At 32.6% G+C, this 576,716-nt stretch overlaps 46 protein-coding genes and 2 long non-coding RNA genes across 73 annotated transcripts; 31 read left to right on the top strand and 17 right to left on the bottom strand.

Moving 5' to 3' along the window:
• Positions 1-4,822: 4,822 nt before the first annotated feature.
• On the top strand, positions 4,823-40,704 carry LOC144844784 (contactin-like). The gene is made up of 13 exons (XM_078701847.1): positions 4,823-4,838; positions 7,514-7,602; positions 12,987-13,004; positions 32,883-33,114; positions 33,341-33,487; positions 33,973-34,097; positions 35,234-35,388; positions 35,736-35,892; positions 36,293-36,366; positions 37,132-37,255; positions 37,783-37,893; positions 38,489-38,616; positions 38,954-40,704. Exons 2-13 carry the CDS (start codon positions 7,533-7,535, stop codon positions 39,479-39,481), a joined length of 1,869 nt encoding a protein of 622 aa, XP_078557973.1. The 5' UTR covers positions 4,823-4,838; positions 7,514-7,532; the 3' UTR covers positions 39,482-40,704.
• A 1,686-nt stretch (positions 40,705-42,390) lies between these two features.
• LOC144844388 (transgelin-2-like) lies at positions 42,391-62,519 on the bottom strand. Its single transcript, XM_078701277.1, has 5 exons — positions 62,362-62,519; positions 45,656-45,795; positions 44,870-44,936; positions 44,106-44,210; positions 42,391-43,836 (listed from the first exon to the last, which is right to left on the bottom strand). Exons 1-5 carry the CDS (start codon positions 62,410-62,412, stop codon positions 43,618-43,620), a joined length of 582 nt encoding a protein of 193 aa, XP_078557403.1. The 5' UTR covers positions 62,413-62,519; the 3' UTR covers positions 42,391-43,617.
• Positions 62,520-65,401: 2,882 nt separating this feature from the next.
• On the bottom strand, positions 65,402-68,502 carry LOC144844389 (calponin-1-like). Of its 2 annotated transcripts, none has more exons than XM_078701278.1 (5): positions 68,160-68,502; positions 66,805-66,938; positions 66,623-66,689; positions 65,914-66,018; positions 65,402-65,674 (listed from the first exon to the last, which is right to left on the bottom strand). In XM_078701278.1, the coding sequence occupies exons 1-5, from the start codon at positions 68,211-68,213 to the stop codon at positions 65,603-65,605; spliced, it is 432 nt and encodes a 143-aa protein (XP_078557404.1). In that variant the 5' UTR covers positions 68,214-68,502; the 3' UTR covers positions 65,402-65,602. The 2 variants fall into 2 exon arrangements, with proteins under 2 accessions (XP_078557404.1, XP_078557405.1); XM_078701279.1 differs by having other exon boundaries at positions 66,805-66,946; positions 68,171-68,284.
• A 3,679-nt stretch (positions 68,503-72,181) lies between these two features.
• LOC144844551 (VWFA and cache domain-containing protein 1-like) lies at positions 72,182-92,681 on the top strand. The gene is made up of 24 exons (XM_078701507.1): positions 72,182-72,776; positions 76,224-76,286; positions 77,920-78,083; positions 78,677-78,783; positions 79,787-79,934; positions 81,268-81,412; positions 81,991-82,126; positions 82,898-82,996; positions 83,402-83,536; positions 84,212-84,369; positions 84,683-84,815; positions 85,466-85,615; positions 85,710-85,830; positions 86,027-86,271; positions 86,803-86,945; positions 87,394-87,491; positions 87,765-87,959; positions 88,454-88,576; positions 88,892-88,991; positions 89,412-89,663; positions 90,212-90,324; positions 90,622-90,881; positions 91,380-91,631; positions 92,078-92,681. Exons 1-24 carry the CDS (start codon positions 72,459-72,461, stop codon positions 92,548-92,550), a joined length of 4,131 nt encoding a protein of 1,376 aa, XP_078557633.1. The 5' UTR covers positions 72,182-72,458; the 3' UTR covers positions 92,551-92,681.
• A 4,037-nt stretch (positions 92,682-96,718) lies between these two features.
• On the top strand, positions 96,719-99,949 carry LOC144844401 (adrenodoxin-like protein 1, mitochondrial). The gene is made up of 6 exons (XM_078701296.1): positions 96,719-96,892; positions 97,279-97,333; positions 97,607-97,713; positions 97,805-97,892; positions 98,503-98,555; positions 98,810-99,949. The coding sequence occupies exons 1-6, from the start codon at positions 96,733-96,735 to the stop codon at positions 98,911-98,913; spliced, it is 567 nt and encodes a 188-aa protein (XP_078557422.1). The 5' UTR covers positions 96,719-96,732; the 3' UTR covers positions 98,914-99,949.
• Positions 99,950-100,667: 718 nt separating this feature from the next.
• Positions 100,668-105,141, bottom strand: LOC144844670 (UV excision repair protein RAD23 homolog A-like). 2 transcript variants are annotated; one of them, XM_078701691.1, is made up of 9 exons: positions 104,953-105,141; positions 104,362-104,443; positions 104,156-104,235; positions 103,743-103,909; positions 103,313-103,526; positions 103,015-103,219; positions 102,515-102,642; positions 102,014-102,193; positions 100,668-101,577 (listed from the first exon to the last, which is right to left on the bottom strand). In XM_078701691.1, exons 1-9 carry the CDS (start codon positions 105,016-105,018, stop codon positions 101,461-101,463), a joined length of 1,239 nt encoding a protein of 412 aa, XP_078557817.1. In that variant the 5' UTR covers positions 105,019-105,141; the 3' UTR covers positions 100,668-101,460. The 2 variants fall into 2 exon arrangements, with proteins under 2 accessions (XP_078557817.1, XP_078557818.1); XM_078701692.1 differs by having other exon boundaries at positions 103,743-103,906.
• Positions 105,142-105,436: 295 nt separating this feature from the next.
• On the top strand, positions 105,437-128,899 carry LOC144844550 (HEAT repeat-containing protein 1-like). Of its 2 annotated transcripts, none has more exons than XM_078701505.1 (42): positions 105,437-105,455; positions 106,026-106,182; positions 106,329-106,545; positions 106,935-107,076; positions 107,598-107,699; positions 108,040-108,306; positions 108,526-108,611; positions 109,615-109,848; positions 110,156-110,260; positions 110,871-110,988; positions 111,515-111,616; positions 111,937-112,032; positions 112,432-112,520; positions 112,616-112,824; positions 113,550-113,671; positions 113,764-113,955; positions 114,387-114,609; positions 114,730-114,884; positions 115,464-115,638; positions 115,935-116,119; positions 116,342-116,506; positions 116,602-116,835; positions 117,303-117,434; positions 117,618-117,709; positions 118,006-118,158; positions 118,623-118,866; positions 119,123-119,251; positions 119,432-119,680; positions 120,035-120,155; positions 120,745-120,973; positions 121,372-121,495; positions 122,057-122,200; positions 122,317-122,532; positions 123,010-123,137; positions 123,501-123,600; positions 123,986-124,138; positions 124,518-124,652; positions 125,125-125,398; positions 126,384-126,526; positions 126,742-126,900; positions 127,820-127,928; positions 128,720-128,899. In XM_078701505.1, exons 2-42 carry the CDS (start codon positions 106,038-106,040, stop codon positions 128,806-128,808), a joined length of 6,486 nt encoding a protein of 2,161 aa, XP_078557631.1. In that variant the 5' UTR covers positions 105,437-105,455; positions 106,026-106,037; the 3' UTR covers positions 128,809-128,899. The 2 variants fall into 2 exon arrangements, with proteins under 2 accessions (XP_078557631.1, XP_078557632.1); XM_078701506.1 differs by lacking the exon at positions 105,437-105,455 and adding an exon at positions 105,496-105,537.
• A 12,011-nt stretch (positions 128,900-140,910) lies between these two features.
• Positions 140,911-146,039, top strand: LOC144844571 (uncharacterized). Its single transcript, XM_078701541.1, has 5 exons — positions 140,911-140,991; positions 143,244-143,380; positions 143,539-143,847; positions 145,161-145,296; positions 145,710-146,039. Exons 3-5 carry the CDS (start codon positions 143,555-143,557, stop codon positions 145,890-145,892), a joined length of 612 nt encoding a protein of 203 aa, XP_078557667.1. The 5' UTR covers positions 140,911-140,991; positions 143,244-143,380; positions 143,539-143,554; the 3' UTR covers positions 145,893-146,039.
• Positions 146,040-146,912: 873 nt separating this feature from the next.
• LOC144844554 (uncharacterized) lies at positions 146,913-160,845 on the top strand. 2 transcript variants are annotated; one of them, XM_078701510.1, is made up of 12 exons: positions 146,913-147,029; positions 149,050-149,162; positions 150,083-150,331; positions 151,362-151,488; positions 152,063-152,211; positions 152,992-153,143; positions 153,915-154,065; positions 154,615-154,706; positions 155,056-155,179; positions 156,177-156,281; positions 157,149-157,243; positions 157,707-160,845. In XM_078701510.1, coding segments are annotated over exons 1-12 (3,381 nt in total). In that variant the 5' UTR covers positions 146,913-147,027; the 3' UTR covers positions 159,729-160,845. The 2 variants fall into 2 exon arrangements, with proteins under 2 accessions (XP_078557636.1, XP_078557635.1); XM_078701509.1 differs by having other exon boundaries at positions 157,104-157,243.
• Positions 160,846-164,935: 4,090 nt separating this feature from the next.
• Positions 164,936-173,005, top strand: LOC144844564 (interleukin-6 receptor subunit beta-like). The gene is made up of 11 exons (XM_078701533.1): positions 164,936-165,081; positions 165,825-165,928; positions 166,336-166,441; positions 166,989-167,152; positions 168,123-168,271; positions 169,518-169,665; positions 170,088-170,167; positions 170,453-170,570; positions 170,931-171,041; positions 171,557-171,687; positions 172,053-173,005. Exons 2-11 carry the CDS (start codon positions 165,850-165,852, stop codon positions 172,227-172,229), a joined length of 1,263 nt encoding a protein of 420 aa, XP_078557659.1. The 5' UTR covers positions 164,936-165,081; positions 165,825-165,849; the 3' UTR covers positions 172,230-173,005.
• Positions 173,006-176,554: 3,549 nt separating this feature from the next.
• Positions 176,555-177,662, top strand: LOC144845820 (uncharacterized). Its single transcript, XR_013612596.1, has 2 exons — positions 176,555-176,676; positions 177,243-177,662. It is a non-coding gene; the product is annotated as an uncharacterized LOC144845820 (long non-coding RNA).
• A 1,789-nt stretch (positions 177,663-179,451) lies between these two features.
• On the top strand, positions 179,452-181,265 carry LOC144845505 (uncharacterized). Its single transcript, XM_078702890.1, has 3 exons — positions 179,452-179,863; positions 180,549-180,761; positions 180,940-181,265. The coding sequence occupies exons 1-3, from the start codon at positions 179,545-179,547 to the stop codon at positions 181,110-181,112; spliced, it is 705 nt and encodes a 234-aa protein (XP_078559016.1). The 5' UTR covers positions 179,452-179,544; the 3' UTR covers positions 181,113-181,265.
• Positions 181,266-181,856: 591 nt separating this feature from the next.
• On the top strand, positions 181,857-192,676 carry LOC144844559 (uncharacterized). 3 transcript variants are annotated; one of them, XR_013612440.1, is made up of 6 exons: positions 181,857-182,106; positions 183,282-183,376; positions 183,699-184,049; positions 184,492-184,869; positions 185,503-186,391; positions 192,020-192,676. XR_013612440.1 is itself a non-coding variant. In XM_078701525.1 (6 exons), exons 1-6 carry the CDS (start codon positions 182,036-182,038, stop codon positions 191,939-191,941), a joined length of 1,701 nt encoding a protein of 566 aa, XP_078557651.1. In that variant the 5' UTR covers positions 181,857-182,035; the 3' UTR covers positions 191,942-191,997. The 3 variants fall into 3 exon arrangements, 2 of the variants coding, with proteins under 2 accessions (XP_078557651.1, XP_078557652.1); XM_078701525.1 differs by lacking the exons at positions 185,503-186,391; positions 192,020-192,676 and adding exons at positions 190,240-190,320; positions 191,139-191,997 and having other exon boundaries at positions 184,492-184,791; XM_078701526.1 differs by lacking the exon at positions 192,020-192,676 and having other exon boundaries at positions 185,503-186,446.
• A 303-nt stretch (positions 192,677-192,979) lies between these two features.
• On the top strand, positions 192,980-197,625 carry LOC144844560 (uncharacterized). The gene is made up of 5 exons (XM_078701527.1): positions 192,980-193,075; positions 194,353-194,438; positions 194,897-195,238; positions 195,533-195,880; positions 196,456-197,625. Exons 1-5 carry the CDS (start codon positions 193,014-193,016, stop codon positions 197,253-197,255), a joined length of 1,638 nt encoding a protein of 545 aa, XP_078557653.1. The 5' UTR covers positions 192,980-193,013; the 3' UTR covers positions 197,256-197,625.
• A 992-nt stretch (positions 197,626-198,617) lies between these two features.
• LOC144844562 (uncharacterized) lies at positions 198,618-205,804 on the top strand. Its single transcript, XM_078701529.1, has 5 exons — positions 198,618-198,872; positions 201,940-202,034; positions 202,263-202,622; positions 204,045-204,284; positions 204,562-205,804. Exons 1-5 carry the CDS (start codon positions 198,718-198,720, stop codon positions 205,224-205,226), a joined length of 1,515 nt encoding a protein of 504 aa, XP_078557655.1. The 5' UTR covers positions 198,618-198,717; the 3' UTR covers positions 205,227-205,804.
• A 4,199-nt stretch (positions 205,805-210,003) lies between these two features.
• On the top strand, positions 210,004-215,548 carry LOC144844561 (uncharacterized). The gene is made up of 4 exons (XM_078701528.1): positions 210,004-210,302; positions 212,066-212,332; positions 213,304-215,220; positions 215,297-215,548. The coding sequence occupies exons 1-3, from the start codon at positions 210,041-210,043 to the stop codon at positions 214,398-214,400; spliced, it is 1,626 nt and encodes a 541-aa protein (XP_078557654.1). The 5' UTR covers positions 210,004-210,040; the 3' UTR covers positions 214,401-215,220; positions 215,297-215,548.
• Positions 215,549-217,151: 1,603 nt separating this feature from the next.
• Positions 217,152-224,287, top strand: LOC144844563 (uncharacterized). 2 transcript variants are annotated; one of them, XM_078701532.1, is made up of 5 exons: positions 217,152-217,280; positions 218,513-218,610; positions 219,173-219,529; positions 221,214-221,480; positions 221,747-224,287. In XM_078701532.1, the coding sequence occupies exons 1-5, from the start codon at positions 217,192-217,194 to the stop codon at positions 222,385-222,387; spliced, it is 1,452 nt and encodes a 483-aa protein (XP_078557658.1). In that variant the 5' UTR covers positions 217,152-217,191; the 3' UTR covers positions 222,388-224,287. The 2 variants fall into 2 exon arrangements, with proteins under 2 accessions (XP_078557658.1, XP_078557657.1); XM_078701531.1 differs by having other exon boundaries at positions 221,744-224,287.
• Positions 224,288-225,841: 1,554 nt separating this feature from the next.
• Positions 225,842-228,479, top strand: LOC144844919 (uncharacterized). Its single transcript, XM_078702028.1, has 4 exons — positions 225,842-225,854; positions 225,971-226,048; positions 226,370-226,954; positions 227,225-228,479. The coding sequence occupies exons 1-4, from the start codon at positions 225,842-225,844 to the stop codon at positions 227,872-227,874; spliced, it is 1,326 nt and encodes a 441-aa protein (XP_078558154.1). The 3' UTR covers positions 227,875-228,479.
• An 8,615-nt stretch (positions 228,480-237,094) lies between these two features.
• Positions 237,095-261,306, bottom strand: LOC144844558 (EF-hand calcium-binding domain-containing protein 7-like). 5 transcript variants are annotated; one of them, XM_078701520.1, is made up of 14 exons: positions 260,968-261,306; positions 246,699-246,864; positions 246,329-246,394; positions 245,739-245,884; positions 245,075-245,161; positions 244,843-244,987; positions 244,010-244,288; positions 243,455-243,552; positions 242,933-243,087; positions 242,010-242,143; positions 239,292-239,440; positions 238,566-238,775; positions 237,896-238,003; positions 237,095-237,234 (listed from the first exon to the last, which is right to left on the bottom strand). In XM_078701520.1, exons 2-14 carry the CDS (start codon positions 246,844-246,846, stop codon positions 237,163-237,165), a joined length of 1,797 nt encoding a protein of 598 aa, XP_078557646.1. In that variant the 5' UTR covers positions 246,847-246,864; positions 260,968-261,306; the 3' UTR covers positions 237,095-237,162. The 5 variants fall into 5 exon arrangements, with proteins under 5 accessions (XP_078557646.1, XP_078557645.1, XP_078557649.1 ...); XM_078701519.1 differs by lacking the exon at positions 260,968-261,306 and adding an exon at positions 247,563-247,654 and having other exon boundaries at positions 246,699-246,861; XM_078701523.1 differs by lacking the exon at positions 260,968-261,306 and adding an exon at positions 247,563-247,636.
• On the bottom strand, positions 249,131-251,184 carry LOC144845742 (uncharacterized; the record flags this gene model as incomplete). The annotated part of the gene is made up of 2 exons (XM_078703171.1): positions 249,131-249,473; positions 250,940-251,184. Coding segments are annotated over 2 exons (375 nt in total), but the record flags the coding sequence as incomplete, so codon positions are not given.
• LOC144844557 (A disintegrin and metalloproteinase with thrombospondin motifs 3-like) lies at positions 252,192-270,452 on the top strand. Of its 2 annotated transcripts, none has more exons than XM_078701518.1 (19): positions 252,192-252,331; positions 252,891-252,974; positions 253,724-253,871; positions 254,913-255,018; positions 255,659-255,799; positions 256,050-256,200; positions 256,331-256,441; positions 257,130-257,263; positions 257,426-257,489; positions 257,914-258,010; positions 258,196-258,335; positions 258,521-258,641; positions 259,233-259,316; positions 259,422-259,585; positions 260,097-260,301; positions 260,606-260,741; positions 261,222-261,435; positions 261,754-261,893; positions 269,969-270,452. In XM_078701518.1, exons 1-19 carry the CDS (start codon positions 252,275-252,277, stop codon positions 270,117-270,119), a joined length of 2,448 nt encoding a protein of 815 aa, XP_078557644.1. In that variant the 5' UTR covers positions 252,192-252,274; the 3' UTR covers positions 270,120-270,452. The 2 variants fall into 2 exon arrangements, with proteins under 2 accessions (XP_078557644.1, XP_078557643.1); XM_078701517.1 differs by lacking the exon at positions 269,969-270,452 and adding an exon at positions 262,127-262,891 and having other exon boundaries at positions 261,754-261,892.
• Positions 262,863-264,539, bottom strand: LOC144844569 (uncharacterized). Its single transcript, XM_078701539.1, has 3 exons — positions 264,123-264,539; positions 263,882-263,975; positions 262,863-263,154 (listed from the first exon to the last, which is right to left on the bottom strand). The coding sequence occupies exons 1-3, from the start codon at positions 264,455-264,457 to the stop codon at positions 262,936-262,938; spliced, it is 648 nt and encodes a 215-aa protein (XP_078557665.1). The 5' UTR covers positions 264,458-264,539; the 3' UTR covers positions 262,863-262,935.
• LOC144844567 (uncharacterized) lies at positions 265,435-267,931 on the bottom strand. The gene is made up of 3 exons (XM_078701536.1): positions 267,538-267,931; positions 266,970-267,063; positions 265,435-266,474 (listed from the first exon to the last, which is right to left on the bottom strand). Exons 1-3 carry the CDS (start codon positions 267,885-267,887, stop codon positions 266,235-266,237), a joined length of 684 nt encoding a protein of 227 aa, XP_078557662.1. The 5' UTR covers positions 267,888-267,931; the 3' UTR covers positions 265,435-266,234.
• Positions 270,453-270,865: 413 nt separating the features above from the next.
• On the bottom strand, positions 270,866-273,672 carry LOC144844568 (uncharacterized). The gene is made up of 3 exons (XM_078701537.1): positions 273,300-273,672; positions 273,064-273,157; positions 270,866-271,256 (listed from the first exon to the last, which is right to left on the bottom strand). The coding sequence occupies exons 1-3, from the start codon at positions 273,644-273,646 to the stop codon at positions 271,038-271,040; spliced, it is 660 nt and encodes a 219-aa protein (XP_078557663.1). The 5' UTR covers positions 273,647-273,672; the 3' UTR covers positions 270,866-271,037.
• Positions 273,673-276,212: 2,540 nt separating this feature from the next.
• Positions 276,213-279,090, bottom strand: LOC144844918 (uncharacterized). Its single transcript, XM_078702027.1, has 5 exons — positions 279,087-279,090; positions 278,228-278,326; positions 277,791-278,104; positions 276,362-276,434; positions 276,213-276,217 (listed from the first exon to the last, which is right to left on the bottom strand). Exons 3-5 carry the CDS (start codon positions 278,094-278,096, stop codon positions 276,213-276,215), a joined length of 384 nt encoding a protein of 127 aa, XP_078558153.1. The 5' UTR covers positions 278,097-278,104; positions 278,228-278,326; positions 279,087-279,090.
• A 411-nt stretch (positions 279,091-279,501) lies between these two features.
• LOC144844566 (uncharacterized) lies at positions 279,502-291,136 on the bottom strand. Its single transcript, XM_078701535.1, has 5 exons — positions 291,054-291,136; positions 283,391-283,659; positions 282,781-283,287; positions 281,601-281,718; positions 279,502-281,031 (listed from the first exon to the last, which is right to left on the bottom strand). Exons 3-5 carry the CDS (start codon positions 283,179-283,181, stop codon positions 280,837-280,839), a joined length of 714 nt encoding a protein of 237 aa, XP_078557661.1. The 5' UTR covers positions 283,182-283,287; positions 283,391-283,659; positions 291,054-291,136; the 3' UTR covers positions 279,502-280,836.
• A 1,348-nt stretch (positions 291,137-292,484) lies between these two features.
• On the top strand, positions 292,485-293,999 carry LOC144845774 (uncharacterized). Its single transcript, XM_078703203.1, has 3 exons — positions 292,485-292,955; positions 293,287-293,419; positions 293,737-293,999. Exons 1-3 carry the CDS (start codon positions 292,660-292,662, stop codon positions 293,935-293,937), a joined length of 630 nt encoding a protein of 209 aa, XP_078559329.1. The 5' UTR covers positions 292,485-292,659; the 3' UTR covers positions 293,938-293,999.
• Positions 294,000-294,714: 715 nt separating this feature from the next.
• On the top strand, positions 294,715-298,579 carry LOC144844570 (uncharacterized). The gene is made up of 3 exons (XM_078701540.1): positions 294,715-295,280; positions 295,812-295,941; positions 296,182-298,579. The coding sequence occupies exons 1-3, from the start codon at positions 294,973-294,975 to the stop codon at positions 296,380-296,382; spliced, it is 639 nt and encodes a 212-aa protein (XP_078557666.1). The 5' UTR covers positions 294,715-294,972; the 3' UTR covers positions 296,383-298,579.
• Positions 298,580-300,147: 1,568 nt separating this feature from the next.
• On the bottom strand, positions 300,148-329,228 carry LOC144844555 (A disintegrin and metalloproteinase with thrombospondin motifs 3-like). The gene is made up of 23 exons (XM_078701511.1): positions 329,032-329,228; positions 322,070-322,124; positions 317,116-317,507; positions 316,760-316,904; positions 314,447-314,634; positions 314,050-314,133; positions 313,607-313,754; positions 312,436-312,541; positions 310,395-310,538; positions 309,634-309,784; positions 308,942-309,052; positions 308,589-308,722; positions 306,941-307,004; positions 305,606-305,705; positions 305,170-305,303; positions 304,354-304,474; positions 303,780-303,860; positions 303,272-303,438; positions 302,692-302,857; positions 302,156-302,291; positions 301,678-301,891; positions 301,418-301,556; positions 300,148-301,100 (listed from the first exon to the last, which is right to left on the bottom strand). Exons 1-23 carry the CDS (start codon positions 329,095-329,097, stop codon positions 300,910-300,912), a joined length of 3,237 nt encoding a protein of 1,078 aa, XP_078557637.1. The 5' UTR covers positions 329,098-329,228; the 3' UTR covers positions 300,148-300,909.
• A 937-nt stretch (positions 329,229-330,165) lies between these two features.
• LOC144844553 (A disintegrin and metalloproteinase with thrombospondin motifs 3-like) lies at positions 330,166-351,399 on the top strand. The gene is made up of 26 exons (XM_078701508.1): positions 330,166-330,500; positions 337,073-337,118; positions 337,416-337,798; positions 338,098-338,245; positions 340,043-340,233; positions 341,340-341,423; positions 341,766-341,913; positions 342,179-342,284; positions 342,627-342,770; positions 343,200-343,350; positions 343,656-343,766; positions 343,925-344,058; positions 344,223-344,286; positions 344,621-344,738; positions 345,202-345,335; positions 345,518-345,638; positions 346,101-346,181; positions 346,541-346,704; positions 347,225-347,399; positions 347,906-348,041; positions 348,152-348,365; positions 348,844-348,979; positions 349,618-349,630; positions 349,769-349,982; positions 350,175-350,313; positions 350,557-351,399. The coding sequence occupies exons 1-26, from the start codon at positions 330,429-330,431 to the stop codon at positions 350,682-350,684; spliced, it is 3,555 nt and encodes a 1,184-aa protein (XP_078557634.1). The 5' UTR covers positions 330,166-330,428; the 3' UTR covers positions 350,685-351,399.
• A 670-nt stretch (positions 351,400-352,069) lies between these two features.
• On the bottom strand, positions 352,070-367,958 carry LOC144844886 (annexin-B12-like). 3 transcript variants are annotated; one of them, XM_078701994.1, is made up of 16 exons: positions 367,394-367,958; positions 367,142-367,219; positions 366,701-366,787; positions 363,972-364,330; positions 363,550-363,630; positions 359,809-359,898; positions 359,274-359,420; positions 358,816-358,897; positions 358,445-358,539; positions 357,801-357,914; positions 357,078-357,168; positions 356,416-356,552; positions 355,500-355,689; positions 355,002-355,060; positions 354,397-354,519; positions 352,070-353,741 (listed from the first exon to the last, which is right to left on the bottom strand). In XM_078701994.1, exons 1-16 carry the CDS (start codon positions 367,941-367,943, stop codon positions 353,682-353,684), a joined length of 2,343 nt encoding a protein of 780 aa, XP_078558120.1. In that variant the 5' UTR covers positions 367,944-367,958; the 3' UTR covers positions 352,070-353,681. The 3 variants fall into 3 exon arrangements, with proteins under 3 accessions (XP_078558120.1, XP_078558121.1, XP_078558122.1); XM_078701995.1 differs by lacking the exon at positions 367,142-367,219; XM_078701996.1 differs by lacking the exons at positions 366,701-366,787; positions 367,142-367,219; positions 367,394-367,958 and adding an exon at positions 365,162-365,271.
• Positions 367,959-370,650: 2,692 nt separating this feature from the next.
• Positions 370,651-374,416, top strand: LOC144844672 (gamma-butyrobetaine dioxygenase-like). Its single transcript, XM_078701694.1, has 5 exons — positions 370,651-371,301; positions 372,230-372,335; positions 372,838-373,043; positions 373,255-373,421; positions 374,271-374,416. Exons 1-5 carry the CDS (start codon positions 370,652-370,654, stop codon positions 374,414-374,416), a joined length of 1,275 nt encoding a protein of 424 aa, XP_078557820.1. The 5' UTR covers position 370,651.
• Positions 374,417-375,537: 1,121 nt separating this feature from the next.
• LOC144844671 (gamma-butyrobetaine dioxygenase-like) lies at positions 375,538-379,232 on the top strand. The gene is made up of 5 exons (XM_078701693.1): positions 375,538-376,220; positions 377,004-377,109; positions 377,616-377,821; positions 378,075-378,241; positions 379,081-379,232. The coding sequence occupies exons 1-5, from the start codon at positions 375,571-375,573 to the stop codon at positions 379,224-379,226; spliced, it is 1,275 nt and encodes a 424-aa protein (XP_078557819.1). The 5' UTR covers positions 375,538-375,570; the 3' UTR covers positions 379,227-379,232.
• Positions 379,233-382,232: 3,000 nt separating this feature from the next.
• On the top strand, positions 382,233-389,395 carry LOC144844696 (gamma-butyrobetaine dioxygenase-like). Its single transcript, XM_078701723.1, has 5 exons — positions 382,233-382,915; positions 383,658-383,763; positions 387,792-387,997; positions 388,251-388,417; positions 389,036-389,395. The coding sequence occupies exons 1-5, from the start codon at positions 382,266-382,268 to the stop codon at positions 389,176-389,178; spliced, it is 1,272 nt and encodes a 423-aa protein (XP_078557849.1). The 5' UTR covers positions 382,233-382,265; the 3' UTR covers positions 389,179-389,395.
• Positions 389,396-389,463: 68 nt separating this feature from the next.
• LOC144844697 (uncharacterized) lies at positions 389,464-393,496 on the bottom strand. The gene is made up of 5 exons (XM_078701724.1): positions 393,358-393,496; positions 392,406-392,500; positions 391,208-391,546; positions 389,964-390,224; positions 389,464-389,609 (listed from the first exon to the last, which is right to left on the bottom strand). The coding sequence occupies exons 1-5, from the start codon at positions 393,426-393,428 to the stop codon at positions 389,464-389,466; spliced, it is 912 nt and encodes a 303-aa protein (XP_078557850.1). The 5' UTR covers positions 393,429-393,496.
• On the top strand, positions 392,920-399,236 carry LOC144844695 (uncharacterized). Of its 2 annotated transcripts, XM_078701720.1 has the most exons (7): positions 392,920-393,017; positions 394,002-394,696; positions 395,029-395,097; positions 397,034-397,114; positions 397,234-397,368; positions 398,112-398,184; positions 398,336-399,236. In XM_078701720.1, the coding sequence occupies exons 2-7, from the start codon at positions 394,031-394,033 to the stop codon at positions 398,803-398,805; spliced, it is 1,494 nt and encodes a 497-aa protein (XP_078557846.1). In that variant the 5' UTR covers positions 392,920-393,017; positions 394,002-394,030; the 3' UTR covers positions 398,806-399,236. The 2 variants fall into 2 exon arrangements, with proteins under 2 accessions (XP_078557846.1, XP_078557848.1); XM_078701722.1 differs by lacking the exon at positions 392,920-393,017 and having other exon boundaries at positions 393,981-394,696.
• A 2,772-nt stretch (positions 399,237-402,008) lies between these two features.
• Positions 402,009-444,067, top strand: LOC144844888 (protein FAM149B1-like). Of its 3 annotated transcripts, XM_078702000.1 has the most exons (14): positions 402,009-402,138; positions 404,113-404,346; positions 430,116-430,359; positions 435,289-435,431; positions 435,762-435,902; positions 436,414-436,554; positions 437,448-437,626; positions 438,495-438,649; positions 439,140-439,279; positions 439,376-439,555; positions 439,875-440,025; positions 440,163-440,294; positions 440,708-440,786; positions 441,244-444,067. In XM_078702000.1, the coding sequence occupies exons 2-14, from the start codon at positions 404,300-404,302 to the stop codon at positions 441,375-441,377; spliced, it is 1,866 nt and encodes a 621-aa protein (XP_078558126.1). In that variant the 5' UTR covers positions 402,009-402,138; positions 404,113-404,299; the 3' UTR covers positions 441,378-444,067. The 3 variants fall into 3 exon arrangements, with proteins under 3 accessions (XP_078558126.1, XP_078558123.1, XP_078558124.1); XM_078701997.1 differs by lacking the exons at positions 402,009-402,138; positions 404,113-404,346 and adding an exon at positions 421,931-422,138; XM_078701998.1 differs by lacking the exons at positions 402,009-402,138; positions 404,113-404,346 and adding an exon at positions 428,766-428,916.
• LOC144844386 (uncharacterized) lies at positions 414,555-416,144 on the top strand. The gene is made up of 2 exons (XR_013612425.1): positions 414,555-415,040; positions 415,481-416,144. It is a non-coding gene; the product is annotated as an uncharacterized LOC144844386 (long non-coding RNA).
• Positions 444,068-444,526: 459 nt separating the features above from the next.
• On the bottom strand, positions 444,527-448,219 carry LOC144844753 (uncharacterized). Its single transcript, XM_078701804.1, has 3 exons — positions 447,952-448,219; positions 447,314-447,480; positions 444,527-446,621 (listed from the first exon to the last, which is right to left on the bottom strand). Exons 1-3 carry the CDS (start codon positions 448,202-448,204, stop codon positions 445,956-445,958), a joined length of 1,086 nt encoding a protein of 361 aa, XP_078557930.1. The 5' UTR covers positions 448,205-448,219; the 3' UTR covers positions 444,527-445,955.
• An 847-nt stretch (positions 448,220-449,066) lies between these two features.
• Positions 449,067-453,722, top strand: LOC144844333 (E3 ubiquitin-protein ligase TRIM45-like). The gene is made up of 3 exons (XM_078701191.1): positions 449,067-449,118; positions 450,322-450,377; positions 450,496-453,722. The coding sequence occupies exons 1-3, from the start codon at positions 449,088-449,090 to the stop codon at positions 452,719-452,721; spliced, it is 2,313 nt and encodes a 770-aa protein (XP_078557317.1). The 5' UTR covers positions 449,067-449,087; the 3' UTR covers positions 452,722-453,722.
• An 802-nt stretch (positions 453,723-454,524) lies between these two features.
• LOC144845741 (cysteine-rich protein 2-like) lies at positions 454,525-464,100 on the bottom strand. The gene is made up of 9 exons (XM_078703170.1): positions 463,961-464,100; positions 463,273-463,367; positions 462,607-462,664; positions 461,583-461,623; positions 460,268-460,287; positions 458,144-458,193; positions 455,372-455,466; positions 455,171-455,228; positions 454,525-454,753 (listed from the first exon to the last, which is right to left on the bottom strand). Exons 1-9 carry the CDS (start codon positions 463,998-464,000, stop codon positions 454,716-454,718), a joined length of 495 nt encoding a protein of 164 aa, XP_078559296.1. The 5' UTR covers positions 464,001-464,100; the 3' UTR covers positions 454,525-454,715.
• Positions 464,101-464,875: 775 nt separating this feature from the next.
• Positions 464,876-503,497, top strand: LOC144844885 (uncharacterized). 6 transcript variants are annotated; one of them, XM_078701990.1, is made up of 10 exons: positions 464,876-465,017; positions 465,643-467,213; positions 470,476-470,601; positions 474,609-474,798; positions 477,004-477,093; positions 484,302-484,391; positions 486,140-486,229; positions 490,635-490,702; positions 492,390-492,438; positions 498,057-503,497. In XM_078701990.1, the coding sequence occupies exons 2-10, from the start codon at positions 465,688-465,690 to the stop codon at positions 499,089-499,091; spliced, it is 3,264 nt and encodes a 1,087-aa protein (XP_078558116.1). In that variant the 5' UTR covers positions 464,876-465,017; positions 465,643-465,687; the 3' UTR covers positions 499,092-503,497. The 6 variants fall into 6 exon arrangements, with proteins under 6 accessions (XP_078558116.1, XP_078558114.1, XP_078558118.1 ...); XM_078701988.1 differs by having other exon boundaries at positions 477,004-477,105; XM_078701989.1 differs by having other exon boundaries at positions 464,977-465,021; positions 477,004-477,105.
• Positions 503,498-503,986: 489 nt separating this feature from the next.
• Positions 503,987-512,261, bottom strand: LOC144845882 (hypoxia-inducible factor 1-alpha inhibitor-like). Of its 2 annotated transcripts, none has more exons than XM_078703362.1 (8): positions 512,012-512,261; positions 511,178-511,419; positions 510,395-510,543; positions 509,783-509,955; positions 509,206-509,312; positions 508,611-508,674; positions 507,938-508,048; positions 503,987-506,863 (listed from the first exon to the last, which is right to left on the bottom strand). In XM_078703362.1, exons 1-8 carry the CDS (start codon positions 512,186-512,188, stop codon positions 506,747-506,749), a joined length of 1,140 nt encoding a protein of 379 aa, XP_078559488.1. In that variant the 5' UTR covers positions 512,189-512,261; the 3' UTR covers positions 503,987-506,746. The 2 variants fall into 2 exon arrangements, with proteins under 2 accessions (XP_078559488.1, XP_078559489.1); XM_078703363.1 differs by having other exon boundaries at positions 509,810-509,955.
• A 151-nt stretch (positions 512,262-512,412) lies between these two features.
• On the top strand, positions 512,413-527,651 carry LOC144844889 (DNA polymerase beta-like). Of its 2 annotated transcripts, XR_013612477.1 has the most exons (9): positions 512,413-512,569; positions 512,883-513,007; positions 513,484-513,617; positions 513,921-513,970; positions 514,369-514,420; positions 514,724-515,009; positions 515,392-515,602; positions 515,966-516,239; positions 527,637-527,651. XR_013612477.1 is itself a non-coding variant. In XM_078702001.1 (8 exons), exons 1-8 carry the CDS (start codon positions 512,506-512,508, stop codon positions 516,058-516,060), a joined length of 1,017 nt encoding a protein of 338 aa, XP_078558127.1. In that variant the 5' UTR covers positions 512,413-512,505; the 3' UTR covers positions 516,061-517,098. The 2 variants fall into 2 exon arrangements, 1 of the variants encoding a protein (XP_078558127.1); XM_078702001.1 differs by lacking the exon at positions 527,637-527,651 and having other exon boundaries at positions 515,966-517,098.
• Positions 518,194-524,451, bottom strand: LOC144844303 (small COPII coat GTPase SAR1B-like). The gene is made up of 6 exons (XM_078701145.1): positions 524,324-524,451; positions 523,131-523,200; positions 522,344-522,463; positions 521,776-521,945; positions 521,021-521,152; positions 518,194-520,743 (listed from the first exon to the last, which is right to left on the bottom strand). The coding sequence occupies exons 2-6, from the start codon at positions 523,177-523,179 to the stop codon at positions 520,630-520,632; spliced, it is 585 nt and encodes a 194-aa protein (XP_078557271.1). The 5' UTR covers positions 523,180-523,200; positions 524,324-524,451; the 3' UTR covers positions 518,194-520,629.
• On the top strand, positions 525,077-541,419 carry LOC144844884 (protein transport protein Sec24A-like). Of its 2 annotated transcripts, XM_078701986.1 has the most exons (23): positions 525,077-525,193; positions 525,815-526,455; positions 527,911-528,045; positions 529,601-529,693; positions 529,949-530,400; positions 530,869-531,029; positions 531,552-531,654; positions 532,105-532,231; positions 532,418-532,527; positions 532,778-533,009; positions 533,192-533,247; positions 533,471-533,572; positions 533,960-534,061; positions 534,358-534,481; positions 534,932-535,090; positions 535,423-535,596; positions 536,001-536,111; positions 536,574-536,752; positions 536,870-537,007; positions 537,831-538,028; positions 538,446-538,549; positions 539,459-539,573; positions 541,294-541,419. In XM_078701986.1, the coding sequence occupies exons 2-22, from the start codon at positions 525,834-525,836 to the stop codon at positions 539,571-539,573; spliced, it is 3,597 nt and encodes a 1,198-aa protein (XP_078558112.1). In that variant the 5' UTR covers positions 525,077-525,193; positions 525,815-525,833; the 3' UTR covers positions 541,294-541,419. The 2 variants fall into 2 exon arrangements, with proteins under 2 accessions (XP_078558112.1, XP_078558113.1); XM_078701987.1 differs by lacking the exon at positions 527,911-528,045.
• Positions 541,420-555,106: 13,687 nt separating this feature from the next.
• Positions 555,107-556,284, top strand: LOC144845740 (uncharacterized). The gene is made up of 3 exons (XM_078703169.1): positions 555,107-555,202; positions 555,465-555,686; positions 556,052-556,284. Exons 1-3 carry the CDS (start codon positions 555,107-555,109, stop codon positions 556,277-556,279), a joined length of 546 nt encoding a protein of 181 aa, XP_078559295.1. The 3' UTR covers positions 556,280-556,284.
• Positions 556,285-567,189: 10,905 nt separating this feature from the next.
• LOC144845739 (uncharacterized) lies at positions 567,190-568,367 on the top strand. Its single transcript, XM_078703167.1, has 3 exons — positions 567,190-567,285; positions 567,548-567,769; positions 568,135-568,367. The coding sequence occupies exons 1-3, from the start codon at positions 567,190-567,192 to the stop codon at positions 568,360-568,362; spliced, it is 546 nt and encodes a 181-aa protein (XP_078559293.1). The 3' UTR covers positions 568,363-568,367.
• The last annotated feature ends 8,349 nt before the right edge of the window (positions 568,368-576,716 follow it).

Below are 576,716 nucleotides of genomic sequence, written 5' to 3'. Positions count from 1 at the left end.
TTCTTGTGTTATAAGTTCTTTGCAATCACTTATAGTGTATAACTGTTGGTTACTGACCACTGAAGCTGCGCAAAAACATCATTCATAAATCCATCTAGATTAAAATGGCTTGTGAATGTTCTACACAGCAGTTTAGAATTCCGTCATGTTTTAAAATTTCAAGATAAGTATTTACAGTACACCATCAGGGGACCAATACGTTATTGCTTTAAGAGGGCATTGAGTCCAGTGTTCTTAAATGGATTATTTACTTGACATTTAGCTTTAATTAAACAGATTAGTATTTTTTTACAATTTACTACAATACTTTCGATTTACTGTATTAACACTACGATAACTAGGACAGTTCAACATCACAAATACAACATATTGTTGTTTTAACTTAAATAATGAGATGGAAATTGCCTACCATCACAATTAATTTTGTTTACATTTAACATGGCAAGTTTATTTTAGTAACTTTACACCATATCTTGCTTTAGTGTGAACTTTGAATATAGTAACGATCGATGGAATGGTTCAAATTAATTCGTTTACAAGTAATGAATGTTTATGAGTTGGATAGTGAGAATATTTGATGAGTTGAATGATTTTTACTGCTCTATTTAACAAGGCGGAGCCGAGCTTTAACTTTGGACGTAGAGTAGATCAGTTATATGGCGAACACTATAGGTTGATTTTGGAATGTTTAATCAGTCAATAACATCGCATGGCAAAGACTCTCAAAACGTTACTAAACACATATTAGGGTCCATTAATAGTCACAATTAGATATCACTATTCCGAACTAATACCAAATGGCACATGATACCTAATTAACCAATCAAATGGCAAACATACAAGCAGATGTGTTATAAAAATAGATGTTCAACAAGTCTATTTCATGCCTATTACAAGCTGTTATAGGGTTAAATTAAGACTGGCTGATAAATTCTTTTTTTTTTTTTGCCACAACAACAACAAATTATGCACAATAAATTAACAAGATGTCTAGTTCATATTGCAAATCAAAAGCCCCTATTAATATTTTTTATTTATTTTTTTATTTCATACATATTTTGTATTCAGTTACAGTTAAATTATATTATTATTACAGAAAATATTCTTTTTAAAATAGTGCTTATATTAGCACATGTTGGCTCAGCAATGAATGTAAGTCGGAAAGATATTCTTATAAAGGGACCTCCTATGTGTCTTCCTGGAATTTATTTATTTTATGCAATATGTTTATCTGATATATATTTATTTTTATACTGGATGCACTTGTTTATGAAATAAAAAAAGAATTAAATTTCACTAAGTACTGCAATATTTAAAACCATAAGTAGTTGGGATTTTCTGGAGGTATAGTTTTCTTCTGGTTATCAGCTATGTGAGACTTTTCCTTACAAGGAAAGTTTTTAACTTGTTAAAAAATGAATTCCAACAAAGTATGCAAGATAATCACAGGAAAAATTGGAAAAAAAAAAATTTAATGTCATTGGTGTGTTTATATCTTTCACCCATCCACCGTGTTTTTTTTTTATTACCATTAGTAGAATAACTCGTTATCTATAGATTTTCTAGTACATCAAAGCAGTTGTTGAGATAAAACCGTCTTCTTGACATAACAAAGTATTCACATCCAAACTTTATGGCGTCATCATTTAGAATATTAAGTTAATAGGTCTCAACAATTTCTTGCCACTTACCATACCAACTAATCCTCCCATATTTGTTCTGTAAACTTAAGGTCATTGTCCTCATTATATATTATGCATTATACGTTTTAATTAATGAATATTATGACACTGGAAGTGTTGACGCAATCTAACTGTATAGTATTCTCAAAATGTAATAATGGCAAAGGCTTGAAGGATATATTTATTATTAAAGTAAACTATCTAGTTATAGTCATGCTTATTTGTGGTAAAACTAAGCTGTTGATTGGCAAGGGAAAAGATGCTAATTATCTCTTATGTTGATTACCGTTAATTGCTTTGATGAAATTCATGTATTTATTCTGATTTGTGATGAAATGGTAAAATATAATTGCTTTTGTGGAATTTCAAAATTAAAGGGACATAAATGTGTTTCATAATGGCATGATGTTGCTGAAATTTGAGGACACTTTGAAAAAGGTTTTAGAATAAAGTTTGATGATGATGATCAAGGTTTAATATTTTCTATAGTGCCCTCTATTTATTTTTCTAGGAAAAGTAAATTTAACTGTGGTGGTTAACACGAAGCTTTAAAAATATCCAACGACACAACTTTTTTAAAGCCTGAAATAATGATGCTGATGTTGAGGTGGTGATGATCAGAATGAAGGGGTGTTGATGACTGTTGTATAATTGTTACATGCATTAGGCTTATGGCCACATAATTTAAAAATACAAATAATGCAGTGTTTTTTAAAAATAAAATCCTTAATGCAGATCTTGCAATAGTTGAAACTGATAATTGTTGTCGCTGCTATTTTATATGTTTCTTCCTTCTTTAAATGTCAAATGGCAAAGACACTAAATGTCATTATGTATTTAATACCTTGACATAATGTATGTTGTTAATGTCCTATATTGTGATGATTCCTTGCAGTATCATATTTTTATTGTCTTGCTTATAATGAATCTGGAAGGACAAGTAAAATAAAAGATTTTATGTTTCATTAAAGATCTTATACTAACAGACAATGGTACAGAAATATGTATATAATAGACATTATTTAACAGACAATGGTACAGAAATATGTCCATAAAATGATGGCTATTTTGTAATTGCAACTTGCTAAAATTATATTACACAAGTTATCCATTCTTTTACATAAAGTATATAGTATAGTATTATAGTCACCTGTTACCTGTCGGTGTCCTCCGCTCGAAGCAGATTGGCTGTCATGAATTTCCATTCTTTCCTCAGCTGCGCCTTTCTCGCACACTTCTCATAGCTCATTTTTGTCCATTCCTTTATGTTGGTTGTCCACGTAAAGCGTGGCCTACCTCTGCCTCTTTTTCCGTCTATTATACCATCTAGTATTTCCCTTTGAAGACTTTCCTTCCTTATGAGATGACCAAAAAATTCTAGCTTTCTTTTCTTGATGGTATAACCTAGACATCTACATTATAGTAGTTTAAGTATAAAGTATACATTTATTCTCATTTGAAAACATATTTTTATTTTAATACATTGTATAATTTGCCTATTTCTTTTATAATCATATTTTTTTATTAAATAAGAAGAGATTATTCTTTTCTATTTAATTCTATAATTATATAATCCTTGACCTAAAAAAATTATAAAAAAATACTTTGTTATTGCTGGTACTAACTATAATAAATATTAATGAATCATTTGATAGATGTTCAAAGTTTAAGAGGAAAATATGTTTTAATAAATTCATTATTAATAAAATCTCAATTTGGTTAGCTTCCATATTATTTCAATAGGACTCTATCTCTATTGTATTGTCAATTGGTTATTAACAATGATGAATAAAAATAAAATTAAGATTACATTCATGCCTAGAGTCTTCATTTTAAACCATGCAATATAACCATCAAGGAATATGATTCTTTTAATTATTCTGTTTAAACCAATCACAGGGTAGAGCGAACAGTATGTACAATCTGCTGTCACATGTACAGTAATGTTATATCAATTGTACAAAGCTTCTTAGAAGATAAGTCACGCCGTAGAAGTATCTAATATTTACTTAGATATTAATTGAGGTAAGTACAGTACTGTAGATTAAAACCATTTATAGATTCAATTTATTTAAACTCAACCAGTAATCTAAAATGTAAATTATTTTACATGTAAACACATTATACCAAGATGAAATGCTACAGTTGTTGACGTTAATGTTCCAACACACGTATATTTAATCTATATTAATATTTATAATTAAAATGTGTCATGGTGTCTGGTAGAAAACCGAATGTGTAGGAAATAATTATTATTATTGTAAAAGTAACTTTATTTCATAAGTTACCAATAAATCAATTATAAGGACCCATCTTTGGGACACGCTATTAAGGGGACATTTTCCTGTAAAACAAACTATGGGCAATAGGTTTGAAATGATAATGGCTGGGCCCCAATTCAGAGAGGAAACCTCTATTAAGGGGACACCTTATGCAGTCCGGAAGGTGTTTGTAGGAGTTCTACTGTAATGGTTAGTACAGTACAGTGTTACTCTTGAGTCAATTAGTGTCATATTAAATAAATACCACCTCAACAATACAGAAATAGCAATAAAAGTCTCAACTTTGATGTGATGAAAATAGGATAAGCTGGGATAAGGTATTGAATATGTTCCCTTACTCACTAAGCAAGACGGTAGATAGTTTCACTCAGAAGATGTATATAAAAATCAATTAGCTATTATTTTGAAATTACTTTAGTTATACTCAGGGACATATTTAAAATAAAATAATTTAGTTTTAATGACATTTAATTTAACTTTACTTCTACCTTTTGGGTCTTTTCTTATTTTTTAAAAATTAATTTTTTATTTATTTACTTTATTTTTAAAACAAAAAACAACTACAGAAACAAATCTGCCACTTACAACACTTAAACATTTTTATTTGATTGAAAAAAATAAAAGGATTTTAAATCAATAAATTGAAATTGAAACCTATATGTGACATTTTCCTTAAATTGTTTAGGTTAAAGTAGGTGTGGTCATTCCAAAAATGCCAAAATATCCTTGTAGGCGTATTTTCCAATATCATAATAATAGATTGTCATCTATCTTTTTATGTCCTTGACCTAAAGGTGGTTATAAAGAACAGATTCCTTGTTGAGTACAGTAGGATATTCCAACAAGGGGAAGTGCAAGCCAGAACAGAACAAATGTAAGTTTACAATAAATAGAACTACTAGAGGTAATCTTACTTTATCATCATTTAGGGGTAGATTTAGTAACAGAAGGGGCTGCCTATAGCAGCCCAACCCAACTTTTCTCTTGATAAGCCATGTCTAAACAATAACCCATTGGTTTTGAGGATTAGCCTCAAGGTTTGTGAATTAAAATTGAAATTCTTATTCAAATAAAACCTTTAGAAGCCCTATGACACACACTATTTTTGTGTAGTGTAAAGTTGATTGAGTAGCCTACAGTACATACTTGTTAAATTCAGCTTTCAGCCTGGAGGCCCTGCCAATGGGTGATTTTTAGAAAGTTGACAGCGGGAGACTCTAAATGACGTTGTTTTAAAAGTTTAAATTATGATTAATTTAAATTAAGTTAATAAGTTATAAAATATTCAAAATATATTACAGTGACAGTGTATAAAGGACACAAGTATGGCAGCTAACAATGTATAGTTTGTTTGTAAAGTCTGTTCTAATGTTCAGAATACAGGAAAGGGCCTGCACAAAGAATTTGAACCTTATACACCTTATATTTTTTCTTTCATTGCATTGTTATGCTTTTTCTTTTTGATGAAAACCGACGAAATATGAGATTTCCTTATTATTATAATAATTCTTAGCTTTATACTATCAATTGAAAACTAACTGAGGTATTCAACTCTGATCACTATAGTTTAAATGGGCATGCAACCTGATCTCATTTAGCTGGTTTTTTCGAGAATTGTATGGCTTCCGAGTTGATAGTGACGGGTGTCGTTTTATCTTTTCCTGCCTTAGGCCTCAAGAAAAAATTATACTTTTAAATTTCTTTTCCACAATTGGTTAGAATTCACTAACTAGGTAGTTCCTGTATTCGATGGCTAACTACTAGTTCTGCTTAAATAGAAAAGCCTGATTGGCCAACAGTAGCCTACATTGTCAATACAATATAAATTAAGTTGGATGGGTAAATTGGCTTGGATTCCCTGATAGGGGCCCAAGTTTTCTCTTGAGCACCCTGGCCCCTAGCTGACACTACCCTTGATTGTAACAACTACAAAACCATCCAGCTCCAAATGGAACAAACTGGGGGAACAAATAGATGAAAGCATAATGGCACAAGATTTTAAAGAGATGTTCTATTTTGAAGTACTTTAAATAAAGCAAGTGATTTCCAGTTTTGACCCTTTTCAAAATTTAAAGAGATAATTCTTTAAAAGCTCAACTCAAACAGAATATAAACCATGTTTCTTTAAATAACGTTAAGAGACCTACATTCCATATGTCCGTCATAGTTTTTACTTTAATTGCTGTAACACTGCGGCAAAAGCAGTTTGTAAGCTGTAATGATTAATATTTATGCTTTGCTGCATAAAACAGAACACTTTCACAGGTCGATAATAAGATCATTCAAAATCCTGCCTTTTTTTGATATGTTGAAACTGTATACTATGGACATTTCTAATGGCATATAATATTTTTTTTTTAATACAGAAAATTAATTTTGTAAAAATCAGACGTGATAGCCAAAAATGATACATTTTAATTTAAAGGAGAAAAAAAATAATCCAGAAACTCATTGTAAGGTTTTTGGTTTATAAATGTAACTGTTTTTTTTCTTTTTTTATGGATTCAAATCATTATTAGGTGAAAGTGAATAAGTTGTTTTTTAAAACTACAACTATGGCCAGTTCATATGCCAGGTTTTGTGGAACAATGCCTCTTTAATATATCAACTACAGTGTAATTTAAAAGTCATGAATATTAAGATACATTTGGCTGAACTTGAATAATAATTTGAGAATTCTTAATTTTTAAAAGAATATGGTAATCTTTGAAGGACACTTGTCAATATAGTTTTCTAAAAATAAAACTGTCTTTTTTAAATTTCAAGTCAGATTGATCGATACCTATATGATACACTATACATGTCACAGTTAATTTATTTTCTTTGACATTTATCATCATTTTTGTTTTATACCTAATGTGAAACTAATCAAGTTCACTTTTGGGTTACTTATGAAAATAAAAGATGACATTAAATTAGATGGATGGCTCCAACAATATCAGATATTAAAATACTAATTCCCTATGTTGTGATTTATTAACATGTACATATGTACATATCTTAAGAAATAAGTATGTTGTATGTATTTGGTTCACGGTCATATGGGGATAATTGGACATAAATATCATTTTGTCGTAAAATCTCTTGCTTGTTTTTAATTTCCTGAAGCTTCATCAACATTGTTTGGTAAACTACTTTATATCTTTGAACTTTGTATATAAAGCTTAAAATGCAATTTTGAGATCTGTATTATATCCCATTTATGGTAAAGTCAGAAACATATGCATGTTTTAAATATTATGTTTTAGAAAAAAAAGTATGTATGAAACAACTAACTAAAATTATCATATTTTTTTTTTTTTGTGGCTATTGCAATGCTTATATAAATTTAGATTATTTATTTTATTTTTTCTTTATACTGGGTCACTAAGACAGGATACATTGCACAGGATACAACATCACATTCAATTCGAAGGATGAGGCAACGAGAGCAAGGAATCTTGCCTAAGCAATCAATATGAACCCATGCCTCTAACATGCTAGTCAAATATCCAATACCATTATGTAATAGGCTACTATAAGAATCCAATTTTTTTCTTCCTTTTTCAGAACGAAGATTTCATTCAAAATGGCGTCATTTATATTTACTGCCATTATCATGTTGTATTCTCTTGCACAAGTCTATTGCAATAGGCAAGGTAAGATGATTGTCAGTAGGCCTACTTATAGCATTTATACTTTACAGTTCGACACAATGATTGTCACTTTATTTAAAGTACTGTTATTAACTTGTTCACACACACACTGCTAAGCCTACATAAGATTTAAGCTCATCCAATTTATATTGTGACTTACAACTATCATAACTGCTTGAGTTATTAGAAAAATCTCTCTTTATAACCCCAATAAAACTCATCCGACATAAGTTAGTTAGGGGTGGATCCAAGCATGGAGCAAAACATTTTTCCTCCATGATCCAAGGTTCCATGTTTTTCTAATCTGGTGGTTGGGAGCGGAGAGAGTGTCCGGTTTACTCTGTGCTTCCAGATATACAAAAGGAAGACTAAGTCAGTGAACAAACTTCAGGTTGCTGTACAAAGGTAAACATTTAGAAAACAGTATAATTTGACACTTTGCAATATTTTTATTACAATTCATGTCTTTGTTATTACTATAATTTATATAATACAGTTTTCAAAAACTTTTATTCAAAGGTTATAAACTCTTGATGATGAAACATCCTTTATTTGACACAGTAAAAAACCTTTTTATCCCTGCAACAATTGCAAATAATATTTTGACAATTCTATTTTCAGTGGTTTTAGGGACCACTAATCTTGTTATTTAATGTCCTTTGAATGGAATGTCAATCTTTGTGTTTTTTGTAAATAAATAAATGTACATAACACTACCTTTACTTTACTGTCTTTGCAAGTATTAAACAGATTGGAACCAAGGGACAACTTCAGAACCCTACTGTCCCCTTATTAGTAGCATCTTCTGAATGGGGTGTCCTAAAGGAGGGCTACACTGTATAAACCTTTTAATATAACATTTTATTCAAGCCATGATTTACAGTTTATATAACAGCTACATAAAGTATCCCATTATTTAAACTTGTTTTTGTATCGGACTGTTTCTTTGAAGTTTGAAATGTATAAAAGTATGTCGCAAAAACAGGTGATTAATCATAGTACGGGAAAATTGCGTGTTTGTGTTCCGCTTTGCATCGAGGGACTTCAAACAACAACCTAGTTACCATCTCCGATCAGATATCGTCATTCCATTTTTATGATGCGTAGAAAAAATATTTTCAAACTTCTGATAACAATCTTGTGGAATTTAATATCATACTTAGAGATTCATCTAGAGAGATGTTTTTATAATGTATTCTGTGATACGTTTGAACCGTGGATAGGATTTTTATAGTATCTTCTTTTGAACTGTGCCACTATTCATTTATAATGTTTATCTGTATATTTCTAAAATTGTATTCTTACTATCTGTGTACTGATGTGCATAATAATTTTATAATGGATCAAAATATGAATACAATATAAGATAATTCATTAATAATAGAGTGTAATCAATCAAATCACACATTACATTGTAGACAGGTATTAGAACACATTTTTGATAGAAAAAAATATTTATGATAATACCATTTATTGTACCTTAAATTGTAGGCCTAGTTAAATTTAAAATGTTTTTTTAAACATCCCGTTCAGAGATACAGTTTTTCCAAGGTTATCACAGTGGAAAAGCAGTGATGTCGCTGAAACATCTGGAAGACTAGTTAATAAAAAAAAAGGAGGTGAACCAAACCAAAAGTATTTTTAATAAATTTAAAGACCTACAAATCAAATTCTACCTAACCTGTTATTATATATCAACAACAAGATGTTTTGTAAATGTTGCTCACTGAAATGCTCAGATGGACTATCTTTAACTTTAGGGCCATGCTCAACCAATGATTAACAAGAAATATTTCTTACAAAAAATGCCGCTCGACATTTTAAAATTAATCATTGTTCTTTTGATTAATTTATGAATAATTATTTTTAGGCTAAAGCTCTGTCTACACTTTCAAACTTTATATGACAAAAAAATGTGATGTGCCTATATTTGGACACGATGACATGATATCACTACCATATTTGGGCACATCAAACTAGTTTTATAGTTTTAGTTGCTGTGTGTTTATAGGATATTGCAGCACAATATAGAACAGTTTCAAGAATAACACATGTGGACTACTCAACAAATGAGAAAATAATGTTTATAATTGCTTCACCCGAACCATGTCTTACGTAAATGAAGCCCTTTAAAGCCTCATGTAACAGGATGTGATACATTGTTATGAGACCTTTAATGCTTGGAGTTCCCTGAAGAGAGTTAAGTTTAAATGAGTTAAGTCTTTGCATAATTGCTTGTGAATATTATCAAAAGTCCTAAAAGAAAGTACCATTAGGAAAATGGCTGAAATCTAGTACTATACATATGCAATTGCTCCTACACTTCCAACTAGCCATTGAATTTGGCTCTGCCTGTTAATAGTCTTACTAATAATATTCATTTTTCTGGAAACTGATATCCGCAATCTAAACATCACATCAACCATAGACTAATTGACAAGTATCTTTTCATTTAAATAATGTAATATTTATGTTAAAATGTAATGTATATTACAAATTAAGACAATTAGTTTAAACATTGATCAGGACATATTTGCTATAAAGTTCTGTCTACACTATCAAACTTTATGTGACAAAAAATGTGATGTGCTTATATATGGACATGATGATGTCATCTCACTACCATATTTAAGCACATCACTACCATATTTGGACACATCACACTTTTTTTTATCAAATTTTGATAGTGTACACAGAGCTTTACAGTACTTCCATATATTTTATTAATGAATATTTCATCATCTGTTTGGTTCACTACGTTTTGTCTGTATATATTGCAATTTCAAATTTCGGTTATTAATGGTAATTATTTTTTTTTAATGCTTAAAAACGTTTAATTGACGATATTGTAATTTGAACATAAAAGTATAATGGAATACTATAGGGCTTTTAACAATCACCAGATTGTCCCAAAGCACTTAAAATAAAAACAAATGAAATTGAAAGAGAAAAGAGATTGTATTACAAAGAACTAAAAATAGTATTATTATAATAATCAAAAATGTATAGCACTAATTCCTTACCCCCACCCCAAAATGATTAAAGGCCCCATTGTATCATGAAATTTGCTAATAAATGAGTTTTTAAATAATTTGAGTCAAAAGAGGGTGAAAGTTTGACAAAAGTTGGGAATTCGTTCAACAAAGGAAAAGAGTGTCCACCGTAAGTCTTATTGCAGAAACTGGTAGCAATGATTTGTCAGAGGAGCAAAGGCGACGAGATCAAACATATTAACGAACAAAGTTGGGTGATATAAGATGGTTCTGGAAAAAAAACTTTAAATTTTAAAACAAGGATTTTAAACAAAATATACAGTTTTGTTATTAGAAGGATTGACCCTCTTATAGAATTTTCTTATTATTTTATATGGTGGTAGAGTGCCGTAGCCATGAGAAAATTGTTAGGAGTTCGTAAGAAAGGGAACAATATCTGTGCGGGCCGGGTTGTCAACAGCCTCAGTGAAAGATAGGCGAAAACCCAAAAACTTTAACAGGGATTACCATAGTATACCAAACATATATTTCAAAACTAGGTAAAAAAGAGGACACAAACATAGCACGAAAACCCAAAAACTTTAACAGGGTTTACCATAGTATACCAAACATATATTTCAAAACTAGGTAAAAAAGAGGACACAAACATAGCACAAAACAGCATCAGACAAGCAAAATAGAAATGCACATTGAATGAATGATATAAATAACATCATTATTGCAATAGAATATGATAACATTACCAAATTTGATTACCAATTTATTATAAATAATGGGCATATAAATTTATACAAATGTCTATGCACTTTGCAGCTACAATGTTTTTTTGTTTTGCATTATTAAACAAAAGTGCACATCAATATGTCATTCTGGTCTCAAATTAGTTCTCAAAATAGCAATGCCATAGTCACGAGAATTAAAGTGGTGTGGTGGCCGCTAAAAACGAGAACAATCTGTGGGCCAGAGGTTGTCAAAGCCCTCTGTCAAAAAACTTGGCCCTGTATATGCCTATATTGCATATGGAAATTAGTAGCACAATGCTATAGTAAATGAGGCAGCTTCATGGTTGCTACCAATCCCAGATTCTTGAGTTTTTGCGGCTTTATTAGAAGTATTGTGTGCTTCTTCTGCAGACTTAAGCCTGTTCGCACAGGACTTGAAAATGATAAATTTAACCATTAAATTTTACCACTGTTTGCACTTGCATGATTTCACATAGTTAGTTTTACCAAATGTAACCGTGACGTTAAAAGCTACAATTGAATCGCATGGTGAAAGTCAGAAAACTGTTGAGTCACATGTCAGCATTTTTAGTTTTACCGAGACCAAGGTAAATTCTACCGAGCAGACGGTGGTCAGTAGAATTAACCATTGGTCTTGGTTAATTTAACAATGTTCGAATTGGAATTGGTCAACTTACTGTAAAACAACATTAATATGTAAAATTTAGTTATAATATTAAAGAAAACTATTCCCCTCGAGTATATAGTGGACACTTTTTCTTCATTAACATTATTTTTATGATATTAATTTCATCTGCAGCTGTATGACTATCTATCTCGACATTTTGAACTTTTTTTCATTATTCAAACAAAAGAAATATATTTTAATAATATTAAAATTTACTCTCGCTTGACAGCTGTATTTTTCAAATTTTCAATTTAAATGATGAAGATCAAACAGTTCGAAATTGTAACAAATAATGTTTTACTATTCAGTGAAATGTAGATTTAATATTATTTTTAATTAAGTTCTTTATAAATAATTGTTACGCTTCAATAAATTTAAAATTAGCCAGAAGAAGAAAATGGCTTGAAATGTTTACAAAATGATTGTTTCTACATATTATCATAATGTAAACATTTAATTTTTACGCTTCAATTAAATTACTAGTACTTTATTTGAAATTGTTCCAAAAGAAAAATGACTAATGATGTACTGACATTCACACTTTTTAGGATTCGGATGAAGTATATAGAGTTTAATTTATATTTGTCATCATTCTTTTATTAAACATTTAATTTTTACGCTTCGATGAAATTGAAAGTACATTATTTGAAACTGTTCCCAAAGAAAAATGACTAATTAGGTACTGACATTTCACACAATTTAAGATTCAATCTCGCTACAGTTTGGTATACAAAATGTGACATGTGCGTATTTTTATTCTACCAACTCAAGGACATTATGATTTAGTCATTTCAATTGTGATTGATCACTGATTGGCGTGCCCTACTTGTACTTTAATTTGTTCATTTCTCTTGTTTTTTATCATGCAAACCAAAATTTACCAAAAATAGGCCATTAAATGATGCTATAAAAACAAAAAGAGAATGCTATTCCAATTAAACCTGTATTTGACCCCTTGTAAATTATTTTTATGTTGTTTTACAGGAAGTGATGATATGAAAGGTAAGCTTGCCATTGTCCTTTATGATCTCTTTCGTCTTTACAATGGCGCAAATTTAAGCTTTTACGTAAACCCAGTGGCCTATTTGATACATTAATTTCCTGGTATACTGCACTATATTTAGTCTTCACATGTGACCCACAACTCATAAAATTTCAATTTTCCTACAGATTATCAACACGGTTTTTGTTCATTTTTGGACTATCCCACAAAGTCTTAGGCCCTATTTCTGCTTTCAAGAATATACCGTAATCTGTAGGCCTAGGTGGTATATTTTATATACAGTACATTATGTTTTTGTAGTAGCAAAAATGGGTCTATGGGCCTGTTTCTGCTGCTTATCCTCAAAATACGGTATAAAATACGGTATATTTTTTTTTATTGGCAGCAGAAATGGGTACCCAAAATACGGTATACAGTTATAAATACCGTATTTTATCCACAAATTTGGTGGGGAAAATATGTTTTTGTGACCGCCGTTTCCGCTGCCAAAAATATACCGTATATATACGGTAAATATGGTATATACTTGGCAGCAGAAACAGGGCCTATAGGCCGTATATTTATCTTGATTGTGGATATTGTACGGTATATTCAAATCGTATATTTCAAATACACCGTATATTGGTGATATGCAGCAGAAACAGGGCTGTTATACAGCTAGTATTAGGGTCTACATTTTGATCTTTGTGTTGATAGTATTTCCAGATTACATGAACTCTGACCTGCTACCTACCAAACAAGCATATAGACGTGTGTGCTATAAATCAGTGATTTCAAATGTCATACCATAGAGATTTTACTGTATATTACTGTACTCTATGGCCATGCCTATATGTTTTATTCCATTGAAATCAATTTGAAGTGAATGTGGTTTAGGACATGAGGTACTGTAGCTTTGCGTTGGATTGATCAAGAATAGATTTGTATGTATTAAAGGCTAAAAGTTAAATGAAATCATGTTTTTAAAAACATTTCTAACCAAAATATAGAATGTCAAATGATGTTAACATTCATCTTTAAAAACTAAAAAATGTCATTTACTATGTTACATTGTTTTGTAATATTTCTGACATGCTTAAAGACACGTGGCAGGGGTGGATGATGCATGAACAATAGATTAGGGGTCTGGTTGTGTATTTTTAAATTTTGTGAAATGAAGATGCCATCTTTTTGAAGAATAATAGATTAAGTGGTAGGTACTGGTCCTTCTTGGCCACTGTCATCCATGGTAGGTGCTGAACTATGGCTGCTGTTGATCCATAAAGGACCTAATCCAAGTTTTGAGGATGAATATTCATTTTTAAATTCAGCATTTTTTTTTCTATTTAATGATTTATGTTGTAACCATTTTAGAATTTTGTACAAGTCACAAAGCATTCATTGTTTATATGCTGTAAAATTAATAATAAGATTTTTTTGATACATTTCCTTAAGTTCAAAGATTCATTCATGACTAGTAACCCTTCTTTCGCGATGTTTTTGATGTTATACAACCTGATTTTCATCAGCGTGTTGTAAAAAGCGTACAATGTGAACAAAAACTATATCAAAATAGGAACTTTACTCATAATCTATACAGTAATTCATCTCCATTGTTCAATAGCAAAATAATTAATATTCTTGCATAGTAATTGATTTTTTTCACATGATCGGTACTATAAAACCTATATACAATGTATCTATCTTTAGAAATTAATACATAACAATATATTTCTGAGATGCTTTCTTTCTGCCGACAAGATAGGTTTTTCTTTGTTGTTCAAATTTATGGATTTTTTAAGTACCATATAATTACAAAATTAATATCTTGTTTGATAACATTTTGGGTGTGTTTCTGTTCATAATTCAGAATATCAGTTTTATTTCAAGTTAAATTACATATTTAACATTTAAAACAAGCACGAATGTGCAATACTCGGGGTACAGCAAAAGAAGCTGTAATGACGTCATAAGACGGGATGTGACGTCACATACACATCAATAACCTCGGTACCAAATACGGCTATACGGTACCATCTTCGAGACGTCATATGGCTGCATCCGGTTTGAAATTAAAATATATAGCTTTGAGGACATGTCCCTGTAGTATATTCATGCCAATTCCCAGCTCAATACTACAACGAATAAAGGGAGGAGTAGTACTTTATAAATCGCACTTTTTACTCAATAGTGTCGGATGGAGGAGAAGATGAGAGAGTCCTAGACGCGGGTACCCCGAGTAAAAATGCATTCCAAGTACAGTATGTGGTCTTGGAAGAAAAATTAGGAATTATACTGTCAATCAAAATAATCAATATTTTGCATTGCAGCTAAAAATTGTACGTTGATAACTGTACTGATAACACTCAATTAAGTAAGTGTTCTTAAGCAAATTTCAGTCGACTGGAATTAAATTTTGCCCTTGCTTCTGCTGCTGCCTAAAAAATTATGGTAATTAATATTTACTCCTACAGCCACTTGAATCAAAATTATAATCATTGTATCGTTACGATTCTGTTTTCTTCAAAGACAATAAGGAATGGTTATTCATAATAGTTCTGGGATGAAAACATTTCTTGTTTTCTTTAGACAAAAATGAATAATTATTTATCTTCGTTCGTTATCGTCCTAGTATAAGGTTTTTTAAAATAAAGAAACGTGACCAATTATATGGATGACCAAGGTTTAAGATGAAAATTATTTTCCAATGCATTAATACAATAATCAAACAGATATAATGGTATAAGACAGTATCAGTTGAATTATTAATATCTTAAATTTACGGAGATGCAAAAAACACATTTTACCATGATTAAATAATGTTTCTCAGCCTATCCCAAACACTACTACATAAGTCCCTGGATAATTCCCAGGGTAGTTATTCAACATTATTTTAATGGAATTGGTTTACCATTTTACAATTGAATTTTAGCATGTTTCCATTTTAATCAAAGTTTGGTTTAAAAATATGGAAAATTAAATTTCTGACTTAATGATTACAGTACAGCCTGTGTTTGAGTGTGTGTTATCATCAATTAGGGATGATTTCTATATATGGGTATTTTCGCTAATAAAAATATTAAGAAGATGATTAAAAATGTAGGGAAGATGGTACACTGCATCACTGGATAGTTCAGTGACCATAAGCATTATGCTCACTGGATTTATAACTTACTGAGTGGCCGAAATGTTTGACCAGAATATGTCCAATGTGGAACCTTTCATTTTCACTTGGTTAACTACCCAAGCTAACACAGCTACACTTACTACTGGAGTTAATAGAAAACTTTCGATTTGCAACGTCGGTTGTATCGTCGGTCTTCTTGACCTAGAAAACATCAAAATTGTCCCCAATATTTCCGCATGCGCACAATGAACTAACATGACATAGTTTCACAGACCGAAAGCATCCGATTGTTCCACCAGGGCCATGATTCAATTATTAGTAGCGTGCAAATGCGACTCTACAGCTCACTATGTCTGTCGGTTGGTCGGTCAGTTGGTTGGTCGGTAAACACTAACTAAAATTTGAGCATGCGACTGCAGCCATGTATATGGCCTTGTTAAGTAAATTATTACTTACTTTCAATTATACTTCTACAATAACATTCCTAATTGAAGAATTATGAATTTAAAGTAGTTTGAATTTCATTACCCTACATTTGGGTTGAAGATTTCATCATAAAAATGTATAGGAAAATACGTCGGTAATAGTCGGTAATAAATGCTAACAAATTTAAAATACCCAGTTTAAGACATCCTCTTCTTTCCTCTTTTAGTCTCCTGGGCCTCTAGCCCCGCTCTTCACAGCCTACAAATAGATTGTTCATTCATTAATCATTTTAATAAATTTCTTGGAAAATGAAATTCTATTTAGTTGATTTATTTGATAGATGTTTCTTACAGTTAATATAATGTTCATATTAAATTACCACGAGTACTGTTTCATTAAACATTAGTTTTCATTATCAGCTGTTAAGCTGACTTTTATGAACATCAAAACTGTTATTTGGGTTGTCAGCAGGTGGGGTTGTAGATTATTTGATATTATATACTTAAAGTTATTTATTATTTCATCACATTAAATACATGCTTAATAGCAAATAAATATGATAATGATAGTGACCTATGATTTGCTATTAACTAGTTAGGTCATGAGAAAATTCCTTGGTGTAACTAACATTGAGTTGAGTTTATGTACAGTATAGAAATGTGAAAATACATACAAAAAGCACACACACATCAAGTCTCACAAATCTGGCGTGAGGCTCAAGCTTCTAAAGCTCTTATGCCACACACCTAAAATCTCACACCATTTCACAATTGTCAATCTTTATTTCATTATTTAACCAAAATTGTTTTTTTCCAATCTATTCCGGGATGTTTTTACCCATTTTGAGGGGTTGGGGATAGGTTTAGATTGGGGTCATATTGGTAAATCTCAAGCCAGCAGCAACCTCAAACTTGTACAGTATGTTTACGGCCATCTGAAGGCCTAGTTCATTCACTAGTATTTCTAATACAGTGCCTCTATGTGCCAAATATGTTTGCTTCTTGAAAATCAATAGGCATGGCCTGTCTTTCTATATTTCTAAAAATAAACAATTCTGGACAATTACTTGAAATATTGTTGAAGACATTATTATCCAAACAAACATACAAAGCAAGTAATATAGGCTACTTGACAAAATGCCATATAAGAAGACAATGTGAATGTTTATATGTACATTACCTGGTATAAATTAATTTATAGCATCTTTACCTTAGTATGCAATGCATAAGTTTTATCAAACAAATTGTATAACATAAAATCGGTTGATTCAATTCATAAATTATGTATGCCTGATGTCCTCAGGACAAGACGTGTTCTTGCTTAATAGATACCATGTATCAATATCATAGACTATATGTAGTAAAAACGCTGAAGATGAAATTTATCAATAATAATATCAATTTATTGTTTTGCTGTGAAAGGGCTGGACTATTACAAAGGCTAGAAAAAGATTATACATTTAATAGCCTAAAGACACTAGATCTGCAATTTTTGATGTTTAGTAAAAATAATGCATCTATATATAAATTATGGTTAATTCTGACATATGTAAGCCTACAGACAATTTATTAATTAATTTGAAACGATAAGATGAGGAAATCTGTGAGAATGAGAAAAAGTCGCCCCAACCAACGTAATTGTGGGTGTTTCTTGTATTGTAGTTGTGAAATTCATTATTTTTTATGAAAGCTCGCGTCGAAAGTTCTCTCGCAGATGTTCGAAGCCTAGCTTAGTTGGGCTTAGTTTTGTAGGTCTAGCTGGTAAAGAGCGGTAACCTACGAACATTGTACGCTAGCTATAGGCCTAGCCTGACGTTGTCGCGTTGCTGAATTAATTGTCTTTCCTTTTTTTAGCAGATTCCGTTAATACAAATTTGGCAAGACCTGGTATTTTAGCTGAAAAGTTACGGTTCTTTTATTTGTTTACCCTTTTACGCGATCGATCGAAGTGGGTGCATCACATCACAATATGAAAATATCAATCCGTGCATGATGCATGTTGGGATTTATAGCGGGCCGCTATTAGAATCGACTTAATTTTCAAATTTGTAACTGTTTAAAAATGAAAACAAGTATCGCAATAGGTCCGTATGGTATTTATTTTTACATAAAATGTAGTGTGTGACCTTAAATTAGGTGAAAAAACTATATCTAGTTCAGAAAATAATTTCACAACAAGGAATTTCTAGCCTGCCCGATCTCCCTAAATTTTGTATTGTTTTTGCCTTGTGTCTTTTTATATTGAGATATTTTATTTAAATTTTTAGAGTAGGTCTACCCCTTAATAGCAGTTTCTTTAATGAAGAATCTGCATGGGTTATCATGATCTTTAAAAATGGTAAATAAAAAAAAATAAATTTTTAAAATAGCAATACTGTAGCAATAATTCATTTTTACAATTGTTAGGGTCTTCTCAATGCTTCCCACCCATTACAAAATCCTGGATACTCCTCCCATGGATATTATATACAGTTTTCCCATCATTTTATTTTCTAATAATTGGAAAATTAAGTAAGTATACAATTACAAAATCATTGATATGTGATACTTTTACTCGATAAGAATTAATTAAAAGGACATTACTTGCGGTAAGGAGGTATATTTAATATTTAATAGCGTAGGATAATAAGTGCAGCAAATTGACCTATTGAGGGATAATATTATTAATGGATTTCTAGAAATAATAATTTTTATATTTAATTTCATCAAATTAATGGCCTTTTATTTAAAATATTGATTACTTCAGCATTGTGTCAGGAAATTTTATTCAACAAATCTGCAAATTCTCTAGGCGTATAGCAGTTTTTATTCTGCACTTATGCGTTTCATAGTGACGGATCATCTAATGTTGATTTGATTTAGTAAAAGTCTTCAGGTTGAAAATTTTAATAGATTAATGTTCTGCATCAAAATTGTCACAAAGTAGTATGTGTGTCTTCCTATTGCATTAAGTTATAATCACTCTACCTTTAACGATTTACAAAAACAAATGCTGCATACATATTTTCAACAAGCAAGTTTTCATTCAACCTTGAGCAGGTTTTTAATAGACTTTTATAAATCCAAAATTATCTAATTCTCTTCTGCTTATTGTGATTAATATTTATATAAACTGTTTATGTATGTATATATGTTTGTTCATCATTTTTTTGCCTCACAAATACAGAAAATGTTAACAACCATGCTAAATAAATATAAATTTAATTGAATTTGCTACACAGAACATGAAAACAGAACATGGTAGATTAATGAGGCAAAATTACTGATAAATGTATAACAGTCAAGAAGCTCTCACAAAGAAATACATGAAACAAATAACAAAACACATGGTATAATGATAATAATATAGTTATTTATCATAATGATAATTTTAGTATACTTTTTATTTAATAACATTTTTAAAAAATGCATACATAAGTTCCTATAAGAAAATACATTATACGATACTGTATACTATTTAGAAATGGTGTTCAATTTAATTTTCAGTGTTCACAATAAGTTATAATTAATTTGCCATTCGTACATGCTTCATAAAAAAATGAATTCACCAAAAAATCATCAATATTATGATATAATCATATAAAGTAAGTTTTTATTTTAATTAATTATTATAAAAATAGATCACTTTGTTGACTCCATCTGTTCTTTATCTGAAATTGTAAGAAATGAATGAATAAAAAAAAAACCATATTAAAGACTTCAATTTAATTTCAACAATAGATTTCCAAAAACCATTTTAGCAAATCGATCTTAATAACTATTGTAAAATTAGGCCATTTCAATTAATTGAAATGCTAGTTCCATGTACAGCGTCACATGACAATGCTTTTGAAATGGCATTCTCACCTTTATTCTAAAATTGTTTTGAATACAGTTTTTAGGACAAAGTGAGGTACCAAATCCCACAGTAGGTGGTAATATGTAAGATGTATTTATATAAATATAAAAAAAAATAAATTGTGTATCCTCTGATTGCTCTAGAAATTTAACATGGATAGTTAGCCTACATCCACATTTTCTTTTTTTTATGTTATTTTAAATTATTGATCATAATAATAATTGATCATTTATCATTTTTTCATAATCTCACAAAAGCGTAGAGAGTCCACTATAGAGACAGTTCACTATGTCGGTCGGTCGGTCTATCGGTCTGTCTGTCTGTCGGTCTGTCTGTTGGTCCGGTATCACTATGCGTTTTATCGCTTTTCTGTACTTTTTGAACTGTTTTGATGTACAGAAAAGTTTTAAAGTACACTACTTTTTGAAAGTTCATTTTTTTCTGAGAGCACGCGACTTATGGCTGTTGGCCTTATTAAGAATTAAGTCACTTTTCCTACAATGAGCAAGTTTAATATTTGCATACAATGTCACCATGAAACAAATGTAATTTTATTGTAGTAATATATATATTTATTATAGACTCACACTATGGAATAACATATCTGAGGATGCTCCCCTATCCATTAATGGTATAGTCCATGACACAACGCCCTCAAATGACAACAATTAGCCAATTAAAGTAGCCTACGATAAATTATAAAATAGATTATCCATCCTGTAATTGGCGAGTTTGTGCTCGCTGTTGGATGCGTATGAAATATAAAAAAAGTAAGATCTGAAAAGTTTGTATTATCAAGGTTAGCTGCACTTGTGTAATTAACCCGATTACTGTACATATTCCTTGTCGTTAATATGTTGTGCGTTTCAGAAATCTGTAATTGGATACATTGTTCAGAATTATTGTATTATGTATTATGTTTTTCTTTCAAAGTAGCCTCACAGTAAAACAATCTGTTTCTCTTTTACACACAGAGTCTTAATGTTCTGATGCTAAATGACTTGTTCTATTACAAGAATTTGACTAAAAATATGGCCAAAAAAAATATTATTAGCAAAATTTGACCTGCTTCAAAGAATTAATATTACACTAAAAAAAGTGAATGTTTACCACTACATTATTATTAATTAAATAAATCAATGTTAACTTTTTGGTTTAACCAAAAAGTTAACATTGATTTATTTAATATATATTTGAAACCAGATGAAATTTTTTGAGAATTATTATTAATGTCAAAAGAGTATTGTAATCATGAAATTGAATAAATAATTTTTAAGAAGGCTTGGTTTTTTTAATTATATTTAGTTGTTTACTTTATTCATGTTGTACAGTAACTTTTCCAAGTCCAAAGTTTCTGAAAACCAGAAACTCTACCAAAACCAGAAAACAAAACAATTATTTGGCTATAGCCCTGGTGTTCTGTCAAGAAAAAATTGACAATATAGGTCTATCTCGAATTTACCCTACAAACTTTATACAAATTAATACGATTTCTTAAGCCACTTTTAAAAAAAGCTCATATGGTTGACTCATAGAAAATGTAATTATTGCCACCGTCATCCCAGATACCATATTTACTACTGAGAATATACATTACCATAAATAAAGCATTTGTTGATTCAACCATATGTAAAGTTGTTCAAATCAATTATAATTTTTTAAGTTTGAATAAATATCAAATTTATTTTCGAAACGAGATATTAATAACAACGAGTGTAAAGATGTTATACACATGTATTTTATTCTTTTTGTTATTTGCCTGTCTACATTTATCTATTTAATGTTTCCTCTTTTAGTTGAAAATATAAAAACCAAACAAACAATTTATTATATTTAATATTTCCTTCTGTTTGTTTTTCCATCATTGAAGAGGAAGTGAAAGAGCTGTATAAGGGGTCTTTCAAACCTGTTCTGTCATGATTCCGGTCCGGCTCCGTCATATCGAATTGCACTGTTTCGTTTTCATGCGGCTATGCGCATATAGTGCATAGCCATATTGTGAAACGAAACATTGATGTTAAATTTGATTTGCCAGGGCCGATCCCGAACTGTGCCGGAACAGGTGTGAAAGAACCATAATTCATGGAATAGTTGACTTCACAAATCATACTTTGTTTTTTATATTCTCTACAAATAAAGTAGTTTACTAATTCACTAAATATGAAAACTAATTGAAGTTTTTATAAAATAAAAATCAAACTGAATAACGTTCAATGCCTAACATAAAAAAAATATTTAAAACTAAATGACAGTGGCAGTTCCAGAAAATGTGTGCCTACAGTATACATTATGAAATGAAAAACTGAACTGAAACTATTTTTCGCACTGTAATTAAAAAAAAGTTAGGAAGGTAGGGGAGGGATGTTAAAGACATCTGCATAACAAGTAGAAGATTCCCAGAATCTCGGTTGGTATGGCTTTTTCATTTTACCACATTTCCCTCATCTTTATTGCTAATTCATTTTCAGTGTATCTCCGTGCAGTTTAGAATTTCTTCTCTGCCTTTAATTTATACATTGTATACAGATATATAATCTTGTAGTGTGATAACTGATATACAGTAGCTACCTGTTCCTGTTATTGCAGAAAACTTTAAACTGTATTTTGGGAGGCTAGCTTTTGTATACTTAAATTATGCATCACTCTCGTTCATGCATTGTTTGAATAAACGAGATACGTACTTAACTGAAATTAAAACCGCTAATCATGCAGACCACTATGTTTCCTAGTGAATTAATTTAGGAATATATCTTTAAACCAAGAATATATTATATAAATTATGTTATTTGTAATATTAAATTCATGCTTTATTTGCGATGATTAATTAATATTGCGCAGTTGCTGAAGGCAATTGAATCTGATCAAGGCAATCTAACAACAGGACGCTGAGCTCGCTTAAGAACTCGTAACAGATCTTATATCGGGCTGCAACAAATTCACAGTAGTTGCTCTTACAGCTGTTAATGTGGATCAAATTCTAGGCTATGTAATCATACGTTTTAAATGGTGTGTTTATTCTTATATAATTATATTTTGATACTTTGAAAGGTCCGGTTTTTTTTTAACGAACCTGAATTTCATCTAATTTTTTAATGTTTTAATCTCATTAGATACAATATATCAGATTTGGCGATGTTTTTGTTTGAAAGTTTGTGTATCGTTATACTCAATTTCACAATTTTGGCATTGATTTACACAAGACAAATGTTGTGTAGACTCACTTTATCATTACAATATGTTTCCCTAAGAGCATCTCATATGTTGCTGCAAATTACCTTATTGATTAATTCACAATTGAACATTGTGAAGTACTGTATTTATAGTAAAATTGACTGGCCTTTGAAGCCGCTGTTAGACCCAGACTGACAACCATTAAATGAATAAGGACCGAGGTATCTGATGACGTTCCCAGAACTTCCAAGCTTCTTAAAAAAACAACACATTTCTCACATGTTTAAAAGATATTGAACTCTCAAGAAAAGCTGCATGGTAATTATAATGATAAACATCAAATCAAATTACAAATGTTCTTATCTGATTTTAAGTAGTATTTCTTAATTTAGGTTGAAGGATCAAGAAATGAAAAAAGCAAATTAATCAATCTGCCAAATCACTAAACTAGATTTTTTTTAGAATTATTCTCAAATGTATTTTGTACAAATTACAATTGACAAAAACATCTTACAAAATGTATTCAGTGACAGTAACAACAGATACACATTAGGTTTGTAGAAGCTAGAATGAAAGCAACAGACACACTACAGCTGTGCAAAACATTAATTAATCATTGATTCAAAGAATTCTTTTCGTAAGGCCATTTGGGCAATACATGACGCATCAGCCATCGACATACTAAAGTTTTGGCCCCACATCAATCATCATCTTTGTTTTTTATAGAAATTGATGGTCGGAAAATTGAAATTTTCATTTCTCTTCTCTTAATTTATTTTCGCATCAATCGACTATGAATAGCCATAAATGTAAAGCTTGTTTGCCGAGGCCTAGCTAAGGTTGGCACGTACTTACAACCTATGCTAACTTTCAGTTGATGGGTGCATTGGGTGTTTGCGCACACTGTACGTTTAAACTCACTTATAAAGATGAAGGTTGACCATGTTGGAATACCATATGTAACTGGTTTATAGCTTTGTTAAATTTTATATTTTCATTTAATACTTTATGTACTGTACATTTCAAGCCCTCCTTCCGGAGTTTTCAACGACCGTGTCAAAACATAGCATGAAAAATCAGTTACATACGCCATGTCAAAACTACTACTCAGCTCTACAGACTTTAATCTTCCCTTTGTAACTAAGTATACTGTAGGTTTGCTATTATCATTGATTACCATATTAATTGAACTTGATTTAAAAAAAAAATATTTTGGAAAAACAAATTAGTAATACATTTACTCACAGACAAGATGGTCAGATTGAATTCAGTCCATGATTTAAACAGTTTGATTTTAAGTGAGAATGTAACTTGCGAAGTTGCATTTGATTGCTAACTTTAATTATAACAATATTACAGAAATGTGAGCTAACTATTAATGAATTAATATTTATATCCACTATATTCATGAATAGATTAAATACATCATTAATACTAAAAATATAAACTATACATACATGACTTTCTCTATGTGTGACCTATATTTGAAAAAACCCTAAATATGTTATAAGCAATAATATATAGAAAATAACCACAGTATACTATAGGTATAAATATAGGAATGTGTTATTTTAAAACTTCATTTTATCAGTTTGATGTGTTGATGTGCTATGTTGGCTGCTTTACATATTGTACATAAATTGATGAAAATGGCCATATTGCTCCCTTGTGTATGATATGATCCTGTAGAAACATGTGCTATTGCATGAAAGAATATATTTATAAGCATTATTACTTCTAGTAACCACACGTGAACACCGTCAAGAAAATTCCTAACAGCGACAGTGCTCGGAGAAATCTACAAAGCAAAAAAACAATATCTTTCAAGCTTTTCACAGCTGTTTATTATCTTTTTTTTTCCATTATGCCTAAAGCAGTTTTTTTATTGACAAAAGATATTGTTGTGTGTATTATACATAAAGTGTGACCTTCTAAAACTACATTTAAAAGATATTTAAAAGAGAGATTCTTTTTTTTTAATGTCAATAAAAATCATCTTTTTTCACACATAATTAATTAACATCATATGTTAGATAAGCATGCTCTTTATAACTGAACCAAACAAAGGAGACAGGAAAAGAGAAGCACACTGTCAGAGCAAACCTAATTCTGTTGCAAGTCTGTCAGGAAACAAAATTATTTATATAAAAAAAACCTGTAAATTAAAGAATAAAAAGAGCAAAATTATCGGTCAGACAATAGGTTTTTGGTTAAATATGAAATCATTGTTTTTGTTGATTTTTTATAAATTGAATACCTTTATTAAAATCTCAAAATGGTCTATTCAAAGTCTGATTTTATTAATCTTCATGTTTTTGAAAAACATACATTTACATCTTTTTAAAGATATTATGTATACTGTCTGTATTTTTATCAGTCAGGGGTGTTGCGCTTCTATGATATTTTTAAACATTTGATATTCTTGTTTGGAATTTTATCATTATTTCTGACAATCAGTGCAAGTCAAATTTCAAGTCATGTTTCTATTCTGACTATAAAATGAACTGAATGAGAAGATGTAACTTCTACATTTATTGTAAAATTTTAGGAATATTAGATCATGAAAAGAAAAGATTTTAAAGTTGTTTGTATACTTCAAGTGTCTTGTGTAAAAAGAAGGTGTAAAAACTATTTATATAATCAAGTTAGATAATATGATATTCACACTTTGATTTAAATGTATTCCCTTGTGGTGAAAATGATGCATTAAGTTGATTTATATAGAAGATGATCAACTATCTATAAATCATCGCTTATGTTAAATAAATAAGTACTGTATTGCATAGTGGAAATCAATGAAATAGAAATAGTAAATACTGTAATATATTGAAATAAAGTTATTAGTAAGCATGAATATTATTAGTATACCACAGCTGTAATGGACATCGTTTATCTGCTAGTTACCGCTGTGTTAACAATTGTTGTTAAAATTGAAAGTATAATAGTTATTTGCCACCACCTGATTGCAGTGTTGTTGGGCCCAGCTTTCAAATCCAAAGTCATTCAACTTTTTTTTAAACAAATTTACATACAAACTCTTTCCAGTTTTGCTTTTATTATCTTAATTTTATCAAGTACAGTTAATCTTTCGTAATCCATCGTGGCTGAGTTTTCATCTACTACATTATTATGAATGATTGGAATAAATCACACCATTGGAATCGAACTCTAATCCTCATGAAGTCCCCGTACATCACCATGATTCTCATGTGGCATTACGTAAAGCTTCTAAATGTAGACCCTTATTAATCATCAACTTAATGTGCTTTATTCCTTTTAAGTTTTAGGCTGTATGTAATTTACATCAAGAAATCATTTCTACACATCTATCTGATTGGTTAATGTTATACCATATGCCATAGGCGAATCCTAAAAGCTTCTCCCATCCCCCTAAATTTGGGTCAAAGCAAAAGATACCACAATATATAGGTTAATACGTGTACAGTGTTCTAACAAATAATAGAGAGAATATTTTAATTGTCCATCAAGTCTGACTTACTCGGCTCCACCTTGTCAATCTTTTACTCATGAAAATATTCTCTAAATAGCTCATAAACATTGTATAATTATGTACACATAATAATATTTATAACTGGTGTAGTGTCATTGAACAGAATATGAACTACAAAAGTATATCTTGGAAATGCTTAAAAAAATATTCTCTCTTTTTATTTTCTTTATTTTTGTATCGTAAAATAATATTAAGACAACATCCTGTAAAAGATTAAAAATAAATAAAAAATGACTTAGCAAATTTGGTATAACTTCTCACCTTGTCGGAAAAATATATTTCTATAAGTGTCAAAGATCGTTGGAGAGGTTCAGTAAAATTTGTCACGTTCTTGTATCCCTCGGCCATTATAGTCACAAATGATGCATAGCATAACATTTAATATAGTGTGTTTTGCATAGTCTTTTCATTTATCATGTTGTTCATGTCATTGTATCTAATCTTATGTATTGTACTATAAATCACGAAAATGTAAATAAACTATTCGTTCAGCTGCATACTGTACATACACTATAATATAATTTTTGGGATTAAACATTACTTTTATTGTTAATGATAAATCTGAATGATATTATTTAGTTCATTCATTTATTTGATAAAAATCAAAAGAACAATAGAACACAGATGCTGCCACATAAATGAGACTTGTTGAAGAAACAGGTGAAATTTTTGATTGCGAATCAACCCTACGACCACCTCCGGTCACAGGACCATCAATGTAGGCCTACAAGAAAAACACAACGAAAAGAAAATATTTGAAAATATGAGTAAAATAGTATAAAAATAACTTGACAAAGCAAAAATACATAGGATAAACGATACTTTATTGGTGAAAATGACATCACATGAGTATCCCTGCAAAAATCCAGAATACATGATCCTCCTCCCCCAACCCTCATGTGAATGCATGATAAACGATACGGTGGAGACGAGGAATTGCTCAAGCTAGGTTTAAGAAAAAGGTTAAAAAAAGGTGGAAATAAGTTTAAATCTGTTGATAAAGACAAAAGACAGAATATTGAAGAAAAAAACTTCAAAAATAAGGTGCTGATATTTTAAAATACTCTTAAAGCTATTTTTTTTTCCTTCAAGAGTACCTGGAATTTTATATCTAAAGGAGGTATTCGGCTTAATACAGGAAACAGGAAGTTACTCCCTAACATGCAAACTTTGCTGCACACATAATATAATTTAAAGATGTATTGTTCCCCCAAAAACATGGAAAATGAAGATGAATAAAAAATACTTTGACAAGGCCATTTCACAGTTTTAATAAAGTATAATCATAATAATAATAAAATAATATAATAGTATTAATAGAAAAAAAACTACAAAAAACAATGGTTAAAAAAAATGAACCAAATTCTCATTGACTTCCAGGCAATTTGACTATTTTTTGCGGCTTAAAATTACAGTTTTTTCAGGTTTAATAATTGTTTTTCGACCCAATTTTAAATCAAAGTGAATAACTGTTATCTGACATTAAAATGGCATTCAACAAAAACATTTTAGAAAATATTTTTTTCAGGGGGACAATATATCTTTAACTCATTGCAGTTACTTGATGTTATCTGATGTTCTTTTTTTTTAGATTCACATACATGTTTTGATGTCCAGATGATATATTGTATCATTTGATATAGTTTTAGTAGTTTGTTTTCTGTATTTCAATGAAACATCAAGAACTGATATATATCGAGCTAAATGAACTGGATTGTGATTGATGACAACAATCTTTAAATACAGTGGAGACTTCTGTTAAAAGCATTGTGTGTACGCCAGTGTACGTTCATGTTTCAATTTTGTAAACATTTTTAAGATTGCTCAATAAGTTTTTTTCTATCTTTAATTCAATAACTTTCATCACTTTAATAACTTTATTAATATATTTAAGATTATGATACAGGTTTACCAATAAATAATAGCATCCATCTGTATTTCAATTTTGTTATTAGGGGAACCAGGTAGAATTGGTCCTTCATTGATTTAACTAGGCTGGTGTCTTTGTAACATTACACAGATTTTTCTCAAGTACATGCCAAAACTATGGAATTATCTGCCAATTAATATTTATCTCTCATCAACACTCAATTCTTTCAACTTTATTACCATTTATGTTTAATTGTATGGCCTTGAATATCCAGAAGCGACCTGGATTATTTTTTTTTCTTTTTGATGTTTTTTTTATAATTGTTTATGCTGTTTTTTGTTCTTTTACTTGTGGTTATACAGTCTAATTTTTATTTTATATAAATACTTATGCTAATAGGGAATGAGTTATTTCATGATTGGCTGCCTATTCTCTCCTTCAGAATGTCTGGTTCTTGGATCATTCTTCATAATAGTGTATCACAGTTTGCTATCATATTATATATTATATTGAAGTTGTTGTTTTCTGAATTTGATTCTTTAAAAAAGGATGTTATTTGAAGAAATGAAATTATAGTGACAAAACAATAATTTGTTTGTGTTTCTCAAAATAAAATGCGAGTTTTATTTTCATCCCTTTTGGCCGACTATTATGTTGACACATTAGCTATAATATGATAGAAAAGCCTAAAGGCATGCATTCTAAAAAAGATTTATTACTATTCCGATCCTGATTATTCAGAAATTATTATCAAAGCTTTTGTTTCTGGACAGTAGATGAAGGAGGCGGTAGTAATTTAAGAGACTGTGGTGATTGTCAGTTCTTGATCGACCGTCCCCGAGAAACGAAAGCATGCTATTATAATTATTATTGCCGAACGCTTGGGTGAAAATCAGAACAGATTTTATAATTTTAAATTTTCCTATGTTTGAACGAAAAAAGAAAAGGCTACCGTATTCCTCAAAGCTTTATAATGGTACAAAGAACCCTGGGTATCCATTTCTCATTGAATTTAAATGATGATTTATTTGAAAAGGTATTATTTATTCTAAATATTTGCTTCTTGGCTAGTTTGTTTCTAGTACTGTTATACTGTCTGATATGTGTTTGAAATAATGATACAAAATAAAAATCTTGAGGAGCATTCTATGTATCCACACATACAGATTCACTGATATAGATGTTCCAAGTTTTATTTGAGATGTAGCGCACAGGCAAGATCTATATCTTTAATCAGATAATCAGCTAAAAGTTTCTTAAGTCCTACACTAATTCCTTTATACCATTCCAATGATCAAATTGGTTAATAGATAACTCTGAAATGTCAACACAGGTCATCTGTGCATTTTAAATGTGTCTGCACATATTCATATTTACATGCCTGCTTTTGTGATTCAGTTTTATTTTTCACTGGACTGCAGTTCATTGTCAAGATTCTGCATATGTTTTTGATTTTGGCCTACGTACACATGTTACTCTGGCTCTCTTCTTTTAAAAAATTTAAGTCCCATGAATGTTGCTATTCTTAATAGTATATATTATTAATTTATATAACTTTGGTATATAACAATACAACAAAACAAAGAAAAATTGTCACAAAAAAATTACCCATTCACAATCACAACCTAATAATGACTATATCCCGCAGTGAGGGCGCTATAGCCTTGAGTTGTTTGTGAGAATGTTCAGTAATTGTTGACATACAGTACTGGTGTTTTAACAGTTTATATTAAGTAAAATGTGGATTTTTAAAAGATTTTGCAATTTAACAGTATTTTCAACACAAAAAAAATCAACAAATATGAAAATTAAAGTAATTATAAATTAAGGGTTTTATTATACTATATAAATAAATTTTCTTTTGTTTTAAAAGGGACTTCTCTTTATCATTCAAAATGCCTACTGACTAGATAGATTAAAAACAAAATGCCAAGTGTGACTTGTACTCAATTTATTCTCTTCGTTTTACTGTTGTCACAAATTCTGTGATATTTGAATTTGATTGAAGTGTATTGATTTTTATAATTGAAAATTATCTTCTTGGAAATGAATTGTAGATAAAGGTTAATTAAAAGTTGAGGCTAAAAAGATATCTTGTTGATGATCCACAATACAAATACTGTAGCAGTTCGTATAAACAAAATAGTTCATAATTTCATTTTAGCTGTCGAGGGCAGGGATCCATAGCGCTACCACGCCTGTATCCACCCTTGATAATTTGTAATGTTCATTTCAATAAAAATAAATCAAACATTTGTTAAAAATCATGTTTCTTTCATAAATAATAATACGTTTAGTAATTAACACATTTACTATATATTAATATAGGACTATATTGAGAACATCAAAAATTCATAATTGAATAAAATTTTGTGTAACCTGGAAAAAAATTTAAATATGTATGAAAAAAATTCCTTTCTTGATTTGCTGATTGTTCAGTTTAAAAAGAAAGACTTCAACACACATTGCTCATAACATGGTTTGATGATGTCTGTAGACGTACCATAGGCCTACCCAAGGGGAGGGAATCTTGTTTACACCATACATGTTCTAATCAACATATAGCAACTTAAAGTTGTTATTTATTGTGGTGCTACTGTATATTTACAGTTAATGTCTTCACTACTCATTCTCTAAGTTCTAAGGTAAACAAAAAATTATTGTTTGTGCTTCTATGAAAATAAAACACTTCCTTATACTTTTTGTTATGATTAAAATCAAATTGATTATATTTTTGAATCTTTTTCCTGAACCAACTGCCCTGGCTTTGAACTTTTTTTCACAGGAATTCTTCACTTTTGTAGACAAAGGTCTCATGCATTGATAGTGTTCAAATAATTATAAATGTCTTATGAATTGAATAAGATAAATTTTTATGAGTTGAAAGATTTAAATGTCAGCAGACTTTCGCTGCTGCAAAATAACGTTGCTGCAGAGTTGCATAGAATTCTACATGGCTGCAGGTTTGCAGTTTTCTGGATGCATACTTGCACATAATTCCAAGCTTGTAGCTACATATCACAATAGGCTGCAGCCTTGCACAGAATTCAGGCTGCAGAATGCAGGCCTTACGATGACTGCAGGCACAGACTTGCATGTCTTCAGGCTTGCATATTTTCAGGCTACCTTTTTTTTACGTAATTATTTTTAACTTTGTTTTTAAATCTGTATTTTGTTTTTGGTTTTTTTTTTAAATGTTTCCTGATACAATAAGCATTGTTTAGCACACCCTTTGTTTTTTTTTGTTTCACAATGATTTCCAAATTTATATTTTCCAGCATCCAATCAACTCATAGAATTTCATTTTGAGTACATTGCACAAGTTGTTGGATTATGTTTTTAATATGACATGCAATTAAATCAATTTTCGATTTTAAATTTGAAAAATACTATAGAAATGTTGTAAATTGTACTTACGTACAGTATGTTACATACAGTCAAATTCTCACAAATACTTTATTATTATTTTTGTAGTTTTCTGATCAATTATTAGCAATGATCATTTGACTTTATTTGATTATTTATTTTTAAAATTAAAACAAAAAGGATAAGATGTAGCCTCTGTTTCACACATTAATTTAAGAACGTAGTATATATATGTAGTATGCTTGGATAACATTTTTTTAAATAAATTAAATTTAAGTAATTAATAAAAATCTATATAAGTTATACAAAACAAATATACAATCCATGGTTATAAGCGGAAGTTGAAAAAAAAATGATGGACATATTATAAAAATGTGTTCCTAACATGAATGATTAGGATTTACTTTATTTGCTATAATTTGATTGATTGATTTATTAAGTTCTTTTGCGAGAGATGCTTAATGAACTGCATTTTTATTTAACGTAGATTATGAAATTTCTTTCACCTTCACTTTTGAATCTAGTACACCTATAATAGAATGAGTGAATTTTTTCAAAATGAAATTTTGAACAAATTTTTTCTTTTACAGTGACATTGCCTAGCTCACCAAAAACTGTTGAACTTATTGATGGTGATATAGTAGAGTTACACTGCAACTTGGATATGACAGCAGACACAATAACATGGTATTTTAATGAGGCAATTTTAAAATCTAATGAATCGATTTTGGAAATTAATATGTCATCTATTGATCAAAGTGGTAAATATTCTTGTCAAGTTTCTAATGACAGCGAAGAGGTGTTAATCACTTTTGGACGTAGGTATATTCTGATTACTCAATTTAGTTAAAACTAGAAATAAAATGTTAAAATTAGTCAAAATAAATATGAACTTTTTTAAGAAAACAGGATGCGCTTTATTCTAGGACTGCAGCATCAGTCAACGAAAACTGGTCCCAGAATATCCTATCAAATTATAAAATGTTTCTTTGTGTGTATTAAATTTGTTTATTAATTATAGTAAATTGCAATATCCTTCAACAGGTAGACAGGGAGCGGTCAAAAATCTTACTTGCTTTGAGAAGAATATTACACATTTCAGATGCACATGGCTACCTGATCGAGACTTGGATACAAACCTTCCAAATGAATACTACATTGTTTTTTATGGAAGAGTCTCAGCAGGAACTTTATTGTAAGTTTATGGAGAGTTTGCTTATAGCATCTAATCACCTGTGTGCAATTCAGCCCAGTTAAAGACAGAATGTAAAGCTTTGTCTACACTATCAAATTTGAACGTGATATATAGAATTGATGATGTCATATCACTACCATATTTGGGCATATCACTACCATATTGAGGCACATCACACGTTTGATAGTTTGAAAGTCCAATGGTTAGGGCATCTACATATCAAGCAGAAGATTCCTGGTTTGAAACTTTTTCTCATTCTCACAGATTTCCTCATCTTTATCATTTCAAATTAATTAATTAATTTATTACCAGGCAGTTTAGAATTAATATTCTGCAGTGCCTGTGGTATTTATATACAGCCACTGATACCCATAGCATTGTCATTTTTTCAATATTTTTCCTTTGGATTTATATATATATATACACATATATACTGTTCATAAAAATTGACTAAATGTATTATGAGGTTTTTCTTTTTTTTGTAGCACAAATAAAAAAACACATAATGAATATATCGATTTAGCTTATGACCATGGCAGAATGAAAGTACAGGTGGTAGACAAAAATGCTATAGGACACAGCAGGCCTCCAGTTGAAGCTTTCTATAGCAGTAAGTTCTATTTTACAGACCTATTGAAATTAACAATTTATAAATTAGTATAAGTTATTAATTTTTTTCCTCAGTCTTTTAAAGGTCGCAAACTACATTTTTTTGTAAAAAGAAATCCTACATGGGCCTATAATTGCAATAATGTTGTTAAATGATAAATAATTCAAAATTTTGCTAGTTTTATCATTTTATGTATCGTCATTCAGTGTAAAAAAAGCTTATTACTGTCCTCTGCCAAGGAGGTTATGTAGTCGATCGTGTGTGTGTCTGTTTGTTAGCAGGATTACTACTCAAAAAGTTATTGCCAAATCTTTACCAAATTGAAACCAGAGATAGATATGTGAGATATGTGGTCAAAGACCACTCTATTAAAATTTAGAGGCAATCTGGACTAGGAGCCCAATTCTGGTCCACTTTTATTATTATTTTCAGATCTGCTAGTGTAAAAAGATAGGAGACAATTTCAAAAGCTGGCGATCTGGTGCTGAGCAGTCTTAGGTTATTAAAATATAAAATAGTATAATTAATAAAAAATAATAATAAAATATTAAAAGAAATAATAAGGATGATAAAAAAAAGATCTTCAGGAATTGAACCAGGGAACGCAACTGTGTAAGGTTGGATATATAACCATTACACCAAACTCACAAAGTTGTAGTGCAATTAACCTAATCACTCAGCACTAGACATAACCATTATTAAAAAAATGTCGGGAAAATCATGTAGGGGAATTATACTAATTATATAGTGCCCTTCTAGTTTTATAAGAATTTCATGGGGAAAAATATCTTTCATAATTTTGTTTGTATTCCTCCCTAGACCAACCCCCCACTATATACTATGTACAATATAAACACAATTTAGAAAAACTGTTTTAGTAAGTAATTTCAAAATCACCATTTCTGCACAAAATTGGGAATAACACTGTGCAGTGAAAGGGCAAAAAGAAATTATACAAAATCAATTGAGCAGAAAAATCATACTAGATAAATGAATGAATTGCCATTATCTTATTGTAGTATATTATGTTATTGATATCCCTAAAAAATTAATTAAATTATTTCACAAAATCTTTCTACCCTTATTAATGTACCATCGAAACCACTGCCACTAATTTCTTGTTTATCTTTTATTAGTCACGATGTATCCTCCAGAGAATGTTGTAGGACGGATTGAAAATGACACGTTACTAAAAGTGAATTGGGATCCAACAGTATATGATATGCACCATGTTTACGTTGTTAGTTATAAGGAGGTGTATCCAAAAGTGAAACTTCCAGAGACGGAAGAGGTATGTTTTTAAAAATCCAATAATCTAAAAAAATGTACATTATGTACATTTAATTCAATTCAATTACATCATTCGCATAAAATACATAGAAAAGTGTGTATCTCTGAAACTACAGCACAAAATGCCAAGACACATCATTCTGTAACACTCAGTGGTCTAATGGCAGATGGGTAAAAACTATTACGAAATCTATTTGTACGAGAGGCGATGGAACGGAAGCGAAGTGTAAATAAATTAAAATTAATTAAAATTCAAATAAATGAATTTGTTGGGCGATAGTTCCCACTTTCTATTTTTTCCTTCTTTCTGCTCACATTAAACTTTGATATTTTTGTATTGTTTTTCAGCTCGTTTGTGATAGATCACATTCCGATTTGTCTGAGAAAATTCTTGCCATACCTACAGGCTACAAGGAGTATGAGGTACAAGTTGCCGTCAGATATGAAAGAGAAGACAACGTTAACAAATGGTCGGGCATTGTTATTGTCATGAAAGAAGAAACAAGTAAAGTTGAATACATTTTTGCATCAAAAAATGAAATACTCTTGGTTGAAATGTTGTTGATTTTATATTAAAGTTTGACCAGTTTCATAGTAAACCATTCCTTCTATCTTCAAGCTACAGTTTATTTCTGCAGTAGGCCTCTAGTATTTGTTTTGTATATTAAAACCAGGGATGCAATACTTTGTCATGTTTTGACAAAAATATGAGTCAAGATATCTTTGTTAAGTTCTTTTTTTTTTTATTTATTCATTCTGTTGATCAAGTGGATCAGTCAAGGATAAAAACACAGAAAAGTACAAAAAGCAACTTATTTCCACTGTGGTCCCTAGTTGATAAAGGTATTTCCATGAAACAATTTTAAGTTCCTTTAATTGAGTTTGAACTAAACATTTTTCAACAGAACCACCAGAAGGTACGGTGGATGGTAACTGCAATTGGAAAGATGGATATGATGTACTTACGTGTAATTGGAAGGTACGAAAATAAACACCACAAAATATATATTTGTATATATGTATCAGAATGAAAAAGTGAGGGCAAAAGTAGAACGAGTTAGGAATTGGGAGTAATGAACAGGTATATCCGCAGACATCGAGGATCATAGAGTACACTTCTGCACAAACCAAACATGAGTATAATATGAAAGTGAATTTACGTATTTACTTTTTACCTCAAAACTGCTGATATGATTTTTTTGTTGATAAAAATCAACAATGTTTAATACATGAGTAATACTACCTATAGTTTTTACTTGGCAGCTAATAATGAATGAACCAAAATGAAAAATGATTGTAATAAAGTTCTTTTAAATTGCAACAAATCCTGTATAATAAGTTACATACATACATAGTTATTTCTTCTTGTTTGTAGTATTCAAATTTATGATGGTTATCTATAGGCTATTAACTTAGCAGATAACTGAAATAATAAACCAAACATCAATCAATCAATCAATATAATAAGATTGTATTTTTTTTTAAGCTTTAGGAAACTGATTTATGAAACCTACTAAAAGCTATACCAACCAGAACAAATTATTGGGATCCTCCAATACTCCTCATACCACACTTTTATAGCATGGTTTAAAATATTTATAAAATGCAATGGTGACATAATTTAACATTTCATTCAGATTTTGACAAATGCAACTGCCTTTAGAAATAAATCTTCCTTTTCTTTAAAAAAAGAATCATTCTTGTTGTTACAGTATAATTAAAAAGAAAACAATTTGTTTCTTAGGAACTACCTCCAGAAAAACAAAATGGTCATCTTCTTGAATACAAAATAACAGTTTTTTCCGATGATAGAAAAGTGGATAGAGCTACTACAAAATACAACACATCACTTCAAGTTGAATTTACAGGTAAATACTGTATAACAGATACCTTTTACTCCTAAAGCTACAACACTTGAATAAATGGCACTATTGTGTTGAGTAATGGAAAATTGTTGAGAAGTAAATTGAACGACATTGCCTTCCATTTCAAGTTTAAATAAGCTTAACAGTTACAATACAATTATACAATTATGATATGACCATATGAAATTAGAAAAAATTACAAAATGTACACACATTTACAACGAATGTGGAGTGGACAGGTCGGTTGAGCAGAAATCCCATCTGATAGAGACAGATTCTTAGACTCTGTCTACACTATCAAACTTTATGTGACAAACAATTGTGATGTGGCCATATATGGACATAACATCACTACCATATTTAAGCATATCACTACCATATTTAGGAACATCACACCTTATTTTTTGTCAAACTAGTTTGATAGTGTAGACAGATCTTATTTTGGTGTGGTTTTTTTTTCGGAGATGATTTATGTGAAACAAACGAATTGATTATATGTATGCCATAAATAAATTTGATTCATACTGTAGATCTGCCATCAGATAAGGACTACATTGTAAACATCACAGCACACAATTCAGTTGGTTATTCCACGATTAGCTCCAGTTTTGTTGCTGGTCAATTAACTGCAAGTGGCATAGGTAAGACAATTTTTAGCATTTCAGAACAGCATTCATTTGGGTCTGTATGAATCTAGAAGATTAGTTACATTTCTTTCTTTTGTTTTTTTTTTATTTAATTAATTATTCACACTTCAAAAACAAATAGTACAAATTTAGTAAGCAGGTATCAGGTATTAACTATAAATAAAGACACTTGTACATTAAAAATAAACTGAGCCTCAAACTCAGAATCATACTTAAAAACCATTTTTGATTATGTGTACATAAATTTAAAATGTGTTAACAGAAATCAAGACCAGAAGGATTTATCTTATATGGTAAAATAGAAAATTTGGCTTTTCTGCTATAAAAGCCCTTTTTTGTTTAATAGTTAGATAGTTCAACCTCATGTTGTGGGACCCCCAGAAATGTTTAAAAAGTTGGTGGGTACAGTGACACCCCCCCCCCCCCCCCCACACTACTTATAAGAAAGTTCTTCAATACAAAAGGAAAATCACCTCCCCCCCCCCACTCCCAACAAATACAGAGTAAATGTATTGATTGATAATTACTAGAATGTATGCCTTTAGAATGTATGGCATTTATATACATTTTCTGGTTGTTTTATTTTCAGGCAAGGAGTATATAGCACTGATTGTAATAGTGTCAATAGTAATGGTTATTTTACTCATAATTTTGATAATACGCCGAATGAAGAAGGCAGAATTTATGAAGCCATTACCAGAGCCAAAGTTCTTCAAGGTACATGTTGAAGCCAATTATTATGGATGTTAGTTATTTGGGTATAGCACCCTCTCTAGTAAATTTAGTATCAGGATAATTGTTGAAAGACACATGGATGATATTCACAGTGTTCAATTTAATAATATTACTGGTGTTTGTTGATTTCCAGTATGCAATACTGTAAAACCATGGAGGTAAAAATAAAACCCTAAAAAAAAAGATTACCTCACATAAGCAATGATTAATTATGATGCTAATTAGTAATTAACATGATTAATAAAATCTTACCAGCTATATTTTTTATGATTAAAATTTGATTTGATTTAAACAATCATTTTTTTAAAAATTTTTTTAGTGGGATAATTCGCAATGCAGTGAACCAAAACAACCTGATGTAGAGATCTTCGATGAAGTCAAGACGAATAGAAATGCTCCAAAAGAGAAGGGAGATCTGTCAGAGTCTACATGTATGTTGCCAGAGAAAAGTTGTGAAGCTTTTGCAACCGAAGGTAATCAGCGAAAGACCTCGGTGGAAGTAACAAACAAAACATACCTAATCTTGGGTCGGAAACAGGAACAACAGAATAATAATGTTTTCACCGATGACATTAACGATGATGAGAACAGCTCGTCCAAGGAAGATGCAGATGTTCGTTACCTTCAACTCTGTAATGGAAATTTACTGACTGAAGTACAAAACGAGGCTATGATTTCTGAAGCACCATTGACCTCTGTTGACCCATTTGCAGACAGTTCTGCTCCTTACTCAGAATGTGACTCCGAGAGTTATTTAATCAACAGAAGCACACTTTCTTCCGGAAACTACGTATCTGGAAGCGGGACAAGTTGTCAGACGGCAGATACACATTTATCTAGCTCATAGATTTGTTAACCAATTTAGTCTTTCTATCGCACCAAACAGTGAGTGCCAAAAGTCAGCTGGGCTAAATTCTTGCCATTAGTTACAATATAATAAACTTTACTGTCTTTCATAATTTTTAAATTGACTAAAAATAGATTGAAACTTAAAGATTTAAAGTTTTTAATTTTTGAAATGCACACAAATTATGGCGCACAGACGTGTAAATGCTACAGGAAGTTGACCCATGATATGAAGCATACATGTCAAGTTTCACTCTATTACATTTATTAATACAGCTATAAATTATTTTAATGTTCACTACAATTTAGTTGACCAACAACAAAGACCAAATGTGTAAATAAAATGTTGAAAAGTCATTATCCAATCAGATTTGATACCATGGTATAATGGTAAGATGCCTGCATATCAATGGGTTTGAATCTTTGCGGAGGCAGCTTTTTTTCTTTGTAGCAAATCTCCTCATCCTCATTTATAATTTTATTTTTCAGTGTATCACTTGACAGTTTAGCATTTCTCTATGCCTGTAATTATAAAATTGTAAATATTGTACTCCGAGGTCATTTCATGAAAAGGTGCTCAATGTAGGTCCTACTGGGGCAGAAGATTGTATACAGTATGTATCCATAAGCAGAGTTTTTTAAAAACATGACAATTGGCCTACTGTGTATCAGTGGCAGATTGTCATGAAGGCAGTCAGGGCTAATTACTGTATTATAACTGGATGATTTCTATTTGTGTATATACCCAAAGTAAAATATTTTGTTTAGCATATTATTGTATATATAAGACATACCCTTTTCTCAATACTGTACCTATACTGGCGACCCAGACTATGAACAGGCTTTCTGCATTGCTGTTTCAGATTCGCGTGATCTGATTCCACGAATATAAAGTAATTTTAAAACAATTTATTCAATTCTTAATGTATATATGATTAATATTATGGTATCCTAATGTAGAGTGGCACAGATTTAGAAGTGGAAACTGGACACCTTTTTAGGCTGGTCCAAATTTCAATTACAAGTTTGGGGTCTTGCAATCCTTAAGATGAAAGATCCCAGTTTGCATGGCACTGTTGTATAGTAATATTGAGTTTTGAAATGTGCTATTTATGTCAAGTGTTCTTTTACAGACATTCCATTACAAATTCTATTTTTAATACAGTAAAATGTGTGTACAGTAAATGTATAATTTGCTTTTAATAAATGGTCCATTTAATTTGATGCTATTTCCTAAATATTTTTTTTTTTTAACTGTATAATGTCTAAACGGATGTACACATAATGTGGTGAAGTTGTATTAAAGTCAACATATGAATATCAAGATACTATATCAATACATATATTATTATATCGATTATATATGATATATATTAATATATGTTAGCTTGACGTAATGCTGTAAATAAAGCAAGAACCACACAATATAATTAGTTTACTTTTCTATAATCTTTGAATACACTTTGCTTCTGCAAATAATATGTGTTTATTTTTTATTTAATGCAGGATCATCACATTTTATTTCCTAATCAAAAACTATTCATTGACATATTCGAGAAAAAAAATCCCTCTACTATTAGTACAATAATAATGCATAAGAATTTTGAAAAGTTTATTATTTTGGCAATTTTTACAGAATTTATTAAAATGTTATGGTTACTATAGTCTATTAGTCTTAACGCGATATTATTATAGTTCAGGGAAATTTTTACATTTTTTGCTATTTTGAGGGCGTGTGGCGCAGTGTGTTGGACGTTGGACTACTGATCGTGAGACCGAGGTTCGAATCCAACTCTCGCCGCATTGCTTGTATCCGTAGGCAAGATACTTTACTTACGTTTGCCTCTCTCCGCCCAGGTGTATAAATGGGTACCCGGTTAGATCAAGACACAACTTTGCACTGATTACTAGCTGCATTATGGAAGCATGTTTCCATACGTGTTTGATAAAAATAAAATGACTGGGGTAATAATGTTCAGCGCATTGAGAGCTTGCTTATATGCGCTATATAAGAATGAAATATTATTATTATTATTATTTTGGCAACCCTTTTATTTTTTGGCATAATTGTTTACTATGGCTCTGTATGAGGGCAATAACGCGCTAGTATATTATATGCACTATTTTAAAAAAGCCCAAATTTTTTGGCATTTTTTGAAAAAAAATACCTATACTATAGGGCATGGAAATTTTTTTTTAAATGACCAAAGTTCAAACCTTTTATTTTTGACAATAATTTACTATGGCTCTGTAAGACGGTATAAATGCAATATATGCACTATGCCAATATTTAAAAAAATAAATGCTAACTTTTTTCTTAAACCAGTTGTCAAGTACTTACTTGCTACGTTTCGGCTATTTTCAGTAGCCTTGGTCACGCAAATGACGTTGACATGATGTTCTGTCATTCGTCATGGTTTGGTGAATTGCGCCATCTCTCGTCCGATGTTCAGCTTTCTGCTGGTGTCCCCCTTTGGATGCTCGGATGCCAATATTATCGCACAATAATTGAATTTTAAAAAGTCAAAATGTTGGGCATTTTTTGAAAAAAAATACCTGTACTATAGGACAGGGAAATTTTCCAAAAAATAACAAATATTCAAACCTTTTATTTTTTGACATAATTGTTTACTATGGCCCAGTAAGCCGGTATAAATGCAATATATGCGCTATGCCAATATTACTGCATAATAATTGAATTTTAAAATATCAAAATTTTGGAATTGTTTGAACCAAAATACCTGTACTATAGGACAGGGAAATTTTCAAAAAAATGACCAAAGTTCAACCGTTTTATTATTTGACATATATTGGTCATTTTTCATTATTATTTGGCATCATTGCTTGCATGAAATGAATGGTCAAAGTTAAAAAGGCCAGAGCAAAATAAAAACAGTTATAGAAAAATAGTTTGAAAGCTAATTTAGTATTTATTATTTCAACTATTTAGCACAATGACTACTTTTCTTTTATGTCCCTCATAAACAGATAAACAAAAAACAAATATCAGTAATTCACATGACCATGACATTTCTGTAAATGAATATTCCAAATTTAGACGATTTAGATAATTTAATCAAAAGATACTTTTCTTTTGGATGTCATTTCACAATTTTCCATAGTATACTTTCAAACTTAATTTGAAAAATAGAATGATTCAAGTTTATCACACACAAATTCTAAAAACATTATGAAACCGGTCAAAATTCAAAGGTGTTGAGTATTGGGAGAGTTGTAGCTATTTTGTGCGATGAATAAAACAGAAAAATATTACAAAATATCATAGAGGTATTATTTATACAACTAGAGAGACAACTCAGACATAGCTGTATTCTCAATCAGCCATGCCTTTTTGAAGCTGTGCCCACTCTATATCTGCGTAAACAGATATAGCAGTCATTTTGAAGGTTCTCTGTCCTGTTCGTATCTTTGTTGCCTAGTTATCTCTCTAGTTCGTCGCATCACATCTATGCAAAATATAGATTGATATGAAAAGTTGCAAATATAATTCTTCCTTTTGCAAATGAACGGAATGTTTAATTGACAATATATGAAAGAAAAGGATGAATCCCGTCAAGGTCTGTTCCGCATTTCAGGTTTAATTTAAAAACATTTTATGTTATAAAAAGAAACAATACAATGAATGTAATTCTATGAATGATAACAAACAAAGTGATACCTGTAGTTTTGAAAGCAATATAATTAAAATGTATTAATTTTCTGTTTAGATGAACATTTTTTGCTAATAAATCTAAATCATCTTTATTTAGTTATTTTTAATAGGCATATCTCCCTAACTATTTATAATAAATGAATTTAGTATACTAAACACTAATTTCATTACTACTAAAACATTCTCAATTCTTGTGATTAAAAATAAATGTATATAATTTATACAGTGATATTAATTGACATGGTTTTGTTTTTGTGTTACAGTACAACCAACCAATTTTTCAAATAAAAACTATTAATATTTTTTGATTATTATTACACAATGGTAAGCAACATTGATATTTTGAATTGACTATTCCATGTTGGTTGCTTAAGAAAGAAGAAAAAAAAAGTACAATAAAAGAATGATAACACAACTGTTACTATAACACTTGCTTATAACCATCAGCGAGCGATGGAATCTGTCTAATTAATAATCTGTCTGCCAGTTCCATAACCTGTCATTCCAGACTGTGAGGCCATTTTGTTTGTTCCCATTTGTAAGCCGATAACATTCTGGCCTTCTTTCAACTGTTCGTCGGTGAATTCTCGCTTGTTTCCTGCCGAAACTTTGACGCCAGCATCCACACCAGTGTCAACATGTTCCTTGGAAGCGTTTGCAAGCGCTAGTATAGTTTGGACGACCTACGTAATTTGAAAAACAAAATTGTAGATTATATACATATTTAATTATTCATTTTTCTCATGCGCACATGTATTGTAGTTGGTCCATTATGAAAACAAAAAGGTCCCACGCTGTATTTTAAAGCTTGTACAATTGCAAAGTTAACAATTGAGAAGTCTCAAGCCAGCAACAACCTAATACGGCAATATAACTCAGATGGTTTTTTTTTTTTGTTGAGTATGTACCGACAAAAATTCACCTAGTATTCCAAACGTATGCCTAATCTTACCTGGGACATATTTTGATTCTCATAGAGATCTACTGTCTGGAACAAATCTGTGGTTGAGATGCCATACTTGGTGCATCCATCAAGAAAGTTTCCTATGTTTTCCATCTTCAACAAAAGAAATGATGATTAGTATGTGAAAACTTCTGTAAGCAATAAACCTCATTGGCAGTTTTCTAAATACAGAGGTCTTTTAGTTTTGTAAGCATTGTAACATACAGTTTGGAAGTTTTATATAGTACATGACACATTATTTTAGTTTTGGATAAAGGTAAACTTCACAGAACTGAGATGAACTCAACTCACATGAAAGGAACTACATTAGTCGGGGTTTACCCATACTGCACATATAACACGATTCAAAGCTTTTAGTTGCATTCAGTTGCAGAAAAAATAGAAATAGAATATGAGCATTAACTAGAAAGCAACTAAGCCGACGAGAACAGTTGCATTCAGTTGTTCTGTGCCCATATGTTCAGTTCTGTGTCGTCGACATAAGCTTCAGGTTCTATATCCAAATGCAAATTATTTTTATGATTATGTACTTTAGCAGAGTTTGTAAAAATAGTAAAAATTTTCTTTAAAATTGTACAGCATACCAGAGTACCCATAGCAACTCTTCAACCTGCCTTTGTTGGTAAATACAGCTCCTCCTGCATATCTCTTTATCACGTCCAAGCTGCTATTTTCACTTCCATTTTATTGATTATGTATCTTATATTAAATAAACTTTATCACAGCTAAAATAAAGTAATAAAGAAACTCACCATTTTAAAAGCCATTTTGCTTGAATTAACTTTTTTTACACTTCCAGGTCTTAACGTGTTTATGACTCTGTAAAAGAAATAGTTTTAAAATCCATAAATCATACAGTGGTGGCATTCTTAAAAAGTAAAATTCAAAAATTATATAATTGTAATTCATCATAATAGCATTCACAATATTTACTACACAGTATTTAAATAGAAAGAATGATTTAGAGTATTAAGGGGAACCTTTAGAACCTAACAAATTGTTCCCTAATATTAGTGTCCTCTGATTTGGTGTTAAGCATAGTTCCCACTAGAATGCAACATAACGCAGCGACGTATCGACGCAAAGTGCTGTATTGCGTAATCACAAGTGGGAACCGACGACTCAACAGTGCTGCAAAACATTGCTACGGGAAATCAGTTTGATTATTTCACGCAACAAAGCAAGGCAAAATAACACTGGAAAACATAGTACAGCGCGTACTCAAAAGTATGTGGGGTGAACCAGGTCGAAGTCTACGGCATGCTAACGTTGACGCCCAACAAGCAGGTTTGATTTCATGGAGGCAAACACAATTAATGGAAGGGCATTTCCTTACGTTGTGTCGGTTGCGTTGCGTTGCTAGTGGGAACCAAGCTTACATCCCTCATTCATTTAATACAGTTGTCTCCTGAATAGGGGTTTCCCAAAGAAGGGGTTATACTGTACCAGCAAAAAGGCCCCAATAGTAGCTTAAAAATAAATAAAATAAAGTGAAAGCATCATTTTTTGGATCTACTCCTCTGAAACTTAATACTAACCGACAAAGAACTGTTCCATCTTTTAACTTCTCATGTAATTCAGCAGCTTCTGGTGAACTGGCAATAGTGGTGTCTTTTAGAAGTGCGTCTATCCATTGAGCAGCCTTTGATGCATTTTCTACACTGTATTTTGAGTCCATCTAACAAAATAAATAATATAAATAACTATACTGTATATTATGCACCTAAAATGATGTATCAGATGATTAAAATTAAACAATAAAAGAAAAAAAGATATATTTCTTTTACATGTGGCATATTACTCTCAAAACTTGTTGGGCGTGGTCTTTCGGCCACACTGCATATAAAGTGATATTATTTTAAGACAGATTAACTACACCTACATCGGATTTTAGTGTCACATGATGTGCAAAATGATCTCAATCCTTTAGTTAGGTGATCATCACTACCAATGCAGTGCTGTATAGCCATGAGAAATGAAGTGGTGTGGTAATCACAAGGAAAGAGAACATGGTACGGGCCTCTGTGAAATAATTTGTCAGTTTGAAACCAACCATACTGGTGGCTTCACCCTGAAATGCCTTGTCTACGAAAGGTAACCTGGAATATTGAGAGATACTCATGGGGAAATTGGAAATTATTGAACAACAACTTTTCTTAGAACAACCACACCTCATGGAAGATTGGTATGGAAGGCAAACGTTGCACAATATATAACTAACTATGGAAGTCATATGAAAGAAAACAAGATTTTCAGATTTAGAATAGCAACGGTTCTAGGGCACAATGATTTACAGTTAGTATAAATAATGATTCAATGTGACAATTTCCACTCATTCCAACAACAAAAGTAATCTATTGATATTGCAGATTTGCAAAGGTTTGTGCACTATCATGTTAATAAGGTTTACTAACAAGAAGCTAATTGCTATGATATGATTCTTACTTTCTACCAACAAAGATAAGATAAGTTGTCTTCAATCTATTTTATCAGTGTTGCTGATGCATAAAATTGACTCCCTTAATTTTTGGAAAGTTTTTATCATCATTTTTAACATCTGCAAGGCACAGTATTGGTCCTTTTGTCGGTTGTCACTGCTACTGTTGAGAGATAGAATGCTATATTCTATTTATATTTTATGCTTTTTGGTGCTAGACCAATATTGCACCTATGTGTGCTGAAGATGGCTGCTAAAATACTTCCCTACCCCAATTACAAATAATATATTACTATTAGTGTGTACAATTTGCAGCAGCTAAACATTTAATTTATATATAGTATAATTTAATTGTTTTTAAATTGAGTTGTTGTTGTTGTATTTAACTGACTCACAACAGCAGGAACATGGACGCTATGTTAAAATATATTGATATCAATTCATTATTCATTGTACATTGTTATGCATTGGTCCAAGAAAAAAAAACACAAACTGAATATAAACTTTTATTTGAAACCATATGGCAACTCTATTTAGTTGGTTTGCTGCATTTTTAGTTACAAAACCGATGTTGTATGAACATGACGTATAATGAGACATTGCTAACCACCTACAAAAACTTTGTATATGATCCCTATATCCAGGAAAGAATAAGAATATTGTGCTGTGATAACACCTAATATAGAACATTTAGACTAGAGAAAACACCATGACAACAACCTTAGATGACCTCAACCAGGTATTTAAATAAGCACAGACACCATGCTGTTTATCAAGGATTATTTATTATCTTTAATAGAAAAGTCTCTCAAGTGAAAAGTAGAAGAGCTAAAAATGGGTGTGGTCTTATCTAAAGGTATCATGAATATTCTTAGCATTCTTCAAGGTTTCACAAATAGTCCCAGTGTTCCTCAAGTTTTCATGAATAGTCCCAGCATTCTTCAATGTATCATGAATAGTCCCAGCGTTCTTCAATGTATCATGAATAGTCCTAGCGTTCTTCAATGTATCATGAATAGTCCCAGGGTTCTTCAAGGTATCATGAATAGTCCTAGGGTTCTTCAAGGTATCATGAATAGTCCCAGCATTCTTCAATGTATTATGAATAGTCCCAGGGTTCTTCATGGTATCATGAATAGTCCCAGCATTCTTCAAGGTTTCATGAATAGTCCCAGGGTTCTAAATTTCTATGGGAATGTACTGTAACAACATCATACTGTATTTTGCTTGTAGAGAAATTACCAGGGCTGGATAGAATATAAAATTTATGCAGACATCAATTAAAATGCAAAGCTTCCCTGGTAGTGGTATGAAAACAGGCATATCATTATATTACTGTAGTACCTGCAGATATTAGATAAAATAACAATAACACTCAATTATTATTGTAATAATTAATTTATTAGAAAAAAGTAGCACTAAATATGAGAATGATTTACAATAGAGAACATTATCTTTTCATAACTCCACCGGCTCGTGTATCTCCAATTAGCTCCCAGAATCATATTCAAATTACAAATTATTTTTTCCTTTAAAAGGCTGAGGTTGACCACAATAGTCTATCCAACTTCCCTGTTTGTTTAGAATCGCGAAAAGGAAACAAGGAACTTCCTGCGAAGGTGGGCGCAGTTACCGGAACAGTTGCAACCCTAAAAAGTTCATCGCATTTCAAACTGTTAATAACTTCCATATAAAAACAAACTTTGAGCTGTAGATGCAAATTTTAATGAAACAGCCCCCATCAGACAGTAGGTAATATGCTATTTTCCACAGTTAAACCATAAACAGTAGGCTTAGGTTGAGGTGCGGCAGGGCCTTGCCACCAGTACAGTTGGTAAGGTTTCAACCTGACTTTATTTGGCAGAAACCTTTGATATTCCCATGGCCTACAGGGGATTTTACAGGCATCCTAAGCAATAAAAATAAGCAATATTTGGTACTAACTTTTATATGAACTTTTATTTTTTAATGAATTTTAACATTTTTCTAATTGATTGTACATTTAAATCTGTTTGTTTGAGAATTTAAACTTTTATGTATCTTTATGTTTGAATGTCGTCTGTATATTTTTGTATTGTTTTTAAGAGGGCCTCTTCAAGCCAGTTGCACTGCTTTAGTACAGCTGTTAAAACACCCTTGTAAAATAAAGTTGAATAAATAAATAAACCACACTACTTTAATTCTTGTTGCTACGGCACTGTGCGAATTCAACAGTCAATGTAGTAGTATAGGAAGAAAATATTTTTAAAAATACCGGAAATTGATTTTAATTCCCGACCAAAATAAAACTAATTGGATTATACAGTAGAAATAATTTGGAAGAACGAACGTAATAGGTTTATCAGACAATTATCAATGTCATCAAGTGTAACCGAATAAATTATGCTGAAGCAAACAGCTTTTCTTCAGACAAATATTTACACATTGGTGAATAAATAAAGGTACAGCTTAAAACATCAATGTATACAGTAGGAGCAGCAGTCGCCGCGTGGGTGAGAATGCTGCCAGTTATTGGTTATTGTGTGGGCCTATCCCACATAAAGTTTTGTAGGTTTATCTGCGCAGTTTATTTGCTTGTTGGGTAGCTATATTTCAAATAAAATTCCATCACTACAATTTGGTTCACAGCATTAATCCAAATTTTGACAATTTTATTTGATGCTACAGGTATCATTATATTGTCAGTGTTTTTTTTTTCCTTCAGGTAATCTGACACATTGACATTTGCCTCTTTTTGATACAGAACTGAGAGATTGACAATTGTTATTACACATTTAAAGTCAGTAGCTATTTGCTCATTAGAATAAGGCCTAGCAGCTATGAGCACTCTCTGAAACCCATGAGAAGGCCCAATTAATGCAACTACCCAAGTTTGAAGGGTCCTTTAGGAATGCCTTTGCCCTCTGGGTTATGTCACAGGTCACAGATCTTAGACACAACTCTCACAAGCATAAATTTGGAAAATGTTCTACAGTATGTAGGTTAAATGAATGGTATCGCATTGAGTGTATCAAAATAGCATTGTTTAAAATGTGGCGATGCAGTATGACATCACAACAAGGGCTAACTTTGTACAATGGGAGGATGCTATATTGTTTCCTGTATGCTGTAACATTAGTTTACTACATTGTATTTGTAATATTCTACATATACAAAACAATATGCAGGATTGCTTGATTTGTTTCTTTGACATAAAAAGTACAGGTCACCTCTCCAAGGCTCAATTTTGGTTTACAGTAATTAGAATCAGATATTTATGAGAAACATACAATGGCCCTGGTTCTAATATCTTTTGTTAACCAAATATAAACACTGTAAGTGTAAGCCTAATTGTTTTGGCAAACTATATTGATACAGCAAAAAACAAAGAGTGTTTCACTTTATGTTAAGTAAGGTACACCATGGTCAGATGTGTGATTCTGAAGGCTAAGGAATTATTACACAGTAGTGTACTAAGCAGCAAGTCCAATGAAATAATTTGTACATCCGTAAAATCATCCGGTACCAAACTACTACCTTGATGAAATCATTTGATACACTCAATGCTTACCATACCTGACCAAGCAAAGAAGATGAAACAATTTAATAGAGTCAATGCGCAGCATACTTGATCTAACCCAACGAAATCATGTGATACACTCAATGGGTACCACCTGATCAAGCTACTCAGTTGAAATCTGTGTACCATACACACAGTACTGTACCTCAATTACAAGATACACTGAATGCGTACCATACCTGATCAGCTTATCATACCTGATCAGCGTATCATACCTGATAAAGCTTCCCAAATTAAATAATTTGATATGTAGGCCTACTACAGTACATGACAATAATGTACTAGACCTTTAGTATAAGTATCCTACAGAACTTAAGTGGTTTCTCCATCATTCTAATCCTCTTTTGACATTCAAAATCTGCCAAGCTTTAGTACAATTTGACACAAATTTAATGGATTGCCTTGAATGATTTAAAAGAATTATATTTACTATAAAATACAACCTTTCTGCATAATGAATTATTCAAATATTTTCCCATTAATTATTACTACGCAAATTTTTTTGAACAACTTGTTTTGCAATTTGTACACCTCTGTATAATGCTGTACAGTTACATCTAATTTATGCTATTTTGCAATTACACTCAGTTTCGTATTTAATGCTGTACATCTAATTTATGCTATATCGACATCAGTCATTATGCATTTGACATATTATTACTTTTCTCATAAATTTAGAATGACATTTAGAATACTGTTACAACATTATATCATTGGTTTCTACATTTATAGAAATTACTATATAATTGCTGTAGTATCCATAGAAGTACAAGCCTGTATCTACTGTTTGCCTGTTATAAAATAGAACTTAGTTCAGTCCTACTGTATTATTTATATTAGTTAAATAGTGTTATGTCCTGAAACCGGATAACAGACTACCAGGACATTGAGATTTGCATGTCAATTCTTGGCACATGTTACATAGCTAGGAGCAATTTAACAGTGCGGCCGACATTCGAATAACAATTCTATGTTTCTGACTTCATTTCTGGATAACTGACTACGTTCAATAGCTAGTTCTATTAACACATAGCCTCCAGTTACAGTACCCCAACTAGATTCCCATAATATACAGTATATATTCTACACCTTCACTGAAAAATAATTAATAAATTCAGTAAATTTACACATAAAAGTTTGATTTTCTAATTATTTATTCTGTTTCAATTCCCATTTTTACAACTTCTTTAATTAGATTAGATTTCTTTGATTATGATTCTAATCAAATTAAGAATAGATGTTTGGACATGATTGAAATACCAGTTTGACTATAAATCAAATCAGCACTTTACAACTTTATATCAAGATAGATTGATGTTTCAATTAATAAAAATGAAATCCAGGTTTATGGAACAATCAATCATCATCCAAATATTCATGATGTCATCAATTTGGCATAAATAAAAGTTTTAGAATTTGATCAACATCGAATAATGTACAACATAATGTTATGTGGGTTTTGTTTCTACAGTACAGTAGATTCAGTATTTTTTTAGGTATAGGGATAAGTTTCTTTTTGTTTTCCAAAAGCAAAAGGAGCTTGTTGAAAAAAACAAAATATGTGGGCTTAACAAAACAAATCTTATTAATAGATCAATTGAGAATAAATCAAAATCTTTGAAGCATCTTCATGATGAACTGGAATGATGAAAAGAAATAAAGATAATAGTACTTTTATTTACTACAGTAGGTACTGTACATGTATACACGAGTTGAAACATTCAATTACTGTGATTTAAAATATACTGTACACATATAAATATGACATACAGGTATACAATAAAAGTACAGTAAAACTTTTTTAAACAAAAGCATAGAAATAATCTGTAAACAGATGACGTCAATAGAGCTTTTGATAAGACAGAGAAGCTGTGTTTCTGACTTGAATCCCTTCTGTGTCTCTGTTTAATGACCTTGTAATGCTACTCTGAGAGGGTAACTCGAAACCAACAAATATACACTCCTTATTAGGCAATGAGGAGGAATAAATAGCAATATCTGCCACGCCTCCTTCAAAGTACAGACATGTGGAAAGATGGAAATAGAATTTAATTGATAAATGCTGCTGTGAGTGGCTACCAGAATTCCTTATTTTTACCCACCATGAACTTTTAACCAAATATCCTAATTTCTAAATTTGGATTTAAAACATTCTTTAGAATTTTCTGGAAAGCTTTCAAAAAGCTAAAAAAAATACAGTACAATTACTATATTCTATACCAATCCTTTTTAATTTAAAATTAAATATCTTAATTTCTTAATTTGGATTTAAAACATTCTTTAGAATTTTCTGGAAAGCTTTCAAAAAGCTAAAAAATACAGTGTACAATTACTATATTCTATACCAATCTATTTTAATTTAAAAAAAAAATTAAAAAATCTTTTTCTATTTTCTGATATTTTACTTCTTTAGTCTTCTTAGTATTTTTCAATATTAAATCTATAGAGAAATAGACATTCTATACCTTATTATCTATACAATTATTAGGTTTGAATAATTCTATTCAAACTTATTATGAAGATATGACCTTAAAAACATCAGAATAAAAAGGGATTTTCAAGCCACTGGATAAGGCAATTACATTTCACGCTTTGCTATTTCTATTATTTCCATCGCATATTTTGTCAAATCAAATACAGAATATGGTGTTTCCAACAAAGCAACACATATAAACTTATATAATTACTATCTGTATAAGTTATATTGTTGGATTTATTTATTGTGACGTCCAGAGGAAAAGGAGAAATACATTTGCCAATTGGTGAAGACATATATTTCTGTTCAATCTGTAGAATCAAGAAATTGAAATCACAAAAATAAAATAATTGTTAGGGCCGCAGAAAGTACGTATTCTGTGATTACTTTAATCCTACAGTAAATTCAGAAACAAGACTTTTGTAAATTCATTGCTAATGCAATCAGAGCATAATTACCTCCTAACTTCTCTAAAATGTCATACAAAAGCCCCCCCTAGCTACTGTATACTCGGTCATTATACGGTATTTTAATTCATCATCAATGTACAATATAAATATAACAGTAACAACTTATAAATAAAATTGTTTTGTGTCCAGGTGCAAAAAGTTTGTCTAATGTTGATGAGGATGTTTGTTCCTCTTTTTTTAAGTGGCGCTACAAATGAGAAAGTTAATTGCATCATGCCTAGCTCACTTATAGCCTAAAATTGTGAGTACTGTATTTTGATGGCCTATTCAAACGTACAGTACGGAGTTATGTTTTCGTATCGTACGTGGCTTACTACTTCTAATCTCAAGTCTGAACCACCTCTTACACCACTGATCTTTCGTTCATTACGACAGTTCAATTTTAAGTGCTGTACTTTATTTTTAAGGCCTATTCAGACCTACAGTACAGTACAGAGTTATGCTTTCGTATCGAACGCGACATACAACTCCATTAGGTCTGAAACTCCACTGATCGTTACGACAGCTCAAGGTACAAGATTACAGTAGTGAACGGGGCTTACGATAGGAAAGTCATGCATCAACGGTTTTGACCTCCAACCAATCAAATTTACTCCTTTACATACAGTACAAGATGTTGCCCAAATCGGTGACGCTTCAGTTTCTAACGAAAGCGTTAGTTAATCGAGTCTGAACACTTTGCTGTTACGATGCTAATTATAATATTACATTGTTTGCAATACATATGCGTAATTCCACGGATCTGAACATACCCTAAAATTTGAAGCATTTTAAAATTAGTTAGACATGTCAAATAGATTGAAACAGGTGACACCAATGAAATTAGAGACGCCTTCTATTTTCGCATTTTATGTATCAATTATTGGATCAGTTTCAATTAATCTGTTTTCATATAGGAAACTTTGTAGATCATCTGAGTACAGTAAACTGCTAGGGTACATTTGTTGAAACACTACAAATGTACAGGGCATTTTGTTGGAAAAAATATACATATAATTTTAATATTTTACAAAACCTATGAATATATCAAAATATGCAATATCATTGCTGACAGAATTGAAACAAATTATTTTACAGGTAGAAAGAATGCTTTTATTTATTTGTTAAATATTTTCCAAAGACAAGTAGACACTGGTATAGTTCATGTGCTGTAGGATTAAAACTCTAAGGATTTTGTTTTTTTGTAGGATATACTTTTTAAACCTATTAATCTCTTATAAATAATACTCCAGTTTTTGTTCATTCCTGTATAAATTGATTTCTTACTAGCTAGTATGCTAAAAATGCAATGTTTTTCAAACTCTCTAATCCAGGATCTAAAAGGTATTATGTCAATGACCCAGACTGAATTAAAAATCCATTTGGTGTCTGTCACCTCAAAACCAGAAAGTAATTCCTTTAGTATTACTCATTTTCATTTTAAACTATCTACAGTATGGTATGGCCCTGAGCAGTATTAGTGGAAAGCAGGTGTTTTACCATTTAATTAGTGCATACTACTGTATAACTGTATTTCAGTGTTGTATCCAATCAGAAGAATATTTTTCCTTTGCCTTCCCCTTCCCCCCACCATACTATCAGCTAATACGCCATACATTAACTATATTATAGTGTTTAAACATTATTACTTAGTTTTAATTTACTTGCTTACTACAGTACAGTACATCATTTGCATTTAAATGTAAAGCACTCTCTACACTACATTATCTAACTAGTTTGCCCAAATATGGTAGTAATATGACATCATCATGTTCATACATGGGCACATCAGATTTTGTTGTCACATAAAGTTTGATAGTGTAGACAGAGGTTTAGAGTATTTGATCAGTTATACAACTCGTCGAGGTACATCAGAGTTAATTGGAGTTAATGACACAGAGGTGTATTAGAGTTAACTGATCACACAAGCACTTGAAAATATAATTTGGATTAGCTTAAGCAGCTCTAGTGTGTGTGTGAACACAGCCATAGGAAATGCTTCACTTTAATGAAAGTGCCATCGATTTCTTGTTGACGGTTTGCAACTTGACAATGACATATGCATCAATTAAAAATCAGTTAAACTTCATTATGTATCTTTTGATAATTTGACTTTTTATATTTAAAAAAAACTGGCTTAATTGCCATGCTAATGCAAAAAAAAAACATGTGAGAGTGACTTTTAATGCATAATATGTGAATTTGATATTGAACTTCAGAAGAAACTGACTTTCTACATCTTAAATCATCTTCGACTCATTCAGTATGACTCATCAGTGGAAATGAGTCACATTCTCCTCTTCACAAAATACTAAATCTTATTATTTACAGGCAATATTCACAGAAACATAGTGACTCAAAATCATTTTGAATTTAGATTATTTTTCAATACATAAGCATATTATAGGTCTACTGTACCTGTCAGGAGGAATTAAAGAAGTGACAGACTACTAAATGGCCAATCCCAGAACTGTCAAGCTCTGTGAATAATCACTTCATAAGACAGTAACCTTTTATAGTCAAAAGTTAGGTATACTGTAATTACATTCATTACAGTTCTAAAGCTCTGTTTACACTATCAAAGTATGACAAAAAAGTGCCCAAATATGGTAGTGATATACCCAAATATGGTAGTGATACAGTATGACGTCATCATGTCCATATATGGGCACATCACATTTTTTGATAGTATAGACAGAGCTTTAGTTGAACAATAGTTACAAAAACTTTTTGAATTACTAATACATTCATTTCATTAACATTATAACTGACATTAAATTTATTTTTTTCTTTTGAATGTACGGGTGTTGGTTCGGATGCTGGACTAAGTTGTTAACCTGGGAGAGGGGTATTTTTCAGAAAAGGGACAATAAATTAACATGTTTTATAAAATTTTCCCAGATTTGTTCGGTGGGCTTTCAGAAGCAATATGAAATGTTCTTCAATACAACAAATATTATAAAAAAAATATTTTATTATGCTAATTATAACTTCAAATAAAATGTCTCATGCAAACAACAAATTGAATTATTTAATAACCTGGCAATATTTGACACTGTTACACTTCAGTTAATTTCTAATGGCATTATGTGTACATAAACCAACATTAAATTTGTATTAATAATATATTAATATTTTTCATATTTAATGAGCAACAGCATTTAATTAGGCATGTTAGGCACATTATTAAAACAGAATGTGTGTCTGTATCTGTTGATAGTTAAACCATTGCTTGTGGGTTTATAATGACATGATGGAATTCCTGGATACCTGCTAAACAAATACTATATGTGGAATTTTTCACATAGAAATTTGTAAAATGTATGGCATTGCATGTGCTTCATCACAACACTTTATACAACATTGATTGATGTTCAATCATAAAGAAACTCCAAAGAAAACATAATTTTAGCAAAATTATGTTTATTAATATGACCATGTGTAATTTACTGTATAGTTCAATGTTAAGGTCAAACAATCACACCAATCAAAACTGTTTAATTAAGGTATATCAATATTTAAACATGCTCTGTATAAATTAAATTGTCGTTATTATTTTGAATATTATTGACATGAAGTAGCCTGTGAATAAATTGTGTTTATAAAACTTTGATACAGTATAAATTAAATTCAAAATATGGAAATATCAAATTGTTATTGATATTTTCAAGTGTCAACTAATAGATTTGTGTCACACAATGTACTTAATTGTTATATTAATCACTTCATAAACCATGTGCTCAATTGATTATCAAAATTAAATGGTGTGAACGCACACAAACAATCAACAACCATCAATTTACTTATATTTTCTGCTCCATTGACTGATAAATGTGCAGTTTAGCATGTTGTCTCTCATCTACAGTATTACTAAGAGCAATGCCTGAATTATTCTTCTGAAAGATAACAACAGCTTGTGGGTGTTTGAACAACTGAAATCTAGATTTAACAAACTGTAAAGTACTTATGGAAAAAACCGATGACGCCCATTTGTATTGTACGTGTACAGGCTACCCTAAGCAATCACTGCCTACTTTCTCAACAACAGCCAACACAATTCTTCCAGTTACACCTGGGCCTAGCGCTTGTTCGAGATTAATATACATTTCAAATAGTTTACCTTTCTTTTGATATCCGCCGTCATCCCATATCCCATAGGTCTTCGAGCCATTGTGTTAACAAAATTGAAAAACAGCCAAAGAAAAGTCGCAAAATGTGTCCGTTGGAAGGCTTTTCGCTACAAGAATTCACTGAGGTCCGACGATGCGATCGATTCTCAAGTGTCAAGTTGTTCTTGTCATCTCATTTAAGTTTGCCCTGATGACGTCATCTACTTGGCATTCACGACTTCTAAACTACCGACCTCGGGCCAACGAGAGTCGGCGTGGGGTGCATATTTTCTGTATCAAGTTACAGGAGATAGCGCGTGTATTGTAAATAAAATTACATGATGTCTTTAAATTATTATAAAATGTACTGCTGGTTTATCACAACATAATTGTTTTGTTTTTAAAAAAAAGCAGGAATTGCACTTATAAAGGAGATGTTGATGGAAAACTTAATTTCAGTAAAGGTCTTATTGTACAAGCGTACAGACTTTCCAGAAACGATCTTGAAGTTTCGATAATTATGCATAATTCCTTGAAATAAATCCCAAAAGATAGCTGAATAGTAAACATTGCTAATAATTACGTAACAATAGGCCTACCAGGGAATAGAAGTAGGGCTATGACTAACAACAGTCGATTTATAACATAACATTCAATGGAATGGAATCTGGAAATCCCGATCACTCTAGAAACTAGGCCTACACAAAATAGTACAGTCAAGGCAATCTAGCCTTGGTACAGTAGGTCAACAAGAACGACGAGGAGGTCACCAGGATGGAATTTATTAATATTGAATTAAACGATGGGTGCAATACCTAATCCAATCTTCTTTGACAGTGAAACCGTAGTTTTAGTCATGATTTGTATTCGTTTTGACGTTAAAATCACCTCCTTAAAAGTAAGTGGTCAATCTTCACACAGAGGGTCATTTTACAATATTACAGGGAAAATAAGTAGGCCGGTGTACATGCTTTCACGCATTTTCTAGCCGTGTACAATTTCTACTTTTTGTCTGCATCATCAGTATTCATAAGCATCATTCATACATGGTTGTGCGTAAGAAAAATTGGAAGGAACATGAAAGATTGGAGGCAGAAAATACTTGTTTATGGACAAAACATTATAAAACCAGTTTTACTCTAAAACGACTACCGTACGTGCGTGCATTGATGTATGGCTTTGTTCGCCGACCGACATCGAAACCTGTAATTCTGAAATAGATTATTTATGATGTCGAGGCATACATTTTGTTTCTAATGATTTTATCATCGATGAAAGTAAAAGCCACCGATTAATTTACAGATACTATAGAACACGAACACGTCGTCACTGGACATTGCATGCTCTCACAATCGCTTTATCTCCAAATCCATTCAGAAGTTGCTGTAGGCCTAGTCATATACCATCATCTTCATGTGAGTGCTGCTCTGTTCCAAATCTATTGGTTTCTATTCTTTTGGTCTCTTCTCTGGCAGCTCAGACATCACTCTATTCTTTTTATTTACCATCTGTCAGCTTCTGGTTGCCTTTTTCATTTAATTATCTTGTAAACATCTTCTGGAACGTTTTGGCTACTTCGATTGTTATCTGATATCGATTTTGAATTGGTTATTTTGTTTATACATTTATACATAATTCTGTTATTATAATAATATAAATTGCATTGTTATATTGTATTAGCATCTATTGTATATTCTTAATCTTATTATAATTATTAATGTGCTGAATTTGGTGTTAAGGGTACTCAATTATCATCTTTAGCTGAACAGCAACTATTTTTTAAATAAATGAATCATTATTAGGAAGGTTGCGAGTACCGAATGACCTCATCACTCTTCTAGGCTTCGCAGCTACAGTAATTTGTATTCTTATACTAGGCCTAATGTGTTTTTGATGAGCGAAGTAATTTCCTGTGCAAAGGTGAACAAAACCATGTCTTATGCCATGAAGACAATATAAACACTGCTACAGTAATCACCAGAACAGCATAATTTTGCACCGCAATCGCTCATCATCAACCCGACAATTCTTGCAAACATTCCTTAATTCCATTCCACATACAGCCTTTGAAGATAGGCATGGCAATCAGTGTTAATCAATTTCATTTATGGTCTAGTGGTTAAGCGCTCGCCCTATTATAGAAGGCACATATTTGAATTTGAATAATACAGTAAATTATAATATAGTCCATAATATAAGTCGGTTTTCTACAAAAGTTGTAGAGATTTTTGATCGATGGAAAAGACTGCACTCCTATTGATCACTGTATTCATTATTCAATCATCGAGGCCTAAAAATAATATACAGTTCAAATCGAATCATAAACTTTCACTTCCTCTCTTTTCTATTCCATTTTTTCAGAGCGCTTACTACTAGTACTATAATTTTCTTGCTTTGCAAATTTAAAACCATTAAAATGTGCAGAGAGGACAAAGAAACAATTAAGATATTTGTTTGGCTAAATTGAAATCGCAACATTATACTGTATATCTGAAAATGAAATGTTATTTCCTTTAAACGTGAACTTAAAAAATTTATTTCCAGTTAATATTGTTCGTACTATGTTTACATATATTTTTATCTGTCAACGATTTTAACTTTTATATGAATTTTTTATAATCATTGTAAATTTTAAGCCTTTAATATATATTATGTCATTTGAATATTGAATATTTTATGTGTTGTACTGTATGTATGTTTTATCGAGGGCCCTGAATGATCAGTTCTATTTGGAACTGGATAGGCTACCCTCAGTAAAGATAGTAATAAATAAATAAATAAATAAATATTTAACATGAAACAATGTATTTTGACTACTTTACTACTACTACTCTAATTTTTGAACTACTTTATAAGAACATGATGAACAATTCTATTTTAGAAAGTATACTTTTATAAGGTGTTATATTTCTTTCTAGTTAGAGACTTCACATTGATTCTTGGGAACGATTCTGTATGCATGCTGGAGTAGTATGGCCCGTGTAAATATGACAAGTTTCTATCAAAACTCAACTAACCGTACTGAGGTATTTCAAATGCGAAGAATGTAACGAAAATAATTCAATTTACACAATCAACACGACACGAATATAGCGACGCGACTGAATATATGCTGAATTGCCTTGTTGTAGTCATGAACCATGGGGCTATAAAATATTGTATTTTTATACCTCAATGCAGGAACCAACCAAAATAATGAATACGGTACATAAACCGTACCAATTTGTCAAACCATTAACGTCCTTATTACTTTTACGACTAGATTTACAACAAAACGATTGAAAAGGTCGAAAAATTCAGTTGATTAAAACCTCGAAAATTGAAAAGAAGCCCATTTTGAAAGGAAGTGGTTTGCAAAAGTAAACTCGAAAAGAAGTTCATCTCCAAATCAAGCCCACTGCTTCTTTTCAAGATAGTATGGGCTTCTTTTCGAGATAGACTGTATTTGAATGTCAAAGGAATATAATGATCGCGTTATCTTAACGGTATCAATATATTAATGATCTTAAAACCCTTTAGAATTGTCTCAACAATCAACTCCCTTATTTTACAGTCTATTGTTTTCCAAATGGTAGGCATATTTTGATTGCATCTTGTATCGTCTTCTTGACTGTTTCCTTGGCAAATATGTAAAATTGGCAGGGAATGTCTTAAATTCACAAAATGTATAGCATTCGTTTCGAAAAGTTTGCAAAAGTAATCTCGAAAAGAAACCTACCCATTTTTAGGTGTAACGGTTACTCGACTGAAATGATGACTTAACTAAGTAAAGAAATCGAAAACATGGTTCATTGAGACAAAAATTGTTTAGACATATTAATTAAAGTCAATCGAAGCGATGAATAATTGCAATAATTATCCACTATTAAGATTTGTTTTGCCAGAATTTGGAGGAATAGTTAGTTGATTGAAAGGATCATTTGAACAACTAAAAGAAATGCCGTTTTTAAAATTTAAGCTCGATAGGCATGTGGTTTTTCTGTCCTTCCTTTTTATCCATTATTTCAATATATTATATACATGATTTTATTATGATGATTCTTTATTTTTTGTGGATGAATAAGAAACTTGATGTAGTTGAAGTGCAAACTACGCCTATTGATATTTTAGCAGTATGTATATTCATTGCAGATGAGATGAAACCAGTCGGGCCTATATCATTTTGGAAACAGTCTAGTCTTGTTTGATTAACGTAATAATCGATTAAACAATAGCTTTCTATATGGTCTGATCAAAGATGAACATACGACCTTGTGCGTAGGCAATCAATATCAACATCATTCATACATTTTATCTAGGTAAACATTTAGATAATGTATTAAGTGTTTGATTAATTGAATTTCTGAAACTCATACTCTGTTCCGAAACAGACATACTTTTTATACTGCTGTAAAAAAATAGGTCAACCTACTCCTAACTAAACTCTAATCTAAATTTTCAGTGTCGTATAAAATACAATTTGTATTAGTTAATATTGTAGGTTACATAATAATAATAATATGTTAGTTCTTTGTGTCAAAGATCTATAAATGATAAAAGTGGTTATGGGGGTTAAGGAACTTCCTTTATGATTGAAGTTTCGAATTGTCCACAGCAGGAGGCGTGGCCCCTTTGTCGAGACCAAGGAACCAAGTCCAGACGGTCGGTTCCGACGGTGGTCTACATTCTGAATATTGTATAATACTGCTCCTTTATGTCCAATGGATTATTATAGCATACAGTTGTTTTAGAATTATAAATGAATACACGAGAATCTACATTTCATGACGACTTAAACAACTTCTGGCCTCATAATTATCTTTAACAGTAGTAAAATAATGTTATTAAGAAGATATATAGGCCTTTAATATGGAACGATCGATATAGATGTCTAGTCTATGATGTTGACAATACTTTGATTGTCGTGGTTTAACAACCAAACGTAACAGGTGTGTGTTTAGGAGTGGTAACATAATTAGCTGGTAGAGCTTAGCAGATTTGTTTGGGATAAATCACGAAGAACCGATGGTATGATAGTATTAAATAATGATTATTAATCTAATGGAAGTTTATTTATCATCCATCCATCAATAAATATATATTATACGTTATAAAATAGATTGTTTTATTAATATAGGTTTAATGATTAAATTCGATGGTAGATTCTACAAAACTCTTTTCTTTATAAACTAAATTAAACAATTGTTTTTTAGAGTTTAGAAGCAATAATCTTACCTTTCTGGCAACATCAGCCGTCATTCCGAAACCTTTTGGTCTGTTAGCCATGTTTAAAGTAATGTGAGTTGAAAAAGTTAGAAAAGTTTGCAGAAATATTCTACGTTACTGCTCCAACACTGGGTATCGCGCAAGAAAAGTGACGAACATGAAAATGATCATCCCTTTCTATAATGGGTGTGACTATGGGGCGCCACATTGGAAATAAAAAAAAATATGTGGACAATAATAATGGTTTTTACCGAGGTTGTTTTAAAGTGACGACTCCATTTATGATGTTTACATTAGCGTTACAAAGTAGTATAATATGTAATCATATATATTATAGTAATTAATAGTTTTATTATTTTTGGTTTATTTATACCGGGATCGCCATACATCAGGAAGTTCAACTGAAGAAGGCGGTTTTTGTTTTGTGACTTGGCGAATATTTTGATGACGTCATAATGTTATACGTAAGGTGAAACAAATGTAAAGTATTCTGATTTGTGTTTTCGTGGGGATAATTGCTGAGAAAAAGCAATTATGACGTCATGATGTTTCCAGGAGCAGAAAACAATAAAGAGCATTGCCTATAGCGCCACCCCCGAGAATAAAGATGGAATGATGTAAACAGTTAAGTTTATTCACCGGTCGGTATAATATTAGGCCCTCTATACCTAAATTAAAATGTGTAAAGTATAGTAGTTTAAGTTTCGTTTATAGAATTCCTCAGACAGGACATTGACTGCCAACCTACTAGTAATACATAATGTACACAGATTGCGTACACAATTGTTTCTTCTGAACACATTGTTTGGTTTTAAGACGTCCGTCTTATGCCAAGTGATGGCGCTACAACATTTCTAATGTTCAGTCCCATGTATTTATTACCCTGTAAGGTACACGATTATCTAGAATCCCCCAAACTAGCCCCGCCCCAAGTCTCCCTTACCATTGATTTAAAATGAATTTTGCATGAAACTCAGTTGTTTGTCTGTCTGTAATGTTTGTGACAATTACAGGTGGTTTGACCTTTTTAATAAACAAGGTCAAGTGCAGGATTAGTGGTTGAAATGGCTTTAGTGGATCCTCTTCATTTTTTATTCATAGCTGCATATTATAGGCTACATACACAGATAGAGTGTACAGATGCTTGTACAATATTAAACAGTATAATATCAAACTGCCAGGGTCTGTCTACAAAAAATCAAATCGGACAAACCGGACTGTAAAATCACTTTTCTGTTGGCTACGCCACGAGTGAAAAAAAACCAAAATCTACTGGTAATAACAATTTTCTTACATAATAAAACGCCGCTCTGACGATAAACGATTGAATGAACCCATCGGCTTTTGATAACTAAAAAAATGACCATAGAGGAAGGACTGTTTTGGACCGTCCATTATCCAATGACTTTCTGACAGTGAATTATTATAATACCGGCCTAGGTTGACAAGCCAAAATGAAGCAATTTTTTATTGAACAAGATCTTCTGACTATCGTCTACATACATCTCAATATTTATCAGAAAATGTTTTCATAGGCTCTCTTTTCCCAGACGTACTTTGGGGTGTGCGCATGCCCAGTCCGATTTTCCAAATACCCATTTTTTCAGCGGTATTAAAAGTTCTCTTGAATATAACTGCCTAAAGGAGCGGCGCAAAAAAAAAACACAATGAGGGAGAATGACGATACTGTACCATTTAGGCTTGGCTATTAAAAAGAGGCGTGGTCTTCCTTATTCGCAATGTGGTGGATCATCAAAACAAGGGACGTACCGCGGGGGAAGTACCAACGAACCTCTCCCACCCAGACGGGCCAGAACCGTGGATTTGTAGTAGTAGGCCTATATCGACACAGAGTAGGCATGGCCTATGTGTGCTGGTAGGTCTCATTATATCAAAGTACTACTACTGTATTATCATACTTTAATTACCGTACTATATTATTACTTATAATTATGTTTCTTACCTTTGCAGCTACCTCAGCTGAAAAACCAAAACCTTTAGGTCGATCAGCCATGATGGTTAAATGTTGTAGTCTTTGCTTGATTGTGATAATTAAATATACTATTAAGTCTGATGATTATGTTTTCCCAACTACTACTATAGCAGTTCTGGTTTAATATGCGACGATTTCCTATTCAATATTACTTTATTATCCTTTAACAATTAACACTCAACAAGGCCATACAAAAGGTATGGCGCGTCAAATAGACGGTAAAACCACCACTATTATTATCCACTCTTTTATGGTTGATTATGGTGACGCAGATAAACGAAGTTGTATCCGGTATCCGCCCAATCCTAAAGTATTCTAAATACGAAATTTGAACATGGTATTATATAAAACAATCATACTGTGTTAGGATTTATAAACAATAAATTATTAAATAATAGGGCGGCGATTTGAGCAGCATGCCATACTTGTTACTTTCAGGAAGTTCAATCGGAAGTAGGCTGATCTATGTAATATTAATAATGACCTAAAGGTATTGATTTCTGTTCTATCGCAAATCGGCACAGCTTCACGACACTCCTCGACCATTATTCTGGTCAATCTTGATTTTAGAAAGGTCATTATTGCAATGCCGGAGTTTGTTTGTATTAAACATTATTTAAACAAATTATAAACACCACATACATTTGAATTGAACCATAAAGCTAATACCTAAAGCAAAAAAAAATGCTCCCTCTCTGTGGATATATATTGCAAAGTACTTCAATCAGTTTCTGAGTGCTTTCATTTAAAACATTATTTTTTCTCTTATACTTTACATGCATTAATGGAGACACTTTGTAGGCCTACACAATTTGTTCTGCATATTACATGACTTTAATCTAATCTAACTCTGCATTTTGTGAAAGCATAGCGCCCTCAAGTTGACATATTTTGCCAAAGCATAGTGCCCTCAAGTTGACGTATTATGTCAACACTTTTCAGTGACATAATCATAATTGTATTTCCGAACGCCATTCACATTCACAGTATAGTACTAAGCGACCAAATATCAGAAACGTTTTTTATTAGGAAAATTTAAATAGAAAAATATAGACATTATTTTAGACATTTAAAAAATTTTAATGCAGTATATCTGTCAAGGAATTATACGAGAAAAACAGGAATGACTTCAGAAATCGGAAATCACAACATTGGCACAAAAATGAAGACGCCTAATCAGTGGCGCGTCGTAATAAGTTGTTGCCATGTATTCAATCATTTGCAGGTACAATAGTATAGCGATTTGTACGGGCCTTCTCAAATAGTAATAGCCGGCTCGACACCACGTTTGGTGGCAAGTGTCCCAAGTGCTCGTAAACAGATGAGAACCTAGAGTTTAAAAAAAGTTTATGAACTGTTATAATAAATATCGGGAGGTTTAGATGGAGATGTAGTGATAAATACAGTCGAGGCATATTATCCTGCATATTATTCATAATGAAAAAGTATTGATACATTTGGCTTATACCCCTATCTATCCACTTAAAACAACGTAAGAAGTATTTGCCGAGGAAATTAGAATCTCTGATTTTCATTCTATATACTTCTAAAAATGTAAGGAATCTTACCTGGGCCATATTTTGACGCTCAAAGAGGTCTGTTGTTACGAAGAGATAATCTGGTTGGACTCCATATTGTCTACATTGTTCATTGAAGTAACCTATGTTTTCCATCTTTAAAAAAAAATGTAAAGCATTTAACGAAAATATGTAATAATTGAAGTTGGTGATATTTAAATGCACATGGACACGTAACGATTGCAGATTTTAACGATTTTTAACGTTGATTTTTTCCTGTTATAATCGTTAACGATTTTAAACTTAATGCAACTTAACGCACCTGATCAACGCAACTTAATCAATACGTCACAGGTTGCGAACGGAGAGAGCCAATTTTTTTAGCGTTATTTATGACTGACATATCAAAACGCCCTTATAGGAATGTTATATATTTTCACTATTTTGAAATTATATTTGTTGTTAGTAGAAAAAAAGTTCAATATGCAGATTTTAGAATTTGTGGACAATTCAAACAAACAAAAAACCCCAAAATATTTATTCAAATGTGAAATATTACCAAAAATACGGAAATTGAATAGTTAGGCCTAGAGGCATTTAATAAAAATAAAGAGAAAATGGATTTATAAATGCACGCGCTTGTGAGTGAGAAGGGTGGGTTCGTTTTCAAGTTGGTAACAATGTATTATTAGACCCAAAATCCTCACAGAGAGGTCATCATTAGTCCATGACTGCTTCTAAGGACTAAATGGAAACTCACCATTGCAAAAGAAACTTTGCCTTTGTTAACGTTTTTAATACTTCCAGGCTCCAAAGAATTCATGAGCCTGAAAAAAAATATTTTAAAAACCTGTAAAATAGTAGCCCCTTAAAAATAAATACAGTAAACGTATAAAATATGTGAACATTTTAAGGATCTCCTCAGGTCTTAATGATACTAACCGACAAAGGATTATTCCATCTTTTAACTGATCGTGTACTTCATCGGGTCCAGGTGTACTAGCAATATTGGTGTCTGTTAAAACTCCGTCTATCCATTTAAGGACCGCCGTTGCCATGTCCAAATTGTATTTATTCTGACAAAGTAATATTATTGTTTTTATTTATCCCAATGTATTACTAATGATTTCAATGTGTGTTTTCATTTTGCAGTAGGGCCTGTACATTTTAGTGTAGAACTGGTTTTCTAAATAATATGAATTTATGAGTATTTCCGCATAGATACTAAAATACCAGATTTTTTAATAAGGCTGTCAACAGGCCTATCCTTATTCGAAAACTCCACAGGGTCACGTGCTCCAACCACCCTTTTCTCCGCCATGACAACACTATTCAAAAGATCGCTATAGGCTACTTTGTTTTGTAATAACGGAATCCATTTAAACAAATCTTTATACTTAAAAGGGTCTAGGCCCGTTGCTACCTGGCCTTTTGTCACCCGGCCCGTTGCCATCCAAACTTTTGCAACGAGGTTGCCACCCGGTCTTTTGACACATAGGCCAATTTGCCACCACCGGCCATTTGGCTCATCACCCGGCCAATTGCCACCACCATCCATTTGCCACTCGGCCTGTTGCCCCCCGACCATTACCACCCGGCCTGTTGCCACTAAGCCTGTTGCCACCTAGGTCATTTCAACCTGCTTTTCATTTTAAAGAACAATTATGAGGGAGAACTGCCAAACTGGCGTGATTGCGACAAAGGCGCGTATAGTCTCTGGGCAATATAAAGGTTTATAATTTTCCCCGCCCTCTGCAGTACATTTATTTGTGACTAGGGGCCAATTCATTAAACCGTCTGGGATCCACCTGTCTATGACTAACGGTGGTATACAATATTTTGGAATTTAAACAAATCTAATATCCGGGAGGCAAAAGGCCGGGTGGCAACAGGCCAGGTGGTAAAATACCTAAGGCGGTAACAGGCCGGGTGGCAATCGGCCGGGTGGCGAAAGGCCTAAGGTGGCGAAAGGCCGGGTGTCAACAGGCCAGGTGGTAAAATACCTAAGGCGGTAAGGCCGGGTGGCGATTGGGCGGGTGGCAATTGGCCGGGTGGCAATTGGCCGGGTGGCAATTGGCCGGGTGGCAACAGGGCAGGTGGTAAAATACCTAAGGCGGTAACAGGCCGGGTGGCGAAAGACCTAAGGTGGTGAAAGGCCGGGTGGCGAAAGGCCGGTTGCTATTATAGGCCGGGGCAAAAGACCAGATGGAAACGGGCCGGAGCCCCTTAATTACGTATGGCCTACTTCTATATTATATTTTATTATTCTATTATAAATAGGTCTAAGCCTATCTTACCGTTTTAGAAGCTTCAACGTGTGTCTCCTGTTCGTCTTTAGGTCGTTGAGCCATGATTGTTTCTGCTTCTGGTTTCTGTTTTGATTGATATCAAGACTTATATGTAGTACTATGACAAGCTTAATACAGTAGTAAGTACTGTATTTATTTGTAACTACCTTCGTTTTGTTTCTATTACGTAACGCACAAGTATATCCACACCTGTACTACAGTAGCTCAGCTTTTGATTGGCTATTGTATCCAAAACAGATGACAAAGAATTTGTGCCATTTGATGAAAAATATTGCAAAAGTGAGTTCAGTTCTCAGTTAATCATAGTTGCTCCCTGACGACGATATTTGGATCATAAACGCCGTGACCAGTGAATCATATATTTTACAATGAATACACACCGTGTTTGTTCGGATAATACAGAGGGTTTTTAGAAAGTTCATTCGAAGGACTGAGGCGTTTACTATTATTTAATTTTTATCAGGGAAATTTAATTCTTCCCTGCTTTTTATCCGCCCGAATATCAAGACAGTATGCGGTTCAAATCTGATCCGCCGATCATTTATGACTCTAGGCCTACATTGTACTACGGTAACTGGTCCAGTGGATCAAATTTGGCACCGGTGGATCTCAGAATTGCACTTATACTTATTACAATCACCTGATGATAATTTAAATTATGATAATGTTAACATTTCAACTATCCACTTCAAAATTTTAGGTGGGTTTTCTACTTTAAAAACTCGACTTCGTATAGTGCATAAGATCTAGCCCGGCGGCGGAATTAGTCTAAGCTTCGAAATTGGTCTATAAATCGTCATCTTTGCAAATGTTCTATATTTGATCTTATTTCACTCTCCATTAACCCATACAAACACCATCGGAGACAACCTATCTGTTTAAAACATGTTTATTCTGGGACGGTGCGGCCATACACACCAACTACTATAAACGTTTATTCATAACATATTACAATACAATATCTTGCATGAATCGGACATTTCGCTACCAATGTAGCAACATTGATTAACAAAATCAAAACAATATCACCTTTCCCACTACACCTGCACAACCATTGCATAACAACGCACGGCATACCAACCCGTTTCGTACACCTGCGATAAAAATATAAATTCAATTTCTTTTAAAATTGAGGGCGGCAAACATAAAATTTACGAGATCGAATACAGGTTTAAAAAAAATAATTGAAAAAAAGATGTTAAATGTGCTCTCCCTGCCTCAGCACTAAGGCCCTGCCACAGCCTTTTGGGGTCGTTTCCAGCACATCACCAGATGCATTGATGTTGTCGCCTCATGATGTGTGGTGGAAAGGGGGACGTATAATTCTGTGAACCCCAAACACAGTTGGTCGCATACCTTTAACTCTATTCCACCGACCAGCGTGGGAATCGAACCCACGACATACGTGTTGTTAACACGACGCTCAGGCGACTGAGCTAACTGATCATTTTGGTTTTAACAAGGTTAATAGGATATTTATGATGTAATGATGAATTACGTAATACACGTATAAATAGACTATTATAAGCTGTTCAGTCATGTACTACTTTGTAGCCTAATGGGTAATGCTCAGGTTTGAGTGCTCTCAGCTCTGGGGTAGATTGGGTTCGAAGCTCTACGGAATTTTTTTTTTTTTTAATTGAAAATAATGAATTTTTTTTCTTTTACTTTGAGGGTTGTAAATGTCAGGCCTAAACAAGTGGACCTTTTTAAAAATCATCATGGCATTATTTTCTATTAAATAAATAGACTGCCATAAACCTCGAAAAGAAGCTCATGTGCTCCTTCATTTTTAGTACACTTGGTTGGGCTCTCTTCCACATTCTTCTTTTCGAGATTACTTTTGCAAACTAAAAGAGGGGAGCTGCTAGGTTCCCGCCCGGAAAATGTTTCATTTACATGATTTGAAATCATCAACATCAAAATTTAACAGTGTGGCGTGTTGACCGCGAATGACTAACATACTATCTTCCTCATAATACACCTGCGCAAACTCATTTGCATAACAACGCACGGCACACCAAACTGTTTAAAATAGAGCTGCAAGGTCCCCGGGAAATGACATCAATTTAAACAAATGTATAAGAATCTTCCGTACCCCACCATGCTTTTGAAAAATAGAGCTGCAGAGGTTCCCGCCCGAAAAAAAAGGCACTTTACATGGTTTAAAATTATATGAAACAAACTATATAAGACTCTCCAGGACAATAGAGCTTCTATTCATTGAAATATGAAATTAAATATTAAGTCTCCAGTAGTACTAGCCCACCATTATGGTTGGGGCAGAGCCGAATAATGAAAATAGAGCCCAGAATTGCACTTATACTTATACTTATTACTATACATAATCACCTATGATAATTATGATAATGTTAAAATGTCAACTATCACAGTGATACTTTAACATTTCTTTTGAATTTAAAAAATGACTGCGAATTCAAATGTCTTGGTATATGTTTAATTGTTGCTCAATTTACAGTAAAAATCCAATTCGTTTTTTTTTGGGTCAAAATTATTATTAGAGTCTTTAAAAATGATTTTTTTGTATGTGATTATTTTACTGTGCTCAACTGTGCGCCAAGGTAGGTTCACTGGAGCACACAGTGTTAACATACCAAAAGGTATTTCAATTAGTGACTTTATTTCAATTTAATATCGCTGTTCTCCGCTCGTGCCAAATTGGGTCCATTAAGTACAGCGTATTATCATACGAATGATATATTACAATTTTAGTGACTTTATTTCTATTTACCACTGTGCTCCCTTGTGGCAAATTGGGATCACTTGAGCACAGTGTATTAACATACGAAAACAATATTAAAATGCAGTGACTTATTTTTATTTTATATCACTGTGCTCCACTAGCACCAAATTGGGTCCATTTTTTAGCACAGTTGATTAACATACGAAAATATATTAAAATGCAATGACTTATTTATATTTAATATCACTGTGCTCCACTGGTGTCAAATTTGTGAAGAACTAGTAGGACTTGAAAGTTGGCTCAATAGTGTCCAGATGGAAGAGGAAGAGGAGGAGAAGATGAGACTCGGGTACCCCGAGTAAAATGGCTCTGCTGCCCCAAATTTATATATATGGCTCTGCCCCAAATCAGAGCCATATATATAAAGAGTTACGACATTGGATTATAGTCACGTGATATGCAGATCAATTTGTGTCAAACTTGTCTCCGTTAATGCATGTAAAGTATAGGAGCAAGAAAATACTTTAAACTTTTTCTTATATTTAAAAAAATGTAATTGCACATTTTACGGTGAAATATCGATGTGCACAGCGTACAGAAGTACTTGCAGGAAAGAATATTGCGCGCGCGTGCGCTAGTACATTATAAAGTTCGATTGATTGATTTTGGAATGAAACATCCCATAACTACGTCCTGTTAATAACAATTATGTAATATTTTCAATTCATAATGCATGCTTTGATGACTAAATAAAATAATAAAGTGTCGAGGATTTATTTGTTAATATATTGAATAGGGTATGAACAATAATAAAATAATAAAGGCAAATTATTACAAATGAAATGATGAACGAGTCTCTGAAAGTTGTCAAAAACACACAGAGAGAGAGCCATATACTGTATAAAAAGAGGAGTGAATTTGTGTGTTTTTTGTATTGGTTCATGCTTTGATGTACCGTATCCTGACTTGCATGTAGGCCCTAGCATTTATTCTTTTGTTATTATAGACACAATATATATATGTTTCCAAATTAATACCATTAATCAAATTAATTACTAAAATAAAAACGGAATATAAGTGTTATTTCATAGACAAAAAAATCTGAAAATAATGCATGAACTACAGGAAAACGCTATACAAAATAGACGCGCGCGCCCTCAGCGTGCGAATTCTTTGACACAAAAATGGCTTCTAATTTTCAATGTCGTAACTCTTTATATATATGGCTCTGCCCCAAATGTTGTAATGTCGCCCTCTCGAGTTAAGTAAAAATTAAGTAAACACACGATACAAGAAGCATCATCGATGGAAGGTAGAGTTTTTTTTGGAATGTAACTTGTTTTTTAACAAAAAAAATAGAGGAATTGATGGAATAGATGATTGTCTTAATTGTTCATTTATTCATATAGGTGTATTCTGATGAAATGGCGTATTGAATTCGACGATGGAAAAGACAGGATTTGTTTGTAGAAGTAACTTAGCCTAGCCTCACACACACTTGCTTAAGAACAAAAACTAGCCTAATTGCATGCAGTGTGTGAGCGGTGCTGCAGGGTAGTGTCAACTCAATAAGAAAGTTAAAGATGGCGGCGATGAGGCTAAATATGTTTACGAGGAGTTTGTTGTTAACTTCTTGTATGTTCATTCTTACTACTTCTGATCAAGCAAAGAAATCTAATCAGTTGAATAATTCTAGCATGTCTAGTTATTCAATTCATTTAGGACACGATATTTATCAGAATTTGGGCGGTGGTGGTGGTAGGAATTCAAAAAACGAAAATATAAATAAAGGTGACATTTCGAATGCTGAAATCTCAATGAAATTGATAACAGAAGCTGGAGTTTTAGCCAACCAATTTAGGGATATTGTTGATACTGAGTTAGCATATACATCAATGCAGGTAGGTTGGTTTAAAATAGTTTTTCCTTTGAATAAAATGACCACCTCTCCATTCATATAAATAGGTCCATTTTATAATATTATTAGGCCTAAGTAATGAATACATGATATTATACATCCTAGGATAAATCATTCATTTTTTTGTTCCAGTAGTAGTAGTCGGTCCCAAACCAACTATGGTTGCTAGTTCCTGTTTATAAAGATAGTAGAATATTTATTACTGTGCTTACTTACTGCTATCATAAACACTTCAATATTCAGTATTTTGTTTTGTTTTTCTCTTTCTTTTTTTCATTTATTTTGTATATCTCTCATCTCCCAATACCCGAAACCCTTTGGGCTGACCTAATACGTCTTGAATCTGAAAGTCTGTATTCAGAATGTATTAATTTAGAAAGAGAATTTCGGACCTTCTGAGAAAAGTCTGCGTTTCTGGTTAGTCCAATATTGGGAGAGTTGACTGTACAGTATAGTGTTTGTTGTTAACTTACAGTTTATGTTTTATTTGGGAACCCTTGTGAAATATCATCATTATTTTACAGTACATGGCAGTAAAATTTAGTTCAGAAATATAACCTGGTACAGTAGATCTAAAGGTTTAACCATGTTATTCTACTGTACTACTGTAGAAACTATAGACATTTCTCTATTTATAGGACATTCAATGTTTTTAATTTTAAACTTTTAATACATGTAATATCATTAGTAACAAACCATGCATTAAGCAGATGCAAATAAAATGAGCAGCAATCATGGAGTTGCGAATTCCACCATTGGTAAAAAGTATAAATGGATGCAGAATTGTGATCCAGGTCCTCCTGCAACAACAATTTAATTTAGTCTATGTACTATACACAACGCGCACAGGGATAACATTCTTAGAATGCGTTGGAATTAATGTGGTCAAACTTGTGGCACTGGCAGACGTAATAAAATGTATTGGAGCATTACAAGGAAAAGCACTCATTCCCAGTGCATTGTTCATTAAATAATACTCTTTCTATGTTAATAGTGAAAGCTGTGCAATACATTCAATTCACAAAGGGGTGTTACATAACAATAATAAGCATTACAATGACCAGGCTTAAGCAAATCCATGGCTTTAGTATTGTACAGAATTGTGACAAAGACTTTACTTTTTTACAACAGTGTTATTAAATTTACAAAAGAATTCCAAGACAGAAGAGAACCCACAGACATGACTACAGTACCTTAATACATACGGTTAATGTAACATGACAAAATGATGTTGAAAATGTTTGTAGTTAAAATGCCATTTTCATGTCACATAGAAATACACTTTGATCAAAAACTGGGTCAAACAACATTATTTTTTACCTGAAAAAAACTTTAATTTAAAGCAAAATATTGTCTGTCAGACAATAGGTTTTTGGTTAAATGTATTGACCAGTCAGGGAAAAAATGGCAAAAGGCTTCCTACTTTCTAGAGTTTTATCAGATAATCTACAGTACAGTATGGTTTATGACAACTCTTGTACAGTAATTTGACCACAGTGCTGATTTTGCCATTTTCCCCTAAACTGTGACGGTTTTTTGGGGTTTTTTCCTATGATTCAAGTGAATAACTTTTTAGAAAAACAGGTACATGTACGGTACATCGTTTTTACTGCTTAACTGTATTGTGGAAATTGAAGGTTGTCTTCCATGTGTTGTACTGTTGATATGTGATGACAGTCCATTATTTGATATGGTGTTAATAATATTTCCAGATTCCATTCCAGTTTTATTTACTTAAAATACAGAAGCTATGTTTACTGTACTTGAGGATTTCTGTACTGAATTATTAATATTGCAGTCTATCAAAGTTTGCATTACGGTTTATCTTGTTGTCTACATTTAAACACAAAAAAAATACACCAGTTAAAAATGTTAAAAAATGCTAATATACACAGTAATAATGGAAGTGTGCTTGTCTTAATGGTACATTCTGAAACCAGCAGATACCACTGAAAAAAATTATTAAAAAAAAAACAATTGCTGTTGAATATGCCATTTTCAATTGCTAAAAAATTGCAAAATGGCCTATTTTATTTGTATGCCATGCTTTATTTTAAGTTTTTATTTAATTTCTAGATACTGTACATTGTTCTTCAGTTGGAAAAGTGAGGAAACATTTTATTTTGATCATTTCGGATTCATTCAGTGGTTAATAAGATTCTGTGATTTAAATTGATATTGATTCTTTAATTTACTGACGGCTCAGAGTTAACACTTTGCAATAATCACATTACTACAGGAGTTGAATGTTCAGTCCATTAACTCTGTGTCCATGGTGCAATATGGGCCGATGCCCAGTATTTGGGTTACTAGTGCCCGTTTCTGCTGCATAGTGCCGAATAAACCATTTAAATCAAAAAAATCCCTACTGATGACTGATTACCCAAGATGCAATGCATTCAGGCCGTCAAACATTCAACGTGTACTAAAGCTATCGACTACAGCGGTAAATATAGTAATCATTATTTTGCGTTGCAGATAAAAGTTTCAGAGCAATACAGGTTATGGGTTATTTTCACTCTGCCATTTTTTATTTAACAGGTTATTAAAGATTTTGTTCTGTTTTTGCTATCAAGAATTGTGGTTAATTTATTCACACGCTATTAAACGGTTGATATTTTTTTGTAGAAGCAGAAATAGGGACTTAGAACAGCATGCCAGATTCTGTTGGTTTGGGATACCAATTTAAAATTGTAGGCAATGTGAGGCTGGTGTGAAAAAACAAAATGTATTGTACATACTGTATGTCATGTACTGTAGATAATGACTAATGAATACTGGCTCAGCTTCTATTACTGTATTCTCCTGCTCTAATTAACAGCTCTACTCAGCCCTGCCTCATTAAATAGACCATCAATCTTTCACCACATGAAAGTATTCTATCTTTTCCACAATATGAATTCATTATTTGTACTTTGGTACAGTAATCTACAGTATACAGCAGTAGTGTACTTGACTGTAATAATGTCAAAATGTACCGTAGCGTACCGAATCTGGACTTTGAAACCAATAATAAGTACCTTTACATAAGTGTAGTAAGTTCTGCTGTTAAAACATCATGTTTATTAAATCTATGCATGTTAATTGTTATCACTTATCTTGGGTATTAACATGTTGGTTACAGCATGGACCTATATAAATTATGTAAATATAGGTCCATGGTTACAGTGCCTACAGTATACAGTACTGTAGTAAAACATCAAAACATTTTATCTAGAGATTTTTTAGATAATAATTTAATTATTTCAAATTAAATAGTATACAGTACAAAATAAGAAAGAAGAAATAAAGTTAGAGTTATCCTCAATTTGTGGCCGTTATAAAATAGTATATAATGATCAAACCCTCTTTTGCTCTCTACTAATAAATTTATTAATTAATTATAGTTATTTGCCAATAATTTAATAGCTAAACTAAATGTATTTTTCAGAGAGTTTATGATTCTGTGGAATACGTTGATGAAGCTTCTTCGGACTCGTCAGAAGTACAGCAGGTGAGTTTTAATACATTGTGCTACTGAATCCGAAAATATCATTTTCATTTAATTTACATTTCATCAAAATGGAGTGTAACGGATAGAACTACAAAGTTGGTTAATTGTTGAGTTAATTTCTTTAAATGACTCTGTTCAAAATAGAGCATAATTGGCATTCATGCATTGTGTGCAGAGAAATACACCCTGTTTAATCTGTTTGATTGTATAGCAGTTCCCTCTACAATATGCATTAGCACACATAAATCTATAATGCTAATTGACAAATAGTATTACTATTAGGAAGGCTAAAGGTCACTGGAATCATTTTAATTTCTTAGTTTAGTATGAAGTTTGTGGTTGAAACTACAGTACAACCCTAGGAGATAATTACTGTATTGTATTTATTTAAAAGAGAGAATAAATTAACAGACTTTAAATTTATTTTGTGTTTTACATTTTAACAAAAGATGCAGTCCTTGGTACAGGTTTATGAAAATTGTATAATTATGCGGCCTAGGGTAATAAAATAAACCTGGGCCTTTGGGTGACATCCAAACACTGTTGACTGTTTGTTACCTGTAGGCCTAAGGTAATAAAATCAACCTGTTTTAGAACCACACATTTCAAGGCTTCTGTCAGGCTAGCCTAAGGCAGTAAAGACAACAACAACAACCATAGAGGAGAGCTATCATATTGAACTTTACAGTACTGGCAATTGTAGTATGGTACAGTATCCCAGCCTGAAGAAGTGGTGGTCAGGCATCTGTAAACCATCGCAGGCTTAACTTGTACAGTACCTCTACCCTATACAAATGACCCTGTCTGAACTGCATAAATCAGTAGGCTTAGCAGCTTGCTGTTCCATTTGTTTTTATTATTAATTATCGTTCAAATTTCTCCATTGGCATGCTAGGCTAACCCTAGGCATTTCACTGGCCAATTCAAATGTTAATATTGAATTGTTATTTTTACAGCACATTCCTTTAACACAAAACTATAAAATTTAATCAATAATCATAATAGTGAGTCACCAATGAGAGTGAATGTGATATGAGGTCAGTACGGTTCTGTTACTACAGTACAGTACCACTGTTAAGGAAAACAGAATTATTCAAAGATGATTAAAATGAGAATGTAATGCCAAATAAAGAAAATGTTAGTTTCACAGACGTTCGAATCCCCAATCTAACAATTTGAGATTTGATGCATTTTACTAGCACAGATTGTATTCATAGGCTACAGTACTTGGCACGGATGTTTTGTGTCGCTTACGACCTCTATATTACTTTTACATCATCACAAAATATTTATCAATCAATGTTTACCTGAGTGTGTTGCACTATTTAGCAACTAAGCAAATGTATTATACAGTAATGTAAATAAACATTCTTTTTCTAAAAGACGGTAAACCAAAATTTGGGAGATTGTTTAATATTTCAGAAGATTGCGAGATTAGATGACATTTCGGGGGCTCCTGGAGAAATCAAAAGGGTGATTCAAAGAGTTGAATTTTCTACTTCATTAGTTTTATAGCAATTTTTTTTTTACTAAGAATTATGAACCATCATTCTCATGTTTTGGTTCATTGGTTACAGTAAATATCGGGGTGAAAAAAGAATTAATCAATTCATTTATTCGTTTATTTCTTCAGCTGACATTGAAGGTTGGGATGAAACTAGTAAAATATCTAAAACAGCTGGATTATAATAAAAATAATGTTGAGAAGTTATACCAAGCCCACCGAGCACAGTCACACCGTACGCAGCCAATTGCAGCCCGCCAGAGTTGCTGTAAGCTGCAGACACAATCATTAAGGTAAGCCTAGTAACAATGCCAATGAGTTGGTAAAAAACCTAAAAGAAATGTTTTTCGGTTATGTGCAAATTACAGTGGAAATACAAAAGTGTTTAATTGTCACTGCTAATAGTAGTGGTACGTGTTCTTACTGTACCTACTGTATAGTAGTAGTCTATGAATATCATGATTTAATAAATTTATAGATTCGTCTGCATTGAAATAGCTTCTGAAAATATGTGAAATTCAGAAGTTAAACTACTGTGAATGTATATTTCTTAGGATTAATAAATTAACAATAACTACTGTTTTTGCAAGAAGCTCCTAATGGAAAGAAAGACAGCCCAGCCTGTGTAAGGCTGGCAGAGGTCAAGCGTCTATTACTTACACCTGACCAGCACGGTTGCAATCCAGCGCCGACAAATCAAATGTTAGTGTTTCGTTTTCACGCAGCTACACGCATATTGATTTGCACATAGCCATGTGAAGCGTTGTGAAAACAAAACATTGACGTTTGATTTGCCGGAACAGGTGTGAAAAGACCCTTTTTAAAATTAAATAATCTTAGTTCAGATTGTTTTTAAATATGATGTTTCCTCGTTTTTTTTCTACAGTTATGATAATGTATTTCAGTGTGACATTTCAAAGGACAGTGCTTGCGATCGTCTTTCACCAGTTGTGACGTCGAGTGCATTTAATCCAGTCAACAATCTGACGCAAAGTAAGTCAACAAGATATCAAGTCATTCATATAGTCTCAATTGGCAATTACTTATTAAAGGGCAAAAGATTATAAGATAAAGAAAACATCGATATTAAAAAAGCTTTCAAGTTTATATTGAAATTAAAATACTGTTTTTTATTTTGTTTTTAAATTGGCTGTACTATAACATTAATTGGCAATTACAGTACAGTAAAATTATGTTATAGAATAAACGTTTGTGTATGTTATTTGTGATTGATTATTAAATACATTACACAGTTAATCCCACATTACTGTATGTTATCCTTTAAATACTCGCATTACATTGCATTACAAATTATAATTCTTTCTCTTAACAGTATAATAATGTATAAAATGATTTTGCAAAATGTACATGTAACATAGTAATTCTCAGATTATTAAAATTTTGTATAATTTATAGAAATTGATTGTTAATGATTGATTAACCATATTTTTAGCATAAATCATTCAAGTCTTCCTGCAGGTTATTTATGAGATTATACATCAACATGAATGAATAATGTGTATGCAGTTATAGCAATGATAATCACAATGATTTGCTTCAATCCATGCAATGATCATTGAATGATAGCGATAATTAAGTATGTTAAGCTCTGCCTACACTATCAAACAAGTTTGGGTGATGTGCCCAAATATGGTAGTGATATGCCCAAATATGATATTGATATATCATCATGTCCATATATGGGCACATTTTTTTGTCACATAAAATTTGATAGTGTAGCTTTACAGTAGAACCCCTATTAAGGGGACACACCTTAATGAGTGACACAATAATGTGTCCCCTTAATAGGGATGTCCTCTAAAATAGTTTTTTTGTTAAACAAATTGCCCTTGTTTGTATTGGTGTCCCATGAATAGGTGTGTCACAAAAGAGTTTTACTGTATGCATAAATTAAATGGTTAATAAAAACATTTTTTTGTTATTGCAATTTGTTACATTACATTCGTTAAATTTGATCTTTTATTATTTTTTACAGTTTTTAGAAAGACAATGAAAGAGTGTCATCTAATAAAGTGGCAATATTGGAGTTCTGAGGAAGGTGTTCATGTCCTTTACCCCTCCACAGGATTTACTAATAATAGGTTTGGAATGTCTTGTGAAGACAGCTGGGATGCACGTAGTAGGTAAGGATATACAGTATGGGATAAATCGTTTATAAAATCCTGTTTTACACAATGTTTAATGGATCAAATAAGTATTCAACATTTTAAACAACTAGTCCTGAATTTAACCTGAGATAACATGTGTCAATGTTATTATTATTACATTAATTGCAATAAATTCTGGTTTTTTTTGTAAAAAAAGATTAGAATTTTAAAATATCAGTTTGTACTTATTAATGGTTTCATTCATTTGGATTCATCCATGCAAAAAAAATGTTATTAAAAAAATTAATATTTTATTAATACTGTATATTTTCATGATGTATAGTAAAATATAGTAGATTGAAGAAAGGCACATTTTTCTATTTATTTAATATAATGATATGATAGCTCATTGATACGGGCTGTGAGATAAGAATTCATTTATCACTATTATTCCATCCTTCAAATATGTTACATCAGAAGAACAATATGTAAAAGAAACACCAGGAACATCATAGCTATAGGCATGCATTGTGTTACCACCTGTCCCTGAAGCAACTCCTCCTACCTGTATGCTTACTCATAATGCATTTTTAATAGTGGCGTCGATGCAGATTTACTACTTTCAAATATCTTATGTTACATGCGATGAGTAATCTAAGCATATATTTTTTTTTTCATTATACTTTATTTTAACTACTTAAACTTCGCATTCATAAAATGATCATAAAAAATCAAGGCTCCATTTACTGTAACCTAGACATTTAAGCAGAGGTTTGAGTTATTTTATGTTTAAGTTATAAAGAATATATTTCTTCTTACTATATACAGTACATCTTTCTTATGTTTGCAATTAAAAAATCTGCAACTGAAAGTAAATGTAATGGCGATTTAGACATAAAAAATACGGTATTACAGTAAGCTCTGTCTACACTATCAAACTAGTTTTGACAAAAAAAGTGTGATGTGCCTAAATATGGTATTGATACGCCCAAATATGGCAGCGATATGACATCATCATCCTGTCCACATAAAGTTTGATAGTGTAGACAGAGCTTTAACAATACAACAAAATGATGATTTGGCAACTATTTCTAATACTATATAGGTGTCCCCTGAATATTAGTCCCATCATTCACTTCATGTAAAAGGTGTCCTGGTTATGGAAATATGTACTTAAAATGTCCATATTTGGGTGTCAATACAGTATATAAATCTTCAATTGTGCAATTACAATTTCACTTTATTCAATTTTAATTTAAAATTACAAATAATTCAGTTAAAAATGACAACACGAATGAATGAAATGTTGTAAAAACACAAATTACAATGGGTGTATACTGAATGTGTGAATTTAATTCATATTTTTCAGACCTGTCTATGCATCAAGTGTGCGCCCTCAACAGAAGAAGGTGGTTATTCTTATCGAGCGAGGGTCATGGGTCAGCAAAGAGCAGTTACGATTGGCCAAGGAAGCGGCAGTCGTTGCTTTAGGTGTTCTAAGTGAGCTTGATATGGTAGGTTTAAAATTTATACCAATTATTAGTTTAGGAAAAAGAAAATAATTGTGTTAAATTTTATTTTCACGATGCTATAAGTACATAATACTCTGTTCTATGCAAGCTTAAACTGATCTAAATAAAATATATACACAGTGAGTGCTGATCAGTTACTCTACAGTAATATACTTTCATGTTTTAAACACCGATCTAACTTCAATGTAACTCATGTACTGTACTGTACCTTGTAGAACAAAGCTAAACCGCAATGTAACTCTGATAGACCGCAATGTAACTATGATAGACTGCAGTGTAACTCTGATAGACCACAATGTAACTCTGATAGACCACAATGTAACTCTGATAGACCACAATGTAACTCTGAAAGACCACAATGTAACTATGATAGACCACAGTGTAACTCTGATAGACCACAATGTAACTCTGATAGACCACAATGTAACTCTGATAGACCACAATGTAACTATGATAGACCACTATGTAACTATGATAGACCACAATGTAACTATGATAGACCTGAATGTAACTATGATAGACATACCTAAATATCTTAATTTTGTTTTTTTATTATACAGGTCGGAATTGTTTCAGTGGGCGCCACAATTGATACCTGTCAAACAGATAGTTGTTATGGTAAAGGTTTGGCTCCAGCTTCCACAGAAAACAAACAGCAATTGATTAATTTTATCAAGTCAATTAGTAAAGATTCAGGTTAGTACTATTATTGTACCCGTCAACAGTTTTTCTAGTATCCATTCAGGATTTAGACTATCTTCAATTTCTATGATGGCTAGGTGCACTTGTGTCTGTTGTCTTGGTGGACTAAAGATCTGTTTACACTATCAAACAAATTTGAAAGTGTGATGTGCCCAAATATGGTAGTGATATGCCCATCATCATGTCCATCTATGGTCACATCACATCTGTTGTCACATAATGTTTGATAGTGTTGACAGACCTTAACAGGTAGTTTCTTCTTAGTTTCTTCTTCTTTATTATCTTGTACGTAGCTAGATAAACAAACATTTATCTCCGTGGCAGATAAAATATTTGCAATTTTACTGTACTTGATACTTGGTAGTTTGACCCTTTAAACTAGTTTGACAAAAAAAAACCCCTGTGATGTGCCCAAATATGGTAGTGATATACCCAAATATGGTAGTGATATACCCAAATATGGTAGTGATATACCCAAATATTGTAGTGATATACCCAATTGTGGTAGTGATATAAAGTAATCATACCCATATACAGGCACATCACATTTTTTTGTCACATAAAGTTTGATAGTATAGATAGAGATTTAGTTGTATATGTCTGGATGATATGGGAGGAGACTTAGATTTACCAAATTTTCTGTATGAAAGTATTTCACTAGAGTGATCATACCTTTTGTTCTTCATACTAACTATATCCCTCCCTGAGTGCTACTACTACTAGGCCATTTACATTATTATTTTATTATTTATTTTTTATTTACAGATTCATCGGGAAATACAAATCATACTCTCGGATTAAAGAAAGCTTTTTCTATGATAAAACAAGAAGTTGAACCACTAAATAACAATGTATCTTTAGCTGGTAAGTGATATAAATTATTGATTAATTTAATGATAACTATTGTTTGTTGGCTGGCGAGGAACTTCTGAAAAACACAAAAAATTACCAAACACATTTTTCAACATTGCAGTATAAAAATTGATGTATTGTCGCCCTGAAAAAGTAATTTTGAACATTTTATTGAATTGAAAAAAAAATTAGCTTTTTGGATAAATGTAACCATTTTTTTTGTCTTTTTAAGTAAAATCATTATTTTTGTTCATTTTAATAAAAATGGAATATTCAAAATTTATTTATTTTTTTTCATGGTTTTGAGACAATACATCTTTAAGGTTGTATGTGGTAATCACTTTTATAAAATGCATACATTATTATCCATAATGCAATTCAAACATTTGAACAAATTAAATTTTTTTTTATGAATAGATTCTATAATAGTTTACATCAGCTCTGGAAATACATCTGGTAAAGATGAGGCTAGAAAGGTCGTGAAGACAGTGGTAGATGAAAACGCACAGATAAACAATAGGGTCGTCATTATGACCTATGCATTGATTGAAGGTAAACGACACGATTTACGATTGTCCATAAAATATATTTTATGTACCAGTCACCTACCTGGTGAAAATAAGTCCACTGAAACTTGATGCTTTACATACTTGCCTGTAATTTTACGATCTGGATTTCTGCTGCAGTATACTTTTTATACATTTTACCATACACAGTAGGCTACAGTATAAGAGTGCACTTTTAGAATCCAATAAAGTGTCCTCTTAAAAAAATGGGTGTCCCTGAATAGGGGTTGGCCATTGTGTTAAAACATATATTTTTGCTTGTTCATTTAACAGGAAAGTATCCCCTTAATAGAGGTGGCCATTGTGTTAAACATATAATGCACTTTGTTCCTATCATGGAAAAGTGTCCCCTTAATAGAGGTGTCCACTGAATAGGGGTTGGATGTAGAGTTTAAATGTATGCACTTTGTTCATTTCATGAAAAAGTGTCCCCTTAATAGAGGTGTCCCCTGAATAAGAAGGTCCAAATGGAGAGAACCTACTGTAATCACATTATTTGTTCATCTATAAAGTTTATTTCCCATTCTTAAACTTTCTTCATTTGATAGCAAAGTGGTATTCATTAGAACATTCTATTTTGCAAGATAAATTTAAAACACTTTTTTTTCTGTGTATTGAAAAGCAAAATATAATATATAGTTTTTGCTTCTTTTTTTCAAAGATGGACGGACAGGCCTTGAGGAGTTGGCTTTCCTACGAGACTTGGCCGAACAAAATGTAAAACCAGAATCGGTCAAATCAACTGCTACCAAACAATCCACAGCAGATTCAACCAAAAGTCCAAAGTATCGGGAAGAACCTGAAATACCTCCGGCTCAGGTAAAAGTTTTTTCTCTCTCTGAAATATATAACACATTTTCCATATTTTTGTGTGAGAGAGTTCTTTTAAAGTCCGTCATTTGCACAATAAAAATCATTCTAAAACTCTGTCTACACTATCAAACTAGTTTGACAAAAAAAGTGTGATGTGCCCAAATATGGTTGTGATATGCTTAAATATGGTAGTGATATGACATCATCATGTCCATATATGGACACATCACATTTTTTTGCCACATAAAGTTTGATGGTGTAGACAGAGCTTAAAACTAACAGAAGCCTGAAATAAATTTAATTTTTGTTTTTGTTATAGAAAGGAGCTATGACAGTTTTGAATCCAATGAGTAATCTACCATCTACAATTGGTCGATTCTACATCAACCTCCCGTTAGCCGTCCAATCAGAAGCCACATTCTCTCTGCCTTACATGGATCCAATTGGTGAAGGTGAGTTATCACAACATAGTTACTATGTGCATTTAAAAAAAAAGGTTAACTTTATACATGAAATTGATGGCAAACCTAATAATGTAAACTTAATAATTTATTAGACAATTGTATTAACACACTTTATCATCGTTAGACATAGCGTGTTCTACTATTTTGTGTCATTTATTTCTGTCGTGGGCCGGGTGTGTCTCAAGTGATCCAGTGTAATTTAACACTGTTTCCAAGTCATCCTGTATAATTTTTAAGGTCTTTTACCTTTCCTGTTATCTCTCTACAGCTAATTTTGCAGGTGTAGTATCTGGTAGTCTTTGTAGATGATAGTACCAGTTGATAAAAGAGTTGAAACCGTCAAACAAAATGACTCGATCAAAGCAAAATTGTTTAATTATTAACTAGAGCCTATCTTTTCAATCTTTGTTACCAGTAATTTTTTGACAGTATTTCCTGTCACCCTTTGGTGCTTTGTATTTTATTTTATTAAGTTATTCATTTTACTCATTTGTTCTTGAGAATGGTTCTATGATGGTTTCGAAAAGTCTTTTTTGTCATTAAATTTTAAATTAAAGTTATATAGTAAACATCTCTTAATTTGTAGTTGTTATACATTTATCAATAAACAACGACCATATTTGTTTTTTAAATTATAGGATATATGATCAGTGTTACTAAACCCTGCTTCTATAACCAAGAGTTGATTGGTGTGGTTGGTATTGATGTTAGTGTGGGTGACCTGTTAGAAGACATTACTTACTACCAAGGAGGTGAAGTCGCATACGCATTTCTTGTGGACAAAAACGGTAAGAGTCCAATTCATTTCAATTTGAGATAAATCGAAAGTGTTTTTTACATAGTAATCAGTATCTCAGTATATGTTTCATGTATGTTTTACAGGTAATGCATTGAGTCATCCATCACTTCCACGCCCATTGTTTGTAAGGACGCCATCGTTCGTTGATATCTCATTACTGGAGCAATCTCCTGGATTTCAGACAGTTCGAAAATCAATGATCAGGTATGTGAATTAATTTAAACCTAAATTAAAGTTTTTAATGAGCCTGGTAATTATTATTAATTGTTCACTAACATGTTGGTCATATTTCAACATTTACTGTATCATTTACAGAACAAACAGTCACCAATTTAAATCTGCAAACCTCTATGGTTTAAAGGATTGTTAACTATATTATATATATTTTAATGTTTTACAGCCGAAAGAAAGGCCAGGTTGTTTTGCAACGGTCAGTAAACAGTACAGTTGAGGTCAAGTACAGTTGGTCACCTGTACCGGACACGCCATATTCTATCGGTCTTGTTAAGTTGGTTGATAACAATAAAATGCGTCGCTTACAACACATGAGGATGACATCAAGTGATGGTAGTACCTTGTATCACAGGCTGGATCTGCTTCCAAATAAGGATATGTGTATGCACCTTAAGCAGTTGGGAACAAAAGGTAAATTTTCATTCCAGCAGAACCTTCAGACCCAACACAGTTTTCTGTGTGGTAGTTATAGTGTTAAAATAAATATGTCTCCTTGTTGTTTTTATGAGAAAGTGTCACCTTTTCATATTGTATGGATCATAAAAATGGAACTATTTATCAACTGTCTGAATAAGGGATTTCAAATTTCCTAGGCCTATTTATTATTATTTATTTATACTGGGTAACCTCTTCAGTCAAAGACTGGTCTCCCAGAGGGCCCAGTTATGATCAGTGGCTGGGTAACCCCCTACTCGTCTCAAAAGATGTACTAGGTTGTTTAAAGTGCCCATGAGCTACAGTAGATGTGTACACTGGACCTACGGTTTATAGTCCTTATCCGAGAAGACTTGTTCTACCACCAGAACCATGGAGCGAGTCGAAACCTTGCCGATGTTATGGCTACGTAATTTTGGTTCCACTGTCTTAACTGCTCGGCCTCTCGCGCGCCTAAAGAAAAGGTAAACATTGAAATGATAATATAACTAATGTGTTATTTTACAGCCTCTGGAACATTGATGTTGGCATCCAGTAGCTTTATTTCACCATATCAGCACATAAGTCAAGATGAGACTAAACGTGTTGTACAGGGATACATTGCCTACTTAAATGACTATACAATGCTTATCTCAAATCCAGGAATTAAGGTAAGCATACTTAAGTAGTACTTCCCATTAGTTTACTTTTGTACTTTAATTTCTAACATATTTATGTATGAAATTTTATGTTTTTTGATAAAAGCAAACTGTAAACAAATATAATTTTGAAATTTAATTTTTGAGAATATTCTGCTTAATTAGATACAGAAAAAAAAATCTTACTATATATAATAATTTAAAGTTCAAAAAACAATAATGTAAAGCTCTGTCTACACTATCAATCTTTATGTGACAACAAAATGTGATGTCATATCATATATTTGGGCACAAAGGCTTTGAGCCTTAAAATATGCTTAATAATGAATTTTGTTACTATATAATGATTTAAGTTAAAAAAACCCTGAAAAGCTGTGTTTTCCTTACAATAATGTTACAACTTTATAAATGTTTGCTTAGTTTTACATATTTGTTTTTTTTTGTAATGCATTTTTTGTAGCTTACTATTAAAAATGATGTCCGTGCAACTAAAAGTATTGATAAGTTTTGGATGAATCAAATTCACAATAGCAAGTTAAATGACTATATTGTTCGAAGGTAAGTTATTAATTATTAATATCGAAATACAAGTCCTTCAATTGGGTATGCAGGTTTATAATGGTCTAAAGCTCTGTCTACACTATCAAACTTAATGTGATGTGCCCATATATGGGCATGATGATGTCATATCACTACCATATGTGGGCATATCACACTTTTTTTGTCAAACTAGTTTGATAGTGTAGAAAGAGTAACGCCCCACGACAAATGTATTTGTATAAGAATATTTTCTTATTTTTTTCACTGATTCATTTTTTATCAATCTTCAAGGTACCTTGTCACTCTTTCTGGTGTTCTGCGCATGTACCCTGGAACACTGCTTGACAAAGATTATGAACCATCGCAGAGAAGTTGGTACGTGCGTGCCATAGATAACCCTGGACTGGTTACTGTATCCTCCCCTTACTTGGATGTTGGAGGAGGGGGTTATGTGGTCACCATTAGCCATGTTCTCTTTGAGGGCAGGTATGTGATTTATTTCTGTTAATTTACATTCATTAATGTTCGATTAGAAAATGGGGAAAAGCCAGTCAGATAAATATCTACAGTTTCATATAAGAGACTATTTACTTAAGCTCTATCTACACTATCAAACTTTATGTGACAAAAAAATGTGATGTGCCCATATATGGACATGATGATGTCATATTACTACCATATTTAAGCATATCACTACCATAATTGGACATATCATACTTTTTTTGTCAAACTAGTTTGATAGTGTAGACTGAGCTTTACTTAACACTAAGGGATCATGTCAGAATTATTTTACTGCAGTAACTACATATTTTACTGCAATAACGTATGATTTTACTTTGTTTTAATGTAGTTTATGACTGCACAATAACAGTGTGTATGATTAACAAAAAAGACTAGCCAAATAATTGCATAAACCGGTTGAAAAGAAACCAAAATGATCCCCAAATGTAATAGTTTTGTTTGTTTTTATCCCTTATTAGTTCAACCGGTTTACATGACCCAAGTGACCGTGTAGTGGCTGTGGTTGGTATTGATTTCACTATTCGATACTTTTACAAACTGCTTCTTGATACATTACCCATGTGTAGACATTCAACGGTTAGGTAAGTAAAAATGTTTTTAAGTTTTCATTGTAATAAACAGTAGTAATAAATGTCTTTACATTTCATCTCGTATTTCCAAAATGACATTAATGTTGTGTGTACAGTAATTAAAAGATTGTACAATAATTTATGGTTTAAACGTTTGTGCTATTTGTGATGTCACTGACAATATGATCTACTGACCAAATACAAATTTTTAAATAGAAATTCAGTGTAAACAAAGAAATGTCAGCTATTTAAAACCAATAGAATGTAATGTGTAGTAAACCCACATACAAATAAAGTTGTACGTATTATGATGGATTTCTTTTGTAGGTGTTTTATGATAGATGATGCAGGCTACCTGATAGCACATCCTAGTCTTGTAGAACCAGCTGGTAAAGGACCGATTGAGAAGCAACATATCACCCACAAGGTATGCCAACAATTTACAATTCTTCCTGACACTGCAAGGTGCTTGGGCATTTTCTGAAAAACTTAAGTCTATGCCCTGAGCACAACTAGTGGAAATTGTGACTTTCTGAGAGTTGAGAGAGTTGGCGTAATAATGATTTTCCATTCCCTCACCATCTCAATTCAACATCTTGTCCAGTTTTAACTGGTTCTCCTTGTCTTACCCAGTAAAACGTCCAGTCTCCTGATGCTGGAAAGTCCCCAACCCTGTCTCCTCTTTAGCACGCAGAATATAAGTGTAGTGTCTGAGCTCAAATTAAAGACTGTATAGATTCTAATAAAATGCCTTGTTATATTTATACTTACAAGTGTAATCCTTCTTGGCCTGCCCCAACCCCAGGCATATTTTATTTACACCATTTTATTGCTTCTTTTCTTGCAGGAACCACTAGTTGCCAATGATATTCTGAATCATCAGGGCTTTGTGAAGAAGAAGTCTTGCAACAGCTATCCAGATGCTACTATCCAGCGTCTGTACGAGTTCAACACCAGTTGGACTGGTTTACTATCAAACCTTCTGCATAAAGATCACTGCCAAAAGTATAAGATTGTCAACATCCCAGGAACCAATGCGTTTGTGGGAATTGTGAATGAAACTTGTGATATGATTACAACTTTTTGCCCTTGTAGCACTGTAAGTTATATATTTTTCTATTTTTGTAAGAGTGCATAATTGATAATTAGTTTAAAGAGCTGCTCTACGAAGGAGATCAATTTGCCTCCACTGTGTTGTTTCTTTTTGTGCATATAAAAAATAAAACTGAACTTCTATACCATCATAATAGTCATTGATGTATTACAATATTTATCACACATAGTTTGTAGATAAAGTAATGTTTAAGCCGCGATATTCATTTGTTATGTTGTTATGTTGCAACCTTGAATGGTCAACCTCTCGTATGTTGTAAATTATAAAATTAATACTGGTTTAGGATTGGAAATAACCTGTACATAGATCTCTTTCCCATTCAGGTATTTGATTTATTTCAACCGCCTTTAATGGGTGTGGTACATTTAGCTGAGGCTGATCACAAGGGAGCCTCATAAAAAACAAAATACAATACAAAGAAGAACTATCTTTAGAGGCTGTTTACATTAAAACAATTATAAAACTATTTACTTGTAATTTAGTTTCAACGGAACAAAACCTTAGAATCAGGATTTATTTCTCTTTTATTTTAGGTGGATAGAGTTTGTCTGAATTGTCATCGTATGGAGCAGACGGAATGCGAGTGTCCATGTGAATGCAACCTTAGTGTAGACCAGTGTCGCGGTAGTATAAAGCATGAGGATAAGTAAGTGAACAGGTGTTTTATTTTAAATTGTCTCCACAAAAAGATGAATCTGTAATTTCCATTATATTGGATAATAAAAAGAATCTGTATCTAATACAGATTCTTAAACCTATGACCACACATACGTAATAAAGATTTGCAGAAATCAGAAATCTGCACTGTTGAAATCTTCATTACTTTATATTCAAATGGTCGTTGCGCATGCATTGATGTTACATTCCGTTCTTCATAAACTTTGGTGTATAAGGCAACATCAGTTTCGGTTTATTTTTAATGTATTTCTTTAATATTTTTAAGGAAACCAAGCTGCCATTGTCCAGAAGAACCAGTCATCTTACCAGAAGTAGATGCAAGCCTGACCAAAGACCTGCCGCAGTGTTATGACTCTAACTGCAAGGCTAGGAACACTTACGATAACTGTTTTGGGGTTATTGACTGCGAGTGGTGCGAAATAGATAAAGACGGGTCATCCATGCTTAGTGCTCCATACTGCGCAACACAGCGGGAATGTTTTGGCGGTGTCTTAGGAGCAAAATCACCGTACGGCGATGAAGAATGTAGGTTTTATTCAAAATACAATGCTAGTATAAATAATACACACAGTCTGTATTTACAGCAACATTTTTTTCTGACAGCTGTTACTTTCACATGTTTTGGCTATCAGTTCAAATAGATACAGTAGAACTCCTACAAAGTGTTTATTATGGGGTGTCCCATGAATAGGGGTGTCTCATAAAAGGGTTAAAACATATATATTTTCCTTTGTTCATTTTATTGGAAAGTGTCCCTTTTAAGCCTGTTTCCCACTAGAGACGCAACGCAAGGACGTACACGCAACGCAAGCGAGTTTACCAATAACAAGCCATTGTTCAATTAATCCGTCGCTTGTGATTGGTCAAATCACTTACACTACGTTACGTCCTTCCATTGCGGCAGTGTGAACCAAGCTTAATAGGGGTGTCCAAAGGAATGTACAGTAAACTGTACAAATATAAAATCCATCATAATAGTTTCTGAATTATTTATAATGAATTCACACAAAATCATTATTTCAGATTCAAGTTTCAGTGAGAAGTACTACAGCGTTGGAGCTCAAGTTGGACCCATGGCCGGTGGTCTAATGGGCTTCATTGTCGTGTTAGCTTTGTCATTTTTCATCTACCGTCACAATGTACATCGTTTGCAACGACTAGAAATGGCAAACTATCAAGATGCGTCTGTACGTATGTCGCAGGACAACGAAGCTGAGATAGAAGATGACAGCCCGATGGATCCACCACAAGGAGGTGGTGGTGCTGTTGGTGGCCGTAAGTGTTCTGTTCGTTGCTTATTCCACAAGATTCTTTTCACTAGATTCCCTTTTTACTTGCATGTGGAAATACTTGCATTCACCAAGTATATTATATACTTTGTAGGATTGTATGTAACTTGTTGTTTGTATTATACCATTTTAAAGTTATTGTCATGAATTGTTTTCAGCTATATACCAACAGACCATGTTTATTGGAAACTTATTATTTTATTGGAAATTATTAATTAATTATCTGTATCTTTAATAAGAGTTCAAATATTAAATTGGATGCCGGCCTTGGTCACTCTCTGCATTTTGTCAAGTCTCAGTTTCAGAACATACATTAAACACTAAGAGCAGATCTGGAAATGAAACAGAGCCTAAAACATTTAATAGTAATTCTTTTTTTCCACTGTGTACCTAAAATGAGGAAGTAATCTATAAACTATTTTTCTTTTTCAGATATGCATGCAAATATTGTATTAGCAGCCCTGGACCGTCCAAGCCCATATCATCAGCGTATGAGACATCACGTATGGAGACACCATCATGGCGCTACACCAAGTGAAAGCGACCATGGTTACAGCACAATGACTCCGCACGAAGATAGCGAGTATCATTACGTGGAACCAGAACCGCTGTATAACGACCGAGGTCGCCGTTATCATGGCCGTGCAGAGTTCTCGGATGATGCATCTTCCGTGTCAACTTCATTAATAGAACCACCATTGCTTAACCCACCACCGCGCGTTTCAAGTGAAAGACAATCTCGTAGAAACAAAGCACGGTCATACCACAGCGTACCTAGCCAAGATATTGTAGAAGGTCAAGAAAAGGTCATTGATCCTGTACCGGGTCAAACAGTTTTACCGTCATTACCACCTTCAATTTTACAGGTTCCAGTTCAGGTGCACCATGTGGATACTGCTTTTTGAGGAAAAAAAAAGACAATGCAATTGAATTAAATAACATTTTTGATATTTTGTTTCCTTATTTGGCTGGACCAATATTTATGATTCGGAGAGAGTGGGTATGACAATTTTAGGATCTTAAAACAAATATTGAACAGTCTAATTCAATAATATAATAATAATAAATGTTTCCAAAATTTGAAAATTATTCAATGTAAATATAAGTATGTTAAGTAATTAAACAAATGGCATGGACATGATCTTTACTATTAAGATGATCACCAATTTGGTTCCTACATTTTTTGCCATTTTAAATAATTTAAAATCTAAAGAATCATTTAATTTATTTTTAATTCATTTTATGAAATTAAGATATTTTGGTTTATTTACATTTTACAAAATTATTTTGGTTCAATAGTAAGAGTTGACTGTTTTGGATTAGAATCTATTTTATATTGTATAGTAACTATAAAATTGTTTTTAACTTTCATTTAATCTTATTTTAAACCCATGTCTAATTTTTATTATCAAATATCCAGACAAAAAGTGCTGCATTTCAGATGATTTAATGAAACAATGTTTTATAAAATATTAAAGCAATTTCTATAAACTATAGCTCTCTTTATGAAATTTAATCTATAAAATCTATTAAATCATAAAGAAAGAATAATGAAATTTTATGATTAACAAACACATCATGTTTTAAAGAAATTATTTTTGTAGAATAAAGACAAACATAAGGTGATGTAATCTTATAATAAACTTTCATACAGTACCTTTAAGACACCCTATTAAGGAGATGCTGCCCTATTAAGAGGTCACTTAAATGGGCAATATTATGTTCTAACCTATTCTTTGGTCATCCTTAAGGGTCTTTCACACCTGTTCCGACACGGGTCCGGCACCGGCAAATCCAATCGAACGTCAATGTTTCGTTTTTATGCGTCTATGCACATATCGATTGGCGCATAACCACGTGGAGCGTCGTGAAAACAAAACATTGGAGTTCGTTTCGCCGGACCGGAACTGTGCCGGAACAGGTGTGAAAGGCCCTTTATGCCTGGTTCCCACTAGAGACGCAACATAAGTTAGTTGACCAATCACTAGTGATGGATTATTCGAACTGTCGCTTGTCATTGGTCATCACACTTGCGTTGCATTTAAATCCTTATGTTATGTCCTAGTGGGAACCCAAGCTTAAATAAAGTGACACTTTGTTGGGTCCAGAAATGTCTCTCCTTCACAGGGTTTCCACCGTAGTGTTTCCTATTTAATATAAGACAGATTAATTGGGCATTCAATATTAATTAATTAAAATTGTTTTTAGACATATTGAAATTATTTAACTATATTAAACAATTTTAAATTGACTGTACCTCTACATTTATTTTTAATTACCAATAATTGTATGCTTTACCCTTATTCATGTATATATTTTTAGATAGATGTTTTTGTACATAGATTTTACATACAGTACAGTAAGGCCTGTTAGATATAACGTTAGATGTTTTCACCTTGTCGTAATGTATATTGTATAGTGTATGTGGCAGGTAGGTGTGCTTTCCAATGAGTGTGCACACCTCCCGATATGTATAAAGTAGCATATGTAAATTAAACCTAAACAACTTGTTTTCTGTCAAATTTTGAATTGAGGTGCAAATGAAAATTGGAGGATTTCATTACAAATGTTGAATGGTACATGTGTAAAAAAAAACAAAATATAAATTTGACAGTAATATTAAAAGCTAAAATAAATGAGAGAAGAGTTTGCCTTAAAAGAAGTGCATTTTAAAGTGGGGAAGAGTTGAGGGGAATTAAAAGAAGTTGAACAACAATTTTGTAGGGGGTTAGTTGGGGGGTTTTAGGCAGTTTGCAGTTGACAACTAACAAATAGGTTTTTTTTATTGCTAAAAGAGGAAGTATTTTGAATCAATTACTAAATTTAAAAAATTAATGTTTAGCATATGGTTTATATCCATAGTTTGAATTGTTTTTTATTTTCAGAAAAGCTGTACAGAATGTAAAATGTAGTATAAATGTTCTATTACCTCCTTTAACCTCCAAATCCTGTAAAGATACCTCTGGTGCTGTTTTAATTATTTTTTTAATGATTTTCCAAAAATAATAAATTTTTTTAGCCAATAGAATATTAATACGTTAAATGCTAATTTTATAAACATTGCAATAAACATACAATACACTAACATTTTGTATTAATGCAGAATAATTCACTCATAAATACATAGGAATCTTGGTCACAGTGATCTAGTTTGTAAGTACATGTTCTAACCAATATACATTGATCACTCAATAAGACCAATGTTCACCAATTATAGTTTCATCTTGACCATGGTCAACTGATTCACTGGTCACTTCCACAGATACTCCTAATGGTCACTGATTTGAACATATTGGCCTACGTGACGCAAACAATGCATATTTAGATTCAAAATTATCACCATAAAATGAAACTAATGAGTCTACTAACCACAATGAGTTATCCCACCTATTAATTGATATAAAATAACAGTTAAAACTTTTGAATAAAATAATACATAACTTAAATAAGAAAATTGTTATTATAGTATATGTTTGATTTAGTATAATCATAAAGATATTATAATATATATAATATCTCTATGGTTTAATTTTTGATACAATGCATTTTAAAATAGTATTTTATCTTTTAAATATATTTTATTTATAAATTATAGTAATAGGTTTCTTTACTTTATTTGTGTTCTGTACTTAAGTTTGCATTTAATGATAAATTTGTTTATTTTTTGTTTAATGATTTACTTAATGTGCTCTTACACCACTAGGATCAGTTTCAAATTGAGAAATGCATCACAAATTAAGCTGATCAAACACGATCTGCTTATAGACCAGATATGTTACCCCTATCTTAGCAATAATAGCAGAATCCACATATAGTAGTAGTAGTAGTAGTAGTAGTAGTAGTGGTTGAATATCCTTCCATATTTAAGGTCAACAAAATATTTGCATTGTAATGTCTGTCTGCAAATGATTACTGTACAATGTAGTAATGTTTACATTATAGCAAAATGTCATTACTTATTATATATATGGTATATAGATATCTTGGTACCATCATATTATATACTGTACTGTAATGTAATGTGTTTTGAAGGTTTATAGTACCAGTATCCATTGAAATGCTAGGCTATTTCTTATGTCAATAATCCAATATGGTAGACATTCAAAAGAAGACCGATATGCATGCTAGATATCTACATGCATATTAACCAGTTAATAATAATCTTTAAAAAAAATCAATTACGGAAACTAGTACTTTACGGACTTATAAACCAAAGAAATTAAGAAATACAAAACACTAGACCAAACAAATTTGAAAATAGTTTTCCCCTACACATTTTAAAACAGTTTTTGCTATGTATAGATGTATATAGATGTAATAGTGATCTTGTTACATATTTACATAATTTAGATTTATTTAAAATTAGACATCAAATTGGAGGAAAAGAAAAGATAACGTTTTCCAATCTTTAAAGGTATTCAATCAATTTGATCATCTATATAAAAAGTGTAGCTAAAACCAAGGCAATCTAACAACAAGACACTGAGCTCGCCTTGCCAATATATGAACTCATAACAGTTGTTTGATTTTATGTCGGTCTGCGATAAATATAAACAGTTCTGTACTATATACATATTCTCTGCATTCTCTCTGTTAAGGGGCGTGGAACTGACCGTGTCGCAGCCACAGAAAAACCCTTTGATCTCAGGAGCTTAGCTGCGCATCCTGTTGTTCGATTGCCTTGCTAAAACCAATTGTTTTAATTTAAAAAGTTGTTTTTATTTATTGTAACATACATTTGACTGTAGTGTAAACATATTTAAATTATTGTGCCTGTGTATATTATACTGTAACAAATGGAGACGAATCATGTAATGCTTATTGTGTGTTACTTTCTGAATCCAGATTTTGTATAAAAATAAATAAGAAAACAAATGTTGTGTATTTTATTTATTTTTTGATACAAACAATTCTCGCTCGGGTGTTTTCTAGTTTGAACTTTTCAACCTCCCCAGTACCATCGGTCATTTTTATGATGACCAATATATGTGTATGAATGAATGACCTTTTACAATCCAACAAATTTTCTTTATAAATGTTTGAAAACCATTTTCATGAAAAAGGTTGTCGTGTGTACTTTATCAAACATGGCGCTGCCCATAGGAAGAACGTTTTTATTGCAACACGGGTTTACTGTTCTACGATCATTTTTGGCGAGTAAAACGCAATCTAATTTAAAAATTCTCCAATGTCAACGTGACAGGATAATGAAGCTAAGCCAACAACGGCATTTTCACAGGAATTTAGGTAATTATTATATGCTGAAAAGATAGCTAGGCTAGGCTAGGCCCTCTAACTAACCGGTCCGGTTCTGGAAATTCCGGCGAGGAGGAGCCGCTTGTAACCTCCATGATTACTTGAATCCTGTAGTCCAGCTATCTAGGCTAGGCCTATGTCACGTGGCTGAGCAATCGTCAAGACGACAGCATATTTGACAGTTTCGGCAAGAGTCGTTTTGGGCACTATACTATATTTTGTCTATCTATAATAATAGCCTATATTTTATATGAATATTAAATAATTATAAAGTGAAACTGACAGTGTCGTCATCATGCATATTTAACTTATTTATGTACAAACAAAGTACACACTCTAAGCAGAATTTTCATATTTGTTATATATTTCTTTTCAAGGGCCTATGAGACATGGAGACTATGAATGGAAAGATCCAGAAAGTCCAGATGAAATGTAATAAATTTATAAAACACTTTCGTTAAAGTATTTCATAAGAATGCAGCACAGATAATTTGACCAATCATGATGGCATGTATCATCTGAACTATTGCTTGTGATTGGTCAACTCAATTGTATTGCGCATTGCACTTGCCTTGTGTCCAAATAGGAACCAAGCATTTGGGCCTTATTAATATTAAGAGTCTTGCCTACAATTGGTACAGCCGCTAGTATGAACATGAAATTTATTTTAATATATCATTCTTCCAAACTCACAATTTTTTACAGAGTAAATATTGTTTATGTTGATCGCGATGGTGAACGCATCCCAGTACAAGGCAAAGTAGGGGATAATGTTATGTATTTGTCTCATCGACATGGAGTCGAAATAGAAGGTAAAACAATTATTTTTAAATTTTAGAATTAAATTACTTTATTGTAATATCATATGTTTAAACTGTTAATGTAATTCATACTCTCTTGCAGGTGCATGTGAAGCTTCTCTAGCATGTTGTACATGTCATGTAATATTAAGTGATAATTATTTTGATAAATTACCAGAAGCAGAAGAGGAGTAAGTTGGAATTTATCATCTTTCACTACTAATACTTTTCAACATGTCCTAGAAAATACATACTATTTTCAATGAAGAAATCATAGTTAAAAAAACAAACTAGTGGCAAACTCATTCAATTTGTAGACGAGACTATAAAATGACCTGTTTGATCAATTTATATAATAGTTCACAAAGTCTTAAAAACATTGTCAATTTGGACTCCCAGATATTTATTTGACCCTGTTGGAGTAAAATCTGGGCATATATATCTGGTTTTTGCATGTTCATTGTTTTTTTTGTATTAAGCTCTGTCTACACATCAAACTAGTTTGACATAAAAAGTGTGATGTGCCCAAATATGGTAGTGATATGACATCATCGTGTCCATATATGGGTCACATAAAGTTTGATATTGTAGACAGAGCTTTTTAACCTAATAAATTAAAGAACGTTTACAAACTGAAGTGTTGACTATGACCAAGATTTGATTCATCAATGGACTAACATCACAGCCTATTAATATTACAGTGTAATGTATATCTGAATAGGGTATAAAGCACCTCCTTTGCACAACACTGTTTAATGGTATAGTACATCTTAAATATTTTATCTTGTTCAATATTTTCAGAGAAGAAGATATGTTGGATTTAGCACCATTTCTTACAAACACATCTCGACTAAGTGAGTTGAATATAATATTAACCAGTGATTTTTGTATTGTATTATTTATTTTGTATATTATGAAGGAAATAAATGTTATTATGAGATGAGATGAGATATGGGCACGGTGATGTGATATCACTACCATATTTTGGCATATCACTACCATATTTGGGCACGTCAAAACTATTTTGATAGTGTAGACAGAGCTTTATTGTATGAGTTTTGCTAGGTGATGTGAAAAGGATACAATTTAATACTAATTTCTTCTACAGGTTGTCAAATTATTCTTACAAAAGACCTTGAAGGTATGGAAGTGCAGCTACCGAAGGCAACACGCAATTTCTATGTAGACGGACATGTCCCAGAACCTCATTAACGTGTTGGATTCTGTAGATAATGTATTGTAAGTAAGATATTAAAACAATATCAAATGCTAGTATTGTTCAAGATTTAAAGAGTACTTTATTATTCCATGTTTGTAAGTAGACTCCACATTTGACCCAATATAACTGCTTGGTACGTAAGGAGTGGTGTTAATTATTCCAAATACAAAGTTGATGTAAGGAAGATATCCTAATAATATAAAAACTTGTTAGTAAATATACTGTAGTATTAAGTTTCGCAATGCAACAATACAAATCTGGAATGCAAATGTTTTAGACTTCTACAATTTTACCCCTACTTTTTAATGTTAATGTATAAAATACTGTTGTGCCTGGGAAACTTTATATTGTTATTTAAATTTTACAGGAGTTTATATAACTGTCTGATGTTTAAGAATGAATGACATTATATTTTGATGCTATTTTTCAATGGGTGAATCCAGAACGTTTTGAACAGTGTTGGAATGGGGTATAGGGTTCTTTTTTTGTAGATGCCCTTTTACTTTCTTCTTAACCTTTCAATAGGGAACACCAGAGCTGGCTCTGCCACTGGCCATGTGAACAATGCATAACCTAGCTTTTTCTTTATGTAAATATAACTAGTAATGTGCAATGGAACTACCTCTGTTTATTAAACACGCTTTTATCGCACAAATTTTCCCGTGGATATCAAGAAAAGAGAAGATAAAAAAATTGAACATATTTTAGATTACAAAATCAATGTATTGGCACATGCTTACATCCCAATGAACATTCTGATAGTTTCCAATGACATTGCATAAGCAAATTCTGAACTTGGGATACTTCAAAACTTGCAATTGAAAAGTTGCCAAGAGCGTGACTGCAATACTGGATGTGTGCCATGTTTTGAAGAAAAAAAGATACATTTTGTGAGAGCATTTTTTTAGATTATGTTGATTTTGTGTTGAATAATAACAAGTTGATTTTGAAATAGTTAATTTAATCAATTATTGTGTATTTTTATTATTTTGAAAATAAACCAGGCTGAATGCAAATGTTTTATGTAAATCGACTGTATTGTGATGTTTGTAGTATACCGTTACAATTTACAAAAATGGAATAAAATACAAAATATAACTTAGCACAAACCCTTACATTCAGTTTTTTTTATTATATTTTATTATTATTGTTTTTTTTTTAATGTGACCTCTATTATTTTTATTACTGGTAATAATAGCAATGAATATGAATATTGCATTGACATTTTATCAGATTATGGTTTTATTTCGGCTTATTATAATTATCATTTTTATAATTTTTTTTGTCCTCTGTTTCCAGTTGAATTGAACAGATCTTAAATGTTCTTTGCTACAGTCCACAAATTCTTTAAAAGTGTATTTTTAAATTATATTATTCATTCTCAATTGAAATTTGAATTAGGCCCTCTATGGATGCCACAGTGAAGCGTTTACCATGAATGAAAGGGCTGAGGTGGACCAGTACACCGGGGTAACTCCCACTGGGTTTCACACAAGCTAGATCTGTACACTCGGATTTCCTTATCCGAGAAGAAACAGAGCAATGATCGAGCCTTGAAACTGTGTTGATTACCATATTTATTTGAATAAACACCTCCCTCGAATGAACCCCCCTTCCCCCCATAAAACATAATTTGGAATCAATGCCCTGGCGTGTTTATTTATTACCAAAGTTAATGATGCTATAATTAGTACTTCACTTTAAACAAACATACACAGATTCAAAAACTTCTTATTGTTCAAAATCATTAATAATTTTATGTTTTCTTTTATTTCATAAAACGTATTGGGACACAATAAAATGTGTAGATATATCAACAAAAAAATGACAGATAGATATACTAAATGCTCTCTCTATGAACACCCTGCTGCCAACATTTAAAACACATTTCACATATATTTAAGGGAAATTTAAAGCGTTGTAGTTTATTAAAAAGAATTATTCGATAAAATAATGCTTTAATTTTATATAACTTATTCTTATGTTATATATAGTCTAGGAAAGTAACATCAATTTAGGAAATGAGATGCACCACTGTGTATACTTAGAGTTGTCCAACAGTGTACTGCTAGTATTATACTGTACCACACTCTGAAAATTATATATTGCTATAATTAATATCCAATAATTCAGTATTATTCATAAAATATTAAATAGTTGTTAACCCGCATTTATGTAACTGGTTGTTTCAAGCTTATACTGTGCTTATAGAGTTAGTAAATGATTGATAAACCACAAAAAGATCTTAAAATCCATTTTGATAAGTATATTTAACGTTCTACAGTGCTTCTGTGTTTATATTGTTATTCCTAGAGACAATTTAATACCGGTTTGAGGAAGAAAAAAATAAAACGGCATTCCTTTGTTAAACACAACACAGTAAAGCTGTTCTTTCTTTATTCCAACTAACCACCTAATAACAATCAGGCAAGCTGTAAATGGTCTGATCAATCTGCCAGTATAAGTCTAAGGAATACTTGGTGGTTATCGCGAATTTGGAGACAAGTTGTAAAACAAGGTTTGTCAATAACTGAACACTTCTAAGCATCGTCTGAATCATCCGGTTGGAGCAAAAAGTTGGCTGCTAAGTTTTCATTTTTCTCGCAGGCAAAGTACGCTTGGATGACATCATTTTCTGAGAAACCTAATTGTTTCAACTGTAAAATAACAATATTAAGAGTTTGAATGTTATTTTGGATACAATTCTTAATGTGCTTTTATTATAATATTACAATAATCTCAAAGCGCATCTCTCCTAAAGCTCTGTCTACGCTATCAAACTAGTGTGATGTGCCCAAATATGGTAGTGATATGACATCATCATGTCCATATATGGGCATATCACATTTTTTTGTAACATCAAGTTTGATAGTGTAGACAGAGCTTAAGAGTCCCTTCGTGTCAAATAGCTATCACAAAACAGTGCGCATTCATGTGTCCACAATGTGGTCACCACCTTCTTTTGTCAAAGATGTACTAGCTTCTTTTAAAGTGCACACCATCTTGGGTACACTGAACTTCCAGCCCTTTGAGACTTAAACCTGTGGCAATTTTATGACTATGGTTTATGGAACTTTCTTTCTGTGTACTTACCCTATCTATGGCTTCCCTTTCTTCTGGTGTAATTTGTATTGCAACTTGTGCAGGCTGCCTGGCACCTCTTCCACCCCCTGTTCCCGTCCCAGTTCCCCCGCCTCCTGCACTCACAGGTACCCCTGTACTCTCTTGCTCATTTAGAAGCTCAATAAAACTTTGTTGATGTTGATTAATAAGCTGTCAAAAGACATTTGAACACCGTTAGTAAAGATTTAACAATACTTACACAATATAGTGTGTGTAATCAAGGCCTTAAAACTGACATATTGGGCTGTTCTTGGTATCAACAGAACAGATTATAAGGAGATAGGAAGAACTCTTAACTTTAATAGTGGTTAGTCAGTTTTATTTTCCCCTATTTCATTTCATGGGAAAGTGTTTTAATAGGGGTGTCGCAAAGGACAGTTAAAACTGTATTTACATTAAAAAAAAGTAACAGTAAACTGCTTTTCTACATTTGTAATTGCAAGTGTATCAACAAAAGAAATTGTGTGATACCTGTAAGAGAGGGGGATTTGATTGTCCTAGCTGTTGTAAAAGTGCCGGCAATAGGTTTGGGTTTTGCCGCAACATTTGCCTCATTTGTTGAAATTCTGGTTGAAGTCGTAAAAAGCCTAATGGATCTTCTACAAAGTAAATAAAACATACAATAGAGCTCTGTCTACACTATCAAATTTGATCAAATGTGATACATACATGGACATTATGATGTCATATCACTACCATATTTGGGCATATATCACCACCACAAGTTTGATAGTGTAGACAGAGCTTAAGTGTTTACATAAATATACTATATTATGTAATGATAAAAAGAGTTTTATTTAGTTACAAGTATAAATGTAATGTTTATGCAAAAAAAATTTTGATCCCATATTTTATGTTACAGAAATTAAGTATCAATAACCATTTAATTTATCAAGGCAACTAAAAATGTAAATGGAACAATTTATCACAAAAAGTTTAAGATCGTTTAATTAATTGAGTATACAACATACCTGCACTTGAGGCTTCCTGTCCAGCAGGGAATTGAGCTGGTGGCACTGCTACCGGCTGGCCTGTAGCAGCAGGGACAGCTGCTGGAGGTGCCCTTGCTGGTGTTTGGTCTGTTGCTGGCTGTCCTCCCTGTGCAGCAGCTGACTGGGCTTCTGCAGCCGCAGCAGCTGTGGCATTCATTTCCCTTGTTACGCTTTCTGGAATTCCCTAATATTTAACAATTTTAGTTTAGTCATTATTTATCAGATATAATATGATAAGTTGCAATTTTAACGAGTATTAAGATGACTGTATACTTACACTCAAAAGATATTCTGTAGCCCTGTCTGGATTGTTGAAACTTGCTCGAAGTGCTAGAATAACCTTGTCTCGACCAAAGCCCATTGCCATCAATTGTGATACCATATGTTCATACTCGGCACCGATAACTAAAGCGGATTCTGCTTGTGACAATGTGCTTGCACTCGCACCTTCAGCTGGTGCATCAGTTGATTCAGAGGGCAGGCTAGGATCGCTGAAAAACAAAATGATTACGAACGATTTCTATTAAATACAGACATCTTTTGATTGACCTCCAGCCATAATCACTATTCGCACTTAAGCAAGGTATTTCCCATAAATAATAAATATAAGTATACTTAATGATATAACTATTTATAGTTTTCCCCTGGTAGTCAGGAGAATTTTTAGCCAAAGAATGAATGTGGTGACCACTGCAACTTAATATTACCTTGCTGGAGTTGTTTCAGTTTTTTTTGTTTCTTCTTGTGGCTTACTTGTTTCTTTTGTATCAGAGGCTGGTGTGGCTGCTGGTGTGGCTACTGGTGCAGCTGCTGCTGGGGGAGCAGAGGTAGCTGCCGGGGTTGGTGCAGGGGCAGGTGTACTTGCTTTAGCCTGCTAGATACAGAACAACATTAATAAACCATGATTTTTTAACCGAAACTCCAATTCAAAGGATAATATAAACTACTGTTTATAAACTTTTCATTGGAGTCTGAGGGAGTCGAGTTGAAACAGTGTGGATCTAGCTCAGGATTGAACCATGGACCTTGGGATTTGAAGGCAAGCATGTTAACCACCATGCTATAGCACCACTACACTATACACGTTGAAGAATAAATTATTTTATAAGCAAATCCTTACCTTAGTTACCATAACAACTACAAAATTTTCAGGAACTATATTATATTCTTTAAGCTCTACTTCATCACTCAAAATTTTACCTAAAGCGAAAGAAATAAATTAAAAAAAATACTAATAACATGATTATCTACTTTATTCTAGGCGAAAGTTGGCAAACTGAACTAAAATTAAACATATAAAAATAATGTTAAGTGAGTAAAACGTACCAGCATAAATCAGTTTCTGTCCATTTGCTGGAAAACCATCTTTACCCTTTTCATTTTCTATTTTCTCTTTTAATTCTTTAACCTGAAAAACCAATTGCATACAAATGAAACTTGTTCGGAAGACTGACACCGACAGGCATAACAAAGATGTTGCCGGTGATAACTGTAGGAGGAGGTTCTACAGTAACTGCATTTGATCGTATTTCATGGGCGATTTGATCAATGTCATAGTTTGAAATTGCGCAAGGACTTGAAATTCCTCAAGAAATATTGTGCAAGAAAATCCTTTTGCAGTCTCATCATGCATGTTAATATAATAAATGAAATATTCAATAAAAAAAAAAATAAAATAAAAAACAATAAAAGGCTAGGCTATGCCTAGGCCCTACCTAGATTTAGGATAGGTCTAAGTCTTAGCAAATTAAAAAGAATGAATCAAGAAGTAACTCAACACTAATTATTTTTCTAGGCCAAAATTCACAAGCACATGCACACCTCGTTTGACTTCCCACACCACACAGGGCCCACTTCCCTCGCGGCACAGCACAGGTCGTAAAAGTTGGGGGCCTAACTTAGTCATTACGAACTTACCGAACATGTTTCCTCAATATCTATCTTGAAAGTTACTTGTTGTAACGTTTTAATTGTTATAAGCATTATGAGTAAATCAAACAGAAAAGGTTCACAAATAAAGTGGTGCTTTGTGTATAAATACTAAAAATGTGTCAACGATACGAATGATGAATCTCAAATTTTCTAGAAGGCAGCCATTAATTGAGAATGACGTTATCCGGTTGTACGCCCTCTATAGCCTAGGCCTATGCATTTATTTCTTAATTCCATTTAAAAAATATTAAATTTTATTTTTTTAAGATCAACATCAGACATTTATTAATTATTGTTTATAAGTTAGTAATATAGAAATGTTTTTATATTATTATTATTACTGGGATAGTGTTTTTCTATAGAGAAAAAGCTGAAACAAGAATGTTTTGAAAGTTATTTTCATTACTATTGTTGGTCGTGAGGGCATCCCCAAAACACGTTGATCGACACACATGTGACATGTGGTTCTCACAATAATAAGTAATAAGGTAGGATAGCATTTCATTTGTAGTGTTCATTTGTAAAAACTAAGCATTTTTAATATTTATAATAATTACATGTTGTCAATTGGTTTGTACTCAGAAAGAGCTATTTATTGTATTCAGTATTCACGTAATTGACAATCAACAACATAATAAAACAAGCACAGCAGTTGAGTTGTCATTGATAAAACTGCAACAATGAATGCTGCATGCTGTGCTACTGCTAGGCCTATATCCAGCAATGGAGGAGGGTACTGTAACTAGATCCATCCTAGTCACAGACAGTGAATAGTTTTGTACTAGTAGTAGTACTTTACTATAATAAAGCTAGAATGGCCCTCTCTGGAAAGAAGACCTAGTAGATGGATTCCTGAGCCAGAGCTTAATCGGCATATTATATGTGACATGGTGCCGTGTGAAGTATATTTTTTTGGAAACATTTTTTGTTTAATAATTATTAATTAATAATAATAGTGATTTAAGTTCAACTTCAAGGTTCCTGGCTAACTGTACTTGCTCGGTTTTGTTTCAATTATATGTTTTTTGTTTTATGGCAATAATAAAATTTCTTTTTAGGTTGAAAGAAAAATGACATCTTTAGCCACTCAGTTGAAGCAACTAGCCCGTCCGCAAACAGAGGCTGTACAGCTACGAGAGGATCCGCAACGAAAGTCCCTTCTCTTTGACCCGAATGAAGCAGCACGGCTAGACAGAGAGACTTTCTATGACATAGGTAATAACATTTGGTGTCTTAAAGCCGGCACACACCGCCTAATATTACCCATTATTACTAAACTATAAACTAACCAAAAAGTTTGTACGTAGAGCTACACTGATGCAGTGCCGTTTACAAAATTGAGTTATTGTTTTTTTCTTCAGGTATCAATGGACTGCAAGAGTTAGTAAATCTAGATGGCAGTTTTGAGGAGTTTGAGGCTACTTTGTTTGATGAAGCGTCAAAGTCTCTTGAGAGATCGGTGCAGTCGAAGGAGTTTAATGAGAGCCTTGATGAAAAGATTAATCAGTTCCTGCTAAGACTGATACCATATCTGCCATTGAAACAGGCCCATAAGGCCTTGGAGTGGCTTGTTCATAGGTGTGTTTTTAGTATGACATTTGTAACGAATAATGTTCCCTCTTTCTATGAATATTGGAGGAACTATACATAGTTTTAAGAACAGAATTCATGACAGTTGCAATTAGTCTGATTCAAACCATAATTACCGTACTTCCACAATCCAACCTACATCAGCGTTGGTGCAAATTGTTTTTTTAGGATATTGTAGGTTGGTTTTGTGGAAGTTGCTTTATATTTATATTTCTGGTGTAATTGTTTCTCTTCTTGTTTTTTGGATGTGGATGTACTATCCAAAATAAAGAAATGAATGAAATTAATTGTGGTTAACATTAGTGTTCTCACTAGCATGATAGGTAGACATTAACAAATCCAATTTTTATTTTATCAATTTTGATATTTAATTTCAGATTTCATGTGTATCATTACAACATTGAAGGTTTAATGCGGTGTATCCTGCCTTACTATGAAACAAACATCTTTGTACGTATTCTGCAGTTGATAGACATCACAGACCCAACAAGTCATTGGCACTGGCTGCAACCACTACAAGTAAGTTGAAATGATGAGTGGTTATTTTCCCTGTTTAAAAAAGTGACTTTTTGACTCAATATTCTTGTTTGTGACTCAGAAAGTTTCGCTGAGTGAAAGTGTTACACTCTCTAGGTGGAACAGTCCTTTTATGTTTTACTAGGCAAGCAAGATTTTTTAATCTTACCAGGCAGCTCAATTAGTCTTCTAGTCAAGTTACTAGGCTGTTTGCACAGAATAGAACTTCTTATGGTAAAACTTACTATTCGGTTAATAAGTCTTACCAAAAAAAGTCCAGTGCAATTACTGCTTTAGTCTATTTTTTTTAAACATGTAGTTTAATAATAATTCTCAGACTTTTTAGGATTAACGTTAAGTCTTAAAGATTGTTGGAAACATAATTAAAACAAAACAATTTTTTGGCGATGACAAAACAAGATAACTTATAGCATACATCACCGTTGTAGTACTGTATTTCCCATGATATTAAACACATAATTCTTATATATTTATAAATATTCTGTTTTTAATTGATTTTATAGACTGCAGGTGTCCCTTTGTCTAGGACAGTACTTCTAAACCAATGCTGCAGTAATATTAGCTTTTTAAAGTTTGTGGGTGATATTCTTCTCAAAACAATTAAGGTATGTTACTTCATATACATTTATTCAGTTATTATGACAGCAACAACAACTGGGGCCCACACTAGAAGCAATAGCTTGTCTCATGAGGCCGCCTACAATACAAATGTTGACTGTTACTTGGCATTACACAGAATGTTCAGTTGCAAGTAAGCTCTGAAGTAGCAGTTTGTTTGGTGTAAGCCTTGGGTAGCACCCATTAAGACGTACTTTGTATTAAGTTACTTCAACCTTACTTCACTACAGACAATTTACTCCTGAGAAGTATCAAGAGTATTTGTTATTCCGCGTTTACAAGGAATGTAATGATATGCAGAGTTTTCAACAATTGATATTTTTCTAGGCTCATACTACTCCAACTACAGATAACAAGTCTAATTTACTGAGAGTAGTGATTGGATTCTATGCCTCTACATTTGTCGGAGCCTTAGAGAACCTTCGCATAGTCACTGAGAATCATGTTTCCACTCTTATTCCATACCTGTTAAAAGGCCTGAAATCCAAGATGGTGGATTACAAGGCAGCATCATACATGGTGATGTGCCAGTTGGTAGCTAAGGCAACATTGAAAGAAGAATTGTTGCATCCGCTTATCAACAGCTTAAGTAAGGTGTGTACATCTTTAGTTCAATGACCATAAATATATAGCTTAGCCTACAGTAATAATAATACTGTCATAATATCCTAAATTGATAAAGCGTCTAATGTTGTGAAACCCGTTTGTGAAACACTAATTGATATTGACATCATTTCATGCTTCTTTTTGAGTCCAAACTGATATCAATTTCCAAAAAATATCATTTATTTTTATTATTTTTTCCTACAACAGCACCTTGTTCCAAGTTTAGGTGTTGAAGCCATTGCTTGCCTAGCCTCCATATGCCAGACGCAAGATATCACGTTGCTTCCAGACAAGTAAGTCTTTCACATGTTTTACTTTTGTACAGTTAGTAACCCTATGTTCACTTTGTGTATGCCTGGTTCCAAAGTGTATGCCTGGTTTCCACTAAAGCTCTGTCTACACTATCAAACTTTATGTGACAAAAAAATGTGATGTGTCCATATATGGACATGGTGATGTCATAACACTAACATTTAGGCATATCACTACCATATTTTGGCACATCACACTTTTTTTGTCAAACTAGTTAGATAGTGTAGACAGAGCTTAAGACGCAATGCAAGGATGTAAACACAATGCTAGTAACTTCATGATCACAATCACACATGATGTTATTTTGAACAACTACCGCTTGTCATTGGTCAACTCGCTTACATGCTTGCGTTGCATCCTAGTGGGAACCAAGCCTTAAATTCCAAACTTTGCACATTAAACAACATTCATTCAACTTTTAGAATAGTGAAACATCTTCAATGCGTCATTAAATTCTTGCCATGCCAATTAAAATTTTTTTGTTATATACATTATTCCCAACATTATCATGTATAATGTTACTACTAATCAGGACGTGCGTTTTTCATCGCTCTTTATTAAAAATGGTTCTTACCATAATTATAATACAAGATCTAAAGACAAAATGAGACTCAGACAACGTAATCGTACTTCTACTAGTTTTACTGTGTCATGTGTGGGACCCAAATTGTGGAATGACTTGAATTACGAACTACAAAGTACCAAATCAATATATATATTTAAATCATTGTTTAAAGAACATTTATTATCATTTTACAAATAATTTAAAAATAATACTTGTTGCAGGATTTAGCTTTTTTATTATTTATGTTTTAGTTTTTAGGCTAGTTAGGGACGTAGGGGGACACAACTAATCAAGCTCTTTTGAGTTTTTATGTGTTTCCTTTTCATCTTTTTTTATGTTCTCATATATTGTTGTTGTATATTTTTATGATTGAGGATGAATAAAGAATATTTGAATTTGAATAATTATTATTATTGCAGAGCCTTCAACACCTTCTGTCGGTTTCCTGGTCTTGTACAGATTCTTCAACGTTTATCTAGTGCACATAATATCGAACCACTGATGGCGCTCTTTTTACGTCCATTAATATGTGCAGCTATCGAAGAAAATGCTGATGAGGATGATGACTTGGAGGCTATCAAGTATACCGCCCTCTTGGAGAAGATAATGCAGGATATTTCCTTGAATGTTTCCTCCGCCAAATTAATTGCCAGGTTATTTATATGCTTACATGTTCAATTGATCTGTCTACACTATCAAACTAGTTTGACAAAAAATGTGTGATGTGCCCAAATGGTAGTGATATGCCCAAATATGGTAGTGATATGACGTCATCGTGTCCATATATGGGCACATCACATTTTCTTGTCACACAAAGTTTGATAGTGTAGACAGACTTTACAGTCTCTAATTGTGATTCTAAACAATCTATTTTACTTTTTAATATAATGGTTAAGGTGTATTTTAACCGAATGATTACTTTGTAGTTATGCTTATTTTTTTCACATTCATATTTTTTAGTGGTTTACTAAATGGTTACATTGAATTCTGCTCGGAATTGGATGATGCTGAGATTATTGCATTAAAACAGCGGCTTTCAAAGATCATGCATATTCTTGAAAACAGGTAAGTTACGACATTTATATCCAGTGAAATTACAGATACGCTATACCTCCCAATTACAACTTTTCAATTGTTATATACATACAAATAAACTTTCAGTTTAGTTTTATTTCACACAACATATTATATTATACATTTGTACTTATAAATATTAAATAATAATAATAATAAATTTGATGACTTTTAGTCTGAACCTCCAGATAAAACAAACAATAAATATGGTGATGACTGAGATAAACAAGAAGAAAAACAATACATGATAAAATTTAAACAGACAATGCTAATAAATCGTTTAGACTATTGCAGTACAATTGTTGTATTGTTTTTACAATTAAATATACAGTAGTATGAGCTTCCAATAATCGTAGATTCTGTTTTCAGAAGAGTTGATTGTATATTACATACATATCAACACTCTGAATATTGAACTTTATTAGTATTATTATATTATGCCTAAAACCAGAATTATGTTACCCAAGACTGACCATCCCAACAATCTAAGGTCGCTCATTAGTTTTCAATATTTGTTTAAACCTATGATGTGCAGCATAACACTGTTAAGCCTATAAATCAGACTGAATCGTCATTTTTACCATTTTTGTTTTCTTGACAGATATGCTGTTGCTATGGATGATGTAATGGAAAGGTTTCATTCCTCAGAACAAGAAAAGAAGTCCAAAGAACTGGCCCAAGATTTCTTGGGACTTTCATTGTCAGGAATCAAACATCAGGTATACTTACTATGATTTAAGAATGATAAATTATCAACTAATGGTAGATTATTCTCGGCCAGTTGATTTATTTATTAACCATCTTTATAGAGGATCACCCGTTCAGATTCTTCATAAAAAAGAACTGCTATTAAGGGGGCCTCTGTCAATTCAAATAATTCCAATGAAAACATGAAAATCCAACATTACATTAAGAATGCCAAAACATAGCAAAAACTCATATATGTTAAAATTTATTTTTTAAAGAATTATTATTTAAAATAACATCTCTGAGTATCAGCGGGCTCAAATTTACTGGGTACTACCCACATGACTTGTGTCTGAAAAAGTTTTGTGGGTTGGGTGGGAGGAGAAGGAAAGGGAGGGACATGGGTAAAGAAGTAATAAGAGCAGTGTATTTGGGTTACATTTTGTGTATCTAGTCTAGTAAAGTAAGTGACCTGGTTTACGTTGGTTCAGACCAAAACAAGTTGGGACAGCAAACAATGATAGCAAGAGTAATTTATGTCTTTACTTATTTTTGTAGGTTATTCCTGAGTCAGAAACAAGTTTGGTTCTAAGTTTAAATCACCCTCAGGCGCATACAAGAGAAATCGCAGTTAGACGTCTGTTGAAAAACATCAAAGCGGTAAGCACTACAGTTCTTACATTCAGTAGACAACTACCATATTTTATTTATTATTTAATTGTGTCTTTTATGTGATAACACTTTCAGTACCGATTTTAAATGTGTATCACACACAGTACATTACAGCAAAACATACATAAAAGATACACAAATATTCACAAGAAATTAAAAAATACTATAATAATGTTTTCTTTATGATTTTATATGAAATCAAAACTTTCAAAAGACACTTGTAACAAAATTTAATCATTTTTCTATTGTAAGAATAAAAAGTATAAAAATAGACAGACCACATGTTATGTAGTGTTTTTGTCTTGTAGGCTGGTGAACTGGATGAGTTCTTCGTGACTGCTGTTCTTGCTCGAATGCAAGATGATGACGCTAATGTAATACTAGCAGCCTTATGGTGTGAAGAGGTCAGTATCAAGGGGGACACATTATAGGGACTATCTCAATTGTAATAGATTTCAGGTCGCCAATCCTTCAGCCATCCTTTTGACATGGCTGACATATACTACACTTGGGTAGCCCCTACTCTTCTAAAAGATGCACTGGATTTTTTAAGTGCATACAAGCCAGATTTGTACATGGGCCTCCAATTTAAAATCCTTATCTGAGAAGACCTACCACCATATTTATGGTTGAGGAGTGCCTTGAACCTTAGTCGATAATATGACTATTGCAAATGACCTTAACCACTGTTACATTATGTATAAATAAAACTAAATAAAAATAGCCCTGTTTAAACAAATTAATTCTAAACTTGATTGACACCCTTGTAAATATTTAGCACATGTGTGATGTTTGATTTTCAGAGCCTGCTTTGTTGCTTCCCTTCTGAACAACTGTTTGAAGCTCTGCTATCAATTCTAACAAAATGGCGAGGACGAACTGACCCTATTTGGTATGTAGTCACAATAATTGGCTGTCTGAACTCTCTGATAATCGGTCAGCAAGTGAGTGATTCATTTGAACATAATACTTTGTTTTTTTTCATAGGTTTAAAGTTGGCCATAGAGTCTTAACTTTACTCACAACCTCGAATCTCTGGTCAAATAAAACGGACATAGTAGACCGGACAATGATAGCCCTCCTGCCATACCTGTTTCCTACTGTTGAGAATTTTCCAGTTCGCTTTAAACTGATTAATGTTATTGTGAATGCTGCCATGACAACCCATCATCATTTATTGAAAAACTTGGCCACAGGTATGTATGTATTTCCATTTACTGTACATTGCATAGTTTATTTATTTAGGCTACCATAGATTTTGACCACTGGGTATGGAACGCCCAAAATGATTCAGAGTAGTCTTTATTGGGTTAGTTTCAGCTATACAAATGAATGTTTAAATGTGATGTGTATGGCATTCAACATAGGTTATAATTCTATTCATATTCATGGATTTAAGTAAAAGATCCTTTCGTGATTCCGCAATTAATCACATATTCTTATTACTTGGCAAAATAGAATTTTGCCAGGTATAGTACTTGTTTTGCTTTATTATGATAGCGTCCACAATTTTTAAGTTATAATCCTGAATTGTTGGGTGTTAATAGGTATATACTTACAGAAAATGCTTATTGATTTTCAGGAAAATTGATATATTGGTCACGTCACAAAAGATTATTATATTAAAATCTGACTTACCTGTATCTTTCATATGAGATATTAAATAACACGCCCTCTGTATTCTTTTAACATGGATCAAAATATCAAGTAGTGAGCCCTCTCTCTCCAAATAAAGTTTTCCCTGATATATCTTGCCACATAATTCACTCCTGAGTACTTTCATTATTTATTTTAAGTATACCTAAAGTATTGTACTTATACTTGTATATTTTGTTTGTATTGTTAACAGTTGAGAATAATACATTTTACTTTACTTCTTTTTGAAAAATTATTTGTGCTTATTCTATGTATATATATTTAGTTTATGCTGATTGTGATGGCAAAGCATGTAATGATGACGAAGTTCACAATATAACTGAATCTCTTGTTAACCTCCTCGGACACAACATGGTTACTATGAACATGGAAGACAATCGGAGAATTGTAAGTTTGGTATCAACATTTTAAGTGAATGTATTTCTCATGCTTAAATACAACAAGCAACTTATATATGATGATTTATTATTGTATTTTAGAGAAAACTTATGTACTGTAGCGCTAACGAAGAAAAGGGAAGCGTACAAGCTATACAATACATAATCACCGCTATTCTAACCAGCATGATACAGCAGAAAAAGGATGGAACCGAAATTCTAGCTATTTGTGATGAATTTATCACCTTTTTAGAACCAGAAGTATTAAAGATTACTGCCATTAAAGGCAAAAAGGTATGATTAGGTGTACTGTATAATATCATTACAAGCTATAAGGGATCATTTAATAATTTTCTGTTTTAGTTTATTCCAAGACTAAAACTGCTAAAGAGAAAGCATTGGCTGGGAGTGTGTGGGATACAAGTGTAGGTCCTGGTATGAATATAAACAAAGATACTTTAATCCATGTATATATTAAGAGGGCCCCTGCATATCAGTGGGCTAAACTGGAAAGATTACCCTGGTTGAAATAAAATAAAAAATGGTGTGTTATACAAACTTAATATCATTTGTATACAATTAATAATGAATGAAATTCATAAAATTCATTTTATTTGACTATGATTAACATTTGATTGCTGCTCAGCACAAAGAGACCCTAAAAGGGTTTTTATGTGTCATTCATACCACATGTCACATCTGTATGCTTTCTTCTTTCAACACAGCTGACTGCAATTATTGAGGAGGGCCCAACTGCGCTGTCTTCCAACTGGGCTGATGAATGCCTACCATCCAACTTTACATCTAATCTTAGTGTTCGTCTCTTAAGCAAGAAAAAAACCAAGGTCGTTGGATCACACTTAATTGATGTGGGACTGGCCGATGTTACTCTCTGGTCTCTCAGCACCATTGTTAAAGTTATTAATTTGCCAAAAGAATTTTCAGGTCGTAAGTAAAATTATTGTTTCCCAACAATTTATAATAATTTCTAATTTACCATAGGTTTAAACAATGTATCTAACACCAATATTTTAACTACAGTTGTGTACATTATTTTTCTCTCCACAGCTGCCCTCATGTGGTCAGACTCTGAGAATGGTGATGTTAGACTCTATTCCAGTCTTTTAAAGCAACTCTTTTCAATGTTTATGTCTGGTGTGTCAGACAGTCGAGCCGCAAAATTCTGCCAATCATTTAAAGACTTGTCCTTACAGCTTTTCAAGGTACGCTTTTGCTTAGTCGAAAATGATAATTAAAAAAATATCATAACATTTATGTGTCAATTTCTGTAGCCTTACATCACAAGTAGGGAATACGGTTGAGTAGAATATATTGTATATAGTGACGTATGTTGCAGTTTAACAACATTATAATATTAATAAAGTAGCGCACTACACTTTTCAGTAAATATAAAACTGTTTACTTTTATTTTTTTTAAATGTATGTTTTAACTATATGAGAAAACATTTTGTAAGCATGTAACCAAATAGTATGATGTTTAAATGCACAAGAAACCATGGGCTGTGTTCATCACTAGCATTAACATTCACCACGCAAGTGAATTGATTTAAGTGAATATTTAGTATTTAAAGGAATTATCCTACTTAAAGGTGACTGGTGCATGAACAATACAGGTATAACCAATATTACACACTCAGGTGACACAGTGGTATGTATAGTGTACAGTAAAACCTCCTTTGGAACACCCATTTTCAGGGACACTCCTAGGTGTCCCATTAATAGAGGGTCTATTTGTGTTGTTATATCAAGGTAATTCAATTCAAGTTTTTCTTCATGGCCAGGTACATCTATCAAATTCATCAGTCTTGTGGGAATTCTTTTCTACTATCTGGCTTGACAATTCCAACACTACATCAGCTAGAGTGATCACAATCCACAGTTTGAATGTTGCAGTTTCAACAGTAAGAGCACTGGCTAATGAGCAAGTGCATGATCTGCTTGCAGCTGATTCGGTTGGTAAGTAGTGAAGCTGGCCAAAATTGTATGAATACAACATTTGGTCAGATGTTTTGCCCTACTCTGACGTAATTTGTACTTTATACTAAGTACATTACTTGCAACTTACTTACTGGCGCTGATGGCTAGGGTAATTACGTCAGAGTAGGGCAAAACATCTGAACAATAACTCTCTGTTGCAGTAATACAATTACAACCAATTAAACAACATTTCAATATCTGCTGTTCTCTCATACTACTTTACCATTTTAATTGGAATAGTTTAGTATATTTTCTAATTGTACCCATATTTACAGTTTTTCCAGCCTTACTTGGTGTTCTCTGTAGCCCGGTTGAACCAATACGTAAGGCAGGGGTGAGCCTCTTACATGCCTTGAAGGAGAAGGTTGAGAAAGACTGTGTCGCTGCCTACAGCCTACTTGTAAGACATCTGAATAAGAGAAGAGATGAAATTGTTGCAGATGCTAACCAGTTACCTCAAGTATGTAGTTAAGAGCTTTTATAATTTAAAATGAACTGTAGAAAAAGAAATGGCTTCCATCTTGAAATTAAAGCAATTTTCACAGAAAGATTTAAAAAGGAGAATTACAAAATGTTAGCATTATTTTAAATCTCCATTACGCTCTAGGATGCAATGTAAAAATTTACACGCAATTCACATATGGTTGTCTGTCAGAATAAAATGCCAATTTCTAACCTACAGATATTGAGTGTGTTTATAAACAAACAGTCAACATCACCCTCCAAAGGAAACAAGTCAGCTGACAAGCATGCTGCCTTCTCTGCACTACTTCATTGTCTTGTTGCAAATCTGCCATCTTCTCTCAAACATGCTGTTCTTATTGCCTTATGTAGCACTGATGAAAAGGTATGTTGTTCTTTTAAATATTGTTTTTTTTTATCATGAATTTCAGCAATTCTCGGTTAAAATGTTAATGATTTAAATTATGTTTTTTTTCAAAGGTCGTTCTAACTCATTTGCATACTCTGCTTGATGACCTCCTTTCTAAGCTAGTGGAAAATACAACACTGAGTTTAACAGATAGTTACAACCTAAGCCTGATATTGGAACACTTCACACCTAACACAGCAGAGCTGATGACTGGGCCCTGTCAAGACAGCTACATGAAGGCCTTGGGTGTAGATGTTCCTCTAGCTGGTGGATTAGGAACACCACAAGAACTTGCTCTTAAACAGGTATTATACAGATTGTGTTTCTTGGCTTGTAGGCTAAAGTTTATTACAGTGACACCAGTAATGCACAAAGTAAATTGTGTATGAAGTTTCTTGAGCAGACGCTGCAACATTTACATAAGAATTCTTTGATACAGTTGATTGAAATATACTCCTATTTGATTATTTGCTCGTTTCTTAAGCTGAGTCTACACTATCACACTAGTTTGAAAAAAAAAAACGTAATGTGCCCAAATATGGTAGTGATAAACCCAAATATGGTAGTAATATGACATCATGTCCATATATAGGCATATCACATTTTTTTGTCACATAAAGTTTGATAGTGTAGACAGAACTTTAGTCAACAATGAATCAATTACTTATTACGGAGATCAAGATGATGAACACAGTCCTCTAACCATCCATGCCCATATTTCCATTACATAATATTGTAGATTTAAGTAACCATTTTATTTCTTCACTTTCAGCTAACTAAGCCATTCTTCGTGGCAATTGACTGCATGAAAGTACAAGAACAAATGCTATCTAAAGTGCTAGATGTTGTTATGTTGTCTGATAACCCATCAACACAGTCTAATTTTATGAAGATGCTCAAAAAGGTGTGTATCAATTAAATAATTATAATTATACTGTATAGAAGTAAATCAGGAATGATAGATATTGTTTACTAGACTGTCTTGTAATTGTAAAATCAAAATATATTGAGTTTTAAATAGGGTTTTATCCAATTTTTTCTGCTTTTTAACCAACGTGTTAACATATCAATATTCTTTTGTATACAGCTTCCCTTGAGTTCAAAACATCTTAAGAATGAATTCACCAAGTTAGAAGCAACCACGAAAGGTTCAATACGTGAGACTCGCAAAGCTAGAAGGTAACACTGAACCTGAAACACTATCTTTTATAATTCTATGTAATATAATCTAGAATTGTATAATTTATAGTATGGCTAAAAGCTGAGATTGGTAAAAATGTAATTAAATTTGTGAAACTCTTTCATTTATTTGTCTTGATAATTTTTTTAAGTCACTCAAATTTAGGACCGCAAAGACACTGGTTATATACTAAGAGTTTATGCTGTGTTAAGACAATTAGAAATACCAAATTAATGCCACTTTTCTAAACATTTCATTTTTTATTCAGACTCTAAACGTTTTATTTGTTATTCAGACTTACTCAAAGCTCTGCTAATGAGCAGCATATACTTGAGAAAGGAACTATGCAACGTATAACATACATTATTGAAATCATACAACAACGTAAGATTAAGTATATAGAAGATGCCCAGCTTCTTATGCCTTGGTTATTTGCTGTGCTTCAAAGGTTTGTAAATGTTTATACAAATTGTGTAAATATCTAATAATACGAATCAATCAATCAAAGTAACATTTATTTCTCTTCATAATAAGTTCATAATAATAAATTAAAAATAATTTGATTAAACTAAGAGTGGCAAAATTCCAAAAAAAGCAAAGCTTGTGTAATGCAGCCCATAAAACAGGACAACATGGAAACTGGAAACAGGACGAAAACTGTAATGAAGACTTTTAGTTTCAAAGTACTGAAAATTCTAAATAAAAAACTACAATAAGTGAAAGATGATTACACATAACTTGATAAAATGTGTCATTTCAATTTAAAAGAAAAAGTCTTTGATAAAGCACTTTTGATGGGAACTGGTAGTTTTTGACCAGTGTACTGAATGCTATGTTTAAAAGAAGTAGATTTGTAAATAGGAATACCTATTTTCAGACTTGTTTTGTATGTTTTGTTTTATTTCTCATCAGATGCTTGAATGTTGCCTTGAAGGAAGAACTTTCATCAGTGGAGTATCTTCAACAACTGGTTCTGACATTATTACAAAACCTCTGCCTTCATCTTTCTGATGATGGTGAGAGCATCTCTCCTGACATCATAAGTGAAGATCAAATCAATGTGGAGCTTGTTGTACAGTGCGTCAGAGCATCCAATAACCCTCAGACGCAAAATCATGCACTTCTTTTCCTAGGAACTTTGGCCAAACTATTTTCAGTAAGTTGAAGCAGATAATTGATATGGAAGATACTGTGTGTTAATGGAAATTTTATTTAACAATTATTTCACAGTATATGATACAGAGCTACATACAAGATTTTGATTAAGGAGATTTTGAATATCTGTAATTTTTTGTGTTTTTAGTCTTTTTTTTTCAAAATGTGGTTCTTGGATCATTTCCTATTAATTGTAGTTTTATTCTATGTTATTTAAGTTATCTTATGTTAATGAAAACATTAATTTTTATTTATAGGAACGTGTCCTCCACAACATTATGTCGATTTTTACATTTATGGGGGCGCACTTACTGCGTCAAGATGATAATTATAGTTTTCAAGTCATTCAGCGTACAATTCAAACGATTATACCAACTTTGGTCAAGGTAAGAAAATTTAAATGAAAAAAAAAGTCTTTCAAAATCTTATATTAATTGCAAATGTAATATGTTATGTTCATTAATAATAAACTTACATTTTTACTAGCTATCCAACTCAACACCAAATCAACTGGTGTAGCTGGTTAGCCTGTCAATTGTTAGAAATCTTACTTTTACTCCATTCAGGCAAACGACAATCAAACATCAGAGGGTGCTCTGACATCAGAAAGCGATAGCAATGTTGCTATGGTGTTGCGTGTGTTTGTCGATGCATTGCCTCATGTGCCAGAGCACAGACAAATGATGTTGTTCACTGAACTGATTACAACATTAGGACACAAACGTTACCTCTGGATGCTTGTAGTTCTTTTGTTGACAAACCAAGTGGAGAATTCTAGTGTTGGTGGTGACGGAAAGGAGGAAGACAACCATAAGGTATGCAGTTAAAGACACTAGACCTGCAGTTTTTGACGTTTTGTTAAAATAATGCATATATATAACTTTAAAAACATTAAACCAGGTCATTTCTTGTCTTAGATGTGCGTGTGCCTAAGTAGTTCGCGTCGAAAGTTATCTCGTAGACGTTTCTTAGCTATTTTTACAAAAAAACGTAGGTCTAGTGTCTTTAAGCTTAAGGAAATATATGTTTTAAAAGACAATTTGTTGGGTCTCGAAGATAGGTGTTTGTATTTGATTATGGAAGAATACATTAATATCAGTAGGCCTAATAACAATGTTGCTATCTATATCCTGTGTTCATTAATTTTTGTAATGAATTTTTAATTTCAGTTTTCGCATGTTTATAAGTTACCATTGTCGCTCTGTCACCAATGTTCAACAAGCAGTCAACTAATCACACTCACAACTCTTGTTAAGTATTTGCTTACACTACCGCAAGACAAACCTACTGGTAACTTCTTTTTAACAATTTGTTTATTTCATACGCATGCAACAATGACTAACTTAATTAAATTACAGGATGGATAAACTATTTTATAATTTATCGTGCTTATAAACTAAGTCTCATTTGAGGCTTAGGGAGTGGAGTTGAAAGAGTCGTGAGTTACAACCCTGTCACTAGGTCAGGATTGAACTCTGGACATTGGGATTGGAAGGCAAGCATGTTAACCACCAAGCTACAGCTCCACTACCTTCTAGCTCTCTTTGTAGAATAATACAATAGAGTACAGCAATCTTCATATTACTATCTTCTAAAATAGTGTTGGTGTAACGCCAAGGGTCCTGGGTTCAAGTCCCGTCACATGTCAGGATTTTTTCTAAGGACAAAATTACTACTCCACTCCCAATGACTTGTAATAAGACTTTATTTATGTAGAGCATCTTGTGTATATGTTTGTCTTGTGAACCTCTGGGAGTCCCTAATGATCAGCAATTGCTGGATGGATCACTCATTAAATATGGTAAAAAAAAACAAAACAAAAACAGTTTTAATTGCAGATTTTGTAGTAATTGTTGATTATATAACATATTTTTTGTAGAACCAGCCACGCCAAAAAGAACCAAGAGAACATTGAAGGGGCAAAAATCGCAAGGCAATGCGGATAATGAACTATTTAGTGTTGCAAATCACTCTGCCAAACAGCTAAGACAATTCAAATTCAACACTGTAGGCTTCATCATTATTCATTTGGGTTCTGATGAGTTCTTAGGTCAAGTTGCGGACATGTCACAGTATGACGTTGAAGCATTGAACCCTCTTTATCAATCGTAAGTTTGTTCATATTTCGGTTTTATGTAATATTTTGATGATAATGTATGCTGTTTTTTGAGGTGTAACAAATGATATATTGTTACTTTGTTGTGTCTAGCCTAAACAACCTCAGTTGTAGATTTAATGAAATTTCCTTTCATTTGAGACCAGACACAATGACATTTGAGGTCACTAACCATTGACCCCTCCCCAAAAATGTCCATTCCCCACCCCTCACACAGGCTCACCTTTTTAAAGTAAATTTTGACACCCATACCTCATTTGAGACCAAACACGATGACATTTGAGGTCACTGACCATTGACCCCCCCTCCCTTCCCCCAAAAAATGACCGTTCCCCACCTTTCATGTAATTTTCGATTTCCAATTTAAATTTTATTCCAATATGATTTCAGCTTGATAGACACAACTCTTCATTTAATCACCATGTCTGCTCGAAGTATGGAAGCTGATGCTGGAAAGCCTACTGTCAAATTCTGGAAAGCTATGATCCACAAGGCATATGGTATTATGGACAAGGTATATATATATATATTGGTTTTTTGTGATTTGATTTAATTTTGTGTTTAAAATTAGTTGAATTTAGAGAGGTTATTCCATGTCTTTATACCTCTTTTGTCAAATATGTAATTCATTTATGAAATAAATACATACTGTAGTAAAAAATACATGATCGCTTCAACCTTGTGTGTCTAGTGGAGAGACGTTCCTTGCTAGATTATTGTAGAAACAAATATAATTTAGTAGAGTCGATTAATTATTGGGGTGTTCACTATTTAAGAACCTATTACACATGCCCTGTCCACTGTGCAGTCAAAACGTTCATTTAGTTACATCCCTCAATTTACAATGGCATATTTTGTAATGTGTGAGCTATTCGACGTCCCTTGTTTGACGTCCAGAGCAGAGGTGAACAATAGACTATCCATTATTTACGTTTTTTTTCTATTAAACTTTTTGGTTCATTTTTGGGTATTTTTTATTGTTTAATATCTATAAAGAAATTGTGTACACTGGTATACTTTGAAGCAACAATTATTACATTATAAAGTCTGATTAAATTAATGTCTTCCTTATAAGGTGAATTCTCTATTATCCATGGATCTGTTTGTTCGTGTTGTGTTGGGACTTCTCAACAGTCCAACTCCATCAGTTAGAAGAAAGGCTCTTCAACTGCTCAACAATAAAATATTGCAACATATGGGATCAATGGACGAAAGTCAGGTAACATACATCATTTTGAAATTCGATAAACATAACTATTTATGAACTTAGTATTTACACAATAGAATAATAACAAAGGACAAAAGTGTAAAACCGTTTAATTTTAAATTATTCAGGTATTACTAGTGCTAACGCTTCTTGATCAGCTTGTGTTGATTGCAAAGTCGGTACCTGATGCATCGGTTGAACACGAGGAGAGTTTCATCAACCAACAGACTGCCCTCTATAGTTTGAAAATCATCTGCAAGTTGGCTCGTGCAGGTCATCCTGAGCAGTTTAGGCCTGTGATAAGTGAAGCCATAGAGATATTGATAAACAATACAAATCAACAAGTAATATTTTAATTGTTTTTATTCTTTAATTAGATACCATTAAAAAATATTAGACCTTTCTATCCAATCAATGAGAAATTATTATTATTTATTTATACTGGGTGACCTCTTCAGTCAAAGACTGGTCTCCCAGAGGGCCCAGTTATGATCAGTGGCTGTGTGTGTACTAGTGCATCGGGGTGACCCCCTACTCGTCTCAAAAGATGTACTAGGTTCTTTAAAGTGCACATGAGCTAGATGTGTACATTGGACCTACGGTTTATAGTCCTTATCCGAGAAGACTCGTTCTACCACCAGAACAAAGGAGCAAGTGAATCTCGAACCCTTGCCAATGTTATGGCTACATAATTTTCTTAACCGCTTGGCCTCTCACTCGCTCGTGAGTGAGCATTTTCAGATTATTCTGTGAATCCTTAAATATTTTAATAGTAAAATAAATCATACATATCTGTTGTTTACCCACTTATTATTATTTAGGTTGTCTCTAGTGCTTGTCTTCTTCTTGGTGAAGTGGTTCGCTCTATGAAAGCTCACACAATTCCTAGTATCCCTCGATTTATGCCATCACTCTTGAAACTTCTAGAGGCCAAGCAAACACCTGTAAGGTAAGATACAATGGGCCATGCATATCGCTTGAAATTTGTGTACCTTGTAAGATAACCAGGGGTGGATCCAGTCGGACCTCTCTAATACCCTTTTCACATCTGCAAAATGTAACAACTTGTAACAATTTGTAACCAGGTTTGCATAGTGTGAAACAACTTGTAACAATTTGTAACCAGGTTTGCATAGTGTGTCTGCAAACTTTAAGACAATTTCTTCGGTGTGTTTTTCTCCTGAGAAGAGTGAAGTATTTGTATATTCGCACGATATTGAGGGCTTTTTTTTTATGAAAGCACTTCTTCCAAATGTATATTTATAATATTGATTGTGTCTATGTGAGGTTGTATTTCAATTACTTTTTTCAGCTCTGATCTCCATTTAATCAGTATATTGATGGCAGTCTATCGTGTAATGGAAACCCTGCCTCATTTTCTGAATCCATATCTTCTTCAAATCACTCAGCAGGTAAGAAATATGCTTTACATACAGCCGTTGGTATGTCTACAGTTAGTAGAACCCATCCTTTGATACATTCTATTAAGGGGACATTTTCCTGTGAAACAGGGGTAATTATATATGCTTTATTAGGGTGGGTTAAAAGGTGTCCCTTTAATAGGGGTTACATTGAAACATTTTCTACTTGCAAATATAATTAGGATTGTTATGCCTAAAGTCCTGCTTGCTTAAGTTGTTAAGTTAAGTGGTTTGATACAATGCACAATTTAAATGAATAATTATAAGGTTTGGTAGTATATGAATTCAGAAAATGTTGATTACGAAAGTGTGTAATAGGTTTTAATTAGAAAATTAATAAACAAATAATTTTGATGAGTCTAGTTTTATTTTATAGGTATGCAAATTTTCTGTTAACTCTGAAGATCCCAAGAGTCAACTAAATGTGAGAGTAAAGGCCATAGGTCACCAACTAGCAGTATCTTTAGCTCCTCGTGTTTTACTTCCTGTTATCACGCAAGTTTATGAAATCTTAGTAACCACTTCTCAGGTATGAAACTTTTCACAAACATTATCTTTAAAGGCCAGGTGCGAGCAAAAAATTTCTATTGATCACACATTCCAATAATTATCAATCTATAGTTTCTCCTATGTTTCATAATTTTTGGAATTTTATTTGTGTTACATGGTCTTGTTGAATTCTGTTTATTCAATTCAATTTGAAAAGCTGTTAATTATTCAATTCAATGTCAATTCTATTAAATAAATTAATCATTCAGAAAAATTTATTTAAAAAAAAAGAAAAGAATTAGAATTAAAGGAAAATAAAAATGACATTCAATTTAACAGTTATTATTTAAGTTATAAATTAATTATTAAAATATACAAACATTTTATTAATTTATTTTTTTACAAAAACTTATATTCAGACTGGAATTGGATCACTGATGGGTATGTTGAAGGAACACATCAGCACAATGGATAAGGACAGTCTTAAGGCACAGATGACAACACTTCAAAACCTCTTCATGAATGCATTGGACTTCAGGGCTACACATTCAAAGGTATTTATTTCAATTTTTCAGTGCAAAATCCATTTTTATAAAATTGTGATTTGGTTGTACATTTTACTATAGCTAGTAATATACGACAGAATCTAGGATATCTCAATTATGAAGCCGATTTTCCACTAGACAAAAATCGTTCTACACTCCCCACTACAAGAGTGAATGGTTACGATTTTCATGTTCATCGTGTGTATGTTCAGCTTTTCGATTCGCATGAGTGCTCAGGAACGCATCATAGCTTATTTCCTGAGCTTTTTTTCACTTCACAAAAACTAGAAACAATTCGAACTACTAATTTCGCTGAAGCGAAAAACTCAAGGAACTAGAATTTGTCGCAGAGAGGGATTTGTAAGATGAAAACATGAATACGTGTTGAATCGCGTGAACAAATTCACCTAGTAGAAAATCGGCTTGAGGTTTATAGGTCCATGTGATGTTTAATGCTAATTTTGTATTGTCTGTTACATAGGATGATCTCATAAAATCTAAAGAAGTGGAAGATGACATTCTAAATGCTTTGCAAAGTCTTGTGATGAGGCTATCTGAGGTCTCCTTCCGACCAATGTTCCTGAAGCTTTACAATTGGGCTACACGAGAGTCGGAACAAAAGGAACGACTGCTAACATTTTATCAGATGACTGATATGTTTGCAGAGAAAATGAAAAGCATTTTCACATTGTTTGCTGGTCACATGATCAAAAATTGTGCTGAACTACTAGACAGCTGTAACAAGAATAAGTCTAGTGAGTTGATATTAAACATTGAGTTGCATATATCATGTTATTATGTATAATGTGTTTTATATACCGACACCTTTCAATTCACGGCATCTGATTGGTTAATTGCTGGTCTATAGTTATTGCCATGCCCTCGAACTACAGACCGGCTAAACTGCGCTGTCTGTTTCCACTATCTTCTTCTCTAATACAATCAGATCCACACGCACGACGATTGCGTAGCTAGCCCTAGCCAAGCCTACGATGATTAACTTGTATATGAGCTAATTTAGAGGATTTAGTAAGTTAGCAGCCAGTTAAAATATGAAGAAACAAATAAAGTACGAATTATCAAATGCAGTTTGAAGCTTCTTTGCAGCAAACTGTAGCACTAACTAGGCCTACCCCAACCAAGTCCATATTTGCGTTCGCTTCGGCCTAGCCTAGCCTAGCCAACCAAATTGGGTGGTACGGTATATAAAACAAATATTTACTGGGCATGGTTAAAAATATAACCCATGGTTAAAAATATAGCCCAAGGTGATCTGGAGACGAATGTAGTAATGTAAGGCCTCAGTTGTGGCTGTTGCATTATTTAAAATTTGCCTGATTTTATTTTGTTTAATCACTGAAATGCATAATTACAAAAAGAGCTATAATCAATCATAATGCTTGATTTGAAACCTTGTATTATTTCAAAATACATCACACTTGATAAGTTATTACAAAATAATTCAAAGTATTAAATAAAAGATGCAAAGCCTAGAAAAGACCAAATAAGCTCAAGAGAGCTTTAAGCCTGGTTTCACCAGAACAAAATAATACTAATAATAATTGTATCAAATAAAATTAAACAATACTTTAATATAAGTAGAGAAAAGAAGGAGGTGGATTACATCATCTTACAATAAAAAGTACAAATTACAACATCAAATATAAAATATTAATCTCTTATGAATTTTAAAATGTGTTTTAAGTTAATATACAATATGTTTTGTTTTTGTCATTTCAGATGAATTGTTGTTTGAAGATGCTAAGTGTAATTTGCTGTTACAATCTGTTCTCTCAACTTTACATAAAGTGTTTCTGTACGACAAAGAAGGTTTTGTTAGCAAAGAAAGATTTGATGTTCTTATGATGCCATTGTTGGACCAGGTTAGTTTAGTAACTTTTTTACTAATAATATTGGTTTTTGCAGAATAGGTTTTAAACTCCAGACCTCAACCCCACATCCCACTCCCTCTTTTCAGATGCATAACCTTGATTTATATATATACAAATTGATATTTAATATCTATTCTATATCAATATTTTTTTTTTAATTAGAAAACAAATGTTAGATTGAATGATTTTTTTGTTCTTTTTCGTAGGTTGAGAACACTAGGTTAGGTGATGAAGAATATAAAACAATGATTACATCACAGTTGACCCCATGTGTTGCACAGATGATGGCCTCGGCTCAGGACACCGGATGTTGGCAACCACTCAACTACCAACTTCTCCTCAAAACACGTAATTCAGACCCAAAGGTATACTTCTTCTTAACGTTTTCCGTCTTCCAACATTACGCTTTCCACATTTGTTTCCATTTTTGTCTGTTTATGGCAGGATGGTTTGTTATTGTGTTTGTGTTTAATGTCCTTGTAAGTCTTTCTTTATTTGATTCATCCAGTTATTTCTTGGTCTTCCTACGGGTCGTTTTACTTTCCTGTTAATTTCCTTCATTGTTTGTTTGATTGTGGTATCATCAAAGGTATACACATTACAGAATTCGACTAAACCACTTTCTCTTATAATGCACTAACCTCTGACCTCTGTAATATTTGTTTAATAATAGGGAACTTTTGATTGCTGACGACCTAGTTACTTTACATCATGTTAATTCTTTGTGTGTATGCAGGGGCGTTAGGATTTGCTTCCTATATTCCTCAACACCTTTTTTTAGGCCCAGTTTCCGACCAATTACACAATTGAAAGCTTCCAAATAAAAGAACTGGATTTGTTTGAAAATAAATCCATTGACCCCTTTCTTGATTGTTATCAATGTTTCTGTAATAAATATTGTTTTATATATTTTTAATCCATTGCATTAGTGGCGGTTTTTTCTGCTGTCGAATGTAACTGAAAATAACTAATAATACTGTAGTTGATATAAATGTTGCGGTACACCACATATATTAGTCATGAGGACGATCAAAGAATATTGATTGAAACGTCGAGAAATGCAACAGTTCTCTTCAGAACTAAAAAAACGTGGTGTACCACAAAATTTATATCAACATTTAATTTCGCCATGCAAACCCTCAAACAATATAATAATGTAGTTATAAAGAATGAATTCCTGCATGCAATAGTACGTTTTCAACTTGCAAGATGTTTTAACAATATAACCAATAGAGTAATATTTATTCACTCTGTTTTCTCTATTTATATTATTTCTTGTTTAAGGTTCGTTTTGCGGCACTGGTAATGCTCGAAGAAATTCACAGACAACTGGGTGAGGAGTTCCTTACACTCCTACCAGAGACGTTGCCATTCTTGTCAGAACTTTTAGAAGGTAAGACCCTTAAACCGTTTCCAATAAATTCATAAACATAAATATTTGTTTTTATTTGTCCTTGGTTGCGTGCCATGAATTTGGGTGTTCTGGTCGATGTTCACTGTAAAGCTTAACTATAATGTACTGTGGTTGCAGCAAAGCAAATTTTTTCTATATTACCGCTTTTACACTGCCAGCAAAAATGCGAAAATGTGTAACCCGACCAGGGACGCAGAAATATAGGCTGGTGTAAACGATGTAAAAAGGTACCCGGTCGCTGAAACACCCGGGTAAGTGATGCGGAATGTATTCAGCATCAAGTCAACCCGTGTGTACTTGCTTGTTCGCGATGTAAACAGTACTCTGTATGTTTTCACAGTTTGTTTACTATCCTCGCTCACTATAGTATTTAATTTACATACAATTAAGATAAGACTGATTTTGTTTATTGGCTTATTTAATAAATAAAGCGTATGGTTATTTGTTATTCATTTTTATATAATGAAATAATTTTTTTTTTTGTATTTCCATAACAAAAATATTGTAAGAGGTAGTCTTACAAGGGTGTCTCTTCATGCCCAAGAGGGCGATATCTCGTTTAGTCCAGAACATTCACACGGGTTGGTATTTTTCAGTGTAAGTACACGCAACCTGTGTCATTCCCGGGTTAATGGAAATTTATCCGGGGACAACACAGGTTTGTTCTTAGTGGTTCTCGGTGGTGTAAAAGGGGTTCTTTTACCAATCATTTCTAATATCTGGATCCAAACTACATTGAAATTTCTGACTTATTTAATTTTCTTTTTTAGATGAATCAACTGATGTTGAAATTCAATGTCAGAAGGTGATTGGAGAACTTGAGAACACGCTAGGGGAACCACTTCAAAAATATTTTTAACCAAGATTATTTCTGTATATCATCCTGGTATTGTTGATAAAACAGGGAAAATAACTAACTTTACAAGATAGGGTTATATGAGCATTCTAAATAAATTCATGTGATAATGAAAGTCACAAAATAGGATGTATTGTTGGTGAGGTAGAATTATTTTTTCGACGGGTCACTTACAAGAGTCACAAACTGCTTGTAAAAAAACAGCGAGGAGTCCGTGGAATTAGTTGTTCTCAAAACAGACCAGTTGGATAAGCAAGAGCTCTGTCTATACTGTCAAACTTTATGGGACAAAAAAATAGACATGATGATGTCATATCACTACCATATTTGGGTATATCACTACCATATTTGGGCACATCACACTTTATTTATCAAACTAGTTTGATAGTGTAGACTTTAAAGAGCAAAAAGAGTCAGTCAGTGGTCCATAGTCTTTAACAAATTGTTTCTTGTTAAGGGACCGCTCTCTATAATCTTTTGGAATAAAAAAAATATTCAATTCAACTTAGAATAATGTGGCCTTGGTCATTGACTATTTTGAACTTATTAGTACATTTTTTCAAAGCTTTGTTCATTTAATTCAATACAGTACTTTTAAATTTGGTAAGTCACCATGTATTCAATGATAATTTAAAACAGTACTGTGACATACTTGATATTGGCTGTAAAAAAAGTTAATCACATTAATAGAAAAAAAAAAGGGAAAAAAATGTTTTTACCTAAAAAACTGTAATTTAAAGCAAATTGGCTGCCAGCCAATGAGTTTTTGGTTTAATTTGTGAAAACTGGTTTTTTTCTACAAAAGTGATTACCTTTTTTAAACTACACAATAATCTATTCAAATTCTGATTTTATTAAGTTTTCATGTTTTTGGGGGACAATACATCTTTAACAGTTTTTGAATATTAAGGGTATTTCCCTTACCTGAATGGTGAATACGGCCACTGGTGCGCATGATCGGTTTTATTTGGATCAAATTACGGATGAATGGATCGATGATGAGGCTTGAACCAGAACTAAATCCTACCATGCGTTATCGATGTTGTTTTCTCAACACGTACTATGATAAGTAAGTCACCATGTATTCAATGATAATTTAAAACAGTACTGTGACATACTTGATATTGGCTGTAAAAAAAGTTAATCACATTAATAGAAAAAAAAAAGGGAAAAAAATGTTTTTACCTAAAAAACTGTAATTTAAAGCAAATTGGCTGCCAGCCAATGAGTTTTTGGTTTAATTTGTGAAAACTGGTTTTTTTCTACAAAAGTGATTACCTTTTTTAAACTACACAATAATCTATTCAAATTCTGATTTTATTAAGTTTTCATGTTTTTGGGGGACAATACATCTTTAACAGTTTTTGAATATTAAGGGTATTTCCCTTACCTGAATGGTGAATACGGCCACTGGTGCGCATGATCGGTTTTATTTGGATCAAATTACGGATGAATGGATCGATGATGAGGCTTGAACCAGAACTAAATCCTACCATGCGTTATCGATGTTGTTTTCTCAACACGTACTATGATAAGTAAGTCACCATGTATTCAATGATAATTTAAAACAGTACTGTGACATACTTGATATTGGCTGGAATGAAAAGATTTGTTGGATGAGCTAAATAAAGACTAACTAGAATTTAATTCGTCACTTTGACGAATTATAGGTGATCATTTTTATAATTTTAATGAAATTAACATTTTTTAAACATGCACGTACGTTAACATACGATCGTAAAAAGTTGATGTACGCCATCCTATGACATGATGCATATACAATTATAGTGCTGAGTTGTACCTATTATGTGTCATATATATGTACAGTATTATACTGTATATCTATATACAGTGTAGCATAGGTGAAATTACGGGACCCACATCATGTTTTTTGGTATGATGGAATTATCAAAATAAACTTGAAGATGACAATTTCGAAAGATAATGAATTGAGCAAATAAATATATGGATTGGAAGAGAATTTGACACTTAGAAGCGCAATGCGCACTCTTTGAAATTTGTATAACTTAGACTAAAGAAATTTAAAAACTACGTTTTAACTTCAACTGGCCATATGATAACATCACAACATCCGATAGGCTTAATTTTTATATGAATTCATATCTACATTTCATCAGCTTTCATAATAAGTTATAATCTTCAAGGTCACCTTTAATTCTGAAGAGCTGTAAGATATTCAAATGTATGGTGTAGCTGAAATTACACGACTTAGGTTATTCAAGTATTTACGCGTGATGACGTCATCAAAATAAAAATTTTGACAACTCATGAGAAAGATAATTAATTGAGCAAGCACATACTAAAATTTGTGCGAAAATCGGGCTCAAATAACGGAGATGCGCAAAAAGATAAAAAATATTAATTTTTAAATTCAAGTGGCCATTTGATGACGTCATACCATTTTGTACGTCTAATGTGTACATGAATATGTATCTACAACCCATTTGCTTCCCGAATAAGTTAAAAAAATTGGGGGTCACCTGCCATTCTGAAGAGTTATATTCATTTTAAAAAGGCCTTATTTTTCACCATTTTCAGCACTTTGATGCAATTAATTTGCGCATTTTGTCATTGTTAACATGCTCGTATAGCGTTATTTTAAGTCGGAATGGACTCAAATTTGGTCAATGTACTAAGGAAGATGAGTAGAATGCAATTTGTATAAAAAAATTGTATTTTTTTACGCTTTGTAAGTATCGCGTGGGATATTACAATTGATTCAGGACTCATTAACGGAGTATAAAAACATACCAAAGAATGTAAAATAAATGACAATTGTTCTCTTATAGTCTTATAACAACAGCATTTTAATCCATACTTATTGTATGCTTAGTTTCTTTACCTTGAATGACTACATTTTATGACATTAAAACAGTCCTAACTGTTGACTTCAGACTAGTTACCATGGAAATTATAGATTGCAGGATGTAATAGGATATGAAGGAGTGTAATTTAGCAGTACGTGTTATGAGCATTAAAAAGGAGGTTTTTAATAATAACAAAACATAATAGCAGTAAATTTCTGCATGGTTATCAACTTTCCACTGTATAGAATATTAATATACAGAGTTGAGATTTACCGGGTTGTATTGGGACATCATAAAATCATAATATAGATATTTAATTTTAATTATTTGTATTTATGACATAAAAATAGTTTTTAGATCTTTATTTATTTGCTCAATTCATAATCTTTCGAAATTGCCATCTTCGAATTTATTTTGATAATTCTATCATACCAAAAACATGATATGTGTCCCGTGATTTCAACTATGCTACACTGTATATAGATAGTATATACTGTACATATTGTATATGGCATATAATAGGCACAACTCAGCACTATAAGCGTATAATAGGATGGTATACATCAACATTTTCTGATCGTATGTTAACGTACGTGCATGTTTAAAAAAAATTAGTTTCAGTAAAATGATCACCTATAATTCGTCAAAGTGACGAATTAAATTCTAGTTAAATTTCATATCATGTCGTTAGAATCATCACATTTAGAAATAATGTATATTGTGTGTGCTATATTAATAGTTTGCACGTTCTATCTGAGATTATTATAATCAATATTTGGTTTATCCGGTTCACTTTTAAGTTGGTTTAAAAGCTATTTAACTAATAGACAACAGCGTGTTGTCATGTGGGGGAGAGACATCTGATTGGCTCCCTGTGTTATCGGGCGTCCGCAGGGCTCGATCCTGGGCCCGCTTTTGTTTAATTTATTTATCAACAATCTTCCAATAAAATTTATAATAACATTTAAAATAACTTTGACGAAAAATATGAAAAAAATACTTTTTCACTTCAACTGGCCATATGATAACGTCACAACATCCGATAGGCTTAATTTTTATAATAATTCATATCTACATTTCACCAGCTCTCATAATAGGTTATAAACATCAAGGTCAACTTTAATTCAGAAGAGCTGTAAGGTATTCAAATATACGTTGTAGGTGAAATTACGTAACCGTTATTCAAATTTTAAGACGTGGTGACATCATCATAATGAAAATATTGGCAACTCATAAGTAACATAATTGGTTGAGGTAGAATATATTTAAAATTTAAACAAAATCGAGCACAGATAAGCGAGTTACGCTCTGTTGAATATGGTGGTCTATGACAAAATGGGAAAAAACCCTATTTTAAAAATTCATGTGGCCAAATGATGACGTCATACCATTTTGTATGTCTAATGGGTATATACATTTATATCTACAACTCATTAACTTCCATAATAAGTTTAAAAAAATGGGGGTCATCTTCCATTCTGAAGAGTTATATTCATTTTAAAAAGGCCTTATTTTTTACCATTTTTAGCACTTTTGTACAATTAATGTGCGCATTTTGTCATTTTGAACGTGCTCGTATAGCGTTATTTTAAGTCGGAATGGACTCAAATTTAGTGAATGTACTAAGTAAGATGACTAGGATGCAATTTGTACAAACAATTGGTATTTTTTAAGCTTTCTATGTATGCACGCGCAAAAACACGTTTTTGCGCAGTAATTTTTTAAAACACGCAAATGGCCCAATTTATGCTCTAAATTGATCAAAACGTAATTTTGAGCTTTTTAAATTTTTTACGCGCGATTTCACGCGAATGACCTTGAAACGCGCAAGTTTTTATTTGCTAATATTTTTACCATTACCTGAAGTTTACGTGTAGTAAATTTCATTAATATGTGATAATGAATTATGGAAATATGATTCATAATGTGATTTCACAAAATGGCGTATAAATGACGTCACGGTTGAGTGATCACGCTGAAAAGCTTATTATGACTAAGTTACAGTATTTGAAAGACATTGTGAAATTTTGGTAATCATTGACATTTAACTTTTTGAGATATTTGTTACACAAAAAGTGTACAGAAAGAATAAAAAAAACTAGATCTTAAACTCGTCACTTGAGGACGAGTTTGGTTATCCGCCCGCAACAAAACGTATCTTGCGTATTAAAGTACTTCTCAGTTATGACTTTTCCAAAAAAGTAGCCTATTCAAAATTAAAACTGCCCTTTAAGTGTAATAACCAAATAAAAACTTTTTTGATTGTTTTCCCGTGATGGGATTCGAACCCGGTACCTGTGATACCAAAGTCGGTTGCACTACACATCGAGCCATATCAGCACCTGGTGAAGAAAATCCGAAGAAAGAATCCTCGTTCATTCGGTATGTCGTGAACCCCCTCGATGCAAGTTGATTATTACATATCGAACTTAAATCATAATGTTTACTATGATGAAATCTTCACACATTTTAAACAGTGACATATTATGAAAGTGCATACTTTCAAGTTTAATATATTAACATGTAAAGAAAAAAGATAAACGTTATGTTTATTGTTTTACTCTTTGAATATGTTTATGTTTGTTTGATGATAAATATTTCAAAAATTACATTTAATATGCAAATAATGTAGCCATCAAACACTTTTTAACATTCAAGACTATTATAAATTAGACCTATGATTCATACTCTGCAAGAAAATAAAATAAAAAAATGGGGTAACCTTGCATTCTGATGAACTGTTTCATTTTTAAAAGTAGACATATTTTGGAACATTTTCACAATTTGTTGACGTTTTCGTGCGCAACCTGTCATGTTTAACGTGCTCGTAGAACGCCATTTCAAGTTGAAAAGTGAATAAAATAACGTAAAATTGTTAACCGAAGATTTAAAAACACAAATCGTGTAAAAGAAATGCTCATACGTGTTCCCTGCGCCGTGCGCGCGTAAAAATGTGCGCAACAGTGGCAATTTTTTAAACGCTTAAAATGACCTGAATCGTGCTCTAATTTAATCAGAAATTGATTTGGAGCATTTTAAAATTTCAAACGCCATTTACGCGCGCACTTTCTAACGTTACAAATTGCGGTAGCGTTAAAAAAGTTAACTATTGATGTGAAGCAAACGTGGCTGAAAATGACGTTAAAAAATATTCGTTTGTTTCGAAGTTATAACCAATTTAAGATTTTCAGAAAATCACGCGTAACTTACGCTACGCGGCTCTGACATCGTCAAAAAGCTTGGCTGGACAACTTCAGTAAAATGTCTAAATGCTGAACAAGTTACAACATATTATGTTTACACGTTGAAGAGAAACAGCGTGCACAAAATAAGAAGAGTAAAATATTTCAAACGCAATTTACGCGAAAACTTTCTAGTCTCCAAAAATTTGTTAAACATTCCAAAAGTTAGCCATTGATGTGAAGAAAACGTGGCTGAAAATTTCGTTAAAAAATATTTATCGGTTTCGAAGTTATGACCGATTTAAGATTTTCAGAAAATCGCGCGTGACTTACGCTACGCGGATCTGACAGCGTCCAAAAGCTTGGCTGAACATCTTCAGTTAAATGTCTAAATGTTGACCAAGTTACAACATGTTATGTTAACACGTTGAAGAGAAAACGCGTGCACAAAATCTGAGAAAGAAAGAAGAATAACTAGATCTGAAACTCGTCACTTGAGGACGAGTTTGGTTATCCGCCCGCAACAAACGTATCTTGCGCATTCAAGTACTTTTCAATCATGACTTTTCCAAAAAAGTAGCCTATTCAAAATTAAAACTGCCCTTTCAGTGTAATAACCTAATAAATCCTGTTAATTGATTGTTTTCCCGTGATGGGATTCGAACCCGGTACCTCTGATACCAAAGCCGGTTGCACTACACATCGAGCCATATGAGCACCTGGTGAAGAAAATCCGAAGAAAGAATCCTCGTTCATTCGGTATGTCGTGAACCCCCTCGATGCAAGTTGATTATTACATATCGAACTTAAATCATAATTTTTACTATGATGACATCTTCACAGATTTTAAACAGTCACATATTATGAAAGTGCATACTTTCAAGTTTTATATATTAACATGTAAAGAAAAAAGATAAACGTTATGTTTATTGTTTTACTCTTTGAACATGTTTATGTTTGTTTGATGATAATTATTTCAAAAATTACATTTAATATGCAAATAATGTAGCCATCAAACACTTTTTAACATTCAAGACTATTATAAATTAGACCTATGATTCATACACTGCAAGAAAATAAAATAAAAAATGGGGGTAACCTTGCATTCTGGTGAACTGTTTCATTTTTAAAAGTAGACATATTTTGGAACATTTTCACAATTTGTTGACGTTTTCGTGCGCAACCTGTTATGTTTAACGTGCTCGTAGAACGCCATTTCAAGTTGAAAAGTGAATAAAATAACGTAAAATTGTTAACCGAAGATTTAAAAACACAAATCGTGTAAAAAAAATGCTCATACGTGTTCCCTGCGCCGTGCGCGCGTAAAAATGTGCGCACCAGTGGCAATTTTTTAAACGCTTAAAATGACATGAATCGTGCTCTAATTTAATCAGAAATTGATTTGAAGCATTTTAAAATTTCAAACGCCATTTACGCGCGCACTTTCTAATGTTACAAATTGCGGTAGCGTTAAAAAAGTTAACTATTGATGTGAAGCAAACGTGGCTGAAAATGACGTTAAAAAATATTCGTTTGTTTCGAAGTTATAACCAATTTAAGATTTTCAGAAAATCACGCGTAACTTACGCTACGCGGCTCTGACTTCGTCAAAAAGCTTGGCTGGACAACTTCAGTAAAATGTCTAAATGCTGAACAAGTTACAACATATTATGTTTACACGTTGAAGAGAAACAGCGTGCACAAAATAAGAAGAGTAAAATATTTCAAACGCAATTTACGCGAAAACTTTCTAGTCTCCAAAAATTTGTTAAACATTCCAAAAGTTAGCCATTGATGTGAAGAAAACGTGGCTGAAAATTTCGTTAAAAAATATTTATCGGTTTCGAAGTTATGACCGATTTAAGATTTTCAGAAAATCGCGCGTGACTTACGCTACGCGGATCTGACAGCGTCCAAAAGCTTGGCTGAACATCTTCAGTTAAATGTCTAAATGTTGACCAAGTTACAACATGTTATGTTAACACGTTGAAGAGAAAACGCGTGCACAAAATCTGAGAAAGAAAGAAGAATAATAAACTAGATCTTAAACTCGTCACTTGAGGACGAGTTTGGTTATCCGCCCGCAACAAAACGTATCTTGCGTATTAAAGTACTTCTCAGTTATGACTTTTCCAAAAAAGTAGCCTATTCAAAATTAAAACTGCCCTTTAAGTGTAATAACCAAATAAATCCTTTTAATTGATTGTTTTCCCGTGATGGGATTCGAACCCGGTACCTGTGATACCAAAGTCGGTTGCACTACACATCGAGCCATATGAGCACCTGGTGAAGAAAATCCGAAGAAAGAATCCTCGTTCATTCGGTATGTCGTGAACCCCCTCGATGCAAGTTGATTATTACATATCGAACTTAAATCATAATGTTTACTATGATGAAATCTTCACACATTTTAAACAGTGACATATTATGAAAGTGCATACTTTCAAGTTTAATATATTAACATGTAAAGAAAAAAGATAAACGTTATGTTTATTGTTTTACTCTTTGAATATGTTTATGTTTGTTTGATGATAAATATTTCAAAAATTACATTTAATATGCAAATAATGTAGCCATCAAACACTTTTTAACATTCAAGACTATTATAAATTAGACCTATGATTCATACTCTGCAAGAAAATAAAATAAAAAAATGGGGTAACCTTGCATTCTGGTGAACTGTTTCATTTTTAAAAGTAGACATATTTTGGAACATTTTCACAATTTGTTGACGTTTTCGTGCGCAACCTGTCATGTTTAACGTGCTCGTAGAACGCCATTTCAAGTTGAAAAGTGAATAAAATAACGTAAAATTGTTAACCGAAGATTTAAAAACACAAATCGTGTAAAAGAAATGCTCATACGTGTTCCCTGCGCCGTGCGCGCGTAAAAATGTGCGCAACAGTGGCAATTTTTTAAACGCTTAAAATGACCTGAATCGTGCTCTAATTTAATCAGAAATTGATTTGAAGCATTTTAAAATTTCAAACGCCATTTACGCGCGCACTTTCTAACGTTACAAATTGCGGTAGCGTTAAAAAAGTTAACTATTGATGTGAAGCAAACGTGGCTGAAAATGACGTTAAAAAATATTCGTTTGTTTCGAAGTTATAACCAATTTAAGATTTTCAGAAAATCACGCGTAACTTACGCTACGCGGCTCTGACATCGTCAAAAAGCTTGGCTGGACAACTTCAGTAAAATGTCTAAATGCTGAACAAGTTACAACATATTATGTTTACACGTTGAAGAGAAACAGCGTGCACAAAATAAGAAGAGTAAAATATTTCAAACGCAATTTACGCGAAAACTTTCTAGTCTCCAAAAATTTGTTAAACATTCCAAAAGTTAGCCATTGATGTGAAGAAAACGTGGCTGAAAATTTCGTTAAAAAATATTTATCGGTTTCGAAGTTATGACCGATTTAAGATTTTCAGAAAATCGCGCGTGACTTACGCTACGCGGATCTGACAGCGTCCAAAAGCTTGGCTGAACATCTTCAGTTAAATGTCTAACTGTTGACCAAGTTACAACATGTTATGTTAACACGTTGAAGAGAAAACGCGTGCACAAAATCTGAGAAAGAAAGAAGAATAATAAAAAAAAAAAGAAACACGTACAATAACAAAGGTTATCCGCTTGTGGCGGATAACCAAAAAAAAAAAAAAAAAAAGTAACACTACAATTCCAAGGGCTTATCCGCTTGAGGCGGATAACCAACTAGATCTGAAACTCGTCACTTGAGGACGAGTTTGGTTATCCGCCCGCAACAAACGTATCTTGCGCATTCAAGTACTTTTCAATCATGACTTTTCCAAAAAAGTAGCCTATTCAAAATTAAAACTGCCCTTTCAGTGTATTAACCTAATAAATCCTGTTAATTGATTGTTTTCCCTTGATGGGATTCGAACCCGGTACCTCTGATACCAAAGCCGGTTGCACTACACATCGAGCCATATGAGCACCTGGTGAAAAAATCCGAAAAAAGAATCCTCGTTCATTCGGTATGTCGTGAACCCCCTCGATGCAAGTTGATTATTACATATCGAACTTAAATCATAATTTTTACTATGATGAAATCTTCACAAATTTTAAACAGTCACATATTATGAAAGTGCATACTTTCAAGTTTTATATATTAACATGTAAAGAAAAAAGATAAACGTTATGTTTATTGTTTTACTCTTTGAATATGTTTATGTTTGTTTGATGATAATTATTTCAAAAATTACATTTAATATGCAAATAATGTAGCCATCAAACACTTTTTAACATTCAAGACTATTATAAATTAGACCTATGATTCATACACTGCAAGAAAATAAAATAAAAAATGGGGGTAACCTTGCATTCTGGTGAACTGTTTCATTTTTAAAAGTAGACATATTTTGGAACATTTTCACAATTTGTTGACGTTTTCGTGCGCAACCTGTCATGTTTAACGTGCTCGTAGAACGCCATTTCAAGTTGAAAAGTGAATAAAATAACGTAAAATTGTTAACCGAAGATTTAAAAACACAAATCGTGTAAAAGAAATGCTCATACGTGTTCCCTGCGCCGTGCGCGCGTAAAAATGTGCGCACCAGTGGCAATTTTTTAAACGCTTAAAATGACCTGAATCGTGCTCTAATTTAATCAGAAATTGATTTGAAGCATTTTAAAATTTCAAACGCCATTTACGCGCGCACTTTCTAATGTTACAAATTGCGGTAGCGTTAAAAAAGTTAACTATTGATGTGAATCAAACGTGGCTGAAAATGACGTTAAAAAATATTCGTTTGTTTCGAAGTTATAACCAATTTAAGATTTTCAGAAAATCACGCGTAACTTACGCTACGCGGCTCTGACTTCGTCAAAAAGCTTGGCTGGACAACTTCAGTAAAATGTCTAAATGCTGAACAAGTTACAACATATTATGTTTACACGTTGAAGAGAAACAGCGTGCACAAAATAAGAAGAGTAAAATATTTCAAACGTAATTTACGCGAAAACTTTCTAGTCTCCAAAAATTTGTTAAACATTCCAAAAGTTAGCCATTGATGTGAAGAAAACGTGGCTGAAAATTTCGTTAAAAAATATTTATTGGTTTCGAAGTTATGACCGATTTAAGATTTTCAGAAAATCGCGCGTGACTTACGCTACGCGGATCTGACAGCGTCCAAAAGCTTGGCTGAACATCTTCAGTTATATGTCTAAATGTTGACCAAGTTACAACATGTTATGTTAACACGTTGAAGAGAAAACGCGTGCACAAAATCTGAGAAAGAAAGAAGAATAATAAAAAAAAAAAAAAAAAAAAGTAACACTACAATTCCAAGGGCTTATCCGCTTGAGGCGGATAACCAATAAAAAAAAAAAGAAACACGTACAATAACAAAGGTTATCCGCTTGTGGCGGATAACCAATAAAAAAATAAATAAATAAAGATTTCATACAATAACAATAGGTGATCATTTTATTCTAAATGATCACCTAATAACAACTAAACTATTGAATATAATATATTAAAAAGCTAGTCTACACTATCAAACTAGTTTGACAAAAAAAGTCTGATGTGCCCAAATATGGTAATAATATGACATAATCATGTCCATATATGGGCACATCACATTTTTTTAGTCACATAATGTTTGATAGTGTAGACAGAGCCTTAGACTGGTCGGGATAAACGTAAACTGGACATGTTTCTGTTTGTACCTTATTGCACCTAGACCTAATTTCTACAAGTTAGTACTAACTACTTTTACTATTGCTTTTAAACGGCCACCACCAGCGAGAGTTTGATTTTCCTAGTTACAGCTTTGAGGTATGACGCGCCATGTGCGTCAAAATGTTATCTTTTTACGGTTGATTATTCCAAATCGTCTAAAATGCGTGATCTATCAGCATTGAAAACAATGTAAATGTATCAATAGGGTTGGTGAACATCATAGTATGAATCACTCAAAAATTACAGTAGGCCTAACTTCATTTGTCACTATTGAATGGTGTTCTGGTTGAATGGTGTTCTGGTTGAATGGTTATTCTATGTAAAGTTTGGTTAAAGCTACAAACTAGCATGTATTGTACATTTATGGTTGATTCATTTTGGACTAAAAAGAAACTTTACTTGTGTTATCAAGCTGTTCCCTCGAATTTCATCCTATACATTGGTTTCAATAAGGATTTTTAAAAAGGTTTTATACATACATTTATTATAATTAATTATTTATTTGAGGCCTATGCCATTGTATGTAAATAAATATAAATTATACAACTGCATATATACAGATATGTAGGCCTACACGTCACATTAGGTACGTCTGATTGAAATGGAATCACTCCTGTGGTCGTATTCATTATTCACATACGTACGTACGATGAATAGGCCTACTTTCAAGTCTTTAAATATTTAAGAATGTATTCTCCCCCTGAAAAAATAATTCCTAAACAATTTTTGTTGAATATTCCATTTTAAAGTCACCTAATAGTTATCCAATTTCACGAAAAATTGGATCGAAAAAATGTTTTTACCTAAAAAACTGTAATTTAAAGCAAATTGTCAGCCAGTGAGTTTTTGGTTTAATTTAACCATTTATTAAGTGAAAACACTTTTTTTCCCGTTTTTTTTCTATGAAAGTGATTAACTTTTTTAAACTACAAAATGATCTATTCAAATTCTGATTTATAAATTTTTGATGTTTTTTGGGGAAAATACATCTTTAACAGTTTTTTTAATATTAAGGGTATTTCCCTAACCTGAATGGTGAATACGGCCACTGGTGCGCATGCTAATCCAATGATCGGTTTCATTTGGATCCAGTTACGGATGGATGGATCGATTTGAACCAGAACTAAATCCTACCATGCGATTTTGTTTTCTCAACACCTACTATGATAACTTTTTATGAATTCAATTCCTATGATGGAATTCGACACAGGAAAATAAGTGATGTGAAACAGTTAACAAAACATAACCAGAAAGCCACTCCGAGAATGCATACCTCCGCCTACTGTAAAATTCTCCAACATAAGATTTCTCCGGGAAAATAAATATATATATATATGTATGTATGTGTGTGTCTTAATGCTGTGTGTGATTTATTCTACTACAAGCATGTGTATGCGAATTTGGTGTAACGCCAAAAACAAACGGTTGAATTTGAAAAAAAATGTGTAAATTAAATCAAATTATGTTTTAAAATTACAAATCACAAATTATAACTCTTGCCTCTTGTACAAAAATGAAGTTTTTTGGAGAAGTAGAGAAAGAGAAAATGCAATTTCAGTTTACTTGTTACTTTTAACACTAGCAGGTCGGAAAATTATACTAAAAAGTGGTCCAGAATTGGGACCGTGGTCCGGATAGCCTCCAACATTTAATGGAGTGTTCTTTGACCACATATCTATCTGTATTTTCATTTTGGTAAATATCTTGTAATTACTTTTTGAGTAGTAATCCTGCTAACAAACAAACAAACACACGCGATTGATTACATACCTCATTGGCGGAGGTAAACAAACACACACACGCGATCGACTACATACACCTCATTGGCGGAGTTAGTGATGATTGGTCCATGAAGCCAACGTAGCGGAAAGAAAAATTATTTTAAAAAGTACTACTGTATTTTCTCTTTGAATGTCTTCGTTATACAGTATACAAATAATGAATTTTTATAAGTGCGATGGTCTACACACGTTTTTGTCTACAAATGGTTATTGTTTTTCTTTAAATTACGATCAGGGTTTTTCGATCCAATTTTTGAATAGCTATTATTTGAAATTTGTGACAATTTACGGTTATTATTGTTTCTTTAAATTACGATTTTATCAGGCTTTTTTCGATTCGATTTTTTAATAGCTATGTGACAGTTTTTTATGGGACAATGTATATCTTGAATTGAAATGTTTGACACCGGCGGCGCGTCATAATTAGATTAACAATAGAATAAATATACTATAACGACTAAGTTGTTATAAGGATTGCTAGTCGAAACCATTAGTGACAAATGTTTTCTTATCTTGTAATAGCAGGCCTACCTCTCAACCATTATAATAATGTTCAGTTAACCGTCAATATTTTCGACAACGCCTGTTTTTTTTAGATTGTTCTGTAGGTATTTATATAATGTTTTCTTATCTTGTAATAGCAGGCCTACCTCTCAACCATTATAATAATGTTCAGTTAACCGTCAATATTTTCGACAACGCCTATTTTTTTTAGATTGTTCTGTAGGTATTTATGAGTGAAGGCAATTTCTCTATTCATTTGTACTGTTTTGATTTGCTTCAAGCTTTAAACAATGATATGGAATGTTTAGAAGAATGTGGGTGTTTTTATTTCCGAATATTTACGAATCAAGTTACTGCCAACTTTTTCGTCCTTTTTCTAATTTATACGTTTGTCTGTCAGCTCACGCACTGATGAACTTAAATTTTGTTTCAGTCACCGCAAGTCGACCAATCATAATTGTACAGTAGTTTAACATAGGTCTACTTACCGACTATTTAAACCGTCATCTCTGATCCAAGAGAAGGACAACCCGGCCATATAACACTCAACGCTTCAAGTTCAAGTTCAACGTAAACATTTATTTTTCTTTCCTAAACTATTACAATAATATAAATTAATAAGGTAGGCCTACTTAAACTTAAATTAAAGGTAGGTAAGTATCGAATTTGAAATAATTCATTTCGATAAATTCGTTTGCTTTCTGTATTCTAGTATTATTTTTGTTCAGGTACAACAATCTCCAGATGGAAGCTCGATCAGTTATCATTTTTGCAACATTGTTGATTGTAGTTGAGTCTAGCGTCACTGTTAATGCGGGCGTTGATTGTGAGTCTTGGTGTAAAAGGCGCGACTGTGATATTGCCATCACTGATCAGCAGAGGTACCCGATTGAAGAATACGAAGCGTCATTGGCGAATCTGTCGTCAGAGGTAATGGAAGCAATGGTATACAACCGTACAACCCCTGTCATAGAACTTACGGAAGATCAGCAGACTAGGTTGCTGGATACATACCCTGAATACTTTGTTGATACAAGGTATGGATAGACATGTTGTTAGTGATTTTGATAATTATTATCAAGGGCGGGTCCAGAGTTTTTATTTTAAGGTTTCTAGTGCATGGGCGGATCCAGGGGTCCTTCATTGGACAGCTAAATGACTTGCAAATGTTGATATTGTTTGGCAGACTATAAGCGCTCCCCTTTTAAACAAATCCTGGAACTGGTGACTATAAAACCCATTATTCGACGGTAAAATTCATAGGCCAGTCGAACGATATGTCCCATCTAAAAGGTAAATTGTTTACCGCTCGTCTGTGTAAATTGGTCTTAAAGGCAAGGTGCGGGCAAACAATTTCTATTGATCATACATTCCAATAATTATCGATCTATATTTTCCCCTACGTTTTATAATTTTGGGGATTTTATTTGTGTTACTGTTGTTGAAAATAAGCACTTTCTTATATATCAGTGGGGGGATAGTTCAAATTACACAAATTTTGTAAATAGAGAGGCATTTTAAAAAGCTATGAAAAATAAACGGTGTGGTAAAAAATGTTATCAGATGACTAAATATAGGTAATATAACTTGAATTTTACATTTCTGGTATTTTTATTCAACTTCAGATTTTTATTTTCACGCTATAGCACCTTCTTTCACCTTCTAGGGAGTCACCAGACATGTTATTACATTAGGTTAAACTACCTAACTACTGAAAAAAAGTCTTCCTGGTTTTTATGGCACAATTTTGCCAAATTTTGTATTTGACAATATTAAGGGAAATTAATGTTTTTCGTCTTGATTTCTGTTACAAATATTTGATTTATGTACAATTAACCAGATATTATATTTAAAATGCATGCCTGTACCTGATCTTGTGACGCAAGACAAGGACGTAACGCAACGTAAGTGAGTTAACCAATTACAAGCGATGGATTATTCGAACGGTCGCTTTTCATTGGTCAACACGTTTGTGTTGCGTTTTACGTCCTTGCGTTACGTCCTAGTGAGAACCAAGCTGAAGAGGGAAATCAAGTAGAACGTTCGATAGGCCTATTAAGCCAAATGATCCAATAACGATCGAAACATCATGACTTCCCTCTCATTGAAGTTAGTTTTATAATCAGTGAATCTTAGCTTTTTACTTGACTATAACACGGTCAAATTGCATCTTCATCCCAGACAACAATAACTTTAAACCATTGTATAAATAGTAAGGACTCTGGAAAAAAAATACAAGTTAACTCTAGGCCTATATATAGCCAGACGAATAACGCTATGTACACCGCAACATCAAAGATCAGTATCGCTCAAGTTTAGGCCATATTGTTGTTATTTTGATATTTTTTAGAAACGGGTCAAGTTCTCAAAGAAGGAGAAGAGATGTGTCATCATCCAGAATATGCGAAGGAACCTTAACAACACAGACTCATGACATATTGATATCTGCCCTTGACATTAGAAGGAGAACTGTCGTTTTAGCTCAGGTTTGTTGTATTCGTATTTTAGGAGACAAAACGGTCATTTTAAAACGTTTGCTTAACTGAGAGTTGCCTTGATTTTTTTCATAATTCGTACGGCGGGTGCATCATCAACTCTTTCCCAAAGAATTCCCATCCCTATATTTTGACATCGCAAATAATCCAATTTTGAAGTACTTTCACACAATTATTCAATTATTTGTATCTATCTTATTATGTACTTTTAACATTTATCTCCGTTATCTGACTCCCGTGATTTACCATCTGTATAATAAGCTTTAATAAAATCCATAATTATGACAGAGGCAAGAGACTTGTGAATATTATCAAAGAACTTGTTATAAGTTCTTTGATATTATTATAATAAAATGCTCATCTACTAAGAGTGAATCCAATCCGTATGTATTTTTGTTTGTTAGGGATTCGTTGAACAGACTTTTGAGGAAGATCAGTGTGTAACAACGAGCTGTGCCGGTGGTCTCACTTCATGTTCATGCCAAGAAGAATATAGACAAGTTACAGCAATAGTTCTATCGCCATTTACAGACACATTTGAGCCTGAAACGATTCTTTTACACGCATGTGTGGCGCGTACCCCGTAACAATTCCGCGGATACTTATGCTTTGTTGGATAGGAGGAAAGGACGATTATTAACCTTAAAGAATGTTATTTTTTTTATCTTTACTAAATCAATGTATCTCCCGATGAAATGTGTTAACTACTGTAATACTATAGCCTCTCAATTGTTGATAAAGATATATATAAAGCATTTAAGCCTCTGCATGTGTCGTCCTATATTAAAAAAAATATGTATTTTCTTTTGTTACTGAGCCACTTATGAAGGGAGGTAAACATTTCCACTTTCTTAAAAAGAAATAATGATCAGATATTTTACGATTATCATTTGAACTTCAATTACTTTGTTTGCTAAATTGTTTAATTTATTTCTCTTCATAGATTGTTAAACGTAGTCCTGTACAGTTAGGGGGAAAATGTCTGTGGTCATTACAAAAGTTATTGTCAAAACAATATTCTTAACTTAGGCCTAGACCTATAAAAATCCTAAAGTATAAAGTAAAGTAAGCCTTTTGCCACCTCCCCCCCCCCCCCCCCACCCCGTCATGCGTACAATTTGTGCATGTTTTAAGAAAATATTCTATATACACTCTAATAATATGCTTAATAAAATGTTGTATATCGTAGGCCTACAGTGTTATATTCCTTTCGGGCTGTAATTGTAAAATCCAGGCCTTGCAATATTAGAAGAAAAACAAATTTAAAACATATGTATTTACTTCGCAGTGGAGGCTATATTAATATAGACCTATATAATAAATAACCAACTTTAAGTTTAAGAAAATATTATATTTTTCGATATTTAATTGTCGGTAAACTCAGTGGTATTAGTAACATTTAAAAAAGGTTGTATTCAGTGTAGGTCTATATTTTGTATTATATGTCTTTCCACCAGGAATTGTTAATGAATTTTGAATTTGTATACTATAAGCATATAAAAATAAACTAACAAACAAACAAACTTGTAGGCTTTTTTTTAGTACTGTATCTATAAAATGTGCTGTGTTTGCTGCCACCTTTCGATCAAAGAATACCCATAAAAAAACGAAAGTATGAAAAACAGGAAATAAAAAAACCCTGATTTATCATCATCCTAATTGCCCAGGTTATCCGGTAAAAAATGGCTGAAATAATTAGTTAATTTGAAGCACTTTAACAAAATGTAAGTATTATGCAAATGTATGTTTTGTTATTGCCTACTAGGCCTAGGCTAGGTACAGAAAGTAGGCCAAACCTAGGCCTAGCCCCCACTACCTAGGCTAGCTAGCTAGGCTAGGCCTCCTCTTCTCTTGAGTCTTGCCTAGCCTAGGCCTAGGTCGACACTGGTATTACTATTAGCGTCAGGTTTGCTGGGGGGAAACCCAGAAGTTAAACGTATCATTATGTAGTGTTAGGGCCTACAAATTGTAAATTTCTAGTACAGTCAGTAGAGCCTAGCCTAGTATGGTCCTGCTAGACCCTTTCTTGCTAGAAAGAAAGAGAATGTGCAAGGAAATCATTCTGTCTGGGGCAATTTAATTTCAAATTTCCCAAATCACAAATCATGCATAAACATTTTATTTACATCATCATATAGGCCCTAGGCATAGGAGATAGACATAACTGTTGGTAGGTCTGCAGACCTATCCTTTATATTAAATAATGTGTTGTGTTGCTAGTACTGTCAACGATATTATTAGAGTAAGTGATATAATAAACGTGATTTCTTTTGCAGATGATACCACTGTCTTCATGAGTGATAATAATATAAAAAAAACAATAAAAAAAACTAAATATTGAACTTTCAAAAATTAAATATCCAACAAACTTAAAATTACAAAAAACTAAAAATACATAAATTACAAAAAAAAGCTAGAATGATTACAAACTTACCGATGAGAACAGCCTCCAAACCACTATTACAAAGTTTAAAAATGTTAAATATATACGATATATATAAAATTCAAATTGCATGCTTTATGTTCAAATATCATCTCCAAGAACTTCCCATCCCTATGATAAACAAGTTGATTGATTTAAACCCTAAAATTGATCACTCAAAGACATTAAGAAATGCAAATAAGATATATATTCCACACAGTAGACTAGAAATAAATAAGAGATCAATTTTCATTGAAGGACCATCTTACTGGAATAAACTCCAGTCTACTCTACAGTAGAACAAAATCACATGACCTCGCTCCCTATACTAAAGTACAATATAAAAAAGATGATATTTGAAACATATTGCTAGCTTTATAAGATCATTAAAATTATTGTTACCTATTGCCTGCATATTATGCTTACATTGTATTTTAGATTTAACGCCTAAGATGCATGGCCCCTCCAATTGTGGACCAGTCCACTCCTCATCCGATCGGTATACACACACTGTACAGCCTAGATGGACACCGGGGATGTCGAGGACTGACTGACGGCTGCGGCTGGCTGCCAAAGTCAGCCGTAGGCATCAGGAGCGAGATCTCTGAAATCCGACGGTGGTCCAAATTGGAGGGGTACACTGCATCATGGAGTTGTAACTATATCTAAAATTGTTAACTCCCTCTCATGATTGCATTATATTTCCATGATGTTTTTATTATGCTTGATCTCACTTTGTATTTTTTTCTTTTCTGTCTTTCAAAATGTCTTTTTTTGTATTTGTAATGCGTTCGTCTATGTTTTATGTTTTATGCTTAGGGACTACAAAGACAAGCCACTTTGGCTTCTGTGTGTCTTGACCATAAACAATGTAAACTGTCTGATGATGTTGAATAAATGTTGTTTTTACTGCTTAGTAGTTAGACTGAGGTTAGGCCTAGATATAAAACATTTGACCCAGCATTATTTTCTATATTATAATATAATGTCCTTGGGAGATATAATGTTTACAATCCTCAAAACAGTAATCATGTCATGCCATTTCGAGCAATCACATATTAATATTATAAATAAAACAGACAAATTTCTTGTTTCTGCCTCAAAATAAAATATTTATTATATGAGTACTTTCGACCATAGGTCATCATCAGTACCTGTTTTATTTTTATACATGATCCTGCCTATGCAGCACCTATTTCTTTCCTGATATTAATATTATATACTGTAGATATGTCATAACAAAATAGAATAGAATACTTTTTTTTAGATAAACATAATGTATTTTCAATGTTTTATTGCACTAAAATCATGTCTTGCTTTAGGATGTTATTAAATGGTGTTTGCAGGGCTTTTAAGAGCTGTTTAAAATGGACATTTTTCTACACAGTTTTCCTGATTTGTTCTTCCTTAGTAAATACTCAACCTATAGACAAACGTAAGTTTTGAATATTTGAAGTAGATGTAAATTGTAATATATCTCGGAATAAGATTTATCAGGAGAGGGACTGGTAGCAAAAAGAGTGAGCAGGTTATTGAAATCTACCTGGCTTCATGTCACACAGGAATACCTCCTGGTGTCTTGAAAAATACATGTTTTTGATCAGTACTGTGATCACATCACTAGTGTAGATTGAATTTTGTCAAGGACTAACTGGGCTATTCTTGTAACTTGTCATGTCACTATCCTAAAATGGCAACAGACCTGATGGATGAGGCTAAGATTTAAAAAATGTAATTATATTAAAGGACAACTTGACCGAGGACCATATATTAACAACGTATTAGGTATGTACATATGATTTCAGAACCATCGCGAGATTAAGGATATCTCCGCACAGCCGTCGTCGTAAATTGCTGTGACGTCACAGGTGCATATCCTTAATCTCGCGATTGTTCTGAAATCATATGTACTGTACATCCCTAATACGTTGTAAAAATATGGTACTCGGTCAAGTTGTCCTTTAACCAATCAGGTAATCAATAAAAAAAAGTGCGCATGATCAGTCATTACCGAACAACCAAGAGCCAATCACAATGATTTGTCCTTCAGGTCAAAAATTAAAAAATATTGCATTTATCCGATTTGAATGAAATAATTATCGGTTATTAATTTTTCTCGAGCGTAATCGTTTTAATCCTGTTTTCACAGGCTGTTTATCGGTTAATTATCGGTTAATTTTTGGATGCGGAAACATGGCCTAAGGTATTTCATAAACCTGGCATGATATTATAACTCAATACCTTTCAATCAAGTTATTGTAACTCATAACCATACCATTAGATTTTGTTTAATTTTACAATGAAATTGCAACCAAAAACCTGAACTTTTAACTCTTATTTTTTTTTTGTCTTCAGGAGTAAATGTGAACAACAGTACCGTTGTTGATATGGCCAACTACTCGGCAATTTTATTGACTATTAGTTGTCCAATTTATTATGAAAACATTGGTTGGTACCATGATGGTACACACATTGAGACTAGAGCAGAGGATGGTAGGAGTCTTCTGTATCTTGTTAAACGCTTTGAAGATGGTGGAGTGTTCAAGTGTGGCGAAGCCAATGACCCAGTACAAAATTGGACTGTTATCAATATAACACTAGGAAGTATGTAATTGTATTACTGTATTATTAATGAATTAAAAAAAAAAATTATGAGATGTTGATTGCCAAGATGATGATGTTGAGAGTGATGAGGATGGTGATAGGATTATGAGATGGTGATTGCCAAGATGATGATGTTGAGAGGGATGAGGATGGTGATAGGATTATGAGATGTTGATTGTCAAGATGATGATGTTGAGAGGGATGAGGATGGTGATAGGATGATGAGATGTTGATTGCCAAGATGATGATGTTGAGAGGGATGAGGATGGTGATAGGATGATGAGATGGTGATTGCCAAGATGATGATGTTGAGAGGGATGAGGATGGTGATAGGATTATGAGATGGTGATTGTCAAGATGATGATGTTGAGAGTGATGAGGATGGTGATAGGATGATGAGATGTTCATTGCCAAGATGATGATGTTGAGAGTGATGAGGATGGTGATAGGATGTTGAGATGTTGATTGCCAAGATGATGATGTTAAGAGGGACAAGGATAGTGATAGGATGATGAGATGTTGATTGCCAAGATGATGATGTTGAGAGGGACAAGGATGGTGATAGGATGATGAGATGTTGATTACCAAGATGATGATGTTGAGAGTGATGAGGATGGTGATAGGATGTTGAGATGTTGATTGCCAAGATGATGATGTTAAGAGGGATGAGGATGGTGATGAACTGGGTTCTTTAAAGTGCACACGGGCAAACTGTGAAAGAAGACTTGCTGCATCACCAGAACTAGGAGTGAGTCGGCCTCAAACTCATGCCGTTATTGTTGCCTTTTTTAGGCTCCACCATAACAGCAGCAATTTCACCCGCGCATGATGAGTAACATCGAATATGAATGATGGTGAATGGTTGGTGATGAAATAATCATGAATTGAATGATGACATGAAAGATGAGATTCTTTTTTAAAAACTGTTTTACTTTTGATACTGGTTAGTTTACTTCATTTGCATATTCAATTACTGTACCAGTTTCTAGTATTTTTTATGGTTTTTTATGACATTGGTATTATTTTATAGGAAAACCATCAGCACCTCAAAGCATAGTGTGTTCTGGACATTTGTACGCATCTGCTCACTGCACATGGCAGCCAGGATCACGGAAAACTAATCTTCCACGAACCTTCAAAGCCCAGAAGAAAATAGAGTACAGTACAATATTCGATTTTTGGGTTGGCCAAAAATGTTGTTACTGAAAAATCTGGTTTTCAGCATGCTTATCAGCTTTCCTGGTAGAATATAATTAAAATAAAATAGTTAAAAAAGTTTTTATAATTTGTGTTATAACAATTAAGTGGAGTTGTGGCTTGGTGGTTATGATGCTTGGCTACAACTCCTGGCTACCAGTCCTGTCACATGTCAGGATTTTTTCCAAGGACAAAATGACAACGCCACTCCCAAAGACTTTGTTTATGTAGAGCATCTTGTGTATATGTTTGTCTTGTGAACCTCTCTCTGAGGGTTCCTAAGTCAATTTGTTTAATTTTTACAGTTTCCTTACCTTTACTGTTTGATGATTGATTGATTAATTTTCAGTATATCATCAGGTAGTTTAGGATTTCTTATATTTCTGTGAATTTATATATAATAAGAATGCATTACAAGGACTTAAGTTGCTAGACAAGCGACAGTTTGGATAATCCATCAAATTACTTACATTATGTTGAGTGCAAACCAAGCTTTATAAAATAATATACTTATTTATACATATTGATTTTTAGTAACAAATGGGTATCTTGCAATGACGTGAATGAAACTGTCTGCAACTTATCAAGAAATGACGGTCTGCGATTGTTTATTCGAGTGTGGGAGGTGAATGAACTTGGAAGGAGTAATTACAAAGAAGGTTATTTCAATATCCAAGAAGATGGTATGTAAGGTGTATTAAGCTCTGTCTAGTTTGACAAAAAAAGTGTGATGTGTCCAAATATGGTAGTGATGTGCTTAAATATTGTAGTGATATGACATCATCATGTCCATATATGGGCACATCACATTTTTTATTGATAATGTAGACAAGGCTCCTTTGTAATAATGTTGAACTAAATTTAATGAATTGTGATCATATACAGTATACAATGCAGAAATAAAATATGCAACAAAGCTGTTTATAAATTTTCCATGAAGACTCTTGTACGTAGGTTAAATCCCACACGTTCTGAAACTAAAATTCCTTAAATTAAACGATTGATTGCCAATCTTTTAAACTTTGTCCTAGGCTATTAATTGATTTCGTAGTAGTTACCAATTAAGCAAAAACTGAAAGCCAAACAAACTGTTCTTTTTTCATTGTGTAGTACGCACAAAATATATATGTGAATCAAAATATCATGTTTTGTCAGTATATGATTCAGGCATGATGACACACTATGATTGGTTCAGTACAATCAGTGTGTACATTGGGCTGCATGTAAAACATACGTTTAAATATAAAAACAGTGTAAAGAGTAGAATAATCAACAGAGAAATGATGCCAATTAAATGAACAGGTTTAATAAAATGGCCGTCATTTATGACATGCATCACTTTTTAAACTGTGATTCTCTAGTTAATTTTGTAATCTCTTCGATAAACCTATACATTACACTAAGAAAGAAATGTTGTTGAACTCAGTTTCAACATCATATTCACAAAACTTTTATTTTAATAGTGCGACCACTACCACCAACTGGTTTGACTTTGACGCATTCCGTTGAAAATAAAGTACTTGCTGAATGGGAGGTGTCCCCAGGATGGGAAAAGAACCATTTTTATCTCATATATCAACTTAGGTGCAGGAATAATTTACAAGATTGGCAATTGGTAAGTAGTGTTTTCATTATCCCCTCTATACACATTTTTAAATAGGTTGTTAGTGAGCAGAGAGCTAACTATTGTAAAATAAAATGCTGTAAAATGAACCTAATGTCCTCCTTTCTTTTGTATTGTAAATTTCAGTTGGGGCCCTCCTTGGATCTATGATGCTTTTCATTTGATTATATTTAGGATATTTTATGGATCATTTTCTTTTTATTATCTCAGGATATTTTATGGATCATTTTCTTTTTATTATCTCAGGATATTTTATGGATCATTTTCTTTTTATTATCTCAGGATATTTTATGGATCATTTTCTTTTTATTATCTTAGGATAATTTATGGATCATTTTTGTGCTCAAATCACTTTAGAAACTTATATATTATTGTATTAGGCGCTATTAGACTACAATTTATATAATAATTTACTTTTTATAAAAAAAGATCACAATCATAGAAATAAGGATTGGCAATAAAAATATTGGTCTCTTTTTGTGGCAATACCGTATATATTCATATGACTATCACACAAACAAAATATCCACATAAAAATGTCTAGTTTTAAAATAGTAAGCAACATCCCTGGCACATTATTATTTTTGTAACTTTATTCCTGTTAGTTTTTCCTAGTTCCCATAAAGTTCATCAATGAAATAGATACATATATATATATAGATATTTTCCTTCTTTTCTGTAAAATGTTATGGGAAAAAGCACTACAGTCATAGCAGACTGTAATTTGGAATTTAATTATTAATATTAATTATTTCATTTTAGATTAAAGAAGTAGATGAGGGAAGACTACATGAAACTATTGAAGGTTGGAATGTTTATACAACTTATGAGGTTCAAATGCGAGCAAAATACCATAGTGCTGATGATTTTGGAGTATGGTCCAAATCTGTGAATATAACAACAAAGGAAGCATGTAAGTAAACATGGTTCACATTGGGCATGTAAGTAAACATGGTTCACATTGGACATGTATGTAAACATGGTTCACATTGGATATGTATGTAAACATGGTTCACATTGGATATGTATGTAAACATGGTTCACATTGGATATGTATGTAAACATGGTTCACATTGGACATGTAAGTAAACATGATTCACATTGGACATGTATGTAAACATGGTTAACATTAGGCATTTAAAAATGGATCTTTAGTACTTCTTAGTAATTACTGTATTGTTTTGTTGGATGTGCCCATTTTTAAAGTTTTTGATTTGTTTACATAAGAAAAATGCCTCAAACATTTGTTTAAACTCAGAAACAACCCTTTGATTTTTGCATTGATTTTGTCTTGAAAGTAAATTAATTTTTTACCATCCATCTAACCGCAAGGTTCATTCACATAATATTAAGAGCCCATTATGTCTATATAACATTTTACTTCCTCATTGAAAAAGTTGAAACCATTGTTATTTTAAAGAAGAATGAAGGTCATTTAGCCAATAATAAAATGTCTTTTCAGATCCTATCGGACAACTGATACTTCTGCACAAGGAAACCGAAAGTGATGACCCTGATAAAAACACATACAGAAACATTTTACTAACATGGGAGGTAATATTGCTTATAGTTTACCTTTACATGCTAAATTATTGTAATAATAATCCCAGATTGAAACATAGTACAGTCAATAGAATAGAGATATATATCACTGGTATATTTTATTCAATTATTATACATAAAAATACAATATATAATATAAAAACCCATATTCATAACATTTAGCAGAAGAAAGAAGTAACATTTTCCAGCTGAATTGCACTTTCTGATAAGAAAAAATGATTATAATAAAAAAATAAACACATTACAAATTTAAATCATGGTTCAAAGGTCAATATGACCAAAGGATAATATCTTCAAAAAGGTCACTCTAAATTACCTAATATAAAACATTATTTTAAAGGTACCTGAAACTATGAAAGCTAGAGGAAAGATTCTTGGTTTTGAAGTTCAACTATTTGAATCAGGAATGCACAAGCTGACCAAAAATCTTACAGATGGATCAATGAGAAACTACACTTTGAAAGGTAAGTAATTAATAATATTCAAACGTTGGTCCCATATGGGACAATTATCGAATGCAATACCTAAATAATACCAAAAAAAATAAGGCAGCTCATATAAAATATTATATACACCGACACCTTTCAATTCACGGCATCTGATTGGTTAATCGCCGGCCTTATTACCATGTGCTCGAACTATAGACCGGCTAAACTGTGCATGTCTGTTTCCTCTATCTTCTTCTTTAAAACAATCGGATTCACACGTGCGATGCGACAATTGCATAGCTAGCCCTAGTCTAGCCTACGATGAATAACTTGTGTACGAGCTGACTTAGAGGATTTAGTAAGTTTAGCGGCCAGTTAAAATATGAAGAAACAAATAAAGTATGATTTGGGAATATTGATTGCATATCTGGAAGCGATGACTTATCAAACGCAGGCCTTTTTTGTTTGCTTCTTCACGTCAAAACTGTACCACTAACTAGACCTACTCCAGCCAAGTCCATGTTTGCGTTCCCTTCGGCCTAGCCAACCAAAATGGGTGGTATTGTATATAAAACAAATATTTACTGAACTTTCATCTGGGCACAGTAAAAAATAGAGCACAAGGTGATCTGGAGACTATACTACATATTTTGGGATATAGTATGTCTCCAGATCACTGATCCACCATGCCTCTCAGCCCAGTAAATATTTGTATACTAGCTGATTCTCCTGCTCATCTGTAAATGCTGCCCTCTTTGTATTGATAATTTAAGGATTTCCGTATTCTTGACATATTATGTATACTAGTACTAGTATAGATGCAATGGCAATTGCTTCTCCCGAGATTTCTCAGGGTTCGCGTATATCATGTGTGAAAGCGTGTAATAATCGGGAGTTGTAACAACTTACGCAGATGTGAAAAGGGTATTAGTTAAAACAATTATCAAGTTGTATAAAGTTTATATGTCTTTCTTGCCTTCAAACATAAACTAAATAAAATAAAATAATTACTTAAGTTGTTTTTATCTTACAGATTTATTACGAGATGCAAATTACACTATATACATGAGTGCATACAACTCTGTATCCAGCAGTGCGCCTACGATCATCAATATCGCCCCTTCATCTACTGACCTATGTAAGATATTTTTACGTTTTTTTAGGGGATATAACATGGAGAAAATGGTAAAAAACTCTCACCTTTCTCAATGCCGTGGTTACCTTTGTTTCATTGTCGGATAATTTACAAAACAATCTTGAACTAGTTTTTGTTAAATACAGTAGAACTTCTTATTTAGGACACTCAAACCAAGAGAGACCCATATTAATTTAAGAGGACAATTTCAAGAGAAATATCTATAACCTACACCCCTATTAAGTGGACATTTTGTTTCGTCCCGAAAAGTATCCCATTAATATTTTTTAATTTTATATCAAGGACTTCTATAGACATTGTGAGCTTTTTTTCTGTTGGCTATCTCTATGGTATTTAAATTCTATATATATTTTTTTCGGTTGTCTTGAATTATGTACAACATGTACTAAAAAAGTAAACGGCAGAGAAAAGGACTTACAGAATATTATTATAGTTACAATAGATGACACAAAAACTGAGAAAACACTCCAATCACATAATTAAAACATACATCAAGAGTACAAAATTTAACAAAATAAACTCCATATAAAAATATTTAAATGCAAACCATATTTAGTATTTCTTAACCATATTCAGTATTTCTTCTTTATTATTAGTACTTAAAAACTAATACTTTTGATAATTTAATATTATGACAAATATTAGATTTTAATTTAATAGTGAATGCTGTTGTTGATAATAATTATGATTATTTTATCGTCACCATATTCTGGGTTTTCAATTAGGATTTTATTTTTGACAAATATAGTAGATATTATTAGTAGATAGTATTAGATAAATATTAGTATTATTTTAATTTAACAGTGACTTCTGTTGTGGTTATTGCTGTGGCTGTTTGTGTTGCAATAGTTGTAATCCTGCTTCTCCTTGGAATTGTATGGAATAGTATAAAGAAATCAACGTTTTGTCTTCCACTTCCAGAACCAAAATTTACAAATTTAAAGGTACAGTATTTAATGACGACATCATTATCATATGATTATAGTACAGTCAAATGTCCTAATACCTGGATTTCCTGAGGATAAAAAAAAAAGGAAGTCTCCTAAAATGTGTATGTTCTTATGAAACAAAATAGTTCTCAAACTACTGTAATATAAACATTGCGTTTTTGGAAATCCAAAATGAAATAAACATAAATTTAAAAAGTTAAAGAATTAATCTGAAGAAATGATTGTGTTAAATTCTAATAACTCAATTAAATGTACCTTAAATCTATATATCTTTACCTTTAAACCACGCTTTGAATGTTGTAGAATTGCTTGATCAAATAATTTTGATAATAATTGAATATTAAAAAAATTTAAAAATGTGGAGAAATATTACTGACTGAGCCAAATAAATTAGGAATAATGGCACAAAATATGAATGATATAATAAACTCTTATTTAATTTGCTTTTTTGTTTTAGTGGCAAAACATTCCTAATCCTAGAACATATATAGAAGATGAAGTGTTTGATGAAGTCAAGTCGAGGAGAGCGTTGCCAACTAGAGATGAACTGAATAAGCTTATAAAGAAGTTGGCCGATCCAACATTAAAAGATATCATGTTTGACCTTATAATCAGCCAGTGTTCAATCGATCACGATTGGCAGAAGATAGAGAAACGAAGAATGAGCCGACTTCTAAGCACAAATACTGAGGTTAGCTTTTTAAGTGCGGAAGACGAAGACGAAAACTTGATGAACAACTTGTTGCTGTCAAGTTTAACTAACAGCTCTTTTGAAGAATCATCTGAAGGGTTCAGTCGATGTCATTCAATGCCGATGCTTGAAGAGAAGAGGTTTACCAGTGAGGAACTGTACACATCAGATTCTGACGATACTAGTGGCATTGGATCGGAGTCTTCAGATCAAGACCTGGAAAGTGAATTTCAGATGAGCACATGTCATAGTGTACCAGATGTTCATATTTCGCCGTCTATGCCATTTATTCCAATTGATAAACCAAGTATAAAATGCTCCCTGAAAAAGACTTCTTCTATGTCACAGAAATGTCACAAGTCATCAAAAGATATTGCAAAAGTTAATCAGTTGACAACTCTTCCAACTAGACAGAATTCTGTGAAATCAAACAGACAAAATTATCTACCGCCAAATTCTCAAGTAACCAGACAACCATCTATACCTCCAAATTGTCAAGGAAAGCCGTCAGATTATTTGGATGCAGCCCAAGTGCGCAGAATGCAGAATCATCCAAAAACAAGAGAAAAGAGACAATTCATAAGGAAACGGCCAAAGACCCCTGGGAATGGATATTTAGATGTCAAAGATATGCCTAAATTTACTGGACATCATTCCAAGATACCTCCTCAGAACATTCCGAAGCCATCAGTATATGTCCAGCATGGAGATTTGCCAGACTTGGTAGCTTGTAAAAACACACCCTGTTTGAAAAAGTCGGACCCCAATACAGTGAATAGAGAAACAGACGATGCAGATATGTTACCCAAAGTAACTAAGGCTGAATGTCATAATGTTTCGGATAAGAACGAACTTAAGAAATTAAATGTTTCATGTTATGTTAAAGGTGCATCAAAGAGTAATGAATCAGCCCTCCGAAAAGACTCAAAATTCAAGGCCGTCGCATCAACTGCACCAATAGGTATGCACTCTAACAGCAGTAGCTTATCTAATAAACCTCCTCAAAACTCAACTGAACAATCTCGACTTTTAACTGATGTTGATACACATTATGTTACACTTGACGAAATTAATTCTCCATCAAAAAAAGAAGATATTAGTCATTCCTCACAGAGAAAAATTCCAACGACAGCAATTATGAACCATAGGACATTGTCAAATTTGCCAGATAAGGGAGAATTACCAAGCCAAGGTATTTCCTGTACCATACCACCGAAAAACAGTGCCTTGCGTGTACCAACACCATCTAAACCCGCAGCCTCGCACATCACAATTAGTAAGTCTGTGTCAAATCAAATTCCTTCCACTACAAACCTGCAGTCTCAGATTGTTACTGGCGGTGCCTTACCTCAACAAACATCCAGAAATTCTGTGTCAACAAATGTTCAAAGAAAGGCCTCTGATATCAAAGGTTCTCCAAAAGTTTCACAGCCACTACAAACGTCCTTGCGTAAAAGTAATATGCCATTGCAAAGTCTACCATCTAGGAGCACGCCTGCAAAAACCATTGCCGCTAAAGATTTGCCAAAGCAATGCGTAAACAATCCAAAATCAGACGGTAATTACATACCGATTCGTAGTATGGTGAATGCAACATCCAGTAAACCTGTGGCAAAACCCATGGCTAGACCCAGGGCAAAACCAACGCCAAAACCCACAAACCCTAATAGGGTTCGTCAGAAAATGATTTCATCAAAATCACCATTTCAGAATCAAGGGAGGATGATCGAGGGTCAGCCGCCGCCCAAGGCAGCAACATATATCTATAAAGTATCTCCCTCTGTATAATGTTGTATATTAGAATGATTTGAAACATTTAAATATAAAGATGTTTTCAGGGGTGGATCTAGGATTTGTGGGCTGGGGAGGTTAGACCCCTGTGGTTCAAGGCTGGACACGTGAACCTCAGAGGTTCAACGGCGCCTGGACACCAAGGGGTTCAACGGCGCCTAAACACCAAGGAGTTTAATGGCGAGTAGATTCCCATGGGCTCAAGGACAAACATACTCCCATATGTGATCACTCTCAGGAGTTAAAAGGGCGAGTCATTGTTTAAGATGTGTTTATACATTGCCTATTAATTAATACCATTGTGCTGTTTGTGCCAAAACAAAAAAGTGATATGAACAAGTTCATAATCTTATTTTAGGTGTCAAAATAGAGGTGGGGGTAGAGGGTTTAGTGGTGCGTGTGTGGAGGGCTTTAATCTTCCCTATATTTTCATATATGTACATGTTTTACATTCTTATTCAATCTCAGCAAAATAGTCAAAATAGATTGACTTTAATTGTTTATGTATTGTATTGTATTACACAAATTGTGTATAAAAATTAAGATATATATATTGGTTATGTGGTTAATACAAATTATTAGTATATATATATTAGTGCTTAAGTATATGGGCGTCAGACCATTGGACATATTAAACAAGGGATTAATTGTCGTATGTTGTAATGCCGCTCGAATTTTGTAAGAGAAATACAAAGTTATTAAAACGACATAGTAATATGTATGTTAGTCTGATGCTTATTGTGGTGCTGTATCGTAATATTAATAGGTTCAAATAGGAACCGATGAGATATAGCATATACTACATTATTAATGTATTCATATATATTAAAAGAGTTATTTATCTCATCAGCAATACTAGCCTATGTTTCCGAACTTTTATTTTGCCACTACAATTTAAAATGTTTGTATAGAAATAAACTTTTATATGTAATGTTAATTATTGGTAATTAGGTTGGTTTGGTTGGTATTTTATTTTACTAATCCAGGGATTGGATCGGTAAATTGTTTTTTATTTCTATTTTGTATTCTATAAAGAATAACATTTAAAATTGGTTCTCATTGAAAGAAATAAATAATGTAGACGTACCAGTTTACAGTATGCGTGCTGAACATATCCGGTCTTTGATATTAACATTATATTTGTGAAAAATTTTCATCCTAGACGCGGCGCAGATATCAATTTCTTTTAGTTACTTTGTCACATAATTTGGTCTGCGAATGTTACCTCAATTCAATTAATCAAAATAGCTATTTTCGCATAATAACTGAATTTTAAAAAGTGCCTATTTTGGCCAGAAAAATTTTCGAAAAATGACCAAATTTCGACCTTTATATTTTTCGATTTAACTGGTTACTATGGCTCTAAAAGATGATGATAACACAATATATGCGCATATATGGCACTATTTTCGCATAATAACTGAATTTTAAAAAGTGCCCATTTTGGCCATTTTTCGAAAAAATCCCTGAACTATAGTACAGGGAAATTTTCGAAAAATGACCAAATTTCGACCTTTTTATTTTTCGATTTAACTGGTTACTATGGCTCTATAGGGTGATGATAACACAATATATGCGCATATATGGCACTATTTTCGCATAATTATTGAATTTTAAAAATTGGCTATTTTGGCCATTTTTTGAAAAAATCCCTAAACTATAGTACAGAAAAATTTTCGAAAAATGACCAAATTTCGACCTTTATATTTTTCGATTTAACTGGTTACTATGGCTCTAAAAGATGATGATAACACAATATATGCGCATATATGGCACTATTTTCGCATAATAACTGAATTTTAAAAAGTGCCCATTTTGGCCATTTTTCGAAAAAATCCCTGAACTATAGTACAGGGAAATTTTCGAAAAATGACCAAATTTCGACCTTTTTATTTTTCGATTTAACTGGTTACTATGGCTCTATAGGGTGATGATAACACAATATATGCGCATATATGGCACTATTTTCGCATAATTATTGAATTTTAAAAATTGGCTATTTTGGCCATTTTTTGAAAAAATCCCTAAACTATAGTACAGGGAAATTTTCGGAAAATGACCAAATTTCGATCTTTATATTTTTCGATTTAACTGGTTACTATGGCTCTAAAAGATGATGATAACACAATATATGCGCATATATGGCACTATTTTCGCATAATAACTGAATTTTAAAAAGTGCCCATTTTGGCCATTTTTCGAAAAAATCCCTGAACTATAGTACAGGGAAATTTTCGAAAAATGACCAAATTTCGACCTTTTTATTTTTCGATTTAACTGGTTACTATGGCTCTATAGGGTGATGATAACACAATATATGCGCATATATGGCACTATTTTCGCATAATTATTGAATTTTAAAAATTGGCTATTTTGGCCATTTTTTGAAAAAATCCCTAAACTATAGTACAGGGAAATTTTCGGAAAATGACCAAATTTCGACCTTTTTATTTTTCGATTTAACTGGTTACTATGGCTCTAAAAGATGATGATAACACAATATATGCGCATATATGGCACTATTTTCGCATAATAACTGAATTTTAAAAAGTGCCTATTTTGGCCATTTTTCGAAAAAATCCCTGAACTATAGGCCTAGTACAGGGAAATTTTCGAAAAATAACCAAATTTCGATCTTTTTATTTTTCGATTTACCTGGTTACTATGGCTCTATAAGATGATGATAACACAATATATGCACATATATGGCACTATTTTCGCATAATAACTGAATTTTAAAAAGTGGCTATTTTGGTCATTTTTCGAAAAAATCACTGAACTATAGGCCCTATTACAGGGAAATTTAAAAAAAAAATGACCAAATTTCGACCTTTTTATGTTTCGATTTAACTGGTTACTATGGCTCTATAAGATGATGATAACACAATATGCGCATATATGGCACTATTTTCGCATAATAACTGAATTTTAAAAAGTGGCTATTTTAGCCATTTTTCGAAAAAATCCCTGAACTATAGTACAGGGAAATTTTCGGAAAATGACCAAATTTCGACCTTTTTATTTTTCGATTTAACTGGTTACTATAGCTCTATAAGATGATGATAACACAATATATGTGCATATATGGCACTATTTTGGCACAATAACTGAATTTTAAAAAGTGCCTATTTTGGCCATTTTTCGAAAAAATCCCTGAACTATAGTACAGGGAAATTTTCGAAAAATAACCAAATTTCGACCTTTTTATTTTTCGATTTAACTGGTTACTATGGCTCTATAAGATGATGATAACGCAATATATGCGCATATATGGCAATATTTTCGCATAATAACTGAATTTCAAAAAGTGGCTATTTTGGCCATTTTTCGAAAAAATCCCTGAACTATAGAACAGGAAAATTTTTGAAAAATGACCAAATTTCAACCTTTATATTTTTCGATTTAACTGGTTACTATGGCTCTAAAAGGTGATGATAACACAATATATGCGCATATATAACACTATTTTCGCATAATTACTGATTTTTTAAAAGTGGAAATTTCGGCGCTATTTCAGTTTCGAACCTGTCTTTTATTTCGACTCTAACTAGTTACTTTGGCTCTATAAGACGATGTTAACACAATAATAATTATAATAATTTGATAAAGTAATATAACTAAAACTCAGCTCTCTTTGAAAAATGAAAACATTCCTTCAGCAGTAATTTATATTATGTATTCTTGAAATTGAATACAAATTCTTGATACAGTACCGGTATTAATTTTAACAAAATTGAAAGTGGAATATAGAAGCTAGTATGACTGATAACACAATTAAACATTTTTTTAAATGTGGTAAGCATTTTAATTTCTTTACTTAAAACATTGATAGTTTAGGTGACTAATTAAAATTGTTATTTCTCTCCCATTTTGGTGACACACCCAAATAAACAACTCTCTGGTGTACAAAATTATTAACAAATAGCAATGTATTGCTGTCCAGTAAACACCATTGTTGTTTGCACTTGATACTGAAATACTGAAATACTAAACAACCATTCTCACTTTTGAGGACGATCAAAGTATATTGATCGGAACGTCGAGAAACTTAACAGTTCTTTTCAGAACTATATATCTGTGGTGTACCGCAAACTTTATATCAACATTTGATTTCGCCATGCAAATCTTCAAACAAATACTAAACAACTAACTAAAGAGATCGACGTCTATGGTATCCATAGGACTTTTTGTAGGCATGATTTGCATGTGAACTAAACTAAGCTTGTGGGTACTAATCTATTTTAAGACTCGGGAAGAATAAACTTACCTTTATTATGAATTAACTTGTATGCAGTATTTGAATATCAAAACCATATCAATGTTTCATTCAAAATTCTGTTCTTTTTGTAAAACCGCAAACTGGATTATACTAGTACAATAGCTACCCCACGAACAACTACTAATAATTCTTTATCTTTTTAGTGATACCGAGTGTCACCAATCTTACCTGTTTGGCTATAACTGCGAACTGGTTATTTTTTGACATAACTAGGTACTATAAGTCAATAAGACTATATAAACATATAATAGTAACATATAATAGTAACATGATTGCATAATAACTTAATTTCTAAACTGGCATTTCCTGTAGTACAGTAATTAAAAAAACCGATGCATGGTTACTATAAAATTATACTAACGCCATGACCATACATAGTAATATTATTGCATAATAATTGAATTTTGAAAAGGAATCTATTTTTGCCATTAAAACCTATAATGTTCTTAAAGTAATCAATCTTCGCCAACGCATTATAATTCTGAACATAAGCGTATTATATAATAGATATTATATTATTTTTGTTTAATTTTAAGTCTTTAGGCCAATGATTACCAATAGTACATTAATCACTGTCCTATCAGATAGGTGGTAATCCCCCTGATACAGGGGCTATTTTGTGAACCAGTTCACCGGGGAAACTTATAGTACAGTATATATTGTGTAGGCCTAGTATATATTGCGTTTATTACCTTCATAGTTATCAAAATGCTGTTTATTTTTATGGTTGTGAGTAAACCCTAGTTATCTTTTGTCAGATAACAACTTTGTTGAATAAAAGGACTTTGAACGTTGAATGATCGCGATAGGCAATATGTGAATGCTTTCACTATCCCAACTTGCCATGTACGTATGACTTGTTTTGAATGGAATTTCACACAATATGGTTATTGATAAACCAGTATGTATCCTTAGATACAAAATTCAACGTGATTATACATAAAGTTTTAAAAAGAAGAGACTCGGTTCAGTAGTTTGATTATGATGGTGATACAAAGCAATTTATTTACAAGGATCACTGCATTTCAATAGTAGTTGACGGTGGGCTGTTACCTCTCAGATAGTATACAGGTAAGTATGTTTTTAACTTTATAATGTTAAGTTAATTATAAATTACAATCAGAAGAAACACATACATGCTTGTTTTTTGTTATGTAATTTATTTATTATTCAGATGTCAAGATGTACATTGGCATGCTTGTAATTGGTCCTTTATTAAGTATAGCCTTACGTCTACTTCCGCATAACATAGACTGTTAGTTGTGGAGTTGTCACCTACCCTTTCCAATATTTTGGCGATTTAGATCTGAATAAAAAATATATATCTAAATAAATATAGTATATATATTATATAATACGCCTATATGTTCAGAACTGTATTATTTTTGACAAAGATTGATTATTATTAAGAACATTATTCAAACTATAAAAAAAAGAAAAGGTGTGTCTGCTGCATCAAACTTTAATTGTAAAGCTCTGTCTACACTATCAAACTCTATGTGACAAAAAAGTGTGATGTGCCCAACTATGGCAGTGATATGCCCAAATATGGTAGTATGACATCATCCTTTTCATATATGGGCACATCACATGTGTTTGTCACATATAGTTTGATAGTGTAGACAGAGCTTTTAAGAGAGATAATTACACTAGAACTGTTGTAGAAGGCCTGAATGTCGTCATATTTTGTGCCACAATCAAATGTTAAAGTCGCTCCTCGGTGACACGTCACATCATCACAGAGGCATTAATTTGATAATTCGCAGTGCATAAAATAATATTTTAATAATAATAATATTTTATTTGTATTTTAGAGTGGCAAGTTGTGGATGTACTGTTATGAACTGGAACAAAACATTTGGCGTGGCTTTATTTATTAATTTACTTGATCTCGTCATATTATTAGAAACACAAAACCGTAAGGCATTTTTAAATTTAAAAATGTGTAAAATTTAGAATAAAATACTTATCATACGACAAAATCAGCTCGGTTAAGAGCAGTCTCTTTCCTGGTTAATAGCATGCTCAGAACCACTCTTCAATGCTTGTGTAAAATGTATGTTGTTTTAGTTCGGGTGGGTATTGTCAATTTCAAATTGGAATGCACGGAATAATGACGGTACAATGGAATGCGTGCAATAGTATAATGTGCAATGGTATAACTATCAATATGTTAATTTAAATGGTATATGTCATTTTGATAGCCATTTTGGGCAATTGTGCTTAATTAAGAGCAAATGAACAATCCAACGTTTTATAAAATGTTAGAACCTCACAATTACACCTGTAGGCTTCTTACATTATGAATTCTTTATCTTTTTAAAGTGATACCGAGTGCCACCAATCTGACCTGTTTTGGCTATAACTGTGAACATTATGTGTGCACGTGGGTTCCTGGTGATGAAACTATGGAATACGTAGCCAGATGGAGGTAAGTTAGTCCTGAATTTGCTAACCACCATACTGCGCACAAATTTTGGCCCGCACAATTTGCTCTGTAGTTATCAACTATCATAGATTGAGCTTTGTACCAACTCTTTAGATGCAACACAAGAACGTTAAGCGCGACGCAGGTTATTTTTAAAACCAATAATCACGACGCGATGAATAAAGCGTGGTTCCCACTAGCGACGCAACACAAGAACGTAACGCAACGCAAGTGAATTGACAAATCACAAGCGATGGCTTATTCGCTTGTGATTGCTAACTGTCTATAACTTCGCTTGTCATTGGTTAAAACGCTTGCGTTGCATTTACGTCGCTGCGTTGCGTTCTAGTGGGAACCACGCTTTACCTGACTTCCATTGCGCTTACGTCATCGCGTTGCGTCCTAGTGTGAACTAAGTTTGATTCAACTACGGACGCAACGCAAGGACGATGCATCAACAAATGCTTTTATATGGTCTTAGTAGTCTTTTTCCTATCAAAATTGAGCACAATGGTCACATACAACGTTTACGGTATTTTATTATTTACAGAGACGAACAAAACTTGGATTTCTGGCGTAATTGCAGACACAATGAATCTAATGCATGTATTTTTTACGGTGAAATCATTAATTATCGTATAGTTGCTGTGCAGCCTAAAGCGTATCTAGGGACCACTTATTCAATAGTTGAAATACCGCTTAACTTCGACAACAGTAAGATATGTGTTTATAATATCAATTCAATCGTAAATAATTTTACACAAACCACGTAACAACAGTGCCTACAAAGTCTATAGAATTTAAACAAAATATTAGAACGCGAATTGTACTATACTATAAACAAAAGTATTGTTTGTGTCACGCTCAGAGTGAATATAGTAGTTTGTAAACAACTTGTAGAAGAGGTATTTGAATTCTAAAGATTATTTGATCTTTACCGGCCTACAATAATATTAATAGTTATTTCAGCATTATTTTCCCAGCAGTGTACGTGTTCAAAACGGCGTTTCATACTTCACACCAGTATGCTGTTCAATCTTCTACGTTACATTTTATTTGTCAATGGTTAAATAAACAAAATTGCAACGCTAACAATATAGGCCGATATTAGATAACTTGTGATACTACTTGTTGAAAGCAACTAACAGGAAACGATCATTGCTTTTCATACAATTATTTCTGTAGTTATTCAATTCATTGCATCCGGCTTAATCCGCACCGTAGTACGTGCGTGTTACGTTTGTTTATGATTGTCTACTTGCGAATTTACATTGAAATGAGGTTCATTCATTGTAATGTTTATTTTTCTTTTCTTTTTCTTCAAATTTCAAATAAAACATAATTAAAATCAAAAGAGGGGGGCTGAACTGAGAAAGGACAAAATTAAAAAAAAAAACCTTCAAAATTAACGGAAACAAAAATGGCATTTTTTACTAATAACATTGGGGTCGTGACGTATAGTTGGTTATTATGAGTATACAGTAATAGATTCTGAAATTTGGCATAAGGAGGTTTTTTATGAGGGGTGGATGCCTGTGTTTTGTATGTAATTTGTTTTTGCATTTTTTTTCATTTTATATTTATTTTTTTACCTTTTCCATACCCACGTGTATAGCAATGGGTGAGTTGATTAAAAAAAAAATATATTTTTTTAAAATTAATTTATCATTAAATTATTGTTTAGTTATTCCATTACCACCACGGAATCTGTCAATAGTTTCAACAGCAGAGACACTAGATGCTGAATGGATCGACTCACCAGGTTTCATACTCAATAATCAACTTAACTTTATACTACGATATCGACAGAATTACTCACAATACTGGAGTTCTGTAAGCATATATATTTCTATTGTTCAAATTATATTTGTATATTATGGATATGTATTAAAACAATTCAATTCATCATCATCATCATCATCATCGTCGTCGTCGTCGTCGTCGTTGTCGTCGTCGTCAGTCGTCGTCATTGTCGTCATTATCAACAAGATGTTAACTTAAATATAATTCCATATTGAGAATTCCAAACACATTTTACAATGCTTAGAGTTTGATGTCGTAGTGTCTGTTCAATATAATAGTTGGGATGTCCAAGTAGAAAAAAGCTGAAAGTCGAACCAGATAATTATTTGTAACCAGTAATTGTACGCCCTCATCTTTGCAAAAATGTATTGTATTATATCTTTAACATTGTGTTCAATGGTCTTCAAATAGTTTCAGAAGGAAATAAAAGATCTGTACTGCTTTAAAAAGTTAAGGAAATAAGTAACGTAAATATAACGTTTATGACCCTCATGAAACAATTTACAAAACAATGTTAAAGCTCAGGTAACATCTGGTTAATTGTACATAAATCAAATATTTGTAACAGAAATCAAATATTTGTAACATAAATCAAGACAAAAAACATGAATTTCCCTTAAAATGGTCAAATGCAAAGTTTGGCAAAATTCTGCAATAAAAACCAGGAAGACCTTTTTTTAAGTTGTTAGGTAGTTTAACCTAACAAGATGGTGGATATACGGTGGGTAATTTTTGCTATAGCATGAAAATAAAACTCTGAAGTTTAATAAAAAATACCAGAACGTAAAATTCAAGTTATATTATCTATATTTAGTCATCTGATAACATTTGTTACCACACCGTTTATTTGTCAAAATTTTTTAAAAATGCCTCTCTATTTACAACATTTGTGTACAAAAGAATATAGATTTTAGTGTGTAATTTGAAATATCCCCCCACTGATAAGAAAGTGCTTATTTTCAACTAGCTTGTGTAACACAAATAAAATCCCAAAAGTTATTAAGCACAGGGAAAACTATAGACTGATAATTATCGGAATGTATGATCAATAGAAATTGTTTTCACTTGACCTTAATTAGAAATGTTTTGCCCGTACCTGACCTTAATGAGTATTCCTCTGACTGTGTTTATGTTCTATTGAACAACTAGTTTCAAGTGCATCATTTTATATGTTATCACACTTACTATAATAATGTTTGATGCTGTTACTTGGCAGAATGCTTGACAAACATATTGCTTGCTTTTTATTTATCTGGTTTACATTTGTCCTTTTCAGACACCAGAAGTAGAAACGCATTATTATAAGATAGAAGGCTTGACCCCGTTCACACTTTATGAAGTACAAATACGGGCTAGGTATCACGCAAATGATGGTGTTTACGGAAATTGGACAAGCCCTGTTATTGTGAAAACCAAAGAAGGAAGTAAGCATATTTTTAATATCAGAAGCATTACAAACATAATAGTTTTTTTTTTATATTTCCTCGAAATGTTGATGAAAATATAAAACACATCACAGCGGCGAAACCTGAATTTGCTGTATTGTTACGTTTGCTTATACAGTAACATGCAGTCCATGCCTAACCTCCTCTTATTTATTTCCTCACCATTGCATACGTGACCACAAACCACAGTTAGATTATAACGTATTCTTTAAAACTTAAACAAAATAAATGGGGGATGGGGATTGGTGGGGATGGAGGGTGAGAATGTGCAGGCTATGCAAACGAACCAGCAATTGTCATTTCATGTTACGGTTGCCTTTGCAATTCTTTTGTTGGGTGAATATGCCTCAACTCGCGTGTGCACTCACTTAATAGCTTGTGTCTTGGTACTTTTCTTGTAGACCCGTCTGGTTTGGTTCCAGTGCTACCGAAGATTGAATACAATAAAAACACATTGAGAGATGTACTTATTTCATGGATGGTTAGCTTCTTTTTTCTTTTTATTCATTCTCTATATATTCTCTACCGTAATGTATTACGTTTCCTACATGTATTATAAACGATGTGTACTACTACTGTATATGAATACTGCTTCAGGTCATCCAGGATTTTCTATATTCCCAGTGCCGTATCTCAACATACCACATTTGTCCATTGTCATAGGAAAACACTACTGTATTACGGAATTTTCCCGATTATGGACACATCTAAAAAAAACATTATCAATTCAATGAAAACATAATTTTGATTGTTTTTACTTTGATAGGAACTTCCATTGAATAATCGTCGAGGAATTCTCCTTGGTTATAACATACAACTGGAGTCGGTGGAAGGATCCCAGCAATTCCAGGTTCCAGCCAATCAAACGTCATTACTAATACCTGGTTAGTTATAGATGTAATTCTGAAATTCAAGGAAGAAAATAAAATATACATTATATAGTATAATTTAGTTTCATAATTACTGGACGGCATGAGGTAATTTCCCGAATGATAGTGAAATACAAACGGTGGGTTTTGTGGTATACTAGCGTTCCTGCTCACAGCAGCTCTTATTATAATAATGTTGATGCTAATGATGATGTAGAGAAGGATCTAGAATACATTTCGACTTAATACTGCTAAAACGTTGCCACACATGATTATTAATATATGTTAGTATTTTTATTAGCATATCTATTATGGTGTATAAAAGAGAGAGAAAGAGTTAAGAGAAACTTATCATTTGAAATTTAATTTACACAGGATTAAAGAGAAACATTAACTATACAGCGTATATATCAGCCTATAATGCTATTGGTAGTACAGAACCTTCAATTGTTGTCATTCCAACATCAGAAGATATTGCACAATCAGGTGAGAACATGATATACAGCGTGTGTCGCTTTCATTTTAAAACCCATATTAATTTATTTAATTATACGGTCATTAATATTGTATAACCAAATAAATACATTCCTGTTTGTAACTTAACAAATAATGAGTTAATATTGATAAGTTATTAAACAGAAGAATAACGTAATGAAAACGAAAAAATCTCTAAAAACAATGGATTTTATCTTATCAATTATAAGCAAATTCTTTTAAGAAGGTGTTAATCTACTATATTTCAATGGAATAGTACAATCACAATCAAACAATGTTCCTAAACATTTCTTTTCTTAAATATTTTTTTCGGTGAAATTCAAATCTAACGATGGATTATTAATCTATGATAGATAATCTTGTTTATTTGCAGTTATTTTCTTTTCTTTATTATTCCATAACAACTTGAAAAATATATATATGTTTTTTTTTAAACGATAATTTTAATCTTTTTTCTTTGCACTGATGTTTGTGCCTTTAATTTCAATACGTTTTTACTTTTTCAGTATCATTGTATGTGTATGCTATAACACTGGCCTGTGTCACAGTGGTGTTCTTACTAAGCTGTGTTTGCTGGGTTAAGATAAAAAAGTTTAAAAGTCACATGGAACCGCTTCCAGAACCACATTTCTTTAAGGTAATTAGTTGACAAACTTACTTTCATTAGGCCTACACTAACGATGGTAGGCCTACACGTACGAGAGTGACCTGCGACTCGAAGAACCAATGTTTGTTTGTGCCACCCGGTCAATGTGCCACCTGGCCTTAAGCCACTCAGTCTTTTGCAATTCAATTCAATCAATTCAATTCAATAAACTTTATTGTCAAACTCATAAATGGCTTGAAACTTTGGCTGAAAGTACACACATTAAAATTGTCTAAAAACATTGTCGCACAAACAGTAAAAAAGAATAAAATCACATAAAACAGAGAACGCCTTGTTGCCACGGCAAGCAGTCCTACAATATATGATTACATTTGTGTACATATTTTTCATTTAAGTTGGAAATACCTGATAACCAGCCAACATTTAAACCTTTATGCGAAACAGAAATATTTGATGAGTTAAAAGTCAAGAAGCCGGCGGGGCACAGTGAATCACGTGTACTGCTGGAGGAAGAAAGCGACTGTAAACAAAATAATGCAATTTCTACATACGCCATAGTAAAAGAACTGTAATCTGTCTTGTTTCTGTAATACTCGTTATGTGCCATACCCTTATATAGGCATACAGAGAATGAACTCTTTGCAACGTCAAGAAGCCGGCGGGGCGCAGTGAATCACGTGTACTGCTGGAGGAAGAAAGCGACTGTAAATAAAGTAATGCAATTTCTACATACGCCATAGTAAAAGAATTGTAATCTGTCCTGTTTCTGTAATACTCGTTATGTGCCATATCCTTATATAGGCATAAAGAGAATGAACTCTTTGCAACGCAACACGTACATTTATTGCCAAAAAAATAATATATATAGAGAGGTACAGTGCAGGATGAGGAGCATGATATTGTGATATTTTCTTTTATTTTGGACCAAAAAATAGATAATGTTTATAATTATATTGTAGGTTCCACAAATAGGCCTAACTGCCAGTTAATAACATCTTTCAAACATGACATTCTATTGAGAATAAAATGTGATATGTATAGGAAAGGGTAAACAAAAAATGGGAAAATAGTTTATACATTTTTTATTATTAAAAGAGATAGTTCTGGTGAAAATAGTGTACTGTATTTTAAAAAAATATTTTAATTGTGTTAATATGTATTATGTAGGCTATATTGGTGTGTGTAATAATATAATGTATCTTTAATTGAACACAGACGTATACTATGTTTGTAGCTCAAACCAAGATTTTAAAAAGACAATGAATTAGTACGGTGCGAAAAAAAACACATAAACGTATCGTATAAAAGCTTATTATTGATTAATAAAATACATTGACTCAGTCGGAAAGCCGCGTTGGTAACGCATCACTGATTTCATTCATTGTGAGGGCGCGCTTCGTGGAAAATGTTGGCATTTTTGCTATTTTAGTACACTTAGAAAATGGTATAATTTTGATATTAAATGAAATCAATAAACGTATTTCAATAGTTGAACTACAAGCGTAAATAATGATAAAAACTGTGATCTAAATTCCACAGATTTTTTGTTTCAAGAAATATCATTATTTTATGTATAAACTTTTTTACTTTAATTTTTTTTTAAATGATGGTAAAAAATCATTAAATTTCATATTTTCTAGATAAGGTTTCAAAGCGAATTTAAAATCCTTTCAAGATAAACTATTAAGCTATCTATTAAAATAAAAATCTAATTTTAAGCTTTCTTGGGATGCAACTCCCACTAATCAAACCAAACCTACTACATTTCTGTTCTGTTTCGATCGAAAAATCGCCATTTTGAAACTTTGTTTACGTTTTACGAAGCTGGTACGAATCGTCCCGGACCGAATCGTGTCTGTGTTCAATACGGTTTTCATGCAGGCGTATTACGTCATAGGCCTAAGATTTCAATTTGCTCCCCGATTATTGTTCTATTTGGTTTCTGAGCTAGGAAAGGCTACCTACTATAATTACTTACTTGATTTCTAGCCTAGCTAGGCCTAAAAATAGTATTTTCTAGGCCTAGCTAGGCTGAGTAATTCTGATATAATACTAATATTAGATAGGTAGGCCTACCCTAGTGAGTGTTAATAATATTAGCTGGGTATTCTATAGTCTAGGCTGGTGGTAGGTCTATCCCAGCTCTGCTCATATACGGTACCAAGCAAGAAGAAGCCTGAAGGAGAAACTAGGCCCAGAACAAATAAAAAACTGTTAAAAAAACAATAAATGGAAAAACAAAAAAAAAATAACCCATTTTCAATTTATATATGGGGAATGTTTTATAAAATCGGGCATGTTTGTTTCAGAGACTCAAACGTGTATTTTTATATGGTCATGTTTTTAAAAAAGATAATTATGGGCCCAGCTGAAACCAAGATATAAAAATATAAGTCCATCATTTACTTGAGTATTGTTACAGTGATTGGTTGGTACTCAGTATTTCAGTATCTGGCAGTAAATGTCACACTTGTATATAAATATTACTTTATTAGATACAACTTGCATTTCACACAAGCAACCAATTTTTTTTTTACGTATACAGAATGTGAAAAAGCAGTTTTTAATACAAATATCTTTCAAACAATACTGATATAAATAGTAAATACTACTACTGTATATAAAAACTTGCTTTTATTTAAATAGCACCTTGTTCATCAAACATAACAAACTAGCTAGGCCTATCTTTATGACATTTTTATGATTACGTTTGTGTATAGATACAATTTGTATACCTATGTAAAGAATATAAAGGTCAACGTGTATGATATATCTTCAAAAATATATTAAGAAACTGAAATTGACCGGATAAACGAAACACAGCTATCGATACTAAATCATAACATAAAAGTAAAACTGAAAACAGAATAATAATGGAAAAGAGACGTTACAACCAAGTTACTGCAAGAGTTCCATAATTCGTTATTTCAGACCCGTTCGGTGTTCGGTAAAATAATCCGAGCATGGGCAATACTTGATATAAGATAACTTTGGATTGTTGAACCTAATTTTAAACAAGTTAGTGTCGAGATGGTCAGAAAACACGAATCTATAAACAGAATCATTGAAATCTGTTTAATAACTGTTAGAAACTATAACAAATTTTTTAGTACTTAATTGATATGATTCTGTATTTTAAAGTTGAATGAATGTACAGTATTGGTCAAGTTCTTTTTAATAATATAAACCAACTAACGTCAGACAGATAAAAAAGGGATTTATAATTATAGATGTGTTTGTATTTACAAAGGTAAATAAAACAACTGGCCATTCGTGAAGTTCTAAATTAAATCTACCACTCTGTCATTTTAATTTATATATTTGTGTTTTATAGTGGTTTTGATTGTTCAGGTGTGAATAATTGCTACCTGATATACCCTGAAAATGGAGAATGGAAATACAAAGATCCAAAAGGACAAACGCATAATGCAGGTGCTGCAGTCATAAGTTTTATTTATTAACTAATGTACTTTAATTGCTAAAAACACAATACATAAAAGGGAAACAATACAAAAGAGAAAGACATGTATCTCCGTGATGATACAATTATAAAAAACGCGTCAAACCCGTTCAAGTTAAAATCCGTTCAATCCGTTAAAACTAGTCAAATCAGTTAAAAATGTAAACCTCCCGAAATTGTTAAGGACATGAGTCTGAGAATATAAGAAAAAAGTTTAAATAGCAGATAAATTAATTATTAACGATAATTATTGCATTTTGATGAGCCTTATTAGATTAAAATGTTATTTTGGTAGCCCTAATTGTCAGTGTAATTTGTTTTGTTTGCAGGTATATCCGTATACAGAAACCCCAACTGCTATAAATTTATAAAAGTGAGCCATAAAGAAAAATCGTGTATTGATGCTCAACAGGAATGTGCAATTGTTGGTGGGACTATCACTGTTATAAATAGTGAAGCTGAATACAACCAATTAATAGAGAACGTAGAGCTTGTTCTACGCGTCAGGTCTAATAGTAAATTTAATGTCCATGTAGAATCAGAACTACCTCAGAAAAAGCTGAAGAAGGGATGTGTAATAATCGATGTGTATGATGGAACATTTTCAAATACCGTAACTAATGAAAACATTGATTGTTCAGCAACTCATAGGATAAACACCATTATCTGTGAATCTACTGGTGAGTATAAACAACATGTTTACAATATTATTACATGCATACCCAACTAATAACGTTAACTTTTTATGACCAAGTGAAACTAGCTAATGTATCCATTATATTGAACGAGTAGGCTTAATGTGGAATGTTGCTGCTATTATTACGTCAATGAAAATAATAAAAAAGGAAACAATATATGTACTGTACTGTCGATTGAAATAAACTGAACATACCACGATTGATTAAAATAAAACATATTGTTGGCGTTTGATGAGAATATCATACTCTGGCTTATAAATCATACCTTGTTTGGGTAGTAATGCATATGATTATTATCAGTTTGCTACTATTGTCAGATTAGTACCTTACCTTAAATGTTTACTTGTCCGACCAAGCAAGAAGTGAATGACTTATCATTCATTATTGAAATATCTAAACTTTATTATAGAGTTAACTCCTGGAATATGCCAATTAACGGCAGAAACGACAACGCCACGATTGGATCTACAATTTTTTTTTTAATTGTCCTCAACTATGCAAGAAGATGAATTGAAAATTGGAACATGTATTTTTCATTAATTGAAATATCTAATCTTGTTATAGATATAAATCCTGTAATATGTCCATCCGTGACAATAGAAAACGCTCCAACACCGCTTACCAGATTAAAGTCAGAAACGACAACGTCACGATTGGATCTAACAACTCCACGATTGGATCTAACAACGACTTCTAGTGCCACTGTTAGCAACGCGAATTCATTTACGAATACCAAATGTCGTGGTCTAGTGGTTGATATCATAATTGTGTCGTCTGCTGTTATAATTACTATTGTTGTTATGTGTTTCTTAATCTTTTTAAGAAACAAGTTGAAAACATCAGGAAGAAACCATAGTAGAGGTACGCAACGTTTTCAAACAAAATACAGCACTTGACACTGACACTATGTTGTCTCTTTTCGAATACGTTATGTCAACGCTTTTCTGCAACCCAACTGTTTTCCTCATTTTGTTTTGAAAACTAATTTTTAGACATGAATTGGAGTGTACATTTAACACATTGACATACAGCCTAACGTCCAATTCTACAAGATTACCCGATAATCAGTGCTGTATCTCCACATACGACACTATAATTATTCCCATTATCATAGGAATATTTGGTAATACAGCATCTTACTGATGATAACATGTGGTGCCTGTATCATGTAAGATTAGATTGATAGGATACTAGGCAATACATGTGAAACACATTTGATGCTGCATTACCGAATATTCATAATGATGAGAAATCTAGATACAATCGAGAATCAGGTGAACGTATAAAGTCGCAAAAAACAGCGATACGTACACTACTCGCATAGGCCTAAATGTGGTCCGAATTGGCCACATGTTGGTTTAGTTACAAACTATACAGATGAGCGTACTCTGGTGGTCAATATTAAATGATAACATTTATCTTTGTAGATTCTGAGGTTGACAGTAAATCTATTAAACAAGATACACACCAGAATGAGTTGTACCAGCTAAGTTCGCAGAAGTATGGTGCTGTTGTTCCATCAATTGACCAGAGTACATTGTACCATGACATTGTCGTTCCGGCAAAATCTGAGCAATGTGTTGATGATCCAAATAGTTCATACATTGAAATCATTAATTAAAATTATTAAACATTATTTTCTAGTACAGTAAGTCATCATGAGTAGTCTTGACGCTATAACAGTTTTGCTGACGGGGATAAAACGATTTTTGTATAATGCTCTTTCTGATCTAATCATATTGTGAAATAGGATGGAATAAGGGGCCATCTCTTTTGTGAATACATTTATTCGTTACTAAGCTTAATATAAATGTGATGCTGTTTTTAATGTAGCTAAATTTGGTTTTGAACAAGTTTAAATTGAAAAAAAGATTGTTCTTTTAGTACAATTTCTTGATCTACAATCAATAATATAGGCCTAGATACATTTGAATTATTACTGATTAAATCGCTGACTTTGGTTTCTGATATTTAGAGATTTAGATTTGAAGTCGAAAGCAATTATAGAATTGATAAAAGTTAAGAATACAATTATTAATTTATGTACTTATTTTATATTTATATTAATTGTATTAATCCAAGGCAAATTACTGAAAAATGACAATGCTGTGGGTATCAGTGGCTCAATGGAGATACAAAGTAAAATAAGTAGAAGCCTAAATCAGAACGATTCAGATTTATTTATATAAAACCTATCATCGACTGATGATGCATGATAGCAACATTCAAACGGTGTCGGAAACTACAGTTAGCGACAAACGTGACACAGCACGCTTCCTCTTTTAAGTATTAAATGTTCAGACAGGTTTCGCTGCCGGCCCACCATAACAAAGACAAGATGATAATGCAGTCGATTAACATTGTCTTAGCCTTTTCTTACCAACTTGTGTTAATTGGAGCACAGTGTCCCCCGTAAGTAGACATTTTTCTATTATTTGTTTTTAGTGGGTACTGAATTTTCGTAAAGTAATCTAAGAAACAAAAACGTTTTAGTGGTTGTTGGAAGGATACAGTTGGCAACGGTTGGAATGTGTATCGTAAAGCAGGCTTTTCACCCGATTCTCGGTGATGTTATCTTCACATACGAAAATAGTTTTCAGTAATTTAGCATGTGTATCATATCTTAGGTTATGGTCTACGAGATGATATATGTGAAACAAATGTGATGTTGTATTACGGAATGTTCTGATACTGGGGAAATCTAAATACACCACCGAGAATCGGGTTGTCTTTTATTCAAATAATGTACTATCAGAAACAGGGAGAACAATATTTGGAGGTGATTTCAGATGCCTTTTTTGCCACCATATTGGATCTAAGATGGTGTATAGTTTAAACCTTTCCAGTACAATTCCAGTCATTTTGATTCCCAATGTGTAGTATAAGGAACAAACGCACAAACTCTTATTATACTGTAGATATTATGTAAAAAGGGAAACAAATATAAAATAACCTAAACTTTTGAAATAGTATGAATATAAAAAATAAATAGTATTCATGTTGATTTTATTTTTCAGTAATCTTATAACGAATCAAACTTTAACTACATAAAATAATTTCGGGAATTTTTTAGGGGATTTTGTCGTGTAATATTAAACTGCCGAAGGAAAGCATACGCGGTATCGAAAGTACCGAAACAAGCTAGCATTACATTAGTGTTAATCTTTTGTTTTTATTAGTGGTTTTGAGTGTTCAGGTCCGAATTGCTACCTGATATACCCAGAAAATGGAAATTGGAAATACAAAAGAACAGATGGAAAAATTGATAGAACAGGTATGAGATTAAATGTTTAAATATGTCCATGACAGTGCGAAAATGGGCATTGATGTTGATATGAGTTAGATTCCATTCAGCTAATATACTGTGTATATAAATAAAAACAATAGGCCTAATCATACTAAATATATATAACACATATAATTAAGTTATAATCATCATATTATAATTTAATAATTATTTTACAAGAGCATTTTATGACAATTATATTTTCATATGAAATAATGAATGCACGAAAAAAAAAACCAACTTCAAACAAATAACATGGGTAAAACAGTACTTTATAGATCAATCCATGTAGTAAGTAACTTAAACCATGGTCAAACACATACACTGCCTTATGTATATGAATTATCCGCAAAGATTGTATAAAAAAGGAGCAAAACGTTTATCAAGGCATACATTTTTTTTAAGGGTTCAACGTATACAACGCCCCCAACTGCTACCAATTTATGGAACTGCAAGAGAGTGAACAAATATCATGTACCGACGCACAACTTGAATGTGAAAAGACTGGCGGCAACATCACTACTATAAATACCAATGATGAATACGATCAATTGGTAAACAATATTGTACATATCACTAGCGTTGGGACAAGGAGATCATTCCATGTTCACGCACAATCAAATCTTATACTGAAGGATATCAACGAGGGGTGCGCAATACTCGATGTTCACGATGGAACTCTGATATTTGATAGTTCATCAATACAGAATGTCAATTGTTCAACAACTCGTTTGGTAGACACTATTATGTGCGAATCTACCTGTAAGTCGATCACAGTCTTTTACCAATTATTAATATTTTCACGTGGATATGTACAATAGTTCTGTTTTGCCCCGAAAATAATAATTCATCATTTATTGAATTATTTCAGAAAAATTACAAAAAGTGGCACCAATAAAAGTACTGAAGGCATTGAACATTTCTATATGTTATGAATATTTTAAAAATCGATTTGATTAGATTTTTGAAATAATAAAATAGATCAAATTGCTACGTCATTTTTAATTATTCTATGTATGTCTTATGCTGACATTATTTTGGAATTACCTGTTTCTTGTATCATTTATTATTTATGTTGATATCGTTTTTTATTTATACTCATATTGCTATCTAAACATTCAAAATACCTACGAATAAAACTAATAAAAAAATACCTTCCAACGAAAAACAAAACACGTGCTCTATTTCGATAGACACACTTTTGTATGCGTTTTGTGAGAAGGTGCAATTCCTGTGTCAATATGCCAAATTATGCCCAATGCTATAAAATGAACTGTCTGTAAATGTGTATCGACAATGTTTAACATGGTTTAACATAATGACATGATCATTTTTGTATTTTAATGTTTAAAACCTTTTTCTAACTATTATGTTATATTTTTAATAATTTAATCACATTAATTATTCTGTGAGTTCTAAATTTATAGAATGTTCAATTTTTGTTTAGATTTAAATCCTGGAATATGCCCAGTATCTTTAACAGCTCACACCAGACTATCAACAACAATAATGTCATCAACACAACCGCTAGTTATGAAATCACAATCAAATTTAGTGGTTGATGTGAGCGTGTCGTCTGCTGTTATACTCATTGTTATAATCATTGGAGTTTTTTTCGTTCGACATAAGATGAATCAGACGAAAATTATGAATAATAGAAGTAAGAAAATATTACTTTCTTAATAATAACGGTTTATTTTTAAATTAAAATTCATTTGGAAAACCATTCTTATTTATACACGTGTGATCTACGTATCTATATAAATTCGAAAGACCTTATCGAAAATATAGTTAATTTGTGTGTTGTTTATTAAGAACAATTCTGATCATCTTCGCAGATTCTCAGACGGATAGTAAACCAATCGTCGAAGATACACATCGGAATGAATTGTACCAGCTTAGTCACCGTGATAGGCCAACTGCCGTTCAATTGTACGATGATACTGTCGTACCTGAAAACGTTCAGCGGGGTTCTAAAAATCCAAATAGTTACTACACTGACGTCATCTAATTTCAAAATTTATATTAATGTCGCACTGGTAGAATTTTATAGATGATCAAAAATGTTAATCATTTCTTCCCTGGTAATATACATTTTGGATGGGATACAACTGAATGCACGCACGCTTGTTGTATTTAATCAAGATATCTATTTATCCTTAATATTTGTTTCTGTATGTTCTCAAATCAGTTTTAACCGTTATAAACGACAAGGCTTGAAATTAAATTAAATTAGTGGTATATTAGAAAAATACGCCGAAAGTATAAACGAACTAATTGGTAACGAACCTGAAAGGAGATTATTCTTGAGATTTAAAGATTGTACTTCGAATTTTATTAAAAATGTCAATTAATTATCGTAATAATCGAACAAGGAGTATTTGACTACAGTAATACTTACAGCAGTAACTTGATATTTGTTTGTATATTCAACGGTGCAGATCCGTTTTTAATAGGGGTCGGGGGGGGGGGGGGGTCGGGTGGGGAGGAGTTGGTGGGTTTACAAATTGAAACACTTTGCGAGCGCCACCCGATTCTGCCACTGGTTATATTCACGCAAAATCTATTCTTCTTAGATACTGTATTTTCTGAAATACATAGAAGTCTTACTTTCTATTTTATTTCAACAATTTAATGATTTTGCTGTTAAAAAGTGAGGGGGACAATCTCCCACTAAAATATGTGGTGGTGGGGGGGGGGGGGGGGAGGAGGGAGTGGGGACATGTCGCCCCTCCCCCTCGGATCGGTGCGTCGGTGTGTATAGTCACAGAATAAATATAGAATTGAATTACACGGAAGTAAAGAATATAATTTCGTACATTTTTGTTTGTGGAGTCTAAGGGTTACTTATTACCATGGCGATACCACGTTATCACTTACAATTTCCGGGTTCATTTAAGATATCGGTAAAGACGAATGAAGTAGGCAAAAACAATGCAGGAGATGTACAGTATACTAACCCTGGGATTTCATATTCTTATCATCACTAAGGCAGAATGTCCTCCGTAAGTTGGTGTAGTATAGCTGGTTATGCTTAATTCATTAATGACAATGTACAGATATAGGGCAAGGTATTCATCTGTTTGCTCTCAGCTCAGTTGTGCTTGAGTTTTGACGAGGCTTCTTGCAAATCATCTCGATGTTTCGTTCTATTTTGTTCAAACTTCGTCACGATCTCATACACCCTGTTTTCAAGACTCTTCTGTCCTTGGCCAGTGATGTACGTAACGCAGAGGCCTGAGGCCCTGTATCACCCACTAACGTAACAACCAACCACTAATGTAACATTAACCACTAACGTAACAAAAATCAACCACTAATGTAACTATTTCATTGGCCACTAACGTAAATACAGTTTAACCACTAACGTAACAAACTTCAGGCCTAACCACTAAAGCTTGGTTCCCACTAGCGACGCAAAGCAATAATGTAACGCAACGTAAGTGATTTGACCATGGAGGAATTGACCAATCATCTAGTGGAAATGTCAAAGAATCTTAAGATGCCAGGTTATTTCATCATCTATGTCTGTTTAGATGAGAGGCAGCTGAACCTGAAATGTTTAACATTATTCAAGGTTTGTCCATCAATTGTGATGCTGGCATGTTGGTGTTCATCTGGATCCAATCCAGGTTTCCGTTGACACATGATCTCGGTTTGTTGGTGTTGAGCTTCAGTCCAAAATCAGAGTATGTTAGTTGAAATAATTCATTGCCAGCTGTTGGTCTTCCGTATTCCCGACTATCATCTGCATGTTGTAGCTCTTTTACTGTTAAGGTGGTCATCTTCTTCATGGCATTCAGGCCCTAGGTAGAAGAGTTGTCCATGAATTCTATAGCATCTGGTTAACAAGAAGGAGTACCACTGAAAAAATTTTGAGAAGAGGCTGGAGCACATCCTTGTTTCCTTCTTTCTTAATTTCGAAGCTTTCAAATGATTCACCATTTACCAAGACTGAAACTGTTATATTATCATGGAGGAGTCTGATAATTTTGATGAACTTTTCTAGACATCCGATTCGTGATTGATATGCCTATCAATTTATGTTTTATTTATTTTTATATATTGTATTAAACATATTTTTGTTTACAGAGTAATTTCCTCATGTGATTGTGATATAAACTAAAATAAGGTGACGTTCTTGTACAACAAAATATTATTATGTTTTGATGTTTTGTAGTGGATTTGGTTGTGCAGGTACCGATTGCTACCTGATATACCCTGAAGATGGACATTGGAAATATCAAGATCCAGAAGGAGACACGTACGATGCAGGTCAGTCAAAGTCAATATTACATGTTTTTTTAATAAATATATACGAAGTGCAAACAGCCACGAGTATACAGTCAAAATTATTACGTAATGAAAGGAAATGAGATATATGACAAAACAGTAGTAAACCATATACAGATTAAATGTTATAGTCTTTAAAAAACTGGATTAAAACTTGAAATCTTAATCCAAGAAACGAAACAGTGTGATTGCCTAGATATAGTTTACACGGAGAAATATAAATACCTATATCATCCGCCATCTCCTCCTATCTATTAAAATTTACTCACATTCGTTCAACACCGGAGTTTTATTTTTATTTTAGAAAACAATGTGTACAGCAATCCCAACTGCTATACATTTATAAGAACTACAGAAAGAGAAGAATCGTGTGTTGATACCCAAGATGAATGTGAACAGATTGGTGGCAACTTGACTGTAATAAATAGCGAAGATGAGTACAAGCATCTGGTAAACAACGTTCTCCATATTCTAACAGTTGGATCAAAAATCACTTTCAACGTCTATGTCGAGGTTTCTCCAAAGAATAACGTAGATGTTGGATGTGCAAAGATTGTAGTAGATGATGGAATTTGGAATTGGAATGATATATACATTGAAAACAAGGAATGCTTCACAGAAGAAAATGTAGACACCATTGTTTGCGAGTCTTCTGGTAAGATATTGCTATTGATTAACCGCCATTTTAAAATATCAATGTTATAAATAATAAACATAAACAAACAAAAACCGTACCTTTTCATAATTATCATTATTGTTTTCTGTGTCGCTATCTGCATCGTAAGTGTTCTAATTTGATTTTAATCATATCTCTTGGGTTTGAATATGAGGGTTAATATGTCTTAAAACATTTTATTGTGAAACCATAAATGGTTCTGGACACTTTTAGACACAAAATTATCTCACCCATAATTTTAAACAGATGGAGAAAAATACAAAATATCATGATAGCCGTGATTTTTCATTATCCTATAGTTTTGACTTGTTACGACAGTACAAAATTATGATTGTACAAGCTCCTCATTATTGGATCATGTTCTAGATTTTTGTGAAGTGAACTTAATGACAGGCCACTTTGTTTTTTATTTTGAATGCAGTTGTAGATCGTGGGATTTGTCTAGTGTCAACTGATACATCGACTACGCAATTGGCATCGTTGGTAACTACTACTCCATCAGACCTGATAGTGACGTCTGTATTGATGATATCATTGATGTCTACTTCTTCATTAGACTCGATATCGACGTCAAAAGTACCTTCTAAAACATCTATTACCTATCCAATTGCGGTCACACGACAGACTACTTTAGATCATTCGCATGTTACGTATGTAGATAGTGATAATCAAAATACTAATCATAATTTGCTGGTTACAGTCGGAATTCCTTTACTGTTTGGTGTTGTTGTATTAATTGTGACGTTCATGTGTTGTTTCATCCGATACAGAAAAAACAAACAACTTAGTAAACATGAAGGTATGTGAATTATGGTAATTTATTTATCTATTAAACACTAAAAGTCCAGCAAATTTCCGAGTTGCCTATTCTAAAGACAATTTATTACACAGCTACCGTACTCCATTTATGATTACGAGTTTTTACATACATTTATTTTAAACTAATCTCACTTTGATCAGATTGACCACCACACATTCTATGTAAGACACTCCAAATAGATACTGTATTCCTACCAACGTGGTACCTTATAACACATTTTATTGTTAAATGTTTTATCAATATTACTTTGTTCAGTATTAAATAAGCTTGTTAGGTATTTCCTTTCATAGTAGACTATCGGTTTACCCGTACCATTGCTGGACAGGCATCATCTAATTAGTAAATTTATGATGATCTGGGACCTGATGTACAGAATATAGCTATAAATTACCGAACGCAACATTCGGCAATCGCAATGAAATTAGTCTCTTTTGTCGCAACAAGTTGTCGTCGTCCTAACATAGCCGAATCAAAAGCTACTCTAGTTCAAAATGACGCGAGTATCCCCGGTCGTGTGGTTTAGGGTTATTGTTGGGTTATAGTGCTAATATAAAAGTATCTTTCAATACATTAAACATTTTGTTTAAAATTATTATTTTCCCTTTACAATAGGAAATGTCTCGTACTCTAATGGTGCAATAAATCATGAGCATTCTATATCAGAAAATCAACATCCATGCGAAGTTGAAAATATTCTATACGATACAGGAATGCAACTACAATCAACAAGAGATGTACAAAAAGATATATTGGAATCAAGTGACGAGCGAGAAATGAAACAAGATGACAATTTGCAATCAGCAAAACAAAATGGAAGTAGTAGGCACAATCGTAATGAAGAATTTGAAGATGGGCTTGAAAGTGCAGAATCAGTTTCCGTTGAATGCGAACTCTACAATGCCCTTGATATCGCGGACATTCAACATCTTCAGTCCAAAAGAGATATCGAAACATCACAAGTAAACACACCAGTTTTCACACAAGATGGGGGCGACGATTACGATATTCTAAATACAACTGATTTGCAACAAAGAGCACAGGTGGAAAACGCAGGCGACTTCCAAAATGGATTTGACGAAACTCTGTACGCAAACACTGAAGGTTTAACAGATGATTGCTACGTTTATGATACCCTGAATGCTGAAAACATGAACCGAGAACCTTGTGGTGAGAATAGAAAAACTGATGGTGAATATGACTTGCCGTACTCAACTATAAACAATCATAGTGAAAAGAATAATGGCGACAAGAATGGAGATATCACAGTATGCGAAAAAAACGAGTATGGAAAGCTGAATACGCCAGAGAAGGTACCATCAGAGGGAATGTACGCTTACGTAGACACAGAACTTCCATTGAATCTTGTGGAAGAAAATGCCTATGACAAGCTTCAGCGCAATATGGCATTTTAGATATTTATTATAAAAACAATCCTCAATAGATAAACAATAGTTGGGGAGGGGAAAGATGTTAAATTTTCTTTGAAAGTTCAGCACACTGTGTAATATAAAATAGATTTACGCTTTTCCTTTCTAACATAAATAAATACAAACAAATACAAATGAAAAGAAACAATAGAGAAAAAATGTTTTCTTGATTCTTTCTTTTCTTCACTGATAGCTTTTTGTTATTTGTATTGGATGAAATAAATGTTCTTTATTCTTAAGATAATATAAATCGAAATGCAAAATGGCGAAGCTATAGTATATCACTGGATAGATCTCACTAGAGATACAAATTAACAAGGCAACAATCATACAGTATAAACCCATCGGAATAAATGATTTCATTCATTTCTTTATTTCGGATATCATAATCAGTATTAAATTAAAATGCACAGACTCTATAAAAGATATAATGAAGAAAAAAGAATAACAATGCCTACATAAGGTATGTCTAAATAATATAAATTACATCTACAAATTAGCTGAGTAAAAATCGAACAACCTACATTTTTTGTAAACCCGGGCATGCGTACTAATCCGCTAATAAAATCATGCATTTGCGAGCGTCATGACTCTCTATTATTATTATAATTATATAATTGTTAACTAAACACAATGGCAGAGCTACAACTGGGATTTGCGCAATAACAGCCTAAAGGCATATTGTTGTAACACAAAATGTTCCTTCCTAATAATTATATGCCTACCTATAAATATAATATCGCGAAACGTTGGTCTGTATCAAGATTAGCAGACAAATAACATTACAAATTAATTTAATACATAAAAAAGTAGATTTATTATAATATATTCAAGACATTTTATTTCTAATACTAAAAGTGCAAGTAATACGTAGAAAATACAATGTTTATTTAGGCCTACTCAAAAGGTTATTACACAACATTTCCGGGTTCAAGGTGTGTTTAAGTGATCTACTTGGACGAAATAAAGTAGGCCTGCAAAATGAAGGTGTTCATATTAGTCCTAGCTTGTCAGTTTCTTATCGTTTGGGCACAGTGTCCTCCGTAAGTCAGTCTATACTTATTTCTTTTAGTATGTACATTTTATAACGAGACTGCAGAATTTCTATATCGCTAGATGTCACATCATACTATAAGGCTTACGAAAAAGTGTTAACATTTAATATGCTTTTTTAATGACGAGAAATACAATTGAAGTACAAATAACTACTACTAACCATCAGAAACGATACCAATATTGCTGTATCGGACAACGTGATTTAATCAGTATTAGGATAGAACACAGGAATAACATTAGATGTCTTAAACTTAACCCTGCAAAATGGCACAAAAGCGTACGTAACCTGGTGGAACTTTAAACATAAACCTACCATAAAGTTTCCTGGTTAATCTTATTTGAATCAGCGATAAAACTAAATGATTATTTCACTTCAATATGCTGTCACCGCCATTAGACTTAAAAGCTGTACCAGCCATCTTACCTTACCGTTTGTAACTTACTGATGGCTGCCCATTTGACTTTTATTCGTGATTATGCTAAAATATGCGCTATTTTATTTATTTTTTCTTACTTATCATGTTCTTTGTTACTTAAATTGACGTTATCGTCACCGTCATAATTGTTATTACTATTTGTGTTTTATAGTGATTTTGATTGTTCAGGTGAGGATTGCTACCTGATATATCCTGGAAATACATTCTGGAACATCAAATATCCAGATGGAAACACATATAGTACATGTATGTTTATAATTATATGTTAACAATAATTGCTTTTTATACATGCAAAGAAAGTTTTTGAACTGAAAGTCACAAAAATGGCGAACTAGTTTTCAATTTCTTTGTTTACTGATTGCAATAGATATAAAAACTAGGAACCTATACGGTACCATTCCAATTTAATTTTAATGTCAATATTTATGTATTTATTTAGCTCAATATCTTTTTTTAATTAATTTTAATGTTGTGTATTTCTTGTCAATATTCTAGCAAATGATTTTTTTTCAAAATTATTATATTATTTTCAAGATTACTGAAGAGTTGTCACTCGATGCCAGTAATGCTGTCACTCGTGACAAATAGGAAAGAGTAGTCAACCACACAATGACAATGTTCCATCAACTTGGTTAAATTACTAATTTAATCTAACCCCTGTCAACCGTGGCAACAAAATTGTTGATTGTAGTTAGTGCAAAAACATAAAGGACCCTTTTTCTTCATGTTTTTGATTCCTTAAAACTCTCCAGTGCTCCAATCGTTGTATCTTTCGTATTACAGAGTATAGGGCGTCTCCTTTTAGCATTGCTATCCAATTTAGCCCCAGAATAAGCCTATAATACTTATCCACAATAATAACGGCAAATATTTTAACAATACTCAAATTCAATTACATACAACCTTATTATAGATACCAACATTTACATTAGAAATTGAAAAAGAAAATATATATATATATAAACACAGCAGGCATAGAACATTAATTCTAAACCGCCCGGTGATATACTGAAATTTAATTAAATAATTTGAAACGATATCCAATCCAACGATATCCAATCGAGTTCGAACAATACCATGAAAGCCCCAGTGGTCTAATGGTTAGGACATCTGCATATCAAGCAGGCGGTCCGAGTTCGAGTCTCGGTTGGGGCGACTTTTTCTCATTCTCACAGATTTCCTCATCTTTATCGTTTCAAATTAATTAATTAAATTTCAGTATATCACCGGGCGGTTTAGAATTAATGTTCTTTGCCTGATGAGTTTATATATATATATATGTATATTTTAATTTAGACAAATATGTGTACAGCAACAATCCCAACTGTTATATACTTATAAGAAGTACAGACAGAGGCGAATCGTGTATTGATACTCAACATGAATGTGAAAAGGTTGGCGGCAACACCACAGTTATAAATAACCAGCAAGAGTACAATCAACTGACCAACGTTCTCTATTATCTTAATGATCCGTCAGTCACCTTCAATGTGTATGTCGATGGTCCTCCAAGACAGAACATAGATGTTGGATGTGCACAAATCGAAGTATACGAATCATGGTGGGTGAATTATAACAAAATTGAAAACAAGGGTTGCTTCACAAAAGATCAGGTGGACACCATTGTCTGCGAGTCTTCTGGTAAGTTAAATGTTCTTGTTATTATTAATAATAATATTTATTCGGTTATCAATGTAAAAATAACCAGGAATGAGAATAGGCTAAAGCCCAAACAGATTCTGCACTCACTCCATACAATAGACACAGTTAAGATAAAACCATATACAAGAAAAATACAAATAAACTATACATAACATGAAATATAGTGTTTTGTTACAGCAAATCATTCTTGTGTTTTGCGTTGATATCTGTAAAATGTAACATTTTCCCCACAGTGTTTTGTAGGCTTCTAGTCTAGAAAATGATCTAATTTTGGTAACAAGCGGATTAGGGTTGGGGTGGGGGAGGTTAGTATGAGGGGTATTGGGTGGTGACGGTGGTGTTGTGTTGGATTGGACGGGGGTAACATCTAGTTAAAGTCTCTGGCTATGCTTGTGAAAATGCCATAGGATTGTTATGGTATAAAACTATTTGTAGTTTCTTTTTTCTCAATGTAGTTGTTGATCTTGGCGTATGTCTTGTTTCAACAACTGATACAACGAATACGCAGTTGACATCGTTGATGTCTACTCCCGGTACTACTCCATCAGAACTGATAATGACGTCAGCATCGATGTCATCGTTTATGTCTACTCCATCAGACCTGATATCAACATCAGAAGTACCTTCTAAAACATCTACTATCTATCCAATTGGCGTCACTGGACAGACTACTGCAGATCATTCGGAGGTTACGTATCCAGATGGAAGTAACCAAAATCTTGACACCGATCCTGATTTGCTTGTTCCTGTCGGAATTCCTATACTAGTGTTTGTCGTTGTAGCCATTGTGACGTTCATGTGCTGTTTCATCCGATACAGAAAAAATAAACAACTTAGAAACCATGAAGGTATGTGAATTCGTATGAAAATAAACTTTTTTCTGGTAATTTTCTGGTAATTCACTTTAAACACCAAAATTCCAGGGAATTTCCGAGTTGAATTCATTACAGCTACTCAATTTCTGATAATATAATTATGACTAAACAAATTAAAAGTTTTTACATACTTTTATTTAGGACTATTTGTCCCACTTTGCTTTAGATTGAACATCATATTCCATGCAAGACACTGTGTTCCCACCAACGTGGTAGTACCTAACCCAATTTACTCTTTTGGTGTAAAAAAATGTTTTATTAATGTATTACATTGTTCAGTATTGAAAGTTCACAAGCGGTTTACACGTCCTTTTATGAACGGGTGATTGTAATGTACAGAATTGTAAGCTATTTAATTGCTATTATTGCTGTATCAAATATAGCAATTGTAAGCTATTTATTTGCTATTTATGGCTATATAAAGTATAGCAATTGCACAGCTATTTGTTTGCTCTTATTGCTATATCAAGTATAGCAATTGCAAGCTATTTGTTTTCCATTTATGGCTATATCAAGTATAGCACTTACACAGCTATTTGTTTGCTATTTATTGCTATATCAAGTATAGCAGTTGCACAGCTATTTCCTTGCTATCTATGGTTATGCTATTTGATGGCTATAGTTTGCTATTTATTGCTATGACCAATCCTACCCCTTAGTGTGAAATCGGTCATCGCAATACAAATTCTTTTTGTCGCAACAAGCCGAATGGCTAAAAGGGAATGAAAATCTGCTCCAGTTCACTCCCTGTGAAACATTTCATTTTAAAATCATTATTTTATCTTCATTAGGAAAAGTCTCGTACTCCAATGGTGCAATAATTAATGAGCATTCTTCATCAGATAATCCACATCCATGCGTTGTTGAAAATATTCTATACGACACAGGAATGCAACTACAATCAACAAGTGATGTGCAAGAAGTTACATTAAAACCAAGGGACGAGCGAGAAATGAAACAAGATGCAGACAATTTGCAATCAACAAAACAAAGTGGAAGTAGTAGGCACAATCGTAATGAAGAAATCGAAGATGAGTTTGGAAGTGCAAAATCAGTTTCCGTTGAATGCGAACTCTACAATGCCCTTGATATCGCGGACGTTCAACATTTACAATCGAATAGAGATATCGAAACATCACAAGTAAACACAACAGTTTTCACTCAAGATGGGGGTGACGTTTATGATATTCTAAATGTCACGGACATGCAACAAAAAGCACAGGAGAAAAACGCAGGCGAGTTCCAAAATGGATTTGACGAAACACTGTACGCAAACACTGAAGGTTTTAAAGATGATAGCGACGTTTACGATACCCTGAATGACGAAGACATGAACGTAGAATCTGGTGGTAACAATGAAAAAACTGATGGTGAATATGACTTTCCGTACTCAACTATAAACAATCATAGTGAAAAGAATAATGGTGACAAGAATGGAGATATCACAGTATGCGAAAAAAACGAGTATGGAAAGCTGAATACGCCAGAGAAGGTACAATCAGAGGGAATGTACGCTTACGTAGACACAGATCTTCCATTGAATCTTGTGGAAGAAAATGCATATGACAAGCTTCAGCGCAATATGGCACTTTAGATATTTATTATAAAAACAATCCTCAATAGATAAACAATAGATGGGGAGGAGAAAGATGTTGCTTTGCTTTGAAAATAGTATAAAATAAAATAGATTTACGATTTTCCTTTCTAACATAAATAAATACAAGCAATACAAATCTTTCTTTTTTTTTTCAATTTTTTTTTCAAAAATGATTTGTAGAACATATTATAGAATATTTAACGAACAAGATAATGGTGAAAAAGAAACAATAGAGAAAAATGTTGACCTTAATGTTTTCCTGATACTTTCTTTTTTTCACTGATAGTTTTTTGTTATTTGTATTGGATGAAATAAATGTTTATTCTTAAGATAATATAAATCCAAATGCAAAATGGCTATAGTATATCACTGGATAGATCTCACTTGAGATACAAATTAACTTCAAGGCAAAAATCATACATTATAAAGGCCATCGGAATAAATTATTCCATTCATTTCTTATTTCGGATATCATAATCAGTATCAAATTAAAATGCACAGACTCTATAAAAGATATAATGAAGAAAAAAGAATAACAATGCCTACATAAGGTATGTCTAAATAATATAAATTACATCTACAAATTAGCTGAGTAAAAATCGAACAACCTACATTTTTTGTAAACCCGGGCATGCGTACTAATCCGCTAATAAAATCATGCATTTGCGAGCGTCATGACTCTCTATTATTATTATAATTATATAATTGTTAACTAAACACAATGGCAGAGCTACAACTGAGATTTGCGCAATAACAGCCTAAAGGCATATTGTTGTAACACAAAATGTTCCTTCCTAATAATTATATGCCTACCTATAAATATAATATCGCGAAACGTTGGTCTGTATCAAGATTAGCAGACAAATAACATTACAAATTAATTTAATACATAAAAAAGTAGATTTATTATAATATATTCAAGACATTTTATTTCTAATACTAAAAGTGCAAGTAATACGTAGAAAATACAATGTTTATTTAGGCCTACTCAAAAGGTTATTACACAACATTTCCGGGTTCAAGGTGTGTTTAAGTGATCTACTTGGACGAAATAAAGTAGGCCTGCAAAATGAAGGTGTTCATGTTAGTCCTAGCTTGTCAGTTTCTTATCGTTTGGGCACAGTGTCCTCCGTAAGTCAGTCTATACTTATTTCTTTTAGTATGTACATTTTATAACGAGACTGCAGAATTTCTATATCGCTAGATGTCACATCATACTATAAGGCTTACGAAAAAGTGTTAACATTTAATATGCTTTTTTAATGACGAGAAATACAATTGAAGTACAAATAACTACTACTATAACCATCAGAAACGATACCAATATTGCTGTATCGCACAACGTGATTTAATCAGTATTAGGATAGAACACAGGAATAACATTAGATGTCTTAAACTTACCCCGGCAAAATGGCACAAAAGCGTACGTAACCTGGTGGAACTTTAAAATAAACCTACCATAAAGTTTCCTGGTTAATCTTATTTGAATCAGCGATAAAACTAAATGATTATTTTACTTCAATATGCTGTCAACTACCGCCATTAGACTTAAAAGCTGTACCAGCCTTCTTACCGGCTGAAAGCCCAACCTACCCCACCCCACCCCCTTCCATCAAACAATATTAGGCAAACTAAATGCCAGTAAGTCATGACATCATGACGACTCCCCTATAAAATAAATTAAAGAATTTATGGATAAAATCTCTCTAATACTAGCTGACCTCGTAGCTGATGTATTTAACGCTTTGCTGTCTGAGAGAGTTTTCCACGAGATCTCAGAATTAGGGACTGCTATACCTATCACTAAAGTTAGCAATGCATCATCACTGCTGGACCTGCGTCCTATAGCCTATCACTGCTGCCAATTTTTGCCAGAGTTTTTAAATCGTTTATTGTGGCATGGATTTCAGAGGACTCAGAGGATTGAATGAACTGCTAGATAAAAAAACAAGGCTCCTCATCAGTACAAATTACCTTATTGATTTAATCAATACGGTTGTTAGTAACATGGAAACGGGTGGTATTTAAAAAATATATCTACCATTGATTTCGCTAAAGCGTTTGATCGAGTAAATGTATTCATTTAGGTGTAAAGTCATCTCTTATTTCCATCATCTGCAGCTTCCTTACACCAATTCAATAGCTGCACCTCACCATATAAAGAAATCACATGTGGTGTCTCACAAGGAACCACACTGCGGTCAATATTATTCCTCATCTTAATCAATTGTATCATCACGGGAAGCTGCAGGGGATAGAAATATGTGTATGACCTTACACTTGAGAACCTGTTAAATATAGGAAACTATCTATCAATGCAATCTTTTTTATATAAAAAAAATCGTCGTCATCATCGCCATCGTCGTACACGTGGTCATGATTATTATTATTTCTATTGTGTTTTATAGTGATTTTGATTGTTCAGGTGATGATTGCTACCTGATATACTCTGAAAATGGGGATTGGAAATACAAAGAGCCAGATGGAGACACATGTATGTAAAAAAGCAATACTGTTAGCTTAACGGTATTACTTTTTTTTTAATTCAAAGAAGGTATACAAACTAGTCACACAAAATGGAAATAAAATTCAATTGCAATAGAAATTAAGAAACTATAAAATGTTAAAATCTTTTAAATTTCAAACGATTTCTAGATTTTCAATCGTTGTATCTTGATTGCAACAGTGCATCGCCTTTCGTATAACAATTGAATAGGGAAGTCACCTTTTAGCATTACCACCCAATTTACCAACATAATAAGGGTAAATACTTACTCATAGTGATAACGCCAAAAATACAGTTATTAATAAAATAGGCATATCTTGCTTTTTCATCCTACTTATTTTCAACAATACTCAAATTAGTATTAGGCCTACATACAACCTTATTATAGCTACCAACATTAGTATTAGGAGTTGAAAAAGAAAATGATTTGTTTATGTTAAATTTAGACGACAGCAATTCCAGGTGCTATATATTTATAAGAAGTACAAATAGAAACGAATCGTGTATTGATACCCAACATGAATGTGAACAAGTTGGCGGCAACATCACTGCTATAAATAGCCAACAAGAGTACAATCAACTGACCAAGGTTCTCTATGATCTTAATGATCCGTCAGTCACCTTCAATGTGTATGTCGATGGTCCTCCAAGACAGAACGTAGATGTTGGATGTGCGCAAATCGAAGTATACGAACCACGGCAGGGGCGTAAGCAAGACGATAGACGCATTAAAAACAAGGGTTGCTTCACAAAAGATGAGGTAGACACCATCGTTTGCGAGTTTTCTGGTAGGACTGTTTTCGATTTGCATTCTGTTGAATTTCAATGTCATAAAAAATGATCTTTAACTTGAATAATAATATTATTATATTACAATTTTTTAGTATAATTGTAATCGTTGAAACTGCGATTTTCCATATCTTACTGGGATTCACTATCAACCTAATTTTATTAGCAAGCTTGGAGCGAAATATGATTGACTAGCACTACTAATATCAAACCGTAGTCATGGCTGTGATTTTGAAAATGATGGTATAAAACTATATGTAGTTTGTTTTGTTTTTATATCTTAATGAATGCAGTTGTCGATCTTGGGATATGTCTTGTTTCAACAACTGATACGCAGTTGACATCGGTGAAGTCTACTACTACTACTACTACTACTCCATCAGACCTTTTATCGACATCAGGAGTGTCATCACCAGCATTATACAGTTCTACATCTACCCTCAATCCAATTGGCTTAACAAGACAAACTACTGTAGATCGTTCGGCAGTCACGTATCCAAATGGAGATAACCAAAATCTTGATACCGATCCTGACTTGCTTGTTACTGTCGGAATTCCTGTATTCGTGTTTGCTGTCGGAGTCATTGTGACGTTCACGTGTTGCATTCGATACAGAAGAAGTAAACATCAAGACATGCCAGGTATGTGAATTTTTGAAACAGACTATTACAATGAGTTCTTGTGATAGAAGAAGAATTCTAAAGCAAACTTCCGTGGAATTTCCGAGTTGAGCTAAATTCAGTACGCCAAGCTAAACGTTGGATATGATAATAAAAACCAAGTTAAAATACTACGTCTATGTCAGAAACTCTAATTTGAGGAAAACTGCTATATAGCTCTGGGTTGATTATTTTACTATAATTTATAGTGTTTAATGTACTTCTATTAATAGGTCAATGTGTTGCTGCCAGTTGGTATATTAACACAATTACTATTTGATGCAAACGAAATTGCTATGCATGAGTCCAATTTGGCTTTATTGCTTTATAATTTCAGTTTTCTTTACCTGATATTTAAAATAAGTTATAACTTTGGTAGAGCTACTTTAATCAAATGTATTACCTCTTTTATCCACTACGTATCTGTATCATGTGACCAACACGACTAGTCACCAACGTTTGATTATTTACAGTACATCAAGTACAACATATTTTCTATTATATTTGATTATATTATTAATGTACAATTTAATAAGTAATTATTTTATCCTTATCAGAAAGTGTCTCGTACTCGAATGGTGCAACCATTCACGAGCATTCTACATCTGATAATCAACATCCATGCGAAGTTGAAAATATTCTATACGACACAGGAATGCAACTACAATCAACAAGTGATGTGCAAGATACACTAAAACCAAGAGAGGAGCGAGAAATGAGACAAGATGCAGACAATTTTCAATCAGCAAAACAAAGTACAAGTAGACACAATCGTAAAGAAGAAATCGAAGATGAGTTTGAAAGTAAATATTTAAGCTTAGAATCACATTCTCTCTATACAGCACTTGACGTCACGGACATTCAACATGGACAGTCCAACAGGAGTTTTGATGGAACACCACATGAAAACACTACAGTTTTCACACAAGATGGGGGCGACGTTTACGATAGTCTAAATGTCACGGACATGCAACAAGAAGCACAGGAGGAAAACGCAGGCGACTTCCCAAATGGATTTGATGAAACACTTTACGCAAACACAGAAGGTTTAAGAGATGATAGCGACGTTTATGATACCCTGAATGACGAAAACATGAACTTAGAGCCTGGTGGTAACAATGGAAAATCTGATGGTGAATATGACTTGCCGTACTCAACTATAAACAATCATAGTGAAAAGAATAATGGTGACAAGAAAGGAGATATCGCAGTATGCGAACAAAACGAGTATGGAAAGCTGAATGCGCCAGAGAAGGTACCATCTGAGGGAATGTACGCTTACGTAGACACAGCTCTTCCATTGAATCTTGTGGAAGAAAATGCCTATGACAAGCTTCAGCGCAATCTGGAACATTAACTTTTTTGTATATATAATCGATATAATAGAATAAGTAGTAGTAGTATTGAGAAATAATATTATTATATTCCTTGATCATACCATGCCTTAAATATGTTCTCCTAAATAAAATATGATATAGTCTTTGAACCATCATACTTGGTAATAGGCCTAATTAGGATATTTATCATGCTGCTTTTTTCCAACCCTCATGTAGGCTATACGATATTCATTGTTTTACAAACAAAATGCATTGTTAGTAAAAGGTTGGTAGTGTTTTAGTAAAATTCTAATACAATTTAGTTCACAACAAGTCACTCTGAAATGAGTAAGCCTTTTTGTAAATACACCTTATGCTTTATGATGATTTTATTCCTTACTATTTAAAATAACTACTAAATAATGTATTAATACATTTTATTTGTAACAAGTATTAATCGAAAAATAAAATAATACAACTTGCACTAGCTGTACACCACATTTTCTTTAAGAATCAGTAAAATCTTGACCCAGCTTTGGCTATTTGGATTTTATTTCTTTATTAATTTATGTTTTTATTTTTGCCGGTTCTTTCAATGCACACCCGATTCTATACCGCTGTCGACACTAAAACTATTCTAACTTAAAGATGTATTGTCCCTTGAAACACAAAAAAATGAAGGTCAGAATATTCTAAATTTAAATTGGCCATATCAAAGTAATGTTAAAGTTATTCACTTTAAGTCGAAAATTCGAGCCAAAAACAACAATTTTACGTAATTAACAGCTAAATTAACTTGATTACATTTCTTCTGGAAAATCATCGCGAGCGAAAGTAAACAAAGATTTTAAACCATGATTATACATTATGCATGATGCTAATTAGGATTGTTTACAACTCGTCACGGTTGAGAAGGTGTTCTCACACAGATCGCGAGGAAGTTTTATGATTATGCATACAGAGTAGCCAAATAAGCGCGTTGCATTATGAGATATGTTTTGATCGAAAACTTTGACTGGAAGTCAAAGTTATTTTTTGAACCAAAAAACGTCTGTATTTCAGTTAAATTATTTTTTTTTTCGACTAATTTTTGGTGAAAGTTAATAACTATTATGATACTTCAAAATGACCCACTTTTTTTCAAAATCTTTCATTTTTTATTTTTTTTGAATTTGACAAAGGGACAATACATCTTTAATATAAACGAGTTTAGCTGTTTACAATTTTCAAGAACTATTTTTGTGTACACTTATAAAATGGTAACGACCGAAGTATTCGTTTAAGGTCTAAACAGGGATAAACAAATGGAGGAATACGAAAACGTTAAAATTATCTTAGACAATAACAATGTTATTGATTTTTGTTTAGTTTATACAGTATGATGCAAGGTGATCGTGTCGGATTTAAAAAAAAATACTATAAAGTGAAACTTAAAACCATTTAACCCGGATATACAGAGAGGCCCTATATCAATATAAAACAGTTTCAAGCTTTCAGGTTTGTATGATAATTTCCGTGTCGTTTATATTTCACATATATGACTCGGCAAGATTCGTGAAAGCTGCAATTATGCACAGGGCTACACAATGGCTGAAATATGCCTCAGTTATAGTAATATGCCTGTTAAATAAAACGGCAGGCACTGTACAATGTCCCGAGTAAGTATTGTCACTTGCTTATTTTGTTATTGTAATCTTAAATTGATAAGATCTACATAATCAGAGTATAATATAACTGGATGTATTAAATGTTATTCACAATGATTTATATTGTTACGAAGTGTAAAGGTATGGAAACATAAAATCGCAGTTAGACACATTATGGCTGTTGTACAATAATAATATTCCATATTTCAATGAATGAATAACTGGATAACTAGAATGCAATAGTTAATTTGCTCACTTCATTATTAATAATGTGTTAAAGATGTATTGTCCCCCTGAAAAATAATTCTTAACAAAATTGTTGTTGAATATGATATTTTAATGTAACATAATACTAATCCACTTTGACCATCAAAAATTGGACCGAAAAAAAATGTTACTGGAAAACATATTCAAAGTCTGATTTTATTAATCTTCATTTTTCATGTTTTTGGGGGACAATACATCTTTAGATAAACCTCCTCTTGATTCTTAGTTAACATGTATGCCTATCCTATGATAATTAAATTAAATTTTTTATAGTATTTTGTTTTTGCTAAAATGTATATTTTATTGGTATATAGAAAAATTGTACGTATTATTACCAACCAGGAAGTTAGGAAATGTTTACGTACATTGCAATGTTTATATTTTTTTAATCTTTTGTGGTTCACCACCACCTTTATTCATTCAATTTTTCATTACATAATTTATAAACATTTTCTACATTTTTTTTAGTATTTTCTGTTTTTCCTCATTGATATCATAATTTTAACCTTTAGTATCATACCATTATATTAAAGTATTTACTTCTTAACATTCCTCTATTTACAATAACCAATTGTACAATAATTAAAATACTTAACTACAAACATCAAATGCATTGTTTGGTGTACTACTATTAACCTGCACACCCACATAGTGTACACACATGTAAACATACAAATTCATTTATATATATACATTTTCAAACAATTTAACAAATATGAATTACCGTATTTATTTATTTATAATATTATAAACACTTTTAAGTGAAATGTAATTTATTACAAAAATTGAATTCTTGTCTCCATTTTAGTTCATAGACTACAATATTAATTAATGGAGCAGTTTTTTAATTGTTTTATTTATAAGTATCTTTTACATGTAGACATACACATTCATCATATACATAATGTTCACCTTTATTATATATATTATTTAAAAAATATTATTTGCCTTAAATATTTATATACAATATAAATACTTTAAGCATAGTGGAACTTATACGATAAAACATTGCATTCATGTCTCCATTTTAGTTCATAAACTACCATATTAATTAATGGAGCAGCTTTTTGTTTTAGCATTTTAAGTATTTTTATTTTGTATAGTGTATGTACAGATGCAACAAATACAATTCAACCCAGGATTGTTATGTCCTAGGAAAACATCTGAGCATTGAAGCGTTTCACATCTAAGAACACGCTTAATGTGACTCCATAGAACTTTTAGATTTGTGAAATACCAGAACATATGTACTTCATTTTCTACTTCACCATTATTACAAAACTCACATTTATCAGAATCTGAAATATTCCATATATATATATATATATATATATAAATGTAATTATTCTAATAATTTATAATTAAATGCTTTGAATTTACTTTCTTTAACGTTCACAATTTTTCTTTTCCATACATTTTCCCAGTCTATTGTATAGTTGTTCAGTATATTTTCCCACCTATTCTGTGAAATTGGTGGTACAAATTTATGTTCTATTAAACAGTTATATACAGCCTTTGACTCATTTGGTACATACTTATCATTTTGAATTTCAACCTCTATATTTTGGTTATTTGAAAATACACATGTCCATTCATTTGGAAAAGCTTCAGCTACAAATGTGTACTCTGATATCCAATTACATGTTTTCTTGAGTTTTACAAATATTTCCTTTGCAGTGTACATTTGACCTTTATTTAATGTTTATGTTAATAATACCAATGAGATAAATTAAACACACATTTAACAAATTGAAAGAATTATAGAATAGATGAATTATTCCTTTTAGAAAATCTTTGATTTTGGTATGTGCAAGACAATGCAAACTTACTTGGAATAAGCCATCAATACAAAAAAAACTGTGAAAACAGCGTTCGTCATTAAACTGTTTTGTACGCTCAGGAATTGCATAGACTCTAATGTTAACATGTAGGCCTAAGTATGTTGTTTTCTTTATGCCGTCTGCCACTGACAACATTGTTAATATTACGTTTGTGTGCAGGAAATGTAGGCAATAATTATATTGAATTAAAAAACTAGGCTTCCTAAATGGGTTTGAATATAGGAATAGAGATTTTTCTTTAACCCTCTCATAAGAGGTTAGAGAATAATAGACATAATAAATAAGATGGGAAAATCATCCGGTCAGCAAGTGTTCCAGTACGGTTACTAGTGTAATCTAAATGTTAGCTTATAAGGCAAACTATTCATAATAATATACGTTAAATGCAAACTTAAACGCCCTGTTTTTTGTTTGTACTTGTCATTTCCTTTAAAAGCATTTTTCTCAAAACACTGATTGTAACTACAAAAACTTTCGACAGTGTGATATCTCTGAAAGTAAACAATATTTTAAATCTTGAATTATGTAGTATTGTTTCAGTATTTGTGAAAATTCCAACTTATGTCTGATTTCGCTTGAGTGTGCCACAAATAATAACAATTATAGTCCTAATGTTTAATGTAAGTGGTGGATGTGTAAACAAGGCGGATGCTGCATAATTAAACGGGTGATTGAGAATATTGAGAATAATCACTCGGCCAAATACGATGAAAAAAATATAATTTTGTGAAAAGGATAGACATTGTAATATGAGATTAATAATCAATATTTCAGAATGCTGGTTGCTGTGAGTTTATGAATGTTTACATAAACAATGCAATGGTGCATTAATGAAACACTGTTCTTACAAACCATCACTTAATGAAGACTAGGTGAAAGGCGATTATATCACTTCCATGTCATGGCAGTGGTCATTCAAGACTAAGATAGAACGTTAATCTATCTCTAATTTAATGTTATTGTCTTTTTAGTGGTTTTTATTGTTCAGGTCCAAATTGTCACATGATTTACATTGAAAATGAAAAATGGATATACAAAGATACAGCTGGAATACAAACAAACAAAGGTATAGAATATTGTCTCAACAACATTATTATTATTATTGAAATATGTGTATTTAAAAATAAGATAGATGGCGGAATAACGGGGTGAAAGACCGGTTGCGAAAAACCGGATGGCAAAAGACGACTGTGTCAATTATTATGCCGGGTGGCAAATGGACTGGGAGAAAAGGTCCAGACCCCGTAACGACGTATTCACGTTATGTCTTTAAAATATCATATTTTTTTGGCAGATAAACACAAAGTATACATCGATCCTAATTGCTATATGATTATGCAAGTGACTGATGAACAAATATCTTGTAATGATGCTCAAAGTGAATGTGAAATGGTTGGTGGCAACATAAAGGTCATAAATAGTGTTGAGGAATACAATCAATTAACATACATCGTGTTAGGTTTTCTTGACCCAGGGTCTAGTAGTAGATATAATGTTCATGTAGAATCAGACCTACCCCAGAAGAACATCACAAGGGGATGCGCAATAGTCGATGTGTATGATGGAGAAGGGACAGAGCATAATAGGATAAACAGTGAAAACATGGACTGCTCAACAACTGATATGGTAAAGAGCATTGTCTGTGAATCTACTGGTGAGTATGACGACGTTTTTTATAAAGATAGCCAATTTATAGTGTACACGTCTAAATTACAACCAGTTATGTCTTATTTCTGCAACTGTAAAAAACATTTGTATGAATGATTGTGATATCGCAACGCTCCATTCTTGGACCTCTCTTATGCTCCTTATATATTAATGATCTTCCCTCTTTCTAATCTAGATAGTAACATACACACTGACATGTATGCCGATGACACTATTATATATCTTAGTAACACATCTTTACCCCTCATCGAGCAAAAACTAAATATGACTCTTACTTACCTTTCTTTGTGGCTCAATGCTAACAAACTTTCACTTAATGTCCAAAAAACTAAATCTATGTTAATTGGTTCCTCACACAAACTAAAAACAACTACTAATAGCATAAATCTCAACATTGAAAATACTCCTATCAGCTCAGTCACATCTTACAAACACCTTGGAATTATAATTGATAACACTCTCACATGGAAATCGCACACTTCTGCTTTATGTAAAAAACTAAACTCAACTAACTTCCTTCTTGCTCGCACCTCTAAATTTGTCAACCAGTCGACATGTCTTCTCCTCTATAATGCTTTATTTCTTTCCCGCTTTGATTACTGCTGCTCAGTCTGGGGTTCTAACTCTAATACTAACCTCTCTAGTAAACTACAAAAAATCCAAAACAGAGCCCTACGCATTATTCTCAAACTTAATCCTATGTCACACCTCTCTGATGATCACTTTAGACTAGCCCATACCATTCCTCTTCAGAAAAGACTCCACTACCAACTTGGTTGTCTTACTTTCAAAACCCTAAGTCTTCTTGCTCCTCAAGGCTTATGACATCTCCTCACTAAAATTACGGCCAATGGGAGAATGACCACTCGTCAAATCTCAAAAGGAAACTCTCTTTCAGTTACAAGGCCCCTCATTTCTACAATGATCTTCCTCTATCTATCCGCAATTCCTTATCCTTTTCCTCTTTCAAAACTAGACTTATGACTTTTCTCAAAACTATGTAATCCTTTTCCAGATTTTAATTGTAAAATAGTAGATCTAAATTTTTATTTATATATATATATTTTATATTTTGCTTAATTTAACATTTCAGTTATTTGCTATTTTTCAAATTTTCTTATTCAGATTTTTAGTCTTATGTAATTAATTTTATTGTTTTGGGTTTTCTTTTACTTTTCTGTCCTTGTTGTTTTTTGTATATTGTATCTGTTCCGAGGGTCCCAAATGATCAGCAAATGCTGGATGGATCACCCTCATTAAATATGGTTAAAATAAATAAATAAAATAAAAATAAATATAATATTGATAACGGAGATAAAAGAGCATTCATATTTTAATATATTAAAATACCACAAGAAAATGTAATACTAAAGATAATAATCATTAAAATGTTACCAAATGTCTATAGATACAACTGAAATATGTAGGCCTACAGTGACGTCAGAACCGATCCCCGGATCATCATCAATGTCTCCACCTGCATATGAACATAAATCCGGCGATGATGCAGATTCAGTTGTTGCTATTTGTGTGACGTTGGTTGTTATAATCATGATTGTAGGCCTGCTCATTGCTTTCTTTCTCATTCGACGGAAAAAGAAAAAGCAACGAATGACTTCAGGTAGTAAACTACCTGTACATGGAACAGGTGCGTAAAGCTAGCCAAATCTATTTTGATGTGACATTTCGGAGGCATTAACAATTTCATTTTAACATACCGGATTGGTTTCCCAGTCGTATTTCATATGGGGTTATAATTATATAATGCAAGTTTATTTTATTGATTTAATTTGTTTCGAATTCTTTTACAAACTTTGTTATTCAAAAAAGGTCAATTATCCTGTATATCATTGTTTTCTTTGAATAATTTTTCATTTACTCAATTTGAAACGGTTAGTTGCCTATTATTCATTTTATTATAACAGGTTCTTCACATTCTAATGACGTATATGTTCCGGCACACTCCGACGATTACGCTGAGATAGCGGCACCTGCAGAGACACTGAGTGATCCTGTTCGATACACAGAAACAGCAAACGCTCAACAACATTGCAAGTACGCAGTCATGTCACCGTCCTCATCAGCAGCAAAACCAAACAACGTGGCGGTAGGTTTGTATGCCTTACCAAATAAAAAGAAACGTATTGACCAAGATTTCAGTGACACCTACGATACGCTAAATGCCTCGGATATGACGCCTGATACCAAAACAGATATTGGTGACGTATCGTATGCAAATACAGAAGGACTTTCGAATGGTGATGAACTCTACAACTGTATAAATGCTTCTGAAGTGAAATCGGATAAGGAGGGGCATATCCAAGACGTACCATATGAAAACACAACAGGAACTTATGCCAATTCTACCAACATGCAGTCGCCAACAGGTACACATAGTGACGAAACACATCATGATGGTGACGTTTACAGTACAGCCACTGAAGAATCTCAGAAAAACGAATATGGAAAGTTGAAGACAGATACTCCATCGCAAACAGACAACATGTACACTTACGTGGACATGCCGATAAATAGCACAATGTCGTCACCAGAAGATTCTACCTATGACCGCCTTCAACGTAACAAATAATAAGCTTCTTAACGAGTTACTTATTCGGAAGAAGAAGAAATTAAAGAAAATATCTTTAATTGTTAAAAAACATCAATATTATAGGCCGCTCATTTTATTATTAATCAGATTGATGATGTATATGCTTTATGCTATTGTTTTTGTCTTTCGTAATTTTAAGTATAATGCTTTTTAGAAAATAATATATAAGCTAAATTATAATTAATCAATTAAACTAACGTTATAGTGATTTAAAAACATTCTTAGAAATGAACTACAAAACATTCTTAAAACAAGAATAGTTATGTCCGTTTCAATCTCAGAAATCGTGTTTCTGTATATATACTCCGTATTACTATGAATAAAGTGTGGCGATGACATATGTCCTTTTAAACATGAAAGCAATTGTTGTATAAAACAATTAAAGCAGGATAGTTTGCATTGTATGTGTCGATATATTATGTGTGTAGCTATAGATAGCATTTTACTACAAATAGATAAAGGTCCGTAAAGCTTGATTCCGTGTAGTCAAATCTCTATTACAAAATATCTTCGTATGCTATAACAATTTAATCTCAAGCCATCGTAAATGTTTTCGCCCTACTTTGCGTGAATCGTGAATCTTGGTTGGGGGGAAGTTGCATCCTGAATTTCCCACCCTCTTATATCTTGTTACAGAAACAAGGCCATGTACATAGCTGCAGTCTCGTGCTCAAGTTAGTGTTTACCGACCGACCGACCAACCAACCGACCGACCGACCGACCAACCAACCGACCGACATAGTGAACTGTAGAGCCGCGTTGCACGCGACTAAAAATCCATAAAAAAACGTTTTTCGAAGTTTACTTGAGGCCAAACATTTACACGGCTTGGTTGAATTGTTTAACTACTGTTTGTAAAATACTCTTCAGTAGTTAAAACCAATGCCGCATCATCAGCAAATAATCTGATGCACATTTCGCGTGTTTGATTTGAGTCTCACAATCTTGTTCGTATAGAATCGTGCGGAATCGTCAATTGACTGTGTTTTAGTACCGTTACTTAACTGTAGTTTCTACTTATAACGAGGGCGCCGTCGTAGTGAATGTTTAATAACTAGTATTATAAATAAAGATGTTGAATATATTATAAGAAGTGGATACAAGTACGTTCCAACATATTTATATCAACGGCGTATCCAGATCCAGATAGTAACTACCAAATATATGACAAAATCCTGAACTAACCACCAGAAAAATAGCCAATAAATAGCCTTCTCTCCTTCCCGGGCTGAAATGAACTTAATTCCCGGAAATATCAATATAGCCTAATAATAAACATATCATTTGAAAGCTTTGAGTTGGTGGTATAAGTAGTAATTTCCGTGTTGTTCCATACACCTATCGAACGGGAAAGCTAAAAACTATGCATAGGGTTATACAATGGCTAAAATGTGTTTCAGTAGTAATATGCATGTTAAAATGGAATATGACAGAGGCTGAACCATGTCCTAAGTAAGTAAAGTATTCATTGTTCCTTACAGTATAAGGCCTATGTAATGATAATATCTAACTATCGTATTGTTTTATATCGCATACAGTGATGTATTCAAATAGAACGGCGGAATTTACTATGTTATTTTTCACCAGTGGTAGATCTATCAGTAAGCATATGTGTATTCATTATATTGTATGTTGTATTCACAGCACGGATGGTATAAAAACAAGCGATGAACATTATATTTGTTATTCTAGTGTTATTCCACCCAATACATACGCTCTTACTCTCCTACATAATCTGATTTATTAACTTCTAAATGCTAGTCGTATTATAATATTTTTAAACATTTTTATCTACGCCCTCTATGGGCCCAGTTTTTTTTATTTACCCTGAAATTTGGTGACCTACCATCCCACAAAGTTAGCTATAAGTGGCCCATGACTCATAAAGGTCAATAGTCAACCATCATTATTTGATAATTTCTGTGACTTTTTAGATTTTAATTAAAATAAGCCTATAATTAAGACTTGTCTTCCTACCCTTCTTCCCTTCTTTACCAAAGTTGTCAACACCTCACTGAGCTCAGGTATCTTTCCATCTTCACTCAAACATGCCTGCATAACACCATTGTTAAAGAAGCCATCTTTGGATGTTGAGGAATTTGCAAGTTACAGACCCATTTCCAATCTTCCATTTCTTGGAAAAATTATTGAGAGGGTTGTGTCCAGTCAGCTGCAATCATATCTGAATAGAAATGGGTTATTTGCCACTAGACAATCCGCCTATCGTCCAAACCATAGTGTAGAATCTGCACTTCTTCTTGTGCATAATGATATTAGCATTGCACTTGACAACCATAATGAGGTTCTTATGGTCCTTTTAGACTTCAGTGCTGCTTTTGACACCATCAACCATAAGCAGTTATTACATCGTCTATCATCACGTTACGGTATCTCTGGAATTGGTCATAATTGGTTTGCATCATATCTAAATGATAGGTCCCAGTCCATTGTCATCAAGGATGTTTTGTCGAACCCGACTCTGCTTACAGTTGGTGTTCCACAAGGGTCTGTGGTTGGTCCTCTTCTGTTTATTTTATTTACCGCCCCACTACTTGACCTTATTGAATCTCACAATGTGAAGTGTATGGCGTACGCTGATGACACTCAGCTTTATGTCACTTTCAACCCTAATCAGCGTAATTCTGCTGTCAGTAAACTTGAATCCTGTATTGCCGAAGTCAGAGCATGGTGTCAATCTAACAACCTGGTTATGAATGATGCTAAAACAGAACTTATTCATTTTTCTTCTCGTTTTAAGCCTGCGTGTTGGACTGCCTCTGTTAAGATTGGTAATTCTTTCATTCAACCTTCGTCATCCTGTAGAAACCTTGGAGTTGTCATGGATTCAACGCTTTGTATGTCCAATCAGGTACATAACATCTGCAAAGCTGGGCTTCACGCCATTCGTAAAATTGGAAGCATTCGGAAGTACCTGGATTCAAGATCAACTGAGATTCTTGTTCACGCTTTTGTTACATCAAGGCTAGACTGTTGTAACTCATTACTTTATGGCTTACCAGCAAAGGATATCTCTAAAATTCAGCGAGTCCAGAACACAGCTGCCCGATTGGTCGTTCAAAGCCCCATAAGGCAACATATCACACCTGTGCTGAGACAGCTTCACTGGCTTCCGGTAACACAAAGAATTACTTTCAAGATCCTGCTCTTTGTTTTCAAAGCTCTTCATAATTCTTCATCTAAGTTCATTTCTGAACTTATTCAACCTTATGTTCCTAAGCGGTCTCTGAGATCTAGATCTGAGTCTCTTCTTGCCCATATATTTCATCCCTCCACTAAGTTTTATGGAAATCGTTCATTTTCTTCGGCATCCGTTTCTCTATGGAATGCGTTGCCTTTTGAAATCCGTCAGGCTACTTCCACCAGTGTCTTCAAATCTCTCCTCAAAACCCACCTTTTTAATTTTGTAATTTTCTGTCTTTGTAAAGCGCATTGAGGCTTTCAGCATAATGCGCTATATCAAGTACCAGTTATTATTATTATTAATAGATAGTAGCCGATATTTAAAAAACCTTAGGCCTACTAAAATTCCAATATTACTATACTACCTGTATGTATTATTAATATATGTATGTAAGTAACTCTCATATTTGAAGATTTAATGAAATATTATTAGTAAAAATAAACGGAAGCCACATAAACAAAACCCACCTAAGCACAAATGCATATAAAATAGTGTTGGGACATGATTCAATGGAGGAAATACGTTTCTTTGACACTTTTTAATTGTGCTACATTATAAATCTTTTATTTTCAATTATTAATTATCGTTGTTGTTTATGCATGTGTAACTCTGATAATTAAATAAAGTCAAATATTGAATTAGTGCATAATGCTGTATAGAGAATAGAAAAGCCAAATAAGAACATATTGACGCCCATCCAGTCAACAACGAGGCGGACCTCGTCAATGTTTGTTACACGGCGCCGTCTTCCGTTTAGTGAAACGGAACAGGAAATAGTAGCTTTATTTTTCTGTTTATTATTATTATTATCTGTTATACTTTTGTGTTATAGTGGTTTTGATTGTTCAGGTGTGGATAATTGCTACCTAATATACCCTGAAAATGGAGGATGGAAATACAAAAAGCCAGGCGGAACGACGGTTGATACAGGTTAAACAATTGTTGTCACCAGTATTTGGATTACAGTTCTTTTGTGTATATAAAATTAATATCATAATTATTATTTTAACAATATTGTTCCATCATTGATCTTAATAATTAGTAAAAACATTAAGGAACGTATAACACATAATACTCTTTGTAATTATTAAATAATTAGTAGTACATTAAATGTATTATCAGTTTAGTATTAATGTTATTCTAATATCAAAATAGTGTTTAATAGGCCTATATTATTTATAATAAAATCATGATGATTGAGACAGCGTTATTAGTAAAAATATTAATTGGTATAATTTAATAATAGACAAATGTTAAAAACAGCAATGACCTAGTAAATAGCGATGTGATCAGACATTATCGAATTATTTGATACCATAATAAATATAAACATTATTTAAATATCTAAATTTAAAAAAAAAATCATAAAGTATTTAATATTACATAGTGTTTGAACTAGTCATGTAGGCCTAAGTAATACATTCTACTGGTGATATTAAATACGTCTTTTTTTATATTCTCTATGTCATCGTAAGTACAATTATCCTTTGCAGTCGGACCCGTATACAGCAACGCCAACTGCTATAAATTTATAAGACAAGGATTCGTCAATAAACAAAGATCGTGTGATGATGTCCAACGTGAATGTGAAATGGTTGGCGGGAACATCACTGTCATAAATAGCATTGAGGAATACAACCAATTAACAGATAACGTCTTAGATGTTCTTAGTGTCTATTCTCGTAGTAAGTTTAATGTCCATGTAGAATCAGAACTACACCAGAAAAATCTCAACAAAGGATGCGCAATAATCGATGTGTATGATGGATATGGATTATCGAATACCGTAAATAGTGAAAACATGGATTGCTCAACAACTGGTGAGATAAACACCATAATATGTGAATCTACTGGTGAGTATAAACAACATTTAAATACACTGAGTACACATAATACATAACCAATGAAATCATTTGTACAACACGCCCGTAGTGAGTCTATTCGAAGCAATGACGACGCTTAAACAAATCAAATTACAACAAACCTGCCACTATGAGTTTATGTTAACAGTATACGATTTATTTCTACGATTAGGATACGATATGATATTAATTAAATTAAATAATAATACAGTATATAAAAAATACAGTATGGCAACAATATATAAGAATTTACGATTACATTTTGATTGTCTGTGGTAAAAATTGATTGCAGACAATCAAAATGTAATTGTTAATTATTATATTGTTACCGTCAGATCACATTGTAAAATGTGTGTTTTGATGTATTCATTAATGCCGATGGTAATTTCCAGTACAAAGAAAGAGTAAAACAAGTCAGACACCATATCTATATATACATTAAATGATTTTTTTTTTAAAAGTATTATTTGAAATATTACGTATAGCGAATCAAATACACCTGCAGAAAATTAGTATTTATAATAAAATAATAAAGTTTGAAATTCAAGCCCTCTCAAATACATTACCTCTCAATAGCAAAGGTGCAAAATGGCAACAGGACAATGATAGCACAGTGTCCACTATGTAATGAAGGATCCGAAGATCTAATTCACTTCTCTTTTATATGTAAATATCTGAATGCTATCAGAGCCAGTTTAGTTTAGTAGTAGAGTTTATTAATCTTGAAAGTGCCTTGTCTCACATAGATTGTTTAATTATTGGTCTCTGTTATTTCTGGTGATTTATATTTAAAATTAACTCTTGATTGTGCTACTTTATTAATGACCTAAAGTTTAATCTTCTGTATGATATTTGCATATTGTATGATATAAAGCATGGCTTTTACGCTATTTACTGTAAATGTTTAATATTTTTCTTGTTTATTTTGATTGTATTGTTTTATATTGTACTTTTGATAATTTTGTAATTAGTATATTTAGGATGCAGTACCGTTTGGTTTGTGCCGCAAAAACATCAATCCAAACAAAGTTATTACTATTATAATAATAATTAAAAAAAAACAATAATGAATTTTCGATTCTCTGCATCTACTTTTGGCAATTAAGTTTTTTTTGTTTATCTTGTTCTGAAACCACTTTGGGCGGTTGTCCAGTGGAAATGTATATATAGCTTGGTCTATACTTGATATAATACTGTACCTTGATCTTTCTTTTATAAATTATTTTTACATATGGAAACTAGTAGGCCTACTTGAAATGCATCACATAGAAGTTGTGGTATAATTGTTTTGTTTGATTTAGCTTTACTAATATCATTAGACCATAATTGTATTCAACTGCTATTCTTAAAGATGTATTGTCTCCCTGAAAAATAATTGTTAACATTTTTTTAATACGCCATTTTAATGATAATAGTTATCCACTTTGACCAAAAATTGGATCTGAAAAAAATATATTTACCTGAAAAACTGTAATTTAGGCCTAAAGCAAAAAATAGTCAGATTGGCTGCCAGCCAATGATTTATTTGTTGAATTTAACAATTTATTATGTTATTTTATAAGTGATAATTTTTTTTCCGTTTTTTTTTCTACGAAAGTGAAAGTGAAAATTGAAAACTACAAAATAACCTATTCAAAGTCTGATTTAAATAATCTTCATTTTTCATGTTTTTGGGTGACAATACATATTTAATACATTTGAAATTAAATTCCAAGTTAATCTGATATAATATAATATATTTAAAATTTCTACAGATATATCTCCTGAAATATGCCCACTACCGGCAACAGCAATGACCCCCGTGTCAGAATTACTGGAAACTTCACCAGTAACGTCGACAGGCGGCTATACTAATTCATCAACGAATAACATAATACCTCAACCAAATGTATCTGAACGGTCAAGTACTAATTTAGTGGTTGCTATTTGTGTGCCGTTAGTTGTGGTTATAATCTCGACTGTACTCATTGCTTTCTTTCTCATTCGACGGAAAAAGAAAAAACGACAGATGGTACATAAAGGTGCGTAAGTTTGATACACAGGGTAACATTTGTTAGTAATATTCACTAAAGAGGCGTAACTTTCTCTTATTGAATGGTTAGGTCTGATATTGTAATAATGTTTTTCTTATCTTTCTTTCATTTTATGATTTATCTATTTATAATTTATGTGCTAAGCTTCAATTTTTGTAAAAGCTTAATACTTATTTAATTATTACAATTTTCTACCATATTTAAGTGTACATTTCTTTGCAACTAAGACAACAACAATTATTGACAGTACATTCTACGCTACTGAAGAGAATTAACAAACTATCAAGTGTTATGGAAAATTAACATAATATTTTGGTCAAGAAATAAACCTGTTTGATTGTTGTTGTTTTTCGCTGGTTAACTTCACGTCACGTTTAACAGTTTACAAAATAACAAATAAACGTGTTATTATTGTATGCATTTTTTAATTGGCCTAACTGTATTGGAATGGTAATCTTTGATCTGCTTTTTAAGAAGGTTGATAGCTTTTCAAACTCCCATTTTTAGTACATTGCTTGTAAGCTTGTTCTCATATATTTTCTAATTGTTTTTGACCAAATGATTGAATTAAAAAAATAAATATTTATATGTTTCCTTCCAAAATATATTTTGGAATAATGCCCATTGCAACCAACATAATCCCAGATAAGCATCAGCAACGTCTTATGATTTGTATCATTGTTTTTAATTTATTTTCATATGGTAATGGAGCATTTATGCCCACACACCCAGACGAGATAGCGTCACCACCAGAAACACTAGGCAATACATGTGAAACACATGTGATGCTGCATTACCGAATATGCATATAATGAGAAATCTAGATACAAATGACCATAAAGATATGTACACTACTCGCATAAATGTGGTCGGATTGGCCACATGTTGGTTTGGTTAAAAAACTATACAGATGAGCGACTATGGTGGTCAATTTTAAATGATAACATTTATCTTTGTAGATTCTGAGGTTGACGGTAACTCTATTAAACAAGATACACTCCAGACTGGTTCACATAAGCATGGTGCTGCTGTTCCATCAAATGACCAGAGTGAATTGTACCAGGATACTGTCGTTCCTCTGGTAAACTCTAAGACTGACAGTAAATCCATAAACCAAGATACACACCAGAATGAGTTGTACCAGCTAAGTTCGCAGAAGCATGGTGCTATTGTTCCATCAATTGACCAGAGTACATTGTACCATGATACTGTCGTTCCTCCGGTAAACTCTAAGACTGACAGTAAATCCATTTACCACGATACACACCACAATGAATTGTACCAGCTAAGTTCACAGAAGGATGGTGCTGCTGTTCCATCAATTGACCCGAGTACATTGTACCATGATACTGTTGTTCCTCCGGTAAACTATAAGACTGACAGTAAATCATTTAACCAAGATACACACCAGAATGAGTTGTACCAGCTAAGTTCACAAAAGCATGGTGCTGCTGTTCCATCAATTGACCAAAGTACATTGTACCATGATACTGTTGTTCCTCGGGTAAACTCCAAGACTGGCAGAAAATCTATTAACCAATATACACACCAGAATGAATTGTACCAGCTAAGTTCGCAGAAGCATGGTGCTGCTATTCCATCAATTGACCCGAGTACATTGTACCATGATACAGTTGCTCCTCCGGTAAACTATAAGACTGACAGTAAATCATTTAACCAAGATACACACCAGAATGAGTTGTACCAGCTAAGTTCACAAAAGCATGGTGCTGCTGTTCCATCAATTGACCAAAGTACATTGTACCATGATACTTTTGTTCCTCGGGTAAACTCCAAGACTGGCAGAAAATCTATTAACCAATATACACACCATAATGAATTGTACCAGCTAAGTTCGCAGAAGCATGGTGCTGCTATTCCATCAATTGACCCGAGTACATTGTACCATGATACAGTTGCTCCTCCGGTAAACGCTAATACTGACAGTAAATCCATTAACCAAGATACACACCAGCAGAATGAATTGTCACTTAACCAGAGTGAATTGTACCATGATACTGTCGTTAAAAATGAAGTGTATGGTTTGATTTCATAAAGATGTTGCAAATATTAACTATCTGTATGTCCTAAGCCTAAATTTCATCATAAAATGCATTAGTGGCATTTTAGCTACAAAATCATTACTGAATAGGCCCTATCCTAAATATTTTATATACAATTTAATTATACTAATTTATATCAATTTTCATTGTAATTAAGTGTAAAGAGCAGAGCAATGTAACAGTAACATACACATAATATGTATGATATTCATGTTTCTTTTGCTTGTGATTTTATTTATGTGTATTTAGGGATCTAACGAGAGTAAGTATTTTTAATTTGATTCCTTAAAAAGTTAGTTTATTCTATTGCTATTTTTAATTTTAATAAAATGTCAAAAATATTTATACAAATTAATAAATATAAATGATTTAATATTTATGTAATTAATACCAGAAAAATGCAGTATTGAGGTGGCTAAAAATAGTCTGTAAAATGTTCAGGCGATGATTATTATTTATAAAATTAATAACAGAAAAGTGCAGTATTGAGGTGGCTAAAATAGTTTGTAAATAATGTTTAGACGATGCTTATTATTTATAAAATTAATAACAGAAAAGGTGCAGTATTGAGGTGGCTAAAAATAGTTTGTAAATAATGTTCAGACGATGCTTATTATTTATAAAATTAATAACAGAAAAGGTGCAGTATTGAGGTGGCTAAAAATAGTCTGTAAAATGTTCAGACGATGCTTATTATTTATAAAATTAATAACAGAAAAGGTGCAGTATTGAGGTGGCTGAAAATAATCTGTAAAATGTTCAGACGATGCTTATTATTTATAAAATTAATAACAGAAAAGGTGCAGTATTGAGGTGGCTGAAAATAATCTGTAAAATGTTCAGACGATGCTTTTTATAAAATTAATAACAGAAAAGGTGCAGTATTGAGGTGGCTAAAAATAGTTTGTAAATAATGTTCAGACGATGCTTATTATTTATAAAATTATTAACAGAAAAAGTGCAGTATTGAGGTGGCTAAAAATAGTTTGTAAATAATGTTCAGACGATGCTTATTATTTATAAAATTAATAACAGAAAAAGTGCAGTACATTACCTAGCTAAAAATAGTCGTAAATAATGCTATTCGGTGTTACTAAGTTTGAAGGCTTATCAGCTGAAAAATTTTAAATAAAATATATATTGAGGCACATCGTATCTAGTTTCTATGAATTACAAGCGTTTATTATATAGAATCAATTTTGTCGATGATTCAATTTCGGACAGATGTGATTTTAACGGTCGACTAATACTCAACATTGATTAAATCTGCATTAAATGAAAACGACTACCACAAACATGCATTGACTGTAATGATAATTAAAATGCAACTAAATGCCTTTTACATCGACTGATACTGATACTGATATTATTTTATTGTTCATAGTAATATAAAATGGAAATACATTTGAAACTGAATGAAATAAGAAGACTGAGAATACATTGTACTAAATCTTCATCGACAAAATGCATTGACTAAAATAGACCGACTCAACACAATGTGCTGACTAAAATGTATTACTTAAAAATATGACTAAAATGAGTTTCTGAAAAATGAAGGATTCCTCTACAAAACAGTAAAACAGATAATAGAAGGAAGAAACTTGAATTTGGTCTCTAGCGGTTGAAACATCAATATGATCCTGGAAAGAAATCATATTATCTAAATGTTATTGAGTAATTAAGCACATTGCAGTACACTGAAAAATACGATTATTATAATAATAATAAATTATATTTTACGACAATGACATTAATTTTAAACTAAATAGGATGTGTTAGAGTTTCATTGTTGTTTCTCCAAAATATTTCAAGTTGTTTTTTTTAATGTCATTTCCTTCCTTTCCTCATATCCTCACTCCACAAAAAAAAACTAAAACAACACATACAAAAAAAAAACAATTCAAGAATTTAATAAGGAATCGATAGGTTTGTTTGACGACCACTTGTTAATGGTGGAAATGGATAACGAAGCATTCAAAGTAAGTAATATACCTTGCAAGAATTTTTCCAAATACATTGCAGTAACTAATCAATCCAATGTTTAGTCTGAGGGCAAACTGCTAAAATAAGCGGTAAAATACAAAGCTGTGTTAATAAGCGCACACCGTTTACTTTTTAGTCGCGTGCAAACGCGACTCTACAGCTCACTGTCGGTTGGTTGGTCGGTCGGTCGGTTGGTCGGTAAACACTAACTAAAATGTGTGCACGCGACTGCAGCCATGTATATGGCCTTGCTGAAATTGCTTTTAATCTTCGATGCAATAGCGAAGTTTGTCCTACTGCAATTTTTGTTATGTAGACTCATTAAACTAATAATAAATTATATATTATAATTATTACATAATGATATTATATTTAGCCTATGTTCCATAAAAGACAACTTCAAAAATAATTTCCTTATTTAATATATTTCATATTTTCATGCACATTATGATATATCGAAAGACAATTACTGTACTGTAATAACATTAAAACTAACCAATATGGGTCAGCAAAGTAGTATAAGGGAGAGAGTAAAAAACAATTCTATAAACAATTATGTGAAAATAGCGATTCATAAACTTCTATGAAACTGCATTTCCCAAAAATGATCTTAAACCCGGAAGTACAAATACGAATATATTATTTCAAAGATTTGAGTTCGTGGTAAATAATAATTTCCGTGTTATTCCATACATTCATCGACCCTGAAAGCAACACCACTACAAAACATATCTCAAAGCTTTGAGTTTGTGGTAGTAATTTCCGTGTTGTTTCATACACCTATCGAACGGGAAAGCTACTATGCACAAGGTTATACAATGGCTGAAATGTGTTTCAGTAGTAATATGCATGTTAAAATGGAATATGACAGAGGCTGAACCATGTCCTAAGTAAGTAAAGTATTCATTGTTCCTTACATAAGTATGATAATACCTAACTATCGATTTGTTTTATATCGCATACAGTGATGTATTCAAATAGAACGGCGGAATTTACTATGTTATTTTTCACCAGTGGTAGATCTATCAGTAAGCATATGTGTATTCATTATATTGTATGTTGTATTCACAGCACGGATGGTATAAAAACAAGCGATGAATATTATATTTGTTATTCTAGTGTTATTCCACCCAATACATACGCTCTTACTCTCCTACATAATCTGATTTATTCTAAATGCTAGTCGTATTATAATATTTTTAAACATTTTTATCTACGCCCTCTATGGGCCCAGTTTTTAGTCGCGTGGACGCGACTCAATAGTTCACTATGTCGGTCGGTCGGTCTGTCGGTCTGTCTGTCTGTCGGTCCGGTATCACTATGCGTTTTATCGCTTTTCTGTACTTTTTAAACTGTTTTGATGTACAGAAAAGTTTTAAAGTACATTACTTTTTGAAAGTTCATTTTTTCCGAGAGCACGCGACTTATGGCTGTTGGCCTTGTTTTTTATTTACCCGGTAATTTGGTGACCTACCATACCACCAAAGTTAGCTATAATTGGCCCATGACTCATAAATGTCAATAGTCAACCATCATTATTTGATAATTTCTGTGACTTTTTAAATTTTAATTAAAATAAGCCTATAATAGATAATAGCCGATATTTAAAAAACCTTAGGCCTACTAAAATTCCAATATTACTATACTACCTGTATGTATTAATAATATATGTATGTAAGTAACTCTCATATTTGAAGATTTAATGAAATATTATTAGTAAAAATAAAAAACGGAAGCCACATAAACAAAACCCACCTAAGCACAAATGCATATAAAATAGTGTTGGGACATGATTCAATGGAGGAAATACGTTTCTTTGACACTTTTTAATTGTGCTACATTATAAATCTTTTATTTTCAATTATTAATTATCGTTGTTGTTTATGCATGTGTAACTCTGATAATTAAATAAAGTCAAATATTGAATTAGTGCATAATGCTGTATAGAGAATAGAAAAGCCAAATAAGAACATATTGACGCCCATCCAGTCAACAACGAGGCGGACCTCGTCAATGTTTCGTTACACGGCGCCGTCTTCCGTTTAGTGAAACGGAACAGGAAACAGTAGCTTTATTTTGTCTGTTTATTATTATTATTATCTGTTATACTTTTGTGTTATAGTGGTTTTGATTGTTCAGGTGTGGATAATTGCTACCTAATATACCCTGAAAATGGAGGATGGAAATACAAAAAGCCAGGCGGAACGACGGTTGATACAGGTTAAACAATTGTTGTCACCAGTATTTGGATTACAGTTCTTTTGTGTATATAAAATTAATATCATAATTATTATTTTAACAATATTGTTCCATCATTGATCTTAATAATTAGTAAAAACAGTAAGGAACGTATAACACATAATACTCTTTGTAATTATTAAATAATTAGTAGTACATTAAATGTATTATCAGTTTAGTATTAATGTTATTCTAATATCAAAATAGTGTTTAATAGGCCTATATTATTTATAATAAAATCATGATGATTGAGACAGCGTTATTAGTAAAAATATTAATTGGTATAATTTAATAATAGACAAATGTTAAAAACAGCAATGACCTAGTAAATAGCGATGTGATCAGACATTATCGAATTATTTGATACCATAATAAATATAAACATTATTTAAATATCTAAATTTAAAAAAAAATCATAAAGTATTTAATATTACATAGTGTTTGAACTAGTCATGTAGGCCTAAGTAATACATTCTACTGGTGATATTAAATACGTCTTTTTTTATATTCTCTATGTCATCGTAAGTACAATTATTCTTTACAGTCGGACCCGTATACAGCAACGCCAACTGCTATAAATTTATAAGACAAAGATTCGTCAATAAACAAAGATGTGATGATGTCCAACGTGAATGTGAAATGGTTGGCGGGAACATCACTGTCATAAATAGCGATGAGGAATACGATCAATTAACAAATAAAGTTTTAGATGTTCTTAGTGCCCGGTCTCTTAGTACATTTAATGTCCATGTAGAATCAGAACTACCCCACAAAAATCTCAACAAAGGATGCGCAATAATCAATGTGTATGATGGAGCTTTTTATCCGAATACCGTAAAGAGTGAAAACATGAACTGTTCAGCAACTGATTTAGTAAACACCATTATCTGTGAATCTACTGGTGAGTAGGCCTATAAACTAACATTTTAATACACTGAGTACACTAAATAAAATTATCCTTTGTACAACCCGCCCGTGTGTAGTCTATTCGAAGCAATGACGACGCCTAAACAATCCGATTACAACAAACCTGCCACTATGAGTGTATACTCATTAAACTCTATAAAACAACAATATATAAGAATTTACGATTACATTTTGATTGTCTGTGGTAAAAATTGATTGCAGACAATCAAATGTAATTATGAGTTCCGTAAAGTACCTTTATAAAAATGAAAATCACATTGTAAAATGTGCTTTTTTATTTATTCATTCAATGCCAATGGTAGGCCTAATGTTTAGTAAAAAGAAAGAGTAAAACAAGTCAAAAATCTATCATGCATTAAATTATTATTTAAAATATTGTTGACGTATAGCAAATCAAATACGCCTGCAGAAAATCAGTATTTATAATAAAGTAATACATTTTGAAATTCAAGCCCTCTCAAATACATTACATCTCAATAGCAAAGGTGCAAAATGGCAACAGGACAATGATAGCACAGTGTCCACTATGTAATGAAGGATCCGAAGATCTAATTCACTTCTTTTTTATATGTAAATGTCTGAATGCTATCAGAGCCAGTTTAGTTTAGTAGTAGAGTTTATTAATCTTGAAAGTGCCTTGGTATCATAACGATTTGTTTAATTATTGGTCTCTCTTTATTTCTGATGATTCACATTTAAAATTAACTCTTGGTAAATCTGACTACTTTATTAATGACCCAAAGATTAATCTTCTGTATGATATATGTGATAAGTTTTGTAAAAGGTATATACAAAAGGCAAGTATTTACTGTAAAGTTTGTTGTATTTTTCTTATTTATTTTGATTGTATTGTTTTATTTATATTGTACTTTTGATAATGGTTTTTGTAATTTGTATATTTATGATGCACTACCGTTTCTTTTGTGTCGCTGTTGCAAAAGCATCAATCCAAACAAAGTTATTATTATTATTATAATTAAAAAAAAACAACAATAATGAATAATTGTTGATTCTCTGCATCTACTTTTGGCCATTAAGTTTTTTTTTTGTGTTTCTTGTTCTGAAACCACTTTGGGCGGTTGTCCAATGGAAATGTATATATACTTGATATAATACTTTGATCTTTGGTTTATAAATTATTTTTTACATATGGAAACTAGTAGGCCTAATTGAAATGCATCGCATAGAACCTGTGATATAATTCCTGTTTTGTTTGATTTACCTTTATTAATATCATTAGACCATAATTTTATTCAACTGCTATTCTTAAAGGTGTATTGTCCCCCTGAAAAATATATATATTTTTTTAATGTCACATAATAGTTATCCACTTTGACCAGAAATTGGATCTGAAAAAAAAATATATTTAGGGCCTACCTGAAAAACTGTAATTAGGCCTAAAGCAAAAAATGGTCAGATTGGCTACCATCCAATGAATTTAACCATTTATTATGTTATTTCATAAGTGAAAACATTTTTTAAATTTTTTTAAAAAAGTGATTAACTTTATTAAAATTACAAAATAACCTATTCAAAGTCTGATTTAGATAATCTTCATTTTTCATGTTTTGGGGGACAATAGGCCTACATCTTTAATACATTTGCAATTAAATTTCAAGCTCATCTGAGATAATATAATATATTTAAAATTTCTACAGATATATCTCCTGAAATATGCCCACTACCGGCAACAGCAATGACCCCCGTGTCAGAATTACTGGAAACTTCACCAGTAACGTCGACAGGCGGCTATACTGATTCATCAACGAATAACATAATACCTCAACCAAATGTATCTGAACCGTCAAGTACTAATTTAGTGGTTGCTATTTGTGTGCCGTTAGTTGTGGTTATAATCTCGACTGTATTCATTGCTTTCTTTCTCATTCGACGGAAAAAGAAAAAACGACAGATGGTAGATAAAGGTGCGTAAAGTTTTATACACAGGGTAACATTTTGTTAGTAATGTTAGAAAGACATAACTTTCTCTTCTAGAATGGTTATGTTTTTATTTTTCATTTTAGGCTTTGTCTACTTATACTTAGTTTTGTAACACTATTCTACCGATAAATATCCTGGAATAAATATGTCCCTTCTTTGCCATCGCCAGAACCCCAGATAAACAGCAAACGTGCTTTTTATTTGTTTTTCAATCGTATGTTTTATTTATGTTTGTTGTTTATTTCAGCAGGTTTTTCATATGGTGATGGAGTACTTATCCCCACACACTCAGACGAGATAACGTCACCACCAGAAACATCAATGCACGCTGCTCCTTACAAAGATACAGAACATAACCAATATGACATGGAAGCAGCCACGTCCTCACCAGCAAACTCAAACAATGTGGCACTGGCTCTCTATGCCGTACCAAATAAAAAGAAACGCAAGGATCAAGATTCTAGCGAAGCCTACGATTCGGACATGCCACCGGATACAGAAACAGATCTTAATGCTGACGTAACGTATGCAAATACAGACGAACTGCAGACTGGTGGTGAGCTGTATAATTGCATAAATGCTGCCGAAATGGACTCGGGCAAGGAAAAGCATAATAACGAGAACAAAACATATGAAAACACAACAACAGAAGCTTATTACGCTAATTCTACCAACATGCAGTCGACAACAGGTACAAACACTGACGAACCCGATGGTGACATTTACAGTGCGGCCAATGAAGAAGCTCAGAATAATGACTTCGGCAATGAATATGGAAAGCTGGACATAGATACGTCACCACAAAATGACGGCATGTACTCTTACGTGGACACATCGATAAATACGTCACCAGAAGATTCTACTTATGATCGGCTTCAACGTAATAAATAATAAACTTGTAACAGTAGTAGTAACATGTTCAAATATTTTACTTCAAAAGAAGATATTTTATAAATTACCTGCTTGATTTATCTATGAAATTGATAATTTTCATCAAATTTAAAAATACAGTATATAATAATTAAGATGAATCCAAATCATGAAAACAATAATGTTATTTTGATATGTAAATACACAACATAATTAAATCAAAAGTTATAGTAGCAAGAGCATAGACTGATACGAGTATGGTTTGGTGCATATCTTAGGGAGGTGGAACCATGTTGCTCCATGGTGGAACTAAGTTTAGGAAATGTCCGGGGCTGGAAGCAGAATGAACAAATGAAACTGTACTTGATGACAGAAAATTGTACCGTACACTTAGAAGAAGAAAATATCAAACGCGACTCTATAGCTCACTATGTCGGTCGGTCGGTCGGTCGGTCGGTAAACACTAACTCAAATTTGCGCGCGCGACTGGGCCAGCCAATGTATATGGCCTTGTTACTTTCAGAATTAAAAATAGTAACTAATCTATTTTTTGTACTGGCCAATACAAATTTAAAACCTCGGAACCAACCATAAACCTGTACTTACAAATTGTACTTTTAGATCAATAGCGAAACATTGGGGTTCGTCTAAACGCACACAGCTAAGTAAGTAAACAGTGCTACGTTTCCTTAATACAAAAGAATAATAATTTTTAAAAAATGGTACAGATGTAACATTGCAAATAAGTAGAGGACTAATTGGCTAATATTGTTTGACGGAATTTAATTTGCACAACAGGTGTTGTCGTACCTTCTTCTTAAACTGCAAAAGGGGTAACTTTTTGTTGCTTGTCAGAAGCGGCACCCGTGCACCATTGCATACACCACCTACAACCACCCCCTCCTTCCCATCCCACGCCCTAATATTAGAAGTAGACAATGAAACATTCCTACATTACTCAAAGCACACTAAAATGGAAATTTTAATTGAAAAGCTTTCTATTGCCTACATAACGTTTTTTCTGGAAATCGCGTTTCCGTATTATCAGTAAATATAGAGGAAGATCATAGCTATTGCACTTTAACCCGTCGTTAACATTTGTATACAACAGTTCTGATTAGCTTTTATTTGTATGTTGTCTAGGTGTGGCGACTAAACATCATTTTGCTACGCTATATTACATGGATGATGATACTGAGAGTATAATGTTTCTAATACTTGGAGTTTTACTTTTGTATTATTATGTCGAATTGTCTGTATCTTTATATGGTTTTTTTTTATGCTATAAAAGATGTATGTATATTATGTATTTCTATGGTGTTAAATGCTGAAATAAAAGATTATTGATTGATATTGATTATACTGGTAGGCCTAACCTAGTCATGGAGAATTAGTTTAAACAAACTACTGTCAGTGTCCATTCTATAAATAGTTGTAGGGAATATCCCTATGTTGTTGGTGGTCTTCCAACGATCTTAGTGATCTAATACAACTTATTCGAAGTGAATGTAGGCTATAATATGTAAACACGAAATGCACCATTGAAATAATAAATCAAAATTCATTATTATTTAATAACATGAATTAATTTACATTTATCTAACTTGCATAAACTAACATTTAAAAGCTGAATAATTATGATTACACTTTTTAAGATTTGATAGCATTTTATTGCAATACATAAGCCTACTGTATAAATACAAACTGGTACAAAAGAAATGGAGGGAAATGTGTTCTTTAGAAACAGAAACAGAAACTCGCTAAATCACTTTTTACCATGTTTATTATGAGGAGTTAAAACTAATTTCAATTCATTTTGTTGAGTAATACAATATTCTTTGACAAATCCATTATGTATTTTTCTCTTACCTCATAATTTGAAGGTTGTTTTTATTTCTATTTGGAAATTAATAACAATAAAATTAATAATGTATTACAAGTGTGTATAAGAATGTATTTTTAGTTAATGACGCGTACCTCTTTTAGTCTGATGTTTGGCATATGTGATTTGTAGGCTACTATATTTAAACATTCGCACGTAATGGGACTCGAACCTATGACCTCCAGATCATAAAAAGTATGCAACCAATCTTTTCAATATTTGAATTATTACTAAAAAGCATGGTTCAGTAAGTAAACTGCATAAAATCATGCATGGCGATTATAAGAATATACCATATTTTTTATTTTTAGTCGCGTGCAACAGATCACTGTCGGTCGGTTGGTCGGTAAACACTAACTCAAATTTGAGCACGCGACTGCAGCCATGTATATGGCCTTGTTTTTACTAAAAGTAACGGCACAAGATCCATTGACCTTTATTAGATAGGATCTCTTTGTGCGGAAACTGGAAATAATTTCCTTTGGAAATAATTAATATTGCATTTAACACGGAACAATGTCTGTAAAACAACTTTTCTATTCATAAATGTATCCGTGTAATTTAATATCATAAAAAGGACATACTAATACAATCTTAAGATTTCACTTTTGTAATATAATTAAGCAGTAACTTCCGTGTCGTTCCATACATGAAAAACAAGAGCGCGAAGCAGTAGACCTAAATATGCACAGGTTTATACAATGGCCGAAATGTGTCCCAGTAATAATAATATGCTTGTTAACATGGGAAATATCAGCGACTGGATCATGTCCTGCGTAAGTATTAACATAATGAGACATCCATGACAGAATGTAGCTAGCCTCTAACACTAACATCGGAACGGAATCTGTGAAGAAACGTAATGCCTAACAGTATTATATGCATAGTCCTTGCAGTTTGGGGAGATGTCTAGTCAGCCAGCCTACAGTAGAAACGTATACTCATAGGTTATAATGTTACAAAACAAACATAAAGCAATACAGTTTAACTTGTGTGATTCTATACTGTTATTCAGAATCAACTAAACCCGCTAGTTAGTACAACTGTTAGCAAGGGTCTAGGACAACTACCCCCTTAGGACAACTACCACCCGGACAATTACAAATTTCTATCTGGATATATTATAGGGATGTTTAATTACAGGAAAGAAAGATGCACTAGAAAATGTACATACTCAGGCAGTAAAATTTAAAAACAAAATGTTATACTGTATAGAACAAATCTTTTTAAAACTGAAAAAAAACTTTTATAATTTATAAAGAGTTAGGCCTATAAAAGAATGTTTTAGTTAAAAAATTACTTTTAGGCAAATCAATTGAATTCTGAAATACATTACGATATTTCGAAACTAAAACTAAAACACCACTACAGTTGTTTTTTTAATTGAGCGGACGTATGTTTGCTTTTGTTTATAGTGGTTTTGATTGTTCAGTTTTTTCAGTCTTAGTTCATACTTAAATAAAACATTCTCTAAATTGGAAAAAATGCATAAATGGTTAATCAACTCGAATATAAATAATTTGTCTAATTGATTTGTATAACGTAATTGATGCAGTTTTGTACGCCTAAATATTCTGACAAATAGTAAAATACATGGCTACGCCAGGTGTGTGTATGTGTACAAATAACTATAAGATAATCGATAGTTACTAATCGCTATAGTACAAATCTAATGTTACGTTACGTATGTTTGCTTTTGTTATAGTGGTTTTGATTGTTCAGGTCCGGATTGCTACCTGATATACCCTGAAGGTGGAGATTGGAAATACAAAGATCCTGATGGAAATACGCATAATGCAGGTAAAATAAGGTGTCGGATTATTTCTGTTCTTTTGCAAGATTTTTCGTTATAATAGTTGCCTAGTGGTGCTATTTTTTAAATTTATTTGTACAAAAAACATATCAAACGGAACACAGTCCCCACTTATAGGCGATGTTTATTACTATTCAACATTAATAGCCTAAAATTATAATAGTTTAATAAATAAAAAATTGTTTGATATACAATATGATTTTTAAAAAAAATTTCTCAAAAGTTATTTATTTAGGCTTGACGTAGGTTTGAATGATATGAAATGCATCTTTCAAATATTCTATTTTATTATTTATTTATTTTTGTAGAACGCAACGTATACAAGAACCCTAACTGCTATAAATTTATAAGAAGACTGAGCAATAAAAGATCGTGCATTGATGCCCAACAGGAATGTGCAATTGTTGGCGGGAATATCACGGTTATAAATAGTGAAGCTGAATACAACCAATTAATAGAGAACGTAGAACATGTTCTACGCGTCAGGTCTAATGGTAAATTTAACGTCCATGTAGAATCGGCACTACCTCAGAAAAAGCTGAAGAGGGGATGCGTAATAATCGATGTGTATGATGGAACATTTTCCAATAGCGAAACTAGTGAAAACATTGACTGCTCATCAACGACTGATATGGTTGACAGCATCGTCTGTGAATCTACTGGATTACTGGAAACGTCATCAGTAACGTCGACGTCATCAGTAACGTCGACAGGCGGCTATACGAATTCATCAACGAATAACATAATATCTCCACCAAATGTATCTGAACGGTCAAGTACTAATTTAGTGGTTGCTATTTGTGTGCCGTTAGTTGTGGTTATAATCTTGATTGTACTCACTGCTTTCTTTCTCATTCGACGGAAAAAGAAAAAACGACAGATGGTACATAAAGGTGCGTAAAGTTTGATACACAGGGTAACATTTGTAATGTTAGAAAGGCGTAACTTTCTCTTCTAGAATGGTTAGGTCTGATATCCTTTATTTTTCATTTTATGCTATTTTATATCTATTTTTAAGATAAATTGTTAAAATTTTCTACCGATATATATCCTGGAATATGTCCCTTCTTTGTCATCGCCAGAACCCCAGATAAACAGCAACCGTGCTTTTTAGTTGTTTTTCAATCTTATCTTTTATTTATATTTGTTGTTTATTTCAGCAGGTTTTTCATATGGTGATGGAGTACTTATCCCCACACATTCAGACGAGATAACGTCACCACCAGAAACACCAATGAACGCTGCTCTTTTCAAAGGCACAGAACATACCCAACATGACATGGAAGAAACCACGTCCTCACCAGCAAACTCAAACAATGTGGCACTGGCTCTCTATGCCGTACCAAATAAAAAGAAACGCAAGGATCAAGATTCTAGCGAAGCCTACGATTCATTAAATGCTTCGGACATGCCACCGGATACAGAAACAGATGGTGACGTAACGTATGCAAACACAGACGAACTGCAGACTGGCGGTGAGCTGTATGATTGCATAAATGCTGCCGAAATGGACTCGGGAAAGGATGAGCATAATAACGAGAACAAAACATATGAAAACACAACAACAGAAGCTTATTACGCTAATTCTACCAACATGCAGTCGACAACAGGTACAAACACTGACGAAAAACCCGATGGTGACATTTACAGTGCGGCCAATGAAGAAGCTCAGAATAATAACTTCGGCAATGAATATGGAAAGCTGGACATAGATACTTCACCACAAAATGACGGCATGTACTCTTACGTGGACACATCGATAAATACGTCACCAGAAGATTCTACTTATGATCGGCTTCAACGTAATAAATAATAAACTTGTAACAGTAGTAGTAACATGTTCAAATATTTTACTTCAAAAGAAGATATTTCATAAATTACTTGCTTGATTTATTTATGAGATTGATCATTTTCATCTAATTTTTAAAATACAGTATATAATAATTAAGATCAATCCAAATCATGAAAACAATAATGTTATTTTGTGTAATGTATGTAAATACACAACATAATTAAATCAAAAGTTATAGTAGCAAGAGCATAGACTGATACGAGTATGGGTTGGTGCATTGAACTATGTTGATTTATGGTGGAACTAAGTTTAGGAAATTGCCGGGGCCGGAAGCAGAATGAACAAATGAAACTGTACTTAATGACAGAAAATTGTACCGTGCACTAAAAAAAAAGAAAAGATCAAACGCGACTCTATAGCTCACTATGTCGGTCGGTCGGTAAACACTAACTCAAATTTGCGCGCGCGAGTGGGCCAGCCAATGTATATGGCCTTGTTACTTTCAGAATTAAAAATAGTAACTAATCTGATTTTGTACTGGCCAATGTAAATTTAAAACCTCAGAACCAACCATAAACCTGTACTTACAAATTGTACTTTAGACCAATAGCGAAAGATTGGGATTCATCAAACGCACACAGCTAAGCAAGTATACAGTGCTACGTTTCCTTAATACAAAAGAATAATAATAAAAAAAATATGGAACAGATATGCAAATAAACAGAGGACTAATTTGCTAATTATTGGAATCTATATATAAATTTACGTTAAGGTTAAAATTCGGTAAATCGCGCGTTATTTCTAGAATGTTTACTCGATGGTATATAAAGTTGGTTCGGTTGGTTGATACTGATTTTAACCACCTAATGTAACCCTGTTTACTGATTAAATTGAGTTCGATAATTAGTTATTGACAATTAAAACCAATTTAGGTTCAACGATTTGCCCCAAATAGGGGTGTTTTCCGATCGTGGTATACACTGTCTAATGCATGTCCATCTTAAAAAATACCCGCATACAATAATACGAGGATGCTTCGCATTGTCTTTTCTCCTCCTACGATAATTGTTTTTAATGGCTATAAACCGGTTGAACAGCTCGAGTACAGCATCATAATGTTGAAGACAGGTCGATTTTCTTTAAAAAATACTATTTTGATAGATTTAATATACGTTTATACAAATGTATTGATTTTCAATGAATGGAACATTCCAAATTATCTGGTTTAACCATGCTTGCATACCTCCATGGTTTAACACAAGTAGGTACATGATAATGGGCCCTTGTTGGAGAATAAACATAAATAGTATTGTAATGCTATACAATACTGTCAATAGGTATTAATCACTTTTGATCGCCTTTTGAATCGCAAATTTCTTATTATATTGTGTGTGTTGGTACTGTTAGATATAATTATAAACAAATATACTAATAAACTTTATTACTGTGAGTGTGGGTAGCCCCTACTTTTAGATAATAAACACATAATAATGTAATACTTTATTAACTGACAGTTGCTTCTCAACGTTTGTCTTAATAATTACAAAGAATATAAACGTTGTAGTGGTCGTTACATGTACTTTCCTATTTCAATCGACTATGACAGTGACAGTTTTAACAAAGTATTACATCGGAAATGTTTTACTCTATTTAGTGGTATATTATTTATAGGCCTATAAAAAAAATATTTCGTTACTGAGTGGATAATAAAGAAATATAAAGAATAATTTAATATAAAGAATATATTAAAAAATTGTTCCTCTTTGTACCTATCCTCATCCCCAACCCTCAACCCTCAACCCTAATGTTAGATACAAAACACAAATTGGGGTGGTTTAAATGAGTCCAAATAAAAAATGTGGACTCATTTTGTAACAAGTTTCTCTTTCGGAAGTAATTCCCAGGGTGCTAATTTTGGTTGACTACATAAATCATTGTGTCTATTTGCTTCTGTAAACGACAATGTTTTATAGTCCTGCGGTACGTACATTTGAAATTGCCAGTTTTTCTACGCTGAAATTTATTTTATTATTATTTCTAATTTAATTTGCACAACAGGTGTTTTCATCCCTTCTTCTTAAAACTGTTATAACAGTAAAGGGGGTGACCTTTTTTGCTTGTCAGAAGCGGCACACGTGCACCTACAGCCCCCACCCCCTCCCATCCCATGCCCTTATTATTAGAAACACAATGAAACATTCATAAACTCTACGCAATTGCCTATTTTGCACTATTGCACTCTAACCCGTCGTAAACATTTTGTATAAAACAGTTCTGAGTGAAAAAATATATTATTCATTTTTATTTTTATATTAAATTGTCTAGTTGTGGCGACTAAACATCATTTTGCTACGCTGTATTACATGGATGATGATAATGAGAGTATACTGTTTCTAATACTTGGAATTTTACTTTTGTATTATTATGTCGAATTATCTGTATCTTTATATGGCTTTAAATGGTTTTTTTTTATGGTATAAAAGATGTATGTATATTATGTATTTCTATGGTGTTAAATGCTGAAATAAAAGATTATTGATTGGTATTGATTATACTGGTAGGCCTAACTAGTCATGGAGAATTAGTTTAAACAAACTCTGTCAGTGTCCATTCTATAAATAGTTGTAGGGAATATTCCTATGTTGTTGTTGGTCTTCCAACGATCTTAGTGATAATACAAGGAAATGTTAAATCAAAATCACTACTTGGCTTTAGCAGCATTAAAAGCCATTCGAAGTTAATGTATAATATGTACACTCGAAATGCACCATTGAAATAATACATCAAAATCCATTATTATGTTGTAGCATGATTATTTAGTAGCATCATGATTTAATACCATGAATTCATTTACACATCTAACTTGCATACACAAACATTTAAAAGCTGAATAATTATGATTAAACTTGTTAAGATTTGATAGCATTTTAGTGCAATACCTATAAGGCCTACTGTATACATACAAACTGGTACAAAAGAAATGGAGGGAAATGTGTTCTTTAGAAAAACACGCTCCTAAATCACTTCATTTTACCATGTTTATTATGAGGAATAGTTTAAATCTTATTTCAATAACTATCTTACAGTGCATTTTGTTGAGTAATACAATATTCTTTGACAAATCTATTATGTATTTTTCTCTGTTTTTATTTCTACAGTATTTGGAAATTAATAACAATAAAATTATAATGTCATTACAAGTGTGTATAAGAATGTATTTTTAGCTAATAAAACGTATCTCTTTTAGTCTGATGTTTGGCATAAGTAATTTGTATATTTAAACATTGGCACGTAATGGGTCTCGAACCAATGACATCCAGATCCAAAAAAGTATGCAAATCTTTTTAATGTTTGAATTATTACTAAAAAACATGATTCAGTAAATTGCATAAAAGCATGCATGGCGATTATAAGAATATATACCATGATTTCTTAACAAAAAGTACGGCAGAAAATCTTTTGACCATTCTTAGATAGGATCTCTTTGTGCGAAAACTGGAAATAATTTCTTTTGGAAAGAATTAATATTGGTTTTTACATGACGGAACAATGTCTGTAAAACAACTTTTCTATTCATAAATGTATCCGTGTAATTCAATATCATAACAAGGACATGCTAATACAAACCTAAGATTTCACTTGTGGTATAATTAAGTAGTTACTTCCGTGTCGTTCCATACATGAAAAACAAGAGCGCGAAGCAGTTAGGCCTAAATATGCACAAGTTTATACAATGGCCGAAGTGTGTCTCGGTGGTGGTAATATGCTTGTTAACATGGGGAATATCCGGAACTGGATCATGTCCTGCGTAAGTATTAACATAATAAGACATCCATCATCCATGACAGAATGTAGCTAGCTATTTCTAACACTGACATCGGAACGGAATCAGTGAAAAAACGTAAGGCCTAATGCATATCTGGGGAAATGTCAAGTCAGCCAGCCTACAGTAAAAACGTACAGTCATATGTTATAATGTTACGAAACAAACATAAAACAATGCAGTTTAACTTGTGTATTATTTTGAATCAACTAAACCCGCTGGTTAATACAACTGTTAGCTATAGTTGAAACCAGAGGAAAATGTTTTCACTGTTAGCTATAGGCTTTACGTATTATAGTTTCATCAATATTTTAAAATTAATTTCTATCTGAATCCCTATCCCTATATTATAGCACAATTTAAGAACAAAATGTTATAATAAATGTATAGCACAAATTGTTTAAACTGAAAACAACTTTTATAATTTATAAAGAGTTAGGCATCTATATTATATATAAATTTACGTAAGGGCAAAATTGGGTAAATCGCGCGTTATTTCTAGAATGTTTACTCGATGGTATATAAAGTTGATTTGCACCAAATAGGGGTGTTTTCCGATCGTGGTATATACACTGTCTAATGCATGTCCATCTTAAAAAATACCCGCATACAATAATACGAGGATGATTCGCATTTTAATGGCTGAAAACTGGTTGAACAGCTCGAGTACAGTATCATAATGTTGAAGACAGGCCGATTTTCTTCAAAAAATACTATTTTGATAGATTTAATACACGTTTATACAAAATGTATTGATTTGCAATGAATGGAACATACCAAATTATTTGGTTTAACCATGCTTGCATACCTCCATGGTTTAACACAAGTAGGTACATTTACGGGCCCCTTGGAGAATAAACATAAATAAAATAGTATTGTAATGCTATACAATACTGTAAATAGGTATTAACCACTTTTGATCGCCTTTTGAATCGCAAATTTCTTATTGTGTGTGTTGGTACTGTTAGATATAATATAAACAATTATACTAATAAACTTTATTACTGTGAGTGTGGGTAGCCCCCACTTTTAGATTATAAACACATAATAATAGGCCTATAATACTTTATTACTGACAGTTGCTTCTCAACGTTTGTATTAACGTATGTTTGCTTTTGTTTACAGTGATTTTGATTGTTCAGGTCCGGATTGCTACCTGATATACCCTAAAAATGGGGATTGGAAATACAAAGACCCAAAAGGAAATACGCATAATGCAGGTAAAATAAGGTGTCGGCTTATTTCTGTTCTTTGTATGATTTTTCGTTATAATAGTTGCCTAGTGGTGCTATTTTTTAAATTCATTTTTTATTTATTTATACAAAAAACAACAGAAACACAGTCCCCACTTACAGGCGATGTTAATTACTATTTAACATTAATAGCCTAAAATTTTAATATTTAACAAAAGAAATAAAAAATTGTTTGATATACAATTATGATTTTAAGAAAATGTTCTCAAAAGTTGTTTATTTAGGCCTTTATTTGAATGATATGAAATGCATCTTTCAAATATTATATTAAAACAATTATTTTTGTAGACGGCAACGTATACAAGAACCCTAACTGCTATCAATTTATAAGAAGACTGAGCAATAAAAGATCGTGCATTGATGCCCAACGTGAATGTGAACTGGTTAATGGAAACATTACTGTCATAAACAGTGTTAAGGAATACGATCAATTAACAGAGAATGTTTTGCATGTTCTTAAACACGGAACTGGTAGTAAGTTCAATGTCCATGTGCACAGACTACCCCAGAAAAATCTCAACAAGGGATGCGCAATAATCAATGTGTATGATGGAACTCTGTCGAATGACGTAAACAGTAAAAACATTGACTGCTCAAAAACTGATATGGTAAACACCATTATCTGTGAATCTACTGGTCAGTAATACACTTTTGACACTATAGAGATTTTTACTCGTACCCGAGTCTAGGACTCTCTCATCTTCTCCATCCGACACTATTGAGTAAAAAGTGCGATTTATAAAGTACTACTCCTCCCTCATTCGTTGTAGTATTGAGCTGGGATTTGGCATGAATATACTACAGGGACATGTTTATGACGTCATTACAGCTTCTTTTGCTGTACCCCGAGTATCGTGCTTGTTTTTCATGACAATACAATTTTCTGGAATTAATCTAGATTACTAAAATATAAATATGAATTATTTTATAATAAAATGATTATTAAATAGACAGTATAGATTAATAAAGATCCTATAGACCAAGATTGAATTTTTAAACTTTTAGATTTACTTCCATAGCCGTCACCAGGCAATCATATTATCCGTAGACCCTTTGGTAAAAAAATGGACTGTGAACCATTAAATTGATCAGTATTTATTTATAAAAATAAGTGATGTAACGTGTGGACTGTTTCTACCTTACAGATATATCTCCTGAAATATGCCCAGTTCGGTCACCAACGACCCCCAGATCAGTATCAACGACGTCTTTGTTAAAAGCGTCACCGGTAATGTTGACGTCTTCAAGAAATATACTTTCAACAAATACAAGCGACTACACTGTGTCATCAACGAAAAATATGGCAAGTTCAGATTTTAACTCAGGAAATGAACCAGGCGATGATATATTGGTTATTATTTGTGTGCCGTTGGTGGTTATAATCCTGATAATAATCGTTGCTTTCTTTGTTATTCGATGGAAAAAGAAGCGAATTACTTCAGATAGCAATTATGCCAAAGGTATGTACATTTTGGTAGGGCCTACTCAGGATACGGTAAAATCTATCGCCGTAATGTGTACACTTACCAAACCATCAGACAAGTTACTTTAATTGACGTGCCTCTTTAAAACGCGGTTAAATAATGTGTTTAGTTTCATTTTTTGTTCTAATGTTGTGATTCTTTTATGAAACTAAGTACGAAAATCTCAAAGATTCAAGAAAAATTTACTATAAAAAAACATCTGGGGCGGATTTATGATGTCAACAAAACAATTCCATTCCTTAGTTAAGAACCGGAGATATTTCGGCTTCTCATTTGAATCCACCTATGTGATTGCCGTCTGTATTTGTTCAAGATTCAAGAAATTTTATTGGTCCACTTTAAAAGGGAAATTTGTTTTGGTTGGCATAATTAAGACAATAAAACAACAAAGCAAAAATACATAAAATTTCATATGGCAATGTTAAAATACTGTTAGAAGCGCCACAGGCTCTGTAAAATACTGTTAAAACCATTAAAATTTACAACAAATATTTATCGAGGAACGTTACAATTGTACATATTAATGCTATTTACAACAAAGGAATTCCTTGTTCTACATAGATTGATTTTAGGGAGTCTTAGTCTAATACCAGATATATTAAAATTGTTTCTTTCAAGTTTGAAGTTCCGTTATTCTAATCATATTGTATTGTATTGTATACATTTTGTTCTCTTTTATTCAATAGGGGGACGAGTTTCATATTCTAATGGCGTACTTATTGACGCACACTCCGATGAATTTACAGAGAACGCAGCCATGTCACCACCCGGAAACCAAAACGACGTGGCGCCAAATGTGTATGACGTACCGCCAAATGTGTATGACGTACCGCCAAATGTGTATGACGTAGCAAATCAGAAGAAACACAATGTTCAAGATTCTAGCGAAGCCTACGATTCGTTAAATGCTTCGGACATGCCACCGGATACAGAAACAGATGCTGACGTAACGTATGGAAACACAGAATTTCTTAGGAACGGCGGTGAATTTTACGATAGTATAAATGCTGCCGAAATGCAGTCATACACCGTAGGGAATGACAACGAAGGCGTACCATATGGAAACACATCAAAAGCCTACTATGCCAATTCTACCGACATGACGTCAGATTATACAAAGGGTGACAAAAGATCTGAAGTTTACAGTACGGCCAATGAAGAAGCTCTGAATAATGATTTTGGCAATGAATATGGAAAGCTGGACATAGATACTCCATCACACAAATACGACATGTACTCTTACGTGGACACATCAATAAATACGTCACCTAAAGATCCTACTTATGATCGGCTTCAACGCAATAAATAATACATTTTTTAAAAAAATGACCGTATTTATATTACGCTTTTACAAATAGTTAGAGAAAGAAGATATTCAATTATATTACTTGCCTATCAAATTGATACATCGTTTAAAATTAATAAAAAAAATCAAATTAAGTATAAACGCTCCTACACTAAAATCTACACAAATTAAAAGGAAATACACACTTTAGATTTAAACATTACCAACATACTGCATTCGGCCACAACAAGACTACGTGAGTTCTTTTCTTGTTTGTTTTAAAGTCATCAAAAGTATTAGTTTCCGGATTATCAAAGTACAGTACGACGATACGATAGTTCCTGTGCACTTTACCCACGCAAACGGGAAACCTTTTCATAAACCGACTTTTTAATGCAGGAAATAATTTATATATAGGACCTACATGCGTTGTCTAGGTAGAATTTTGCCGTGCAACACATCGCCTAGAATATTCCATAACTTTGCTAAGTGGATGATTAGTTTAAAACGTCAAGAGATTAAAAAAGAATCTATAAAAATAGAATATCTAGGTTTGTTGTAGACTGCGATTAAAAGATAGCATGTTGGCACACATAGCGTTTCATGGAAAAATACAATAGCTCTATATAAACTAGATATTGGGGAAAGTCCCTGTGTTTTCCCTGTAGATTTGAAAGGAGGAAATGTATTTACTATGTTATTTAAAAATTAAAAACTGTTTATAAGGCAAATTATTGTATAATTAATATTTCCATGTAATGCAGGAAGTAGATAATGTAGGCCTACATTTTAAATGCAACCATTAAATAAAAAAATAAAAATCAGTAATTGTATAATACTATTAATTTAATATCACAGAAATCATATTACATTTATCTCAGTAACATCAATTAAAATTAGAAAGCAAAATTTAATTATTATTTTGTTCAAGGTGTAGTTGGAATTTTACAGTAAAATAATGCTCAATGTAAACTATAAAAAAGAATGCACAAAAAAAGTGGGTGGGGGAGGGGAGGGGTTCTTCAGAAATGGCGCTAAAGTATGCTTTTGGCTGTATTAATGTAAAATATAATTGTTATTGCATTAAATACATTTTAATTGTACAATGTATATGTATATTATTTTCTCAGAGAGTTTTAAGTATGTTGCTAAGAAAGATAACACAGCACAAAATTTAACAATAAGAAAATTAAAAATAAATATAACTTTACTACATTTTTTCAACCATCAAAGTACTTGGCCTTGGCTGTATTGGCCTTGGCTTCAGAAAAATCCTGGAACTATTACAGGATTTGAACATGTCAACCATCAAGGGGAAACAAATCTGTGAGAGTGCAAAACGTGTTATGTGCCTTAAGCTTCGTCTACACTATCACATTTTATGTGATGTGCCCATATGGACACGATGATGTCATATCACTACCATAATTGGGCAAAGCACACTTTAGTTGATAGTATAGAGTTCTAGTTAAGGGTCTCGTAACATTTTATTGTCCAATCCTCTTCGTCATCTTTTGGAAGTAAATGAAGTGCAACCTATAAAAATATTAGTAGTGTTAAAAAGATTGTTGCTAATAATACAGTATTTTATAGTATTTAAAAAAAAAGTTACAGTAATATTACACTCACTTAATTAGACTTAAACTTACATACTACTTCCTTATTTTGCTTTTAGTCGCGTGGACGCGACTCAATAGTTCACTATGTCGGTCGGTCTGTCTGTCGGCCCGGTATAACTATGCGTTTTATCGCTTTTCTGTACTTTTTGAACTGTTTTGATGTACAGAAAAGTTTTAAAGTACATTACTTTTTGAAAGTTCATTTTTTTCTGAGAGCACGCGACTTATGGCTGTTGGCCTTATTAGTTTATACTGTACGTTATAATACATGATGATTTGGGAGTCCATGGTTGTTGGAAATATAATAAAGTTGAACTTAAGCATAAAATAAATGTGTCTATATTTTGTACAGTGTGTACAAAGGAATACTTTGCAGACAATGTACCTTGCTAGGTTGATGTAACAATGATGTATTATTTACATATTTACTTATTGTAACAATGATGTATTATTCACCGTGTGCTTATTGAAAAATCTGATAATGAATAGAGTAGACTTTCTCTTTAAACCGCAAGACATGAGAGAATTTCAAAAAGATATAAACCACCGAACAATGTGTAAACATAAATATAACTTACTTTCATTGACGTTGGTGGAATCTGCATTGTTCTTTCCATATCATTGATGTTACTGACACAGTTTTGGCTTTTTCCAAAATCCAACTTGACTACAGCACGGCTGTTGGACTGTTAATAGATAAAATTGTGTAAGATAATATATAATACAGTAAAATATCAATATTGAAGAGCTTAGGGAGGCTTTCAATTAATCTTAATTAGATGCACAAACCCAATTATTATTGATTGCAGATCATAAACTGTGTTCACACTGACTTAAAGTTAAGCATGAAGAGAAAAGATTTAAGCTAATCCAAATCATATCAGAGGTATATCCTTGCGTAAGAGCTCTATAGAGTTGAAAACTCGAAAATTCTCCAAAACTTTTTCTGAGGTCAAAAAGGACCTAGATTCTTTTGACCATTGAAACATTAATTCTGAATTTTGGATATCCAGACATATTAAGCAAGTCCAACTCTGACAGCTTTCAGAAGTACATCTGTAACATTATACCACCCATTTGAATGCGAAACAAGTTAAACTGATCGACTGTATTTAACTCCGATAGAAACAAGCCCTCTCTTTGGTCTGCAAAAGTAATCCCGAAAAGAAGGCCATTTAAAAAAAAAACCCATCCAAGAGTTCTAAAACAGAAGCCTTCTTTTCAAGATAGTTCAATTATCTAACTCACTTGATTCTGTATAGCAACAGTAACTCTACTGTCTCCTGTGTAGTAAAATGCAGTTACATCTTGGCTTATACTACTTGATTGCACATCCTCTGTGGCTTTGACAGATTCACATACCGCCCGATCTAAAGCACGTCCTCCCATCTGAAGCTGGAGTACTTTCAATCGACCTCTCGATTTTTCAGTGTATATATCAATTCTATATGGGCAAGCCTAAAAAATAACATCGTGATTAATACAGTGTGTAAAATATTGACATAAATAATAGCAAAATAAGCGCATAAAGGCCAATTTATACAGACGATCAGTAACGGTAGCCGCATGCTTGTCTCACATAGAATCTGTATTTATCATTTTCACTCAACCACCCATCTAATCTGTGTTTGTGTATATGGTCATAAGAAATAACATAGATTCTATATTTCTGTTTTCTGCTTACCGTTACCGCTTGTCTGTGTATACATTGTGTAAAATATTTGAGTTATGAATACTTTCAAAAAATTAACTTCAAAATAGGATAACTTTGTAACAACAGAGAAATAATTCATTTTCCCTAGATATGGTAATTTAAAGAACCCAGTCAGGATGTGTTATCTATGGACTACATAACTCATTTTTATAGATGGTTGGTATTCTTTGCATTGGTCTACAAAAAAAGAGAAGAGTATTTTAGGACGACTTGGTCAACAAAAAACAGTACGCCATCTTAAATAAACAAGTATACTGTACCTCATCCAGTTTCAAGTCATCAGCAAACCCCATGGAGTTGAGGGTAACCCAGAGGTCTTCAGTGTCCCCCTCTTCATCATTTGCTTCCATCTGGTTAAGCTCCATGAAACCTTTTTTGGTGAGTTCGCCTTTCTTTAGTTCAAAGTTTTCTACAAAATACAAGAAAATAATGTGTTAACTGCTCAATCAATGCTGTAAATCATAGTGAACATAGCCTAGGTTCACAGCGGACATGTTTCATTATTTTTGTGAATTATAAAGTCTTTTTAGATAAGATCTAGAGTACACAAGTACACAATTCCCTTGTGTTCCTGTTTAGAGAACATGGACATGGTGTGTATAGATTAAATAATGTTTGTGTACTATAGATATTAAATATCTATAGTACACAAACAATATTTAGTGATTTGTAATGCCCCATTAATACAACAATATATGTTCAATTTTTTTTAACTTTAACAACTTCGCGATCCAGAAATATTAAATTGTTACTTTATAGCTTATTCTTAACTGAAACTAACTACAGTATCTCATTGCCTTCTTCTAATAATATACTTCCTTAAATAAGAAAGTAAAAACAAACTTAATACCTTATGTGATCATTGTAAACTACTATAGAACTAAAAGCTTCTTATCGAAAAGAAACTATCTAGAAAAGAAGCTCACCACACCCATGGGCATCCTTTAGAGGTTTAGGCAACTATTACAAATATGAGATTGTAATATGAAACTATATCAATACCCTTTTTTAATTAACTTTCCAATCATTATTTAGTGCTACCTAATTGCTTATTATAAACCGAAACTAAACTCATTACTTTCTCAATAACAGCATTTGAGTTCCATGTGAAAACAATGCCACAATGTTTAATTATGAATGTTGATAGGCTATGTAGATTTTAGTGAAATATTTCAAAGACTAAGAAGACTTCAATATAATATTTACTTTGGATTAATTGCTTGATTTACTACAATAATGTATTATTTGTGTATGTTCCAATGTACAGGTTTATATAAGGCATTGTGTAAAAAACAGTGTGATTACCCCCACTCCTCACCAAAAAATGTTTGTTAAAAAATTGAATAAAACCGAGTAAAGAGTAAAATATAGTTACTGCAGCAACTGCAGTACAATCATTTTGACATGGTCCCTCCTTTTTTTACAGAATGATACATACAGTACAATGTAACCTTCAGTACTCATTAACAATATGCTGGTTTTTAGTGTTATATTCAAAACAACTGTGCTAATAATGTTCTATTTACAAATTTCCTGGAATGTACAGTTTTTATTGCACATTTCGTAAGAAATGGTAAATGTGATACAATAAGGATATTATTAACAAATACAAGCCTTAATTGTTTCCTATTCCTTGTTTATCTAACACTTCAAACATTCAAAACTGAAACAAACAAACTCATTGTCTTTTAGTTCTAAATTTTGATTCCTCTTCCTCATAAAAGCATTGATATTAATAACCTCACTGACCATTCTAAACTATGAATTGGCATTTTTCCTGTTTCTTCTTATTATATTCAATGGAATTACCTTTAGTATATCAGTGGAACACATCATTCAATGGTGGATCCAGATTACAAAATACAAATTACTTATAGATATGTATTAGTTATTCCATGCTTTAACTATTGATTGAATAATAAAGAAATAAGTATAGAAAAATGGGTAGCTTTAAGAAATACTATTATGCTAATATAAATACAAGGCTGTGAGACTAGGAATCCCACATGAGAAAATTGTCAACATTTGAAACTTTTATATAATTTGTATTGTTAATATATACTGTGTTATATGTAGCTACACATATTTATATACATACTTGTACTACATATACTTACTTACAATACAATATTGTAATTAGTTAATTAAGGGATCATGTAAAAAGTATTCTACTGTAAAAGTATAACTTATATGGAATAAGGGCGTATAACTTATATGGAATAGGGGTGTATAACTTATATGGAATAGGGGCGTATAACTTATATGGAATAGGGGCATATAACTTATATGGAATAGGGGCGTATAACTTATATGGAATAGGGGCGTATAACTTATATGGAATAGGGGCGTATAACTTATATGGAATAAGGGCGTATAACTTATATGGAATAAGGGCATATAACTTATATGAAATAAGGGCATATAACTACATATGGAATAAGGGCATATAACTACATATGGAATAAGGGCATGTGGCGCAGTGTGTTGAGACGTTCGAGTACTGATCGTGAGATCGAGGTTTGAATCCAACTATTGTTGCATTGCTTGTATCCTTAGGCAAGATACTTTACTTACGTTTGCCTCTCTCCACCCAGGTGTATAAATGAGTACCCGGTTAGATCAAGACACAACTTTGAGCTGATTATTAGCTGCATTATGGGAGTATGTTTCCATACATGTTTGATTAAAAAAATGACTGTGGTAATAATGTTCAGTGCTTAGAGGTTTCACAACATTAGACTCTATATAAATCCAGGATATAATTATATTATTTTACTGCAATTAACTTATGATCTTAGTTTGTTTCAATATAGAGATTTACAAGGCAGTTACTGCAATAAACAAAATATGATTACCCCTAAAAAGACTTGTTAAATAATCGACTAAACTGGTGGGTAAAGAGTATAAGCAAAATGTAGTTACTGCAGAAACTGCAGTAGAATAATTTTGACATGGTCCCAAATATCATTTTTACAAACCTTCAACAACTTCCCAAGCATCATCATCAACTGCTTCGCCACTTGTTCTTAGCTGGAACAAACTAAACTCATCTCGACTCAGAAGGCCATTGCAATCTAAATCAATTATTTCAAATACATCTGTTAATGTGTCCCTGTAAAAAAAGAGGAGAATTGTTAAACAGGCTCTATGGTCTAATCGCTATTATACTTAGCCTGTGAGACTAGGTTAACAGATTTGAATCCCACCAGATAAATGTTTAAAAAATATAAAACACAATTTGGAATTTGGAATTTAGAAATTTTCATCCATAAGTTTAAAGCCAGTTTAAAACAATTTTATACCGATGTTTAATTGTTATTTTTATACACATTTTGTCGAAAGATTTAAATTAAAATAAATAAATAAAAAATCTTATGAGCACTATATCTATAATTTGTTTTTTAAAATTAAAAATCAACTAAAGGCACCTGCTCCATTATACTCTCATTTACTGTAATGTGTTTTTCATGCATGCTGCCCTCTATAATTTGGTTTAATGCCAATGTAAAAAATATTTCTAATAATAGAATTAATATTTCTTAAAATAACCCTTAGTGATTCAATGACCCCAGTAATTTTTTACACCGTTTAATAAAATGTCAGTAATGATCTGATTCCGGATCAACTCCATTCTTTACTGGCAGTGTTCAAAGCAGGTATCACCTGATTATAAGATAAATCTCCGGTTCACCTGATTTAATGTGATTTTCTGATTTTATCTTAATGGTTTCAAGAATTTCCTACAAAATACTGTCCGCTTTATGTACAAATTTGATTTTATCTCCCGATTTTGTTTTAAGTCTCCAGATTTTTTTTGACAGCTTCTAAAAATTCACCAGATTTTTATTACCAAGTGGGGTTGGCAGGTCTGAGTGTTTGAGGGCTCACTCTCCATGCTCACCTGAAGGCTTTAGTCAGCTGATATTCATCACCACTTTGTTCAACTAACTTGGCCTTGTCTTTTATTTTCCTTGTCCGAGGCTTAAAAAGACATCCGGAAGTGAATGGAATCAAACGATAGCTTCCTGCTTTGAGGCTCTTATTCAGACAAAATTTCTGTAATGTTAAAGTTAATATGATTATATTATTGTTAATACTGTCAATTGTAGCATAGATTTAGTTTACAAAACATCATATGACCTTTGACATTTACTCTGAATGCATATATTTTAAATTAAATCATTAAAACATGATGCAGTAAAAAAGATGAACATTTATTTTATAGCAAGATGTAATATCATTTTCACTATTTTTAATGTGAGACATTAAATGACATGTGACTAATTAAAGTTTACCATTAAGTAAACATTCTTAGACTTTATGCGCATAAAGAAAATGTTTTAAAATGAGAATAAAGAAAATATGTTACATTACCAACAAATTCACACACTCATTCATAAAGTAATATAAAAATAAATCAAACCTGTTGATTTTTAAGGTGTGTGTAGCCAACATACTCTCCTAAAGTTCCATCATCATTTTGCTCAACAATAAATAGCAAAGTGTCAATAACCTTTTGATCTGAAAAATTGTTTTACGACAAAATGAGTATCAATGGCGTATTAATTTTAAAGTAATATATACTTATTTTAATATTAGTAAAAGGAAGAGTTACATAATACTTAACACCCGGTTGTTAACAATATAAACAATAGACTCACAGAAATACTGTAAGTCAGAGAAAATAAATTTATAAATATGATGTATTTTGATCAGCAAAAACAGATCATAAAAATTAAAATACAGTAAATTCCTATTCAGTAGGATTCACAGGAAAGTGAAAACCTGTATAGCTCTGTCTACACTGTATGTGACAAAAAATGTGGACATGATGATGTCATATCACTACCATATTTCGGCATATCACCGCCCTATTTGGGCACATCACACTTTTTTTTGTGTAACTAGTTTGATAGTGTAGACAGAGCTTTAAGGGGACACTTGATTGGTCCTGACGTTCTATTGTAGTAGTTTTTACCTGGTTTTAATATAGATGGTTTTATTGTCATCCATACTGTAGATGCTGTTGGTAGTTCTAATAAATACTGATGTGAAATAATCGAGCCATTCTCCTCAAAATGGAAGCATCCTTTACTGAACACATGGTGCCACGACTTGAGCATGCGTGGTTCTGTTACACGGGGCGCCACACGTGTTACTGCTGGAAGGGTGAATTGAACAGGTTCCGATTTCTTTGTTTTTGAGGAACTTGAGTCCCGCCTTCTTGTCTTGGATTCTGATGAGCTTGGACGTCGGTCTGAACAATTAAAAAAAATGCAGTAGTAAATTGTATATAAAGGAGGTACAGACTATCATTAACCCCAGATGTGTGATGATGATGGGAGTACCATCTCTGAACATAAAAAAAAAATGCAGTAGTAAATTGTATATAAATGAGGTACAGACTTATTAAGGCCAGGTGTGTGATGATGATGATGGGAGTTTCATCAACAGTTGGACACTAGATATGTACACAATGGGAGGTGAAAAACCACTGTCATACAATGTGCGTGCGGGTGTGTGTTTACATAATAGGAGGTAAAAAACCCACTTGATCATTTGATGCCTTTATATGATAAGAGGCAAAGACCACAGTTTAATATGTGCATAATAATGCGGTACAGAGCAAGGCTAATGGGGAATAGGTACAAATTAGAAGTCTCCCAATGTGTCAATGTGTATGTTTTCTAATGTGTATAACATAAGCTTCAGACCGTTATAACTCGATGTATGTGTGTGTATGATGATAAGTACAGAACATTTTACATGGTTGCCCAATACAATTTTTCAAGACCACATCTAAACATTTACCGTTTTTGATATCTCTTGAGCTCCCTCTGCGAGATGATGAATCGCTCTTTGCCTTGCTATCTTTTGATCTGCGCTCTATTCTGCTTAACTTATCAGCACCTTTTTTCTTGCATTGTTCCACGGTTGAAATAAGCATCTTACAAAACTGAAAAAAAGTATTATAATTAGCATGTTTCTTCAGTATTTAAACTTTACAGAATAGAAACAAAAGGAATAAATCATAATTATTTACCTCTGTATAGTTCAACTTTTCATCACCATCTTCATCAACTTCTTTTATCATTGATTTAACTTCTGATTCAGACATTTTTTCTCCTCTCTAAAAAAAACCAAACAAGCTTATGCTCTTCTTTCCTTTCAAAAATAAAATCAAGGGGAACTGTGGGTACATAAGGGGAACTGTATGTGACCCAGTGTGTATTGAGGTAGACTATTTTATGTTATTTCTAATAAAAAAAAAAAACATCTTTTTTAGTTTTAATCCCTTCTTATTTTGTACTTCCCATCAATCAATGTTTTTACTATTAAAGATATATTGTCCACCTGAACAATTTTTTTTTCTGAAATGAGTTTGTTGAATATGCTATTTTAATATCAATAGTTCACTTTGACCAAAATTTGTATAAAAAAAAATTATTTACCTAAAAAAATGTAATTTAAAGCAAAGAATGGTAACTCTGAAAAGTGAAACATTTTTTTTTTCTACGGGAGGTGATTAACTTGATTACAACTGCGAAATGGCCTATTCAAAGTCCTTTTTTTTTAATTAATCTTCATTTCATGTTTTTTGGGGCCCGACAATACATCTTTAAATGTATTATGAATAGCAGACTTTCTAGAAAATCTGACATTTTTGGCCAGCCCAAATATGGGAAGGTACTGTAAACACATCTTACCCCAGTTAAAACTTTTTTTAATTCTTTATATGTAATAAAGCCATCTCCATTCACATCTATCTTTTTGAAAGCTTTCTCAAGTTCACGTTCATTCATCACTTTTTCATCTTTCATTATCTTGCAGAAGTCTTGATATGCTAATGAAGCTAGTAGAAAATAATAAAAACATTGCATTAGAGCCCGTTCAGACTTTGAAATTTACACATGTAATGGTGGCGTGTGGTGTAAATTTTAAGATAAACAAGCTGTTTTAAAAACCCAACTCATGAGTTGAATTGTTCAATTACACCTTAAACCGCAAGCTGATTAACCCACAATATAAGGAGCAATTTGTGTAATAAGATGCATGAACTATGAACTTGCTGGGTAAATTTTTACATTAATTCTACATTTTCGTAGTCTGAACAGTTCGTCTTGTTAGTCCAGAGAGTAATTTAGGTTAAACCTGTAATTAAGTTTGAAGTCTGAACACAGCCTTATACACTTATTTATTAAAAGAATTTTCCATAGAACTCATGGATGGAAAACTTTTGTTTTTTACTGTTATGGAAGTAGAACAATATTCTTAAATTAACGACATTAGTACTTACTTGTATTGTCCTTCCAGTATGTTTTAAGGCTCTTCTGTGAGGGGTTACGCCCAGCATGGTGCAACACTAAATAAGTAAAAAGAATTAATTATGCAAGTTTAACAACAAACAAATGCAAAAATAAATCATATTGATTGCTAGGGTTTGGACCAAGTGGTATTTCAACATCTTTTGTACAGTAGTAGGTGGTGTTTAGTGATAAATCAGAAAGAATTCACCATACTGTAGGTAGATTCAGAGGACGACTCAAACGATCTGATCTTTTGAAAAGGAAATATGGAAACTCTTAAGACATGTTTTCTGTGGCAGTACCCTATACTACTAGTCACCCAGCTACCTGGGTATATGGATACTTTGGAGGTCTGCTTACTTTGAACGAGCTGGCTTTTGGATTTGATATTGTCTTTTATGTTGCCAACAATCAGCTTGTACGTCATTCGGCACTCATCATCAATGCTTTTCTCATCAGGATCCAATGCACTGAAGTTAGATGCACTTTTAAAGCTTTTCACAGACATTGTCAGGTTTAGCAGCTTCTTGATAAAAGAATGAAAAGAAATTATATTTTTAAATTGTTTATATAGGCCTAGGCCTATTTTCAACATCAAAATATGATTAAATATAATCAGGCTCATCATTATTTACCCATTTTTAAGAGATAACAACTTTTTAAAAATAATCAAAATCATTATTATTGGTGAACTGAAAGTGGCTTGTATACTTGGCCTAGCTGGCTAGGGTCTAGGCCTATGATAATCTAGTTAGGGCGGTCCTACTAACAACCGCCAGGCCAGGCTGCAGGCAGGGCGGTCCTGCTAAACACCTCCCGCCCGGGGCTACTACCTGGGGAACACTGGAGGCCTAACTAAGCCTAGGCTAGTGCTGGCTAGTAGGCTAGGCCAAGCTAGCCGCAGCAGGCTACGCTAGGCCTAGCCTAAGGCTAGGCCTAGACTCTCTACTTTATTACAGGCCTAGCCTAGACGGACTGCTACCCCTTATAGTAGTAGCCTAGCTAGCCAGTCTAGACTAGGCCTAGGGCCTAGGCTAGTACTTACTCCTAGTAGTAGTAGGCCTACTACTCTCTAGGCCTACCTAGATAGGCTATACGCTATCCTAGGCCTAGGCATATGCTAGATTACGGCCTAGGCTTAGTCAAGTCTATCATAAACGTTTTTGTTGACTACCTTATCTTGTTATAATGTAGGCATATATGTTAAAAAGCAATAAGGCCTACCTAGGAGGCTAGGCTAGTCAGTCATTTCTCTCTCGAACCTTTTTTGTTTACCACCTATATTTTAATGAACTATGACCCAACTTTGATCACTAAGAACTATCCTCGTTCAAAAAGACACAAAATATTTTTTAGGAAAAAAATAAAAATTACTGATTCCAATAAATGAATTACTAATTTTTAAATGTGATTAAAAAATACAGCATAACTTACATAATCGTCTCCTTTATTTTAAAAATATATAAAATAAAACACGAAAATCTTATACTGTAAAATATAATATGATGAGCACTTTTTCGTGATGAGCGCCATCATGGACGAGTAAAAAGTTTTTCCTAGCGTTTTTCCTAAAGATTCAATGAGTTGTAAGTTACAATCAGATAAAACTTCTGATTCAAGGCATGTGTGTAATTGAGCAATGAAAAGGTATGTTTTTATTTTCAGGGTTTGATAATAATAATTTGATTTTTTAAGATTAAAAACTATTGTCTGATGGGACTTTATACACCTTCTTCTATGAATATATAATCTTGACAGTAGACCTACCGGTACTGTACATTATACTCATTAAATTTTCTTAATTATGAGCCGACCAATCGGCGTCTTATTTACACAACGTGCTTAGCAACTAAAGCCAGATGTCAATATCATCAACTTGTGGTGGGTACGTAATTCCGGAAATTATACTAATGTGTTCATTGTACAAATCATACGCATAAGAACTCTTTTATCGACCGGACACTCGGCAAATGTCGGAAAAATATAATTAATTTTTATATTTTATTTAAATCAGACGGTTATTGTCACGTGTTGTTTTTATAGAAGTTGAAACCGATTGCTAGCTGTTATACGAAGACCGGGAAATATGATCCAAATGTCGACTTGTGTCGAATCAAACTAAGTATTCTTGACAGGTAGAAACTTCAGTTTATGGTTTGACAGCACACAGCATCACGCACCTTAAAAATTGTCATAATTCAATGTGTCGGTTTATGAAGTATCTTTACCTTCAGTTTGTGCTGAATGTTGGCTTAGACACAGTTTGAAGTTAACAAGAAGCATGTGGACATCTACGTTTCCTATTGTTTTGGCCGTCATTGCCGTAACGAATTCCGTCCAGGTAAGAAGGCCTAGGCTAAATTATAATTAGATTTAATAGTTTGGTTATTGTTTACATGCCTACTTGATCCATTGAAAATGGTATTTAATGTTGTGCTGGTATATAAATCACGAAGGCCTAGATATTGTATCATACCTCCATATTATATTAATACATTTAAAACAGTAGCGGATCGATTAATAGGCACATTTTAAACTCTGTATAGTAGAAACGAATTCGATCTAAAGTTATAATAAACGTTATAAATATGTTTTAGTTTTCATGTTTTGATAGATGCATTTAAGCATCTCATGAGAATTTGATTATAGGCGCGTTGAGGGATTCCGCCATTAATCATTTGGTTTTATCGGTTTGTCATTTCCTTTATTCATGAGTCACGGGTGTTAAATTCGTAATTAATATTTTCCTCACGCACTGAGGAGCTGCTTTAAGTTCCTTTTAAGTCCCCCTTTGAACCGCAATGCATGCAACAAGTAAAGTTGGTACCGGGTCGTTTCACTGAGGGTAATAGCTTACTTAGAAAAATGTATTTGCCGCAGAAGAATTCTCTGATCTCCCCACCCCAATATAACACCCCGCCGATCATGGTGCATTTACAAAAAAAACAGCAGTTTAAATTTTATATGCCTACAAATAGGATCTCGATGTTGTTTTGTTCAATCTTTTATTTGCTGAAGGAGTAAAGGGGTGGGGGGCGTTGGAGAAGAGGGTGAATTTGTCGAGATTGGGGAGTGGGAGAGGTATGATGGCAAGTCTGATTAGGCCTACATGCGTGTTCCCAAAGCAGCCTCGCACTATAAGTTTCTTTGTTTCAACGCCAATTATGTTACGGTTTCCTTAAGCTATGAACAGAGAGATGATTATTAAACCTCAAATTAGGTAACGAACAGTAATTAGTTCCATCTGATCGGACTTGTCACGTCGCACGCTTTTCACACCGAACAATAAGCCCTTGTGTTTAAGTACTCAACTCAAAATGTCACTCAAAAACGCGAAGAGGAAATATTGTTGACACCAAACATTTAGGAGTATTCATTTTTATTACATTGACTTCTCAGTGAATTTCAATTTATAATCATCACCATAATCACAATTATGCCTAATTTATTTAAAATTATGTTTTAATAAAAATGGTTTTTTTTTCAGGTAGACCAAATTGAAAATATTTTATTTAAATCAGGTAGGCTACTGAAATTAATAAAAAAATATATTTGGCCGAAATAACTCTTTTTGGAGAACCTTTGGTATTAGAGGTCTTTCTTCCAATTTCTGCTGCACACACAAAATGTATGGATTTTTGTTTAATAAGGCACCACCAGTATTTATTTATAACAACTCAGTTGTTTTGAAAACTCGTATATTATTATAGGTACCTGTATAGGCTCAGACAAGGAGGTTAAATACAGTTTAAAAACATGACATACAGCACTAGTAATAATATATCGCGTCGTTCTTTCTTATTTTCAGATACAATTGTTGTACCATACAAATCAACTAAACATGGTGAATTCCTTAGTTTTGATTTATCAGAAAACGTGCCGTTATTATATATTACTATTAAGATTTACGATATTAAGTATACAATGGACTTGGTAAGAATTGAAAATAGGGAAATGTTCTCTGTTAGAACATCGAACAATCGTTCAACTACATACGACATAGGCAATGGATATTATGCAGGGAACATTTATGGAATCTTGTCAACAGTTCAAGTAAAAGTAAAGTATGGAATGGTAAGTTGTTTTAATTATTTTCTAAAAAAAATCAAGAAAAAACATTGAATTTACAAGAGTAATCTACAAGTCGAACCAAGTTTGTTAAGCCCCAGATAGAAGATTAAGATAGTTAATATTTTGGTCTTTATTTTTTGAGTGTGGGTTTCCAAATTCTTGAAGGTTTTATTGTTAATTTCCCCCATTTTTACAATATAGAGCACAGACATAATTATGAAGATGTAAAGTGCTATACGTTCCCATTATCCATGAGTATCCGATGTCATTAGTTTGGGGGTTGGGAGATTGTGGGTGTTGGGGAGGTTGTAGGGGTTGGAGAGGTTGTAGGGGTTGGAGAGGTTGTGGGGGTTGGGAAGGTTGTGGGGGTTGGGGAGGTTGTGGAGTTGGGAAGGTTGTGGAGTTGGGGAGGCTGTGGTGGTTAGGGAGGTTGTGGGTGTTGGGAAGAAGGTTGTGGGTGTTGGGAAGAAGGTTGTGGGTGTTGGGAAGAAGGTTGTGGGTGTTGGGAAGAAGGTTGTGGGTGTTGGGAAGAAGGTTGTGGGTGTTGGGAAGAAGGTTGTGGGTGTTGGGAAGAAGGTTGTGGGTGTTGGGAAGAAGGTTGTGGGTGTTGGGAAGAAGGTTGTGGGTGTTGGGAAGAAGGTTGTGGGTGTTGGGAAGAAGGTTGTGGGTGTTGGGAAGAAGGTTGTGGGTGTTGGGAAGAAGGTTGTGGGTGTTGGGAAGAAGGTTGTGGGTGTTGGGAAGAAGGTTGTGGGTGTTGGGAAGAAGGTTGTGGGTGTTGGGAAGAAGGTTGTGGGTGTTGGGAAGAAGGTTGTGGGTGTTGGGAAGAAGGTTGTGGGTGTTGGGAAGAAGGTTGTGGGTGTTGGGAAGGTTGTGGGTGTTGGGAAGGTTGTGGGTGTTGGGAAGGTTGTGGGTGTTGGGAAGAAGGTTGTGGGTGTTGGGAAGAAGGTTGTGGGTGTTGGGAAGAAGGTTGTGGGTGTTGGGAAGAAGGTTGTGGGTGTTGGGAAGAAGGTTGTGGGTGTTGGGAAGAAGGTCGTGGGTGTTGGGAAGGTTGTGGGTGTTGGGAAGAAGGTTGTGGGTGTTGGGAAGGTTGTGGGTGTTGGGAAGAAGGTTGTGGGTGTTGGGAAGAAGGTTGTGGGTGTTGGGAAGAAGGTTGTGGGTGTTGGGAATAAGGTTGTGGGTGTTGGGAATAAGGTTGTGGGTGTTGGGAAGAAGGTTGTGGGTGTTGGGAAGGTTGTGGGTGTTGGGAAGAAGGTTGTGGGTGTTGGGAAGAAGGTTGTGGGTGTTGGGAAGAAGGTTGTGGGTGTTAGGAAGAAGGTTGTGGGTGTTGGGAAGGTTGTGGGTGTTGGGAAGAAGGTTGTGGGTGTTGGGAAGGTTGTGGGTGTTGGGAAGGTTGTGAGTGTTGTGAGTGTTGGGAAGGTTGTGGGTGTTAGGTGTGTTTGACCAGTAATTTCACTCTTCCATAGTGCGACGGTTGATGTAACAACTTCTTATAATTAATTTTGCAGCAAGGTGTAATAAAAGATCGGGACCATACATGTATAATTGACTACGTCACGAATGATGAAGATCAGTGCCGTCAAAATGGCTGCCCCCATGTTCTTTACTGCCACGCAAATAATAACGGAGTAAATCCAATTGATGGTGCGAGTAGTAGTTCAGTTGAAAGTGAGTCCACTTGTTATTAAACCATTATTGTTGGCGCTATAAATGCTTGATTCAAATAGATAATGCCTAATTTGTGTAACTATTTAAAATTAAATAATTGTATTATTTTTATTAAAGAATCTGTCCAAAGAGCACGCAATCGTCGGTCCCTCAAAGGACCGGTTCGTTATATCGAAACATTGCTTGTTGGTGAATTTAGTATGAGTGAATTTTACCAAGATACCGTGACTGAATATTTAGAATCACTGATATTCAAGGTAAGCAAACCTTGAATCCTCTTAAAATATTAACAACTTATCATCATTATTACGCATAGTCCAAATCACACATGCGTTTAGGCTCGTTAATATCTCTAGGACGCAGCGCAACGACGTAGGCACAACACAAGCGAGTTGCCCAATATCAAGCAACAGTTTGGATTATCCATCCATCCAAATTACTTGCGATGCGTTTTAAACGTCCTTGCGTTGCGTCTAAAGCGTGGTTCCCACCTAGAACGCAACGCAGCGACGTATTGACGCAAAGTTCTGTATTGCGTAATCACAAGTGGGAACTGACGATGCAACAGTGCTGCAAAAATCGCAGGATTGATTTCACGCAGGCGTGGACAAACACAATTATTGGACAATTATTGGAAGGGAATTTTCATACGTTGCGTCGGTTGCGTTGCGTTGCGTCGCTAGTGGGAACTAAGTTTAAGTGCGAATAATCTTTACAGGTATAATAGCTATTAATTGAAAGTAAATAAGTCACAGAGCAGAAGTATAATATATTATTTATTAATACTATTACTTATTATTTCTATTATTTTGTTAGGTCAATGAGATTTTACAAGATGAAACGATCGGCATAAATATTCAAATTATCATCACCAAAATAGTTCTTTGGAGTGAACAAGAGGTATTGGTGAATGTATATAATATCACTGGCAGGCATGATATAGCAACATTTTTAAATTATCATTATTATAGTTATACCTAATACTATACATTGTAGGAAGGAAGGAGGAGTCATGTTGTAACTAGTATCATTGATTAGCATTACTAATTCAATGTATCTTGTATAATAGTAATATTTTCTAACATTGTAAAATAGGCCTACAAAAATAATAATTGTATACATTTGTCGTAGGAGTCATGTTGTAGCTATACTATACTATCTTGTATAATATGGACGACGATGGATCGCTTATTAATGAAATACCTTAAATATATTGCTAAAATATTTACCGTGATATACCGGTACACTTTTCTAAATAACGAATTTATAATTCTTTTTTTTAATCAATCAATCAATCAAATAAATTTATTTCTCAAATAAAAACAAAGTGCAGATAACATTTTCTAAAATAATAGATAATAAATGAGAAAAGGGGTACCCCACTGGAAATTTAAGCATTAAAATGTGGGGTCCAGGCAACATAATTAAGTAAGGTAAGGTAAGAAACATGTAAAAAACAATATGATAATGAACAAAAATTACCGTATTTAACTTAAAACAGATATATTATGACCTTAAACAATAATAGTAAAAAAAGGGCTTTTCATGAATTTGAACTTAAAACAGATATATATTGACCTTAAACAAAGGGGTTTTCATGAATTTGAACTTAAAACAAGATCTAAAATTAATAATTTTTTTTAATACAGTCGGCCAACAAAATTGTAAAGACGAGTTTACAGCTGAGTCGTAGCAGAGTGTGCTCGTGGGCTAGGATGAATCAAGACATTGATGATGCAAGCGAAGATCATTATGATTTGGCCTTATTTCTTACACGGAAGGAACTTTCAAAATCTGGTTAGTGCATTTGCATTTAGTCAATTTGTTTTTAAGCGATTATGTATGTTTATCGTAAACTAAATTTGGCTCACTCGGAAAAATAATAAACCCGTGACTAGTGCGTCTTGCACGATAAGCGGGACTGAACTTTTATTTCAGTTTTAATAATTGAGAAGGTAGTATTATTCATCAAACTAAAATAACAATATAGAAAAATAAATTTGACATTTAAAAACATCCACACAGTGTGTGTATTGAATTGCTTTACACGCACATAACCAAAACATTCTATCTCATAGGATCCCTGAGCGGAATTCGTCAAATATAAAATAAGGTTTCGGAGAAATATTACAATATCTGCTTTGTACACTAATCCATGCTCTTACAATATCTGCTGTTTAAATTTGTATTACAATAGGAAACACTCTTTGTCGGATTAATTCGTTCAAATTTGTCCGTGGGATAAACCCTCTCTAGTACTAAAGTGGTGTCCAAAAAACAGTCTCCGAGAGTCGGAGGACTTATGCCGATATTTATCGTGGTGTGAGAACCTTCCGGTTAAATTGTTGTGATATATTGAAGTTAAGCAAGGGAATTAATTATCATCATAACTATGCAATGTAACTTCCAAGAGGGATTAGAGCAAGTTGTATATTTTTTAACAGACACGCCAACTCGCCAATCAGCGAGTTGGGTACTCACATTGTAAACAAATAGCGAATCTCGATATGTTTTTGTATGCATCGGAGTATTTTTTTTTAAAGAAAGATGTACACAAAATTGTGTACAAACTGCAAACTGTACTTTAGCATAGGAAAAATATTATGATTCCATGCTCAATTGAATTGTATACGTATGACCCATAAGTTCTCTCACGCCAAACAACTGATTCTGAATTTAATAGAATTTATTAAAGGGACAAGTAAATTTAAGTCTCTATTAAAACGACAGGCCTACAAAGTTGTATATCGTTTGGTTCCTATTGTAGTTTTAACTCCCATTTCATTTTATTGCGAAATAAAAATTTAAAAACAAATTTGCTAACATTTTGTAATACAGGTTATGAACAAAATGGCCAGATGTGTAGCGAGTTTAGAAGTTGCGCTTTAGTACAAGACGAAGGCTTCACTACCTCATTTGCAATCGCTCAGGAAATTGGTCACCTGTAAGTCTCGTAAAATGATTATTGGAGTTCATGCCAAGAATAACAGTTTCTCAACCATGTTGATTTCTAAATTGTACCATTTTGCTTGTTCTCACACTCTCACAAGTTATTATAGTCTGTTATTCCCTATCTCATTTGTTGTGGTCTGTGTGATTGTGTCCAATTCTAGTGATTGTCAAGTCCCTATATCCTCTTTACTTTAGGCCTATTGCGTTGGTGCGTCCAATTCCCTTGCTTGCTCTAGCTAGTCCCTATATCCCCTTTACTTGTAATCTGCGGATTGCTTTAGTGTATTCAAATTTCATAATTGTTTGCCCTAGTCATTATATCTACCCTACCTGTGGTCTGCGGGTTGTGTTTGTGGTGAGTCCACTTCCCTTTTGATCTAGACCCTATATCTCATTTACTTGTCTGCGTGTTGCTTTTAGTGCATTCAATTCTCATTATTAGTCACTCTAACCTGATATTACCCCTATCAAAGGGCCTTTCGGTTTCGTGCTGTCATTTATTTTATGTAATTCGGCTTCGAACGAATAGAGAAAACGTGAATGCAAAACAAGAACAAACGTTGTCCTGTATTTGTCAAATTAACAATTTAAATTGCTATTATTATAATAATTATTATTCTTTCCATTTTCAGACTCGGGTTGAAGCATGATGATGACAATGGATGCGCCGACGATATCTTTCGCGGTAGCATCATGTCAAAAGTCATCCGGTCAACATTCATTCGATATCTCTGGTCAAATTGTAGTCGAGAAACCATGCAAAAGGATATCAAGTAAGTATAATTGTAGCGTATTTATGATTGGGGTTTATTTAATTGATTTTATATTATTATTTCGCCCGTGGCTTAAAGGCTGAATCACGGCTAAATCGTGGCTAAATTGACACTTTGTAATATTGTAGGCCTGTGATAAAACTCTAATTTAGGCCTCGTTATTACTCGGTTGGAATCCCCTTTTTCATGATGCAAATGAAGTTAACAACTTTGGTCTAATATCAAACATTCGTGTTTTAAATTATTCTAGATCATTCCGATGTTTACGGGACTATCCGCTGTCTATTCCATACCCACAGCCGAACAGGAACATCGGAGAGAAATTTTCCTTAGACGAACAGTGCCAATACATTTACGGTGAAAACTACACTGCCTGTCCATGGGTCACGATAGAAAACAGGGTAAATATTTGCATTATTTTAATATTGATTGCGCTGATTAAGAAGTAGGCCTACAAGCACATTACTCAATTAATATAAATATATAGGCCTAAAATGTCAATGTTTTAACACTACTGTATCATTTTTTTAGGCTGACCCGTGTAATATTCTACTGTGTCATAATCCGGATAAAAGCCGTAATTGTATTCCAGAGAAACGGCGCTCGCCGCCATTAGATGGGACGCAATGTGCGCCAAATATGGTAAGTTACCTCCATCTTTACACTCGCTCCAAAAAATAAACTTATATCTCATTTTATAAATAATGTTTCAGACTATGCTATGATATGCTTACTCTCGTTCACTTATCCAACTCAACCTCTGATGCAGTTGCACTGTCACATTTAAAATAAACATATAACGGTCTTATATTCTTATTTAAAAGATAGCTCCGAATTCAACATTTTTATAAAATATAACCCTCTGCAGCAACATTGATAACAACCCGACTAAAGCAGAACGAGCGTGACATAAGCCCTACTTTTAAAGGTGGTGCAGACAGGTTTATGTTTTAAAATAAGAATAATCATGTTAACCCCGGAGTTCCCCTTTAAGAAATTAGTAAGGAAATCACAGCGTAATTGTTTAATCACCATCATCTCTGAAGGCTCTAAAATAGCGAAGGAACTCTTGGGTATAACATTTAAACGCACCCCATATTTAATATTTATTGATGTACACGTCCATGCTTATAATTATGTTTATACATGATCTTCATCCAAATATACAATCGATCTTCATTCAAATATATAATCGGTCAAACAGTTTACAAAAACATATCTGATGATTGTAATCGGCTATAGATTTCAGCACAGTGTATGCTCATAGCCTCTCCAAACACACTAATATATACGTAGGTTTGATTTTTAATTACCTTGCTGTACTTTACAGTGGTGCCTGGGAGGACGATGCTTAGCTTACAAGAAACGGAATGGGGCATGGGGTCCATGGAGTGCATGGGGGCCTTGTACTAAATCGTGTGGGATTGGTGTTAGTAAGAAGACAAGGAGGTGTGATAATCCACCGTAAGAATCTTCATTTTAATGGTTCATACCATACTATAAACTTATTACTGATCATTTTCTGATGATATATTGACACCGATGATGATATTAGTTGGAATGGGATTAAACTAATCAATTACTATTACGATTAAGAATAAAGTTCACCTTCGCTATATTTCACAGTCCTCTTAAAGGTGGCAGAAGATGTAGAGGTAAAAGTAAAGATTTCAGGTTCTGCAATGCTGACGTAAGTATAATGCAGTACTTCTAATATAATAAACATTTTAGTATTGTTGGGTGCACATAATGAATATAGACGCCCTCTAATATAATAAATGAAAGGAAAAAATGGGTTGTGTGGTCGGTAAAGCTTGGTTCCCACTTGCATGCGACGCAAGTACGTAGGCCGCACGCATTGACCAATCACAAGCGATGGATTATTCCAACTGCCGCTTGTGATTGGTCGATTCGGTTGTGTTGCGGCTTACATTACGTTGTGTCTTGGTGGGAATCAAGCTTAAAACATAATTTTCTTACTGAACTACTAAACGGGGCTGAACTTTAAAGACATGGTTTGGTTCAAGAGTAGAATTACAAAACATTAACAATGCTTCTCTAAATTAATTAAATAATATTTAACAATGCTGTTAATTGGGTTTTTTTTTTATAAGGATTGCGTCAGACCGACTGAAGATTTTCGGGAGTTACAGTGCCGACGTCGTTCCAATGACGCAGATAACCTATGGGTACCATATGTTACTGGTAACGGTACGACACAAAAACAATTATTATTATTATTTAAAAAAAAGTAACTACAATATTTTGAATAGTTTTGACAACAATTGTCTACTATCTTTAAATATTTCCGACAATAACTGTCTATTATTTTTTAATATTTCCGTTACGAGCTAATCTGTTAGAACGTTAAAAGATAATCGTCTTTTTTAAAACAGAAGTTGCAAAGGAACAGTGCCAACTTTCATGTACATCGCTTCTAACCGGATCCATTAACAAGACAAGACAAAATGTTATCGATGGAACACGTTGTAACTACGACGATACTAATTCAGTGTGTGTCAATGGAAATTGCTTGGTAGGCCTAACTATGAGAATTTTGGTTAAATCACAAACAGTTCTCTGATTTAACTAAATATGGGATTTCATCTAAGTAACCGTAAAAACCAAATAAACATCTTCAATGTTCAATTTACAAAGGCCTAAAGTCTAAACTAATGTCAAATATGTTTGTTTTATCCATACCTGCCTGGTTTTATTTAGCTAGTTGGTTGCAATGGTATCAGAGGCTCCAAGCGTGTCCATGACGTATGTGGTGTATGTGATGGAGATGGCTCGTCTTGCCATCAGAAACAGGGACAGTTTAATGGAATTATAGTGCCATGTAAGTCAGTAATGATGGCGGTCGAGGATGTTAAAATAGGACCTAAAATTGTGAAATTAAGTGCTGAATATTATTCATATTATTCGTATTTTTTGCATTGTAATTTCCAAAGTTTAATTAGAGGGAGGGCGGTGTGGGGTTTACGCTGCCTCGGATGCTTATAAATGTCTATTCCTTGACGTCTCAGGGCAGAAATCATCCTAGACATTCACAAGTCTGTAGTATTGTCTTTAAGCCTTTTTTAAAAAATTTCAGTCCACCAGTATGAAACGCCATATGTGACAAAATATTTATCTTTTTAGTAATATTAGGTAAAAAAATCAGTCTACTCTAAAATAATCCATGCTCGAAATACAAATACTAATTTGATTTAAAAAAATGAGGAATGTTATATACACAGGTACCATATTCATTAAACTATAGGAAGTGGTTACTCAACTAAATGTCTCCGGGGAAACGTTAAAAAAAACTCTTTCCAGATGTCTAAAACATTTCAAAATGTTATCGTTTATCTCCTAAACTATTGCAGTTATGATATTTTAAGTTTTGTTTAGTCCGATATCAGTGTTATTGTTGAAATTATCTTTTCAGATGGTACTGAAAGTGTTGTGATAATTCCTAGAAGGGCAAGAGAAATAGTCATATCTAAGCCAAGAAATTTATATGTTATTTTTGGTAATTTTTTTATCCTTATCTATTTAATAAGATAATACAATAAAGTGTACAATATATGTATGTATATACATTTTTATTTGTGACAATATCATTTTTTTTATTTAGTTATTGAAGACATAGTATCAAACCACTATGTTTTCGAGAGTTCTAACAAAAATGAAACTACAGGATTTGCCGTATGGGCTGGTACGAGGTTTGCGTATGAACTTGGTAGAGAGAGGGAGTTCATAGCCGCCAAAGGACCATTGCTAAAACCCATCCGTGTTATAGTAGGTGAAATTATTATCACACAACCTTTCAATCGATCGAGTCATGAAATAATGATATCATTTAATTGTTATCTGCTTCAACATTTTTATTAAAATAACTATAGTCAACATAATATATATATAAACTTTATTTACTCATGAGACTGATGTACAGTAGGCCTACAACTCGTTCAACCAACATTGATTGTTTTTACACAAGTTCGTGATATTAGCCTACTAATTAATAATTCCACACCATATAAATACGAAAAAATAAAAGAAACATTTTGAAATTGAAAAGAAAAATTACAGCAGAATCCCTTCCATCAATACAGGTACTTCCCGCGTGAACGGGAACCCCTATTCTACTTAACTGTACAGTACAGTTAAATTGGCTTAGAGTCACTTATATTCAAAACATATGTGCAAACTATACATAGGCCCTACTTCTGTCTTCAATTTGATCAGTCTGCCAAGAGAAACAACAAAGACCCATGACACATATTCATATTTATTATTATTATTACTTTAGGTGAGTTCAACGGTTGGCTATTCACGTTTTGTTGAAGTACGATACCAGTATGTTATACCTACTGAACCAGACTTGACCACACCCATTCCTACAACTACAATTGCAACTACAATCCCGTCAACAACTCAAAAAACAACCGTTGCTATACCATTATACAGATGGGAATCATATGGATGGTCACAGTGTACACAAACGTGTGGTGGAGGTGGGTAATAATAATTATTTTGTACTTTCAATTCGAAATGAAAACATTTTTTTTTTTAGCGGAAGAGCAAAATTATACATGACAACGGAAATCCTCGATAAAAGTGAGCGGGGATGGTGCGTTGTAACCCGAATTATACGTATAACCAAATTCGAATAGTGTGACTGCCCAATTTAAAATTCAAGCCTCGCTTGAAATCTCGATCGCGGCGAGTCGCGCCAGCCTTGAGACTGTAGTGTGACCGTCCGTAGCCATAAATACCCGCGCGAACTAACACATTTTATAATTGTTATTATATTTTTAGGTTGGCGATATTTTCAGCAAGAGTGTCGAAATACAAAAACCCGCGATCGTGAGGATGATTCAAAGTGCGATTTCAAAATCTTTACACCAATGTCTATCCGAAAGCCTTGCAATGAAGAGGAGTGTGCTACGCCACGGTCCGTTATTTTACCAACATTTTTGTTATTATATGAATAATAATAATAATATCTAGAAAGCTCTCTAAGCTTTCTAAGCTCTCTACACTATCAAACTTTATATGACAACAAATTGTGATGTGCCTATATATAGACACGATGACGTCATATCACTACCATATTTGGGTGCATCACATTTTTTTGTTCGATAGTGTAGATCGAGCTTTACAATCTGTACGTTTCTTACCTTTATTCTTCATTCTTCATTCTTCCTTTACAACATACAGTAGTCAGCGCTGAATCTGCCGTCCGTACATAATAATGGGTAAATTCCTATCAAGCCTAGGCCAAATTGTTGACGCTGCACACATTAAATAACAAAATGTAATCGGTTAACGCCTTCCTTACCTCTGTACAATTTGGTCACAAATAACCTTAATAATATCCTATGAAGTAGATTTATATCCTTTTTTTAATTTACGGTGTACAATTTCCTTGCAGGTATCTTTGGGAAACAACGGGTTGGCAACGTTGTTCAAAGCGATGCGGTGCTGGTGGCATTCAAACGCGGTCTGTACAGTGTGTACGCTTGTACAACGGCACACAAACATCTGTACGTTCCAGCAGGTGTCAAGGAATGTCTCCGCCACCTGTTTCAAAAACATGTAATCAGAGACCATGTCCTGCATACTGGAAAACAGGAAAATGGTCCCAGGTTGGGTTTGTTTGTTTGTTTATTTTTTTCTTTCTTTTTTTGTTTGATTCATTCATTCATCATTTATTCATTCATTCATTTATAAATCTCTTACCATGTTTAATACTTTTCGTAAACATTACAGATCATTTAAGAGCTACTTTTGAGAACCGCTCAAAGCTAAACTACTTTTTGCTTGCTTTTGCTATTCTCCTTGATATCGAATGTTTTAATATTCATTTTTAACTTTGCATCTGTAAGGTAGAAGAAAGAACGCTTCGAATCGAATATTACTCGATTTATTTATTTATTTAATTTATTTTTGTTTATCATTCGCAGTGTTCGGTAACATGTGGACTGGGAGTTAAAATGAGGTCTGTCAAGTGTTCCAAACCATCGAACGCGGATAGCGAGTATGTGTGCTATGATTCTAAGCCAAAAACAATAAAACAGTGTCTCAAACCGTCTTGTGATGAAGGTTAGTGTAATGTCTAGGCCCGTCAAATTCTCTAATTTATTTATGGTTATACAACGGTATTGATTAAATTCAATATGTAAAGCTTTATAATTCTAATGAATTATATGAACATAAAAAAAAATAATTGATTGATCTCTATAAGCAAACTTTAAACGCCATGCGTGCCAACATGTTATCAAATAATAAGTCGAATTGCCGCAAATTAACAGTAGTTCTATTTATTGTTAATTGCAGGGTGTAGAGTGGTGAATAATCCCATGTGTGGACCAAGTTTATATGAAACATACTGTACTCTACGTGGATATAGAAAGTTTTGTTGTAGATCCTGTGAGGAAATGGAATTTATTTTCTCAAAAAGTAAAAAGAAAGGAAGAAAGAAAAAATAATTTTGTAAGAAAGAAGTGAAAGAAAAGAAAGAACCATTATTAGGCAAACATGTTGTCGACAGATCCATAAATTGAAAAGATTATGGTGGTCTATTTGTAAACCTACTTCAGTTACTTAGTTTAGTTAGGATATAACCCAACTGTCCGTCTATTTATGTATAATTAGTAAGGTATCATTATTAATATTTTATACATTTATATATTTAACGTTATGTAGTCTAACATTGTAAGTACTTTAAAATGGAACTATTATGCTGTACCGTGATCTTAATCCAACGAATAAAAAGTAACGAGATATAATTAATAATTAATTTACAACAACGCAACGATGGCCTGTTACAAAATATGTATTTTGTTTTTATTTTCCCCATTATTAAAATAAATAAATGTTGTTGAATGCAGGAATTCGCCGATGATCAATGGACGATGGGAACGCGTCGACACATTATGTTACTGTACATTACATAATCATTATTACAAATCAATCATGCATAACGAGTAGTAACCAGCGCCATCACATCAAGAAACAATTTACGTCAAATAAAAAGTTATTTATTAAAATTGAACATTTCGATTAATTCGACATAATGGAAAGAACCTATACGATCGTCATAAGAGTAAATACTTTATCATGTTAAGCTTTATGTGGACCGGCATTTACATAATATATGCAGAGCAATCATTTAGCAGTATTTTTTTTATATAAAATGCGCTCTCCCCAGCTGGTACATCCAGATAACTAACGACTGCCAGATCATTGTGCCCAAGTTTTTCCAAACATTGGCAAGATAGGCCAGGAGCACATTCGACAGATACACACCTGTATTCTTGAAATATTTGTTCGAGTTTGAAAACTGGTGGTTTTGCAGTTGGAATCTGTTAATGACAATTATTCTTTATTAAGCTCTGTCTACACTATCAAACTTTATGTGACAAAACAAATGTGATGTGCCCATATGTGGACATGATGATGTCATATCACTACGTTATTTGTCAAATTAATTTGATAGTTTAGTCAGAGCTTTATGTTTGGGTTTTCGTCATAAGTTTACAACGTACTATCAAACTTTAAGTGAAAAAGATGTGATGTGCTTAACATGGACATGGTGATGTCATATCACTACGGTACCATATTTTTGCATATCACTACCTTATTTGGGCACATCACACTTTTTATTTGTCAAATTAGTTTGATAGTGTAGACAGAGCTTTATGTTTGGGTTTTTGCCATAAGTTTACGGTAGCTTAATAAAGTACAGTCTCAAATATTTACAACTTTAATTACGGATTTTGTGGGTATTTCTTAAGCGTCAAACATTCATGCTTTTTAAAGACAAAAATTGAACAAAATTAAAGAAAAAATCATATTAGTTATATAGTAGGCCTACCTATTAAAAAAAGTTTTAAACAAAGGTCAAATCAGTTAATATTTAGTCCAGTTTAGGTTATCATATCTGAAAAGTAAGTTTACAGTAGGCTACTCTCTTTGTTTTATTTTCAAATCTGCAGTACATCGGAAATATCAAATACAAGCTGAGCAGGAGTAGCCTACCTGTATATGAGAGTATTTCGTTACAAGACCTAGCGTATCAATATAACTTACTTGAGGAATGTAAACTGGCACTCCATTTCCATCCAAAGCCAGACTCAAAGATTTGTTGACAACCTCCAGTGAACACACGTTAATATTAGCCGCCCTTCATTGAAGTAAAATAAAACAAAATAAGTTAAATTTAACCAAACTAAGTTCTACAAAATTAATTGTGTTAATATTATTAATTATTTAGAATGAGACACCAACAACATGATGCTACATAAAGAGGCTATAATGAAAACTTACTTACGCTCTTTTACCGAAAAAACAGCTTCCCGTTTTGTTATTATTACTCATCTCCTTAAAATATTCATGATACAATTGTAGGAGCGCGCGCCCTTGGTTTTTAGTCAAATTTATCGGCGGCACCGTCGTGTTATAGACTCTATCCCGACGTTCATCGCATGGTAGCTGCATAAGTTCTCGATAGAGGTTGTTCAGTATTTCTGCTTGCTCAACAGTCAACGAAGGAGGGGTCACAACTGGATCAGTTGGAATCACGTCTGTTTCAGTGCAATCAGTTGTGCTCCGACATGATAGGGAGCACTGAATCAGTGCAAACAGCATAAAACTAACAGCAATCATTGTACAGTTACAGTAAATGTATATACTCACATCAAATCCTACAACACTTATATTAGTTTCCGAGTAGATTCTAGGCCGTGACACGAGATGCCTTATAAGGATTTTGTTATTAATCAATCAGAGGGAAAAAGGAAATTAATCGGGTGCCCCTGGAAGGCTCTGTCTTTTTCATTGATTTTCTCGCGAAATAGAGGGAGATGTTTATACAATTAAATTATTTATATAGTTATACCGTATTATTAATTTTATAGTTTGAACATTAAGCGTATTATCTCATGAAGCTCTATGATAATGACGTATTAGCCTGAGTGATCTAATGAGTTATCAGCCTTTAATATTTAATAAAATATTAACAGCCTTAATAATAGACGTATTTTGTGCGATGCTTTTTTTTTATAAAATTACTTTCGTTTACTGATGCAGATGGCCGCGTCATCAAACCCACATCTTAAATGACGAATATAAATAACATTCATCTGGCAGTAATGTCTCCCGAGTTCTGCTAGTACTGACACATTTGATCCTACCTAATAGGCCTGGCTATTTTTTTAAGACGAAGACTTCTGTTCTCACATTTTATTTCATGTGAATTCGGTGATAACAATAGTTAACGTATATGACTAAGGACTTCCAAACACTTCTGTTGTGGTTGTCATTTTCATTAAAGGTGAAGACAGAAATAAAATTATTATTATTATAATGATGTTTCGAAAACACACTAAATACTGTTTGTTATAGCATACTGAAAGTGACGTTTCGTTTCGTTCCGAAAACTGTTGTTAAACTCATTAAATACTGTTTTTATAGCATACTGAAAAGCATGCAGTTAGCTTAGTGACGTTTCCTTTAAAGAATGATCTACCCTCCGGATTCAGTCTTATTGCCTGTGTCAAAGTTCATATCATATTTCGCATAAGCATTTTCGCAAATTGTATATAGGCCCTATCTTATAATCAAACATTATTACTCGATTTTCGAGTAGCGTTAATTCATTTATTTGACAAAACAATGATTTCAATATCAACAAGAAGTTTACAAGCAATAACGTTAGAAATTGTATCAAATTGTACCGTAATAAGAATAAACAATACTAAAAGCAGAAAAATAACATAACTTTTAACCAGGATAGCCCAAAAACTATATGTATAGGCCTATATATTATTTTATTATATATTATTTAAGCCACTTTATCTAGTAGGCTACTGGGTATGTTGATCACAAACTTTCTTAAGATCTGCCTACACTATCAAACTAGTTTGACAAAAAAAAGTGTGATGTGCCCAAATATGGCAGTGATATGACATCATCATGTCCATATATGGGCACATCGCATTTTTTTGTCATTACATTTATAGGCTACTACGGACGATAACGATCTACGATATATATACATTTTCCTACAGAAAACAAAAATCAGAAATGTTTCCATCCTAATAACCACAACCAATAACCAAATGACGTCATGATCAAGAAGTCATGACGTCATGATCATCGTTGCTTTATTTGAAGATTATGTGACCTATACAACATTTTATATTTATTATTCATATTTATCTTATTTGTGTAGTGTTAAGTTGTCTAAAAGTAATTTTAATATGATGAAACATATCATATTGTTTATATTCAATATCCAAAGAAACAACTTAGGTAAAATAAAAACACACTGGGTCTAATCATGGAGGGAAAACAATTTTTTTTCTTCCATGGTCTAATCATTGAAATTAAAAATGTAGATCGTTCTAAAAAGTATATACCAAGCTGAACAATTGGTTGGCATTTACATAAGATATGCTGAACAGTCTGTTAGCATTATATCTTGGACATAAAACTTACATCCTAGGCCTCCTGATGCACATTCAGATGGTGTTGCATTCAGATAACTAACGATTGAGCGATCACTGTGCCCAAGCTCGTGCAAACATTGACAAGATAGGCCTGGAGCACATTCGTCAGATGCGCACAGGTATTCTTGAAACGTTTGATGGAGTACGTAATATGGTGGATTTTCAGTTACAATCTGTTAAGTAAAAAAATAAGACATTTATTGATTATTAGGTTGGGGTTTTTCGAATTGTTCGTGGTCCGCGGCCAATAGAGTTAATGTCTCTGGTGTTGACTTTGTTGACATTGACTGCCTGATGTTTATTGGCCCATTGTTTTGTACTGCCAGTACATTTCTGTGAGGTACTGCTTGTCAGCTCATTTTTATCAACTCGAGAATAAACACATTTTTTGACAGGGTAGTATTATTTTGCAAATATACTTATAAAATATTGATAATTTGAACAAATAAATATTAAAACAAATGTTCATCAGACATTTCTACATGCAAATGTATTTTTATTATAAGGTTTTTAGCAATATTTGCACAGCTAGCAAGGTCTAGGCCAAGCTAGCTAATAATAGTAGTAGTAGCCTACTAGACATAGGCCTAGATCATTTGCGGACTATGATAAATGCGAAGTTGGCAGTCAATGGGTTAAATAACAACTCGGGTTGTCAGAATACTTACTTGAGGAATGTAAACTGGGTCACCATTTGCATCCAAAGCCAGATTATAAACTACTTCAATAGATTCAAATGAACATACGTTACTAGTAGCCGCCCTTCATTAAGTAAAAACAAACATGACAGGTTTTTTTCATTATTTTTTCATTTCATTTATTTCACTTTACAAATAACGTATATAAAGTGGAGGAGCCTGAAACTGAAAACTTATAAGCTTGTAGTGAATAGGCTCCTCAAAATGACAAATGTAAACATTAGACCTACTTTTAAAAAAATGCTATTAGTTAAACCTAAGACAAAACTGTTGTCTCGGGTTAAATACACCACCATTTCATGTCTGTTATTAGGGACGTACCAAATATTAATTAATATTTTAACATTTAACATTAACATTTAATTCTTTGCATTCTTGTTCCAAAAAAAAAAGTGTTCTATTTATGATTATTCAGCAGTTTTCACTGTTCCACAGACAAATCAGTAGGGTGGTATCACATTAGAGAATTTTATGGTCATATAAAATAATAACTTAGTACATTTATATGAAATATAAACAATAATGGAAAGAAACTTACGCCTTTTCACTGAGAAACGAACAGCTTCCAGTGTTGCTGCTGGAAATGTTACCGGTGTCGCTTCTATTTTTAAAATATTCAGGATACAAATCTAAGAGCGCGCGCCCTTGGCTTTCGGTCAAATTTATCGGCGGCACTGTCGTGTTATAGATTCTCTCCCGACGTTCATCACATGGTAGCTGCATAAGTTCTTGATAAAGGTTGTTCAGTATTTTTGCTTGCTCAACAGTCAACGAAGGAGGGGTCACTGGATCATTTGAAATCACGTCTGTTTCAGTGCAATCAGTTGTGCTCCGACATGATAGGGAGCACTGAATCAGTGCAAACAACATCAAACTAACAGCAATCATTGTATCAGTGGTTATGGCTGTGTAGCACTACGGTATCACCTTAAATAGTTTCCGAGTAGACGGATGGTGACTTAAAATGCCATATTAGGCTTTTATTACTTTCGTTTATTATCGTTTATTATGGATGAGAATTATTATTAAACAATTGGTTGTGTAATAAATAACAGTGTTATTGTAGGCATCGGTACAAATGGTACTATTATACCTTGGATTATTTATATCTAAATATACATAATTCCTCAATGATTATACAAACAAATGTAAAACCCCGTCATTATAAGAAATATATCGTGGTGTGAATCTTTCAACCGATCAGTAATTCAACAAAACACATAAATTTAGGCTAAACAACAATAACAATTTCTGGGAATTATTGGTGTAGGGGTGGAGGTAGGTGGGGCAGGCGTCCTTGGATCAGATGAGTCGTCTAAATTTATCCAACATTCAGAACACTTCGTATATGCCTAATAAAGGGACTAATTAAGTTTGACTCTTTACCAGACAATTTCAATATAATGTACGTATGTATTGTTCATAACATAACAGTTAGTGAACAAATAATCTATTGAGCATGCGCATTGTTATTGCGTTACTGTCTGGACTATTATGAGTTTTACTTTTTTCTGATTGATGACAATTTATTTTGAAGAGTATTAAATAGTACTGTAGTTAAGTAGTATATAAACCGAGCCAGTATCACAACCGATGCATTGACCAGGGAGTTAATAACAACTCCCTGCATTGACTATGTGTTATTAAGAAGGAATCAATTTGGTTATAGATTCCTCTAAAAAAGTTTTATTCTAATATGTGTATGGTGACGTACTTAGTGTCTCGCTACGAGTACGAGTGAATAAAAACAAAGTTTGGTTCTTGGATGCAACGCAAGGATTTTATGACGATGGATCATCAAACGAAATCATTGATAATATTCGTTTGTGTAACGTTCCAACCGTAATAAAATACACCTTTTGGATATGCCTTTGTAAAGGTAGCCTCTCCACACCTACGTCATCCAAACACCATTTTTAAAGGCTGGACTGGTATTGTTATATTCATGACGTAAATGCATTCCTCTGACATTAGTATGTTTTCCGATTTACACCGGAATGCAGCTGGTAAATAAAAGGGGAATTCCGTGGCTCTTATTTTTAGGATGTAGGAGAAATCCCGATATAAGGCCATGTTGTTAATGTTGCAATTGACCCGTCTGTAACAAGTAGGCCTACACCCGTATAAAACAGGTATACGCAGATGAAACTGAACGCAAGTTACCTGTGAAATGTTTTGCATACAATATAATTATTTTATAAAACAGTGGGTGTGATTTGGTGATTTGCCCGACGGTGGGTGGTGGGGGTTATTCTAGGTCGAGGAGACACCGAAAGAAATACTGTATATTAGTTTTTGAAGATTTATTTTTATCAGGAAATATAATTTCTTCTCCCGACAAACAGAGTACAATACTCAGACAATCCCTGCAATAATCATGATGTAGCAATTGATTCCCGTTTAATAAGCTGCATACAATATAACAATTATAATATATAAAAATAAAATAATAGTAAAATATACTGTATATAGCCTAATACAATAATTATAAGTAAAATAATATCGAGTGGTGACGATAGGGCATGCGCAGTCGCTTATTTCACAAAAATATAAAGTCATTAAAAAAGAATATTATTCTACAGAAAACGTTAAGAAACGAACTTTTCCAAGAAAGCTATTTTGTATATGTAGAAATCATGTAGAAATACTAAGTAGGCCTAAATATGTACTTATTGTTGTACAAACAAGCTAACGCCTGTTGTTTACCTAATAGAGTCAAGTCATTTCCTTTGCAGGAAGAATGTAATACATGGTTAGTGTAGGCCTAAACAATGTGTAAACAATATGAAAGAAGAGTTGGATTGGAGTTGACGAAGGAGTTCTTCCACCCGATTCCCAGTATCTCCACATATCATACACACATGTATTACCAAATATTCCTATGATACTTCGGAAATAGATCGAAGTACCGAGAATCGGCTGGTTCTTCCCAGTTTACTACCAAAATTATTATTATTGTTAATTTCAAGGTGCAGAGTGGTGAATAATCCTATGTGCGGACTAAGTATATATGAAACATACCGTACTCTACGTGGATATAGAAAGTGTTGTTGTAGATCCTGTGAGGAAATGGAATTTATTTTTTCAAAAAGTAAAAAGAAAGGAAGAAAGAAAAAATAATTGTGTAAGAAAGAAGTGAAAGAAAAGAAAGAACCATTATTAGGCAAACATGTTGTCGACAGATCCATAAATTGAAAAGATTATGGTGGTCTATTTGTAAACCTACTTCAGTTACTTATTTTATTTAGGATATAACCCAAATGTCCGTCTATTTATGTATAATTAGTAAGGTATCATTATTAATATTTTATACATTTATATATTTAACGTTGTTTAGTCCAACATTGTAAGTACTTTACAATGGAACTATTATGCTGTACCGTGATCTCAATCCAACGAATAAAAAGTAACGAGATATAATTAATAATTAATTTACAACAACGATGGCCTGTTTACAAAATATTTATTTTGTTCATCTTTTTTCCCCCATTATTAAAATAAATAAATGTTGTATGCAGGAATTTGCCGATGATCAATGAACGATGGGAACGCGTCGACACATTATGTTACTGTACATTACATAATCATTATTACAAATCAATCATGCATAACGAGTAGTAACCAGCGCCATCACATCACTGATTAAAACAAAGTGCCTACCAATGGAAACAACAGCTGTTGGTGATCTATCAGTTTCAGCAATGAACATTGGGTAACCAGCTTCCTACTTATTATACCGTTATACATTACGTTGACGCAGTACCCAATGATCAGCTTCGGCTGACTGAACCACCGTGGTAAAAATATTGTTGAAATAAAATAAATAAAAAAATAAATAAATAACGAAGAGTAACTAAAACAAGAAACAAGTTATGTCAAATAAAATGTTATTTATTAAAATTGAACATTTCGATTAATTGTACATATGGAAAGAGTACTTATCAGATAATATTCATAACTGGTTCCTTTAGAACCTAGCTAATACGATCGTCATAAGAGTAAATACTGTATCATGTTAAGCTTTATGTAGACCGGCATTTACATAATATATGCAGAGCAATCATTTAGCAGTATTTTTTTAACATAAAATGCGCTCTCCCCAGCTGGTACATTCAGATAACTAACGACTGCGAGATCATTGTGCCCAAGTTTTTCCAAACATTGGCAAGATAGGCCTGGAGCACATTCGACAGATACACACTTGTATTCTTGAAATGTTTGTTCGAGTTTGTAAACTGGTGGTTTTGCAGTTGGAATCTGTTAATGACAATTATTCTTTATTAGGCTCTGTCTACACTATCAAACTTTATTTGACAAAACAAATGTGATGTGGCCATATGTGGACATGATGATGTCATATCACTACGTTATTTGTCAAATTAATTTGATAGTTTAGTCAGAGCTTTATGTTTGGGTTTTCGTCATAAGTTTACAACGTGATGATTATACGGTAGCTTAATAAAGTACAGTCTCAAATATTTACAATATTACGGATTCTGTGGGTATTTCTTAAGCGTCGAGCATTCATGCTTTTTAAAGAGACAAACATTGAATAAAATTAAAGAAAAAAATCATATTAGTTATATAGTACCTATTAAAAAAGTGTTATACAAAGGTCAAATCAGTTAATACTTATACCAGTTTAGGTTTACAGTACTCTCTTTGTTTTATTTTCAAATCTGCAGTACATCGGAAATATCAATAAGCTGAGCAGATTAAGTAGCCTACTAACTTGTATATACTTCGCTCGCTCCCCCTCGTGGAAGTGTAGATGATGGTTCTCGGAATGATAATGACTCGGGTAAAAAGGTTTGAAGGACGTTCTCCTTATACGTTTTCTGTCGGTTACCAATATTGAAAATGTTTGAAATTCGTAAAACTAAACCTACTCTGTTTCACAATGTCTTAGATGATTAATAACATTTTAAAGCACAGTGTTTATTGTTTGGTAGGGCCCTAATAGGGAGGCGGAGTTCATTTGAGGGAGGTGCTTATTCGAGGGATATGTTTATTTTTTTAGTTTTATTAATATGGTAACATTTATATTCAATTGAAATCCTCTAGTATATATGAAAAGTGGTACAAAAGAATAACAAATGCTTGGTAAATTGTAGATAACAGTGCGATGAATTCTACTACAAAGTAGTATAATTGTGTTGTTATAAATATAATATAATATTGTGTGTATAAATGTGGATGGGCGTGTATTATATAGATGGGTTGGTGGGGGCGGGGGGGGGGGGATTATTATTCAAAGTGATTTTTTATTGGCGACGTTTTGGGCGTTTATTCAAATAAATACCATCCTAATAATTAATTCATTATTAAATTTAAACATCTTTTGAAACTAACTTCCGCGACAGAGTGGGCCGATTTGGCCCAAGAAGAAAGACGTTTTAGCGGCTTGCACCATGACGTACCGCGGTCCTAACGGGACACAGATAGTCCACATTCTTGCCAGCTTACTCAATAAAACTCGGCTATCGGGATTTCACTCGATTTTAAACAAAGGTCTTATCATCAGATCTCCCTATGTAATGTTATAATACTATTCCCCACAATATACTTCGATGCTTTATGGTGTATATTTAATTTGATCTTTATTAATTTGCAGTATAATTTTTCTTTTTTAACTACTGTACACGCGCGGTCCGATCCGAAAGTAAACAAAAAACTAAAATGGCTATAGCCATCATCGGCAGTTGAAACCAGGAAGTTGCAAGGTGAACACCCGTGAACGGTGAACTCATCGTGAACCCGGAAATTACTTGGACCGCGTATAATTTAAAGATTTAATTGAAAATCTACCGATAAAATCAGAAATTTGGAGTTAAAACCCTTTATAATATCTTTCTAAGATAAAAATATGGAACAATATCGTAATAGTGGAAACTAATGTTATCAAATCTACGTTTCGCAGTACATCTGAGATAGATAAGGTAGGTAACCAAGGCGGAGATTTGTCCCGAAGTTATTCCATTGTGCTCGCCTATCAGAATTAACCATAATTTATATATATATGAGAGTATTTCGTTACAAGACCTAGCGTGTCAATATAACTTACTTGAGGAATGTAAACTGGCACTCCGTTTCCATCCAAAGCCAGATTCAAAGTTACGTTGACAACCTCCAGTGAACACACGTTAATATTAGCCGCCCTTCATTGAAGTAAAATAAAACAAAATAAGTTAAATCTAACCAAACTAAGGTCTACAAAAATTGTGTTAATATTATATATTATTTTGAAAGATACCAACAACATGATGCTACATAAAGAGGCAATAATGAAAACTTACTTACACTCTTATATTTTTACCGAAAAAACATCTCGTTTTGTTATTATTACTCATCTCCTTAAAATATTCATGAAACAATCGTAAGAGCGCGCGCCCTTGGCCTTTGGTCAAATTTATCGGCGGCACCGTCGTGTTATAGATTCTCTCCCGACGTTCATCACATGGTAGCTGCATAAGTTCTTGATAAAGGTTGTTCAGTATTTCTGCTTGCTCAACAGTCAACGAAGGAGCGTACGCAACAGGATCATTTGGAATCACGTCTGTTTCAGTGCAATCAGTTGTGCTCCGACATGATTGGGAGCTGGAGCACTGAATCAGTGCAAACAACATCAAACTAATAACAGCAATCATTTTATCAGTGGTTATGTCTGTGTAGCACTACGGTATCACCTTAAATAGTTTCCGAGTAGACTGAGTGAGTGACTTAGAATGCCATATTAGGCTGTTATTACTTTCGTTTGTTATGGATGAGAACATTATACGTCAAATAAAGATTAGGTTGTGTAATAAATAAATGTGTTATTGTAGGCATCGGTACAAATGGTACTATTATACCTTGGGTTATTTATATCTAAATATGCATAATTCCTCCATGATTATACAATCATAAAATCCTGTCATAAGAAATATATCGTGGTGTGAATCTTTCAACCGATCAGTAATTGAACAAAACACATACATTTATGCTAAACAACAATAACAATTTCTGGGAATTATTGGTGTAAGGGTGGGGGCAGGCGTCCTTGGATCAGATGAGTCGTCTAAATGTATCCACCATTCAGAAAATGACTGGTATTGTCCTAATTCATGACGTAAATGCATTCCTCTGACATTAGTATGTTTTCCGATTTACACCGGAATGCTGCTGGTAAAAGGGGAATTCCATGATTCTTATTTTTAGGATGTATGAGAAATCCCTATATAGACCATATGTTGTTAATGTTGCAATTGACCCGTCTGTAACACGTAGGCCTACATCCGTATAAAACAGGTATACGCAGATGAAAATACTGAATGCAAGTTACCTGTGAAATGTGTTCCACTATAATTATATAAAACAGGGGTGAGATTTGGTGACAAGATTTGCCCGACCGACGGTTAGTGGTGAGGGAGAGGCTTACTCTATTGGCTGGGGCCGCCAGAGGTCGAAGAGACACCGAAATAAATATTAGATATCAATATTTATTTTTATCAGGAAATATAATTTCTTCTCACCGACAAACATGGTCGATCCTCCCCGATGGGCGCTCTCCCTGACGCACAATCATGATGTAGCAAATAACCCATGTACTCAAGTACATCCGTAGACAGAGATGATGCCGTGCAATAACAGTTATATAAAAATATACTGTATATATAATACAATAATTATAAGGAAATGATGGCGACGATAGGGCATGCGCAGACGCTTACAAACGAATATTATTCTACAGAAAACGTTAAGAAACGAACTTTTCCAAGAAAGCTCGTTTGTATGTAGAAATACTAAAGTAAATATTACTTGTTGTTGTACAAACAATTGCTAACCTACCGCCTGTTGTTTACCGTATAGTGTCAAGTCATTTCCTTTGCAGGAAGAATGTAATACATGATTAATGAACAAATGGTGTAAACAATATGAAAGAAGAGTTGGATTGGAGCTGATCGATGAAGGAGTTCTTCCACCCGATTCACAGTGCTGTATCTCCACATACTGTACTATCTATAATAGGAATATTTGGTAATACAGCATCACATGTGGTACCTGTATCATGTAAGGTTAGGTGAAGGGTTAGGTTACTTTAGATACATGTGAAACACATATATTACCAATTTCCTATGTTACTTCGGAAATAGATACAGTACCGATAATCAGCTGGTTCTTCCTGGTGTACTACCAAAATATCCTTCACCTCTCTTCTGTATCTAAATACTTATTATCGTAGGTCATCTCAACTAGTATTACGAAATCATTTAATAATTCATCTCGAAATATTCTTTTTATTTTTATAGATTTTACATTACACACAACATTTTTACATTAACAATTCAAAGACTATGTATATTCAAGATTTAATCATGAAACATTACATTTGATAATGCATAAAACATTATTGTTTTATTAGTCAATCCGTTTTCTTGTAATTCTGTCAATACCGTAACATAGACCTACAGACACTCTAAATGAAATGTTTTTTTTAAATATATTTCAGTTTCAATTTTTTCATGTTTAGATGACTAAGCGATTCTGCCCGATGATGACGTCAGTTCCGTGCGTCTGTTGCGTGTTGTCTTGTTATCATGCAAATATTATTTATTGTGATTGTTGCTTTTCACAAAAATTGCAAAACGACGGAAAAAGAACTTTTCCGAGAAATGTTATAACGCATCGAAGACTCTATTGTATTGTGTTGAATACAAAAATAAATAAAACGCAGCGTGCTTTGTTGCCCCGAAAGAAGAGTTTGATATGTATTTTCTTTTTTGTAAGTAAATACAAACAAAACAATAAATAGAAGAAATACTCGCTCCAGAGCAAAGCCGATAAAGGGTAAAAAGGTAAATGTATGTATTCTCAACAGTGGCGTAGATACCTGGGCCCCTGGTATAGGAACCCTAAGTGGCCTTCAAACGCTGGAGGCCTTGAGTATTTTAAGCCTTTTCCGACATATTTTAATGCCTGTTTTTTCCTCTAGGTACTGCTCAGGGACCCCATAAGCTCAGGGGCCCCTGGGTTTAGCCAGTGAGCGCTCATAGCCGTTACGCCACTGATTCTGACTGGAAACAGCCAGCCAGATTGTTTTATTTTGATAATGTTACTTTATTGTTTATTATTCAAACGTATCAATCAAAACACTAAGCAATCACAATAATGTTTATATGAATTATATAAAAAGAATTACGGTATACCACACCAGTATTATTTTGTCTTTAACCATTAATCTGTAAGATAAATTAAAAAATTCATGACGGCCTATTATAAATGTAATAACATTATTTTACAGGAAAAATTATTTCGATGACATATAAACGTCATTGTTGCAATTGATGTATGAATTAAAACAATCAAACATAATAAAACAATACCTTTTGGCTTGAATTCAAAGTTGTCGATGAATATATTTTCGGAACTACCTTCTAACAAACCTTCAATTTCAAACTAGAAATAAATTGGAAAGAAAAATTAAGAATCTAAATTAATATAAAACAAAAAGGGTCAAAATCCATTATTTTATATTTGAAACTATTATTAGCATTTGTAACTAAGAACGTTGAGCGATATTTTACACTTATTTGTAGGAACAGGTATTTTATTTCAGTATTGGTACTGTAGGCCTATGAGGAAATATAAATTAATAAATAATAGTTTATAGACAGCACAAGTACTTTCTTTTAACAAAGGATGTGGTATATAAATGTGGGTAGATTTCAGAGTAATACTAATATATATTGTTTCTACATGGTAATTAAAAAGTGAATGTTTATAGGGAGACACTTTATTTATTTATTTATTTATCAAAGTTATTTATCAAAGTTCCAACCATTATTTCTGTAGACCAACGGGTAATAAGAAATGTAGGATAGGCTAATTTCTAATTGGCAACCATTGGGAATTCAGAGTGTTTTTATTTGTTTAGGCCTACTAATGGTTAAATTAGCCGTTCAACAGTTGTACAAACTGTTCAATCTTTCCACCCAGCCTAAATTCAACACAGGCGCCTAGCATATGACAATTAAATCACGTGTTTTTATCAAACCATCCTTTAAAATCTTATGAAAATCGAGCAATAACTTTTTGAGTAGGCCCAGTCCTGCTAAATACGGTAACAAAATAATACAGAAAGAAACACACACACTCGATTGAGCTCATAACCTCTCACTATTCTGGTGGAGGTAACAAGAAATGTAACCTATGTTACGCGTACGACCAATAGCCTTTGTCGAAATACTAGAACAAGTTTAGAGCGATTTGCGTGCGGCAACTGTTACTTCTGTTTTACGCAATACCGCAACACTTTGTTGAATACAGAATAATCTGGCCTTTAGACTTTGACAAATAATATCTAATAATATTATTATATAGATCCAATAAAAGTGGGAGAATGAATCACAATGAACACTTAGGTGAGATAAGTCATAGAGAATTCACTATAATATCTCTGTGGATAAGTTAATCCGGTTTCCGAATGAATGAAATACCCGCCTAGAGAAAAGCCGATATGCTATTACTATATACATCAGAGCATTCTAGTGTCAAGATTGGAATTATGACTATCATACAAATTTAGTTTACATTGGATGAATACAGAAAAGAGAACTATATTTACATTCCTTTTGTAATGAGAACTAAGCCATCTGAGGAAACAGAGATAAAGCACTGTATGTGTGTGTGTTTGCTGATTTTAATCTACAAGTTACACGCAATATAATTTTGATAAATTAAATTTTGATCGATTTTCAAAAATGGTTGCTAATCCTCTAAAATAAAAACATCAGGATGATAAAAACATCTTACCCTGAAGTGTGTCGAATCGTCCATTTTTACGTTTACACTCATTGGAACCCAAGGTCGGTCCATCTCTGCTGCCATCGGCACCCATGGTCGGTCCATCTCACTGCTAGCTAAATAAATCAACTCCCTGTTACTATTACTGGCTGTGTCGTCGTATCGTATGTATACACTGATACTTGCGAACTTTGCCGTCTGCTTATCAGGAATATAGTACTGCATCTTTAACACACCACTATTTCCGAAGAACCATGGTGAAATTAGATTGGACATAGTTTTACCGCTCATCGATGCTGTTGCATCAGATATCATAGAACACCCTACAACGTAAAAAATAGTGTAATTGAACATTGGGGGATTTACACTCTTTATCAATTAAAATAGATTATTTCAGAATTATTGGCCTCTGTGAGTTTATTTTTTTAGTTTTGATCAAGACGTACCATTGTCGCAAACTCTTCGCCAAAGAGAAATGAAGTCAGTCGTAACATCTACAAAGCCGCATTCGTCTACCTCAAACCCACAGATGATGCTTGTCAAACCTAAACATTGGTATGTAATGTACAATAATTAGACATTTTTTTATATTTTTCTGCCTGAGAAGGCAAGATATCTATGCAATAAAACAAAAGTAATTCCAAACAAAAGTAGGCCGAAACATTTTGACTACCACTGCATTCTTAGATATATTGATTGTCTCCAGTTGAAAAAAATAAGTTATTTAACTGTTATAGTTAAGCTGCTAGTTAATGTGTTTTTGGTTGAATTCAACCGTTTATTTTGTAAACAAATGTCTCCCACGAAATTAACTTTTATTAACTGCAAACTGGCCCATTCAAAGTCTGATTGTATTAGGCCTAATCATCATTTAAACTGGAGAATACTTTTTACCAATACCTCTTTAACGCTTGGAATGACTACTGCATTTCATTGTCCAATGCTGGTGATTTGTTGGGTTGACTATAAGTCTCATTTTCTAAAACATTATCATTATTCAGAGTCATATTATCATTGCTTTAATTTCTTTTAGAGCGCCACCAACTAGATTTAGATTGCAGATAAAGTTTGTTTTCCTTAGTAGGTACTTTGCAATGTATACAGTGGTTACTACTCGTTATGCATGATTGATTTTTAATAATATTACGTAATGTCCATTAAAATACTGTGTCAATACACTTGTAACTTGTGCAATCATTGTTATAAAAGTACGAATTAATTTGATACTTTCTGAGAATTTAAAACGATATTATAGTGACTTAAAAAAACCAATATAATTCTATACTTTTCGTCTAAATATCTTACCAGAATTCGATGTTCCTTTAGTTTGTGATTTCTTTGACTTCGTTCCAGAATGCGACGAATTAAGTGTACTTATCTATGAAAACGACAGGTTAAAAAATTATAGTAATAATCATACTTATCAAATAACTGTGTACTATAATGTACTGGTTTTATCAATTAATGAAAATAACACTTTGTAAAGATAATCTATATTTCATACTATTTAAAACATATTATTGTTTCATTTGTAATAAAAGACACGGTACCTTTTCGTTCGGCATTTCTTCAGTGTTACAGAGGTGATCTCCAATAATGAGAAGTACAAATGCCAAACGCACAGCAAAATGCATGACGAGCTTGTTTAACGAACCGGTTTAAAGTTTACGCCAAGCACTGAGAAACAGTTCTAATGTATATAGTACAGTACATCACCTTTATTAACTTACATTCCTTATCGTTAGAATATCTATTTAAATAAGTTAGATGCACGATACAAATAACTGAGTAAATATGCATACAGATATGTTTATCAAAATAATTAAACAAACAAGGCAATCAACACAGGTGTAGGTGTTGATCAGTAAATAGCGTGCTGATTCGAACTTCTGGTTGTATCAGTTTTCTTAATCATCAGTTGTTGTTGCTGCAATAACTGTTTTTGTTTCTGCTGCTGTTTTTTTAGCAAGAAACAACGTTTATTTATTGTTACTAACATTTATTTTGTTATTTTTACATTTACCTGCGTAAATGTAAAAATACGTGTCGTTTATACACCAATGAAATTTAATATGTGATGTAGATTAATAATTAACATTTTCTACCTAAGACCATTATTTAAATCAAAATACAAAAACACTGCTGTTGTTGATACTGTTGCTATTCTTGATGATGTTGCTATTGCTGCTATTGTTGATGGTGTTGCTATTGTTGATAGTTTTGCTATTGTTGATGGTGTTGCTATTGCTGCTATTGGTGATGGTGTTGCTATTGCTGCAATTGTTGATGGTGTTGCTATTGCTGCTATTGTTGATGATGTTGCTATTGTTGATGGTGTTGCTATTGCTGCTATTGTTGATGATGTTGCTATTGCTGCTATTGTTGATGATGTTGCTATTGCTGCTATTGTTGATGGTGTTGCTATTGTTGATGATGTTGCTATTGCTGCTATTGTTGATGGTGTTGCTATTGCTGCTATTGAAGGTGTTGCCTAATTGTGAATTGGATTTGTGTTACAGCATAATAATGTAACTAAATAATAGTAATTATATCATTACATGACTGCTCTAATAAATAGTCACTACATAGTTTAGTGTATAGTATAAACATTTCATTTAAAACAGGTTTTCTGATTATTATAAATTAGGATTCAAATTCTAGATTATAATAAATAAGCTTAATAAAAGGCAAAAGAAATATTAAATAGATAATTCTATTAGTATAAACAGTACATTTGCATACATCGTTGCTTGGCTAGTTTAGGAACTTAAGGTCATTATCTTTAAGCCTGTGTTTTATTTATCATCTATTCTAAGATTGATTGGTTGCAAAGTTCGAACAAACGTAGAAACTATTCAAAGCTATTTTCTAAATCGAAAAAAAAACTCTAGGAACTAGAATTCGTCAGAGAAAGGGAATTGCAGGAAGGTGGAAATATGAACACACGTCGTGCAGACGGTTTTGATTTGCCTAAACAAATTCGCAAAAACAGGCTTAATCTTTTTCTATTAAAAGGAACAATCAATGATACATTGACATTATAAGAGTTGTAGGTCTATACAAAAGCTGAACAAGAATGTAACTGTATGTCTGCTTGGTAGAATCTGAAATCATTCCCTTTCAGATAACTTACAACAGCCCTTGCGTTGTGTGTCAATTGATTGTTACAAGAGCATTGTAAGCCTCCCACGCAGTCATTATTCAAGCAAAGGTTTTCTTGAAACATTTGTAAAAGGTTGTATCGCGTGTCCTGTGAATATAACAAAAAAACAAATTTGTTAAAGATGACAATTTTACAGATTTCTGGAATTTACGTTACACGTTACGGACATTCTTCGATTAAAGATGTATTGTCTATTTGAAACACAAAAAAATGAAGGTCAAAATATTCTAAATTTAAATTGGCCATATCAAAGTAATATTAAATTAAATTATTCATTTTAAGTCGAAAATTCGAGCCAAAAACAACAAGTTTAAGCAATTACCAGGTATATTTATTTGATTACATTTCGTCTGGAAAATCTTCGCGCGCGAAAGTAAACAAAGAAATCAAACCACGAGTATGCATTATGCATATTCAAAATATGAACTTTTTAAAAATTAATACGGCGCTTTATTATAATCCTTGGTGCATGGTGACTCACAGAATAAAGTTCTTTAAAATAGTAAACATAATGATGATTTGATTTGATCAAATTTATTTCTGAAAATATATGATACATTTCAAATTGAATAGAAAACGAATAGGCTGTATACACACTAAAATAGTACAGTATTTTCTTCGATTTAGCGTAACTACTAAAACTTAGCGTATCCTACCTGTGCCACGTAAACAGGAGATCCACGCTTATCTAGCGCAAGGTTAAGAGCTAGATATACGTCACCAAAGTCACACACGTTCACAGCGTTAACGCTTCGTTTTTTAGAAAACCCAGTTCTGTAAAACAACATTTTTTTAGTACCATTTTCATTATAAATATAACATCGTTTCAAATTAAAAATAAAGTGTTCAATGGTATATTCGGAGGGTTTTTTAATGCTTGTATTTCATACGTCTTACTACGTTTTTTTTATTGTTTATAATACTATTATATAACACCTAAATAAATTCCTGTCATTTGATTGGACGATTGTGGGTCACATGGCGTGCAATAGTACGCACTATTAAACGATCGTTTAATAGTACTTTTTTAAACATTTTGTGTACGAAAAAAAAACGTTTCGCGGATGAAAAAAAATTAAGAATACAAAAATTACATTGAAATACAACAGCGCCACCTGTCGTTCTGTCTCTGTTTGTAAACACCACCGCGAGATATGCAACAGTAGCAGATTTTTGTGTTCGATTTGGAGATATATAATATGTACTAATTTCATTCAAAAAGGCATTTAAATTAGCTTTAGATCATTTTTAGGATTTTGATTAATTAATGGGGACATCCCTACAAGACGTGGAATCGTTGGAAAAACCATAATTAGCCAAGATAAGTTCCAATTGTCTGTCGAAGTTTTGCCTTTCAGCCAATCTTGTACTACTACTAGGTCTAGCCTAGCTAGGCCTGTTAGTATTAGGCTAGGCCTAGCCTAGGCGTTTTAGCCTTGCTAGGCATAGGATTGTTTGGTCGTTGTTGACATAATTAACACTAAAGTAGGTGTGTTTATAAAATCCATATAAATATAACATTTAATATTATAATATTAAAAACCAAATGTTACTGTTTTAATCAATCTGAATGAAATGTAGGCCGCTTGGCTAGGGCTACCTTATATTTGATTCAAATGACAGGAATCTATTTAGATGTTATATAAAACAAATAATGAATGTTTAATATTCGTGTAATGGTACAAATAATGGCATGAGGTGAATGATGAAAGGTTATATCAACGAGGCAACGCCGAGTTGATATAACCTTTTATCATTCACCAAATGCCATTATTTGTACCATTACACGAATATTAAACATTCATTATTTGTATATTAATAGATGTTTATACTTACTCAATCTGGTTACAACCATTTGTCTGGTTAGTTTGACCTGTATTGTTTTTTTTAAGCTCGGGAAAAACATCTTTGAGAATCATCGCCTGGTTGCCGTCTAACTCTATCGGTGGTGAAGGAAGTTGTGTTGTATTGTAAAGAGTATTCTCCAATTCTTCACATGATAGGCTGTCTAGTTGATCACCTAATTCTCGAAGGATGTCTGACTGTTCATCCGAGAGTATGGGTGGTGATGCTTCTACACCGGAGATCAAAGTTAAGCCGCTGGGCTGTGTAGTTGTTGTCTTCTGTTCTCCATCAGAGTCTGTCACGGGGCACACGGGGCAATCTGATGTACTCCAACAAGACATTGTGCCCGGTATTGACACACAACACAATAGCATTTGGAAAATAGACAACATGATAAACTACAGCAAATGTCTATTTTTTACAGGTTTATCCTTGTTAGCCCAATGCGAATAGGCCTACTACTGAGTGCAAACTCTTACGTTTGAGATCTCTTGAAATCTAAAAATAAAAAGATAATAGTTTGTACTTCAAAGCAGCAACCATGATCCCGGATTTTCCTACTTATTGGCTTAAACGAATGTAAAGTACGAAAGAAAATTACCTTTATTTTTCAAATATTTGTCACTATTTCTGAATAATTATGTTGTAACGAGTATGCGAATTATCAATCCGTGTGTGTGTCGACGTGTTAGATGAAATGTATTTCATACGACAATGTTGTGCTTGTGCATTTGTGCGTAGTGGAATACATCATGACGCTTTTATAGCTCAAAGAAATATATCAAACATTCTGCAGATTAATTCATCCGTAATGAAATGGGGAACTCCCTGTTATCGACAGGATTACTGTCGCATTCAAAGGAGTCTACCCTGCAGCAAAATTACTTTGAATGCCGGTTGCTGAGCAACAGACACAAGTTAATTGAAGTAATTGACAGCCCACGCTAGAGTGAGTAGGAGTAAGGACGACGGTTACCAATGTTTTCATGGTTCAACCCTTGATTTATTAAATAATTTCAATAGATTGTTTTCTCTCTGAATGTATTTCCCCTTCTTATGACAGATAGAAGGAAATGAATAGGCCTATTGTGGGACTGTAATACATAAAACACATGGTGAAAAGCACTAATACCGCAGCATTCACTAGAACTGCCCACACTCACAGTATTCACAGCAGTTACATATTTATCTTGATCAGAGCACAGCACAGAACTAATTACAGTTATCCACAATCAAATAGGTAGAGCCCCGGATGAAAAGCACCGGATACTACTTCATTAGATACCGTAAACATTGTGTATACTCAGGGAAGGGTGAAATTACTTTTCCTGATATCATTAAAACAATAGCACCGAACAATTATCATTCGTTGTTGTATCATGTATGAGAAATTGGTAACACGCGTCAAATACAGACAGACAGCGACATCGAATGAAGACCGACCGACTGTAGCATAATAACCGAATCATCGAGACATTTCGATAGGCCTACTTCATTTCCTTTGGGAAACAAACTTTACTAGTGTTTATTAGCCATTGTACGTTTGTTGATATGGATGAAATTTCCGAAATAAAAGAAATTGAATTGAAATAATAGTTATAACACATACAAGTACAATGACTAGGTGTAATATTGGCAAAATTATATAATTACAGAATATACAACATTTCTAAAATGATAGTAATGAAATAAAATGTCCATTCCTGTTATCTCAATTATACAATATGATTAATATAAGTATATTATTATTCATTTCTTCAGAAAAAAAAATCCCTAAAAACACGTTTCCCACATGTCACAAATAACATTCTTTCCACCAGAAACGCATGCAAATGTCAATAAACGCAATGCACCACCAACCACCCTGGACCAAACTGGATAATTTTACTACTTTATAAATATGATACATAACATTATAAATAAAATAATAGAGCAACATTATTAAAGATAATAGTTTATGATGAATATTAATTGTACTATGATGAGGATATACAAAATAATAAAGAAATGCCGACATCGTTGGTATCTTTTAAGCCTGTCGACGTTATTCGACGCTATCGCTAACAATAATCGGCGATCTTCTACGTAAACATTGAAATGTTAACGATTTACAGGAAAAAGGTACTCGCTATCGTTATCATTTCAACTTGATCGTTTTCAAACGATCGTCGTTGAATTGTTAACGATCAACGACGATAGCGTCGGATAACGTCGACAGGAAAACAGGCTTAAGGGCCCAATTCCATTGCCTTAAACGCATTCCCATGATGCAACAACAGAAACGCGTATAATCATGTAACTATATCATTTTACATTTAGATATGAATACATAAGTTGTCATATAAACAAGAATACCAATAAAATACGATGTTTTTTGTTCTCAAAACACTATTGTGTGGACTTGGGCCCTTCTTATATTCAGATATTCAGCAGTTAGGCGTGTTAAATGTTCGTTGTTATGATTTTGTTTTGATTCAAGTGGCCTACATTAATATTGTTATAATTTTAAAAACACTTGATATTTTCAGTATATATCGCTGAATAATTACCAATATAATTACAGACATTTTGTTTTTTACAATTCAATCATGGTGGTTCTTGATGAAATATTTTATAGACAATTTATATATACCAATGTAGCCCTATATGCTATACTGTAAAGATTTTGTCATTTGAAAATTAGCTATTATGCGTTTTTTTATTTTATATTTACTATGTGTAAATTCAAGAAAATAATGGAAAAAAGAGGGTAATAGAAAGAAAAATATTACCGAACATCTTTAATGTATTTGAACAAATAAAAGTGGTAGTGGCACAAAAGAGAAAAGAATCACTCACCTTGCTGTAAAAATGATGAACAGTACTTTTGACAATAAAAGACAAGGCCATATACATGGCTGCAGTCGTGCTCAAATTTGAGTTAATGTTTACCATAGACAGGCAGCCCAGAGACATTTGGTTAGATGAGCTAGGTACCAATATCTGACTATTTAAGTGTGTTGGGGGTCACTTGAAGTCAATGAAAATGGGAGTCTGCCGGGTACCCCCTGCTGCGTCTAGACCGGGGGGACCCCGAAAGGTGCTAAAAAATCGGCACCGGTTAGATGAGAGAGATACCACCTAATTTTACCACCATGGGATGCCCATTGGCATCCTTATACCAGTATCACAAACGACAGACTTTTTGTCTGCTGCAATATCTGTATAATAGTTATAGTGTACAGTACAAAAAGAACATTTCAGATACTAAATACTTTAGTACCGTCATACAATTTTTCTGATTATTATAAATTAGGATTCAAATTCTAGATTATAATAAATATATAAAAGGCAAAAGAAATATTAAATAGATAATTCTATTAGTATAAAAAGTACATTTGTATACATCGTTGCTTGGTTAGTTTAGTAACTTAAGGTCATTGTCTTTTAAAGAAACATTTGGCCTAAAGCCTGTGTTTTATTTATCATCTATTCTAAGATTGATTGGTTGCAAAGTTCGAACAAACGTAGAAACTATTCAAAGCTATTTTCTAAATCGAAAAAAAAACTCTAGGAACTAGAATTCGTCAGAGAAAGGGAATTGCAGGAAGGTGGAAATATGAACACACGTACGTGCAGACGGTTTTGATTCGCCTAAACAAATTCGCTTAAGTGCAAAACAGGCTTAATCTTCTATTAATTATAAGAGTTGTAGGTCTATACAAAAGCTGAACAAGAATGTAACTGTATGTCTGCTTTGTAGAATCTGAAATCATTCCCTTTCAGATAACTTACAACAGCCATTGCGTTATGTGTCAATTGATTGTTGCAAGAGCATTGTAAGCCTCCCCCGCAGTCAGTACTCAAGCAAAGGTTTTCTTGAAACATTTGTAAAAGGTTGTATCGCGTGTCCTGTGAATATAACAAAAAAACAAATTTGTTAAAGATGAAAATTTTACAGATTTCTGGAATTTACGTTAAACGTAACGGACATTCTTCGATTAAATAAATACTTCTACCAATGCATACTTAAAATATCAATAACTTTTTTCAAATAATACGGCGCTTTATTATAATCTTTGGTGCAGGGTGACTCACAAAAAAAACCCACACAGAAAAAAGTTCTTATAAAAACAATAGTAAAACATAATGATGATTTGATTTGATCAAATTTATTTCTGAAAATAACTTACATACTGTATATCTGATACATCTAAGGAATAGAAAACGAAATAGGATATATTCACTACACTACACAACTACACACTACTACACAAGCTTGAGAACTTTAAAACCCTCTTAGCACCTGTGGCGGCGAAACTCATTAAATAAGCATGGAATGACCTCGTGCGGGTCACACACCAAACTGACCTGCCGTGTTTGACGGCGATTATCAAAACTTGGACTTGTCTGAGAATTGTGGGATAGCTTTCATTCGATCAAGTGTAAAATTTTCTTTCGGGAAATGGCAACTAAAACATTCTTTTTATTGTTTCTGTACACTATTTTGTGTAACAATTATCTCAGAAAGTTTAATGTCAATGATTACCAAAATTTCAGAATATCTTTCAAATAATACAACTTAATCCTAATAAGCTTTCCAGCGTGATCACTCATCCGTGACGTCATTTATACGCCATTTTGCAAAATCACATTATCAATCATATCTCCATAATTCATTATCACATATTAATGAAATTCACTACACGTAAACTTCAGGTCAAGGGTAAAAATATTAGCAAATAAAAACGCACGTGCACGTGGGATCATGCGCGTGAAATCGCGCGTTAAAATTTAAAACGCTCAAAATTAAGTTTTGATCAATTTGCCAGGCCATTTGCGTGTTTCAAAAAATTAATGCGCAAAAAAAATATTTTGCGCGCGCGATACTTACAAAGCGTAAATTAATTGCATCAAAGTGCTGAAAACGGTGAAAAATAAGGCCTTTTTAAAATGAACATAACACTTCAGAATGGCAGGTGACCCCCAATTTTTTTAACTTATTATGGAAGCCAATGAGTTGTAGATATAAATGTATATACACACTAGACGTACAAAATGGTATTACGTCATCAAAATGGCCACTTGAATTTAAAAATTAGGATTTGTTTCCGTTTTGTGTAGGTTATCACATTCAATAGAGCGCATCTCCGCTATTTGAGCTCGATTTTCACACAAATTTCAGTGTGTGCTTGCTTAATTATTTATCTTTCTCATTAGTTGTCAGTGTTTTCATTTTGATGACGTCATCACGCGTAAAAACTTGAATAACGTAGGTCGTGTAATTTCACCTTCGCCGTAAATTTGAATATCTTACAGCTCTTCAGAATGGAAGGTTACCTTGATGATTATAATTTATTATGAAAGCTGATGAAATGTAGATATGAATTCATATAAAAACCAAGCCTATCAGATGTTGTGACGTTAACATATGGCCAGATGAAGTTAAAAAGTAGTTTTTTCATCTTTTTCGTCGAAGTTATACAAATTTCAAAGAGCGCGCACAGCGCTTCTACGTGCCAGATTCTTTTCCAATTCTTATATTTATTTGCTCAATTCATTATCTTTCGATATTGTTATCTTCAAGTTTATTTTGACAACGTCATCATACCAAAAAATTAGAACATGATGTGGGTCCCGTAATTTCACCTATGCTACACTGTATATAGATATACACAGTACAGTATAATACTGTACATATTGTATATGCCATATTATAATAGGCACAACTCAGCACTATAAGCGTATAATAGGATGGCATACATCAAAATTTTCTGATGGTATGTTAACATACGTGCATGTTTAAAAAATATGAATGTCAATAAAATGATAAAAATGATCACCTATAATTCGTCAAAGTGACGAATTAAATTCTAGTTTTTGCTATTAGGTTAAGACAGAAACTATAGAGGGCGTTCATATATCTAGACTTGCCCCAAGTCTGTATTGTCTTTTTTTTTATTTATTTGTTTTTATTTCGACCGCGATTTTTGTCTGAAAAATCAAAATCAAGTAGTAAACGTATGAAATGCCATATGTGCCAAAATATTTATCTTTTTACTAATATTAAGACAAAACTCCGTCTGGAACCCAGACTATCGTATATCATGCATATTCATGATGCATGTCGGAGCTCATGACGTCATCTTGCAAAACCCACTGTCTGATTTACGGAGTAAGTTACTGTACTCTTTTTCTCTCGATGTTCAAGACACTAGACCTGCAATTTGTGGCGTTTTGTAAAAATAATGCATATAAATTATATAACTTTAAAAACATTAAACTAGATCATTTCTTGTCTTAAATGTGCGTTATATTATGATAAAAGAGAAAAACAATACACTACCTAAGTAGCTCACGTCAAATGTTCTCTCGTAGACGTTTCTAGGCCTAGTTGGGCTTAGTTTTGTAGGCCTAGCTGGTAAAGAGCGGTAGCGTACGAGCATCGTACGCTAGCTATAGGCCTAGCCTGACGTTGTCGCGTTGCTGAATTAATTTTCTTTCTTTTTTGGCAGAATCCGTTAATATGTAGGCATAGCTATTGATTGTAAGGTTATGTGTGAGTTTTAATTTGTAATATATATTCATTTAATAAATATTTCAGAAACATAAGCAACATATATATTATAACGTTTTTATTTATTGTGTTTTTGCACAGATCATTTTCGGTTACTGCGTAAAAATTATTTCCAGGGTTTCCGTCGCATCATGAATATTCATGCATGGATTCAGGCCCTCTATAGTTTCAGCCTTAACCTTATAGGAAAAACAATAATGCCTACCGGGCGTGTTGTTCACGCGTTTTCACGAAGGATATTTTGATAATATTTCTAGGCCTATATTGAACTTGTTTCTGGTAACAAAAATTAATTTTATTTAAATTTAACCTTGCATCCCATTAATAACATGTATTTTATAGTAAATAGTCGGTCGTCGAAAATCGAAAGTTCCCTCAAATAAGGTCGAAACACTCGGCTTTATTATTATCAGTCTAAATCAAGAGAAGTGGGTGAGAAAACTACTTAGCGAGGCCTACCTGTGCAACATAAACGGGGAATCCATGCTTATCTAGCGCAAGGTTAAGGGCTATATCTGCGGTATCAAATGCACACAAGTTTGCGGCGTTAACACTCAGTTCAGTAAAACTTAATTCAGTTCTGTAAAAAAGAAAGATTACCATTTTCATTATAAATATACAGTTAGACCTACATTGTTTTAATGAATTCAGGCAAATTGTCAATATATTCTGACTTTCTTCTGGTTTATTTTAAGTTTGTTTCGTGCATAAATATCATTTCACATTATTTCGAAATAAAATAAATAAATACTTGAAAACACACCAAATTTAATAATGAATGATAGTGTAAATCTATAGCCCGAATGGTCGACATTCGACATTTATAATTGTTTTATATTTATAATGAATTAATATTTAAACTTACTCAAACTCGTTACAAGCATTTATCTCGTTTTCTGTAGGCCTATCTGCGTTGGTTTTTTTAAGTTCAGGAAAAATGTCTATGAGAATCATGGCCTGGCTGACATCTAACTCTATCGGTGGTAAAGGAAGTCGTGTGGTATTATAGACAGTATTCTCTAATTCTTCACACGACAGGCTGTCTAGTTCGTCACCTAATTTTCGAAGTCTGTCTGACTGTTCATTCGAGAGTATGGGTGGTGATGCTTCTACACCGGAGATCAAAGTTAAGCTGGGCTGTGTAGTTGTTGGCTTCTGTTCTCCATCAGAGTCTGTCACGGGGCACACGGGGCAATCTGATGTACTCCAACAAGACATGGTGGCCGGTATTGACACACAACACAATAGCATTTGGAAAATAAACAACATTATAAACTACAGCAAATGTATATTTTCTACAGATTTATCCTTGTTAGCCCAATGCGAATAGGCGTACTGAGTGCAAGCTCTTACGTTTGAGATCTCTTGAAATCTTAAAAGTAACAAGATAATAATTATTTTGTACTTCAAAGCAGCAACGGACCGGAACCATGATTCCGGATTTTCCTACTTATTGGCTTAAACGAATGTAGAGTACGAAAGAAATTTACCTTTACTTTTAAAATATTTTGTATTTCTGAATAATTATGCACGAAAAAAACACATGCGCGTTATCAATCCGTGTGTGCATTTGTGCGTAGTGGAATACATCATGACGCTTATATAGCTCAAAGAAATATTTCAAACATCCTGCAGATTAATTAATCCGTAATGAAATGGGGAACTCCCTAGTATCGAGAGGATTACTGTCGCATTCAAAGGAGTCTACCCTGCCGCAATTTCAATGCCGGTTGCTGAGCATCAGACAAGTTAATTGCAGTAATTGTCAGTCCACGCTAGAGTGACTAGGTGTAAGGACGACGGTTATCAATGTTTTCATGGTTCAATCCTTGATTTATCAAATATTTTTAATAGATTGATTTCTTTTTTAATGTATTTCCCCTTCTCAGGACAAGATAGAAGGAAACGAATAGGCCTACTGTGGGACTGTAATACACAAAAAACACATGGTGAAAACCACTAATACCTCAAAATTCACTAGAACTGCCTAAATTCACAATATACAAAGGAGTTACATATTTATCTGGATCAGAGCACAATGCATTGGACTAATTACAGTTATCCACAATCAAATAGGTAGAGCACCGGATGGACTTGGGCCCTTCTAATATTCAGGTATTCTTCTTAATTCAGGACGTGTTAAATGTTTGTTTTGTTATCATGATTTTGTTATAATTCAAGTGGCCTACATTGATATTGTTATAATTTCAAAAAACATTTGATATTTTCAGTATATATCGCTGAATAATTACCAATATAATTACAGGATTTTGTTACAGATATTTAGGCCTATTTATACTATACTGTAAAGATATTTTCATCAAAATTAGCCATTATGCATTATTTTATATTTACTATAATTATGTGTAAATTTTTAAAAATAATAAAAAAAAGGAGGGTAATAGAAAGAAAAATATTACCGAACATCTTTAATGTATTTGAATGAATAAAAGAGGTAGTTTACACGACAAAAGAGAAAAAATGAATTACAGAATCACTCACCTTGCTGTAAAAATGATGAACATTACTTTGACAATAAAAGACAAGCCGGCCATATACATGGCTGCAGTCGCGTGCTCAAATTTGTGTTAGTGTTTACCGACCGACCGACCAACCGAAAATAGTGTAGTGAGCTGTAGAGTAATAGCTTACACTGCAGCATTTTGATATGTTTGTCCAAGCCCTCTTTCAAATGTTTTTTATTAAACAGAGTAGGCCTATATTTTATTTGGATCGCTAATGGTACAACAAATGTAACTTCTTTTTTTTCAATTTTAATCATAAACTAAGCCGGTAGTACTGAAAAAATCTGAATATTCTATCAGAGGATTTCCGTTGGAACAGACTCAAGTATCGAATTTGGAAAAATAGTGTCTTTAACAAAGATAACGTTTACATTCTTTAAATTCCAAGACTGAAATTGACTTATTAAATTGAACTAAAAGTGGGCCTACTTAATACAGATTATTTATGATACTAACACCTTCACTCTTCCCTGCTAACACCAAAGATTCGTTAAGTGTCCTTTTAAGTCCAAATATAAGCCGTTTTGGAAGCTGTGTGCAAAATATGATTAAATAATGAAAAAAATGTTCCTGGTTTGGCGATTAGGCCTATTGTCAGTCTGAAGGTTGAATTTATAAACATCCACTAAAATAAATCATTGACGTTTAGATATTATTTACCATTGAATCATCGTATGGAGTAAGGACCGTTTGAGATAATTATTATCATTATAGGCGGTACGAAAATTTTATAACTGAAAAGTATTAGAACAATTTGCGTTTTATAACTTCAGCCCGATTACAATCAACATGTTAACGGTTGTTATTTTGATGTTAACATTTATACATGGAAGTTATGCAACTTGTTGTTGTTCGGAATCTGCTTCGGTGTTTCCACGAATTGAATTAACGAACGAACAAAAACAGCAACTGATAAACTTGGCGAATTTTTTGGAAAGTTTACCATGTGATCAACGAATGAACCGTACCTACAATATGACACAACCACCTATACAACTTTCGGATTCACAAATGGTTGGTTTAGCTCAACGTTATGGTGGAAGTTTCCGGGAAGCCTCGGATGTTGGACCATGTCAAGAGCCAATGTAAGTGCTATAATCAAACTTTACTTATCTTTACTTTAGCGAATGTTTCCACTGTCTGGAGACATTCTTTAAAACTAGCCTAGCAAATAGTTTTTTTAAAGTGTGCTGATGTAAATCAGTTGACAAACTTCGTCAAACTGCAGAAGTCTACACTTTGTAAACTCCGAGTTTCCTAGTGTAGACTAAAGACAGTAGATTAGGTCTCTCATTGTGTCTCTCAAAGTTTGTTCAAAACATTTTGCAGACTGAAATGCGTTACTGTGGTCTAGATTGGTGTTTAAAACTAATTTATCAAACTGAATTCGCTTGTTCTTTTTTTATTATCTAACAGAATTGAACAACCTCGACCATCCAGAAAACGTCGAGCAACCGATGGAACTCCAGTGTGCCGCGCAACTGTGGAGGATAATAAAATGATTTTTGTTGCTTACAATAAAAATGGAGAACTTGTATACATTCCACAGGTTAGTGCACGGTACCTTTTTCACTAACAGTGTGGTAGTGTACACAGTACTTCAATAAGCAGTAAGCTTAGACTTGGTTCCCACTAGGACGAAACGCAAGAACTTAAGCGCGCCGCTAAGTAAATTTACCAATCACGACGTGATGGATCATACATACTTTCGTTTGTGAATGATCAACTCACTTGCGTTGCGCATACGTCATTTCCTTGCGGGCAAGTTGGAATCAAGCTTTATTACGTATAGGCATAATATAAATTATTAACACAAACATTCATTTCATTTATTAATGAAGACAAACACTCTTTCTATTTCTACAGCCTACAACTGGCAATGGATTTCAAATGGCACAGTTTTTCTACGAATCGATTTGCTTGGACGCCGGGTGCGATGGTCCCGCGTGTAGCTGCTCCACTGACCTCATTCCATCTTCAACGTGCATTGTACATGTAATTCAGGGGAACACAAATACATTTACACAGCAGACCATAATGACCCGTAGATGTAATGCATTTACATAATGATAATTATTCAATTCAAATTTATTTACTTTTTTTCATAAAACTATAACATAGGAACATAGGAAGGAAAAGTAAAATAATTATCCAGCTCCTATAACATATGTTAATTTTGTTATAATAATAAATAAAAATTGGTTATATAACAGTGAAGCCAATTATTTTATATTCTTTTGTAACATTCAAGTTAATATTTTACAATGTAACAATACTATTAAACAACGTGTTTCATTAACATAATACATTGTATGTATTTTTTTTTCTTTTTAGCTGTAAGTGATAGATTTGTGTCGGTCGGCATGTGAACGCTTGGCTGTTATTAATATGATTATGACAATACACCTACAAAATTAAGCAAATAATTGTCGTGCAAACCAATAAAGTATATTGATTATAATTAAAGTGAATAAACACAGCCACGACATATCGTAAAATTGTATAGGCCTGCTAACTTCTGTAAGTCATAAATATAATGTGAAGGTATTCATACAGGATAGCGAATGCGTTACCATTTTTTAAACGAATATTAAACCTAGTAGATAGTTACCATGGTGAGTTCATTTATTTCTGAGAATTTAGGTGAATTAGAATCATTAAGTAACCACAAAACAAATACCTAAATAAAATGAAATTTAGATTGTCATCGTTATTCATAAACCGGATTTAAGTCAGTGTATTGTAACCTACATTCCTTCTCACTCACTTACGATTACTGTTGGCGATTTGTATAATAGAAATACGTGTTAATCTTTTAGTTAAATCATTGATGCCACGCAATGAATTACCATGCTTAAGTGTTTATATAAGTGGTATAATCCTACTCAATAGGATCGCCCTTAAACTGTCTTAAAGAATATGTACCGGTCATGATTTGCTAGGCGATTCTTGTCATCATTCGTGTGAACACTTCTGGACATACAGGATACTGTAGGGTTTTGCTTTGCCGCCCTGTTACCTACTATTAGTAACTTATACTCTACTGACAAAAACGACTGTTAATTATCTAACCTACACATTTAATTTATTTAATTTCTTACAATGATATACTTACTGAACTATTTGGCGTTGGTTGTAATTTTCGCGCATGGAAGCTATGCTTGTTGTTGTGCTGAGACCACTTCGGTTTTCCCGCGTGTTGAACTAACAACCCAGCAAATGAACACGCTAACAATATTTGCAGACTATCTGGATAGCTTGCCATGTGACGAGAGATTGGAATGTATGCTAAATCTGACGCAGCCTATTATACAGCTGACCGATTCCCAGATTGTTGCTTTAGCCCAACGCTTCAAAGGAAGTTTTCGAAACCCTGTAGATATTGCTGAATGTGGTGAACAAGTACAAGAGTAAGTTTCTGTAAGGCCTAGCGTAAATCTCTTCACGGCATGTAGAAGGCTCAAAATATCGTTCTTCTGCATCACTTATTTATTTCATGAAAGCCTTATATGCACTTATAATTGTTGTCTTAAGAATGCATACCACTTCCACAAAGAGCCGATGAATTTATATATTAAACAAAAACTATAATCTAATCGCTATAGTTTTTATTATTGTGTATTCATTGATAAGTGGATATGTGTTTGTAAATAATTGTTTGTAAGCTGCCTTTTGTAGTAGTTTCCATTATTAAGTAAAAGTAGTTCATTTCATAAACACAAAATATTAAACAGATAACTATTTTTTCTGGATTAAAGTAAAGAATGGTTTAATTATTTTCTTCATACACTGTCACGTTAATTTTAGAGACCACTTGCTTGACTTTTATTTTTTCAGCTGCAGGCCTACCTTTAAATCTCTATAAATTTTCAGCATTATCACATTATTTACGCCCTTTTATGCATATAATTTAAAGTTAACCTGAACACTTATACTTTTAGAAAATACCAACCAATGCGCAGAAGACGTCGACAGACGGCTGGAACGTCTGTCTGTCGGGCTGTTGTGGAAAATAACCAAAAATTGTTTGTTGCTTATAACACAGATGGGGAGCTTGTTTACATTCCGCAGGTAATCATTCTATAGAATCAAAATCGATTGCTTTTATGAAGTGTACGATATACGAATCTAGGTCTCAATATAATCCTTCAAAATAAGTTAGCAATTTAAAGGACCTAGAGCAGATTCGGACAAAAAATATCGGTGTATTTCTTAGTTCATGTTTACGTTCAATATAGGCAGTATAATAATTCAATGATTATAATTTGTTTTAAAAAATCGAAACTAAATGATGTTTTATTTTTTCGATAGCCCACATCTGCAAATGGTTTCCAAATGGCTCAATACTTCTACGAATCAACTTGCTTAGACACCGAATGCGTCGGATCTACTTGCAGCTGCTCTACCGAACTAATCCCTTCCTCAACGTGCGTTGTGTACTTGATTAGAGACGGCACAGGTACATTTTCAGAACAAACCGTAATGACACGTTTATGTCAGGCGTTCAACTAATCCTTTCGTCAACATACATTGTGTGATGACGCGTTTATGGCAGGCGTTCAACTAATCCTTTCATCAACATACATTGTGTGATGACGCGTTTATGTCAGGCGTTCAACTAATCTTTTCGTCAACATACATTGTATGATGACGCGTTTATGGCAGGCGTTCAACTAATCCGTTCGTCAACATAGATTGTGTGATGACGCGTTTATGGCAGGCGTTCAACCATGCATTCGACACGTGCACAGGTACGTTTCAAAACAGACACGATGAACATTCACAGTGTCCATCTTTCGAAACTACACTTTCCACAATTTGTTCCCATTATTCCATTGTTGTCTGTTTATTTAGGACAGGATGAATTTTGTTTAGTAGCAAAGTATTATTTTAATGAAACGTATTTTCAAAGTTAAGTATGTTTACCATTTTACGAAAGACTATGTCTGAATTAAAATTATAATTTGTATATTAATTATTTTTTAGTTTTAATAAACTTTAGTGTGTAAATTGAATGGCAGAAGCAATTTAGAACCATAAATGTGTAATATTGTATGATGATATTTTGTTGAGCTTAGGTAAACCACAAAACTGATTGAAAATGTTATAAGATAGAGTAAGGAAATTACAAACGGCAGATGTCTTAGCCTCACAATAAGCCCCAATATGTTTTACGAATTAATTATTTACTTTAGTAAAGCCACTTTCAAGTAGTTTTACAGTAAACAAACAATTGATATTATTGTATAAAAGGGAAATCTTTCTTGACGTCAAACATTCAAAATAATAACGTATGTTTTGTGAAATAGCTAGATAGTATATTATATTGTTACTGGTTTTCATTCTCTAGTTAAATCTTGAACGTAATTTACTAAAATATAAGCTTAAGATAAATGTTTAGATAAATATAGTAAATTAAGATGGAGATTCAGCAATTACAGCTAGTTTTAAAGAATTTAACTTTTATTTCATCAATATTATATTTATATATCACAATTAAAGAATGTTTATTTTGTCATAAAATGGTTCCATATAGCTGCTTCTGTTAAACGTAATTATGGATGGTTATTTTTTTTAAACTCCTAACTTTGTGGTTTTATAAATCGGGTACTTATGAATGGTCTTAAGAACTTGATCCAAGGTAATAATAGGTGCTATAGCTTGATGTATTTATGATCCAGTAACAGGACCTAATATTAAACTGTTAACTCAAAATTAGAGCACACGTTCAAATAATAATCTATATACATGGTCATTGATTGAACAAATCAACATGAGTGTGGATTGGCAGATTGTCCAGTATAGGCAAGTTCGGTGATCAAAATCACATGTGCTACACGTATCAAATACTTCATTCTGGAAGGTTTGGTTATAATGAGGGCATGATATTATATGATGATAATAGAATCAAGTCACTCTTCCATGACGGTATTAAATTGAATATATTACTGATAATTGACTAAAATTTACACATAGACATAAATGTATATATGATGCACCTTCGAAACATATTGGTCAAAAGTTTCCATGAGTTCTTGATAGGTACAAACAAGAACTTACTATAGAGGCAGTCTAAAGGTTGTCGAAAGTCGTTAAAAAATAATAAATAGATACTAGGGCCTATGTCTGGTTACCGTTAAAGTTTGATGATGATCTCAAAGGTTTAAGAAAAAATGCAATACACTTATATATATAGTGTCAATTGGAAGTAAGTGACTATACTAAAATGTCATAAGAAGATGGTTAGGGCTATTTCAGAAAAGCTAACGACGGAATTGAGAATGATTGGAAATTGCACGGGTTGGAATGAAGGGTGAGGCAGTTACTTACATTACTCAGATATCAGTAAACAGTTATGGAAAAAGTACAGTAATATTTATAATAATGGTATTTTATTTATTTAGGACGAAGGAAAATATATACATATCATAAAATAATTGTGAACGATTAATTATGACTTCTTTTTATTGTTATTATACGTTATATTTGATATATTACTAAATTCAAATTTCTGAATTTGAATTGTTTTAAAGATCCGGTATGATATATTAAAAAACGGAAATGGAATTAAATACCAACCGTCATTGGAGGTTAAAAGGTGGTATATCAATATTAATTGATCTTTTATTTTGCAATGTACTGTATTTTAGTAAAAAGTAATTTACCTAACTTTACTTAAATAAAAAGTATTATAGTATATTGCCTGATTCAAATATATTCATTAGTGCATTTTTAAACAGATTTACTTTGTTAACTTTTAACTTGTTATTTTTTTGTGAAATTCCAGTCTTCCCCGTTATTATATCCTCTTCTTTGTGATAACATTTTAAATGTAAGGAAACCGCAAGCATATCCAGGGAAGATTCAAATCCTTCTATGAAACGGATAGAAAATATTTCTTTCTCCTTTAAATGGTATTTTCTTTTATTCTATTTGTAATAACTTAATCGCGGGGTCCGTGTGTTCCTAATCTCACAATAACCTTTCGTAATTACCGGAGGAAATGCATTTTAACCATCAAAACTAAACTTATAAACCAAGTTTATATCAGTGTACTTCTGAGATATCAATAGACCTACTAATCTTAACAACTTATTCATTGAGTTCAGTGAGTTTTTATCATATTTGTTGTTTTCACTATCGCTTCAAGATGGTCGTATCTTCAAGAATCGTTGTAATTATAATGATAATGTTTAATATCATTCTTGTCAATTGTCAAAGAACCTGTGATAATCAACGGAATGTCGAATTAACGCCCGCACAAAGACAGAAACTGTTGAACATCGCTGAAGTGTTAGAACTATTACCTTGTGAACAAAGAGAAAAATGCGTATTTGAAATGCAGGAACCACCGATACACCTGACAGATACGCAGCTCAATGCACTGGCTGATCGATTCAATGGAAGCTTTGAAAATCCTTATGATGTTGGAACGTGCCAAGAATCAACAATGTACGTTAGTATAAAAGATAACTATTTTTACTTGTTTTATTGTTTTGCTTTAAATTTTGATTTGGAGAACATAATTCAGAGATTTTAAATAATAGGATTTAGAAATCATTCAGAGCCTATTACATCGCCTTAATTATTATATGATCCCACTACTAGAGCCCAATTTGGATACAGTCGGAACATAATTAGTCCCAAAATGATTCTTAATGGGTTTTGTTTTCTGTTTCCGTCTTTGTAGAATCTTAATATAACTTCGAAATAAAACAAAGACTTATGTATAAACTCAACCTCTCTAAATAATATGCCACCTCTGCAAAAGCTAAAGAAAATAAAATTTACACTATTTGAAAACTGCTTCTATCCAGTATTTAGGCCTAACCATTGACTGACTTATACAGCTTTAGACAACAAAACAGCGTTAATTACTGACCAATTTAACTACAGATTCCTATTGACGTGGTAACTGCTTCCTATACCTAAATTATTATTCCTCCTATAAGGTTTACATCAAAAGTATGTTTTTGTTACACAGGCAGTCAAGTTCCGTTTCAGTTGCATATGAAGAAACTGTATCTTTTCCATCTCTTAGTTTCGGCGGCAAACCTTTACGACGAAAACGTCGTGAAATAACGCCGACAGCTCAACCTGGCACGAGCGTGTGTAGAGTAAATCGGGACGATAACAAGATGCTATTTCTTTCCTATAACAAACGAGGTGATCTCGTTTACATAGCACAGGTTAGTTTATTTTTTTCTCAAAAAAACATCTGATTTCAGCTTTTTGAGCCACACAACCAAAATGTATTTGACGTGATTGTTTGTATTTCTCTTTTTAGCCATCTATTCGTAACGGATTTGTAAAGAAGCAATTATTTTACGAGTCGACATGTTCAAGTAATGTTTGTGAAAGTGGATTAGCGTGTGGCTGCTCTACTCAACTGGTACCTGCAGCAAAAGCAGTAGTATACGTAATCAAGCGTGGCGAACAATCATCTTTTGTAGAAAGCCCAGTGATGACGCGTACATGCGTCGCAGTAGTATGATGACGCGTTTTCAATGCGTTACGCAATCATTTTTCACAAAAAAAAGTTTTATTTAGATTAACAATTTATTGTTGAATAATATATACATAGTTGTTTACACAAAATTTTTAATTGCTAACAAATTATTATAAAAACACAGGCGTTGTTTGTAATATACCATATGTATAATAATTTAATTTAAGGCCTTTCATTTCGAATTCCACAAATCTTTCACAAAACTAATTTTCAAATAAATTTCTCTAATCTTAGAAAGACACATACTATAATTTTATTTTATTACAACTTATAAACAAGTCTGGAATCAAATAATGATAATAACATCCATGCTAAATACAAAAAAAATAAATAAATAATTTTAAAATAACATGATGTTGACAATTATATCATAATATTATTGTCATTAATATCATTAGCTCAAGCTTTTAATATTAAATGACTTGTAGTAAGAGATATTTTACATCTTAAGGTAATTTTCTTAATTTTATTTTACTATGTTAAACATACAGATGTGTACTGTTTCGTTTTTGTAGTCATGTTTGTTACTTTTATCCCCGACCTGCAAGTTCATTTTGAACTAGACGTCGTTGTGCATCACATGTTGTACAACATATCTGTTCATATCCGGGTAATGTGCAGAACGTCTGGTACATCGAAGGCTCACACGGACCGCGTGATAACGGTTTACAGCCTTGCTTGCGAATAGCTTCTTTCCTACGCATTTCTTCCTCTTCCTCTTCTAAAAACAGAAATGGAATATTGTTTATCAGTTTTATCATTTCGTTAAGCCTTGAAGCTAATTTAAAGGTAGATCTACACATTAGAGATCATATGCCTACTCATGCCAATTCTGGTTGAAGGGCTTTTGGAAAAACCTTCAATACATTATCTATAACCTTATTGCGCACGGGTATGTTACATATTCAACGTTTTTTTTTATCGGTAACACAACGGTAACATAGACACGCTCCGACACGCATGCTTATAAACATATGAACATGCGCAGAATGACTTTTAACTCGACAGAACTTAGTAAATGTAATATGCTCTACTAACTTGACAAGCAGTCGCCTGGTGAACATTCTTGGTATTGTAGTGGTCTGTTTTCTCGACAAATATACGAATTTGGATATTTTGCTGGAAGTTTGCAGTAGACATCTCGGGTTCTTGATCCTCGGCCACACGTAACAGAACACTAAAATTTAAGTCATATTATACGGTATTAATCTATAAAGTATTTAATTTAATTCACAAAATGAAATAACTGTTACACCAAGAAAACCTCATTATTTACAAAATCGGTAAAATGAACTTACATCAGACCATTCTGTTGTTTCCCATTTTGCAGCACATCTAGAAAGGCCTGTGCAAGACCGTTTCTTCGCAGGTCTTCTACCTCGACACAGAGACTTTTTAGTTTTAGTTGTTCGACCCATAAACGACTTCATACACGTAACTTTCCGCAGCTGTATTCCATGCGAACCACATGTTTTTGAACATTCTCCCCATGCACCAATCGTCCAATCAAACCTATCAATACAAACATAACCGGCAAACTTAGACGCTACATGGCTAGTTCAGATAAAGTCTAATTCAACGGATTTGTTTGCCAACAGATGTGCAAACTTTCATTTTGTTACGACGACTTCGAAGCTCATCAGACAGATCATTTTCATTCATGTATAATAATAATAAGAAACAGTCGTAACGTTAAATAGCAATGTCTAGTAGCAACTATGTGTATTATTAGGCCTAGATTAACAGTTTACGTCTAAGTTTTCCCTCTCTACTTACTCTGGCAGAGGACACCTTCTCGAGTTACACGATGCTCTGTAGTCGTTTTGATTAAAGTTCTTTTGATTGCAGTGTGATTTTTCTACTTTTTTTCTATCGGAATCTCGGATACATTGATATCGATAGTATGTGAACCCTAAAAAACACAACATGATAACGAAATCATGTATGTTGATATAAAGTTTGCTGTACACCACATATATTCTTAAAAGAACTGTTGAGTTTCTCGACGATTTGAAATAAAGTATAATTATAAGTTAAAGAACGCACGAAGTCAGCATTATGAACCGAAGTCTGAAGAAAAGATTGTGTTAGGCTATGTGTAGCTTCTAACTATAATATTGGGCTAGGCCAATTTTCTATAGTAGGCCCTACTTCTCTGCTGGTATTTAAGGGGAGAAGGTTCCTTGATATGGAGATACAGTATATACAATAAACAGTGTCGATGTTGTTAGAGTAGCTTACATTCATCTAAAATATACTGTTTTAATATTCTGATTTAATGTTGTAAATTCTCCAGAAGAAGAACAACCTACCTCCACCACATGATTTGCTACATTTGGACCATCCCATGCCAGTCCATGTGTATGTTTCAGGTGCCTCTGTCGTAGCAATAACAGAGTTTACTAAATAATCTTTATGAACAGAATAACTGTAAGTTACGTCAGCTCCGGGATTTTTCCTTACGTCGATTGGAGTAAGCTGAAAATCAATATGTAAGAAAATTACTATACGGTAAAACATGGGGAAAAGGGAAACTGGGTTTACGGTTAAAATGTTATAAAAACCGTTAGGATACATTCAAGCAAGCCCAACAAACTAAGGAAATGTGAAATAAATGAATTGAATTTAAAGGAAAAAATTTCGATCGATAACCATCACCTTTTATTCATACCTCCGAGTCGACAGAGACAGGTTAATGCATCATTTCAGTTACAATCAGGAGATTTGAATGAGTCGATGAAATCAAAACTATATTGTTGAAAGTAAAAGTTTATCCTCCTGCTCTCCAACGTTACTAGTTATGCAACTCTATTTGACGTATTCCTCTATATTATTCTTTTAATTAGTTTTCTCATTTCATTAAGTGAATACAATAATTGCACTTATACATACTGATACTTCTATATCTGTATTCATTGGACCATTTGCAGTGATTTGCTGTTGTTGAGCTTCGTTGGTTGTAATTACAAATCGTGTGTGTGCTTCTACAACCTGCGATGTATCTTCACCAAGACCTTTTGTCTGCAGTATTATCTTCCCAGTTCTCGCCTCACTAATAACTAAATAAATACAATATTTATATTCTATAATCATTTTAAAGCTAGTTTCTAGGTTTTTTGGCACACATGGTATGTCATATACTTGAGCTGAATTCAAACGACCACTCATACACATTTATAATCTTAGTATATTTTAAGTATTAAGTAAGAAATAAGTCAATAATCGATTTTCCTGAAAATCAAAAATATGGTCTGGTGGCATTTAACTATAGCTATTCGCAAAGCATGGTATACTAGCGGCAACGTTCTATTTGTAATATAATATATAAAGTAGCATACTTATAATATTGTTATTATCATAGTGAAATAGTGTTCGCACTATTTGTAAGCCATAAACTTACCAATATCGTAAAGTTCATCGAATGGCCTGGTGATGATAATGTTATGAGCTTCGGCTGGAACTCGTGCTATTAGTTTTCGTTCTGAAAAATAATAGTAAGAAAGAAATCGTCAAGTAGCAATCGTTTTGTACATTCTCCTAATCAAAAACCGAACTAACTATAAACTTGAACAATAAAGATATTTTTACAATATGTGAATAAGATAGAAGCGGTGCCATCATGGTTGACGTTATTTGGTAAACTAATACGATCGGAGATAAGTTAACGACAACATAATATGATGTGGTCCCACTGTAGACTTTCCTAAATACTCAGATACGGTAGGGGAAGGACAGAAAGAGAATCTTTTGTGCAATAGGATCTCACAATTGTCTTTAGCTTTTTGTATGGTATTTCTATATGGTTTTTGTTATTGCTTACTATTGTATTGTTTTTCCTTAGTGTGTGCTGCCCATAATGTTTTAAGGTTTTATATTTTTAGTATGTACATACAATGCTTTCAGCTTTTGCTGCTTTTTGTATTATATTTTTATACCGAAATAAATAAATTAAAAAAAATACAGTACAATCTTACCGGTATCTAATGCTTCTATGTAAGTTTCTTCTGGATATTGACATTGGGAGTTGTCGCCTCCACATACTCCGCAATCGTCTGCCATCACGTTAGAGTCAAACTCTTTATCACACCCAATGGTCTAAAAAAGAGAATAAGATAAGTAATAAAGTATAACGATACAGCTAATTGAACACAGTTTAATTTACATGTTGTTAAGACGTCATTTTACTAATAAAGATTCTGTACTAATTACTAAAGCATTAGGAATAAGTGTTCACTGAAAGACTTTTTTAGCAACCTTTCCCAAAGTTTGCTTATGTACACCAGTTGAAAAGTTTACATTTTATACTGTGCACAAAGTTTGCTTATGTAGACCAGTTTGCATACAATTAGACTGTGCACCTTCTTAGCTAATTAGTGTGGTGTGGTCTCAACGAATCACAATAACAAAATGTGTGGTTGTGTTGTAACTGTGTTATGAAACTGGACAAAGTGACAACCACCGGTAACCCCAGTGTTGTAGAAAAACATTACAAACTCCTTCAAACAGTGGTAAACTCGGAGTTTGCAAACGTAACAAAAGTGCTGAAAAGTTGTCTAGTGTGTAGGCTTAAGCCGATTTTCCACTAGGTGAATTTGTTGGCGCGAATCGTCAGCTTATACACATGCATAATGCATCCATCTTTCAAATCTCTCTCTACGCATGCGTATAAGCTGACGCTTTCGATTCGCCTAGTGGAGAATCGGCTTTAAACCGTACTCTCTATAACAAACATCATTATCTATGAAAATAATGTTTCAGGAGAGTTTTTCTAAAATATATGAAATTCATACCCGACAATACCCCTGTACACAAATTCCATACGGGTTTTCGTAAGAACATGATACGCCATCACTAATGAAGAAATCAAATGTTTTTACTTCGTTCGTGTCTCGGTTTTCGCATGTTACCATACATAGACGATCTTCTGTGATTTTAAACAAAAAAAATACAGATTAATATACAGTAGTGTAACTTTGAAGTATTCGATTTATTTTATCAGGGAAGAGTAAAATAGAGAATGAAGTTACATGGGGACTCTAATTCACTCGTCTTACCATTCACTCTTACCAAGAAAGAGTGATATCATTGAAAATTTCACTCTTTCCTGATTAACCTGAGAAACAGCTTATACTCATATTGGCTCCAGTGTTTTAAAAAAAAAACTTAGTGTATCTACTGTAAAATCAATCTACAATTTACTAAAGACATAAATGGTTGTAGGCCTACCATCTTCAAGTTGATGAGGTTTCCAATCCCCTTTAGTAATTTCGTTACCATATGATTCACAGTAAAGCGCCCTCATATCTTCAGCTTTACCTTTACATTTCTGAAATGTCAAAATCATGACAACGTCGTCAACGGAAATATCATAATTTATCATGCAATATTTTTAAATAGTAGTCTACTTATTAATCTATTATAAGTTCAAAAAATAATCTTATACATTTATGTCTGCTAAGATTTTAAATACAACTTATACGCAGATATCATGTTACTAAAAATAAATTGATGTATCGATCTAAACTTTGAAACTGATTTCAGATATAGCAATACACTAGTTATGATGAGCAGAATGGTTACATATTAAAACGGAGCCGAGAGCACCAATGTTTTACCAAAAGAAAGCAATGGATATAAGCATCATTGTGATTCAGTAAACCTATATGTTCAATCGCGAAAATAAAGGGCGCGCGACAATAAAGGGCGCGTGAAAATAAAGGGCTTTACGGTATATGAGCGAGCTTAATGAGATTATGCATAGGTTCGAGACCTCTCTGTACCATATATCCTTAAATAAGATTCTTTACTCTCGTTGCCTCGTCCTTCGTAAAGCCGTTGGTCCCGTGTGCGTATTTTTTTTTTTCCAGGACGAACGTGGGCAGAAATCATGAATAATTCATTACCTTAATTATTTTCTATTATAAAGAATTGCAAGATAGCTGATCTACTTCCTAAATATACTAACCCCCTAAATAATCTCTCTCAACTATTAAAAAAAACATGTTCATGAAAGACCTCGAACCGAGGGCTTTAGTGTAATAGGTTAAAGCCTTTACCACTAGACCAAACATTTCGGTTGGCAAACGCTGTTTACACTAATTATTTAATCTCTCTGCATGCTTATATAGCGCCCTCTATAATGTTCCCTATTATGTTATAATTATACATGAATTATTCATGATTTCTGCCCACGTTCGTCCTGGAAAAAAAAATTACGCGTCCCGTGTGCATATATAGGACGCACTTGGTACACTAGAAAATGAAAGGGATCGTTCCCTGAGTGTGTGATGATCGCTCATTTGTCGTTGGTCCATAATTATAGAGGGCCTAGTCCTCATGACAGCAATGTCATATCTATGTATGACTCAAAAGTCTACACATTATGATTCTTAATTGAATGTTGAGTTTATCTAGTTTAACTATAGCTGGTTATAGCAGGAATAACAATCTTCCCTGGTTACACTACATTTATGTGCCCAACTGTGGACCAGTAACTATTGAAGGTTTAACAATTATTAATTAATTAAAAAATCTAAAAGAAAATTACGTGTGAATGATTACCTCTTTGTTACAAACTTTGAATTCATCCATTTGGCCTTCACAGTATCTACCTCCATTTTCGGGCCTATAAATAAATTAGAAACCGTATATTCAGTAATGTAGTAATGTATGAAGATTAGTCCTTTTTTAGTCGCGTGAACTCTACAGCTCATCATGTCGGTCGTTTGGTCGGTCGGTTGGTCAGTCAGTTGGTCGGTCGGTTGGTCGGTAAAGACTAACTCAAATTTGCGCACGCAACTGCAGCCATGTATATGGCCTTGTTTTTTATATATTAAATACACATTTTTGTATACATAATGTTCCAAGTACAGCATAGAGTTTCATTTTCCCTACGGTAATTTGCATATATTCACAATTACCGTAACATGTATGACTAACGTATTCCAACCACTAATTGAAACGTTAACTAAAAGTTCAGCGTCTTGTAAAAAAAACCTCTTTAACGGAAAAGATAAGCGCCATGAATATCTTACGTACGCTTAGTTTCTACGGTGTGAACTCACGCCCACTGTCTGCTTTATTCTCACCTCTCGGCGGGCAAATTCAGGCTACTGCCCCTGCTAACCTAACATACAGTAGCACTCAAAGTCTGTTAGACAGTCCTTTTGAGAATTAAACAGGTAATCTACAAGGAGATTGGAAATGACCTATTTCCTTTAAACATTTAAACTTCGCCAATAGTATCGCTTCTACTGCGAGGCTACTTAGGAACTTTACGATGATCCTAATGTTTAATAAAGTCTATAGTTTGAAACAATTTGTATTTAAATATTTTTCGAAATAAGCTCTGATTTATTTTGACAAATATTATAATTAGAATTGCGTGACAAAATCATACTGATTTTAAATTATGTTTTGATAAATTTATCATTGAATTTTTTTTTCAATTGTATTGTTTACGATATACACGTATAACAACTGTTAATGAAATAAGTTAATTAGGAATATTTTTCTAATTTAATAGTCAGCAGACGGGATGCTAACATGACCTTTTGATTCTTACTGTGTAATGTTATCGTTATGATAAAATAATAAGGTATATACATGTATACACATACACTATACAGACACGATTAAATTCCCGCCATTAATCTTTCAACAGAGTAATTCAATGACCAGTATTATTGTATAGAATTGCCTTTCTTTAATTCGAATATTAGTCTTGTTTGCTTTTATAATTAATAATGATATTAAACGTTGAAAGAAAACTTATACTCCGTTGGTTTACTGCTGTTTTTCAAATAAGAAACCACATTGAAAATATGCTTTCATGGTCAACCAGTTTTCAAATCTCTTCAAATTGTAAACAACAGACTCTCGGTATGTATTATTAGTTTGTGTCCTACAGAAATATGTTAGGTACCAGTGTGTATTTGCATAATTAACAGGTTTCTCTTGTAACTCGTTCACTGATTGGTCGACTTGACTGAAAATTCAATATTGTGTGTTGTATAATGTGTGGTGACTCTTTAGTAAAAACCATCGGTGTACCATATACGTTAAACCATAAGATACTTGCGCTTTTTGTCAACGAAGAGAAGTCTTTGATTTTAGAACTTGAATATGCCTATATGCTACATAAAATATAGTATGGTAAGTACATGGATTCAGTTGTTACTCACTAAAATACATTAGCAATAATACCTACCTTGGATTTGAGCATTCTCGAGTTCTGCTTGTAATACCGCCACCACACGGATATGAACATTGTGTCCATGGGCTCCAATCTGTCCAGCCTCCGTTTATTTGATTCATAAATGTACATTGACCCCCTTGACACCACTGTGAATAAACCATTCATGAACATACAATAACATGTTGTTACAATAGAAAATGTTGTTTTAATCATTATTACTTTGTGCTTAAGCAGTAATTAAGTATAGGCTAACATGATACTGTATACATCTCGCTCTCATACACAGTGAGATTAATTTGTATATAACCTTTGACCCTTATGCCTATAGTTATTTTCATTTTCATTCGATGTTACTATCGGCTTACCGCATCATCTGCGCATGACGTACCGTCCAAAGCTGGCGAGTTTGCATGGTCATGCGCACAGAGTGTTGCATTTTCGGGATCAGAGCACATTAATGTAAAACAGGGATCAATCTATTGGATTATAAAACAAAGATGGTAGCAATTTATATAAATTAAATATATATTTTGTCATCATCAATATAGTAAAAACAAATATTCTTCTTGAATATCGGCCGATAAAAGTAAACATATTTTATATAATTTGCTTTTTTAAAAGGTGCATCGCTTCATGTGCACAACAATCAACATTCATATTTTCCACTTGTGCGTATGGAAAACAATACATAATTGAATTGAATGGATATGATTAACACTACAGTGTACCTCAGTACATTTCAGATTTTCGGCAGAAATGTATAGGCATACATCTAAAGCCTTGTCTACACTATCAAACTTTATGTGTCAAAAAAAGGTGATGTGCCCATATATGGACATGATTATGTCATATCACTACCATATTTAAGCATGGTCACATTTTTTACACATAAAGTTTGATAGACAAGGCTTAAGACATAACTTTATAAACAAATTATAATTAAATATTAAGGTACGTTTACCTATTGGTTACAATATCTGATTAATTCTAATCTCAAAATAATGTGAATATATGTTGGTATTTAAAAAATAAAAATGCATAGCATCAGGTGACGTACCCCGTAAGATGGTATAGCCCATGGACACGCCCCAAACCTTTCATCGTGTATAAATCGACACTGATCTTCGAACGTATACAGTGTTCCTGGGTTTTCCACAGGCTCAAAGAAATCCCCTTTAAATGGATCGTCCACTAAACAAGGATACTTGCTGTAAAACAAAACATTACTACTATGTATTTGGTGATAAATCATTGTCTGTCATTGGACCTAAGTTATGGAATAATTTACATATTAATGTGCGTATAGCTCCAAGTGTACAATGTTTTAAAACATTGTTAAAATGTTTTCTTTTCCCTAAGGATTAATAATTTAGATGTTCTATTTTTCTTTGTATATTGCTCTGATCAATGTACAGCGCTACTACTATATACACAGTGTAGTATGTACACGTAAGCCCCAGAACTACTTTCGTTATGCTGCATATTCAATCCAAATATAATCATAATTTTGAAAAATCAACACATTTTTGTTAATGAATAAAATTGTGTTTAAATGATAATAATCCAATATAGACGAATTATATTCTAAAGGCAGACGTAACATGTTGAAGACATTTTTTTTTAAATAAGCGGATTGTATAACATTGCTTGAGAAAAAAATGAGATAATTGTATACAGTAGGCCTACAAGTCACAATAAACACAAGTGTCCAATGGCGAAAAAAAATAATAATTTGACTATGTTGTATGCTTCTTTAATAAACTGATTTAATCGTGGGAAATACAGGATACATTAACACAGTACACATGCGTCACTTACTCCATATTATCAGCAAGCTGATTATTGGTGCAATTTGACCAAAAATGGACATCATAGTTTGAAATAACAAGAGGGGCCATGATGCTGCCAGTTTCCGCCGCTTCTGAGCAGTTATTCTTTTCCGTGTCATGTCCAACTCCCAATCTTTAATAAGAATGACAATTTGAAACAGAATGTTATACCGTGTTCGATATCTTTATATGATTTTAAATAATTAAACATTTTCTAGGTTTTATGTGTGATTCTCTAATTCTATTTAAAAGCATTAATATCTAGGTAAATCACTTGCTATGCGTCACATGCGAATTCTGTCATGTATCATGTAAGTATATTAATATTAGTTTAAATAACGCGTACGGTATTGAGGCCTATAATATTGTTTCTATGACACGGGAGACGCTGTATAGCCTGTATATCGCGAAATTTGTCTATCACAGTAAAAAAAAATGCAAATGCGGTCGAAAGAATCGGTCACTTGTAGTAAATTGTACCTTCTCGACAGCTTTACTTGTTGTTTTTGACGTGAAAATAAGTAGATAGGAAGCTTCAATAGAGGTGTGTTACTTAGGCCTAGGCATGTTAACCTAGTAAAATCAGTAGGCTATAGCGTAATTGATTACGAGTTCTATTTTTCTTGAGTTTTTTACTTTCAATGATGGAATTTACCACTTGGCACAATTTCATGAAGCTTACAGTATGTTAATTCGAATTTAAACGTATCAAATTATTCAGCAAGAATGATAAGGCATATATAATGCAGGACAATCATATTTTTGTATACTCTTTAATCATCATTAATTTCTCCAATTTCCGCATAGACGCCCACTAAGGATCAAATCAAAACGACTAGCTGAAACATGTTTATTTTTATGCATTATTCTAGAGAATTGTAACATATAAAAAAAAAAAAAATATTATATATGGTGCATACACATGAAGTCACATATCCTATTGTACTTATTATTAGAAGTAGTAGTATAGTAGATTGTTACACTACAGAGGATTACGATGCGTAATTTAGTCGGTGTTTCAATATTTCAACTTTCAACATTGTTTTGCAAACGTGTCGTTCGTTCGTCGTCGTTATATCATCTTGTTTCGTTCATTTACTTTATTATGAACAGGTAATTAATTTGATTTTTGTAACAATTAGTTCAACATATGGTTGAAATACCTCCCTAAAAATTAAATCATATTTTCAATTCAGATATCTAGACATGTCTTCAAACAATTATAAAGTGAAAAAAATAGCCGCTGTTGATATTAGGTTCATTGAGATTAATACCTTTGTTTGCTTAGTTCATTCAACTTCAAAGAAATTTAAAAAATTGTAATTCAATAATCATAATTCTATGTTGATTAAGCTAAATTATACATTTTTTTCACTATACATTATTGTATTACTTTATATAAAGTCCATATTCAGCATGCCTGTATATATACTGTATGTAGGTCATAAGAAAATGTTTTTAATAATTGTAAGTTTTATTTATTTATTTTTTAAATATACTATGTCACTAAAACAAAACACGTTTTAACAATAATCACAAATATGTACGCGTCACTTGCATGTGACAAGAAAAGATGGAGAACATGACCTTTGTTTTTAATGCTAATAATACAAGAGAATATACATATTATATGCCTTATAGGCCTATAGAAAACTAGTATAGATTTCAATAATTTGTACAGCAAACTGAAATAAAAGTGGGGAGAGCCCATAAAAGACAAAAAAAGTCCAACATAGAAATGAGTACACATATGTCATTAGCGTTATTACCTTAAATATTCCGAGCGTGAAGCCTATAATAAGCATTGCACTTTTTGATTGACAGTACAAAAAAAGTATTTCCTTCTTCAATCTTTTTTTGCACTCAATAGTGGACGTGACATAACGTACGGTAGGACTTCAGACAACAAGTCAAGTGTTATTATGATTTATAATTACATTTACTCCAGACTTTATCATTCAAAACAATTCACAACAATTGGCAAAAATACAATTGATAATTAGAACTAAAATAGAATCTGGTAAACTTACAGATGAGAGAGTTCATGCGCTACTATATACGCTGATGGAAGACCCTGGTCACGTACCACTACGCAGTTTTGTTTCTTTTTGCACATCCCACTCACGAGTGCGATTCCTGTAGAAAAAAAAACAGAAGCCAACAAAACTAGTGAGGTATATATAAAGTAGCAAGTAAGTTAATGTTTTCTATGGGAGAACATTCTGAAATTCGGCGGCGCTAATATTTCTACACATACTAATGAGCCAAAAAATGAAGTTGATAAAAACTAGAACCCTCTGGGGACCGCGGTTCATATGGTTTACTTCATGTGAATTGATTGATCGATTGGTGATGTACTCTACTGATGAAACTGATATTGGTAGATTTCCATGATTATTTTTCACTTTCTCGATGCCGTTTCGACCTTTTATAATAATTTTAATAATGTATATACTATTAATAATCTTAAATAATAATAATAATAATAATAATTACGTACTTAATTTTATTAACGAATTATATAGTATTTTGTGTTTTATAGTATATAGTTATTTTTCTATACTGTTTATAATTGTGCCTCTTTTACTTTAAATTTGTATTTTGATTGTAAGCAAACGTTATCAGCCAATGGCTGCTGTTTTGTATATGTGTTTTATACCTAAATAAATAAAAAAAAAAATAAATAAATAAATAAAGTTTAACATTTTACAGTATAGGCCTACACGATATTTATTGTCACTTTTGGAAATACAAAAGTAAAATTCTTTTTCCTGATGGTAAAACAAGTAAACCAATAACGCAAAGATAAAAACAGACAACACATTAAAGGGTCGTTCACATCTGTTCCGGCACGGTTCCGGTCCGGCGAATCGAACATAAATGTTTCGTTTTCACGACGCTCCACGCGGCTATGCGCCAATCGATATGCGCGTAGCCGCGTGAAAATGAAACATTGACGTTTGATTGGATTTGCCGGCGCCGAACCGGAACCGCGCCGGAACAGGTGTGAAAGACCCTTAAAGCATGAGGTATTGCATAAGGGATCATACACTTCAGATTCAATAATTGAATATTGTATTGTAGCCTACATAGGGTAGGCCAATCATTGTAATGAAATATATCATAGAATGCTCTGTAACGGTAGACATTATTTTAATGAAGATACATGACTGAACTTTACATTAAAAGCATTATTCGTACCAGCTTTGTCCATGCTTCGTCTCGTAAGGAATACTAAAGCATCGAAATGATCAGGATCAGCATCATCATCAACATGTTGCTTGGAGAACCACTCGCATATCTGCCGTCTGCTGACATTTGGATTTTCGTCATCAATCAACTGATCTGACTTTGGGTTTAATTTTAAAACAAAATCAAGATAAGTACTGGGACAGAGATCTGAAAATGGCCATATACATAATCTCAATGCGTCAGGCATAGTTTTGTAAAATATTATTATCCAGTGCATGTTGTTGAACGTCTTACTGTAGAAAAAGCATACTTTGCTAGAGTGTGTTACTGGCATTATTTACATCTATGAAACTGCCAGGAATGTCTTGTCGCTGACGGAAACAGCAAGTGAAACATTTCGTTTGAATATGAAAAATACAACACTAGTTTTTTTTTGTTCTTCTGATACTTACCTGTTTCTTATTGAGGAATGTCATTCTGGAAACTACCACGTGAATGTCAGCTCTCAATGAATCATGTTGAAACGATTCGTGGACCTAAGAAAAATATAAAGATTAAATCTCGCCATTACTTTTAATCATTCAGTAAATAGCTCAGAAACTGAGCGAAATAGAGAGCCAGAGGGAGTGCTATTTAATATTTTGAACCATACTGAAGATAAAGATAACTCGAGAAAATATGCTTTTATGACGTCACCAATGTATCGTTTTTACAGAAAGTCAATAGACATGGTTAGAATTCATAACTATTTGCAAGGACAGTTAGACTATACACCCTAACAATTGTGCGGATCAGTAGTTATTGGTTTCAGTGGTCGGTCAATTTCAGTGTAAATAGACAGAATCTTACAATATCCATCATCGTTAGATAGTACTGCTCAGCTCCCTCTCCACCGTACATTTCGATGACTGTGTTGTCACCAACAACGTACGTTTCTATAGAATACTGTTGATCATATGAGATTGCTCTCTTTCTTCTATTTTTGTTATCTAAAAACGCCTCTACTGGACCTATCATGTCGTCTTGAAGGTTGACCCCTAAAGAGATATAAATAGGATATGATAGAGGTTTCATCTACTCGATTCTGAAGCTGTCAGTAGATATAGTCTAACTGACTATTGCAAGTCATCTATATACGACTCTGGCTGTATTAAAGTTAAATTATTAAACACGATCTGTCAGTAGGTTTATATCTATCAGTATAAGGTGCAGTCAAATCAATACTCCTTTCACATCCCCTGGCAACGCTCTAGAGTTTAAACACGCAGAGCACCGGCGCATTGTAGTTTGCAGTACAGTAATTGGTGCTTTACAGTCATGTGGTCCCCCAGAAAGACAAAATTACATCCTCCAGTCACTGGTCTAGTAGCTGCATTATACATTGACTTAATCACAATGCACAACAAGGTATAGTAAACATAACAAATTACATGATAAAAAAATACGTAATTGTTTGTACAAACCGGACTGCTGTTGAAAAGGAGGAAACAGGGACTGACATAATTTCCAAGGGGAGCGTGAATCAAAACGCAAAATATATATGTCTAAGGAAATAGGTCTCCAATTATTACATGACGTAATTTAGTTTTTACAATCAAGTTCTAGTATCACGTGACCGATAATAAAGGAAATTTAAGTCTCATCAGCGTCACTGTTATTACGTGAAATGTATTACATAAGTATTTGTAATACTTTATGGGGGTTTAAATAAATTTAATACAATAACTTTAGTCTTACGAAGACGTTATAATTTTAGCCGACAATTGTAAAATACCGTGTGTAGTGCCTCTATTTCATAGTTGTTTTTTTTTTATTATCCATTCGTAGACCTTCGGCAATAATAATTATCTTGTAGGTTAGCTTGATGAATGTAATTTAGTGTATAGCAAATATTCTTTTCGTTTACAAGGAATTTGAAAAGTATTTACGTCATTTATTCATGTTATTAAACTCTGTCTACACTATCAGACTTTATGTGACAAAAATGTGATGTGCCCATATATGGACATGATCATGTCATATCACTACCATATCTGGACATATCACTACCATATTTAGGCACATCACACTTTTTTGTCAAACTAGTTTAATAGTGTAGACAAAGCTTTACACGTAATTTCGTGTGACAAAATGCTTTTCGTATTTCCAATGGTTACATACTATGGGTTGGCCTCCCTTAAAATACGAAGCATTAGCTTTTAATGATAATTGTAAAAACAATATAGATAACAGTATTATCATTTCAGATTTTTTAGATTAGGATTCGTTACCTCGGTTCACTGGTGTTCAATAACAAACACACTCTATGGATAACCTTCAATTGTATGGGATATCATTTATTTCCTTAATACATTTAACTTATCATACATACTTTACTTGACATTTTACCAAACCTTATAGGCCTAGTACATGTGATCATGCATTATTAGAACGTGTATACAACGCATTGATCAGCATAATTTCCCATGACTTATTAATGGATTTATTACATGTTATAGTCAGCATGAGGTAGTGGTGTTGAATTCCCTCATGTTTATAGCGATTAATAAAAATGTACAGAGGTTAAATAGTGTGAATAGTTAAAATTAAAAAAAAAAGAAGATATTTGACATAATTTTAGTTTTAGTGTATGCCTATAAAATAATAGACTTTTGGAAAGTGTTTTTATACTGTAGAAACCATTCCTATTAAGGGAACACGTTTGCCTGTGGAACAAACGAGAGGAAATAATATACTTCAACACTAGGAACAACACATATTGAAGGAGTAACCATATATTCAGGTAGCATCTCTATTCAGGGACATCCCTATACTTTCTCATTATATCAAAGAATTATCTGTGTAGTGTGCGGGTGGATTTAGGTTTAGTTGAGTGACACTAATGACTTTTTTTCGGTTTTCTCTCATGGTTATAGTTACGTATCGTTAGTTAAGCGTGGTTCCCACTAGAACGCAACGCAACCTAACGCAGTGACGTATCGACGCAAGGTGCTGTATTGCGTAATCACAAGTGGGAACCGACGACGCAACAGTGCTGCAAAGTCGCAGGTTTGATTTCACGCAGGCGGGGGCAAACACAATTATCGGACGGGCATTTTCTTACATTGCGTAGGTTGCGTTACGTTACGTCGCTAGTGGGAACCACACTTTATTGCTACGTACCTAACGTTATACCATCTTGATCAGCCTGAGCAGATTCTTTAATATCTGATTTCTTATAAAACACGTGATACTGATCTTCTTCATGTCCATCGACATCCAACGGTTCGATGAGATGATGTTGTTTATCCATATAAATCCAACCCATCTAGTACATTAAATTGTGAAAATAAACTTGTTTTTGAGCCGCATTAATTTTATTAATTTATAAAGAGATAATCATGCAGATTGAAAATTAAGAGAGCTAGTAAAAGTTGAAACTGTTGGTTTGAAATCTATTGTGTTATAGTTGTTTGACAGCAAACATGAAAGATTATTAAATGTGCTAACTTTATATTGGGTTTAGAAAATGTACCTACCATGCCATTGCAAATACTAATTGAAACTCGGGAATGTTGATCGCCAGGTACGTTTCCATTAAAATGGCACTTTCTCCTCACAAGCTTAGATGACGAGGTACCATCTTCTCTGAAAATGTTAACTTTAGTTCCAGGTACAACCAACCGGTCATTTCCAGTTACATTTAAAACTAACTCCTCTTCGTGCCTGGTAGAATTTAGGTTGAAATGAAATTGTTCAAACTCTTCAACGTCACGTGGTTTACGCTTTTTAAGTTTACCAGTAACTTTTTTGTACTCATGTTTTCCTCTTTTAAATTCAGCATTTAATAATTTTGATATATATTTTCCCTCTGACGTTGATCGGTAAGGTTTGATTATTAAGTAGTCTCGTAGTTGTGAGTTTAAAATCGCTGAAAGATAAGATAAGTATTTTTCGCAAGTAAAAATCATTATGCGGAAACAATTAGATGGCAATATAAAACATTTACAGCAAGTTATCAAATTATGTACTTCAAATAAAAATGTTGTATGCTTTCAGTGCACGTGACACATACATTCATAATAGTAAACAGTATATTCTAGACAACTTAATATTTGTAAAATATTGGCACATACTGCGCTCATAAATTAATACAGAACTGTAAATGACGCGGGGCAGATAAACAGAACAATAAAACAATCATGGTAACACCAAAATAAAGAGATATAATTCGACATTTCTACGTATTTGATCATTTGTTGAGAATCTGATGAGCTTATCCCACCCGTTTTGCATTTATACAGATTATCTACAACTGATTTACGTGTCACGTGCACTGAAAGCATACAACATTTTGACAGTGGTCAATTCAAATAAGATGACTCAAGCCAATCAAATTCTTTAAAATAATATCGATCGAATATTAAGTTTTTTAAGTTTAACCACTTGTTTTTGTCTGAAATTATACAGTGGTAATAATAACATTATCAAAACGTTTTATCATTTATTATTTTATTGTCTTAAAAGACCAAAATGTACCAAGAAAGACCACAATTGCTTCCATCTACTTATTATGTTAAAATAAAATCGTATCAAAATGTTATGCTTATATTATTGCATATTTTGTTGACAAACGTTGAATGTTTTATACACGCTTAACAGAAAATAAATGTCAATTTGAAACAATACACCATCAGACATAAGTAATGTTGGTTAATTTTTTCATAGTCATTGACCTCTAACCTCTAACCATAAAGTTGAACAGAGAAATGAAAGTTGAAAATTCATAAATCATTTATTTCGCAGGGCTTATGTTAAATTCAAATTTAAACAAGCACTCCAGGTTGGTACGGTAACGACAAGCATCAACACATTTAATATTTTAGCAACAACTTTTCCTGAATTCTTCATTCCAATTATTTACTCATATTTCGGTGATTTTAACCTATCAAATAAGGTATAAACCGACCTTTAGGCTAATCCTGATGTAGGCTATATGAAATATTAAATAAAGACAACATAGGTGTGTGCTCTTTCAATTAAATTCGGTTCTTTAAAAAGAAAACTTTGAAAAAATGACTAAAAACTCTTAACTCAAAACTGTAACCAATGTAGAAAATGTAGGATACATTTTAAAATAAATATTTATATAAGAACATCGGAAAGTTCAACAAACTATGAGAAACAATTGTATATGATAGCCACAGTTCAATTTCATGTTTGAAACATTGTGCCCCTTAAACGTACGTTTGTTTTGTAAGTGACCAGTTAAATAGAGTCTCAAAACCTTAAGGGGACCGAGATATAAGCACAACTCTGGTCTCAAGAGCACGATAATCATTCATTGTTTTTCTCAGAACTATCAACCTTATTTCAAAAATGTACTTTACGAAACTTTAAGCATGGAATTGGATGAGTATCAAGATATAGATGTTGAAAACAACATAACAAAAAAGAAAGAGCACGTAAGTTTGATTTTGCAGCATAGTTTGGATACATTCCATGCATGATCTATGCTATCTGAACTTGCCAGGTACGCAAAGCAACGCAACAGAGGTTGACTCGGAGTACAGCACGTGCCTCTGCTTTATACGTCCTTAGTCCAAGGGACTTCGACTCTTAATTCACAGGCAACAGAGGTTATGTTTGTGACAAACGGATAATATTATTATTCTAGGCTTGTGTTATGAGTATCGACTGCAAGGAATGGATAGATATGATGGAAAAGATAAGATTTATATCAGTGGCAATTCAGACATCTTCACAATCTACTCCTAATCGCAGAGCATTTTCAAAGTATATAGGTCTGGTAATTATAGAGGGATTTGGAAACACTTAAAGGGACATGTTAAAGGGCCTCATCGTAATAGTAAATTCACAACATAGTTACGCTTACTCCTTGTGTTTAAGACAATACATTTTAAGACAGAACATAATTATCTATGCAACAAGTTATAATAAATATAGAAAATTATCATTTATTAGTTAATATTCTTTTGTATTATTAATAATTAAAATTATGTATGATAATGCAATGTTTAGAATTTAAGTTGTCACGAATTATGACATGGAATACGACGGGAATTTTCAGGTAGGACTACTAGTTTAGAGTAGGTGTGTTGAGTGGTTAGTGAATGGGGTGGGGGTTGCAGCAAACAGGACATAAGGCTTAGATTTTAGATTTTGCAACCTGTAGGCCTAAGTCTTACTCAACACACTAACAAACGGTTATTATGAACCTAATTTGGGTGTGCCATCATCTAGGCCTTAGTCTCACAATAGATAATATAATTATGATCAAATGAAATGTCTCTATGTATAAAATAACTATCCTTTTTTGTAAGATTTTACACACATACAAATACCGATATATTTTTTTCCATTCAAAGTGACGCATTCGATAGTGAAAATAAAAACGCCAGATATACAGTCTACGGTATTATTGCGATTTGTCGTGTTTGGCTTTTTGAGCTCTATAATTCGATTTACATAATCCAACTAATTGTCTGTCGATTTCTGCACTCAACGTTCATAATGTAACTCGCCAACAAAAATTGATGTACGCATGCATTCTGTCAAATCATCTTCCGCACTTCGTGGCAATTTATGTTTTTAAGAGAATGTCACAATTATGGTTCCCTCTGAGAGATCATAATAATATTAAATATTTCAGTCTCTCGGGAGGAATTGAGGGGCGCTCACAAAAATTCATCTTCCTCTTTTCCTCTTAAGAAGTACTTTTCATCACGTTTGGACACATACTATACCGGTCGTTAAAATGTTGTTTTTAACTTCTATTTCTAAAAAATTGAAAATAATCTTATATTTTAAATAATAAATAGTAAAAGAACAATTTAAAAAAAACCCATTTATTTATAATCTAATTAAACATATTGAATTGTTCCTATCTTTGTTACTACTGAACACCTTCGGAAAAGTCCGTTTAACAGAGGTGTCCCCTGAATAGGGCGACGGGGGGTGGGAGGGGGGGGGGGAGTTACATTTTATATAATAGAGTACCAATTTAATAATACTAGAACTTATTTAGCACTTTACTTGAATTTGTGAACGAATGTGTGCCTTGGTGATAACATAATAATAATAATTATTATTATTATTATTTACAATAAAAAGTATAGGCCTATATATAATTGTTTTTTTTTCTGGAATGTTTCCCTATATTGGTAGGGGTATCCCAAATGAGGTGTATGCTAAGCTCTGTCTGCACTAGCAAACTAGTTTGACAAAACAATGTGATGTACCCAAATATGGTAGTGATATGACATCATCATGTCCATATATGGGCACATCACATGTTTTTGTCACATAAAGTTGGATAGTGTAGACAGAGCTTAAAAAACCGAGATAAAAAAACAGTAACTTCAATAAAACATGTGTGAATACAAATGCTATATGGAAATAAAATATATAGCACAGACGATTCATTTTCACTTGTGAACATGACTGAAGTACACAGTTCAAGTGATGTTTTTCTGGCACTTATGGAATTGAATTCTTGAATCAAAGGGAGTAATGACATTATATTAATGAATAATGTAGTTTAAAGTCCCTGAAGAATGACCGTTTTATTATCATTAAAAGGTTGTAGTTATAATATTATGTTTAATAGTTCCAAGTTAATGTCATCAACAACAATGACGTCATGAAATGTGGAAATAGATCCCATTGGCTGGGCGTTACAGTTCGTTGTACGCACCAGATATGGGAACAGTCTCCTCTCGCCTCTTGATACGACAGCCCTGGATATTTAGGCTTTACAGAAAACATTTTATAAATCAAGTTCACTACCTATCTAGAACCCATTTTTTAAATGAAATATTATAAACGTTTTATCCTTCTACATTATTTGCAAGATTTATAGTATTTACATTTTATGTAAATCTCTTATCGTAAATTAGTCATTTTTATCTGCAGAAAATTGTTTATAAAATACCTTAAATGGATATAAGAATCCTGGTTAAGCATAACCTGAAAACACATACGATTTTGTTTTTCATATAATTTAATTTAAATCCTTGGGGGAAGCATGCGGGTTATCGAAATGAGACATGTTAGTTAAATTGTCTACTGACAGGAGATTTCAAAATGATTGATTGCATCACATGGTATATCATCAAACATTTATATTTTATTTAAATACAGACTAAAGTTAGGCATATTCAAAATGTTTGAGTTTGATCCTATCAAGACGCAACCTAAGGGCGTACGCGAAACGTTATTTGACCAATCACAACAGTTTCGCGAATGATCCTTTGCTTTTTATTGGTCAAATGTTTTATTTAAGATGTACCTAAAAAGTGTTGTGATTCTTTACAAGGATTGCTTTAAATTAACTATTACTGTACGAACAAATGAACATGGTCAATTATCCACCAAATATCATTTATGAAATTCTCTCCATACTCACACAAACACACGCACATTTGAATTCTGTTTATCTTTTACTCATTATTGATCATTACAAATACTTACATTTTACTTGTTTTAGGTTCTTTTTCTTAGAGTTACTATTCTTCTTTCCTTCAATCTAGAATGACAATTATGTAATGTTTTATAGCACGTTAACTTCCATTTATTGAAATTGATTTTGATCAATGAATGAATGAATAAATCTAGTTTGAGTAAAGCACAGGTGGTGACTTTGAATAGCTGGTTGGTAACAAAGGGTAGTCGGTTATATATTGTGGCTGTTTACTCAGGTGGTCGCATACTACAGGTGGTCGGCTAGTAGCCGAAATGTACGACAGTGGTTACCTAACTTCTCGTCTATCTCGTCTTTATCAGACACATGCTATTTGCATAAATCAGAGGTGGTTACATTGTGAACATAAAATGTAATATTTAACAAAAGGAAAAAAATATTGAGATCAGAAATAATTAAAATTATCAAATAATTATTATCAGTAATAAGAAACATTCTTTAGTAAGGTAAGTTTCTCAAATAAATATTTTGTTGGGAGTTTTAGGCTTACTTTGGCTTTCACTTAACCTATCACACAGTAGGTTCTTGTTGACTGGCTAGATTTATTTAACCAGACATTGGGAATTAATTTTTAATTGGACATTGAACTTTCGGCTTCGTTTCTACAAACATCAGGGTGTTTTTTTTTTCTCTAAATAGCAAATCCACTATTTTACTTCAGATTAAAGTGTAAATGTGGGATACTTTTACTAATTTAAAAACATTTTAAAAAAAACCTGGTCATAACGCCTTCAAGTTGTTTTCAAGTCATAAATCAATGGGACAAATTTGTAATTGTTTATTTGTTTAGATCATCAATAATAATATTGATGATATTTGGTATTAATTTGAATTACACTGTATACATTACAATACAGCTGAGATTGGTTAGACGGGAGATTCGCTGTACACACAGCTCCTTGTTTGGCTAAACCGGCAGTTGATAAGGAGGTGAATTTCCTTCCACAGCTGGGCAGACGAAACGTGTCTATTAAATATAAGTGAATCCCATTTATCACAAACAAGTTAAACTACAACAATACAGTAATGTATTGTTTCTTGAATTGAATTGAATTGAATGTTTCGTTTCTGTAATGTTGTTATTTGCGCGGACTTTCTGGAAAAGCATGCCAGTGTAGAGAGAGCTATATTTCGCACTTTTCATAACGAAAACCCTTTTGCTATGTAATGTAAAATGATAACAACATTTAACAAACAACTTTCTACTAACAGGTTAGGTTGAGTTACTTTCTAACCCAATCTAAGTAGGATATATTATACTGGCCTGTTATGTATCAGTGATTATGACCGCCACAATAACTTGCTTTTATCGTAACCTTACAAATAATAAGGCGTAGGTAGATCTAATTAAACACAACGTCCACATTACATTACTCATTCAGCAACATTAAAATGTTATCAATTTACTAATACGCCGTACTGAATTATGAAGCATTATTTGTGAACATTCACAGAAGTTTATCATTAACATTAGGTCATGTTCACACACGTAATTAATTACATTCTAATCTTAAAACTATTATGGTTGAAGTTATAAGTGGAATATCACTCTCACTTCAGGACACCTATTCCGCAAAGATTTTAGACACATTAACTGTACAAAAATTATGACATAAACAAGAGTAATCAGTAATTTCTTAAAAAACTGTCGGAATGCAGTATTATATGCTAATTTATTTACATCAAAGCATTTTATTTTTTAAGAAACATTTTAAACGTTACTAATTATAATTAATATCATAGGGTTTATGCGGAATATATATTTTTTTATTTTTTCAATAACGTCGAACTGTGTAATTTCAAATTATTCATTTTATTGTACCTATAGGCAGTTTTGAGACAACTTCTTTGAGCTTATCCTCATGCATTATTATTATCAAATTGATATCACATATTGTATTCAAATTGTTATTATTATAAATGTTACTAAATAAATATAATATACCAACCGCATTTTATTTCAATCAATTAACAAATTAGAGTACACTTAGGCCTACTGTTTATTCTTTTAGTTTTAATGTTGATTTTTTCATAACTTTTCGGTGGCTTGAAAACATCAATATTTCTTTCACTTCTTAAACACAACACAAAATGACTAAACATCACTAATTTGATACACACAGATAATTCAAAATTGCCAAGCAATACGGTAAAATTTTGAAAAGCAGGTTTATGTCAATCAAAGTTGCGTGTGTGATTTTTAGTCGCGTGCGCGTGCAAACGCGACTCTACAGCTCACTATGTCGGTCGGTTGGTTGGTCGGTCGGTCGGTAAACACAAACTCAAATTTGCGCACGCGAAGGCAGCCATGTATATGGCCTTGTTAAATCTATCTTAAAAGTAGCAAACCTTTATTAGCTTATTTCACGACGATCCGCTGCTTCACCGTTGATGAAAAACAAACATTGTATACTCGGAACTAGCCTTTAATACACATATATCGGCTTCGGATAAAATAACCTAAATAGTTATTGAATATTGGTAACAATCAGGGTAATAGTGAAATGTTAAAACAATAAAACTATATACAACAAAAATGTAGGCCTACCATTGGGACATATTATTTGAAATGTGTAGTCTAGGCTTTCAGAGCCATGTTCTAATATGATATATCCGAAACATATAAAATTGAAATTAAGATGTTTATTATATTTTAAAGAAAGTGAAAACTTCAAACGTCATTTTCAGTGTTATTTATAAACATTTTTTTCAACTTTTAACCTTTAACTTAATATTAAATAATCACAAATTAAGTAAATAAATTTGCGTTCAAAATATCAATAAGAAACTACTACTGTACTTAATTCGTATTATTCATAGACGCAAATTTCGAACGTCTGTAATGTATTAATTTTCACTTAAACACAGCGGGTCATGGTAATTTGGTGTTATTACTTATTGAGTTCTTAGGAGGTGTCTAATAAGTAGTGAATTAGCCACAGTTGGTAAACAACTCTGATATTTTAGCCAAAAAAAACTAAAATGCTAAAATATGAATTGTGTTAAAAATTGTATATGCTAAAATGATTAAGCTTAAGAAATGAATATGCTAGAATATGATTATGTTAAGAAATGGATATGCTAAAATATGAATTGTGTTTAAGAAATGTAGGGTAAAATGATTATGTTAAGAAATGAATATGTTTAAGAAAATAAATAAGTGAATGTGTTAAGAACCTAACATTTTAAGAGATGTACTGTATATGTTAAGTTATGAATATTATGAAATGAATATATTTTTAGTAGGCCTAATAAAAGGAAAAAAACCTCTTGATATTTTATTTTTTACTACACTATACCCGTGCTACATGTTCATAACTAATACTTTATAATTACGCCACAATATTAATAATAATAATAATGTATAGGCCTATTTTATGTTTTAAAATGTTCTGTTTTTTTCTAAAGAACTTGACTTTGAGTCTAACAAATGATGCATGTATCATTTCGAAAATTTACTACAAAAAATAGATAGTGACAGTGCATTATCAGGGGAAATACAAATTGTAATAATAACAATTATAACAAAATATCTAGTTGATATGTTTCTATGTGATCGAAAATAAGATTTACTGATATCTCTGGTTTCTTTGTATTTTTTATTTCATACAGCATCCAAAAGCAAGAAACTCACCAATGAAGAAAGATAGAAGTCCATGGATAAACTAAAATATCGGGCTTACAAACGTAACATGAGTTACAACTCTGCCTCTATGTCAGGATTAAACCCCTGCATATTGGGATTGGAAGGTAAGCACATAAACGAACCATTAAAATGAAAGGACGGATAATTATTTGTCTATTTCATTATGTAAGAAAGAGAAAAAAGACAAATATCTTGTATATACTGTAGTATACGTAATAGACAGACAAGTCATGACATCTAAATTTCGTTTGCAATCTCTGTCTTAATTTTAAAACGAGTACCTTTTTATCCGATCATTACATCTCGCTGAACTCAAAACTGATCAGCACATCTGTCAGTCATTGAATAAACTATAGAAATAAAGTCATAAAACGTACTTTTCTTTCATTCCAATTTCCCTTTGGCACAAACTTTCTTCATAATACTAAGGTTACATTTAAGTTTATGCTATTTATATAAACTAAAAAAAACATACAATTTGGGTATGTATAATTTATATTCATACACTATTATGTATAAGTTATAATCATACACCTTTTAGTATACTTAATTAATTTAACCTGTATAGCAGTTTAACTTAAGGACTATGTTTTCTTATATATATTGAGCAAACGTTCAGAATATAATTTTTTCTAGGCATAGGCATATAATAACTATAAACATGTTCAACTAAAAACGAAAACCTATATCATTTTTTTAACTGGCATCTGTTACATTTATTTGATGGTAAATGTGTCTCTAATGATTAACATACTAATTTACTTTCGTTATATTAACCATAGCAGCATCAGAAAGAAACCATGGGCATATTTTAAGAATATTATTTCTGAAACATGTGATTCGACTTAATGTGGAACAGATTTGAACACATCAACCGTGTTTATATACCTGTATTATTAGATTTTAACATTTTGAAACAAAGGCTTTAGACCACTTCAAATTAGTAGACTAGACGATAAGATGAAACGTCTGTTTGCTGAATCTGGGGATTGCGCTCATATTCAACGTTGCGTTGCATTGTTAAATCGAAAGTTAACTGGTTTAAAAATAAGCCTGTATCTTATGCTTACGCTTAGGCATATAGTAGTAAAGGTATTTTCTTGTGTTGTATCATGTCTTGCGACAATAAACAGCCTGAAGTATCGTATCTGCTGACGACTAACCAGTTATTTCAAAACATGCGTATTGCCTGAGTCTCTTAATTACCATACGAGAAAAGAACAATGTAAAGCAAACCATCTTGTGAGTATTTCCACATTTTGTTTAACTCACTATATTATCAGACTTCCGTGATTTCATTAACCAATTATCGCTTTCTTTGGTGGTTACATGTTAATGGTAATATGATAAATAACACCTAGATTCATAGTCATTTGATTGGAAGATCGTGGGCCATAGCCTCGTGAAAATAGAGCATTTTATCAAATGACAATATTATTTTCACCATGTAGCTGTATAGCTTGGTGGTTGACTTGCTTGCCTTCCAATCCCAATGTCCAGGGTTCAATCCTGACCTAGTGCCAGGTTGTAACGACACGACTCTTTCAACTCCACTACCTGAGCCTCAAATGATATCTAGTTCATAAGCACGACAAATTATAAACAAAAGTGTATCCATCTGTAATTGACGAGTTGCTCGTTATTTGATGCGTATGAAATAAAACAAATAAATAAGAAAGAACAAGGCCAACGGCCATACGTCGCGTGCTAAAACGCATAGTGATACCGGACCGACAGACAGACCGACAGACCGACAGACCGACCGACCGACATAGTGAACTATAGAGTCAACTTTTGAAATTATTTGCACCATCGCACTCATTAAACATTCATTATTTTTTATCTTACAATGGGGTCTTACAATTTTCCTCTTCCGTGGTATTCTTTAATATTTTGTTTTTAACAAAGTGATTGAACTGATGAACTGGATAGCATGGAAGCAATTCATTATCAAACGTATTAACAACAATTAGTCAATCACAGGAAACGTACTTAAAGATCATCTACATAAACACAAGTTGTTAGTATAACAAGTCTTTGGGAGTGGAGTTTGCCTGTATACAATATTGTAAAAACATCTTAAAACTTATCAAAAACAAAGAATTTGTCCAAATCGTATCAATATAAGGTTACCATGTGTGGAATAATGTATTGAATATAAAATGTTAGGGTTGTCATATTTTAATCATACTTAACAGTAGAAGGATATACTTATTTTAGTCTGAAAACTATAATTGAGATACTTAAAGCATTAGAAGTATTGAAGGCTGTGATATTAATATTAATAGATATGCTAATATACATTACTAATTATAATAATAATTTTTTTTTAAAGTGAAAAAAATCTTTAAATATTTTGTTGAGAACGATAAATTATTTAAGTTAGTGTAGGATTAACTGGTTGGGATTAATGTTTTGAAGTTTAAACAAACCTTTAGCAATACATACAACGTTTGAATATTCCTGTTATTCTTCAATCTAGGCCTAGACTTTCTTCAATCTAGGCCTAGACTTTAACAATGTCAATCAAATGGAAGACCCAGGAAAGAGCGTAATTCGTTTTCCCGGGGCATGATCTTCCCGGTAAGCTTTTGCATTTAAAAAAATAAGCCATGGAAAATGAAAACAATAACATCTAGCAAGATTGAATTCACCTTCGGATAAAAAAAAATGCAATCGTATCACTTGATCTCGTATCATACAATAGCATTGCGATACGATGCAATGCAATATCACATCGAAAACGTCTTTCCACGTGGAACTCAATCAGTTCCGTGATGATATGTATCGGAAATAATTCATTATTAAATAAATGGTAGTAAAAAGGATGTGATGATGGAGTATGTATGTTGCTAATTATCATAAATATGTAATGTTTGTCGCATACAAATTATTACTAATTGACCACAACAGGGTGGAATAGAAGGATTTCTCTTACGATTTTAGGCATGGCAACATTTCGAGAATGTACCGGTACACAAGTATAGTGACGGTACATTCTCAAGTAAAATACATATTGTAATTAAGACAATATTAATTAATCTAGTGGTCTATATAATACTTGGGAGATTGAATCTCTTGAACGGCTTTTTGATAATCACAGATCTCCTCATCTTCGGATAAATTCAATCTCCACTCGGGGTAGTTAGAAATATATGCCTGTGTTATATGTTTTAATAAGAAAAACTTAAGTGTTATCTTAAGTGTTTATCTGTGTGTCATCGCTTTAATTAAGTGTATCCACTATCTCTAATGAATTATCGTAACGGAAGTGAAATACAGGTGGCAAAAAATATAAAAACTTACCGTTCCGAGGAAAAACAAAGCGCAAACAACTAAAGTGTATAGCATCCATTTTGAAACCGCCATCATTCTTTTTCAAATTTAGCAATCACTTAAATTTTTCTTCATAGGATTGATATCATGCCAACAGGAATTCTCTCGAATACAAACCTCGATAAACGTCTAAAAAGTCATTCCTTTAGCGATGAGACAAAAAGTATGTTTGCGCTTGTCTGAAGTTAGTGTTTTTAATCCATACATGCTAAATGCCCATGGTACTTTCATTTCCTATCACACTATAAGCTTGCCAAACGAAGGCTTTGCTAAGATGTTGAAACGTCTCGGAAGAACTTAACGACCTTTAACAAATTCAAGAGTGTCTTCAAAAACTTTTGTGAGGGCGCTATTTAGATTAAACGAAATCATAATAGAAAAGGTGATTACGTCAGTTTTGTATACTATTTATTTATTTTTAATTATTAAACATCGTTTTTACTTTGGTGAGGTTTTCAAATATTCTAAGAAGTTAGTTCGTGACTCTAAACATTGAGGCTTCACTTACGCAATGTTCAATCCCAGATTGTTGAAGAAAAATTGATGGAGAAGATTTTGATGAAAATGCTAATAATGACAAGGTCAAACGATGATGTTGGTACAATGAACTCATGAACTTCATGTGAAAAAAATGTGATGTGCCTATTATACGGACATGATGATGTCATATCTCTACCATATTTAAGCATATCACTACCATATTTGGGCACATCACACTTTTTTGTCTAGTTTGATAGTGTAGACAGAGCTTAAGGATAATAAGGATTTGTAGAATGTATAGACACTAATCAACTTACGAATATATTGTTTTAAATTTAAACATGTTTTAAATTTAATCGAATGGTTTTCAGTAAGCCTACAATGTCTCTAATTTGTATTATGACAAACTAACATTTAAACCTAAAAAAATGTGTATTCATCGTTTTTGTTTTAAATAGCTTATGTAAAGTAGTTTTTTCCTTAAACGTTAGTCGATTTTTTTCAGTACAAACCATGTCTCTAAGTTTGACGGACGTCTATCTCCAAAGCCCCTGTGGTAAGACAAGGACGTGTGACTGCGGCAACCACTTCCCATCTATAAACTCTACATCCTTTGGATATAGTTCTAGCAACCTCATTACTAATCAACAAGTAAGTATAGTAACGAATAGAATTATATAGCGCCTCCAACCAACCGCAAAAACCAAACAAATCATTTCGGAAACGTGTTGGATCTCTTGCACTGTCGCAGGGGACCTCAGGAAGCTGGCAGCGCAGTTTGACAGTAGCGGCTTAGCAGGCAGAAACTCAATTACCGCCTGATTTACGCTCTCACATGCACTCTGTGTGCGCACGAGAAAGGATCTAACAATTTGTAGGATTCAGAAATGGCACAAAAAGGACTTATTACTTGGAAGTTTACTTATCTAGGCCTATTAGTCATTTGTTTTTGTACCACGGTGAGTGTCGAATTAAAAATCTTAAATCTAAATCTTTTAAGCATAAGGTGTAATCATAGCATTTTTAATTATTCAGTTATAACATTTTAATTGAAGGACGCTTCGTTTTGTCCCTGTTTAATTGTATGTATTTTATTTATTTATTTTTTGTATCACATAATGATTACTTGTGAATAACTTTATCAAAATAGCCTATTTAAAGCGTGCCTGTATTCCTCTTTACCATTCATGTTTTTTTTTCATTCCTTACAATAAATGTTTTTTTATTCAAATTTTGGAAGTTGTAAGATTTTATGACAGAATTGTTTTTAATGTGTGTCTATACACATCACGAACTATTATCCATTAACATGTTGATGGCCACACTAATCCTACATTTTATTATTTTACCGAGAATAGGTAAATCAGGTCTAGCTATAGTATTTGATTTAAAGTATTGACAAATTAGAGAAAGCATTTTACTTAAAGAATTACTATGTTTATAAAGCGTTATGAATGTGAACAAGATATATTTACGAACAGTGATTTTATAATAATTTAAAGATGTATTGTCCCCCTGAAAAAATAATTCTTGTTGAATATTCCATTTTAATGTAACATAATAGCCAAAATTGGATAAAAAAAAAATGTATTTACCTGAAAAAAATGTAATTTTAAGCAAAAAATGGTCAAATTGGCTGCCAGCCAATGGATTTTTGGTTGAATTTAACCATTTATTTTGTCATTTTATAAGTGAAAACATTATTTTTTTTTTCAGTTTTTTTCCTATGGAAGTAATTAACTTTATTTAAACTACAAAATAACATATTCAAAGTATGATTTAATTAATCTTCATTTTTTATGGTTTTGGGGGACAATACATCTTTAATGTTTTACATAACTTTAATTAAGAACGCGTATTAACAATGTTGGTGAACCTGTTGCAGGCTGTCATTCGTAAGAGAAGACACGGATTTTATTATGTTACAGTTATTCCAATAATTGGTGTGAATCCCAGAGCACGCTGTTAAAATAACAATCCCACCATTGTTATGGAATATTAGATTTGCACTTGATCTTGATAATCCAGTTAAGTTAGTTAAATTATGTATGTATATCCACTATACTGTGTCATATTACTATACGTTTATAATTTGTATGGGCCATCTTAAAGAGGCATTCTACGTCCTTCAATTGTGCTCGAGTACTTTTAAATAAAGTGAACATTATCATTTCCGTTTACGTAAGGTTTATCGAATCAGGAAAGAGGGAAATTTCACTTTGTCTAATCCGATCAAGATGTAATATTTACTACAATTTCTTTAAAAGCTGACTGACGACACGTTTTATTTCGTGTTAGTGTCGAGGATATCGTACACTTAGCAGGCAGGTACTGGATATTTAACAGTGTCGTACGCAAGCAGGACGGTATACATACAGTACGGCACCATTCATTACCTCAAAACAAATAAGCAAGTTGCAAAACACAAATGGATATAATTTTCTCTACAGTAAACAATGTAAAATTGTTGGTTCCAATTAACACAATTGGACGGAAGGTGGGACAAGGATAATTAGTGGGGTGTCATTAAAGTATACTTAACTAATTAGCAGTGTGCAATTAGGCTAAGTACACGTAAATAATTAAATTAGTGACGTTTGTGAGAGTTAGGCCTAGTGCCACATCCGGCTGCATAGATATATGATAACAATCTTAAGGTTCTTCAGTCATGATTGGCCATGATGTACTATTATATTTAGGGGGACGTGACCCCTTACCCGTTGGGTGTAAATTCTCATCACGTGGTGTATGTCTGAGAGAGTCGGACATATTTCCTTTGCATTGAAAGTTCCAAACTCTGATCAAACTATATGTTGTGTTGTTGTGTAAAATAGTCACTCTCAAGTACCTTGACCAAAAAATGTAGGCCTACCTTCCCCTCCCATGTCAAACCTCAATATCGGTACTGAATGATACATTAATTGTTAGGGTTTTGCTCCAAACATCGAAACGGTCATAGGCCTACTCGGTAAACTCAATATATACGACATGAAAAGTTCGACCTTCCTGCGGTCCCTGCGGCCCAGATAAATCAGTGGTAACAATGCCCCACCCAATGTTAATCCTCATCACGACCCTTGTTATCGGACTTCAGACATTGTCGATATATCATACACGTCATTTATATATGAAACTATTTGGATTTATTCGACATGTCAAACTAAATTACTATGCGTTTCGTTACGTGTCGAACTACCAAACGTATTTTTAAAATTTATTTAGTGATGAAGTAAGTGTTAATATTGTAATAGTTCTTATTAAAGATATAACAGAATTGCAAAACAATGCTTCTGTATACACTATATGGACATGATGATGTCATATCACTACCATATTTGGACATATTACTACTATATTTGGGCACATAACATAAAGTGTGATAAGTGTAGACAGAGATTAATAGAATTGTTCATCGTTTGCTTTGTAGTGACGATTCCTCATAATACACCATAGTAATTGGTACCATACCACAGTGAAGTTCCTAGTAGGTGTCCTGTGAACATTATTCTTTTTCAGGTCACAGTATAATAATATCATAATGTGCATTAGGTCAACCAGAGGTCGAGACATCATCTTAAAATCAAATTTGCAAACTATATTTTTCATGGTGAGACAATCAAATTGATTTACATTGCTATGCTTTGATATATTTCTATCACATTATTGTGTGACCGATCTTTTGATAGAACATAGCCTACCAATAAAACCAGTGGAACATCCAACAGCTTTTAGTTGTCATACAACACAGGATTATTACCATTGATTTCATTGTATTAACTGAAAGGTGTAACACTATTCATCCCTCTGCTCCCTGCTGTGGAAATATAAATGTTGAACCTTTATTTATCTATTCTTAAAGCAGAAATTGACTTCATCGTCGAAGATTAGGAAAAACACAAAACATGCTAAAATTGCATTTGACTTAGGTTACTTTGATTTAAATTGAATTGATGAAAAACGATTGACTTAAAAAACAAAGTTTAAGATGTTTTTTTTTTCTCAGAAAGTTTTACAAATCTAGGTCCACAAGAAGCTAACTAAGCTGCCTTGACATTTATTGATGTTATTATACTAAACTTTTTAGATATGTTTTTAAGATAAATTCCAAGAAACATAAAAGGCCATACGAAACGCATCCCAAGGTCAATAAGCTATATGCTTTATCCAAGTATTATAATTAGCGCTGAAAAAAAACATTCTAACTATCAACTGTTACGCCGGACAGTGACCTTATCAAATTGTATGAATATGTCCCATTAACATGTTAAAACAGTCTGTACTTATACATATTTCACACATACACATGATTTAATGATTATTAATTTGTTTGAGTGCTTGTACAACATTTTTATTCGAAATATTGTGACGTTTTAATATCATTCATTTAATTTTGCTCTCTATTCATATAAATTGTAATGCAGTACTAACCATTTCCCATGAGTACGTTAGCAATTATTGACGGAAACGGATAAGAAATTTGAAAATTGATTTAAGCACTTGAGAATATCAAACATCAATCATAAAAAAGGTAAAAACTATTTTAATATTCGGTAAAATCGACTTTTATTGACTCTACTCGGTTTACAAACACCATTTTAAGTCAAAACTAAACCAATGCCTACCAAGAAAGTGAATATCAAATTGAGAAATATAAACGAACATATTGGAAAGGTAGCTTCGTTTTAACATTTCTATATTGTTTATTGTAAAGTGTAAACCGCAGCAGCTGTCTAAAAATAGGTTGAGTTTTCAATACAATGTTGTCGAAATGGTTATTATTTTATAATACTAAGCAATATATAAAGTAAATTGTAAAACCAGCTGAGCTATATCCTTTAATTAGTAAATACAGCAATAATCTTGAGTGCAATCAACTGAACATACTCTCTGGTATCGTTAAGTTTCTTCGACACAATCATTATCAGTATTGACCATTCATCGTTATATGCTCACGAGTTATAATTTTAGTGTATTTTGATCATATTAATAACGAAATATTAGAACTTTATAAGGTGGGTTTCTTTCATATTTCACTTAAATTTCTACAGAGCTTAACTTTTTTTTATTCTGAATCGGAAATTGGCAACTTTTCTAATTTTTGTTTACATGTAGGTATGCCGAGTCATACTTGCACTTATTTACAGTATTCATTTCATATTATATATAAAAAATAATTGACCTACATGTTCAATTCAATTACATAACAAACCGACCCTTGAGGAAACCGCCCACACTTCAGTTTTCTTCATTTTGAACATTAGATCAACATTTTAACATTAAATACAACAGCTAAAATTGATGTTATGTTTATAATAAGCGTAATGTAACGTAATGCCAATCACACTACAATAATTTAATTCGTCTCAATTATGGAGTAAAAGAATTCGATGCTTATTGCGATGTTTAAAACAAGACTCGCCTGCACATCATCGGTTCGCCAACTTGTTACCCATGTGTCATACCACACAGGTGCCATAATGATGTGGTCGTCTAGAGCATCCACCTGTTGTCAAACAAAAACAACTTTTTTTTTATTTTAAAGTGAATTCAGTTCATTTTTATTTTTACCGCTCAAAATTTACTAGTATACGGATAAATTATTTCTCAGTTGAACTAAATATTGATTTGGAGCAATTTCTTTATTTTCACTGTTTTCCACAGCAAATTATTTATTCAACAGAGACATCAAATAATATTAATAATTTAGGCCTATACAACACCAGAGACTGTACACAAGCGGAAAATGATATTTTCTTCTTGGAGACACAGCATTTATGTAGGTGTTTAGTGAACTCAATAAATGCCAACAATTATACAGATGCGTATGTTCAGTATACTTACATTATTGAATAACGGAAGGGGAATTAGGAAAAACCTCATATGGAGGAAAAACTTCTCTCGTATATTCATTTCAATATTCAATAATTGTAATGTATAATCCATACATGTGATAATATGCAGTAGTATTTATTTATTTTATTTTTATTGATTAAACTTGATCACTGCACAAAACATGAAAAGAAAGGAATGAACAGAGGACAAGCACCTCTATCCACACCCATCCCCATGTACACAAACTAAAAGTGAAGAGAGACTCATATAAGTCAGAAGAAGTCATGTCAAGGCACATAAATATATAACTTAACATTTTTATTATTTATTTTCTATCAATAGCATGTATATCTTTTCATTTATAGAAATCTCTTAATATACAATAGCTGCACTATTACTTTTTATTTAATTGTACCTGAGTGTAATACGGTATTGAGTTGCATTATGTTGCTGTTAATTTACAAGGAAGCTGCCAGAATGTCGTGTCATACTAGCATTGATTTATTATGATTACATTCATGCTATTACATAGTTGGCTAGACGTGTACATATACTCATTGACGGCAATGTTAAAAGTCACATCCTTGGGGAAAAATTACAAAATTGACACGTTCCGAGAATATTTTAATAAAAAAAATGAATGAATAGAATCAAGATAGTTGCTTAAAATGGTGGAAGATTTCTACCTATTCATAAAGGAATACAATTGCATCTATAGTATGGCATATTGAATTAATTTGTTTGTTTTATTTCGTGTTTTTTTTTTGTTGCTTTGTTTTGTTTTGTTTTGAGTGTTTTTATTTTTAGAAACTTCATTCATAATTTTGAACGAAATGAAAATTACAAACATATTCTTAGACTATAATTAAAAATAATAATGATAATTTGACTGCCAACTTGCCAATTAAATATATACGAAAATCGTGAACACATTAAATAAACACATTACTCTTTCTTGGCTACTTATACATAGGTGTAGATTATGAAACACGTAGCTTATTCTAATATAATTGGAGGAATAATGTGATTTTCACGAACACTATGTTTTGACTCGACAATGTATCAACCTACATCATTGTCCTAGGCCTTACTTAAGTTTTCAGCTTGCCTCGTTAAAACTCCAGAGACAAAACGAAATATTTACCTCTAGAGAAATACATTATATTTGACTTAAAAACAATCTCATGGGTGTCTGGAAATACAAAACCTCATTCAAGTTAAACTTTAAAATGTTATAAATGTGGTGAGCCATTTGTTGAGGAACTCTTTTGATCAAGACATGATTCAAAGATGTCTTTTCATAAACTGTCAATCAATAAATGTCTGGATTTCATCTGGAAGGTTTGTCAGATTTAGGAGCTTCTTTACATTTGAAATATTCATGATGTTGAAGAAGAAAGAAGCCTTTATGTTTCATCTTTTCATTTGTAGGTGAATAGAATAAATGAACCGTTTCTTGTCATGAATTCCGCACATTAACCCACAAATCAATACTCGTTAAGTCTGATGTAAAAATACACGTTTATTTCTCCAAAATGGGATGAAAGACGGGTTGGCATTTGATATTTAAAAACATTTCGATCATCACTAGCCTACTTAATTTTTTTATTAAACTATATCAACGTAAGTTCGGTGATCATTTAATCATTTTTTTTTTTATTTCTCGCAATTATTCTATATCATTTCTATGTTTTTGTAGGTAAGAGGAATTGGATTTGAAGGAAAACATATACAAGATGTAAAACGTAAGAATTTAATATCTTTAATATTATATAATATTTAATAAATAGTATGGTTTATTATTTTTTTTTTATTCAACTTTAAATATTGAATCAACGTACAGTACAGAAGCAACTTAACCCAAGCGTACAAACATGGCGTCGTACCATTTAGAACACGTACATAAAACGCTGCGTCTCTTCTCATTCATCATGCACCGGTGAAACATGACAGTAATAAGTATCAGCAGCTTTATACAGGTTTTTAATTTACTCTTAACCTTATAATTAGTAGATACATTTACACGTTTTTCACATCCTCAGAGAAATTGAATTCCCAGCTGTCGTCGTATACTCTGCTTAGACCATACAGATCCACTCCAAATGGGGAGTTTTTCCAACATTCACTAAACACGGAATACGAGGGTGGTCTACATGAATTTCAGGAAGTTACAAACCATCGGAAGCGTCGTGATGTCAATTCTATCAACCCAAAGTACTTTTATTTCAACTTAAAGGGTGACGGAATTAACGTAAAGCTGAACGTCACAACGAATAGGTGGTTAATTAAGCCAGGGTTAAAGGTCGAGTTTGTTCACAACAACGTCACTACCAGGACAAGTCCAGTTTACCGGAGGTGTCACTACTTCGGTCAGGTGGATGGAGATCCTGACTCGAAGGTTGCGATTAGTACGTGCCATGGCTTGGTAAGTTGAAAACAATAATAGGAAAAAAAAGAATAATCACTTTCATTTCTTCTATATATTTAGTTTTACTTTCTTCGTTATCCTTAAAATACAAATACACAATTACTCATAACACCTTCATATCTAGGCCTAATATATTGCCACTAATCAAATATAGTCCCTAGAAATAACAAATCTCCTTCTACCAGATTCATATTTTGCTAGATTCATGTGCACAAACTATGATGATGACGACGGTGAATAATGATATTGCATGGGCTCTTTTAAGGAAGATATTTTTATTCATTTTTGCATTTTAGCACGGGTGGATTCTTCACAATCGAGAAGACTACCTCATTGAACCGATTACCTTAGACTACGATCCAGTCGCATCAGCTGGCCAACTACATGTTGTCTACAAAAAGTCTGCAGTAAAGTCTAATGATTACACAAAAGGAAAAAAATCAGGTAGGCCTAATATAATTCTTTTTTATCTGATATAGGCTTGCGGTAATATTTATAATTTTTTTTTACAAAAATATTAATAACGAAAATTGAGACTTGGATAATTGTCTTAAATCACATATTCTTGCCATTCATAACTATGTTACCATAACGATAGAAGAATATTAATCTGACATATTACAGAAACTCAACAATTTTGTCAATGAATGAAAACAGAGCTTTTAACTACGGAAATAGTGAACTATTTGTAGTTAAAGTGTCAGATTTAAATTTGTTTTACTTTCAAAATTGACAGTTTTAAATTACAGCAGTTCGTGTATTTTGACCTACTCGACGCATAATAATGTAGATTATTTAAATAGTGAATAATGTCATTACAAAGTATGCTCTATTCAACACATTGTAAAAATATTATTTAACTGTGCTATCGCGTAATTAATAATTATTGTAGTCAAAAACTAATTTAGTGAACACTTTTTAAAATTTTTAAATAGGTTTATATACTTTCTATTTATTTTTTATACAGTATTTTTTTGTGTTTCATGACAGTTAGGTTTAGGTTTATAATATTACTTGCTCCTTTTCAACTTGTATATTTTGAGTTTTGTCTATTTAAAGATATAATTTTAAAAGAATTTAGTCTGAAAGTTACTAATATGAGCAGCGATGCTTGGTGATCAAAGTTGAGTTGAAACTTGAACGAATTCGTTTATTGAGGCCTGGAGAAGTAAATTTACAACGTGGCACTCTGCTACGTGCTGTATTGTGCAGGCGAACAAATGAGACAATTAATGACATCCTGCAAAAGAGAACCTTGATATTTGACAGTTGAAATATGAAATATAGAAATTCAATTTGTTATTCTGAAATCATCACGAAATTTAATTATTTAATTACCGTACACAGTAGTTGTTTTATGTTATGTGGTCATAGAGAATAATTTCTTCCTTCCAGCCATTTAAGTGAAACACGAAGACATTTCAGAGATACTCCAGAACCATAGGCCTAAATAGCGTAAAAAAAATTAAAAAAACACGCAATATTTAGGCCTAAAACAAAATTAAGTCAAACATTGACAGTAGTCCTAAAGTCCCAAAAATGTGAAACAAAATCTTAATATGTGTTATTATTTCTTGAATAATTCTTTAATCCTTTACTTACGTGTTTATAAATTCAATTGGTGGAATGAACCATATTACTTTAGTATCACTCATCCCTGCGCTACCGGCTTAAATTTAGCAAAGTAGGCTATCAATAAAAGTCAAGTTTCCTCAAAGTTAAAGGGCAGATTAACTGTTTTACAAGCCACCGATAGACTGAATTACGAATTATTCCAAAACATCAGGACTATATTTAAGTCATTGAGCATAGTACTGTATTGGTACCTTATGATTAACGTGCTTGGTTCAGAGTAACCCACGATTCTTTCTACGCCACCCCTAAGTCTAAAATGTTTTATAAGATAAATTATAGTTTATCTATCCTTTAATTGGCGAGTTTCTCCTCGCTGTTGGATGCGTGAAATAAAATAAAAATGTTGTTATAGTTTGAACGTTCATAAAATTGTTGTTAAATTTAATACTTCACTCAGAGGGTCCTCTCAAGTCTCGAGGAGTTTCTGCAACATAACAAATATAAGCTTAGCAACAGAAGGTGGAAATATATAACAAAAAACAATCTAAATAGTAAATCTTTTGGTATCAACTAAATAATATAATGTTTCTTCCTTAATACCTGGCTGTGCTTTTGAAATATTTGCAAGGCAAGAGAAATCATTTATAAATTGTTACATTTCTAAAGGAATTGATTTGTCAGACGATTTCCTAATGCTCAACGACACAATTACAAAAGCGAAGAAATTAAGGGAACGGAGGGCAATATCCAAAGACCAAGATTACACGATTGAACTAATGATAGCAGCAGACTATACCGTGATTAAGATGCATGGTGAGGCCAAAGTTGAAGATTATGTATTGACCATGGTGAACATTGTAAGTATATGGAACTATTAACTGTTGATGCTTCTTACTGAAAAGAGAATATTATGATGAATCTTTAAAAAAAACTATGTTAATTCTATCAGTCAGTGGTTAGATTATTAGATGTCCTATTACCTCAACCATTTAACCTGTATTATAAGCATTGGGAGTACTAATTCAATAATTACGACAAAAGTATACGTATCGCAAAGTAGGCAGTTTTATTTTGAGTGGTCAATCCTTGCAGGAAATTAGAAATTAGTTTGGATCCGCAGAAGAGTGACTGTTTCTAACATGGTATTTTTTAAAAACACTCTTTAACAGTTTTTCATACACTCTCTAGTTATACCTTAAAATGTGTAAATTCAATAATTACGACAAAGGTATACGTATCGCAAAGTAGGAAACTTTATTTTGAGTGGTCAATCCTTCTAGGAAATAGAAATTAGTTTGGATCCGCAGAAGAGTGACTGTTGCAAAGATGGTCCTTTTATACACCTCTCTAACAGGTTTCCATACACTCTCTAGTTTTACCTTAAAATGTGCAAATCTGTCTGATAAATGTATGAACTAACCACAACTATTCTGACTCATTTCATTACGTTAAAGCGATACCTTAGTTTAATTGCTGCTGAATTCTGATAAACACCATTTGTTCCGGTATTAGTTTTATGTGCCAAGAATGATTACATTTAGAAATAAGGTATAGGTTTCTTTTACAGTATATAAAAGTTGTGATTTATATCAAATTCATCAACAAATCCTATTCATATAAGACTTTCTGTTGATATCAACTCTTTTAAACTTCAATTTTATTACAGATAAGTTTATTTTTTATCCCCATCAACAACTTTAACGATTATAACTTTTAATGTACAGATTGTATATACTCAACTTTGTTCTGAACATTTTATATTTTATATGACTGTTTGTATTTGCATGTTTTATCGAGGGCTCTTAATAATCAGTTTCTTCACAGGAACTGGAGAGGCCATTAAAAATGGTATTCAGCAACATTTCCAAAAACAAAATGGAAAAGAGTGTCTAGACATTCATGGTATGACTTAAATATGCTGTATATAGTATTGGTAATATATTTTGTTGTTTTTTTCTTCTAGGCAAACAAGGCGTACTCTCATCCGACTATCGAGGCAAAACTAAAAATTGCGGTCGTCAAAATAATGGCCTTGGATGAAAGATCGGTAAAATGTCATGAATTAACAACAAAAGGCAAATAGAACTAAAGTGACATTGTTTTATAATTGTCAGAACCATTTCAAGTCTTATTCTTAGTGATTATAGGAATTGGCTTTGTAATTTTGTCGATATAAATCAAAAATAAACATTGGCGCAATAAAAAATAAATAAAAAGTATAGACATAAATAATAAACGAAATTGGAAAATTCGATCAATGTATACTCTTGATTTAAAGAAGAACAATGGCTGGGTTTAAACATAAAACAATCGAAAATCTATATCAATATAAATAATGGTATTATTTATTCTTTTAATGATTTAGACTTTTTCTTCTAAATTATTTCAGTCAAAGCATATGATAGTGGAAGGCAATATGGCGTATAGTCGTCACGTGGTGTGCGCATGGTCATCGACATTACAGAACGTAGATGATAGCCATCCAGATCATTTTGATGCAATGGTTTTCCTCAGCAGAAGAAAGTCTAAACAGGCAGGTAATAATAGTTATTGAATTGATTCTCTTCCTTTAGGATACTTAGTGTTTATTTGTAATTCTGTTTAAGCATGTAAATTAATGTATACTATAAAAACATCAACATTCAGAATTAATAAGTTATGTAAAGTTGACTCGAGACCTCTGGTAGTCCTCTGATCAGAGTTGGATCCGCCACTTGATAGTTTAGAATACGGTACCTCGAGAATTTCCACGATGTATGTTTCCGTGTTTTAAAGAAAATATCACATAATTTTCATTTGCAGGTATAGCAATGGTTACGGGCATGTGCAAATGGACACAGAACTGTGCAATCGTAAAAGACCAAGGTTTACCGTCAGGCTTTATCGTTGCTCACGAACTTGGCCATCTGTAAGTAAAGACACGATTGCACTTCTCCAATGCAAATCCCTAAGTTCCACATATTCTATAACTAGGGCCTACTACAATTCAACAAGTCGTACATAGGTCTACTAAACAGACATTTTAACAAACTGATAAATGCTGTTTAAAGGCCTGGGAATTTTCGTCCGTGAATACAGTTGCCAGACTTTCTAATTTTAAGGCTACCAGTATACAATAGTCACTAGGTTTGACGTGTATCACATTATTTTGAATATTTTCTTTTCTAGAAAATTTCAGTTTGTATAATATTATAGCCTTTCTTTCCTTGAGATTTTTGCCTACTATTTATAGTGTTATCTATCTTTTCAGTATGGGTATGATGCATGACACGACGAGCAACAACTGTTCTTACGAGTCAACTATCGGCAGTATAATGGCACCACTGGTTCTATCTAACTACAACCAGTACTTCTGGTCTAAATGTAGTAGAGACTCGCTGAAAGCGTGGATGCAGTAAGTAATATCTTGAATAACTTTTCCCTCACCTCGGGCAAATATCATTATAAATACAACTGCTGGGATATTCATACTTTCACTATCAATTTAAGAAATGTATTTCCTATTTGTTCGGAATATTGAATAGTACACCAATCATGCGATACTTACGAGAAGTGTCCAATTTGATATAGGGATGTCTCCGTTAATAGGGATTCGCCGTAGTACAAGTTACTGGTCTCTCTCATGCAAAGGCAATGCATATGTTGTCAACTTAAGTCAGTGACGGCCTGAAGTTTCCAATCGAGAACGGCTAACCAAAAAAGAAAATAAGGAAACATAATGTTTCCGTCGTTCATTTTACGATAGAGTGTCCCCTTTATAGGAATGTCCCAACTAATATGTATGCCTACCAGTAAATATGTAAACGTTACTTTTAACCTGCAGTGTATTTACGTGTCTGGTTGATTCGCCTTTTGATGCTGGTTTTCCAGAACCATCAAGTCACCCAGGAAAACTCTACACCCTCAGTGACCAATGCCGATTCGTTATGGGCGATGGTCATCAGGTGTGCCCATGGGCAGTTTCATATTACGGGGTTTGTAAACTGTCTTAAGCAAACATTATACCACGTTTCTATATCTCTGTTTCATGAATGTTTTACAAATGCCGTCTTTTTTCTGTTTCTGCTGTTTTTATTGCAATCTTAAATAATATAATAATTTATGCTTTATTACAATATAATGCTTTACACGTGTCGTGTCGTCGTTTTTCTGTTTCTGATTCCTTGCTTTGTTTTTATGTTTTTTTTTGCAATCTTAAATAATATAATAATTTATGCTTTATTACTCTGTATTATAAATATTGTATAATGAATAAACTGTAAATATTTCTCACATTTAGTATGACCCATGTCAAACACTTCTGTGTCATCATCCACAAAACGGATCAGTATGTGCTCATGATTATGCAGTATCACCAGCCCTCGACGGCACTCCCTGTGGAGATCAAGGGGTAAGCATAAATTACAGGCAAGAAGAAAGGTCAGAGGTTGTGGGATAAGTGGGTGAGATGTCTCAAAGATGAGAAAGGAAGCGGTTCATACCGATATTACACTTCATAACTAGGCTATAAAGCAACTTTTGAAAAGTTATTTCTGCATAATATTTCAGTGGTGTCAACAAGGAAGATGTGCACGTACCAATAAACAACACGGTGCCTGGAGTGCCTGGAGCGAATGGAGCAGTTGTTCATACGGCTGTGGAGGAGGAGTCAGTATACGAATAAGGGAGTGTAATTCTCCGGCGTACGTAATATTTCAGTGTTTTTATATGCATTAAACTATAACAGATTCAATATACAATATTTAAATGCATTAACCTATAAAAGATTCAATATACAATATACAATAGATTATATTGTTAAGTTCCAATGTGTTATTTCTTATCGAACACATTATTTTATTTGTAGACCACTTTACGGAGGGGACGATTGCGCTGGTGATTATATGGAATATGAAGTGTGTAACGAAGAGGTAAGATTCATATTGTCTTGAAAGTTTCCTCAGCCATTCAGTTTTCATCTTGAAACCATTAGTTTAGTCAAGATTGACAGCGTATTAATTCGGAACTCATTCATGTCTGGTGCTGTCATTGTGATGATCTTAAGTTTAGTTCCCACTTGCAACGCAATGACGTACACGCACTGCAACTAATTTGACCAATCACGACGCGATAGATTATCCGAACTGTCGCTTGTGATTGGTCAACTAACTTGCGTTGCGCTACGTTGTGCCGATACGTTGTGGAAATATGACAACCAAGCTTTAATTATTAGATAAAACAATCATTTTTGTTTTTCATGTTCAGGAATGTGAGTACACGAGAGAGGACATCCGGGAATTATATTGTGAGCAGATGGGAGAGTATGAGAACACGTATGAAGGATCAGTAGGTATATGGAAGCCATATGAAGGCGGAACGGCAGGTAATAACCACATGTTAATATTGACACTAAGGAAATGACAGGTCTATAAGAATAAATGTTTTCTATCAATCATGTCCTTTTTAAATAAAAAAATTGCGTCATATGTATCTCCATTTTCCTCAACACCACCACAAACCACATTGTTATTTCGACTGACTTCATTGACAGCCATCCAAAAATACATTTTTAAAAGAATATCATGGATAACCTATTACAATCAAAAGTGGCCGATTTATTTTCAATGGGGTCCAGAAACAGTGTGTAGTACTGTATAATATTTAAAACGGTTAAAACATCTCCTTAGTAGAAATTGCCACAATCGTTGATGAGAGCAATAACAGTCACATTCGTGTAAGGGGTGCGATTAATACGTCTTGACGATTTCAAAAAGATGATATGGATGAAAAAGATTTCATCACTTCAGTAAATAAATTTGAACTAACAATGAATTGTTTCTACTCAGGAGACGAAAGATGCGCACTTTCATGCATAAACCGCCTCAGTGGAGTACATAAGAAGTTTGATTTTCTTGTGGTCGATGGTACCCCGTGCTCTTATGACAGCCAAAATAACTTGTGCATGTCGGGAAGGTGTAGGGTGAGTACATTATGATTATTTCTACTGTATTTCACTCGTAATTTATTAAAAATAAAATGATTGTTTAGGCCTACATAATGGATTTTAGCGAATGAATATTTGTAATGTATTTAAATAGTAGGCCCTTTACTTATGGTGTATTATAGCGTTAATTTTTACCGTTTGTGTGTTTTACATTTCAGAAAATGGGCTGTGATTTTGTTCTAGGCTCATATAAAAGAGAGGATTCGTGTGGCGTGTGCGGAGGTGACGATTCCACTTGTGCTTATCCGGACCACAGATACAAGAAAGTCTTAACACAAAGTATGTGATATGAGACAGACCGACACCATTATGGCCAACCAACATTTACCGTCCCTACTTCTCCACCCCGTTAGAATATCATTGTTTCTTGTATTTGGGTTAAATTCATGTTTTATCATCGGTTTTCCAGTTTTAACATAACATTATAGAATCATTGTCTTTTGTGTGACGCACAATGATTTATTTGCATATTTTTTGTTCACCTGTTGCTATGTTCAAATAAGATGGAATGCATTCGTAAAGGGAGAGTTTCTGCCAGGCCGTTGTGAATGCAACAGGCAGGCCGTGTATAATAAATGTGAACGGTACCAAAATACGTGTAGATATTTATTGGCTGTTATTTATAACACTGTTTGTCTATGACATGATATGCATTGTATTTGACACTATTATCTACCAAACCTTTACACAGTATACCCTTGTGTGTAATAACATTAATTTAATTTCATATTAATCTGTCAGCTTTACAGAAAATCTATACTTTTCCAAGGAATTCAAGACACATAGAAATAATACGACCGAAAAATTCATATTATCATTTAGGTAAGTAGGCCTATTGTTATTAAGTACTTATTATTATCATTTTATTATTCAAAACTAAGCGATCCAAACGTTTTTTTCACTACAGTATACGATCCGTTCTCAATTTCGAGTTACTAATGTTTGGTTTCCACTATAGAGACGCAACGCAATGACGTTAGCGCAACGTAAATGATTTGACCAATCAGAAGCGAGGGATTATCCAAACTTTCGCTTGTGATTGGTAAACTCGCTTGCGTTGCGTATCAGTGGAAACGTAAGCAAGCATAACCTGTCGACTAGTATATTAATATTATTGTTCCATGTTCTTCCATGTTTTAAATTCAACCGTTCTCAATTTAATTCATCGTTTTACATTACAGCCTTTCAAAATGCCGAGACTGGTAAGATTATGTTTAACACTAAAGATACTGACGGTCGATCGAATCAAATTATTGAAGCTCATTCTCGTTTCGTTGTGACCAACTTGCCGAAATCTCAGCGAGTATTAACAAGAGGACCGCTTAGCTATCCTGTTACACTTTTAGTGAGTATTATAATGTTGTATTTTATCCTTGTATAAGATTATACTTTTCTTAAAGATTGAGGTCTAAAAGTGGTTAGGATTTCGGCAGATAGATTCAGAATCAACGCAATTGATTGGTCATTTAAAAATCGCGGCTTGGGTTCTAGTGGTTTTGTAGGTTCAATTCTCGATCAATTTTTTCCATTTTTTTTTTATTCAAAAAATTGTCTTTTATTCACCATCGTCTTTATCCATTCGTCTTTACCCACCATTGCCTAGAGGGATGTTTTTTTTTTTTAGGTTTAGGTTTTAGTTCTCAGTGTTAGTTTTTGTCGGAATCTGATACAATGGGCAGTTGAGTTCCGGTTCCGGAATCCTAACCACGGCGAACTATTTTTACCAATAAAACAAAATCGAAATTCCAGACTATTATTTGAAGACAAATGGCATGTAGGTTAACAATTAACTATAATAAAGAAAGTTTTCCAGCAATAATAAAAGTTGATGTCACTGCAGTAATGTTTTCGTATGATTATTTCAGGCAAATCCAATTTACAACAATTCTGAAACCAAGGCAGATGTCACATATAGATATATCATTGCCGGAAACCAATTCGTTGAGCTGACAACAACTATAGCTCCTATTACGGAACCTCAAGAAAAGTACACATGGACACCGATAGGGTGGACAGAGTGCAGCAAATCATGCGCAGGAGGTATGTTCTATTATGAATATTATTTACTCTTATTACTCATTAAATTGTTCTTATTGAAAGTATCTTCTCCCTCCATTTCGCTGTAGAAGAAGGATGAAAACATTTTAATCCGTACAATAGAGTAATCAGCACATGCTGCTCATTCCCAATAAAGCTTGGTTCCCACTAGCGACGCAACGTAAGAAAATTCCCTTCCAATAATTGTGTCTGCCCCCGTGTAATCAAACCTGCGATGTTTGCAGCACTATTGCTTCGTCGGTTCCCACTTGTGATTACGCAATACAGCACTTTGCGTCGATACGTCGCTGCGTTGCGTTCTAGTGGGAACCACGCTTTATGCCAAATAATACACCGTTACATTTGTTATCGGGACGGTGTTGTCTACCGGGAAACGAAAGCTTGCTATCATAATTACCAGAACCATCGTTATTGTTATTAATATGATCATGATCATCAGTCTTCGTACCTCACCATCACTGCATTACATTTTTGCTGTTTCTCTTAAGGTTGGACTTATTTTGAATATAAATGTATACGTGACAGCGATAAGAAAACGGTGAAGAAGACACAGTGTGGACAGAGTGAATATGATGCAAAGAACCTTCGCTCAGAATGTAATACACACGAGTGCCCTGTCCCCACGTAAGATTTAACTTTTTTACACACTTGTAGACCTAACAATTGTAGTATAATATTACTATCATTACTATGTTATAGGATCATAACTGCTAATATGTATCAACGTTTTTCAGTTTTCGATGGGAGCGATTTAGCTGGGAGGGCTGCTCAGCTACCTGTGGCAATGATGGTGTCCAAAATCGCAAGGTGAAATGTTCGAAATGGTTCTTGGGTAAGGAGTCATTTGTTAAACCAAAAATGTGTAAAGGTATAACTCGACCAGAACGGAAACGTCCATGTAACCGGATGCTTTGTCCAACGACTTGGAAGGTTGGAGACTGGAGTCAGGTATGCAAAATATTATATAATATTATAAATCTTGTTTTTATTTCTCTATCCCTGAAGATTTAAATATCTGGATTTTAAAATCTGGTATTACTGAATTACTATTGTGATGGCGCTGTGAATAGGTTGTAAGTTTCGTATCCAATGTTCATTGTTGTTTGGTACACTAATGGAAGGATCAGTTTATATACATGTTAAAAGAACGACGTAACGTTGCAGTTCTATGTTTTGTTTTAAATTCGTGTAAAAAAAATGTATTTAGGCTACTAAGACATAGGCCTAAATATTGTTTGTATTCTTTTGATGAGTCACTTTGTTCTAATATAAAACTAACTATTTACAATTAACTTTACGGTATAAAATTAAATTGAAGTTTCAAAGTGTTGAAGAACGGAGAGATGCAAATGGTTCCCTGCGTCACGATTTTTGTTGTGTATAAAGCCTTATATAAACCAGTATTATTGTTATTGTTATTTTTAAGTGTTCGTCAACTTGTGGTAATGGAACAAGATATCGCTCAGTCGAATGCGACATTCCTAAAGGAGGAGTAAACGAATTCGCCTGCTATGATGAAGCACCCTCAGATTTCCAGAGATGTGAACTAGAAGACTGCAACAGTGAGTAATGTTTAAAATAGTAATACGTTTTGGAAAAAGTTTCATGGTTTCCACGATCTCAAAGTATAGTTAGTGCAGTATGTTAAAAAGTACTACTTGATGAAACAAATTTAAAATCATTAATTGAAATAAAAGTTACCTTACAGTTTCGGGGATTGTTGAGAATAATGAAAATATGGAATTGCATTACGTAATTATGCTATTTATAGTAACAAAAACAAGCTAAGATGTCTCAAAGTTTTGGTTGTTGTAGCTCAGCCGTCTTATATAGTAATCGGAACGGTTGTGGCACAATAACCTAAGCGGTGATAATTTCTCAACTTTATTTATTTCCATTTGGCGCGACATGCGTTAATATCTTAAATACTTTACATGTGTTTATTCGTTAATAATCGCAATTATTGTGATAACAGTTCTTCTTTTTTATGAATAATTTGAGTTTAGTCGTAGATTCTTCTCCACACATGGTTATAAAAATCAAGTTACAGAAACCAGTTCTATACTCAGAAGGCAGAGTAATGCATACTGCTACTGCTACTTCATCGAAGAACGATACAACCCCAACTCAAGACCTGTTATTTGCTAGGCATACTCATCACAAGATTAATGTATGCGTTATTTTGTCTCACTGAGTATAGATATAGTTGATCCGTAAGTATGATTTTAACATATTGTACTTGTCCAAAGTTTACCAAAATATTGACAGGCCATAAGAGAGAACAAATAGTAATTTGTGGAGAGAAGAAATACAGAATAACGAAAGTTAAGCCTGTTCATTCTAATTGTTAGGTATGATTGGGTTGTCTCCGATTGGAGGGAGTGCTCCTCACCATGTGGACTAAATGGTCGCCGCAGCCGGACCTCTCAGTGCACCTTGGTACAAGATGACGGTACTAGAGTGACGGTTCCTGCTGACCAGTGTAAGAAGACCAAACCTGGCACAACTCGGGCTTGCAACCGAATGCCATGTCTGCCATATTGGTATGCGGAACCATGGGGAAAGGTAATCAATAATATTATTGTAAAAATCGTTATTTCAAGTGAATAACTAAATCTGTAATAATGTATACAATATGTCGAGGGGAGAGAGCCTTCAACCTATGCCAATATTATTGTATGGCTGTGTTTTACAGTGTCCCTACTTAACCAACTGAGAACCACGTAACCATACACTTTGCCTTCTGCTTTCATTCAGTGCATGGGAACCTGTGGGCTTGGTGAACAACATCGATCTGTGAAATGCATTCATCCATTGGATGATTCAGACGATAAAGGCTGTGAAACAGAAAAACCGCCTCAAACCAGACGTTGCGTTCTTGAATCATGTATACCTAGTAAGAGAACTCCTTTATATCATTATTAAGTTTGGAAATAACCTAGTGGAGTTAAATCCCAATAGCGTTTGTTCTTAGTAATCGTAAAGAAGCTCGACCTCATCATTATCGCGTCGTGTGATTGGTCACCTTACTTCTACTGCGCCTGTGTTGCGTCCTAGTGGTGCATTGCTGGTCTCCGCTTGCGCTGTAAGTGGGGGACATACACAATATTTTAACAACTTTGAACCATTTATTTTGTAGACTGCCAAGTCGTGAACAATCCTATATGCACTATCAACATGTACGAGAGTTATTGTTCACTACGGGGCTTTATGGGATTCTGCTGTCGAAGTTGTGAAGAATTACGAGTTATTTATGGACACGAATAAACTACGTCTGAAGATTAGGGCTATGTTCAGAAATAAGAGGTTACGCTGGCGTAACGTTCAATTCAGTGCGAATCCATATAGAAGAAAGAACATCCATAAAGCTACTTTTTCACAGAACAAGAGTGAGCTTAAAAAAGCAGTAGTAATCGTTACTTTGCTAGCGTAACGTTTTATATCTGAACGTTTGTACACTCAGGATTACATGGCATTAATACAAAAACATTTGTGGGTGCGTGTGACCAATGACATACTTTACCCTTATTCTACATGATCTATCTGGTTTCTAATTCCCCTTCTGAGTTGTATTTTTCATATTTGCTTACATTTTATACATCTTTTGATCTAACCAAATGTAATACCTTGATATTTCGTATTATGTACAGTCTAGTAATTAATACAAAACATTTACAATTACTGTTTTAAATTCTTATTTGACCAAGGGATAGGGTTCTTTATTTAAATTTATTGATAACAGTGTACAATGGTGATATTCAATCTGATTTCCATATCATGAAATCCCCAGTATAATAGTAGTTAGTATAATAATGGTAGGATATCTGCTTATCAAAAGGGTTCGATTCTCAGTTAGGGCTGCGGCAGCTTTTCCCATTCTCACAGACTTCGTCGTTTTTAATTAAAAAGGATAATGATCATCTAATCAAATACAACTATCTTTATAATTTTCAAAGTTTTTATTAAATAATAGTAGATTATACATGTCAGTTGCAGTCTATATGCAAGTAATCCGGTATTAAAGCTTGGTTCCCACTAGGACGTAACGCAAGGACGTAAACGCAACGCAAACGTGACCAATGACAAGGGACATAATTCATAGTTTGTGATTGGTCAACTACCTTACGTTGCATTACGTCCTTGTGTTGCGTCTCTAGTGGGAACCAATCATAAGGGCCTCTAGGTGTTGATGATGTAGTGCGTTTGATTGTCACAGTGATGACGATGATGATGATGATGATTATGACGACGACGGTAACACAACAAAAGATTATAACAACAATGACATTGATATGAAGTCATCAATACCGAATCCAACAGTTAATATTATGTTTTCTATTTTTATTTATTTTATGGGAGAAGGTTGCTGGTGATGGCTATGAAAATTTACTATTTTACACAGACTAAAGCTACGTTCACACTGAGCTTTCTCTGGCCACCGGACTGAATCCTTGCTCAATGTGAATGAGCACTATCAAACTTTATGCGACAAAAAATGTGAAATGTTCCCATATATGGACATGGTGATGTCATATTATCACTATTATATTTGGGCATATCACTACCATATTTAGGCACATCACTTTGTCAAACTAATTTGATAGTGTAGATAGAGTTTTACGGAAAAAAGAGAAGTAACACAAACACTGTAGTAGAAGCTGGAATATATTTCACCACACTATACAATACAATAAACATGGACATACCAAATCAAATAAATGTAATATGACATACGCAATAAATGCAATGACTGACAACCCATCAATCAACTGCATCAAAATCGGCTCGACAAACGTTGAGGCGCTAGAGCTCAGGTAATATACGTATGAAACGCCATGTGTGCCAAAAATCGAATTGCCGATATGATACAGTACAAACGTATCATTATGATCCGAGTAATAAAAAATATTAATCTACACTAGATACTAATTCTACCATAACATAATGAGGTATATTTCTAGAAATCTTGAATACATGCTAACTACACATTAATTAAAAATCACATCTTGGATATTCAACACATAACAGCTCAATACCTGATAAATATAAATATAAAACACAATAAAACGTCTTTAAATTATCAGTTTCAAAAAAGGCTATATAGAAAATACTCTCATATAAAAATTCGAATAATTGTTCAATTTTATTGTACTGTAATTATAAGTTACATCTAATATTATAGATAAGAAAATGCACTATGGCCCAATTTTACTTGTTTCATTATCATTTAGGAAACTAAAACTACCATTTAGGGAAAGCTAAACTAAAACAATGTGGTGTGATTATTCTGGAAGATTATTGATAATATGACGTCACTACTTGCACTACATACAAGCATGAGTGTGTATAATACAGATAGATTCTCTCTTTAACTGGTCTCATGCAGTTATAAACATGCAGTTACTGTATGCTGTTATTGATAGTGAAGGTTGGATTGGCTACCACTACCTTATGAAACAAGGGCATATACATGGCTGCAGTCACGTGCTCAACCCAACCGACCGACCAACCAACCGACATAGTTAGCTGTAAAACACTAACCTACCAAACTGACACTTTTAGAATTCAACCTTTCAAAAAATATTAAATTGTTCCAGAATATTTGGCAGACACTGATTTAACATTGACATTTATATTATACTGCATTTTAAACATTTAACAAATTTTCAAGTGGTTTTCTGCAGTATGGACATGCAGTCATTATCTTCTGTATATTACCCATGATATACCATGAATAACCTGGTTGTTTAGGATTGGAATAGTTACCACTATCTGGTATTCATTCGTACTCATACAAATAGTCTTAGCAAGGTAATCTAACAGGACACTGAGCTCGGCTTGCCAGGATAGGAACTTGTAACAGTCCTTTGATCTTATGTCTGGCTGCGACAAATACCAACAGTATTGTACTATGTACATATTCTCCGCGGCGCGCAGTGTCTGTTAAGGGGCGTGAAACTGATCGTATTACAGCCACAGAAAAACCCTTTGATCTCCGGAGCTTAGCATCCTGTTGTTAGATTGGTCTTAGTTAAGTTCTTCAGTAGTGTATGTGCTTAGTAAAATGTGACTGATTTCATTCATTCATTCAAAAATACTGATTAAACAAGATCAATTCCACTTATAATCTGATTTACAGACGGTTTTAGCTTTAGTTTAAAAAACAAGGAGAATAGTCAGGTTTTTTCCTTCTACAACCAGCACCACTATTGTATCACTATTTTTCACAATCATGAAAGATTTTTAAGGTTTTAGTTCAAGTATTTAATTCTCACCACCAGCTAACGCTATTAATATTCTCTTGTAGTCGCCTGAAGTGTCACCCTGAGAGAAAAGAAAATAACAAAATGGTATTATTCAATATATATAGAGAACCTTCGTTTATGATATACACAGTATTACTGTATAATACATTATAGGAATGTCTCATGAATAGGGATTGGCCATAGTGTTAAAACATTGCGCTTCATTCATTATATAGAAAAGTGTCCCCTTAATAATGTGTAAGGAGGCGTTTTCCTGTACTGTATCATGGCATGATTTTTCAAATTTTAGTTACTTATAGGCCTAGCCCACAAGTGCACTAATTGGCTAATTTTTATTGCATATTATACAACAATTTCTGAGCTGCTGGTACATGTACAAAGGTCATTTCGAACCAAACTCCACGACCTACTAGACACCTGGGCAAGCTTATAGGAAGTTAGGTTGACTAGCCCGGAGTCATTTTTACTAGACATTGTATGCCGAACAAATATTGAGCCCTGCTATATATAGAAACACTTCCTATGTTACAGCTGAACTCTTAACTCAAAGTCAAAAAGTCTAGACAAATCACCAGCTGAAATAGGTTATACTGTACATAAAACGTTACTAATTCTTTTGGTGATTATGCCAAGGATGAAATAGGTGGTGTGTCACACTGAAGTCGAAACTGTCAGACATAATAGAGATGAAGTACAGTGTAATGTATACTTACAGATATGAAGCGACCTAGCGTTTGTTTGTAACTTCGTTTGAACTCCTCTTTGATCTCTACCATATCAATCTCACAACGCGACACCATGCACCTTATTAACGTCGAGTCATCTGTTCCAAGTCCCTGCAAAAAATATAGGAATACATATAACTTAATACCATATCAGTATGCAAAATTGATTAACAAGAAATACTATATATAAAGTGATTTTGAAATGTTTGTGTCCTAGTATAGATCCCTAGATTAATAAGGTATTTCTATGCTGCTGCTGATAAGAATATGAATTATCAATAATGTTAAATTTTAAAACTGTATACCTATTTCTTTAGGAGTCATATTAAATCATTCTACTGCAGTAACAGCAAATTTTATTTATCCTTTAACTTGTTTAGTCAATTATTTAGCACACTGTTTTGGGTATATACACTGTTTAATGAATTATTGGATAGGATCTCATAAACCTTTACATTGAAAAGTAATTTCATACATTACTGCATTAACAAATGCAAAATGTACTGCAGTAACTGCAGTAAAATAATCTCGACATGATCACTTATACTATAATACAAAACATAGGTGACAAACATAATGAATATTGTCCTTACCTTCATTGATTTGTAAAGCCTTTCTGCAAAATATTTAGGCGTGTTTCTCACACAGCTTACTGTTGAAAAAAAAAATATAAAGGTATTTATACTGGTCCTCAAGTTTAACTGGAACTGGGTAAATTCGTATTATGCCCTCCACGGACCCATATGGCAGCCAGCGCCTACCAGATCAGCACACCAGGAAACGATCCCCTATTCTTTTCGAATAGTGTACCAAGTTCTTTAACATGCACTCTATGTACTAATGGCTTTTGCATAGTAATCAATAAAGAAACATGTAATGCCAGTGACAACATTCCTACATGATGTATATGGTTGAACAAAGACCCCACACACAGAGATTAGACTTATAATATACAAATGTACATTGTACAACAAATTGGTTTTTTTTTCACACTAAATCTGTTTTAATAGCCTGCGATGATGATTTTTGTGGAAAAAGAACTCCCCTGTAAAAATCCTAGCTACTTGCTTGTAATTAAACAAAGGACTCACTAATTGTAAGCATTCCATTCTCAAGATCACCAGACATTTCACTTTTTATCGTTGCTTCCATGCTGTTCCGGCTGATTTTAGTGTACTCTTCAAAAATTAAGCGTAACTGAGGAACACTGCGGGATGCAAAGATGGCATTGAATCTTGATTCATCTGTTCCCCATCGCTTCTCTCCTGCCTCATAGAGGGCCTGTTATTAAAAGAGTTATTAATGATTATTATGGTTGTAGTGCTAATATTTTATACACGATACAAATTCTGGGACCAGTACCTTTTTAAAAAAAATGCATATCAACAGCAAGTAACATGACAATTATAGGATAGATAACTATATCATGTTTATAAACGTCACATCTGAAGCTTAGGAAGGGGAGTAGAAACAATATTGATATATAACACTGCCACTAGGTCATGATTGAACCCTGGATCTTAGGATTGCAAAGTAAGCTTGTTAACCACCAAGTTACAGCTCCACTACTTAACCTAACAAAATCAACATGTGACCATGGGATTGAAAGAACAATGATTTAATACCATAGATATAAAATGATAGCCAAGAGATTAAGAAAATATGGCTTGTGGCGCAGTGTGTGAACGTTGGATTACAGATAGTGAGATCGTGCGTTCGAATCCAACTCTCGTCGCATTGCTTGTACCTTAGGCAAGATACTTTACTTACGTTTGCCTCTCTCCACCCAGGTGTATAAATGAGTACCCGGTTAGATCAAGACACAACTTTGTGCTGATTACTAGCTGCATTATGAAAGTATGTTTCCATAAGTGTTTGATCAAAAAAATTAACCGAGGTAATCATGTGAAGTGCTTAGAATCATTGTGCAATAACCACTATATAAGAACAAATATTATTATGGCTACCTTTTCTAATTTGAAAATGTTTCTATTTACATGAACGTACCTTTGCATCTTCCTTGGCCTTGAATGTATCAGTTTGTGAACTTTCGGATCGACCGCCCTGTACCATGGAGACTAGTAATCTCTTGAAATGTCCAGACGTCTCTGAAACAATATCCTTCTCAAGATCTCTTTTGAATTCTGTAAAAATATGATTAAATGTTAATATTACAATAAATGTCTTGGTTGACTTTGTATCATGTGACAAACATGTTTATTTCACCCATAAACAATTGGAAGATATTATTTTATGTTCATCTTTAACAAAAATAGTTGTGTTATAAAATGGTATGCCTGAATAATTTGCATGACAAAAAAACTGGTTGCCAAAATTTGAGTGACGCTTTTTGGCACGGTCTAACCATTGGCATTTAAGTCAAGATGTAAACGGTATAAATTCATATTATATTAATTTATTAAATTTTGTTCAGCCTGATTGTTATATAACTTGACTTGGCCATATTCATTATTTTATATACGACTGTACTGTATTGGTTTCTATTGAAGAATTTCTCAATACATTATGTAATTTGTAGTTAAATGTTTCACTTCTGTTTTAATGAATGAAGGTAAGATCCTCGATTGTCTTTGTATTTAAAATATTATTGCTTCTACTTTCTAAAAGGCATTGTTATTATCGTGGTGATGGTAATTTGGTTAGTTTACCTTTCTTATATGCTTCCTTGATTTCTTTAATTTGCTGATTGCTTCTGCTACAAAGAATTTCAATGAGAACAGCCTCGTCCGTCCCAACACCCTATTAAATATTTTAATTGTTTATAATGAGATATATATAAACACAATAGGCATAGAAATTAATTCTAACCCGCCTGGTGATATACTGAAATTTAATTAATTAATTTGAAACGATAAAGATGAGGAAATCTGTGAGAATGAGAAAAAGTCACCCCAACCAAGATTCGAACCCGGACCTTCTGCTTGATTTATAAACTTCATAAATGCTGTAAATCCATAATTAAAAAATAAAAGGGTACAGATTCTGTTAGTTTCATGTATGAAAAAACATCGTCTGTCTGACACAAAGGTCAAAAGGGTCCTTTAATAGAAGTCATAATGAGATACAGTACAGATTTTTTTCAATCAAAATGATGTTAATACTAACTACATATCAAAATATTGGCCAAATTACTTACTATAAAACAATTTAATCAAACAGTTTAATTAAATAACAGAATGAAAAAAAAATCTCTTCAAACTTTTTCTTCAACAGGATTTCTATTTTTGGTACTTTGGATTATTTTCAGCAAAGATAAATTTTTCAAATATTAATTTACTAGTCAAAATGACAGATTGTAAAGTACATAGTTTTGCACAATTGCCTAAATATAGCAAGCTGTAATGGAGGAGTTATGAGGACATTTTTGATACCTTCATGGCTTTTCGGAGCTGGTGGGCATCAAAGACAGCTGGTAGCTGTAGAAGACCAAGAACAACATCTTCAAATTTGCCTTTTATTTCTCCCTTCAAGTTGCTGATGAGATCCTTTTAACAAATATAATAATATAATTTGAAAAAAATAAACAATAATAATACAATGTAATATTATGAGAGAGAGAGAAATACATGCATTTGTTGTAACACTCCTAATTGTATTCTTACGATTCTATTGGTCAATTATGCATCACATGTAGTTTGGATTTAGCCCTATTTAACAAAAAAGTGATATCTAATGGTGATAATTAACGTGCTCTAATGAACGTTCAGCTCTCTGCATTTTTGCCACGTGACATTATTGTTGACTGGGAAATCAACTTGGGATATCAAAATGACCGCAATTGTACTGGGAAAATACATTATCATATATAAATAAATTCAGGATACAATATGGCAGCCAAAATGGTGTCTCAATTCCCCACTTGGCTGAATTTGTACATTTATTCATTATAAAAACTGTTACTATTGCACGCATTCATACACATGCAGTATCAAAATGATAGGAATGGTACTGGAAAGGTTTTAAACTACATTTGAAACCTCTGTTCTTTGCTAGTAATTAGTAAATAAATAATTACCTTTCCATACATGGTCTTGTAATCAAGAATAACTTTCTGTCGTTGTTTGTTTGAACAACTAGTGAGTACGTCTATAATTGCCTTTTCATCTGTGCCTGAGTATTTATGAGAAACACAGTGTGTTAATTTAAACAGATATATAATAATTTTAATAAGTGAGACAGGCACAGCAAAATATTGGAGGTAACTGATTCTCATGTTTCAGAGATAATATCATGCTGAACTAAACTTGACAATTGTAAAATTGCACTTTATCAAAAAAATAATCAGAAACAATATTTTAAGTGAAGCATACTATATTTCAAAAACATTCTTTTAAAGTTTCATTTTTTGTAAGAAAATGAAACAAATTACAGTGACTATTGTATTACCTATGCCTTTCATCGCCTTGCGTAATATTTCGGCTTCTCTATGTCCGTCAAAGCCTGGTTTGTCTTTAACAATTCCATGTCCCTAAAACATAGATAATTGATTAATATTCATTTTTATTACATTTGAAAATATGATAATTTGAGAACAAAAAATGTTGAAACCAATCATGTGGCGTTTGACACCTGAATATGCCCGTCTATGATCTGAGTCAGTGCTATTTGGTTTCGCTTTTGAACATAAGCGTAGTGCTTCGAAAAGCGACTTCTATTAGGTTTAAATCTCTCAATGAAGACACGTTAATCCCTTGAGAAAAATAATATTTCCTACAGAGAATATCAAACTTTATATTACACTTCTAAGGAGGCAATACATCTTTTTAACATTGTTACATATGAAGAGTAGGGCTTGAGACAATTACCATTACACTGTACATAGTCACATACTATAATACTCTTACCCTATATTGGTACGATCCACCGATAGACATATTTGACATCTGACTGGATGGAGGCTGGCTAGCATGTTGACTGCCATGTCGGCTGGGTTGTTGACTGGGTGGTGGTTGATAATGTTGCTGAGGTGGGGCTTGGCTTGGTGGTTGGTACTGAACAAAAAAACAATATATATTTGTAAACTAAAATATTCTAAATCGATAATGGGACAGAAACAAATGTTGGGCTAGGTAATTATCAAAGTCAAAACCATGCTACAAGCAAGGTTTATCTTATTGTTAGTCTAATGTGGCTGTATTCAGCAATTATCCTTACTGTAGATGAGAGATATTTAAATATGTACAGTAGTAAATATTTCACTTAAGTCTATAAATATTTAACGATTTTCCTTAAGTGGTATATGTACACAGGGGAATCTTTATCTTAGCCTAAATGTGAATAGGACCACTGGAATTTTAAATTAATCTAATAATATCAAATATTTATTTCATACATCATTTAGTATCAGTTTACTGTTCATAAAGAAAGAAATTAGCTTACTGGTGCAGCAGCCGGTACAGGAGCAGGCATAGGCATGGTAGACCCTGGTGAATGCTGGGGACGAAAGGCAGTAGTTGCCATTGCTGCACCCTAGAAAATAAAAAAATTACACAAATTAATTTTTCAAAATGCTCTTGCATGGTTTGATTTAGTAGTAACATAGTATAAAAGCGCTACGATCTGTGTCTGGTGGACCACAGTGATAAATTAGCTCCAGTTCTCATCACAACGTCAATAGCCAGCTTTGTTTTCTTTGCTCAAAAGAAATACACCACTACGTAGACAATTATGAACAATAATTCATTGTTACTGAAGAATCTTTTCCACACATGATCAGTTCTCTGCTCATAAACAACTCTATAAATTGAATCATGCCCAACCTACTCTGTCTACTTTCCCTGCCCCACCCTCAGCCGCTTCCCAACACTAATTGATATGTGTATACACTAATTAATCCAGTAGCCTTCTAGTTGGCATACAAAATAATGGCAAGAACAAAGCGTGGCAGTTATAATAATTAATTGATTAAACCTTGAAGATGAAACATAAAAAATTGTGTAAAACAAATAAAAATGTTAAATTGAAGGAAAAATAAACACATAGCGAACAAGTTGTTGTTGAATAAGTTGTCAAAAAAAAGAAAAATAAACACATAAAATACAATCACTTAAAAAATAGTAATCAATGTTGTGGACAAAATAACACATTTAATTTAATTAATTAATTTATGTTACATTTTGTGCTTGTAAATTAAAAAAAATTGTTAACAAATTATAAAAAGTAAAAAATATTGTTTTAAACAATATCAATTTTATGGAAATACTGTAAATATACTGTAAAATGTTTTTAAATTCATGTACATTTCTATAATTAATAATTGTCAATTTCCTTCCTAAATATATTATCAAAGTTCAATAATCCACTAGCCACACCTACGATTGCACTTCCATGCATACAAGAAATCAGAAAAATTCTATAGATCAGGTCCCACACAATCTATCCATGATTATTTAGAATATAATTTATATCAAATCCCTATTTACAAATTTAATAGTACTTGCATAAAATAAATTATTTTTTAATATAAAAGTTATCCCAAAAATTAAACAATTATAACAAAAATAGTAACTTTGAAGGCAGCAAAAATAAACACATATACTTTTGACTGTCAATTTTGAGTATCAGCAATATTAACAGTATATCACAATCACTATTCAATAACCCTCAACATCATTCAATCACAAATGAACTTGATGAATGAACAGATTAATTACGTTTTTTTAGATTAATTAAACTTGATTTCAATACTATCAACATAATTAATAGGTAAATATTACCGTGTCAGAAAAATGATTAATTATTCTGATATTAGTCTTATTGGCCAAAGGTCATTTGTTAGACACTTTCAATTATATAAACCATCTTGTAGAATTAAATTGTGAGACAACCCTATTATATAACTATCATTATTCGAATAAACGCCCCAGGGTGTTTATTTTTCAGAAGGTTTTTAGGTGGGCTTTTATTGGAGGGGGTAGGGGGGTTATTTGAGGGAGGCGTTTATTAAAAGAAGGCTTTTATTTTTTTTAAATCAAGAAGTGGTAAAATACATCAAAAAATTGTATAAAAATGCTTGATAAATTGTAGATCATGGAAGTAAGTCAAAGAATTCAACTACAAATATTGTTTAAATTATGCATTCAAGGATAAAATAAACGTGCTAGGGCATATATTCCAAAGGATTGTCTTTTACTCAAGGGGGTGGGGGGCATGGGTGGTAGGGTGTTTATTTAAAGTGAGGCGTTTATTCAATACAGCATATAGGGGATATACTGTAGGTGGACACTGTATTGTGACATTAAACAAGGAGCAACGTTTAACACCATGGCCAACCACAAACAAAGACAAAGTAATCACAATCATACAAAGTCCAAAATAACATAGTTAAACAGAATGCAAATATTTGTTATAATTCTTATGCGATGAAACCTCTTTCTAAAGTGTGAAATAAAAATAACAAATAAAAATGAATAATAAAATACAAATAACAAATAACAAATGAAATTTTTTTTTGATTATTGTTATCATATTGCATCAGATATTGTATTGATTGAAGGATTACGTCATTTACATATTCTGTGATATTAGAATACTTCAAGGTTACTTCATTTTATAAATGAGATTCTGAATATTTAACAACATTTAAGTACAACCACTTTCTCAATTTTAAAGTCTATTTTCATATGTAAAATCAAGGAAAATGGAAATGTATGTTATATTACGTAAATTCAACTAGGGGAGGGTCTTTTATTTATTTTTTAAATGATCTTGCAGTATTTTTTAAATAGAAGACAGTGAGCACTAATAGTCTGACAATAGAGATTTCTAGCATATTCCCTTAGCACTGGATCTGCTCCAATTTTTTAATGCAATACTAATATTAATATTTGTTATTACAAATGTCTGGAAGTAACATTAATTTTCATCAAATTAAACCACTTGTTTTAATATGAATGCTAATAATAAATTTATTATGATAATCCTCAAATGTTAATATCACATATTTCTTTGAGCAATTTGTATCATAGATTATAATCAGTAGGGAATCATTTAATAGTGTTAGTGAATGACAATGAGTCATGACATACTGTACACATTTATTGAGTAGAAATAATTTATCATACTCAAATTCATCATATTTTTATAATTTATAGTTTAGTGTAAATTTATTTTATTTTTTTTTATTATTTCCATGTTTTTTAACATATTTTTTAACAATACATACTGTATCCCTGGTCATGATTTTGATAAGCTTCCTTTTTAAATTCATGCGAGAGGATCATTGAGGGATTATGTTCCGTACAATGTATGCTCATGATAGCAAAACTGGTTGAAGACTATTGTTATAATATAACCATCAAACAAATGAAAATAAAACAAACAAGTAATTAATAAGATAATAATAATTATTAGATTAGATTTTAAAAAGCATAAGTTATCTTTATTAATAATTAAAATTGTGAATTGCACAACACTAACAAAACATATTAAAAATATACAACATCCTTTTACACCTAATCTTGTTATGTAAGCAATATTCTATGTAGCTTTGTTTCCATCCAGTCAGACTATGCTACATTAGCCCAAGAAATAGGGTAAAAATAGGAATGTTGAGTGTGAAAAGGGTTATAATAAGCAACTCAGCAAGAAAGAAGAACACATTCAAGCACTCAAAAAAACATCTTAAACAACTAAACTTACATATTGATTGTTAATGTTAGGTATTGGCTGTGGAACATTTAAAAAGTAAAATTAAAAATAAATACATAATTTTTGCTATGAAACTTTAGAATGATAATAAAAATAATTAATAAATTTAAATATTAAGATTATTCAATGATACATAAACCACTGGCTTAAGGTGAAAAAAAATAAGTAAAATAAAAATTATTTTAAAGTACATTACTTCCAGTGCTTATTAGTACTGACGACAACAACATTGATCTGAAGGTTTTAGTTTTCTCAAATATACATAGTATAGTATAAAAGAACAATTTATGTATTACAAATAGAGCAAAATACCTGACCAATTAACAACAAATTATTATGAAAAGATGGGCACATCGTTTTATGCCATCTCCAATATAAAATTGGAGATGGCAATTTTCCTATACTTTGTAATTCATGTTTGACATAAAAATGTATTTAATATTTATCAAGTTGTAATATGTTGTTACTTACTGCAAATCCAAGAGGGCTTGGGTTGTATGGAAGGCCACCCCCTGCTTGATAGCCTCCTCCTCCTGGTGTTGGCATGCCACCCTATAGTATAATAAGAAGTATGGATGTAACAAATTTTTCATGTTTTTGGGGAGAAAAGTACAGGTCTGCTATGGGTACGCCTTCTAGATTAGGTCTATCCTCCAATGCTATCAAACAGATCACATGATGGATGGTGAAGCTAACAAAAGTGTACAAGTTTGGGCAGAAATTCATTTATTTTACATTTTCATACGTAAAACACTGTGCTATATTTGAATACTGAAATAATTCAAAGGGAGCTTTAGGGCTGATTATTACACCACATAAATTATTCATGGAGCAATAAGGTTAGATGAACAAAAGAAAGACCTTTCATGAGATAAAGTTAAAAACATACTTACTGCAGGTTGTGGGTATCCAGCACTTGGTTGTGGTGGATAGCCAGCCTGAGGAGGGTACCCACCTCCAGGAGGGCCACTAGGACCAGGGGGGTAACCACCTCCTGCTGGTGGATATCCACCAGCAGCAGGAAAGCCAGGCTGTTGTGGTGGGTAGCCACCACCTGATGGAGGATACCCTGGTTGAGGAGGATATCCACCTGCTCCTCCCTGTGGTGGATATCCACCAGCTGCTGGAGGATAGCCCGCCCCTCCTGCTGGTGGATAGCCCGCTCCTCCTGCTGGGGGATAGCCCACCCCTCCTGCTGGTGGGTATCCGCTACCGGGGTATTGATAGCTCATATTACTATCAAACGAAAAATCTGAAAATGAAAAAAAAAACATAATAGGCCTAGTTGATCAAAGGCATAATTGGAATTTTCTATTTTTTATTTTATAATAACAAAGTCTCCTCTCCTTTTAAAAAATCATTCGGCGCACATCACTCACAAACTACTGAATTTTGTATTTGGGAAATTCGTTATCACATCATTAAAGATTTTGTTGAAATGTTTTTGTTGAATATGCCATTTTTTTTATGTTACAGAGTTATTCACTTTGACCAAAATTGTTATCGAAAAATTATTTACCTGAAAAAACTGTAAATTAAAGCAACAAAATATCAAATTAGTTTTTGGTTGATTTTAATCCTTTTTATTTTGCCTTGAAAACATTTTTTTAAATTTCTACAGTGTTTCTAGTGATTAACTTTATTAAAACTCTGAAATGGCCTAGGCTATCTAGGGAGGAGGCCTAGCTACAGTAGGCCTATCCTATTCAATCAATTCAAATTTTTTAATTTTAATTTTTCATGTTTTTTGGGCAGAAAATACATATGTCTGCTCCAGGTACGCCTTCTATTCTAGATTAGGTCTGTCCTCCAATGCTATCAAACAGATCACATGATGGATGGTGAAGCTACTGCTGGTTCTGCCTAGGCCCCAAGCCTAGTAATTATTATGCCTAGCCGGCCTAGCTAGCTAGGCCTAGGCCTAGTACTAGTAGTACTAGACTAGCTATAGGTTAGGCTAGGGGAAGGAGGCCTGGCCCGGCCCCTGGCTACTCACACTCTCACTCTGCACAACTCACTTTCCTTTAAATACTTTCTTGAAGTACAACATGAAAACTGGACCTAAAGTGTTGTTATAACTTACCTAGGCCCTAAGTTTTAGAAAGAACAAACTTTGATTTTTAGGACACCAGACCGTACCCAAAATAGGCTAATATTACAGTAGGCGCGCCGTAACGTAAACATACAAAAATAGGTATGATGATTAAAAAGAAAAAAGTGGGCGTGTTTTAGCAATATAGATAGAGGGCGCTATCTCTAAATAATCAGAGCCAAATTATTATTTATAATATTAAATAATTATAATGGCTCTGGTTTTATGGCTGTGGCTTTATTATTCTTCTGAAGTATAATATAACTAATCTTCTCTATCTGACTTTCAAATTATTAAAGAAAAATATTTACTTGAACCATTAGACTTTGAAAGCGCAAGTAGGCCTATAGCATTTAAATTGCGTTAATACGTTATTACCATTAAACAGACGCTATCAAGCCTGAAAGCAACAATGGAAATGATTCTTAGTTCCTTGTTATTAAATCCTGTACTACTTTGTATTTTGTACATAACTAAGTTTTCTTTTAAAAAGTGTAGCTTCCAAAGTATTATTATTGTTATGCTCCATGATGCATGACAATAATGATTATAAATTATAAAACCGTGAACATAGTAAAGTAAAAATTCTCCGATCTGTTTGTACGAATAAGTAAGAATGGAATAATTTTCAGACAGCATATTATTATGCCTATCATAATTTAGGTCTAATTGACACTTACACAAAATGAGCAAGGCCAAAGAGTTGAATCCCAGAAATTGGTAACCCGATTTTTGACTAGCTATGCGTTCACACATCGAAGCGTGGATGTTGAACGGAGCTGATCTAAAACATATCAGTAGTGTTACATACGACGACATAATTGTTTTTATACGGTTCACCACCTCCGTCCACTTCCGCAAAAACATCGAACATCAATACGGCAAGTCCAACGTGTGTGGCTCAACCGCTATGCCTGTCACATTTTATATTATTGAACGCAGAACAAGTTAAACCGATTTATTGAATAACTTCGAGAGAAGGAAAGAGCTTAAAACAGACATATGTTATTTCTTCGAACACTATGGTATTTCGTCGAAGTTACTTTGACTGTAAAAGTCAATTTAGTGCCTACGGATTGAAGAAGTGCTCGTTGTTCCAATGGCTATCTGAATGAAACGGGGTTTTTTCCGTCAACGGTTATTTTTATTTCAATATCATTGAGGATCTATAGGCCTATTAGAAGAATATAATGATTCTTGTCACGTATAAGACCCTATCAAACTAAATAATATAATTAACAAGTAAACAGATAAAGTAATTGAGACAATAAATCAATCAATAAAAAATAAAAACAAACAGCAGTACGACATCAGATTAATCATTATATAAAGATACGTTGTCAACGTTATTTTAACTTTGATTAATAAATGTAATCATGTAACAAATTTGATTATTGTCTATCAAACCACATACTGTTATGAATTATTATTTAACACAATTACTATAGAGGATAAAATCTGTCGACGGATCGAAAAAAAACACCTACACCTCCTCCGTGAATTTATTTTTTCTAGGTAGGCCATACTTACTTCCAGATCCCGTTGGACTGAAATATGTCGCAGTTATAGTTGTTGACTCCATACCACAATTAGAGCTGTTTTCGAATTTCTTTGCCACTGAAAAAGGTATAGTTTTATTAATTGATTGGTTGCCTTCAAACAACATCACAGTAACTTACTTTTACACCTAAATTACTTTTGTTTTAAATAACAACATTAGCTGTAATTATGTTGATAGGCATAATTAATACTAATTACTCAATTCCCTCGGACTGAGACGTACAAGGAGTTACTGGTTCTATCATATTAGAAATGTTTTCAAATTTCTTTGTCACTGAAAAAGGTATAGTTTCATTAATTGATCGGTTGCCTTCAAACAAAATCACAACAATAACTTACTTTTACACCTAAATGACTTCTGTTTTTAAACATTAGCTCCAACATATTGATGGGCATAATTAATATTCTTACCCAATTCTCTCGGACTTAGACAAGGAGGATTTACTGGTTCCATAACACAATTAGAACTGTTTTCAAATGTCTTTGCCACTGAAAGGAGTACCGTATGTTTCATTAATTGCCTTCAAGCAAAATCTTACTTTTACCAAAATTACTTCTGTTTTGAATAACAATTAACTCCAATCATTTATTCAAATTCATTTAATTTATATTCATTTTGTACCATTTAACTTATTTAAAAAAAAGTGATCATTATCAGCCTACCATATTGTCCAATTGTTCTTGATCCACTGAAGTCACCAGCTTCTTTGAGCTTTTTTTGAAACTCCTTCAAAGATGCCACATCAGACTTATCCAATATCACCTTCTCTTCCAGGTGTAACAGCACTTTCCAAATGCAACTGAGATCTTCTTTTAATTGATACAGAAACTTTAAATTTGTCAAATCGCCTGTAAATTGAAGTCCAACTTCAATCAATGCGAGACGAAAGTCAGAAAAGTGTTTTGACTCCTTTGTTACATCATACTTATAATCTGGAACCTTTCCGTTATCAGCAACCAGTTTTTCTCTGACTGATGTCCACAGGCGTTTGTTTCCAATCAAAAGTAGAATCTCATACATCAGAGACACATCTTGAGTTGTAATTAGATTGTGATTCATCAATTTTTCAAAATAATCAAGTATGTTGCTTCTTGTAAACTTTTTCTCAAAAGCAAGCAAACTTAAAATGTCCTTTTCTTTTGAATTGGTTTCCTGTTTAACATAAGTAATGGCCCTTAACAAATTGCTCTTTTCCACTAAAGTCACTTCCATGTTCTTTTTCGTACCTCAGAATTACCTGCAAATTATAAAATCAACATAAAATACTGATGAAACAAGTTCTGCAAAGTAGGATAAAACCAACATAAATATTGGAAAAAGCTGAGGAGGTTACTATAAACTAGATTATGTTGCGATCAAATCGATCATAACATAAATATAAACTTTAAAATGATCGTATTCATCAGGAAAGGTTATCGGAAAAGAAGATGTGTTTGGTGATGATGTCATTCTTGCTCGGTTGCACGTGGCTTAAGTATCTTATATCTATTCATATTTTTCTGACGATGGTAAACCTATATGACAAATGAGGAAAAATAAATTTACAGCAATAAATGATCGTTTATTATTAAATTTGACTTTTAGAAGGATTCTTTCAGATATTTTTTCATCTTATGAATGTATAGATAGCAAAAATATATTATATATAAAAATAAAAATATATATATAGGCTATAGGCCAATTATTTTTACGCAGTGTAGGCCTACAGGGGTTAGACCCGCTATACCGAGAAAGGGAATATCTAAAAAGATGTTAAAAATTCTTTCTTTCGGTGAATCAAAATGTTTTGATTTGCTATTTTTCACAAAAACAATGAGCATACTAAAAGTACGGTATAGTCTCGTTTTATAGACTTTAGAGCAATAGACATCTTTACAAAGATGCGCATATCAATATCTTATCAACACTTCAGCTTTCAATAATGGTTGGACCACGTGGTTAAACAAGGCCATACACATGGCGGTAGTCGCGTGCTCAAGTTAGTGTTTACCGACCAACCGACCGACCGACTGTGAGCTGTAGAGACGCGTTGCACGCGACTAAAAACGTGATATTTGGGATAGCTATATGCTTTATTAATAGAAGCCTCGAATTGCTAGAAATAGCCTATCCTTAGATCTACTATTAGTAGTCAGTATACTAGCGGTTAAGGCTGGGGTGGCTAGGCCAACAAGTCAAGTTGGTGTCTCTTACTACTATCTGAAATAAAAGAAATGAATAATAGGCCTAATAATACCTTGCTTAACTAATACTAGCCTACTATTTTAATCCCTTAATTATTCTTAGTGTAAAAGTTAAATATTATAGTAGCTTATGCAAAATATATGTTAAATGTTGATCGTGAAGCGTACCATGCAGATACAACAAAAACAACAGATAATTGAATAAAAATATGTAGCTAGAAAATCATCCTTTTCCTTCCGGGTTTACGAAATCGGCCGGACGATTGTATATGCGATGTGTATCAGTCTAACTCGTAAATAATCAATCTAAACCTTAACGAAACTGAACCTACATAATCTGATTTAATTAGCAAGTCCCGGTTAGGCACTCACCTTAATTAGACATTAGTCAGTTTCTAAAGCACAGCAACTCAGCTTTTAAAAACCCCCATCAAATCCCACATTTATTTTTAGACATTTATTGTTAACATCTGAGGAAGCGATTGGAATCAGTGTTATGCAAATTATGATTCGAACGAGTGTTACGCTTTAATGAAAATGAATCATAGAGGTACAACATAATCATAATTTCACTATTGACTGGTTGGATCACGTATATTGAATTCACCTAGATTACTGTTATGATCATATTTTTCTGTTATAATTTGTTAGTAGTAATTTGGAAAAGCTAATTAATCTATGGTAGGTTGATTCGACAGGAATTTAGGTATACTGAGTTTGATAATGTTTAAATGGTCTGAATTTTAGTTTGTTCAATCTTAAGTTCCCTTACCAAACCTCGTGGCCCATAAAGCTGCTGCTCCTGGGCATTATTAAACTTGAGAAGATTCAAAATCGTGCAACTTATCAGAGCTGCAACAACCGCCATTGGTAGAAACGACAAGCCTGTATGTACACAGACAGTAGAAAACAAAAATTTAAATTTCTATTTTATTTATTAAATTCTTTAATGCAACAACCATAGGCAAATTCAATTAGATTCAATTCTGAATAATATCTCCACTGTTGGTAGTTTATTATTCTGTGTGTATACAGCCTACTACACGGAGGCAAATGTGAATTATTAAGTATGTCGAGAATAATGATTCATTTTTTTTCTATATTGTACATGCACGGTTATAGGTTCTAAATTACCGTAAACTATACTGCGTGAATATATCCAAGTGCGAATCTTCCGATGACATTCTGGGTAAAGCTACCGTTACCATTTTCAAGTTCAGTGCGAACAAGGCTTTAGTTTGAATACGGGCATTATGTATTGTTTTTAATTGTGCCTCTATAAGTCAGCGTATTGCTGTAGTACAGCTTTTTAGCTACCCTCATGAAGCAAAGTTAAATAATAAAAAAATAATATAAATAATATAAGATAAATGTTTACTCTGAAAAGAATACCAGTATATTTTGAAACTAGACATATATTATGTTTTTGCATGTTAATAAGTCATCAATTATTATACCTTCCTTTTTTTAAATAATTAAAATGTTATTTTATGCCTAAAATTGTGGTTTATTTTCAACATAAATTAGTCCATCAAGTCATGCCCTAGTTTACCTTATAGTCAATCCTTCCAATTTCATTTATCATGATGCATTTTACGTTTCTGAAATGATTGGTAGGCCTATAAAAACGTTTGTAGGCTTACAGTATCCCCACTTTTACAATGGTGCAGTCCCAATATGACCAGACAATAAAGTGCACTCGTTATTTTTTTATTTATCAAATGTAGGCCTACCAAAATGCTGCGAAATCTTTACCGCTATAACTTGGCAAATGTTTTACGATGTATCCCTGTAGCTGATGCATACAGTTTCTCAAGTCAGAATTATGGACGTGTATATAGCTCATCCGGTAATATAGAGAGACGTCAACTTTCTACAAATGTCACCATTGATACTACTTCTGAAACTATAGTACTAGACGAAGGGGACATGAAGAGTCGGTTTCCGTTTATTTGGTTACGTGATAACTGTCGTTGTCATTCTTGCTACCAAGAAACCGCTGGACAGAAAATCACACTTCTGAAAAAGCTTGATATAGATGTCTACCCATTAAACGTTGGCATGCACGATGATCAATCGATTACTGTAGAATGGTCAGACGCACACACGAGCAAGTATCCTTTGAAGTTTTTAAAAGACGTCAAATTCCCAGCTTTGATTAATCCACTTGATGGACTTGATTTGAAGTACTGGGGTTCTGAGATGACCAGAGATAAGATACCGACATTTTCTTTTCATGACGTTATGTCTTATGAATCGCGGTTGTACTCATGGCTTGAAAGTCTTCATACACATGGAATCTGTATCATGAATGGTCTTGAGGATCATGCTAGTAATCTGACCAGATTGGCAGATTGGGTGACACATCCACGAATGACGTGTCATGGGTAAGCTGATAATATACAAGAAGTACCTTAACACATCTTTTTCAATTAATCAATCTCTTTATGAAATAAATATGCGCGTGCATACAATTAATTGAGGGACTATTGTGCTGTTCCGCCGTACCACGCCGAGAATGTTAAAGAGTCGCTATCCAATCGAGTTTGAACAATAGCATGAAAGCCCAAGTGGTCTAATGGTTAGGACATCTGCATATCAAGCAGAAGGTCCGGGTACGATTCTCGGTTGGGGCGAATTTGTCTCATTCTCACAGAATCTTATCGTTTTAACAGAATAAATCCAAAATTAAAATTAAAATTAATTAATTAATAATTAATTAATTAAAATTATGAAACCAACGATAATCCATCTTTCATACTTCAGTAATATAATGCTTTTGTCGTATATTAATATATACATATAGGCTACTGGTGTACGTTACAAATAAATTTAAACTAATAATAATAATGGAAATTTGTAAAGCGCAAGCATCCGTCTAAGAAAGACGCTCACTGCGCTATTGACATTATTACCCCAGTCATTTTGGATCAAACACGATGGAAACATACTCCCATAATGCAACTAGTAATCAGCGCGAAGTTGTGTCTTGATCTAACCGGGTACCCATTTATACACCTGGGTGGAGAGAGGCAAACGTACGTAAAGTATCTTGCCTAAGGATACAAGCAATGCGGCGAGAGTTGGATTCGAACCTCGGTCTCACGATCAGTAGTCCAACGTCCAACACACTGCGCCACACGCACTAAATAAATTAATATATTAATTATCAGACGGACAGACAAGTACGGTAAATAAAGAATGCTCAAACAACCATAAAGACGACCAAAGCAAACTACCAATTAAAATATTTACTTAATTACATTTTGAATGACTATATGTTGTGATAACGTGAAGTACATTTCTCTTTTTTAGGTCTGACTTCGCTGTGAAAGCCACGTCTGAAGCCACCGACTTAGCTTACACTGGCTATCCATTGGAGCTTCACACGGACCTTTCGTATTACTCATATGGACCTGGGGTTAGTATCACTTATACATTAGGCCTATGCCTACTGGTTTATAAAAACAAACAATTTGTTGGAATTGGTTTTACAACATTGGCAGTCTTCTCTTTGATATGTGAATGTTCTATATTAATAATCAGCGGGATGCAGAAACACAATGAAATAATATAAATGTGAAGACAACAAAATCATCGTGATTAAAATCAAGGACTATATACAAACACAATATTAGAATGGATTGGATGGAATCCCTTTATCAATAGACCACCTCCAACAACCCCTACTGACCACCAATCAAAAAGATCCGAGCCAGAAAAGAAATCGCGAAGTATTGTATGTAATTGTTTACTGATCGTATAACGAAATCAAATATAATGTAACAAATATGTAAACTCAGACATATTTGAGGCATTTTGGGGTTTTTTTTCAGTATCTCAGTGCGTAACATCAGTGCAATGTTAGGTTACAATCAATTACCTTATTTTTTTAAACATACAAATAACTTTATTCGCACTAGGTTCAACTTCTACATTGTATACAAGACAGTATTAACGGTGGACTAAGTGAGTTTGCCGATGGTTTTAAAGTGGCTTACGACTTGAAAAGAGACGACCCAGATACGTTTGAAATACTCAGTACCGTACCAGTGGCAAATGTACATAAAGGAATACACTCAATATCAAAGACTAAGTACATTCTTCGGGCTTGGAAACCAATTATAAGGTTTATTATTTTTAATTATTATTTTTTACACACATCTCACAATCGTATCCGGACAACTAGATACTAGTTGGAAAATTATCCTTTAAACAACTTAGAGTGAAGTATTTTTGCCATGGCGCTTTAAAAGTAAGCCTACATGGTTTCATCCAAATTAATTAATCAATTTAATTATTAAACTATTAATGTTTTATAAATTTTGCTTATCTTTTAGAATGAGCAATAGTGATCATGTCGAAGATGTTGTATTCGCCTATTCACATCAAGATACTTGTATGAGCGTCAAGTTTAAAGACGCCAAGAAGGTGTATAAAGCGTTGAAGACTTTCCTAGACAGCATCTATAGTCGAAACAATTTGATATCTCTGAAACTACAGCCAGGTATGAGATAAGTTTGAAATAACTTTTATTCTAAATAATGCCACCTAAAGCTCTGTCTATACTTTATGTGACAAAAAGGGTGATATTCCTATATATGGACACGATGACGTCATATCACTACCATATTTGGGCACATCACACTTTTTTTGACTAGTTTGATAGTGTAGACAGAACCTAATACTGTGCATTTAATTTGACAACGTGAGTTTTTATAACCGGCATAAATGTAATGTTTACACTTTCACCATGATGGGCACACGAAGTCACTTTCTGACATAGGGAACTGGAGTGGAGTTGTGGCTTGGTGGTTATGATGCTTGGCTACCACTCCAAGGGTCCTGGGTTCAAGTCCCGTCACATGGATTTTTTCTAATGACAAAATTACAACTCCACTTCCAAAGACTTGTAATAAGACTTTGTTTATGTAGAGCATCTTGTGTATATGTTTGTCTTGTGAACATCTGAGGGTCCCTAATGATCAGCAATTGCTGGATAGATCACCCTCAATAAATATGGTACAAAAAAAAAATTATTATGTTCACTACAAACAAACAATAATACAAATAAAGAGTTTAATCAAATTAAAAAGTTTATTTCTCGTAAAGTGTTTCCACCAGTACCGTACGGTATTATCTTTGTATTTATTTACATAAAAGGAACATACTGTATATATAAACATTTTTGTCAGTAATTATTTTTTTCAGAAACAATAAAAAAAAATATAAATATAAATAAAACCTTGAATAGGCCATTTTTATATGTTGCCAAATTATGAAAAATATCATAAAATAAACACCAATAAATATTAATAATAAATATACGACGTACTTTATTTTTTTCTGTCTATAGGTGAAGCAATTTGTTTGAACAATACTCGAGTATTACATGGTCGAACTGCTTTTGAATCAGGGTATTCGATTCAGCGTCATCTACAAGGGTTATATCTCGACTGGGACGAAATTTATTCACGAATGAGAGGAATGTCTGGCAAATAAAATTAGATATACTGTGTTTAAATGGCCTTAACTTTAGTTTGTTCTATCTTAAGTTACCTTACCTAATCTCGTGGCCCATAAAGCTGCTGCTTCCTGGGCATACTTGAGAAGATTCAAAATCGTGCAACTTTAGCAGAGCTACAAAAACCGCCATTGGTAAAAACGACAAGCCTGTATGTACACAGACAGTAGAAATCAAAATTTAAATTTCCATTTTCTATATATAAATTTACGTAAGGGCAAAATTTGGTAAATCGCGCGTTATTATTATGTTTATTCGATGGTATATAAAGTTGGTTAGAATCTCGGTACTGATTTTAACCACCTGCTGTAACCCTATTGATTTATTAAATTGAGTTCGATAATTAGTTATTGACAATTAAAACGAATTTAGGTTCAACGATTTGCCCCAAATAGGGGTGTTTTCCGATCGTGGTATACACTGTCTAATGCATGTCCATCTTGAAAAATACCCGCATACAATAATACGAGGATAATTCGCATTTTCCTATCTCCTCCTACGATAATTGTTTTTAATGGCTGAAAAATGGTTGAACAGCTCAAGTACAGTATCATAATGTTGAAGACAGGCCGATTTTCTTAAAAAAATACTATTTTGATAGATTTAATATACGTTTATACAAATGTATTGATTTGCAATGAATGGAACATTCCAAATTATTTGGTTTAACCATGCTTGCATACCTCTATGGTTTAACACAAGTAGGTACATTTATGGGCCCTTGGAGAATAAACATAAATAGTATTGTAATGCTATACAATACTGTAAATAGGTATTAACCACATTTGATCGCCATTTGAATCGCAAATTTCTAATTGTGTGTGTTGGTACTGTTAGATATAATATAAACAAATATACAAATAAACTTTATTACTGTGAGTGTGGGTAGCACTCAAATAAAAAGGTCTGGATTAAAATGATCTTACAAAACATGGATTCAATTTGATTAAATTCTGAATCACATCTCCGTTATATTTCAAATCGCCTCAACCCAGCCCCAACCATGGTGGGGCTGAGTGGGTGTGGTCTCTCTACAGTTTTACAGTGGTACAGTCCTTTATCATTTTTGCCCATGATGACCAGACAGTAATCAAGTGCACTCGTTATTTTTGTATTTATCAATTGTACCAAAATGCTGCGAAATCTTTACCGCTATAACTTGACAAATGTTTTACGATGTATCCCTGTAGCTGATACATGCAGTTTCTCAAGTCAGAATTATGGACGTGTATATAGATCATCCGGTAATATAGAGAGACGTCAACTTTCTACAAATATCACCATTGATACTACCTCTGAAACTATAGTACTAGACGAAGGGGACATGAAGAGTCGGTTTCCGTTTATTTGGTTACGTGATAACTGTCGTTGTCATTCTTGCTATCAAGAAACCGCTGGACAGAAAATCACACTTCTGAAAGAGCTTGATATAGATGTCTACCCATTAAACGTTGGTATGCACGATGATCAATCGATTACTGTAGAATGGTCAGACGCACACACGAGCAAGTATCCTTTGAAATTGTTAAAAGACGTCAAATTTCCAGCTTCGCTTAATCCACTTGATGGACTTGATTTGAAGTACTGGGGTTCTGATATGACCAGAGATAAGGTACCGACATTTTCTTTTCATGATGTTATTTCTGACGAATCGCGGTTGTACTCATGGCTTGAAAGTCTTCATACACATGGAATCTGTATCTTGAACGGTCTTGGGGACCATGCTGGTAATCTGACCAGATTAGCAGATTGGGTGACACATCCACGAATGACGTGTCATGGGTAAGATGATAATATACAAGAAGGAGCCTAAAGATGTATTGTCCCCCAAAAACATGAAAAATTAAGATTAATTAAATCAGACTTTGAATATGCTATTTTTTAATTAATAAAATATTTTAATAAAGTTAATCACTTCCATAGAAAAAAATAAAAAATAAAAATAATGTTTTCACTTGTAAAATTACAAAATAAATGGTTAAATTCAACCACAAATTCATTGGCTGGCAGCCGATTTGACAATTTTTTGCTCTAAATTACATTTTTTCAAAGTGGATAACTAGGCCTATTATGTTACATTAAAATGAAATATTCAACAAAAAATGTTTAAAGAATTATTTTTCAGGGGGACAATACATCTTTAACACACCGTTTTCATTTAAATCAATCAACTCTTTTGGAAATAAAAATAAATATATTTTTAAAAATAATAATACTGCATTCAGACCCAAACCTTTCTTTTTTTGTCTAACCATTTGTATTATTGTGATTCTTATGGAAGGGAATAGATAATGTAGATATGCTCACGTTAAGTTACAACTACCACCATGGTGAATGGCTTTTATGCGTTTCACTTTGACGGTCGTATTTAATCCCTATTGATTAAGTTGATCCTTACATAATAGAGATTAAAAACGGTGCTTGGTCCTTTTGATAACAATTCCTAGTTTTCGACCTTTAATCAGTACGACGACCAAAGCACACTACTAAAATATATACTTATAATTAAATGTTTAATTATTTTAATGTTGTGATAACGTGAAGTAAATTTCTCTTTTTTTTTAGGTCTGACTTCGCTGTGAAAGCCACGTCTGAAGCCACCAACTTAGCTTACACTGGCTATCCATTGGAGCTTCACACGGACCTTTCGTATTACTCATATGGACCTGGGGTTAGTATCACTTATACATTAGGCCTATGCCTACTGGTTTATAAAAACAAACAATTTGTTGGAATTGGTTTTACAACATTGGCAGTCTTCTCTTTGATATGTGAATGTTCTATATTAATAATCAGCGGGATGCAGAAACACAATGAAATAATATAAATGTGAAGACAACAAAATCATCGTGATTAAAATCAAGGACTATATACAAACACAATATTAGAATGGATTGGATGGAATCCCTTTATCATCAATAGACCACCTCCAACAACCCCTACTGACCACCAATCAAAAAGATCCGAGCCAGAAAAGAAATCGCGAAGTATTGTATGTAATTGTTTACTGATCGTATAACGAAATCAAATATAATGTAACAAATATGTAAACTCAGACATATTTGAGGCATTTTGGGGTTTTTTTTTCAGTATCTCAGTGCGTAACATCAGTGCAATGTTAGGTTACAATCAATTACCTTATTTTGTTAAACATACAAATAACTTTATTCGCACTAGGTTCAACTTCTACATTGTATACAAGACAGTATTAACGGTGGACTAAGTGAGTTTGCCGATGGTTTTAAAGTGGCTTACGACTTAAAAAGAGACAACCCAGATACGTTTGAAATACTCAGTACCGTACCAGTGGCAAATGTACATCAAGGAATACACTCAATATCAAAGACTAAGTACATTCTTCGGGCTTGGAAACCAATTATAAGGTTTATTATTTTTAATTATTATTTTTTACACACATCTCACAATCGTATCCGGACAACTAGATACTTACCGGAGAACTACTCCCTAGCTTACCTCGAGTACATTTACCTCCAGGAAAATTATCCTTTAAACAACTTAGAGTGAAGTATTTTTGCCATGGCTCTTTAAAAGTAAGCCTACATGGTTTCATCCAAATTAATTAATCAATTTAATTATTAAACTATTAATGTTTTATCAACTTTGCTTATCTTTTAGAATGAGCAATAGTGATCATGTCGAAGATGTTGTATTCGCCTATTCACATCAAGATACTTGTATGAGCGTCGAGTTTAAAGACGCCAAGAAGGTGTATAAAGCGATGAAGACTTTCCTAGACAGCATCTATAGTCGAAACAATTTGATATCTCTGAAACTACAGCCAGGTATGAGATAAGTTTGAAATAACTTTTATACTAAATAATGCAACCTAAGGCTCTGTCTATACTTTATGTGACAAAAAGGGTGATGTTCCTATATATGGACACGATGACGTCATATCACTACCATATTTGGGCACATCACACTTTTTTGACTAGTTTGATAGTGTAGACAGAACCTAATACCGTGCATTTAATTTGACAATGTGAGTTTTATAACCGGCATAAATGTAATGTTTACACTCCCCATGATGGGTACACGAAGTCACTTTCTAACATAGGGAACTGGAGTGGAGTTGTGGCTTGCTGGCTATGATGCTTGGCTACCACTCCAAGGGTCCTGGATTCAAGTCCCGTCACATGTCAGGATTTTTTCTAAGGACAAAATTACAATTCCACTCCCAAAGACTTTGTTTATGTAGAGCATCTTGTGTATATGTTTGTCTTGTGAACCTCTGAGGGTCCCTAATGATCAGCAATTGCTAGATGGATCACCCTCAATAAATATGGTACAAAAAAAACAAAAAAAAATGATTATGTTCACTACAAACAAACAATAATACAAATAAAGAGTTTAATAAAATTAAAAAGTTTATTTCAAGTGTTTCCACCAGTACCGTACGGATCTTTGTATTTATTTACATAAAAGGAACATACTGTATATATAAACATTTTTTTCAGTAATTATTTTTTTCAGAAACAATAAAAAAAAATATAAATATAAATAAAACCTTGAATAGGCCATTTTTATATGTTGCAAAATTATGAAAAATATCATAAAATAAACACCAATAAATATTAATAATAATAAATATACGACGTACTTTATTTTTTTCTGTCTATAGGTGAAGCAATTTGTTTGAACAATACTCGAGTATTACATGGTCGAACTGCTTTTGAATCAGGGTATTCGATTCAGCGTCATCTACAAGGGTTATATCTCGACTGGGACGAAATTTATTCACGAATGAGAGGAATGTCTGGCAAATAAAAAAGCTGAAATGTTACCAGTTAGAATGAAGGATAAGCACAATGAAACAAAATTAATCCAGTTTATATGCAATAGCGTAGTAATACTAGCGGTTGAGGCTGGGGTGGCTAGGCCAAGTCAAGTCAAGTTACTTACTACTATCTGAATCAAAATAAATGAATAATAGGCCTAATAATACCTTGCTTAACTAATACTAGCCTACTATTTTAATCCCTTAATTATTCTTAGTGTTAAAGTTAAATATTATAGTAGCTTATGCAAAATATATGGTAAATGTTGATCGTTAAGCGTACCAGATACAACAAAAACAACAGATAATTGAATAAAAATATGTAGCTAGAGAATCATCCTTCCTTCCGTGTTTACGAAATCGGCCGGACGATTTTATAAGCGATGTGTATCAGTTTAACCCGTAAATAATCAATCTAACCTTAATGAAACTGAACCTAATATAGTATGGTCTACTTAGCAAGTCCGGCCCGGTTAGGCCCTCTACTCACCTTAAAATAGATATTAGTCAGTAAGCACAGCAACTCAGCTTTTAAAAACCCCCATCAAATCCCACAAAATGTATTTTTAGAAATTCATTGTTAACATCTAAGGAAGCGATTGGAAACAGTGTTACGCAAATTATGATTCGAACGAGTGTTACGCTTTAATAAAAATGAATCATAGAGGTACAACATAATCATAATTTCACTCTTACCTGGTTGGATCACGTATATTGAATTCACCTAGATTACTGTTATGCTCATATTTTTCTGTTATAATTTGTTAGTAGTAATTTGGAAAAGCTAATTAATCTATGGTAAGTGGATTCGACAGGAATTTAGATATACTGTGTTTAAATGGCCTTAACTTTAGTTTGTTCTATCTTAAGTTACCTTACCTAATCTCGTGGCCCATAAAGCTGCTGCTTCCTGGGCATTATTAAACTTGAGAAGATTCAAAATCGTGCAACTTTAGCAGAGCTACAAAAACCGCCAAATAGGGGTGTTTTCCGATCGTGGTATACACTGTCTAATGCATGTCCATCTTGAAAAATACCCGCATACAATAATACGAGGATAATTCGCATTTTCCTATCTCCTCCTACGATAATTGTTGTTAATGGCTGAATGGTTGAACAGCTCAAGTACAGTATCATAATGTTGAAGACAGGCCGATTTTCTTTAAAAAATATTATTTTGATAGATTTAATATACGTTTATACAGATGTATTGATTTGCAATGAATGGAACATTCCAAATTATTTGGTTTAACCATGCTTGCATACCTCTATGGTTTAACACAAGTAGGTAAATGTATGGGCCCTTGGAGAATAAACATAAATAGTATTGTAATGCTATACAATACTGTAAATAGGTATTAACCACTTTTGATCGCCATTTGAATCGCAAATTTCTAATTGTGTGTGTTGGTACTGTTAGATATAATATAAACAAATATACAAATTAACTTTATTACTGTGAGTGTGGGTAGCCCCTACTTTTAGATTATAAACACATAATAATATAATACTTTATTACTGACAGTTGCTTCTCAACGTTTGTATTAATTAATAATTACAAAACATATACACGTCGTAGTGGTCGTTACATGTACTTTACTATAACAGTAACAATTTTAACAGTTATTAATTATTTAAATGTTTTACTCTATTTAGTGGTATATTATTTATAGGCCTATAACAAATATTTCGTTACTTAGTGGATAATAAAGAAATATAAAGAATAATTTAATATAAAGAATATATTAAAAAATTTATCCTCTATGTATATATCCTCATCCCCAACCCTCAACCCTAATGTTAGATACAAAACACAAATTGGGCTTGTTTAAATGAGTCCAAATCAAACATTGGGCTCATTTTGTGACAAGTTTCTCTTTTGGAAGTAATTCGCAGGGTGCTAATTTTGGTTGACTACATAAATCATTGTGTCTATTTATTTGTTTTTTGTAAACGACAATGTTTTATAGTCATGCGGTACGTACATTTGAAATCGCCATTTTTTTTACGCTGAAATTACTATGTATTCGAGAACCATCTGTGGACACGACCTAGATGGTACGCGAGCGATGCGAGCGTACCATCTAGTTTATTAAATTCTTTAAAGCACATACAATTCAATTCAAAATTCTTTAATTATCCCACACGGGGCAATTCAAATAAAAAGGTTTGGATTAAAATGATCTTACAAAACATGGATTCAATTTGATTCAATTCTGAATCACATCTCCGTTATATTTCAAATCGCCTCAACCCAGCCCCAACCATGGTGGGGCTGAGTGGGTGTGGTCTCTCTACAGTTGCACCCGCCACCCCCCCCCCCCCCCCCTCTTTCACAAAATCCTGGATCCGTCCCTGAGTTTAGTATCCTGTGTATATACATCCTACTGCACGAAGGCAAATGTGAATTACTACGTTTGTCGAGAATAATTATTCATTTTTTTTCTTTATTTTTCAAACACGGTTAAATTTACGGTATTTAAAACTATACTGCGTGAAAATATCCAAGGACTTTAGTTTGAATACAGGCAATGTATTGTTTGTAATAGGGCCTCTTTAAGTCAGTTTATTGCTGTACTACAGCTTTTTAGCTACCCTTGTGAAACAAAGTTAAATAAATAATATGAAATAAATTTTTACTCTGAAAAGAATACCAGTATATTTTGAAACAAAATATATTATGCTTTCGCATGTTAATAGGTCACTTATTATACCTTCCTTTTTTTAAATAATAAATTAATAATTAATACATTAAATTAAATTTTATTTTATGCTTAAAATGGTGGTTTATTTTCAGCATAAATTAGTCTATCATGTCATGTCCTAGTTTACCCTATATTCAATCCTTCCAATTCCATTTATCATGATGCATTTTACGTTTCTGAAATGATTGGTAGGCCTATAAAAACGTATGTAGGCTTACAGCATCCCCACTTTTACAGTGGTACAGTCCTTTATCATTTTTGCCCATGATAACCAGACAGTAATTAAGTGCACTCGTTATTTTTGTATTTATCAATTGTACCAAAATGCTGCGAAATCTTTACCGCTATAACTTGACAAATGTTTTACGATGTATCCCTGTAGCTGATACATACAGTTTCTCAAGTCAGAATTATGGACGTGTATATAGATCATCCGGTAATATAGAGAGACGTCAACTTTCTACAAATGTCACCATTGATACTACTTCTGAAACTATAGTACTAGACGAAGGGGACATGAAGAGTCGGTTTCCGTTTATTTGGTTACGTGATAACTGTCGTTGTCATTCTTGCTACCAAGAAACCTCTGGACAGAAAATCACACTTCTGAAAGAGCTTGATATAGATGTCTACCCATTAAACGTTGGTATGCACGATGATCAATCGATTACTGTAGAATGGTCAGACGCACACACGAGCAAGTATCCTTTGAAATTGTTAAAAGACGTCAAATTTCCAGCTCCGCTTAATCCACTTGATGGACTTGATTTGAAGTACTGGGGTTCTGATATGACCAGAGATAAGGTACCGACATTTTCTTTTCATGATGTTATTTCTGACGAATCGCGGTTGTACTCATGGCTTGAAAGTCTTCATACACATGGAATCTGTATCTTGAACGGTCTTGGGGACCATGCTGGTAATCTGACCAGATTAGCAGATTGGGTGACACATCCACGAATGACGTGTCATGGGTAAGATGATAATATACAAGAAGGAGCCTAAAGATGTATTGTCCCCCAAAAACATGAAAAATTAAGATTAATTAAATCAGACTTTGAATATGCTATTTTTTAATTAATAAAATATTTTAATAAAGTTAATCACTTCCATAAATTCATTGGCTGGCAGCCGATTTGACCATTTTTTGCTCTAAATTACATTTTTTCAGGTAAATACATTTTTTTCGATTCATTTTTTGGTCAAAGTGGATAACTATTATGTTACATTAAAATGAAATATTCAACAAAAAATGTTTAAAGAATTATTTTTCAGGGGGACAATACATCTTTAACACACCGTTTTCATTTAAATCAATCAACTCTTTTGGAAATAAAAATAAATATATTTTTAAAAATAATAATACTGCATTCAGACCCAAACCTTTCTTTTTTTGTCTAACCATTTGTATTATTGTGATTCTTATGGAAGGGAATAGATAATGTAGATATGCTCACGTTAAGTTACAACTACCACCATGGTGAATGGCTTTTATGCGTTTCACTTCGACGGTCGTATTCAATCCCTATTGATTAAGTTGATCCTTACATAATAGAGATTAAAAACGGTGCTTGGTCCTTTTGATAACAATTCCTAGTTTTCAACCTTTAATCAGTACGACGACCAAAGCACACTACTAAAATATATACTTATAATTAAATGTTTAATTATTTTAATGTTGTGATAACGTGAAGTAAATTTCTCTTTTTTTTTTAGGTCTGACTTCGCTGTGAAAGCCACGTCTGAAGCCACCGACTTAGCTTACACTGGCTATCCATTGGAGCTTCACACGGACCTTTCGTATTACTCATATGGACCTGGGGTTAGTGTCAGTTGTACATGGCCTAATGGTTTATAAAAACATAATATAATATTCTCCAGTCATTGAATGTCGGTGAATTTCACATCGACAAATGATATTTTAAATCAGAGTTCCACAACCTTTTTTGACCGCGACCCCATGATCCTATTTTGGGAATTTTCGCGACCCAACATTGAGTATTTGATCTTACAGAAACACCCACACCCCATCGGCATCATCTTTACAATGTTCTACATTTGTTCCTAATGTGCTGACATGTGTTCTTAAAATTAAGGGCGCTAAGCATAAAATTTACGAGATCGAATCCACAGAAAAAAAACACTGACTGAACCAAAATTTAAGTGACCCAGTACTATTGTCATAGTGTCCTCTCCTTCAATGCTGTGGCAGAGACATTGTGTCGTTTCCACGGCATCACCAGATGCATTGACTTGCTTGTGTGGTGGAAAGGGGGACGTATAATTATGTGAACCCCAAACACAGTAGCTTTAAAACTCTTTTCCACCACGACCAGCATGTGGTTCGAACCCATGACATCCGTGTTGTTAACACAACGCTGCTCAGTCGACTGAGCTAACCGGTCATCTTGGATATAAACAGGTTTGACGGTCATGAATATATTTGAATTTGTATATAAATACTTAAGTAATCTTTCAAAAAACAAAGCCACTGGTCATGACAACTTACCACCGGGCATTCTAAAACTGTCTGCCCCGATTATATCCCCAACAATTACAAGAATCATAAATCACTCCTTCACAACATGTAAATTCCCAAATACGTGGAAAATAGCAAAGGTCGCGCCAATTTTTAAGAATGGTGAAAAAACTAACCCTAATAATTATCGTCCTATTTCCGTCCTACCTATACTTTCAAAAATAATTGAACGAGTCGTTTTTAATCAACTTTATGCTTTTTTGAATAATAATAATAATCTGTTATGTATAAATCAATCAGGTTTTCGACCATCATACTCAACATCTACTGCACTTACAAAAGTGACGGAAGACTGGTATAGTGCAATAGACGAGGGTAAGCTGGTCGGAATCTGTTTACTAGATTTTAAAAAGGCCTTTGATACGGTAAACCATAACATACTATTAAGCAAATTGAGACTTTATGGTTTAAGTAAATATGTTTTAAAATGGTTCGAGAGCTATCTGTCTGAGCGAAAGCAATTCACAAATGTAAATAATACATTGTCTGATTATACACACATCCAATGTGGAGTGCCTCATGGGTCAATCGTGGGCCCACTTGCTTTCCTCTTATATATAAATGACCTATCGAAAGTTGCAAACAAATGTAAAATAAGTATGTATGCTGACGATACTATAATTTATTGTTCTTCAAAAAATGAAAATGAAATATACCAAAGTATAAATGAAGAACTTATACAAATCCACGATTGGCTAAAAAATAATAAATTGAGTCTAAATGTCTCTAAATCCGAGTTTATGTTGATCGGATCGACAAACCGATTGGCAACCATCAAAGAAAAAAATAGATCAGTTAATATAGATAACGATGTTGTACCACGCGTTCGATATTGCAAACATCTCGGTATCATAATAGACGAACATTTATCATAGAAAAATCAGATTGAATACATTCGAGGTAAAGCTCTAAATGGATTGGGTATGCTCAGACGATGTAGCTATTATTTTCCACAAAACATATTAAAACATATTGCAAACTTTATTGTAATACCTTACTTGGGCTATTGTAACATAATTTGGGGAAATAGTAGTCAAACTCTAATGAAAAGAGTTAAAACTATCCAAAACAGAACAGCTCGAATCGTGTGTGGTCTAACATGGGACACACCTAGTAGTGAGGCACTAAGACAAATTAATTGGTCACCTTTATTTTATCAAGATAGATATGAATGTTGTATGATTATATATAAGGTTTTGACAGATAATGCCCCACCTTACCTAAATAATGTATTTACATACAATGATATAAATTATAATCTAAGGCACAGTGATACACATCTATTCATCCCGAAGCCAAAAACAGATTTTAAAAAACGAAGTCTGTCTTATCGTGGAGCAATTATATGGAATAGTCTCAATGTTGATACCCTTCCAAATTCAGTTAAGTTGTTTAAAACGTATCTGAAAAATGCATTGTAAAACATAATGGTATGGTAATATACGATGGTGTACATCCAACTTTTAAAATGGCTAAATACCATGTAAAATGTGTGTTTTATCACTATTATTTTAAGGTAAATGAAATCAAAAAGATTTATTATGTATTACAGTAGAATCCCTATAAATTATACACTTCGATAAGGGTTCCCGTTTACACGGAAAGTACCGGTATGGTGTACCCTAAATAGAGGTGTCAGATGAATGGGGATTCTGCTGTAATTTTGTTTCTTTTCAATTTTAATTTTTTCGTTTCTTTCGTATTAATATGGTGTTGGTTTTTTTTTTATAATACAGTATCACGAACTTGTGTAAAAACAATCAATGTTGATTGAACGAGTTGTGCTGTACATCAGTCTCGTGTCTAAATAAAGTTTATATATATATGACGTAACGATGAATTACGTAATATGAAGTGCGTATGAATAGACTATTGTCAGCTGCTCAGTCATGTGCTTTGTGGCGTAACGGGTAATGGCTCTGTTCGATTACTCTAAGCGCTAGCTTGGGTTCGAAACTCTGCGGATTTTTTTTTAATGAAATAAATATTGTTTTTATTTTACTTACTTAGGTTTACTTAGGTGATATACTGGACGCAGGACTAAAGTCCTCTATATCCAGATCCAATTGGTCCAATCCTGGTATTTTGAATCCTTAACTTGTGATCGTATATTACTGGTTGATTCCGCCAGAATTTGTCCAGACTATTTTTAAAACTGTTTAGTGAGGTTGCTGTCACAATATGTTCAGGTAGTGCATTCCAATTATCGGTTATACGGTTACTAAAGGAAAATTTCCTTTTATCCAAATGAGAAACTCTCTTAGCTAGCTTAAGAGAGTGCCCCCGTGTTCTATTAGATACATTTAGTTTTAGGAAATCAGATATTGATTTATCATCCATTTAGAATTAGTCATTACGACATCTTCTTCAAAAGTAGGCAGTTTTTAAAGCTCTTATTCTTTCTGCATAATTAAGCCCCTTAAGGTTAGGGATTAAACGTGTAGCTCTACGTTGAACACTTTCTAGAAGATCTATATGTTTCTCTAAATATGGACACCACACAGAAACACTATATTCCAAATGGGGTCTAACAATGGCTTTATAAAACAAAAGTAGAATTTCTGCAAATTTGTTTGTCATCTGCAAAAAGGAATACTTCAGAATTTACACATTCTGGCATATCGTTGATATAAATAACAAAAAGGAGTGGCCCTAGGACGCTGCCTTGTGGGATTCCACTTAAAACATTATGCCATTCTGATGCCTTTCCTTTTACTATTACTCTCTGAGTTCTATTAGACAGAAATGATTCAATCCACATACCAACTTCTCCAAGAATGCCATAGCTTGTAAGTTTTCCAAGAAGCCTACGGTGTGGAACCTTGTCAAAGGCTTTGGCAAAGTCCATATAAATGACATCAATTGATCCAAACTGCAAACTACAGAAAAAATAGCGTCGTAGAACCAGTTTGTAGGTTATTAAATCGACGTCCTAAAAGGGGATTCACCACTTGTATATTAACAACGTCAAAAGTTTTTTTTTCGAGAAGGAGTGGAAGTTATTATACAGCATTGTAGAGCCGAGTATTTCCAACGAAATGGGATTTAAAACATTGACTGTCTTCCCTTTGCATGTGAATGATCTATATATTAGTACTCAGGCAGATGCCGAAACATAATGAAGTAAATATTAATGTGAAGAGGCCTATATTGTTTATTGAAACAAAAAATCAAATATAATGCAACAAATATGTAAAGTCAGACATATTTTTGTGTTTTTCCAGTATCACACAGTGCGTAGCAACAATGCAATGTTAGGTTACAATCAATTACCTTATTTGTTAACATATAAATAACTTTATTCAAACTAGGTTCTACTTCTACATTGTATACAAGACAGTGCTAATGGTGGAATAAGTGAGTTTGCCGATGGTTTTAAAGTGGCTTACGACTTAAAAAGAGACGATCCAGAAACGTTTGAAATACTCAGTACCGTGCCAGTGGCAAATGTATATGAAGGAATACATTCAATATCAAAGACTAAGTACATTCTTCGGGCTTGGAAACCAATTATAAGGTTTTTATTTGTAATTATTATTTTTTATACACATCGCGCAACCATATCTGGACAACTAGATACTCACCGGAGAACTACTCTCTAGGCCTAACTCGAGTACTTTTACCTCTAGGAAAATTATCCTTTAAACAACTTAAAGTGAAGTATTCTTGCCATGGCGCTTTAAAAGTAAGCTTACATGGTTTCATCCAAATTAATTAATCAATTTAATTATTAAACTATTCATGTTTTATCAATGTTGCTTTTCTTTTAGAATGAGCAATAGTGATCATGTCGAAAATGTTGTATTCGCCTATACACAACAAGATACTTGTATGAGCGTCGAGTTTAAAGACGTCAAGAAAGTGTATAAAGCGATGAAGACTTTCCTAGACAGCGTCTCTAGTCGAAACAATTTGATATCTCTGAAACTACAGCCAGGTATGAGATGAGTTTGAAGTAACGTTTATTCTAAATAATACAAACTAAAGCTGTCTACACTATCAAACTAGTTGACAAAAAAGTGTGATGTGCCAAAATATGGAAGTGATATGCCCAAATATGGTAGTGATATGACATCATCATGTTAAGTTTGATAGTGCAGATAGAACCTAATGCCGTTTATTTAATTTAACAACGTGAGTTTTTATAACCGGCATAAATGTATAATGTTTACACTTTCCCCATGATGGACAAACGAAGGCACTTTCTGACACAGGGAACTGGATTATTATGTTCATTACAAATAAACAATATTACAAATAAAGCGTTTAGTAAAACTAAAAAGTTTATTTCTCGTAAATTGTTTCCACCACCAACAAGGACGAGTACCCTCGGTATTTTCTTTGTATTTATTTACATAAAAGGAACATACTGTATATTATACTACATTTTTTTCAGTAATTGTTTTTCCAGAAATAATAAAAAAGAATATAAATAAAATCAAACTTTGAATAGACCATTTTATAATGTTGCCAAATTAAGAAAACAATATCATAAAATAAACCAATAAATATTAATAATAAATATACGACGTACTTTCTTTTTTTCTGTCTATAGGTGAAGCAATTTGTTTGAACAATACTCGAGTATTACATGGTCGAACTGCTTTTGAAGCAGTCCGACTTCAGCGTCATCTACAAGGGTTATTTCTCGACTGGGACGAAATATATTCACGAATGAGAGGAATATCTGGCAAATGAAAATGCAGAAATTCCAAAGTGTTATCAGTTAGAATGAAGGATAAGCACAATGAAACAAAATGAATCCAGTTTAAATGCATTAATCGGAATAGCGTAGTAATACTTAATTGTTTTCTCTTCCTATCTTTCTTGAGGAAACCCACTTTCAAGTGATATTTTAGTATACGGGTGTTACAGGTTAATCGGTATCAAAATCTAATAAAATAGGTCTATATAATTTTTAGTGCTCCACCTCTGTTGATTTCCTAGTCCGACTACAAAGTTTGTAAGTTAAGTGATATTCTTTTAATGAACTTTTTCATAAGTTGGACATCTCTCAGAGTTTACACTAACACCAACGGCAGCCCCGACTTCCACAGTAGCCTGATCGATTGGTAGGCCATTTCTATTGCCGATAGAGTCGGTTCCATCCGGTATAAACGCCCCATTATCTACAACATAAATAAACATTATCATATAGATGATAACCATCATGTTTAGTAACTATGAATTATCAGTAAAATTCTGTAAAATAAGTTAAAAACACGAAACTAATTCATTGATTGTAATCAGGTTAATAAACTCAAAGTACACAGGTTCATTTTCGTTGGAGTCCTAGGCCTAGTAGGTGAACATTCCAAAAGAATGAATATTGCATATATGCTCTTAAGACCGGCAATCAGTTAATGGTAGGCCTACATGCCCAGCTACTATACATCCAATCCATGTACAAAAATAATAATAATTAGAAGAAGTAAAAACAAGTAGAATACAATATTATAGATTGTGTAACTTGTATGGCCTACCTTCGCCATGGTTTCTGTCCGAGTTTTGTTTTTTTGTTTTGTTTGACTTATTTCGTAGGCCTAGAATGAATACGAAACCTACAATTCCAATAGTAATTATGACAGCAGACGACAAACTTATAAGTGTTATAAGTGCAACCACTACAGCATAACAATCATTACATTCAAACAAATCGGTTGGTGTGTTTGTGGTGGTGGTAGTGGTATCACCAATCTTGATACCAACGATAGTTGGCACGGGGCATATTCCAGGATCTAAATCTAAGGTTATAAATATTTCAACATTTAGTGACAACGAAAAATAATTTTTAAAACAATTATTATGAGTGTGCGCGACACAACATTTAAGTTTGTTTCTTGTTTTCAACCTAATGCAGTAGTGTGTATTCGATCAAGCAGACTACAAAACATACCATAATAATTACGTATTACTCAATGCCAACTATTATACATAATTACTTAAATACTGTTCTTATTACTTAAAAAAGATTATGCAGCTCTGGATGTCAGCAGATATCCATCATATTGAATATTAGAAAAGTTCCAATTAGGCCTACAGTAAAAGCATAAAGTATGATAATATTAAAGTATAAACTGAATTTATTTTTAGATTACTCCTCAGGATTCCACATCTAAAAATAAATCATAACACAAGTGTATGTACCATTTAATGGTAAATACAAGAGTCTAAATTCTGTTTTCCACTAGTATTATTAATATTATTCGCTCGAATCAAACATTCTTTAGTTCTCTTGGTTGTGTGCATCCGTCCCATGCGCATAATGCTAAACGCTTTCGAATTGTGGGAGACAGGCTTAACCTGAATCGTTAGATAAGACTGACCCTCATTATAAATTGTTATTGTGTGTGACGTAATTTGTTTACATCGATTTATTGATTATATTATATCGGCTTATATGGCAGAAAGGGAAACCTTACTAATTGGTGTAATCCAAGTAATTTCAAGTTACTAACAAAATGGATATGCTTACGTTAATTTGTCAAAATATTAATTCGTATCGTTTAATAACAGAAAATCCACTACGTTTGTACTGTAAACTATTTGTGGATCATAGGCCTGTGGCCTAAAGATAAATAAAGGCCGGCAGTTTTGCCTGGAATGATGATGAATATTATTTGAATATCTCAAAGATATGGATCCATTCCTGATTACCGTTGGTATTGGTTAGATTTGGTGTTTTATTTAGGCAGATATTGTTCTTAAGTATCTCTTTCATACTCACCATTAGATTCGCAGATAATGGTGTTTACCTCATCAGTTGCTGAGCAGTCCATGTTTTCACCAATTATGTTACCCGATCCGACTCTATCATGCACCTCGATTATTGCGCATCCACTCGAGAAATTCTTCTGCAGATGGACATTGAATTTACTACTAAAGCCGAGATAGAGTATTTCTAAAACGTTATCTATCAATTGATGGTATTCATCACTACTATTTATGACAGTAATGTTCCCGCCAATCATTTCACATTCTCGTTGGGTGTCAATACACGATCTCTGTTTCTTGGTCACTTGAACAAATTTATAACAGTTCGGGTTGCTATATACATCATCGACAGCTGAAAGAAGGGAAATATATTTAATATCAAAGTCAAATATTCCACCATTATTGGTTATTACGTGGCCATATTCAATATACCGTATAGATATTTTATTGTATTAGTTATTGTAAATATAAAATTATTGTTTCAACAATAATTTAATGAAGCGTTAAATCGCAAAATCGTCCATTTCTTTTAACATTAAAAACATTTTTTTTGTTTATAAGAAAAGAAAAGAAAAATAGTTGGTCGGACTAATTTTCAAAAAGGGTACAGAAAGGGGATAGACTTGTGTACCTAGATGACGTTATTGTAAGTGCGATGATACTTAACATCACTTTTAATTTCAAATCAAAACAAATGATATAGTGCAAACACGTTCGTGTTAAGCGCGTGTATCCAAGCAGAAGAGAGAGGAAGAAAGAAGAATTAAATAAATCGGGTTTTCTTTCAATCACAATAGAACGAATCACCTATATTAATCTTCAAATATAATACTTAGCCCTATAATAAGCCTATGTAAGTCAAATGTATTGTCCTCATAGTATGGGTTATTTTGTAGTTTTAATCAAGTTAATCACACTTCCGTAGAAAAAAACCCCGAAAAATAATGTTTTCACTTGTAAAATAACATAATAGGCCTAAATAATTAAATTCAACCGAAAATCCATTGGCTGGCAGCCAATTTGACCATTAGGCCTATTTGCTTTAAATTACATTTTTTTTCAGACAAATATAATTTTGTTTAAATCCAATTTTTGTTAAAAGTGGATACCTATTATGTGACATTAAAATGGCATATTAAAAAAAAAATTGTAAACATTATTTTTCAGGGGGACAATACATCTTTAAATAGACATAATACTGCCATACGTACGTGTATCACGGGTATTTCCACCTGGCTCTTGGTATTTCCATCCTCCATTCACAGGGAATATCAGGTAACAATCCGGTCCTGAGCACTCAAAACCACTATATAAATACAAAGAAATACAATTACAAAAGATAAAATGATTTTAGTTGTCACAGTATACTACAGGTAAGCCTTTTCTTCTCTCTACCTATTTTGTGGGGATTTCACCGACTTTTATTTTTGTTAAAAATACATCATATTTCCTTCATTTTTTATTTTCTTTTATTAGAAGTAAAAATTTGGGAAATACGGTAAAACCTAGACATATGGCTCAATCCAGATATAGCCAGTCATGAAATATTTCAGCCAGCCGGGTTTGAGGTATTAGACGAGATAGAGCCGCACGTCGTGGAGGAGTTACAATAGCTAACAGTTTAGGTCCTGGTATTGATAACGAGGAGCAACATTTCACCAAAAAAATGCAGCTTTCTATACAGGCTACCAAGCTGATGATGTTCTGTACAGAAGGCCTAAAGGAATGAACCAGCGCACTGATGTGAACAGTGGATGTGTTTGATTTGCCTATATTTTCTACCACCAAATTGCAGCCACTGCAATTTATACTAACACTGGAGGGTAATCGGCATTATTTTGAGCCTTTCTCAATAGTAGTCTATATCGGTGTTATTACATAATAAGAGATTATTTAGGCAACAACAAGATGTTCATTTTCTCAAAATGTTCTCATCTCTCTCATGGTGGGGCTGAGGTGGTAAGCCACCCCGACCCTAACACAAAATTCTTTAATAGCACAAAATCTGTTCCTAGAAATTAAACAAGATGCAATGTATAGTGTTTTATTAATTCTAATGGAGTTTTTCCTGATGACCATTAAGTATATTTAGTTGGAATGATTCGATCGATAGTAGGCATTGTTGATACCTAAAAGTCAATTTAAAAACATATGAGTACTCACGGTGGGCACTGTGCCCTAATTAGGACAACTTGGCAAACAAACACTAAGACAGACTTCATGAATTCAGGCATACTAGTTTATGATATCTTTAACCAACAATACTGTATTCATAGAACTGATAAACCACCAAAAATCGAAATATACAAGAGGAAGTACTAACTTCTTTCCTCATACTTGCCTTTTATATTATTTTATTTTACGTTTTATGCGTAAACAACAATAACAAAAAAAATATCAATAACAAAACATGAATATAACAATAGGATATTTAAAGATTGGCTTGTACCATTTTTTGAAAGGGATGTTTATTCTACATATAACTGATCACGCTCACGAGAATCGTACTAATTGAGGTTTTGTCTCGGCGATAACTGGAGGCAAAGGCCGATGGGGTGGCAAATTTGTATTTATGTGCTCTGAATAACAACGCTTACTAGTTTTCCTGTAATCTTACTGTGTACTTATACGTCCAGCAAGATTGTTCCGGCACCGTAAGTATAATTATTGCTTTGTGGGAGAGACTCCGCTACAGACTCGACTTCTCCTATGTCCAGACAACCTCGACCGTCGGTTTCGAACTTTGCGGTGGTGGAAAGCGCGGTGAAATCAAATACTTGCTAATCAAAGTTTGTGTTTTGTTTCAGATTTGGTGGGGCTTACAGATATAGGAATCATGTACCAAGAAGCGCATAATCCCCCGCCACATATAGGAGGAATTTACCGCCCACCAGTTTCAGGGGTGACCTATTCTTCTTCTTTACCAGCTGTACAAGGAAATGGATCTTATCCCCCAGCACCTGTAGGTGGACCGGGTTATTCTCCACAGCCTGTGCCAGGAGCAGTGGATTATTATTATCCAGCAGGATCGGCTTATCACCCACTACCTGCAGAAGGAGCAGCTTATCCCCCACTACCTGCACAAGGAGCAGCCTATCCCCCACTACCTGCAGAAGGAGCAGCCTATCCCCCACTACCTGCAGAAGGAGAAGCTTATCCCCCACTACCTGCACAAGGAGCAGCTTATCCGCCACTACCTGCAGAAGGAGCAGTTTATCCCCCACTATCTGCAGAAAGAGCAGCTTATCCCCCTCAACTACATTCAGGGCCGGGTTATCCTCCACCATTTGCAGGAGCGAGTTGTCTCCCACCATCCGCAGTAGTAGGTGGAAATCCTCCAATTCCCATGCCACAGCCTGACAGTCTTTATACAGGTGCTGGATACTTACCTGCTGGCGAGGGTAATCTAACACCCGCTGGTGACATTCCAGAAGGGTGGTACCCACCGAGTCAACAACCTGTCTCTCCACATCTAACACCTACAACTGGATATCCTCCAACGGTACGATTTTTAATTTTTTTTTTTTTTGGCTTCTGATTAGTTTTTATTAGTTTTATAGATCTGAAATGTAATACTATAAATGCAAATATAATTGAGTGGTCGAACGATTAGGACAGGGGCATTGCAAATCACAGCGATTAGGAACAGGTACAACGAACTCCTTGACCACAGATCTGGTGGTAAAGAAGGACTTAAAACTGAGTTTACACATTCATGTGCACATAAAGGAACCCAGTCTATCTTTCGGAAAGGCGTTCTAGCAATGGACTAGTATTATAATAGGTTATAGTTTTGTAGTGTTTATATTTGTTCATAATTTGTTAAAATTATAGATTGCCATGACGACACCAGGCTACAACCCAGAAGTTCCAGGTCTTCCATACAACCCAAGCCCACTTTCAGTAAGCATTTTGAGAGAAATCTCATTTACTGTAAATAACCATTATAATTATCAAATTGAGCTCCTTTTATTTTATATTGTGTATTATTTAATTATAATTTAATATACATATTTATATTCTTGTGTATTCTTTATAAGTTGTGTTTATTACACATATTCTTCAAACTCATTTATCACTTGTATAGTTGTTTAGTCATTTAATATTCATTACAAGTAAAATTGCGGATCGTGGATTTTGGCTTTAAACCTTAAATGGAAAAGAGCAGACAAGATGGAAAAAGACGAAACGTTAACGTTGTTGCAGCCTTATGTCTCAGCCAGGATGATGAAAAGGATACCTAACTTGTTGCTTCAATGTATTCTACTTTCTTGTTCTTTCATTTCCGTGTCCTTTACATGTCGATAAGCTGTATAGGCTTATAGTAATAGGAGAAAAAAAGTTCACTCCTCTCTGGAGCAACCAGCCATGTAATATTATGTTCTTGTTTGAAACAAGTTTAGAACATTGCTCAGTATCAATGAATACAAAGAATCAGTGTTTAATGCCATTAACATTTATGGTCTAACAATAGGCCCTAAAAATGAGATCAGTGTGTGTGCTAGACAAAGTCAAATATCAATATAGAACTTATCTGATTTCTAGGCAAAAGGCTGCAGCAACCATGGTGATCGCAATGAATGTTACATTCGATAAGGGGTGGGGAAAAGACTTTGGACAGTAAATTATCATGCAATTTGAACTGTGGTAAATACATATACATATAGACTCTCACAAAACAGAACACTCAGATTGAGTATCTCTTGCACTACTCAATTTACCTGAGGAAGTTGAGAGAGTTTACGACTTTTTCGCTTACGTTTAATTTTCGATGTCACTGTCGATTTTCAAAATCAACTTAATATACCAAATACAATTCGTTGTGAAGTATATTTATCATTCAATTCAACTAGTTATCATACAGCTACTGTACTTTGATTGTATTTTATGTTCATTTGTTTGTTTCATCTTTTGCATTATTTATCTTATCTTTTATTTATCATACTATTTACAATCTACACTGTTTACGTTGCCTTTCATATTTGCCTTTACGTATTTATTTTTGTATGAAAATGTGATATCGTCTACTTGAACAAAATATTTAGTGTTTTATAGGCTTATTGTATTTAGTGTTGTTGAACTAGTCATTCTTAGAATACTATAGTTTGTTGATCCATGGGTTGAGAAACATCCTTTAGCATAGTCTACAATAAGTATAATATTTGCTTGAAAACTCTAATTTTGAAAGCTAACGTTTACTAGAGTATACTTCTTTTAACTTAACCTGGAAAATTATTACTTTTTTGTTGAACCAATATAATACAGACACAAATAGTATAATTACCTAGTGACATGCTGTAAACTTCTTCTAAGTTATTTTCTGAAGTTTGTCGAGGGTTGTAAACTGGTCTACAAACCAAGGTTTGTTTGTGTTTTTTTAACACACGTACTATTCTAGTGTAAACTATCAATGACTGATTTCCTCTTTAGTAAATTATATTAACTACTGAAATGGCAAGGGTGCACTCGTTGTAGCTCATTGTGATCGGGAGATACTAATCAGTGAGCGTACATTAAATGCGTCCTCTAAATAAAAAGGCAATAAAAAGTAATAATTATCTACATCAAGGTGTACCGATTTTTAGGAAAATTCAAAAGACTATTGATCAGGGCATGGGGGAAGCTGTTGACCAATCAGACGGCTTGCAATTATGCAAGGTGTATATACATTTTGAATACTGTAGCTGGAAACTGTTTTCACAAACAGCAAGATTTGTGTTGCAGTTTTACAGACATGAATGGTGGACTATTTCTTTGTAGTTCCTTCTACAGGGGTATTTTGAATAAGTTAATAACTCGATATAGGGCCTACAGTGAATATTGTTTTATATTTTTTTAGGGAGCACCAATGGCATATCGTTCTCCACATCAAGAAGAGCCTACCATGCCTCTGCCTGATCCTGCACCAGCTGCTGCATCAGTAATTAATTCTTTTTTTATAAAATGTTGTGTTATTCAAAATGGTGTGTTAATAAATTAAATTTTAAATACTAGATAAGTAATCAATAACTTATCCAGAGAAATTGTTATGTTATTCAGTACCAATCACCAAGCCAAGTAACACCTCAGGAACATTATCAACCACCTATCCAACAAGCCAATCAACATCCCAGCCAGCCTCCATCCAGTCAGATGTCGAATATGAAAATCAGTGGCCAAAAGAAGCAACTTAAGGTATATTATGTGATAATAATATATATCATTGTTTAATATTTCTAATATAGTTATGTTCACAACAAATTCAAGCTGATCCGAATCGTCGTGCTTGTGTGATTCTGTTAACTCTCTTTTACCTGTCTGTTTTATAACTACGATCTCTCTATTGCACCCGCACAATTCCAGAAGTATGTAACGTTATACCACACAGGTTAGTAAGCAGAAGACTCAGATAGAAAAGGATTTCTGTAAACATCTTTACAATAGTCGTGTTACTTCTAAGTTTTTAACCACAATAATCCTATAATTGAAACCAAAGTAAGCATTATGCTTATTGTGGTTGTAATTGTAGGATAGATTCAGATTCGTGGTTCTTTGCATGTCATACTTCTGAGACGCTTACATGACCTTAACCAGTTGCATTCACTACAGAGCGTGATCATGTTTAAGCATGTTGCTTTTTCGAAAACTTCTTCATCAATATTATTCGGCATGCCTTATTGATTATACTTTCAGGGTTTTATAAATCGGATGTTCTTAAACTACTGTAGGCCTACTTACTAAGGCGTACAGAACAAATGTTGGACTTTCTGGGTTATAGAATAAGTGTTATACCTGTTGACATGGAAATTAAAATGCATCAGAAATTAATCACTTTGTTGTTCTTTTTTATCAATATGTTAACTCAATCAATGTTTTCTGTACAAAGATATTCAATCAATTATTAATATTTTTTTATTTTTACATCGTGCTTATTTTAGAAGCAAGATGCTGTTAAAGGTAAATCCATTGACACTAATGATGAAATATTTGAGAAAGCAAAAAAAGCAATTGGTATGTTTCTTTTCTTTATATTAAATTCATGTTCTATTACCCAAATATTCCTATGATACTTCGAAAATAGATAAAGTAGAATCGGCTAATAATTGAATTCATCAGAATATAAGGATGGTAAATTTTAGTCATGTTATATTATTTTCATTAGGTACTTCTATAAGTTCTATTTCATCTTTATTTAAATCTGAGGATAAGGAAGAATCAAATGACAACACCGGTGATGAAGGATCTGACCGACCGGAAGAATCTGAGAAAACTGATCACGTTGATGTATGTGCTAGAGTTCAGACATGTAATCAACCTTCCGAGTCTGAACAAATTGAAGAAAGTAATAACGTTGATGTACATGTCGAAGTTAAGACATGGGGTCAAGCTACTGAAGAAGATAATCAAAGTGTAAAAGGTGATCACGTTGATGTATGTGTTAGAGTTGAGACACATGAAGTACAAGGAGGTTATCAAGCTGCAGGAATGCATCAAGAAACTGACGAATACCGTAGAGAAGTCGAATTTGATGATGATGATGATGATGATAATGATGATGATGATGATGATGATAATGATGATAATGATGATGATGATGATGATGATGATGATGATGATGATGATGATGACTGATTAACTATATGTATAATAATTTGAAAATAATAATAAGAGTGGTGATGATAATGATGATGATGATGAGGAGGAATATGATGATGATGATGATGATTATGATAATGATGATGATTATGATGATGATAATGATGATGATGATGGTTATGATGATGATGGTTATGATGATAATGATGATGATGATATTGATGATGATTATGATTATGATGATGATGATAATGATGATGATGATGGTTATGATGATGATGGTTATGATGATGATGATGATGATGATGATGATGACAGTACTACTGCTATAGATGTTGTTATTCATGTTGCCCTCTTTGCTTACCCAAAATTGTTTTCTGTGTATAAATGAATAATTTCAATGATAATAATAAAAGAAACAACAACTGAGTGATAATACATGTATACACGGGTTAAATGTTAACAAATGTGGAGGTATAAACTATAATAAAACAATCAATTCAATGTTTGATTTGTAGAAAAACATATAATAAATTTCTTAAGATATCGTCAGTTCTCTAATATTTGATTTTTTTTTTGTTCTACATATTATTTTTCTGACATTAACTAGGGTTTTCTTAAAATTGATTTACTATAAAAAAAATGTTCACAGATTTATACGTCCCCCTTTCCACCACACATGGAGAATGCACTTGCAATGCATCTGGTGATGATGTGGTGGGTACGAACCCGAGGCTGTGGCAGGGCCTTATATAGTGCTGAGGCAGGGAGAGCACTTTTTTTTTTATGCTTACGCCACCTGTATTCGATCTCGTAAATTTCATGTTTAGCGCCCTCAATTTTAAGAACACCGCGTTATAATGTCAGAAAATTAATGTAAAGATGCCAATTCCTAGACCAATTTCGAAGATTAATCCGCCACCGGGAGTATGATGTCTTTTTTTAAGTAGAGAAAACAATTTGAGGCGCATCTCCTGGATAGTTGAAATGTTAAAATTACCATAGGCCTAATTAACGTAGGTGATGATTATTAAATTAACAAATTTTAAAATTAGTATAGGTATTTTTGTGTGTCGTTCGCGCTATTTGTATTTCATAGTTTTTTTGTGTTTAATTACCGTCATGGGCCGCATGAATTTCATTTCATTTAATTCCCTTTACAATAGGCCTAAAGCGGAGGAGTCAATGATCGATATGATCACTTTTGTCATCAACTGTATAAATAACTCCAAGAATATCTTAACCAGTACATATTTATGACGTAATTTATGAATTACGTAATATAAAGCGTGTATTATTATATTATGTTCAGTCATGTACTTTGTGGCATAACGGGTAATGCTCGCACTTGAGTGCTTGATCGAACCTCTACGAATTTTTTTTTGTTGAAAATAAAATAAATATTGTAATGTCATTTTTTTTTATTTTGAAAGAGAGATATTTAGAGGGTTAAGTTAATTTAGGAAATAGGTATAAGCTATCTTTGTGATTCCTACCGTCAAAAATACATTTTAACTGACATGATGCATACATTGCACATTTTCCAGGCTTCATGTTGTTTGTAATGTACTGAACTATGGGTGATCGGTCATCCGTATCAGAATTTGTTATCTTTTTCATGAATTTTAAATATGGTAAATAAATTGATACTTGAATCGATACATCGATGCAGAATAATGCAAAGTGTATGTCAGATAAAATACGACAACTCTGTGGTAAAGCTGTTGACTCTTTTTTCCATATAAATGTTGTACACGTGAATACTTGTGCAAAAAAGTTTTAACGGAGTTCAATGTATTGGTGGCGCCTGACAAAGTCTCTCTTGTTATAGACTTTGAAATACAAGTAAAGATCATTTCTAATCCAAATGATTAGTTGTTGTATACGTCGTTTGTTACTTTGATCTTCATTTATTTTTCCATTTAAAGCGTTGCTGTAAATTTAGTCCAAATCTATACTTGTGAACATAATAGAAACATTAATCGCGTTGTTTCAAACCCCTCACGCACCACCAGACATACCATGCACAAAACATGTCGAATGTATTAGAAAACAGAGTTCTGTCAGGTTTCTATCTTTAAAACGTTACCTATTGCCAAGCAACTCCGTAAATTCAATCCTATAACAACAGGAAAAACAAACACTAAAAAAAGAAAATATTAATGCGTTTGGATACAGAGGCAGAACCCATAGTTCGGCCTATCACCATAAAGTAAACTACTGACAGGCGCACACTTAGGTAATGCTCATGTTTTCTAATAATGAGAATCTTTATTTTACGTGTTATGTGTGGTGGTGGTGGTGGGGAATGTGTTTCTTTAATTCCAGGTTGTCCCTAGAATGTCCACCTGATTCAAACTCTCATAGGTTAGATTGTCGGCATTACATTGTCCGTGTTAGACAAAGCAGGTGAGAGCATACAATTAACCGGTACTTTTGTATCTTAATGAATGAATGACTTTTTATTATTCGATTCTATTAACGAATTCAAAAGAAGAATTATAGTAAAGTAGTTGAGTTATCTATAGGGTAAGACCTGTGTAGCGTGATACTCGGTTAGTCTCCCACAAAATTATCCTAAAAACCTAAACTAGTATGAGTCTGACGTTTTTTTAAGATCAGAGCTAATAAATAAAATATCCACGCTCAAAGACATATGAAGGAGCATGGAGGTATACCGTTCAGGAGGAAAATGTTTGGTTTTTCATAGTCTATTAAATCTATATTCTATTATTATACGTGAATAAATTTCCATTCACTTTTAGAATCTGAATTATTGTCCGGGTGTAAAAGCAGAACCATGTGTATGTCTAAGTAAATAGTTCCTATTATTTTTCTTCCTATCAGACCCCTCCCCCTCCCCGCCCACCTTTTTTTTTTCAATTCGTTTTTTAAATGCGGTGGGCAGCAGAAACTAAACTTTTTGGAGTTAGACTCTGATGTCAGAAGTACCTTTTGATTAAAAAATAATCCTACCGCCCTCTATTAGTATTAGAATATTCCGTTTCTTTATGGTTTATTCAATATTATTATACAGTAAATACAAAAAAAAGTTTAATATGTCATGTTTTAAATTTATAGTGGACCAGTTTTGTGTCTTTTTACAAACGTCACAAATGAAAAAGACAATCTTTTTTACGACGAAAAATTAATGAATGAGATTTTGAAAGTGTCAACCATCACCAGGTCAACCAACAACGCGCATCGTGGGAATGTGACCTTTTTGTTGACATGTCTATAGAAGAATTGAGCGACGTTTTTCGCTCGTCGTAACCAGGGCTAAATATTCTGTGATTGTTAACAAAAAATAGTATTATAACCAATGGCCTAGTATTTGTGTAATCCGATTACATAGATATTACTGGGGTGGTAAGTTGAAATATCATTTCATCATCTTTTTGTCTAAGCATAGCCTAGAATAAGTGGAAAGCTAGCCTAGCCTAGAGGCCAGCAGAGCTGGGGGAAAAGTCTGACTGACTTGACAGCTTACTACTATAAATACTAAGACTAGGCCTAGAGGCCTACTAGGCCTAGGACCAGCTACAATGCCTAGGGCCTAGCCTAGCCCTATAATTTCTTCTTGTTATATGGCTAGGCCTACCTGATGCGGTTGTTCTAGACATATAGATAGGCCTAGCCAGGGAGAATTTAGGCCTATCTACTTACTTAATTACTGTAAACTTGTAGGCCTAGGCTAGTACTAGGGTAGATGTACCAGACTTCGGCAGGTTACAGGGAAATTCGTTATTTACGTGTATTTTTTAAAAGCATCACAAAATATTTTTTGGTAGAGTTTTTAGTATTTATATAAGTAGTAAATACAGTGTAAATTATCAAATAAATATTTATAATTAACAAACAATAATAAAAAATGTGTTTTTTATTTATGTACCAAACCTCGGCATGTGTGTGCCAATCTTCGGCATACGCTGCCCAAGCAAGCCCTGGAATTACGCGCGAGCGATTGCGCAATCGATCGTCGATGAAATAGCAGGCCTAGCTAGGCTAGGCCTAGCCATGGCCAGATGTGAAATAAATGAGTCAAAAAACAGCAATATTAACTTTATTTTACCAACAATTATATTTTGAAAAAAAATTAATAAACAACATTGCAAACAATTTAATTTAATTAGTTATTTCCGTTAGGTGCCGAAGTCTGGCACATATCATTAATTATCAACCAAACATCTTAACACCCCTCATAAACCCTATATTTTTTCATTGGTTTGAAAATGGAATATTCTGGAATGTTGCTACACTACAGTAGGAGCCTATTTCAATCCCAGACGTGTCCCTCGTGTGTAATTTTTCATGCCCTGGAACTTTAAATGGAACAGTCACGTGTTAGCTCATTGGTCTATTTTGCTGAAATGTCACTTCCGGTTTTCAGGTTTCAGTTTTTATGGCTACTGGCAGACATGTTTCACTGGTGTCTAGTAAACGATCGGTGGTTTATATTTACCACCTATAAATAAAGTATATTATACGTTAAGATAAACAAAAAATATTAATTATTTAAATAATTATAACTAATATAAATACAAACTGCCGAAGTTTGGGACATTGCCGAAGACTGGTACATCTACCCTAGTCCTAATAATAATATATACTAGGCCTAGCTAGGCTAGGCCTACTACTACTAGAGAAAAACTACAATACAAATCTTTCTACAATTGTCTTGTTTAAATAGAGAAATTAAAATTGCACAAGAAGATCCTTGCGTTTATAAAGAAAGTCTTCTTGCAATGGATGCGTAACATTATCGACTGTATCCCTGCTGGCCTCTCGCAGTCATGGCGGAGTTTTGATGTTTTCATGCCCGCATACTGACCAGTTTAGAGTGAAATATGATACAATACAGTATATCAAATTTCATTTGTTAAAATGTCAAATTACAGTTTTTACAATATCAATTTTTGATCACATGTCACATAATTTATAAAATACTGTATAAATTCGTAATTTATTAAAAGTTTATAAATGCACAACAATATTTTTGCTTTCTAGGACCTTGGAAATCTTGCCTACAGAGTGCTTAAAGCGCTTGTTGGGTTTAATAAGTTAAAATGTTATTTATTAATTAATATTGTAAATAAAATTGTAATACCTCAATATGTCCCCCTTTCTTTTATATTGAAACTTATTTTATAAAAATTGGGAAGTACTCTGTATGATGAATAAATTAAATTTAAAAAAGTTGATATTGTCATCTGCAATGTGTACTGTATATCCATTTCATTGATATTATATTTTACATTAAAATTCATTTCAATGAAAAGATGTAAATTTTGCAACACTGGCCATGATAAATAATTAAGTGTATCTTTTTACGATATTTTTTAGCTTGATACTAACGGTCGAGGATAGAGAGTCAAAGAATATCTATCCATCAATTAATTGGAATTTACATTGAAAATTTGCAGCTGCTTGCCATTTTATCGGTAAACATCATTGTTAATGCTGCATGCATCGCGATGTTTACAAAAGTGTTGAACACTTGGGTCAATCATGAATTAAAGAAAAGGAAGGAATGGCAAATGTGAAGACTAGAAGTGTCAAGACTCCAATCATGCAAGTGTAAGTTTATTTATATATTATATATATATTTTTGCGAGGTTGGGGAAGGAAGAGAAAAGGGCGGGAGAAAGCATTGTTGGCACAGCGTTGTAATAATGATTTCTGGTGTGACCTTTCTTCTTTTTTTGGCCTAACTTCAAGTTCACTGACCGAGTCAACTGTTCACTTAAACGTTCATACTATAGGCCCTACCTGTGGACGAGTAGTCGAATGCTCAGATCTCCCGCCTATAATAAGAATGGGTTGATGCCGACTCAAATCGAAAAGTCCCTGATAAGCATTGCATAAATCCAAGTTGATTAGTTGTACTACTGTATTTTGTACTACAGTTCTTCAAGAAAAACTGACTAGCCCTCTCTGACATATTTTCAGGCCTGGTGTCCAGAGGTTTATCAGTACCGTATACCACATTGACCATCTCAAATGACCATCTTCTTTTCATCCTTTATGATATTTTATCTATTTTTTTATCTCTTTAATCAATTTATTTGTTCTATCGGAATTTAATCGGTTTACAGTACCTTGTTCTGCATGTGTATGGTACAACGTTTTAATAATTAATACACTTCAAAATAATCAGAGAAGAAACCATTTTATCAGAGCAGAGCACAACTGTATGTTGGATGTAAATCCGATAATATTTGGATCCGCTTAACTGAACACAGATATTTTGGATGTGTTTAGGGCCTGTTTTGAAAGTTTTTTGCGTTTAGCTATAATTTTGTCTAACTGTATTTAAAAACCAGTATCTGATGATTAATAGAGACCAGAATAAATTGGAGTTTGAAATCTGTGGACTCATTTCTTTGAGTGTAAACAATTGGCGTCTGCCTGTATAATAATCTGTACATTTTGTTGGTTGAATGTATTGTTATTATTACAAATAGTTTTTAGTGAGACAGTTGGTCTAGAATACTTTTTTTTATATCTAGATTTTATTGGTTTATGTAATCCTCACAAGTTCAAAGTCCCTATCAAATGATCTGAATTCAAAAACATAATTGAATGAGACCTTATAACCACAGATGTTTTGATACTAATACATATTTCTGGTTGTTAGACCGGTCAAGTTCTGAACAGCAAGCGTCTCATTGTCTCTGGATAAAATAATAAGTTACTTTATGTTAATGATTAAAACTAATAGTTTATTTTTCTGACATGAGATTTCAAAATTGTAAAGCTTACTGTTCATTGGAGGGTTTAAAAAACTTTTTCATACAGGTTTTATTTTGTTTGACTGTATCAATTTACTGAATTTAACAAGAAAATTCCTGTTGAATTGCTACCTATGGTACTTTCCCTCCTCTAGTTACATGGTGACATTGTCTTTAATCAGTATAAAGGCTGATTTACACAGACGAGCGGTAACAACGGTAATAAAAAATATAGAATCTATGTTATTCCTAACCATTTTTACACACAATGCAGAGTTGACGGGCGCTTTCCGCTCAGGATCTATACAGATTCTACTATACGCAGTTTTCCACTTACCGTTACCGCTCGTCTGTCTGTGTAAATTGGCCTTAATGCATACTGTACAGTATTCTTTATGATGTAATTGTTATAAAAATACTGCATTACAGTTATACAAGCATTAAAAATAACCAGTTTTTACTGATGCTTGGTTCTCCCTTGAACTCGGCACAAGGACGTAAGCAGGTCACAGGTGATTTGACCAATTGGTGGATCAAGTGAGAACCAAGCCATCTTTTTATTCAATTTTAATCAGGTTGTATGGTGGTCATTTTATTTAACTTAACTCATTTGTATTTAATTTATTTTTACTGTTTTGTGTCAATGCGAAGTAAATTTCCAAAAATTATTGGAGTACGAATAAATATACTGTATATATTTATTCGTCCAACAATTTTTGGAAATTTATATAAATTTAAATTTAAAGATATGTATCTTATAATACTCATGAATACAGTAGTTCAGCTTTACTATAAATCAACCCAATAGTGAAACATTTCTTTATGATACAAATACTGTACAATTTTATTATTTCTATATTTATTGAATTAAATCATATTGTACACTGACTGACGCAACAGGGTCAAATTAACAATACTTTTTTTACTGTTATTATAAATACAAATAAGTAATTTATATTAATATTGATATTTTTTTTAATGTTCATACTATGGACTTTCACGTTAACAGTTTCTATGAAGCCAATTTCCATTCATAATTCATGAATGAAGGTTATATTTAAGTATGGTAAATGTTTACGAATTGGTAACTTGGTAACAAGGAAGCATATTCTTGTACAGTAGTTCAGATGGCCTTTACAATAAAGTAGCTCCAGAGGTGATTCTATTCCAAGTAAAAATAATATTTTATTTATTGACATTGATATTTATTATTTGCAAGATTTAAAAATATTTATTCATGTATGGTAATCAATTTTATATGATTCATCATTTAATTTGGAAATTTACATCCATAGTTGTGATAACAAAGAAAGTGAACAAAATTAAAAATTATACCAAAGATATTTATGAATTAACTAAGTCTACAGCTGTTAGACGAAATTGCGGAGGTAAAAAATTCTTTCTGATTTATGTGTTGTGATCAAAAGTTTTAAATTATTGATACTTTACACCAACATAGATGAGTTTTCACACTAATTAACCTGTAGTGATTACACATGTAAAGTTACACATGTAACTGATTTTACGTCCAAACACAGCCTTAGTGTTAGTTTCACACAATACTGTAGCTTAAGCGTGGTTCCCACTAGCGACGCAACGTAAGAAAATGCCCTTCCAATAATTGTGTTTGCCCCCGTCTGCGTGAAATCAAACCTGCGATATTTGCAGCACTGTTGCGTCGTTCCCACTTGTGATTATGCAATACAGGACTTTGCGTCAATACGTCGTAGCGTTGCGTTACGTTACGTCGCTAGTGGGAACCACGCTTTATAAATTCTGAATTCTAAATAAAACTCCAGAAAAGGTTTCTTAACCTGTTTTGAATTGTTAATTTTATTGATGATCATAAAGTGACACTAATTCTAACCGTGATAAAAACATTATTTCTTTGGTTGATTTAGAGAATTTTATAAAAACAATAATCATTGTTTAGCTTCAATTCAAGAAGTTTTCAATTCATATTTTATGTTTTTCTGTGTGTACTGTATGTACTGTGTAAAGCTAGAAAATTCAGCTATTAAATCCTTATCGTATCACTCCATTTTGTTTGGATTGATAGTAGCATCTCTGTAGTATCTTCAAAGTGTAGCTAACCTAATAGTTACTATACACTGTACTTTAACTAACTAGCTAACTACTATCTGTAACTACAGTAAATTGTTTGGGATTTTGTCTATGCATTTAAGAACTAAAATCAGTATAAAGTTTGTTTATTATTATTTTTCTATATTAGCAACAGAAATTCTGTAAAATAATTAATACAAATTATGATTTATTTTAAACATCAACATATTAAAAACAGTAAAGAAACCAATGACAGTAAAGTGAATATGAGTTGATGATTGTCAATTAATCTATTATTAGAAACAGTTTAATCTGAAGGGGGTGACCTCTTAAAATATTGATCCAAATTAATAGATGTACTTTACAGTAGGCTGTTTACTACATAGTCAATACATGGTGCAATGTGTCTTGAAAAGAAAGAATGTATCATGGAATGCATTTGCTACCTGTTCAATTAATTTAGAGACCTTGATTTGTTTTTCATTAATTCACAAGAATGTGGAACAATGGTAAACATCATAAAAAGATGCCGAAAATAATAATTAATAATTTATTAATACCTATTGTTTTAAACCTGATGTTATGTCAGGGAAACTTCAAATACAGTATCAGTAAAGACTGGATAGACTATCAAACTTTATGTGACAAAAAAATGTGATGTGCTTGATGGACATGATGATGTCATATCACTACCATATTTGGGCACATCACTACCATATTTGGGCACATCACACTTTTTTTTGTCACTCAAACTAGTAAAAAAAGAGTTAATCTTGGTTACTAGAAGTAACACACTGTACTGTAATACTAATAATAATAACTTTCAATTGGTATTAATAAGTAAAATTAATCAATTTATTATAATTTTCAGCAGCTTTTTATAATGTTTACTCATCGTGGTACGCAAAATTCCATAATAACCTTGCGATACTACTACTAATGAATTGTTGACGTGTTCTTGCTTTTTAAAGTTTAGATGTTGGCATGTACAGTAGGCACACATGACAAGATAAATGTTACTGTACTAATGCATTAATGGTCAATCAAAATCTGAAGTATACTGTTCTAAATTCTAACAATTCTATTTGAAATTTTCAAAAATGGGCAGATTTAATTATTAATAGGTTATACTGTAGTTTTATTATACTGTGACTAGACTGAAGAATGTAGAAGTTAGTGCTTATTGGATTCATATTTATTTTGAATTGTATTAGATTTATTCAGTTGACAATACAGTTAGTGTCACCTGAATTAAGCTTCATTTTTGACTTAAATCTCTAGGGAGAAGATATTACATCACTCACTATGGCAACCAACAGTGAGGTCAGAATATATTTGACCTTTCCACACAGTTTTTTTACTCTCTTTCAGAAGATTGAATGACATTTTAATGGGGTTTTTTATGGATCAAATTGTTGAATAAAGTAGGTGTAGACAGTTTGACAGTTGATATGGAACTAAATTTATCTTAGTATCAAGTACAACACATAGAAACAATAACTGATGATTTTATGATACAATACAGTATATTATAAGATTGCATAGAATAGAAATATGTGCAGGTTTGGGTGAATTAATTTATCCACAATGTAAATTATTCGGCCCACGACAGGAACAAAATAGTAAAATGTGCTATGTCTAACGATGATGTAAAAAGTATTGATAGTAGAAGTTAAAAAAACAGAAGGTGGTGTTTTTTTTAGGTCAACACTGTCCTTTCAGATGTATTATCGAGACCAGGAGATACAAACAATCGGCACTCGAACCATTTTTCAGGTTGTAGAACACTTCTTCTCAAATAATGACTTAAAACTGGAGGTCCAGTTTACACATCTGGCTTGTGTGCACTTTAAAGAGGCTGCCCAGTTTACCTTTAGGAAGAGTAGGGTTTCCCTGGTGTATTGATCCAGTCAGCCCCTGCCGTAAACAAATGAATGAGCGCCGTGGTGACAGTACTCTACATAAAGGGACCCTTGTGGGGAGAAGAAAGTTATCGTCATCCACACCTGTGTGCGATTCAGCTCAGTCAGGCTGCACGATACAGGTTATTCCCCCACATTAAGAATATAATTGTAGTATAGTTGTAACTGTATTAAATAGTATAGTAATGAAACAGTAATGAAATTTAAACAGAATGGATGCATTTATTGTTTTGACCATTTTGACCTAACCTTACAATAACTGTTTATTGTCCACTTGTTTCTATTATCACTTTCTTAACATTTGTGACAAGCTAGTTTAACTTATTTCTATTGTTTGAAAATATTAGTAAGAAGGGGTATACATAAGAAAGCACCATTGGCAACCCATAAGTGTTGCTCTTAGTGATGTGTATACATGCTTTAATATAAACCATAAGTAAATAAATACTCGTGTGAATAACGTGAACAAATATTGAATCAGTTGTAAATTCAAAGGTGAAATATCCTGTTGTTATTATGCTAAATACAACTTATATAGCATATAGAATTTAGTTTGGTTCCAATTAGCAGGGGCGGATTCAGCATTATAGATTAGGGGGTGGGGGGGGGGGGGCGGCTAAATATTTCATAAATGATAAAAACGATCCGGCAGGTTGCAGAAAAATAAAAATGATCATTATTTTATTTTAAAAAGTTAAATTTTAGCCCCCGCCTAAATCCGCGCCTGATTAGGATGCAATGCACAAACTTTAGCACAGCGCTATTACTATTTCATGTTTCCCTCAGAGAAACCACAATTAAACTTAGCAAAAATGATTTCATTAATATAAATTATACAAAGTATTGTTAATATCATCTTCAACTACCTTTACTTTCTTTTTAGAAGTGAGCCCTCTTTCATGATATTAAAAAAAATAAAATAAAGATGATGTCAAAAAGTGAGCCCTCATTAGTTCATCACTTTTGGACTTGGTTTATATTACCTATAGGGATTATTATGTTTTTTGATTGATGCAGGAAAAAATTTTATTTAAAAATTTGGTTAAATTTCTTAAAATGTTTGAGTCGAGAAACATAGTTTTGTATTATATTTTTTGCTACACAATTTTAGAAATGTGTAGCAGTATTCCCTGTTGATTTTGTAATTTCCCTTTGCTTGAGTAATTCCATCCATTATACTAACAGAAGTGAGATAGGCCATAAGCAGTAAATTCTAACGTTTCATCTCGTTCCGATGTCATGGATCTACAATTTCTTTACATATTTAGAATAATAATTTTATAAATAACAACATATCAAAAGTTCTCCATAATCGTGTTAGACAATTTTGAGAAATTACTGTTTTATTTTGGTACTTTATTTTAATATACACCGCGTGAGTGATTTGGTCGGGCCGAACGTTTACACGTTCAAATTATCCGCAACGTCTTAAAAACTGTACCACGTGATCGTATTTCACCAATCATACTCTGGTTACAGATGAGGGAATCCCCAAAACTCACACACACGGCAACGTCACACGTGGACAAAAATATTCAATCATGAATGGAGTAACTAGACGTGGAAGAAAATTTGATTTTCCCACCGAACAAATGCTACTGTAAACGAAGAAATGATGCATCTTATGATCATCCTATTGTATTCAAATATTCTCCTGCTCATATAGGAAATGGGATTTTTAGAATGTTACCAGTGTGCTATATTAATATTCGTACAGAAAGGCTAGCCTAGCTAGCTACGTCTTTAGGCTCTAGCCTAAAGGCTTAAGGTAGCACACTAGCCTAGGTCTGGAGGTGTATACTAGGCTACTCTCAAGATGGCATAGGCTAGGTAGGCCCAGCAACAGCACAGTACAGTTAGGCCTGCTACTAAACTATAACTAAATGGACTATTATTAAGTTAAAACGGCGACAAACGGAATACAAAGACACAGGTGAGGATAGCATAATTTTAGTACATTTTGAGCAAACACAATAAATACACATTAAAATTAATATATTGTTATTTATTAATATTATTAATAATTACTGTTGTTTAATTCTGTTATTGTTTGAAATAATTAATTTGGTCTGGCCTAGTAAGCAGGCTTTCCCTACTATATACTGTACCTAGGCTATCTTATTTAGTATTATGCATTCATTCATCCTCGGACCAGGCCTAGTAGTATTCATACATCAGCCCGGTATTATTTTTATTTATAAATGCTTCATTTTAATTTTAAATAATATATTTCATTTCAACTGTATCTTTTCAATTCAATTTATCTTCAATTTATGTCTAGGTTGTCTAGTGGAACGGAGGCACAAACATGCTTAACATGTTCACTGATTCTGGTAAGTTTTGGATCCTTTTTTAATGTAGAGATGAGAAATGCCAAATGATTTATGTTTTTTTGTAATTATGTACAATAGTAGTAAAATTAGTAATGAAAGTTAAAAATAGTAATGAATGCAAGAAATAGCTGAAAAACATTCATTACTTTAAAAATGTTTTATATACCAGGTTGCATTGTCAATAAACACTATATAATATTAGTAATGTAAAGTTTGTGGTAGAGTAAGTAAAGTTGAGAATGTTTCAACATTTCTGTTTATGGTTTACCACAAATCTGAACTAATTTTTAAATATAAAACCAAAAAGATTCATTGTAATTTAATAATATTCAGTTTAACTAAAATATTAAGTAATCGATATAAATTAGATAATCTATTCTTGGTTATTTGTTACAGAAATGATACCAGCTTCAAAACGTCATCATCTTGAATTTTTCAACTGGCTGAATGTAAAATACTTACTGCAAATGTTGCTGAATCTCTGTTGATCACATTTTATTTCAACAGCACAATATTTAATTGTACCTACCTACCATGTAATATGTACATACTGTATATGAAGGATATTCCACATAGTAATTATTACTACATAGTTAAAGTATATTTGCTATTTCCATTGTACCCTGGCCATGCCGCACCTGAAATTGACAACTTTTCTAATTGACTACTAGTTATGCTGGTACAATGTATCTAGGGAAGAGTAGGATTATATACATTGTATATTGGGCAACATGTAGGGTTGTAAAAAAACACAAATCCAAAAGAAACAAAAAAATAAATAAATAAAAATACATGTACCATGAGGTACATGTGTACACAAAGTATTTGTTTTTATATTGTGTATATATATGTCCAGTTCATATCATTATCAACAATAATTCTCTCCACAAGAGTTACATTCATGTTATCAATATAACAACAGTAAATATGGGATGGCAGGCCTACTTATCTGGCGTTTCACAGAAAGAAGGGGTTGTTTTTATGGAAGCTCCTGGCCTAAATTGGTACTAAAAACTTCCAAAAAATGCAATATTTAAGTTACAATAAATAAGTTATTGCACAATCATTTATTTTTTGTGTTGAAAATTTACTCGGGTGTCACTAACCTACTAGCATATCCATTGCATGAATATAAATATTATTATGGCAAGTCACTTTCTAAGAAATCATGTAGGCTTACGTACTCCTCAAAACAAATAAAACATCAAAATTATCTATAAAATTAGCAAATTCTCAGCTGGTGCAGCGCATCTTCCTATATAAAAAAAATCATCAAGCTGGTTTGAAAAGGTTGTTTATCAACCCTCTCATGTAGTTGAACAGAAAAGGGATAGTATTTATGCAGGTGCCTTTTACGGTTTGAGTCGAGTTCACACAATATTGGAACTAAAAACAAAAAAAGTGCAATGTAAGTTACAATCATATTATTGCATAATAATTTCTTTTGCGTTGAAACTTCACTTGTGTGTCACTAACTCACTAGGATACCCATTGCATGAATATAAATACATAGTGAGAGTTAATTATCAAGATATAACTGCTCAAAAAACGACTAAAAAATATTAAAATTATCTATAAAATTGACCAAATCTCAGTTTTTGCATCTCCATAAATAAAAACTTCCTGAAGCTGACACGTTAAAACTTTAAATGTTGGTTAACAACCCTCTCAAATAGTTGGGAAAAAAATATAAATAGGGTATGTAAATTAGTTACGAAGATATTGTGTCTTAAAAATCTTGAAAAGTGCATTTACAACTAAATAATTGTAATTTTTCAGTTTTCCTCACATACAAAATACTTATTTTTAAAATTTAAAATTTTGGATAAGTGTTCACAGTATACTGGACTACTCACAGAGAAAAGACAATTGCATTTGGACAAATACTTTTAAAGATATTGGCCCATAAAAGTACCTCCAGACCTCAAAAAGTGCCTTTTTTGCAGTAGTGGGGTACCTTTGAGAGGCCATTGCTCAAAAGTGTACAGGTATTTCATGGAGAACTTTTGATATAGTATGGGTAACATATTCATTTCACAATATCAACTTTCAAAATGTAGATCCAAGAGGTGGGAACGAAATCCATGTTCTAGGCATCTTTTGAGCTACTGCTTATGGCCTAAGACCTCTTTTTGTATTAAAAAATGTACCGTAAAACCTTAAAAAGAGGCCCATCTCGGAAAGAAACCCCCTCCTCCTTGTTTGAAAAAAAGCCCATCTCGAAATCAAGCCAATGGAACTTTAAGATAGATTACAGTATTTGTATATCAAAGGAACAAGGTGATTTAATGCCAGATAACTTGTTTTACAAAATTACAGTTTAGAAATGGTATTTTGTTCACAATATGTAAACTTGGCATAATGTCTCAAAAATCCTATTATTGTAAATACTTAATAGCAATTTACACATTTTCAGCATTCATTTCGAAAAGAAGCCCTCTTCTTTAATAGTTTGCAAAAGTAATCTCAAAAAGAAGCCCATCTTGAAAAGAAGCCCACCCAAGAGTATTACAAAATGAAGAAGCCCATGGGCTTCTTTTCAAGATTTTACAGTAGATCATGTCAAAATCAAAGTGAGCCCTCATTAGCTTATATAACTTTTGGACTAGTTTATTATTTACCAGGGATTATTAATATTAATGATAGTTTTTTTATTGATAGTGTAATCTCCCTTTTTTAGAGTGGTTCCATCCATAATTAGTAGCATTATGCCTTGAGCTTGACATAAATGATACTGTACTATACAGTGGGAAAGCCACTTCGCGTTTTGACCGTTAAATCGTGTAAAATCGACTTACTTCCGCATTGACGATTTTGAAGCGCCACCTATCGTTGAAAACTGAAACCACGATTTTTCGTCGCCTAGCAAATAAGTGCTGTTTTATTTTAAGCTCTCATGAATATTTAAGAACCGCCCAACATTACCTATTATGGTAAAAGCATTTCCTAATAAGTATAATTGGATAACCAATCGGTTTCCTTTAAAGAAACCGAAGCTAATACAATACATTCGGCGACTGAAGTCGGGACTCGTGAAATTTATAAATGTGGTACGATTTGACTACTGTTTTGTTGTCCATTTTCTGAATAGTCGGAGGTGCGTCCCAACAAATTAAAAAAATTATAATCAATTGTTTTATCAAGAATAATATTAGTTTAATCGAGTATGATATATTTCTATCCTGTTCAAAATTTGTTGGTGTATTCTCAGGCCTCGAAAGGTAGGTACATTTTCTAGCTGTAAGCGTGGTTCCGGCAACGCGAGACACGTGTGTCAGTATAGGCGATAGCGAGACGTGTGTTGTACTGTGTTGATGCTGATTCTATAGTCGTTAAGTTGTACTGATTACGAGTATCATTAGTCCTGGCCGGCCTAGCCTGGTTATCTGATCCCCACCAAAAATACTTTTTTTCAATCAGTATTAATATTATTATTTTATTTTTCATTTATTATTTGATTTATTAGGCTCAATAGATGCCTAACTAGGCTACTAGTAGGCCTAGATTTATATAAATAATAATAGTAAATACTGTAATTTAAATAATATAATAAAATACAGCCCCCATTTTACTTTTTAGGCCATCATATAATAATTATATATACAACCAGACATTAACATTTTTATTTAATAATATTTATTATTTTTTCTGACACTTTCAGGAATCGTTGATGATGCAGAGTTCTTCGTCTTTGTGACTTCAAATTGAGATTGAGAGTGGATAAAAAGATGACACCGGTACCTACCGACATTGTCATAGTTACCCAAACTATAATTTAATAATTTAAAACAAAATGTTGAATTACAAATATATGTATGTTGCAGAGGATTTAGATGAATTACAATACAAATGTTTTATGTTGAATGCAAACCTACTACACTATACTCTGTAAATTATGTTATTATTGTCATGTGGTAGACCTTAAAAATTAAATATTTATTGTATGTTAGGCCTATATTATATTTTATTAATACTGTATTACTATTAGTTTGTATTATACAGTACTAGTTTGTACATGTTTTTACCAAAAAAAAAGAATAAATAATTTGTTATTCAATCTAATTGCTTGTTTGTTCATCAATAACAAAACAATTGTAAGCAAGTATATAACAGTTCTTGTTAGCCGCTTATTTCAGGTCATATTATTAATATTAGCTAGGCTCGACGCGCCCGATCACAACGTCACTAAGTGACTTTCCGCCCCTGGAACAATCGCTCGCTAAATAGGGCTAGGCCTCGGACTCGTATAAAAGCTATTATAATAGTTATGATAAATATTCCTCAAATAAAATGTATATTGTGATAAATAAACAAGTAATAATAAACGTTGTATTGGAATGTATTTATTTATATGAATTCTTATACGCGGACAATTATAAACATCGCGTATATCGTTCGCTATAAATAAATTCATAAATACGATGACGATGTGTTTACAAAATGGCGGTTTCGCTAGTTTTCGATGGAACAAATAGAGGTACCTTTAGTTTGAATAGTCGGAGCTGCATCCCAACCACCGAATTGTGTATCTTAATATCGTATTCTGTAGATTATTAATTTTTCTAACAGGGATTTTAAATTCAGGACTGTTCAATTTTTCTAAATATTTTATTTTAACGATTTTCTAGGGTACAATTTCGGAAAATAGACATTGGTTGATTTTGCCGTTAAATTACAGATTATCGTTTTGTTCAAATACATTTAATTTTACATGACAATATATTAAAACCATTTATGAATTTATTTCACTAACAATATTTTTCCGATAATCAGCTAAATTTACAAATATTGTGTTTTTCCAACACCCTAAAATTTAGCAATTTTGAACTAAATTAGAAAAGTAGGGCGCCCTCTCCGAGTCGAAATTTGACACGATTTGTCGACTGGCTTTCCCACTGTATAAGGCATGGCAGATCAATAGCAATGTTTGTCATGGCAACTGTTGCTATGTTTGTGATATGAGGATTGAGATGTAATTATGGTTTGTTTTGTTGGAGGAAGAGTAATTATTTCACATCATCACTTATCGTACTCGTCTTCAAATTTCATTTTAAGTCATAATTATATTTTAATACAAGATGACGTTGCATTGTACTGATACTTTGTTTTGTCTAAAAGATGTTGATGATCATTCTATATATTGAAATTATTTAATATCAATCATCACAAATACTGTTAAAAAAAACACTTTACTTTATAAGTTATCTCGGATTGATTCATAAATTGTTTATGAAATTGAATAATTGCTTGGATTAAAGAAATCTATTCATATGATAATTTGGATGTAATTTATTCATTGTGCATTTTGAATTTTACTTCCCTTTTCTCATCAAAGGATAGACCAAAGCTTTGTTCATTCAGGAGGGTCAAAGATAGTGAACAAAAATTTTTTACACACATTGTCTGCTATGTTCTTATACAATACAATTTAATTGCGTCAAGGTGCTAAAATATAAAATCAAAGTAAAGGCCAACTCAGACAGCATCGTACGACAAGACGCGACGAAACGTCTTGACTCGCCAGTGCTGTCTGAGATAAATCCCGACAAGACGAGTTGTCTTGAGATAGCATCGGGTGTACTGTAGTTTTTAGGTTTTGTTTAATATCCCCCTGAAGAGACGCCTCATCATAGAACAATGTCTGAGTTGGCCTTAACCTGTTTGGTCCAAGTGACCTCCTGTCCCAGATGAGTCTTGGTCATCACTCAGACCCCTTTTTAATCAAGTAGCATGAGTTCTAAAAAAGGCTGTCTGATATGATGGTCTGTGCTTCATCTTTCCTTATTTTCAGATTTTTTTTTTTTGTAATTTATAAAATTAATGACAGACTACAGTTTGATGTGCGAGCCTTGGATTTGATTAAAATTGAATAGTTATTAATATTATCTTTGCTAAAAATAAAAAAAAACTATAGAATTTTTGTTTTTCCATTAATTAAATTTGCACAGCAACATAACATAATTATAATAATAATAAATGACTAGCTTTAAGGAGTTGATAGCAGCTGTTTACAATGTTTATGAGATTCAATTATTTTGCTAACTACTTAGATCTAATTTAATATGCATATCTTGAACGCAGGTTATCGTGAGTGCATCACATCAACAGCCTATATAATTACAGGTTACTCTTCAAATATCATAAAATTTAACAGCAATTATCAAAGTGAATATGAAAACTTCAATTTGCTCTTCAAAACATCTGATTAATTAATTTCAAAATGGAATTTTAATTTTGATATCTACTGTAAACAACAACCAATCACCACTCAGAAACGATCGAGGTGGCAAGTCCAGGATTTTTATAACCAGGAGAATGCTGAAATAATAATGATGTACAGTAGTATTGTCCACAAAGAACATGAAAAATGAAGAATAATAATCAGACTTATGAATATGCCATTTTGCACAAAAATAATTTTAAAAATGGCTGAATTAACAAAAAACCCATTAAACAGACAATTTGACTATTTGTATGCTTTTCGGGTACAGTGAATATAGTTTTTTTCGATCCAATTTGTATTCAAAGTGAATATATAATGTGGCATATTACATTAAAGGGGTACACTACTGTTGTAGACTTTAATACTTAAAAGTTTGTCAAAAATAAATATCAAAAGTTGTTCCTTCCTTGTTAAGGAGGAGCTATCTCCCTGGATCCTCCCCTGTACTTTATTTAGTAGGAGCCTGGAGAGTAATTCTTCAAATTACACCAATTCATACAGGGTACAGTACACTCAGTTTAACACCATTCTGTAATTACACACTCAATAAATTATGATACTGTTTAAAAATTGTGATTGACAATATGTAAAGTAACAAAATCAGGGCCTCAGACATCCTAGTATCACTCGTTTATATTTTTTACAGTTTTTGTACACAAAGAATAGAACAAGATACTATACCCATCAACATTTTTTGCTTAGTATTAACAAACTGAAGGTAAATAAACACCACTTGAATAATAGACAGATTAAAAATACAGTTTCCTAATGATCTTTGCTAACAAACACATTTGGTTTTCAATACAATATTGTTTATTGAACACTTAAAGAAGGGCTCTACTTGGTCCTACATTATTTTGAATAATAGTATGGTTAAGGGCTATAACTACACTATTTGCAGAGTGAGCACCAGGGATGTTAACAAAGCTCTATAAACAATGTTAGATAATACAACAGAGTGCAAATAAATTATGACATTGAAGACATCAATGTTATTTTCTTTCAAGCATTGTATTAAATTGTTGTTACTATAGTATAATATTTATTTTTCCAAGATACTACGATTGTGCTTCTTTTTTGTTTTTTCCTTATTGACAAAAACCTTAGTGGTTATATGTTTGTGACCTAAGGGTGGAGGGAAATAATTTGTCTTTAATGCATTAGTCTGCGTTCTATCAGTGCTGTTTACTTAACAACTAGCCTACCCTAGATTCCAGAAGCTTTAAACTTTATATGTTAATCCCTCTGGCTATTTTTTAAGCCTTTTGTTTTGGAGAGCTGAAAAAAACATCTACGTTTTCGAGATTCTTTTTCATGAACCTGTTGTTAATGATTCTATATGATTGAACGGACAGTTGCAATAAGAGATGCACTGAGGCAGAAAAGTGTTTAGTATCCAAGTATTTTTTACTAGGGAATCTAAAGTCAGTGGTTACTAGTAGTACTACAGCTGGTATATCTCCGCATCTGATTAGTTTAGCCCAGGATTAGCAACATAGTTTGTTACTGCACAGCATGTTTTGCTGTTGCAAATGCGGCCAAGTTCTTCCGTTTTAGAACGAATATGTTGATTAACTATTTAGCCTAGCTAGATGTTTTATTGTGCTCAGTGTCGCTGCTGTTAATTCAAACCAGCTGTCCTGAAGATGCTCGGAACCTTGTTCCCATGTGCATACCAGTAAATTGTAATACGCTATTCATTCAGAAAAGTCAATTTGTAAGACTATCGTGAAAACGTGCAAGTGCATAGGGAAATACTAGTACCTCGGTAGAAAATAAAGTAACTTATTCTTCAAGAGAGAGACAGGAGTTTCTACTACGTTTATCAATACTGTTTTGTTTTAATGATGCCTGAATGTTTGAAATGAATCAAGAAATTCTGAAGTCAGTTGATAGAAAAAACTAATTTTCAAGGAGAATTTTAATTTGTGCAAGAAAAACATGTGTAGGTAAAAGGAGAAGCTTACAATATGATCAGAAAGAATAATATGTTTTTGTTATCTTCGTGACTTCAACTCTTTCCAGTGACATTCCAAGGCCTAAAGCACAATATCATCGTTTATCATCATTCTCAATACGATTTTTCTAAGCAAGTAATGAATGAATTTTCTATTAAGAAAATCAATTTTCATAGCAAATAAAACAAGTGAATATGTTATGAAAATTAATCAATTTTTCCAAGACCGACATGTGTTCTAGTTATTTTGCAAATGATTTTTCAGATCAATTTGTTAATATTTGATGTTTAAATTTAAACCTTCAAGGAAGAAACACATTTTGCATGTAGGTATTTTGCCAAATTTTGATGCTGTACTCGAAAGTCAATTTTATGCCAATTGCCCATCCCTTCTGAGTGACTGTACAACTTAAATGTTGTTTTTCTGATGCTACAACAGACTTAACGACATAAGAAAATTGAATAATGCAGCATAAGTATTTGGAAAGCTGAGTACGTATGAGTTGTGCAATCATACTTGACCGAAATACTTGCACCGCAGTCATTATTAAACTTGAGATAACTACGCAATTAAGCATTTAAGTTCACTACTAACAATCAATTGTTTTATACAAGCAATATAGTACATGAGACTTCTTAATCGTTAGGTATCATCAATTACACATCCTTGTTAACGTGCCGACCTATTGTGCAAGCGTGTTGCCGACTTATTTCAACATTCGCACGTGGGTGTTAGTTAACGTATGTCACCATAGCAGCTAAGAAGCAAAAGTAATTGGTGCATTGGTTTGTTATTGCCGTTACTCCATGCACAAGTGTAGCCTTTGTTATTAGCCAATGAATTGAAATAAAGATAAAGTACAGTTGAAAAATATCAATAATACTGCCTTTTAGAAAATGGAAACAGGAAACGTGGCCTTGGAATCGTTTATAATATTTGTGCACGTAGTACTGTCGAAACATCAAATAGATTTTTAGTTTTAACCTACTGTTATACAGGTGTAGCGAAAATATCAGATGCAAATACATGGTTTACTACTACAGTATGTTTTAAAAGTTCCAAAAGTGATACACTAGTCTGTTGTATCTCCAAGTAAAAACAGATGGTTATGGATTTATTTTGGATAATTTCTTAGAATTTAAAGTAAAACTGAAGTCATTGGTATAAACTTTCTTCAATTGTCACATATTAACAATCGACGTGAAGAGAAACATTAGAAGAATCTTGTTTTGCTTTTTTTGTCACAATGGAAAAAGTAACTGTACTTTACTGATTTGGATATAATTTCCATGTTTGATCGACTACAAATATACAAGCGCATATATTTTTTTAGAAGTTTAACTATTAGTAAAAGATGTTTATTTCATCTGTTTATTTGTTTCTTGTATTAAAAACTTTGCAAAAGTTTGTTCTCATTTAATAATATTGATTGAATCGGAAGTTACTTTTTAGTTTTAAGAATGTTACGGTGATGGATAAATTTAATATTCTGAATTCTGTACTTTATTGCGACTTATATAAACATTAATGATGCTGAAATGTTTGGATTCAATGTTGTTACTCACATAATTAGGCAAGTAAAGCCTAATAGCATATACTTCTATTCAATGGTGACATATATTTATTGTGAGAAAACTAATGATTATACATGAAATACTTCATTGTATTATACTTGATCTCGTTTCTTTGTCACAACCACTTTCTATTTTCATCGCTGAATACATTGTCGACTAATAATATACACGTAATAATTCGCAGGCTTGGTTTATAGATCATGAATTTAGATCGAACAATTTTATGGTTTTTTGCTATTCAGGATATTACAGGAACATAAATTTAATGAGGATATTAGTTGAAGCATTGAGAGTAGATTCTGTCGGTAAAATGAATTTCTTGTCAAACTACGGTAAATCAAGCAAACTGTTGTGATATGTTGCATTTTATTTTGAATTGGTGATTTTTGACAAGAATTTTTCCATGTCTCTTGTAAAATCATTGATGATGACTTTACATTCGAAGGATCTTGGCTTAGGTTTTCAGCAAAGGTTTAATACTAGAGGAAGTGTAAAAGGACGACCTCCGACCTCATCCTCGTGCCAGAGTGATTCTTTATGCTGCTTAGCAACTGTATTATCTGTGTAGGTATACTTTTATGTAATTTTTTTTTTTTTTTTCTGTTTTACATTCTTTAATCCATGTCTTATGTTTTATTATTTGTAATCTTCATGTTCATAATTCTTTCTTATTTATATTAATAAAAATGATGGTACATGGTATGGTATTTTATATGTAAAGATGCTAAGTTTCAAATGAAAAAGTATATTCATTACCTTCTGTTTATAAAGAGCCTTCAGCAATTGTACGAAAACTTTTTAGACATCTTACCATTTAAATACATGATTTTGATGGTCAGTAGATAAAAAAAAACTTAAAAAGATACTACTTTATGTAAAAAATATTAAAAAGTAAACCACGTAAAATTGTATTTTATTATATAATATTCTGGATAAAAAATTCATTACCAAAGTTATTTGTCAAAAGTACAGCAGTTCATTATTGAAATATTTACACCTATTTCATGACAGCTGTAGAATACATATCACTCATTCTATTAGGCCTATTAATAGCACCATCCTGAAATGTGTTACTCCATCTCCTAAACTATAATGACTATATCAATACTAGCGCTGTTTTAATTCTTCCTAATCCATTTACCGAATATAAAGTTTCTCCAGTCTTAAAAAATCTCAGCCAAGTACACAAAACCTTTTTTCTTTCAAGGGTGTGAAAAGCATGCTTTGAAATGAGAGCTTTGATACTGGTATTAAATTATATAATTTCATGAAATACTCAAAGTTCTAGTCCTTCACCCCCCCCCCCCTTTTCCCCCTTTTCTGAATTTACAGTAGTGTTCATTGTGATGGCATTGTTTGCCGAATATAAAACCGTATTTTCTGCCAAGTTTCTCCAGTCTCAACAAATCTCGGCAGTACACACAAAACCTTTTTTCTTGCAAAGGTGTGAAAAGCATGCTCTGAAATGAAAGTCCTCCTCCTCCCCCTTCCCCCTTTCCTGAATTTAGTGTTCATTGTGATGGCATGATGGGTATATTAATTAGACTAATTTCTTCACGTGACAACAAATGTTGCTTTTTTGAAGAAAAAAAAAATTCTTTGTTTCCGAGTTGTTGTTTATATGATACTATTAGTTTGATCAATTGACACAAATTAAGTTTAAACTCAAGTACCTAATCATTAATTTACCTTTGGATTGAACACAAGTGCATTTGTGTTTACACACGTTGCTTGTAATTCTTTCAGATTGTATTTTAGAGACTTGAAACCAATATCAAATATTTACTTTGTGTTACTCTGTTTGTTCAGGATATATGTATACAGGGAAAATTATCACGAGATTTTGTGTATTTTGTTTAATCTAAGAATTAATCAATAATAAAGCATCCTAATTACCAGAATTTATACAAATATTGGCGTAACGATTGTGTGTTGATGAAGAAATGTTATTGAACAATCAATTCTATTGTTGGCATACATCAAGGTATTTCTTGTTGTTAAAGATTTTAGGCGCCTATGCAATTTGTGTAATTTACTTGGGGATACAGTATACTGTAGTAATAGTAGTCTAACATTTTCAAACTTTTAGTTAAAGATCCATGGATGTTGGCAAGTAAAGCTAATTGTGTTCATTACATACTGGCCTTCTCATGGGAATTACTTGACAAAACATTAAAAACAGACAATGTTTGTATGCTAAAAACACCATACTTTTGCTGGTTTTAATTGAATAAATTCAATATCTTTCATTGGTGTTTAGTTAGTTGAAAAATTAAGAACAATAGGATATCATTTACTGTAATATACACTAGTGTTATTGTATGTAGTGGTATCAAACAGTCAATACGATGGTATAATTAATTTGGCCTGTTGCAAAAGTGCTATTGTTATGTTAATGTTTTGTTTGTATGTGTGAGTGTGTTGCTATTTTATTTAAAACGTTCGTTTGTTGAATTAAACATAGAATAAATTGTCTCCATATTTAATATCTAATACTATGCTAAAATTGTATGTTTACAACAATGAGTGTATTGTTCCCTCTTAGGGCCTGTTTCTGCTGCATAAAAATAACCGGTTAAAATCGGTGTGAATAAATTAAAATCGGTGTGAATAAATTAACTCCATTTTCTTGCCAGCAGAAACAGGACACATTTTTGGTAACCGGTTAAAAGGCAGCGCAAAATAACCGGTTAAAAACACCAATTTAAATCGGTGTTAGAACGCCGTTTAACCGGTTATCGCTGAGCAATTCTTAGCTGCAACACGAAATAACGGTTATTTGATTGACAGTTGTGACCCCGGGTCAGATACCGTCGCGAACCATGTGTGTTTTCCTCGTGGTTTTGACAGTCGAACGAAAGTGAACATGTATGTGGATGAATGAAATCACAAGATATGTTATTCAGTTGTGGGGGGAAGAGAAAGTACGGTGAAGGATGGCAGGCAATAGAAAAGATTCACAGATATATAAGAGCATTTTTGCGAAAGTAAAAGAGGAATTCTGGGTGGAGTTCCGGACTACCCAAGCTAAACAATTTGAGGCGTTAATACACGCTCGCGAAGGATATGGTCCTATAAATACCAAAACGGAAACAAAAGGGACTCAGAATGTTGCAAATACCTACCAAACGAGAATAGATAATGGTTAATTAATTATGAAAACCCAAATTTTATAGCAAAAATCGTCCGAATTTATGTTAAAAAACGATGAATTTAGCAACAAAAACTGAAACCAAACGAACGTATTTATGGCACGCCCCTAGTGCCTTTAATAGGAGAACAATGAACAATCTTATTTTGATCGTTTTACATCATCATTTTTTATAAAAACATCACATCGACCGAAAACAAAGGTTGTTATCAGAGCCTTTGTTAATATATTAAATATGATTTTATTAAGCTTAGAAATGTGCTATTATTTATGTTAGTATATAAATATACGAAATAATGTTCAACACTCATTATTCTATTAAAGGCACTATATGCGTGCAATATTCTATGACTTGGATACTCTCGTTTGATTTAAGTTTTTGCGGCTAAACTTATCGTTTTTAACATAAATTCGGACGATTTTTGCTATAAAAGTTGGGTTTTCATAATTAATTAACAATTATATACTCTCGTTTGGTAGGTATTGCAACATTCTGAGTCTCGTTTTTGTTTCCGTTTGGTGTTTAGTAGGACCGCGCTCGCGAAAGACAACTGTCGTTCACGTGGGAAGGGCCGTATGACAATCGCCTTTTTGAGGAATTAGGCTAGATAATAATTATCCTAGGCGATCGGGCGCTGCACGACCCTCCCCATGTTTATTGAAGGCGGCATGAGAATTAATTTTATTAGTGATGGTAAGTAGGCTTTACAAAAAACAAAACTTCTAGACCTGGAGACAACATTTTATTATGTTAAGATGTTTGAGATGTTCGGCGATATCACACACGTGTGTACTGACGTCGATGTAAACAAACAGCCAACTTACTACTTCCGTCTGAGTGTATTGCATTTTGGGTAATGATGACGTTTTGCTCGACGACCACCCATAGATTTAACCGGTTATTTCGGAGCACAAATTGAGCAGAAACGCGGTCTTGTTATTGTTATCTATTTTTAATCTATTTTAAAATAACCGGTTAAATTGCGTTATGCAGCAGAAACAGACCCTTAATGTGAGAACTGCACTACTTTAATTCTCATGGCTATATGGCACTGTTTTATGGAAATTACCAAGGTGAAATTCGTATTATTAACTTCCTTGGCCTGTCCCGTGGACAATACATGATTCCCTGCAACCCAGTAGCAACACAAATCGTGAAGGGGAAATTTTCTCCTTGCCGTTATACAGTAGACTGGCCTTTTTCTTAATCTTTTTAATTTAAAGCAAATGCAATTCTTTCGTAATCAAATTACTTGATTAGAAAATGTGTGACCACTATTTTAGTATGGTTGTTCTATAAAAGTTTTTAAATAATTTTCAGTAATTTTCAGTAAATTAGATTTCTAATACTGTAGAATTGATATGGTTTAATTGTATGCATGAGGTCCCAGGGTATTGGATATTTTCATGAAATTCTTTTTTTTGATATGATAATTGATATAAATTAACTGTGAACAGTAATTTGAATGCATAAAAACATTGATTAAACTATGAGAATTAATTGAAACTAAAGGCCATCTTGCAATTAAATAACCATAAAGAACTATAAGGTTTATCAACTCTCATTCTGTTGCTAGTACTAGGATACACTATACTATGATTACTTAATGGTTTCTCCACAACAGTATAGTAATGATATGCTTATAATTTCAATTTACATCAAGAGTGGTTTTTTTTTCTGAATGAACATGATTTAGCTGCTTCAGTATTATATACAGTATTATGGTTAGTTAGTTATTTTATTTTTTAATTTTAAATGTTCATCAGTTGTCTGAATTTTTGTTCCCAAAAATTGATATATTTTGATTTATTTAAAATCTAAGTTATCTTTAATATATCATTATATGCTGAAATTTAATAATAGCACGTCCTCTGTTTCGTTTTACCAGTTTCGGACAGTTTACTTTATTATTTCTTAGACACATGATAGGGTTAATAATTAAACCCTATGAATTGTTTTCTAAAATATTTTTTTGTTAGAAAACACCATTGAAAAATACCATTTGTTTGTTTGCGGCAAAGTTAAGTTTGTTTTGATTTCCATGGCAATAGGTTTAAGTAATTTATGCTAATTAGACTTGAGTGGGAATTTAAGACTTGCATAGGTCAGGATCTATGATTCCAATGTGTTTTTAAAATTAATGAATTTGGTATTAGTTACACAGGTTCTCTATTACCTTTTTGTTAAAACACAATTTAATCTCATTCTGATTTTCAGGTCAAGGATTATGTCATCAATAATTATCATATATTGAATGTATAAAGTACCTTTCTAATAGGTTTACAAAATTATGAGGGACTTTTTGTATAGCTCAGAACATTCAAAATTCAAGTTCTTCTTTAATTTCCACTGTCAATACCCTGTTACATACGTATGTAATGTATTAAAATACATTTGAAAGAACAGCCTAAAGGTAATTTAGTAATGTAGTTTTAGTACTAAATAGTATTTACCCGCAGTTAAATTTTGGGTAAAACTAACCGCGTAAAATTACAATGTGCAAACAATGTAAATTTACCATCTTTCAGGTTCAGTGTGTGAACAAGGCCTTTGATTTGATTATCTCCATATTTATATTTTAGTATCTATAATTGCTTAATATTTATCAAAAATTTATTTTTATAGTATTTCTACCTACAGCAGTTGAAACCATTAATACAATATGCATTCAACTGTATACACTATTAAACAAAGCAGTCTTTAAGAATTAGGTATGAACGTTTTTAGATCAACAAATTAGTACATTTAATGTACAAACTACAGTGTATGGTATTGTTTTAAAAGTTTACGTTAAACATTTTTGCCAATTTAATTGGGCATTTTCTATCAAAAAAACATGGAAAAAATGTAGAGAGCTGTCAATCATGGTTAGAATGGTGTATCATGATAGGTTTCTTTAATAAAATTACGTCTTATCGTATTACTACATTATTAAATTGATGGTGTTAGACATAACCATTATTGGTTTTCAGTTACTATAGCAAACTTGTATGTTATTGTTAATTTAATTTGAGGTTTTGGGTTTAGTTTATTGTAAACGATTTTGAGTATTGTGTTTAAATACACTTTTTTTTTTACATACTCACACATAGTTGGCAAACTTGTAGTCCGCAAACTCGACTGATCAAATTGGTCAGATATCATTTTTGTAGGTGGCTAAAACATTTTTTTTAAAGAATAATATTTTTGTATCCCGAGTGTTCTTATAGAATGCAAATTTATTTTATTCATTCAACTTTAGGTGGATAGCTCTTACGGTCTTAACAATAGCACCACATTAGCCTTCTCCCTATAGACAATAACTCAAAAATTAAATCAAAATTGCATACATTTTCGTAAGAGTTAAAATTCATGAATACAAAATAGAATTTTGAGATGGCAACATACAGTATATTAAAAATAAAAAATTGTCATTTTTTAGTTATAAAAATCTAAACATTCATCAATGGTTTTCTTAATTGTTATTACAACATTGTTCGTTTAATGTTATTTCATTAAGTATTGAAAACACCTAGAAAAAATAATATTTATTTTTTTATATGTAATATACTGTACACAGTGAGTATTTGTTTTACAATGTAAATTATTATTTTCAAATGAATGACCTAAATGTTAATACTATTGTACTTTTTATCTTCTAAAAACATCTTGTGTAATCACATCTTGTGTAATCACATAAGAGTATTCTCCTATTCAGAAGATATGAAGTATGGATAATTGTTCAGGAGACAATATGCAATTACAATCTATGGTGTACTAATGATGTGAATATCATATATCATCCAATCAATAGATCTGATGTCCTACATAGTATCTTGTCTTGTCAAGAAATCTGACCAATCAAATCTTCTTTCTGTTATGAGAATGCTTAGCAAATGCTATATGTGATGACACTGCAGGGTACACAACTTGATTGTAGCTAGGCCTTGATTTTTTAATTGCTAGCACATGTCTTGGTAGCTTTTGCACAGGGAAACTGACACAGTCGTAGTTATCAGTTGTTTAGTTCTGCTTTGGTAGGCTGAGGCGGTGAGGAGGCCTCTAGGCTCTTCAGTTGGAAAGAATGTATGTTTTTGATAAGATGGTACATTGGTCGGGATGAGTTTGGATATGTACATCCATTATATTACTCTACCAAGAGTTATCTTGAAGACGGATGCAGATGATGCTACCTCGTTGATGGTGGTTGGGTAAGACATTCACGGGTTCTCAACTATTAATAATTTCAATCATTTTGATAAAAAATGTCCATATCTTAAAATAGAATATTTTAGTAGTTTGAATGCGTTGTGTCAGCCATTATACGCTTGCCTCTGCGGTATGGCATGCGTTATGCGCACAATGATTTTTCAATTCCACGGTTGTATAGTCACACGTCATGTTAAAACAAAAGGTTTGCTGATTGACTGTGATGTTATCATTTTGCTTGGTTTTTTTACACTCGCGTCAGTAGTTTTTACGTGTCGCGTCATTATATGAATGATATTTCATGTTTCTCAGAATGACTTTCTGAATCTGAGTACATGTTGTTTGTGTGTATTTTCATGGTATTTATCATAATTTCTATACATCTGTAATTGGGCCAAATTTGTGTAGGAATTATGGACGTTTCGTAGTACTCTCAACATGTTATAGTATCGCAGTCATGTTGCAAGTCAGAATACATGGTGACAGCTCAGTGACTGAAAAATATATTAAGCATACAATACAATGCACAGAGTATAAAGGATGTAATGTATTATTATCCTCAAGCCTAACTACAGACCCATAGCAGCCAGCAGTGCACCACCTACCCAGATTAGCACACTGGCAGATGATCCCCTACTTTTTTGGAATAATGTAAATATTTTCATATCTGTTTATAGATTTCATTTTTTCCAGTAGACCAACACTACTGGTATTGTTTTCACTTTATCCCATCTCTCATTACAAACAAAGGAATCTTTGTACTTTGAAGTAACTTCCATATATGGGTTACAATTTATTATTTCAATTTAAATTCTCTTTTTCAATAGTTCTTTGAGTCCTTGGCTATTTTTAATAATTGTAAAGTATACGAATCTATTATTCGTTTAATATAGATTTAATATTTTCCTTATACGTCATCCAAATGATTATTGAATTTTATAGCACCGCTGTACAACGCAATATTTTTTTTAATTACACCATTATAAATTTTATATAGTCACCCAAGGATACTAAAAGGTTGTGTGTTAACTTTGTCATTTATTTTATACTTTAAAGGTTATAATTAATTTGGATTAACCATTAAAGAATTTTTGATTATAGAAAAATTTGATCTTTATATTGCATCATAACAGTTAGTAGAAACCTTAATAATGATAATTTCAATAAATTAAACATTAGTACTACTTTTATTTCTTTTTAGGAGGGGTATTTCTTCCAGGACAGAAAATCACCCCTTACCGGAGAAGCCCAATGATACGCTTCCGATTCAGTACCTTCAGAACATGAAGGAGGCCATCTCTAACTATGTCAGTCCCATGACTAGTGGCAGGTCCTCACCAACAATGACTGGTGAGCTCAACATTAATACCAACCTTGATTCGTCAACTGGTTGGACATCAGAAGTCTCCTCAGCAAGAAGCAGTCTCTTCTCCTGGGAATATGATGTAAGTAAATTTTAAATTTGGTGAGAATCTCTTATATAGTTGAGATTTTTGGTATTCAGATTCTCATCTCAATGAGCCTGCCTCTATATACTACAAATTATAATTTGCTAGTGAAGTGGTGAGAGCAGTTCTTTGAACATACAAATATCTCATTCAATCTTACCTGTACTGGTGTTGTGACATGACTTAATAGGCCAAGACTGAATCCTATACAATACTTTACTATTAGTTTAACTAACTGTAAATTGAAAGGAATACATTCTAGGCCTTGACAAATGTAACTCTATCATTACAAACATAATTTTCAAAGATTTTAAACTCTACGAAACCTAACATTGAGAGGAAAGCAGGCATTTAAGTTTTAGTACCTCTGCGCGGTCACTACATGTTTTCATTGGAATGACGAATCAAGACCAACATATTGTTTGAGATAGTGTTTGCATTCTAAACATGCATACAGAAATATCTTTCACAGAAAATAAGTGTTGAAATAAATATTCATAAAAGAAATATCAAGACATGCATATACAAATTGAGATTTTACTTTTTTAAACAAAACAAACGTTTAAGTCACTGATATATATTGATATAATACGTGTCTCTCCGTCATCAATAAACAAAAAAAAGAACATTAAATCAAATGTGACATAACAATGTTTCCTAAGAACAAGAGGCAGTGATCTGAGGAATAATGTAATTACACCAAGACTTAATTTACAATGTTAATATCAACTGAACATTAAAGTGCATTTCTGCGTTCTATTTGCTTGGTAATTGTTGATGGAAATTAAACTAAGGATTATTGAGCAGCATAGTGTAGAGTAATTATTAAAAGAGATTGATGTAAATTGTAGCTGACAATATACTGAACAAAGCAACATCATTACTTATTACACAGTAGGCCTATAATTTGAAAGATTTTTTTAGAAGATGGTTAGCTTAAATATTATGTTATTCTATGTATTACTTGCAGTAATATCTTTCGACCAATCTGATATTCTGATGAACAATAAAAAAACTGTGATGATTAAAATTCTATGCTTATATATATATTTTTTTTTTAGTCAATAGTTAATTCCATTTGATTTGAATATTTCAGAAAATCAACAACAAGCTAAAGCTAAAATTGCATTATTTTTACCACATTTTTCTTCTTAATTAACTGAGATTTATTGAAGTTTTTGGGGTTAGGTTCAAGGAACAGACATTTCACCACTATTTACATATATAATACATGATTAATATAACATAATAATTGATAAAATACTTTTATTGCAACTTTCATTAGTTGAATTATACAATATATAAATATATAATTATACTACTACGGAAAACAATACACAGACAAAACATTAAGTGTCAGGGAAAAATGGGACTGTGCAAGGATACTATGCCTACCACTTATGAAAAAGACCAAAGTTTACAATGACATTTTTTGATCGTTTTTATTTTTGGAATGCAAAATTCTTTAACTTGTCTTAAATTTTATCTAGATTTAGGCTCTTTTGGCAAAAGATGGTGTCCTGTCTACAGGAGACAACCCAATAAATAGTGCACTTACTTAGGTCCCCAAAAGTTTTCCCCATAATACGCATTCTACTCTACTTAATGTACCCTGTTAAACAATGGTATTTTTTCTTTCTACTTTAGTACTATAAATTTACTTTATTTTTATTTGTACTTTTCCACTATTTGTTTTCAGTTATCGTATAAATTGATCGGTAACTCTGCACCGGGTATTATACAATATTATTATTTAATGATATTACTGTATAGTCGGTTTTTGTATTGTTAATCATTGCTATGACAATTGTTGTCGTGGTAACAAGTAATAAATGGAATTATGATCATTATTCGGTTAATGTTAATGAAACTGAGATGCGACATTTGAAATTTGAGTTCTTTTTAATGTCGGCAACAAATTGTCTCTAATTAATTAACAATTAGGAAATAATTATGTATTGTTTAAAGTTTGTGATACTGTAAAGGTAATTTCAAAATGTTAAATGAGGTTCAGTAGGTATTTCTTATCTTAAGCTCTTCCTACACTGTCAAACTAGTTTAACAAAATGAAAAATGTGATGTGCCCAAATATGGTAGTGTTATGACATCATCATGTCCATATATGGGAAAATCACATTGAAGTTTGATAGTGTAGAAAGAGAATAAAGACCACCAAGTTTGAGAACAAGATATTTTAATAAATCTGTTTTCTTTAAATTAAATACTAAATAAACGTCGAGCTAACAGAAATAATTCAATTTTGTTTAGTACAAATTTTCTCACTGAAACTCGCATTAAAATCGCTGGGTAAAAATAACTATTGATTAATATGTCTATCCCGAAATTGACAAACTACTTTGAAATTATAGCCGATTTGGGAAGAAATCGGATAATGTGCACATTGACCGACCGAGTACTACAGTCAAATGCAGGTGATCGGCACAAATAATCAAACGTTTCTTAGTTTGAACACTTAAACAATTACTGGTAATCGTGGATCGTGTACAATACCCGCATTCATATGATACGCAGGTGTCACGCTGGGCCGGTGCCGGTATGAAGCCGTGCCTTGTGGCATATGATGCTTGTAATTCATTCTCCATGGGATTTGTCCACTATCATTAGTCTAATACCCTAGGTAATAAACAACGATTAATGGTGTACTACTACTATTGAATAAGGATATCAATATTATTTTATACAGTACTACTGTAGTAGTAGTAGTACTTTTATTACACTTTTTAATTGAAAACCTGCAATAAATGTACATCAATGAGTATATTATAAATTAATACTACAGTATCAACATCATTTATAAAAAATCAATCAATTCATCAATTGAGTTTTTTTTAATTTTAAAGTGTATTCTGATGCCAGCAATTAGCTGGGAAATATGCCTGGGCTACACCAAATTTTAGCTAGAGATAAGAAAATAAAAATGTTAATATATTACGTGTAGAACAAGAATTTAAAAAGTTTATTAAAAATTCAATTTCTTTAAAATAATTTAATAGTAATACACTTATTTATTACGTCAGTAAACTTGTAACTCAAATGCAATACCAATTGCATCTTATACTGTAGTTGTAATTGTATATATTTTTGCCTAAAAATGTAATACTAAATAGACTTTAAATTGGAAAAATAATTGCTCTGAAAATAGACAGAAACATGAAATTCAAGAGGCCTTGTTTAATGAGGGCATAGACATGTGAACATGCATGTCAAGGTAATTGACCAGCTTGGATAAACAACTAACATATTGATTGACATTCTAGGAATTTGTCCCCTTATTTGGTGATGCTCCAATAACATCAGGCTTAGTATAGGCATGGAAAAATTAGATTAGTTTGGTATACAGAATATGTTTTGATGCTTAAAAAAATACCACACAATTTTAAATAATACAAAAATATGATTTAATTGAGTTTTATAGAGATTTCTTTTGCTTTTATACCTGTTTTCCACTAGCCGAATTTATTCATGCGAATCAGAAGCATGAGCCTTCATGCATATTCATAAAATTCCAAATCCCTTTCTGCCACAATTTTTTTTCTTGATTTTGTCGCTTCAGCAAAATCAGTTTCTACTTTAAAAAAAAAAAATTGTGCAACCAATCAGATCTCAGGAAATGATTTGATGCGTTCTTTTAGCACTCATGAAAATCAAAAAATATAGCAGACACGTGATGGAAATGGCTTATGTCGTAGAAAGGGTAGCTCGATTTTTCTCTGCGCAAACATTTGAACAAATTCTGTTCAGTCACTGTCGTTTAATTACAATCAGTTTGTATATAATTTTAAAAGAAGATGCTAATTAGGCTTTTGTTTTTAAAAGGTCATCTTTACACTGTCATTATTACAATCAAGCACCTTTGTCTTCCATCATCTGTTACATGTCATGTCATCTTTCATTTTAATAATTAGTTTTAATTAGTCTATTTATTAGTAATTTCAAGTAATTCTCATTTACAGTCTCATATACTGCACAACTGTCGCCTACATTATCGATTATTCAATCCATCCTGACAATCATAAGTGCGCTTCTCAACTTGCTATAATTAATTTCAATATAGTAGTAGAGTCTATTTCGTCCCTAGCTTACCTGGATAAACCGAAATTGCATATTATCTCCGAGAAGAGAACTACAACTCGAATATATAAACAATTTATGAAACACCCCTGTCAGGTGACAGATTTCAATTTGAAAATGTCAGTGGTTTTTAACAATCTGAATTACTTTTTGACCAAACAACTTACAGTTCATAATAGCAAAATTATAGTAAAGTCTGTCAAAAAAAATGAAATCCCGGAAAGGAAACATTTTTTCAGACCATAATTAAGAATTTCTCTAATAATGCAAGTTTAAAATTAGTAAGCAGGAAAGGATAAAGCTGGTTTCTCACTAAGATGCAACGCAATGACGTAGTGCAATGCAAATGAGTTGACCAATTACAAGCAACAGTTTGGATGATCTGCCGTGTCGTGATTGGTCACATTACCTGTAGCATGCTTACATTGCATCCAAGTTGGAACCAAGCTTCGACTTTCCAAATCACGAATTCTGAACGTCTTGCGATAGCGCATTTAACAAGACTTCTCCAATCAGAGAGATTATTGACCAAAGTGTGCATAGACTATTTATTTTTCTTTTCGTTTCATCTTCTAAAATTGGTATCCATGTGTACTAAAGAAATTTAGAAATCTGATTTCACAGATTCAACTGTATAGTATCAATAGATCAGTTCAACAGTAGTAAAATAAATGTACAGTACTGTAGTGTAGTTTGTAATTTATGTTTGATCCAATTCTTTCCTGAAATTCCCAGATCTTACTTATCACTGCCTCATTATATTTCAATAAGTATCCATTATGACTACTTGATATATTTCTGAAAACTGTAAACATGCTCATCTTTATGTTGTAGGAGTTTGATAAGCAGGCAGCCAAGACAGTGAGGGTACTGTTTGAGGAGATAGATAGGCTGTTGTATGAAGGTCAGAAGAGTCAGAGTACAACCCAGTTACACACAGAATGTCAACAGTGGAACTTACGATTTCCACATTTAAGGTATTAACCAGGTCATTTTTAACAAATCGGTTGTTAACCTTTTTTATTTGCCAAAAAAATAAAAAATATGTAATTTCAGATGATGTTACTGGAATGTGTTTGTTGGATGAACTTTCTTATATGATTTGTTTGACCTAACTTATTTAAAGAACACTTTTACTGTTTTATTGTTGAAGTTCTTGGAAAACAAAACATTAATTTCATGATAATGATATATCACATAAATATTGGCAGTCAATGTCCAGGTCATTCTTTAGGTATTTAAAAAAATAATTTGGTTAAAAAAAAAATGTTGGTTATAAATTCACTTTTTAAAATATATATTTGCAGGGTATTAGGGAAACAGCTTACACCACCTTTAGATGATGGGTTTGAAATTATACCAGCTGACGCCCCTCGGCCGGCAACTTGTAGCATATTGCTTGACGTTGTGGACAACGAGGGAGATATTGGGATCAATGAAATAGAAGAGTAAGTTATTAAAAGACATAACCTGTATTCTTATTGCCATATGACATAGTGTAGTCCCAGCTTATAGTCGGATCTTACATTAACAATGAATTTTATACCAAAGTCCAGTGTCTGAATTTGGCCTAAACTAAGGGGTGGGAGTATATTCGAGCATCGGATCACTTTTTTATTTTATTTTTTTATTTACACCATATTTAATGAGGTTGATCCATCCAGCAATTGCTGATCATTAGGGACCCTCAGAGGTTCACAAGACATATACACAGGATGCTCTACATAAACACTCTTAAAGTCTTAAATTACAAGTCTTTGGGAGTGGAGTTGTAATTTTGTCCTTAGAATAAATCCTGACATGTAACGGGACTTGAACCCAGGACCATTGGAGTGGTAGCCAAGCATCATAACCACCAAGCCACACTTCACTCCAAACCACCAAGCCACTCCATTTGTGATAAATGTGTGTGAAGAAACATTAAAAAATAACAACAGTTATAATGTATAATATTTTTAGGTTGGTTGTAACTGGACAAAAGGTAGAACCAATCAGTATATGTCCTGAGCTTAGAGGAACTTATCTACCACATTTAGAAGAGGAGATATTTGAATCCGATGGTCTTGTGGAAGAGTACCTAGCCTATGACTGCAGGGCAGGGTATGTATGAAATTAAAATATGTTCATATCAATCACGCCACATCTTTATAGAGATAGGCCCTTTTATAAATATATAAAATTTTAATTTATTAATATTTATAACATAGTGTATCCTTGCCATTTCATTGGTTGATTTGTATCATATACACCATGCATTAATTGGATCCATTCTCATGACTGAGTTTGTATTGCACATTTAGGTTGCCTATGAATAATGCATGATCGATCAAGTGAGTCGGCTCTACCCATGTACTCCATATTTTATAATCAACCTGTTAAATAAACCAGTCCAGTTCTCAGAAAATATTCTTTCCATTCTACTAATAAGCATTCATTATTCATAACATTAAAGTCAATTCTCCCAATACCAGATTCTCTGAAAACCAGAATCTCTCCGAAAACCAGACTTTTTTTGAAATCCAAAAGGTCCCAAATTCTTTTTTTACCACTAAACACATATTCCGAATACCAAACCTTCCTGGAAAATATTATTACATATTTGGCCAGCCCAAAGGTCCGGTATTGGGAGAGTTGACTGTATACATATTACATTAGTTCATTACAGACTGATCTCCATTCTGTATTACATTGATGTGAATAATTTTGCTTAAACCACTGATGATAATCCATGAATTCAACTCTCCTCAAAGAGAGACTTTATTCTGTGTATAGGCCAGTAGCCTTAAAACATAAACATATCTTAGTGTGCCAAATAAAATGTTTTCTTGACAGCACATACAATAACATTTGCTAATAACTTAATCGTATTTAGGTTTCTAGATTTAAATAATAGTCTACAAATACGTTCCGGACGCACACATGTATGAATGTACCTTCATAACATAGCATTTTTGTTAGCTATATTAAAAAAAGTATTATACTTTGTTTTTTAGGGATGAAGACGGTGTATGCAGTCAACATTTAGTACGCAAGCGGCGTGAGGGCTACCCACCAATCACACCAAATAGCTCAGTACAAAATGGTATAACATTACAGGTGTTTGACAATGTGTGGTGCCGTGTTATACATTGGCTGAAGCAACTAGTAAAGAAACATGTTGAGTTAGGTAATGGTAAGTGTATACTTTAATTTGTTGACTTTAAGATCTCTTGGTTGCTGTCACTGAGAAATACTGCTTTGTAGCTTCTAAAGGGTCTTTCACACCTGTTCCGGCACGGTTCCGGTCCGGCGCCGGCAAATCCAATCGAACGTCAATGTTTCGTTTTGACGCGGCTACGCGCATATCGATTGGCGCATAGCCGCGTGGAGCGTCGTAAAAACGAAACATTGATGTTCGATTCGCGCCCCCTCCAAACTAGGAAGTCAATTACCTTACCCCCCATAGAGTATTAGCAGATCCCCTCTATGATTTTGACTTTCTAATTTGATGCGGGCGCCCTACTCCTCAGTCAATTACTCGACCCCCCCCTAGAGTATTAGCAGATCCCCTCTATGATTTTGACTTTCTAATTTGATGCGGGCGCCCTACTCCATGGCTCACAATGGCGCCACCCATAGCTCTATTCTATCCCACAATGCCTTTCGAAATTGTTACGCGCTTCGGACGAACAGGAGATTCTTGTGTTATAAGTTCTTTGCTACTATGCCCAACCTCTATTCAGGGACAAATTATGTACACATTGTTGGTATTCTCTTAGTTAACCTGTGTACATGATTCTGCATTGCTTGTATTTGTCATCAAGATGACAACTGTAATTTACAAGTGAAAAAACTGTAAACAAGTATGAAAGGGCCATTTTAAGAATGGTTAATAATTACTAGACAGACAGATGAGAGAACACTTGGATTGACAGCATTGACATGATGTGACCCTTAGGGGAGATGCATGCAGTTGAAAAGTGTAACATAGCCATGAGCAATGATTGTTGGAATGATTAAGGTAGACAAGACAACTTAATTTTTTTATTTTTTTTTTGCAGATAAATTTTTTAATGGAATGTCGCATGATTTAGAATCAAGAGGCTCAACAATGAACACTGTGGTGCCGACCTTTGACCCATCAATGAGTCCTTACCCAATGGCTCCTGTGTGTCGATTAATTGATCATACGCATATTAAATTATGTTCATCATCTGTAAGTTTTCCTATTTCAGTTTAGTACAATTTATTAATGTAAAACCAAATAATTATATCATGCATAAATTAATATATTAATGAAATGCTTGTTCAAATATTTGCAATTCACATGATATAGTTATATATTCCCTATGTTTGTTTACTGTAGAGATAAGTAAATAAACATTCTGAACCTTTATTCATACATTATATACTTCGCATGTTAAATCTAGTTAAGCCTGATAGATGTATACATTATGCTGAATTGAACACAATGAAAATTATTCTATAATACAGTATTAAAAACGTCTCATTTTAATGTAATGTATGTACTTTTCCAAGAAAATGGAAATTAGTGCAAACAATGTCTGTTAAAGTAATTTCCAATAACAAAGCACTCAAATAAGCCTTCAATATTTTTATATTTTATTTCACAGAAAACAAATGCATTAAAATTTGTTTAATCTTTATTGAACAATTATTATCATATATCTTTTCTTTTTTGTTAGACAAGAGCTGGTACGCCCTCATTTGGAACGGCTAGTGGGTTCGGCATGATGACCGGTCTTGATGGCCTTATGACAATCAATGCTAAAGTAATCCACCAACGTGCCATTGATGGAAGAGACCGCCCTCAATCAGTATTAACGTAAGTTTCTAAAACAATGTTTGGTTGCCTCTTTTATTTTGCCAAAGTGTTTCGTAAAATATTAGTGTGAAGAGACTTTTACTTTATCCTTTTCAGCGATGATCTTCCTCTTCCGTATCACCGTCCACTATCAGGAGTTCATCGGCCAATGGCTAGCAGCCATTTAAGATCACCGTCTGCTAGGCTCAGGGGTAATTCTAGGTTAAAACCAATTGACTCTCAGAGGCTGCAGTCCTCACAACTTCAAATGGAGGACTATGTACAAGGAAAGAGACTGTAAGTAGTTTGACATGTTTTTAATTCATAATAGTAATTTTCATGTAAACATTAACTTTAACGCTATTTCCCAACATGCAACGGGCAAGCTCCGCCCACTTTGTGAACAATAAGAATTGTTCATCGAAATTTCCTAATTATCATCAGCCAATATGTATGATTAAACAAGCCTAGCTAGGCCTAGTATCTAGGCCCAAGGTATTCCATGATTTGTTTTAATACGAGCGGCGAATGTTGACAAATTAAATACCAACTTTGTACAGGTATCCAGAATCACAAATGAATGAATTTAATGTAATATTCTTGATCTTTCTTTCAGAAATAATCCTAATGCCGCAGAACGTCTAGGCTCTCCTCCCCAGAGGATTCCGTCTCCGTCAGGTCCTTGGAGCCGCAATGCTATGCTGCCACCAATACAGAACGAAGTACCTGCACAAAAAGAAAATGGTGGCAGCAGACAGGGAGGATTTGTAAGTTTGCTTGTAAACCGCTTAATTCAGTTATTTTCAATAGTTCACATATGCCACACACCGCTAACATACTGTATACCCACCTTGAGTCGTTATTAGGGAAAAGATAATAACTGATTCATTAATTTCTTATGCAGCCACAAAGGTCAAGAGGTCGAATATCCAGTGCTGTCCACATGCAAGATGATCAGAATCGACGGACGAAAGAAAAGTTAGCAAGTCAGTTTGTTTGGGAGTCAAGTAGGCCAAACACTACTCACACATTTAGGGTAATGAATCTCTACAATTTTTCTATTGAAATGTGATTTATTATTTCAAATTTTGTCAACATTTGTGATCAGTAAAATGATATAAAACAGTGAATATTCCAGTTGACAAAATTATTTGATTTGTAGTCCCCTCTGGTGATAAAAACTCAATTGGATGATGTATGTGCAACAGTGTGTGTGAAAATGTCAGTTTTAGTATTATTTTTAATTATTTCTTATACTGGGTAGGCTCTTCAACACAGAATGTTCTCCCAGAGGGCCCAGTACATAACTCACAAACAAACATAAAAAATACCAAGAAAAATAACATAAAAACACCACAACTGCTAATATGTATAGTAAAAATTGTTCCTTAATAGTAAATTACTTTTACCATCATCTAAATTTATGTTTGTTTATTTCTTTTTTTGCAGACTGACACACCTTTATTGAGAAGGTTGTCAACACCAAATGGTTTAAGTTTATTTAAGCAAATTCCTCCAGTACAACCAGGTAAAGCATAATTTCATAAACCTTAAAATTTCTAGCCTGTTTTTGTGCAGCAATGACCGTCTATTTTGTTGTTTTATTTTATGTCTTTAGCCAATGTGGCCAAGGATTACCAATAGTAAATTATTCACTGTCCTATCAAATAGGTGGTAATCCCCCTGATAGAAGGTCTATACATTCTTACACAAACACTCCAAAAGCACCTGTACTGTATCTCCACATGACATGCATTTACAAATTCTGTAATACAGTGTCACATAGGTAACATGTGGCACCTGTACTATGTTAATGTTAAGTTTATGCTATGGCCTATGATACAGGCATCACATGTGACGTATCACAATTTGACTATGATACTGATACAGTACTGATAAACAAAAAGTTGTAAAAGATTTATACATTAGACATTAAGGATGAACAGTAATTAATTTTATTTATTAATGTTTCAATTTGATTTCAGTAACAAATACCAAAAGTATGCCAGGAATCACAGGTGTAAAGGTGAAAATTCCAAGTGTCAGCTCACACACAATGGAATCTTACTCTAACACACAAGCTGGCTTCATGTTTATGGCTTCTCAGGGTACTAAATGAAATATTGGAATTCATGGACAGTTAAAACTGATAATTTGAATTCAACTGACCAATGTATTAGAGATGCTAAAGAGTCAAAGGTCATGTACTGTATTCTTAGCATATTGCTAATGTAGTATCTGACTTAGGAAGATACATTTTGTCTCATCTTAGCACATTGCTAGAGGTCCAGGAATAACCTTCTAGCAGGTCATGTGATCATCATACATCGCACTACAGGATCAGATCACCCATCCTACTAGTAAATCATCGTCTTGATGTCTGCCAAGCTTGAGAAGCCTAGCTACTGTACTTGCAAAGAAGTATTCTTGCAGTGCTAGGCTGTTTACATCTAGCATATAGTTGACTTACAAAGTACATTGGAAAACCAAAGAGTATGTCATGCAGCACCTACAGAAAAAAATTAGATCGCAGCCCTACACATTGATGGCAAAGAAGCATAGTTAAAGTTACAAGATAATTAAATAAACTTTTTCTGCATTACAATCATGAGAGATTTTTATTAGAAATCCATGTGAAAGATAACATATTTGTTCATTTGTGTTTTGTAGTACTGTATTGTATTCATTTTTTAAAATTCTTTTTTAACGGTACCATGAATTCAGGGAAGATAGGTATGTCCCAGGTATGTCAAACAAAGATAATACAGTGCTTAACTGGGACAACATGTGTTGCAATGGTACCACGTAGCATAGTTCACAACGAATATACTGTAGTCCCATAAATTGATTGTGTGATAAAATCCCCTTGGCAGGATTTGAACCACTATTGCTAACAAAGCGAGCAGCATAACCATCAGACCACAGAGGCTTCATGGTCAAACAAGTATATTCGTTGTGAGCTATGTTATGCGGAACCATTCATGTAATCATGTTATACTGTGTCCTAGTTAACGCATTGTAGTACCTTTGTTTAAATCTATCTTATAACTTCATCATCTTTGATATCGCACAGTGCTGGTATATACTTGATAAAAACAATATTAATTCAAATTCTTGGTATGTGAACATTTGTTATTGTTCTTTGTGAAAGGCGATCAATAATTATAAATATTAATATTTAATTGATGATTGTCATGCAGATTTAGTTAATTCTGTTTATATAATGTTTTAATACTCTCAGGCTTTGTAAATACAAAATATTATTATGTAAATAAGTTATTATATAGAAGTATGGATGAGAGAATAATTTTACATTTTTTGTTGAGTGAGAGAGAATAGTTAATGAGTGGGGTGTGATGAGAATTGATGATCGGTACTGTATCTAAATTTGTCCAGGGATAGGCAATGATCACATGTGACGCCTGTATCATTGACCCAAACTTACATAACCTTCCCCATGATACAGGTACCATATGATCCTGTATTATGGAATTTGCCTATGATACTAGACCAATATTGTCATATGTAGAGATACAGTGGAGGTGTGTATGTAGGAATTTTTTTAATTACAACTGGCAAGTTGCCAAGGTATTGGATATGTTGATGTGAAGAAGATATACAGTTTACTGTATACAGGTATTTTTAGAACCAGACCAGGCTTACAAGAGCTAGCTAATAGTGTTTTGTCTTTATATCAACATCCATCCAAGTATTATTGTATGTATGTATAGAATTTTTATATAAACATTTCCCATCATAAAGTTTCTATTTATTTGTCCATTACAGACTAATAATATAAAATACATAGGTTTGTTCAAGTGACAATTGATTGAAATAATTATTATTTTTCATTACAAGTGTGTGAATCTCCCATATAATTTTTACTTTACTGTGTAATCTGTTTCATTACTAGAAAGATTTTATTTAGGAATATGTATAATTTATTTCAACTTTTCTTTTAATTATAAATTACAGATTAACTTTTGACCTACTCTCTGTTCATCCCAAAAATATAATTGTTTCTCTAAACCATGGAGATACTGTATATACCTCCATGATAACATGTTTTCATATTTCTTTTATTAACCTAGTCTACACTGGCAAACTTTTCCAAACTTTTTTGCAAATGTTGAATTTACCACACTGTTTGGAGGAGTTTGTAGTCTCCACAAGTTTTTGAAGACTCTATCTGCAGGATCACATGACTAAAATACTATTTGATTCGTTAAAAAATCACAGACATCATCGAACTAGTTTTAGGAAAAGAAGGTTCATGGCCTAACTTCTGCAAACTATTTTTTTTTAAATTGTCCAAAGTTTGTCAGCTTTTCTGCACTGGGAAACTCCAAGTTAACACTTTGAAGAGGTTTCTACCCCAAATGAGTGAGGCTAAATAAGGTATTTTTAATAGTTTAGGAAAAATGCAAAATACATTTTTATGTAACTTTCTGCAATTGTTGGTTTTATTGTTATATGAAATGTTTTGGCCTTCCGAAAAATTGCATTTTGTTTGTTTGACCTAGGTCAAAGGTCAAATGCTCAAAAAGTGCAATTCAGTGACCCCTAAAAGTCGACCCGTACATATATTTTTAAACAGGTTTTATATTTAGTACTCTATAAACTTAACTTCATTCTTCAACCTTCCTCAATTCAAATTGGTAAAAATCTAAAATTAACTTCAATCTCATTACAATTTGCTGTAGGCATTTAAACCAGGGCAACCAGGTTTTTGTTTAAGAAAATCGACCAAAACTATTTCTGAAACATGTTAAAAAATGTGATGGAAATAAATATTTATATTTTAATGCATACGTCTGTTCTTGTGTTTTAGTGTTCTTGTGCTGTATAGATTTCTAAACTGCAAATCAACGTTCGTGTTTTATTAGGTTGATACATAACTTAACTGAAAGAATATCTACAGTAGTAGTAGCAAGAGTAATCATTTCAACTTTGGAGCAAACAAACAACTTATTGTGAGCTCAAGTAATATACATATGAAACGCCATATGTGCCAAAATATTTTATCTTTTTGCTAATATTTATTCAAAACATGGTCTAGAAATTAAATTGTGTATTTTATAAATGTAATTCCAAACCAGTTTGAAGAACTGCTCTTGCTCAGCCAAGCACCGTAGTGGTGTCTTGAAAGAGGCACCAAATGCACATGGGTGTTCTTTGTGAGACTTGACCACACACAGGCTGTAGTAAACATACACATTAAACTCAATCAACAATTTTCCTTTTTATTCAAAATAAATAAGTAGCATATGTACATTTTTTGGAATTCCACAATTGCAGTTAGAAAGACAATGCATAAAAAGAGTATTTTACAACATAAAAACAAACAATACAGATAATGTCTGAAACAACTTGTACAGTGCAGATGTACTTTCTATGTACTGTATAGCAAAATGGTGAGATTTCAAATTCTCTCACAAGTATATTTTACTTGACTTTGTTAATATCAGATATTTTACTTGGTCTTTTTTAACTATAAATTAAACTTACTTTTACTAAAGTATTCAGTAATAGTACATGCTTTTTTCATAATCTTTTTTTTCATTTAATATTGCATATAAACATTTTTCAAAATGTTTTTTTGTTCATCATTTTGAAACAACCAAAAATATTTAGTTTACTATAGTTATTCCCTTTGTTCATAAATCATTTCTTTTATGTAATTAAAATAAAAAAATGTTGCTTAAAATATTACTTTTATAATTTTGAAAAGAGGAATGCAATTTAAAAAAAAAAATCTTTTTCAAACTATGAGTAATATAATATTGAATCATCAGCATCTTAAAATCAATCAATATCTATCCATCATATTCAATATGTAGCTGCTAGGAATTTGAAACTTTTTTTAAACTTGAAAACAAATTATTTACAAAATCCATTTTCTACTTTAAAACTGTATTTCCAACATTTACTGTTTTCACTCATATTTGTGAATTATCTCTAAATTGATTTTTTTATATTATGGTATAAAATTTTACTATAAAAAGTGTTCAATAAAATACTTTTTATTTATATTATAATTTATTTTTAGCAATAAAAAATGTTTTTTTTTTGGTCAATAATTTTTTTTAATTTGCAAATAATTTAATAAACCTTACTGTAACTGTTCATTGCACTAGATAGTAAAATTTAGTACATACACAGGAAACAGTTGCAGCATACTGAATAAAAATGTTAAAAGGCCACATATTGAACAATTACACAAAGCATGTATATTAAGCAATTTAAAAGGGATATAACAATTGAAACTAAATTGTGTTCAAACAAGTTTATCAAAATTAAAAGACCACCTAACATGTCGCCCTCTATTGTATAAAATTGTCTGCGTAAAGTACTAAGCTTATTTTCCATTATACTGTCTCATTCAGGGTTGTATGCCTGTTAAAGATGATAAATATTGCAATTCTTTGTATCGCAAGGTGCATAATCTCATCATGTTTAGGTACCTTTCACCCGGTACAAAGCGTCCCCTTGGCCCTAGTGTTAAACATACATATTGCCACTCATTCGTTTCACAGGAAAATAATACAATGTGAGCAAGCAGTTTTATCTCATATAAATTTTTTTGAAGTTTTTTGTTACATGTTATGGCTGTTACATGTTATGGCAGATTCATGTTATGGCAGATTCAAATTTTAAAATGTGCTAAAGAAAATTTAAACTCTATACTTAAAATTAATCAAACTTCTCCATTTCCCATGGACATATGAACATTTGGACTCACTCCATCTGTGAATAAAGACGGAACGGAAAACGACGTTGATGCTAAATCCTCATCGTTCATTGGATAATAGTTTTCATGTCGGCCGTCATGATTTGCAGTCGCATGATTCTTGCGCCTTTTTGGATGGCTTGGTTGCGAGCTGGTTTGAGGTATGCTTGTTATGGAATGTGCCTTAAAGATTGCCTGATGTATCTGCAGTTTCACTGACCGTTTCACATGAGGATCTGGAATTGTTCGTAGCTCTGTTGCGATGTACTTGGCAAATATTTCATCATCATCATCTGTTTTCGCAGGAATTTCCTGGTTATTACAATTACTATTCACATTGTTGTTACTCGGCCTATTAACTTTATCAATCATGGACAGATATCGTCGTACAATAGCACTTTCGTTTGTTTTTCTCTTGGGTCGTTTTGAAAGTCTTGGCGAGTTTGAATAAGGTAATTGTGAAGCAACTGGTTGTGGTGGCGGTGGTGGTGGTGGAGTTTGTGGTAGAGGTTGAGGTTCTACATATTGTTCGACTACTGGCTGTGGTTGTGTTTGGTATTCCTTATTACCAAAATAGTCGTGTGGTGCATCTTCATATTCCATCCATTCTTTATCTTCTTCATTATGATCTTTCTGAAATTATAAAGAAAACTTATATATTATTATTATGAAAGGCAGCCCCAGTCAGTGGTCTAATGGTAGGATGTCTGCATATCAAGCAGATCAAACTTTTTCTCATCTTTACCATTCATTAATCATTTAATTTCCAGTATATCACTGGATGGTTTAGAGTTTTTCTATGCCTATTTGTAGATAAAAATTCTAAACCTTTTGATGCTCAGTTTTAAAGATGTAGTGTCCCCCAAAAACTTGAACAATTAAAATTAATAAGATAAGACTTTGAATGCAATTTTGTAAGTTAATCACTTCCAAAGAAAAAACAAACAAAAAACATACAAAATAAAAGACAAAATAAACTGTTAAATTCAACCAAAAACCTATTGACTTTCAGACAATTTGACTTTCTTTTGCTTTAAATTACAGTTTTTTGGGTAAATATTTTTTTTAATCTAATTTTTGGTCAAAGTGAATAACTATTATATTATAATATGGCATATTCAATAACAAAAATGTTAACAAAATATTTTTTCAGGAGGAGAATAAATCTTTAATTGATTAATTTAAGTGATTGATTTTTGTTTTTTGGGGGCTTTTTTTGTTCTAGTGTGGGAAAGAGATTTCATGGGGTCTATAAGGAACAAATAGTAATTTGCATAATTCTGTAATAATAGAAAAGAAATACAAATTCTTTACGATTATCATACCTTATTAGTAGTACCCGGTTTAGCAGAAATAAAGTTCTCTAAGAAAGTCAATTTTGAATAGTGGGGCCATTTTGGTTTAGGATCGTCTTCAGTACAATCTCGAAGACGCTTTTTTTCACGTACAAATTGGCTCCGTACACCTTTGATCTTTGCTTTGACATCTTCCACTGAAAATAATAAAAACATTCTTTCAAATACTGTTTAAATATATAATAATAAATTCATGATTTCAAGATTGAAACAAAAGTGGGATAAGTCCAAAAAAATTACTTTACAAAATATAAAGTACTGTCACCTCAATTCACAGCAGGCCACACCCACTTTTAGTATGATTCTAAGACCTAGGCCTTTTTTTTGTCACACACAATTTTCAAAAAGTGATACCGACATTTAAACAATGATTTGAGTGGTTAATTTAACATACAAGAAAATTATATTTTACAAACTCAATCAATTGAATAATTCAATTTTTCTGTTATCTAAGGCCTTCTTAAACGGTTTTATGTGCTTAGGCCTAAGTCTAGACTTAGGCTACGATGATTTATGCTAGCCGTAAATGGAGCTATTATACCGTCAACAAACGGTAGTGCGAGAGGAAACACGCTAAGTAGTGATCAACCTAGGCTTAGCATACCTACCAGTGATTCCCATTTTGTTTGCTATATCTTCTAAAGCGTTTGCTTTAACAATTTTGTCTTTGTAATATGCGTTATTAATGTCGTACAGAAACGGTTGTTCTTGCCATAACTCAATTAATCTGTTTGTCAAGACATAGTTCCAAATAACAGTCCCCCTTTCCTCTGGAATCGCAACTCCATTTGTGTCAGTTTCCATTTCTTGTTTTACTCTATGCGGAAATTTGTTCATCAGTTCTTGATCGGCGGCCATCATGTTTCTAGTCTGTAATTGTCGTCGTTGTTTGTTGCGCACACACAAAAGAAAACACAGGGAAACACGTCAGCAACTACTACCATAAAAGGAGATTCCATTTCGTTTTTTCAACAATAGCTTTCGTATTGTAGTTTGAACAATAGTACGGTAAACACATTTAAAATGCATGTCTCAACAAAATGTTGTGATACATATTATAAGAACCCTCGAGATGTATTGTCCCCCTGAAAAATAATTGTCACTAATTATTTGTTGTTGAATATTTTAATGTCTCATAAACATTTTTAGATGAAAAAAATTAATTTAAAGATGTATTGTCCAAATGAAGATAAATGAAATCAGACGTTGAATAGGCTATTTAGAAATGCTAAAGCTATTTACTTCCGTAGAATAAAAAACAACAAAAAATGATGATTTATTAACCAAAAATCATTATCTGACAATTTGACTATACTTTGCTTTAAATAAATTTGTCATTTAAATATTTTTTTTAGATCCAATTTTTGGTAAAAGCTGTGAATAGCCATTATGTGACATTAAAATGGCATATTCAACAGCAACATTTAAACAAATTAGGTCTATCGATGGTCGGTCATAAAGTTCAGAATTCGTTTCATTATTGTATTCTGTAAAACCAGACAGCTAAAAAATGAAGTGCTTCATATTGATTTTGTTATAATACTATAAGTTTCAATAGACTCAGGAATCCTTTCATATGTTGATTCTAAACTTGGCGGAACTAAGTTTTTCGGATTATTTTCTTTTTGTGAAAAAAAACGAATCGCGTCCTCGACCGCATCGAGTGTTAGTTCAGGAGTAGCTGTTCTTGAACCAAGGTGTGTTTTTTAACAGGCGAACATAAATAGTACCAATAGACCCATAAATGCTAAATTTACATCGGAATCTACATAAAGGTAAGTGCATCAAATGATAATGACTATGCACCATCCTTATTTTTTTTGCCGAAGCTTAAACTGCATTTTGTATGTGTTTTTACCATTAAACGTTGTTCCCACTGGAACGCAACGCAACGACGTATCGACGCAAAGTGATGTATTGCGTAATCACAAGTGGGAACCGACGACGCAACAGTGCTGCAAAAATCGCAGGTTTGATTTCACGCAGGCGGGGAAAAACACAATTATTGGAAGGGCAATTGCTTACGTTGCGTAGGTTACGTTACGTTGCGTCGCTAGTGGGAACCAAGCTTTAGTGTGACGCGTCCGTCCCGACGATGACATGGGCATCGGGAATTATTCGTTACGCCCCTTTGTTGGTTCTCGATTTAATTGAACTATAACTCGATTTAAATATAACTATAACAATTATAGTATTTACTATTGTCCTTTATCCATTATCAAACGCCCCGGCAGAATTGTGAAAATTGAAAGAAAAAGATAGTACACAAGGTAAAGGTCAGCACTTCATTTTACAATATATTTGTATCCTGTCGTCCGATCCCCTCTCCACCCCTCTTCTATTTTCTAAATTGTGGATCCGCCACTGGAAACACTGATTTGCATCCCAGCGTCATCCCCACCCTACCAAACCCCCCACCCACCCCAACACACCTTAACTCAATTATTTGTAGAGAAGAGATTTACGCGGTATCTACACATTCTGTTTGTTATCGGAAGTTCTGCACAAAACAAAATATGTACTCTTTCATTATTGAGTCAAACATATTTTCTTGTCATATTCAGACAATCGTTCCTATTGTGTAGGCCTAGTAGGGCCTACCCGGCCCTCGAGCGTATCGGATCCAATGAATGAGATTCCACTCTTGTGACCCATGCTCTATTTATACTTTGAAAGGTTACGATTTCAATTGAACATTTTCTGTGTAGTAATTGTACAAAACAGTACTTATTTAAATTGCAACGCATCAAATCGTTTAAAGAGTTTTATTCCATTTAAGTTTGTGTGCGCATTCCGTATCGTTCAATGTCTTTGTATTTTGTTATCCAAGTACCTCTTCACAATAAATGGTTTATCCGCCTTTTCTATTTAATTGTTAACGGAAGTTCAATAAAAGTCAGACCTAGCATACCTATTCGACTATTTGTTAACGATTCTACAGTATTATACAAATGAATGTATTGTTTTGTTCGTTTTAGGAGTTGTTTCTGAAGGAGGGGAAAAGATATATGAACCAGGCGTACCAATGTCAAAGGTCAGTAAAAATTAGTTTATACAAATTTCTTCGGCTATTGTTGACGGTATTCGTCAAAATATGAAAATGTATAAAGAGTCCAAGTGTTATACTTACACATTAGTTTGTTATTTTGCAGATGACCATGGCAGGAATACAATCTATTCCAGCTAAACTTCAAACCATAGCTGGAATAGAAGAAAGGGCAATCCAGTGCGTCTTATGCCAAGACCGCTTCAGACAACCGAAGAGTCTGCCATGCTTCCATTCGTACTGCCTCGAATGTCTAGAACAGTGGGTTGGTAAGACGGGTAACTCATCGTGTCCAGTTTGTAGGGAACACTATCCAATCCCAGACGGTGGTCTTGAAGAAATAGAAGAAAACAGCTGCATTGTCAGTCTTTTAAGTATGGTAGCTGGTCTCGAGAAAGAAGAAGAAGCAAAGTGTGTCGTCTGCGAACGAGATGCAGATTACAATTGTAAAGATTGCAAGGAGTTTCTGTGTTCTGGGTGCATGCAAATGCATCGCCGATTGCCTGTAACAAGTGACCATTTTTTACTGCCACTGGAGGAGTACAAACAGCAGCCGTCAAGGGAACGTCTCCTCGTTAAGCCTTCACCGTGCCCAACACATAAAACGCTTCCACTAAAGTTCTTCTGCGACTACTGTCGTGTTCCTGTCTGCACCGAATGTACAGTTGTCACACACAAGGGGGAAACTCATAGGCTGAGAAATATTGATGACGCCTTCGGTGAGTTCAGTTCAAAAGTAGTTGGGTTGAGGTCAAGATCGAAAGATTCCAGAGTTAATCTTGAAGATGCCATTGATCGACTTGCATCAATGAAGTTAAAACTGAAGAACGACCGTGGTCTCTGCTTAAAGAAGATTCAAGGACACGAAGACCACATGCATCACTTGGCGAAACAATGTGGTCAAATTCTGAAACAAAATTTGGAATCTACCTACACTACGAAAGATCGTGCAATAGACGCACAGGTGGAAGAATTAGAATTAGCTTTAGTTAGGCTTACAAACATCATGGAGTTTACAGACACATTGGCAACGTGTCCAGACAAGGCAGCGGCATTGGTATCCAGTGAAGAAGCATCAAAACGACTCGAACACAAGACCAAGAACCTTCCTCCTCTCGAACCATACGAAAATGGGTTTTTAGATTTTGTACCAGACGAAGAACCGTTGACCACACTAAATAAAAAGAGTCTTGGTGTAATTGCTGCTTTCAGAGAGGAGTCTATGCAACTGCAAATCAAAGGAGCTAATGATCGGATCTATGTTACCCGAAGGCAGGCCTTCACTGTCACCGTCACAACGACCGATTTGGCGGGAGCTAAAAAGGTAACAGAAGGCGGAGCAAGGGTGCAAGCAGTTCTTAGGAATAAATCTGGAAAGACCGCTACGGTAACAATCACAGACAGAAGAGATGGAGAATATGATATCCGTGGTGAATGTGCTGACGAAGGAAACTGGATGTTGGAAGTTAACATTTACGGACGTCCCATCAAAGGGTCACCAGTTCTTATAACAGCAGAACAAGAAGGTATCGTTGGTACAGTTAACCTGTCGACACATTGGATCAATGCCACGTACAAAGTCAGAAGCATTATGGTTAACAAATTTGGTGATGTCTTGGCGTGCAACGACACCAATCAGATATTGGAATACGACAAAGCTGGTGGTTTCCGCAACAAGATCGACCTCACGCAAGGCATACGTGTTTCGAATATAAGCCCACTTAGAAGCCATGGTCTACTCGCAGTAGCTGACTTGAGTAACAAGGAGATTATAATTTGTAGTCCAGATGGAACACCGAAAAGATGGTTTGGAAAAGACGATCTTGTGTGGCCTCTTGGGACGGTTGTTGATGAAGCTAGTGGATGTGCGTACGTTGTTGACAGAGATGCCCATTGCTTCGTAAAGTTCAGTCTTGATGGAAGACTTCTTGGACGTTTTGGATCTGAAGGCAGTGCCGTTGGTCATCTCAAGTACCCGAGATACTGTGCCTTGACAAGAGAGAGTCATATAGTCATCACTGACTGGGGTAACCACAGAGTACAGTTGTTTGATAGTGAAGGCAACGTTCTAAAAGTCCTCGTGGAAGGCGGTCAGGGAGATGGCCGTGTATGGGGTCCAGAAGGTGTCGTTGTTGATCGTGATGGAAACGTAATCGTGGCAAGTACACATAAACTGCAGTTGTTTGATAGCCATGGCAAATTTGTGAAGAGAATTGATAAGCGTGAGGATGGTTTGAACTATCCCATGGGCTTGTCACTCATTCCGAATCGTATTCGACAGGTTACTGTTGCGAATTCCGGAAACAATACCTATAAATCGTTTAACTATTAACATTTTTATTCGATGCAATAACAAGCTTACAAGTTTGTTAATAGTAAACACTAGTATGCTAGTTTGAAATAGAAATAAACAACTAGGCCTACTAGACCGACTCTTTACAGAATGTACGTGTATGTGAACCACACCGCCCGAAAAACTTATGGCAGTTTGGAGAGTTCTCCGAAGTTTGGAGTGCGCCCTCTCTATCGTCACACATTTTAGGTTCCTATACAGACAGAAACGGTTTGTTATGATGCAATGTTAGCGCGATTTCAAGTCACGTGTGTTAATAGTAAACACTAGTATGCTAGTTTTCAAATAGAAAGCCTACGTAATACAATCTACGGATTGGTTCCGTTGACGTTATATCAGTCTACAGTATCATTTTTTTATATTGTCATTCAAATTGTGAAGCATTTTGATTGAATGTATAAAGCCTTGTCTATACTATCAAACTTTATGACAAAAACATGTGATGTGCCCATATAAAGACATGATGATGTCATATATCACTACCATATTTAGGTATACCACTAAAATATTTGGGCACATCACACTTTTTGTCAACTAGTTTGATAGTGTAGCTTAAGATTGAGCTGATCAAAAACAAAAACAGATATTAATCCTTTCAATGGTGGACCACACATTAAGTATCTGATTATTATCGTGTTTTTTTTGTAATATATCGCATTCAATTATTATATATTAATAATATTTAGTTTTAGTATCTATTTAGTTGCAGAAAATAATAATTATTTCATAACTATTAATATCAATAACGATTTATTAATACGTTAAAATCACGGCCATTTCCAACTATTTAGTAAAATGTACATTAATTATATATAATGGTAAGCAGTATGTCTGTTAATTTAATTACATATTGCACGATAGTAAAACGAAGATTACCTTATGTTAAAAAAGACACTGGTAAAATCTATAAATAAGGAGGCATACTTCATCAGGGTAATTTACTTAATACTTTTAGAATTATAGTTAATAAAATGGTATAAAATTCATATTTATTCGGGATGTTATGTGTATGCGTCATGTTGTTGTCACTAAAGATGTTTAGATATTGATGCTTAAGCTTGGTTCCCACTAGGACGCAACGCAAAGGTGTAATTTGACCAATCACAAGCAATGGATTAAGCGAACTGTCGCTTGTCATTGGTCAACTCCCTTCTTGCGTTGCACTTACGTCTTCTTAAGCTTGGTTCCCATTAGGACGCAACGCAACGACGTATCGGACGCAATTGCATAATCACAAGTGGGAACCGTTGACGCAACAATGCTGCAAACATAGCAGGTTTGATTTGTACGTGTGTGAACAACAGTGCCCGACAACCTTAACACAGTTCGGAGTTTTCTCCGAAACTGAGCTCAGGGTGAACGTAACTGTTAAAATGCTATCGACGATCTTATGGTCAAAGATCGATAAACTATGACAAGATAAATTTACCAAGCGACATAAAACAGTCTTGTTGCATCTTCTCCTGCTGCTGCATGTGTGACGCTCTTTTAGCTAGGTGTGGAGTGCGCCCTCTCTATCGTCACACATTTTAGCTTCCGAAAAATATACATAACACACAGAAACAATAATTTGATCTAGCCACAGGTACGATAGTGCATGCTGTAAACGCGGTGCTTCCTGTAATTTCTGGTCCTCGAAATATTATGATAACGCATGGATAACGCAAGAGGCCGGGAAGGGGTGCGCGATACAGGTTAATTTATGATGAAAATAAATATACTTGTATTAAACTTTTATATCAGTATAAGCACAACTTTACATTAGTACAATGCAATCAATGATTTTCTTTTCTTTTTTAATCTTGAAAAATATCACTACTATTCTAAATATCTACTACATAACCAAAATTACAATGTAAGGCACATTCATTAATATAAGCGTACTCCTCTTGGCGGTAAGAATCGGTTCCACGTCCCTTACGCACTAGGTTTTTAAAACGCTATCAATTTCTCTACAAATATATTAGATCATTCTAATATTTGTGGCTTTCAGTTCCACCATGACCAAAACCTAAAAGATATAATCATAAATAAATGATAGGAGGTTATAAAAAGTTCGCAAAGCATTTGCCAAATACATGGATGTATGTATGCTTGTACAATAATGTCCACAATTTTAACGTTATCGTCCTGAATTTGTTTATATCATTAATAGATCATTGCCTATTGATGGAAAATCGATCAATTTGTTACGGCAAAAACGCTTATTAAAATCTCGAGTTATCTGTATAATATTCTTCAATATGATGTGCAAACATATTTTAATAGCACGACCTCTGTTGCTCTCTGAATTAGATTTCCTTATTTTCGGAGTGGTTTTATTTTTTTTTAAACAGCTACAGCATAATATCATGACAAAGAAACGATATTTTTTGACAATGATGATAGTAATGACAATTATTAGCATTATGCCACACAGTATACTAACCTCCTGGCCCAAACAGTGCCGCATAACATGGCTTATTACAGTACGGCTTCCCGTCGTGCTATAAAAGAGAGACATATTATTTAAGAGATGCGAAAAACACTATTATGCGAAGACTATTATAAGAAGGGAACAACGTTTTCAACAAGACGTACGTAACAATGATATTATTAAATACATAATCATAATATACTGTAGTATTACCTCAGCATGTCCGCCAGATGAAACTGTTTTCCCACATTTTTGGCATTTCAAACAAGGTCTGTGCCAGTCTTTACCAAGCGAGGTTACTTTCTCAGCTGAAAGTTAAAACAAGTACAAACTTGAATACATCTTTAAAAAATACAAAACATTGTTTGGGGAAGTGACAAAATGACATTCGGTACAAGTCTATGGCTCATTTTAGAAACGTGTAAGCTATTGGATTTATATTTATTCAACAAAATGTACTACTGTAATACAGGAAACATCGCCCACGAAATGTACAATGAGTTGGTGTTTCTTTCTTCACATGGCGTAGCAAGATTACAGAATTTACAAACACCGGGGGGCGCACACCATAACAAAACGCCGGTGTGTAAACTTCGGAGGTTCACTAGGCAATGTGAAAAGGGATATAAACGTCGCACACCCTGAAACTACGAGCAAACATTACAGTCTCGACTAAATACAATGTACATAATCTTTATGATAAAATAGTATAGGTAAATAGACTTTAATTTATAAGTAGGTATTAATAAGGTCGTTAAGATAAGAAGATAAGTTGATCTCTCCCGATTGTTAACTGTACATTTTACATCTTTGAATCGAATGTATTGTTTGTTTTACCTCTGTCAGTTAGTTAGGTATGCCCCAACAATGTGTTAGGAACCCTCACATTGTAAACAGTAGGCTTAATTGTATGGGATTCTTTCACTCGATAGAAATTCGACAACAGTGTTCGTTAATAGCAATTCAAATCAGGATTAAGACACATAAGTCTTCATCAGCTTGGAGGAATTAGATAATGATAATTCCACATGATCACACAATGGTAGGCCTAAATAAGAAAGGAGGAATCCACAGATTGTTATCCTTTACCCCTCGTATTACGTAATGTTTAAGCTGTGTGAGTGAATTATAAAGATCTCTGCGTGATTGTTTCAAACATTTTTCAAACATAGATTAAAAAATCGATTTATAGGCCCTATTCTGCACGATGATCAAATTAAACATTATAATCTATTTAAGCTTATATATACAATTGTAGACCTACACCGCTAAAGATGCCAAATTGTAGATTGATTTTTAGGATAAAATGCATAAAGAAAATTACATTATTTATTTTGTTTATCTGGGTGACACTAAGCATACCTGTACGATGGTGTTGGTATTCATTCTTCATTGAAACGAAATGTATTATAACCGATCTAATTATTTAATATAGTACAATACTCGCAATCAAAATAATTTAACAACACGTCAGTTGATAAGATATAAATATGCATACATCAAAGTATTACAATACACCGAATAATAGACATATTATCACATTATCAATAATTTATAGTGTAATAATTCTTGTTAAATCGCGCGTAAATATTATTATTATTTCGTATGGTATATTCCGGCTCTTGTGATTAAACCGTCTGCAACCAGGCATACTATTTAAATGGGGTTTTTTCCTGTTATTAAAAAAAAACCACGTTGAATATGTCGGTTAATGATAGAATGGAAGAATAAAATACTAATAGTACGATCCGCTGCAACATATTATGTTCCGCGTGGTATTTTATTGACAAATAATTGAACAATTATAATTCATAAAAGGTGACGCATTATGAATACCAGGTCTTCGTTAGAGATTATAAATATTATGTATTATTAGGGGCCTATATATGTATGCACCTGGTAAATTTACGGTTATACAGCTAAACAACGTAGGCCTATATCGAGAGAAAACCTATTAATGGATATGTCTCAGTGTAAAAATTTTTGCTCAGCAATTTGGAAAAGTTCTAAAATCATATTATATCTATCCCTATTTGTTTAACGGCTTTGTTTTGCTCTCCATTGTATCTTTTAATATATTTCTTTTATAATGTGCATTAATGGCGATGATGCGTTAAGTTTTATTTTATATTATCACAATATTATGTAACTGTTACATTACATTGTCATTATACATTAGACTTATTCTGTGGATTAAATTAACATATGTTTACGTTATGATGGTTTCGAAAGGAGGTAATAAATAAATGCAACTGAAAATAAAAGTGATTATTAAAAACAAATCAAGTACAGCAACTGACTCAAGTGAAATGAATTTATTGATGAAATACAAATATTGATAAATTCAAGTTACAGTAGCTAATTTCAATAGGCGTAATTCTGTAAATAGCCTTGAACGGTTGTTATAATTGTTTACCAAGATTCTCGATATCTGGGAAACTAAAAGAATAATATGTTACGACATGGTTCAGCTGCTATAGCGTGCTTTCTACGTAGATGAATGGAAAACAATTAATTTTTTAACTGTCAAAAGCATTGCATCGTAGGCAAAAATGCAGAAGCGATAATAATGTATATCGTTGCTTAGTTTCAGTGACGTACGACTGCGTCACTCGTAAAACAAAACAAAAACCGCGACTTCAAACCGAGTCCACGCCCTAAAAAACACAGGTACTTAACTTTAACATTTAATATTATTAGCCTACAACATCTATATTGTAATCTGACAAATCTATGTGTATAAACCAGGTTACTAATTATACGGGGAAATAACCGACGAAGCAAAGCGGCCTGCCGCAGCGCATGGCACACATCCAAGACAATCATTTAAATTATACAGACATTCAGTTCAGAGGACCAGCAACTTGAGTAAAGTTTATGCATCTGCTGGTGATGCCTACTCACTGCCATACCACCTACAGTGTAAGCAGCATTGCTACCTGTTTATCTACGTACAATTGTAGCATACGTTAAGTAAGAACTTACCGAAGTATACCTCTTTGTTGCACGATGGACACTTAGGCATGTTGAGTTCTCTTTGAATTTAGTGTAAGCTGATAGTGTTCGGTACTGGTATAGACACCCAAATGTAACAAATCAACTATCTCATGAGGTTTTAAATAATGAGTTAGCCGGAGCGTCAAATAACGACACATAACACGCCCATTTCCTTTATTTGTTGTAGTAGCGCCACCACCCGGGGGTACCACTACTTGCATATAAACCAAACGGGGGTACAGCAGCCACTCGATTACCGTATAACTGAATGCATTTCAACCAATATCCAACGTAACAGTGTGTAGCTATAGATGATTGGTGGGAATTGATAATCCAGTACAATCAACAAATAAATGTTGACGGTTTGGAACATAATTATATAGTACTAATGTATTGTTATTATTACAGTATCGTAAACAGACAAAAGTCACAAACAAAAATGAACTTCATGATTTACAAATTACATAATGCCGCTGAAGATGAATTTTATTGATAAATACTATCCCCGCGTAGCATGCAGAGAAATAAAGTTACACAGTCGCTAATCCTGTCGCAGTTCTAATGCGTGATTTGTACCGAATCGCACTGTGCTCTACAAAAGACGACAGGAAGAAGGCTAAAATCCAGAGACTTGTAATAAGCCGGCTATAATATTAATTGTCATTGGCTAAATCACAACTACAGTTAACTATCGTAAAGGCTGTTTTGGACTTGCTTGTTCTATGTTGAAAAGAAATATCTTATTTCAAAAGATGAATGTTTTTGAAACTGTATTATAAAGTTAAAAAATAAAACCAAACGAAAACAAATTAAATAAAAAAAAACACACAATACACTTATAGATAAAATAAACACAATTATTTTCAAAACTAAAAAACAGACCCTGGAAAAAGCTATAAAACATCATATTTGTTTTTTTTTATAAAAAGCTAAAACCAATGGACTAATCACACGCCAAGTGCTTGATTGAATGATTGTGTAATAAATTTAACAACGACCACCAGAGAGATCTTTTTAACATCAAGTATTCCCACTTCGCCTGAGTATCAATGCAGTTTTCAAGAATATTCAAAGTGACGATGTTCTTGGTGAAAAAGGCGCATTCCAGATTTATTAAAATATTGTAGGTAAGGAATCGTGTCAACTGATGGCCTTTCATAATATCTTGTGAAGTTTTAAAGACCTTGTTAGGACCCAACGACGTATAGTAGCTACACAAACGCAAATAATCGGCTCATCAGAACTGTTGATTGTGATTGGTTAAATTAGTTACATTTAAAACAACACAACGCAGACGGCGAGTTGACCATTTAAACGACGTTCGGATGATCCATCGCGTCGTGATTGGTCGAATTACCTGCGGCGCGCTTACGTCTTTGCGTCCAATTGGAGACATATCAAGCTTAGCTTATAATGAAGCTTCTTAAGCTGTGTTCTATATGGCCAGGAATTGTGGGTTTTAAGAAAGAAACTTATGTTATGTAAGAGACATGAGAACGTGTCGTGAATTCATATTTCCACTTGGAAACAAATCAAGCTTAGCTTATAATGAACTTTTTAAGCTGTGTTCTATTTGGCCAGGAATTGCGGGTTTTAAGAAACTTATGTTATGTAAGAGACATGAGAACGTGTCGTGAATTCATATTTAATAAACCATGGAGAAAAACACAACTAAAAAAAGCTAAAAAACAATAAACTTCAACAATTAGTATAAAAGTTATAAAACGTGGAATTATTATATCACACACAATACAAAATATAATTATGAAAATCTTAAGCGGTATAGTAACATCGTACAATTAGTAGAAATGCATTGAAATTATTATCAAAACATCTTGTTACCCTAATAATACTGTATTGACACAATATAAACTAGGCCTTACCCTAGGATTTATAAAATACATTAAAGAGTGTAATATTAGTGTACACAATACTTAAAATACATTCAATAATGTAATAGTTTAAACAATATATTGTTATAAAGTCACTCGTCACATAGATACAATAATATAACATGTATTCCAGTGCATATATGATTAAAAATTAATATATTTTTTGGAATAAAATTATTGTAACACTAACAGTACACTTACTATGCTTATTTCGTTTTACCTGTCTGTTTCCACTAAAACCTGTGATAACATTATAATTCAGTTCTAGGACAAATATCGACAGTACTAAAGCTTGGTTCCCACTAGCGACGCAACGTAACCTAATAAAATTCCCTTCCAATCATTGTGTTTGCCCCCGCCTGTGTGAAATCAAACCTGCTATGTTTGCAGCACTGTTGCGTCGTTGGTTCTTACTTGTGATTACGCAATACAGCACTTTGCGTTGATACGTCGCTGCGTTACATTGCAATGCGTTCTAGTGGGAACCAAGCTTAACGGTACTACTAATTGTGCTAAAGTTGTCTGATTGTTCAAAATACTTCAATGGCAACATGTTTGGCTTGTTTAAAAATATAGCACCATAGAGAAAGAATACAATTAAAGTATTTAACAATTTTTAAAGTCATAAAAAAATACATACAATTATTTCATGTCAAAAATGTGGTTTTTCATTAAAGTCAAGGCACTTTAAAAATCAAGGTTAATTAAAGATAGTGAAATTAAACAGCTACAATATCAGGCTAGGCCAACATGGCCAATGCATGCAGTGTTTAAAAACTATCATCAAAAACGATCACCCTGTTACGTTCAAGCCAAGGCATACTTTACTGAGAACGACATTTCTGAACCAACTAAAACAGCTTTAACATTCAATTTCTAATAATTCTGATAAAACCTAAGCATACAACACAGGTTAGTTTATTCATATGTTGATATCCCCTCTATAAAAAACAGAGGGTATAGGCTGGGGATGCACCTGGTCAGCTCTTCATTTGACAAATGTTAGGCCCTGGCGCCACCAACTATTACAATTATATGCTGTATCTGCCAAGGTAAAATAACAGCATTCATCAAGCTAAAGCTCTGTCAACACACTATCAAACTAGTTTGACAAAAAAAGGTGTGATGTGCTCAGATATGGTAGTGATATGACATCACATTTTTTGTCACATAAAGTTTGATAGTGTAGACAGAGCTTAACACAATTATTAGTAGTACATCAAAGGTAGTTGAAAGCAAATTGGAATGATTCTAATTATTTTCTATACAGCAGGGATTACTAATATAACAAATTTGGTTAGTCGACAAATATTCCGTTCTGTTAGCACAATAAGCTTCTATAACCACAAAAAAATTTGCAACGTTTTTTAGTCGTAGGTCAGGCTTCCAAAAAGGTCAAATGAGCATACAATATACAGCCAGTAGTCCACTGTACCACTTGTCACATTGGAAGTGGAAAAGTCAAATCAAATCCTGATTATGATAGATTAAAATGAGATGGAATTCAACTGATAACTGCCATTTGTTTATTTGACCAATTCATATCCATGACTTTCTGTTCCTCCATGACCAAAACCTTAACAAAATTAAGAATAATATTAAATTATTGTTTGACATCAATATACATGTCATGTGTCATATAACAAAATGCAACAGTCAACAGTCTTCTAATACCGAACTCTCTGAAAACCAAAAACTCTACCAAAACAGGGACTTTTCTTCATTCATTTTTACCATTAAACTCACATTAAGATCACCATTTATAAATACCATTGTTTGAAATTTAAAAATGTTGTCCATTAAGCTGTCTACAAACGTTATGTGTCAACAAAATGTGATGGACATGATGCCATATCCCTACCATATTTGGGCACATCACACTTGTCAAACTAGTTTAATAGTGTAGACAGAGCTTTACAGTTGCACAATATAGGCATATTGATTGAACCCCAAACATAGAGGGCAGTATTATATATATTATTTAATATCTAACAAAAAAATAGAATCTCAAAATTGTGTGGTAAAGAAAAATTCAATATAATTTAAAAACAATGTCCTATTAATAAAATAGGTCTGTATTTTAACTAGCCTAGTGGTACAGTAGGGTTTGGTAATATTTAATAAAAAATCAATAATAAAAGCATCTAATTTTTTTATAGATGCATTACCAAATTATTTTATTAAAATTATCATTTGTCAGATGTTTTGCCCTACCCTGAACAAATTCAGAATACTTAGTAATTCTCAGGTGGGTATCGAACCCATGACCTCCAGATCACTAGACTGGCGTTCATACCTCTAGACCACCGAGCTTGCGCTAATGGCTAGGGGTTAGAATTGAGTCAAGGAAGCAGTGGGTACTGCATCAACAGGGTTGAAATTGGACTGTGGAGTAGCTTTATGTGACAAAAAAATGTGATGTGCCCATATATGGACATGATGATGCCATTCCACTACCATTGGGTATATCACATCGCACATCACACTTTTTTTTGTCAAACTAGTTTGATAGTGTAAACAGAGCTTAATGTAGAAGAGAATCAACTTAAAAAAATATACCTTTTGGTCCAAACAAAGCTGAGTAACAAGGCATGTTGCAATATGGCTTCCCATCATGCTAAAGGTAATTAAAAAAAACATAAAAAATAAATACTAAAAATACAATACATAATTTAGATGTTATCAATGATCATAATAAAAATAACAATTAATAACCAAATCTGACAATATTCTCAATACATATTTCTGAATAATAATATATCTTTTGATTGTTTATGAGCTATTAAATGTTGTTCTGTACAATACAACTATACTTCAATTCAATAATCTTGCTTGAATTCTGTTCACATTGCTTATAAAGGCCACTAAAGTTTATTACCACAATAAAACTTTATATATTGGCTCAGTTTCCACACCTGGTAGAAAGTTAAATTGTTTGCAACAAAGAAAACGAAATACATGTACTTTTCATGAAATAAAAACTATGTGTGATGTGCCCAAATATGGTAGTGATATGATATATATCGTGTCCATGGGCACATCACATTTTTTTAGTCACATAAAGCTTGATAGTGAGACCATGGAGGTATTAAATACCTCCATGGTGCGACAGAGCTTTAGGTTGAAAATGGTACTGCAGGAAACTCCACCCTCTGGTTTGAATTTTATTGACTTTAATAAAAAAAAAGGTATAAAAATGATAATGGACTTGTGTTGAATACTCACCTCTGCATGCTGACCCGAGTTGAGCACTTTATTACATCTGGCACAACGTAAACAACCTCGGTGCCAATCTTTTCCAAGAGATGTTTTTTTCTCAGCTAAAAAAATTTAATTAAATAATATTAAGTACATTTATAAATAATTAAAACACATGTGTCCTTTAATCATGGTCCATGGAGGTAAAAAATAAACTCCATGCTTTAATTAAGTAGTGCTTTATCTGTATATAATATTTTAGAATGTTTAATATACCATTTTTATAAAATAAACTGGGCAAATAAGAATGTTATTAATTACTGCAGAAACAAGTAGTAAAATAATCAGGATTATAAAAGGCAAAGCATAAATAAGGTTTAAGGTACAGAAGTCCAGTAGAACAACACAGTTTTGTTTTCAGATGAAATATTTGTGGGTTGCCAAACAGTTTTTGATTATTTAGTACATTTCCCACAATTTTAGGCTTCTACCAAATTTTACATTGAAACTGCAAATCAACACATATGTATAAACTGACCCATTTTATGGGTGCATTCCAATACCCTTGAAGTGAGGAACCATTCATTATAATTAATCAACTGTAACAATCACAAAAGATGAACCCTACATTTTATAGAATTAGAATCCCAACCAAACCAACAGTGGTGTTGTACTTTTAAAAGCCTATTTAAACTAACTTTAACAACTTACTCACCAAAATAAACGGGCTTTTGACACATGGGGCAGTTGGGCATTGTAAACAAGACCTTAATCACAGTAATAACAAAATAAAAACAGCTTAAATCAGTTTTTTCTCTCGTCTTAGACTATGTGTACCACAGAGTGTCCAAAAGAAAACAACAACAAACCAGGGTGGTCGCGAGAGACGCGTGTTTTTTTTTATGATCGAGCGCCAATATTTTATCTAGCGCCCTCTATAATTATTTTATTTTCTTTACTTTTTTCGTGCACCATTGGTTGGTTCATGGTCCACACGTCAGGTAGGCACGACCGACCGGTACGACGTGAAGTATATATAACTATATAGGATCGGAAGCAAAAATTAACAATTTTGGAGAAAAACAAAAATAAATGTTTGATGTTCAAACAAGTACAAATACGGGAAACAAAAAGGACAAAAAGAGATTTTATCCAACTTGCAGAAAACTAAGCATGGTTGTGTCATACTCATATCATTTTAAACGATTTTGTAGAAAGTTTTTAATTTTTTAATGTTTGTTAATTTTCATTTAATATTTTAGATTGCGTAAATGTAATTTTATCATAAATGAACATAAACATCATTTTCAAACAGTGAAAATATTTTCTTATGATATAAGAACGATTTTTTTTCGTTACGCTTTGAAGAAACAGTTGACTGGTTTTGATATTTATTTAATATGCTATGCCGTGGCCTGTAAATGTATTATACCAGTAGATTTCTTTTTTGGTGACTTAGCAAGAGATCTACAAAAACCATGCTGCTAAAAAACCAAAGACACTATCTTTGCTAAAACCAATCCTTGCAAAAAACGTACCAACAACACCTACTTTTCGCAAAATTGAGGGCGCTATATCATATTTTTATTTTCACACACTACGTACGATTTTATTGGTTTTTGTTGGGGGACAAAAGAAATGTTTCAGTCAAACCACCAGAAGAGCTGCTGATACGAAGTGTGTTTAATGTTTATTTCGTAGAAAAAAAGAGTATCCAGTTGTGAAAAACTTAATCTGAGTCTTTTCGGATCGACCATCTTTAATATTTAATTGTACGTATTGTTGACGTCGGAAGTTCATTAATCATCCTTCTTGTTTACTGTACTTCTTCCCGACATCCGCCTTCTGGAGTTTTTAGTTTCGAAAGCCTCTAGCTAGGACTAGGTTAGGCCTAGCTAGGTTAGTAGAGGTAGGTAGGACCAGGCCTACACTATCTAGCAAACCAAGGCCACCTATCTGCTGGTCTAGCCCTATAACAACTTAATATATAAAAACTTAGGTTTAAACTGGGCATGGCTAACTAAGAATAGATAGTAACTAGTTAGTAGTAGTAGTAGTCCCTAGCCTTTTTACCTAGCCTAATTAATTAATTTATTATTTGTAATATTGTTTTCATTTTAGTATATTACTAGTAATGTTGCAATCATTACTTACTAAATTAAGAATAGGCTGTCCGCATCACTATTTATTATACTGTAGTTAAATGTATGGTTAATGTAAATCTGCGTGTTGTTATGTAGTCCACTAGCCAGACCTAGCCCTAGCCTAAGCCCTATTTATTATTGATTGTTGACTCATTGACTTGTATAGAAACAACAAGACTCAAGATACTCTGACGTGACTTGGCAGTCAAAATGTGTTTCAATGCAATAATACAGTATTCTTTTGTTTTTCTAGGTTATCCAAGTGAAACTGGATTCTCAGTTGAATTTTGCCAAGAAGATGTCTGGTCGCACAAAGCCAAAAAAGAAGGGATTCCTCTCAAAGTTTCCTTCTTTTCGTAAAAAAAAGTCCTCGTCTGCGTCTTCCATTTCCCCAGATAAAGATGCCAACGCTAATCCGCAACCGATTCAAACCCAGACATTTCCTCCTCCTCCCGACTTTGCAACCGATAATAACGATACATTTACTGAACCATCTCTTAACCTGAACGTTGATGAGACAAGAGTAGATGGTAATCCTAATTTCAAGGTTGCGCCAGTTGCGTTAACCACAAGTACAACGTCACAATCGGCAAAACGTCCAAATACTATGGATGAGTATCAAATTGGGTCAAGCGCTAAGAGGATGAATAGCAAGAGTGAAGATGCGGACTGTACCATTATTGTGAATACGTCCGTACATAGCCCTTCAAAACCAGCAAGTACAAATCAAGCCTTAAAATCAGCGTTCTTCGGTGTTACACCTTCCAATGTTGAAATAAAACCGAACGGTGACGTTTGTAGTCAGTCAACTGACAAAAGCGCGGACTTACCAATCAGCATTCAAACGCAACCAACCACTACATCCGTAAAAAAGGTTGAGCTCTCTGCTAAAACAGATGACAATGAAAATCCATGGCAACATAAAAGTGATACTGTAAATGCTGGTAAAAATAAAAATGATGTATGGCTATCAAAGGGCAATAGTCCGTGGGCAAAATTGCCTTCCCCAACAGGTACTCAAAATTCAGAGAAAAAAGGATCCAGTGAAGCGCCATTACAGAACGATACATTTGTTCTTGATAAACCAGTACTCGATACATCAAATAAAAATGCCACGGCTTTCAAAAAAGATTTATGTAACACCAACAACACTTACCTACTGGATAGAGAAAAACACGATAATACTAATAGAATAAGACTGACTTACACGGGCAATACAACAAGTAGTACGTTTACAGGTAACGCAGATGCTGGCTTGCCTACAACCTGCGAAGCTATGAAAAACACTGATTTGAACGATGAGGAAATTGAATTAGAGAAAGCTTCTACAGGAAATTCGGCTCAACAACAAGCGAATGACAAACCAAAAGCTGATTCACATCGTTCAATATCCACAGGCAGTCAGGACGCACTCGTCGAGAACTCTCCGCGTGTTAGTAACATCCAGGGTAGGCATGATTCACGAAGCCAGTCTGATTCAAGTCCCAGGAACGTGTCACGTTTAAATGGTACAACCTCTCAGCCAATACAGTCCACCCCTACTAAGCAAATGCCGCTGTCTACAGTACGACATCCACAGCTTAGTGCTGTTAAGGGTCGGTTTTACTCAAATTCTGTCGACTCGGCAGAGTTGGATTCAATAGCGTCCGATGACCTTATGTGTGATTCCCGATTTATAGATGACGAAGTAATGGGATTTGATGAGGAGTCGTTTCTTAGTGATTTGGCAGATGGGCCGAAGAACTCAATTTTACAAACACGACTTTCACGTAACGGTAGAATACGATCACAGAGTCTTGAGGCTTCTTCAAAGCATGATGAAAAGTGAGTATTTTTTTTTAATCTTGAAATATTTGCCTACATACAATATTGGGTAAAACATTTTAACCACCAGTACAGTAGAAACCAAAAAATTAAAGAGGACACCTTTTGGGGACCCAACAAAGTTTCTGCTTAATAGCGGTATCCCTACAGTAAATAAGGGTTGGCAATAGCTGTTGTTTAGTGTTAAAACATATTATTTTCCATGTTCCTTTGAACAAAAAGAATCCCCTTTGCCATATTGTTACAAAATATTGCCCCTCAGTCAGTAAAGTATCCCTCGTCTCCCCAGAACAGGAGTGTTCCCTGAGAAATGATAGGCGATAGTCTTTATTAAAAACATACAGTATGTGCTGTTAAAACCAGAAGTTTTCCTTTACTAGCGGTGTCCTATGTATAAGGAAGGTTTCTACTCGAGCTGGTTGGTGTCAAAAAGTTATGGAGGGTGGGTAAAATACATAACTTTAAACAGTACAGTTAGGTCTAAGGTTTTCTTGGATGGGTGATGTGATGTATAAATAAATGAGGATGCATGAAAAGCCTATAAAGTTAAGTTAGTGTGGGTTTCCCTCCCTCTTCTTAGAAGAGTTGCATCCCTTTTATAAATCATTTTGCTTTTTTTGTGGTATTTATACATAATGGATACATATTAAAATTGCTATGTCAGTGTTTATGTCATCACTGGTCTAATCTGATACAAAAATAGATACTGACAAGTTGTTTTGAACTGCAATTAGTAATGAATCATTCATAATGTAATGATTCAAGAGTATTTGCATTGCATTAAATACCAGTACCTTCGCTTTAATATTATTCTTGTTGTTTGAGTTGAAAGTTGAATTAAAAAAAATACCCATGTGATTTTTTGTTTTTGATTAGAACACAACAGTCATGCAAATTAATCCAGAAATTAGTGTTTACAGTAACTGCAACTGCTCCCTCCCAATTATTTGTTTTCATATGAATTGTACCAGTGTCAGTAGTGGAAAAAATTCCCCAGTGTGAAATTTTTTTTTGTCAGATTGGTTATACAAGTTTTTAGAGGTTTATTTTCTAAATTTGGGCGTGGAAAATAATGAGGGGGTTGCAGAGGCCGGTTCTTTTGTTGCCAATGTTTTCATTTTTGTCTCGCTCTGAAAGATAACAACAGTACTTAGTTTCTGTGAGTCGTTGTTTTGTGTGTGAATACACTTTGAAATGAAAAATTGAACTAGCTATTTTGGATGTCAAGGTTCAAAAGTATTGTTTTTTTAATAATAATTATCAATACTTTATCAATACAGTATGTCGTCCAAATGTCCTCCTTCATTGCTTAACTTGTAACAGAATACACTTTTATCAAGGCGGTAGAAGCTATGTCAGTGCCCTTCTTTTTTCCATGATAGAGAATGAACTGTCAAATCACCAATATTTAATGATTTTCAAAGAAGTAATGAATGAATTGACAAACAAAATATTAAACTGGTGGTATTGATATTAATAATGAAATGGAGATAAATATTGGAATTTTTTATTCAAATTACTGTAGTCCTTGGTGAAAAATAAATTTGAGTTTACTGTAGCTCGCTTGCACAATTTAATTCATTGAAAAATAAAGTTTGCTTAATATAATAGTAGTGTAAACTAAACTACATACTTGAAATGTTAACTGTTCTATACAGTAGGTCTATTTAGTAAAGTATTAAATTATTCTTACCCACTCTACTTGAATTCTAATTATAAAAGCATTGTTTATTAGTCAAATCATCCCAAATATGGGGTAGGAGTGGCTAACCCATTGTCTCAAGTCCACACATATGGTGATAGAGACATTTGTGATTAAATGATTAGTAAAATTAAAAATAGAAAATTGATGAAAAATGAATAAATAATGTACAATCAATTTGTACTATAACACTTGAATACATTTAACATTTCTCCCCTGTGCATTATTCTTACACCAAGTTGTCATAGACATGCTCTGTTTGAATGCGAACATTAAAACCTCCGTAAAAATAATTTCATAATATGCAAATTTGATAGCTTAAAGTACGTAAGCAGCTGCTGTTACACCATTAGGCATGTTGTTGTCTAGCTAGAATTCTAGGCCAAGCTTGTCAAATCCTAGTGTAACTTGCTAACAAGGTACCCCTGGTGGAGAGTGCTTGTCTCGCATGTACCGATGTAATCAGATGTACTACCTAGGTGTCGGGACTGCATGCTAGGAGCATTCAGTATGGCTATGTATGTATTGCATTTTGCGTTATTTCAAAGTGTATGATGGCCACAGAAGGATCGCCATATGGTTTTAGTAAGCTGCGGTTTTAAACGATGTGATTTGTTGTGATGACTGCATTTATAATTATACTATTTTGATGTTCGATTTATGTACTGTATAGCAACATAGCCTTTTATACTGTTTTAGAAAATGCATTTCATTTGTCTATTAATACTGTATGATGATTATTTCATAAGTTCTAAGTTATTGCAATCAAATCCACAGGACTTTTTATTAGCTAATAGTAATACTATCAATACTGTTTTATGTTGTGGTATCATCACTATCAAATAGCATGGATTTGGTTTTTTTCGATTATTTAAAGTTTATTTTGTAACTACAGTTATGCTTGCTCAGTGTGTATGGCTTTATAAAATCAATGGTTTATAATAAATTTACCAATACATTATAAGATTATAATTTAAAAATAATGATATAACGAAAACTAATAGGCCTAAATAGTGGAAACTTGAAGTTTTTAATTCAGAACAAAATATTACATATTATGATATTTTATTCCTTTATTCCTTTATTTATTCATTCATTCAAGAGTGATAACAAATTTGTTTCCAAATATTTCCAGGAAACTTGACAAAAATGAAAGACATTAATATTTAGAGAAGATGATTGTTAGATACTGTACTGCTATCTAAAACATCCTTCCTGTTTTTTAATCAAGATCTATATATATTTAAATAAACTTTCCAATAAACATGGTAAATGAATTTCCGTAATCATAATGAATAATGTTAATTTGGTTATAGCATAATAATGAAATTAACATTAAACACATTTACAAACAAAAAGATAAATAGATTTTCAACATTCATTATAAAATGAAGAACTTTACAAAACATACAATAAACTAAAAATTAAAAGAAGATGACAAATGATTTAATTACGTTTAATTTTAAACTTTATCTTATTATCACAGAACATTACCCAGAAATCAAACTTAAGTTGTCCTCTCCTTTTCCTTTTTGTTGATGTTTATGTTTTCCTTTTTAGGGTCATAGACTCCCGAAGGCTTCGGAGTATCACCATGGGAGCTTCACCGCCCTCTAAAGTTTATGACTCAACACCCAATGGTAAAATTCTCGAAGAACCACAGCATATGACCAACTTCAATGAAAGGTAAAAAAAAGTGAATGAAACCACTAAAAATAGATACTATTTTTTGGTCGTTTTTAATCACATAACTCTTCAATTCAAGTTTCCTTCAATTCTCTACTAAAAAAATTAACCACTAAAAAAATTAAATCTTTATTGATGCTCTCCTCTCTTCAATTCCAATCATCATCTTCTTCTTCTTCCATTTAGGAGCAAACTTCGTAGTTGAAGGCTACTGCTCCACTGGCTATAGCTGAGCAATTCAACATTTTTTCTTCTTTTTTTTGGCATATAATACAGTGTGTAATGCATATAAAATTAAATAACATTTATGCACAATCCCTTTCGCCTAGTCTCCGAGAGATCCCCATCCGCATCTCTATTGTTATGACGATCCTGAACAACTTGTGGTAAAATAAAGGAACGGGATGACATTTATCCCGCCACAGTCCTTCAGGTGTCCAGCGAGCAATGTCGAGACAGGGGTCTCTGAGAATCACTTTGCATTTGCACGTACCTTACTATACCAAGTTACTATACCATTGTAAAGCATTCAATTTTCCACACATTAAAAAAAGGAAAAAAAAATTAATATAATAAATTTACACAGTATGTTGATTCGAACAGTACAGGTAGGCCTATTATAATATTATTCAAATATTTTGATCTACTGTATTTTCGATTAGATATTTGTGCTTCATTAAAAAGAAATAATTTCCGCATTTGACTCTTGTCTGAAAAGATAGGATTTGTCATGATTGAGGAACTAAAGTGGAAGGGTGAAAGACAGAGCTTTTATTGTCATTTGGAATCGACTTCATTAAAACAATTCTATGCCTTCAACAATACCTACTGTGTATATAAACCTGAATACAGACACAGTATTCCAACACTGATTGAATAACAGTAGATGGTATTTAGACATTCAATGAGATGCATCTAATTCTATTGTGTTGACTGTTGATTACTGACCTGTTTTAAGTTCATCGGGATGAAGAACAACAATAACAAACAATTGTTGGATTGTTGTTAGATTTAAATATCTCGCATTCCTTTTTCATGTTATTTTACTTGTTTAATATAACAATACAGTTCATTCTTTAATAATTTGGTTTATATTCTTATGCTGTACCTCTACACAATAACAAGCCAATATTCAATATTGTGCCTCCTCTTCCCATGATTTTTAAATACAGGCAAATGCTTAATAAGCGAACTGTGTTGTTTAGTTTAGAGTTCAATTTATGCCTTAAAGACAAAATAGTGACAATTGCGGGCTAATAATATAGTAATACTGTTAATACCCTTTCACCTCAATATTCCCCCTTTTAAATCGCCTAGAAAAACTTTTTGCCAGAACTGTTATGACAGTGAGTTGTTTAACTGTAGAGAATTCAACATTAAAAGAAAATCAATAATTGGTACAGTAGCAACTGTATAGTTATTATTACCCTTTCTGCAGAATACAATACAACACAATGCAATTAAAGTCAATAGTATGTACACTAGGGCCACTTGTTAAATACAAAGATTCACAATCTGAATAAATAATGATGTTAATGTTATTGAATTCATAACATTTAAACGTGACAATAGTATCACATTATCAATAAAATTACTATGCAAAGTCTATAGTATCAATAATCACTGTAGGCCTATGAACAAAGGTTGATTTTTGTGGTCCTAAAAAAGTAGTCCATGATTGTGGGTGTACATATTAAAGTATGAAGTGAGTACATAGCACGTTTCTTTTTAGATATTTTGCCTTATTTCTAAATCAATCTGATATTATTACACAGTAACAACTGTATAGTTTGATTTTGTTAAAATATTGTCCATAATATTCGCAAAAATGTGCATATTATTATTCACTGTATACAGGAGCTTTACATGTAAATTAACTGTGTGGTCATAGTATTCCACTATGACAGTATTACCCAGTAGTCTACTGACAAATCAATATGTTTCATACTGCCCTGGTTACCAAATTTACTATAAATACAACCTGCCTGCCAATGTCACCGATCTCAATACACAGTACCTGCACAGTTGTGAGAATTTACACTCTCAACGTGTGAAAACCATTCTTTAACTAAACACACTAGTATAAACAGTGATTTTAACTTTTAAAAATCTCTTAACACCATTAGTGTCATATTGTTGTGTATGCAATAAATCCTATTAAAAGACGTCATGTTTTGATTATCACAGCTTGTTCACTTTGGTGTAGTCAACAAGAAAGATAATACACAACGTTTAATTGAAAACAAACAGTGGCTATTAGAACGTATTTAATTCCATTAGGCGTTTATAGTACTGTATATTACCAGGTAAAGCATTTAGTACAAAATATCCATACATTTCTACAATTTGGTCCTCAGGAATAATCCCATCTTGTGTCTTCCTAACTCTGTGTTCAGATACATTAGGCTAGAGCCCCATTAACAGGACACAGGATAGTAAGTGTATAGGGATCTTGTGTTTTTATTGTCCCTGGTTCGTTTCAAGAGTGGGTCTGCCCTTAATATGGGTGTCCCCTGAATCGTGTCAGTGTCACGAGGGGTATATTATTTTACAAAGTGAGACAGTTAAAACATGACAAGTTCAAATTGATTAGACTTGGCAGTCATACAATGTTTAAATGTTGAATTCTAAACTTGTGATTTATTTCACCATTACCTAATGGAGGACTACAGTACAATACAGTACCTGAACATCAAAAACAGTATTATGAGATACTGTACTATATAATACAAAATTTCATTTTTATTTTTTGGTAACAGTTACCACTGTAAATTTTATTTACAGTACCGTGTCTTTTAAATTTTCTTTTCATCACCATGATGCAGTACTACTACAGTACATGAACAAAATTAATTTAATAAATACTGTGTATTACAATAAAAAGATTACTATTAATATCATTGACATTAAATTATGAATTGAATAAAAGTATTATTAAACATGATTATGATGGTCAAGGAACACATTTGACGTGATTACGATATAAAGAATTGAATTAAAATTAGATGATAATATAAACAGACTCGTGGGTGTTGTGTTTGGATCATTCGATTCTCTCCAAAATAAACATTAGTTATGCTTCATTGCATATCAATTACTTATCCACGTTTTGTTTCATCGTAGCCTCGGGTTTCCCAGTTTAATTTCAACGAATACAATTTTCTTGATGTTGGTAAACTAAATGTCATCGTATTGTGTATATTACTGTATCACTCTGTACGCTGTATTTCTCGTTTTGTACAATAGATACGTGGACATTTTCCTCTACATTTCTCTTGCGTCATACATTGTGATAATTAATTTCTTCGTAACACTACCGTCATCCATCTTTTCAGGTTTGTGATTGGATAAGGGCCTATTGTTCATATTTCCATATTTGATGTCAATTTTGATATTTTATCAATGTGTATTGATCACGATGTGATTACCATGTTTCCATGGTAGCATACTTAAATTTCAATGGTCCTAATTAGTACAGAGTTGGATATCTGCTGTTTGTAAGTCCTGTTCTTATTAGCATAATTATTGTTTTCAAAATAATCATTCATATTTTTAGTAAGAAATATTTGATATTTTGTACTATTTTTTTAATTAATGATATTTTTTGATTTTACAGATAAAGTTACGAAGATTTAGTTTAATTTCACTGAAAAATAAAATGTATATTATGTGGGATGTACTGTACTGTATAATGTTTTAAAATTTCTACTGTATACATATTTTTTATATTTTCAAAACTGCTTTTGAAATAGAAAATTTCTAACAGTAATAATAGAGAATGAATTCAGCAGTGCGAAATAGAGGATATTCAATATATAATGTGAAATGGGGGATTTCTGGAAGGTTTTATACAAAATTTTATGATTAAGGACTTTATCTTGAGGAATTGCCTAAAACCTAATCCAGCATAGTTCCTTAAGAATGCCTTACTCCTCCTTCCAAGCCCGCCATAGAGTATCTAAAGTTGGTTTATGCTTGTCGGTTAAAAATAAATATGTTTTTTATAGATCAAAGGAGAACCATGTGGGATTCAGCCGACTTAACAGAAGTCTGCATCTAAACCTAACGTCGCAGTTATCGTTTACGTCGGACGAGGAGGTAACCATGGATGCCAATACATTCCGCCATTTAATGCAGGACATGACAAACATGAAGACGATGTTGTTTAAATTAAAACGCGTTATTCAGGATAATAATGTAAGCTTTAATGTAATTTTTTAAATATTAGTAGTATTGCTAATATGACCAAATATACAGTAGTCTCAGGAGCCTGTCTAATTTTAGCCTAAATTAGATTGTGGGATTATACAGTACTTGAGCATGGCATTGTATTCGGTCAAAAACGATAAGCAACCAAAGTTGTGATTACATGTTAAAGTTGTACATCAGATTGAGTTTAGTGGTCCTTCCAGACACTAATTTATCTGGACTCTGGGAGACTTGTCTCCAAACTTTCTTAAAATAAAGTTACCTAGCGTTAGTGTGAACAGGCTACTTAACATACGATTTGCAGTCTTTTCATCCATGTGAACGCAAGTTTTTGATAGTAGGAGGTGTACTGCAACACATTTTACACAGTTTATGTGCAAATAATTTCATCTGGCTTGTAGTATCAATACCGTATATCCTCGGGTCTAATACCACCCTCCACTTTATGTCTGATTTCACAAACAGGTATATAGTCCTAGATGTAGGCCTCTCTATAGCCAGTTCTGACTTTTTACAAGAAATGCTTACCAATAATTTTTTTTGCTGAACCAGGCTTTCTCTGGGTATATACAGTAGTCCCACCCACCAAAGTCAGCCCAATCTTGTGTTCTAGGAGGGTGGGATTATAACAGAGTTTATAGTCCCACCCACCACAGTTGGCCTGATTTTGTGTTCTAGGAGGGTAGGATTTTTTAACAGAGGATATAGTCCCACCCACCAATGTCAGCATAATTTCGTGTTCTAAAGTGAGGTAACGGTAATATTTAAAGTTAAAGTTACAGTACAGAACATATACTATTTTCCTTCAGTTTACATTATATTTACCAGGTCACATACAGTAGTCTAAACAGAGCGAAAACCATTCAATATTCTATTGCTTCCTGGTGAATTCATATTATTTTGTGATGTCATTTCCTATTCAAACTTATACCATGTGTTTAGGGATCATCTTATTATGGTACATTCATCAAATCTAAATTTAGCATCATTCCTCCAGATGGTTTATTTATTGAGACAATATTCTATGATCTTTCAATTATGATTAATTTTTCAGCAATGAAGTAGTATATTATAATGTGTTTACCAATTAACATATTGAAAATAATAATTATTACAATGACAATTGCAGGCTGATTACGTATCAATTTTTTTGTTGAAATTTTTATGTCCATTTTACATTTTAAAGTTAAATTATTTCACTATTGTTGACAAATGATCAGACAAAAACCAATTGTGTGAATATGCAAAATCTACTGAGTGCTATTAATTTGTTTGTCTATATTCACAATTTATGATTCTGTCATCTGAAAACAGATTTATGAAATTGGCATTCAACATGTACTACTGTACTCATGCTCTTTTTAATAATTAAGTATCTGTCTGAATATCATTGCATTAGTGCCAAAAACATGAATAAATGTAATAGCTACTTCTATCATCACTCAGTAGTTTTTTACTCAATGTAATTATCAACATGAAAGATGTTCACGCCTTGATTTTTATACTGCACATTCACTGCCGTTTTCATTATCAGTCACCTGATATCAAATTGATGTTGTTCATTAATGAATGTACTTTAGACATCACTCAATGGTTGTTCATGTTTTTTAATTTATCAGCATGGAATATGTTGACATACAGTATTAAAGCTTTAATGAAATTTGATTCAATTCATTTTTTTATGGGTCTAAATTCATAAAAATAAAATTCTTTGTTGTTAATAATACACTGCAGTTTGAAATACTTAAATGATTTTTAAAACAATAGACAATACAGTACAGACAATATTTAAAAGTTATTTAAAAAAAAATTTCAGTAAAAAAGTTTTGAAAAAAGTAAATAATGCACTGCCGGAGAATTGTTGGATGAATAAATTACCACAATACAATACAAGATAATTTTGATTTTGATGATTAACACATTGATGAAGATACAATGCAATGATGAATGAAGACTTCCACATAGGGTTCCATGATGTGGATGATATGACATGGATGATGGTAGCAATGATGATGACATCATTATCAAGAACCATAGTGAAAACCAGAAATTTTCCACAAAATGTATTATGAAGACAAACTTTTCTGGAACATTTTAGGCCAGCTACATTGAATCTTTTGCTAAAGCAGTTATATCTATTATATTTTAAATTTGTTACAAATTGATTTGTATGCTAATTTGTGTTTATTTCAGAATGCTATGACTGGAAGTCTACCTACAAGCCCCGTAACAACAGCCAACCCCATGCTAGGACAAGATAACATCCTTGTAGACCTCACCCAGGTGAGTAAACAGGTACATTACATTTAATTCATTTCAAAGTGAAATGCATGCTTGCTTGACCAGGGTTGCATTGTGGATCTTTTTCAGGTAAGTGATGTTAAGTCTCAATTAACATGAACTATTAGGGACTTTTAGATTTGCAAGTCCACTATATCGACTGCTACCCTATGACATCATTTTATGATATGCGCATGTGCAAGTCAACTGGCACGTCGACTGACATGAGTACGAGTGGATGTATGATGTCATAACACTGTTAAGTTTACCAAAATCATGGTGGAGAATGATCACGCGATGATGTTCTGAGAATGTAGTAAAGTACATTTCAGTTTCATAGATTACATGGTCAGATCCCAATGTCATTACGGCATACGTTCACGGGCACGTCAATGTAAATGTCCACTTAATCTAAAGGTTCACTCAAATCTAAAGGGTCACTCAAATCTAAAGGTTCACTCAAATCTAAAGTCCCTATTATATATGTACAGTGGTCTACCACAAGGCTATGACCCATGGAAATAATGGCCCCAATTATAGATATGTCCTATTTGTAGACTTCTTTAATCATCGTCACTATAGCATGAGTTTAACTATTTTGAACTTTTGTTTTTATGTTGTAAAACACAAAACTTATGGAAAGGGCCAAGGCTTTTTTTTTGGCTGAGTTCAACTTGAATTCACTGGTGAACCTCTGAGGCTGGCCAACTTATTGTTTTTTATTTGTTTGTCTTTTGCTTTGTTTTCTTCTTCCTGTTATTAAAGTTTTATTGTTAGGGTGGGTAGCAAACTTTGAACACACTTGAATGTTTTATGGCTGTAACTTTTTCAAACTTATGCATTCAATAGCTTTGTAGACACACACTATAGTGTTAAGCCAAGCGTGCATAGAACAGATCCTATTCATATTCGAGTCCGACACCTCTGTTGTACTTCTATAGCTCTGATAGATTTTAGAGATACCTCCGATGATAACTTAAACAGATACAATAGTCTTCAGAATGTAAAGTTAGCCAAGTGATTGAAAAATCTTCAGTACACACAGGTCTGTTTAACCAAACGAACCAAGCTGTAATATTAACTGTACTTAATAACTCCCAATGAGAAAAAATACATGTAAGCTTACTGTACTGTAGTTAATTTTTTTCACCAATGATCCCAGGGATATGCAATCCCATTCTAACTAAATCATTATTTCACTATTTAAAACCAACAATTTTTGGTACTGTCCAGCACAAATCTACCCCGTTATACACAGCGATGCATCCATTTTCGGTGTCATGGATTTGATTTTTGTACCACATTTTTTTCGTCCTTTGTGTTATTTCAGAATTAGTCACTGGAAGTGGTTTTTCTCACGAAATTTCTGTTTTTTTTTAAAAATACTTTTGTACATTAAATATGAATTTCTAAATATGAAAATGATGGCATTCATTTGACAATATTGTGGTAACTCCTAATATCTTAAATGTAATTGTATGTATTCTGTCCTGGGTCATCGCCCTTTTCATTATCATCCATGTGTGAAATGGCCATACGTTCAAAATAATATGTCAATAAGAAAAAATGACTCATAGTTGAGAGAGACAGTACAAAAAACAAAAACAGGTTTTTAAACTTCATCCCGAATCGGCGTGTGTACCATATTAGCATTGCCTAAAAAAATATGAATTGATTGATATGGCATATCAGTGTGACATGCATATGATCCGCGGAATGCCCTATGTCGTAATGATTAATGAATTAATTTGGAGATCTTTTTCTTAAAACTTGACATGCTCCAAAGCTCTACCACGAAGTTTTTAGTTTTTGTGTCTCTTTTCTCCTCAATCATGGTGTGGTATAATAAGCTCAGATCGTATCCTAAAAAATGCCTTTTTACGGATCACAACCTGTCCAGCAGGTTTGCTAATGTCATTAAGGACATACAGTACGTGCCAATAACTTGTATATTTACGTATCTGATAAAACCTTAATTGAGTTTGAATGAAACTGTGTGTATGGAGAAAGAAGCTGTACAATTTGTTTTAGCTTATAATATAGGTTTTCAGTAGTATTAATTGTAATCCAAAGGAAAATGACTGAAATCCCATATTTCTGAGTAACAATCATTGCAATATGAAAGTAAAAGCAATACAGTGCAATTGCATCATTTATTTAAAAAACATTTTATATAATAAAAATAGATAAAATTAAACACATCAACACAAAAATAAACTTTTATGCAAAATCACTCATCATAAAAATGTTATCCAGTTGTTAACAATTATATCAAGGCTTATCATTCTATCTTATAACACAGTTTTTATAATTGTTCATTTTAGTTTAATTTTAAATTTAAATAGTATTTTCATTTTTAATTTTCCTTTCATTTTTCATTTTTTGTAAAATATTTCATTCAACAGAATGCATTAAACACTGGTTATTCCCCAAAATACTCAATGTTTTTAACAAAAAGACAAATTTAAAAAAAACATTGTATACTGGAAGCATACAGTAATTGATACTGAAAATATTTGTACTGTATTTGTAATTGATGAGGTACAGTAGCTTCTATTAGGCCCTTACATCTGTTTAGATTTGATAAGAAATAAAGACCTTTGTCTAATTTCACCTCTGATCATAAAGGTAATGCAATAACTACATGTATAGCCGCCATTTCCTCACCGTGTACCTATGTTATGACTCAAAGTTATTAGTTAAATTAGTTAACTAGTCATTGATTTTACCAAATCTTTGATAGAGTAGAGATTATTTTTATTATGAAGAAAATAGAATATTGCAAAAAAAAAAACATATTTAGATTCAAGTTAAACCTCTTTTTGGGATTGTGTTTTTATACCATGTGATAGGATGTTCATTATTACATAAGATATTGTTTTGGTTTTCTGAGAATATTAATTGCTTTCAATTGTCTCTTTGTGTTATTATATTTGATTGAGTCAAAAAATCATTTTCATATTTATAATGATTCAACAACAACCTCGGCATTAAAAGATAGGTCAACGATTGAAACGCAACCTAAAATCAATACTCATCGAAGCAAGCTGCCGTCGACAACCGACGTATGATAGCGGAAGGTGATATGCAATCACTTGAAGCGTACACTGTGTTTCACAGTCATATTCTGCACTCTCTCACTGCATTAAACAACACTACAAACCTACAGCTTATTATAATCGTCCTTCAATATTATTCCTTAGGTGTTGTTATGAAGTTCTTTGGTTTAGTAGATGTCATCTAAAGGTTATAGTCTTCAAACCATTCAATCATAATTATATCCAACTTTATTATAAACAGTGAAAGCATATATTAAATGTTGCATATCTTCATTTAGCGGAATAAATATAATTGCTGGGCGTTTACAGTTCTCTGTTTGCCCTTATATTAATTGAGAACAATTTTCACTAAATAAGAAAATATTTACTCCTTAAATTAATTGTGAAAACTGATCGTTAAATAAGAAAATATTTACTACGTAAGAGTTTTATTTAGAAATGATTGAGTTAATCATGATATTTTAATTTACCTCCCAAATATTGAATGAATATCATAGCTTGATAAAGCTTGACAAAATCAATGCAATAATGAGATTTTCGGAAGTCTAGTTCGTATAATTCAACAATCAAAAGTTGCCGACAAGGTTTTTGAGACACCTAATTTAATGACGTCACTAATGCAATTATCAAACACCCTCTAGATACTAATACTGGAAGTTTACTCGGTGTTATGCACCGATAAAATCAGGCTTTAGATCGATTTGCACTCCAGATGGAAATGTTTTCTGTAAATGTTTTTAATTAGTGTTGAATTGTCTTGAGTAAGTAATTTGTATTTTAAAACACAATTAGATTTAGAAAGTATTTTTCTCTATTTATACTAAAATAGTTTTAGTATTCAGTATTCAATTGAAAATAATTTTATTACAGTAGTACAATAGTCCTTTCAAATCATAAAACAAGAACAGAACTTTAATATTTAAATAAAGCTAATAAGGCTTTCACATCGCCTAGCAAACTCTGAAGTTTAAACAAGGCAATCTAACAACAGGACACTGAGCTTGCCTTGCCAAGATAGGAACTTGTAACAATCCTTTGATCTTATGTATGGCTGCGACAAATACCAAAAGTACTATTTTTACATATTCTCCGCGACGACGAAGTGTTAGTTAAGGGGCGTGGAACTGATTGTGTCACAGCCATAGATAAACCCTTTGATCTCCAAAGCTCAGCATCCTGATTGCCTTGGTTTTACACACACAGTGTCAACATCTCTGTTTTGTGTAAGTATAAACTCAAGAGGTTTTGCTAGACGATGTAAAACATTTAACTATAGGGGCATTCCACAGTATTTTTTTGTTACGGACGGGACATTTTTGAGAATATAACTAGACATATCTTAGAAATAAAAAAGAATACAAGATTCAAAGTAGAATAAATGTATACATATATGGCCAATGTTTATTATGAAAGTCAAAAAAAGAAAAACGACTCTACAAAAAAAATGTTATTATGAAAATTGTATGCGTCGCGGACAGGACGGCAAATGGACATGACTTTTGAGAAGGTTTACGTATTGTAATATTTCTCCTCATTTAAAAGAGATTTTAAAATTTGTTTTGTATTATTATGTTGCCAGATAGTTGTTTTAGATAACTGAATATTAATTATAAAATTTTAACTGCAAATTTATTAATAAATGTGATTTATATGTCGTTACGGACGGGACATTTGTAACGTCGCGGACGGGACACTTTTGTCCGGGGTAAAAAATTGTATGATTTTGCTATTAAAAAAATAAAAAAATAAGTTTTTTACATCAATGTAATTTTTTGTTTGCAAATTAAAATATAATTCAACCTTTGAAACACTGTTTAAAAGCTTATGTCAAGTGGAAATATTAATATTCATAAATATGAAATATTATTTATAAAATTAATTATTCAAAGAGTTATAAAGAGAAGCAATTTTGTTAAATGTTATCAAAATATTTATTTACACTAATTTAAAAGTTATGCTTGGCATATTAAACAAGACTTCAAGCTATTAACACATTTAAGGCGAAACTTTAAGAATTGGCATTTGACGTCTGAATTTTTTAGTGGATCCAAATTCTATCTGAAATTTTCTTCTATCCTTGCTTGGATTTAATATTACTGTAGACCTACTTCTATTAAAATTAAATCTTAATTATTTAGTAATTTATTTTTTAAGGGTTCTTGGTTGCAAATTCATAAAGAATGAAATCTAAAAAGTGATGACCACACCCAATACTCCCATTCATACTGGTCATGTTGTTTTGGATTTAGGTATTGTTCTTTTGTGGATTGTTGTTTTAAATACAGACCACAATGTTTTGTGATTAATAAACAACAGTTAACACCTTGTACAGTACTTTTCAGCCTACAGTACAAAAACACTTTTTAATGCCATCCCATCCATAACAAAATAATGCCATCCCATCCATAACAAAATAATGCCATCCCATCCATAACAAAAATGTCCTATCCGTAACATTAAAAAAATTTGGATAGTAATGTTTTTTTTTATATAAAAAAATACAAGTTTTAAAAAACTTGTTTAAATCTGTTGCAATTTAATATCCTTAGGAGTTAAAAATTAAGATTTAAAATTAAGAATAAAAATAAAAATGTTGGAACCATTACTTCAATAAACACAAGTTAGGAAAAACCCAATCGTCATGTCAGAATTACAGTAACAATTATGAATTTTGAAATGCAAGTATGAAATTAATAAATTTTAATAAAATACCTGATTATGAACAATTGGAGCTTACTGTGAAATAAAAACTACAGTATATTTATGTGGAAAAATTTTAACAAGGTGCATGGTTTTATGAAATGAAAAGGATTTAAATGTCCCATCCGTAACACAAATTTCTGTCTCGTTCCTATGACTATATCATCAATAAATTTTTTGAAATATGATATTTTTACCAAAAGTTTCAAAATATTTGTTTATAATGTATTGCATACAGTTCTTAAAAGTAGAAAACAAAATATTAAATTGTGGCATCAATACTTTTAACTGATATTTGAAAAATACTCCAAAACTCCTATTAAAATGTCGCGGACTGGACAATTATGAATTTTGAAATGCATATATGAAATTTAATAAACAAAATATGTGTTATAAAATGCTTGACTATGTACAATAGGGACATAGAGTAACTATATCTGGCAAAAAAATGTTTAAATGATTCATGGTTTGTGAAATAATTAGGATTTAAATGATATGTCCCGTCCGTAACAAAAATGTCCCGTCCGTAACAATATATTTTTGAAATATGATATTTTCATCAAAATATAAAATTTTCAAAAAATGTGTTCATAATCTAATGAGATATAGTCCTCAGGAGGAGAAAATGAAATATTAAGATTTTTGCATAATTACTTTTAAAATAAATGTAAAAAAACCACCTAAAACGTCGCGGACGGGACATTTATGAATTTGAAGTGCATGTATGAAATTAATAAACAACAAAATTTTAATTGAATACTTGATTATGTATTATTGAGACATAAAGTAACTATATCCGTTGATAAAACAGTAATAAGATGCATAGTTTATGAAATAAATAGGATTTTCAAATGTCCCGTCCGTAACGTCAAATATGGTATTTTCATATTTAATATTCAATAACTTAAAAAATAAATATCAGAAAAATAAAAAAAATGTTATTTAATAAACTTCAACATGTCTACTTTGAGAAATGGCCGAAAGTTACATCAAAATCAGTAAATGAAATTTTTCAACCCACGGACCAAATACTGTGGAATGCCCCTATAATGCAACACATTTTATTGGAAAAAAAACTATTAAATATAACTAATAAATTAATTGTCTCTTCTAAAGCTTCTGTTTTCTTACATAAATATATAATTTGCCAAAGGTTGTGTTGGTACTGTATTGTGTAAATAAATAAACATATTATTAATCCTCTTTTAACAATTAAATATTTGGATGGGTTAGTTTTGGTGTGAAATTGTTAATTGAGATGATAAATTAATTTGATAAATGTTCAAAGATGCATACTTAAACAAATACCAGTTATACTGGTCAGGATGGGTACAGATAAAAAAAAAATAGAATCATGAATCTATTTTTGTATATTGTTTAAATTTCGTAATAATTTAAGAGACCCACAGGTAGATAAATTATGCTAAAATTTATTATAATTTTATATTTCAGGAAAATGTTCAACTAAAAACTGAAATAACCTCAATGAAGAGATTAATTGAAGAGACTGACAAGACAGTGGGAAGATTACATGGTGAACTGGTAGGCTTCCTATTGCATTCATTACTATACTGTCGTACATCACTACAAAGCAAACATTATATTTAATAATTCAACCCACCTGGCTATGAAAATGACTAGGTATATAATATTGTAGTGGAACTGTAGCTTGGTGGTTAACATGCTTGTCTTTCAATCCCAAGGTCCGTGGTTCAATCCTAGTAATATAGTGCCAGGGTTGTATCTGGGCCATTCTGTAAAACAGGGATCCACTATGATTTTTCACATACAATAAATGTCAATGTACAGTATCTCATGACTGTTTAAATACTCCACTCTTTACATCCCCTTATCCTAAAATTGGGAGTAAATTTGCTATTGGATGTGTATGCAAAAAAAAAACATACATAAAAACAAGAATGGGCTTACCTCAGGATAGGTTTATAGTACTCAAGAAAACAAAATATAGAGGATAGGCCTTAAACCTGCATGGTTGGTTTCAATGGAAAGTATACCTTAGTGTGGACTTTTCCTATATCAATCTGATAGTAAAATCATAATCCTTTAGAGCAACAAAATAAAGTCAGTTTGTGAGTATACTGTACTGTATACCAAATAAGTATGGTGCGTTACATATAAACATTTATGATTGAATTTAACATGAATTCACATTTTAAAGTTCATATACCTTGCTATCTGTACCTGTAGTGTATGTAAATAAAATACAGTATTATAAGCTAATCGTTTGAAATGTGTATTCTGGTTTTGAAAGTGTATTAATTTTCTATATACTGTACTATATTACTACACTACCTTGATGAGATTAGCAGGCATTTTTAGTCTGTGCTAACAGACATGTTGTCGTCAAGAGAATATAGTATGCATTAGCATTGCTTCTAAAGCACTTTAGATTTCACAAAATCTAAAATAATTAGTTGTATTGTTGCTTAGTAAGTTAAAAGATACAATGTAATGAAATATTTCATCTATTAGGTAAGACACACAAGTGTCTGTTCACATAAGATTTATACATATAATTCAGGTTTTTGATTTATTTATTTGTTTTTGTGAAGCTTTGATCTCTGTTTGCTTGGTAAATTAATTAAGAAATCAAATGAATAAAAGATTGTAAACATTGTAACATTTTAGTTTAGACTGTACAGTACAACATAAAATATTTAAATCCAATGGTTATGGTTCCCGATTGAACCTCTCAAAATGTTGGTGCATATACTTTTCATCACCAAATTGTTATCACATGCATACACAAAAGCATGTCACATGGTTGCTGAGCTAGTCCTAGAACATGTTAAGCTCTGTCTACATTATCAAACTTCATGTGAAAAAAAATGTGATGTGCCCATATGGACATACTGATACCATATTTGGGCATATCACAACCATATTTGAGATAATCACACTTTCTTTGTCAAATTACTGTAGTTTGATAGTGTAGACAGAGCTTTTGGGCCCACATCTTTTAGATTAACATTATGGAAAATGTGAAAAATATAAACTGGAAAGAATGAAAGTGTTAAAAATCTCAATTTGAAAAATCTATTTTGTTATACGGGGCCAAGTTGTTCATTCACGACTGATGAGATCAATTTATTTCGATTTACCTAAACAATCAACTAGACAATAAGAAAATTGCATTCCACAGTATTTTATAGTCTTCCCATTGAATTCAATACTCACCAAGTAATGTTTAGTAAAGTTATACTTTAAAATAAACAAAAGTGTTCCGAAAACTACTGTAAATTATCATGTTACTGTTTTTCTTTTCACAGTTAGAGTTCCAGACAGCACAGACGGAGTTGAGTAACCGTAACCAAGTTCCAAAACGAGACGTTGGCGTACAAGCCGATCTTCCCATCATTGTAAGTCATAGCATTCTATTCTCTGCACATGTTCTTTGTTATTATTACGTCAATGTGTCTAGTTTATGTCTTGAATTGTAGAATACGTCAAAATAAATTTGTCAAGGAGTTGTGATTAATTGTTGCACAGGGCACACTCTCACTTTGAAGGCTTTAGTAATCCTACTGTGTAAACTGTGAACCTAGTTATCATGTCTTTATGGTTATTATATGGACAATAAAGATAGCTAATGGGGTACATATGATAATGATATAATAATATTCATTTAATATTCAAAGGCGATTTACATAATGAATACGTTGGTGTATACCTGGAGTAAGATGTTAACATTTTTCAACTATGATTCTCCCGTAAAGGGTTACGTCACATCATGTCAGTGCAGTCAGCTTCCTGAATACAACAGTGGCTGTGTGTGAAAGCACATCTATAAAGATGTTGTACTATAATTAGGTTTCATAAACATTTTGTGTACACTGGACATACACTGGACATACAGTATAGTCCTTATCCGAGAAGACATGTTATACAATACTACCAGAATCATGGAATGAATAATCCTTGAACCCTTGCCAATATTATTACTATGGATTACGGTATGGTTCCACTGTCTTAACCTCTCGGCCACTCACACAGGGTGAGAGAATAAAAAGAATAATATATTTTACAGTATCATATTATAATTTGTATTTGTGCCAAAACATTTGTAATATTATGTAACTTCTTTATTCTCTATGGCTGACTTTTTTTTCATGACTATCCCTTGTCTATTAAAAACACAATATGGTAGTGAATCATACTTTAAAATCATTATGTAAAGATTACTCACTTGGTAAAAATCAAGGTAAAGTATGTTTATGTGGGCCAATAATACCATCAGTGGTTTTAGGTTAACCAGCAAAAATACTGTATTTTATTTAATTTGTTTTTAAAATAAATATTCTGGATTAGGATAGTGTAAAGCCGAATATATGATAATTTCTAAACTTGTTTCTTTCTTTACTAGCAGCAGTAATTTTTATGACATTCTTTTTAAGCTCTTTCATTGGTCAGTTTGTTAATGTTATTCTTTTGTCTAATAATTGTCCTTCTTTCCTTTATTTGTTCATTTCCTCAGCCGGTATTATTTTTACTTTCTTTATTAATAATTGTTATTAATGCTAATTAGGTAAAAAATATAGTGTTGTTTCGATTATTATATCATTGATTAATACTTCATCCATAATCATGTTCAAAATCTGTGAAGCAGTTGATTTTAATTTAAATAGATTAGATACATTTTTAGTATAGATTATAAATTATTGTTTTATTGTTTATTATAACCTACTTTCTTATACTATTATTTGAAATCATCTTTAAATGTATTAACACTATTTGTTATAATAAAGTTCATCAAATTGTAATATTTCGTGCCAAGGTTACCAGGATAAACTGACATACTGTAGGCCTTTTCCCCTGCAAGGGAAGAACATACTTGTAAAATAACACACATTTTGAACACCCCACATTTAAACTAATACTTATGCAAAGCAATGAAATACAAATCAGTGTGATTTACCTATCCTCTCAGGTTTCATTGAATTCTATATCATGATGGCGTGACTTTTACCAATACAGTATGTATATCCATACTTTAAATATATTGGACCTTTTATTTTTTAAGAATATTTTTACTAAAAGCAATGGAATAATATATAGAGAGAAAAAAGTTTTGGAGTAGGGGAGGGGTGGGGAGTGTATGCTTCCATGCGATTTTAAGTTGGATAGAGTTCTTTTCTGAGAAAGATTTTGTCAGGAAAGAGCAAGAGAAAGCAAATTTAGTTCTTTCTTTAGAAAGCTTAATAAACACCTGTTGTAATTTATTATAATTATGTCTTGATTGTAGGTTTGTGAATCATTTATAGGATTATGTATTCATGGGTTGTTTTTAATTCAAAGTTGTTTTTCTAGGTAAACCTATTCTTAGAACATATACAGTAAGTTATTAATGTATTTTATGAGAGAAACATATCATTTCACCATATCCATAATTACATAAGATCCTATTGATACGGCAGTCAATTATTAATTACATATCTAGGTAAATTGATCTGCTATGAAAATAATATTTGGATGATAAAGTGAAATATGAATATAAAGCTTCATATTTTAATTTAATTTTATCTCAGCATATGGATTTATTTCAATATGTCGGACATTCAATTTAATTTATAGCTGCCTTTTTATGCTTTATTTCTGTCTTGCGTGAGGCCATTAACAAATTCTACATGTTATGAATAATTTATCAGTACAATACTGTAGTACACCCTTATGGAGAAATTCTTTGTTGTGTTTTTCTCCATGTCGTTTAATTATTTCTTAAAATGAATTTGCTTATTGTCCTTACACCTAACCTTATTCTCTATTCTCTATCCCTCCCCATTCCCACCTAACATTTTCTACAATTTTATTTATTGCATACAATTCTGACATTCAACATGTTAGACATTAAACATATGGTGTTGTGTACCGTCAAATTCGGAGTTTTAATTCAGTGTCTATTTACCAAAAATACCAACAATAATTATTTAATTGATTTATATTTGCAAGGGTAATTAATATGTGCTTCACAAAAGGCTAAAATTAGTGCAATTTATTTTTGTTTTAAAATATAAAATTGAATCTATAACCAGTAAAAATGGTTTAGAAATATATAATTTTCATAAAATAAAAATAAATATAGTCAGTGAAAATTAGGGATTTTCAAAAGAAATCTTTTAAAATATTATTCAAAAATACAAAACCAGCTTTTCACTTCCTCTGTTCATTCAAAATGTTAATAACCATAACAAAGAAAGCCATACACAAAGGAACCAATATTATAATCAGACATCGTCCAATGCCATTTACGGTTCTTTTTTTTTTTCCATATTGTGAATATGATAATAAATGCTAATTCATTTCATTGTGTAGGGGTTTGTTTTTTTCTAGTGTTTTTGTAATTTATTCAGGTTCTTCCTCTTAGGAGTGTGGCATTTCATGCCTAAATAATAGCGATAGTTTTTGTATTTAGTCTATTCATAGATTTCCAAAATAATATTTTAAAATACTGAGTATTATTATAATGTTCACAGAATGGAGTTGATTTTGTTTTATTCATACATAACACTACCATGGTAGATGAAAATGAGATTGCATAATAAAGAATAATATTAATATATTCTTCTAATTAGAGATTGTTTAGACCTAAAGCTCTGTCTACACTATCAAACTAGTTTGACAAAAAAAGTGTGATGTCCCCAAATATGGAACTGATATTCCCAAATATGGTAGTGACTTAACATCATGGGCACATTACATTTTTTTGTCACATAAAGTTTGATAGTAGTACACCCTAGCACCCTAAATTTCAACTGATTCAATTGCGGTTAAAGATGGCTCATGCATGATACTGTACATGATAGTGTTTTGTTGTAGATTGATTGGAGAGATTCTTTACAGAAGAATTATTACTAGGTTCTTGTTTGATAGTTTAACAAATAATAACATTAGTATCCCAGCATACTAGCTTGAGTGTGCTATTAAATTCTTAGCCTAATCGTAGGATATCTGCGAAGCATCTCATTTGTGGGGACATTTACCTCTTCTCATCTTTAATTATCATTTATAAATTATTATTTATTTTACCTCCAGGTGCTTTAGAGTTTCTCATTCCACTATTTATAATATTTGTATTCATATTCATTCAATTTTATAAGCCCATTTAAATCAATTAATTACATTTTTGAGAATCTATCATATAACTATTTCTGTTAATATCGAAGCAATAATGCATACTCTATAATAATTAGTTACATAAGAGAATGGGAATAATAAGGAAGGGAATGACTTATTCATGACGATAGTGCTTATTGTGGGTTCAAGATTAGAGGTTTCACAACATTAGGCGCTATATAAATCCAGGATATTATTACTAGCCCTATATTTAGCCTAAAGATAAAATTGTGTAATAAATTTTATAATTAAAATTATGTATACATATTAAATTATTTGTAAATAATGTTCACCACTTTTATATTTTACAATGTATTTTATTCTAGTAGGACCAGTCCTTTTTAAATCATTCTTTGTTTTGTTCATTATTGTGTACAGGGTATTATTATAAGTAAGAGGGCCATTTTAAATTTCTAAAGGGAATTAAGGGTTAAAGTGTAAAAAAAAATGTTTAAAAAAACATACAATGGAATGAAGCATGCTGTGTATTTTATGTTGTTTAATATTGCCAAATGTATTTATTTTTGTTGTTTTTTTGGAAATAATCAAATATGTCTATTTGCAGTGATCAGCGTTAATATCTGCTTCTTTTATGCACACTCTTATTGCTCAGCTCTTTGCCTCTACTTGTTGTTTCTTCATTTTCTTGTTTAGTCCTACAAAGTTTATAAGCCATCATATATTCCACGACCGACAACGTTTCGGACACGCTCAGAAGTGAGGTAAAAAAAAAAACGATTGAGCATGTTGAAAATTGATTAATTTTATAGTCTACAGAGGTTTTAAAGTAGGATTTAAAATACATATGCATGTTTTATATATACATTAAAAAATGGAAAATATGATTATTTTCATTCATATTTTACACACAATAATCATATCAAATACCAATTTTAATAAGTATGTGCTAGGAATAGTATGCGCATACCAGAATGAACTAATTACTAACTTTAATTTGATTTACATTTACAAAAGATAATTTACTGTTTATCAATTTTAATTATCAGAAATTATATTAGCCGATCTGACACAGAATGATGTCACTCATGTAAATGTTAATTTATGCAAATTATAAATTATACCACCAATCCTAAAGACCTTTTAAAACTAATAATCAACTCTAACATGTCCGTATGAAATAATAATCTGTTTTTAAACCATAATGTTTTACATTCTCTAAATAAAAGAATTGAATTGGCATTAGCATGATTGGTATCTGGAGGGCCTGCAAAAATGCTAGAATAATTATTTTACACTTATGTTAAGAAACATGACACAATATTTTAATATAAAATGTGTGTTCTCTACTTCTTGAGATGCATAATAATGCATGATCATGATTTTCCCATGATGCATTTTGACTGAATTGTAGGCTGGTAGCATTTGCACGTTTTAACTGTGTGCTCACTTCTACAGCAAATCACACACAATATTTTCTCACAATCTTTTGTCCATGTTTATTGTCACATGCACACACTTTACCTTGCACATCACATTTAAATTTTATAAAACAGTATTAGTGTCACATTCTATAAATTGAATTATTTTATGCTTATATGATTTTTCTGACATTGTTATACCACGTTTTAGTAATTTATGATTTTTGAATTAAATGTCATAAATTGAACACCTTACAATATTTTTTTTTATAATTGGATTAAAAGCAGTTTAAATTTCAAAGACATCGTTATTTCAACATTCATTAATTATAATTGACAATATTGTTATGTAAGTAGTGTTTCAATTACTACTTGTATTCCACTAATTGCAATTTGAGAAGTTCAATTAATGAGAAAAAAATGTATTTTGTATGTGCAATCCAGAGAAATAAATTGCTGTGTGCTTGACATAGAAATAAACCTTTTATTACACATTTTGTTTCACATCCGATGACATGGTTCCAAAACAAAATGTAAGAAATAATCATAAAATCTTAATATTATTATCAGAGAAGATGTAAATGTAAAGTAATATATCTCTACCTTAAAAAAAACACAAACATACAGTACACTAAGTAAATAGAATCTTTATTTATTCATAATTATTGTAATACAAAGTTTGCTGAAATTTTATATAAATACAAAATATCTCCCACAATATTGACTTGCTTGAGTATAATTTACCATTCTTTAATCTAAAGCTCTGTCTACACTATCAAAAAATGGGATGTGCCTATGATGATGTCATATCACTACCATATTTGGGCACACTTATTGGTCAAACTAGTTTGATAATGTAATTAATACGAAAATATTCTTGTGATATTTTCGAATTTTTCAGCAAATTATGTATATTTACGCATTTTTGTGTGCTGTATCTTTGAATGTGCTGTTATAGATCATAAACCCCCATGTTGCCTGATTGATATTTACTTTTATATTTTTCTTTTGATATTTTTTACTGATAAAGTCGTATTAAGGCTGCATTTGAAGAGTATATGCGGATTAACGGCAGAAAGGTATACTTATCCTCAGAATAGCATTGTATATTTTCACGCAACACGTCCACTTGATTTGCGTACTCAGCACGCGAGTACTTGCACACGTGCACGTTCCACCTTGACTTAGTGTTTGAGAATTTTGCCTGCATTTCGTGAAGCATGTACTGTGTTTTCTTGAGTATGTGAACTTTCACCTGTCCCTTTTTCTTGTATCTTTGTTTTATCGTTTTTTAAAAATTATCTTTCTCTAACTCTGATAAATTTTGCGTGGGAGAAATGGATGGTTTATAAATTGCAGGTATTTAATAATTCGAGACAACTCTTCTGTGACCCGATTTGAAACGAATAGAGGTTGCTTTAGAAATAGATCAATGTTAGTATGTTGAATTTAACAGAGATCTCTATAGCAAATTAACAATTAGGTAGGATGCTATTTATTATAGTATTGACTATTATCCAATCACTATACTGTAGATTGTGAAACTTATATACAAGTCATTTTTTTTCTCACAAGCACAAAATGATAATTTTATATGTATAAAAGCTATACTTAGAAAATGGATTTATTGGCCAAAATTGTTCCATTACTTGTTAATCAAGATACTCTGTTCTGTATTGATCATACAGTATAATTGATTAGTCTATGATTACAACATTGGATAGAACTTATCCTTTAAATTCCATTTACACCTTGTATAATGCTTTATCTAGTGGTTGTTTTCCTCCTAAGTATGCTTTAACTAATGTTTTTAAAAACCATCAATATAATAAATGAATTAATATTGATTTGTATTGATTGATCCTAATACTTCCAATAAGCACTGTAAAATATCTGTATTTAGTTTTCCAACTCATTAATGCTATTGAAAACCAAGCACAACTTATATCCAATATATATATATTATATTATACTCATTTTTACAAAAGGATGATATTTCTTTCTGTATGATTTACACATATTTATAGGTTTGTCTGTTGGTCCTCTAGTATAGTAGCAATGGTTCTACCATTTGAAATCATTGACTTTAAATAAAAACAGTAAAGTACCACCATTTTTAACAATAAGCATACAATGTAAACCTAGGCCTGCTTTTTAGTGTGATATATATCTACCAGCAACAGTGAATATATGATGACAGTAATTTGGATTGCTTAATATTTTATAAGAACATAAACTGAGGCCTTACCAGTGAATGACAGATACAGTAGACCTAAAGCTTTGTCTACACTATCAAACGTGTTTGACAAAAAAGTGTGCCCAAATATGGCAGTGATATCCCCAAATATGGTAGTGATATGACATCATCATGTCCATATGGACACATCACATTTTTTTTTTGATAGTGTAAACAGAGCTTTATGGAGTCCTTACTCCTACAATTGTGCATATGTTTTTATGTACTGTGTTCAAACCTTATATATTTGTGTATGGTTTAGCACCATTACAGTATGTAGCTTTTGGCACACCCTTTCTGCATCTAAATTAGGCAGGATCCGATTAGAAACAACCTTTAATTTTTAATCAATTTTCTCTGTACCTTGGGCAAAATTCATATATATTATTACAGTATTATAGTGTAGGTTTTTGCAGTACTATCATGTTTGTTATGAATAGATAATAAGTTGAATGCCAGGTTATTGCACATAATGAAATTACATTAATATTTAGATGCATTTAATATTACACATGTGACATATATTATACATTATATAATGTACACTTCCATGCTTTTGACCATGGTGAGGTGCGAAAGTGCATTAATAATAGCACCTTTGACCAATTAGTTACTATACAGTAGCAACTTTGTCAAAACAATTGGCTGAGTGAGACCAAACCTTATGAATGAGCAATATGACCGATACAAAGTAAATTAAATTACTTTCGATTTAGATAAGAAACATAATGAGAAAAGATGCATATACTCAAAAACAGTATACATGTAGAGACATTTGCAAAAGTGCATTTAATAATAGCACCTTTGACCACTTAGTTTCTATAGAAGGCAACTTTGTCAAAACAATTGACCGAGTGAGACCAAACCTCATGAATGAGCAATATGACCGATACAAAGTAAATTAAATTACTTTCGATTTAGATAAGAAACATAATGAGAAAAGATACATAAACTCAAAAACATGTAGAGACATTTTAACAAATACAGTTTCAAATTCTTTATGGCACTACATTCATAAGCATGTGCATTATAGTATAGGCTCTTTTTTTATACCAAGTTGTTTTTTTGTGTGTGTTAGACTCTAGGCTTTACATAGAGATCTTCAACTTTGATCAAGTGTCCTATCTATTCTTAATAGCAAATCCATTAACCAAATGTCACAGAGAGTTCAAACGACGCATTTATTCCTATTTCGCAAAGAAAAGACCGTGACGGTATTTTCTTATCTCATTTTAGTCGAAGACTTTACGAATATTATTGGATTGGGAAATAAAGATATGGATTGCTTGTGAATGTAACATTTGAATCCTATTAAGTATTATTTTCATGACTGTAGCAATGCAAACATTTTATTTTATTTTGTAGTAACTGTGCTTTATTTGTGTTTTATGTTTATTAGTATTAAAACCAAATAAACAAAATTTAAGTCAAATATTTGATACTGATATCTGACAGTTATATGTTTTACAATAACTACTAAATTTGAGAAGTTTGAGAAGGATAGCCATGAGAATTAATTATTTGTAACTGTAACCTATAGAACATATTTACAATGGGCCTAATTTTTAGTTATTATTCTTATCATTACAACAACAAAAATGAAATCATTGTATGCTTGTTTGATAATTTCTGTTTCTGTAAAGTTTTGGCAAAAAGTAGTAGTAGTAGTATACAGTATGTAGGCAAGTAGAGGATTTCACATTTTAAATCAATAGTTTCACAATAGTTCAAACGTTTATATTTTGTCATTAAATTATATTTTCAAAGCATGACTTTGATTATCTGCTTTTATGCTTTTATTTAGGAAAATAAAATTTAGATATTCGATGACACCATGATTTCTTTTGAAGAGTTTTGATATTATATTATATATTATAATGACATTATATATTTTTTGATGCATAACTGCAGTACAATCATATCAATGTATTTAAACCACCATCATTCATGTTATTGTTATTCACATTATAAGAATTGTAGGTTACATAAACACATAGTGTGACCCCAGAGGTCCCTTAGGATTTCAAAAGAGGAAGTTTACACTTAAAAACAGTGAAATAATAAGGGCTGAAAAACAGTGAATTATGCTATCTATCTTACCACACAATGAAGAACTTTGGTTGTAAATCTATGTCATGTGCTTTGGATGTTAGCATCGCAGGCAGAAAGTAATATAGGCCTACTGTATAATCTCTAATATTTTACTATTATTTTCAATAAAATTACCATATCCTCGGGTATAATCCCACTTCTGGTCTAATTCCATTCTTTATTATGATTTCACAAACAGGCATATCCCTGGGTATAGTCCCAGTATTGACATTTTGTCTGGATGTAGGCCTCCAGCCAATTTTTTACAAGATATGCTTACCAATCTTGTTTTTCCTCAACCAGGGTTTTCCCGAGTATGGTCCCACCCCCTAAAGTCGGCCAAATTTCGTGTTCTAGGTGGGTGTGATTATTACAGAGGATACAGTAATACAATAATATTATATAGTATTTGTTAAATCATTGATCCTAATGAATTTCAGATAAAGACGTAGTTTAGTAACTTTCCTTCTTGTTGCTAAATAATGAACTACAGTATGTCTACCCCCTTTTTCTCACTCTCCTCACCAACTCCTTGCAAATCACAGAACACTTGGTGGTAATCAGGCATGCTACTAGAATATTTGTGTAATCGGTAAATATATAAATAAAAACAATCTATTACAGTTATTATCAGAAGTCAACCTTTTTTATTGTCATAATGCAGATTCAGATCTTAGAACTTTGTTATTATATGGATTCACACCTAATCTTTGTTCCCCACTAACATCAACACTGCCCCAGTTACCTCTGTGCTCTTGATATTGCACTGTGTACCTAACTTTTATTTTGCATTAATTTTGTTTTTGTTTAGTTCATTATCTATAATCAATCTTTTATTTATTCATTCTTTACTTTCAGTTTTGATTTAAGTTCACCTTAAAAAAACAGGACGGTATGTGATACAAACAAATCGTTTTGGTCTTCATTTTCTGTTTAAATTCTATATTATTTGATGGAAGACATATGACTCATTTTGAATGGGATGTGTATGCTTTATGAGTCATGTTATCACATGCTCTTGGATGCACAGTAATGGTTTAATAATATTAAATGCTAAAATAGTGTAGAATATGTCAGACATAATTTTTGTTTGCTTTGTATAGCAAAGTAAACACCTATTGTTGTGTCAAAATATGTTATTTTCCCCTAAATACTACCACACTACAATAGAACAAATTATGATATTCCATATGAATGTTTCTGAGTTGAATGGGGAGAATATTTCATGGGTTGGAAGATTGTGTGGTTTCCAATAAATAAAATATTTTCCCAATCAACAAATCTAAAACATTCATTATTTGTTCAAAAGTAAACTTTTATTCTGGAAATTGGGGAATTGTTTTAAAATGCAACATTTTTCTAAGCTGCTTAACTAAACATTTATATTTTGGTCAGATTAAATTAATCTGTTGCTTCCAATGCTCTGTTTTTGGTAACTCTTTATACTGTCTCCAGATGAGTATTTCCTGTATGATTTGTCTGACATATTCATTAACACTATTCATCTTTCTTTATTAAAATATAAATTCTCTGATATTGCATTAGTAGTTGTTATAGAAGTTTGATATCATTTTATTTTCAAGTATCTTTTTTACTTTGGTTACAATACTTTTCTTACAATATAGAGCCTATTTTAAATCATCCGAGTTACAATTAATTGTGTAAAATAGTAATCAATTCTATGATTAATTTGTTTTGGTTGTGTATTTGGCAAACCATTTCATTGAGGTTTGAGACCTCTACAGTAAAAATGATAAAATGTTATGAAGAAGATGTAACTTTTGCTTGAAGCATGTAATTGTATTGGTAGGTTTAGACATTTCCTTGCATTTGTTGATATTCAATGGTTGACATGCTATTCTATTGTTGAAAACTATTGCATGTTAGGGTGAGAAAAACAACAAAATAGACTTTTAGTTCTTAAGATAGTATACAAATTTAGGTCTTGGTTTTAAATAATTTTACAAAAAATCTGTTAAAGGTGTGTGTATTGGTTAAATTAATAAACATTATTTGTAACAAAATTTACATTGCAATTTTAAGATTTTATTAATTTATTGAAACTTTTTTTTCCAGTTCATTGTATGAAATGTTATACAGTATAACTTTATTTAAAACTTGATAATAAAAGGACAACAAATAGTTGATTGAAGATTGATTTTATTTACAAATATATTGAATCTAATAGAATCTTAAAATTCATATATTTGTGTGTACTCATGGAGAAATAAGTTCTTTCTGCATGGTGTAATTAAAACAATTTTTTATATTCATTTTGTTTTAAGATTTGTATAGGCAACCTGTCTTTGTATTTCTGTTAATTTTCCAGTGCTTTAAATTTCATTTTTTTGCTGTTTTGTTTCTTTACAGATTCCTGAAAGTTACCCATCAGCTAAACCTGAACAGATCATACCATTGTCACCAACCAAATTGGAAAGTCAACAACAGCAAACAAAATTGGAAAGCCCTAATTCACCCAAGAAAACCAAGCTGCCAGAACAACCTCTATCTCCAGAGAACAAACAACCAAAACCAGTTAAAGTTTCCCCAACAGAAGGCTCTCCCAAGCCAAGCCTTTTACAGGCCCCAGGTGGCAAATCAAGGCAGATACAGCCACCAAGACAGCTCCATTCAACAGCGAAACCAACACCAGAACAAGTCAAAGAACAACCAAGGCCTAGCTCGACTAAATCTCCTAGCGACAGCACTAATATTCAGGAATCACCAAGTTCATCAGGAGAAACGGCAAAACCAAAATCAAAATTGCCACAGTCTAGACTACCGAAAAGCAACACCCTTACCAAACTGGGCGCACATACAGTGTCGTATAACGGAAACCAGGCAAAATCTGACGAAGACATTAACGCGTCTTCAAAAAGTGGATCGGGCAACCAATCGCAGTCTCTCACGACATCGACATCAAGATCGAAGCTTGTTCCACCGTCAAAGGTTAATTTGAACAAAGAGGAGAATGGAAATAGAGGAGAGAAACGATATTCTGATCAAACTCTTGACCAGCAGTTTGGAAAAGGTTCAGAATGTTCAAAGACTGATGAATCAGTGATGGTGAAACAGAAATCAAAATCAAAACTCATGGCACCAGGATTCATTAAAAAAACGTCAAAGAGTTTGTCGAATGAAAACGTTTCTTCTCTGAACGGTAATCATGATCATTTGCAAAACGGATTAGAGAACAATACACAGATAAAAAACGGTAACAAATCAGAGGAGAATCTCGCTGAAAATGATACCAAAAAACAAGCTGGTAAAATTAAGAAACCAAACTCTCCAAAGAGTGAACGACCGTTAAGTGGAGGGATGGAAGGCTTCTCCCGAATTCCTGCACCAAAATCAAGAATTGCGCGCAGTACAGGAATACCATCACGGAAAACTAATCAGCCATGAAATTAGTTTTTATATTACGTATTTGGATAAACCATGTTAAACAATGTAATCATGACAATACAATATTTACTACTTTATTTGATTGGATAAAAAAATTAGACCACTGTCGGAGGAATTACATAATTAAGAGACATCTGCGTATGCCAGAGGGATTTTATCTTATTATTGCATTCTCATATTCTCAAATTGCATACAATATTAGTTTGTTATACAATTTATGAGAATCAGGACTTCCTCATTTGTTTCCACATATGAAGGAATAATATTCATAACAATAGGCTAGATCAGTGAATATGTTTCCTTTCATTCCTAAAAATTATTAACAAATCATTAAATTAAATTATTAAACTTTGGAACCAAAACTAATCATTGAATTATATATTGTAATAATAAAATTGTCTATTTTGCATAAATTTAAATTATGGTAAAACTCCCCCTATTAAGTGGTAAAATACTAAAATATATGTTTTTAAATTTACAATTATTCCCGAAAGCAATAACTCATTAAAATATTCTAGACCATCAGTAGGATTACAAATTATAATAAATTTGATAGTAGTCCAAATCCGCGCTTTTAATGTCGCAGAAATGGATCTATACCGCAAACGCAATGTTGATTGATATGAAACAAATACTTGATCTCTGAGATAAATCTAGTAGTCGGTGATATATACAGCTTTCATTGCAATGTATTAAATGGTTAATTAACAGTCCATTTATTAATATGAATCTGATTACTCTTCAAATTGCTGTATTTGTTTAAATTATATTTCGATCAAACTACCACATTATAGTCGTAATTCAATAGAGGTAATCTGGTAATATAAGCAAGATGTTGTGTATGCTAATTGTACACAGATTCTAACACTTTCAATGATATATTTAGACAGATAAACATTTAATGTGTAATAAATCATTACTCATGTCAAAACTAAGACAATAAAATATTATACTGTACTGTATAAACTATAATATAATGCAGGATTTGACAGGTTCTTACAATAGGAAGGAAGAAATTGACATTTTTTCCGATTTTGAATACTATAAATGTCATTTTTAGGGATGTAGTATATAATGATGTATGTACAGTATGCAGTGTCAAGAATTCGCAAATATACATTTCAGGTTTATCTTGAGTGGGAGTAAACTCAAGAATAAATCTCTGTCTACACTATCAAACTAGTTTGACACAAAATGTGTGATATACCCAAATATGGTAGTGATATGCTCAAATATGGCAGTGATATGACATCACCATGTCCATATATGGACACATCACATTTTTTCACAAAGTTTGCTAGTGTAGACAGAGCTTTAGATCAATACTTTACCATGCCTATATGAATTAATTGAACCAGGCTTTTTTAACGGTAACATTTTTGTTATCTGTTATTTCATCAGGTAACTAAACATTGCATTAAAAATAACTGTAAATAGGATTATGTTTCAATACATTTTTAATAAGAATTAGATACATTTCTAAAGTTAAAATCCATAATTGTAGTTATGATTATATTGACCAATAACGATCCTTTCTCACATCTCATGGACTACAAGGACACGTTTTATCACTTTGATGCTAACATGAGCTAATGTCTTGGTGTGAACACATACTACAGTAACCTCTCTGAATAACACTTATTTTAAAGTGTTTCACACTACATTTTATATACAGTACTTTAATTTATTTAAACATTTCAGACTATTATGAGGTTCTAGACATAGAGGTTTTAGACATGGTGCCAATTAATTTAACTGAGGGTTCCGATGGGATTTCATTTATTGATTAAGAAAAGCACAAACTTGGTTAGAGCACTAATTGAAAAATACAAGACAGTTTTAATACATAGGCCATATTCAGTAATATTATTTTTCAGCAAGGGTCATGCTTGGCTAGGTCGATATTCCTGCATTTTTCTAACTGTAGGTTATTGTCTACTCTTTTATCTGTATGGACCTTTATATTTGGACACTGTAAAATGAACAATTCTGTTTGTGAATAATCGCAAAGTAATTTAAATAGTAATTTCTCGTTTGGTCTCGTAATTTTATGTATTTTGATAAGCATTCCATGATTGTAAATTTATTACATAATATTTTGTTTATTTGAATGGTGCAATTACTTTTTAGATATTTATTTTTTTTGTAAAATTAAGTTAATTTTAACAGGTAAATGCTGCCAATTGCTAAATCAGTGCTTTAGCATGTCTTCAGAATACTTTTGGTGGTCAGGTGATATTTTTGAACAAGTTTCCTATTTTTAATCACTTTATAAAAACTTAGGGATCATGTCAACATGGTTTTACTGCAGTTACAGCAGTAGTACATTTACTGTAATAATGTATGTTTTTACTTTCTTTCAATGTAGAAGTCGGATAACAGTGTGTATGATTTACCAAGAAAAATTGTACAAAATAACTGAATAAAGGCTCTTTCACACCGGTTCCGGTACGGCGTACCGAACGTCAATGTTTCGTTTTCACGACGATCCACATGGCTATGCGCCAATTGATATGCGTACAGCCGGGTTAAAAACGAAACATTGACGTTTGATTGGATTTGCCTGTGCCGGTCTGGAACCGTACTGGAACAAGTGTGAAAGACCCTTTAACAGGTTAAAGAGTAGTCGAGGTTCTAGATAGCATTCAGAATATTATTCTTGAAAGAAAACATTTGGGCACATATGGCGTGTCATAACTCTACTGAGCTATTTCAAAACGCCTCCTTGTGGTGCTACATAATAGGAAACAATACAAGACTTGTACTGTAGACATAATGTAGTTACTGAGCTAGAATATTTTTGACATGTTCAGACACTAGCATGTATAAAAGTTAAGCAATATTATGTTAATGTGTTGCATACTTTAACAATTAAATTTCTCTTTATTATCATTGAACTCTACTGAAATGGTTCAAAATGCCTACATAAAAAGCAACAATAAGTAAGACTTAAATAAACATAATGTAGTTACGGCAGTAGTATAATTTTAACATGTTCAAGCCCTAGCACGTACAAAAGTTCAGCATTATTATGACTGTATGTTAATGCATTACATACTCTAACCATTGCAATTCACACTGCCGTGTCAAGGGTCCAAATTTCTCTTTAATTTAATATTAATATCAGAAATGACTACTTGTACCAGTAAACTATATATATTTATGACAAATATGTTCTTGTTTTTCTAGAAATTATACCATTTAAAACTTTAATGCAAACATCTGTAGTGAAATGTAATATTTTAAGAGTGTATGCATGGGCCAATTGAATAAATAACTTTTTTTTATTTGACAGAACAACTGAAATAACAAAAACAATTGTGTATTCAAATTATTGGGTATTTTGATTTCAGCCACAAAAAGTTTTAACAAATTTATATATAGAATTGAATGCATATTGTGTATCAGTGGTGTTTTACCAAATTGTGAATTTATAAACGTGTACATCATCCTAAAGAAAAAGAGTATCTAAATCAACAAAATTAGTATTTTTTCCATTTTAAAAATTATATATATATAATGTGGTAAACTCTTGATAAATAGATAAAAAATTGAATTTAAAATACATAATTAAGTTAAAATGTGATTTGAATTATTTGTTGGTGGGTATAGTATTTGATGAGGTACAAATTAAAGGTGAAATTAATGTATCTTATATAATATACAAAACCGTTCAAAAAATCTGTAATATTTGGTGTGAACACACCTTTAGCACCTGTAATTATTGGACACATTATGATTGTGGTTTAACATCTGAACATGTAAAAAATGACCATCAATGATTTGTTGAGAAAGTAGTAGCTGAATATAAAATGAGACAGTTTTTGCAATGTGCTGTATTTCATATGGTGATTTATTGTAATGGGCTTTCATTGACCCAGTTACTTGACAATGACTTTGTATCACATCAATGTAATGTTCTTTTTAAAGCGTTATTCAGTTTCTGCAGATTTTTATCTTTTATTGAGGAAATTTATGCAGAAAAATCCCAATTTCTCTTTGCAGTGAATTGCTATTTAGAAATAAACTAACTTACAACTCTCTGCTCTGTTTAACATTTTCTGGTTTATTCTACACATTTTAAAATACAATTGTAATAAGTGGTTAAGTATTTAAATTTTTACATTGTATAGTGGATTGTACCATTCTTTTTCGGGGGTTATGTGGGTTATACAATTATACAGTACAATATAAATCTTACCTAGAAAAGTGATTAATGTTGAGGCTGAGGTGTAACTTGTTTTCACATTGTATAGTGGAATGTTCCATTCCTGTTTAGGGGTGTATGTTGTGTATATATTTGTGTTAGTCTATGTGCTGAATATAATTTGAATAGTGATAATAAATTTTTTTGCACTTGTAAAAAATCTACGAGTTTTATTTATTTAGTCAATAAGCTTTGCCAAGATGTGGGTGGAGTTGAAATGTATTAATCGTTGAGTCTGAATACCTTGCCTCCACAGATTACCATACGCCCTTATGTTAGATAATAAACCTACCGCTGTGAATCTGAACATACCTTGAGACTGGTTCAATCGCAGGATAGAAACTGCGGTTAGAGTTTGATAAGGCTGGCATAGTGATTGGCTGTGACGTAGATAACCAATTACTTACAAAGTTGAATTTTTTACTTAGCCAAACTGGCGTGTTGATAAGCTGACGACGTGAGATGAAGAGGAGGAGAGACTCCTGTCAAAAGATGATTGCGAGGGCACCCCGCACTCACATTGCGAGGGCACCCCGCACTCACCTGATAATTCCTTGTATCGAGGTAGAATATTTACCTTTTTTGGCTATTTATTCACTTTCATACAACATTTACAAAAGAAATAATTTTAACTCGCATACACAAATGTTCATAATAGATAAAAGATTTTTTAATACATTTACACCACTATTGCATTGAAAGCAAAAATATATATATTATGTACCTATAACATAAAATGTAAACAAAAACATTCAATAATATTCACATATTAATTAAACTTTCATTAATAATAAATTTCAAAACACTGTATAATACAAATTATAATATTCTAAAAAGTGATCTATAAATTAATAAATTTGATACTAAACTTGATTATGCAGCTTTGAATCTCACTTTTACCTGTGATTAATTATATTTAGAAATTACAACAACCTTAACATGTTAGCTACATCATAAAAGGAATACAACAACAAAATATATTTATCTTGTAAATTAAACAAGAGGAAAAACAGAGTACTAATAGTTGATCAAAGTATTTTCTTACAGTAGGCCTAATCACAAAATGGTAGGTATATTTCTTCAATTTTTTTTCGATCTATATCACATAATTGCCAATTACAAACAAAAAGTATTTAACTTTATAAATACTGTGTAATAAATATGTTGATTTTAATCCATGATATATTATATAGTATTTATTATAGTTAAATACTTTCTGTAGATAAAATATTTAAATTTTAAATAGTACACGAAATCCATAGCTCAGATTACGCTGTGCATTGTGGGCTGTGTATACATATTAATAATAAGGGCAGATTCATAATTACTGGACAGTACAATGAAAGGTTTCTCCCTACTACCCCTTTCACATTGCCTAAAGCTCTGTCTACACTATCAAATAAGTTTGGCAAAAAAAGCGTGATGTGCCCAAAAATATGATAGTGATATTCCCAAATATGGTAGTGATATGACATCATCATGTCTATATATGGGCAAATTACATTTTTTTGTCACATAAAGTTTGATAGTGTATACAGAACAAAATTTCATGTGCGTGTAAACCCCAGAGTTTAGCTAGGTGATGCGAAAGGGGTATTGGACAGAAAACAAGCTATTTGACCAATCACAAGTAACTTATCCATTTGTGATTGTGGCCTTCCCTAGTGGGAACCAAGCTTTATACTTTAACAGTAGTTTAATATGTGAATATAACTTCAATTTGATAGAAGTTAGTATTTAAAAATAAATTAAAATACCATCAAATTGAGATTTACGTTTGGATGTTTCCATAAAAATATTCCCCTAATTTAAGTAACAGTACAATAATAAAAGATATGAAATATAATAAATATAGAACTAACATCCAAAAGGATTTGGCTGGGAGTAAAAATAGTATTTAACAATCTTCTTATCTCTGATTTTTACAATTTCCAATGTTTGAAAAACATAATGAAGCAATTAAATGCAATATTAGAAAAATTACTCATCTTTTGTTTGTTAAAAAATAAAAAAATAGAGCACAGAGAAATCTTTAAATTCTTCAATAAATAATTCCTATACATCATTATTTGAATCCAACCAATCAATACATTAAATTTAAAAACTGTTAATTGGCAGGAAATACATTACACTAAATTTTTCTAATACAGAAAATAGACAACCGATTTAGAAAACACATTTTAAAACGTTCTGGCAATTTTTAAAAGACTGTCATTATAACAGCCAAGTGAATCTGAATTTTAGAATAAAGAGATTAAATCTTGAATATTATCTTGACACATCGGCCCACTGCAAATACATACATAATGCCCAGATTTTAATAAACTTATATGAAACTACATTTATGTAATAATTGAATCTGAACTAGATCATGGCCTACCTCCAGCCAATACTGTTTAAATTCCCAGTTACACTAGGACAATAATGATCGAAAATAAATATATGAATATATATAAAATGTTTACATTAAACAAAAGAAAACTAAAAAGTTTTTATCCTAGAACTATAGTATAACCATCAATGCTGAATTTGATGAAAGTAATATTTTCACACGTCTAATCAAATGATGTCATGATAGAGCATTAATATCGTGACAATACAACCATTTTTATTGTTTTTATTGATCTTGACGTCATTTGATTGGATTTTTAAAAATATTAATTTTTATCAAAGACAGCATAGATGATTATCCTGTAGTGCTAGTATGAAAACTTTTCCATTTTTTTTTGTTTTATGTAAGAAAAATGTATATTTATCTATTTATCGTCGATCGTCAATCATCCTAGTGTAAACGGGCCTTAATGCAACAACATTAGCTATCTAATAGTGTGCTTGCTATTTATCATTATTAAAACATTTGAACTCTAAGCCCAAACTTTGCATTGAATTAAAATATATGAATATGTTATTATTAATATACTGCATTTATTCCTGAAATTATGTAAACAAGTACCTCTTCAAAACATCAAAAAGCATTAGAGGTAGATTAGCTAACAGTGGGATGAGAATGAAAATATCTAATACATTTAACGTATGAGCATGACGGAATTATCAATCAGAAAGCACACTTGACTTGGTCGAAAAAAGTAAAAAAAATAAAATAAAATAGGATTGAATATAGTATGTACATATGAGTTGTGATCATCAGTTTTAAAACTATTATATTGCCTACAGTCAGGGAAAAGGATTTCTACTTTCTAGGATTGTTATGTGGTTAAGTTATCAGATAGTCTAAATTGTCTTGACAACTCTTAACTCACTTTGTACCATGACCACAGCCAATTATCCCTATTGTTTTACTTTCATTCTCTCTAATTATTTGAATTTTTTCTGAAGAAATTCACTATTACTGTTAATTAACAAATCTAAGAAGCAAATCTTGCACCGTATAGCCTAACATTACTTTCTTCTAGTTATATTACATTCTACCTCTCTGTCTGTTTGTCTGTCAGTCTGTATCTTCCTTTATTCTTTTGCTTGCCTCATTACTGTCTGTTGAGTTGCCCATAATGTCCTTAGTGTTCTGGTAGCGTCCATCAACTATCATGTGCAATAAAGGACCAATCTAAAAGACAAAATGGATCAATTCCAAGTAAGTTAAGATCTTAAATTTAAAATTCATCAATATGGGCTACAAACAAATGTGTAATAAAATAAAACAAATGTTTCTTTCAATAAATAATACTAGGCCTATATGGCATCTAGAACAATAAAAAATCTATAGAATTATAGAAGATAAAAAGTTTTCTTTTTCTACTGAAAATATCAAACCATATTTACATATAAAGGACATGTATTGTAGGGTGATGGATAGAATGAAATTCAAACTTATTTTGGATAAAATGTAATTAAAATACAGTATATCATCATATACTGTAAGGGCTTCAAAAATGATGTTCTTAAATAAGAACTTTTTAAGTACAAAGTTCAATAAGTGCATGCTCTTTCTACAGCCAGACAAATTCCAAAATGCTCCTATATAGAATACCAATACTGTACCATGGTATAATTAGGGACTTTACAAAACACAACTGTTAGGGGAGGACGACAAATATTGTGTGTTCGCTAGAGCGTAAAATCATATACAGTCAACATAGCTGTTTTATTAGCTACGCAACCTTGCGTGAAGACGACAACCGGCAGCATGTCTCCTTCCCCTGTCTTGTGGCGCGGGCCCTTCTGAATCGCTTGGCTCTGGTGATACAGCATAGGCCTTTCAAGCTGGGGTCCTCGCATTCAAATGGCGCTTTTAACACAGCCATTTTAATCCAATATAAATGTTATTTCATTAAACAATTAAACTAGAAGTTCAATTATTATTTAGAGTTTTGAAAATTCCACGTTTAAGTGTAATTTGAACTGTATATTTAAGGTTATACAGTATGTACATTATATGGGAAAATGGAAACTTTATCATTCTCAAAAAGTTAAGACGACGAATTTTACGCTAACCTCCGCCAACTTTGTTGAAGCTTATGCATAAATTATTCATGAGCACTGTCCTATGGCTTCCCGTCGTGTTTCGTAAAGCCCTTATTTTCAGCTTGTGAACTTGCATTTAAAATCAGCACCAAATCTGAATGAGAACCATCTGCGTGGTAAATTTAAAAATAAAAGAAAAAAACAAACTATTTCCAACCTCTGTTGAGTCCTTCAATGCTTCTGCCAGCATCTTCTCAATATTTCTCATAATAGAAACCTTCTGTACAGTTGATAGTGGGTATTCAATAACTTTAGGTTGCCCTGCAGCCTAAAAAAGTGAATAAATTACAGAATAAATGTTTTGGATTCATTATTTGTTGCCAAATTTTACATTGCAGTATATTCTGTTTAAAGCTCTGTCTACAAACTTTATGTGACAGAAAAATGTGATGTGCCCATATATCGACATGATGATGTCATATCACTATCATGTTTAGGCATATCACTACCATATTTGGGCATATCACACCTTTTTGTCAAACTAGTTTGATAGTGCAGACAGAGCTTAAGATTACATTTACTCTCAGATCTGATTAACCACAAATGTATAAATAAAAACAATACTAGGTAGGAGAGACAGTACAGTGCATGTGTCAACTAGTATTAAGAGCAGAATATTGGTTCAATGAGTGGAGGAGTTTTGGTTGGTTAAACATCTACATATGGAGGGCGTACAACTCCTCCACTCCTTTATTAATAACTCATATAATTATATTTAGATTTCATAAATGACATGTCTACCTTATACAAAAAGGGATAGAAAGAACCATTTTGAAGTTTTTGAAGTTTAATTTTAAGTTTGATAGAGCACTAATGGTATGTATACTTACTTTATACCAGAAATTAACTGATATTGTAGGACCAAGGCCCATTGCCGACTCTATATGATGCCACCTGCAGACAAAAAGAAATAATAAAAATGTATTACAAATTTCATATTAAGTGTTTAACTATTTGATTTGATTTAACTAGTTGATACAGTAACACACACAACTTTGCGCTGATTACTAGCTGCATTATGGGAGTATGTTTCCATACGTGTTTGATCTAAAAATGACCGGGGTAGTAATGTTCAGTGCTTAGAGGTTTCACAACATGTCACAACACAACAGGTGCTAAAGTAAAATATACTTTAAAATATCCTCAAATTAGAAACTTTCGATTAAACTTTCCCAAAACCCAGGTTCGCTGTTAATTACAGAAACTCTCCTGAAGGTAAACAAATATCCATTAAATTCTAAGGGCCTATTCAGACCTACGGAGGTATGCTTTTGATATTGATATTGCTTGTGATACAAAAGCATAACTCCATAGATACATACCCTTAAACTATACATTCAGAATACCAGATATTTTAGGCCAGCACAAGGATGTCAGGTATTTACAATTTGGAGAGTTGATTGTACAGTATTAATTTATAATTACCAATACATCGGTATGTAAAGAACTTCACCAGGACCTACAACTGCTTCATAACCTTTTGTCTGTGAAAACTTGGGATACTTCAAGAAGTCAGGAGCATCAAAATCGACCTACAAAAGTCATTATTTAATAAAAAAAAATAAAAGTTTTCGTCCACACTATCTCCCAACGATTGTATAGCTACATCCCAGTAGAGAGAAACGATTTCAGATTAGCAATCTGAAGAATAGTAGAACCTTCATTTTATGTACAGTACGGGACCAAAAGTGTGTAAAACATGGCATTCGTAAAATCCAGGTTGACCTTAAATTATTTAAAAAACTGTCTTTATTGTAATATTGTTTTTTATTACCAGCCTTTAAATAAATATATTGACAATATCTACGTCTACATCAGGCTCATCACATTTATATCTTGCCTTGGCAGGTTGAAGGGGTCCCATCTAGCTAAGGCCAGAACATTAATAACACAATTACATCCTTGCCTCTACTGTACAGTTAGATCACATCTTATGTGGTAAATGTTAAATTTGATTAATATATTAAGCAATATCAAACAAAAATTGTGCAGTAATTATTACTTTTATCCTGAAGATGATCAAACTAACCTGACTTTGACGATCGCATGGATGGGAAACTTGATATGGATATAAAGTTTGAAACTGACTAGGCGGAAATAAAATACACCTCTTGTAGCCCTGAATTTGTGTAAAGAAGTTCTGCTGCTCATCATAGTGTGCTGGAGTAACATTACCTGAATAACAATAGGTCAATCATTGTTTGTAATTATTTTAATAATAATGGTCTTTCCTCATTGTAGAACATAACAAATATGTCCCTCTTAAATTATGAGAAAGGGTAATTTGTGGTTTCGGTACAAAAAGTGCCCTACACCCTACAGTACACATAGCTTTGAATTTGATAAGTCATGTCAACTTTATTCTACTACATCTACTGCAGTAAACTACATTTTTTACTGAATAATGCATGCTTTTAGTTTGTAGAATCAGTGAGTGCAATGCAATAATATGCAAGAATAATCTTGACGTCAAGCTAAAACTATGCAACTCTGTTTTTGTATTTTTTGGTCTGAACGTTGACTTCATCTGTCGAGGAGGGGTATAACAACTTTGATTAGAGGATATCAGTAGGGCCTACAATCTTAATTGAATTAAATGCAAGATCAAACTAACCTTCCATGCCAATCAAGAGGAGATTGGAGGTCAAAGGTCCCCATCCACCTCGTTTCTGCTGCTCGGTAACCCATGCCCAGTTAAACTTAATAAAATCATCAACAATCTTTTTTCCAACACCTTCTGAAAGTGCTTGTTGTAAATAATATCTGAAGTTGAACATTTAAAACCATTATTCAAAATAATAATTATTGAAGTTATTGTTGAAGCTGGGAATATTAAAATGGTGATTCATTCCACAAAGATGACATCATATTTACAAATGATGATCATGGTGAATAATAAATTAATTACTAAATGTAAAATGTAATTATAATCATCCTGACTGTAAGCTTTTACTGGAAACTGAGGAAATTTGGATTAGGCAACCTATATGGACTCATGGCAGCCAGCACCTACACAGAGATGATCCCCTCAACTCTTTAACAACTCGAACCCATGCTTCACACATGATAGTCCAGTCTCATATCACTCTCACTCACCCCAAAATATTCATGCATGTGCAGTAAATATCATTGTCAGTTTTTGCCAAGTAAAAGCCATTACCTAAAACTTCTCCCCAATTTTTAATTAAAGCAAGAGCTAAAAATGTCAAAACATTATGTGATTGAATCTCAAATGATTGTCTAGCAACTTGGTTTCGAAAATTCACCTGGAGTTTACATGCACTGGGAATCACACCATACGAATTCAGGTGTTGACACACAGGTGCGAGTAAACTCCAGAGTTTTGCTAGAAAGTGTTAACCGAGGGGTACCGTATACAAAACGCAAACTGTTATACCTTCTTTTCTCAACATTTGCATTCTGTAATGTTTCAACAAACTCTGTAAAAAGCATTCGATGACATTTTGTGTGTGGTTGGAAATTTGTTTCTGCCGATTTTTTCTCATCAAAGTACATGAACTTGTGGTCTGGTGACGAATAAACCGCAAATTTCTGTGATCCAATATTTTCTTCAAGATATTCTAAAGTCCATTTTAAAGCGGAGTTTACAAGTTTTGTGTTTTTTACGACAACTGGTTGCTGAAAAAAACAATTAAAAAGATGCAGTTAAAAAGATTTATTTATTATTATTTATTAGTTATAATGATGAAGTTAACAATTACAAGTATCAAAGTAGTGTTAAGGCATGTTGATTTTGATAATGAACGATAGACAAATATATTTTTACCGAAAACAAAATATAGTACAAAATTGTTTACTTTATATTGTCTTCGATGAAAATAGTCAATCAAGTGATGTCGTGATCACGAAAAACAATAAGTCAAAGTGGGCGCTAAGCAATCGATGCAAATACTGACATCACTACCGTAAGCAGGCGTGACACACGTATGCTCCGACTCATTGCAACTTAAAAAAACAAGAAAATCCAATTGGGCAAAATGTTCTTGCGTAATTTAAAATTGCGCATAATATCTAGCGCTGAGCTCTGGAGGCACGTGCGTTCCGCTTTAAAACTCACGGCTTACAATCGGTTGCATTGTATTGTATGAATTTGATTTCATTTATAACAATTTGTTTTTGTATTTATTTATATACCTAGTAGTAGTACAACTTGTGTGATTCCTATATATAGACCTAGGCTTAAAGAAGAGCAATTTTATTTGTTTCTTACCTCTGACAAAATCAGTTTCTGAACTTCAGGATCTGCAACATCAAGTCTTGGAATTTCTTTAGTTGGAAATGTATAATTTCTAAAGTTTTCTCTACTCCATTCGGGTATTTTGTAAGGTAAGTCGTCAGGTAGGTCGTATGTACATATTTTAGAAGTTTTACTGGATTTTCCAGCCATTTTCCATTGTTGTTTTGGGAGAAACTAACCAACTAACTAACAGTCACGTAGGCCCTACAACACAGCTCTCACTCTTCACACACACTGTTTATCTTTTCATTTTCCTGAAGGAGGTCAGGTCAGTCATGCATATCAATAAATACGGCAGCCGTGTGAATAATCTCTGCCGGTCGTACGAGATCCGTTTTTAGATTTTCCGATCCTTTGTTTATTTTCGCTTTTAAAAACAAGCAGAGACAAGACAATCTCTCTGTTCTTAAAAAAGGCCGAAATTTACCTTACCCGAAACAAAACTCTAATCTAAACAAACCCTAATTATGAGTAAACGAAAGGCACCACAAGGAGCAAATCCAAACGCTGATTTTGTTGAGTTTCTCACTGGTAAGTTAGTTAGACTAGCCCCTCTCGATCTGTGTTGTGTTGCATGTTGTGTAGGCCTAGTATGTGACAGGCGAAAGAAGAAGGAATGGCCCGCGGTCCTCGCTGCATGGACACTTACCTTAGTTATTAGGCCTAGCTACTAGGGGCCTAGATAAGCTTCGCAATTTTTAAATATTTTTTTTACTGTATTTATAGAAACCTGGCCAATTTATTTTAGGAAAGAAAAAAGAATATATAATATTAATATATTATTAAATAAAAAATATTTATTATTATTGATTTATTTGACATTGACTTTAATTTAAAATTGTAGAACTTGCAAACTATGAAAAGAATGTTACACGAGCAATGCACAAGTATAATGCTTATCGTAAAGCAGCTAGTGTGTTGGCTAAACATCCTACAAGAGTAATTGATGGCGATGATGCAAGAAAATTGGTAACATAACTTTTTATTTAACTAGCTTTTCTTTTAAATTCATTTTTTAAAACTCCTCCCCTAGTAAAGAGAGAATTTTAGACAATAACTAGAAAATGTCACGCCTCTTACAAACTTCACACCTCTCTTACAAACTTCACACTTATTGACCTTTAGGCCTATTTGCTAATAATGTACTTTGCTTTACCTTTTTTTCATTTCCATTCATTATTTTACTAATTTGTTTATTTTGATTTCACCACTAACCATGTGTGTACCACTGATAAAAAAGTGATTGACCAATAAATAAATAAATACAAACTTCACAGTGTGAGGTTATTGATAAATCATACTCTTCCCTGAATTTATCCATAAATATATTTTAGTTATTTAATAACATTTGTAATGCCTAACCTATAAATGAGAAAGTATGTAGTAAATTAAACAGAATTGAACGAACTTCACTCTGTAAAATTTCTTTTTAATGTTGACATTAGAATGGAATTGGTGATAAGATTGGAAAGAAAATAGATGAATTTATGAAGACAGGAAAACTTCAAAAACTTGAAAAGATTCGAGCTGATGATACCAGTGTAGCGATTAACTTAATGACGAGAGTGACTGGAATTGGGTAAAAACACATTTTGTGGACAAATAATTGATTGACATTCTTTAATCTTGGCTCCCACTGGGATGTGATACAAGGACATAAGCGCAATGTAATAAGCGGGTTGACCAATGACAAGCGACAGTTCGAACAATCCATCGCTTGTGATTGGTAAAATTTACTTGCGTTGCGTTTACGTCCTTGCATTTTGGGAACCAAGCATTAGTAATAATCTCACATATGTACTGACATTTGAATTGATTAACCTTTATATAAATTCTTATTGAAAGTACTATACTCACATTTGACTTGTACCTAATACTTTAGGCCAGCTGCTGCTAGGAAACTTGTTGAAGATGGCATTACAACAATTGAAGGTATTCAATAATTTATTAATTGATAACAATTCATTAATCATTCATTAAAAGTTAATAATTTGGGACTTAATAGTATGTGACCACTTAATAGTTTGGAACCATTTACATGCTTTGGACTTCTTGATAGTTTGGGACTCGATCCTTAATAATGTGTGCCTCCTTATAAGTTTGTACCTCATAGTATGTGACCCAGACCTTAATAGTTTGGTACCCCTTAATTCTTTTGAAGCCCTTAGTAGTTTGGGACCCCTTAATATTTCAGGACCACTTTTGAAATAGGGCCATCTTTAGAGATCAATGTACTGTAATTACCATAACTAATATCAAGAAGCTTAGTAATTATGTATGTACTAAAATGTACCTCTAATTTAATTCACCATTCTTTATTTTGTTTTCAGAATTAAGGGAAAATGTTGATAGACTTAATCACCATCAGAAGATTGGTTTAAGGTGTGTAAAGTGTTTCAATACTTTAGCAGTCAGTAAGGAAATCCTAAATGTATTATGATTTGTTCTTAATTGTTGTTATACTTAAGAGTTTTGTATTATGTCCAAGCCTTTTTAAAGAGGGTTTGTTTTTCCATAAAAGGGCAAGAAACATCATGGGAAAGGCAAGTTAGACATATTTACTATCATATCTATTGTCTCTACTTCGAACTGACTATGCAGGCTTGATGTCATATTGCAAAAATAACTATAATATGTATATAAAACCTGATTGAAAAAATTTATGTTTTATTCACCCTATTATAGGCACTTTGAGGACTTTGAAAAAAGGATACCCCGCTCAGAAATGGAACAGCTTGAGAGCATAATGCTTAAAGAAATTAAAGGTGTTGATAAGGACTATATTGCGACAATATGTGGAAGTTACAGGAGAGGTGCTAAATCAAGTGGTGATATTGATTGTCTTCTTGCACATGAATCATATTCATCCACTGATGATAAAAAGCCGGAACTACTTCGCAATGTGGTAGAAGCAATGAAAGAATCTAATTTTGTTACAGACACTATTTCTATTGGTGATACTAAATTCATGGTACATCAAATTTAGAACTATATTTTATTATTATTAATAATTATTATTTTTAGAGAAAGCATTATATAACGGGCACCATCTAAATAGTGAATTTGTGGTATAATCCGAACAAGGTGCTACAGCAGCTGCTATACAGACCATGCTTGCTCTCTTCAATGACCTCTCTGTGACCTGATTATGGCATAAAAAAAATGGCTGGGAATTGCCAAAAACAGCATTTCCAAGAAATTGGTCTAAAATCTACATTTCGCAAAAAAACAAAATTATCACATTGCTTGAACTGCGCAAATAACGGTTGTGTGGTTTAGGACAAGATAAAAATCATTTTTTTCTCTTATAATACAGATTAATATATAATATTTATTTTTAAATCATTTTATAGGGTGTTTGCAGACTTCCAAAAGACGATGAAAACCCAAAAGGAGAGCGTCTATATAGAAGAATTGATATTAGGCTAATACCTAACGATCAGTACTTCTGTGGCACACTGTATTTTACCGGTAGTGATGTCTTTAATAAACAAATGAGAGGCAAGGCCTTAGAAGAAGGATTTACAATTAATGAATATACAATTCGACCAATGGGAAGCACTGGTATGAAAATTATTTTATTTATTTTGATTTAAATCTTGTGTATTGACTATTTATAGTTAATATTATATTAAACCAAAATTTAAAAGATATGGGCCGTTTTTTTAAATTGAGCATTTAAAAATAAAGCACATTTATTTATTTATTCTTTATACTTATAGACACTAAATTATTTTCAAATTAATAAAAAACACTTTATTCATCTTAAATTAAAGATGAAAAGGTTCCACAGAAACTTGCAATGGTTTATAAAGATGGAGAAACAATAATAATGTTATAATGAATAAGTAATTACAGAACAAATAAGTGACACAGTAAGCAAAAAAAATCATAATTTATTACTATTTTTATGTTTTTTTTCTTTAGGAATTCCTGGAGAACCACTACCAGTCAGTAGTGAGGAAGATATTTTTGATTACATAAATATGACATACAAGAAGCCTTCAGAAAGAAGTCTGTAAATGTTATCTTTACTAATGTCACGACATCATAAAAAGCAATGTACATTAACATTTCACACTTCTTGCCAACAATATGCTGGAGTGGATACAGGGGCTTGTGCTAAAGTCGCATGCACTCATTGACAGCAAAAGTGAAATTATGAACTTTTCATATTATTTTATGTTAATTAAATTAATAGGTAATGTAAATACACATCAAAATTGCCAAAGCATGATGGTGCAAAGGGGTGTGTCCTTAAATCAAGGGGTGTGTCCTTCAAAGAGCCAAGTCTCTATTATTAGTGCAAACCCCCTTTACAGAACTCATGGATCCATCCCTTTTTGTGTTGTTATGGTGGAGAAGAACAATTGTGTGTTATTTTTGTCTTTCGTGCACAGTTTAAATATAATGGTCGAACAGACTATAACATATAAGTTATATCTCAGCCATGTATTTTAAAACATGAATAAAATATTTATTTTAGTTAACCAGTACTTTTCATGGTGCTTATACTGCAAAGCTTTAATTGACCTAGCACATTCTAGATAATAATTATGTTTTAATTAAGTAATTGGTTTTTATTAATTCTTATTAATAAGAAAAACATGTTTCTATGTTACTCTATGGCATCAACTTTTTTACTTACATTTTAACAAATGAAATGTTAAAAACATATTTAATGTGTTTGTCCTGTGAATATATATAGGCCTAACATTGATTGAACTTACTCCTTGGCTGATTGAATATATTATACCATTGATTGAATTCACTCCTTGGCTGATTAAATATATATTATACCATCGATTGAATTCACTATGTAATCCTTGGCTGATTAAATAATACAATCCAAGTTTATGGAATTGTTGGGATAAGTACTTAAATAAAATTAAATAGTAAAATTCAGACAGACTTACTAAATTATTCAATTTTATTTTTTTTTAAATTTATTTATTTTAAAATACTGTAACATTAAAAACATTGGTTTTATGAATTTTTTAAAATGACATGAATGCTCATATTGAAATTTTGTTTTCAATAAAATATTAATGAAAGTGCAATTATTGTTTTAAGCGTGTAAATTAACGAAAAGCGTGATGGCTACTAACACATTTCATGCATTTCATCTTTGAGATTTGGTACAGCAATTATGTCACCAGTAATTTACTATATAATATAAAGCATTTATTTGCAGATTTGCAGAATTATTATTTAATAAAATTAAAAGAAATCTAAATATTAGTTAACTGCAACCGTAAAACCTTGAAATGAAGACAAGAGAACTCATCTCGAAAAGAAGCCCCCTATTTTGGTCGGTAGAGTAATCGCGATAGAAACCCATCTTTAAATCAAGCCGACTGGGCTTTTAAGATAGACTATTTGAATATCAAAAGAACAAGGTGATTAAATACCAGATAACTTGTGATGCAGATATAATGTATGATCAAGTTTTATCAACAATTTTATTTTACAGATAAAAGTGGTATTTGTCAAATAAAAAATATGTAAAATTGGCAATGCTGGTAATGTCTAAAAAATCCTTTTATTGTAGTAGCAGCATTCATTTTGAAACAAGCACCCCTCTTTAGTTTGCAAAAGTAATCTTGATAAGAAGCCCGCCTTGAAAAGAATCCCACCCAAGAGTACTACAAATTTGAGCTTCTGGGGTTTTACAGTATTAACATTATTTTTAGTGTTTTTTTTCACACATAGGCCTACTTGAAAGGAAGATAAGACCTAACAAAAACAATTTTCCCAAGCCCAACTAACCCATCATACGTAATAACTTGCCATTGAAAACAAAAGGATAAAAACAACTATCTGCTTAATTTTCAAATATCTATCTGGCAGTGATGTGGTCACAAGAAATAAAGTGGTCGATTTTCACAAGAAATGGGAACAATCTCTTTGCAGGCCACTGGGCTGTCAAAGACGTCTGTGAAAAAGTGTCAGGTTGAAACCTTACCAACCGTACCGGTGGAAACGTCCCTGGGACATTTTTAAATCAATTTCGTTGTGATAACTTCCCATATGACAACTCTGGTTTGCAAGCAAGAATACCATAATATTCTGTTACTTAATCTTTTATACCGTAGAACTGAAAATCTATATTTCCAATAGTTAGATAAAACAGTTTAACACAACTTTAACAAATATTGCTTTCAAATTCATTTTAATATGATCTTATTAATTATGATGAAAAAACAATAAAAAATAATCTGTTTTATACTACCAAGCAAAAAACACCACCATGTTCCAGATAAACAAAATTACTTGTTATTGCCTTAAGCGCCAAGTGCTACTTATAAAGGAAGATCAGTAGTAGGCCTATCATTCATGTCTTTGTACCTACTAATGCCCTTAGTATGTTTATACTTTGATAACGAATGACAATAAATTGATGAATTAGAATCTTTACTGATCATGAAATTTCATTTATTCTCAGTGAAAACAGTAAAGGCCTATTATGGTTCTAGCATGGACCTATAAATCGGACCATGGTTTTAAGATGAAATTCTGAAAACATTTATTTATAGTCATTTATTATCGTCCAGTAGTAGCCCGTAACACTTTTTCATTGACTTTGTGTAAATTAATATATGTACTTTTAGTATTTATAAACTCAATGATATTTTAAACTTGTTAATAGGCATTAACACATTAAGCCTACACAGGTAATCTATTGAATGTACTAAAGCGTCATATGTATGTGTTTTAAAAAAATGCAGTTACTTAAACTTATATTAAACATATTCTCATCACAAGTTTCAGTAATAATTTCAACTGGAGTGCTAATTTATTTTGTTTTACCCGGAAATTAAGTATTAAGTCACAAGAAATATTTATAATTTGACCCACCACAAAGCTTACTCTACAACGATGTGAAAAACTTAGTTGGTGAGGTGTTTATTTGCCTGTGGCACGATAAAAAAGCTGCATAAATTAAACCAGAAAAGAAAACCCAAAAATAATATAATTAAACAATCTTATAGGTGTATTGGTTTTAAAAAAAACAGGACTATTTCATGCAGCACCTTCAAAAGTTTTTGTATGTATTCACAAAATACTTACAATCATGAAATTGGTAAATTGAATCGTTTTTTATTTAATATTATTATATTTTTATCTCAACAAATATAAAGGGAAAAGCAACATATTCTTTTAAGAAAATCATTTATCACATGTATGCAAATTAATCAACTGTGCAAATTTGCAATGCAAATGTTAATATGCATTGAACAAAATCAAATACAGTCTTTAACTTATTTGCATTTCCCTTTGTATTCAAATTATTACATGTATGCAAATTTATTTAAATGTTTTCAAATCTCATATAAGCACATACACCTGCATATTCAAATGAATAGCATGCACAACAATGTATCCTAGCCTACAGTTGCTCTGCATTTTTGTGCTAAAATTAAATTATTATTATGTTATTACTAATACAAAATTATTATGTCATATAAACATAGATATTATAATATACAATGAATATAATGTAAGGAATATAATGCAAGGAAGATAAATAGATATCAGGTCAAAAATATTTCTGTAATGGACTTAAAATATGTATGTAAGTATCTCCACGATATAAATGGGTATAATTTGTATATACAACCACATCATAATAAAACTTTCCATAAATGAAAATTATATTTTTAATATTAAACCTGGTTCTCCTATTATTATCCAGTTTCATAGCAAGTTCTACGATACACCATTACATGTGAATCACATGTTGTTTAAACTGAATCATTTTAAAGGTTAGGTTAAATACATCAACATTGTTCTCATGATACAAGCTTCACATGTGATGCTGTATCAAGGAACTTGCCTACTAATTGTAGACACAGTAACAAGAACCGGCTGACTATTGTGGTTGTATTAAACAAAAAGATAATATAGATAAAAGACGGACAAATCCATTTCTTATTTGTTTATTACTGTAATATACATTATTTTCAGATTGAAAACAATATAGTTCGTCATGTACCATGTTTTAAACAAATGATTGGCATGTATTTAACATTTTTGAATTTACAGTGCCACCTCACTGCAGAAAATTACGTTCTGTCAATTTTTCTCTTGTTTTGTAAACCGGCTAAACTATATTAAAATCATTTTCTTAAAACAGTAGCAAGTTTTGTTTATGTTTAAGATGATGAAATGAGGTATCTCCAAACGGTTGAATAGTGATGTTAATACTATCAGTGTCAATGTGCCAACAAATCTTTACATTATCTACCGCCATTTTGTATCCATTTGTATGGACACTTCGTATCCAGTTGGAAACAATCAGGTCGCCATTTTGTATCCATTTAGAAACAATCAGGTCGCCATTTTGTATCCATTTGGAAACAATCAGGTAGTATTCACACACTGCTACAAATTGTCTTCAATTAAAAAAACACAAATGCATCCAAACCAGCTAAGTTAAAAATCTGACATTTAAACTTTCACTGCAACTCGTACAAATGTGTATATTAATTTAGTTTGTTTATTATTACTTTGTTTTTAAACTTAATGAGAGTTATCCTCTCATTTTTAGGAACGTGGATTAGAGATATGCGTACAAAAATGTAACCTAATTAGATATACTGAGCTAACCACCTAAACCCATCTCCGTAACCTTGTCGCTTCAGCACGCTGCACATAAACAACTCTAGGGGGCGTCCTGGTAAATCCTTAATTGGAACTGTGCCCTGAAAAAAAAAAGTCATATTAATCAAACAAGGCCAACAGCCATTAAGTCGCGTGCTACAATGCATAGTGATACCGGACCGACAGACAGACCGACCGACATAGTGAACTATAGAGCCGCGTTCACGCGACTAAAAATGGATTCTTAGAAAATGGATATTTTGGTGGAATAATGAATGGTGGTTATAGTTATGTACACAAATGCCTCTAGTCAATATAAAATATATCAACAACAAAAAACATAGACAAGTAGAAATTGTAAGGCCTAGGTGTTCATACCTTGCCCGTTGTTTGTCCATGAAGGCCCAATATAGAACGCAAGTCATTTTCACTACATGCAGTTGGACAATCTATCTTATTTCCTAGGATCATAATAGGTGCATTGGCAACTTGTTCGTCAGTCATTAGGCTCTGTAATGAAAAAACAGCAAACTTTACAAATTACACAATATGTCACTTCAACATGATAATATAGTGTTCTCAATGTAACTTAGTATATATTTATGTTAGAGATGGGGAAAAACATCTGAACAGTTACTTTAGCTCCCTGGTATAGCTTTGTTTTAAGCAAGTACTGGAAGTACCTGTTTAACCTTTCTTAAGGGGGGTAATGTAGGGATAACACCTCCCTATTTCTAGGGCACAAGATCAACTTTTCTGATAGAAATAGAGTGGAGTTGTGGCTTGGTGGTTATGATGCTTGGCTACCACTCCCAGGGTCCTGGGTTTAAGTCTCATCACATGTCAGGATTTTTTCTAAGGACAAAATTACAACTCCACTCCTAAAGACTTGTAATAAGACTTTGTTTATGTAGAGCATCTTGTGCATATGTTTGTCTTGTGAACCTCTGAGGGTCCCTAATGATCAGCAATTGCTAGATGGATCACCCTCATTAAATATGGTCAAAAAAAAATATATATATAGTACATGCACGCTTGACTGTGCCATTGGTATTTATTGGAATAATTGAGAGAAAATGTTTACATTTTTTTCCTCCTGCAAATAATCATTCTAAACAGATGTTCAGACTTACATCTAATTCTTCTTTTGATTCCATAAGTCGTTCTCGGTCAGCTGCATCCACCAGGAATACAATACCTTCTACAGCCGGCAAATAGTCTTTCCAAATACGTCGTGCTTGTTGATGACCTCCAAGGTCAAAGGTTGTGAAACGCATGCCACCTATTTGAAGTTCTTCTGACGCTGTTTATTAACAGAAAATAAAAAGAATGTTAGGACAATCAAATATTTTGCTGATATTATTAATCATTATTGTAAAAGTTATTTTGAAATCTGTCAAATAAGTCTTATCTTTATGTTTTATATTTATATTATATTGTGTTTTTTATGTATCAATTCTGTAAGCAACTTCTGTCGCTGTTGCATGAAAAAAAAATGGCAGAAAGTTGGTAGATTCAACTTTTAATTTGTTGAAAACATTTAGATATTTTTAAAGAGTAACTTATTTCAAAGATATTTTTGGAAATTAATAATCCATAAAAATGTAATAATAGTTCACAATTGTAATTGTACAGTATTACTTCAATTAACCATAATGAAGAAAAAAATAAATAAATAAAAATAATGTAAGAACGACTTACTTGGATGTAATGTGGGGACATGTTGAGCCATTCGATCATCTTTTAATCTGTGTAGTAACGTTGTCTTTCCTGCATTGTCTAGGCCTAAAAATACTAACTTGCCAGTTTTTTTATATAAACCTGTAAATAAGTATGGTATAATATTATTATCATTTCACACAACAGAAAACATTTTAAAATTGCAGTAATAATAATAAATGGGACTTATATAGTGCATTATGCAAAGCTTCAATGCGCTTTTTAACAAAAGAAATAAAAAGCGGAAAACAGAAGCTCTGTCCACACTATTAAACTAGTTTTAACAAAAAAGTTGTGATACTGTATGCCTAAATATTGTAGTGATATTTTGATTTGTGATTTTTTTTGTAACATATAAATGATATTGAGCTTAAGAGGAAAAAAAAGAGTTAAAAAAGAGAGTTTTCAGAGCAGCCTAAAAACAAGCGATTGAAGTAGCCCTACGTATAGAGATGGGCAAACGATTCCAAAGGGCGACAGAGGCCACAGGAAAAGACCAAACCATAATGCTTTGTTGACGGATGGACGGAATGAGTAATACAGATTTTGAACTACAGTACAGTAAATCGCAAAGATCTCTTAGGAATTATATGGATGAATAAAATTCAAACTAACAGCAGCCGAGGAATTATGAAGAATTACATAATGCACAGAACTTTATACAGTATGTACAGTTTGATAATGGCACCAAATATTTACTTTATTACATAAATTACTATATCACAAGATTCAAAATCTGATAAAATATATCTACTAAAAATTGACTCACCTAAAAAGCTAAGTATATTTGTAAACCAATCAAACCATCCACTAAACATACTGAATTTTGTATTTTCAACCTGAAATTAAAAATTAAGTGTTAATATGGTATATTAAAACCAATAGAACTGATAGGAAAACTACTTTTAAAATTAGTCACCCACTAGTACAGCATAGCTTAAAGAAATATAAATTTAGTTTGAAATATTACCTGAATATAACAGGCTCTTTTCCTATAAAATACAGACTCCATCTTAAAACAAACTGATTATTTCCGATTATTTAACAATCTAATAAAATACACTTGTTGTATGGTTTTATATGACACTGCCGTCGATGTGTTGGCAATAATGACATGTGTTGTGTGATAATAAAACTGTACACAAACTGACACATCAGCACAACAAAATAAGAATTTAAATAGTTTGTGTCATATGCTATTTTTAGTATCAATAATTTCTATGTTTAAAAGCTACAAACATTTATTGGCCAAAACTTTCTCTGAAGATTAGCAGAATTGACAAATAAGTATTATACACGTACTATAAAGTAAGATTAAATAAGTTTAATGGGTTTTATACAGGAAAGAAAGAATAACAAGTAAGTACATCATTTCACACTAAAGGCTCACAAGATATTTATCTTTCAATATCAATAATATTGTTTTTGTTTTGTATATACACGTCTAAATATATTGTTTATTGTAAATTTATTTTAGTTAATACTGCTGACTCTTCTTAGTCTTGTACTCTCTGCTCTGTATATTTTACATAATTAATTATTCATAAATTATTATTATTATGGTTTGTTGGTCAATTAAATAAATGAAATAAAATTTAATTTGGTTTGAGTTTGAGTGAGCTCAACACAACTGAAATTATGCTACCAGACTAAACTAGTTAGCTGGGCAGAAGTGGTAATTTAATGTTATTCCATATCGTTTTCGACCTGTAAAGAGAAATCCACTCGCATTTAGGCTAGCCTAGCAGCCACCCTTATCTCTAGCAGCTACAGACAGTTAAAGTCCGTACGTAGGATCGAGAGGTACCATTTCACCTGGTCCTAGCTAGGCCTAGGCCTACTCACAATTTAATGAAAGCAAAAATAGAGTCGAGTGTCGGGAAATATTGATTTACAGAAGCTAAACAAATTTATATATAAAAAATAGTACAACGTCAGTCTTGAAATATATCAAGAATTTACCTCTAATGAAATCAGCACTTTTTGATATAGCCAGCTAACCTAAAACGGGTAAAAATGTGGAACTTATTGTCAATGTCATTGGGAAATCCTGCGATTGAAGACACCAAAAGATGGCTGCATCCGATACGTCAGTGTTACTCCGTAACCTTATATAAAGCTTGATCTGATTGGTCTATCGTAGTGACATTTTCATTATGCGTTTATAAAATATAACAATTATCTTTTAAATTTTAACAAAATCTAACATAATATGTAATGGAAAATGTTTTCATGCTCTAACATAAGAAATATACAAATAAATAATGCATTTCAGAAACTTTGTTCCACGTAAAAGAGGTGTAGGTCGTGAAATATAAAAAGGTCATCCAATGAAATTACGGGGTACAGCACCTATAGAATAAAAGTAATTGGAATTTGTTCTGAATAATTTTGTTAAATCATAGCCCCTAGCTTATACTTTAATTGTCGTTTATATTTTTATAGTTTTAAAGTAATGTAATGCTTTAAATTATCTTTAAATCCATACTGAACATTAAAAATGTATCTTTAAAATATCATGTATGTGATTTAAAACTGGTGAAAAAATATTACATTTTAGAATAATTTTTTTTTTTTATTTTATGAATGTAATGGCATGGTAATATATAAATGATGGATAGGACATTTATTTATAACCTCGTGAGCCCCGGTATTTAGCAGCGTGCCACGTTGAGTAAGAGGGCGTGCTACACATGGGCGAATTTTGACGAGAGATAGGCTAGCTGTGTCATTGGGGTCATAGAGATTTCCGGCTTATATTTTACACAGGGAAAAAGTGATTGAGACCGTGAGCAAAATCACTTACCAACTTGAGGCTGACTGGCCTAACTAGTAAGTCCGCAATTATTTAATGATAATAAAAATTACAATATAGTTTAATTTGGGATCATAGTCATTATAATATTATTATTTAGAATATGTAGTTTAGGTATATCATAAGAAATGTATGTTGCTTTTATTGATTACAATTTCGTTGATGGTTGTTAATGTTGATAAATGATGGTCTCATCACGAACATCCATCGTTCGGGTCTTCTAGCAGAGAAGTACGGTCGGTAGCCTATCTATCAAACGGATCTCTTTAGGCCTAGCTAACAAAGCTATAAAAACTATGTGTCTTACCTATGTTTAGGCCCAGGCCTTACTACTCTAGGCCTAACTAGGGGCTAATGTTACATTATGATTTAAATTTAATTATTGAAATAATAACGGAACTGAATGAACTGTCATTTTTTCACTCTGAATTTCTGAATGAAAGGTAGGCCTAATAGGTAGGCCTAGTTAGTAGCATGGAGTAAAAAAAATAATTCTTTACTCCATGGTAGTAGGCCTAGGTCTTTTTAAATGTTATTCTTTATCAATGTGTTATTTATCCTAGTTTTCTTTTAATATTTATTAATATTAAGAATAAGATTTCATTTAAATCAAACATTTTTCTTTGTCTTCTATATAGGGTCTAATAAAAATACATAATGCAGCAGCCAAGACCACCTCAGCCTGGGAGCTACAATTACCAACAAGGCCAGCCTCCGGGTGGAATGTTTAACCAAGTTCAAAATCAAATAGGACAACCAAGCAAGGATTCTTTCATGCCTGGAGTTCGGCTTCCATCCCCTTCAGGGCAAATGCAAAATAGAATGCCTGGCCCACCACCAACTTTTGGACAAAATTCACCTTTTACGAACTCTCATCCTCAGGGGCCACCGCCCCAGAGACCTCTAAATAATGCAGCTATAGGACCACCAGGTGGTGCACCACAGAACTTTCATATACCTAGTGGACCTCACAGTCGTGGGCCACCACCACCGACTGGTGGGAGAGGCCAACAAAATATGAATTCAATGGGTGCTCTGCCACAAACTGCAAATCAATTCAATTTACACGGTGGTCCACCACCAGCTAACTGGCAAATGGACCAAAATAGGCAGCCGCCTAATGGTGGGCCACCTAGTGTAAATCGACCAGCAAATGTAGCTGGGCCGCCAACTGGTATGCAACCAAGGCCAGGTGCAATCCCCAATGTAAATGTGCAAGCAACAACATATGGCCCACCACCTACCAGTGTACCTGCTGGTCAACAGATAAATGGCTCAGGTAAGATAATGTAATAAATCACATATACTATATTTCACATGATACTGTACTTTGCATGTTTCAAAAGCAAAGCATGTATTTGATTTATACATGGTAAGTTGTAACAGAAGAAGGCTACTTTTATATATATATTATAATATACAGCATGAAAAGTTGTTTCTCTCATTTATAATATACATATTTACTGTATATAGTTTTGTTTTGCCTCAAACAAATTTTCTTTAAATTAAATAGTTGTTATGAAGACAATAATGATTAAACACTAATCTATTGCTAAATCCTTTAAATCATGTTGTCTTATAGTATTTAAAAACATCTTGATTAATGACAAACAAAACAATGATAATTCAATACATTATGCAGTTTGCTATCTTTAGATCTGAAAATAACATTTTCTGTACAATGTAATTTATAGGTTTTCTGGGTTTAAAATACCCAAAAATTCACATCTGCTTATACCACAGCTCATATTAATGCTGAAAATGAGTAGTACTGTACTTTGATAATTTAGGCCTAACACAATTCACTGCACTTCTTACCATACACTGTGCTACCACCAATATCTTTAAAACGTTTAGTACAGTTTAACTCCTCCTTTAGGGCATCCCTATTTAGAGGACACCTCTAATAAAGGCACGGACTCATATTAATGAGTGAGAATTTTTTTTTTTTTTTTTAAAGATGAAAACCCCTATTCAGGGGTCACTTTTTGGAATCCTGATACTAGTAGGGTTCTACTGTATTTCCAATTAATACTTTTACTTTAAAAAAACATTTTCTTTAACAACTGAACTTTTGTTTTACTTTTTTTTATTCTTTGCTAAGCTTTTGTTATTAATTTAATATTAAATCACAGTATATTCCATCTAAACATTCATATTATAACAATCAGTTTATTGTTACAGCTATTACTGGAAAAACCGTTATAAATGGCTTTCCTTTTTTAGAACCCCTATCCATTACATTACCCCCATTTCAAGTGGAGCTAAAAAAAACACTGAAAGTTACCAATTGATTTTGGGAAATTTGATACTGTCTGATTCACAATCACATTTGTGAATTGCATAGTTAGTAAACAACAATATTGACCACATTGTAGATAGAAATAATTGATTTCTACTAGAATACCGACATTGTATTGCGGTCATTAATATTTTAAATTCATCAATTAATTATGAAAGAAAATGAAATAAACATATGGAGTGATTTTTCAGATTCAAACATTGTTTGTTTTTCTTTAAATAACTGTAGGTATAAATATAAAATCATAAAGATATTACATTAAAGATTAATATAATATTTCCTTAAAAATCTTTAACAATTTTGGTTTTTTTTTTTCAATTAAATGTTATAATTTATATGCATCAATATAAGCTTTACTTATCATGTTTTTATTTCATATTAATATTTATTTGCATGTTACGCTAACATCCCATAAACTAACACAATTTTCAGGATACTTGCATGCGCCGCCACCAACATTGAACCGTTCGCCCTCGGCTTCCTCCCTGGGTTCGCTGCCCGTGCCTACATATGAGTTTCATCGATCCATGTCTGCATCGAGTATGGATGGCCTACTGGAGATTACAGGTATAAATTGAAAAAAAAAATAAGCATTTTCATTGAAATTAATAAATTACTTTTGTGGCTTATCATTTTCATTGCATTACTTGAACATAAATGATTTATGGCATGTAAAAATAATCTCTATTTTCTATTAATTCTTTACTTTTGCATGTTACCACCAAATTAATTTCTACAATAATATACTAATATAATAGTTTGTGCTATATAATATTAATTTAGAAGCACTACTGTAGGATAGAATTATGTGGTTATAATTATTGAACGCTATAGTAGAAAAGTATTTACTATAAATTAGGATAAAACAATTAGATTTGAGTTCAAACAAATTGAAAACATTTTTAACATAACATTCAATTGTCAATAGGGGTTAAAGATGATGAATAATAACATAGACATATTAATTAGTTCAATATACTATCTCTAGTAATAAGTATGAATCCTGCCATTTATTTTCAACATGTGTGTAAACTCACACACAAGCCATGTGGTCATATTGCCACATCATACACAAGTAAACTGGATTGATAAAAACACTTGACTTCTCTTCTGTTTTATATATTGTTTGTGTATTAATACTCTAATACCTTTTAAAAACTTTTTCTTTTGTTCTTTTAACTGCATCTCTGAAATTAAGTAGAAAAAGATATTCATTCATTCATTCATTCAATCTTTTATTTCGGAAACTCTGGTCCATAGAAAGTAAATTACATATAAATGAAATAAATAAAATAAACAAAATTACTACGACTCATCTCCAAATTGGTACTAAGGTATAAAATAATAAATTATATAGTCTGGCATGGTATATTATTTTTTTTCTAATTTTACACCATTTTAATTGAATTTTTTTTATATATTCAATTTGATTTATATTATATTTTATCAAATTCTATATTACTACAAGGTATACTAAATATTTACATTGTCTATATTCTTCATTTTATTAGGTTAACCCTAAATTAATGTAAATTTGTTTATATTTATTTAATGACATCTTTAATGAGGGTGGCCTATCTATTCCGGTGAAACAATTGATCATTAAGGACCCTTAAATATTTAAGTTTTGTATGAATTTATCAACATCAAACTCTATTTACTTTATCTATTTATTTTATTACACACGTTATTTTCACAACAATGATTCAATACATGTGATTATTGGGACTCTTTGAAATAACTGAAGAGACCCATATTAAACGATACATTTTAAATTACATTGTACAAAATTTATGTATTTTATAAGAAAAGAAATTTAAATTGTTTTAATTATCGGGAATATTACAGCACATTGTAAATTAGTGTCGGATAACTTTTAAGTGATAACTCATGGAGCTTATAAGGTAGCCTTTATAATTTGCAGCAAAACAATTCTGTAATTCAATTCTTATTCTAGGCATCATTCTCTCCACTTGTATCAATCATTTTGGCCATCATCAAGTATTTTGTGTTCATACTCTACATTAGAACAATTTTTTATCAGAATTATTACTTAGCATTTTTCATGAAATTGATCCTTCTAAATTGAAATGTATTACTATTGTATTACAATTTGTATTAGGCCCCTCATCAGCCAGATCATCAGCAGCTCCATCACCAATACCTGGCTTGAGATACGACTACTTGGAAGGTGGCACACCTTTCTCTTCAACAGGTTAGTTGCATGATTTTTGAAAATATAATTAAAAATGATCTTCATATTGGAAGGGAAAACCCACCTTCACTTATTTTAAGGCCTAATTTCAACCCAGCACCAACCTAAGAAAACTTTAGCTACCTGAAATTACCTTTTTTTTATACCACCCTAACTTTATAGCACTCAAGCCTTTCACCTTTTTAGCCAATTCCCTGAATTCACAGTGACTTTTACTTGAACATACTTTATTAAACAAAGTTTGTTTTGTTTCAGGTGTACAACAACCACCTAGAGGCCAATATCCAGGTGGAATGCCGCCACACATGGTGGCACCCCCAGGCTCCATACCACCACCTTCAGGCCCTATGCATCTAACATCCAATGCGATGCCACAACTCCCAGGAGCAATGCCACCACCTCCAGGCTCAATGCAACCACCCCCAGGTTCAATGCCACCACCCCCAGGTTCAATGCCACCACCCCCAGGCTCAATGCCACCACCCCCAGGCTCAATGCCACAAGGAGCTGGTAACATGGCTCCCCCTACTAGTCAAATGCAGGCTCCTCCAGGCCAGAATATGAATGTAGCAGGAAGACGGCAATACCCTAACCAGTCATATCAGCATGCTGGTGGACAGATGCCAATTCAACCACCAGGCACAATGGGACCAACCGTAGGAACAAATTTACCTAACAATCAACCTGGCCATATTCCTCAACCTATGGTGAGCTTTACTATATCTATTTTAAGACTGTATGTATTACGCTTTGAATAGGATGTAAACCTCTGTCTACACTATCAAACTTTATGTGACAAAAAAAATGTGATGTGCCCATATATGGACATGATGAAGTCATATCACTACCATATTTAGGCACATCACACTTTTTTTGTCAAACTAGTTTGATAGTGTAAACAGAGCTTAAGTGTACCATAAATAATTTGACCAATAACGACATAACTGTTGCTTGTGATTGGTCAACTAACCTGCTCTGTGTCACCTATATTGTTGCGTCCAAGTGGTAACCAAGCCTTAAAGCAGGTGTTTTATAAGATATCAATTTCTTTTACTTCAGTTATCTGCAAAGGTAATTTTTGCCTGTAGATAACCATCATAAGATTGTAAATTACAAACAAGATGAAGCAAGCTATGCATGTATGTTGTCAATGTTTATTTTCTGTGATGTTTTAGATGAACAATTTAGCAGCTGGAGTTGGAAAGATGAATATGCAGCAGAGTGAAGCTAGGCCGCTGAACCTACTACAGGAGCGACATATTTTACCAAAAACTCCAATTGAGCCTCCCAAACCGAAGCTTAGTAGCGAAAATCAAAAATCTCAAGTTAACCCTGAGTAAGTTGTGTTTTTTAAATTATTGTCAATCCAGTTAATTGGAGTAAACAGTATATATCTAGAAGTGTCCAGTTAATTGGAGTAAACCAGTTAATTGGAGTAAACAGTATATATCTTGATGTGTCTCACAAAAAGTTTCTAGCAAACTTTCCAAAACTATTAACAAATTAAAAGTTTGATATAGTTTGAAAACTAAAGTTTGATAAGCTTACTTTTGCCGGTTTGCACAACTGGTCTACACTAGAAAACTTTACTTTTCGAACAAAGGTTTACCTTCTAGACTGCATAAATCATTAGATAAATTTACTTACAGGATAGTCAATTGGAACTCAACAATGAATTCCAATTTGTATGTAACATAGCCACGAGTGGTGCGGTGGTCATAAAAATGCAACAATCCCCTGTGCACCACAGGGTTGTGAAAGGCCTTGGCCAAAAGTGGTCATGTTGAAACCTTATCAACCGTACTGATGGCTACAGCTCTGTAAATATATGAATTATATTTTATTTGTTTTATTGCAGCCTGTTTCGATGCACTCTCACCTCTATACCACAAACTCAATCTTTACTGCAGAAGTCTAAGTTACCCCTAGGAATTTTAATTCATCCTTATAAGGATCTATCAGTAAGTATACATGATACTGTAAGTAATACACAAATTATTTAAAATTTGTGTTCATACAGTACACCACTTTATACCTTTATGGATTAATTTGACAGCACATTGCAACAACTTTATTATTATATTATTTATTTATACTGGTTGACCTCTTCAGTCAAAGACTGGTCTCCAAGAGCGCCCAGTTATGACCAGTGACTGTGATGTACTAGTACACCGGGGTAATCCCCTACTCGTCTCAAATGATGTATTTGTTGTCTATTTTATTCTTTCTTTTTTATTCTTTTTATTTACTTTTATTCTTTCTATCCACAATAGAGGGGTCTCTATAGTAGTACTAACCCATCACAAAACCTAAAATGTGATGTAGCAAAAACATGTGATATAGAAACCTGCATATGATATGCATACCCATATGCATTAATTAGTGATTGTTTTATTGTTTTTTGTTTTAAGCATTTACCTGTAATTCAGTCAAGTGTGATTGTTCGATGTCGTTCCTGTAGGACGTACATCAATCCGTTTGTTAGTTTCATTGATCAACGTCGCTGGAGGTGCAATCTTTGTTTTAGAGTTAATGATTGTAAGTACATTGGAAACATTCTTGATTCTTTTACATATACATTCCAAATCATGTGTAAAAACATTTAAAGTGACAAAGTATATAAATATGTATTATTAATCTATTGTTACATTATTATATTACCACTTGATACTTCAAAAGAGCATTATCTGTGTAAACTAATGAACACATTTTTCTTATGTTTAGTACAAGAAGAGTTCACCTTTGACCCAGTGACACGTACATATGGTGACCCTTCAAGACGGCCTGAAATCCGTTCATCCACCATTGAGTTTATTGCACCATCTGAATATATGGTAAGAACAAAAAATGATAATTTATAATTCACTGAATAATTTAGAAAATATTGTGTGAGAATGTAGTCTTTTTTAAAATGCAAGAACACTAAATCTACATGTTGGAAGAAGGCGGACTATTGTGGTTCAAAAGGCGATTCTCCACGTAGGAGAATATGGCCGGAACGTATTTGCATCCATATTGATAATAATGGCCAATAAGTTCAATATGTTGTATGTGTCTAATTTCTTCCATATGATTCGTTTACAGTTGCGTCCACCTCAGCCTGCTGTCTACCTATTTTTACTAGATGTGTCGTTCAGTTCTGTCCAGTCTGGAATCTTACCTATTTTCTGTCAAGTTCTCCTTGAAGAGTTAGATCGGTTGCCAGGGGATACGAGAACAAAAATTGGCTTCATAACTTACGACAACACACTTCATTTCTACAACATGCAAGAGGGCGCCACGCGTCCGCAGATGATGGTGATTTCTGATATTGATGGTAAAACTAAACTCATGATATTAATTTTGAATTTTGTTTATAAATGCCTTATTGGTATTTAAATGCATTTTGGAAAGGGGACTTTTGTAGATACTGATTATAAAAACCCAATTTAAATCTTTTATAGGACAATTTTTAAAAAATGATATTAATTAATAATTGTTGATATCGTGTTTTTTCAGATGTTTTCTTACCTTTACCAGGTGACCTGCTAGTTAATTTAAACGAATCAAAGGAGGTAAAAACATTTAATTATATTACTAAAACTATAGTATATTTATTGAGTTTTCTTCAAATATTCAACATGCTTAACCATCAATAATAATCACATATACAGTATTGTAATTGTTTGTAACTACTGTGGAATAGCCAATCAGAGTAGGGCAAACATCTGAACAATCACATGCGTTTAGAAGTCTTCAAGAATAAAATGTATTTGTTTGTGTTGTTTATTTTATCAGCTTGTTCAAGACCTGTTAAACCAATTGCCCAGCTTGTTTGAAAACAACAAAGAAACCAGGACCGCACTTGGACCAGCATTACAGGCTGCATATAAACTCTTGGTAAGTGACTTAAATAGGTAGAGATAACTTTATTGTGTATGCAAGGTACAGTTCCCAGTCTCCAGAATTTCCATATTATATCCAGAATTTCCATATTATATCCAGAATTTCCATATTATATCATAGAAATTGTAAAAATTCCTTATGGAATTTAAAGATTCCAAGGCTTGTTGTAAATATATAAAATTCCATATTTTCTACAAAAAAAAAAACACATTAATTTCCAATCATCAAAGTAAAATAATATAAAAATTAATGAATGTTTTTACAAAAAAAATGAACGATCAAGAGATTACCATACATAATCACCATTGACATTGTCGTTTGTGACAGACGTCGGCCATAAACATAACGTAACTGTAAATATTGGCTATTCTTTTTCAATAGAGTCCAACTGGAGGGCGTGTAACTGTCATTCAGTCCAGTTTGCCTACCACCGGCCCAGGATCTCTTAAATCTAGAGAAGATCCGAACCAACGATCATCAAAGGTTAGTTGTTGTTTTGTTCCAAGTTATGATGCAGCATTACTATTATTTCTTTATACTGTGTAGCCTCTTCAGTCAAAGAATGTTCTTCCAGAGCGCCCAATGTATAGTACTATGATGAGTTTGTGACAGTGGCTCTGTGTGAACTAGTACACCAGGGTAACCCCTTAAATTACCACCTTATTGATGAATCTCGTCAAATCTATGTTGAATGAGAAAGAAGTCTTCCGTCGCCAATAAAGAATATTCTATTAACAAAATACACTATTAATGGAACCATAATTTGTTTTTATATTTAGAATGTGGCCAACTTAGGCCCCGCAACAGACTTCTACAAGAAGATGGCTTTAGACTTCTCAGCTCAACAGATTGGTGCAGATCTGTTCTTGTTCAGTTCTCAATATGCTGACTTGGCTACGCTTGGTAAGCTCATTGTAAACTGTAGTTAATTTAGTTGTTACAGTACAGTATATGAAATTGTTATCCAATACACAACACTAAAGCCTGTTTTCCACTTAAGCTTGGTTCCCACTAGTGACGCAACACAAGTGATTTGAACAATTACAAGCGATGGATTATTCGAACAGTGGCTTGTCATTGGTCATGTATGCTTTTGCATTGCGTCTCTAGTGGAAACCACACTTAAGCAAATTGAAAGAATCTGTTTATGCTTATGCACATTCATATGTCCATCTACTTTTTGAGATGTGAAAAAATGCACATACAAAAGAGCATACAACATCACTACCTTTCCAAAGTATACCAAATTCAGGAATATAATGCTTTTTTATGCTCTGTTGTACTGTATTACACATAATGAATTCAAATAACTGTTTGGCAAGAAAAACAAATAAATTATGACTTATTTTTTAGCTGGAATGGCGAAGTTTTCTGCAGGATCAGTGTACCATTTCCCAGGACTACATACAAATGCAAACCCTCTTCAAGCTGATCGATTTGAAAAAGATTTTCGTCGCTATCTGACTCGAAAGATTGGCTTTGAAGCAGTTATGAGGATTCGTTGCACAAAGGGTAAACTAAATCTAAATCAAATATTTTTTCAGGAACTTTCGCGTTAGTTTAATGTTTCGTTATGGTATGTTAGTTCATTTTGAGCATGTAGAGACTTGGATGTGCTTCCTTACTTTATATTTCATACAGTTTTGACGTAATCTAGTTCTAGGCAATTACTATCAGAACAATCTGCGTGGGTGCTTTGTTTTTAGGTTTTCACAATTTAAAAACACCCTCTATATATGTTATTCTTACGTCTTTATTTACATTGCAATTTTTTTGGTTTTGTTTCTCTGTCATCCAGTGGATGCTAGTAAGTAACATTTCTTTAATTGTTTTCATGTTTTTAGGTTTGGCTTTGCACACATTCCATGGCAATTTCTTTGTGCGGTCAACAGATCTGTTATCTCTGCCAAATGTTAGCCCAGATGCTGGCTATGCCATGCAGATGTCTATTGAAGACACTTTAAACGACTCACAGACGGCCTGCTTTCAGGCTGCCTTGCTCTACACAAGCAGCAAAGGTATGTTCATTATTAAAAACCAATGTTATTATGTACATGCTAAAGAATTCACGAGAGACATTTCCCTTTTATTCAGCTTCAAAAGAACAGCCTTAGCAATGCTGTTCCGATAAAAGGACATATGATAGTATGTATCAATTAGGCATTTAATAAATATTTCAGGATTTTCCTTAAGTATAGAAGATAGATAGATTAAGAATTTTAAAAGTTTCAGGATAAATGTTTCCCTTAGAGTAACTGTCAATGGTGAATACGGCGCACGAGAAGGGGTGCTTGCCATTGTGAGTGCTGCACTGTGAATTTATCGATAGAGTGCCTAATTTGAAAATGAGGGTCATTGATGTACAATTGCGCTTATTACTTACGTATTATAATTGTTTTTTTATTGTTTATACTTGATATAGGTGAAAGACGTATCCGGGTACACACCATGTGTCTCCCTATAACCGGTCAATTATCAGAAATCTACGCAGGAGCAGATTCACAGGCCATCATAGGCTTGCTATCAAGAATGGGTAAGTTAATGAAACAACAATATTATCTTTAATTTAATTTGTACTTTTATTGTAAATTTTAAATCATTAAAAACATTAATATCCAATAAATATTTTTGGGATGCCTTATTTACTTGGATTACCTTATGTTTTATCCCAGGGTAGCTTTATACAAAATATAGGGCTGTTTAATTACTCCAAAATTGCATAAATTTATGGCCATTTTCCTCAGAATGCTAATGTGATATGCTTTACATTAAATGTTGTATGCAGAGTAATTGTGACATAGTGGCTAGGTGGTTAGCCTGCATGCTTACTAATCCCAGGGTCCATGGTTCAAATCCTATAACAGTTTTCCTATCTGTGATGACCAATACAATGTTGCTAGTTGTTGGTTTAGAAAGCATGTACCTGCTGTTGGATGGTTTTTTAAGTAAATATAATAAATTAAAATTTAATGAGATAATTGTTAAACTTTTTCAGCTGTTGATAAGTGTCAATCATCGTCAATGCAAGATTCTCGTGATGCTATTGTTAACGTGTGCATTGACTCAATGACAGCGTTTAAGGAGACGTTACCATCGAGTCAAACCATTGGCACTCTCTCAATACCATACAGTCTTCGTCTGCTTCCATTATATACATTAGCTTTGTTAAAAAATGTAAGTGTATAAAAATTATCTAATCTATTCAAATAATAATAATAATAATAACTAAAACCAAAGCTTTATTCATATATGATGCTTAAAGACTTCTCAATTGTCAATTTTGTTTTATAGATTGCATTTCGTTTGGGCTCCAGTACAAAACTAGATGATCGAGTCTTTGCTATGGAGATGTTTAAGAGTCAACCATTAAGTTTGATTATGTTACAGGTTTATCCTAGCCTGTACGCTGTTCACAATCTTGCTGATGAGGTAAGTCGGGTAGTTTAGGGTCAAGTGGATTGTCTTTTCCATACAAATTTTTTTTGTTTTTTGTTTAGTTAAAATTTATTTATTAATTTATTTATTTATTCTTTCTTAAATATCCTATTCATTATCCTTTCTTTTGTTACGGCTTGCCCAACACATCTGATCTTATACAAACATTTTACTGCATTGTACTGTATTATCTTTTATGTTAGAGTGTGTAAATAAATGTTTTGAAACTTGAATTATAGCAGGGGCGTCGCAAACCATAGCCATAAACATTTTTAGTAGGGTATGAAGAGAAAAAGTGCAAAATTCATTGTCATCCTATATGTTGTTTACAATCTCATTTAGAGCTTATATTAGCTTATGCTAAAATGTATGTAAGCCTTTATACCATAATATTTTCACATGAGGTCATTTCAGTAGGCTTATGTGACCCTTGGATTAGGTCCAAAGGAAATTCAAAATAGGACAATTTTACACAAATTTGCATTAAGTACCCAATTGTGCACATAAATGATGAAAATAAATATAAAAATTAATAGAATTTATCAATTAGGGTATGAAGAACAAAAGTAAAGTGCAAATTCAAGTGTATACAAATGTACAAATAAGAATAAGAAAGAATAATTGCAACATGTATGTCTCCTTCCCGTCTTATCTAACAATTTGAATATTCTAAAGGTAGTGAAGTGGAGATAAATCCCTCTACAAACAAAATATACGATGCTGTTTATAAATTAATAGATAAATAGTGAAAAAGGCAAACACCAAATAATAAAATAATTGTTATTCGAAAATAATTGTAATTATCTTGTTTTATTAGGGCTCTCTGAGTGAAAAAGATGTGGATGTGCCTCAACCACCATTGCTCGGGCTATCCTCGGAATACCTGAGCCGAAACGGGGCATTCCTGATGGATACAGGAGATATGATGTTCCTGTTTGTGCAGGCTGCCATATCACCACAATTCTGTCAGGATATACTGGATTGTCCGGATTACTCATCTATTTCTGAAAGCACGGTAAGAAAATGGATGGAATGTACTTCCTTATTTCCTTGTACATAGTTTCTTTTTCTAAGGTTAATCTAATGTTGTGGTTGAAAGGATATGAAAAAGTAATTCTATCCTTATGTGGAACTATCTTACATAATCAGTACTGTATATTTTATTATTATTAATAGTTGTCTCCAAAGTTTTTTGACAAAATTAATTTCAAGAAGTCATAAAATACAGTCCAAATTTTATCTGTTTTGGTAATTTTATATCTACAAATAGAAATGTTTGATGTTTTTGTTCAGTTTTGGGTATTATGAATGTGGGGGCGTTTATTCATGAAAAATAATAAAAAATTTTAAAAAAAGGGTTGTTTACTTAAAATAATCTTTTCTAATAATTACGGTAATTGAATGATGGTGTATTTTTTTTATATCTCTTCAGATGGAATTACCAGTTTTGGAGAACCCTGCATCAGAAAGACTTAGAAACTTTATTGGCTGGTTGCTAGGAAAAAGAACAGTACATGCCCCATTACAAATAATCAGGTATTGTAATCATTCTGTTACAGTACTAGTTGGCTTTCCCGCAACCGGGCAAGCTGATCCAAGATGTCTAGAAGCTCTGGTTTTTATTAGAATGTGTTTTTACATAGTAGGAAAATATTTTTAACATTTTTAACCTTTAGAAAATTTGGAAATGAGATTTCCTGTCTCAAGCATTTTCCACACTATCAAAGTAGTTTGACAAAAAAAGTGTGATGTGCCTAAATATGGTAGTGATATGACATCATCATGTCCATATATGGGCACATCACATTTTTTTGTCACATAAAGTTTGATAGTGTAGACAGAGCTTTAGTTCCTATTTAAGTAAACATTTATAATGTTTGCATCCTGAACATATTACATATCTCATTTATGCTTAGTATTAATAGAGGGAAATGGTAACTGCCATGACGTCACTGGAAATTGCCAATTCGGCAATGGGTATAGATTATATCTCATTTTGTATATGGTATGGTTGAAAAAATAATGTTTGACAACTATATATGAAATAGCAGTTAGTATATTTTTATTCCTCTCACAATCCAAATTTTACTATATGTAAATGTGAACACATTTTATTTTGGATGAAAACTTGTTATCAAAACCAGGAAAGAGCTAGGCCTAGCCTGGTACAAACACAGAGGCTAGGATGATACAACAAACACACATGCACGCACTCTGTATGTGGTAGTAGCTAAACTACTTTGTTATGTGTTTATAAATACGGTTGCTTGAATTGAATAATGATAATGATATAATTTCACATAGTTATAATGATACTAAAATATATTATTGTTTCCATTCTGCCTTAATCGAATACCTTTCTGCCTTAATCGAATACCTTTCTGCCTTAATCAAATACCTTTCTGCCTTAATCGAATACCTTTCTTTGATTTATTGTTTATACAGAGAGAATAGTCCAAAACGCATTTTGTTTCTACAACATTTGGTAGAAGATAGAACAGAGTCTAGTATGTCTTATTATGAGTACTTGCAACATCTGCAAAAAGAAGTAAAGAGTTAGGTAAGAAAATATTTCACCATCTTCTGAGATTTGAAAAATATTGATAAACTTGCTTATAATATCAAAGAAAAACTAGTTATAATAATAATAATATTTATCAAATATAATAATTGACTGCTCTTGCTCCAACAAGTTATCAATAATGGGCAAACGAAGACAACTTAGATATGATATGCATGTTATATTTTTTTGTTTAGTACATTGGTTGAAAGTTAATAACCTCCTATAATGTTAATACAGTATGTTTAATACACGTTTCATAACTAAAAATAAAGAATTGCATCTTTTAAAATGTAATTGCCAACAAAATAATTTTATAATCGTTACTACTTCTTCGTTTATTCTTAAAATAATCAAATTTATGTTTTTCTATGTTTTTTTATTGTATTTTTTCTTGAAAAACAAATATGCAGATTTTCCCATTTATTTAATCTTATTCAGTGATGTAATCTTTTTAATCCAAATTTACAGCTAATAATAATAGACAGTTACATCTTTTATATTGTAATTACCAACAAAATAATTTAATAATTGTTTCTTAAAATAATCAGATGTATATTTTTCTAGATGTCTCATTGTCATTGTATTTTTTCTTCTTGAAAAATAATATGTAGATTTTCCCATTTATTTAATCTTATTTAAATGATGTAATCTTTTTAATCCAAATTTACAGATAATAATAATAGACAGTTGCATCTTTAATATTTTAATTACCAACAAAATAATTTAATAATTGTTTCTTAAAATAATCAGATGCTTTTTTAGATATGTTTCATTGTCATGGTATTTTTTGCTTCTTAAAAAACAAATAGATTTTCCAATTTATTTAATCTTATTCAGTGATGTAATCTTTTTAATCAAAATGTACAGGTAATAATAATAGACAGTTGCATCTTTAATATTGTAATTACCAACAAAATAATTAAAAAATTGTTTCTTAAAATAATCAGATGTATATTTTTCTAGATATGTCTCATTGTCATGGTATTTTTTCTTTTTGAAAAACAAATATGTAGATTTTCCCATTCCTTTAATCCTATTAAAATGATGTAATGTTTTTAATCAAAATGTACAGGTAATAATAATAGACAGTTGCATCTTTAATATTGTAATTACCAACAAAATAATTTAATAATTGTTTCTTAAAATAATCATATTTATATTTTTCTAGATATTACTCTATTCATAAAATCACAATTTATTTTTTCTCTAGATAGATTTTACTCTGGTATTTCCATTTATTTCTAATCAAATATGTTGAAATGTTTTAATAAAAGCTGTAAATTTTGTAGTTTTATAGCTATATTGATAGTGTGTAATTACCAAAGAATTTACCCAAAAAATAATTTTATATTAATCGTGCATAAATCACATAACTAGGTTTCATTTTGGTGTTATTTGTTCGTTATTGAAAATATAATATTTCCTCTTTATTTATCAGGTTTTTTTTAATGTTACGTCATTATATTATTTTGTCGGTTTTGCTTTTCGTATTTAGTTTTAATTACATGATCATACATTTTTTTGGGCTATCCTGGAAATTTTGTTTCTTAACATTAATTTCAGGAGATTGAATTCAATAAAATCAAATCATTATGTAGACTGCACCCCCTCCCCACTCCACCCTCTTCTTGAATGTTCCTAGAGTGTAGTAATTTACAAGCTAGTCTTCTGTAATCTATACATATTTTAAATTTGTATGCTTTTTTTTATTTTATAGAATTAGAAACCAAACCTTAAAAAATGAAAATTTATCAAACGTGATTGCAGAATAACTAACGTTAAGGAATGTGGTACCTGATTGGTTGGTTATCATACCACTGTTTGTCAATTTTTGACAATTAAATGATGTAATGTTTTTAATCCAAATTTACAGCTAATAATATAATAACAGTTACATCTTTAATATTGTAATTACCAACAAAATGATTTTATAACCGTTACTCTATTCATAAAATCGCAACTTATTTTTTCTCTAGATAGATTTTACTCTGGTATTTTCCATTTATTTCTAATCAAATATGTTGAAATGTTTTATCCTTATTAAAAGCTGTAATTTTTCTAGTTTTATAGCTATATTGTCATTATGGTATTTTTTGCTTCTTAAAAAACAAATAGATTTTCCAATTTCTTTAATCTTATTCAGTGGTGTAATCTTTTTAATAAAAATGTACAGGTAATAATAATAGACAGTTGCATCTTTAATATTGTAATTACCAACAAAATAATTTTAAAATTGTTTCTTAAAATAATCAGATGTATATTTTTCTAGATATGTCTCATTGTCATGGTATTTTTTCTTCTTGAAAAACAAATATGTAGATTTTCCCATTCCTTTAATCTTATTAAAATGATGTAATGTTTTTAATCAAAATGTACAGGTAATAATAATAGACAGTTGCATCTTTTATATTGTAATTACCAACAAAATAATTGTTTCTTAAAATAATCAGATGTTTTTAAGATATGTCTCATTGTCATGGTATTTTTTCTTGAAAAAAAATAGATTTTCCAATTTCTTGAGAATCAAATATGTTGAAATGTTTTATCCTTATTAAAAGCTGTAATTTTTCTAGTTTTATAGCTATATTGATAGTGTGTAATTACCAAAGAATTTACCCAAAAATTAATTTTATATTAATCGTGCATAAATCACATAACTAGGTTTCATTTTTGTGTTATTTCGTTATTGAAAATATAATATTTCCTCTTTATTTATCAGGTTTTTTTTTTGTTACGTCATTATTTTATTTTGTCGGTTTTGCTTTTCGTATTTAGTTTTAATTACATGATCATACATTTTTTTGGGCTATCCTGGAAATTTTGTTTCTTAACATTAATTTCAGGAGATTGAATTAAATAAAATCAAATCATCACCCTCTTCTTAAATGTTCCTAGAGTGTAGTAATTTACAAGCTAGTCTTCTGTAATCTATACATATTTTAAATTTGTATGCTTTTTTTTATTTTATAGAATTAGAAACCAAACCTTAAAAAATGAAAATTTATCAAACGTGATTGCAGAATAACTAACGTTAAGGAATGTGGTACCTGATTGGTTGGTTATCATACCACTGTTTGTCAATTTTGTTGAATTAAAACCGTAGAAGAAGTCGCAGAACGTTTGAAGTTAGTTCACATGGATGGTGAAGCAAGCATAAAATGGTTTCAATTAAAATTCAGATGATGATAAAGACAATCTAAGGCCACGTAAAAAAAAGTTGTTGATTGTTTTTAGAAGAAAAAAGTTGCAAGGAGTACCAGGGGACAACAACTGACAAAATGATTGTTTTGTTTTGTGTTTCGGTATGTTCCTAAAATTAAAAATTACTAAAACGTGTGCAAAATCCGAGTACGGATTGGCTTTGAAATGTGGCTTTCACGGTTAATTTCGCAATTTCAGTTCATTAGAAAGAGAAAAATCGTCTAGCCATATTCAGATGGTGATGTGGGGATCAACTACTTTTTTTTACATGGCCTAATGTACATCACGATTGTGTGCATGTTGGTATTTGAATGATTCTAGTAAGGATAATCTTAAGTAAGCAACTTTTTAACTTAAGTTAAGAATAAGATTACCTCCAGTTTATGAATCATCTCATTGACAATCAATGATTTGTTCTGAAAAATAATATGATGATATAACTTTTAAACCTTTCGATTTGTGATGACATGAATGTATTCACCAATCACACTTAGGTTAAGGGAAATTTAAATCTGAAAAATTCTGCTATTTAAGTGAATACCACATTTGACTTAAGTGAAATAGTTTTGGGGTAGGTAACTGGATAGTATTTACATGAAGGCAATAAGTTTTTTTTCCCCATTTAATGACTTTATTAGCACATGACTATTCTAATTTACTAATAATATAATATTAAAGACTATGTATGTATGAATAGATGATACTTTGTATAAGATCTGAAAAATATGTTGATGTATTTGTGAATTTTACAATTGTGTAGAGTATTTTAATACTTTATAATGAACTGTGGTACTGTATTGTTTTTATACATTCTGATTTCACGTCAAACTATTACTTTCTTCACTCATTGCTTAAATATTTTTAATTAACTCTTAATTATAAAAAAACTTATTAGTACAAATTGTATGTAAAGCAATATTTTTGTTAATTTTATTTTTATTTGTCACACATATTTGACAATCAATAACAATAATGCGATATATAACTACTGTAGGTGGCGTCTGTACAATGTCTTATACGGCGCGTATGTGATTATTTATGGTTTACGGTTTTTAGTTAAGATCAGAGTTCATACATTTTCGTTGGTAATTATATAAATATTGTGTAAAAATAAGAATCAATGATTTATATGTAGGTCATACACCTGTACTTTTCCAGTGTGTTAAATTTCCATATTTTTGCGATAATTACAAGCTTGACCATTATATGGGGATACAGGGATTTTTCAGTAGAGTGTGATATGTTTCTTATAAACCTATGTACAATTTATAGTGAGGATATGGGTTACTATTGCTTGATGGTCTTCCCCGCTAATGCTTAGTTCCCACTAGAGACACAACGCTAGGACGCAACCCAACGCAAGGGATTTGACCAATCACAAGCGATGGATTTATTCGACTGTCGCTTGTCATTAGTCAACACGCTTGCGTTGACGTCCTTGTGTTGCGTCATAGTGGGAACCAAGCTTAAATCTGAATTCTCACATGTTCCGTTCCACGTAGCGGAAGACGGCTGGTGTTTTTTTTTATTGGAAAACTATATAGATTTCCCAGAAACGAAAACGGAACTAGTGTAAATCTAGCTTTATTTTTATTCCCTGCTGATATTGAAGCGTGGTTCCCACTTAAAGCCTTGGTTTCCACTAAAGCTTGATTCCCACTAGGACGCAACGCAAGTACGTAAACGCAATTTAAGTAATTTGACCAATCGCAGGCAATGTATTATTCGAAGTTTCGTTTGACATTGGTGAATTCGCTTGCGTTGCGTCATAGTGGGAACCAAGATTAAGACACACAACGCAATAACTTACGCACAACGTGGGTAGTTTCACCAATCATGACCCGTTGTGGATGAAGATTATCTAACGCGTCGTGATTGGCTAAATTACCCGCGTTGCGGTTACGTACTTGCGCTGAGTCTAAAGCTTGGTTCCCACTAGAGACGCAACGCAAGCGACTTGACCAATGACAAGCGACTGTTCGAATAATCCATCGCTTGTGGTTGGTCAAATCACTATACGTTGTGTTACGTCGCGTCTCAAGTGGGAACCAAGGCTCTGGTAGGAACTAAGCTTACATTTATTTACCGTATCTAGTGTGAACTAAGCTTACATTTATTTACCGTATCTAGTGTGAACTAAGCTTACATTTATTTACTGTATCTAGTGTGAACTAAGCTTACATTTATTTACCGTATCTAGTGTGAACAAAGCTTACATTTATTTACTGTATCTAGTGTGAACTAAGCTTACATTTATTTACCGTATCTAGTGTGAACAAAGCTTACATTTATTTACCGTATCTAGTGTGAATACAGCTTACATTTATTTACCGTATCTAGTGTGAACTAAGCTTACATTTATTTACCGTATCTAGTGTGAATACAGCTTACATTTATTTACCGTATCTAGTGTGAACTAAGCTTACATTTATTTACCGTATCTAGTGTGAACTAAGCTTACATTTATTTACCGTATCTAGTGTGAACAAAGCTTACATTTATTTACCGTATATAGTGTGAACAAATATTAAATTTATTTACCGTATCTATCTGATTTTAGTTACACTTTTGATTCTATGTTACTGTATTTATTATTTGTTTTTTGTTTACTAGTAACATATAATATACATATATAAATATACAACTTTGGGTGAAAATAGTAACATGTTTAGATGTTATTATTAGGCCAAACGTTAGCTACAGTAGTAATTATAATTTCTTATGTAAAATAAATTTGAGTGGACGAATTTTTGTCTGCGAGGGATATCTCAGACTGGCAAATAACGAATAAAATTGATGTAATAATAATAATTGTTGGGTCATCTGTAAGTTTATTTTGAAAAGTGGATTTATGAACTTTATTTTAGTATGACATCCATATTGATACATACAAAAAAGAAATGATGACGCTTCTACAGCAATAGATCACATAACAACTGAACCTTAAATAAATCGCTGAAATTCATGGTATCCATTTATTACAAATCGGAAAATACATTGCATAAATAATATTTGCCAATTCATAGAAAACGGTCATCTTTCTTCTTTATTTTCCTATTAAACTTTGGATTTATAAAGAAATGTTAGGCTACCTGGGTATAATTGGAATACAGTAGTTCATTATTAGAATTCTTATTACCACGAATATTTTAAAATTTAAATTCAATACATATAAAATACGGCCTACAGAAATACAATTCCCAGAAAACCCAACTTCCAGTTAAAAGTTAGAACTTAAAAAACAATGTAGAAGTTAAAACAGGTGTTTACAGTGCTAGCGTGTCCATGCCCAGGCCATTGAAATACGTCATCGCAGATGGAAGAAACTTTCCTCCACCCATTTTTCCATTTCGGATAAGCTAACCTACCGGACATTTGATGAAAACAAACATTTATTAAGTTTTGATTATTTATCATCTTTCTAATTCTTCAATCGCTTCCTGAAGGGGCTGACCGTAGTGGTACATACAATCTAGATTATTAGTAGCCCTACCGAGAATCAGGTGCAGTATTACCCATTTTTAGTCGCGTGCAACGCGACTCTACAGCTCACTATGTCGGTCGGTCGGTCGGATGGTCGGTCGGTCGGTAAACACTAACTTGAGCACGCGAGTGCAACCATGTATATGGCTTGTTCTTTTTAAGCTATGTTTTGAATATTGAATGATATTAAGCATGTGAATTTGAATCATGTAGTCCCGTGGAATATTGAAATTTCACTCTTCTCTGGTAGACCTACATAATTGACGTTAACTTTAATCTCCGAGAGTAACTTTACAGTACAAGAATCCCTCATATCGGAAACCCCTATGAAGGGAAACTTTCCTGAGAAAAAAGCAAATTATAATTCTCCAATCAGCAAATGCTTTAATATGTAAACAAGTGTTGCTATTGCAAATAACTGTCAGTAATATTGGAATAAAGTCCGCAGAAAATCAATAATAAATGACTGCAATTAAGCAAATATTGTATGCTATGTTCTGCTTGTTTTGTAAGTTTGTTTAGCAACATGTATATTTATACACAATATTGCACTTTGCACTTTTTGTAGCCTACCTTCCATTAAAGTATTGCCAGCACCCGCACCCAATTGCAAATAGTAGACTGTTCAGCACAACAGAAGAAAACTAAGGTTAGTTACTAACAAAACCAGACTAATCCTGTCAAAGTATTGTTCTTTCGTGTCATTTATTATACAAAAAGATACACATATATCTTTTAAAATATACAGTAAATTAAATTGTAATTCATTTCATATTTTGAATATTGAAAGGCTAGACCTCTACTATATAACAGCAAACGATTTTAATTGAGAATGGTAAACAAATATTAAAAAAATGTGGTAGGAGATTCACAAATGAATATTATTTGAAAACTTTGAGCGAAAACAACTCCAGGGGCGGATCCAGGATTTTGTGAAAGTGGGGGCGCAACTTTAGAGAGTCCGCACCGAGTTTTGGCGATTTTGAAAATGTAACACCTCTAGATGGTCGGAAATGGCACTCTCACGTTAAATAAATGTATTAAAAATTGATATTTTAAATATGAAAACTGAGGTACTAGCCTATTAAAGAGTGACATTTTCCCAATAGGCTTATTTTGAGTAAAAGCGTCACAACAGGGCGTTTCGCGCAAGTCAGCGTTTGCACGTACATGGCGGAAAAAGGTGCCTGTCCAGGGCCGTCGACAGAACATGTTATTAAATGACGCCCCAGATGGCCGGAAAAAATGGTACTCTCGCACATAAAATTGATGATAAATGGCACCTCTAATTTGCAGGAAAAGACACTCTTATGTAGCATGCTACCAATGAGCAAAACGATCATACTCTTCCCTCCAATAAACACACGTGACTAATTACAGGACGATATAACATTTTGTTGCCGATTTCATTCACTCAGTATTTAGTTTTGATTGCGTTGCGTTCAAGTTCAATTCGAACGTACATCTAGGGGAAGCCCCGAAAATAAGCGCAAATTTAATGCTTATTATAGATCAATATTTATTTACATCAATTTGTTGAAGAAATCAAATATATAAATATAATAGGTATTGATACAGTGGGTGGCCTGGGAAAAAAAATCGGTTGCTAATGTATACTACCACAGTACACAGTTACCACAGTTAGTGTACTATATTATTATTAACATTATTATCCTCTATAATGATGATCTGTAGGTAACCACGCCGTGCCAATTTTGACGTATATACACTTTTATTTATGCTTGCTGACTGCCAGCGATTTAAACAATGGGTAGGCCTACGCGGTTGTATGGCGGTGTCCTTTGTACGAATCGTTCGTGCCTCGAGTATAGGTACGATACACGCGTCAATATCATGTTACATCCAGGGACCAAAATGCGTTTCAGGTGAAAATAGGCTATTCATTTCGCAACTCTTATAAATTTACAGACAGCAACGGCAATGGAGACCTCTAATAAAAAGTAAATTAGCACGGTGCTGAATGTGTTTTAACCAAAAGTGAAAGTACTTTACTCTTTTTTACGCTTTTTTCCCCATTTTTTTTCCCTTATGGTAGGATAATTTTTTTTTTTCTCCAGATTTATAGGGGCGTGCGGAGGGTACGCCCCCCTGGATCCGCCACTGAACTCTATAAGATCAGTTTGCAAATGGCGTTCATTCAAATAATGTTATTAAGAAATTAGCACCACTAATAACAGGTACCAACTTTACATCGCCTAACAGAACACCGACGTTTTGTTAGGCGATCTTTACCTGGTGTGTGCAAACTCTGTAACTAACTATGTTGGTCGGTCGGTCGGTTTTAGTAGGTCCATCGGTCGATAAACACTAACTCAAATTTGAGCACGCATCTGCAGCCCTGTATATGGCCTTGTTTTTTAATTTCATACGCATCCAACAGCGAGTAACTCGCCAATTACAGGATGGATAAACTATTTTATAATTTACCATTATTATAAAGTAAGTCTCATTTAAGCTTAGGAAGTGGAGTCATAAGTTACAACCCTGGCACTAGGTCAGGATTGAACGTTGGACCTTGGGATTGGAAAGCATGTTAACCACTAAAGATTGGTTCCCACTAGAACGCAACGCAAAGACGTAAGCCGCAATCCAAGCGATGGATTATTCGAACCGTTCCTTGTGATTGGTCAATTCGCTTGCGTTGCGTCTTTCGTCATTGCGTTGCGTTCTAGTGGGAACCAAGCTTAGGCTACAGCTCCACTGGGTTTTCCTAGCCCATGTGAAAATAGTTTGGAAATTAGAATTTGTCATTTGGATCCTAAATGTTTGTTTCATTCATTTTAAAATTAAAACAACCAATTAATAACAACTATTTCCATACTAAAAATGAATGTTTAAATTTGCAGATGTCAAGTCAAGTACAAGGAAGATGTCAAGACCATCCAGACAACACAGTAGAAAGGTTTTGTGCAACTTGTAACAAAAGTGTATGTAAGGAATGTTTTATGACTTGTTACAAAGCAGATCATGATTCTACAAAAATCAGTGATGCTTTAGATGCAATTAATAAACGAGTAACTGAATTGATTCTGTCAGCTGATGATATCAAGAAAGAATTAGAAGCTACATTTCATTCTATAATGGATGACAAAGCAAACTTTGAATCAGAGGTACAGACGATCAAAGGAGTTATTGAAACGCATACAGAAATAATTATTTCTAGTGTGAAAGAAGAAAGTAGAAAAGTATTGTTGGATCTAGAAAATGTACGTCAGCAAAAGAATGAGGCCATTGAAAGTCAAGTGATGGAGCTAGAATCACACCAAATGGAAGTGCAAGGTCTGAAGGCATCGGTTACTAAAACAAAGAACAAACCAGAAAAGACAAAGACACTTGATGATTTCAAGTCAGATTTAGAACAAGTTAAACAATACGTGAAGGAAATGAATTCCAGGTATTTACCTGTGCAATACATTAAACCAACGTTCATTATAAATGAACATTTGGATGATGTTCTCAAAAAAGGACTTGGTGAAATCATAAGTATTGATGGCAGGTTCGTCGTTGACAAAGATGATAGATCCATTACAGTATCAAAGGGACAAACGTTTGTAGTGAAAGCAGAAAGTCTGAATGAAAGTGATACATGTAAAGTAGCTGCTACTCTGATATCTCCATCAGGTGAAAAAGCTGTCACTGAGGTAGAAGACATGGGAAGTGGAGAGTATAGAATAAAGGGAAGATGTGATAAGGAAGGTGATTGGAAGATGGAGGTCATGGCTGGAGTAGCACAATTTAAAGGTTCACCTGTGAAGATCAAAGTGGAACCACTGGGCATTGTAAATAGTATTGCAGCACACAAATATACTAAAGGCAGAGTATCGGATGTAACATTAGGCTCAGATAGTTGTATACTAGTATCAAGCAATTGTAACGAGCTATTGAAATTCAACAAATTAGGTGAATATGTTGCCAATATTAAACTGGCACAAAATGCCAAGGCCGATAGCATGCATACCATGGGTAATGGTCACCTTGTGTACAGTGATGTACAAAGATATATTGTTGTGATGCTTAATGATAAATTTGAAGAGTCCGCTCAATTTGGTAAAGGAATATTAACATACCCGAATGGTTTAACAGTAAACGATGAAACACGAGTTTTGTTTGTTGTAGACAGTGTATCTAATTGTGTTTGTAAATTTAATATTGATGATGGTAGCCTGCTGGGTAAGATACAAAATCAATTCAATGTTCCAGTTGATGTCACTTTAACCAGGGAAGGTAATTTGATGGTTACTGATCATGGTAACAATAGAATACAAATGCTTGATTCAAATGGTATGTTTATTAAAACATTAGTAAGTAAAGGTAATGAAGATAGGAAAGTTATGAAACCCCATGGTATAGAAATGGACATGAATGAAAATATAATAATATCCAGTTGGTATAAACTACAATTATTTGATAAAAATAGTGTTTTTTTAAAACGAATAGATAGTATTGGAAGTAGAATAAGAGGACATCTTGGTATGGCTGTCATTTCCAACAGACCGCAAACAATTGCAGTAGCTGATGGTAAAGGTGTTAACATAATAAATTACTAAACAGTCTACGTACAAATATATACATCTTATACATACATATTTTATCTTAACATAGATTATATCTGAAATAAAAGAATGAATGAATGACAAACATTTTTTAGATTTTTCTTGTTTTACTTAAGTTGCCGTACATAGTTTGTAGGAACCCTTTTTTTTAGTACCTTAATTAATGATTTGCCTTTAGAAGGTATTCAAACCCTGTTTAATGAAATTACATTATATACTCTAATAGTACTCTGGTGATATGTTTTAGTAATATTCATGCTTGAATTGTGCTACTTATCTTTGTAGTTGTAAGTGTTGAGAAATGTATTTTGTTTATGTTCAACTTTCCAAATATTAAAAATCATTATAATGGTAGGATCTAGTCATCATTATTATTATGTAAATAAATGAAGCGTGTTTAATAAAGACTGATTGTGCAATTCATATATTTTAAATTGTTTTAGTAGATTTTAAAAAACAAAATTAAATTAGGCTGTTTGAAAACCATGCTTTTGTTGATCATAATTAAATTCTATATTAAACATTAAATAAAATTATTGTTTCTGAAATTTGCACTGCGAATTGATTTTGTTTATAACAATAATAATAATAATGACGACGACGACGGCGACGACGACAACGGCGGCGGCGGCGACGGCAGCGGTAGCGGCAGCAGCAGCAACTGGCATGCACCACTTTTATTCAATTTCATTCAACAATATCATATCGTATATATTAAATGCATTATTTTGCTTTCGTAGTTGTGTCTTAGGAAGTCCATTTTGTTTAGTTTAACTTAATTAAATTTTAATTTAAAATTAAACATAATTATAGGCTAGTGGAAGTATTCAATCATTAACCTTATTCTTAATTATGCAAATAATTGAAGCGTGTTTATATATTTAAAATTATTTTTGTAGATGTAAAAAAACCTAAATTAAATTAGACTTTTTGGCAACCATGTTTATTGTTAATAATTCAAATCTATATTAAACATTAAACACAATTATTGTTTCTGAAATTTGCATTGAGGTTTGATTTTGTTCTGTTTATAACAATAATAATGTGATATGTAAATTTAAAATGTAAATGTCATGATAATTCATATGCTTAGCGCGTCACACATTAAAAAAAAGGACTACAAACTTCTGAAATTCCAACTGTACGGTACTAAGACAATCAACAAACATGATCTATGCTTATGTTCTATATAGAAAATGTTCATAATTATAAGACGCCTTTAAGTATGCGAAAAATGTCATGCTTTAAACCTATGATCATAATAATATGTTTTGGTCTGTTGCCCATCTTCTTATTTGGTTAAGCAAAAAAAGTCGATTGAATTCTGCCATTTGGTCATGAGCGATAATATCTTAGCATTTTTAACAGTAGAGATTTTCCAAACGTTGATATGTAGAGTTTAGGTCGAATACGTATATCCTTCTTACAAACCAATGTTAACACCTAAATATTAACTTTAGTCTCCAAACTGCAAAACAGGCTGCAACATTATGTGTCAGAAATGTGGGACGAATGTTTCTAGTCACAGATGCAATACTGCATGCTGCTGTATATTGACGATAATGATATAGGCATTCAACACGTGTTTCGAGTACACAGGATATTGTTTTAAAAAAAAGAAATACTAAAAAACAACTATTTATGACATGAATTGGTACTCGTAAAATGGAAACGAACAAATTGGGTATACTTACTATACTTACTTAATCTCATGTCAATGAGATACAAACCTACTACTTAATATCAAAAGGCCAATTTAAGGCGTTATTTTCAAATACTCTGGACTTATTTTAAACTATGCATCAGTGTTTTACAATACCAAATACTGTATCTTAGTCTTAGGTTATTGTAAAGCGCTTTGATCATTGTAAAAACGCTATATAAATGTTATGTTGAAATTAATTTATGAAAATTTAAACATCGGTCGACTACTTGATAATTACTGTATTTAAAATGAAAACAGAAGGAAATGAAATATTATTATTTCAAACTTAGTACATCGACTTAGTATATCATGTTAAAACTTCCTGTATGCGTTACGTACGCGCGCGCGTATACCTGAATCTGATGCAACCTGTTGAGAGAAAGACATAGAATAGAATTAAAAAATTAACATTACACAAATGATATACATTCTTTATTCTCGTGGGTCTAATCTTTCCATCTCATGTGTTCATATACGCAACAGATGTGTAACAGCAACCGTTCTTCTTTTGAACGAACAGGCAGGGGAGAGAGAGCTAGCTAAGGCCTAGGAGTGTAGATGGTGGTGGTGGTGTATGAAGAAGAATACGCGAAGGCAATCACGTGAATTGTGTACAACTAATAAATTATTCATGTTTATTTTGTGACGTTACATAAGGGGTCCCCAACTTATGTACGAAAAAAAAATCGCATCCCGGATGCGAACACTGAACCAGGCCAATTCTGCACTTAGACGGAAACTAACACAAAGTTCAGTTGTAAGTACATTTGATAAAGTTCCCATCCACCAAGATAGTCAATGCCCTAACAAATACAACCACATCCTGATTGAAAATGAAAATCTTATTAAATTAGATCAAAAAACATTTAAATTGAAACTATATATAATATTATGATAATTTCCTTAATACCTCACTAGAGAATATCAACGAAAAGTTTAAGCAAAACATTAGTAGTAAATTGCTATCACAATTAATTACCGCCCGAAGATGCTTCGTTTAATTTTCAGAACCACCTTTGAACAGATTTTAATAGGCCTATATTATACCACAGTACTATGGTGGTCTATAAATAGTCACACACATCTTATTAAACCCTATAAATTCGACAATTACCAATAACATTAGTTTTGACGATACAGAAATACCGTGTCTGTTATTTTCAACTCTCAAATCATCTAACCATTCTAGTTGTAAATAAACAAATGGATTCACTTATACTTCATTGTACAATATTTTTAGGCCCAGCCTGTCCGTTTCCCCGTGCATCCATCCGCCCACAATAACCACTATTCCATTTGCATCATTTGAACCAATATTCTAAGTATAATTCAAAGTCGTATTGCGTTTTGTAGTCTCAAGAAAAAATAAGCGCATATGGTCTAAAGGCCGATATTTCCTTTAAATAGTAAGTATTTCAAGTATTCCCTCGAATATTTTTTTAATGTATGAATAAATGTTGAATATAGCCACATAATCCCTCAAATTAATGACAATTCAATCTTTATTTCATTAAAAAGTAAAACATTAGTAAAATACAAAGACAGGTTAAATGACTGACGAAAAAAGAACTAAATAAAACGTTAATTATGACAATATATATAAGTGCACATCCATCAAAATAGACTTGCCCAAGTCTGTATTTAATTCGTCTGTTTTATGTTAGTCCACCAGTCGATTTTTGTCGAGCTCAAGTATCGTTTGAAACGCCATATTATGTGCCAAATATTTATCTTTTTACTAATGTTAAGTGAAAACACAGTCTAGGACCTACTATAGACAATTAAAGATGTTCAATATACTGAAATTCGGAAAATCCAAAATGTTTCTTTGGATCGTTATTACATCAGGTAACAGTTAATTGAGAATGACTTTATTTGGTAATTTCCTTTATGCTTGATACAACAGAAAACAAGGTACACTACTATTTCCCTGTGATGTAAGTAATGCCCATGCGCCATATTTCCTTGACCAATCACAATGAGCTTGTATTCCTGTTAGGCCTATATGCATCTTCCTTTATTTAAAAGTGACTGAAACCGATAAGCCAACACTTGGCACACAAACGTGAATAATTGGCACAAAAGGTGTTAGAAGCTGAAATGTAAGTAATTAAAAAAATGTTTTATTTCTTTTCCCGGCCGTTCATCCATACCTTTTACCGAAAAATTAAGGAACACGGCTCGGCCTAAATACACGCTATTGGATTTTTACATTACCTTAATCGTCACCTTCATAACCGCGGAGGGCACACCATCCCACACGGATCCTTTACGATTCGAATTGAATAACACAAACCCTGATAGGATGGGCAAGAAAGGCAAAAGTTGTGAGACCAGTTTTTATTCCTTTACATTACTGCACAATTTAGAGATATTTTATTCTTTAAACAGCATTATTTAGTGTGATTATGTGGTGTTTGGCCTAGGCCATCTTTTCAGATTTCTTTGAATTATATTGAGTTACAAATTATTTGCACTAGTCATAATGTGAGAAAATGACGATGTTTATACCTTGCTTATTTTGTATTTTTATGTTTTTAAATTTCATGTTTATTCTATGTAGGGAGATGCATAACAGTACTAACAAAAACGTTGATGATGATAACTTGAGTAGTAATGGTGGTAGTAATGGTGGTAGTACTGACGAATCGGATTCGATAGCTGTGAGTAGGCCTATATTATATTTATATTTTATATTATGTGTATACAATTTTAGTTATGTTTAGGCCTATCAGAGAACTGAACCAGCATATAGTATTCAAAATATAAAAATATTAGTATAAGAAAATAGTATAATAGTACATACATATTAACATAAATAGTATTATTTAATAAACATTACATAACAATTTGTTGTTTTTGTTTTGGTTTGTGGGTCTACATCATTAGGCCTAAATTATTTATTGAATGTCTATTCTTTTGCAGACTGAAGAGGTCGAAGGAATCAGTAATTTAGAAAATACGTCTCAAGAAATTATACAAGTAGTTGGACTACAGCAGACAATCAACATATTAGTGTTGTTTCTCAAAGCTGGGTTTACTGATGGTTCCTGGATTATTATAGCTACTCTTGCTACAATATGTTTGAGTATAGTTGCAGAAATAGCTTTAGCCTGCGTAGTGGCAAGAAAAGTATGGTTACGAAAGGTTTGTTTATTGGTTGTATTTAAACCTAGTTGTGGTTCCAAACTACGTATCTTCTTTTATTAACGTACCCCTAACCATTTTAATTTGGCATGACTAAAGTTTTGTAAGTTTAATTTCATACGGTAACTACGTTCAGAGTGTGAATGAGCCCGCCCTCATGTACATTCGCCAGAATGACTATTTGGCATTACGTACTGATGCTTTGGGAACTTATTTGATAGTTGATATGGAAATGGTAAATGAAAATAGAGAGTGCCAGATGTTGTTAATAATTATAATTACTGCACTATTTTTAATATGATAATTATAAAATTGTTCTTATGTCACAACTCTCAGTGCTCAATCAAATTATTTCTTTTTTTTAGACTGAACAGGACAGAGTTAGTCGTCTGCTGATGCAAAATCCACAGAACCGCAATACAAATACAAGTCCTAAACTTCTGCGGCGACTTAAAAAATTAGATCTGTTATCATTTATTCTAGTATTGTTTATAGGTATTTTAACTACAATACTACTTGGAATGTCGGGTTTAACTACAACAAACAATCACATTACAATGCCGGATAGGGTCGGGGCCAATGTGACGACATAATGTTTATATTACACATACACATAATAGCACGATCAATGCTATCTGAATGTAATAAAAAAACACGTTAACAACGTTGAAATGTGACGATTCGATGGCCCATAAAACAACATAAATCGGCCAATCAGAGCGTACGTAACAGTATAACCTTACAGGGACATATGAGACCCCCAAACAAGTGTTCCCGTAATAGGGGTGTCCCAAAGGAGTGTCTCCACTGTAACCAGACTGCCCAATGTATGTATGTCTCGGTCAAACCTGTCTTGTAGTTTAAGTACGGGGTGGGGGCGGTAGGCCATCTTCTCCAGGGTAGGGCCAACTTGCTTGTATGTAAAAATGTGTTCTTAGATGTTCTGCAATTTAATGTGATTGTAAATAATGTAATTCTACTCTTTTCAATGTTTTTGTATAATTGCTTGTATAGACTTTAATACTAATTTTACATTTGTGCAATGCAACGTTTTTTTGGCTGACTTATTTTATACTAAAAAAAAAAGAATAAAAATAAAATGTGCTATAGACATAGGCCTATTATTGTTATATTGTTTGTACTACAAATACATACTGTTAAGATCTCATATCTTGATTTATATAAGTACAATGTATTGATGGCGGCATGACGTTCGTTCAATAGTTCTGAACTGATGTTTTTATACCAATAATTTGAACATAATATGACGTAGGGCTAATATTGACGACGATTATAGTGATGATGAAGATAATGATTTGATTACACAATGGGTACTTGATTTAGCCGGTTTGTTGTAACATTAGATTAGGCCTCCTTTATAGCAATTGCATATTTTAACTAATTATTGGAACCAGTATAAAGTAATGTTTATAATATTTTTGTTATTGTTCTTACATGTTGCTTTTAAAATATTGTATCCCTGTGGTTTTTCATGTCTGTTTTTAAATATTGATTGTTTTAATCTCAAGTATGCTTAAATATGTTTATATAGTAATAATTTATTAATACAGTATACATTTTAGAATGTTAAATGTTTGAAAATGTACACATATTGTTTCTATTTTAAATTGGCAAATAAAATTGAATCTTGAATTTTGAATCAGTCGAGAAAATATTTGCGTAAACTTTAGATAATATCACTATCATTAACAGCAATCTTTCAAGTAATTACCGATAACTTTTAGCCATAATATCATTATTCTCGTCAGGGACATAATACTCGGTATTTTTGAAACTGGACAAACGATAATCCTGAAGTAAATCAGGCTTTGTAGGCCTATAAACTGGTTCTTGACAATGAACTAAACTCTTGAAATATGTATATTTAACCCGTGAGTTTATGTATAAAGAATTCTATAATTGTTTAAAAATGAAACCATGCTCCAAGGTTTATATCGCGTTTAAAGTATGTTTAAAATAAAGATTCAAGATTCAAGAAATTTTATTTGTCCATAAAAATGGAAATTCACTTTGCTTGGTAGATTAAAACAACAATATTGCGACAATTTTTTATTGGAAAACCATATAGATTTCCCAGAAACGAAAACGGAACTAGTGTAAATCTAGCTTTATTTTTATTCCCTGCTGATATTGAAGCGTGGTTCCCACTTAAAGCCTTGGTTTCCACTAAAGCTTGATTCCCACTAGGACGCAACGCAATTTAAGTAATTTGACCAATCGCAGGCAATGTATTATTCGAAGTTTCGTTTGACATTGGTGAATTCGCTTGCGTTGCGTCATAGTGGGAACCAAGCTTAAGACACACAACACAATAACTTACGCACAACGCGACACAATCATGACCCGTTGTGGATGAAGATTATCTAACGCGTCGTGATTGGCTAAATTACCCGCGTTGCGGTTACGTACTTGCGCTGAGTCTAAAGCTTGGTTCCCACTAGAGACGCAACGCAAGCGACTTGACCAATGACAAGCGACTGTTCGAATAATCCATCGCTTGTGGTTGGTCAAATCACTATACGTTGTGTTACGTCGCGTCTCAAGTGGGAACCAAGGCTCTGGTAGGAACTAAGCTTACATTTATTTACCGTATCTAGTGTGAACTAAGGTTACATTTATTTACCGTATCTAGTGTGAACTAAGCTTACATTTATTTACCGTATCTAGTGTGAACTAAGGTTACATTTATTTACCGTATCTAGTGTGAACTAAGCTTACATTTATTTACCGTATCTAGTGTGAACTAAGCTTACATTTATTTACCGTATCTAGTGTGAATACAGCTTACATTTATTTACCGTATCTAGTGTGAATACAGCTTACATTTATTTACCGTATCTAGTGTGAACAAAGCTTACATTTATTTACCGTATATAGTGTGAACAAAGCTTACATTTATTTACCTATCTGATTTTAGTTACACTTTTGATTCTATGTTAATGTATTTATTTATTTGTTTTTTGTTTACTAGTAACATATAATATACATATATAAATATACAACTTTGGGTGAAAATAGTAACATGTTTAGATATTATTAGGCCAAACGTTTAGCTACAGTAGTGATTATAATTTCTTATGTAAAATAAAATTGAGTGGACGAATTTTTGTCTGCGAGGGATATCTCAGACTGGCAAATAACGAATAAAATTGATGTAATAATAATAATTGTTGGGTTATCTGTAAGTTTATTTTAAAAAATAAAAATGGATTTATGAACTTTATTTTAGTATGACATCCATATTGATACATACAAAAAGGAAATGATGACGCTTCTACAGCAATAGATCACATAACAACTGAACCTTAAATAAATCGCTGAAATTCATGGTATCCATTTATTACAAATCGGAAAATACATTGCATAAATAATATTTGCCAATTCATAGAAAACGGTCATCTTTCTTCTTTATTTTCCTATTAAACGTTGGATTTATAAAGAAATGTTAGGATATCTGGGTATAATTAGAATACAGTAGTTCATTATTATAATTCTTATTACCACGAATAGTTCAAAATTTAAATTCAATACATATAAAATACGGCCTACAGAAATACAATTCCCAGAAAACCCAACTTCCAGTTAAAAGTTAGAAATTAAAAAACAATGTAGAAGTTAAAACAGGTGTTTACAGTGCTAGCGTGTCCATGCCCAGGCCATTGAAATACGTCATCGCAGATGGAAGAAACGTTCCTCAACCCATTTTTCTATTTCGGATAATAAGCTAACCTACCGGATATTTGATGAAAACAAACATTTATTAAGTTTTGATTATTTATCATCTTTCTAATTCTCCAATCGCTTACTGAAGGGGCTGACCGCAGTGGTACATACAATCTAGAATATTAGTAGCCCTACCGAGAATCAGGTACAGTATTACCCATTTTTAGTCGCGTGCAACGCGACTCTACAGCTCACTATGACGGTCGGTCGGTCGGATGGTCGGTCGGTCGGTAAACACTAACTTGAGCACGCGAGTGCAACCATGTATATGGCCTTGTTCTTTTTAAGCTATGTTTTGAATATTGAATGATATTAAGCATGTGAATTTGAATCATGTAGTCCCGTGGAATATTGAAATTTCACTCTTCTCTAGTAGACCTACATAATTGACGTTAACTTTAATCTCCGAGAGTAACTCTACAGTACAAGAATCCCTCATCTCGGAAACCCCTATGAAGGGAAACTTTCTTGAGAAAAAAGCAAATTATAATTCTCCAATCAGCAAATGCTTTAATATGTAAACAAGTGTTGCTATTGCAAAGAACATTAAAAACAATTAATAACTGTCAGTGATATTGGAACAAAGTCCGCAGAAACACAATTAAGCAAAAATTGTATGCTTGTTCTGTTTGTTTTGTAAGTTTGTTTAGCAACATGTATATTTATACACAATATTGCACTTTGTACTTTTTGTAGCCTACCTTGCATCTAAGCATTGCCAGCAGCCGCACCCAATTGCAAACAGTAGACTGTTCAGCACAAGAGGTAAAAGAAAACTAAGGTTAGTTACTAACAAAAACAGACTTATCCTGTCAAAGTATTGTTTTTTCGTGTCACTTATTATACAAAAGATACACATATATCTTTTAAAATATACAGTAAGTTAAATTGTAATTCATTTCATATTTTGAATAGTGAAAGGCTAGGCCTCTACTATATAACAGCAAACGATTTTAATTGAGAATGGTAAACAAATATTAAAAAATGTGGTAGGAGATTCACAAATGAATATTATTTGAAAACTTTGAGCGAAAACAACTCTATAAGATCAGTTTGCAAATGGCGTTCATTCAAATAATGTTATTAAGAAATTAGCACCACTAATAACAGGTACCAACTTTACATCGCCTAACAGAACACCGATCTTTACCTGGTGTGTGTAAACTCTGTAACTAACTATGTTGGTCGGTCGGTCGGTCGGTTTTAGTAGGTCCATCGGTCGGTAAACACTAACTCAAATTTGAGCACGCATCTGCAGCCCTGTATATGGCCTTGTTTGAAAATTGAATTGAAATTTCATACGCATCCAACAGCGAGTAACTCGCCAATTACAGGATGATAAACTATTTTATAATTTACCATTATTATAAAGTAAGTCTCATTTAAGCTTAGGAAGTGGAGTCATGAGTTACAACCCTGGCACTAGGTCAGGCAGGATTGAACGTTGGACCTTAGGATTGGAAAGCATGTTAACCACTAAAGATTGGTTCCCACTAGAACGCAACGCAAAGACGTAAGCCGCAATCCAAGCGATGGATTATTCGAACCGTTCCTTGTGATTGGTCAATTCGCTTGCGTTGCGTCTTTCGTCATTGCGTTGCGTTCTAGTGGGAACCAAGCTTAGGCTACAGCTCCACTGGGTTTTCCTAGCCCATGTGAAAATAGTTTGGAAATTAGAATTTGTCATTTGGATCCTAAATGTTTGTTTCATTCATTTTAAAATTAAAACAACCAATTAATAACAACTATTTCCATACTAAAAATGAATGTTTAAATTTGCAGATGTCAAGTCAAGTACAAGGAAGATGTCAAGACCATCCAGACAACACAGTAGAAAGGTTTTGTGCAACTTGTAACAAAAGTGTATGTAAGGAATGTTTTATGACTTGTTACAAAGCAGATCATGATTCTACAAAAATCAGTGATGCTTTAGATGCAATTAATAAACGAGTAACTGAATTGATTCTGTCAGCTGATGATATCAAGAAAGAATTAGAAGCTACATTTCATTCTATAATGGATGACAAAGCAAACTTTGAATCAGAGGTACAGACGATCAAAGGAGTTATTGAAACGCATACAGAAATAATTATTTCTAGTGTGAAAGAAGAAAGTAGAAAAGTATTGTTGGATCTAGAAAATGTACGTCAGCAAAAGAATGAGGCCATTGAAAGTCAAGTGATGGAGCTAGAATCACACCAAATGGAAGTGCAAGGTCTGAAGGCATCGGTTACTAAAACAAAGAACAAACCAGAAAAGACAAAGACACTTGATGATTTCAAGTCAGATTTAGAACAAGTTAAACAATACGTGAAGGAAATGAATTCCAGGTATTTACCTGTGCAATACATTAAACCAACGTTCATTATAAATGAACATTTGGATGATGTTCTCAAAAAAGGACTTGGTGAAATCATAAGTATTGATGGCAGGTTCGTCGTTGACAAAGATGATAGATCCATTACAGTATCAAAGGGACAAACGTTTGTAGTGAAAGCAGAAAGTCTGAATGAAAGTGATACATGTAAAGTAGCTGCTACTCTGATATCTCCATCAGGTGAAAAAGCTGTCACTGAGGTAGAAGACATGGGAAGTGGAGAGTATAGAATAAAGGGAAGATGTGATAAGGAAGGTGATTGGAAGATGGAGGTCATGGCTGGAGTAGCACAATTTAAAGGTTCACCTGTGAAGATCAAAGTGGAACCACTGGGCATTGTAAATAGTATTGCAGCACACAAATATACTAAAGGCAGCGTATCGGATGTAACATTAGGCTCAGATAGTTGTATACTAGTATCAAGCAATTGTAACGAGCTATTGAAATTCAACAAATTAGGTGAATATGTTGCCAATATTAAACTGGCACAAAATGCCAAGGCCGATAGCATGCATACCATGGGTAATGGTCACCTTGTGTACAGTGATGTACAAAGATATATTGTTGTGATGCTTAATGATAAATTTGAAGAGTCCGCTCAATTTGGTAAAGGAATATTAACATACCCGAATGGTTTAACAGTAAACGATGAAACACGAGTTTTGTTTGTTGTAGACAGTGTATCTAATTGTGTTTGTAAATTTAATATTGATGATGGTAGCCTGCTGGGTAAGATACAAAATCAATTCAATGTTCCAGTTGATGTCACTTTAACCAGGGAAGGTAATTTGATGGTTACTGATCATGGTAACAATAGAATACAAATGCTTGATTCAAATGGTATGTTTATTAAAACATTAGTAAGTAAAGGTAATGAAGATAGGAAAGTTATGAAACCCCATGGTATAGAAATGGACATGAATGAAAATATAATAATATCCAGTTGGTATAAACTACAATTATTTGATAAAAATAGTGTTTTTTTAAAACGAATAGATAGTATTGGAAGTAGAATAAGAGGACATCTTGGTATGGCTGTCATTTCCAACAGACCGCAAACAATTGCAGTAGCTGATGGTAAAGGTGTTAACATAATAAATTACTAAACAGTCTACGTACAAATATATATCTTATACATACATATTTTATCTTAACATAGATTATATCTGAAATAAAAGAATGAATGAATGACAAACATTTTTTAGATTTTTCTTGTTTTACTTAAGTTGCCGTACATAGTTTGTAGGAACCCTTTTTTTTAGTACCTTAATTAATGATTTGCCTTTAGAAGGTATTCAAACCCTGTTTAATGAAATTACATTATATACTCTAATAGTACTCTGGTGATATGTTTTAGTAATATTCATGCTTGAATTGTGCTACTTATCTTTGTAGTTGTAAGTGTTGAGAAATGTATTTTGTTTATGTTCAACTTTCCAAATATTAAAAATCATTATAATGGTAGGATCTAGTCATCATTATTATTATGTAAATAAATGAAGCGTGTTTAATAAAGACTGATTGTGCAATTCATATATTTTAAATTGTTTTAGTAGATTTTAAAAAACAAAATTAAATTAGGCTGTTTGAAAACCATGCTTTTGTTGATCATAATTAAATTCTATATTAAACATTAAATAAAATTATTGTTTCTGAAATTTGCACTGCGAATTGATTTTGTTTATAACAATAATAATAATAATGACGACGACGACGGCGACGACGACAACGGCGGCGGCGGCGACGGCAGCGGTAGCGGCAGCAGCAGCAACTGGCATGCACCACTTTTATTCAATTTCATTCAACAATATCATATCGTATATATTAAATGCATTATTTTGCTTTCGTAGTTGTGTCTTAGGAAGTCCATTTTGTTTAGTTTAACTTAATTAAATTTTAATTTAAAATTAAACATAATTATAGGCTAGTGGAAGTATTCAATCATTAACCTTATTCTTAATTATGCAAATAATTGAAGCGTGTTTATATATTTAAAATTATTTTTGTAGATGTAAAAAAACCTAAATTAAATTAGACTTTTTGGCAACCATGTTTATTGTTAATAATTCAAATCTATATTAAACATTAAACACAATTATTGTTTCTGAAATTTGCATTGAGGTTTGATTTTGTTCTGTTTATAACAATAATAATGTGATATGTAAATTTAAAATGTAAATGTCATGATAATTCATATGCTTAGCGCGTCACACATTAAAAAAAAGGACTACAAACTTCTGAAATTCCAACTGTACGGTACTAAGACAATCAACAAACATGATCTATGCTTATGTTCTATATAGAAAATTTTCATAATTATAAGACGCCTTTAAGTATGCGAAAAATGTCATGCTTTAAACCTATGATCATAATAATATGTTTTGGTCTGTTGCCCATCTTCTTATTTGGTTAAGCAAAAAAAGTCGATTGAATTCTGCCATTTGGTCATGAGCGATAATATCTTAGCATTTTTAACAGTAGAGATTTTCCAAACGTTGATATGTAGAGTTTAGGTCGAATACGTATATCCTTCTTACAAACCAATGTTAACACCTAAATATTAACTTTAGTCTCCAAACTGCAAAACAGGCTGCAACATTATGTGTCAGAAATGTGGGACGAATGTTTCTAGTCACAGATGCAATACTGCATGCTGCTGTATATTGACGATAATGATATAGGCATTCAACACGTGTTTCGAGTACACAGGATATTGTTTTAAAAAAAAGAAATACTAAAAAACAACTATTTATGACATGAATTGGTACTCGTAAAATGGAAACGAACAAATTGGGTATACTTACTATACTTACTTAATCTCATGTCAATGAGATACAAACCTACTACTTAATATCAAAAGGCCAATTTAAGGCGTTATTTTCAAATACTCTGGACTTATTTTAAACTATGCATCAGTGTTTTACAATACCAAATACTGTATCTTAGTCTTAGGTTATTGTAAAGCGCTTTGATCATTGTAAAAACGCTATATAAATGTTATGTTGAAATTAATTTATGAAAATTTAAACATCGGTCGACTACTTGATAATTACTGTATTTAAAATGAAAACAGAAGGAAATGAAATATTATTATTTCAAACTTAGTACATCGACTTAGTATATCATGTTAAAACTTCCTGTATGCGTTACGTACGCGCGCGCGTATACCTGAATCTGATGCAACCTGTTGAGAGAAAGACATAGAATAGAATTAAAAAATTAACATTACACAAATGATATACATTCTTTATTCTCGTGGGTCTAATCTTTCCATCTCATGTGTTCATATACGCAACAGATGTGTAACAGCAACCGTTCTTCTTTTGAACGAACAGGCAGGGGAGAGAGAGCTAGCTAAGGCCTAGGAGTGTAGATGGTGGTGGTGGTGTATGAAGAAGAATACGCGAAGGCAATCACGTGAATTGTGTACAACTAATAAATTATTCATGTTTATTTTGTGACGTTACATAAGGGGTCCCCAACTTATGTACGAAAAAAAAATCGCATCCCGGATGCGAACACTGAACCAGGCCAATTCTGCACTTAGACGGAAACTAACACAAAGTTCAGTTGTAAGTACATTTGATAAAGTTCCCATCCACCAAGATAGTCAATGCCCTAACAAATACAACCACATCCTGATTGAAAATGAAAATCTTATTAAATTAGATCAAAAAACATTTAAATTGAAACTATATATAATATTATGATAATTTCCTTAATACCTCACTAGAGAATATCAACGAAAAGTTTAAGCAAAACATTAGTAGTAAATTGCTATCACAATTAATTACCGCCCGAAGATGCTTCGTTTAATTTTCAGAACCACCTTTGAACAGATTTTAATAGGCCTATATTATACCACAGTACTATGGTGGTCTATAAATAGTCACACACATCTTATTAAACCCTATAAATTCGACAATTACCAATAACATTAGTTTTGACGATACAGAAATACCGTGTCTGTTATTTTCAACTCTCAAATCATCTAACCATTCTAGTTGTAAATAAACAAATGGATTCACTTATACTTCATTGTACAATATTTTTAGGCCCAGCCTGTCCGTTTCCCCGTGCATCCATCCGCCCACAATAACCACTATTCCATTTGCATCATTTGAACCAATATTCTAAGTATAATTCAAAGTCGTATTGCGTTTTGTAGTCTCAAGAAAAAATAAGCGCATATGGTCTAAAGGCCGATATTTCCTTTAAATAGTAAGTATTTCAAGTATTCCCTCGAATATTTTTTTAATGTATGAATAAATGTTGAATATAGCCACATAATCCCTCAAATTAATGACAATTCAATCTTTATTTCATTAAAAAGTAAAACATTAGTAAAATACAAAGACAGGTTAAATGACTGACGAAAAAAGAACTAAATAAAACGTTAATTATGACAATATATATAAGTGCACATCCATCAAAATAGACTTGCCCAAGTCTGTATTTAATTCGTCTGTTTTATGTTAGTCCACCAGTCGATTTTTGTCGAGCTCAAGTATCGTTTGAAACGCCATATTATGTGCCAAATATTTATCTTTTTACTAATGTTAAGTGAAAACACAGTCTAGGACCTACTATAGACAATTAAAGATGTTCAATATACTGAAATTCGGAAAATCCAAAATGTTTCTTTGGATCGTTATTACATCAGGTAACAGTTAATTGAGAATGACTTTATTTGGTAATTTCCTTTATGCTTGATACAACAGAAAACAAGGTACACTACTATTTCCCTGTGATGTAAGTAATGCCCATGCGCCATATTTCCTTGACCAATCACAATGAGCTTGTATTCCTGTTAGGCCTATATGCATCTTCCTTTATTTAAAAGTGACTGAAACCGATAAGCCAACACTTGGCACACAAACGTGAATAATTGGCACAAAAGGTGTTAGAAGCTGAAATGTAAGTAATTAAAAAAATGTTTTATTTCTTTTCCCGGCCGTTCATCCATACCTTTTACCGAAAAATTAAGGAACACGGCTCGGCCTAAATACACGCTATTGGATTTTTACATTACCTTAATCGTCACCTTCATAACCGCGGAGGGCACACCATCCCACACGGATCCTTTACGATTCGAATTGAATAACACAAACCCTGATAGGATGGGCAAGAAAGGCAAAAGTTGTGAGACCAGTTTTTATTCCTTTACATTACTGCACAATTTAGAGATATTTTATTCTTTAAACAGCATTATTTAGTGTGATTATGTGGTGTTTGGCCTAGGCCATCTTTTCAGATTTCTTTGAATTATATTGAGTTACAAATTATTTGCACTAGTCATAATGTGAGAAAATGACGATGTTTATACCTTGCTTATTTTGTATTTTTATGTTTTTAAATTTCATGTTTATTCTATGTAGGGAGATGCATAACAGTACTAACAAAAACGTTGATGATGATAACTTGAGTAGTAATGGTGGTAGTAATGGTGGTAGTACTGACGAATCGGATTCGATAGCTGTGAGTAGGCCTATATTATATTTATATTTTATATTATGTGTATACAATTTTAGTTATGTTTAGGCCTATCAGAGAACTGAACCAGCATATAGTATTCAAAATATAAAAATATTAGTATAAGAAAATAGTATAATAGTACATACATATTAACATAAATAGTATTATTTAATAAACATTACATAACAATTTGTTGTTTTTGTTTTGGTTTGTGGGTCTACATCATTAGGCCTAAATTATTTATTGAATGTCTATTCTTTTGCAGACTGAAGAGGTCGAAGGAATCAGTAATTTAGAAAATACGTCTCAAGAAATTATACAAGTAGTTGGACTACAGCAGACAATCAACATATTAGTGTTGTTTCTCAAAGCTGGGTTTACTGATGGTTCCTGGATTATTATAGCTACTCTTGCTACAATATGTTTGAGTATAGTTGCAGAAATAGCTTTAGCCTGCGTAGTGGCAAGAAAAGTATGGTTACGAAAGGTTTGTTTATTGGTTGTATTTAAACCTAGTTGTGGTTCCAAACTACGTATCTTCTTTTATTAACGTACCCCTAACCATTTTAATTTGGCATGACTAAAGTTTTGTAAGTTTAATTTCATACGGTAACTACGTTCAGAGTGTGAATGAGCCCGCCCTCATGTACATTCGCCAGAATGACTATTTGGCATTACGTACTGATGCTTTGGGAACTTATTTGATAGTTGATATGGAAATGGTAAATGAAAATAGAGAGTGCCAGATGTTGTTAATAATTATAATTACTGCACTATTTTTAATATGATAATTATAAAATTGTTCTTATGTCACAACTCTCAGTGCTCAATCAAATTATTTCTTTTTTTTAGACTGAACAGGACAGAGTTAGTCGTCTGCTGATGCAAAATCCACAGAACCGCAATACAAATACAAGTCCTAAACTTCTGCGGCGACTTAAAAAATTAGATCTGTTATCATTTATTCTAGTATTGTTTATAGGTATTTTAACTACAATACTACTTGGAATGTCGGGTTTAACTACAACAAACAATCACATTACAATGCCGGATAGGGTCGGGGCCAATGTGACGACATAATGTTTATATTACACATACACATAATAGCACGATCAATGCTATCTGAATGTAATAAAAAAACACGTTAACAACGTTGAAATGTGACGATTCGATGGCCCATAAAACAACATAAATCGGCCAATCAGAGCGTACGTAACAGTATAACCTTACAGGGACATATGAGACCCCCAAACAAGTGTTCCCGTAATAGGGGTGTCCCAAAGGAGTGTCTCCACTGTAACCAGACTGCCCAATGTATGTATGTCTCGGTCAAACCTGTCTTGTAGTTTAAGTACGGGGTGGGGGCGGTAGGCCATCTTCTCCAGGGTAGGGCCAACTTGCTTGTATGTAAAAATGTGTTCTTAGATGTTCTGCAATTTAATGTGATTGTAAATAATGTAATTCTACTCTTTTCAATGTTTTTGTATAATTGCTTGTATAGACTTTAATACTAATTTTACATTTGTGCAATGCAACGTTTTTTTGGCTGACTTATTTTATACTAAAAAAAAAAGAATAAAAATAAAATGTGCTATAGACATAGGCCTATTATTGTTATATTGTTTGTACTACAAATACATACTGTTAAGATCTCATATCTTGATTTATATAAGTACAATGTATTGATGGCGGCATGACGTTCGTTCAATAGTTCTGAACTGATGTTTTTATACCAATAATTTGAACATAATATGACGTAGGGCTAATATTGACGACGATTATAGTGATGATGAAGATAATGATTTGATTACACAATGGGTACTTGATTTAGCCGGTTTGTTGTAACATTAGATTAGGCCTCCTTTATAGCAATTGCATATTTTAACTAATTATTGGAACCAGTATAAAGTAATGTTTATAATATTTTTGTTATTGTTCTTACATGTTGCTTTTAAAATATTGTATCCCTGTGGTTTTTCATGTCTGTTTTTAAATATTGATTGTTTTAATCTCAAGTATGCTTAAATATGTTTATATAGTAATAATTTATTAATACAGTATACATTTTAGAATGTTAAATGTTTGAAAATGTACACATATTGTTTCTATTTTAAATTGGCAAATAAAATTGAATCTTGAATTTTGAATCAGTCGAGAAAATATTTGCGTAAACTTTAGATAATATCACTATCATTAACAGCAATCTTTCAAGTAATTACCGATAACTTTTAGCCATAATATCATTATTCTCGTCAGGGACATAATACTCGGTATTTTTGAAACTGGACAAACGATAATCCTGAAGTAAATCAGGCTTTGTAGGCCTATAAACTGGTTCTTGACAATGAACTAAACTCTTGAAATATGTATATTTAACCCGTGAGTTTATGTATAAAGAATTCTATAATTGTTTAAAAATGAAACCATGCTCCAAGGTTTATATCGCGTTTAAAGTATGTTTAAAATAAAGATTCAAGATTCAAGAAATTTTATTTGTCCATAAAAATGGAAATTCACTTTGCTTGGTAGATTAAAACAACAATATTGCGACAATTTTTTATTGGAAAACCATATAGATTTCCCAGAAACGAAAACGGAACTAGTGTAAATCTAGCTTTATTTTTATTCCCTGCTGATATTGAAGCGTGGTTCCCACTTAAAGCCTTGGTTTCCACTAAAGCTTGATTCCCACTAGGACGCAACGCAATTTAAGTAATTTGACCAATCGCAGGCAATGTATTATTCGAAGTTTCGTTTGACATTGGTGAATTCGCTTGCGTTGCGTCATAGTGGGAACCAAGCTTAAGACACACAACACAATAACTTACGCACAACGCGACACAATCATGACCCGTTGTGGATGAAGATTATCTAACGCGTCGTGATTGGCTAAATTACCCGCGTTGCGGTTACGTACTTGCGCTGAGTCTAAAGCTTGGTTCCCACTAGAGACGCAACGCAAGCGACTTGACCAATGACAAGCGACTGTTCGAATAATCCATCGCTTGTGGTTGGTCAAATCACTATACGTTGTGTTACGTCGCGTCTCAAGTGGGAACCAAGGCTCTGGTAGGAACTAAGCTTACATTTATTTACCGTATCTAGTGTGAACTAAGGTTACATTTATTTACCGTATCTAGTGTGAACTAAGCTTACATTTATTTACCGTATCTAGTGTGAACTAAGGTTACATTTATTTACCGTATCTAGTGTGAACTAAGCTTACATTTATTTACCGTATCTAGTGTGAACTAAGCTTACATTTATTTACCGTATCTAGTGTGAATACAGCTTACATTTATTTACCGTATCTAGTGTGAATACAGCTTACATTTATTTACCGTATCTAGTGTGAACAAAGCTTACATTTATTTACCGTATATAGTGTGAACAAAGCTTACATTTATTTACCGTATCTATCTGATTTTAGTTACACTTTTGATTCTATGTTAATGTATTTATTTATTTGTTTTTTGTTTACTAGTAACATATAATATACATATATAAATATACAACTTTGGGTGAAAATAGTAACATGTTTAGATATTATTAGGCCAAACGTTTAGCTACAGTAGTGATTATAATTTCTTATGTAAAATAAAATTGAGTGGACGAATTTTTGTCTGCGAGGGATATCTCAGACTGGCAAATAACGAATAAAATTGATGTAATAATAATAATTGTTGGGTTATCTGTAAGTTTATTTTTAAAAATAAAAATGGATTTATGAACTTTATTTTAGTATGACATCCATATTGATACATACAAAAAGGAAATGATGACGCTTCTACAGCAATAGATCACATAACAACTGAACCTTAAATAAATCGCTGAAATTCATGGTATCCATTTATTACAAATCGGAAAATACATTGCATAAATAATATTTGCCAATTCATAGAAAACGGTCATCTTTCTTCTTTATTTTCCTATTAAACGTTGGATTTATAAAGAAATGTTAGGATATCTGGGTATAATTAGAATACAGTAGTTCATTATTATAATTCTTATTACCACGAATAGTTCAAAATTTAAATTCAATACATATAAAATACGGCCTACAGAAATACAATTCCCAGAAAACCCAACTTCCAGTTAAAAGTTAGAAATTAAAAAACAATGTAGAAGTTAAAACAGGTGTTTACAGTGCTAGCGTGTCCATGCCCAGGCCATTGAAATACGTCATCGCAGATGGAAGAAACGTTCCTCAACCCATTTTTCTATTTCGGATAATAAGCTAACCTACCGGATATTTGATGAAAACAAACATTTATTAAGTTTTGATTATTTATCATCTTTCTAATTCTCCAATCGCTTACTGAAGGGGCTGACCGCAGTGGTACATACAATCTAGAATATTAGTAGCCCTACCGAGAATCAGGTACAGTATTACCCATTTTTAGTCGCGTGCAACGCGACTCTACAGCTCACTATGACGGTCGGTCGGTCGGATGGTCGGTCGGTCGGTAAACACTAACTTGAGCACGCGAGTGCAACCATGTATATGGCCTTGTTCTTTTTAAGCTATGTTTTGAATATTGAATGATATTAAGCATGTGAATTTGAATCATGTAGTCCCGTGGAATATTGAAATTTCACTCTTCTCTAGTAGACCTACATAATTGACGTTAACTTTAATCTCCGAGAGTAACTCTACAGTACAAGAATCCCTCATCTCGGAAACCCCTATGAAGGGAAACTTTCTTGAGAAAAAAGCAAATTATAATTCTCCAATCAGCAAATGCTTTAATATGTAAACAAGTGTTGCTATTGCAAAGAACATTAAAAACAATTAATAACTGTCAGTGATATTGGAACAAAGTCCGCAGAAACACAATTAAGCAAAAATTGTATGCTTGTTCTGTTTGTTTTGTAAGTTTGTTTAGCAACATGTATATTTATACACAATATTGCACTTTGTACTTTTTGTAGCCTACCTTGCATCTAAGCATTGCCAGCAGCCGCACCCAATTGCAAACAGTAGACTGTTCAGCACAAGAGGTAAAAGAAAACTAAGGTTAGTTACTAACAAAAACAGACTTATCCTGTCAAAGTATTGTTTTTTCGTGTCACTTATTATACAAAAGATACACATATATCTTTTAAAATATACAGTAAGTTAAATTGTAATTCATTTCATATTTTGAATAGTGAAAGGCTAGGCCTCTACTATATAACAGCAAACGATTTTAATTGAGAATGGTAAACAAATATTAAAAAATGTGGTAGGAGATTCACAAATGAATATTATTTGAAAACTTTGAGCGAAAACAACTCTATAAGATCAGTTTGCAAATGGCGTTCATTCAAATAATGTTATTAAGAAATTAGCACCACTAATAACAGGTACCAACTTTACATCGCCTAACAGAACACCGATCTTTACCTGGTGTGTGTAAACTCTGTAACTAACTATGTTGGTCGGTCGGTCGGTCGGTTTTAGTAGGTCCATCGGTCGGTAAACACTAACTCAAATTTGAGCACGCATCTGCAGCCCTGTATATGGCCTTGTTTGAAAATTGAATTGAAATTTCATACGCATCCAACAGCGAGTAACTCGCCAATTACAGGATGATAAACTATTTTATAATTTACCATTATTATAAAGTAAGTCTCATTTAAGCTTAGGAAGTGGAGTCATGAGTTACAACCCTGGCACTAGGTCAGGCAGGATTGAACGTTGGACCTTAGGATTGGAAAGCATGTTAACCACTAAAGATTGGTTCCCACTAGAACGCAACGCAAAGACGTAAGCCGCAATCCAAGCGATGGATTATTCGAACCGTTCCTTGTGATTGGTCAATTCGCTTGCGTTGCGTCTTTCGTCATTGCGTTGCGTTCTAGTGGGAACCAAGCTTAGGCTACAGCTCCACTGGGTTTTCCTAGCCCATGTGAAAATAGTTTGGAAATTAGAATTTGTCATTTGGATCCTAAATGTTTGTTTCATTCATTTTAAAATTAAAACAACCAATTAATAACAACTATTTCCATACTAAAAATGAATGTTTAAATTTGCAGATGTCAAGTCAAGTACAAGGAAGATGTCAAGACCATCCAGACAACACAGTAGAAAGGTTTTGTGCAACTTGTAACAAAAGTGTATGTAAGGAATGTTTTATGACTTGTTACAAAGCAGATCATGATTCTACAAAAATCAGTGATGCTTTAGATGCAATTAATAAACGAGTAACTGAATTGATTCTGTCAGCTGATGATATCAAGAAAGAATTAGAAGCTACATTTCATTCTATAATGGATGACAAAGCAAACTTTGAATCAGAGGTACAGACGATCAAAGGAGTTATTGAAACGCATACAGAAATAATTATTTCTAGTGTGAAAGAAGAAAGTAGAAAAGTATTGTTGGATCTAGAAAATGTACGTCAGCAAAAGAATGAGGCCATTGAAAGTCAAGTGATGGAGCTAGAATCACACCAAATGGAAGTGCAAGGTCTGAAGGCATCGGTTACTAAAACAAAGAACAAACCAGAAAAGACAAAGACACTTGATGATTTCAAGTCAGATTTAGAACAAGTTAAACAATACGTGAAGGAAATGAATTCCAGGTATTTACCTGTGCAATACATTAAACCAACGTTCATTATAAATGAACATTTGGATGATGTTCTCAAAAAAGGACTTGGTGAAATCATAAGTATTGATGGCAGGTTCGTCGTTGACAAAGATGATAGATCCATTACAGTATCAAAGGGACAAACGTTTGTAGTGAAAGCAGAAAGTCTGAATGAAAGTGATACATGTAAAGTAGCTGCTACTCTGATATCTCCATCAGGTGAAAAAGCTGTCACTGAGGTAGAAGACATGGGAAGTGGAGAGTATAGAATAAAGGGAAGATGTGATAAGGAAGGTGATTGGAAGATGGAGGTCATGGCTGGAGTAGCACAATTTAAAGGTTCACCTGTGAAGATCAAAGTGGAACCACTGGGCATTGTAAATAGTATTGCAGCACACAAATATACTAAAGGCAGCGTATCGGATGTAACATTAGGCTCAGATAGTTGTATACTAGTATCAAGCAATTGTAACGAGCTATTGAAATTCAACAAATTAGGTGAATATGTTGCCAATATTAAACTGGCACAAAATGCCAAGGCCGATAGCATGCATACCATGGGTAATGGTCACCTTGTGTACAGTGATGTACAAAGATATATTGTTGTGATGCTTAATGATAAATTTGAAGAGTCCGCTCAATTTGGTAAAGGAATATTAACATACCCGAATGGTTTAACAGTAAACGATGAAACACGAGTTTTGTTTGTTGTAGACAGTGTATCTAATTGTGTTTGTAAATTTAATATTGATGATGGTAGCCTGCTGGGTAAGATACAAAATCAATTCAATGTTCCAGTTGATGTCACTTTAACCAGGGAAGGTAATTTGATGGTTACTGATCATGGTAACAATAGAATACAAATGCTTGATTCAAATGGTATGTTTATTAAAACATTAGTAAGTAAAGGTAATGAAGATAGGAAAGTTATGAAACCCCATGGTATAGAAATGGACATGAATGAAAATATAATAATATCCAGTTGGTATAAACTACAATTATTTGATAAAAATAGTGTTTTTTTAAAACGAATAGATAGTATTGGAAGTAGAATAAGAGGACATCTTGGTATGGCTGTCATTTCCAACAGACCGCAAACAATTGCAGTAGCTGATGGTAAAGGTGTTAACATAATAAATTACTAAACAGTCTACGTACAAATATATATCTTATACATACATATTTTATCTTAACATAGATTATATCTGAAATAAAAGAATGAATGAATGACAAACATTTTTTAGATTTTTCTTGTTTTACTTAAGTTGCCGTACATAGTTTGTAGGAACCCTTTTTTTTAGTACCTTAATTAATGATTTGCCTTTAGAAGGTATTCAAACCCTGTTTAATGAAATTACATTATATACTCTAATAGTACTCTGGTGATATGTTTTAGTAATATTCATGCTTGAATTGTGCTACTTATCTTTGTAGTTGTAAGTGTTGAGAAATGTATTTTGTTTATGTTCAACTTTCCAAATATTAAAAATCATTATAATGGTAGGATCTAGTCATCATTATTATTATGTAAATAAATGAAGCGTGTTTAATAAAGACTGATTGTGCAATTCATATATTTTAAATTGTTTTAGTAGATTTTAAAAAACAAAATTAAATTAGGCTGTTTGAAAACCATGCTTTTGTTGATCATAATTAAATTCTATATTAAACATTAAATAAAATTATTGTTTCTGAAATTTGCACTGCGAATTGATTTTGTTTATAACAATAATAATAATAATGACGACGACGACGGCGACGACGACAACGGCGGCGGCGGCGACGGCAGCGGTAGCGGCAGCAGCAGCAACTGGCATGCACCACTTTTATTCAATTTCATTCAACAATATCATATCGTATATATTAAATGCATTATTTTGCTTTCGTAGTTGTGTCTTAGGAAGTCCATTTTGTTTAGTTTAACTTAATTAAATTTTAATTTAAAATTAAACATAATTATAGGCTAGTGGAAGTATTCAATCATTAACCTTATTCTTAATTATGCAAATAATTGAAGCGTGTTTATATATTTAAAATTATTTTTGTAGATGTAAAAAAACCTAAATTAAATTAGACTTTTTGGCAACCATGTTTATTGTTAATAATTCAAATCTATATTAAACATTAAACACAATTATTGTTTCTGAAATTTGCATTGAGGTTTGATTTTGTTCTGTTTATAACAATAATAATGTGATATGTAAATTTAAAATGTAAATGTCATGATAATTCATATGCTTAGCGCGTCACACATTAAAAAAAAGGACTACAAACTTCTGAAATTCCAACTGTACGGTACTAAGACAATCAACAAACATGATCTATGCTTATGTTCTATATAGAAAATGTTCATAATTATAAGACGCCTTTAAGTATGCGAAAAATGTCATGCTTTAAACCTATGATCATAATAATATGTTTTGGTCTGTTGCCCATCTTCTTATTTGGTTAAGCAAAAAAAGTCGATTGAATTCTGCCATTTGGTCATGAGCGATAATATCTTAGCATTTTTAACAGTAGAGATTTTCCAAACGTTGATATGTAGAGTTTAGGTCGAATACGTATATCCTTCTTACAAACCAATGTTAACACCTAAATATTAACTTTAGTCTCCAAACTGCAAAACAGGCTGCAACATTATGTGTCAGAAATGTGGGACGAATGTTTCTAGTCACAGATGCAATACTGCATGCTGCTGTATATTGACGATAATGATATAGGCATTCAACACGTGTTTCGAGTACACAGGATATTGTTTTAAAAAAAAGAAATACTAAAAAACAACTATTTATGACATGAATTGGTACTCGTAAAATGGAAACGAACAAATTGGGTATACTTACTATACTTACTTAATCTC

Source organism: Antedon bifida, chromosome 6, assembly GCF_963402885.1.
Source record: "Antedon bifida chromosome 6, ecAntBifi1.1, whole genome shotgun sequence".
Classification (NCBI taxonomy): Eukaryota; Metazoa; Echinodermata; class Crinoidea; order Comatulida; family Antedonidae; genus Antedon; species Antedon bifida.
Note: the sequence above shows the minus strand (reverse complement) of the source record. Positions and strands in the feature narration are given on the sequence as shown.

Bases quoted from the DNA above. Each gene is read 5' to 3' on its own strand.
- LOC144844919 (XM_078702028.1), top strand. The intron at 226,049-226,369 runs GTAAAATAAGGT...TTATTTTTGTAG, and splicing joins TGGAAATACGCATAATGCAG to AACGCAACGTATACAAGAAC. The intron at 226,955-227,224 runs GTGCGTAAAGTT...TTATTTCAGCAG, and splicing joins ACGACAGATGGTACATAAAG to GTTTTTCATATGGTGATGGA.
- LOC144844560 (XM_078701527.1), top strand. From the start codon at position 193,014: ATGAAGGTGTTCATGTTAGTCCTAGCTTGTCAGTTTCTTATCGTTTGG. The intron at 194,439-194,896 runs GTATGTAAAAAA...TGTTAAATTTAG, and splicing joins AGAGCCAGATGGAGACACAT to ACGACAGCAATTCCAGGTGC. The intron at 195,239-195,532 runs GTAGGACTGTTT...TAATGAATGCAG, and splicing joins CATCGTTTGCGAGTTTTCTG to TTGTCGATCTTGGGATATGT.
- LOC144844557 (XM_078701518.1), top strand. From the start codon at position 252,275: ATGAGTGAATTTTACCAAGATACCGTGACTGAATATTTAGAATCACTG. The intron at 255,800-256,049 runs GTAAGTATAATT...AAATTATTCTAG, and splicing joins ACCATGCAAAAGGATATCAA to ATCATTCCGATGTTTACGGG. The intron at 257,264-257,425 runs GTAAGAATCTTC...TATATTTCACAG, and splicing joins AGGAGGTGTGATAATCCACC to TCCTCTTAAAGGTGGCAGAA.
- LOC144844333 (XM_078701191.1), top strand. From the start codon at position 449,088: ATGCTAAATTTACATCGGAATCTACATAAAG. The intron at 449,119-450,321 runs GTAAGTGCATCA...TGTTCGTTTTAG, and splicing joins ACATCGGAATCTACATAAAG to GAGTTGTTTCTGAAGGAGGG. The intron at 450,378-450,495 runs GTCAGTAAAAAT...GTTATTTTGCAG, and splicing joins CAGGCGTACCAATGTCAAAG to ATGACCATGGCAGGAATACA.
- LOC144844888 (XM_078701997.1), top strand. From the start codon at position 421,978: ATGTCTCTTGTAAAATCATTGATGATGACTTTACATTCGAAGGATCTT. The intron at 436,555-437,447 runs GTATGTATGAAA...TTTGTTTTTTAG, and splicing joins GCCTATGACTGCAGGGCAGG to GGATGAAGACGGTGTATGCA. The intron at 437,627-438,494 runs GTAAGTGTATAC...TTTTTTTTGCAG, and splicing joins ACATGTTGAGTTAGGTAATG to ATAAATTTTTTAATGGAATG.
- LOC144845774 (XM_078703203.1), top strand. From the start codon at position 292,660: ATGTTAACGGTTGTTATTTTGATGTTAACATTTATACATGGAAGTTAT. The intron at 292,956-293,286 runs GTAAGTGCTATA...ATTATCTAACAG, and splicing joins GGACCATGTCAAGAGCCAAT to AATTGAACAACCTCGACCAT. The intron at 293,420-293,736 runs GTTAGTGCACGG...CTATTTCTACAG, and splicing joins AACTTGTATACATTCCACAG to CCTACAACTGGCAATGGATT.
- LOC144844554 (XM_078701509.1), top strand. The intron at 150,332-151,361 runs GTATGTAATTGT...ATTATTTTATAG, and splicing joins TATCAATATAACACTAGGAA to GAAAACCATCAGCACCTCAA. The intron at 155,180-156,176 runs GTAAGTAATTAA...TTTATCTTACAG, and splicing joins GAGAAACTACACTTTGAAAG to ATTTATTACGAGATGCAAAT.
- LOC144844389 (XM_078701278.1), bottom strand. From the start codon at position 68,213: ATGGCTCAACGACCTAAAGACGAACAGGAGACACACGTTGAAGCTTCT. The intron at 66,019-66,622 runs GTGAGTTTCCAT...TTTTTTTTAAAG, and splicing joins GCAAAGTTTCTTTTGCAATG to ATGGAAAACATAGGTTACTT. The intron at 65,675-65,913 runs GTAAGATTCCTT...TTTAAACTCTAG, and splicing joins AGCGTCAAAATATGGCCCAG to GTTCTCATCTGTTTACGAGC.
- LOC144844889 (XM_078702001.1), top strand. From the start codon at position 512,506: ATGAGTAAACGAAAGGCACCACAAGGAGCAAATCCAAACGCTGATTTT. The intron at 513,008-513,483 runs GTAACATAACTT...TGTTGACATTAG, and splicing joins GCGATGATGCAAGAAAATTG to AATGGAATTGGTGATAAGAT. The intron at 513,618-513,920 runs GTAAAAACACAT...CTAATACTTTAG, and splicing joins ACGAGAGTGACTGGAATTGG to GCCAGCTGCTGCTAGGAAAC.
- LOC144844568 (XM_078701537.1), bottom strand. From the start codon at position 273,646: ATGATTGCTGTTATTAGTTTGATGTTGTTTGCACTGATTCAGTGCTCC. The intron at 273,158-273,299 runs GTAAGTAAGTTT...ACTTCAATGAAG, and splicing joins TTCGGTAAAAATATAAGAGT to GGCGGCTAATATTAACGTGT. The intron at 271,257-273,063 runs GTAAGTTATATT...TGTCATTAACAG, and splicing joins TGCCAGTTTACATTCCTCAA to ATTCCAACTGCAAAACCACC.
- LOC144844918 (XM_078702027.1), bottom strand. From the start codon at position 278,096: ATGATATCTGATGCAACAGCATCGATGAGCGGTAAAACTATGTCCAAT. The intron at 276,435-277,790 runs GTAAGATGTTTT...ATTTATTTCTAG, and splicing joins ACGATTCGACACACTTCAGG to TTTGAAATTGAAGGTTTGTT.
- LOC144844401 (XM_078701296.1), top strand. From the start codon at position 96,733: ATGGCGCTGCCCATAGGAAGAACGTTTTTATTGCAACACGGGTTTACT. The intron at 97,714-97,804 runs GTAAAACAATTA...ACTCTCTTGCAG, and splicing joins ACATGGAGTCGAAATAGAAG to GTGCATGTGAAGCTTCTCTA. The intron at 98,556-98,809 runs GTGAGTTGAATA...TTTCTTCTACAG, and splicing joins TACAAACACATCTCGACTAA to GTTGTCAAATTATTCTTACA.
- LOC144844553 (XM_078701508.1), top strand. From the start codon at position 330,429: ATGGCACAAAAAGGACTTATTACTTGGAAGTTTACTTATCTAGGCCTA. The intron at 337,119-337,415 runs GTAAGAATTTAA...TCACATCCTCAG, and splicing joins ACATATACAAGATGTAAAAC to AGAAATTGAATTCCCAGCTG. The intron at 344,739-345,201 runs GTAATAACCACA...GTTTCTACTCAG, and splicing joins ATATGAAGGCGGAACGGCAG to GAGACGAAAGATGCGCACTT.
- LOC144845739 (XM_078703167.1), top strand. From the start codon at position 567,190: ATGCATAACAGTACTAACAAAAACGTTGATGATGATAACTTGAGTAGT. The intron at 567,286-567,547 runs GTGAGTAGGCCT...ATTCTTTTGCAG, and splicing joins ACGAATCGGATTCGATAGCT to ACTGAAGAGGTCGAAGGAAT. The intron at 567,770-568,134 runs GTTTGTTTATTG...TCTTTTTTTTAG, and splicing joins GAAAAGTATGGTTACGAAAG to ACTGAACAGGACAGAGTTAG.
- LOC144844567 (XM_078701536.1), bottom strand. From the start codon at position 267,887: ATGATTGCTGTTAGTTTGATGTTGTTTGCACTGATTCAGTGCTCCCTA. The intron at 267,064-267,537 runs GTAAGTTTCTTT...TACTTAATGAAG, and splicing joins TCGTTTCTCAGTGAAAAGGC to GGCGGCTACTAGTAACGTAT. The intron at 266,475-266,969 runs GTAAGTATTCTG...TTTACTTAACAG, and splicing joins ACCCAGTTTACATTCCTCAA to ATTGTAACTGAAAATCCACC.
- LOC144844555 (XM_078701511.1), bottom strand. From the start codon at position 329,097: ATGATGGCGGTTTCAAAATGGATGCTATACACTTTAGTTGTTTGCGCT. The intron at 314,134-314,446 runs GTAAGATTCTGT...TATTTTTCTTAG, and splicing joins ATCTAACGATGATGGATATT to GTCCACGAATCGTTTCAACA. The intron at 313,755-314,049 runs GTAAGTATCAGA...TTAAACCCAAAG, and splicing joins CATTCCTCAATAAGAAACAG to TCAGATCAGTTGATTGATGA.
- LOC144844303 (XM_078701145.1), bottom strand. From the start codon at position 523,179: ATGTTTAGTGGATGGTTTGATTGGTTTACAAATATACTTAGCTTTTTA. The intron at 522,464-523,130 runs GTGAGTCAATTT...ACTTATTTACAG, and splicing joins AAATATACTTAGCTTTTTAG to GTTTATATAAAAAAACTGGC. The intron at 521,946-522,343 runs GTAAGTCGTTCT...GTTAATAAACAG, and splicing joins TGTCCCCACATTACATCCAA to CGTCAGAAGAACTTCAAATA.
- LOC144844563 (XM_078701531.1), top strand. From the start codon at position 217,192: ATGCACAAGGTTATACAATGGCTGAAATGTGTTTCAGTAGTAATATGC. The intron at 218,611-219,172 runs GTTAAACAATTG...TATTCTTTACAG, and splicing joins CGGAACGACGGTTGATACAG to TCGGACCCGTATACAGCAAC. The intron at 219,530-221,213 runs GTGAGTAGGCCT...AAATTTCTACAG, and splicing joins CATTATCTGTGAATCTACTG to ATATATCTCCTGAAATATGC.
- LOC144845505 (XM_078702890.1), top strand. From the start codon at position 179,545: ATGGAACTGCAAGAGAGTGAACAAATATCATGTACCGACGCACAACTT. The intron at 179,864-180,548 runs GTAAGTCGATCA...ATTTTTGTTTAG, and splicing joins TATTATGTGCGAATCTACCT to ATTTAAATCCTGGAATATGC. The intron at 180,762-180,939 runs GTAAGAAAATAT...TCATCTTCGCAG, and splicing joins GAAAATTATGAATAATAGAA to ATTCTCAGACGGATAGTAAA.
- LOC144844885 (XM_078701988.1), top strand. From the start codon at position 465,688: ATGTCTGGTCGCACAAAGCCAAAAAAGAAGGGATTCCTCTCAAAGTTT. The intron at 486,230-490,634 runs GTAAGTCATAGC...TTTCTTGTTTAG, and splicing joins AAGCCGATCTTCCCATCATT to TCCTACAAAGTTTATAAGCC. The intron at 492,439-498,056 runs GTATACTTATCC...GTTTCTTTACAG, and splicing joins TGCGGATTAACGGCAGAAAG to ATTCCTGAAAGTTACCCATC.
- LOC144844569 (XM_078701539.1), bottom strand. From the start codon at position 264,457: ATGATTGCTGTTAGTTTTATGCTGTTTGCACTGATTCAGTGCTCCCTA. The intron at 263,976-264,122 runs GTAAGTAAGTTT...ACTTCAATGAAG, and splicing joins TGTTTTTTCGGTAAAAGAGC to GGCGGCTAATATTAACGTGT. The intron at 263,155-263,881 runs GTAAGTTATATT...TGTCATTAACAG, and splicing joins TGCCAGTTTACATTCCTCAA to ATTCCAACTGCAAAACCACC.
- LOC144844561 (XM_078701528.1), top strand. From the start codon at position 210,041: ATGGTTGGCGGGAACATCACTGTCATAAATAGCATTGAGGAATACAAC. The intron at 210,303-212,065 runs GTGAGTATAAAC...AAATTTCTACAG, and splicing joins CATAATATGTGAATCTACTG to ATATATCTCCTGAAATATGC. The intron at 212,333-213,303 runs GTGCGTAAGTTT...TTATCTTTGTAG, and splicing joins ACGACAGATGGTACATAAAG to ATTCTGAGGTTGACGGTAAC.
- LOC144844550 (XM_078701505.1), top strand. From the start codon at position 106,038: ATGACATCTTTAGCCACTCAGTTGAAGCAACTAGCCCGTCCGCAAACA. The intron at 107,700-108,039 runs GTATGTTACTTC...ATATTTTTCTAG, and splicing joins TTCTTCTCAAAACAATTAAG to GCTCATACTACTCCAACTAC. The intron at 119,252-119,431 runs GTAAGAAAATTT...TACTCCATTCAG, and splicing joins TTATACCAACTTTGGTCAAG to GCAAACGACAATCAAACATC.
- LOC144845740 (XM_078703169.1), top strand. From the start codon at position 555,107: ATGCATAACAGTACTAACAAAAACGTTGATGATGATAACTTGAGTAGT. The intron at 555,203-555,464 runs GTGAGTAGGCCT...ATTCTTTTGCAG, and splicing joins ACGAATCGGATTCGATAGCT to ACTGAAGAGGTCGAAGGAAT. The intron at 555,687-556,051 runs GTTTGTTTATTG...TCTTTTTTTTAG, and splicing joins GAAAAGTATGGTTACGAAAG to ACTGAACAGGACAGAGTTAG.
- LOC144844570 (XM_078701540.1), top strand. From the start codon at position 294,973: ATGATATACTTACTGAACTATTTGGCGTTGGTTGTAATTTTCGCGCAT. The intron at 295,281-295,811 runs GTAAGTTTCTGT...TTATACTTTTAG, and splicing joins TGTGGTGAACAAGTACAAGA to AAAATACCAACCAATGCGCA. The intron at 295,942-296,181 runs GTAATCATTCTA...TTTTTTCGATAG, and splicing joins AGCTTGTTTACATTCCGCAG to CCCACATCTGCAAATGGTTT.
- LOC144844696 (XM_078701723.1), top strand. From the start codon at position 382,266: ATGCTGCGAAATCTTTACCGCTATAACTTGACAAATGTTTTACGATGT. The intron at 383,764-387,791 runs GTTAGTGTCAGT...TATTCAAACTAG, and splicing joins ATTACTCATATGGACCTGGG to GTTCTACTTCTACATTGTAT. The intron at 388,418-389,035 runs GTATGAGATGAG...TTCTGTCTATAG, and splicing joins ATCTCTGAAACTACAGCCAG to GTGAAGCAATTTGTTTGAAC.
- LOC144844562 (XM_078701529.1), top strand. From the start codon at position 198,718: ATGATAATTTCCGTGTCGTTTATATTTCACATATATGACTCGGCAAGA. The intron at 198,873-201,939 runs GTAAGTATTGTC...TTGTCTTTTTAG, and splicing joins GGCACTGTACAATGTCCCGA to TGGTTTTTATTGTTCAGGTC. The intron at 204,285-204,561 runs GTGCGTAAAGCT...TTATTATAACAG, and splicing joins ACTACCTGTACATGGAACAG to GTTCTTCACATTCTAATGAC.
- LOC144844564 (XM_078701533.1), top strand. From the start codon at position 165,850: ATGAACTGGAACAAAACATTTGGCGTGGCTTTATTTATTAATTTACTT. The intron at 170,571-170,930 runs GTTAGTTATAGA...TAATTTACACAG, and splicing joins AACGTCATTACTAATACCTG to GATTAAAGAGAAACATTAAC. The intron at 171,688-172,052 runs GTAATTAGTTGA...TTTTCATTTAAG, and splicing joins CAGAACCACATTTCTTTAAG to TTGGAAATACCTGATAACCA.
- LOC144844784 (XM_078701847.1), top strand. From the start codon at position 7,533: ATGGCGTCATTTATATTTACTGCCATTATCATGTTGTATTCTCTTGCA. The intron at 36,367-37,131 runs GTACGAAAATAA...TTTGTTTCTTAG, and splicing joins TACTTACGTGTAATTGGAAG to GAACTACCTCCAGAAAAACA. The intron at 38,617-38,953 runs GTACATGTTGAA...AAATTTTTTTAG, and splicing joins CAGAGCCAAAGTTCTTCAAG to TGGGATAATTCGCAATGCAG.
- LOC144844670 (XM_078701691.1), bottom strand. From the start codon at position 105,018: ATGCTTATAACAATTAAAACGTTACAACAAGTAACTTTCAAGATAGAT. The intron at 103,527-103,742 runs GTAATATTAAGT...TTTGTTTTTCAG, and splicing joins ACTGAAACAACTCCAGCAAG to CGATCCTAGCCTGCCCTCTG. The intron at 103,220-103,312 runs GTAAGTATACAG...GTTAAATATTAG, and splicing joins CTACAGAATATCTTTTGAGT to GGAATTCCAGAAAGCGTAAC.
- LOC144844695 (XM_078701720.1), top strand. From the start codon at position 394,031: ATGTACCAAGAAGCGCATAATCCCCCGCCACATATAGGAGGAATTTAC. The intron at 395,098-397,033 runs GTAAGCATTTTG...ATATTTTTTTAG, and splicing joins ACAACCCAAGCCCACTTTCA to GGAGCACCAATGGCATATCG. The intron at 397,115-397,233 runs GTAATTAATTCT...TATGTTATTCAG, and splicing joins CTGCACCAGCTGCTGCATCA to TACCAATCACCAAGCCAAGT.
- LOC144844753 (XM_078701804.1), bottom strand. From the start codon at position 448,204: ATGATGGCCGCCGATCAAGAACTGATGAACAAATTTCCGCATAGAGTA. The intron at 447,481-447,951 runs GTAGGTATGCTA...TATTATTTTCAG, and splicing joins AAACAAAATGGGAATCACTG to TGGAAGATGTCAAAGCAAAG. The intron at 446,622-447,313 runs GTATGATAATCG...TTATAATTTCAG, and splicing joins AACCGGGTACTACTAATAAG to AAAGATCATAATGAAGAAGA.
- LOC144844571 (XM_078701541.1), top strand. From the start codon at position 143,555: ATGGAAGCTCGATCAGTTATCATTTTTGCAACATTGTTGATTGTAGTT. The intron at 143,848-145,160 runs GTATGGATAGAC...GATATTTTTTAG, and splicing joins GAATACTTTGTTGATACAAG to AAACGGGTCAAGTTCTCAAA. The intron at 145,297-145,709 runs GTTTGTTGTATT...TTTGTTTGTTAG, and splicing joins GAACTGTCGTTTTAGCTCAG to GGATTCGTTGAACAGACTTT.
- LOC144844559 (XM_078701525.1), top strand. From the start codon at position 182,036: ATGCAGGAGATGTACAGTATACTAACCCTGGGATTTCATATTCTTATC. The intron at 182,107-183,281 runs GTAAGTTGGTGT...GATGTTTTGTAG, and splicing joins ACTAAGGCAGAATGTCCTCC to TGGATTTGGTTGTGCAGGTA. The intron at 190,321-191,138 runs GTATGTGAATTC...TATCTTCATTAG, and splicing joins ACAACTTAGAAACCATGAAG to GAAAAGTCTCGTACTCCAAT.
- LOC144844884 (XM_078701986.1), top strand. From the start codon at position 525,834: ATGCAGCAGCCAAGACCACCTCAGCCTGGGAGCTACAATTACCAACAA. The intron at 532,232-532,417 runs GTAAGTACATTG...TCTTATGTTTAG, and splicing joins TTGTTTTAGAGTTAATGATT to TACAAGAAGAGTTCACCTTT. The intron at 536,753-536,869 runs GTAAGTGTATAA...TTTGTTTTATAG, and splicing joins CATTAGCTTTGTTAAAAAAT to ATTGCATTTCGTTTGGGCTC.
- LOC144844672 (XM_078701694.1), top strand. From the start codon at position 370,652: ATGCTGCGAAATCTTTACCGCTATAACTTGGCAAATGTTTTACGATGT. The intron at 373,044-373,254 runs GTTTATTATTTT...CTTATCTTTTAG, and splicing joins GCTTGGAAACCAATTATAAG to AATGAGCAATAGTGATCATG. The intron at 373,422-374,270 runs GTATGAGATAAG...TTCTGTCTATAG, and splicing joins ATCTCTGAAACTACAGCCAG to GTGAAGCAATTTGTTTGAAC.
- LOC144845882 (XM_078703362.1), bottom strand. From the start codon at position 512,188: ATGGCTGGAAAATCCAGTAAAACTTCTAAAATATGTACATACGACCTA. The intron at 509,956-510,394 runs GTTAGTTTGATC...ATTGTTATTCAG, and splicing joins CCTCTTGATTGGCATGGAAG to GTAATGTTACTCCAGCACAC. The intron at 509,313-509,782 runs GTAATAATTACT...TGACTTTTGTAG, and splicing joins TGATCATCTTCAGGATAAAA to GTCGATTTTGATGCTCCTGA.
- LOC144844551 (XM_078701507.1), top strand. From the start codon at position 72,459: ATGGCGGCGATGAGGCTAAATATGTTTACGAGGAGTTTGTTGTTAACT. The intron at 78,784-79,786 runs GTAAGTCAACAA...TATTTTTTACAG, and splicing joins AGTCAACAATCTGACGCAAA to TTTTTAGAAAGACAATGAAA. The intron at 90,882-91,379 runs GTAGGTTTTATT...TCATTATTTCAG, and splicing joins ACCGTACGGCGATGAAGAAT to ATTCAAGTTTCAGTGAGAAG.
- LOC144845741 (XM_078703170.1), bottom strand. From the start codon at position 464,000: ATGCCCAACTGCCCCATGTGTCAAAAGCCCGTTTATTTTG. The intron at 458,194-460,267 runs GTAAAACGAAAT...CTAAATTCAAAG, and splicing joins GTTTTAGTGGAAACAGACAG to AGAACTCAACATGCCTAAGT. The intron at 455,467-458,143 runs GTAAGTTCTTAC...TTTAACTTTCAG, and splicing joins CAACAAAGAGGTATACTTCG to CTGAGAAAGTAACCTCGCTT.
- LOC144844671 (XM_078701693.1), top strand. From the start codon at position 375,571: ATGCTGCGAAATCTTTACCGCTATAACTTGACAAATGTTTTACGATGT. The intron at 376,221-377,003 runs GTAAGATGATAA...CTTTTTTTTTAG, and splicing joins CCACGAATGACGTGTCATGG to GTCTGACTTCGCTGTGAAAG. The intron at 378,242-379,080 runs GTATGAGATAAG...TTCTGTCTATAG, and splicing joins ATCTCTGAAACTACAGCCAG to GTGAAGCAATTTGTTTGAAC.
- LOC144844697 (XM_078701724.1), bottom strand. From the start codon at position 393,428: ATGCCTGAATTCATGAAGTCTGTCTTAGTGTTTGTTTGCCAAGTTGTC. The intron at 392,501-393,357 runs GTGAGTACTCAT...GTATTTATATAG, and splicing joins ATTAGGGCACAGTGCCCACC to TGGTTTTGAGTGCTCAGGAC. The intron at 391,547-392,405 runs GTACGTATGGCA...CCCTTCTTTCAG, and splicing joins TGGAAATACCCGTGATACAC to CTGTCGATGATGTATATAGC.
- LOC144844558 (XM_078701520.1), bottom strand. From the start codon at position 246,846: ATGTCTGTGAAAAGCTTTAAAAGTGCATCTAACTTCAGTGCATTGGAT. The intron at 238,004-238,565 runs GTGAGTTAGATA...ATCTATTAACAG, and splicing joins CTGTTGCTATACAGAATCAA to TCCAACAGCCGTGCTGTAGT. The intron at 237,235-237,895 runs GTAAGTTATATT...ATATTTTTATAG, and splicing joins TTCCACCAACGTCAATGAAA to GTTGCACTTCATTTACTTCC.
- LOC144844886 (XM_078701994.1), bottom strand. From the start codon at position 367,943: ATGGAAGTGACTTTAGTGGAAAAGAGCAATTTGTTAAGGGCCATTACT. The intron at 357,915-358,444 runs GTAATTATTTAT...ATTTGTTAAAAG, and splicing joins ACAAGACCATGTATGGAAAG to GATCTCATCAGCAACTTGAA. The intron at 355,690-356,415 runs GTACGTTCATGT...TTTTAATAACAG, and splicing joins AGGCCAAGGAAGATGCAAAG to GCCCTCTATGAGGCAGGAGA.
- LOC144844388 (XM_078701277.1), bottom strand. From the start codon at position 62,412: ATGGCTAACAGACCAAAAGGTTTCGGAATGACGGCTGATGTTGCCAGA. The intron at 45,796-62,361 runs GTAAGATTATTG...TTATTTTGTTAG, and splicing joins CGGCTGATGTTGCCAGAAAG to ATGGACTCAAAATACAGTGT. The intron at 43,837-44,105 runs GTAAGATTAGGC...CAAATTACGTAG, and splicing joins AGAATCAAAATATGTCCCAG to GTCGTCCAAACTATACTAGC.
- LOC144844566 (XM_078701535.1), bottom strand. From the start codon at position 283,181: ATGTTGTCTATTTTCCAAATGCTATTGTGTTGTGTGTCAATACCGGGC. The intron at 281,719-282,780 runs GTAAGTATAAAC...GTTGTTTTACAG, and splicing joins AATGGTTGTAACCAGATTGA to AACTGGGTTTTCTAAAAAAC. The intron at 281,032-281,600 runs GTAGGATACGCT...TTATATTCACAG, and splicing joins CTCCTGTTTACGTGGCACAG to GACACGCGATACAACCTTTT.